Genomic DNA, 466613 nt, shown 5'->3' with positions numbered 1-466613 from the left:
GATTACATTCAGGAGTTGTAACCTTTTACTTCCTGCAGGACACCCACTAAGACTAGGTACCTTCCCTGTTCGTGCTCCCTGCCTTTCCTACCGTGCCAGCTGGTGTGTGGTACAAAGCAGGCACGCAGTACATAGTGGTTGAATGAATAAATGTTTGCTCCAAATTCCAGAAGTGTCGACACTTACTACGGCTGATGCACATTCCACTGTCTCTGTAGCCCATGGGGCTCGAGAGCCAAGTGTTCTCTTTGCTGAAGAGCGCGCTAACTGGATTTCGTAGAAATGAGTCAGGACGGAGACAACACTCAAAAGCCCCATTAATTCAAGACTTCTAATTTAGGACTTCTTTTCTTCTCCAGTCACTCTGTCCCCTCCCCCACCCCCCATCTCCCCAGCTCAAAACCCAGCGTTTGAACTTAGCGATGGAGTCGCGTGCGCGTCCCGCTGGAAGGTAGGGGGAGGGCGGGGTGGGAAGGCTGGAGCCCCGTCCGCCACCTCCCAAGGGCTGGACGAACGCTCGTCAAGAGGGACAGTGGGTCCAGGGCCTCCCGCCTTAAACAAAGAAAGCCCCAGAACTACACCCCCGACCTAGGTGGGATAGTCCGTTGGAGCGCCGGGCAGTCGGGGTGGAGGAGGGTGACTGACCCAAGGTCTCGGGTGAGAGGTCAGGTCAGAGCGGTGGCCTGTGAGCGGCGACTCCCCGGGGCTTGTGTCTGCAAGGGCTCGCTCGTCAGGCTGCGCCCGCGTGTGTCCGCGTGTGTCCGATGGGGCTGGGAGGGGGGCGGGGGGCGCGCTCAGCCCCGGGGCCGGGGTGGGGCGTCCCTCGGCGCCGGCGCCTTCGCCCTTGCGGCCGCGGGGCCGGGGCGCCGGGGCGCCGCGTGCAGGCGCCGAAAGCAGGCGGCGGTGTGGCCCCGCGGCGCGGCGCGGCGGGCGCGCTCGGGGGGCGGCGGGCTGCGAGGCCCGGCTGCGGGCGGCAGGAGGCAGCGTCGGCCCGGGCGGCGCGGCGGCGAGCGAGCCCGCGCGCGGTGATGTCAGTGGCGGCCCGGCTGGCAGCGGCCGGCACTTCCTGTATGCGGGCGGGCGGGCGCGGCGGCCAGCCCCGGCGGCCCGCGGCAGCCTCTCGGCGGGAGGAGGCGGCGGCGGGGGAGGAGCAGGGGGAGGGCTGTCAAATTCGGGAGCCGGATCTGGTCCCCGTGCCCCGGCCGTCCCCTCCGCTCCGCCGGCCGCCGGCGTGACATCCGCGGGCCGGGGACCTGCGCGCGCGCCCGGGGCGGAAGAATGGCAGTGCTCAAACTCGCCGACCAGGTAGGGGGCGGCGGCGCCGGCGGGCGGGACGCGCGGGCGCGGGGCGGCGCGGAGCCCCGGCGGGGGGATGGGGGGGCGCGGCGCGGAGCTGTTTACTCGGGCGGAGCGCGGGGTGCGAGCGGCCGCCTGGGCTCCAGGGCCGGCGGCTGCGGCTCTCCTCCCCGCGCCGTCCCCGCCCTGGGCCGTCGGAACTGCGCGCTCCGCTCGGTGCTCCGCGGCGCGCCCGAGGGCAGGGGCAGGGGCAGGGGCGGGCGGGCGCCGGGCGCGGCGGGGCGGGGGGTGCCGCGGTGCGGGGCTGCGCGGGGCTGCGCGGCCGAGCGCGGGGTGCGTCGTCCGCGGGCCCGGGCTGCGCCGGGGGAGGGGAGGCTCGAGGTGCGCCTCCGGCCCCTGCGGCGCTGCGCAGCGCGGGCTCCGCCGAGCGAGGCCGGCCGCGGGGAGGCTCGTCCGCGCCGCCGGAAGGAGGGCGCGGGACGGAGGGAGAAGGGCTCGCCGCCCGGGACCCTTCCCCGAGCCGAGCGGAGACCGGGCCCGACCGCGGCTCCGGTGGGGTCGAGCCGGCTTCATCCGTTTGACGTGACAGCGGGACTTCCTCTTTAGCAGCCGAGGCTGCGTGTGCGCGGGGCGCGGCGGGGACCCTCGGAGAAGGCGCTTGTGGTTGTGGCCGGCGTCTCCCGGGAGAAGGAGAAGGCGAAGTCCGGGCTCGGCTCCCCGCGGCGGACCACCCTCCGTGTCCGTGGGGGTCGCGCGGTTGCTCTCCCGGCGCCGACGCCGCGCAGGGCCGCTTCGGAGTCCCGGTGCGGGGAAGCGCGGTGATCTGCGGACTCGCGGGCAGCCCGGCCGCGGCTCTGGGGATGCAAACACCCACCTCCGCAGACTTCGCCGCTCTTAGGACGTCGACCCTCCCAGGCGCCCAACCAAGTTGCGCGGCCAAACTCTGCAGCTCCCTTCCCGAAAAAAAGGGAACGGCTTGCTTCTTCTCCTCCTGCCATTTATTCAGGGGGCAGCGAAGTGAACCCTGTTCGGGGGTCCTGGTAGGTGCAGACGCAAGTCTGGACGTTGACACCCCATCAAACGTGCCATTCCTTGGGATGAAGCATCGCCTCCCACTCGAATGCTTGTCATTTGCTGCCTTGCCGCTACCAGGTAGAATCCACCAGAACATTCTGCACTTTAGATGCAGTCAGTCACCAGAATGATTTGCTCTTTTATCCATTAGATTCAAAATTTTGCTTTGTTTTCCCCTACACATTTACAGGCTTTTTTTTTTTTTTTTTTTTTTTGAGGAGAGATCACTGAATTAGCATTCATCTTCTCCTTAAATTTAGCTGGAAGAACAGCTGGTACTTAGGGGGACTCGACTTGTTCCCACTGGTTCCAGAGCATTTAAAAGTGTTTGTGAGTTGATATTAGGTTCCTCTCCACCTTTTTTGGTCACATGCTTTGACAACTGTTAGACATTTGCTTTTTAAAACATCTTCCAGTTTTACTCGGCCTGCTCATGCCATCCTAGCTACTCCAAGTTACTATACTTGTCTCTTAATTCCTGAAACTTCAAAGTACAAGACGGGAATCTAAGAGGCATTATTGTTGTAATCACACACACAGCAGAATTTCACATGGAATTTTAGTGTGGGGAGAGGTGCTGAAGACAATCTTAGCTCAAGTCCTTTATTTATTTATTTTATTTTTAAAAAAGATTTTATCTATTCACTTGACAGAGAGAGACACAGTGAGAGACGGAGCAGGCTTCTCACCAAGCAGGGAGCCTGATGCGGGGCTCCATCCCAGGACCCTGGGATCATGGCAGATGCTTAACCACTGAACCACCCTGGCGCCCCCCAAGTCCTTTCTTTTTTTAAATGGAAAACCTGAGATCTGAAGACGTGAAGCAGGTGTTCCTCAGGGACCACAGCTGCTGGCCTGTGTTGCTGAAACTAGCTTCTGTCCTGTCCCCTGCCTTCCAGGCTTCTGGGCTTTTGCTAGAGGATGTAAGACACCTCTGGCTTCTCCTTGGATGTGTTGAAAGGGTTACAAGAAGGCATCTTCACCTAAATCAAGATGAGCACTAGGGGAACGTGTATTTCTTGGTCTTAGAAAGAAAGGACGTTATTCTTGGGGACTTAGGAGAGTAGGACTTTCAAAGATGAAATGTTTCTGACCAACCTCTCCTCCCTTCCCCAAAGGAACTAGTATCGCTATGGAGAAACGAGCCCTATAGGCTGCGTTTGGGTCCGTCTCCAACTGCATAAAAGGGATCTAAGGAGTTCTAAGGTTCAGGAGCATCTAAGAATTGCCATCCTGTCTTGGGACAAGGCCACACGGAGCCTGGGTGAGGAGGTGGGCTGGGCTGGGTGGAGCTGTGAGCAACGGAGGTTTCTATGTGGCTTTGGGTCCAGGAAATGTGTGGTCTTTCTTGCCTTATATAGTCTTACCTTTCAGTTTGAAACTGAATTCTTAGATGCTGCTTCATAACCTCACCGGAGGCTTAAAAACCCTTTGCTTGAGTTCCGGCTGCAAGAGTTTTGCTCCATCATTGTGGGGAGGGGGCTGCCTGGTGGGAGTCACTGCTTCTTCCGCAGAGTTTGTAGAGGAGTGCGGGACTTGCTGGTCAGCTGCTGGCGAAACAGCCCCTTCTCCGTCCCTCCGTCATTGCTGAAGGTCCTATCTGTGAGCTGGTTCTCGATTTTTCCACCATGGCTCTTGGATTTGTAGCTTGATACCCCAATTTCCCCGACCCATTCTTACTGTTGATAAGCTGAATCACAAGCTGTCTTGGTTTGTTTTTAAACATGCCTAAAGGAAAGAATGCAAGAGGATGACATTTCCTGTCCTGCTGAAGCTGGGGGCAGGAGCTCGCTGGGTTGATGGCGGTCACTTCGTGAAGAGTCAGTCCCGCTCTGGCATCTCGGCCGGTAGTGCACGAGGAGGGACCGTGTTTTCTGAAACTCTGTTTTGGGATAGTTTAAAAAAGGGAGAGGCAAGTGTGGTTTTTAGTTTTATTTATTTATTTTTTTTACTCTGAGAGGGAACTGGGAGCTGTTGCTACAAACAAACTTAGCATTTAGCACTTCTGCATTTGTAACTGTGTCTCTTCTGTTTTCCTCTTCCCACAGCACACATCATTTTTCTTGTAGTATTATGGGGACCAGTCATCCTGGTTTGCTAGAACTGAGGGGTTTCCCAAGATGTGGTACTTTCGGTGCTAAAGCTGGGAAAATTCTAGGCCAACCACGATGAGCTGGTCACCTTGCGCAGCATAGAACGTACTCACTCGCGTAATTAATATAATAATGTGATTATTTCATCCTAGATGGACCTTAGGAGGTTTCTTAAATCTTTGATAAAGTGAGGTGATTTTACATTTGGGAGAGAAAGTTCTGTTTCATACAGATGTAATGCATTTTAGCTCAAGATGGCCATGAAACTCTTTGCAATTTGATTTGCGATTCAACTTCTGGGGGCTGCTTTTGATGTCTGGTTAAGGTGTTCCAGTGATTTTAAGTGTCTGGGCCTGTCTTCGGCCACCCCCCCTCACCCCCCAAAACAGGTTTTCAGAGTTCTGAAGCCAGAATGGTAAGTTCTCTTGGATCTTTGAAATGTTCACTGTTCTCACCTGAATTTGCTGTTGACAGCAGAATGTCACCTCCATCTCAGGGGCTGCCTGTAGACAAACTGTTCCAGCAGGTGGCCCTTCTTTGAGCTTCCTGCCTGGAGGCCTTCTGGCTAGGTGTCCCCTTGCCAAGCCCTAGCTCACACTCGAGTCACCCATCTCCTTGCCAAAGGCAATGAGTGGCTGGCAGCTGTGGCAGTGGCAAGAAGCAGAAATCCTGTAACTCTGAAAACAGGATTTCTAGCTCATAGTGTGGGGCCTCGGGACGTGTTGTGTACCTCATAGGGCCGCCCTCATTCTACCGTTGCTCACAAGGGCACTGGGTTTACAGCAAACACGCTGCTGCGGTCCTGCCTTCAGCAAAGAAGAAGGGGAAAGAAAGGCTTTATTTTTTGGACCCTTCTTTAGTTGTTTTGGGATCCAGTCACATGACTGGGGAGTGTACTTGAGGGCTGGTGTTTCCTGGCAGAGACCTAATAATGCCTTACATTTATTGGGATCTTGTATGTCAGGCCCTTGCTGTGAATCATCTCTCTTCACCCTCACAGCCTCACTAGGAAGTTGGAGGCCGTGTGATTCCTATTTTATAGATGAGAAAACGAGAATAGAGAGGCCAACTGACTTGTTGAATGTCCTACACCCACTAAGGAGCACCCTGTCCTACCCTGGCAGTCTGATTGCCCAGGTGGGGCTCTAACCACAAGGCCCTACTCTCAGTGGTTGAAAGGTCAGTGTGGTGGTAGGACCCGTGGATGCCTGTTCTTCTTTCCCGAAAGCCATCGGGCGAGCTTTACCCTGCAGTCCTGCTTGCTCTCGGGGCCAGACCCGGGGTCGGGCGCTGCTCTCTGTGCTCTGTGGGCCTGGCGCATCCGGTTCCTCTCTCCAGCACCCTGCCGTGCTGGAAGACCTGTTGATGGGTGGCCCCGGGGATTTTTTCTGGGTCATTAGTAAATACACTATGATCGCTATAGAAAAGTCAGAATGCTGGATACACACAAAGAAAGTTAAAACCGTCTGTAGTCTCTGTTCAGAACTATTCCTAACGTCTTGATACAGAAGGAAACTTCTAGTACCCAGGTAGAGTCTTTAAACCTTCCACAAAATGCTATCAGTATCTTTTTCTTGACCACAAAGCTAACAACTATGCTGTCTGGACCAGTGATTTTTCCAAATAAACCAAATTTTTGCATCTCTTAAATAAATGACTGGCTGCTCTGGTATAAACCCAGCAGAACATGCTTTTTTTTTTTTTTTTTTAAGATTTCAACTTTTACTTCCTCTTTTTCTCTAAATAGAGAGTAAATATAAACTCCAAAAAGCACAGTTGTTTGTGCCAGAAACAGGACTGAATCATTCTTTAAAAAGATTTCTGTTTCAACAACATAACCGTGAGTTTCCTGTAGGCCAAAATATAACATGAAATAATTTAAAAAATAAGGAAGAGCTGGAGAAAGCTAATCCTGTGGTTTTGAAACTTGGTAAGCTATGGCTCTCCTTTATTATTATTATTATTATTGTTTGTTTTTGTTTTGTTTTTTAAAGTAAGCTCTTTGAACTCACCACCCTGAGATCAAGTCACATGTTCTACCCACTTGGCCAGCCAGGTGCCCCTTATGGCACTCCTTTTTGTTTTCCTCAAAGAAGATTCCATGTTGAAGGTCAAGGTATAAGAGATTGGTGACAGTAGTGATCCCTGAGCCCCTTTCAAAGATTATTTGGCATCAGGGAGGGCCCATGGTGTGAGGGGCGCTGGGTGTTACATTATTGAACACTACACCTGAAACTGATGATGTACTATATGTTGGCTAATTGAATTTAAGTAAAAAAAAACGACACAAAGATTATTTGGGTTTAGTATTATTTAAAAGCCCCTTTGTATGAGAAAACTACTGGTTCCTAACTCAGTGTTTCTTTCCTGACCCATCGTGTTCTCCAAAAACAAAGATTTATAAGTGTTTGTAGATGGGTAGGAGTGACATAGGATTTGGATGGCCGTATCATTTTTATTCATTCTGGGACAGCTTTGAGATGATGCGGGTTCTACTGAATATTAAGCTGGGGAAACAGGTGTGAAGCAGGCCTGTGCCAGGTAAACCTGGACACACCGTCACACTACAGACACTGTGTGCTCACCCCAGGCTTGACAGTAAGCGGACGAGTGACCAGTAGACTAGTCGCTCTCTTTGGAGTGAGATGTACGCTGGCGCAGGTGCTACAAAGCTTGCTTTCTCACCTTGTGCGAGGCCAGAGTCGGCCACCAGCTTCCGTCTCATCCATCAGTTCAGACCCGTTGGGTGAGGGGCTGTGGGACACTCTGGCTCTGGGAGCTGAGGATGGGGACACGGATGATGAGTGACCGGTGTTCGCCAGGGTATGAGGTAAGGGAGGGGTGGCCTCTGTTGTGTGTTAGCAACCCTTGGCAGGTCCCATTAGGCCCTGCCGGCCTCATGTCCTTCTTTGTAGAAGGAAGAGGTTGGACCGGATGCCTTTCAGGTGCCTGGGCCCCTCCCGCTCCCTCCGTGACTCAGTCCCTCTGCTGACGGTTTGTACTGGAATCTTCACAGACACGGCCGTGGAGGTTGTATTTGCTGATGAGCTCCAGTTTTAGTTTCTAGGTAACAAAGTCAAACAGTTAAATTCGGATTCCAGAAGAACGTTGTAACCAGCATCAATGATTTAGGAACTGATTTCCGCCCTGTGGCCTCTACTCCCCCTCCATTGGGTAGATCACGTGAGGTTATATATTCTGTAAAGCATCCGTTTGATTGATTCTTTCTTTAGCAGCCTTTTAGCAACACCGTATTTGCCTTCTGCTTGACTTCAGAGGCTGAGAGAACAGGTATTGTCTCTCATCCGTGTTCAAGCCTGTAAAAAAGTCGGTAGTCCAAGAGGTTGGAATTAATGATCATGACTCTAGGTTTTCATTATGAGGTTCATACTTTTAAAGGATCTTTTTATTTGTCTCCCCTTTTGAAACTGAAAATTTATTTACCACTCTGTTCGTTGGACGAAGCAAATAGGAAGTACATAGTCTGTCTTTGGGCTTTTTCAGACTTTGCTAAGGCAATCGTGCTTGCTTGTATTTCTCCGTCTTCTGTGTCTCTAATGCCCTCACCCCCACCCTGTGAGTCCTGAGCATCCCAGTGGAACTTTCTAAGGTATCTTTAGTACCAGGAGACCATTTTGCCCCAGGGGAGCCTCCAGAGCTCTTGGTAAAACTAGAGGGATTTGTAGAAACATCTGAGGCCTAGACATGCAAAATTTCCCCACAGTTCCAATCTGTCTCAAAGGTTTTAGTGTTAAAAAAAAAAAAAAAGGTTTCAGTGATAAATTGCTTTTGTTTGTTTTCAGAATAATACTAGATGGCAACCATAGACAGGGTTTCTACTCATGGTTCTTTTTCTGATAGTTGTATGGCTCTGGGCAAGTCCTGGCCTTCGTTTCTGTGTCAAATGGGACTGGATGGGTGGAGATTCCTCTACATTCTTTCAAGTTCTAACCGTCTAACAGAATACTACAGGTACCTCGTCTGAACTCATGGAATCTGGTTTTTGAAAAGTATCTGCCTTCCGTGAACTTCTGTTCTCTCCCTCCCCCCTTACCCCCAACCCAGGGGGATTGGCTGCAGCTGGAGTTGACCAGGTCTGAGACCCACACCCCACGCCCTGCCTAAAGGTCAGGGGTCCTTTCCCCAAGACTGTCATCCGGCATCTGCAGCAGCTGGTTTCCAGGGAGGGACACAGCCCTGGGACAGCTCTCAGTGCAGCCCTGTGAGAATTCCCTGGGGCTTCGTGCAGAGCGAGGGGAGCAGGCCTCGCAGACCCTGTGTTTGTCGGCTGTGAGCTGTGCAGAGCTGGTGCCTACTTCAGCATTGCTCCGAGATGCTGCATTAGCCAAAGTCCTGGGGTCTCCCCTAATCCCATTTTACTGAACTCCCTAATAACATCTGGGTCTAACAAGTCCATTTTCCCAGAGATTGGGTGCAATGACACAGGGACCACAGACTTTCTCGAGGAGGGAATTCCCACTCGCAGCGAACAGTCTCTGTACGTGTGGACACACTCAGCCTGCAGAAGCTTGTTTTGCTGTGTAAGACTGGCAAGATGAGGGAAAGACAGGAAGGAGAAGTTCAGGTAAGCAGGGACAAACCAGCCAGCCCACTGTCGATAAACTATGGCCTCCAGAAGCCAGGGGTGCCTCGACCCCAGGGCTGAGCAGGATGGCTTGTTGAGTTTGGGGAAGAAAAGATCAGAATTCGTAGTTCTTTTAGAACCCTTTAAAATATTCCTTTTTTTGTATTTTGAATATATGTTGTACCCGGTACTATAAAAATGCTCTTCGTTCTACTTCCACTTTTGACCACCTGGCCGAACCGGCTCGCGGCCGGCTGGTGCGGCGGCCGACCTGCTCACCCGGCCCTGACGCTCTGCTCCCAGCCTGGCGGCCGCAGCCCCAGACTCTGATGCCCACATCGCGTCTGTCCCCCGCCCAGCCCCCCCCAGCCCTTCCCAGCCCACACCGAGGAAAAGCCGATGTCGTAGAGTGGCCCCCCAGGCCCCTCCACTCGCCTGCCCGGCCCCGTCTCCTCCTGCCTCTCCCCTCCCTGACCCCCGTCCGCATCGGCCTCCTCCCCGATCACTGAGCGGCCAGGCGCCCTCCCGCCCGTGGGCCCTTGAAGTTCCTGCTGCCTGTGAAGCTCTTCCCCACGCACGCCCAGCCGCACCCCTTCAGATCTTGACTCTCACGGAGTCCTTGCCTGACCTCGCTCTGTCAGCGGCCGACGCCACATTTCCTGTCCCCTTCCTTTATTTCCTCTCCGTAGGACATGTCCCTCCTACCATATATTTTATCTTTTTGTAAAAATAAAAACTTACGTGTAGAAGAGATACGAATAACAGGGCAAGAGTTTTTTGTTGTTTTGTTAGCTTGGTTCATTCGCTGCTAAAACTTCAGCACTTAGAAACGATAGAAGGCACATAGTAAATGCCCAATAAATTGAATGATATTAATCGAACGATATAAACATATATGTGTGTGTATGTATATGTCTACATGTTCAAAGGTTTTTGCTCATGAGGTGCTCAAACAAAAAGAAACTTACACATACTTCCGTAAACAGAGCTCCTCTCTGTACACTGGGATGTTGGATTTCCATGAAATTTGGAGTAATCGTTCTGCCTCATCAAAAGATAAAAGATCACACATTGTCTTCTTTTCTGGTTATATTTCTTCTCTTGTTCAATTGAACTTTTGGTGGTAGGGATGGGTTGGCACCATAGTTGGTTCCCAGTAGGTTCCATTTCTTTATAGGGGAGAAGTCAGAGTGACACTAGGGAAGAGGAGATGTGGACCCCAGATTTTACAGGGAGGGACGCACAGACACATGGCAAAGTGGGTCGTCTTTTATGTATTCAGGCAATCAAAGTCTGTTTCGTAAACTTCATTTCCAAGGCAGTGAGTCTGGGGGAGTTTTCTGCTCCCCCTCTTTGCACAAAGGATAAGAACAGGTGCAGGAAAATGGTTAGAAACCAGAGAGAGAATTGGGGAGGAGGAGTTAGGACAATAATCATGCCTGATGTTATTTATCCCGACAACATCTCTACAAAGGAGGGACCGTCACCGTTGCCCTTAAGAGATGAGGTAAACGAGAGCTGAGAGATTAAGTAGTCTCTTGGGGGTCACAGGACTCTGGGGTTCACATCCGCACAAGCTTGTCTCCAAGGTGCACATTCTTAGCTGCTGTGCTTCTGGCCTCTGGAGACGGGCGCAGTGCCACAAGAGGCTCTTTTCCTCGTGGAGCTCACAGTGTTGGCAGAGATAGTGTTGCAGGCCTCGTGCACGGAGGGCTGTCGTCAGATGGTCACTGAAGGCATGTGGCATGTGAAGCAGCTACCGAGCCAGGTGGAGGGCAGGTTTAGAGGACATTCTGAGGGCACTCGTGAGGGATGACGGAAGTCCCTCACGAAGTCCCCAGACGGGCGCAGTTGCTAAGAAAGGCGTTAGGGAGCTGGAGGGAGTCGCGTGATCCTTGAGGAAGGGAGTGGCTTAGACCCAGACCAGGGAGGCAGCCCAGGTGGGGGGTGTGCTGTGTGCCAGGCAGGTAATCTGAAGCCTGAATTTTCTGAAGCAGAGGGTCCCGACTAGGAAAACAGAAAAGGAAAGGAAAGAAATTCTCGACATGCATACTTGGCAGGAAGGGTGTTTGGGTTTTTTCTTAAGTTTTTCTCTTTCTTTCTTTTTAAAAAAGGTTTTATTTATTTATTTACTTGTTAGAGAAAAGAGAGAAAGTGAGCACAGGAAGGGGGAGCCGCAAGCAGAGAGAGAAGCAGGCTCCCCACTGAGCAAGGCCCCATATGGGACTCCATCCTAGGGATGGATCATGACCTAAGCCAAAGGCAGATGCTTAACCGAATGAGCCACCCAGGCATCCCTCGAGTTTTTTGGGTAGGTACTACATGTCCTCTCCTGGAGACATAAATTGTGTCAGGACAAAACTCATTGTTTCCATGTGTTGTATAGGCATGATTTAAAAAAATGAATGTATATCCCATCTTGTTCTAAGAAGGTATTGAAGCACGAGGTGTGGTGTTACTTTACGGGTACTTCTGTCTCTACGATACCCCCTACTTGAATATTGTACACATCTTGTTATGGCCACGTTTTGTGGATAAACATGTATCCTGGAGTACTGAACTTCATTGAAAGAGGCTGGATTGGATGGACGGTCTTCATGGTTCAGGACACGGACGGATTACTGTAGTAGGTCTGGAGAAGGCCTGCTTTCAACCTTATAAATTTTTATTAAAAATTATTTTAAAAAATCCAGACTATGGAGAGTATACAAGAAAAATGATTTCATTTCTTTAAAAAAATCAATTACAAATTGCACTACTAGGTATTTATCCAAGGTGCACATTCTTAGCTGTGCACCTTGGATAACATTGTGGTGTTGTTGTTTTTTAAAGATTTTATTTATTTATTTGACAGATAGGGATCACAAGTAGAGAGGCAGGCAGAGAGAGAGAGGAAGCAGGCTCCCTGCTGAGCAGAGAGCCCAAAAGTGGGGCTCGATCCCAAGACCCTGGGATCATGACCTGAGCTGAAGGCAGAGGTTTAACCCACTGAGCCACCCAGGCACCCCAAACATTGTGATTTGAAGGGGCACCTGCAACCCAAGGTTTATAACAGCAACATCCACAATACCCCAAATATGGAAGGAGCCCAGGTGTCCATTTACAGATGAATGGATTAAGAAGATGTGTGTGTGTGTGTGTGTGTGTGTGTGTATTACTTAGTCATCAAAAAGAATAAAATCTTGCCAATTACAACCACATAGATGGAAGTAGAAGGTATTATGCTAAGTGAAATAAGTCGGAGAAAGACAAATATCAGATGATTTCACTCATATGTGGAATTTAAGAAACAAAACAGATGAACATAGGGGAAGGGAAGAAAAACTAAAATAAGGCCAAAATTCGAGGTAGGCACACCATAAGAGATACTGAACCCTGGGAACAAACTGAGGGTTGCTGGAGGGGAGGCGGGTGAGGGGGCGGGGTGACTGGGTGATGGGCGTTAAGAAGGCCGCTTGATGTAATGAGTCCTGGGTGTTCTATACAACTGATGAATCACTAAATTCTGCCGCGGAACCTAATTAAAAAAGTCAATTGCAAGATAAAAAAGGGAGGAGGAGAGGAAATATATAGATGAGTGAGAATTAAGACATGTAAACTAATTGCAGCGAATAGATTTGGATTTTGATTCAGACAAACACACTTCTGTGAGACAATAAGGGAAATTTGAATACTGCCTGTTTATTTGATGCTTTAAGGTATGAATATGGTATTGTGGTTTTGTTTAAAAAGAAAGTCTTTATCTTACAAAACAAGAAAACAAAACCACAAAACCTTAGCATGTGCCCAGGGCTTCTAAATATTTTAGTGACTCACTCTTTGGAAGCCCTTTTTTTACCCCCTTTCAGTTTACTTCTTCCTGCTCTCTTTGTGCCCCTTCTAAGCTGTCTACTGTCCCCCTGGTAGAATGTCTTCAGGAGAGTTGTTGGAATCCTTTTTGATTGTCAGAAAAGCACACAGTCCTGCTAGTTTTGTTGCCTATAGAAAGAGGCACCTAACTTGGAATTGGCTAGGAAGGTTGCCCATCTACTGACTTACTCAAAGTGGGTATTTGAGCATCTGCCTTGAAACCCACACCTTGGATGCCTTTAGGAAGACCCAGATTTGGCAGTTCTGTACAGTTATTTCAGTGTAAGGTATTTCCAGGGAATTTAGATATTAGAGTTGCCCAAATTCACTTTGTTATGTCACTTTTTCTTTTTTAAAATTCCAGTTAGTTAACATACAGTGTCATATTAGTTTCAGGAGTACAATATGGTGGTTTCACAGTTCCATGTATTACCGGGTGCTTATCACGATGTTACATTGCTTTTTTTTTTTTTTAAGATTTTATTTATTTATTTGACAGATTATAAGTAGGCAGAGAGGCAGACAGAGAGATAGAGAGAGAGGGAAGCAGGCTCCCTGGTGAGCAGAGAGCCTGATGTGGAGCTTGATCCCAAGACTCTGGGATCATGACCCCAGCTGAAGGCAGCCACTTAACAGACTGAGCCACCCAGGCACCCCAGTGTTACATTACTTTTAAACTGTGTTTCCATTTAATCTACGTAGTTTTATTTATTTATATATATTTTTAAGATTTAGTTTATTTATTTTAGAGAAAGAAAAAGTGTGTGTGTGTGCCAATGGGGAAGGGGCTAGGAAGAGGGAGAAGGAGAGAAGCAGACTCCCCACTGAACTCCGAGCCCCACATGGGGCTTGATCCCATGACCCTGAGATTATGACCTGAGCTCACATCACAAATCCGAGGCGTAGCCGACTGAGCAGCCCAGGCCCCCCTCCACTGGGAAGCGTTGAAAGACAGCTCACGGTTACAAGGTGTCAGTTTTAATAACCCTTGTTGCCACACCTCTTTTCTTACCTGAACAGGAAGTAGGTGTTGGTTGTTGCCCTCAAAGCTGAGATATCTTTATTTCTACAAGTGTGAGAATCCTTCCATACCCTCCCCCCACCCTTATTTTTAAAAACTTATTTACTTATTTTAGAGAGCATGAGAGTGTGAGAGAGGGCGAGCACAAACAGGAGGGGCAGAGGGGGAAGGAGAGAGAATCCCACGGGGGCTCTGCCTTGAGCTCGGAGCCCTCCACGGGGCTCCATCTCACCAGCCAGTCTCCATCACTTAACCTGCTTAGCCAGAAGGTGCCCCCTTCTGTCTCTGTCTGAATGGAGCCCAGCTCTACGAATAGATTGTAGGCTTGAGAAGTGCCAGTTGCAACTTGAGTAAGTGATACTGTCGTGTGTAGTTCAGAAGCCTGCTGACTAGGGTTTTGGCTGCTTTGGAGCCTCAGTATAATTAAGTCTTGGGGCCCGTGAGGTGAGCGGCACATTTAGTTGCGAATGCTGCTTTTCTTAGCAGCCACGAATAAACAATCGCGTTTTGAGGAGCTCTGCTCTTTAGCAAAGAATCTTGTGTCAAGGTCCCGGGGTGCTCTGTGACTGTATATACAATGTTTTAAAATGTCGCGACATCTCTCTGAACAGTTTCCAAAAGTATTACATGGGAGTGGCATAGTTAAGAGAATACGGAAGTCGGTGCCTGGAGATGGAGACTGTAGGCACATCTCTGCTCCTGACTACGGGTCTCAGACACAACTGTGACAAAACGTTCCTTGCTTAAAAATGGTTATAATAATACTTGCTTCATGGGGAAGTCATGACAATCAAGTGGGACAAGTCTTTGTACCGCAAGTGGCCTACGGGCACTCAGTAAATAGTCCTTGAATTTCTAGTTGGTTCTTCATTTGTCAAAGTAAAGACTAGTTCTCTAGGGTCAGTTTCAGTTCTATGAGAATATGGTTTTAATTATTTTTTGTTTTCAATTGATGACCATTTATCTGGTCTTTTTAAAAAAAATTTCTAACTTAAACAGCATTGGTAGAAAATGTTTCTGTGTGTTTTACTTTTGTGTGAAGTCTCCATACTTAGATTTGAATTGTAGCATTTTGGTTCCTACAACTTTAGGAAGTGCATTTTTCTTTGATTTTGGTTTTAATTAATGTATTGACTGAGTTTATTTGACTGAAGAATTTTATGTTTGGATAGATCTAGAGGAATAAATGTGTGTTGAAAAAACTCTGAGGAGTTTGCAGTCATTCTTGATTTAAGTTGTCAAAAAGAACTGAAAATTACTTTTAAGAATGCCACTTCCTCTTCACAGAAGTATAAAACCATGTCTTTTTGAGGAAGTGTGTAAGAACAAAATAGTTGATAGGGCAATCTTCTTCAAAAATCGTCATGAGAGAATTTCTGAGAAACATTCAAGTTTCAAGTCTTGAACAAACACATAACAGGATAGAAAGCCATATATTTCTGTGAAAAAGATGTGATTAAAAAAGTCAGAGGATTCTTTGTAAAAAGTCACTTTAATTTGGAGTCTTTTTTTCTCTTTTAAAACTACAGAATGCAATAAAAAGGAGGCAATTTTATTTTGAGTCATCTCTACACCCAATGTGGGACTTGTACTCACAGCCCCAGGATCAAGAGTCTTATGCTGCACCGACTGAGCCGGCCTGGCCCCCCGTGTATGCTTTAATTCTAAGATGTATTTCATTTTGAGGTGTATCTGGTTAAGGTGTAGGGCAAAATAATAAGGGTCAGAGGAAAATGAAAATGAGAGTAATACCAAAAAAAAAAAAAAAAAGAGTAGATTAAAGAAAGAAAAATAGGAGAGAAATACATATTTTTTTAAAAAAGGAAGGGGTGGGGCGCCTGGGTGGCTCAATGGGTTAAAGCCTCTGCCTTCGGCTCAGGTCGTGATCCCTGGGTCCTGGGATCGAGCCCCACATCAGACTCTCTGCTCAGCAGGGACCCTGCTTCCCTTCCTCTCTCTCTGTCTGCCTCTCTGCCTACTTGTGATCTCTGTCTGTCAAATACATAAATAAAATCTTAAAAAAAAAAAAAAAAAGAGGGGGGGTTGCCTGGGTGGTACAGTTGGTTAAATGTCAGACTCTTGGTTTCAGATCAGGGTGTGGTCTCAAGAGGTGAGATCCAGCCCCGAGTCAGGCTCTGTGCTCAGCGTGGAGTCTCTTGGACTTTCTCTCTCTCTCCTGCTCCCTCCCCACACTGTGTGCACACTCTCTCCTCTCTCTCTCTCTCTCTCTCTGTCTCGAATAAATAAATGTTAAAAAACAAAACAGGGAAGGAACTGAGAATGGAGAGAGACTGACCATGTTACTTCCCAAGGTGAATGTCAGAGCCACTCTTGAACTTTAACCTAAATTGGTCATTACCTGCCATACTCTGCTCTTAAACATGATTTTTAACACTGAGCGCTGCTCTTCAAGCCCACGGACACTCACTTCTTGGAGTTCTAAGATTGGAATAACCAAAGAGGAGGTTGTTGGTTACACTACGAAAGAAACGACCCGAGCTATGTACCCAGAGGCTGGGAAGAATCAGGCTGATGGTGATTCGGTGCACGGGGCGGGTGGGGGGGTCCTTGCTGCTAGTCCGGAGCTATCAGATTCCAAGGAGTGACCGGTGGATAACAGGTCATTTTGCACGTGGGGAGGCAGGTTTGGCCACTCCGGGGCCTCGTAACTAGGGTCCTGCGACAGCTCTGGTTTTCAGCGTCCACCGCCTGTCCTTGCGAGTGAACTCAAGAAGGACATTTCCTTATCACTGCCTTATGGCTTTAGTGTGCTTTTCCAGAGATCCATTCTTACCTCCCTTTCTGCCAGAACTGGCTGTGAGACCTGGCGGCCCTGACATCTCTGTGGGCCTCAGTTTCCTCTAAGGAGTAAGGATGTTGGTTGGACGAGCCAGTGGCTGCTCTAGTCTTCGAGGGCTCTAACCCGAAGCTGGCGGGTGATGGTCGGGCCACATGCTGAATTTAGCTCTAGGCCTGTTCAGATTTGGCCTGTCAGCTAAGGATAGTTTCTACATTTTTTTTTTAAAGATTTTATTCATTTGACAGAGAGAGAGATCACAAGTAGGCAGAGACAGATCACAAGTAGGCAGAGAGAGAGAAAGAGAGAGAGAGAGGAGGAAGCAGGCTCCCTGCTGAGCAGAGAGCCGATCTGAGCTGAAGGCAGAGGCTTTAACGCACTGAGCCACCCAGGCGCCCCTAGTTTCTACATTTTTAAATGGTTGACCAAGATCAAAAGAAACATATTTTGAGACACATGAAAATTACATGAAATTCAAATTTCAGTGTCCGTAAATCAAATCTAATTGGAACCCAGCCTTCCTCATTCGTGTACCTATTTTCTATGGCCGCTCTGGGGACCTCTGTGAGTGGAGTTAGGTGGTTGCCACAGAGCCCTCGTGGCCAGCAAAACCGAAAACATTTACTGTCAAGCTCTTTGCAGAAGAAATGCGCCAGCCCCCACTCAAATCCAAGCTCGGGGACCACACTGCTTAAAAATTGAGTGTTGTCTTTGTATTACTTATGCTGTACTTTGATCTAGATTTAATTAGATTAATATGGTAATTCTCGCTTCTATTATTTTCTCCAGGAGAAAGTAGAAGCTTAGTTAGCCTTCTTGGTATGTTTTTAATTAAAAAAGAAAAATCCCCCTTTAAAACAATAGTATGTTTGTATTCAGACTTCTTTTTTTCCCTCCCTTTAGGAATCACTGTAGAGAAGGAAGCCATATGTTTGTATTTTAAATCGTTTGCCTTTTAAACTGGATTTTTAAACTCCAGATGTGGACTCAGAAACAGTTAAAATGTACTTTTGATGTTCTGCAAGAGCCACGTTGGGGGAGGAGAGCTTTACCTCTTATATTTGAGAGTGAAACAGAAATCTTAGTATTTTCTCTTTCCCATTGTGTGCTAAAAATGCTATCTTTAGTTTCTTTGAGTAGACCGTCTAGACTAATATGGGGATAGAAATGGCTTTAATTTTACAGAATGCCAATCAGAGCAATTAAATGAATATACTTTGAAGATACACTCAATTATTACAAATGGATGCTATAAAATTAAAAGATAAATATCAATATGACCTACTTATTTGATATTTCTCACTAATCTAGAAAGTTCTCTCTGAAGCTAAGTCTGGTAACTGTGTGAGTTATGGGTTTGGTGAGTGAGTGTGTATATGCGCGTGTATTTCCAGTGTTCCTGTCTGCCTTTCACTCTTGAACTTCTGAAGTCATCTGAGTTATTCTAAAACTCCTCCTAGGCCTGGAGTTTCTTTTGATCTTGGAAGAAGATGGGCACCTTGAACTGGTTAGTGAGGGAGGTCAGTCAACACATGTGGTCTTTCATCTAAAGTTAGCTTTATTTTTCTCTTTTGATTTCCTAGAGAGAAAGTTAAGACTGAAGACACTTGTTGATAAAGATTCGTGAAGAAATTCACGTAGTGTATCACTGTAGAAAACATTGACAGTGATTCAGTACCTAAGCCCTCTGAAGACCTCCAGTATTTTCTGAACAGCATCATAAATTATCTGGAGGTTAACACAATGATAAAATTCCCATTTTTTTTGGAGGGGAAAACTGAGGCCAGTGGTTGTTACTTGGCTTCTGAGTCTTAGTGCTGGTAGAGGTCTTGTTTTTCCAGCTCAGTCTGAGGTGCATTTCATTTGCCTATCCGGTTCTTAAACAGTACTTGTAAAATCATATGTCATTTCTACAGTTATATTTAGGATATAGCCTGAAATACTGTATAAACACCCTGTGATAGAATTCGAAGGCTGCTGCCCGGGTAATTATTATGTGGGTCTAGTATCATATCATTTGCATTATCTAGATTAGAATGTATCACCCACTTCAAAGTTGGGCTAGAAGAGGGAGCCCATTGTGTGCAGGGCCAAGAGAGTATTGCCTCATGGTTCCCCTTTGAGTGAAGAACTTTTCGATAATGCAGAAGGCTTCTTGTTTGAAAACACCTGCAACTGGCAACTGTGTTGAAACACGAAGCCTTTCCCACACCCTCACCCCCAAATACCTTTACAATGTGCTCTGTTTTCTTTTTCAGAATTTCATGAGCAGTAGCGGAATTGCCATCTGAGGGGAATGTTTGTCACAGACCTAACTGCCTAATCTTTAGATGGGTCGAAATGCAGATCAATGTAACGAACACTTTCATTTTCCTTCTTACATGGAAGGGGGGTGAGTTTCTCTGTGGAGCCTCTCACTTCTGGTTTTAATCTGTTTTTAGCTCCTTGATTAATGTGTGGCTTGGAGCCACTTGTTGGGGCTAAGTCATTTATTTGCTGTTCACTTCTGGGGGGAAATGTGGGCACCCCTTCTTTTTAGGATGCAAGGTCGTGCTTCCCCTGAGTTTAGGTTGAATGAGTTTAGGTTGTTGAATAAGTGAGTGAATGAATGAGTGAGTGACCCAGTGCCATTTTCTGCTGCTGTGTCTCTTCATTCTCAGGTCCTACTGCTCACCTTCTTTCCTCATCCTGCAGTCTTCAGCGCGAAGGCAGGGCGGATAGGACATGATAAAATTTTGTTTTACATAAATAGCCTGAATGAAAGGATTCGTGGTAGAAAATATTGCCAAGTGTTTTTGTTTTGGTTTTGGTGGATTTTTTTCATATTAAATATGTATAATCAAGGGGAGTCTGGGTGGCTCTGTGGGTTAAAGCCGCTGCCTTCGGCTCAGGTCATGATCCCAGGGTCCTGGGATCGAGCCCCGCATCGGGCTCTCTGCTCAGCGGGGAGCCTGCTTCCTCTTCTCTCTCTGCCTGCCTCTCTGCCTGCTTGTGATCTTTCTTTATAAATAAACAAGATCTTTAAAAAATAATATGTACAATCAAGAACTGTGTGACTGACAACTCAGTGTGTCGTGAGTCACCCAGATGCCCCAAAGTAAGACATTCTTATTTGAGGGGTGTTTCTTGATCTCTTGATGAGGCTTGCTTTCTTGGGTTAAATTCGTTTATGTATTTATAGAAAGCCTAACTTCTTGCCGGAATGATGAGTAAAGGAAGTTAATTGAAGCAGGGGAAGTGTGAATTCAAGGAGGTTCTCTTGACTCAAGTATTTTGGATATTCTCTTTGCTGCCAAGACATTTTACAACGTAGGGGCAGTCCTCTTGGTCAGAAACAGAAGGGGCGAGAAGTATATCTGCCTTTGAGGGAAGCTCATGAAGAGGAAAGTATGAACAAAGAGCCCCGTGACTCCGCAACCACAGGCACGTGTGCCTCTGGAAGCTGAGGGTCTGGAACGCGATACCCCCAGAACAACCCGTGCCTGCAGACCCCTCACAAAATCTTCACGGACTCCGGGGTCCCAAGGCTGCCTTTGTGCAGCCGTCTCTTCAAGAGACGCAGCTCTGGGAGAGCTGATGTCATCGCAGCTGGTGGCCTGCATTCCCGTGCCCTCGGAATCCCGTCAGTTGGCCAAGTATGGGTCACTGGGTCACCTCAAGTGTGAATGACAGACACATTAGTCAAGTCTCAGGCTGTACAGATCGCCTTCGAAAGCGTGTGCTTGCCATTTTGGAAAAACTAGGCTAATATGTGTTAAAACTTTAGCTTTTAGAAGTAAGGTAGAGAGATAGGTAATAGGTCTTTATATGTATTTTTTCCTAAAATGTTGTAAATCAGTCAACCATTAATTACCCAATTCATTAACATTTCTTTCATGATCTCTGGATCATGAGAGGACAATTAGTGTGGACAATTCTAGTATGTAGATAACTTGACGAAAAGTTGGTTTTGTGTGCATGAACGTTTGGGTGGCTTACTTCTCTGACATTTGAGGCTTTATTTGGTGTTTGTGGAGACTTCCTCTCAGGCATGTTGACTCTGGTTTCTGTGTCCTCCTTATATTCCACTCTGTGTAACTGATTGAATAATAGTAGGATGGTAATAATGGTGTTCCTCACTATACTGTAAAACTTAATTAGAATTTGATGTATTCAAAAGCTAATTTCTTATATTTAAAACCCCAGATCCTAGTTTATAACTGATTTTTGGTAAACCAGTTGCTTGAGGAAGTACATCTGACAACTATTTTCGTTTGTTTGTTAATTCCTTTTTTTTTTTTTAAAGACTTTATTTATTTATTAGAGAGAGAGAGAGAGGGAGAGAGAGAATTAGCACGGTGAGAGGGAGAAGCAGACTCCCTCCTGAGCAGGGACCCTGATGAGGGACTCGATCCCAGGATCCTGAGATCATGATCTGAGCCGAAGGCAGACCAGACGCTTAACCGACTGAACCACCCAGGTGCCCCTGTTTGTTAATTCCTCAATTAGCTAACAAGTCCCCTGATTTTGTAAATTGAAAATTGATATTATCTCTGGGTATTTACTTTACAAAAAACGAGTTGAAAGGTCTAGATATAAAATTCAAACGGAGGTATGTTTGCATGTGAATGTTGAATGGGTATTTCTGGATTTCTGTGCAGTGTTTCACCAGCATTAAAAACGGTTCTTCAAAGGGAATGCTGGGATCTGATGACTAGTGTTGCTGGTTCCTCTCTCGCTCAGCTCTAGACCAAACAGAAACACGCATCCTCTGCCAAGTATTCTGTGACGTCACAAGGCAGGCCCTACAGCACCGTGGCTTTTGCTTACACTTTTCCTTTTCTAGCTGCAGGAGATTTAACCTCTTTCTTGACCATTCTACCCCTCCTGCCTCATTTTTTTTTTTCAGTTGGAGGATATCTATTCTCTTATATGGGACGTCTAGTAGTATAAAATCCTTTAAAAAATAGATTTTAATTTTTAGAGCAGTTTTACGTTCACAGCAAAATTGAGCAGAAGGTACAGAAGGTACTCCCTGTCTCCCCCCAGTTGACCACCCACGCACTGTCCTTGTCCCAAACCAGACGGGTGCATTTGTTGCATCCACGCACCTGCAAAGACACCTCCTGACCATGCGAAGTCCATGGTATACATTAGGGTATACATTAGGGTTCCCTCTTGGTGTGGTACATGGTGTGGGTTTTGACAAATATTTAATGACACATCTTCACCGTTACAGTATCATACAGAGTAGTTTCACTGCCCTAAAAATCTTCTGTGCCCCCGGACACCTGGCAACCACTGACCTTCCGCTTATCTCCATAGTTTTGCCTTTACCAGAATGTCGTGTAGTTGGGTGGATTCTTTATAAAAGGGATATAATAGGATAAGAAATTTTGGGAACTTTAAGGAGTTGTAGAGAGTTTCTATTATGTGGCCTTTTCGTGCTTATCAAAGTTAGATATTTTCTAGTAGTTTGAATATTTTCCAACTTCTTCAGCTTCGCCAGCAAAAGAGAGCTTTGCATTGTTTAAAATCAAGTTAAATATTTCTGGGAGAAGTAAAGAGAAGAATTAAAAAAAAATCAAAGTGGAAGAAGTAGAAAGAAATTCTTTCTGTCCTTAGGAATTCCTTAAAGATTTAAGATGACTTTGGTTGCCATTTTGATAGCATTTAGGGAGATCTTGGGTTAAATAAAAAGATTGCTTTCAAATTGAGAGAACTGGTATTAAGTAGTAGGCTCACTTTTATTGCAAGGTGGAGTTGGAATCTATGGAGGCAAAAGATGTTTGGAAGGATAATGTGCTTTAATAGCATCGTTGGAGAACTCTCGCAGAGCCGCTAATAGAGACCAGCTGCAGCTGTCCAATGGAAGTGTGCTCTTCTTTGTGCAGAATCGGTCAGCTGACCGTTTTACATTATAAACGAAGGTGGTAGCGCTCTCAGACTCCCCCAGAGTTAGGCGTGTCACGTGGGAGATGGAAGGTTGAATGACTTGCACTGTCACTCAGTGATAAAGCTGGCCAAGGATTCCCAGAGGGGACTGCGCTGAAATCCCTTCTTCATATCAGCATTTGATACTGTATCACTTTATTGATTGCGTTAAGCTCTGCACGGTTTCTGTCTCAGCCATAAATGGGGTTTTCTGTTTTCTTTCCTCTTCGTTTTACTGTGATCTGTGTAACCAGGGTTTATTTTGCAGGAACTTGTGATGCGGACATGCCAGAGACTAAGAGACAAGCCCAGTCTTCGGAGCTGTGACACTAGGCTGTTAAGAGCGTAAGACACTCTTGGCTGTGGAAACAAAGTCATAGAGCCACAGAAGGATGTAGGTTCTTGAGAAAGTAAAAATCTACTTAGCGTGTTTATGGGAGAAGAGCGAGAGTCATTACCCCATTAGAGCCAAGCATTAAAGCTCCAACGTCCAGTTAGAATATTTCCCAGAGTTTGGCAAGTCGCTTGAACCCATGGCTTCCCAAACTTTGAACCTGTTTTCTCCGGTTGCTCCGTCTCAGCAGCCTGCTGTGTATGGATCGTAGCAGGAAGGGGAACAGGTGGCAGCTCCGGGCCCCAGGTAGCATTTTAAGGCATTCAACCTGCTTCACTGAGTAACAGCCCCATTCCTGTAGCAGGAGGGTTTGTGGAACTTGGTGGACGTTTTGCAATGTGACCCATCACGGCCACAGGCTTTATGTAACTCAAACTCTCTAACTTTTCATCACTTCCTGCGGAATGTGCCGTAGGGATCGAGGGCTTTGACTAGAGACTAGTGGGTGATACACTCACCCAGCAGGGGAAGGTCCTGGGTGGGCTTTGAGAAGCACGTTGCTGTAGGGCCACGAAACCACTTCTTTCTTAGGAAAAAGGCCCTGCTTAGGAGCAGAAAAGAGATGTCTATCATTGAGTGTTGCTAGTCTTTAGATCTTAAAATATAACAACTTAAAATTGTGTAAGGAATCATTTCTAGGATTTTGTGTCAACACACACGGGTAGTTTTTGACTACATGTTGCCTTAATTTCTTGTTTGGTCGTGTGGTGGTGGGTGCTAAGGTTTTAAAGGAACTAATGGGTAAGTTTACAAAGAGCAAATGTCCCATATCATTTTATATTATTGTTATTACGTTATTATTATTTTTTTCCTTTTGAGAATTGGGAAAAGAACACCATTGCTTGATTTTCATGGGGAGGCCACTTGGACCTGGTCATAGAATGTGGATGTGTTAAGGGATGATAGTTGGAAACCTCTAGACCAAATTGCAGGGGAAAGTCAGAGAAATCCTGACCATCCGCCAGAGGCCCAGGGCCCTTGTTCATTCTCATGTGGTTCTTTGATGTTGCTTGAAAATGCATTTCATGAAAGTAAGTTCCATCTCTCAATGTCGCAAAGCACAGATGTCTGTCCATGTTTGGAGGTACTTGGGAGTTGATCTTATCCCAAATGAACATGTCACACATGTGTTCATATGAGGATACTTTATTTTCTCCAGAAAAATGTAGATATTTCAATACTTTATATGAAAACATCTTAGTTGTAGTTTGCCTGAACCCTTCAATCCATCAAGGGAACAATGTCCTGGACCTCTTCTGGAGATGACTGTCTGACTGTCTATTCATTTTCTTCCTCCTGGCGAAATGTGAGTTACCTCGCTTCATTACAGCTAGAAAACCATTGTCAGCCCTTGTGTAAGGCACCAGCCCCTCGGTAATTCACATCAAATTTCTTTTGAGGCTTGTACTTTCCAAAACCAGCAAAAGGATGAAAAGCATGTCTTTTGCTGAATCTAGCAGCAGATGTGTTTGTAAAGTGAGGAAATGGTGTTGCTAACTCACTAACTGTATTTTGAGGGATAATATGATGGGGATATAATTTGACTGGTATTTCCCCTATTAAAGAAATGCAGGCAAACTTTTTTCCTTGGGATCTAACATGTATATATTACTCTAAAAGCCTCCTGGGAATTTGAACTGCTACTTGCTTGCCTGTAACTTTCCCTCATTTTCTTCCCAGCAGTGGAAAGGAAGTTTAAATCCTGTTTAAATCCACAGTAAACTTTCTACAGCATGAGACTTGGTGGTTGGTGCTAATTCCAAATTCGTGCTCTGCCTAAAAATCATGCAAAATGCTTCCAATCAAATGTGGAACCTGTATGGTTGACCATGTTTTGGGGGCACTGTTTTACCTGGAGGCGTTAGAGAAAGACCAGAGAGGCTTGCCGAGGGGCAGTTGCCAGGGGTGTGTATAGACCGTGAACACTGAACTGCGCTGTGTGTATTAACAGGCCGGTGGGAGGTAGGTGGCTGCGTGTGTCTTAGAGGTTGAGGATGAGTCCGGCATGTGGAGAGAGGTAGTTTACTGTCTGTCTGCCTGTCTGTCATCTATTTCTGTCATATGTGGCTATTGGATGGAGGTAGCTCCCTCAGTTCAGAGATTCCAGGTGGGGCTGTTGGGGTCCTTTGGATGGGACATGATGAACCCCAGGTGTGTATGGCAGACCCAGGGGCCTCCCCGAGAAGTTGAGGGGCACGATGTTGGGAATTTTAGCAGGTTGGCAGGAGAGGAGTTGAGCCCAGCTTTTTACCTTCCTTTTACATTTGGGAGGGGGGAGGGTTGGAGTGGAAAGAGCAGGAATGAAGGTGGTCGTTGAACGGTGGAAGTGGGTGAGTCTTCCAAGGAGAGGAGAAGCCCGATGGATGATCAGGGAGAGGAGCCCCTGCCTTTCTAGGCAGAGAACACACTATGGGCCTCTGCTTTTAGGAATTAAAAATATAGCAGCTTCCAGATTATTGTTTGGCAAGTGAACCTGGGGTGTTCTATATCCATTTAGAAACTTCTATAATTCTCTTAGAAGAGTCCCTTGTAGTTTTTTTTAAAAAAGATTTTATGTATTTGTTAGAGATAGCATGAGAGCACGAGCAGGGGGAGTGGCAGGCGGAGGGAGGGGGGAAGCAGGCTCCCCACCGAGCAGAGAGCCCAAGGTGGGGCTCGATCCCAGGACCCTGGGATCATGACTGGAGCCAAAGGCAGATGCTTAAGGGACTGAGCCACCCAGGTGCCCCCTTGTAGATTTTTTTTTTTTTTAAAGATTAAAAAAAATCACAGGAGACATCACAGGAATACTTCTGTAGACGAGTGTTTTTGGGTAAGCTTCTAGGCTTCACTTGAATTACCCCTCACCCTCAAGATAGAGTCATTTTTCCTGCCAGCACATGGAGACTGGTAACCTCAGAACTTGATTGTCCTTCTCTGATATGGCCCAGGTGACATAAAATTGTACCGGTTAAATTTCCTTAGAGTGAGGCCTGAAAATTTAAAAAGCCCATTATGATGAATTCCCCTAGGAACAAACAAATGGCATACAATATTTTTCTACCAATCAATGATTGTATTGAGTCCTATAAAATTTCATGTCATTCTCTGGGCAGAGTCCCTAGATGCAATCTTTCAATACCTGTTTTATTGAAATTTCAGAATTAGTCTCCATGTTTCCATATAAAGCAATTCAAGTAAAAAATTAATAGTGAAACAGTTCCTAACATGATGTGCCTTTTTAATGATAATACATATTTAATGCTTCCCTGCAAAAGAATTGTGTTCTGGGACACCTGAGTGGCTCAGTGGGTTAAAGCCTCTGCCTTCGGCTCAGGTCATGATCCCAGGGTCCTGGGATCGAGCCCCGCTTTGGGCTCTCTGCTCCAAGCCTGCTTCCTCCTGTTTCTCTGCCTGCCTCTCTGCCTACTTGTGATCTCTGTCTGTCCAATAAATAAATAAAAAAAAAAAAAAAAAGAATTGTGTTCTTAATAGAAGCTCAACTATTGAAAGTGCAAGAAATTAAGTACTTGGATGACAATACTTATCAAGAAAATCTATATTTTAATTTATGACGATTTCTCAAAAAAGTTTAAAGTAGCAGTGAAGTTATCGGGATCCTTGTTACCAAAGTGGGGATTTAAAAAAAAATTACATTTTCCCTCTACAACTGTGTTTACCACAATAAAGGAACAATAAGGTGTGTGTGTGGCGGGGGAGAAGGTAAAGCTTGGGACTGTACCAGGCCTATGTAGGTCAGGGCAGTGTCTGATAAGGGAGGAGCTCTGACTGCGGTATGGGGAGGGTTCCAGTACTGCACTCTTTCACAGAGTAGCTCAGGGATATCAGTATTGTATCACTTACCCCTGGCGCCACATGTGGCAGGTCTTACTGGAGGAAGCACATGGTTATGGACCGTCTTTCCCACTCTGCCTCATCTCTCTAGGGGCACCCCACCGTCTCCCCAGTTCACTGAAAGGAGGGGATATTCTTCCCGGAAGTAATTCTGTGCGCCTGGAGAGACAATGTTGTGAACAGAACCAGGGCTTAAGAATTAATATGAAGAAAAAAACCCAAAGGAAAAAAAAAAGAATACAAAGAAGATTCTAGTAGTCAAAGACTTTTTCTTTCTTTTTTTTTTTTTTTTTTTAAAGATTTTTTATTTATTTGACAGAGAGAGATAACGAGTAGGCGGAGAGGCAGGCCGAGAGAGAGAGGAGGAAGCAGGTTCCCCACTGAGCAGAGAGCCCGATGCGGGACTCGATCCCAGGACCCTAAGATCATGACCTGAGCCTAAGGCAGAGGCTTAACCCACTGAGCCACTTAGGTGCCTGACTTTTTCAATAAAGAAAACCAAAATCTTAGCCAGAGAGGTTTAGGAAGCTAGTAGCAAGATGGAAGAACGGGAAGAAGAGAGACTAAGAGACTAGACTAAGCCTGTTGGGCTCGGACTGGGAACGGGGGCTGCTGACTGTGAGTGAGCCGGGGACTTAGCGGTACGGCGCGTAGCTGTGTGTACCAAGTGACAGGGATTCTCCTTGGCAGCCCTTCCTGTTCCAGCAACCAAGCCAGTGGAAGAACATTCCTACCCACGAAATGTCCTGGGCGCAGCCGGTCAAGACCAGGAGCGCGGCCTTGCGGGGGCTCCCGCACCCGCCCTCCATCTCCGCATACTCCGCCCCCACAGACCTTCAGCTGCGGAGTCAGCGCCACATCCCTCCAGTTCGCGCTGGAGTTTGTGGTTCAGGCGCAGGTAACTGAAAACAGATGTGCTGACGGAGAGCTGCTCGCGTTCACGTGGAGCCCTTGGTGATGGGGGCTGGGGAGCAAAAATGGGCCTTTTGCAGACCTTTGTGCTTTTGCGGTGCGCAGTTTCCCCCGCTCCGCGGTCCCGGCCCACGGTCCAGCCAGACGCTTTCCTTTTTGTGTCTTGGAGGGGCTGCGGCCGAGCTGGAGGGGAGCCTCGGCCCGTTTCCCTTCGTGCTAACCTTTCTCCCTGGCCGGTTTCCTGTCTGCAGATTGCACGCGGCCCCCTGGGACCCCGGGTGATTCTCCAACCTAGAAATCGCCTCTTATTCTTCGGTTAAACACTCATTAGGCTGTTCAGCCGCCCTAGGGACCGAGTGAACTGGCAGACCTGTCACATGCTCGGGCCGAAAGAGAGGCAGGGGCGGGACAGCAGGAGAAACAAGGTGGTTTCAAGACAGAAGTACTGCATAAACCCTAAGTCCCAGGGAGGACCGGATTCTGTGGGCCGATTGCTGACCTGATGGCCACAAACCTTCTGTAGCGTCCGCTGCTCCAGGGGAGCCGGGGAGGTGCTAGGGAAGCGGGGGTGGGGGGGTTGGGGGAGGGGGAGACGCTCCCCGGCTTCGGGTCGGCTGTGGCGGGGTGGGGGGGGGCACGTGGGAGCGGAGGAGCCACAGCGCAGGGCCGAGGTGTGGACGTGTGCGGCCAGCCGGCCACTCTCACGGCGGTGGGGGGTGCGGGGGTGCGGGTAGGGACTCCTGGGTGGGCGTTGGCTGGTTGTTGGTTGCGCTCAGGTCACGATCCTGGAGTCCTGGGATCGAGTCCCGCAGCGGGTTCCGGCTCAGCGGGGAGCCCGCTTCTCCCTCTAACTCCCGTCTCACGCTCTCTCTCTCTCTCTCTCTCTCTCAAACAAACAAACAAATAAATAAAATCTTAAAAAAAAAAGCCTCTTGGCAGGAGATTGACGCACTGGGGGAAGGATGGAGGGGGCGTTGGGGCAGAGGTCAGCCAAGCCAGAGGGAACGAGGAATCTCTGCGCGGGGTTCCCGGGAGCCACGGGACTGGGAGCCACGGGACTGGCCCGGAGGGTTTGCCTGGGAGCCGCGGGCCGTGGGTTGGAGGGGATGGGCCGGGGCAGCGTGTGCGGCCGCTCGACGACCGCTAGTGGGTTTGGATTCCGTGCAGAGCCGTGGAAGACTTGATCCGGGGCGGGAGGCATGCGGAGTTGTGTTTTAGGACTCATAATCTAACCGTGATGTAAATAAGCAATGCCTTATTTACTGCCTGGACTGTGCAGTACTGCTGCTCGGCCACCTTCCAGTTAAAAATGCATTTTGGTGGTGCACCGGTAGGCCCCCTGGCACTGTATTAGGAAGTGACCCTCACGGCCTTGTTAGGTGGGAGAGGGAAAAGCTTTATCACCTTTTCTTAAATCCGCAGGAGCCATATTTTATCAGTCTCTGAAATGTAGGCTGAGTGATGGATGTGCAGTCGTCTCTTAACTACAGCTCTGTAAGCTCAGCCCTGCAATCACGTGGTTATGAAATATTACCCAGCTTGAAACATAAGAAAAAACCCTCTTCATCTGACCTGCTCACAACACACCATATGAGAACCTAACCTTTGAAAGGACGTGGAAAACCGGAGAACCAATGACTGCACGAAATGCAAATGAGAATTCCGTGTGTAGAGATTCTTTTCTCAGTGTTTCTGATTTTTTTTCTCTCTTGAATTTGCTCCCGACCACGCCACCTGTTTCTGTTCCAGATGTTTCCAAGGCCAAAGGTCTCCCTCAGAGATGTGAGGTGCTTGCTTCCTGCTGACCCACATGTCATCCTTGAGGGAACGGAAAAGGATGAAGGGGAAGGGAAGATGGGCCAAGGTGCTGTTTGGTCTTTCTGGTTCATCAAAGCTAGGGCTACAGAATGGTGCCTTGATTGGAAATGTTGGTCCAGAAGCATCTGGTCTCTTGACAGTGGTACCTGGAAGTTGGAAGTGGGGGGGGGTGAGGGGAGGGGTTTAATGCATTGGTATTAGTCTGGCCCCAGCTTAGCAGGAGAAATGTTCATTGCCCACAGTAATGCTTCAAATAGTTGGTCTTCCCTTACCTGCGTTTCCGTTGCCAGGTCGGCATAAAGCTGGTCCAAAAGAAGCCTGAAGTTTGATTTTGATCGGTTACCACTGGGTGCTGGTCAAACCAGTATTTCATTCATTGCAGAAGCCACGTCCTCCTCAAACTGTGGACCTGGGGTTATCAGTCCTAGTGAGAACAGAAGTGGAAAGGAGTGGAACCAGTACATTTTCCTTACTGTCTCGTAGACAGAGAAGTAGCCATTCAGTTGTCTCTGACCTGGGCCCTCTTATTCCTTGGGACATATTTGGACTTCCCCTTTGATTCACCCATCTCATTTCCCATTCATGAAAAGAGAAAGTCCTCTGTTTTCCTTGTCATTTCAATCCCATTGTCCACGGATATGTAGTAGCTATTGCATGAGGGCTTATGGACTCTTTTTCTTCTTTTTTAAAAGATTTTATTTATTTATTTATTTGACAGAGAGAAAGTGAGAGCACAAGCAGGGGGAGCAGCAGCAGAGGGAGAGGGAGAAGCAGGCTACCCACTGAGCCACCCAGGTGCCCCGAGACTCTTTATTCTTAAGTGATGTGACAAGTCACTGAATTAAAGACTGTGTAATGTTCCCTTTGTTATTAGGAGGACCCTCCCCTCCATTGCTTGCTATGATTGCCCACTCCCAGTCCCCTCTCTCAGGTGCTCACCTGCATCTTTCTGCCCCCACCCCCTGCAATGGCTCTGGAGACATTCTAAGCAGATGTTCTCAAAGTGTGGTCCCCACATCAGCAGAATTCACACCGGGGAAAACTGTTCGAAATGGAAATGTCAGGGCCCCAGCTGGGATCTGTGGCACTGGAAGATGTGGGCCCGGCCTCCTGTGTGTTTTAACAAGCCTAGTAGGTGATTCCGGTGCCTGCTAAATTCTAGGTGTTTGAGTTTAGGAAATACTTACCAACAACCGATGGCTTATGGAGAGCTTTGATCTTTCCCTTTGCAAGTGATGAAAATAAGTTTTGTGTCTACCTGGGTATACATCCAAGTTGTAGAATAAAAACAGAATCTGATGCATTTCATCTTCATTTCTATTCATTGTTGACAATTTCGGTATTAGAATGGGGAAGCTTAGCGCTTTGCAATTTAACAGCTTGTTAAACACCACTTAACCCCTTAGCACTAGCCAATTGCTTTTCCTCCAAGCATGTTTCCATCCCCACCCTCCCCACCAATACCCTCCTGATTTGTGCAGTCACTCACTATTAGGCTAATTTGATGCTCTGGGAGACAGTGTTAAGATGACTCTCTGATTAGGTGGGAATTGATTAAGCGGAAGCTGCCTTATTCTGTTGCTAGATCAGTGGGAGCAAAGAAAACGCCTCATTCCAAGCCTTCTTGCATTTACCGTTGCCTCAGTTAGGTTGCTTTTCTGTGATTCATGGCTCCTGAGCATGGGTGACTCCTGAATTCCTCTTCTCATCCTAGAGTCTTTCTGGCCACATGTGAATAATATATGCCCAGAATCCCTAACAGTGGTGGTTTCTTTTTGTTGTCCCGAATGCTGGTGACAGGTAAATAGCAAGATGGATAGAAATCACACTTGTTGAAACTCCCTGGGCCTTCTCCCATACTCACCCACCTCCCACCTTTTTTTTTTTTTTTGACCAGGTCCTGAGTGTTAGCTGGATGGTCAAGCCCTGTCCTCTGGGCTGCAAGGCCCGAGTCTGAAACCTTGGGTTAAGTTACTTGACTTCTCTAGGCCTCACTAGCTTCTTTTGAATGAAAAGATAATAGACATCACTTACACACAATATTAAAAAACAAAACAAAAGACTCCAATATATCTCCAATAAAAGAAGAACATGAAAATAATTTATAGCTTGTATTTCAATATGTGCACAGTTTCGTTAGAAGGCACAGTGAAATAATCGGATAAATTAGGTTTAAGAAATATTGAACTGGGTATTATCACTAATTATATATATATATATATATATATATATATATATATATAAAGCCTTAGAAATAAGGGCTAATAAGCCTAAGACAACTATAAATGTAGACTAGTACAGGTGAGCTGTGGAGGTGACTCATTAATCATGAGTGACCGTCCTGAAACTCTCATGATTTTTGGAGATGGTAGAAAAATTCTTGGTAATGTTCTGAATAGAATAAAGCCCAGCCTTCTCTTGATTTGTAGGATAATCACATTCCTAGCAAACTTAGTGTATTTAAAACTGGACAGCATAGTTTTATGAAACACAGAGTTAAGATCTAGACTCAGACGATTATATAAACTTTGTTCTGAGAGTTGCGGGGGACCTAGGACAACCTTCAATAGGGACCTTCTGGAGTATTGTAGGAGTCTAGCATTCCTGCTCCCCGCTCCCCAAATACCAGCAGAGCCCTGCAGTCATTGTAACAACCTTACCCTGTTCCAGAGCCTGGAGGGACAGTGCCACTCCACCGAGAGTCACAGCCACAGCAGTAGAAAAACCTAAACTCTCGCCAGGGCACAGGAGCCCTGAGACCTCCAGCAGGTTGCCCCTAAGACATTGTATTCTGTATGTCTTTCCCTAATATGAATCAATTACCAGATTTTGAATACTTCAAATAAATGGCATGTATGTTAAAAACAAAACAAAAACAAAAACAAAACTGGACAACAAAATTATGGGTGTAAGGTTTTTTCTTTTCCTAAACCAGAATTGGCTTCTGTTCTTAGTCACATTATAGAAACCTGGGAGTACTTGAAACTGTAAAAGAGTTCCGTCGCACCTTCGGTTCTCAGGAAGCAGGTATCGATGTGGAATTTGGGTTGCAAGATGCTCATGGGGGAGCAAAATCTAGGAAGGGAAGGAAGCAGGACCGGGTGGACAAAGAGGTTGCAAAGGCCCCAGCCAGCCCGGTGAGAAGCCTCGTAGTGACCGTTTGCCGTCCTGGTGTCCTGCTTTGTGCCAGAATTCCCGCCTTGGGCACCAAATGGGGTGGTCACTCGCAGAGAACAGGACAGGGTGGCCTGGGGGGGCTACCCTTTGCAGCTGAGGCGGACCCTGAGGGAGCAGGGGGCTCAGGGACAGTGGGCTGTGTGCACTCCCCGCGCCCCCGGCAAGTCCTTGCACAAACAGCGGTGCGGGCGGCTCAGGTCTGGGCTGCCCCAGGGTTTGTGTGAATCCTCACGGGGGCCTCCCGGTAACCCTCGGAGAGAGGCACGGCGATCATTCCCATTTCAGAGATGAGGAAACGGAGGCTTAGAGAATTCGCACTCAATTCCCTGGTTTAAGTACCTAACTGGTGCCTCCAGCCAGCTTCCGTCAGGGATGTCCACGTGGGCGTGACAGTTCCCTCCCTCCCGATCATGGGGTTGGCGTGACGCGTGACTCGCAGTTCCCGGAGCTGGAGTGGGACCCTGGAGCCGCTGAAGCCTGTCTCCTTCTGGTTTCTCTCGTGGTTGCTTGAGTAGCTTTCAGGTCGGGATTAGCACAGTGAGGTGGAAATAGCCAAGTCCTTTCACATTCCCAGCTTTTATCACTGGATCAGCTTAAGGAATTCATTTAAAAAATCCGTGACATGCCCTATTGCAGCTTGTTTTGTGATAAGATTTTCCTTCCAGGTTGCTTCTTGCTTCTGGCGTTGACAAGGACATTTGATTGAGGGGCTCTTGGGAAGAGGGCCCTGAGCCTTCCAGATAGAACTTCTCCGGCTCCAGCCAACTGGAGGGTGCAGGGCTTGGGGGGAAGCCCTGGCTGGCGGCTGCTTGGGGAGCCCGAGGTGTGCTAGTGACGCCTGTGCCTGCCAGGCACACTGGCCTGCTTCCTTGTCTCTCTCTCTCTCTCTCTCTCTCTCTCTCTCTCGCCTGGGGCTGCAGCCCAGGCGCTCAGTGGCTGATGAAAAGGCTTTCAAATCATTTGCAGGTCTCCCGGGGAGAACTACTGTCTTTAATCAAAGGCAAGGCCATGTCTGCTGCTCTGTGTTGGAATAATTTTGGCTTTTTAACAAAGCAGATGGGAATGACTACCAGGTATGAGGTTGGCCGTAGGCAAGTCCAGCGGCCGGTAAAGCCTTATTAACTCCGGCAGAGGAAATAAACACTCCAGGAACATAGTTCTTAGTAGGATTGCTTCATGCTTTTGAGGCTAGAATTCTTTTAAAATAATTTAATTTTTAAAAATTACAGAAGATTCACTCCCTGTAACAATGAAGCCTCCCAGCCCCTCCGTGTCACCACACCCGCGGGACTTCCGTGTTAGCGCTCGTGTGGCTTTCCTTCCTCACCGTGTGCCCTGCTGACTCCAACGTGGGCAGATACATGCACCCGCATGGGTTTTTTCCCCTTCCTTTTCAATAAAAATATGATTCTAAATATTTCATGAGTTTCTTTATCCACAGCGTATTAGGGACACTCCCTCCCGCAGGTCAGTGCCCAGCTTTATGGAATGCCGGAGTGTGGGTGTGATTCCTTCAGCCGCTTTCCCTGTGGACGGGCCTTCAGCTTGCTCCCCGTTTTCATTGTTTAAAAAGAGTGCGGCAAAGAGCATCATTAGTTTTTTTTTTTTTTTTTAAGATTTTACTTATTTATTTGAGAGAGAGATGAGAGAGAGAGAGAGAGAGAGAGCAGGAGAAGAGGGAGGGTCAGAAGGAAAAGCAGACTCCCCACCAGGCAGGGAGCCTGATGCGGGACTCGATCCAGGGACGCTAGGATATGACCTGAGCTGAAGGCAGTCGCTTACCCAACTGAGCCACCCAGGCACCCCAGCACATCATTAGTTTTAATCATGCTTCTGCGGGGACCCTGAACCTGGGAACAGGGAGGTGAACAAGACAGAGAGGCTCCCTGCTTTCTAGAAGTTTACCGTCGTCGGAGGGGAGCTGTGTGTCAACAGATAAAACAATATACAAGATTGGAAACAGCTGTCGCAGGTGAGGCATCCCGGAAAAACAAAGACGCTGTGTTGGAGGAAGGTCTTCTTTCCCGAGGACAGCGGAGACCTCGGGATGGGACACCCTCGGACACCTGCCAAGGACAGCAGGGCTGGTGACGGAGGTTACTTTCTGTCCTCGGGTCACTCATCAATGCAGGCTGCCGCCCAGCCTTCTGCAGAAGTGCCAGGGGTCGCACCCGCCCCCCGTGTCCCCGAGGCCCCTTCCCCCGTACCTTCCGCGGCTTCGGTGGCTGTTAGGTTTTCCAAATTCTGCCAGTCCTGTGTGTGAAAAACGGACCTGTCCCTTGGAGCTAGTGACTTTAGCTTTCTCTGTGTTCATTGACCTTTTCACGTCTCTCTCTTCCTTCACCTGCTTATTCATTGGCTCACTTGTGGCTTATTCAGTGACTTTGCCATGAAAAGAACTCAGGTTTTCTAGCATCTTCTGACCAGTGTGTAGGTGCCCTTTGTCTGTCACAGCTTCCCGCGTCGTCACTTGCTTCCGTTTCATCTTACTGCTTCTGAGACTTCTCTCCCGCAGCCTGAGCGAGACCCAGTTCTCATTAACTAATCCTCGGGGTTAAGGACCCAAGGCCTTTGGCCTATGGGCTTTGCAGAGGCCTAAAAACATGTCTGAAAATCAGGGAAAAAAAAACAGCTTTTATTGGCTTCTTGAATATTAAAAGAAAACTGTAAAATCGAAGGAAACATATATTTAATCAATATTAATATATTTTATATTATTATTATATAATTATATAATTTATAGATAATATTTATTAATATATAATTTAGATATATTTATTAATAATATAATTTATATAATTTTTATAATTAAATACTATTATTAAATATATATTAAATATATATTTAATCAAACAGAAAACATAACTTTATGTTAACTAGTCATTTACAATTCAACTCAAAGTATAGTTATTTATAACTCAAATAAAAGTAATGTTGGGGCACCTGATGCGTGGCTCAGTCGGTTGGGTGTCTTCGAGCTCTTGATTTCAGCTAAGGTCGTGATCTCAGGATCGTGAGACCGAGCCCCACATTGGGCTCTGTGCTCGGCCGGGAGTCTGCTTGAGAGTCTCTTTCCCTCTCCCTCTGCCCCCTCCCCCTGAAATAAATAAATAAATCTTTAAATAAAAGTAATGTATATTTAGTGGGGGTGGGGTGGGTATATTTTTACATTTTTGATATGGTTTGGGCAGGACTTCTAAATGAAAAAATGGTCTGTGGCCTCAGAGATTGGAAGCCACCCTCAAATCTCCCAGAATTCCACCACATCCCAGAATGCTTAGAAAGAAAACATTCCCTCTTCTACTTGTCTCTCAGGTTCCTTGAGTTCTCCTTTCCGGTGTTCTTTCTTGACCTTCTCTGCTTTATTGCCTCCTGGTCACTTAGGAGTTCTGCATTCCGGCTTCTCCCAACATGCCACTGGATTGATCTAGCTCATTCTCTGTGGCTCCATGATCGGGCTCTCACCTGAGCCTGGAATTTCCTGGGATGATTGACCTCACTGATTACTCCTTCTGGAAGCTCTTCGACTTCCTTGATTTTGCCCATTTCCTCTTAGTTTTCATTCTCCCTTTCCGACCCTTTTTCCTCAGTCCCGCACCTCCCAAGTCCTTGGCTCCTCACAAATCCTTCCCCGTCTCTTCTTCCTTAGCTAATTTCAGGATTCGTTTGTCTTCAAATACTCTATTGGCTGTATACTGCCTCCAGTCCTTTGTAGAGGAAAAAAATATATAAATTTTCAAAAGAATCTTCACACCCCTCTCACCACCACAAACTAAACAAAACATACCTTAAAAGGTTGCCTTAATGCTAGGGAGTGTTTTAAAACTGTGATTTGCAACCCATTACTGGATTGCGAGTGTAATGGGCTATGGTTGCATTTTTAAAAAACAAAAGAGAACAGAAAATAGAGTTGTATATCATGTGTAGTAAGATACTGTTTTGTGAAACTTCTGTTAAAAATGTGTACTTGTGTGGCCTGGTCATTGGGCAGTTGGAATTATGAGGCATTTCAAGATGGCGACAGCAGAGCCGTGAACCGTGAGTGGGGCCATCCTGAACCAGCTTCCGTGGAACAGCTGCTCCTGCTGTCTGTGTTCAGGCCCCCTCCTCTGGTCTGCTCCCCTACAGCTTGCAGCTTTCTTTGTTCCGGTCTACCTGGGCCCAGTTTCTGCTGTGTCGGTGCCCAGTGGGTCATGTCTGGCTCCAGTACCTCAGACTTCTCACCTCTGGTTGTCCTTCCCCCCGGACCGGTTAGCAAGTCTGGGGAGGACCCCTCCCAGGAGCCTTGGGGAATGGCTTGGATATTTCCAACCCAGATGTCTCTCCTCAGCCTTAGTCTATGTATTTCTTCTTAGAAATGATACCTGGACGTCACCCTTCCATCCCCCGGCAAACCTGCTCTTACTCCTGGATTCATGGCTTTGGGTAGAGCCACTACTGTTTACTCAGTTGGCCAAGCTGAAAACCGTGGGGGTTATTCTTTATTCTTTGTTTCTTCCTTGTTCCCACCTCCTCACACCCCATCAGCTGCCAAGTCTCGTCGACTTGGCCTCCCACATAACTGCTTTGAGTCTGTTTTCTCTTTTCCAAGTCTGGCAGAGAGTCTGACTCCTGGGCAGGGCTTACCAGGCCCTTCACCCTGGTCCTCCCCTGCCTGCCATCCTCAGCCCCTCCCTCCCCACCCACCCCTGCTCCAGCCACAAATCCATTCCTCTGAGGTCTCTGGCTTCTCGGTCGTGAGTGGTGTCCCCCGCCTTCCTTCCCTGGGACGTTTGGAAACACGCAGGGTGTTGAGTTAGTCATCAGAACAACCGGGGGTTGTCACCAGCAGTTAGGGGGTGAGGTCGGAGATGGCAAGTAGCCTGCCAGGTATGGGACAGCCTCTGAGGTGGGGACCTGGCCTGCCCAGAGCTTGCAGGTAGCCACCCCGCTGAGACACAGAATGGTGCCATGTCCTGCCTTGGTCCTTTGTCCGGCCTTTCCCTTGGCCCGAGATGCTCCTCCTCGCCCTCGGCCTGGGAACTCCTGCCTGTTCTTTGAGTCCTGGTTTCATGATGTCACCCACTCCCTGAAGCCGCCTGTGCCCCTTTGACAGCGACATCAATCCGTTTGCACACCTCGTTCCAGGGTGCTTGGGCCTCCAGTGCAGCACTCTTTGGAGGGTGTCTTTTGCTTTGCGCTCCCGGCGCCTCGCCCAGGGCCGGCAGGGGAGGCGGGCAGAGCGGCGGCGGAGAAGGAAACCTCTGCTTCGCAGGTGTGCGGTTCTTGGGTTGGGCTTTACTTATTACACGTGAATTTTGTCTTCTTCCTCCACCGCCTCTTTTTTTCTTTTTTCTTTTCCCCTTTCTCAGTTGCAGCCTTTCTCACTCCGGCACGCGCTCGCTCGCTACTACGGGCTGGCTCTCTTCCACGCTCGCAGTCATCGCTGGTTCCTCGAGGCATCTGAGAGCTGAAATAGATCTTGGCCATCCTGGCTCCCGAGGTGTGATCGCAGTAGTTACAGCTCCTGTTTCCAAGGCAACAACAGCCTTCTGGTGAGGAGCCGGGTGCTTTTCTGAGGGGATCTCCATTAGGAGAGTGGAGTGTTAGGGATGGTATCTCCATATTCAAACTTTCCCCGCTTTATTGCTTATCAAAGGCCAGTTTTCATGAGACGAGGGCAGGGATAAAATATTACTGGGCTCTGGCGATTTGGGGACTTTTGATTGACGCACGCTACACACGTAGGAGAGAGCACAGATAATAAGCATGTATCTTTGTGAACACAGTCTTGTAAATAGTACGAGGCCAGCACCCCAACATTTAATGTTTTTTTTGTGGAAATCTTGAATATTTTTTCCTAATGTGCATTTTGTATTTCTTATTTTTTTGTTTATTTTTAAACAAATTTTATTTGAGAGAGAGTGTGAGAGAGAGAGAGATCATGAGCAGGGGGGAAGGGTAGAGGGAGAAACAGGCTTCCTGCTGAGCAGACAGCCCGATGCGGGGCTCCACCCCAGGCCCCTGGGATCATGACCTGAGCCAAAGGCAGATGCCCAACTGACTGAGCCACCCAGGTGCCCTGCATTTTTGTATTTTAACATTTCTTTCCCAAACCGATCTTAGTCTAAGATCTGTCATACAGACGTTTCCTCTCATGCACTCTCCCCACACTTTTTTTAGGGAGGGGGCGGGGCACAGAGAAAGAGAGAGAGAGAGAATCTTAAGCAGTCTCCACACCTAGCACGGAGCCCAATGTGGGGCTCGATCTCACAACCCTGAGATCGTGACCTGAGCTGAAAGTAAGGGTTGGATGCTTAACCAACTGAGCCACCCAGGCGCCCCAAGACAAATTTTCATGGCGTGTATGCTACAGCCTGGCGTAGAAGGGCTTCATAGGTGGTCCCCAGAGCCTCTGGCTTATTGTCTATAACTACCGTCTGGAGAACCGTGTTATTTCAGGGAATAAATGCCTTGACCACACGGTAATGCACATAGAAAAGTGTTTGAGAGACATAGATAGCCTCCTCCAGCCAGTCAGTTGTCTCTTTGGTGAGCCTTGGGTTTTTCCTGCCTCTGCACCCACGCAGTGGCAATGTCGTCTCCTTGGCCAGCTATTTGGGCATTTCAGACACAGAGGCCACTTTGCTCTTTGGCCATGGAGAAGGTAATTCCCCTGGGCCATGGAGAAGGGGGCAGTTGGCAGCCCTGTGCCCCTCTTTTCCTGTCATAATCTGCTGGGTTCCTCAGCCTTACCACAACCTGAGAGGGCTGACACCCACCTGGAGGTCCTCTACTATTTTGGCTTTGAGGATTTAAGGGGCTCCCTTAATGCTAGGATTCTGTGGAACGTCAACTCTAGTTCTGCCTTTGTGTTCCATGTCAGAAAACTGAACTTTGGTGTTTGTTCCCAGGTTATAATTCCTATCTTGTGCCTAATTCTGTTGACTCTTCTCAGTTCCTCCCTTGGTGACTTTCCCCAGCTCCTCTGGAATGACTTCCTCCCTCAGAATCCCAGTGCTGGGAGCAAGGTTTCCACTCCCTGCAGACTTCCCTATACTCCTGGAGTTTTGTTGTAGATATCCCTACTCTGCTCCTAGAATAGCTGCTCACTTCGGTCACCACCAGTTGTCTGGGTCTGTGATTTCCAGATACCCTGCCTAATGGAACAATCACCTGTTAGCCCCTGGAGATGCCCCACTGAAATAGCGTGAGTTCACTTAGTGCCCCCCTATTTGGAACTTGGCTGTCTGGCCCGTTATCTGTCCAGAACTAGGTAGAGAATCAGGAAGCAGTCTGAAAAACAGAGCTTGTAATCAGCCAATCTTAGATGTTACAAGGTCTAAGGCTTATATTCTTTACTCCAAGGAGAAGGCCTTAGGCCCCCACCTAGATCTTTGTACTCCTACTTTGGACAGACTGCTGTAAGTTGTGATTCTCTGGCTTTTAAGTGCACAATAAATTAGAAACAGTCAGTTATAGGCTATTTATAACAGGGAGGAATGATGACCCAGCAGAAAGAGAAGGGTGGGAAAATTGGTAAAAGCATGAAAGAGCTGAAAAATTACATAAAATATTTTAGGGTGATTTAGTATTTTAAAGCAGACTAAGAGCATCTTTGAAATATAGGATATATAGGGGTGCCTGGGTGGCTCAGTCAGTTAAGCGTCTGCCTTCAGCTATGGTCATGATCTTAGGGTCCTGGGATCGAGTCCCGCATCGGGCTCCCTGCTCCACAGGGAGTCTGCTTCTCCCTCTGCCTGCTGCTCCCCCTGCTTGTGTTCTCTCTCTCTGTCAAATAAGTAAATAGATAAAATCTTAAATAAAAAAAAAAAGGGATATATAGAGTGTGGTACCCTTTGCTATTGGCAAAATATGCTGTTATAATCCTTATAATCTCAAGAAGCTAAGAAAGGGTGCTACTATATGCTTTAAGAAAATTTCCACCTGAAATGGCTAGATAAGAAGCATTCCCACATTTATAAGGGCTAAATATCTAGTCTTTCGGCCATCTAATATTTAGTGAGCACCTATTATGTGTCAGTCATTGTTCTAGGTGCTGAAGCTACATCACAAAGCAAAATACAAAATTCCTGCCCTCTTGGAAATTCATCTAGAAGACTAGGCTATCCAGAGCAAGTAATTCTCCATGACCTGAGAGATCAATTCTTTTTTTCTTTATTATTTTTAATACTTACATAGGGAGGGTATTTTCTTTTTTAATGTTGTGAATAGATTCAATGAAAGAGGTTATCTCTAATACTTTCAAAATTGCCTCTGTGGATGTCCTGTACCACGCTGAAAGTCTCTTGAACTTGACTTACCCAGTTATTTCATTTTTTATCACAGTAGGAGGCAGGATGTGTGGCTTGTGTTTCTGCAGGCGGGGAAAGGGTAGAATGGAGAGGGGTAAAGACTTGCCCGAGGCTGTATAGGGTTGGGGACGCTCTTCCATTCCCAGAGTGGAGAATTTACCACTCCCAAGTTCCAGTCTCTGGGTGGGGACCATCCTTCAGTTTGTGTAAAGAAAAAGGGAAGAAAAAGCCCACATTTTAAGTATGAAAGATGAAGAACAAAGCAGAGTGATTTATTTGTGTAATCAGTCCTGAAGGCATTCCTCACCCATGGCTTCTGGGTCAGATAGCAGACTCAAGACTTGCTTGTCTATTAGTGGCCTAACCAGCTCTCTTCAGGATGTAATTTCAACTGTAATTTTCTTTGCTTCCCCCTCCCCTTGGCATGCTTACAGAAAGCTCTTAGCCATTCTTTGAGGCTTTCTAAATTGTCAAAATTGAAACAGTGCCTGTGGCTTTTATTTTGGTCCCTAATCAGAAAGGACTGAAAACTGGGTGGTGTTTGGTGGAGTGCTCCTCAGATGGTCACCTCCGGTTGGTCCCCTGAAGGACCAAGTTCATCCTGGCCAGGCAGCCGCCGCCCCTCACATGGGTCCCACTCTTCTGCGCAGCGACTTTGCTGTCAGCGCACAAAGCATTTGACTTATTTGTTACTGAAGGTGATTTCCGTACAGGGATGTTATGTTTCCATATGCTTTGCATTCGAGGCTGATTTTTAATGACCTCAAACCAAATCTGCTTTAAATGTTAGCCCTTGGAAGATGTGATAAAATACATTTTCTCCCGGAGTTCAATCTTGAAGACAGAGATGGCTGGGGCAGAACGTTTAGGTTATGCTGTTAATAAAGCCAAAGGGTGGAAATGTTATCAAGACCTTTTCTTTGTCACCTCTTTTCAAGATCGTGGAATTATGGGCTCCGTCAAGTGTTAAAGGAAAGTGGCACCCATTGGTCTGCGGCATCCTCACGGCAGCGTTGAATATGCTCATACCCGGTCTCAATTAGGGCACTTTTTCCGCACGTGAGGAATGTACACGCAGGAGTTAAATCGCGAAACAAAACACTCAGTCAGTTTTCATTAGACAAAGCAGAGGCAGCAAAGAAGAGAGGGAGCCAGGGAGAGACCCCAGACTTTTATCTTAAAAAAGCTTTACTTAAGGACGTGCATTAGTGTTTCTGTGACTAATGTAAGGAGAGAGTACCGGCGTGTGGAACGGGTTAATGGTGTGTTTACTCTTATTTGGGGTTTTGGCTAGAGCGAGGCTCAGGCTGACATGGGCCAGAGCTGCTCGATGAGGACTCTGTTCTGTGGGAGGCTCACTGGGTCTTCTCAATGTTTTTGGCTCCTGACTCTTTCACCATTTTTGTCATCCGGCCAAACATCATTTTCCTTCTGTAAGTGGTAATGACTATTAAAAAAGTGAGGTTTCATGTCTTCTAAAGCAGATGTCCCTGCTAAAAAGACTTTCTTTTTTAGCAGGGACACCTGGGTGGCTCCTTTGGTTAAGCCTCTGAGTTTGGCTCAGGTCATGATCCCACGGTCCTGGGATCCAGCCCTGGGTGGCACACGGCACTCAGCAGGGAGTGTGCTTCCCCCTCTCCTCCTGTCCCTACCCCCACTTGTGCTGTCTCTGTCTTTCTCTCAAATAAATAAATAAAATCTAAATAAATAAATAAATGAGTATATATTCTTTTTTAAAGAGCAGTTGTAGGTTCACAGCAAAAATTGAGAGAGAGGTAGAGATTTTCCATGCGATCCCTGTCCCTGCATGGGCACAGCCTCCCCTGTTATCAGCATCCCCAATGTCCCCGGTATAGTCCTACGTTTGTTACCATTGATGAATCCGCACTGATACATTATTATTATTTTTTTGAAGTTTTATTTATTTAATCTCTCTACCTAACATGGGATTTGAACTCCTGACCCTGAGATCAGGAGTTGCATGCTCTCCTGACTGAGCCAGCCAAGTGTCCCCCCATTGGTACATTATAATGTAGTTTTTTTTTTTTAATTTTTAAATTTTTTATAAACATGTATTTTTATCCCCAGGGGTACAGGTCTGTGAATCACCACTCACCAAAGCACATACCCTCCCCAATGTCCATAACCCCACTCCCCTTCTCCCAACCCCCCTCCCCCCAGCAACCCTCAGTTTGTTTTGTAAGATTAAGAGTCACTTATGGTTTGTCTCCTTCCCAATCCCATCTTCTTTCATTGATTCCTCTCCTACCCACTTAAGCCCCCATGTTGCATCACCACTTCATCATATCAGGGAGATCATATGATAGTTGTCTTTCTCTGCTTGACTTATTTCGCTAAGCATGATACGCTCTAGTTCCATCCATGTTGTCACAAATGGCAAGATTTCATTTCTTTTGATGGCTGCATAATGTAGTTTTTATAAAAAAGAATCTGTGAACTCTGACCTGGCGACTTAATCCTAAATACTTTGTCCAATTACCTGTAGTTATGGATTTTGGTTTCCTGAGCTATAAAGATGTGATTTTTCTCTTCACCCTCAGGGTCTGTGAAAGGTTAAGACAAGGTTCCCATTTTATAGATGATGTGAACTTTTCCACTGCCCAGATACGTCCTGCCTTTTGACGGAGGCACAGGGAGGGCAAGGTGAGATCTTTGCTGGATGAGACGGATGCTCGGCCTGCAGACAAGACTTGATTCTGTGAGATCCCTAGCTGAAGGGTAGGAAAGGCACTTCTTATTTTGGGTTACTTATTGTACCTCTTGATTTGGGGGATTGTGAAAATTGATACTGATAACACAAGAAGATTGGTTTTAACATCAAACACTGACAATGGATGCAAAAAACACGGTGGCAAATTTCCTTCAAGAAATCCAGGGCGCTTTCTGTTTAAGGAAGAGATATCAAAAGATAGTTGTTGGAGTGCTTCAAGACATGTACTAGTTAGGATTCTGGTCGGGTCAAAACAACAACACAGAAGTTTATTTTATTCTCATCTATACCCGTCTGAGCAGAAGCAGACCAAGACTGAGAAGATGGCTTCGTGATGCTGGGGATAAAGTTTCGTTCTCCCTTTTTACTACGCTGTCGCTACCACACATCTTCCATCTTCCAGTTAAGATGGTTGCTCCACTTTCTGTCACTGTGGCAAAAGGGAGTTAGTAGAAAGGGGAAGGCAGCTTCCTTTCCTTTTGAAAGCATGACCTAGAAGTTGCAAATGTCATGTGGCTCATATCCATTGCCCAGAATCAGTCACATGACAACTTACCCACAGGGGAAGCTGGGAAGTGTAGTCTTTAGGTAGGCAGCCATGTGCCCAGCCAAGCCTTCTATTTCCATCGAGGGAATGGGCATTGGGGAGTAAACTGGGAGCCTCTGCCACACAAGAATAGTAGCAGGAGTATTTCCTCACTGTTGCTCTATCACTATGGCTTCTGGGAAAATTCAGACTTGACACTAGTAAAGAGGCATAGTTGTAATTCACAAGCAGCACGAGAGCATATCATGCAGTGGATATGTGTTACCTTGTGTGTTGCTCAGATGCCGTGTAAGGGAAGTTCATTTTAAATGTATTGTCATTTTCAGATAAAAGTGATTGTACACTCTTCTAGATATTCTTTTGTGGGAAGAAGGGGCCCATTTTGGTAAGTTGGAATGTTCATGTAGGATCTCTATAAGCCCAAGTCCATATGTATGGAAAGTTGAAAAGGCTTCAGAAATGGCAGCCTCCAGGGAGTAGGTCAAAATATGTCATTCTGGATGGGAATTTGACCCTCGAGTTGTCAGTGCTTGGTAATTAGGGTTGACTTTATGATGTTGATTCTAGGAATGGAGCCAAATGTTACAAACTCATTTAGAACTACTCCCACCCCCTGTGAGTAACTGTATTAATAAGTAATTTTAGGGTCTGTGTTCTAAAATAATTTTATTAAAATAGAGCAGTGTCTCTTGTGTCTCTCCAAGGAGATAGTGCCAGAAAGCTCTGCCATTTATTCTTTCTGACTACTTCCCGTCTGGATTTTGTTTACTGCTCTTTTCCCAGAGCACTCCATCAGAGGGAACTACTGTATGGCCAGGAAGCTTTGTTTGTATCAAAGTATGTGATTATCTTGTTCTGGTTGGTAGGAAGTGAGCTGCCACTGATACTCAGATTCTTGTTATAAAGCCTAGAGCCCACCAAACATTTTGGTTGAGGCATCTAATTGTAGTGTGCTTGCATTTTGCCCTAAGTTTTTCTCTTATTCCATCAAACATGGCAAAAGCAATTCTGACCTTTGAGCCTTTTCAGATCCTCTTTTCCTCAAATGGTGCACTAGACCTGCAGGCGCTCTCTTCTGGCCTCTCTGAGGAGTCAGGAGTTCCTGTCTCTCATTCAGTATGAGGCAGTATTTTTGTTCGTTTAGTGGTATCTCCAGTATTGTTCTGGTTCTTTGTTTGGCAGTGAAAAGTCTTGGAATCCCTAGGGTGCCTTGTTGTCACTCACCCTGAAACTTTCTTCAGGAAACTCAACAGTACTGATGGCTATGAAGGAAGAGACAGGTGTTGCCTGTCATCAAAGCTTTACCTTTGGCATGGAGACTTAGAGTGAAAGTTTTTAGAAAAGATTGTCTTTGGTTGTTGCTGTTGTTGTTTTTATCAAGAAATCCGTGTTTGGATTTCCCTTTAAAAAATTGTTTGGTTCAAGTCTTTGCTTCCAGAAAAGGTGTCATGACCATTTTTGAGATGAGGCCACTGAGATGAGCATTTTTGCTCAAGGTCAAATAAGGCAGGATAGGACAGCCTCTTCTCTTTATTGTACCACATTATTCGTAATGAATTATAGCAAGTGACCCTCTGTTTATAGATGAGCAAAGCGTAGTTACAAATCCCAGGAGATACTTCAAGATCGTAGATAAATTAAGAACCCAGAGAAGCCAGGCTTCACCTATGGTGAGTCTTTCCTCTTGACATTGAGGAGTCTCAGAGCACCAAGGTCAAATCCTAGCACAAAGGGGCTTGCCGCATATGCTTGTAACCTGTTGAATTAATAACTATGAATTGGAGGATAGTTTAGCAAAGAAAAAGGAAAAGATTTGAAAGTGGAATTTTCTCAGGGAGCCTAAGGAGGATTGGATTAGCTTAGATGGAGAAGGTGAAGAGAGATTATTTATAGGAGTTTAGAAATTTATGGTGGAAATCAGGATTTAGACATAACCCACTAAGCCATTCAGGAAATTTGAACACAAATATCTACATCAAAGTAACAAAACCAAAGTGCATATAGTGATACAGTCAATATATCAGGAAATAAATAAACCTGGGGAAGAGGAATATCCTATCCTAAAGTTAAATATCTGTTTTCAGGCTCAAGTTAAAAAAAAAAAATGCTGTTTAAGATCCTTACTGGAGAAGACATCATGTATCTATTTGAAGATTAAAAATGCTATATGTTAATTAACTGAATGTAAATTAAATTAAATTAAATTAAAAAATAACAACAACAACAACAACAACAAAGACCTATGTATTTCAGAAAGTGGCCAAGAGAAGAAGCAGGTGTAAGGGTCCACTATACATAAGGGAAGTCATGAATCTTGACTAAGCAAGTCCCTCCAATGAAACTGGAGCCAGACACGTGGCCCGAGGCCCAGGGTTTCATGAATCCCCAATAAATAGTAAGCTGTGCCGTGAGTGGCTTCAACCTCCTCACAGATCACAGATTAAAGACAGTCTGTCCAAAGGAAGGAAGGAAGAAAAAAACTAGATTCATGCCTGGATGCCTCAGGAGGTAAGAAAAGAGAGAACTCAGTAGATTCTCCAAACTTCTAAAAGCAGCAACCCAGCTTTATGACAACAGAGGATTAGACAGAAATACAAATTCAGCCCCTAAGAAGAAAGCACATTGTTGGCCCAGGTTTGGGGTTTAACATGCAGGTAGCTGAGTTCGAGCAGATTCCAGGACTCCTTGGAGGTGGCTACCCTAACCATGGCTTTTCTTTAAGTCAAAGTGATTAGGTCCTTTTAGGTCATTTTGCAAAGGAAGTCAGCCGGCTAGATGTGAGTACCACGTAAACCCACCTAGGAAAGCTGGATATTTGCCTATTCAGTATGGTTTGACAATAGTGATAAGAAGGATTCTTTAAAAAAACAAATTAAAGGCACACAGAGATTTTTTTTTCTTACTTGATAAAACTTAGAATCAACACACTCGTCTGCTTTTTTACTAATTATTATAAATTTTTGGGAACAGTCAAGATTTCCTTCAGTTCCATTTCCCATCTCTTTTTTTGAGTACCTTAAAATATTATTTTTGGCACAAATCTTTTTTTATTGTGGTAAAATATACTTACATAAAACTTGCCATTTTATGCAAGATGGTGCAGCCACTCTGGAAAACAGTATGGAGATTCCTCAAAAAGTTGAAAGTAGAGCTACCCTATGACCCAGCAATTGCACTACTGGGTGTTTACCCTAAAGATACAAATGTAGTGATCCAAAGGGGCACATGCATCCGAATGTTTATAGCAGCAATGTCCACAATAGCCAAACTGTGGAGAGAGCCTAGATGTCCATCAACAGATGAATGGATAAAGAAGATGTGGTATATATACACAATGGAAGACTATGCAGCCATCAAAAGAAATGAAATCTTGCTATTTGCAAAGATGTGGATGGAACTAGAGGGTATTATGCTAAGTGAAATAAGTCAATCAGAGAAAGACAATTATCATATGATCTCACTGATATGAGGAGTTTGAGAAAGAAGACAGAGGATCATAGGGAAAGAGAGGGAAAAATGAAACAAGATGAAACCAGAGAGGAAGATAAACCATAAGAGACTCTTAATCTCAGGAAACAAACTGAGGGTTGCTGGTGAGGGGAGCGGTGGGAAGGATGGGGCGGCGGGTGATGGACATTGGGGAGGGCATGTGCTATGGTGAGTGCTGTGAATTATGTAAGACTGATGATTCACAGACCCGCACCCCTGAAACAAACAATACATTATATGTTAATAAAAAAATTTTAAGACAAAAAAAAATGTTTTAAAGGCACAGGGTCAAAGACACGTAATAGAAAGGCAGGAATCTTTCTTACAATGGCCCCTGACATTTGGGGGTCTAGCCCTGACTGTTTTCAAGTTCACACATCTAGTGATTCAGAAGCCAGCCTGGTTTGTTGTTGGACATGTGCTAGAAACTCATTCTGCCTCTGAAATGTCTCCGTTTTTACATTTCTTTCCCCATTTGTCTTATTTGCTGCCTTCCAGAGCAGTAAGTGAAAATGGTGTTGAGTTCAGCGATGTAACATCTTAGCTTTGAAAATGGGTTCAAATTATAGGCTATCCATACATTTTCCTTCAAAGCTCACATACAAAAGACAGCTTCCATAAAAAAATAAAAATTCAGAATTTTATATGAATCCCCTCATTTTTCTAGATTTAGATCAGATGGATCAAGATTCCTTTTTACTGATAAACTGCACTTACAATTACCCTTTTAAAAGATCTCGTGCTATGTGTAGCACAGATGCATGATCGAACATGTCCTTCCGTGGTGGAAATCCTTACTTTAAGTGCAGAGACCCACACTGGCTTCCATGATGTGACTAGACGTGCATTGGTGGTACCCTTTGCCAGCCTTCCAGCATGAATTTCTCTGGCTTTTTTGTCCTGGTCGATGTGGCGTTGCCCGTGGTGGGGCAGCCACCTGGGATGACTCGGAGGGCTGACAGCCTCCCTCCCCACGGGCAGCGGTGACACCAGCGAAGCATGTGACAACCTGAGGAAAAGGGAGTTCATGGTACTATTGAAGATGGGTGGTGGGGGGTGGGAGGGTCATCACTTATAATTTATAGATTCTCAATTCAAAGACTGACCGTTGAAGGGAAAGCACGTTAGAATGGTTTCTTCTTGTAAGAAGTAATACTTAGTTTATATGCAAGGAAGAGCCTGTGTGTTGGTTGGTAGATCTTGCTGTCCCTCATGTCTTTTTTTTTTTTTTTTTTTTTCAATAAATCTCAGAGTTCTTAGGGGCAGGGTTGTTACCCCCAGCAGAAGTGACGCACCTTACGATGAATGTGGCCCTGGGTTGCTGTCTTGTGCCTTTTCCTCATTTAGCTCATGTTTTTTGAGTTGGAGTTCTCTGTGGTATGCCTGCGTGGACAGCTTCCAAACTGATGGAGCTCCCCCGGGCAGGATGGCCTCCAGTCCAGACGTCTTCCCTTTGTGCAGGCCACCTTTCTTGACTTCTTGGACCACATAGGTCGTGGAACACATGGCCATCGGTCTACGCAGAGGGAAAGATTACATTTCACTCTCCATCTCCCCACATTCCCTGGTGAGAGACTCTCTTTGGTCCCCCTGAGCCAGCCAGGACTTTCCCTGGTTCAGCCACCTACGGTGAGGGCCTGGGGACAGAACAAGACACAAACATCTCTTAGGAACTTGCTTCGTGCGTGTATTTTGTAATTGGGAAGGGCTTTGAGTAAGGCAGACAGTCTGATAGCTGTGCACCCCACTGGGTACATGAAATACTAAAATATACTTAGTACCTCCTCCTGGAGTATCCACTTGTCCTATAGTTTTAGGAGAAACATTGTTTTGATATCAAAGCAAATGCATAAACATAACAGGAACCAAAGTGAAATATACGCAAGAGTTTTGAAGATAACCAGGAGGGGAAAGAATTGAATTTTGTATTCGGGGATATACTCCTCTGCTGTTAGGATGCTCTGGTGGGGTCGTGTAGGAGGCACCGACATTTCTGGCCAATTACAGGCGGGAGTTGGAAGGTTAGTATGAAACTCTGCACTGAGATACTGAGTGCTTTCAATGAGGCCGGAAGTTTCGCTGCCTGCGTGTTATAGAGCTGGACATGGGATACCCCCTTGGGGGTGGCTGAGCTAAGAAACATTAATGTACTATTTCAAGGAACCCTGGGCTGATTATTGGTGTTGTTTCTAGAATAAGGTCAGATAACGAGATTTAGCCAGTTCTGGAGGCCAGCCTCTGCTTCCTAGCAGTTAACTCTTGTTCTCGGTGACTGTGAGACCACACAGAGGCACCCAAGTCTGCTCAGAGCCCACTTCACACAGCATGACTTTTTTTTTTCTGGGCTATGGACAGAAGAGAAAACTCTAACCACAGGGCCTGCTCGTCCCTCCACCCCCCGCCCAGCTGAGGCCACAGCTGAAGTGCTTTCCGGTGATTTAAATACCCACATGGAAATACCTGGAGAGTCAGTAAAGAATTGATTTGTAGGGGCTTCTATGCTAACAGCCTTCTGATTTTCAACTTTATCCAACTGTCTCTTTAGGTCTGCATTACACCCATTTATGGAATAGATAGGTGTACAGAATAACTCGTATTCATAGAATAATGCAGAAATCAACATTATTGAAGACATTAAACTACTCACTATGTCTGTTGACATATGTAGAGTGTGTGTGTGGATGTGTGTGTAGATAATAGATAATATATAGTAATAGAATAATGTTTATCTCAACATTATCGGGTACATTAATAAATGATCTGTTGTACTTATTGGCATCTTAGAATAAGATTCTAATGAAGCCTGACAGTGAAGAGAATCTAAAAGCCACCAGTGGATAAATTGGGAATGCTACCTGGGCATTTGAGAACCCCCTTTCTATTTTTCCTGAAGGATAAAAATAACTTCTCCAAAACATTAAGGAGCAGTTTGAAAAAATGAAATTACTCATGGTGACACCACCCTCAAACAAGGGCTTTTGGTCATTTCTAAGCAAGGGAACCACAACAATACAAAAAACCTCTTTGTCATAGGGGTAAGGAGTCCTGAACCCTTCCCTTCAGGGAGCACCCTGAGGATAAATGAGGGGTGTGGCCTTGATCCTGGATGCCTAAGGTCATATCTGACCTGACCAGTCTTTTTAGCAAAGAGCTAAAAGTCAAAAATGTTTGTCTCTGGCCTCTGCTCTTTCTTAGTAAAAGATTCAGTGAGAGTGCAAATGGTCTTCCAGGAGCTCTTTTCAAAGCACGACAGAAGTAAATACAAATCTTTTGCTTAGCAGGGTTTAAAAATCAATACAAAACCTTAAGCTTCTTGTTAAGATTTAGTTTATTTTAAAAATATTTTATTTTTAAAATTTTTTAAAGATTTTATTTTTTTTTATTTGAGAGAGAGCACAAGTGGGGGGAGGGAGAGGGAGAAGCAGGCTCCCCTGCTGAGTAGGGAACCATTGTTGGGGGGAGGTGTCGATCCCAGGACCCTGGGATCGGGACCTGAGCTAAAGGCAGATGCTTAACTGACTGAGCTACCCAGGAGCCCCAAGATTTAAAATGAGAATTTTGGACCTAAATTACTTGAAAACTTGGGGAATATTTTAAAAGTATAGATATCAGGCTATAACCTCAAAGATTTTGATTTGTTAGACATGGGGTGAGAGCAGGGGAAGGAATCTATATTTTTTAAAGGCGCTCTTAGGGATTCTGGTTTGTTACCAGACTTGTTTGGGGAACAAAGGAGATGAGAGGCAGAGTGGCAGAATCTAGAAAAAGCGTAACATCGTACAACTAGGTGCGTTATGCCTTTTCTTTTTTGCTGAAAGATTGAAGAGTTTTATTGCGCATGTTGTTTGGAGGAGGTTTTTTCCCCTTCTGCTTAAGGAAAACAAATTCTGAAGATATTATTATTTCCCCTCTGATTTTATATCTACCTAGCAATTTCAGGATAAAAACACAAAAGAAATCTTATAACAGCTATTATCCCTTTACTGAAAGAATAATCCTTTGCCTTCAGAGTGTAGCGGACCATGAAAACAAGGACCAATGTATAAATGTTAACATTACTCTTAGAATGTTGAGTATAGGGATCTGAATGTGTATTTTGAGGAGAAAAATTAAGCAGTAGAAGCATTCTTGTTCACATTTTTTATAGCTAAGGTTGACATTTATGCCCCAGTTGTTGAAATCTAGGAGGTTTGGGAGACGGGCTGGAATTCGGGCCCGCCCCATGGTAAGTCTAGACCAACCAGCCAGTTAGTCGGCATGCAGTTTGCAAAAACGAAATTAAGCCAACTTTGTTTTGAAATATGTGAATCCCAACAGCACTAAGACCCAGAAAGATTAATGGGCAAAGAATAGGAACAGATTTTTCACAGGAGGAAATACTTGCAAACATGCCAGTAGAGGAACGCTTTGCTCCAAATCAAAGAAATAAAGGTCAAAAAAAATAATGAGAAACCATTTTATGGCTATCAAATTAATATAAATATAAGCAAACCAAAGCTGATATGACCTCAGAAAATGGGTATATTCTTACATTTCTGGCAGCAGTGTTATTAGCTTGGTTTTTTGGAAAGCACATTGGTAGTGAATGCAGAAAATCAGACCCATTGACTCAGTCACCGGCTCCTTGGAATTTATACTAAAGAAAAAAAAAGCTATAAGAAAAAAAGACATATATCATGTTGTTATTTCTGATCATGGAAAATTAGAAAGAATGAAGATGGCTGACAATAGACAAATAAAACTGGAATATCTCTTAGCTATCCGAGTTGATAGTCAGGAAGCGTATGGAAACTAAAAGGTTTGAGAGAAAGCATAGTGAAATGCATATACTTATAATGAAATATCTGGAAAGGTCATTAAGAAATAACCAATTTTATTATGGTTTTGGCAATATATGTGAATTTGTTTTCAATTTATTTTATTTTTAAGTTTTTATTTTTATTTTACTTTTTTTATTTGACAGAGAGAGGCAGTGGAAAGAGGGAGCACAAGCAGGGGGAGTGAGAGGGAGAAGCAGGCTTCCCGCTGAGCAGGGAGCCTGACATGGGGCTGGATCCCAGGACCCTGGGATCATGACCTGAGCCGAAGACAGACACTTAATGACTGAGCTCCACAGGCACCCCAATATATGTGAATTTTAAAATGTTAAACAACATTTTAGTGATAAATAGAAGGTATTTTAAAAGGAGCATTATAAAGATTGTTACACCTGAATGAATTTTTCTTCCTCTTTAGCATAATGCTGAGATGAGTGAAATAAAATGTTTTTCATTTAAAATATGAAGGGCTTTACAGCTTTTCTCCTTTTACTAGCTTACCTCCCAAAATGAATTTTCTAGGCACCTAGTTGTCTTTTCTGCTTTTAAATTTTTGTAGCTATCCAAGACAAGTCTTTGCTGACTTTGGCGTCAGACTGTCTGGATTAGAGACTGTATGACCACTCTGGCTTTAGGTTTCCTCATCTGCAAAATGGAGATAATATTATGCATGTGGGAAACAGTATGGGGGGGGTTCCCTCAAAAACTTAGAAATGTCATGGGACCCAATAATTCCATTTATTTACCCAAAGAAATTGAAAACACAAATTTAAAAGGATATATAGACCCCTATATTTATGGCAACATTATTTACAATATGGAAGCCATCTAAGAGCCCATTGATAGATGAAATCGATAAGGAAGATTGGGGTGTGTGTGTGTGTGTGTGTGTGTGTAAAATGGAATATCATGCAGCCATAAAAAGGGATGAGGTCATGCCATTTGCAACAGTATTGATGGACCTAAAGAGTATTATGATAAGCCAGACTACAAAAGACCAATACCATGTGATTTCACTCATAAGTAGAATCTAAGAAAACACCCAAATGAATAAACAAACAAAAAGAAGAATCAGACTGGAAAACCCAGAAAACAAACTGATGGTTGCCAGAGCGGAAAATGGGTGGGGGGGACTGGGAGATACAGGCTTCCAGGTACGGAGGGAAGAAGTCAAGGGAATGCACGGTATAAGGAATACAGTCAGTGATACTGTCGTAGCGTGTGGTGACGCATGGTAGCTACGCTTGTGGTGAGCATAGCATAATGTTTAAAATTGTCAAGTCAGTGTGTCGCACACCCTGAACTAACATCATGCATCAACTATGGTCAAATAAATTTTTTTTTTTAAAAAGTGGATAATGACGTGCCTGGTACTAAAAGTACTCACAATAAGCTATTATTCTTTCTCCATCCTCGGGAGGCACTCCTGACTGCCCACCCTGCTAACTTCCTTCTTAACAGAATCCGGTTTCGTTCAGGCGTCCAGCGGCCCTGTGTTCCGCCTTGGAGGGTGAATGAAGACTTCTTTGCTAATCATGGCGATCTTATTCCCATCTGGCCCAGACTGGCTTAGAAGTGGCCACGGGACTTTGTTCTGGTGCATATGGCTAATAGAAAGTCAGCCAAGGGATTCTGGGAAAGATATTCCTCCTTTATAAAGAAAAGAGAGGTACAGAGATTTATGTACATCTCATCTCTCGTTGCTCTACCTTTCCTGCTTTGGACACTTGTTGCGTGATGATACCTTCTTTAGAACTGTGGCAGCCATTTGGCAATCATAAGGGGGTGGCCGCCAGTAGCCAAGGATGCCTGAGCAAAAAGACGGGACGGGCCTGGTTATGAGATGACTTCACGGAGCCACTGAGCTACCTGGTGGCTGAACCAGTCAGCCCGGAATCACCTACCTCAAGGGATTGTAAGAGAGAAAGTGTCCAAATTGCTTAGGCAAATTTTAATGGTCTGTTCTGCTCTTTGCAGCTGAAAATGTCCAAACTGATTGATGAGCTAAAGTTAATTGTCATTGTCTGATGTACTAATTTTAAAATAATGTCCTCAAAAGATACTTTTTTCCTTTTTTCTTTAAGATTTTATTTATTTTTTTTTGACAGAGAGAAAGAGATCACTAGTAGGCAGATGGGGGGAAGCAGGCTCCCCTCCGAGCAGAGGGGCCCAATGTGGGGCTCAATCCCAGGACCCTGAGATCATGACCTGAGCCAAAGGCAGAGGCTTAACCCACTGAGCCACCCAGGTGCTCCAAAAGAACTGGCTGTTTTTCATGAGCTGATTAAAATTTCTGGAATAAGTCAGTGCTCTAGGAGTCTTTCACCTTTGATGTATTATAGAAATAATATTTTCAAAATTTAACCTTAGTTAATAACTGTCTTGTATATTTTGAGCCTAGACACTTTTTTTGAGAACTTTGATCCTAACAGTGAAATATAGACGGACCTGTATGCTTGTCATTATCAGCGTGAAAAATATGCCCGAAATAAGTATTGTGGCCATGTAGGCATTTTGGTGAGAGTGGGTATAAATCTGTAACTTGACAATTGATGGTCTGGCTGCAGCTGTGGTAGGATTATGGCTCAAATATTTTGAATATCTGTTTAAAAATAAACTTTAGTGCAGCTGATGAAGAGATTATGTGTTTTAGTGGATGTGTTTGCTGAAATTACATATCTGAAATAAATAGGAAGTTGTATTTTTCCTTTGCACTGTCATAAAGACTTGCTCCTCCCTCGAGTGCCGTCTCAAGACGAGCACATGGGTGGCCTCCAGATTCTCCCGCACGAACAGCAAAATTGGGAAGTTCTTGCTCTTTGGTGATGTGGGTCTTGTCCTATTTCCAGAAGGTTACATTGATAGAAAGTACTTGTCAAATGTGTTTTCTAGTGGGATTTTCATAACCAAAGCAAGCTCTGAACCACATTTTTCTTACATATCACAGAATTTTCAAGAACAATAAATTCTTCCTCTTCATATAGCTAAAAATGTTTGTTCTCCCTAAGCAGAATTTTGACTCAACGCAGCAGCCCTGCTATCATTCCCCAGAATCCATGGACTTCATTACTCCTCCTGGACACCACATGGTACCTCTGCTTTGAGTCCCTCCTTCTCGTCTCCCCGGAGATCCTTCTTCTTCTGTAGGAAAGATTTGCTCCCACGTGATTCCGCCGTTGCAGAATGGTCCTTGTGTTAGGGTTCTCAGAGAAATAAAACCAGCAGGAGGTTACGTATATATGTTTGTGTGTGATGTACATATATGTGTGTATATATCTACACATATGCACACATATATAATAATTATTATGCAGAACTGGTTCACATGATTGTGGAACCTGGGAAGTCCAAAATCTGTAGTGTGGGCTGACAGGCTAGAGGTCCAGGAAAGCTGGTGCAGCTCTCACTGGAACGGGTGTAGGTCCAGTCCCAAGGGAGGCTGCTGGAGAATTCTTCCTTGCTCCAGGAGGCTGCTGGTCTTTTGTTCTATTTAGGGCTTCCCGCTGATTGCATGAGGCCCACCAAAGCTATTGAGGACACTGTTTAACCCCAAATTCACCCATTTAAATGTTAATCACACCCCAAACACCGCCCTACAAGTTGACACAGTCCCCTCAGGATCAAAGGTAATTAGGCTCTGCTCTGTGTCCCTGCAGCAACACTGGGTAGGAAGCCAGGAGGGACAAGTACGGATATATGCTTCTTTCTCCTCTCCTTTGGGGTTGTTCCTGAGTTTGGGGAGTGGGGAACTGGGAAGGAGGATGATAAGGAGGGAAGGACCATTTCTTATTGTGCACAGTTGACAGAGCCAATGTCTGCAGCCCGCAGAAACCTCAACAGAGGGCCCTGTGGCTGCCTGCTTTTCAGTTCTCCTTGGTCACTTCCATTCTTCAGCTGACACTCTTGGTTTGAGTAGGGCAGAACTTTCTTTACCGTGGAAGAGGCTGTGTGTTTGTTGGGGGGGGGGGGAATGTCTGTGAGAAAATGATTGTTCTCACAGCTGGGACCCTTGGGTTGGACCCGAGGAGAGAGGAGACTCTTGTCTTCACTCTGTTACGTGGCGGTTTTAGGTTTTAGGTAAGTTACTCATCACCTTTGCATGTCAGTTCCCTCATCAGCCAAACAGAGCTAATAATAAGACCTCAGAACGCTGCTGGGGGGGTTAGGTCGGGGCTTGTGTGTAAGCGATGTGTGCTCTATAAAGCACTATGTTACTTAAGCTTGGGTTTTTACTTTATCCCACTGTTGCCATCAGACAAAATCTAATTTATATAAAGAAATTGATTCTGCTCTAGGTACCCAGGATGACTGCCCGGTGATAGGTTTGCCAAATTTTCTTTCGAGGGACAAAATGCCATGTTGTAAGGAATTTGTTTCCTGGATTGGGGAGCCATATTTCGACACCCCCTACCCCTGCCCCTGCCCCTGCCCCTGGCCCTGTGATTGTAACACATCTGGGAGGCAGATACATTAGGGCCTTGGAAGCCCTTGCTGACAGTAAGGAGATGAATAATTAACCTAACAAATTCTTGGGTGATTCCTTTGTTTCCTGGTGTCACGTTCAGAGAGTAGACTTCCTAAGCTGAAACCATTTTTTCCCCAAAAGCACTGAAAACAAGGACCATTCCTGAATGGAATAAAAACGGACCGTTCCTTCGTTAGCTTGGTCACTCATTCAGTCAGGGCAGGGATTGCATTGAGTGGCACTGTGCCAGGTAGTGAGGAGGGAGCGGAGAGGAACGGAGGGAAAGTAGACCAAAAAGATGTAGAGGTACTGGGTGTCTGCGCTGGAGAGTTCGGATTTCACTCTGTTGATGTAAAACATGGGGATTGCAAGCATTGGGTTTGGAATTGGACCGCCTAGTTTCCGATTCTGGCCCTGCTACTTCTAGCTGTATACTGTTGGGTACATCACCTGACCACACTGTGCCTCAGCTTCTGCATCTGTGAAATGGGAAGAATGACAGTGCCATAGTGTCGCAGTGAGGATGGAGCAAACCAGCGAACGCTGTAGGTGTTTGAGCTGTAGAACATGTGGCTGTCAGGAAGCCGATCTGGCAGAGACACAAGAGGGACGTGGCTACAACAGGGGAGGGCTGCAGAGGGTGGTGGCTGGGGAGACTGTGGCAGTATAAGCCGGGGCCTGGGAACTGAAGCCTGCTTTGCAGGGATGTCTGGGCAGAATTGTTTGCACATCTAGGGGTTATGCGCGGCAGGGCCTACTTATTCGTGGGATTAGAGCTGGACTCGTAACACGGAGCCCCGTCTCCTCCTGTTCCTTCCTCAAAGCTTGGCCTTCCCGGGGCTCAGGTGGACGTATCATGGCCACGTTCCTGAAGTCATTTTATGGTTTGGGGACGGAACGGAACATTATGACTGGAACACTGGGGGCAGGGGAATCCAAAATACTCCCCCTTCCCTGCCCCTGCTTTTTTCCTTATCTGTTTCCTACTTTCATTTCAGCGAGGGAAGAGGTTGCGTGATAACTGAGCACCGTATCTGTAATAGGGAATGTATTTTATTTTCACTTGCCTTCTTTGTTTTTAAAATGTTCCTGGAGGAATTTAGGAACAACTTTGATTTGATTTGTCTCTCTTCACTTTCCTGTCCTTTTAATTTTCCTGGACTACAAAGATATTCCATCCAATGCTGTGGCATGACGTGAGCCAGGACGGTGCCAGCCACCTGCTGATCTGAGCAAAGGCGTTGCAGCCTCGGGGTGACTCTCCTGTGGCTGTCTGGCAGTTTCTACCACTTTTAGGAAAAATAACCTAAAAACAGCTTTGCTGTCAAGTAATCCCCCCACCGCCACCATCCCCTTGGCCTGATAAAAACTATAGCAAATAGCCCTTTTATTTTGTAAGGTAAGTGAGCACTGTTGAGTTCCTATACATCATCAATTGAAATTTTCATATATTTTCTTAACACAAGCAGCGTGTGTCAACCCTCAGGATTGGCCACTCACAGAGCCACCACTTACCCACGAATTTCTACCATGAATGGAGTGGTGGGTCATCTTGATGGAGCTGGGGGCTTGCTAAAGAGGTGACTAGCATCCCTGCTTGAGACGCGCAGTTGGCTGTCCTTTAAAAAAAAAATCATCAAATCAAAGCATGGCAGTAGTTAAATTTGTTGAGGGTGGGAAGTGAACAACAGATCGTTTTTGTAAATGATTTTCCCTGTCTTCCATTTCCCTGTCTCTCCAGCAGCCGTTTCAATCTGCGAGACACACGTGGTGTTCTGTCCCAACTCTGTCCTTCCCTTTGCTTGGTGACAATGAACAGAAATGGTTCCTAGCAAAAAATATTACAAACTGACATTCTAAATCCTTCAGAAAGACAGGAGCATGCAGAAGAGTTACCGCCTGCTGCTGAGTCAGTCGCCAGTCCCGAAAGGGAAGCATCCTTCTTACGTCCTAGATGGTGGGAGAGTGCGACGCGATTTTCCTCTAACGCATGTATTCTCTGAGCCGGAGATTTCTCTCCATTTTCCCATCACACCGTGGGTAGTTGCTTAAGAGAGTCTTGTCCAACCTTTTAGAAAGTGATTCTTTTTCTGTGACTGCTGACAGGAACTGTTAGGAAACTGGAAAATGTAACAGCAGCTGCTTCCTTTGTCATTTTTAGCCACCTGAGTTGTTTTGAATTTCTTTGTGCTTTTGAGGTGTACTTCCGCCTGGGAGGAGCATCTGGCTGTCTTGGCATTTCTGCCTTGGACTGTGATGGTGATGACTGCTAACTTTCATACCTAGGTCCTTCCATGTCTGTGTTCATGGGGGACATAACAGTAGTTCTGTGCTTATTAGTAATGCCTTCAGTTTTTACTTATTAACTTTTAAGATTTTATTTTTGACTTTGCGCGTGCACACACTTGTGTGCATGAGAGTGAGAGAGAGAGAGAGAGAGAGAGCGCGCGTGCGTGAGAGCGAGGGGGAGTGGGGTAAGGGATGCGGCGGAGCAGAGGGGGAAGCAGACTCCCGCGGAGCAGGGAGCCTAATGGGACACTTGATCCTAGGACGCCAGCATCATGACCTGGTTGAAGACAGACACTTAACTGATAGAGCGACCCAGGTGCCCTGCCAATTTAAAAAAAAAAAAAAGATTTTATTCTTTTATTCTATTTAATAAAATAAAATTTATTTTATTATTATTTTAAAAAATATTTTATTTATTTATTTGACAGAAATCACAAGTAGGCAGAGAGGCAGGCAGAGAGAGAGAGAGGAGAAAGCTGAGCAGAGAGCCCGATATGGGGCTCGATCCCAGGACCCTGAGATCATGACCTGAGCCGAAGGCAGAAGCTTTAACCCACTGAGCCACCCAGGCGCCCCCCCCCCCAAATTTTATTTTTAAGTAATCTCTACACCCAACATGAGGCTCACATTTACAATCTCGAGGTCAAGAGTTGCATGATCTATATGGACTGAGCCAGCCAGGGACCCCTATGCTGTCAATTTCTTAGCTCTCCAGTTTTGGGCCCACACATTTCTCCTCTATTTCCTTTGTATGTTTCCTTGGCCTTCACTTATGTTTCACAATGTTAAGTTTTTGGAAGGCCCAACTAATGTGAACTCATTCACACTGATTCGATTAATGCAAAGCTTGACGATCAGGCGCAAGTTTCCCTTCCTTATGAAACAAATTATGATTTTTTTTTTTTTGTCTTAAAGCCGTGGCCCCGAGTTTCTTATTTCTTAGGCTCCCTACGAGCTCTTTAGAGCCAGGCCCACAGTCTCCCAGCTGCAGTTGGCTGGAACGGTGACATCCAGAGACAAATTCAGTAGTGTGAGCTAGAAGCATACTGCGTATTTGGTGAACATATGTATGCAGTAAATACTAAAAAACAGTAGACTTTGTTTAATTTTGTTTTGCTTCGGTTTGATTTGTGGAGATTTCTTCCTCTCAATGAAGAGCTTTTCTAATGTAGTTTTATGGGTCTGCTTTAGTTACTGGAGCCCTTGCTCAGTGAAACTGACAAATCCCAATACTTGCTAAAAAAAATCAGAGCTGTCATTAGAGCAGGGAATATAATTTCCCTAAGCAAATAAGTTAGCTGCTTCCTTGGCTACTCACAGAATTTAGGCCTGGAAGCAAAGGCACTTATACCTATTTGTGGCCCTTACATCTGACTGTGGTTGGCATAGTGGACTGAGAAGTCCGACATGCGGGCTTTCATCGGGCATAATTTCCCCGGGTTTCTTGCTTTGAGTTGTGGGGACTACTCTGGAGATGTTCTGTCCTCATCTCGGGTGATGAGGTAAATAGAAGCTTCCTTTGCCTCTCTTGATAAGTGAATCAGATTCCGAACTCTGCCTGAATTAGACCTGTTGACCATTCTTGACCTACCCCCAGCTGAAGGGAAGGGGGCCATTCCCAGAAGTATCTGAGCGTATTCAGTGGCGAGAAGCGCCTGCTGGGGCTGGGAGAAGAGCCCTTTTGTTCCTGGAGAATCCGGAGAGGTGGCCTTGCCAGTCCAGTCTCATCACCGTGGCTGTAACTGGGGACAGAAAGGCCTTAGCATGCAAGCGGTTTGTAGAATTGCTAAAGACGGGCTTTGATGCTTAGCTCCTCCTGTCTTCTTTTGACGAACCTGGTATAACTGGAAATGCTGAACGCCTGAGGATCGAGCATGCTGAAAAGTTTTCTCTTGTGGCCTTCTGGTGAAATCGCCTTTACTTTTCTGGATAGTCCAAGTGGGATGATCTTCAAACCGAGATCAAGTAAGACGAAGCAACACATCATACCGTATCATAAAATCTTGGCTACATAGATCTGTTAAAACCTTAGTGTTTCTATGCTGATTGTTTTCTTTATTAGTTTGTAGATAGTATTAAATTTATTTAGATAATTAGCTACTAAAATAACTGGTCATGGAGAAGCATCTTCTCTTACGAAATTCTCCAGGAATAATCACACATTTCCTGGTATGTACTAGGCATTCAGTAAATTGATAAAAGAATGAATGATGAAGTTCTGTTTAGAGTGCACCCTGGCAGGTTTTTATTTATAGGGCACTATTAAAAATCAAGAAGTTAAGCCTAAAAAGAGACCTTTTAAATGATTAGAGGAGGATAAACACAGTAGCTTAAATTTGTATTCTTGGGGTTAATATTGCACAAATAGATATACATATTTATTTATTTATCTATTTTTGTACACGTATTTTTATAATGTTTGCAGGCTGTGGTTTATATATTAGTAGTGAGAGAATCTCTAAAGAGTCTCTTTTCCTCTACTAGGCACCTGGCACTTTATAGTAAATCAGCAAAATCTTCCTTTTTATTTCTCATATTAATATCTGAACGTGGCACCCTGGAGGCATATGGTAAATCTTTGAAAACAATAAACACCTCTACTTTTTATGAGAAAGAAAAAATTCTCACCTTCAGTGACTTCTAATTCTTAAAAATATTAAAATAATATAGATCCAAATATTATTTTTCTTTTATTATCTGTAACTTCTTCAGATGACAAACGCAATATAAATTCATGATAGAAGATTTGGAAATACAGAGAATGAAGTTCATTTGTGAACTTCTGTACCCAGAGGTAGCTCTATTTATTTTTGGTGTATTTCTTTCCAGTCCAGCGTTTTGTTATGTATACTCTACAGAGCGCTTGCCGTGGGAAATACTCTGGTCAACAAGAGTTCAAGTAGAAAATCTGTCTGCTGTGCCCCTTTTGTAGATCCATAGTGCATATTGTCTATATCACAGGCTCTGAGAAGGTCTGCAAGAAAGGGACCTTTTTCATTTTTTAATCAGTGTTTCCCATGCTTATTTGACTACTTAGCCCTGTGTGTGTGTGTATGTGTATGTGCCTGTGTGTGCGTATAATGCCCGTCAGCATCCTCACACTTTGACAAATTTAGTTCTTTTTCCTTTTCTTCTTTGAAGACGTTGGATTTTCTGAGCATCTGCTCTGGCGATGGGAAATTCCCCTTTAATTTTTCAGGCCTGATCTCTTGGTACACTTCAGATAGAGGACTAAGATTCAGAAAGAAAATTTGCTCTGGAAAGGAGGAATAATTTTCAAGTGTGTGATCACTGTGGGCTGCATAATAAGATTTTATGTACCTCTAGTCCAAAAATTATATTTATTCATGGTCAACAGGATGCTTCTGCGTCTCTGCCAGCCGTGGACTGTGAATCTGGGGAAAGCTAGGTGGGGAGGCCTTTGATCACAGTTCAGCTTGTTGTAGAATTTCCTGACTGCAAAGAGCAGACCATTACTTTTAAGAGAGGATGGGTGTGTGTTGGTGGGGGGTGGGGTGGGTACAGAATGGGCCATAAAATTGTGAGATATGGTTATTATGTAGTATACCATGCCCTTGGATCTGTCTTTCTGAGATGACTCTTATCTACAGTAAAACATTATCACATGCTGCTGTGGTTAATCAGAAAAACTTACTCCAGGAGTCCTGGGGCCATGCTAAATCTTAAACCGGGCATAAAGCACTGTCACCCTCCGCAGAAGACTCACTAGAACCAGTGAGATAGCGTCTCCAGCAGTTTTGTGGAGGTGTCCTTTAAGCTTCTGACAACGGTCGCTAGTGTCACAGACCACTGTGTGTAAGACAGTGTTTGGGTTCCCATCTTGCTTCGCACTGGCTCCTCCTCCTGAGCCTGAAAGGCTGGAGCTTAGTGGTTGAAGTCTGAGCAACTCTTCTTTTGAAAGAAAGTGTCAACCTGGTTTGACCTACCTCCTGAATATATATTTCTTCTGTAACCAACAATTCAACCATTGATATTTTAGGAAAAGTAGAAATCATATGACCCAAAATGCATATAAGGGAGTGTGGTTTGAGAGATGTGCAGGAAAATGAAAAGTCCTTCATCTGCAAGTTTTCATTTGAGAAGAATCAGACTGAATATACTTTTTTTTTTTTTAAAGATTTAAAGATTTATTTATTTATTTGAAAGAGAGGGAGAAAGAGCGTGCACACGGGGAGGGGTGGGGGAGAGGGAGAGATAGACTCTCAAGCAGACTCCCTGCTGAGTGTGGAGCCCGACTTGGGGCTTGGTCCCATGACTCCAAGATCGTGACCTGAGCTGAAGTCAAGAGTGAGATGCTTAATCAACTCAGCCACGCAGGCACTCCTGTGTTTGGTTTTTATACAAGTATTTACCTGGTCACATGTCCCCCTCTTGTTCAGGGCCTGAAATCCATCCAAGATAAGCTTTGAAACTTCCAAAGACAGGTTCCTAAAGCACGGAAGGTAAGTGGTAGAATTGGGTGGGTGTATAAAATGTGAAACTTTGCCTTCTGGGATAGTGTAAATATTGCAAAAGTTTTATGATGTTAGAAAATAAAGTCAAAGCAGAAAGAAAAGCATTTCAGATTTCACATGATGATGACCACTTGGTTATCTTATATGAATACTAATTTGTTTGCTCATGTCAAGGCTCAAATTACTTGTTGTTAGACAGACAGGTTTCCTTTTCCATTTTGGTCAGTCTTGACTGCTTAGATAGTGTCCACTTGAGGAGACACTTGCTGTTACCAGGAACAGTGAGCTGGGTCCCTAAATATTCTTGCAATCTGTGGCAGAGACTGCTGATTGTCTCCCATTATCTAGTCTTCCTATCTTTAAAAGTAATATATGCTTCTCCTGGAATAAGGACTATCTTTTTTAGCTTCCCTTGCCACTAGGTATGGATGTGTAACTACATTGTGGCTGAAGGACTTAAGTATGAAATATTCAGAAAGGGGAAACATCATCCTTCTTTAATCTGTTCTTTTTTCATTATGCCTGGAATTGGATGAGATGGCTGGACTTGAGCAGCCATTATGGGTCTTGAAGTAGAAGCATGAAACTAATTCTGAGGAGAATTTTGTAGGCAGATAAATTTAACCTGAGTCCTTATTACTGTAGAGCACTCCACCGGTCCTGGGTAACTTCCTATAGACCCTTGTTTATGAGGGAAAAATATGCATTTATCTTTTTTAAGGCTTTGCTATGTGGGGTTTTCTGTAGTATGCCAAGAAACCCAATCCTTTGGTCATATTCTCCTGTCTTTAGGGGTAAACCAGTTCTTTGTCAGGGCCGCAATTATAGCATAAATCATAACAAACCGAGTTCACTGAGAAGAGTCAATTCACTAAGACAGTGTCGAGGCATTCGGCCCGGCAGTTTTCAGATGAGATTCTTTGTCTTCTCCCCCATTTACTAAAGCAGGGTGTCAGGACATATTCATTCAGCAAATAATCGAGTGCCTGCTGTGTGTCAGGCACCATGTTAGACTCTGAGAATCCAGTGGGAGCACAACAGCCATAGTTTCTGTCTTGACCGGACTTACAGTCTGGGATGGAAGATGGACATAGCCCGATGACCAATCTACAGACTATGATAAGTGCTCTGTGGGAAAAGCACAGGCAGCTACAAGAACCTTCATGACAAGGAATCTCCTCTAGGCAGGGGAATGGTAGGGCGAGATGGGAAGGCTCTCCCCCACGAGGGGCTTTTGAATTCAGGTCTGAAAGGTGAATTGGACTTCACGAGGTGAGAAAGGGTGTGTAGAATGTAATGGTGTGTGCAGAAGCTCCGAGCGGGGAGGAAGCTGGTGCGTTACTACTGCTACATAGTGAGGAAGGGAAAGCAGTGGGAATAAACTGCTTACTTGGCAAGGACGACACTCTTGTCAGGCGTTAAGCATCATCTTTTATAATGAAATTATTTTAGAGAAATCTGATAATTTAATTCCAAATCTGTCACAAAATAGATAAAGCACTCAGCTTTTTTTTTTTTTAAGGATTTTATTTATTTATTTGACAGAGATAGCGAGAGAGGAAGCATAAGCAGGGGCAGAGGGAGAAGGAGAAGCAGGCTTCCCGCTGAGCAGGGAGCCCGAGGCGGGGCTTAGTCCCAGGACCCTGGGACCATGACCTGAGCCAGACTGAGCCACCCAGGTGCCCCAAAACAGTGGGGCTTTTTACATCTTTGGGAATGGTGCTCTAGGATGTGTAACCAAGCCCCAAGTTTCTTTTTATACAGTTCTCCTTTGTGGCTGTTTACGAATTGTGTATCAGCTGCCATTGACAGGTTTGTGCAGGTGGACCGTGGCCGCAAACGGAGCCAGCATTAAAGGCATGACACAAAATGGAAGCTTCAAGGGAGAACGTTAGTGCCGTGAGGTATTTTTAAGGAGCACATGCTTCTTGAGGAGAGCCCCTGTTCCTGGAAAAAAAAAAAATGATTTTTGCAAAGTAGCTTGAACACAAGTGAGTTAGGGAGTCTCATTTTTTGAGAAAGGTATCACTGAGTGGTGACTTTTAAGTTAATGCCAGTGGAAGGAAAAATAGCAGAGGCAGGAAAATGTTTGTTTTCCAAACATGTTTTATTTATAGATTGGTGAGTTCTTAGAAAAGATGATTTAATAATTGATTCCTTCTTTGTTTTGAACAAATATGGTATTTTGTGCCTTTCTTTTAAGCACAGTAACTAGTACTGAAACATTCAAGAGTACAGTACTGTATGAGAACAAAGGTCTATTCTTGGGGAAAAAAATAATACAGTCGGCTATTATTCAAGACCCACAATGGATGGCAAGCTGCTTCAAGGAGTCACGTTTGCTGCCTCTCATCAGCTCCGTGCTCCTCACGGCTGCTGCCAGGCCTTCAAAGAACACTTTGTTCCCCAGATTTTCTTGCTTCTAGTGACAGACAGCAGCGGTCTTGCTTCTCCTCACTTCCCCTATAATATTTCTGAATGCTGCTTCTGGGAGAGTCAAAGGCCTTCCCGGTCACTGGGTGCTCGCTACAGACCTGGGCCTGGCATGGGAGTGGGTCTTTTTCTCAGTAGCTACTGCAATGGTCCTTCCATCCCCCTCTGTCTCTCGCTCCCTCCCCCCTTTTCTCCCTCTGTCTTCCGTTCTTCCCTCCTTTCTGTTTTCAGTGGTTCGTTGGGGGAGAGATGGGCAGTTGGAGGCTTCAACTGCGATGCTCTTTGTGATAAATGGAGAAAGAAAATCAAAACTTCTGAAGAAGCCCCATAAAAGGGATACACAAGCAACACCTCTAATCATGGAGTTAAGGGAAACAACTCGGCTGTGTAGACCAAACCAAGCTCGATATTATAGGAATAAGTTAAAACCAGAAGTCTTCTCTAGTGTCCGCGGCTTTGCTGACCCCCATGCACATCCCTTTCATATGTTCTCCTGTTGCTTCTCTTTTTATGGGTTCGGGTTCTGCTGTTGGCCAGCGGGGGAGGCAGCTTTGGGACCCTTCTGAGCTAAAGTAGATAGTTCAGACACTTGTGAATGCTTTCAAGGTGAAGATCATGCATCTGGTCTTAATTTAGGTAACTGGCACATGGTAGTTGCTTCACGATGGTTTTTTAATGTATTTATACATAGTTAGCTCTCCGGAGGGGAAACCTACCTGAAACGGAACTTCTGATCCGTCCAACAAGGCTTTGTGGCCCGTTTGGCCTGCAGAAGGGGTAGGGGCGGGGGGATTCTGGACACAGTTCAGAGTCTGTATCGAGCCATTCTGGGGCATCTTTCCGGTTTCCATGTCTCAACATTATTTCCTCCGCATACCAAGCGCTCGGATTTGTTAGCCCAGATGTCTCTTACGTTCTGTGGTCCCATGACCCATAGCCCCGACGAGCGGACTCTGCGTTTTAAGCCCCTGCTGCAGTGCCGATCCCCCGATCCGAATGGCTTGCCCGATGCTCCTGCTGCTGAGACCACGTCCGGGAGCACCGACTGCCCAGACAATTCGTTTGCTTACTAGTCATTTTACACGGCATTGCGCATTGTTAGTTAGTCGTTTGGATCACGTAACCCTCATCTCCCAGCTGTGTTGTAGTTTCCGGAAGGCAGAGATTGGATCTTACTTTCGATCCCCTCTTAGCACATAGGAGGCAATCAACAAATATTAAAATTTGGATATTCCAAGGGAAGACAGTTTTGCTCTTGCTAGAAGAGTCTAGCAATATCATTCCAGTTAGTTAGTTCTTTTATAGAACCCAAGACCATGCTTAACTGGGTAGGGAGTTCCTTAGAGTGTACTGAGATTTTTACACCCGTGCCCCTTTCTTTGGGCTTATCATGGTTCGTGAGTGTGTGTGTATATATGGAGGCTTCACACAGAAAGCCTACTACAGGTCCATTCTCTCAGCAGGTAAAACACAGGACTGATTCTTTTTTTTTTTTTTTTTTAAGATTTTATTTATTTATTTGACAGAGAGGGAGCAAGAGAGCTCAAGCAGGGGGAGCAGCAGAGGGAGAAGCAGGCTCTCCACTGAGCAGGAGCCCGATGCGGGGCTCGACCCCAGGACCCAGGGATCATGACCTGAGCTGAAGGCAGGTAGTTGCTTCGCGATGGTTTTTTAATGTATTTATACACTTGTTAGCCTCTTTAAAGGGCTCTGAGTGGAGTTCAACATTTTCAAAAAAGAGCCTTTTACTTCTTGTCACTGGGAGGAAGAGGGTATTAGAAAGAACTTGACTGTAAGTGGGTTTCAAGTGAAATTTGGAGAAAGGCAATAAAATGGAGTCCATGAGCAATTTAACTTTAAAAGTTTAGCAAAACTCTGTAATTTTGGAAATTGGGAATCACCAAATTTCCATCAATAGGGTCAAGTAAAGTTTGGGATATTTACCTAACAGAAACCAGATGCTATTAAAAAAAAAAAAAGGAGGTAGACAGTCATGCACAACATGGGAATAATCTACAAAAAGTGCAAGTTATAGGACAATTTGTAAACTGTGATCCCAATTATGTAGTGAAATATAAAAAGAGATTTTTGTATTTATGCACATAAAGTACATTTGCAGAAAAAGTCTGGCAGGATACACAACAGACAGATTGAGGTTCATTACCTCAGGGAAGTCAAGGTGGGTAGGGTTTTTGGTTTACTCTGTGTATTTTTGTACTGTTTGCAACTTTGAGAATATATTTATATATTGTTTGGTTATGAAAACAGAAAGAAAAAAATACAGCTAGTAGTCCGTAGATGTTCCTCTGGGGTTTCAGCTTTGTGGTGTCCAATGAGAGAAAACCGAAAGAACAATTAACAGTGTGCCATTTTGAATTGTTTAATTGCATTATTATTTTTGGCCAAGGATGAGTGTGGTTGAACTTGAGTTATTGTTGAACAATGAGAAACTGTACAATGAAGAGAATATAAACAGTTTCTTTTTATTGCCTTTGCTAAGTCACTTCAGAAGTCGTCAGATACTGGTTGAAGAAAACAGTGCAACAATTAGTCTCATACTATCATTCATGAACTCAGATTTGTATTTTCTTGTAGTTCTCCCTTGGTTAGACACACTCACTGTCCGAGAGGCAGGTCGATCATTTCCAGAAAGAAGCCATGACACCCCATAACAAAATGCTTTTGCCAATTTTATCCCATTCGCTCCTTTTACAGCAATAGGAGAAGTTGGGTGGGCAGCCCTGTTCTCGCTTAACACAGGAATAAATAGTCCCCAAGAAAAGGAGGGACATCACGGAGTCCTAGAGCCAGGAAGTGACAGGGTCAAGAACTGGATGGAGACAGGCTCCCAACTGGAGATTTTGTTCTCTTTCTTCCCAGCACGTGCATGAGCACCGTAGTAGAGTTGTTCGGGATAGAATGTACCGGGGCCGTATTTTGTGCCAGTGAAGCCTCAAACCGCTGAAAAGTGTTGTGCAAGAATATTTGGCTCGAAGGGAAGAGATGAAGGTCAAGTAAAATAACAAATATGAAAGAACTTTCTTGAAAAACATTTTACAGATGTGGTGTGTATGAAGGCCAAGCTCCATCCTTCATGACCAGCCTCTAATGAGCTCCCTTGAACGTTGGTGTCTTGAAGGTAGACTTGGATTATTACATCTTGTTGTTTTGTTAGGTTTTTCGGATTGGAAGATATAAGAACCAAACAGGTAATTCAGGCTCAGATAAATTTATCCCTTAGAAGCCTGATTGCTGCCAATGACTCAGGTAAAGGTGCGGCCAGCTATTTCTGTCAAAATCTGGATGGGTTCCCTTCCTCCTCGTGGCAGAGACAATGCTGTATTTTACTGAACCGTGTATTCTTTTCCTGTGGGGCCCCTTGTCTAGCCTTTCTTTCAGTTGGGGGCAGGAGACATTTTCTAGGGCTTCAGTGTCCTCCTTTGGATCTTGGTTGAGAGTCAACAAACTGAGTGAGACAAGGTAAGGATCCTGTGGGGGGTTGAGAGAGATGAGGCCAGAGAGTAGCAAGAGCTTGGTCACCTGTCCTCTCTCCTGGTTTGCTGACCGTCAGCACAAGATGTAGAAGAGGAGCCCGGGGCCTCAGAAGATGATGGCGCCACCAGAGGACGAGGCCTGAGCCCCTGGTAGCTGCGTGGAGCCCAGCCCCCTCCTCCTACACTCGACTGGAACCTGGGCAAGAAATACTCTTACTGGACGGTACGCCGGGGCACAGGGCACGTTTGGTAGAGCAGTTGCAGCATTCCTGACTGATACACTCCCTCCTCTACTGGGAACCTCTCACATGTCTTCACACTACTGACTCTTACTTCTTTTGGTTCCTCCGGGGACCTTCACATGTCCTAACCCGGGATGTACCCCGATGTTAACAGGACCTCTGACACAAATAAGCACACACCTTTCTCGCTCACATGGTTTTCCTTTTTGAAATCTTCTTTGGAAGGGAAGAGGGTTTGGATCTTCCTCTAGCTGCCTGCCCTTTGAGACGACTAGGACTCGGTCATGGAATAAGGAGTTTTGATTGCAGTCCAAGCAGAAAATTCCTCCTGAATGCTGAGTTCATAGTAGCTTTATTCCCCACAGAGTTCAGATGGTGACATTCTTAAGGCAGAGGAAGAAAGAGGACAGTCAAGCCTTTTATTTAGTTTTGGCAAGACTGCGGGTTATGGTGCTCTGGGGAAAAGCAGCCACAGATGTATCAACCTTTTAAAAAATTCTTGGCAGCCTAACCTTTAAGTCATAAACCTAAACACAGACAGCGCATCCTTGAAGAAAGCTTGTTGGCTGGCTCCGTGTGGCCCCAACACCCCACCTTCCAAAAATATTCCTTCCAACTTTGCTTGTGAAATGCAAGTGCTGTTTATTTTAATCAGTATCTGTTTCCTACATTTTTTGGGTGCGTTGTGATTTTCAGCGTATTAGACAGTTTTATGATTAGTTCAGCAGTCACTGTACTCTATAACATTTGCTGCCAAGTTCTGGGTAAGCATAAGGGAGTTTCTCTTTTCCAGTTCTGGTGATAATATTGCACCTCTAGGAGGCAAGGTAGGGCAGAATTTGGCCTTTGGAATCCTATTGCTTGGGTTCTAATCCCAGTGTACGTGTTTTACTTCCTGTGTGACCTTGGGGCAAGTTGCCTAATTTCCCTGTGCCTCGTTTTTAGGAACAATAATTGTCCTCACTTCATAAAGCCATTGTGAGAACCAAAGGGGTTAATTTGTATATAGATGTTAGGTGCATGCCTGGCCCGCACAAGTGTTTCATAAGTATTACCCACCAGTATTCTCTAAATGCCAAGCTCTGTGCTTTCTTTCTTTCTTTCTTTCTTTTTTTTTTAACATTTTAAAAAATTTTTTATAAACCTATATTTTTATCATCTCTGTGTTTTCATAGACTTTAATTACATGGTCGTCAGAAGGAGATAGTAATTATCCTTATCTCATTCATTAGGTCTTTACATCCTCTCTGTACTTTTTAAGGATTTATTTAGCTAGAGTTTTAAAATTCATTTTTGGGGAAATTTTCTATTTTTATATATACACAGACAGAAAAAAGTATGAAATAATATATACCAAAGTATTCATAGTGTCATCTCTGTGAGGTTTGATTATGGATGATTTTAATTCATTTAAAATGTTATCATTTGCATTTTGCAAGTCTCTACACATGAGCCCATTATTGCTTGTAGAATTTTGTTCTAACAGACCAAAGGGCTTAACTAATATTTTTGACATTTCCAAAGCAAATGTTAGTTGTATTGTATTTTTATGTGAGTTATATGAAATTTCACAGTAAGTGGATATTTTTTGCCTTAACTTTCAGTGATTCTCCCCCTATGTTTTCTCCATTTGAATAAAAGCATTGGTAGGATCAGTGACACAATTGCCAGTCATAGAGACTTCTAGAACGTAGTTGCACATTCCACGTATCTTCTCTGTAAGTCGCTTTTCTCCTTTGTTTGTTTCCTCTGCCCCTAATGTCTGATAATCCTGCTGATCAGCTGGGTTCCTGCCACTCACCCCGGTTCAGCTGTAGGATCAAGTAGTTGTAGGATATGGAGCTCATGCTAAGGCGACTGCTTTTTCCTGCTTTTACTTACCATCTGGCCCCCAGAGATGACTGTGACTATAACAGCGTCTGAAGTGGGGCAGTGATTAACCAGAATCCTCACAATCTCCCTGATAGTACTTAGTACCCATAAAGAACTGGACCGGGTGAAAAAGAAATCTCTTGGTGAGAAAGGGGAAATGTGGTTCTTAGCAACCCCTCTGGCATATGAGGAAGGGGAGCTGGGACTCAGGTGGGGGAAGATGACCCTCCAAGGACAGCTTCCTGCTTGACGCATTTGATCCCTACAGTTCGCCACAACCCGGGGAGGTAGAGGAAGCAGTGACAACAGCAATAATCACTTGAGAACAGTAACCAACAGTTACTGTTTGTGAAGCACTTACCATCTCTTTACATAATCATCTTTCCTTCTTTTTTTTTTTTTTTAAGAATCTATTCATGTATTTGTCAGAGAGGGAGAGCGCACAAGGAGGAGTAGCAGGCAGAGGGAGAAGCAGGCCCCCTGCTGAGCAACAAGCCTAGTGGGGGCTCGATCCCAGGACCCTGGGATCATGACCTGAGCCGAAGGCAGATGCTTACCCCACTGAGCTGTCCAGGTGTCCCTCTTTACACACTCTTTTACTCCAAGAGAACTTGCCACCATGATCCCCACTGTGTAGGTGAGAACACTGAGGCTCAGGGAGGTCGCTTGACAGAGCTAAGATTTGACTCGGAGTCTGCGTGACTCCACAGCATGGTTGTTCGTCATGACATTATGTTGCTGAATTGTTCTATGGTCAAATCATTTTAAGAATTTAGTACTCCTGGGGAGCCTGGGTGGCTCGGTTGGTTACGCTGCTGCCTTCAGCCCAGGTCATGATCCCACAGTCCCGGGATGGAGCCCCGCATGGGCTCCTTGCTCAGCTGGGAGCCTGCTTCTCCCTCTCCTTCCTACATGTATTCTCTCTCACTCTCTCTGACTTTCTCTCTCTCAAATAAATAAAACCTTTAAGGAAAAAAAAGAATTTTGTATTCCTGAATGTCTTAAAATTTCATGTGGTGATAATAAATATTTTTTAAAGATTTTATTTATATATTTGACAGACAGAGATCACAAGTAGGCAGAGAGACAGGCAGAGAGAGAGGAGGAAGCAGGCTCCCTGCTGAGCAGAGAGCCCGATGCGGGGCTCGATCCCAGGACCCTGAGACCATGACCTGAGCCCAAGGCAGAGGCTTTAACCACTGAGCCACACAGGTGCCCTGGTGATGATAAATTTCTTTTCATTTCTTTTTTCTTCCTAGTAATACCTACATTTAGGTACTTTTTGTTTGTTTTAAGAGAGCTGGTGCAGCTGAGGCACCCAGGCATCCCGTGTACATTTTTTTAACAAGATGTTTTTCTGTAAATTTGTCTCTATTTAATTATCTCTTTATTTGGGTTCATAACCAGCCGTGGGGCATCAGGACAGGTGTTATCTCAGCCTTGTCTATGAGGAGAATGGAACCCAGAGAAATAGGCTCACCTCAACATGGGTAGCCAGATGGCAGTGCCTGAGGTGTTCTGGCCCCCGGTCCAGTTCTCGTTCAGCTCTGCTTGGTTCTGACACCTCTTTCTCACAGGTCAGCCGTCTTTTTCTTCCTTCCCCAAGAGGACTGCTTTTTATAAGAACAAAAACAATTTCTTGGTTACTTTGAATACTTCAGCTGTTGTGTAGAAAAGTACCAGAGGACAGGGGTTGGTGGAAGCAATAAAGAAAACCATTAATACAAGATGGAGAATTCGATGCTTCTTTCTGGTGAAGAAGGCAAGGAAGGGTGTTTTCCATCTCAGAGGACGATGTGGTTGTCACCACCGCAGCCCGCTGCTCAGTGGTAGACTAATGATCGTACGGCTGGTCTCTGGTGGGTCCACATGGTGGCCCCTTTCAGACTCCGATTCTGGGATCTGATTTCCGTATGAGCAAGGGAGTTGTGAGAGAAGATTACGTAATAGAGAAGAAAGAATCTGAAGACATGGGTTCTGGGCCCAGCCATGTGACCTCATTACCTGTGTGACTTTTAGGAATGTCCCTTAACAGCCCTGGGCCTCTGCTTCCTTACCTGTAGAAAGAGGTGGTTGGACTGGATCTGTGGTATCTGACCTTTGCTGCTGATGGGAACCACCAGGGGGACCTTCTAAAAAATACAGGTGCCTGGGCCGCATCCATGGAGATTCTGATTTCACTGGCGTAGGATGTGCCTGGCATCAGTAGTCTACAGGCTCTCCAGGGAATTCAAATACGCAGCCTGTTTATTTGGATCGACTCTAAAATCCCCCTCTAGCTCCAACAGTCTATTTCAAAGTATATCTATTGGTCTCCTACCAAAGGATTTGAAAACTACACAATAGCTTGCAAATGGGTCTACTTGTAATGAAGAACACTGATCACTTTTGTCTTGGAAAACACAGAAACGTTATTGAACTGATGTTATTGATGTGTAAGGGAGTCCTCCCTTAAACTGTAGAAGGTTTCTTCTCTGAGACACTGAAGAGGGGAGAAAGTCATAGAGTTTAATATAGCTGAGGAGGAGGAATTGTTGGTTTTTGGATGACTGTAAGTTTTTTTTTTCTTTAGAAGTTTATGTTAGAAAAATTTGTTCATTGTCCTAGAAGAAAATGTTTGGGTTGCAAACTATTTTTAAGGTAAGCACAGTAATTTCTAGCCCATACTACTTTTCTTTCTTCTTCTTTTTCTTTTCTTTTGGCCTATATACTACTTTTTAAGTCCAAAGGGAGAAAATAATATTTTTATAAAGGCCATATTATTAGGCCTATTCTTGAGTCAAACCAGTCCTTGCTAAAGCAAATGACCCTTCCTTAAGAAGAAAATTCCTCTAAACCAGATTTGTTTTTAAATATAACACCCTGGAAAACATAAGATTAATCAAATGTTCTCTTTAGGTGTTTAGTTTCAAATTATTAACCATACAAGAATTGGGCTGAGCTATTTTGTAGTTTGCTTATGCTGGCGTATCAAAGGAAGAATTCAGATGTGTGGCATAAAACTTGATACCCAACTTTCCTCACAAGTACTTCCTCTTTGCATCTGTGGTTCATCAGATTCCCAGAGGTGGTTATCACCCAACGCAAAAGCAGGTCAGAGTAAATCCAAAGCCCAAGGTCACCCCCTTCCCCGTTCCCTCCTCACCACACACATATAAAGCTTTGACTATGTAATCCTCTTTTCTGTCCGAAGCGTCTTGCCAAGATTCTGAACTGCTGTTTCGTCCATACAGGAATTCACATCCATTTCCATGATAAACTTCAGTTACTGTTCTAACTTTTAATTTATTTTGAATTGAGAGCCTGTGCTCTGTAACAATCACGTACTAGGACAGTGGATAGTACATGAGCTCATGCTGCCCCGGGTACGAGCCAGTGGTCTAATTAGATGAGAGGTGCTTTCGAAACAGTCAGTATTTTTACTTATTACTAGTCCTCGAGTCTTCTTCCTGAATGGGAAAGAAAATGCAGTTTGTATTTAAAAAATTCTATGAGGTTTTAAAAAAATATTGGTATATGCTACAGAAAAGCATGATGAAGGAAACAAAAATGACCCAAATTCATCACCTAGGTAATCTAGTAAGCCTTAGAAACTCAAATGTGGAAAAAAGGACACAAAATCTACTCCTTTGATCTCTATTTTTAGCAGAGAACTTTGTTTTATTTCCAAAATGAGGCTAGAATAAAATGACTCGTATTTTTGATCACTTTTTACGGGCCAGTTACTGTTCTAACTTTTAATCCAACAACAACCATTATAAGGTAGATATTATTATTGTCCTCACTTTACAGATGAGAAAAGATGCTATGTAATTTATTTGCCTAGGGTCGTGATTAATAATATGCAGGAGATCCTGGGATTTGAACTAAGACAGCCTGGCTTCCAAAGCCCAGCACATAAGCCATTTTAAAAAATGTTTTTTTACTTATTTATTTGAGAGAGTGAGAGAGAGAGAGAGAGAGAGAGCAAGAAAGAGCGCACAAGTTTGGGGGGGAGGAGCAGAGAGAGAAGCAGATACCCCACTGAGCAGGGAGCCTGATGTGGGGCTTGATCCCAGGATCCTGGGATCATGACCTGAACTAAAGGCAGATGCTTAACTAACTAAGCCACCCAGATGCCCCACGTAAGCCATTTCTCTGTGCTGTTTGAATAGGAGTTAAATTATAGAAAGTTATAACTACTCTTGCTAAGTATATTAGTTTGCTATGGATACTGAAAATGACCATCCTAGGTTTTTTAGTAACATATCTTAAGGCCATCTCCTTATACTCCTTCTTCAGACCTACCCTTTGGGCTCAGATCAGAAAAGCAGACTTCAGTTTAACAATGATACCAGAAAGATTATGCAATTTTATAGGCTATATTAGATTAACATTATTATGTTTGCAGGGGGGAGGTTGCTGAGTGTGGCTACAGTTTGCTAAAATTGATTTCCCTGCTGGCTGTTTATTTTTCAACTATTTAGTTATTTTTCTTTCTGAGGATCTTCAAACTATGGTCACGATCTAAACTATGGGGTGCCACTTCCATCAGAGCAATGATCGTGGTGGTGGTGTCTCTTGTCCTGGCCGGATGAAGCCTCGGGTTTGACTTGCCTTATAGAATGCAGAATGACTTCAGGGAACTGTTGAAGGGACCAAGATCCTTCTCTAGTTGTAATCAGCACTTAGAAGCCAACATCATATAGATATGGATAGAAAATTCTTTTCTTATGCATTCTATTAGATAGGCATCTCCCACTGCTGGGGGCTTGCTTGTAATTGGTGGAATTCTGTATTCATTCATTTGTCAGGCTTTTTTCTTCAATTTTTTTTTTTGCCATTTAAGAACTTATTTTTTTTAAAGAACTTTTTCTTGCATAATTAGGAAGGGAAAGTACACGAGTAGATCTAATAACCCTCAGATTTACATGAATTAAAATCTGGAAATGACCAATGATGAAGATATAGGTACCCAGGAAAGCTCCCACACTGTTTCTGGGAGCATAGATTGTTACAGCCTTCTGGAGAGTAATTTGGGGACAGGTTGAAAATGTGTACACCCCATAATCCAGTGATTCCACTCCTGGGTTTACACCCTTGCGAGGCCCTTGCGTCAGGATATAAGAAAACAAGTGCAAGAGGGTTCATTGCAACATGTCAGTAGTGAAACAAACAGACAAACTGAAAACAAACCTAACTGAAATGCAGAAATAAATCGAGGTATTTTTTCACACAATGTAATACCGCAAAGGTATGAAAATAAATTAATTACAATTACAACCATACATGAATCCCCAAAACATAATGTTGAATGGAAAAGGCAAGTTCCAGAAGGAACTTTATACACTATATTGCACTTATACAGGCCTTTAAAATACTACATTGTTTGTATTACAAACGCACCCAGTAATATCTAAAACATGTTTTTAGATATTACTGGGTGCGTTTGTAATTGTAATTAATGAGGGAGTTGTAATTGATGGGGGAACAGGACGTGCCTGCTGGGCTTGAGGAATCCGCTGGAAGCAGACACGAGGAGTGAGCACAGAGGAGAGGGGAGGGGTGATGCCCTTTCTCTAAACTTCTCCCGATCCCTTATTTCGTGATCCCGTGACCTCCCGAGAGAGCAAGGAGGGGGGAGCGAAGGAAAGAGGATGTGTCCTTGAGCCAGAAGACGCATCTGCATCTTTCAGGAGAACGGGGGGCACGAAATGCCTTCTGAAGGCGCAGAGCCCGCGGACGAGGGGCATCTCCAGGCTTAAATCAAACTCGGTTGCACGAAGCCTTCTGACCCCGACACAGGTGTCTCGTGCTCGCCCTTCTCGGCAGGTGCCGCTTCTGTGCCCTGCTTTAGAGCTTTCGCTGTGGTAGACCTTCAGGAGGTCCCTTCCCGTCATCTTCTCGTCTTCCCCGAGTCTGTGTCAGGAGGTGAGTGCGGTGTCCTGCGAGCTTCCGAGCAGCCCGGCCCACCAGGTGGCCCAGTCAGCCCGGGGAGCGCCCTGCCCGGCCCGCTGTCTCTCCGGCCGCCTGGCCTTCTCGCCTTACCGTTGGCTGAATGAACTTACCGCTTCCCCTGTGTTTCCATCCCTAACTCTAGGACTTTTCCAGGTTTTCCCCAGTGAAAAGAGACCTTTTATTCTCTTGTCCTTTTGTAACAACCTTCAGAGGGAGGGAAAGAAGTTCCTGAGTGAGGCCAAGATGAAGCCTGTCCCCCCCACCGTCCCCCCACACTGGGTTTCATGTCCTCAGGGACAGGGAGAGACGCTGGCTGGGGCATCTCAGCAAGGCTTTGCTCCTTAGGAATGACTTTCCTCTGTAGTCAACGCTAAAGCAGGAGTTTGAGGTTGGGCCTGTTAGGGGAAGAATGACCCAACTATGACCTTGAAAAGGTTTCCTTGTCTAGCTTCTATGTTTTAAGATAACTCAAAGTCCATAAATATAGGAGAAGAATGCATTCTCCCAGTTTTTTTGAATTTTTAAAATATTTTTGGTAAAGAAAACTTTCACATCATGTATCTCAAAAGCAAACAGTCACTTGCATGCCAGCCTGGGAGCCAAAATAGAGGGGCGTCCAGAATGGCCATTCAGTAAAGGCTGTTAACGTGTCTTGGAGGTTTTGACACTATTCTGTATGAACAGGTGAACCTTAAGGCAACATGCTCGGAGACTGGTTGCTGGGGGCAAAGTAAATACTTGAGCTGGGAGCTGTGCTTGTGATCCGTTCCTTCTCTCCCCCCAGAAATATCACCCTGACACAGCAATTAACTGAAGCACCAAGCTTCTAGATGTGCAGCCTCTAAGCCAAAGTGAAGGGTGTTTGTGATGGAGTCTGGCCACCAAACAGATGGCCAGTGTCCACCATGACAACTCACCCTCACATTTGTTTCTCTATGGCAAATTCTGTGTCTCGAAACACAGGCTGACAATACTTTAATGAGTGGGAAAAAAGGCAGAGAAATAAGAAAGACCCATTATGGAGAACCCATTTTCTAGGCTACAGACATGATACCAAGAACATAATAGTGACTCATCTAATTCCTTGTTGGAGCCTAACACTGTAGGATTTATCATAAAATCTTTAGGCATGTTAATGGTGGCAAATTTTATTCCTGGAGGAAATGGGAAGGTAAGTTATTCAAATTTAAATATACGGTAAAGAAGAAATGAATGCTGTGAGGAAATGAAGGCCAGTTATTTTTTAAAAAGGATTATGTTGGGACGCCTGGGTGGCTCAGTTGGTTGAGCGGCTGCCTTGGGCTCTGGTCATGATCCTGGTGTCCCGGGATCGAGTCCCACATCGGGCTCCATGCTCAGCGGGGAGCCTGCTTCTCCCTCTGCCTCTGCCTGCCACTCTGTCTGTGTGCTCTCTCTCTGACAAATAAATAAAAATAAATTAAAAAAAATAAAAATAAATAAAAAAAGGATTATGTGGTGATGGCTTGCTTTCTTTTTTTCTACATTTAGAAATATTATATGTTTTCATTCTTATGTCACTTTTTTTTTAAGGTTTTATTTATTTTTTTGACAGTGAGAGAAGGAACACAAGCAGGGGGAGTGTGAGAGGGAGAAGCAGGCTTCCTGCCAGTGCGGGGCTGGATCCCAGGACCCTGGGATCACGACCTGAGCCGAAGGCAGATGCGTAACAACTGTGTTGTTGGAGCACCCAAGTGCCCTTTATGTCACTTTTCTAGATTGATTTCAAAGTAATTTATGTTGTAGACTCTTCCTACATGAAAAATGGTGATCCTAGAATATATTCCTCCGTTATGCTTTGAATAAATTATTTGTACATGTAAGGGAAATGCAAAGAGAAGCTTTCTAAAACTTGTAAAAATAAAGGGAAGCTTTTCTGCTAAAGCTCTCACTCTCTTTCGTTACTTCCTTCCCGAATGCTCTCGGGCTTCTCCCTGCCTTAAGAGATTTGTCTGTTGGGCCTGATTTTAATTTCCTCTGTAGGATGTCTTCCTCCCTTGGGAGATGAGATGCAAACTTCTTTTGTATATTAGTGCTTTCTCCTGTTACAAATATAAAAATAGAGAATCCTTTTCCAGATGATTTACACAACACAATCCATTTGGTTAATTATCATCTGTTTTTCTCAGACCTTTGTTATCCTCAAGAACCTCAAATCAAGGTCCCATTTGTTTTCATAGCGTCATAAAAATTTACTTCATTCATTGTTTTTAAGATAGCAAATCCTCCTTGAATTTCTTGTATTTATCTATCTATAGTGTACATTTATTTGTCAGGATTTTATGCAAGTGATGGAAATCCCGCTCAGGCTAGTAAAAGCAAAAGTGACATGTTCTAGAGATGGGTGTTTTATGATGATCCCACATCAGTGTGGAAGGACTTAATGCCACAGAACTGTGCACTTAAAAAAAGTGAGTTTAGGGGCACCTGGGTGGCTCAGTGGGTTAAAGCCTCTGCCTTAGGCTCAGGTCATGATCCCAGGGTCCTGGGATGGAGCCCAGAATCGGGCTCTCGGCTCAGCGGGAAGCCTTCTCTCCACACCCACTCCCCCCGCCTGCCTCTCTGCCTACTTGTGTCTCTCTGTCTGTCAAATAAATAAATAAAATCTTAAAAAAAAAAAAAGTGTGTTTATCAGCCTCCCCTCCTGGCCCTCCCACTGGCCCTGCCCATTCTGGGAAGCCTAAAGGAGCTTCGGTGCGGGGTATCTGGGGGCTCAGTCCATTAAGGTCCGACTCTTGATTTTGGCTCAGGTCATGATCTCAGGGTCGTGAGACGGAGCCCCACATAGGGCTCTGGGCTCAGTGGAGAGTCTGCCTGGGAGTCTTCCTCTGCCTCTGCCCCTCCGCCCACACGTGTGCTCTCTAGCAAGTAAATAAGTAAATAAGTCAAATCTCTAAAGGGACTTCAGGAAATTCTCTTTCCTCGGTGTCTCTTGGAGATTCAGTATTTAACTCCTCAGCATCCCTTTCCTTCAGCACGTGACAGAGCCGTGTGGGGAGTGGGGAGCGGACTGTGGTGTGGGTTCCAGGGGGCTCCAGGGAGAAGCTGGTCCTTGAACTGTGGTTATCAGCTTGGGAGCAATTAAAAAAAAAAAAAAAGAGTTCTCAAAGTAGAGTGATCCGCTTGAGCAAAGGTGTAAAGATGGGAAAAGCGAGGTAAATAGTTGCCTTTGGCTCTCGAATGCCCTGTGTGGTGTGTGTAGAGAGAAGGGGAACGGTATAGGGAAATTCAACAGAAGTGGCCGGGAAGAGCGGGGAGTCCCCCTGGTGTTGCAGACATTCCTGGAGGCTGAAGGGGGCTTCGTGAGGACACTGGCAGCTCATAAAGAAGGCAGAGTCCTGCTCTGGGGAATTGGAAGTGGAAGGAGTGTTGGAGAAGGATTATCTCAGTAAACATTTTCCACTCCTTCTGTGTGACTTTTTGTCTTCATTCACAGGATGGTCTTTCCACCTCTCTGCCATTTTACAGGACCTCTCCTAAACTCTCGCAGGCAAACAAGAATCCATCGTGTTCTGGTGTCTGATCTCAAGGATTACTCTTTCCTTCTATCTCATTCTAATGTCTTAAAGTTGCCTGAGAATTGTCTTATTTATAACCCAAGCCCTCATGCTCTTGCCAGTCTTATTCCGTCCATCAGTGGGAAGCAGAGAGAACATTTCCGTCCGAGATTGAAGGGCTTTGTTGCTACATATCTTTTCCTCTGGGGCCAATTACACAAATGTTTTTCTGGAAATTCTGTGGGAGTTGTGTATTCTGAGCTGAACTGCAGACTTTTTAGACCTGGAGAGGACCTTAAAAAAAAAATAAATAAAAAACAAAAAGCATGACATCCAACCCACTCATTTAACAGATGGGAAAACTAGATCCCACAGTTGTTAAATAACTCTGTCATCCTTTTATTACCTCAAAGGATAACCATCTCAGTGGTGCACCTTTGAGCAAATGAGTGATTCAGCACCATTATTGCTTTGCTAAGAAGTAGAAAATAGCCTCTTTTAGATCCGTTACCCAGCCACTTTCCCATTGCTTAATTTCTCAATTGTTTTACACAACAATTTCAAGTGTCTTTCAGATACAGAGTAGAGTGTGCTATTTTTGCTCTCTCCCTTCAAGAGAGTCTATTATGTCATTGGAGCACATACTGGTCTTTCTCTTGGTTGAGTCACTCAAATTTTGGTGGCTGTGATGACACCAGCATTTTCTACATTAAGGATCACTAGTATGTTCCCTCACTGAAATCCATTTGGGGAGCATTCCAGCCTTAGTGAAAGTCTGATTTTCTGGACGGGTTTAGAACCTTTTAATAAAGCCCTTAGGGTGTTTTCATCATATCTGACACCCTGGATTTTTGTTTCTTTATGGGTTTCGACTGACTGAAAAACACATGAATCAGTCAGGAAACAGGAGGTGATTGTAATTATTTAAATAACCTAGTAACGTCTAAAATAACCGGGTCATGAAAGGTGAAAAGTAAATGAAATGCTCTCTATTCGTCAGCACCACACCAGGCTTTCTTGGCAAATGGTGATGAGAAAATAGTTAAAACTCCTTCTTCATCTTCTTGCTCCTTTTACGGGCTGGCGATTTTATAGATCAGCCAGTTCTGCCTTCTTATTTGTGATGGTGGTTGAACTTTTTTTTTTTTTTGGCTGAAGGAATGATTCTGGTTGTTTGTTTTTCTATTAGCGTGTTTGCTTAGAAGCCCGCCACCGGCTGCCTTGAAATGAAAGGATCATTTCAGGGCAGTAAGATAGTGTTTCCTGGAAGTTGATGCTTTGAGGACAGAAGTGTTTTTCTGCTGGAAAAAGGCCAGGAAATGTAGTTGTGTATGGGATGATGTTAGTGCAGAATGGAAAGTCTCCTCTTTCCCAGTCCGAGGATAGGAAGAGGAAGACGGTGAGGTGCACCTTTATTCAGTGTCTCGGACAGAAGTCAGCATTGCTCCCCTCCCGAGAACCCAATCAGTTCCTGAAAAAGAATTCTGGCGGGTCAGCCTGGGTCATGTGCCTTTCCTGGTGGTGAGGGTAGCTGCTGTAGAGTTTCTAATGAATAGTTTCATCGGAATCACAAGGATTTAGGAGGGTCAGTTCCTAAAGTGGAGGGAGGGCGGACAGACCAAAAAGTCAGGATTTTTCCTGCAGCAACATTGAGCCTTTGCAGCGCATGGATTAGCTCACAATCCGTACTCCAGAGAAATTTGCTGGATCACTGATAGGATGAACCTTGGAGCAAATATCACTGTTCTCTCTAAGTGGGAGACTTTCGGGGTGAAATAGCCACTCATTTCCACTTATTCAAGAAATAAAAGTACTGTTCTTGTATATTGCTTACAGATTGGGACAAAAATTTTCAAAAACCGTACCAGACACACTACATTCTATTTTATTATTATTTAAAAAAATTTTAAAAAAAGATTTTATTTGACAGAGATCATAAGTAGGCAGAGAGGCAGACAGAGAGAGAGGAGGAAGCAGGCTCCCCACCAAGCAGAAAGCCTGATGCAGGGCTTGATCCCAGGACCCCGAGGTCATGACCCAAGCTGAAGGCTGAGGCTTTAACCCACTGAGCCACCCAGGTGCCCCGACACAGTACATTTTAAATGGCAGTTTTGTACTCTGTACCTTCACGCGAGATGTTGTCTTGAAGCTTCACAGCAGCCAGAAGAGGCAGGTAATTTCCTTTCCGTTTTACAGATATGGAGGCGGGTCCCGAGGGGTGAAGGTTCAGAGCCGGCCGGGGGGTGGGGGGGGCAGGGCAAATCCTTGAACCCAGGTCCGTGTGCTTTTGTGTTCTCTCTTCGATGCTGCAGCTGTGTGTGGAGAACTGGCAGATGCTGCTGTTAATCAAGGTTGTGAAGTTGAATACAAATGGAGGAGGAAATAGTGTCATCAATCCTGACACAAACGTTTAAGTCTTTTAAAGTTCTTCAATATGTTATGGCTCTTAGGATCTCTGTTTGTTGCCACATAATTAGGCCCAAAGTCTTAATTGCAGGTCAATTTCCAAAACTGCATGCCCCTGTGCCAGTAGGATTTATGTTGAGACATTGACTTTAATTAAATGGCTACTTAGTGACAGGCTTAACATATATCATTTAAAGTGCCAGATTATTTTTTTTCAGAGAGCTGGTCCACCACGAGTGCGAATGCGTATCTTCCTTACCAACAATACATAGAGATGTTTATTTCAGTTAACTGCAACTGTCAAAAATTGGGAGATGTTTCCCTAATTCATGGTTTTAGGGGTAGGTTAAATGGGAAACTATGGATTTCCTGCTTCATACTTTCCCATTTTGAGTGTTAAACTGACTAGCCCGGACTGACTAACCCCCCCGACCCTGAGAGAAGCTTAAGCTGCCAGAAACTTGGGCTTCTGTATCCCAGCCAATGCCTCACAAAATAGCCTTTTTTTCTACCAGAAGTAAGAAAGAGCTTCAGGTGAAAAATTGGGGTCGGCTATTTATTTCTTAGTGTTTTTCAGCAAACAGAGTAAAATATACCAGCACATTTTGCTTAGATTTCCTGTATCAGCCCAACGTGGAGAATTCTGATGAGAAACTGAAGATGAACTACAGATTTGCTTCTTAAACACAGCTGTCGGTTCTTGTAGTCGCTGAGTTCTGGTTGAGCCTAACGTTGAGCATCCGTCCAGGAAGGAGCCCTCAGGACCCGCTGGTCGGGGCTTTGCTTCTGCCGTAGCCATTGATACCATCTGGCATCTGTGTTCTCGTTCTTCTTTAAAGTTTCTATTAAAAAGGCTGTTCTGTGGCTTAATCGGTTAGGCGCCCGACTCTTGATTTTGGCTCAGGTCATGATCTTAGAGTCCTGGATCAAGGCCTGCATCGGGCTCCCAGCTCAGCGGGGAATCTGCTTCTCTCTACCCCTCCCTGCTGTCCTGCTCACACACGCTCACTCTCTCTCTCTCTTTCAAATAAATAAACCTTTAAAAAAATGCAATTACACGTAGACATATGTTTTCACATTTAGTTTTAATTGTGTTTTTTTCTCTCCCAACTATAACAGAAATCAGTGTTATATGTAAAATTTGGAATGTATGCATGAAGAAACGAGAAAAGGAGACAGTAACTCACCTGTAATGTGATCACTACGAGATAAGGACTACTGATTTGTTGGTCTATTTTCCTCTTACTTCTCTCTTGATGCTTGCTTATTTACATCTGTGTATATGTACTTCAAAATACAGATTTGTTATTCTTGTATATTTTTCCTTATGCAACCAAGTTCTTTTTGCATGTACGCATGTCTGCCTGTGTGTCAGGGTTGGCTATCTTGGATAGGCCTTTGTGTACTTGTTTTCCCACTATATGGCAAACAAATATATTTCCAAGTCCTCAAAAATTCTTTGAAATATCATTTTTAAGATGCATAGTATTCTGCCATATGAATGGGCTCTATTTTATTTCATTACATCCCTAAGATTAGATAATTAAGAAGTTTCCAATCGTTTTCTCTGCTAAACAACACCCTGATAAACATCTTAAACATGAATCTTTGTGCGCATCCCTGATTATTTCCTTAGAGCAATTTCCCACCATAGTTACAGGGATAAAGAAGGTGAATTTAGGTGAAACTCATTTGAATGCAACCTTCAGCTGTGGACTCCATCTTATTTTTGAATTCTTTGTCCTTTAAATTGACTTGATTGCCTTAAAGTGATCCTAAAGTCCACGTAGCAATAAAGAGACCTAAAACACATTTTAGAAAAGGTTCTGTACTCCTGAAGATACAAGCACTCTATCGCTCAAGGTCACTGTGGTTGAGATATGTGTCCTTCTAACCAGGAATGAAAGAGTTCTAAGCTTGTTTACTCAAAAAGTTTAGTAAACCAGATCATTAAAAGTGTTGGAACTGTCTTATTTGCAAAAACTTGCAGTTGGTTTAAATTGGCCCTTTAAAGAGTGTGTGAATCAGTCGCCAAGAGCTTGGCAATATGCAGGTCCAATGCCATTATTTGCTCAGTAACAGCTTTATGCTTAGGCTTAGCATCTCGGGCTGATAATTGAGGCGTGATGAGCCTGCACAGCACTTGAGTGTATAATAAGCCTTGCTTAGCTGGAATAGAGAAATATTTACCAGTGCTCTGCTAATGAGCTGTTCTTTATATCATTTAATTAGCTGGATTTATCTTAGCTAAAGTTAAATGTGCTTAATATATTTAATAGAGGTCTTGAAATAACCCGTGTTGAAGTCCACGAGAAGAAATGCAGAAAAATGTTAAGCAGATTTTCTGTAGAATAATCACCACTGCAGACATTAATTGGTTTCATCTTAGAAACGCGAGAAACCTGGATGGAAGATACAATGCCAAAAATAATACTGCCTGTATTATAATAATTCCTTTATAGACTGTGCAAGCAGAGGTCCCGTGTTCTCCTCTGGAAGGCACTCCTTATTCAACCGGACCCTGTTTTGAGAGATGTACCAGACTGTGTTCGATGGGGGACAGCTTACTGAGGGACTGTTTTTTTGAGTCTGTGTATGAGGCAGAAGTCATGTAGAGTCAAAATGATCCTGAAGACTCGCCTTTGCAAGGCTCCCTCTTGGAATCCTACCCTATCTCGCTGAGGCCAGCACAGCCTGTCTTGCCTGCAGAGTTGGAATGGACCGCTGCTTCTCTGAGCCCCAGATAAGCAGTTGGCTTGTTTTATGGGCCAAACTGTATGAAAATGTTCTTTAAACACTAGAATCCCACTCATCTCTGTGAGATGTTCACACTGAGAGAAGCTTGCTGCAGTGAGACCCAGGGAGGCCTGGAATCATGTTTCCTTCTCTTCTGTCTTTCTCTCACTGTAGGGTGTGAGCTGGATGAGCAGGATGGCTGGCGTGTGTGTGTGTGCATGTGTACGTGTGCGTGTGTATGTGTGTGCGTGTCCCTGCCTCCCTCCCCCATAGCGGGTGTCACTGGATTCTTTTGAGTGAAAGCATGTGTTATGTGACACCACAGCAGTTGCTGTGTTGCAGAATTTTTACCCACATAGAAGTTCTTCTGGGAGACCCATACGGTGACCTTGTTGGCTAACACACATCATAAAAGCAGAGCGGAAGACGCGGGGTGAATGAATGTGTTATTTTGAAACTGTCCTATAATGATACTGTAATGTTCCTTTCTCTCCATTCAATGAGCATCTCTTTACTGAGGACCTACTATGTACTAGGCGTTAGAGACACAGTTGTAACCCTGCAGACTCAAGACCTGCCCTTCTGGAAACTATGGTCTTGGTAAGTTTCCTGAGAATTAGCCGTTGCCTAGGCAACAACAGACTGACAGGGGAATCTTTAAATCTATAGAGATTCAAATGTTTGGTGCACAGAATGCTCATTTGGGGTTCTCGATTTGGGACTGTACAGTGGAAACAGTTTCTTTGAGAACTACCCATTATCTAAACTCACATACCTAGTGGCTGTAGGAACCAGCCTCAGAGGCCAGATGACCTTCCTATCTCGGGTCGGTGGGCTCTCCCTGGATCACTATCTGGTTTCGCACTCTTGGCCCTACAACTGCCTGATGTCTGGCATCTTCCGTGTCCACCATCGCCAGCCCGTCTTGCTCCAGTTCCCCATTCTCAGGACCTGTATGCCTGCTGTTAACGCCCTTCCTGCCCCCAGAGGAGAGGTGGCGGGTGTGTGGGATGTGTGTGAGAGAGAGAGAGTCAGCAAGTAAATTCCTGTGCGTGCGTTTACTCCTGGTTACCGGTCCTCCATTCCTAGAGCGCTGGCCACAAAACTGGAGAAGAGGACAAAGGCACTGGGTCCCCAGTTGCTTATGCTCCTTTGGCTCTCATGGTCTCAGGCTCTTGATCTCTCCTGGGGCTTCCTCGTGCCTGTCCTCTCTGCTTGCTGTCTCTCACTCTTCTTCTCATCTGAGCTACAGTTTACAACCTGCCTTTCTTCGTGAACACTTAGAACCTTCAAAGTCAGCGAAAGAAGGAGACTCTGCTGGTGGGATGGGGCAGCAGGACTCTGTGACCCTGACTTGGTCCGAAATTCTTGTGCGCTTCAAGACGGCGTACGGGAAGTCCGGCAGGGTCTGCGTAATTCCCGGGATTAACACGCTGTGTCTTCCCAGATGGCTGATTTTTTTTTTTCAGCCATCAACTTCAATGCTTCCCATTGAAGCAGACATGGATCTCTTAAAGCCTAAAATGCAAAATATACAGGAATTTTAAGTTAAAAAATTATTTTTGAGTCAGGCATCCCAGGGACTAGTTCACTCATGTAGTCTATTACAGGTACTTGGGAGGAAGAGTTTAGACAGGCCTGGTCGAATCCGGGCTCCTTGGTTCACTTGGTTGAGATATGCAGGAAGCACGCAAGGTGTGCGGGTTGTCTTCCCTGCCTGCTTCCCGCTCCCCGAGGTGTCCCCGTGTCAGTGCTCGCCCCGAAGGTGCCCAGCTCTGCGTGTCACGCTTCCGCGTGCCTGCCTCTACCACAAGTGCTGCTGACGGTGCTCCTGGGTTTCCCTGGACCTGCTCAAAGGGTAGGTCTTTTCTATCACCCTTTTAGGGTGAATAAGGTCTATTCTCCCTTAAAATTGAGGGTGACTCGTGCAGGGCGGTGGGGAGTGGCTGTCGCCAGGCTTCATGGCATCAGAGCAGGGACATGTGCTTAGAGGATGGGCACAGGGTCCCTCTGTCCTCTGCCCTCTCTTGGCTCACAGGTGCGACCTGGAGTCTACGTAACATGCAGGGGTGTCAGCAGCCCCCAGGTGAACCCTCCTGACGAAGCAGGACACGAGTAGTTACAGGCTACAGCGCTGGCCAGAGCAGATTTTTGCCCTGGTCACTTTCCACTCTGTCACACTCCATCAAAGGCCGTAGGAGGACATTTGTCCCTCTAACCTTTCACTCTCCTCTGTGTGGAGCTGAGGCCACGCTCTGCTTCTGTTTCTGACCTCCTTTGAAGCTGCACACCTCCATAAGGGAGGAATGAAATCCGAGTCCAAGGGGACTGACCCTTTGCCATCATGGCTTATAGCCCCCGGCCCCCTCCTCTCTCCGGGGCAGGAAGTTCCGACAGGTGGGGGGACCCTTCTCTCTTAAGGTCTCCCTTGCAAGAGGAGAATTTGCTTCCTTCCTAATCTCAGGAAGAAGGCTATAGAGTAAGATAGGCATGTGCCTTCTGGAAAATTCCCGAGTGGGCCAAGTTGGTCTTTGATGCCTTCCCAGCAGAGGCAGCTCAGTGGGATGGGAGGGGCCCAAGCTCTGGATTCAGACAGATCTTGGTTTGGAGCCAACCCCAGTCCCTCCCGAGCTTTGTAATGTTGGTCAGGCTGCTCACATTACCGAGCCTCCTGTAAGAGGTTGAGGTGAACAAGAACTCACTGTTAGTGGCAAGGAGGAAGCAAAGTAATGTATGAGAACTGCTTGGCATATAGTAGCAACTCAGTAAATGCTCCTCATGGCTGCTCTGTGTCTCCGAGCCCGGTGAAAACCCCGGTCTTCCCCACCTCCCCTTGCTGATGATCTCTATTTAGGAGTCAAGAAAAAAAATTAACAACACACTATTAAATAAATGATTTCTCTGTAAGATGTGACTGATGATAATCTCCTAACTCACTCAGGTGATGTCAGCCTAAAGGGGAAACTTTAATTCAAGGGGGTTTCTGTTCCTAAGAGAAGTCTTAGGGGTCAGGAGTCGGTTCCCACGGTTTCTGAGGAGACTGTGTTCTGAGGAGCCTGCCCCTGTTCCTTCGGGTGAGGCCCCAAAGTAGCCTCGCTCCCAGCAGCCCTTACCTTCTAGACGTGGTTGTGTTCTCCCTCCCTCTGAGACCAGACTCAGGCCCTGGTTCTTTGTTCTCCTGACTCATAAGGCCGCCTTGTGCTGTGTCCGGAGGCGGCCCGCTCATCTGTCCATCGTACAGACATCAGAAGCCGTCATGTTAGCACTGAACCCTTGCTGAACGCTTTTAGTAGTGATTTCCATAAGCTATTCAGTTCTAGAGGGAAAAAAAAATAAAGTAGTTAAATAAAAGACCAGCAACTGTTCGTCTTTGTATGCGACCGGTGGATTGAGTTGTGTTGAGAAAGCTTCTGAGGTTGTATCTGTGAGAGAGGAAAGAGTCCTGCTTGACTCGTGCTGTCTGCAGAGACACCGGCTCGGCGGGGCAGCTCCGACTGCGTGTTTGCTGCACCTTTCTCCAGCTCTGCAGCCACTGGTCATTCCAGTGATTCCCTCTTCATTTGCTTTCCTACTTGAGAGGAGTTGGAGTCAAGGTGTTTTCAAGCCAGGTTTACTCCGGTAAATAATTCAGCAGGTTGAAAGCTTGTTTTCAACTCAAACTTGCTTTCTTTGATTTGTTTTCTTTGGTTTTCTGTAGAATTCATCTTTAGCCTGTCAGGGATGCCCATTCACATGAATAATTAAGAGTTGTGAAGTCAGGGTCTTGGGTCCTGAGGTCCATAAACACGTCAGGATTTGGTTCATTCGAAGAAACTCCTCAGAACATCTTACCTTTTCAGCTTTGAAGAGCCATGAGCGTGTGAACCGTAGGCACGGAAATGAATTACATTCACGAATCCCTCGAGTGACACAAAGCGAAGAGCTTTGGCAGGGCCAGCTTTTGTGTTCACTTTGCCTTTTTCTAGACACCTGTTTCTCAGATAGCCCAGGATGAATCACACCACGTTCGCAGGGATGGAGACCCACAGCCTGCGGAACATGGGTCATTTACATGGTGTTTGGGTTATTCTTCTCCAAGGTTCCATTAGACCCATCTGAAAGCATTACAATGAAAGGAATTCTTAAAAACTAGACATTGGTGTGTGGCATGGCTTAGCTTTGCCCACCCACCTCTCCCTGGGAAACCGAGCTAGTGTGTGAAACCTGGAAGTTGCAGCAGCCCACAGCTCTTTCCTGAAGTTGTGTTTCCCCTGCGCTCTTCCCCTGGGGGGCGAGGGGAAGGGGAGGTGGGGTTGATCAGGTGAGTTTTGCCAAGAACTGAGGAGAAGCCCCCAGCCTTCTCGCTGACCTCTGTTGGGTGTTGGGGGGCACTGCTGGCGGGTGTGGGGGTGGCCATGGGCACCGAGCATTCTCCGCTAGGAGTCCTGTAGATGGGCTGAGGTCACACCTTGGTTTTGACCATCTTCTGTGGAGCCGGAGAGGAACTAATCTAGAATGCCGAACAAATCTTAAATATCTCTTGGAGGATCCAGATAAAATTACACATTTAGAAAGTCTGAGGAAAACAGTTTTTTAGAGTTTGTCAGTACTAGCCAGATTACCAGAAAACCACCACCTCGTAATGGCAACAACCCCCCCCCCCCGCACCATCTGGCGTCTTCTCTTCTTTCCTTGCCGTACAATTTATAGAGGGGGGAAGGGCACTTTCAAACTTGACTGGTAGGAAGCTGGTAGATTCTGTATAAGCTGATTCTCTCTGGAGGCCGGCTCAGAGTACCCAGGGATGTATGCTTCTGCCCTATTCCTTTTTCTCCGATTTGCCAAATGTGGAAGTCAGGATTATTCAAGCATATGGGATCTGATTTCTTTCATTCTGTGGCGTTTTGGGGAAAGCGGATTTTGACTCCATTCTGCCAGCCCATGGGTGTGCTCTCCTTGGCCGGTGGACCCGGAAAAGGTATACGATTCCCTCAGGAAGGGTCACCCTCCGTGATCGGTGGTAATTGCCCCAGTTAGGATTGTAAGAGCCGTGTTTCAGGTGGAAAAGGGGTAGGAGCAGTTCTTTTTCTGAAGCGCTTTATCTCCTTGCTGACCACCGAGACGCTGGAATGATAAAGATCAGAGGAGTCCTCGGAGAGGTCACAAAAAGTAAAGATCCGCTCTCGGAGAGAAGTACCATAATAGGCCCTCCACGGGCACAGCTGTTAAATCCAGGGTGATTCTTACACTGGAATCAAGGAAAGGAATGAAAAGAATGTTGTGCCAGGACTTACACAACGAGGGCCCTGGTAAGAATGTCCTGGCCTCACGGGCAGCCTGGGACTGGGACTGAACCGAGTTTTTCTGGAGCGGAGGCGGCAGGTCAGAGCCCCGGGAGCCCCCTCCCCACCTGTTGCAAGGCTCGGAGCAGGAAGACCCCTCAGACACCTGCTGCCTTCCCTCTGAGTCTTGATTCTTTTGCTGCTTGTTCTGCGGTCCCCTTTTGGGTAAATCCAAACTCAGTCCCCAGGCACCTAGCAACTATCCCACGTGTGGCAAGAAGAGGTTTCATTTCATTTAGCGTGAGGCCACCTTTAGTAAGGTTTTAGTAATTCTTTAGTTGAGTAATTTAATATCCCATCCCCATTTCTTTTTTAGTCCGCCAATCATTTTGGTTTGCGGACTGATGAATTAAAATGCAGGTACATTTTTCTTACTTTCCACGAATGAAGTACGCCGAAAGCAAGCAGGCTGCTTTACTGCCTCAGGTGTGGATATCAGGAATGCAGTTCCGAGGGGTACTTGCTTTGTTAGGATATAACTTTGCAGATTTATTTTACGGGGCTCCGACACTGATGGGGAAGGCAGAGACTGGCCCCTAACGTCCTTTGCCACCTATGTCATCACTGACCACCTCACCAACCAGTGCGCTTTTTCTATATTATCTAACACTTTTGAAAGTACTTTCCACAAACATCTACTGCCTAGCAGAGGGCAAACCCCATGACAGCAGGGACTGTGTTTCTTTTAGTCTGTCTTTTTTGTCCCTCCTGTGTGACCCCCTCGTTCTCACTGTGATAGAATTGCTTAGTTTTCTCCTTCCTCACTAGGTTGCAGAGATGCTCGAGGAGGGACTGTGTCGTCATCACTGCTGAATCCCCTCCAGCCGGCGTCATCACCTCGTGTAAGGCCTGGAAATACTGACTGGCGGGGTCAGAGGAGGCCCCGTGGTACCGTCGGACGGGCTCGGGGTTTGGAGCCACCAAGGTCTTCTCAGTGGCTGGCCATCACCTTGAGCCATACTTAAACTCCCCAAACCTTAGTTTCTCTCCCTGGGAAGTGGGATGCGAGACGCTGCTTCGGACCTCCTGCACTTGTCCCGAAAACGCAGTGAGACGCGATAAAGCCCGCAGTTAGCGCAGAGCCCGCTGTGGAATGAGTTCAGTAAGTCGCTCTTTCTCCAGCCTCCCGTCCCCTCGCTGCCAGCTGGGGGACACCGGGGATTAGAGTAATGGAATCCCAGCGGCACATACAGAGGCTCAGTGCCCTGTTTCGAAACCACCTGCTGGGCAGCTGAGGTTTTTAAAAATACCCCCGCCTGGGCCTCACCCCATGGTTCTGGGATGTGGTTCAGGAATCTGTGGGGTTTTTTGTTTTTTTGTTTTTTCAAGTTTCTGATCCTCAGCTGTGATGGGGAGCCTTTGACCTAGTCCCAGCTTCTGACCTAAACCAAGAATCCTGCTGTGTCGCCTTTGCTGGAACACCTCAGGAACGGGCACGCCGGGGCATTTTGCAGTCCGTTGACCCCCGGACAGCCGCTCTCCTAGGAAGCAACTCCCCTATTTACGGGGCACAGTTCTGCTTCCCACCACACCTAGCCTTTAGGCTGGTTCTGTCTTCTGGACACAAACAGATCGACGTGCGCAGTGTCTTCCACACGGCCTTTCTTGACGTACTTGAAGTTACTGTGTCCCTTCGAAGGTTTTTCTTTTCCAGGCTAAACATCCCTGTTCCTATAAACTTGAGTTTGCTGACTGGCGCCTGTGGGCTACATCCGGTCCACAGAAGTGTTTTGTTTGGCCTGTGGTTTGAAAAATATTGAATAAGTTGCCAAGGCTTAAAAATCAGGGCATTTCACTGAAACGTCTGGAGCTCCGGCAGCTCTTGAAAACTCGAAGCCGCAGCCGTGGTTCCAGCTCTGGATGGGACATAAATTCTTCTGAATGTTGTGGTCTTATCCGGTCCATAATATTGCCCTGCCCCTCACACCTTCATCATGACCTCGCATGTTTTTTTAGACCTTACGTTATGTTTGTTATGTTTTCCTAACTGTCCAGAGTATCATCTGATCTCATCTTTGAAAAAAAGTTAATTTTTATAATGATAAAAATAATATTGAATCCTAATTTGGTACTTAACAATAAAACAGTACTGGAGATAATTTGGGAAATATAGAAAAAAAGTAAGACAGAAAATGTATGTGCCAATAGCTCTGCAGAACATTTTTATTACGGTCCTTTCACTCCTTGCTTTTCTGTGCATGTTTATATACGAGGAAGCTCGGGTGACACCGTAAGTAGTTTCACACACTCCTTTTTCCACAGCTTATTGAAGTTGCTTAAAAGACCAATTTTTAATAACCAAAATATTCCATTCTGTGATTATAACTTTTTAAAAATTTGGGGAAAATAAGCAACATGAAAGTGGCTGTGTTAGCCACTGTGAAGTGTATCATTTGGGGCATTAGGTACATTGAGGGTGTCGTGCAGCTGTCATTACTGCCTCACTTCTAGAACATGCTCATCACCCCAAAGGGAGCCCCTCTACCCCTGAAGCAGTCACTCTGTATTCCCTCCTCCTTGCAATCTCTGGCAAACACTACTCTCTTCGTGGTCCTGAAGAATTTGCTCAATCTGGGTGTTTCACATAAATCGCATCATACAACACGTGGCCTTTTGGTGACTTTCGTGGCTTCTTTCACATAGCATCACGTTTTCGAGTTTCATCCCTGTTGTCGCGTGGCACCAGACAGCATTCCTTTTCTGGCTGAGTACTATTCCGTTGTGTGCTTACCCCACACTTGTTCACCAGCTGATGGATCTTAGGGATGTTTGCACCTTCTGGCTGCCGGGATTGTCCTGTTTTGGACATTCGGGCACTACTTTTGTTCGAACACCCATTTTTCAGTTCTTACGAGCATTTTTCTAGGCGTGGACATTTTGGGTCATAAGGTAATTCTGTGTTTAACTAGTCGAGGAAACACCAAACTGATTGCCACAGTGGCTACGCCATGTTATACTCCCATCAGTCATGTTCTCATTTCTCCCTGTTCTCACCAACCCTTATTTTTGTTTTGTTTTCCTTAACCATCCTAGTGTGTCTAAAATGGTAGCTCATTGTGATTTGAGGAGTTTGATAGGGATGCATTGAATCTGTAGATTGCTTGGGGTAATATGGACATTTGGACAGTATTAATTCTTCTAATCCATGAATATGGAATATCTTCATGGTCTTGATTTGCATTTCTCTAATGATTAATGATGCTGAACATCTTTTCGTGTGCCTATTGGCCATTTTGTATCTTTCTTGGATTTAAATAATGCAGTAACGTACTTAGCTTTGACATTGATGCCTTCCTAATTTTTACTATCATGAATATTGTTGCTGTGACTATCTCTACTTCAAAGTTGCCTGCTTATCTAGTTATTTCTATAGGAGAGCTTCCTTGAAGTGGGATTGAGGGGGCAAAGTGTGATATTTCTATTTTTTTAAGAGTTGATTTGTTTATTTGAGAGAGAGCATGAGCATGAGCAGGGGAAAGGGGCAGAGGGAGAGGGAGAAGCAGCCTTCCATTCCCACTGGGCAGGACCCTGGGATCATGACCTGAGCCCAAGGCAGATGCTTAACTGATTGAGCCACCTAGACACCCCCGAAGTGTAATACTTCTAAGGTGTGGATATGAAGGATCAGATTCAGTATGGACTATTTGAGGATCATACACAAGTTACCTGGAAAGCCTTCTCAAAGTGCCTGTGTTCGGATTTCGATCTCTGCTCAGACTCATCAGGGCGGGATCCAATTTCCCAGGAGGTTCTACTCTGCAACCCAGCTGCGAACCATTAGCCAAATTTCTTTGCACCCAGGCAGGTCTCCCCCGACACCCCCCCAAAAAAGGTACTTAAAACTGCATACTAGTGATAATCTCAATATTCTGACCACTTTCAAGTGGGTTGGTCCTGCTCTTTCCACTGCCGTGGGCCACATGCTTGGTTGTCCCGCTGCTCTCTTAGGCTGACCTCACCATCGCCTGGACCCATCAGTGGGTTTTTTTCCCTCATAAGATCTGGTCTTCCCCTTCTTGTTCTTGGGGAGCTGATCACCAAGGCTAGAGTAAACCCAAGTCTTATGGCTTCTCAGATAAATTTCTCTCTCTTTCCCTCATTGGACTTGTATTGATGTTTTTGACTGGTCATGACTTAGGAGGCGAAACAGAGTTGTGCGTGCCGGTTGAACTCAGAGCACTCTAGAAGACAGAACAGGTCTCAACACGTCTGGGCAGTCTGTTTCTGTCCCATGACACCCTGGTTTTACTGCCTTTGGCCAGGCCCCCAGTTCTATCCCTGAGAGGAGCAAGGGCAGCCAAAAGTTCCCCTTAGTCAGGACAATGGGACCATGATCTCAAAAGAACCATGATCTTATTTTGTGTCTTAAACCACTGGAGTGTTGTATGTTGACTAGGTAACAGTTGCTAGGTGCTTTGATGTTAGATGTGTGCTGCAGTTTCCTAAATCTAGATTCGACCTGCAAAGGCACTAGTGGCACCTCCATACCATTTAGAGCTGATGTCATGAGGAGGCTGGTGAGGAGCCACCTCAGTTATGCTCGGTCATGTGATGGAAGGCATTGGGACCCTGGCTACCTCCTCCACACCCAGTCTCAGACCTCAATTGCCTTTGCGGTTGGACTGGTGCAACAGAAGTCGAGGGCTTTTCTCTTTCTTTCTTTCTTTCTTTCTTTCTTTCTTTTCTCCTACTGCTGAATAAAAACACACAGAAAATTAGGTTTTATTAAAAATGAATAATTCCTTCTTCTTATTGAAAACCCTTATTTTCTGCCATGTGACTGTTGAGATTATGTCTTTGAACTTGGCATTCAAGTTAACATCCTGGGAGTAAATCTTGTTTTTTTTTTCTTAAAGATGTTATTATTATTATTATTATTATTATTTTTAAAGATTTTATTTATTTATTTGACAGAGATCAAAAGTAGGCAGAGAGGCAGGCAGAGAGAGAGAGAGGAGGAAGCAGGCTCCCCGCCGAGCAGAGAGCCCGATGCGGGGCTCGATCCCAGGACCCTGGGACCACGACCCGAGCCGAAGGCAGAGGCTTTAACCCACTGAGCCACCCAGGCACCCCAAAGATTTTATTATTTGACAGAGGGAGAGAGATCACAAGTAGGCAGAGAGGCAGGCAGAGAGAGAGAGAGAGAGAGGAGGAAGCAGGCTCCCTGCTGAGCAGAGAGCCTGATGTGGGGCTCGATCCCAGGACCCTGAGATCATGACCTGAGCCAAAGGCAGAGGCTTAACCCACTGAGCCACCCAGGTTCTCCTTGTTTTTCTAAAATTTAAAAAAAGTTAAGGAAAGTTCATTTCATTTTATTTTTTTTAAAGATTTTATTTATTTATCAGAGAGAGAGAGGGGGAGAGAGCGAGCACAGGCAGACAGAATGGCAGGCAGAGGCAGAGGGAGAAGCAGGCTCCCTGCCGAGCAAGGAGCCCAATGTGGGACTCGATCCCAGGATGCTGGGATCATGACCTGAGCCGAAGGCAGCTGCTTAACCAACTGAGCCACCCAGGCATTCCGGAAAGTTCATTTTAGACTGGAAACATGCTTGGTGACCCTGCTGTTCTGACAGAGCAGGCTTAAGCATCACCTGGACCCATTAGTGAGTTTTTTTCCTGATAAAATCTGGTGATCACCATAGACTTGACTTCCTTGTGTTATCACCTCAGTTAAAAATGATGTGGAACTTTTAAATCTCAAGTCTTAAAGATAAAATCACATTACTTTTCTTATGCCTAATTCATTTCCAGAACTTTCTCCCAGAGCTAGTTAGATACAATATCAAGGAATAATACATATCTGGCACAAACACTGAGTTCTCAAATCTTATTTACCAGTATGATAAAATTTAGAACATATTATAAAATATGGTTTATATTTGAATGGACTTAGGTGACTTGCAAACATGGCGTTGCACGTAGACTGGAAGACCAACGTTGTACTGGCTGGTTTATCAGTCACAACACTTTTTTTGTCTTTTTATCATTTTTTTTTTTTAAAAATCACTGCTTTTAACAGAGTTTTCGATTCTTGAAAGAACTCAGGGTTTGGTTGGATTACAGTCCCTTAAACTTTGTTATTACTTTCTTCCATGTTGTTCATGTTATTTTCCAGATGGACAGGAACAGTGTAAATGACTGCTATTGTTTCAAGGGCACAGAACAAGGTGGGGTGTGTGTGTGTACGTGTGAGTGTGCGAGTGTGTGTGTGTGTGTGTGTCGGCAGGCGTGGGGTAGGGCATGGGAAGGACAGGGAGGGACGCGGTTTGGAGAGTGTGTTTAAGTTTGTGCTGGCTGGAAGTAGTGCATTAGTGTGCTGCTGGGAGGTACTTAAACTTGGGATTCTTTTATGTCTTTGGGCGGAGGCTGGCTGGGGGTGGGAAGAATGTGGGAGAAGCTGTTTGGAAATGCAGTGACTTGGAGCTGCTCGTTGTCATTCTCCCAAGCACATACGTGTCTCAAGTCATATATATGGCTCGTGTGTCACTCCAAAAGACAATTTTTGGGTCCATTGATCTAAATCATTCCCAGGCCGTGTTCAGGTCCTTTCTCTTCCACAGACACCACTGACTTCTTGGCTCTTCTTGTTTCCTCTTTTCCTGAATCAGAGAAGGCTCACAGGACCTGCGACCATGTGCCTGCCTGTCACTGTGCTGGGGACACCCTGGCATCCACTTGAGTGAAGTGTACCGGACTCAGTGCAGTCCTGTGTGACACAGTTGATTGTTTTGGGTGGGTTCGGCTTGTTTCCCCAGCTATATCTGGCGCTCTCTGAGGAAGGGACTATGTCACGCATTTCTTTTGTATATTATATAAAAATAGCGTATAGTAGGTATTCAGAAAATGCCTTTGGCTCTGGCAGCACTTCTCTGTGAAAGGCCCCGGCCAGCCTAAATCCTGGCGGAGGCTTGTTTGTTGCAGCACAAACTGGAAACAGCCTGAATGTTCAAATGTCTTGTGCTATGCCCATGTTATGAAGTATGACAGAGCTATTAAAAGAAAGGTGTTAATCCCATAACGACTGGGGGATGTCCTCAGTATATTACTGTTTTTACAAAAAGCAAGAAAGGGAAAGAGTAAGTCCCACTTTTGTAACCTCTTCCATCTCAGTCTGTGTTTGTGCGCAGCAGCAGGAGCGCGGGGAGAGGTGCGGAGGGCTAGACGGCAGGCTGTGAACCCTGGTGGGAGGAGAGGTTAACTTTGCTCTTTACTTGTCTTTGTGTTGCTGCAGTGGGACAACTACAGAGGTTAAAGCCCAGCGAATAGAAGAGGAAGAGGAAATGCGTAGAGGTCTTGTGCCGTAGAAAGTCCCTTTCCCCCTAATACTTCTTTCTACTTTCCAAACTTGGTATGATTGGGGAGGAAAAGTGAGTTTTGTCCCTTATCTAAACTTAAGAATTAGGAAATAAAGATAGCATGATACTTGAGTTATTTTTTTCATGACATGAAGAAAAAGTTTCTTTTTACCCAAACCTAGACAAGGAAGGGAGCGCCCGAACCGAAAGCCTTGGGGCTCTGGTTTTGTGTTGGGGCGGGGAGAGTGGCAGCAGGTTGCGCAGATGCAAGATGCCAACTGACTTCAGAGCCCGGAGCTTCCTGTCCCCGAGCCGAGCAGAACCGCGCAGGCAACGGGAGGGCTTGCATAAGGGGGAGAGTCAAGAGAGCAGATACTGCAGGACTTCCGGTGCGCCCCAGCTGAAGGTCGGGGCGACTCTGCTCCCCAGAGCCCGGCATTGCGTGGAGGAAGCTGGTGAGAGTCTTTCTGAATAGAGGCAGCCGGGCCCGAGCGGCTCGCCCTTGTAGTTCCTCTACCTTTTAGACCCACATCTTGAGCACCAGCAGAACACTTCTCTCACCTCGGAGGAGCCTCTCGCCCCAGACGCCTCGCCTAGACTGTTGCTGACATCACTTAACGTACAGCATCACTCTGTCTTCCAGTTCATCATTCATTTCCAGAGAAAGTTCCAAAGCATGCCTTGTGGGTCACTCTCCTGCTCCAAAACCATGCATGATTCCCCAGTGCTCTGAAGAGAGTCCCAGTTTCTTAGCCTGGCATTCAAAGCCTTCTGTAATATGACCCAGGGCTGCTGTTCAACTTACCTCGCTTGTCTCGTACTCCAGCCGAATGGAACTGTTCTGTGCCTGCTCAGTCTTAGCATCTGTTCACATTCTTCTGCTAGGACCACCCACTTCCCATTCTCTCCATTTCTACCTGTTTTAAATCCTCTCTAGTGTTCAATATTCACTTCAAAGACTATACATCTTCCAGGAGACCAGATGTGATCGCTCTTCCTTCTTAATGTACTTCTTTGCACTTTACCTTACTCCCAAGTCACGTGTGCTCATGTATTGCCTCCTACACCCTGGTAAGGCCTTCAACAGCGAGACCGACTGTACCATCTCAGTGTCCGAATTTCTTAAGCTTAGTAGATTTCTTAGGTTTAATTGGTCTTTACTGGATTAAATTGGAGATGGGTATTACCTGAAATACACCAGATTAATTTAAAAAAGAAAATCCATAACCTTCATAACTTATTGGCAGGGTGCTATGTAGAAAAGTAAAGGAAATATGAACTGTGTTGGTGTTTCTGCAAGGAAATATGTGACCGTCCTTTTTTTTTTTTGGCAAAATTTCCCGTTTTCTATTATCTAATGTTTTTCAGTCTTCTGGACTCCTCTCTTCCTGTTGTCTTATCATTTCCCTTTGACATCTGTTACTGAATGCCCTTGCCAAGACATTGGACTGGGAAATGGAGAGAATCCCTAATAGATTTGCATTCCTTGTGACCTTCCTGGTTTTGTAGGCAGAAGAGGACCCTCCAGTCCTTCTCAGGCAGAGACTAACAGAGGTCATGGTCAACTCTCTGCCTTGGAGAGTAGTTTGAGCACAGGGCCAGGAAGGTGACTCAGTTTCACACATTTCCCTGATGCCCGACTGGCTCCCCGTGGAGAGTGTGACTGCTCTCTCCCTTTCTCAGGAATGCATATAGAATTCAAAGAAAAAACACTACAAGGAGGCAACAGAAATTTAAGGGGAAGTTCTCATGGGGTTTGGAATGATGTGGTTGGGCAAAAAGTGACTTTTGAGAAAATCCAGGATCTAACAAATTGCAGACAGACCCAACTTGGAGTTTGCCTGAATCATGAGTGCCTTCATGTGATTGAGTTAATCTATGTATTTCATATATGGTGAGGCCATCCCTCTCAAATATAGCAAGAAGTTGCCAGCTTCCTGGCAAATGCCTTTTATTTCTACACATTGATTTTGTTGTTGTTATTTGTAAATTGCTTTGCTTCCATTCCAATTTCTAATATTCCTCTAAAATTATAATTACTCTAGATCATAATAAAATATTGCTGTGGAAATAAATAATTTTCTATTAATTTTATTGTTGCTTGTTTTATGGGAAGGGAGATACATACCAGATATTAATAAAAAATTGTCTTGTGTTGTATGATACATCCTAAACTGAGAACCAGTTTCTGTCTCTGAGCAAAGAAATTACACTTTATACATGTGTTACCCTGAAAATCATCTGACTATATAATTTTTTCCCATAGAAATCACTAAAATGGCTTATATTGGTTAACGTATCAAATCACCTTTCATATTTGAAACTTCACGAATTCGATGTGCTATGAGATACAGTTATACAAAAGAATGTAACCAAAATTAAGATAGGAAATAAAACCTTTGTAACAGTTTTTCAAAACAGGAAACTCTCGTAGAAATGCATTGTTCTTTTTTTTTTTTTTTAACTAAAATTACACTGATTTAATTGTCTCTCAACTAACCTCTCAGATCCATTGTGCTCTTGTTAAAATTAATTTTCTTTACAAGTTAGCTCCTGAGCACTATTTAATTAACTTAGCTGAAGTTTTGATTTGATCTCAAGTCATTTGAAACTAGACAGAGTGAAAAAATATGTGGGTAGTTGGCAGCAGATCCCAATAAAAATATGGCATTTGGCAGAGTATGCCTGCCTTGTTTTGCTTTGCTTTTCTCTTTATGGATGTGGCCTATTTTTGAAATGCTATGATTCAAATTCAGGGATCAAGTGACAAGTCTGACAAAACAGAACTGACTTCAGCAGAGGTTCTGTGGGAGAAAAATGGAAGCGTTCCAGGAACTAAAGGAAGTAACCTCAGTTTCACCTGGAAACATTGGTGTCTCGGGGGCAGGAGATTTGGGCTATATATAAAGAATGAAGGAAAGTGGCCAAGATGCTGAGCCAAACCTGCATCCAGGAATAGAGCGGCATCAAAGAGCTGACAAGCGTAACTGTTGTTTCCACCATGGCCCTGTAAGTAGCAATCAGAGAGCCTGAAATATGGGAAGACCGGAGAGTTCTTTCCTGTGCTGCCCTGGGCTGTGGCAGTCATCTTCTAACTGCGTTCTCTGGCTTCCTTCTCTTCTCCGATGATGGGCGCACATCGTGCAGGGATTAAATGTTTGCAAAAACTCTGTGGCGTTCTCTTACTCAAGACCCCAGTTCCTGTTTGCCCGCAAGATGAGGTTGAAACTCCTTCCTCGGGCCTCTCTCCGCCCTTTCATTTACTTTTCTAACCTCTTCATTGGCTGTTCCTCAACATGAAAGATTTACTCAGTCCTACTCTTCAAAATCTGGGTTTACACCCACCTTCTCCACAGTTCTCACTCCAGCCCGCACTGAGCCCTGACTTTAAAATATTTTGTACCTCTTTGTTTTGCATCTTTTGGCAAGATTTTCTTACTGTTAGTTACTTCGTTGAGAGTAACTATATCTAGAAATACCCACATGTAGTCACTATGTATGCACCTATATAAGGTGTAAATATACACACAAATGTATAGAGAATATATATATAAATATATAAAATATATAAAAAATATATAAGTATATATATGTGTGTGTGTGTGTGTGTATAAAATCTTTCCTTAGCGAATCATGAATATAGAATATTTCTCCACAGGAAGTACATTGAAACTGAGGCTGAATTTCATATATTTGTTATCTATTCCTTCTATTGTATTGTATTGTATTGTATTAAGATGACATGTGAAAGAAAGCAACGAACCAGGAGAATCAGGAAAACTAAATTCTAGTCTCAGCTTTGCCACTAGCAGGTAAATCATTCCACTCCCTTCTCACAGCTCCAACCTGGGGCTCAATCTCCTTTATGAGCATCAAGAGACCATAAAAGAAAAGTGTAACTGGTTGCCTTTATGGTAACTATAAAGAGTAAAATTATGATTTCATGTCCCATCCAGTTGACGTGAGTATGTGGCACCCTTTGATCAGTCAGAGAGAGATGATGTGTTTTTCAGGTGACTTGCTATTATTTTGGTACAGTAGATTAGACTGCCGAGTCCAGAGAGATTGTACAACAGTTTTGAGGTTGATTTTTGCTCTCTTGCCTGTGAAATCTTCTCTCCCAGGATGATGGGCCTCTCTGCTCTAGAGGTGATGTTGAATGGCTTAGGATCCTAATCCAGTTTACTTGCTCTGTAATTTTTTGGAAAAAAAATCTCTCCTTATTTTTCCTTTTGTAGCGTGACTATGAACACACTTGTCTGTGAAAGTCTTTGAGCGTCTTGATTCCAAGTCAACACAATTATTCTTTTCATTGAGTGCACACGAGGTGCCGGCATATATTAGGGCATTTCTTCAACATCCAGTGAAATGGCTCTACCAGCCCCACTTACTAGATGAGGAAAGTATGGCTGGGATTTAATTCCAGGCCAGTCTGCCATCATTCGTTCATCTCCCCGCTATGGAAGAAAAAGAGAGTGAGATCTCAGGTCTGTAAAAGTCCACGTTGCCTCCAGATTTCAATTTAACTGGTACGGTTCTTCTATTTCCTTTTACTTAATCTTTGGTGACTGACTGGGGACCAGTAGTGACGTGGGTGTGCCTGGGTTTCTTTTTGCCTTGGGTGCGCTATCCTCGGGGGTTGGCACTAAGCAGCAGAATTAAAGGGTAAAGAAATAGCCACAGAGGGTGTCAGGAAAGGAAATGCAACAAAGGATGCATTTATTTTTTTAAGATTTTATTTATTTGACAGAGAGAGAGAGACTGAGAGGGAGAGAGAGAGGGAGACTGAGAGAGAAAGCCAGTACGTGCAAGCAGGGGATGCTGCAGAGGGAGAGCGAGAGGGAGCATCAGTCTCCCCACTGAGCACTGAGCAGGGAGCCTCACACAGACATGGGGCTCGATCCCAGGACCCTTGGATCACGACTTGAGCCAAAGGTACATGCTTAACTGACTGAGCCCCCCAGGTGCCCCAAGGGTGAATGTTTTAAAGACTGGATCATTGGTCCCAGAATAACTGCCTCATGGTCCATACCTCCTCCTATTTCATTTCACTTCCATATCCTATTTTCATTTTGGAAGAGGTTAGATAATTAATTTTTTCATTTTCTGACTAAAAATAGTTGTTCTCTTCTCAGAGGTATAGAGTTAGTAGATAACTGTAGGGGCTATTACTGATACTTGTAACTTTATGCTTTTGTTTTTGTTCTGTTTTTAAAGACTTTTTAATTTATTTATTTGACAGATAGATCCCAAGTAGGCAGAGAGGCAGGCAGAGAGAGAGGGGGAAGAAGGCTCCCTGCTGAGCAGAGAGCCCGATGCAGGGCTCGATCTCAGGACCCTGAGATCATGACCTAAGCTGAAGGCAGAGGCTTAACCCACTGAGCCACCCAGGCGCCGCAGGGCTTTTGTTTTTAATAATAATGGCAAATAATTGAAAATGTTTCAGACATTTAGTTAGCAGGGTATGTAGTCCCACATTTTAAAAAAATGTGTTTATGGGGACTCAGTGTATTTTGTACTGTTCTTAAGGGAAACAGATTTTGCCTTTATGATCATCAGTATCTTTCTGTGATAGAGTGAACTTCTTCCCAAATAAAGAGTGATCTATATACAGGAAGCACTTAATGGCATCCTTTAAACAAGTCACACAGCGGGACCCACATGAAGAGAGTTAACAAGTTTTATCCATTAAATCTAGTGACTCGAACAAATTTTTATTATCCTTTTGTACAAATGCAAGTGCTCCTTCCTACAAAACCTCTTGTTCCCTAATGAAGTGTTTCAGCCGGCTCATAGAAGTTGATGGCTTCGTATGGTGAGAGTATTACTGCGTCAACCATTGGCTTCTAATAACATGCTCCCATCTTGCTTTTATGGTGCACTGTACTCAGAATACTCAAGTATGGACAGATGTTTAAGAATATTATTTTTTTATTCTTGGCTAATGATTAATTCCCAACACCCACTCCTGATTAGAATGCAAGATATTTTCTTTCAGATGTGGAGTCTTTAATTACCCAGTCTAACCAAAAAAAGACAAACAGCATGCCAGGAATTTGTATCAGAATGCTGGAGCACCATCTTCTCGGGCTTCTTACCGTTGACCCTAGGACACAGACACTAGGCGGCACCTTCTGTCGCTCTGCTTATCTTCCAGAGCTAGTGTGTTAGTAAGGTGAATGCAGCTCCAAGAAGGGGAATGTGACGTACACTATCTGAGGTTTCAGCAAAAATCAAATGGGTGATTTCATTAGGGGATTTGGCGGGGGACCCCACAACCTCATTGCAAGATGGAGTAGGTCCTCTGAACCAGCTGCGCGCTCTCCATGAAACCCACGAAGGGCTTTGCTCCTAAACGAATGCCTTGTATGATGCCCCCAGTAGCATTTTTTTTTAAAAAGTGGAGTTAAAGGATTGGTTGAATTGAGTTTTTTTAAGTGATGAAATGAGACTTTAACACCTGAGTTTTAGATTGCATTATTCTTATTTCCTAAAAACCTGGACCCTTGGGGATCAATAGAAAAGCTATTTGGGGGAGGGTACGTACATTCTTATTACCAAGAACTTTCTCAGAAGCTTGACTTCTCTTAGGTCTTGACAAAGTGGATCTTCCAGGTTCCTTGTCTTAATGACATAACCTGACAGTCACTCTTATCTCCCAGGTGACAAGTTAGCCATCTTGCTCCCCCTAGTGGACTTGTAACTCTACCTCAAAGTTTAAGAATTCTCTATCAATACACATTTGATGCAGGGTCTTATTTTTCAGAAACCAGATATTTTCCCAATTTTTTTTCAAAGACTGACAATAAAATAAAATAATATTGCATCAGAGGGACTGATACGGGATGTGGGTAGAGAACGGGGCCTTTGGTGATGAGTTTTCAGTTCCTAGTCTTGGCAAGACTAGCTGTATGATTGATAGTGGCTGCTGAATTCAAGGGGCCTTTCTGCTCTGCACTTCTGTCTTAGAGGGATCTAGTGCCATCAGCCTGGCAGATCGTCACCTCTAGAAGGCAGCCGTCGACACCCCTGGAAGAGACAGTGGGGTATTAATCGTTGGTGAGTTGGAAGACAAGGACAGGTCCCATCTGAATATTGAATCCATTTGTGCCTGTGCTCAAGTAGATCTAGGAAGTTTGTTCTCCCCTCTGAACCTCTTTGAGGGACTGTGCCAGTATCCACAGCACAGGGCAATAATTTCCAGTTTATACTTGCTAAGCATGCTAAGGAAATTTTAGCAATTGATGCTGAACTTCTTGCATACCTCTCTTGAGAATTTCAGTTTTTTAGGCTCTGATAACATACCAGTGGTTTCACGGTACTGGGATCCGTATTTGTCCCCTGATGGTGTTTGTCTTTCCCAAATTTGACCCTTGTTGTGAATTTGTATTTATTCAACTTTGCACTCTAACGCACGCAGAGCGCTAATATTTTGTATATGCTAGTGTTGAAGTGCATGAAACTTCAGAAAGAAATACCTGTACATACCAAGTCTTAGGACTGTGTTTTTTTGCAGGTGAGACTCTGTTTCTAAGCCTTACCAAGGTCAAGGCAAACACTGTGATATATATAGTGGTTCCAAATTAATGGTCATCAGAGTTTAAGTATTTGACACTTATGAGCAAGAAAATCGTAATTAGAATATTCCCCCTTTCTTAAAATCATGTAATAGAGGCAGTATTTAGATGTATCTTTTTTTCCCTAAATATTTATTCTCAGGGTAAATATTTACTTAGGGAAAAACAAAGCAGCAAGATTGGATTAAAATCCCAACAGAAAAGAATGCCAAAGTGCTCTCTAGGTATGTTTTATTTGGGAGGGTGAAGAAAAAAAAGGAAACACCCATAATGTGGTGTTTTGGTTTTTTTTTTTAAATATTACTTGCTAAGGAGTCATAGTAATTTAGTTCAAGAATTACATCTAAGCAAACACACAACATCTGTCTAACAAAGCGCGTACCTGTGAAGTCGCGACTTGGAATCTCATGACGCTTGGATTCACAGTCGTGGAGACAGTGATGTTGCCGCAGGGGTGACCCGTCCCCGCTGGGGCCAGAGAGCTCCATCGAGCAAGACTCTGGGCCTTGAAGAACAGGCGCTTTTCTTTTCCTCAGGGAGTGTGAGGGATTTATTTGTGAATCGATGTGCATCTCGGTGTCTACGTGCACGAGTGTCGATACAGTTGTGTATGTGTGTGGGAAGATGCATGGACAGGTGGGTGTGTGTGTGTCCAGATGTGACTGCGGGACTCAAAGAGTTGCTTCTTCCCAGTGGATGCTGGAAATTCTGTGCGTTGACAATACTCTGTGAAGCCGCTTTTAGCAGAGCGAGGCGCAGAGGTGTCAGGCACACGTGCACACCATTTCTGCTGGGATTCTGTGCATCCATGATGCCCTTCAAAACGGGCTCAGTGACTGGGCTTGGAGGTCCTTGGGGTGCTCCCTGCCGCAAGGCTGTGCTGGCCTTCCTGGTCTGGCAGCTTTGTCGGGTGTCTCTCCTTGGGAACATTCCAGCCGTAGCTGAGAACCCTTGTCTTTCTTGAGAAGCAGGAGGACTAAGGCAGGCGTATCTTTTGCATTCCTTACACTCGTGAGTGACGAGAGGCTTTGTAACTAGCTGTGTTTCCTTGAAGTGACCAACGAGGGACGCGTAAGCCATTGAGATGGGTTTCTTCTCAATCGTTAATTGATCACTGTTGACTTTACACTAAAGTCTCGTCGGACTCTGCCCTGCTTGTCATCTAACTCGTAGGGCTGCTGGGTTTGTTGTTTTCTTTTCAGGTCCGAAAAGGCAGAAAAGTACACGCGGGCATTTGGCCATGAGCGAGGCAGATGGGGGATTATGGAACAGAGAAACAAGTTTTCATGTTGTTGTTAAAATCCTGAGTTAATGTCTGATTCTATTGTGTTTTATTTTTTGTTTTTTTAAATGAAATATGGTCCTTGCCATGGGGCAGATAACCCAGAGACTTGGTGTTAGCAGGTGGTCAGAAGTGTGTGGAAGGATCTTCTTGTCTTTAGGCAGATCAAAAAGCTGACACCAAACTAGTAGAAAACTTGCTTTCTTTTCGAGACTTCTTTCCTGCTATTTAACTGTTGGCAATTTGAGAAACTCTTTGAATCATACACCTTAGCAAGAAGGCAAAACCGAGAGTATGTGGGACAAAAGAAAGATACATCTGTCCACTTGCTAGAAACTTTTGTGGCAGGGGGAAAAACTGCAGAAAAATTCCTGACGTATTGAAAAATTACCTGCAACTTAACATTTTTATTTTTTATTTCATTTATTTGTCTTTAGAGAGAGAGAGAGAGAGAGAGAGAGAGGGCAGAGGGAGAGGGTGAGAGAGACTTTTAAGCAGGTACAATGCCTAGCACAGAGCCTTGATCTCATGATCTCATGACCCTGAGATCGTGACCTGAGCCAAAATTAAGAGTCAGATGCTTAAGGAATTGAGCCACCTAGATGCCCCTGCAAGTTAGTTTTTTTTTTTTTAAGTTTTACATTTAGTGATGATAACTCTTTTTTTTTTAAGATTTTATTTATTTATTTGTTAGACAAAGATCACAAGTAGGCAGAGAGGCAGGCAGAGAGAGAGAGGAGGAAGCAGGCTCTCACTGAGCAGAAAGCCTGATGCGGGGCTCGATTCCAGGACCCTGAGATCATGACCTGCGCCGAAGGCAGAGGCTTAACCCTCTGAGCCACCCAGGCACCCCCACAACTTAGTATTTTTAATGCAGTGTTTCCTCAGGGAGTCTTACTATAGTCTACTTACGTTGTACCCACAAATATTTACTTACTCACAAGTACTTAAATTGGTACCCGCAAATAGCAAGAAACACCATCAGAACCTGTAAGAAAGGCCACAGGAGAGTAAAAAAGAGAAAAGAAAATTTATAGACGTGATTAGGACTGGGATTCTCATGTGGAAGGCACATCTTCGCCCAGTGTTCTAAGAGTTAAGTGAGCGTTTATTAAAAATAGATTCACAAGGGGCGCCTGGGTGCCTCAGTGGGTTAGAAGCCTCTGCCTTCAGCGTGGGTCATGATCCCAGGGTCCTGGGATCAAGCCCTGTATCGGGCTCTCTGCTTAGTGTGGAGCCTGCTTCCCCCCCTCTCTCTGCCTGCCTCTCTGCCTACCTGTGATCTCTGTCAAATAAATACAATCTTTAAAAAAAAAAAAAAAAAGATTCACAAGTACCTGCCCCAGATAGGATAACTCAGAACCTCCAGGGAAGGGGTGATGGAACATTGTTTTAACAAGCATCTCAGGTGATTCTTACAGTCAGACACATCTGGGAAACTGCTGTCATCTGCTTGCTGACTAATACTACTGTAAAGGGGGTGCCTGTGTGGCTTGGTCAGTTGAGCGTCTGACTTTTGATTTTGTCTCAGGTCATGATCTCAGGGTCATGAGATCGAGCCCGGCATCAGGCTCTGCCCTGGGTGTGGCGCCTGCTTAAGATTCTCTCTCTCCCTCTGCTCCTTGCACTCTATCTCTACCAAAAAACAAAACAAAACAAAACAAAGCAAAAAACGAAACAAAAAACCCGAACCCATTGTAAAGTATTTCTAGAAGGTGTGAGTGTGTGTTGTGTGTGTAACTGACAAAGTTTTTAAAGTTTGAAAAAACAATTGTCAAATTCTACATTAGCAGTGCTAAGCATTTCGTAATAAATATATCTGTTATTTGCGTCGGGTTGTATGGTTACAGAGGGTTTTCCTGCGTCTCTTCTCATTTCTTCTAGCAGCAATCCTGTAGCGGCTTGAACAGCAAGGACCATGCTTGCTCCCGGACGGCACATGGGAGGGGGGCTCAGCATGTAGCCGGCGGCGGTGGAGCTGGCTTTGAACGGGGCTCTTCGCCACATGGGGCGAGCCCAGCATCAAACCCAGAGCCCACAGCTTGTCCTCTTTTACCCCATTCTGGTCACCTGTTGATAGCAGCGCTTCTAAGATACCAGGTTTTTTTGCATGTCCTCACCTTTGCACACCCTGATCCCTGTGCCTAGAATGCTTTCCTACCCTGTTCGCATACTTACACTCATTCGTTCAAGTGCCTTCCGTGAAGCTTTTCTAGATACGCTCTTCTCCTCACCCCACCTACCCTCCAAGCAGAGCTAGTTTCTCTCTCTCCTTTTTTACGTTTTTATTTATTTATTTGACAGAGAGAGAGCGAGAGAGAGCAAATGCACCAGCAGGGGAGCTGCAGGCAGAGAGGGAGGGAGACGCAGGCTCTCCACTGAGCAGGGAGCCCAGTGCGGGCTCAAACCCAGGACCCCGGGATCATGACCTGAGCAAAAGGCAGATGCTTAACCGACTGAGCCATCCAGGTGCCCCAGAGCTAGTCTCTCTTTCAGCTGTGTTTCCATCATGCTTTGTAAATCCTTTCAGTCTCTTCTGGGTCTTGCGTAAGGTCGGTGAGTTCAATAGCAGTGCTCCCTGGTCTCCCCTCATGACCCCTCATGACCCCCGCCCCGCCATTATACCACTGACTTTGTGCAAATAGTGGGATATCATGACATCGGAAATACTCGGTGCCTTTAGTGTTGGCTAAAGCTGTGGGAAGCGTTTGAGAATGATTTCAAGGGCTTTCCAAACATTGACAAAGAAGTGTTCAGGAGGCCAGAGACTTGGCTATTACCATCCACTAGAAATGGAATTGTCTGGGGGTACCAGGGTACAACGGGTCGAACGAGAAGTCAGGAACAATGGGGACTGTACATTCAAAACTGCAGCTCTGGGAATTTCCTTGATGGGAAACTTAAGGGTGCTTCAAGGGTGTCTTCATTTATGGTTGAGTTTTATGTCGTACTCATAGCCCCAGGCTAGAGATGGCTGCTATGGCTTTCAAGTTGTGTTACGGTTATTTCTTGATGCAAGTATTTCCCCCACTAGCCCTCTAGTGAGGGTGAGTCTGAGCTGTATTAATCTTTGTCTGCCAGTTGATAATTGTGGAATCAACTTTCTGGGAACCAATCTTAGAGCTGTCTGCATCTGAATACCATCAAATATGTGTCATTGTAGTTCTAATTCAAATTCTCCTGTGTTTGCAGCCCCCACTGGTCCAGGCAATCTTCAGCGGTGACCCGGAGGAGATACGGACGCTCATCCACAAAACCGAAGATTTGAATGCTCTGGTAGGCGACACCATGGCTTTTCCTGCTCAGGCCCTCTTAGCCGTTCTCCACCGTAGCCCTCTTTGGTATCTGGTGAAAGCTCTGGACGGGTGCTCAGAATTCTGTTTTTTGAGTCCACAAAGTAAAATACATATGCTTACAGTGCAAATCAGGCATATATAAATACAGGTATCAAAATATGAAATACCAAATTTGTGATATAATCACATCTGCTTGCTTCTCCATTAGCACATTTAAATAGTAAGATGTGGCAGTAGATCTAATAATGAGCGTCATTTCAGACTGGTGATGGGCATGATCGGTATTTTGTGTTCTCTGTGACCACCCTAGTGTGGTGTGAACATACCTGTGATTTCTGCTGGGGACTGAGTGACACTTACCAGTGACACTCATGAGACTGGTTGCCTGCCTTCGTGATGGAAGGAAATGTAAAATTTCCATCGGAAATTAGTAAAAATAAAGAGGTCCTATTTTTGCCTCCAGAACCTTTGCCTTACAGCAGGGGTTGACAGACTATGGTCTGGCACTGGTTTTTGCCAGTGAAGAATGGTTTTCATTTGTTAAATGTCTGGGGGGGAAAAAAAAACGAGAAGAGGAATAATATTTTGTGATATGTACAAATTACACGACATTCAGATTTCAATGCCAATAAATGAAATCCCGTTGGCACTCGACCGTGACTGTTTTCCCGCCACAACAGCAGAGTTGAGTAGAGATTAATGACAGAGACTGTATGTGGCCCAGGAAGGCAAAAATATTTATTACCTTTAGAGGGAAAGTTTGCTGACCTCTGTCCTGGAGGATCCATGAACCTAGGACCAGTGGGTGAGCGTGGCCTCCTGTGTGTAACCGAAATCATACGTAACACACGTGTGATTGTGGACATGTGTATCTTCTGTGAACAAGTAAAGGCATTTCATCGTATTCTTAAAGGGGTGTGTGGTCACGAGAAGGTTAAGAACCCCCGGATCAGGAAGTTCTTGAAATAAACAAATCGGCGATGAGGAAAAGTGAAAAGAGTTAGTCAATAATTTACCCTTTTAATAGTTTCCTCGACCCAGATTGAACAAGCAATTCTATGCAGTACACACTAGTAACTCTCGTAGTGTTAAGTCGGTTACCTTAATGCCGGAGTCCATGGGGGAGAGGTGCTGCCTTTGAAGTCTCCAGGGTTCGCTGGGAACAGCAGAGAGAGTCAAACAGAAGAAGGGCTTGGCCCCAGGGATGTGACTTGTGTCAGAGGTGGGGTCTTTCTCCGCTCTGCCGAAGGCTTTATTCTGCAGGGGCAGAATAGAGGCTGGTGTGGCTTTTGGAAAAAGCTTTTGGCAGCCTCTCCCCGGTTGGCACTGAAACAGCTGGGTGGCGTTTCAGGATGTTTGTGCAAAGGAAGCACAGATGAGGAAGCCGGGCTCTGGAGGAGGCAGTGGGGTGTTTGTCCAGAGCCCGTGGGGCGCGACCCGGACTGCGGAGAGGAGCTGAGGCAGGCCTGCTGGCTGCCCAGGTGTCCTGCTGTCCCTGCCATTCGCCGGCCTGTTTGGTGGCTGTGGCCCAAGTCCAGGCGAGCCCGAGGCAAAGCTTCAGTTACTGTCTTCTCCTGACGATGATGGGCAAACAGCACTTTTGTTCGGTCAAACATGCCGGGAAAGATGTCACTGTCCCCTGAAGGGCCTTTAGTTCTCCTTAGGAAGGTTACAAGTGGTTGCTGCCTGGTACAGGTTGGGAAAGCTTAACTTTAGTAGTGACCTCACTGTATCACTGAGCCTGCTAGGTCAACTGCAGTAGCACGTAGACCCGGATGCCGGTTGCTCAAACATGGGAGAAGCTTGGTTCTCTTGTGACCAGACTGGAGACGTGGCTCTTTTCCACATGGGGTCCCAGGTATCAATACGTAGCTTCTAGCCCAGGGGTTCATCTTCAGTCCAGCCGGCCGGAAGGGGAAGAAGGAGCATGGACGATCTCAGGAGGACTTTTATGGGTCATCTTGGGAGTGGCACAGTCACTTGTGCACACAACCCGATGCCCAGAACTTTGTTCCATGCCGCATCTGAGTGCAGGGGGTTGTGAAATTCATACAGCTGTGTTCCCAGAGACTGGAGAACATGAATAGTTAGCAACTTTGGCCACACCAAGTTTTGGTACTACAGAATTTTAGGGAATTCAAGTGATAACACTTACTTATCTTTTAAGACTCATTTAAGAGTAATTTACTCATTTAAGAATAATTTACTGAATTTGGGCCTAGTGCTGGGTGCTAGGGATAGAGCGGTGAGAAGATTGCTCTCACCGCCACGGCGCTCACGAGAGGGCAGAGAATCAACAGTGAGAAATCATACTGGCCGCCATTTTGAAAGGGAAAATGCAGGCCCTGTTGAGGCGCAGGTTAATCATGAGGGGCTGAGGAAGCCGTGTGCACACTGACCCCTCGGGGGCCGTTGTGGGGTTTGGTGTGTGGGCTTTCGGATGGGTCAGTGTGGGTGGGGGCTGGGGGAGGAAGAGCATTACAGGAAGGAAAGCTCAACTTCCTCCTGGTGCTGGTGTGGCTCCGCGGGGGCCCAGAGCCTTCTTCCGCTCTCTCCTCCCGTCTTCATAGCCCCCTTCTCCTTCCCTCAGGTGAGTGTAAAGAAGCTCATTGGACCCCCTGCTCGCTAGCAGGTCTGTTGGAGTCAGTGAGCTGTTCTCTTGATGTCATGCTTTGCTTCTGTCCACACGTCTTTGGATCAGTCGTGCCGACTGTCGCTGGGGGCGGCTTAGGCAATGTGGGGAAAGCGACCGTTGGCCCAGGGCGTCTGGAGATGGAGGACGAATAAGGATTAGGACCCAGGCCTGGAGCTTCCCTTCAGGAGGGAGGAGAGGCCACTCACCAGAGCATTTCAATGTCAAGGAAGGGAAACAAGTAACGGCGCGGCTCCTGTTAACGGGAGGACGCGATGCCGCTTCCTCCCTTCTCACCCTTTGCTCTCTTTCTTTACCGGGATTTATTTTTCTGATTTGTCCTAGGTTCTGATTTTTTTTTTCTTTCTTTTTTTCTTCCCCACCTTCCTGTGTCTTTCGATCACCTTCGATGAAGTGATCCTGATTCAGGAAGTGATCTCCTTCACCTTCGCCTCCCTGTGCTTTTCGGACTTCATTCCCCGCTGGCAGCATTCATGTGTGTCAACCAAACGAAGTTTTCAACCCATTGATACTGATGTTTTTTCTCATTTCTCCACTGTTCGCACCCCATCTGCCCTTTCAGACCGATTCTTTCCTCCATTCTTGTTTCCTTTCTGCTGCTCTTCTGCCGCCTCCCTGCCCAGCCAGAGAAACCTACTTCCGCTCTCACCTCCCAGAACCCGTTGAGCCTCACCAGACCCTTCACTGGAGCTGGTTACTTCTGAGAGACTGTGCGCTGGATGACGGGGTGGCTGTGGTTTTCATTCTCTCCTGCTCCCTGGCCCAGTCCAGTCTTCACAGCACATGTGGAGCGAATGACCAAACCTTGCTTCATTACTCATGATGAGCAGTTTGTGGTGGCCCACGTTCTGTTTCTGCCAATGAGCACCCATTATCCACTAGAGTCCGGATTGGTTAGTGTCCCTCAGGTCTCCGTTATAAGACTGAAAGTTCTCTTCGTAAGCCTGAAAATCTGTAGTTGGATTTGAGGAGCCAGTGAACAATCAGGAAGGGCACCGAGTCTTCCTGTGGTTTCTCTGGCTGGCGGCATGCCCGGGCCTGGAAATGTGGGAAGACAGTTGTATACGCTGAGAAATCCATTTAAACTGATCTACACGTGGTCGACAACTAGAAAGATTTTAGGAGGCTCTATCAGACTAACAAGTTGAGCTCGAGGTGGAGTATCTGAGTTCAAAATGAATTCTGAAAACCAAAATTTGAACTCAGTAAAGTCATTTTTGGGATTATGCTATGAGAACATGACACCAACAGACAGTTGTACAGTGCCAGACTGGAATGGGGACAGAGATAATTAGGGCCCGTCACTGGGGAGTGGTGAAGACAGGGAGGGGACCATTCCGTGTGAGAAGGGGTTGAAAAACTAGTGATGTTTTAGACCTGGGAAGGACGAGAGAACTACCTCAAATAGTTCAATGTTGTCAGGTTCAATGGAACTAGACTTACCGTTATGTCAGTGGCTGTAAGCTACAGATAATATTTCCAGCTCAAAATAGAAGAAATAACTTAATGGACAGGGATCTATACAAAGAAGTAATGAGCTGACTTGACCAGTAAGATACTCCCTGGAAGACCACTAGACTGGCGGATCTGAAGGAGACGGATCGTAGCACGTGGTCTACTCTCCTATCTTGCGCCCTGGCCCAAATGGTTTATGACAGGTTTTTTTTCTCCGAGTCTTAAAAGAGCAAAATTTCTTTTTAGGACAGCACTATTAAATTGGAGTTGGCTTTTTTTTTTTTTTAAAGATTTTATTTATTTATTCGACAGAGAGAGATCACAAGTAGGCAGAGAGGAAGGCAGAGAGAGAGGAGGAAGCAGGCTCCCTGCTGAGCAGAGAGCCCGATGCGGGACTCGATCCCAGGACCTTGAGATCATGACCTGAGCCAAAGGCAGCAGCTTAACCCACTGAGCCACCCAGGCGCCCTGGAGTTGGCTTTTGAATAGAATACCTCCTTCCCATGCCTGGACTAGGTGATGTTTAAGGTCTTTTAACAACTATGAAGGAAGGACTACAACTCCAAGATTTATAAGCCTCACATGATAGCATATACCCATGGTATTTGTTTCTTTTTTAAAGTATCATTTTATGAATACACACACACACACACCCATTCTCATACCAAAGAATATCAATAATAATTTGTTGGTATCTTCTAATACCCGGTGTATATTCAATTTTATTTTGTCCCTATAGCTTTAAACACTTTTTTTTCTTTATAGTTGGGCTGTCCCCAAGTTTATTATTTTACTCCATCTAGTTTTTACAACAAAATGATTTTGTCAAGCTGTTAATGTACATTATTTTCCCTAAAAGGATTTGGCCCAAGTATATTGGTGGATCTTGCTTACTCTCTCCAATCCCAAGATGGGAAGTGAGGATATGTGAATATAACAGAATAAATCTCGAGGTGAAAGCTAAGCTTACATTGGTAAACAACTCATAGTGAAAAAAGGGGAGACAGCCATTAAAGCTTTAATTTTTAGCTCTAAGCATCAGTTTGGGTGATAGTGGCCTGCTAGTCCCAAGATCCAAGTGAGAACTGTCCCAACATGGTAAGAGTTTCCCAGCATGGTAAGAGTTTCCTAAAAATAAATAAGACAAATTACCAATAGTACACTTGTAATTTGTACTGTGTGTGTGTGTGTGTGTGTGTGTGTGTGTATGGAGGAGTATTGTACTATTTCTTTATATGAAAATGATCACCACAAGTCTAGTTAACATCCTTCACCTCACGTAGTTACAAATTTTTTTTGTTGTTGTCATGAGAACTTTTAAGATCTATTCTCTTAGCAACTCTCAATTACGTAATACAGTATCGTTAACTGCAGTCACCATCCTGGACACTATAACCCCATTACTTATTTTATAACTGGAAGTTTGCACTATTTTTTTTATTTAAAGATTTTATTTACGTATTTGAGAGAGTTGAGAGAGAGGGAGAGAGAGAGCATGAGCAGGGAAGGAGGCAGAGGGAGAAGCAGACTCCCCCCACTGAGCAGGGAGCCTGATGCGGGGCTCAATCCCTGAACCCAGAGATCCTGACCTGAACCAAGGGCAGACACTTAAAGACTGAGCCACGCAGGCGCCCCTAGCACAGCCTTTTACGCTTCTAGATTTTTGTGTTTTCTGTCACTTCCATATATCTTACTTGATTAAAAAAAATTTTTTTTTAAAGAAAGAATTGATAATAAGGATAAAAACCCGAGGTGTTTTGTTAGCCTAGAGATCTGGGTACTTTCTAAATTAGACCCAAATCAGGAGCTGCTGGGAACCAGGAAACCGCAGGCCGGAGTGGCAAACCCTCGTCCCACCACAGACAGAAGCTTGCTGACCCGGTCCTCTCTCCCTGAGTGCTGCTCTGCAGGAAGACAGGCTCGGGGTGGCCCAGACTTCTTACAATTTTAAGAGAAAAATACAGGAAATCTCTAAATTGTTAAATGTTGGTTCCAAAAAGTGATCCAACATTGTTGAGGCCAAAGAAAATACATCTGTGGGCCAAATCTGGCCAGCAGGCCACCGTTTTGCTAACCGTGGGTGAGATCAGCAAACGCTCCTCGGCGAAGGTTTCTCTGGCCACCTGGATCTGGAAATCGAAAGCGTGGAGCCAGCGGGCGGGAGTTCTGGAGAGAGCAGTGGCCTGCGTTTTTCAGATGTTGACAGCACTTCTGGCTCAGTAGCCTGTGGGGCTGGTGGTGCCTTCGTGGTCAGGGAGGGTGCTTTTGTCCTGAGGCTAGGTGCCTCTCACTCAGCACATGCCTGACAACACTGTCACAGCCCCTGCTCCTTGTTGGACCAGTGCCCGGGATGCGGGGCTGTGGTTTGGGAGCCATGACCTGGGTCCTGTAGAAAATGATTCACGAACTCCAGATGGCAGCAAGCAGGCTGCCGTGATGTGGCTTCGTGGCCATTTAAAATTGTGAGGGCAGATCTGGTTAGCGTCACTCCTCATGACCCTGCAGGGGTTGCCCGACAGCGCGAGGCCCCACTTCTCCAGCGCTGGCCTTGGAGGTACAAGAGCCGTCCTCCGTGAATGGTACCCCGCGCAAGGGTGTACGACGTGTACCATCCAGGCGGCAGAGGTGGTGTCTGCAACTCTGGAAACACTCCAGGTGCCATGCTGGGGCCCTTAGTATTCCTTTGCTGAACATTGTTACAGCACAAAGAAAAATCTTGCAATTAAAAGATGTATATTGTAAATAGCTTGAGAATGTGAACCTCTCTAGGATAAAGGGTTATGGCTCTCTGCCCCCCTGCCCCATGTTACCTATGACATTTGAGGGGAGGATGCCAATATGAATAAATGAGCTGTATTTCTCTTAGATTGAGAAGATTCAGTGGTTTGAAATGAATGGACACATTCAGTGCCGTTGGATTTAGGGAGGAGGACTTCGGTTCGGGGAAACTTGACAGTATCTTCTCAACTTCAGTATTTAGAGGAATAGACACATGAGAAGACTCTTGAAAAAGAAAGTCAGCAAAGGGAGCGTTTCACAAAAATCTATTAAAACAAATTACAAAAGTATAGCAATTAAAACAGCGTGTTACTGGCACAGGAATAGACAACTGAATTAGTGGAGTGCAGACTCCAGAATTAGACCCAAGTGTATATGAGCAGATGGTATAAAACAAAGGAAGCTTTGGAAACCACAGGGATGATGTGGGTTACTTAATAAAGGGTGTCGAGACAAATGGCTAATAAGAAGCTGAACCCTTCCCTAACTTCTTACACCAAGATAAATCTAGAGGTAGAAAATAAAAAGATGAAAGTAGTGGAATAAAAGAAGGGGGAAATATTTTTTTCCAGTTCTGGTGTGAGGAAGGGCTTTCTAAGAAAATGCAAAGATAAAAACCAAGATGGAAAATGTGGATACATTTGAATACATAAAAACTGTGAGCGTCTATATATTAAATCATCACCAAAAACAAGATTAAAGGAGAAATCAGAGAGGTACAGTATCTGTGAAAAGCATTCATATCCCTAATATATATAAAACTCTCACAAATTATTTAGAGAGAGATAAACACCTCACTAGAGAAGTGGGGAAGGAAGTACAGAGGACAGTCATCAAAATAAAAATGCAGATAACCAGAAACTAATATGAAAGGGTGTCCGATCTCAACTTCACCCAAAACCCTAGAGTTCAAATAAAACAGCCCAGTAGTGCCCATCAGAGAAGCAAGGGGGAGAGTAAGATCACAGGGGGGTGTATTTGAAGGGACACTCTGAGGACCTTTTGGAGAAAGTTTAATTTGTACTCACCTCTGGAGGGTTTGGCGGTCTGTATCCACTTTGGCTCTGTAGACACTCTCTGACACAGCAACACAACTCCTTGGAGCATACCCTAAGAGAAATCACTGGACAGCAATATAATATAAATTTTAGATATAAATATTATATATGGTATACATAGTATATAATACACGTGTTTATATATTACATATATGTATGTATATATGTATCATATATTATATATGTGTATATGTATTATATATTATGTATAATAATGTATATGTGTATAATAATATATATGTGTTGCTTTGTAGTTTATAATAACAAGAAATTGGAAATTACCAGTACTTACTTTCTTTTTTTTTTTTTTTTTTAATTTATTTGACAGACAGAGATCACAAGTAGGCAGAGAGGCAGGCAGAGAGAGAGAGGAGAAAGCAGGCTCCCTGCTAAGCAGAGAGCCCGATGTGGGGCTCGATTCCAGGACCCTGGGATCATGACCTGAGCTGAAGGCAGAGGCTTTAACCCACTGAGCCACCCAGGCGCCCCTGGAAATTACCAGTACTTTATTTCTTAACAACACTTCAGTGCATATATATGTGGGAATATTATGCTATTTTTTTTTTTAAAGATTTTATTTATTGGGGCACCTGGGTGGCTCAGTGGGTTAGGCCTCTGCCTTCAGCTCAGGTCATGATCTCAGGGTCTTGGGATAGAGCCCCGAATAGGGCTCTCTGCTCAGCAGGGAGCCTGTTTCCTCCTCTCTGCCTGCCTCTCTGCCTACTTGTGATCTTTGTCTGTCAAATAAATAAACTTAAAAAAAAAAAGATTTTATTTATTTATTTGAGAGAGAGACAGTGAGAGAGAGCATGAGAGGGGAGAAGGTCAGAGGGAGAAGCAGACTCCCCATGGAGCTGGGAGCCCAATGTGGGGCTCGATCTCACGACTCCAGGATCATGATCTGAGCCAAAGGCAGTGGCTTAACCAACTGAGCCACCCAGGTGCCCCTATTATGCTATCTTGAAAAAGGGTAGTTTATGTCAAGTTTTACTTATTACATATATTTATTGATATGTAAGATCTTTAAGATATTTTTATTAATGAAATAGCCAGTTGTTCAAACAGAGTCTATCATGCATATATAAATATAAGGAGGGCTTTGGAAGAATATTCTCCAAAAGTTTAATTATAGTTGAACCTGGGTAGTAGGGTTTTTGCTTTTGTGTTTATTCCTTCATGTGTTACTGATATTTTTTGCACCCACCATGTGTTATATTGATAAATGGGAAAAACAAATACATTTATAATACATCCATGCACACACACACACACACACACACACACACACAAGAGCCTACAAACCATCTTCCGAACTTTCTCATATTTCATATAGGGATATGACTTGTTAGTGCCCTTATCCTGTTGTCGGTTTGTGTTCGTGTTGAGCGTCCCTCAGCAGCAGGTGCTCATTAGGCACAGTGACAGGCCGAGAGCTGTTCCCACCTCACGGTCCATTACGTGGGCCTTTCCTCTGGTGTTACGTGGAGCCCGAGGAACGGTGGTAGGAGCTGTTGTCCCTTCAGGAGTGTTCCTTTCTTCTACCATCAGGTTTCCCCCTTTTGGAGGAATTTCAGGGAGGACCCCCTCTTTGGCTATTGAAGACAGAAAATGTATGAGATTCCAGACGGCAGTGTCGTAAAAGTGCGTGTCTTTTCACTTAACTATATGAACAACATTTCATTTCATAAACTCTGGAAAAATATTTTTTGAAATTGAAATACAGTCAACATATGACATGGTGTTAGTTTAAGGTATACAACATAATGATTCAGTCTTTGTATACATCGCCACAATAAGTCTCAGAAACATCTGTTGCCATACACAGTAATAAAATATTTTTCCCCTAACAATGAGAAGTTGTAAGATCTACTCTCCTAGCAACTTTCAAATATGCAATACGGTAGTATTAGCTATAGTCACTGTGCTCTACATTATATCTCCATGGTTTATTTATTTTGTAATTGGAAGTTTGTACGTTTTGACCCTCTTCACCTGTTTTTTCTACCCTCCCCCGCTGCCCACCCCACCCCCAACTCCTGCCCCAGTCAACCACCAGTCTGTTCTCTGTATCTACGAGCTCGGTTTAGTTCTGTTCTGTTTTTGATTCCACATATAAGTGAGATCATATAGTATTTGTCTTTCTCTGTCTGACTTATTTCACTTACCAAAATGTTCTTAAGGTCCATCCCTATTGTTGCAAATGGCAAGGTTTTGTTCCTTTTTTTATGGTTAAATAATTTTCCGTTGCATATATGTGCACAACATTTTCTTTGTTCGCTCATCCATCAATGGACATTTGGTTTGTATTCATATCTTGGCTATTGTAAATAAGGCTGTAATGATCATGGGGTGCATTGTCTTTTTGAGTTACTGTTTTTGTTTTCATGGAATAAATACCCAGAAGTAAAATTGCTGAATCATATGATAGTTTTATTTTTATCTTTTTGAGGAACCTATGAACTATTTTCCATAGTGGCTGTAACAATTTGCATTCCTACCGACAGTGCATGAGGGTTCCCCTTTCTCCACACCCTCGCCAACTCTTGCTGTTTCTTATCTTTTTGATAATCACCATTCCGACAGGTGGGATGTGATTTCTCACCGTGGTTTTGATTTACATTTCCCCGATGATGAGTGATGTTGAGCACCTTTTCATGTTCCTGTTTGCCGTTTGTATGTCTTCCTTGGAGAAATACCTATTCAGATCCCCTGCCCATTTTTAGATTAGACTGGGGTTTTTTGCTCCTGGATTTTGTGAGTTCTTTATGTATTTTATGTATTAACCCCTTAACCAGATACATGATTTGCAAATATTTTCTCCCATTAAGTAGGTTGCCTTTTCTTTTTTCTATTTTTTTATTATCATGCTCAATTAGCCAGCGTATCATTAGTTTTTGATGTAGTGTTCAAACGATTCATTGGTTGTGTATAACTGTGTAACACCCATTACTCATCACCACACGTGTTTTTTTTAATGATTTCTTTTGTTGTGCAGATGGTCTGAAGTTTGACATAGATCTGCTTGTTTATTTTTGCTTTTGTTGCATTTGCTTTTGGTGTCGGATTTAAAAAATCATTGCCAAAGCCAATGTCAAGTAGCTTACCACTTACTTTTCCTTCTAGGATTTGTATGGCTCAGATCTTACATTTAAGTCTTTATTCCGAGTTCATTTTTTTGTGTGTGGGGCAAGATATGGTCCAGTTTCATTCTTTTGCTTGCACTCATCCAGTTTCCCCAACACATTTATTGAAGAGTCTGTCCTTTTGCCATTGTATATTCGTGGCTTCATCCTTGTAAATTAATTGACCATATATATGTGGGTTTACTTCTGGGCTCTCTCTTTTGTTCCTTTAATCTATGTGCCTGTTTTTTAGGCCAATACTATACTGTTTTGAATAATATAGCTCTTTAGAATGATTTGAAATCGGGGAGTCTGAAACCTTCAGCTTTGTTCTTCTTTCTTGAGATTGTGTTGGCTATGCAGGCTCAAAAAATAATTTTTGACCCCTTAGCTTCAGTTAGGATAAAAATTGAGTACAAATTTCCAGACACGTCTTGATTTTCTTTATTTTCTCATTTCTTTTTCATTGAGAATATACTTGTAGTCAGAAAATTTTGGTAAAGCTTTGCAGAAAAGAGGTAACTCATATTTTAAAAATGAATTAGCCGGAGATGATCACATACTCAGATTTTTCTTAAAAGACAGGCTTAAATTAAAAGGATATAAGGTGTATTTTAGTTTGATTAGCAGTACTGGCCCTGATTTTTACCAAGGGTATATTACTTTCTGTTTCAAGTGTTAAATAACCATATAATTATGACAGCCAGAGGACTTTCCAGTTGTAGTTTTACAGGCGTATTATTATTATTACAACCGACTTTAAAAGAAAAGAAAGAAATACAAAGAGCTTAAATGTAGATGTTACTCAGTGAGGGTAGAAGCCTGGAGCAGGAGGGTGGGACTTCTCCTCCGGGAGGTTGTGTGGCCGGTTACAGTCAACATCGCTTGCCAGTTTTCTTTGTAAAAGGATGTCCCTGGCAGTTGGTCTAGGACGGTCACGAGTCCTTGCTGTCTACTTTCCGAAGTCATCGGGAGGTAATACAGGCTGCCTCCTCCTTCCCCGTTAGTCTCCTTCCTCAACTCCTCCCTGGCTGTCCCTACCCACACGCGCACAGACTCGCTTTCTGATACAACCCTGCCACAACCAAACCTGGGATGTCCCTGCTTCGTGTATTTTATCTGTTGGCACATAATCTGTATCAGTCACACCAAAATGCAACTACAATGGAGGGAAAAGAACACGGGGCTAAGCTCAGAGCCAGAAGCCTCTTCATCTACTCTGACCTCACTTTTCTGTCTGTACAATGGCCACCATAACACACTTTTTAAATGGTTATAGCTCAGGAGGTGAAATGGTGGATGTATGTCTGTTAGGATTAGATTTGGCTGCATTTGACAAAAAAACCAATAACAGTAAAACAGTAGCTTTTCATGGAATAGAACTTTATTTTGCTATGAAATAGAAGTTCATTTATTTCCTATGTACAAGTCTAAAGACAGGCTGTCCGGGACTAGCATGGTACTTTGTGGTTATAAGAACCATTCTTTATCTCCTTTAGTGCTGCTATTCTTGGTAGGTGGCTTCTATCTCATTGCCCGGAATGGCCACTTGAGTTCCAGCCATCACGTCCAAATCCCAGCTAGGAGGAAGGAGGATGGTGCAAGAGGCGTGTGTCCCTTCCTTTAAGGAGACTTCCACTAAGACTTGCTTACATCCTGTACAGAACCACATCAGATGGCCACGTACTCAGCTCAAAAGCAGCATTTATTATGAAAGAAAGGTGTGGGGACAAATCAGCAGTCTCCGCCATGGTATATGAGAGACTTTTGTGACCTAGGAAATGCTTCAAGTACAAAACAAATTTATGTAAATTGCCATGAGGCAGCCTCACAGGCACTCACCGATTCACCAAGTGTTTATTAACTGCTTCCCGGAGACGTGGTCCGAGGACCAGCGTCCCATGCACTTGCTCATATATTTCTTAGTCAATTTATGTTGTCTCCAAAGAAAAGGGTTTGAGGGGTTTGTGTAGCTGTGATTACTTTCCCCGCTTTGCTGAGCATGTGGGAACAGAACATCGCTAAGGTACGACATCCCTTTCTTTGGGGGGAGGGGAGGAGAAGGGGGACACTGGAGCACGGACTAGGTGGCAGCTCTCTAGCTCACCGGTGAGACGGCGTGCTCTGCCCTCCAGTCTTGGTCCTTACGTCCTGCTTTTTGTCATCAATCCTTCATGCTGATTTACATCTTGGGTCCTCCCGTACTTTGGATCTATGCCTTTTCCCCTATTTTAAGCACGTGTGCTGGATGAGCTCTTCATCCTTTGCCTTCTTCCTTTCACACAGGGAACGCTGTGTTTGGACAGGCACGTCTTTGAGTCGGGAAGCACAGATACAAATAGATAGATGGACAGAGAGATCGATCGGTGAGTGGGTGGACGGACAGATGGATAAATACAGACAAGCAAGCAAGCATGTGTGACCTAATCGTCAGGCAGCATTGTCCCTTACGGCTGTTTCTCAGGGGGACCCAGAGTGTGTAGGACCCCTAAGGAAATAGGATGTACAGTCCCAGGCTCAAGATACTCCATTTGGAAGGAATTCAGAGACGTCTAATATCCGTCCCCCTAATCTCTCAGGAATTGATGGCGGTGGCTTTCTATTTTTAATCTTGTTTTGTTATGAAAATGTTTGAAGAGTCAGAAAACAGCCAGAAATGCACCACTGAGATGGAACAAATGTTAACACTTTGCCATATTTACTTTAAAAAACACAAAATGAAATCTGATAGATGTAGAGCATTTCTCCCACGTAAATACATGGTCCTTGCGTCATCCACGTCTTTGCGTAAATCCCACCGTATCTGGGACACTGTCCCCAGACTTCCGACGTAAAACCACCCCCTCCATCAGCCGCTGACCTCTTCTTGCTAGCAGTGCTCACCGCCCAACATCTGTAGTGTACTTACTTGCTTGTCTTCTGTCTGTCTCCCTTTGCGGGCATGTGTGCCGTGCGGGCGTGGGATGTGGCTTTGTTCCTGAGCAGTTTCCTACATCTCCCGAGGGGCTGCCATGAACGAGGACCCTGTGCACAGAGCTGAAGCCTCCGTTAGGCTTCCTGAGCCACTGCCTCCCTCCCGGCCTCTCTCCCCAGGGGTCACCGCTGACCTGGAGTTTTAGATATCTTCCCCATCCTTGTCTTTATATAATCTAATTTTATTTATCCCTATGTGTGTGCAACGTGTATACTCCAGAACAATAAGTGGTTTTGTATAGCTTTAAAATATTACATAAGCAAACTACTTATATCCTCCAGGACTTGCTTTTTCTCACTCAGCATTATGTGTTCGAGACTTACCTACGTGCACACACGAATATTTACTTCATATATTTCCTATTCTACAGTATTCCTTGTAGGATTTTATCCCAATGGGTCTATTTTTGGCCAGAGCCTTTTGATTTTTAGTTGTTTTGAAAGATTTTATTAGTTTATTTTAGAGAAATAGAGAGAGAGGGTGCCTGGGGGCAGACGGTGAGGGAGAGGGACAAGCCGACTCTGCACAGAGCAGGGAGCCTGACCCACGGCTGGATCCCATGACCCTGAGATCTTGACCTGAGCTGAACCCGAGAGCTCGTTGCCCAACTGACTGAGCCACCCAGGCACCCCTTAGCCAGAGCCTTGTAATATCACCTTTCTTTTGTCAGGGACTCTCTGAATTTGACCTGTGGCAACAATTGTACCAATTCTAGAAATGGGTTAGAAAATGGGTAATATGGTAAATTTTATGTTATATGTATTTTATCATAATTAAAATATTTAAAAACTTATACCAAATTGTATACTTGGGGAAAAAATAAGTGAAGGGGAACCAAGTAAGTGCTTTCAGTAAGAATTGTACTCTTTGTAAAAGATAAAATCACTGTAAATGGTATTTTTAGAGAGTGAATTTTACTCAGCACAATTGAATATGTTTATTTATAAAATCCTCTTTTTCAAGGAATTATGATTATGTTCGTGGTACTTTTATTTTTAGAGAGAGATGGGGAGGGACAGAGGGCGAGGGAGAGAGAGGAATCCCAAACTGAGCGCGGAGCCTGACGTGGGGCTCAGTCTCACAACTCCGGGATCCTGACCTGAGCCGACATTAAGAGTTGGACTTGATGCCGACTGGGATGGAGCCACCCAGGTGCCCCTCGATCCTGTACAGTGGAAAATAGATTTTCCTCAGAGGAGACATGCAGGTGGCTAACAGGTGCATAAAAAGGTGCTCAACATCACTCATCATAAGGGATGCAAATGAAAAAAACGAGCTGTCACCTCATACCTGTCAGAATGGCTGACATTAAAAAGAAAAACTGGTGCAGCCATTGTGGAAACCAGTATGGAGGCGCCTCAGAAATTTAAATATAGAACTACCCTGTGATCCGGCACTCCCGCTCTTGGGTGTATTTCCGAAAGAAATGAAATCATCGTCTTGAAGAGATATCTGCCTTCCTATGTTCATAGCAGCATTGTGAACAGTAGCCAAGGTGTGGAAACAAACGAGATGTCTTTGGACAGATGAATGGATAAAGAAGACGCCACACACACACACACACACACAGGTGCTGGACTATTATTCAGCTAAATATTACTCAGTTATAAAAGAGGGAAGTCCTGTCATTTGCAACAACGTGGATGAACCTACGGGATTTTGTGCTAAATGAAAAAAATAAACAGACTGAGAAAGGCAAACTCTGCATGGTTTCACTTATATGAGGAATCTAAAAATGAATGAATGAATAAATGTAAATATGTGAGGTGACAGATGTGTTAGGTCCATGGGGGGTGGGAATCTTTTCACAGTGTATGTATCTATCAAATCACCATGTTGTACTCTTTAAATATCTTAGCAGTTTGTCACCCATATCCTAATAACCCTGGGGGAAAAAGAAAATAGAATTCCCTCAGATAAATCACATATTTCAGTATATAGTCCCCCCGTATTAGGAAATCACTTTTCTTTCAGAGAGGGTAAACTAGAGAACAAATATGTCAGGTTGCTCTACAGTAATATTTAGAATTATTGGTTTTTGATAAGACTGTAAAAATCAGAGAAGTCTGTTTTTGCTGTAACATGACAATTTGACTCTAGACACAAATACAGAATAAGTTCAGTTTTTCTTTAGTACACGTTTAAGTATCCTCCTCCAGAGCTTCCTAGTAAAAGAATACATGTTAGAGGACAAGGTTTTATTTAAAAGGCATTTTGTAGATTTTGTAGATATTATTGAAAAAGTTAGGAAAGATCTTACCATCTGTAATTTTGAATAATGACTCAGTAGTCCTTGGCTAAATGTGAAATTGTTCAAGAAAGATCACATGATTGACCCTGTTTTGCATTTTGCTCATAAAAATCCATCGGGGCCATGAATGAATATCTTGTTTCTAGAGATGTAGTCAGACTTTAGTTAGCTATTTAGCCATTTCAAAACAGGTCTTGTTATGCATTTTCTAAATTTGATTGGTAATTTCCTTGAGCCCTAGTAAACTTGAATATCTAAAGGCAAAATTAAACACATGAGTGTCAGTTAAATTAACTACCTGAGCATGGTTTTCCCTCTTCTCTTCAATAAGCAAACATTGAGTGAGCATCTACCACATTCCTGGCATGGTGCTGGGGCCTGAGACCATCAGAGGAATAGGACAGGGTTCCTGCCCTCCTGGGTTGTAGAACCAGTGCTTGAGACAGACATTTAATCGAGCTGTCAAAGAAAATGATCAGGGCTACAACAGAAGTAGAAACGTTCCTCCCCAGGTGGCCAGGACCCTTACTGCAGTAGGTTGAACAACCTTTGACAGCAGTGGCAGGAAATGCAGGGATGGGTGTCGGGGTGGGCATGGTGGGAGAAATTTTAAGCCAACCTACCAATCTTTATCAACTTCTTTCTCCAAGTACTATTAGTACCGGTAACGGTAACGACAGCGACTTATCATTTGGGCAATTGATCTTTTCTTAATCTTATATAAAGTATGACTAAAAAGATGTTTAGAAACTTTTAATGTTGTTGAATTAAAAAACAGACTTTATTTTTTAGTGCCATTTTAGGTTCATAGCAAAACTGAGAGGAAGGCGGGGGGCGCAGTTGGTTGTGTCTGTCTTCAGCTCAGGTTATGATCCCAGAGTCCTGGGATCGAGTCCCGCATTGGGCTCCTTGCTCATCAGGGAGCCTGCTTCTCCCTCTGTCTGCTGCTCCCCCTGCTTATGCTCTCTCTTTCTCTGTCAAATAAATAAATAAAATCTTTAAAAAAAATTGAGAGGAAGGTACACTTCTGTCCCCCGGTCCCACACATGCACGGCCTCCCCTGTTATCAACATCCCCCAACAGAGTGGGACATGTTACAGTTCCTGAACCTGCATTTTCACATCTACACACCATTTCCACCCCAAAATCCATAGTTTACATTGGGATGTACTCCAGGTGTTGTACATTCTGTGGGTTTCGACAAATGTACACGGACAGTAATCACCAGTCTCATACCAGGCAGAATAGTTTCATGGCCCCAAAAGCCCTCTGTGCTCTGCCTGTTCACCCCTTCCTCCCCTGTTTTATTGAATTTTACGTATAACCTAAGCAAGAAGAGTTTGCCTGAAGTGCAAAAGCAGGTCCAGGTGGACTGCCCGCCGGAGCCCTCCAGCACGTTCCGGAGTTGCCATTGCTGGTGCTAGCCCTTCGGTCATCCGTGCTTGCTCGAGAGCTGCTCTATTTAGCAGAAATGCCCAGAGTTGATGTCAGGGTCTGTGGCATTAAATCTGGGTGCATTTTAAAACTAAGGAGTGGGGTGAGTGTGCTCACGGCCAGCTTGTGGTCACCCCCCTCACACACACACTGGCCACATTCGTCTTTACAGAAAAGCTGGGAGTCCCCAGACAGAACCACCTCTGTATTCCTGCGGGCTGGGGGTTTTCTGTGCTCCAGATGTCTGATTACAATACAAACAGACCTATTTGCTTTTAGGGAAGCAAATGTTTTCTGTGTTCAACTGAGATTGTACAATTTCATTAAGAAGCTAATCATTAGCCCTGATTAAGTAAACAGTGGATGTTTGGCATGAATATTTTAACTCCCTATTTCCAAGCTGGCTCAGCCTTCTCGAGGGTACTGTTGTTACCTGGGACCAATAATTTTTCAGTCCCCTGTGCAGTTTTCCACTGCATCATCACGGACTGCCCTTCCCGTCCACATTCAACTGGAGAAGAAAACCAAGGCTCTCCCCAAGCCCTAGCCATGAAGCCCTTGGTCCTCTACTGTTCATTAGAGGACTTTTTTCTCACAGTCTAAATAGTGACTCTCACAGCTGCCGGCTCCTGTACAGAGCAAGAGACTAAATTCTGTATCTTTTTCTAATTTTCTTTCTTTATTTTTTATTTTTATAATTTTTTATTTTTTATTAACATATAATGTATTATTAGTCCCGGGGGTACAGGTCTGTGAATCACCAGGTTTACACACTTCACAGCACTCACCATAGCACATACCCTCCCCAGTGTCCATAACCCCACCACCCTCTCCCTACACCCTCCCCCCGGCCACCCTCAGTTTGTTTTGTGAGATTAAGAGTCTCTTATGGTTTGTCTCCCTCCTGATCCCATCTTGTTTCACTTATTCCTTTCCTGTCCCCCAAACGCCCCACGTTGCCTCTCAACTCCCTCACATCAGGGAGATCATATGATAATTGTCTTTCTCTGATTGACTTATTTTGCTTAGCGTAATACCCTCTAGTTCCATCCATGTCATCACAAATGGCAAGATTTCATTTCTTTTGATGGCTGCATAGTATTCCGTTGTACATATATACCACATTTTCTTTATCCATTCATCTGTTGATGGACATCTAGGTTCTTTCCATAGTTGGGCTATTGTGGACATTGCTGCTATAAACATTCGGGTGCACGTGCCCCTTCAGATCACTACATTTGTATCTTTAGGGTAAATACCCAGTAGTGCGATTACTGGGTTGTAGGGTAGCTCTATTTTCAACATTTTGAGGAACCTCCATGGTGTTTTCCAGAGTGGCTGCACCAGCTTGCCTTCCCACCAACAGTGTAGGAGGGTTCCCCTTCCTCCGCATCCTCGCCAGCATCTGTTGTTTCCTGACTTGTTAATTTTAGCCGTTCTGACTGGTGTGAGGTGGTATCTCATTGTGGTTTTGATTTGTATTTCCTGCTGATCTTTTTCTTTTTCTTTTTTTCTTCTTTCTTTCTTTCTTTCTTTCTTTTTTTTTAAAGATTTTTCATTTATTTGACAGATATCCCAAGTAGGCAGAGAGGTAGGCAGAGAGAGAGAGGAAGGGAAGCAGGCTCCCTGCTGAGTGGAGAGCCCGATGCGGGGCCTGATCCAAGGACCCCAAGACCATGACCTGAGCCAAAGGCAGAGTCCCTAATCCACCAAGCCATCCAGGCACCCCCTTGCTGATCTTTTTCTAATTCAACTTGATATTACCACCATTTTCCATCCTTCCATGTTTGCCTTTATAAATTTTTTTGGCTTTAACAAAGATCGGCGTTTTTCTTGGTGACATTAAGCGTATGTATAAGAGTATATACTTAATATGAAGCATTTATTTTCAAACCTGGGAGAGAGCAGAAGAGATAAAGATGTACAAAGCTTGGAACAGTTGCTGCCAGTGACTCAGACATTACTAATATTGCTGCAGGCACGATGGACGGGAATGCTGGTAGAAGGGCTTTCTATGGGGAAGAAGATGTTAGATACCAGGTTTCCAAAGTGTGTTTCTTGGAGTCTTAAACAAATCTGGCAAGTGTTTAGAAGGGGAAAAAAGAGGTTTTGTGGCTAAGTAAAACTGGGAAGTCCTCCTACAAAATTCTTTGTGTTTTAGTGACTTACAGTGTGTATTGCCACATTAAAGGCTGTAAGAATTTCTGCCATCAGGAAATTGGTTCAGCTTTACTTTTTTAAAAAAAGATTTATTTATTTATTTATTTGAGAGAAAGAGAGAGAACATGCAGGGGGAGAGAGAGTGAAAGAGGGTGAGGGCCGGAGAATCTGGAGCAGACTCTGGACCTGGGGCTCCGTCTTATGACCCCCAAGATCACAACCTGAGCCCAAATCAAGAGTTGGATGCCTAACCAACCTCGTCACCCAGCCGCCCCTGTTTAACTTTCTTGAACACAGTGTTTTGCAAAGTCATGTGGCTAGAAATGCCCACTTCTTTTTTTTTTTTTTTCCCTTACTCTTAATCTTTCACCTGGAACCGAGCCTCAGAACCAGTGGAACACACTCGTACTTTGCCGTGCAGTGAGAGTCTCTGGGGTAGTCAAGGGCAGTGGTTCTTGGACCTGAGTGTGCATCAGCATCCCGGAGGGTTTGTTAAAATACACGTCGCTGGGTCTCACCCCCAGAGTTTCTGATTTGAGAAGTCCGGTGTGGGTTGAGAATCTGTATTTCCAGTGAGATCCCAGGGGCTGCTGCTGCTGCTGGTGGGGCCCACACTTGGAGAAGAACTGGTCTGTGGTCAAGCTGGAAGGAAAAGGAAAGTTCCAGGGGGTAGCGGTGGTTCGACAGGGGTGAGGCTAGACACCGTGCACGTTAATGTACACCTGTGGTGTCTACTGGCTGAGCCTGCCGTGTTCCAGGCTGTGCGAGGTGCTGGGGACGCAGGCACAGGGGGCAGTCGCAGGCCTGGTTTTTGCCTTCAGGAGCTTCCGGGGTAGCGGAAAGGCAGGTGGTAGCAAACAGGCACAGGAAGTGAGTCAGTCGGTCCAAATAAATTGGGAAGACCCCTGCAAAGGGAGCCAGCTGCGCTCTGATGCTGAACAAAAATGGTCTGGAAAGATCTCTGGGAGGTGGCGGTGACATTGGGGCTGAGACAGGCCGTGAGACACTGGGGGCCCTGAGATGGTGAGGTCAACGATTTAGCCGCGATAGAGACCCTTGTGAAGGCCCTGACGGGGCCGGGGATGGGGGCAAGTTCCGGAACCAAAGGAAGGCCGGTGGCTGGAGGCCAGTTAGCAAGAGAGAAAGAGTCTGGGTCTCATCCCAAGTGCCAACGGCTCTGGTGACTATTTACAGTTGTGTTGTGAGAAGGAAGGGGTGTGAGGGGAAGGGCAGATGCCGTGAGAGCAGCAGGAAGGCAGTGGCTGGCATGGGGTAGAAGTGGGGCTGCGGCTGGGGTCAGGGCCGCTGTGTGCCCGTGGGCTCTAGGGGGCCCTACTTGCATGGATCGCTTGTTCTGCCTGAGGTGGAGGGACCTGAATGGCTCCCGGGGCATTATGGAGGCAGCTTGTACAGGATCTGATGGTGGATCACATGTGAGGCTCAGCAAAGAGGGAGGTGCCGAGAATGACTTGTGGGCTCCTGGCCTGAGCAAGGGACATGAGACAAGGAAGAGCAGGAGGGGAGCGAGGGGGGCCGCTCCCTCTGCGGGAGGGGACCGAACGCAAGAGTTACTTTCCAGGAGGCTGCGGAATGACCACGGCTACTGTTACTCTGCACACATGGTAACTGGACCGTTGCTGGTACACAAAAGAGATGATGCTGGGGTTTCAGAAACATTCTTCTTCGAGAGTGGCCCTGTATATCACAACTTGAAGGCTCCCTGGGTGCCCTGAATTAGAAAACAAATAAGGCCATTTAATGCTAAACATAATGTTGTCTTTCTCTCATAATTCAAAGAGCACTTCAGAATCTCAGAGACCTTTAGTGTTGCTGGGTAACAAACCACACCACGATTTACTGGCGAAAACAGCCGTTTTTTTTTTTTTTTAAGATTTTATTTATTTATCAGAGAGAGAGGGAGAGAGAGTGAGCACAGGCAGACAGAATGGCAGGCAGAGGCAGAGGGAGAAGCAGGCTCCCTGCTGAGCAAGGAGCCCGATGTGGGACTCGATCCCAGGACACTGGGATCATGACCTGAGCCGAAGGCAGCTGCTTAACCAACTGAGCCACCCAGGCGTCCCGAAAACAGCCGTTTTATTATGCTCGTGGATTTTGTGGGTTAGGAATTAAGACGGGGCATAGCAGGCTCACTCGCCTCTGTTCCATGATGTCTGGGCTCAGCTGGAAAGACCTGTCAACTGGGGGGGACTTGACAGATGAGGGCCGGAGTCGCCTGGAGATGTCTTCACTCCCACGTCTGGCAGGTGACGCTGGCTGTCAGCGTCAGGGCCTACATGTGGCCTCTCCACGGGGCGCGGGCCCTTCTTCACCCCAGGGTGCCTAGAGGGCCCCTGACACTCTGACTCGGTGGCTCAGGGCCCCAAAGGTGAGTCATCGTTGCAAAGATCTTGAATCTCTAAATGACACGGGACAGGTAGCCGAATCCATGTTTGGCTTCACAGTTGCTAGAACAGAGAGGGACTGCGGTGCTTAGCAGGCTGCCTCGGGGATCATCTGATCATCATCTGCCTCGGGGAAGAAGAGTCGGGTAAGAGGGAAGAGCTGGGTGTTTTGCATTAAACCAGACGACCAGGATAGTTGTACTTCGGCTGCGAGCCAGTCACGGGTAAACAAGTATTTTTCCATTCTCTCCCACTGGCTCAGCCCTGAGAGGTGAGCAACATGTGGAGTTCATGCTCCCTGGGTCATGGAAGGAGGTTTACGAGCCAGGACGTACAAGACATACAAGGTCTGGGTTATGGAAACAGTGCACAGACGTGGACTTCCCAAGACCTCTGCTCTTAGGTCCGTTCCGATGGGCTTTGTGCACCAGCTGGCAATGCACGGGGCTGCGAATTTGTAAGTGATTCTTGATTTGGGTTTTGGGAGCCTCTGAAGATTGTAGCACACCAGTCCAAGTTAGATGCTCCAGCGCTAAGATCCTGGATGGAAGGTGGCAGATTCCAAAAAGGGGAGTAAAGGCATCCCAGGAAGTGTGCAACGTGATTCACTGGGGAGAGCAGAATACCTACTACTACTTTTTTTTTCTTTTTGCACCGAGCATGGAGCTCCTAACCTGAGATCCAGACTTGAACTGAGATCAAGAGTCGGATGCTCAACCAACCGAGCCATCTAGGCTCCCTTGAAAACCTACCTCTGTCTCTGAGAAATTTTTTAATACGTGTTTTTGTGCAACTCTTATAGACTACTAAATATAATAATAGTGAGTTTACAAAATTTGTGAATCACTAGTTAAGTATGCAATTGTGTTTGTGCTCAAAAAGTTGCTTTTTTCATTGATGGGGCATTTATCCCTTACAGCTGATAGTATTGAAACTTTATTATGTGTACAAAAGACCTGGAGAAACTCGATTTTTCTCTGCTCAGTGCAGGAGTGCTTAGAATTTGGGGAATTGATTCACACTATCTAAGTTCACTGGAGACTGATACCAAAATGCCAAATTTGTAATTTTCCGATAGTTTGAAAACTAAACTTCTCATTTATACATATTGGGCTTTTTTCTTGGACAAAGTAATTTCTCTGAGGCTATGAAATGCCAGACAGAAGGCTTGATGAACCTTCAACTAGAAAGAAAATTTGGGGCTCCTCAAGGCTATTTGCTAGAAGCCAATGCAGCATAGTAGCGGGTTATTTGTGGGATAGAATGATGGCTAATGGCGTGCGCTCGGGTGGCCAGACCACCCGTGTTCAGCTGTGCCTCCGCGATGTCCCAGCCGCAGTGCGACCTTGGGCTAAGGAAGGAACCTCTCTGGGCCTCTTGCTCCATCTGCAAAATGCAGACACTCGTAGTTCCTACTCACTCTGAGCACAATCCCTGGAAAATGCTTAGATCAGGGCCTGGCACAGGCCATGAACCCAATCACTGCTGGTGTTTCTTCTCTATTCTAGGCATGGTTCTTTCTTTTCTTTTCTTTTTTTTTTTTTAAGATTTTATTTATTTATTTGACAGAGAGAAATCACAAGTAGATGGAGAGGCAGGCAGAGAGAGAGAGAGAGGGAAGCAGGCTCCCTGCTGAGCAGAGAGCCCAATGCGGGACTCGATCCCAGGACCCTGAGATCATGACCTGAGCCGAAGGCAGCGGCTTAACCCACTGAGCCACCCAGGTGCCCGGCATGGTTCCTTCTGAAGAATTTCCCTTTCGTCTAGAATCAGCAACTCTAGAGGCACAGTCTTATCACTTAACACCCTCCTGTCAATATGCCTCAGCTTTGTTTGGTGCCTTGGTTACCTCAGGCTTTGAATCCCATAGGGTACCCGGGTTCTTTCTGTATCCCCCGAACCTACCATGATGCCTGGCTCTGAAACACAGCCCTTGACAGTGGATGGTACATGGACCTCAGGGCAGGTCTTTGATTGCAGTTCATTTGGTCCAAATTGTTAGCTTTTGGCCAAAGGCATGAGCAGACTGAGAAGGGAAAGTCTAGATCCCAGTTGCCAACTCAAAAGCTTCACAGTCTAGCCGGTGGTTCTGGTGTGTGATGAGAGTGCTGGTGGGGGGAGGTGAGCGCGGCGCTGACCTAGAGTGTTAGTGTGCCCCGATAAAGACATCCAGATTTCGATTTCACAACTTATGTGCGGACCAAGCAAGATCTCTGAGCAGATTTAGGGTCTAAGTTTTGAGCTCTGGTATAGATGAAAATGGGACTGGATAAAAATGTACAAATATATGTGTTATTGCCTCTCCTGCAGTATGATGAAAGGGCTAGCTAGAACAGTGTCCTTTCTCTTTGTGTGAAACCTCTCTCTCCGGGCCCATTGTGGAAATGATTAGAAAGCCCTTCTCATTTCATAAAATGAGTACAATCATTTACACAATCAGTATGTCAAGCGCATTGTCGAGAGTAAGTCCAAGCGTCAGTGCTGTTACATAACAAATAGGGGCTCACAGTTCCTGCTAAACGTTTCTCTCGCTGGTAAGTTTTGGGGTGAAAGTTTCCTGATGCCAGCACTTTCTCCCATCAGTAATGCTTCTGTGGATGGGATGTAATGGTGAGTCACTCCCAGGAAAACTCCAGCATTTGTCTAATCTGGCCACTGTCTTTGAGACATGGAGCTGCGTTTTCTGAGTTTTGCTGGAGCTCAGGGGTTCTTCTTACCAGTCTGTCTTCCTAGCTGCTCACAGGTGCTTGCCCGCAGGAGATGAGATGTATCTTGTGACCCACTCACTGTGGTTGGGGCTCACTCGCCTTTCTGTCACCCCAGCAATTACAAGCGACTGTGGCGGCAATGAGGATTTGTTCACCAACGACAAAGGGCCTGTCTGGTCAGCTCTTCCGGCAGCTGTCACCTCCTGCAATGTTGAGCATATTTTGATTTTGCCCATCTGGTCCTATGCATCTCTCGTTATGGGACCTCTAAGGAGGATGTGTGTGTGGCCCTTGGACGTATTTTCTCTCCTGTTTGGATAGTGCCATCTTGATTACCCTGGAATTTAGTTGAGAACCAGTCAGACACCTTAACGTCCCTGCCTCTGTCCCCAGCCTGTCTTTTCTCCCTCTTTCCATCAGCCAGCCAGAACGGGCTTGTTGGAGAGTGAAAACATGGGTTAAATAATACTGGGCAGGAGCACCTGGGTGGCTCAGTTGGTTAAGCGTCTACCTTTGGCTCAGGTCATGATCCCGGGGTCCTGGGATCAAGTCCCGTGTGGGACTCTCTGCTCAGTGGGAGCCTGCTTCTCCCTCTACCTGATGGCCTCCCCGCTTGTACTCTCTCTCTTTTTGTGTCAAATAAATAAATAAAATCTTTAAAAAAATAATCATACAAAAAATAATCATACTACTGGGTACTGGATTGTTGACCGCTCGCCATATAATGCTAGGAACTGTGCTAAGGGCTTTTTGGGCAGCATTTCCTTCCATCTCACACATCCCCGGGAGGTAGGTTCTATTCTTGTTCCCAATTTATAGACTAAGAAATAGAGGCACAGAGGAGGCTCCAGGGACTTGCCCGATGTCCTATAGCTCTAGGTGGCAGGGTCAGTCCTTGAGCAGGGTCCTTCTGCCTCTAGAACCCACCAGTTTGTACTGGGCCATCCTCAGAGGTGGCTAAAATCCAAAGCAGAGTCAACGAAGTCTAAGCAAAGCCTTGGGACCACGGAGGAAGGGACTACTACTGCGGAGAGATACTGCTCGGAAAGCACTGCTAGGAGGCCTGGGGCGGGCTGGGGGCTAAAAAGTCAGCCATCTTAGGGGCAGAGAAAGCAAGGACGAAGCAGGCTAATACTGAGTAGAGTCTGGGGCCGGGAAAGCCAGTGCTCTGTGGCGGGGGTGCCAGCAAGAGGCATGGGGGTAGGGGAGGGCAGTCAGGAGGGGAGCCATGGGAGGAGCGGGAGTCCTGTCCCAGGATGGCCTTCTCCTCCCATGGAAAATGGCCCCCGTGTGTAGGTGGAGGAGGATGGCTTCAGCACGGCACATGCTCACTGTGGAGGCACAACCTGCGCTTCCACGGAGGGGCGGCGCTGTGGGGAAGGGCTCTCCTGAGGGCTGCGCTGCGCAGGGGGAAGTGCGTGGCCCGCCTGACCCTACAGTGTGGCCCAGAGAACAGAGGAGAAAGGCTTCCTGTGTCAGGCACTGCTGGGAGCTCCAGGGACCCACAGCTACACGCCCCCTGTCCCCCCTTCAGCCGCTTCGTCCCCACGCTCTTGACCTTGTGCTGCCGGAGACCGTCCTGCTACCCAGGCACAGCTGGGAGTGTCTGAGGCCAGACCTCCAGCGACCGGAGGAATGTAGAAAGTCCCCCCAACCTCCCCCCACTCAAGCAGGTTGGAAATAAAGTAGTTTCTCACCCTCGGAATAAGATTTCTCTAGGAACTCTGGTCCTGCTGGGTGACATGGCTGGTCTGCGACGTGGGTCTTCCAGCCCACCCCAGCCTCTGGGAAATTCATCCTTCTGGGGAATTCTTGAAGAATGTCAAAGAGTTAGGTACCCTCTGTGACCCTGCTTCCTTTTCTCGTCCTTTATAAAGCACTTTGATGGAACCGCTCCCCGCTCTGTACCCTGGTCAGCCCCTCCCAGTAAGAAACCGTGTTAGTGTGTGTTCCCCATCGCCAGCCCCTTCCCCAGCACTGGCCTGCCCTGGCCTGTTAATGACGCTGCCCACCCACGCCTTCTACTTTCTGTGACTCTGTTCCAACAGCCAGATCTCCCATGCCTGGAACCAAACCAGCAGTTTAGGATTTTAATAGGAGCCTCTGATCATTTCACACACAAGTTTGGGCTAGCCAGAGACAAGGAAATAAATGTTCCACGTTTTTAAAAAAAAAATCCAGTGTTTTTTTTCCCCCCTACTTCCGCACGTCCCTAGGTTCCCAGGAACTGGTATCTGTGGCCTGGCCTTGGACATTAATGTCTTTTTAAAAGATTTTTATTTATTTATTTGACAGACAGAGATCACATAGTGAGCTCAGGGCCTCATTTCTCAGGGCGTTCTCAGAGAAAAGCGGTCAATCACTCCCATCTCCCTGGTCTCTGGCAGTGCTCCGAGCTCACCTGGCCTGCGACATAGTGTTTCTATCTCTGGTGCACAGCCCCGTTTGGAGTCTTCAAACCCAGCAGATTCCTGCAGCATGCTTCTGCACCACTCCTCCTGGAGGAGGAGGGAGGGGGTCTCTCCAGATCTGCCACTTATGGGGTCTCTGCTAGAAGAGCAGTGGCCCAACTGTGTCTTGGATCATGGTTTAAGGTAACCTGATCTGAAAGTTCACTCCTTGGCTCTGTCTCTGTAGCTGGCTTCCCTGCTCTGATACCTGGCAGCTCTGCCACACTCAGATACCACTGGTCTTTCTGTGACCCTGAGTCCTGAGACTGTCAGTCAGTCCTGACGCTGCCCTGGGAAGGCTCCACCCCTGCTTAGCCTCTGGAGCAACGTCCCTCAGTGGAGCAGACTTCTAAAAGTTCTGATTTTGTGCTCCACTGTTCCACCACTTGCCGGAAGCTGGACCCTCCCCCCGTGGTCGATCTTCCCATGGTTTAGTATTCACTTCTCTCCATGTCCTACCTTCCAGAAAGTGGTTGATTCTCTGTTCCTAGAATTGCTGCTCTTCTTCTCTTTGATCTCCTGTTGAGTTTGTAGGTTTGGAATGGTTTGATAACTATCTAGCTGATCTCCTGTGACTTGATGTCATTTCAGTCTGCTACTCCTCCGTCATCTTGCTCATACCGTATCTTCTTTATCCATCATCTATTGATGGTCATCTAGGCTCCTCCCATCGTTTGGCTGTTGTGGGCACTTCTGCTATAAACACTGGGGTGCACATGTAGGGTGGCTAATATTTATCAGACATGTACTTTGTGGCTGCAAGAGAGGTGATCCTAGAGGAAGATGAGTCTCAGAGTTGCTTTGTTTGTCCAGCATCACACAGCTCAAAAGTGGTAGAGGAGGGGTTCAAGGTTAGGTCACTCTGACTCCACAGTCTTTGCTCTTGTGGCCCTACGAAGATGTCACTAATGAAAGTGGTGTGTGTGTGTGTCTCTATCCTGCAGGACACTTGACAGAAACAGTAATAATAGGACCAAAGGCCTCCAAAGGCTATGAAGAGGGTGGCAATAGGTTTTTCCTTGAAGAGCAATGTTACTTGTTATAAGGCTTTATATGGTACTGTGAGAGAATACAGAACACTCTGGGCAAGTCCTTTAACTCTCAGAATCAGCCTTGAGTCCTGTTCTATAGAATGGGGATAACAATACCTACTTGATTAATGTCCCTGGGTTTTCTTAAGAATTAGATAATGTGTAGGACAGCCCTCTGGCAACTTTGTGGAACGTTATACAAATTAGAATCTCTCCATGTTTAATCACAGACATAATGTTTTGTCATTTGCAAAGAAATTACATTCACACACTAAAACATACTACAAGATAATGAATGCTTTGGACAATAAATAATGTCCAGTGCTTTAAATTTATATGTAATTAGTTAAAACCAGCTCTTGTTAGAGTAGACTGTTGTTTGTTTATTTTTTTAATAGGAAAGCCTTTTCTGATTCAGAAATGGAATTGTGTTTTCTTGTTTCTGAACTGCATTATGTACAAGTCTTGAAATGCAGGCAAAGAAACAAGAAAGTGAAGAACACTCATAAAATTATTCACCCAGAGGTAATCACTGTAACCATCTTCATTCACTGAGCTGATCTGAGATGTCCAGATAACTCCACTGGTGAATTTTATCATCAGTATTACATATAAATTCTGTTTATAAAATATCCACCTGGAGGCTGAAAAAAAACTTAGGAAAAAAAAAGTTAGGATGATTTTCTATGACTACAGAACCTGTTTTTATAAGCTTTTGATTTTAATTCCTCTCCCCTCACCCACATGTGTATGAGAGAGAGACCCAGTCCCTAAGTTATTGTTATATCCAGAGTTGACGTCTTTGAACATTGTCTCCTTTCATACCACACTCTTTCTTTCTCTCTGACATTTTCTAACACTGTGTTGTGTGTGTCTGCTCTTTGCTGACTGGTGTGATTAATCTAATATTAGTCTACTGTAGTAAAGAGCCCACTGCCCATAATCAAGAGAATGGGATTCTTTTTTTTAAATTAACATATCATGTATTATTTGTTTCAGGGGTACAGGTCTGTGATTCATCAGTCTTACACAATTCACAACGTTCACCATAGCACATGCCCTCCCCAATGTCCGTCACCCAACCACCCCATCCCTCCCACTGGCCCTCCCCTCCAGCAACCCTCAGTTTTTTTCCTGAGATTAAGAGTCTCTTAGGATTTGTCTCCCTCTCTGGTTTCATCGTTTCATTTTTCCCTCCCATCCCCTGTGATCCTCTGTCTTGTTTCTCAGATTTCTCATGTCAATGAGATTATATGATAATTGTCTTTCTCTGACTGACTTATTTCACTTAGTGTAATACCCAAGAGAGTGGGAATCTTCGAGGCTAGGACTTAGCATGGTGCCTGGCACCTAGAAAGCCCCAGTAAATATTTTGTCATTTGTACGAATGAAGGGCTCCACCACTGCCGTTAATAGCCGTGCGACCTTGGGCCAATCAACTACATTCTCTGGATGTCTGAAATGCTTTCCAGTTCTAATATTTTGTAATTTTAGGCTTCCTCACCTGAGATTTCGATTCTCACTCTGTATGGTCATTTGCGTGATGACATATTTTCACCCTTGCGGCCCCTTGTAGCTGAGAAAAGCTAGCAGCTGCTTCCTCTTCACTCTTTCATCAACAGGAGAGAGCTTTCCAGTTCTTTTCTTGGTTATCTGCCTTTCATCTTAGGCACCTCTGTTTTGTTGAAGAAGTTGGTTAATGAAGGCATTAGAAGAGACAGTGAGCTTAAGGCGGGGGCCCTAACTGAACCCGCACTTCTCACCTCATTGTTTAGCTCTTTGGAACCAAGAGCAGTTCCAACCTACAAGTTTCCTTAAATGCCCTTAGCAGTAAAACATTCCCACCTGCATAAGAAGTATGGTTTCTTCATAAAAACTGTTCAACAAATGCATTAAGCTGAAAGACACTGCTTCTTAATATGCTTGGGAGGCTTCACAGAACAGCTGTGAACTGTATTAGCGTTCAGGATGTGAGAGGGGGTGGTGCTCTGAAGACCTGCTCTGGTTTTCACCACACACTCCTCATAATGTCTCTGCAGTGGCCCGATGTCTGTTACTGATTCACTGGCAACAAAATACAAGCATCTTGGCCCGTTTTCCATTCTGTAGGACGAGAAGATGAGAATCCTTTTCCATGTTCTGTTTCTCCTCTCAAGATGTGTTCCTCGCCAAATGATATCAAATAGTTGGCCCTCCATCAACTTCCCCAGGCAGAAATCGATCTAAAAGGGCTTCTGCTATTTGGGGAACTCTGCGTACTGTGGTAAGATCTCCAAAATCCCCTGGTAATCCGCTGCTGGAATGTGCCCACAGGTTAGCGCACCTTCCCACTTGTCCTTCATTTTCTGGACTTAATTTCCACATCCGTACTCAATACACATTTGTCAAAGGTTTTGTTTAGGAAATGTAAATGTTCCAAGGGATTTTGAAGAGAACTCTTGCTTGTGCCTATTTTTAAAACATATAGACTTAATCCAACACCCTATTCTTTTGCAAAGGACTTCACTTTTATGTCTATACACTAGCAAGACGTGAGTTGCCTCAAAAATTAACGCATTATTGGTTGATTAGATTCTGCTATTTTCCCTCTTAACTGAATTTACCTTGTTGCCTGGTATATATATTTTTAAATCCATAAATATGCCCTTCTTTATTGTTTCCCATGCAACAGAATTTTTTAAAGTTTTGTTTATTTAAGCAATCACCCCACCTAATGTGGGACTTGAACTCAAAACCCCAGGATCAAGAGTCACATGCTCTACTGACTGAGCCGGCTAGGTGCCCCACAATGGAATATTTTATTTGCCTGCTTATGTGTTTTCTGCTTTATTGAGGTATATTTGACATGTAATATGGTAATGTAATATACTAGACATATCATTTGCAACATTTTGACATATTTACACCCATGCAACAGTTACCGCAATGGAGATAATGAACATCCCATCACCCCCACAAGCTTCCTTGGGCCCTTTATAATCCTTAATCCCCACCCCTTTCAATCTTTCCTCCCTCCTTGGGCAACAACCGATCTGCTTTTGGTTGCTGTACCTTAACTTGCGTTTCCTAGAATTTTTTATAATGGATTAATACAGTACGTACTCTCATTTTTCCACTAGCTTCTTTTACTAAGCGCAGTTACTTTGATTCATCCACGCTGTGGCATAAAGCCATAGTTCATTCCTTCTAGCTGCTGAGTACTGTTCCATTACATGGGCATACCGTGGCTTTTTCATTCACCTGTTGGTAGAAATTTGGGCTGTTTCCCATTTTTGGCTATCACGCATAAAACTGTTGTGAACACATATGTGCAGGACATATGCTTTCAGTTCTCTAGGGTAAATTCCTAAGAATCTGGATCATGTAGTAGATCTGTGTTTGACTTTTTAAAAAGTCATCAAATTGTTTTCTGATGTTGTACCATTTTGTGTTCCTACCAGCAGTGTGTGAATGTTCCAGTTTCTCTACATTCTCAACCCTGGATATCATCAGACCTTTTAATTTTAGCCAATTTAATAACTATATAATTTTAATTTGCAGTTCCCTAATTATTAATGATGTTGAGCATTATTTCATTTGCTTATTTGCTATCTGTATATCTTCCTTGGTGAAATATCTGTTCAAATCCTTTCCCTACTTTTTAAATGGATTGTTTGCTTTCATGTTAGTGAGTTTTGAGAGTTTATTTGTATATTCTAGATAGAAAATTTTATCTAATATATGCTTTAGAAATATTTTCTTCCACTCTGAGGCTTATCTTTTCATTCTCCTAACAGTGTGTTTAGAGCAGAAGTTATTAATTTTGATGGAAGACAATTTATCAGGGTGTTAGATCTAAGAAATGTGTGTCCAACCCCAGGTCATAAGGAATTTCTCCTATGTTTCCTTCAGATAGTTTATGAGTTTACATTTAGGTTTTTTTTTTTTTTAAAGATTTTATTTATTTATTTGACAGACAAAGATCACAAGTAGGCAGAGAGGCAGGCGGAGGGCGGGAAGCAGGCTCCCTGCTGAACAGAGAGCCCGATGTGTTGGGGGGCTTGATCCTTGGACCTTGAGATCATGACCTGAGCCGAAGGCAGAGATTTAACCCACTGAGCCACCCAGGTGCCCTGGTTTTGTTTTGTTTTTGTTTTTGTTTTTTTTTTTTGATTTAACATTTAGTTTTGTGATCCATCTTGATTTAATTTTTGTTCAGGCTGCAAGGTATGGCTCAAAGTTCATTTTATTTGCATGCGGTTGTCTAATTGTTACAATGCTATTTGTTGACAAGGCTATCCTTTCATCAGTGAATTGCCTTTTTATCATTTTTTAAAATTCTGTATGTTGTCCATATATATATTTTTGCACCAATACAATGTCTTGTAGCTTTAAGATAAATCTTAAAACCAGGTAATGTTAGTTCTCCAACTTTATTCTTCTTGCATGCTTATACTTTTGCTTATGAGAATTTGGTCTTAGGTCTTAGTTCTAGGTCAAGAGTGTTAATTGTAATGAAAAATAATTTCATTTTGTTTACCAAGGCTTGTAGCTATTCAGAGAGTCAACAAGAGCATGAACAATGGAATCATATCTGGTTCCGAATCCCAGTTCTACCATTACTAGCTATGTGACTCTGGTCAAGTTGCTTATCATCTGAAATTCTCGGGTTCCTCTAATGTCAAATGGGGATGATAATATGTACCTTACAGCAGTGTCTCAAGGATCGAATTAGAAAACATATCATCTCTGATATAATTTTTATTTAATATGCATTACTTTACTTTAAAAATTAGTATAATGAAAATATCCAATATTTAGTTACCTAAGGCAGATACAATCAAACATCTTTGGCATTCTCATTTCATTTTAAATGATTTTTTGAGTGATTCTTGTTAAGTTTTAAGAATTAGATGTGGTTTTGAGGTTTGGACTTACAATTTGAACATGTTTAGAGATAGCAAAATGTACCAGTGTTTTTCATACACCTATGTTACGTGCAAATGGATGGGCTAAAATACCCACAGAGTGATGACTGAATAAAGCTGTTTGATGCTGGATGTATGTAGGGGCAGAGACTTGCTGTCACCTTTGAGGCATAAAACATTCCAGCTGAGGACTATCCAGCTCCACAGAGTAGTGAATGCATGGACGATGAATAATGACTGAATTTTTCTCTTATGGCAACTTGATATAGACATTGATCCATCTCCACTGTTTGTAGGTAAGGGCATAACTTGAGTTTTCATTGAAAGTTGAATTAAACAATATATTAAAAACTCTACACATCATAAGGAAAAGACAAACTGAATGGAAGTGGGGAAAGGATAGGTAGAGGTGATTCGTAGTTGAAGAAGACAAAACTTTTAACAAACACATGAGAAGAGCCTTAATTTCACTTGTAGGTAGTAAAATGCAGATCAGAGCAACAGTGAAATGTCGTGTGAGGCACGTCATATTGGGCAAAAGTAGTAAGATTGATAACATCAACTATTGGGTGGAATGTTGGGGAGAGAACACATTTATGGCTGGGGAGTATAAATTGTGAAACTATTTTTGAAAGCTATTTGAAAAGACCTAATAAAGTTGAGCGTGCGTATACACCGAGATCTAGCACTGCCTTTTCTTGGTACCTGCCCCCAGATATGCACTGCAACACCACTCGTAATAATGAAGAATTGAAAACAGTTTAATGTGTCTCCTCTCTCCTCTGTCTCTGTATCTCTGCCTCCCCCCACCACACACACACACACACACACACACACACACCCCTCAAGTTATTTTCCAAACTATTGCAAGTCACAGTACTCACGGCACTTTACTCCTAAAACTTTTTTTTTTTTTTTAAAACAGAGTTCTGAAGCGAATATAGAAATGTCAACTTGTTTGATTTTGCTGGTGGGAACATACAGATCTGTTATTTTCTGTACCATCTCTGTATCCGTGAGATGGTAAAACCTGAAAGTAAACACGAAAATTCTAAGAACCATGACATTTGTTTCTCTGCTTTCTTTTCCTCTTTATAAATGTCTCGTAATTCCTCACTGGAAGACCAAGCATCTTTCCCATTCTGTGTCTTGCTGGATTTAAATCTATCACACGTCTTCGGCTCTTTTCTTCACATGATTTGAAATATCTCCACGTAACTATTTTGCCTTCAGAGCTGTTTTGACACTGCCCTTAGTGATTTCTGTTCACTATCGGATTAAGCTCGTTGGGCCTAACGAGCTTGCTTCTTTGCCCTTTGTGGCAGTTGGAACTGACATGGGAAATTCACGCCCGTGTTGCATGATGGCAAGGCTTTGCGACGGGTGTTTTCTTAACGTTGCTTCATCTGCCTGTCTTGGTATGTAAGAGTTTTATATGTAGGGAGGGATATTTGTTTTAGTGTATGATAGATACTTAAATGAAGATTAGGTCATGCACTTCTAGCCGAGAATTTCAAAGCACGTAATAAACAATTCTTAATCTTTAGAACAGAGGCTTGGGGTGCCCCCTACACCGTATTTTTGGCTGCCAGAATGGCCTCTCTGCCGATGTCAAGCACACTTTATGTGTACACACTTCAAGTTCCCTATTTTCTTTCATCTGCCTCTTTGGTAAACAGACGACAGAAACTTCCTCTGCCTGATCTCTCCATGACATACTGCAAATTTAGCTCAGACGCCAGCTGGCTGTGTGTGTCTCTGGCTATTCATAGAAAGGAAGGGTTTACCTTCCTTCCTTCTGGAGAAACCTCTGACTTTTCATGGGTCGGAATCTATTTTCAAAGGGCTACTTGGAATCAGAGCTGCTGGGTAATGGGAAAAGGTCTCTTTCTTGATACTTGAATAATCTTTTAAAAAATACACTGATGAGTCATTTCTCGAGTGTTTGACCATACTGTGCTTGTTTTTGAAGGATTTTTCTCCTCTTGCATTCACGGGTGTTGTAAAGACCACCATGACCATCCCTCCGCCGTCAGTGATCGTGGACCGTCCACGGGAGCACTGGGCAGCTGTGAACACAAACAGAGCAGAGCTCTTAGCTCAGCCACTGTGTCTGTCTGAATGCTACTCTGCTCCTGGCCTGGTCCTCGATTCTAATTTTGATCCAGAAACAATCCCTAAGTCAGCCTGTAAGATACAGGCTGACCTGGAAGTCTGGCCTTGGGTTTCCAAAGCTTCCAGATAAGCTGGAGCCAGTGGGTTTCTATAAGATTAAAGTTTCTATAAATAAGATGTGCTTATTTCCTAATTCAGAAGCGATTTTTTTTCTTTGTCATTTTAGATTTCCTGCCCAGGGTGGGTTTCGGGAAAGTATTCATGAAGACATTTGTCTCGTTGCTTTTGGTAATTTTCTTAAATCATTTAACTTCAAAAATATCACTAATTGCCACTTTCCTGTTATTACTTTGATTCAGGTGCCCTATATTTGGAAACTAGGAACTGAACTGTAAGTTTCTTTAGGGTGTGGGCAGGATGTTTTACATTTTGTATTCCTGACACCCACCGTAATGCCTAGGGTAGAATAACTTCTCGATAAAGGTCCACGTCTAGAACATATGGCTGAGTAAGTGGCTCTTATCCCAAGGTCACGGTCCTTATTTTTTCTTTTCCTGGCCTTCTTGTTTATGCTTCTTGTTTTCATCTTTGACCCAAGTCTTAGGTGACTGCCAGCATCAGGGGTCTGCACTGCTTTCTGACAGTCTCCCTATACTCTTCTTCCTCAAATTTTGTTCATTTAAAAAGAATTTTTTTTTCTTTTTGGGCTTTGTCTTTCGTATCTTAAATGATTTTATTCTTTAATTTTTTTTAAAGGTTTTATTTATTTGATAGAGAACACAGCAGGCGGTGGGGGGGGGGAGCAGGCTTCCCACGGAGCAGAGAACTCGATGTGGGGCTCGATCCCTGGACCCTGAGATCATGACCTGAGCCGAAGGCAGAGGCTTTAACCCACTGAGCCACCCAGGCATCCCCCCTTAAATGATTTTAAATGTTATTCATATCTCTGATTCTTCTGTTATGTCAGGTTCTCTCTGGGTGTTGCGCCTGCTGACTCTTGCTTCTGGCTAACTCGCTTCCACGTGAGTCTTGCGGCTCAGGCTTGTGAGCCCATCTTCACTGGGGGCTTAGCTGTGGGCGTCCTAAGTTGCTTGTATCGAAAACACGTCTCTTCAGACAGGTTTTGTTTCTTCTTGACACCCTGCGGATGTCCTTGGCCCAGAACCAACTTTATGCCTATTTTTCAGCTTGAAAGTTCCTGGACTGTGCAGGTATTACGAATTCGAAACCCCAAACCACATGAGGACAGATTCGGGGAATGCAGATGCTCAGTGGAGACACTATTATTCCCTCGTCAGGCATCTAGGCCAAGGCACTGCCCTTCCGTCTACCTGTGAGAGTGTCTGGCTTTTTTTTCCAACATGAATTCATTTCAAGAATCTTTCTTCAAGACCACGTCAAGGATTTGTCTGCATGTGAGGGTGTCAGCTCTAGTTCTTCACCTCATCTATCCCGAGGTGCTGGGCAAATGATACAATCTCTCCCGAGCTTTTCGATCTAAAAAAATCATTATCTTTCAAATGATGATAATAAGACTTAACAGCAAGTGTCTGAGAGATGTGTCTGCTCTTATAGGGATGTTACAAGATTCAAGTAGTAGAACAGATAAAAGACATTTTGGGGAAAAAAAATTAAAGCACTCCATAATTAGGTTTTGTTTCTTCTTCTAGATACCATTAGCCTAGAACACATTTTTGCTAGTATTATTACTAGTATACTCTTTTCCCCAGACTCTTTGCCTTCCCTTTTCTACCATTACATCTCCTTGTCCATTTGCCTAGCTTGTGGTCAAGTGGAGTGGACTCATACTTAGGCAGAGGACGAATGGCAACCTCCCGGCTGATTTAACCTGCCTGACCGAGGGCGGTGATTACTGTGGCTCTGTTATTTACCTCTCTGCTCATGGCCCTGTCTATCACACAGGTTCCTCCTTAGATTGCTGGTGTTTGTAACCCTTCATCATTAGTTACTGTTATTTTAGTTAAGTGCATTGCTTTTTTCGTTGAGGTCTTGGTAGCACGTGAAATTATTCATATAGCTCTGATACTTTGGAGAACCAAAGAACTGCTGCCTGAATACAGATCTTTTTTGTAGCTACCTGTCTGTGGCATGTCACTGTTGGTATAGTTGTTCTGGAAGCCTCAGGAAACCTTTAAATGCATGTCAACAGGGCACCTGGGTGGCTCACTTGGTTGAGCAACTGCCTTCGGTTCAGGTCATGGTCCCAGAGTCCCAGGATCGAGTCCCACATCAGGCTCCCAGCTCCACGGGGAGTCTGCTTCTCCCTCTGACCTTCCCCCTTCTCATTCTCTCTCTCACTGTCCCTCTCTGAAATAATTAAATAAAACTCTTTTAAAAAAAAAAAGCATGTCAACAGGAACGCTGGTAATCACAATCAAGAGTTTTTACTATGTGATCTCACATGACACACACCCATTTTATGTTATAAAGTCTTCAGTTTGAACAAGCCGTGTCATAAAAGGGGCCACAGAATCAGCAAAGCCAGTCTTATAATGACAGACCAGCCAGTTTTAGGTATTGAGGTTTTCTTGGCTTTTTATTTGAGGCCAAGCTTTCAAGCAGAGCATTGACTTTGCTTCAGGTCAGATGAAGTCATAATTTGGACTGGGTTAGTCCTTGTTTAAATCACTTAGGTAAGGTTTAATTTGTTGAACCAAACCCTGGAACCAGTTCAGTTGACAGAAGAACATATAATTATATAACTTTTGTCACAAGACTCAAGAGAAATGTTTCATAGATACAGTGGGGATTTAGAGAGAATTTGAGGGTAAGACAGCAAGTGCTGTAGAGAGAGCAAAACGGAAAACACTTGTGAACGTCTCGTGTCCGTTCTTCATATAGTTCTTTGTGCCAGTTAATACGTTTGAAATGTTTTCCAAGTTTTCAAATACTGAATCTCTATTTTCACGGAGAGTGTGACATAACGATAAGAAGATTACTGTGGTTGTATATCTTTCAGAATCTTCTATGGCATACCTTTACTTTATATGGAATCGCTACATGACTGCCTTCTTTCCACTTACTGTAATAATCGCTGCAGCACACACAGACGGTGTGAATTTCAATCTAATTCAGACTTCCCTTTTTTATCCACTTACGAGTAAGTCCAACCCTTCGTGAAACCTACTTGCCAGGCCTCCTAACAGATAGACTGATTTGAAGATATCTCCTGTCTGCCATCTGTTTTAGATGTTAATGAGTCACAAAATGCCCAAAAGCAGTAGTCTGAAAGAGACTGAGAAAGCGCTGAGGGCTGGAACTGTCGGAAAACAGAATGGCGTCCTTGGGCAAATCCAAGGGTGGTTGGGTAGGTTGTGTAATCAAGTGATAACAGGACCGATGATTAATATCAACAGCAACTTCACTGATCTTGAAACTAAAATGCAGGCTGGTTTTAGGCAAAACCTCAAGGACGTAGCCTACAAACTTTGGTTACTGTGTGGAATGGTCAGGGAAGTTTGTAGAAGAAGCAGTGCACATGGACCTGTTCAGTTTGGCTGATCTACGCTGAGCATCTAGTTTTCTGCTCGTGTGGGGACAGAGAGGAGGAAGACCAGTTCTTTCCCCTGTGGGGTTCTTCGTCTTGGAGGTTAGATATCGTACGACTCTCTATGCTCGTGGCAAAAGAGCTTTGCCTAGAGCTCTCGGTGTGCTTGGGCCAAGCTTCGTGCCTGCCTAGGGCTTTATTTACTGACTTTATCTTGAATTCTCTCATCAGAGATTCCAGTTTACAGATGGAGAAGCAATATTTTTCCCCCTGCATTTTATCGTGTTAACAACACAATATGTTAAATGCTTTGCCAAGGACTGAGACTGAAGACTGATAGGAAAAAGTCCAGTCTTGGCTCTGCTATATACCTATGGGGTCTGGAGGAAATTTCATAATTCATCTGAGCCACAGTTTTCTCATCTGTAAAACAAAGAAGCTCTCAGCTTCAATGTCAGTGTTCTCAGAAAGGTCTTGTTCTTCTCGTCTAAGGAATCTTGCTCCCATCTCTCTAGTCACTGGATTCCATTACCCTGTTTTAGTTTTGGGATAGCCTTTATCACCATCTGAGATGATGTCACGTGCCTTTGGTTTCCAAGAATACTGGCAGTCTCCCCACTTAAAGGTAAATTTCATGAGAGCAAGGACTGAACCCCAAATCTGGTTTGTGGCACCTGATAGGCATTCATTAAGTATCACATGAATGGGTAGTGAGCTAGGCAACAGTTCATAGAGATAGAAAGAAGAAGGTGACTGTACTTAATGTTTGATTTCCTTGTGAAGAATTCTGCTGTGTTCCATTAGAAAGAAATCAAATCATTGCATGCTTTGAACACTGCTGTTAAGGTAGGTAGAAGGGTTTGAGTTTTTGTTTCTGTGTTTTTGTTTTGTTTTTACCATAAGGAAGGTCTGAAAATAAATTGAATTTCTTATCCATTGTGTGATAGGCTGTCCCTGACCTGAGCAAGGCTCCAACAAAAGGAGCAGGGAGACAAACACAACACACAGACACAGGGCAGGATCTTGTGTACCTGTGACTTTGGGAGATGCAGAGAGACATGTGTACCCAGAGCTCACCTGAGTAGGTTTGGGCCTTCACTCTCTCCTAAAAGCACTAACCTCAGAGCGAGTGACAGTGACGTGTTTTACTCTGCCTGCGGAAGGCACCGCCAGCCTCCACTGACTTGCTTATCTTTGATGCTGTTTCAGGATTCTGAGAAGCGAACCCCACTTCACGTGGCTGCATTCCTGGGAGATGCAGAGATCATCGAACTCCTCATTCTGTCAGGTAAATACCAGCTGTTCTTAAAAGTCAGGTGCAGATGCAAAGTTCAATGACTAGAAATTCAATCACTAGATCAACTACTTCAGCGAACCCAAACACATTTCTTTATTGTGCTCCTGGAAGTGGATTTGACCAGTGATTTTATCAGTAGACCAAAAAAAAAAAAAAAAAAAATGCAAGAGGTTGTTCTCAAGGAAAAATGACGTCTTCAGTAAAACATTTATGTTGCCTTGAAAGTCTGATTTCTGACTAATCAGGCCCTGTATTGTAGATGAATTCAGTAGGTGTGAATATCTTTGCATTTTTTTGATTGTTAAAAAAAATAAACAAAACTCATTCCTTAAAGCCTACACAAACGCCAAATGTATGTGTGTATTTATATACATTTAAATTGGCAAATTGTGGCAAAACAATACTATGTTTTGTCTATGGACACATGACTATGACTATGTAATAAAACATGGAAGGAAAGGAAACATCTCAATTTCCAGATAGTGGTTACCTCTGAGGGGTGGTTGAGTGAGAGATATTTTCAGGGAAGGGTGAAAAAGAGACCACAACTCTGTAAAATACTGTCTTTAAAAAAAGATTGGAAGCAGATATGGCAAACGTGGTTTTATGATATTATTCTCTTTATTTTCTTAAATATCTCATTGGATTTAGGAATGTCAGTGCTTTCATTTTTGGAAACCTTTGTGCTTAGTACATCTCACCAAACTGGTTTCCAAAACCAATATGTGCTTTCTCCCTTGAGTATTTGCAAGACAAATCCCCGGAATGGATCTGAGCGCACACATGTGTCTCAGTGTGGATTGCAGACTGGCTGGCTTTCCCCCTCCTCCTTTTCTTCGTTTAGGGCGATTAAAATCTGGAGGAAATACTTCTGCCCACAGACTATGCAAGAGGCCTATACTCAGGTTTTGCCTTTGTTTGCGGTAGTTAAGGGAAACTGTAGAATTCCAAAGTAAACTATGCAAAGGTAGGAGCTAATTAATGTGTGTATTCAAACAGATATGGGGAACACTGTGGAAAAAAAAACAAAAACAAAACAAGACCCGAGAATTGTGCTGTGATACACCAGGATGATTCACGTGGCTCTTACTTTTGTCGTGTTCATGTTCTGGAGGTAGATTTTCCCAGGAAACAAGTGTTCTGCACCATACAACGCGTGTGCCCTGTGCTCCTGATGGTTGCACGGAGCCCAGCTTAGATTTTATGTGGCATTCCTGTGCTTTCGAGAGTAGGCCTTCCTTCTGACAATTTTAAAGATGTTCCAGGGCTGTGATCCAAGCAAACATGTATTGTTTGGTACAGACACAGACTGTGGCCAAGAGCCAGTACACCCCTGGCTGGTGGCCCCGGCAGTGGAAATTTGGTCCGTGGAAGATTGTAGGCAGAATCAGTGGGGGTGTAAAATAAAGAATTTTGTGGGATGACACTGGAGTGGTCCCAACCATCCAAATGTACTAAGAGAAATCTCAGACTCTCAGAGGAATGCTTAGTTCATGAACGTGCAAATTCAAAATTTTGTCTTGGACTCCCAACTTTGTTTTTTGGATTGTTTGTTTTTCCACTTCTGAAGGAAGATGTTAGTTCTGCAGCATGAAGTTGACCCATCTGTTTTCTTCAGACATCTGTGGGCTGCTGACTTTTGAGAAACGTGGCTTCACATCACCATCATGTGAGAGGGAGTCCAGCAGCCTCTCTTACGTGGGGCTCACCCAGTAGAGCCTGGAGAGATTGTTCCGTAGATCTTGACTGGCACACCTGTGTGGTCTTAGAATCACTGAGCTGTCAGCCTCTCTAGTATAATTTGGATGGCGTGTGCTACGGAATTTCTCCTCCTCCTCATATCAAATTAGGGAGGCTTAGGATATGGGAGAGCATTGGGGGAAGTGCTTTAGAAATTTTACTCAACTCTGGAAGCTTAGACAAACTCTTGGAATTCACATGGCTTTCATTTCCCTGAAAGGTCCTTAATTCAATTTGTATATTAAATTCCTAAAGAAATATCATCACAGGAGCAGGATGATTTCATTTCTGAGCTTACATCTGGCGGCTGATGCTTCAGGGAATCCAACCAAATTTTTTTCCAATTTAATAATGAATGAGGTGCTAATGATTCCCATGTTGGACAAATAATTTAGCCTTGCCAGAATAGGCCATTACAGCTGTGTACTCCATTATTGTATTAACTAATGGAGCGTGGTGTAACCCAAGCCCACTCAATTCCTACCGACCTTATCTCCTAGTAGCCAGGAAGATAGAACCCCGAATATCTCTGAGTAGAAAGGGTGGAATTCAAGCTTTGAAACTTTCCTCTTCTTACAACCACCAGTTCAGATCCTGGCTTTATTTCCAGCCCCTGCCTCTGACTTCTGTTTGGGAACTAGCCGAGTTGGGATTAAGGTCAAGAGAAGGTTAAGAGTTTGCTAAATTGTTTGCTGGAGATACATGAATGAGACCAGGCAAACCCATCAGTGGCTAAGAGTTAAGAGGCTAGGGTCCAGCTCCAGGAAGCTGAACACAAGGGACGATGAGCCCGATAATAGGACCCTATAGAGAAACTTGGGGTACACAAGGGTTCAAGTCCTGGGCTGAAGGAAGAAAACTACAAGTACCCATCTTCTAACATGCCAAGTGTTTGTGAGGTGTAACTACTCATTAAAAATGATATTCATTAGGGGTGCCTGGGTGGCTCAGTGGGTTAAAGCCTCTGCCTTCGGCTCAGGTCATGATCCCATGGTCCTGGGATCGAGCCCCGCATCGGGCTCTCTGCTCAGCGGGGAGCCTGCTTCCCCCCTCTCTCTCTCTGCCTGCCTCTCCGCCAACTTGTGATCTCTCTCTCTCTCTGTCAAATAAATAAATAAAATCTTTTAAAAAAATGATATTCATTAGGACATCGGCCACAAAAACAAGTGGTATTCCTGTAAAATTATTTCCTGTGATTTTGTCAAAAGGTGACAACTGTTCTCAATGCAAATTGTTTTCAGAGTAGGCGGCAGGTCATTCTTTTGATTTTTTAATTCATAATAAACATTCATCCTTTTGTGGTTGGATTTTTTTTTGAGGTGTTTCTGATGAAAGAGGGGTGATTAAACCAAGTAGTGCTGGTTTTAGCGTCCTCAGTGTGGTGTGATTATAAAGTAATGAGACGTTTTCTGGAGGGTTTGTCAGCTAGCTCTAAAGGCAAGTCCGAAGGGAGTTTGAAAAATGTTTTAAGCAATTGCCACAAACACTGAATTATCATACACTCTTCCAAGGTCATTGCTTTGAAGGACAGGGCTCCTGGGCTGTACTGGTCTGTTTGTTTCAAAGCAAAATCAATAGCTAGCTGATTTCATTCTATTATATTCGTATTTCATTTATGATCTTTCTTTTGTATTTATTTCTACAATTAAAAGTCAAATTTTGGATAACTCAGCCTTAAGAATCAGTCCTTCTCTCTGGCCTGTAAGGTTTTTCAATCCCTTAGTCTACCGTTTTCCTTTGTTTTACTTCTTCCTAAATGACAAGGCTAAGAGAACAGAAACATTGCCTCTGGGAAAGAGACTTAGTTTCCTTTACTCTTGATCTCTATAAAAAAAATGAAGCGGTAATAGGGGTACGATGTAAGCATACTTCGTCTGTAATTAGTGTAGATGCTGACAACTTGGAGTTGGATCTTTGTTTCTGGAGAATCAGTTATAGCCTAGCTCTTTTTTTTTTTTTTTAATGTTCAAGCTTCAAAATGTCCTTGGGTAAAAAGGGTTTGCCTTAAATCATTAGACATGCAGACTCTGTGTCCTTCAGTGCACAGTGGCGCCTGACAGGCAGGTAAATAACATGAAGCTTCCTCTAGAAAAATCAGTTATAAATATTCAACTCGAAACCTTCCGACGTCTCCCTCTGACATGTAAACAGGACTCTTGGACGTGTTGGGCGGAAGAGGATGAGGAAGCCTGTGGCAGGGGGTGACACTGATGAAATAGGCCTTCGTCCCTGGTCAGATAACTCTGCTTTTGCCATAATAATTTTGCTGTTCCGGGAGCGGAGATTTTCCTGGCAGCTGGCTGGCTAACCTTCTGGAGGTGGATGCGTGGAGGGCGGAGACCGAAGGAAGCCACCTCCTAGATTTCTAATTATTTTTCCATTCCTCAAGTGACTTTAATGCTGCACAGAAACAGTGCTGGTGTGGGTTGTTTGTGACACGCCTGATTTGTGTTGCTTTGTGATACTTAGCGAGCTCGGGGTCATTTTTCCCCTTGAAAGAATTTGAATTATTAAACGCCACTTTGGATCTACTTAAAACTGGAAGTTTTCAGAATATATAAATAATAACAGGAACAACAATACCATGTAAATGTATAAATTATAAGAAAAAAACAATAGAATAGAATATATCATATGTTGTATAATATATAATAACAATATAATGGCAAAATAGAAGAAATAGACCAAGAATATGAACAAGCAATTCTCAGAGAATGAGTTGCAAATGGCCAGTAAACAAACATCTTAGAAAATCCCCAATCTCGCTATTAAACTGAAAAAAATTAGAAATGGGATGCTATTTTCTCCCTATCAGATTGGCAGTGTTTTAAATGATAATACCAAGTGTTGATGAGGATGTGGGAAACGAAGCAGTCTCATACAGTAGCTCCCTTTGGAGGGCCGAGACTAAGGATTAGGACCTAAAGCGTGCATGACCTGTGATGGAAGTCCGTTTCTAACGGTCCGTCCTAGAAAATGCTTGATGTTTGGATGAGGAATCACATTATGGAGGGTCACAGCAGCACTGTTTGTATAAAGAAATATCGGAAACAAATGAAATACCCATCAATGTGGAGAGTATCTAAAAAATATAATGTGTTTGTGTGTCGGAATACACGTGGTAATTAAAAAGAATGGACTCATACTGTGTCAACAGAGATGTCGGTTTTCTTAAATTATTGCATAATTTTTAAACACACAAAAAGAATATTGTACTGACCACTCAGCTTCATTCTCTCAATTTTCCATGGTACACAGATTGGCATGTAAAGGGATTAAAGAAACTGGAAGCTTATGCACCGGGCTCAGAGCAGTGGTTTTTTTCCCAGTAAGTGGGAAGAGTCCAGCACTGAGGATGATACTAAAGAGGAATTTACCCAAATATGTGAATTCATTAAAAAAACCCCAAACAGTGCATTCATGCATTATTCATATGATCAAAACATGAAGTAAAACAGGAATGTTGATTTTCTTTTTTTTTTTTTTTAGGTTTTATTTTTTATTGTAATTCATTTTTATTTTTTTGCTTTTCTTTATTTTTTTAATTTCTTTTCAGTGTTCCAAGATTCATTGTTTAGGCACCACACTCAGTGCTCCATGCAATCCTTAATACCACCACCAGGCTCACCCAACCCCTCATCCCCCGCCCCTCAAAAACCCTCAGTTTGTCTCTCGGAGTCCACAGTCCCTCATGGTTCGTCTCCCCCGCCGACTTCCCCCACCCCTCTCCTCTCCATCTCCCAATGCCCTCCATGTTATTTCTTATGCTTCAAAGGAAGTGAAACCTTATGATAATTGACTCTCTCTGCTTGACGTATTTCACTCAGGACTGTTGCCTTTCATCAGGGCAGGCAGGTTTTCATAGCTGCTGTTCAAACTGGCTCAATGGAAGAGACACTAAGGAATTTCTCTTTTAACCAAGAAGCGTCCTTCAATGAGCAACTGTTAACTTAGGTCTGCCCTGGCCTTAGAACTAAGTTGGCACATTGTGCCATTGGCTGATGCCCCAGTTTCTATCCCCGAGTCCCTGACTCTGCTCTGTTAATAGTGAGCAAGCGTTAGGTAGCACTTATCATGGGCCAGGAAGTGATCTTGGGGCTTTCGTGGTTCATCCTTCTCGACCGTTCAGTGTTTCTACAGAGTGGGCCCATTGCATACAGGCTACTTCAGTACTTGCTTTTTTCCCATAACAGTAGTTTGTGAACATCTCTCCACATTATTAGGAATTCTTTTAAATCACCACAGCTACCTCATATGGCTATATAAGGATTTATTTAACCAACTCTTCTTTGTCTATCCTCAAAGTTCCCAGCATTTTACTTTCACAACTAACCTTTTATAACACATTCATGAGGATTCATCTTAACATTAACCCATAGTCACTTCCTTTAGAAACATGTTACAGAGCATTCTAGCGCCCCCACACGAAGACAGAAATGGGTTGTGTGTATAAGGGAGAGAAGGAGAGAGGAAGGGAGGGAGGATCGGGGGCAGGAGGAGGTAGAGGGAGACTAAAGGTAAGATGTCAACACACAGTGGACAGAGCAGGTGGGCGCGGGTCTGGGCAGGTACCACACACAGGCACTGTGCCCTTTGTTCGTTTCCTCGTGGTCTGCCTGGTGAGGAGCTACTGGGTTGTGATACTTAGATTCAAAACGAGGTGATAAGATGACATTTGGAGAGGCGGTGAAAGATTCCATCAGATTCTAGAGCTCTCTCACCTTTGGATAGTCATGGACTTCGTGGTCCACCTTTTCTGGGTGTGCGGATTTGCCTCTGTTCTGTAGCTGGGGGTCTACCTGTGGGGTCAGCTACAGTGATTGCGGAGGGAAGAGAGCACAAGAAGGAACAATGAGACCAGGAAGGAACACATTGTTAACCTGAAAATTTCTTTTCGAACTGGACTGTGCAACCAAGGTTATCTAGAATCCATCAGCAGTTGTGGTTCCTAATCCTTTACTCTCCTGGGGTGAGCCTTAGGAACGTCCTGGAAGAGGCTATGACTGGGCTACTTTATGCAGGGAGACGTCGTTTTATTTTTACCAAGGAAAAGGGCCACTAACTGAGAATAAAAAATAGTATAAGAAAAAGCATCTCAATCCTCCCCATTTTTATGAAGAAACATTAACACTTCAAATGTGCTAGCTTTTTTAAGAATGTTTGATAGTAAATATTTCAAACACAGAAAATATGGAGAACGATATAATACCTGGGTACACCAAGCTTTAAGATATCTTAACATTTTTTCCATGTTTGTATCTTTTTTTTTTTTTTTAGATTTTATTTATTTATTTGAGAGAGTCAGAGAGAGAGAGAGAGAGAGTATGAGAAGGGTCAGGGTCTCCCACTGAATGGAGAGCCTGACGCAGGGCTCGATCCTGGTACTCCGGGATCATGACCTGAGTTGAAGGCAGAAACTTAACCAACTGAGCCAGTGAGGTGCCCCTCATACCTTTCTCCTAAATAAAATATTGAAGACACAGTTGAGCCCACTTGACAGAATTCCTTCAGCCTTTCTCCCATCACCCCTCCCTAGAAACAACCACTATCCACAATGGGTATCTGTTTCTTTAGCCACATTTATCATTTGTATTTCATGCCTGTATATCCACAAACCACGTATAGAATTGTTTTTGTAAATTTAAAAACTTTATATAACTGGCATTATGCCATAGGTAATACTTTGCAACCTCATTTGTTCATTCATGTTGTGTTTTTGAAGTGCCTCTGTGTCTGTATAGATAAAACTTCAGTCCCCCCATTTCCATGACGGGGGCATTCCATTGTACGAATATACCACAACGTATTTATCCATTTTCCTTTCAACCAACACTTAAGATTCCAGTTTCTTGCTATTATGAACATGCTGCAGTGAACATTCTTATAGAGTTTGTCTAGGGTAAGTTTTGTGCAGTGGCAGTATCGTAGCCAATGAGGTTTATCCGAGGCGCAATTATTGCTAATAGAGTTTATCCAGGGTATACAACTGGGGCGTGCTGGGTAGTAGGGCACATGTCTTGTCAATTTTCCTAGGTGGAACCAAACTGCTTCCTGAAGGCGGTTGTACCAGTCCATGCTCCCACCGCCTGTAGGACGTCTTAGTGTTTCTCCATACCCTTGCTAACTCTCGGCATTGCCCTACTTTATAATTTTCACCAATTTTATGGGTGTGAAATGGTATGTTAATGTTGCTTTCCTATGCCTCTCCTTCTTGAATTTTGAGAAGTCTATTTTTCTAGGCATCTTGCCATTTGGGGTTCTTCTTGCATTAGCTTTTGACGTTTATGCACATGCAATGCAAAATTTACTCTCTCAAAGACTATGAATAATAAAATGTGTATTTCTGTTTCATATTATTATAACCAGTGCTTGGCGCTAAAAGGAGAAAGGTGGGAAAGAAGGAAATGAAATCAAGAGGGAATATATACACAGTATATTTGAAAATAGATATGCGAAAATGGAGGAAGAGAGAGAGATGGACAGAGGGAGAGAGGAATGAGTGTAAGGAGTGGAGAGAAAGATGGGGACAGTGAAAGGGAAGCTTCGTCCGTGTTTGGTTGAATGGCTGGTGATGGAGTGAAGCGCAGTGCCCAGGAGCTTGGGCATTGAAGTCAGACTGCCTGGGTTCAAGTCTGCCCCTTCCTAGCTGGCTGCCTGGAGACTGTTAATTCTCATGGCCTTTGTTCCTTCATCTACAAAATTGGCATTGTAATAGCATCTCCCTATTGAATGGACTACACATGTGTTAGTAAGTACAGAGTAAGAGCTCAGATTATGTCAACAACTTTGAACAAGGCTCCTAGCTGTTGCTGAGCTGTAATAATAGAATTGTAACTCTTTATTTTTTTTAATTTTTTAAAGATTTTTCTGTATTCACAAGTAGGCAGAAAGGCAGGCAGAGAGAGAGGAGGAAGCAGGCTCGCCATTGTGAAGAGAGCCCAATGCGGGGCTCAATGTGGGGCTTGATCCCAGGACCCTGAGATCATGACCTGAGCTGAAGGCAGAGGCCCAACCCACTGAGCCACTCAGGCACCCTGCTCTTTAGAACTAAAGGGAGCTCCTCAGCCAATGAGTCTCCAAGTCTGGCCTCTACTGCATAGCATTTGGATCTGCACTGTCAAACATGTCACAAACCGGCTATGGCTCCTGAGTATGTGCTGTGTGGCCAGGTTTGGTGCGTATGTGCTGTAAGGATGAAACACACATTGGATTTTGATTACACATTTTTCTTGAATTTTTTGAATTTTTGAATACACATTTTTCATCTGCATACAAAAAAAGAATGTAAATTCCCTCAGTAATTTTTTAAAAAAGATTTTATTTATTTATTTGACAGAGATCACAAGTAGGCTGAGAGAGGAGGGGAAGCAGGCTCCCTGCTGAGCAGAGAGCCTGATGCGGGGCTCGATCCCAGGACCCTGGGATCATGATCTGAGCTGAAGGCAGACGCTTTAACCCACTGAGCCACCCAGGCGCCCCGCCCTCAATAACTTTTAAACTCGATTGCATGATGTTTTGGATATATTGAGTTAAGTAAAATATATGATTAAAATTAATTTTACTTGTTTTCTTTTCCCCTTTTTAATGTGGCTATTAGAAAACTTAAAATTGCATCCCTGGCTTCCATCACATTCCCACCGGACAGCGCTGACTCTGAGGCTCTGAGTCTGAGCTGACTCGGTACCTGTAGCAGGTGTCGTATCTGTTCCTTCCACCACATCGTGTTCCTTCCTCTAAACGTGCTGAAGGAAGGAATGACTAGAGTGGGGAGAAGGACATCGTGTGGATGGGCAAGTGGCAGCTCAGACCCAGAGTGTGCTGTGGTTCAGATGTTGTCCCTCTCAGATGACTGGTTCAACTTTGTGACAGGAAGTTCCTTAAAAATGGACAGGGCGAGCGAAGGGAAGCTTGAGGCAGGCTTCCCCGGGGAGGAGACTTGCACCCAGCCCTTTAGGGTGTCTACTCCGGAGCAGTTAACCCGGGACTTCCTGCTCCAGGGGAGGGAGATACCTACTACTGCCTTTGATTCCTAGCATCCCCACGCTGATCTCATTTGAGCCTGCTGAGGTAAGGGCTTGAGCCTCCTAGGTAAGCTGCCTGGATGGAGTTAGTAGAAGTAGGATTTGAAGCTTGATAAACTAAACAACAATTTTTCAGTGGCTTTCAACCCTGACAGCATATTAAAATAACCTTGGGTCTTGAGGAGCTTTTAAAAACTATTTGTGCCTGGCCCCATCTCAAACCAATGAAATCAGAATGGCGGGGGTAGGGGGAGACATTTTTTCTTTGTTTTAGGGAATATTATGTTCTTGTTTTCTAGAATCAATATTGTTGATGGTGTTTGTTCTTCAGTTAAACAGAAAAATATTGTAAGGTCTATGATTTGGTATTTATTTTTTAGCTGGTGGCTTAAACTGAATTTTGAGCTCACTTTTTTTTTTTTTAAATTTTGAGACAGTGAGTGGGGGTAGGGGCAGAGGAAGAGGGAGAGAGAGAATATTAAGCAGACTCCATACCCAGGTGGAGCCCAACGCAGGGCTTGATCTCAAGACCCTGAGATCAGGACTTGGTGGAAACCCATAGTCTGATACTTAACCGACTGGGCCACCCAGGTGCCCCTCTAGCTCACTTTGACCCTTGAAAGTCTCCTGTTGCCTTTTTCTTTCACTTTTAAAAAATAAGTTTCTACTTTTCAGCTCTCAGCTGTCCTTGGGCTCACAGAGTTGAATCAGTCCTGCTTCCACTGGACTCCTTTTGTTGGCCCTTGTTCCATAGGCATCCTGTGTGCACGTTCCCTCCCCCGCCTTACTTTCTGGTTCCTTTGGTTCATCCCTCCAGTCTTCTTTCCCAGAGCGCCTTTCCTTGTTGGCCTGAGGCTAACATAGGTTCCTCTTGTTACATCTACGAAGATATCACACATACTTATCTTATCCTTCCCTTTTATTTCACAAAATTTTCCATCTGAGCAAAAGACTGATCAAAACCCCAAACCTGGGGGAACTGGGTGGTTCAGTGGGTTAAGTGTCTGCCTTCAGCTCAGGTCATGATCTCAGGGTCCTGGGATCGAGTCCTGCTTCAAGCTCCTTGCTCAGTGGGGCGTCTGTTTCTCTCTCTCTCCCCCCACACTCATGCTCACATGTGCACTGTCTTTCTCAAATAAATAAAATCTTAAAAACAAAACAAAATGAAACAAAACCCTGAACCCCCCAAAAGGAAGCTGATGTTGGGTGTTTCTGTGGTTCAGTTGGAGATGTGGTGGGCTTGCACTCATGGGGAACTGAGAGTCTATCTCGGAAGGAAGGCGTTCTCTGCTCTTGGAATCCATTCACATGGAGCTTTTGTCCCCCGATTGGTGACGTGGGTTCCAGAAAGTTGAGTGTGAGGGCACATCCCTGAGTGTGAGTTGGTTCTGACCCATGTGAACCTGTCTGCCCCCACCCCCGCTCCGAGTGGAAGAAGCTCTGAGCAACTTGCATAGGCTTCATGTTACGTCTGTCCAAAGCTCCATGGAAGCCAGCTGCTTGCTTCCAAGATATCTGGCTTGTGCCAGGGAAATCATCAAGATTCTTGGAAAGAACAGATTTCTGTGAATCCTCTTAGCCCAGATCAAGTCTCATCAAACTCAACTTTATAAGATTGGTTTAAAATCCAGCTGACCTGTAGTACACCTTTGTTGGAACGCAGCTCGTCTTGGACAGCTTGCCAAGAAGGCCATTGTGTGCCCTGTGAGATTAAGTCTACTTAGTGACTAAAAATAATGTATGTGACTATGTATTTTATGGATAAAATTTGTATATAATCATATATCTTGTATGTATGTATGCATATATATTTACATTACACACATACCTGCAAAGTTCTTCATTCTTCAGGATCTACATGACCCTACTCCTGGAGAATCTCTGCCTTTTTACCACTATGTCTCCTATCCAATGAGATATTGCACTTCTCGTCTAGTCTTTTCCCAATTCTTGTGCCATTTTCAGCTCCTGATTTCAATTTTTCTACTGTAAGTGGGTCTGTCCTACTGTCTGGTGGCTAGAAAGTACATGACTGATACAAAAGAAAAGAAAATGAAATAGGGTGGTTGTACAAGGCAGATGAGAGCACACGATATCCCATGAGTAGAATTTCCCCTGAATTATGCCTCTAACTTGTGCTTTTGCTTCCAGGAGCTCGTGTCAATGCCAAGGACAACATGTGGCTGACCCCACTGCACCGGGCTGTTGCCTCCAGAAGTGAAGTGAGTGATTATCTTATTTAATCTCGTACCTCTAAGAGTAGGCACTTACCAGGCCAGGGGAAGGAGGGAGGCAGGGGGACAAACATGCTAGAGGACAAGGGACATGGAAACGAATGAATGACGGGTTCAGCTGGCTGTATTCGGAACAAGGGGTGTAGTGGAGGTAAGTCTGATGGCAGAGGCTGGGTCACATGGCAGAGGACTGGGGGTCCTCTGAGCGCTGGGGTGTGGTCACAGGGTAAGTATGAACCTGACAGCATTTGGGACCTCAGGAGAGTGAGGCAGAAGAGAGGCCCCTGGGTGGATGGTGGGGCCGTTCACTGAGAAGGCCGAGGCGGGGCAGCAGGGAGAGGAAGCTCGTCAGTCCCCTGTGAACATCCCGAGTTCCGCAAACGTGTCACCAGAATGGAAGCTCTGTAAGGGCAGGGACCTGTGTTTTGTTCCCTGGTGTATCCCAAGCCTGGTCCATGGTAGGTGCTCAAGCAAGAATTTATTTTGAATTTTGGAAATGCTGGTGAAGATGGTTTTAGATGATCATGATTCCTACAGTCTGGTCTAGCACTTAGGAACTGAGAGGAGGGTTGTTGACGCTACAGCGGACGGATCAGCTGGTTCAGGGAAAGTAAAAGTGATGAAAGAGAAAACCAGTGTGGGTGAGGGGTGGCGGGGAATGCTGGTGACTGTGAGCCCTGAAGCCTGGTCAGAGGGGTCGCTCACCATCCCGGGAGACCAGAGGCTCTTACCCAAGAGGCACTTGTCATTGGATGACTAGTCTTTGTGGCGGATTTGACCAGATGACTCCTCTGCTACTGGAGAAGGTGCTGGTCTCCAGGTCTGTCTGGCAGCAAGTGCGGTTGCCGAGGGTGCCTGCTAATGTCGCAGGGGTTGGTGCCTGTCACCAGTGTCAGCTTTTCTTCTTTGGCTACTGTCTGGAAATTTTACAAAATACTTGGTATCTGATACTTTTCTCAGTGCTCATAATCTTCCTTGCTGTGCTGTGTGATTTGAGCAGTTTTTATAAGTTGTGGTTTGTGTTGGGACGCCTGGGTGGCTCAGTCAGTTGGACATCTGCCTTCGGCTCAGGTTGTGATCCTGGGGCCTGGGATTGAGCCCCGCGTTGGGCTCCCTACTCAGCGGGGAGCCTGCTTATCTGTCTTCCCCTTCCTCTACGTGTGCTCTCTCTCTCTCTAGCTCTCATGTTCTCTCAAATGAACAAATAAAATCTTTTAAAAAAAGAAAGAAAAAAAGAGAAGGTGTGGGTTGTGTTCTCTTTTCTGAGGGCCCCAGGGAATGAGGAAGGTAAACGATCCTAAGTTGCCAGGCTTAAACTCTGGGGAATCCAGAACCTTCTTATGGTCATTTCTGTTTTACCTGGGAAAGCAGGGACAGTGGCTGCTTGCGTTGGTTTGACCAGCTTCATGAGACCAGTTCCTTCAGAGAAGTATTTCCTGGTCTTTTAAGACCATGTGATCTTCAGCAAATTTCTTTTTAAGGATCTTCTGAAAAATATGGGTTTGTTTCCTCTTTTAACAAGAACCAGGTCTTTTAAATTAAAAAAAAAAAATTCACTAAGCACTTCCTATATTCCAGGCCTTGTGCTTAGGAGGCACGTAGTCTAGTGGGACAGAAAGACAGAAGACTAGATGAGTTCAGAACTATGGGATCTTTCCCAAGTGCTCTCTCCCTTTGCTAGGTCCGCTACTTGCTTCAGTCCCCAAAACATCCATGGCAGCAACCATCCGCTTGCCTTCTTTATGTGTCTTTAGGGTGAGTTCAGTCAACCCAGTGACGGATCAGTCTAGCGGAGAAAGGCGTTTGTTGCTTCTCTAAGGAACCAGCTCCCTCTGCAGGTTTGCTGGGGGAAAAAAATCCCTTTCAGGTGTCTCTTGGCGGGGAAGGAATTAAACACAGACCCTGAGTTATAAATAATCAGGGTCATATATAAACTGGTGAAAGAGGATGTCTTCCTATTAATATCTACTACAACAAGTTGAAAAGTTTCTTATGAACATTGGGTCTTTGTAACCATCACTGGAACTGACTGTGAGCACATTGCTGTGCCTGGCGGTTCTAAATTCAGATTTCTTGCTTCCTTGAATCGGATACTACTGCCTATACATTGTGCCTCCCCTACGTCACAGCTGAGGCAAGAGAAATGGGCTTGCTGGGGAAACAGCAGAGAAGGTTTGGGCCGGTGTTGTGACAGCTGGCTGCCGAAGGCTGTGCGCTCAGGTGAGAGCTGGCACGTCGGCCCATTGCTTGGATTGGCAAACACCGGTATTACTTATATGAATATGAATTAAAAACCCTTTCTTCATTGAAAGGCTTATAAACTCTGTACTGTCCTCAAAGTCCTTCGCTTCTAAATTGTAGGTAATTGATGGTTCCAGGTTCAATCAGGGGACCAGAAGCACCGAGGGAGATCCAAGAGAAGATATTTATTATAGTAATTAGACCTTCCACGATTGTGTGAGCTGCTGCAGAAGTTTGTGTCAGGCTGTCCCCCTGGTTCTGTGTGATCGTGAAGTCCCAGCAGGCAGGGTCTGCTGCTGGGGGAGGATAAAAACGGCTGCGGGCTTCACCTTAGAGCTTGCAGGCACGTGGCCCAAGGGTGGGAGAAATGGAGGGAGATACCGCAAGGCCTGAAGATGCACCGGAGATGCCTTGTGCCAGCACGTGGCTCCGGCTGGTCGGTGACGACGTAGGCAAACTGCCCCAGCCCAGATGCCCAGCACAGCGATCAGCCTGTGCTTTCGTCCTGCCTTCCAGAATGCATGAAGAGTGCTCTTGTGTTCAACAGGACCGGGGCAGAGATCCCGAGCAACGTAGTTCCAACATAGGCTAAGTTGGAACTATATAAAACTACCCCTGAAATTGTTATTCTATTCTAATTAAAAAGACCTTCTCGATAGTAAGTTCCTTGAAATGGGTGCCGCCCCTACTGCTTGTCATTGTGTTTCTAGGATCTTGGCTGCTTGGTAAACAATTGTTTTGTTTATAGTGGGTTTTTTAAAAATTTTTTGAAAAGGATTTCATTTATTTGAGAGAGAGAGAGCACAAGCAGGGGGCGCTGCAGAGGAAGAGGGAGAAGCAGGCTCCCTGCCGAGCAAGGGGCCCGATGTGGGGCTTGATCCCAGGACCCTGGGGTCATGACCTGAGCCGAAGGCAGATGCTGAACCTGCTGAGCCACCCAGGTGCCCCTAAACAACTGTTTTCTGAGTGATTCATTAAAGACTGTCGTTCTAATAACATAAGCTAGGTTAACTTGATTCTCTGTACAACCGCTAACGTAGAACTAGTCTGCACCACAGAGAAGGCCGGTGGCAGTCATCTTGCACATATGCAAGGTAAGCCGATCTGAAGCTTGTTTCTGAAGTGTAGCCCTGGGAGCCATTTAAGCCACTGGAACCTGCACCAGCAGGGTGAGTGTCAAAATTGTATCCAGCACAGGTACCCGTGGAAGTCAGAGCTATCAGTATAAGTCAAGAGTTCTGAGCTTTCTTTCCATCTAGGCAAATTTTATGGTCCAATTTCTATGTCTGGAAAAATCATGTTCATTGCTAAATTTATTTCCTGAGCTTGTAATAGCAATGGGCATATCAGATCATCTTACTGATTAAACATCCACCCATGCCTGACAGAAAAGCGCTACACAGACCGGAAGGCAGAACAAGGCAGGGCCATACCCACTGAAAATGATCCAAGGTGGATTGGGTTCTGGAGATAAACCTTCAGGCCTTTTCCTGGTACTGGCCAGGCTGTGCCGTGTGCTTCCTTCCGACCCAGTCCCAATCCTCCCGATCCGGAACCCACCCCTGCCCAGGAGTGTCTGGGGTGCCCAGGGAGGACACAGCCAAACGAGTAATGGAGCCAAGCAGCACCGTCCGTTGACTCACCAACCCCCCACCGACGGCGCCCACTGTGAGAAGACATGAAGAGTCTCTTGCCAGAATATTAGGGGAACAAGTTGTGCAGTTCTAGATAACATAGACGAACAAGATTTGGGCCTTCCAGGGAGAGTTTTCTGAAGCATTGTGAGTTATTTCATATCATTTCTCCTGTTTAGCTTATTCTTGCTGCTTTTTGGTTTTCTTTCTTGGAAAAGAGCGGCCCTGGGGACAGGAATTAAATCCATGCGAACCTGGCCAGTGTAATACATGTTTGTTGAAGGCCGCTCGATGCAAGGCACGGTTACATGTGCTCCACGGGCTGGAAAGGGTGCAAAGTGTGTCTTCTAGGACACGGTATTTAGGGCAGACAACCAGGCACACAGCCTGCTGTGGCCTACGTCCAAATGCGGCTGGCCTTTCACACATGCATTTTCTTCTCGAGTGACCGGGGAGGAGCTTCTTTGGTGAACTTTTTCCTTTCCCGTTCTGGAGGCTGTCTTTTGGCTAGCGGAGTTAAAAATGATTGTATCCTGTCTTTAGGCTCGAGCATTGGGGATGTTGTGTCCAAATGTTTGTTGTCACAGTGAGCATTTATTGAGCACTTAGTGTGTGCTCTTTCTGTGCACGCTTCCATTTTAACCTCGCAGCCACTCTTTGAGAGACTGATAGCGCTCTTCATCCTCATTTAGGAATCGTAACCTCAGAGGAGTCCGGGAACGAGCCTCACTTGCCGCAGCCGCAGCCAGTAAGCGGAGGAGGATGTAACTTGAGACTCTGCTCTCTTAAACACCATGCTCGGCGGCTTCCCTCAGCTCCCATGAGCGCCCTGACGGGAACTGTGCCAACCACTAAAATGGGTCTACTTTTTGTCTGTCCAGACAGAAGTCCCAACAAGCACAGAAACAGTTCCCAGAGCCGAGCGGGATAAGCATTTTATCTTACAGTTTAAATTTTAAAACTCATGTCCCCCCCCCCCTTCTCTAAAAAAACATTGTCATTACTGTGAGCTAAATGCCAGTAGACAAGAAGATTAGGAAAATTACATGGGAGACTAGAATGTTACTGCTTTCCCTAAATTATCTTTAGGGTTATAAAAAGGTGATCACATAGAGAACATAGTACCTCGAATGGGAAGAAAGTAAGCATTTTAGGACCTATTAGTTGGACTGTAGCTGAGTGATACTCAGATTTACTGTGGAGTCGAGTCATCTGAGGTGCTTGTCACAAGTACCTGTTCTAGAGCCTCATCTCCGGAGATTTTGATGAAGCTTAGGGTTGGGCCCAGAAATCTGCTTTTTTTAAAAAAAGATTCTGACACAGGTGGTCTATATACCACACTCTGAGAGCTGAGATGGAAGACTGGGAATACTTCAGTGTCTGACTTTCCCGGTGTTGAAAACCAGTACTTCTTCTTCTTCTTCCTTTTTTTTTTTTTTTTTTGAGATTTATTTATGTATTTATTTATTTATTTAATCCAACTAATTAACATATAATGTATTACTTGTTTCAGGGGTACAGGTCTGTGAATCATCAGTCGTACACAATTCACAGCACTCCCCGTGGCACATACCCTCCCCAATATCCATCAGCCAGCCACCCTATCCCTCAGACCCCCCTCCCCTTTAGCAACCCTCAGTTTGTTTCCTGAGATTAAGAGTCTCTTAGGGATTGTCTCTCTCTCTGGTTTCACCGTGTTTCATTTTTTTCCTCTGAAAGCCAGCACTTCTTGAATAGTTCCCTCAGAGTTCTTTCATATACCAAAGTGAGTCCCCTTTGTTCTGCTAGTTGCTAGAGTAATTGTACTCTAATAATAATTCTAATAATAAAGGGCAAGTTTAATTTAATAATGAGTACTTTTGGAGGAATTTTCAATTAATTGAATGAATTAATTGGGTACCAATTCATGCAGTTCCTACAGAATACGAAATTGCTCTAATCGATAGAGGATAAAAGACCCAGATGATCTCAGTAATAGAGTAAATGCCTTCAGGACATGAGTGTTGCCTCCAGGACAGCAGCCCATGGTAAATGTCTTGTTAATACTTGCGTATCATTACTTAGAGAGTTTGCTAATGATTATACCAATATATTTATTCTATCCAAATTATTGAGTACATGGTATGTGTAAGGCACCTGCCAGGCTTTGGGGAGAGTACAGAAAATTGTGTAAGACTCAGACCCCAGTCTAAAGCCACTTACAGTTTATAGAATTTGACATCATTTATGCCTGCAAGGACTCTGGATAGTCATAAACAATTACTTTTCCATGAGTAATCTGTGACCACTTAAATACGATGCACATTCGAGAGGGAAAAGACAAATATTAAGGGCCATGGTTTTTAAGACACATGCATCCTGTTTCTTCTCATCTTTTCCACGTGCCACGGGGTCTGTTTCTACTTCTTATTACAGGGTCGGAGTGGCCTTTTGTGAAAAGAGAAGGTCATAAAAAGTGGAGATAAGCTGACTGTAAATGCCGTCCCCAGTTCCCTTCCGTGTGACATCCCATGACAGTTTCTGCCCTGTTATTCCCGTGATTGATACAGCGCAGCCTTCTATCGGGCGGAACCCGAGAAGGTGGGCAGTGCGAATGCTAGATGCTGACTGGGCTGATGCCTCCGTCCGGGAGAAATGCTGGACCCCACATGTGTTTATTCACTAAAAGAGAAACAAAGCTTTGAAGGGCATGACTCACAGTGTCACAGTCGGTTTGTGTGTTCTTCTCAGCCTGTGAGCTTTTGTCTTAAGACTAATGTGAGCTTTTGTCTTAAGACTAATGAAAAGAGCAAGCATTGAGAAACTTTTAGATCACTTGGACAGAGTCGTATCATGCCTGCCATATTTAATTAATAATAAAAAATTGAGTTCATAATTTCCCTTTGTCTCTTCTACTAATTACATTTTATTGTATTTTTTAAAAGATTTACTTATTTGTCTGAGAGAGAACGAGCACGAGTGGGAGGGTCAGAGGGAGATGGAGAGAAATTCAAGCAGATTCTGCGTTGAGCTCAGAGCCTAAAGCGGGGCTTGATCTCAAGACCCTAAAATCATGACCTGAGCCAAAACCAAGAGGCGGCCGCTTAACTGATTGCACCACCCGGGTGCCCCACTTTTTATTGTATTTTACAAAAGTATTGACTCATGATGGGTTTGAAATAATTTTTTAAAAACTGGTTCTTCGCCGCAGGTAGTTTGAGAAGCATTATTTAAGTATCTTTTCTTGATTCAGAAAGCGTTCAGCTTCCTTTCCCTCATACTTGTTTTCTTTTTACCCTGCAAATTTCTGTCAGAGTAGCCCCTAGACATTAAATTTTTAGCCAGTGTGTGCTCCTGGAAAAGAGAGACTTCTTTTGATTACAAAAATCATGAATTTCCTAAATAGCCATAAAATCTCACTCTCTTGAAATCAAGTTAAAGTGTTTCCAAGATTAAAAGTTGTGAAAGAGGCAATTTTAGAAGAGGAAATGATCTTTTTAAAGCAAAGCTTTGTTTTTCCTGAAGTAATATATTAAATCTCTATTAGTGTGTTAAGCAAGTTTGGCAGGGTGAAACTTCAGAATTAAAAAATTTAAATAAGGAGAGTTAACATTTAAAAATATGTCAGTGTGCCTGGCTGGTACTGTCCATCGACTGAGCTGTGGCCTAGCGGAAAGCACATGAGCCGGGCTCTTACTCAGCGTGGCTGACAGATCACTGCCCTTGCCTATAACATGGCACTGCCCATCAAATCAAGGGGTCAGAGCAGATGACCCCCGTTACTTCTAATATCCCGTAGGTCTCTGAGGTTGATTCCGTGATCATTTTAGACTGCTTATATTTTCATTAAAAAAACAAAAAGATAATTTTTGGAAACTAAGTAAGATACCCTCCTTTGTATAATAAGTATTTCTTGATATAGCCCTTTCTTGTCAAGTAAGATGAAAACGATGCAATTCATTTCCTAAGCAGATATCGAAGTAAAAATGAGGAATGCCACAGTTAAAACGTTTTATAAAAGTAGGCAGGTAGAAGTAGTGGTTATTGTCGGCCTCCTTGAGCTATGACACTGAGTGTGGACGGGAGGGACAAAGGTGGTAAAGCTGGCCCTCGCTATCCACTATTTTTGGTCACTTCCTGATCAACGAACTTGAACCTTTTCCTTGGCTAACTTTTTAGGTGTGGCTCAGATGTTGGTCGTGGGCACCTTGCCTTCTAAACAGAAATAACTGGCTGGAAACCACGTGCAAAGTCTAGTAGTCTCCCAGTGATTCTGGAGAATTCCTGGAGACTCGCGGGTTGCCTAAGCACCAGCCTGCTCGTGCTGGTCTAACTGATGCATCAGTTTGCCCTTCCCTGGTGGTGAACTGACTCTGTTCTCCCTCAGAGCAACACCTTTGCCCTGGGATGCCCTAGCCCTCTCGCCGCTCTCTCTCTGTCCTCACCCCTTCCTTCCCGTCGAGTTCCAGATGCCGCTCACTCTGTTTTGCCGAGAAATGCAGCTGATTACCTCCCGCTCCTAAATTCACCGTAGACCCACCATGGCAGAGCAGGAGCCGAACACAGAGGCCTCCGATTCTCTTAAGAAGACTTGCCCTTGGGACGCCTGGGTGGCTCAGTTGGTTAAGCAGCTGCCTTCAGCTCAGGTCATGATCCCAGCGTCCTGGGATCGAGTCCCACATCAGGATTCTTGCTCAACAGGGAGCCTGCTTCTCCCTCTGCCTGCCATTCTGTCTGCCTGTGCTTGCTCTCCCCCCTCCCTGATAAATAAATAAAATCTTAAAAAAAAAAAAAAAAGAAGACTTGCCCTCCTTCAAGACTGTTTGTACTTAAAACAGTCTTTTTCCTTGCTGTAAAAGAGCAAAATTTTATTTTAACCAGATTTGATCATTTGCAGATTGTGGTAATTCAGACAAGGAGCTAAACCCGGGTAGTCTGCAAACTTTTTCCATCAAGGGCCAGATAGTAATAATTTTAGGTTCTGATGGCCGCATGTAGTATCGTCTGTCACAGATACTCCGCTCTTACGATCCAAACGCAGCCATAGATAATATGTAAACCAATAAATGGAGCTATGTTCCAATAAAGCTTTTTTTTTTTTTTTTTACAAAAGCAGACAAAAATTTATTTGGGATTAAACTATCTTTAGAGGTAGTGCATATTTAAGAACACAGGTAGTCTCCCTCTCAAACTCTGATATTACTTATCTATATATAATCTGCAACGGGCATGTAAATATGTATTTTCTTTGCTTAGCTTGTTACTTTGTGTGAAATGCAAATAATCCTTAAATACTCACTTAAAAGTAGGGCCTTGGGGTGCCTGGGTGGCTCAGTGGGTTAAAACCTCTGCCTTCGGCTCAGGTCATGATCCCAGGGTCCTGGGATCGAGCCCTGCATCAGGCTCTCTGCTCAGCAGGGATCCTGCTTCCTCCTCTCTCTCTCTGCCTGCCTCTCTGCCTGCCTCTCTGCATACTTGTGATCTCGATCTGTCAAATAAATAAACAAAATCTTAAAAAAATAAAAATAAAAATAAAACAAAATAAAAGTAGGGCCTCTCCTAGGTAATACCTGATTCACCTAGTCTGAGTTACTCTAAAAGTATTCATATTTTGTTACCTTAGAACAAAAAGGTTTTCACGAACTCAGTGGTCTTATGTCCAAATAGATAAATTTGTGAAATATTCCTGTGTATTTCTGGTTTCATTAGTCTAGTCTGAATTTACGTAATATGTAATGCCAAGCAAGCATCTGTATCAGTATAGTAACATAATATACAAGGCAAAGGTATTAAAAATGATAGTATATATTGACATTTGCTGTGAATATGCAGAGAGGATATGATACCACTTTTTTAGCATTGGTTTATGATGCTTATCTCCAGACTTTTTGGCTATATTTTTGCAAAACTTTTTCAGCAGACATCTTCAATGTGCATCTCATTTATTTATGAATTACATGTAGAAACTATTATTATTAGCTAATATTTCAGGTGTATCACAATATACTTGAGTGAGGCTTTTCATTTATCATAGTCTTATATAACCATGTAACTAATAGACTTACTGATGATTTTCCTCTGTTTTGGCCAAGCTCTAGTCAGATCGGATTAAATTTGTCATTATTTTGACCTTGTAATGTATAGAAAGCTTTTACTCAGAGTAGAAGCATCAGCTCTGTGACTCCACGTTATTTACATTGGAGTTTGTATTATCAGGTTCCTTGCATACATCCTGCCCACTTGGGATGCTTTTGGTCTAAGTGTACACATCACAATCTGTAGATAGATCTGTCAGGCCCGTCCCTGCGCATTTCAGGGCACTCAGAGCGAAGGAGCGGAGGGGTGACAAGCGTCACCCCTTCCGCATGTGGAACCCCCTCTTCATGGAGGGCGTCTCGGATCCTGTGAGGCAGGATCCTCTGTGGAGTGGACTGAGGGCACAGGGCCAACCCAGAGTTAAATACCAGCTACAGTGCTTTCCTTTGTTAAGAAAATAAACATAAACGGAGGTTCCAGTCATTTCATCCCATGTCAAAATAGATTGTATGTACGTATCTGCATAAACCTCACAATTTTTGAGACCAAAGTTGGCAAAAGTAACATTTTTTTCTTATTTTAATCTAAACTTTTATATTGTGGCTTTGCTTTTCTCTTGTTTGTTTTTTGTTCACCCAGCTGGCTTTTAGAACGGAGTCTGGCTTGTGTTTCTTTCAGTCTTCCACAGTGTTTTGCGTGTAGTAGCTGAGCATTAATATACAAACACCCATTTCACTCTAAAGGGGGCCCCAGGAATGGTTAGTATCATTAATTTATTTTCTTGCTGAGGATGGGAGCCATATATCCTTTTTTTTTTTCCTTTTTGGTAATTTGAACAAATTGCTTGTTTGCCTGGGCCTGATGGGTTTCTTGTTTATAGCATCTAAATGGAGTCTTACTGTGCATTTAAACTGTATTCTCTAATTTGAAGAGCGGAATTTTTTGCACTCTCATTCTACTGTCCACATTAGCTGTTTATCTCAGTATCTTGCTGTGATGGATCCCATAGAATATTCTTTTTCCTTCATTATGTATGTCCCTGATAAAAACTTCAATTTTTTTTTTTAAGATTTTATTTATTTATTTGACAGACAGAGATTACAAGTAGGCAGAGAGGCAGGCAGAGAGAGAAGAGGAAGCAGGCTCCCTGCTGAACAGAAAGCACGATGCAGGGCTCGATCCCAGGACCCTGGAATCATGACCTGAGCTGAAGGCAGAGGTTTTAACCCACTGAGCCATCCAGGCACCCCAAAAACTTCAATTTTAAGAGTTCAAACAATCTACTTGCTAGGCACTTTATGTACCTGCATAATAAAGTGGGTTGGATTGTTCCGGGCTGTGAGGAATAAGGTGGACAGGGGTGAGCTCTCGGTCCGTGAAGGGTGCAGGAGTGTGGCCTCTTTCATTGCCTTTCATTGGTTTATTGATGCTGCACTGAGATGTTCATACAGGAATCCCTCTAACTGGTTCTAGGGATGTCTCCAGAAATAAAGAGAAATAACCAACAGTCATTCCCGTCTTGAGGGAAGTTCTGCCATTTTCTTGGTGGAACAGAAGAGTGTCCTCAGTCCTAGATGTACAACAAAGTCCCCTTTACAGAAATCCTGAGGACAGTTAGAATCCCTTGCGTGGCACTAGCCACCTGTATTTTTTTTTAAGTAGGCTCCACGCCCAATGTGGAGCCCAACTGAGGATTTGAACTCGTGACCCCGAGATCAAGACCTGAGCTGTGATCAAGACTCAGACGCTTAACCAACTGAGCCACCCAGGAGCCCCAGCCATCTGTAATTTTAAGAGCCCCCCAGGTGATTCCATTGCCTGGCCAAGGTTGAGAGTAATAGTTCAAGGGGCAAATAAGCTGATTAGGTCAATAGAAGGAAAACAAAAAATGTAGGTCTCAGTAGAGGTAAAGGGACTCAGCAGTAGAAAAGAAGCTACCCCACTATCCACGGTTGGGAAAAGATGAAACAGTCTCGTAGCTTCCAGCTGAGGTAGGAATAGACCTTCCCTGACTGCCGTTGATCACAGAGGGAGGGTTAAGGTGTTGGCTATGAGAACCAACAATTTATAAACTGATCCAAGAATGACCGAAGGGCTTTGAGGCCTTTGGCTTTGGAGGGTGGAGGTTTATTGACAAACATTCCAAGTTTAGAAATTCCTTGGACATCTTTTGATCTGTTAACATTTGCCCTGGTGTGTGCACTTGCACAGGAGCGCTCTCCTTTGGCCTCGGGCTACTCTACACTGTGTTAAGAAACTTACGCTTAGAAGGTTTATTTGGTTTTGAAGACATGCTGGGGCTCTTGGCCTAAAAAAGAAAGATAAAGCGAATCTGTTCTCCTCTGTGCCACTCTTTTGGTTTTTATCCCATATCGCCTTGCTTTTCTCAGAAGGCCGAGCCGCCCGTGAGGCCACGGAGCCCTCCCTCCCTCCCTGTAATTCCGGAGTCCGGCGAAGCAGCTTCTCTCCAGTAAGTATGGCCTGAGCGTTTGTCGGTGACGCCTGCAAACTCCGCCTGTGTTGCAGGAAGCCGTGCAAGTGCTGATCAAGCACTCGGCCGATGTCAACGCGAGGGACAAGAACTGGCAGACCCCGCTCCACGTGGCGGCGGCCAACAAGGCGGTGAAGTGCGCGGAGGTGATCATTCCCCTGCTGAGCAGCGTCAACGTCTCCGACCGCGGGGGCCGCACGGCCTTGCACCACGCCGCTCTGAACGGCCACGTGGAGGTGAGCGCCCTCCCCGCCGGGCCCAAGAAATCCCCCCAGAGCCCCTCTCGGCCCCACGTGGAACCCGGTCGTGCTGCTGAGGCCCTTAGAGGCTGTGAGATGCTCCTGGCTGCACGCCAGACCTGGGGCAGCGACAGCTGGTGTTCAGTGCATGGCCCCGGGGTTGAAGGAGTAGCCGCCAGCTCGGTCCTGTCCTCTGCCACACGAGCCACGGGGTTGTCGGGGACGCTGGCTTCGTCCTATGTTTGAGCTGCAGGTCGCGGACCTGCCTTTCGACGGGATGTGGCCCGGACTCACATTATCTGCACGTTGGTCTTCTTTCAGATGGTCAACTTACTCTTGGCCAAAGGAGCGAACATCAACGCGTTCGACAAGAAGGACCGGCGTGCTCTGCACTGGGCGGCCTATATGGGTGAGCGGTCCCCGAGCGGGCAGGGGACACGGACGGCGGTGACTGCAGAAGCCGGGCTGGCCCTTAGCACGTCGGTTGTCTCCTGGGCCAGCCGCACCTCTTTCCCAGCTCGCAATCCCGCTGAGTTCAGATTCGGTCCGCTTTCCCGGCGGGCATAGAGCCCTCTCTCCCGCTGCCCTCCTGCCCGTGAACCTGGCCTTGTGGGCCTCGCTTCTGCCGGCCGGCTGGGAGAGAGGAAGGAAGGAGTATCATGTCTGTGGTTTGTCTTTTTCACTTCTGTCGGCGCAGATGCCGCTGACAAAGGATAGGCCTCATTGAGTTTACTCTCAGCGTAGACGTGTGAGCAGTGAAGAACTGAGGTCCTTCCTTTGTATTTCTAACCGGAGAATGTCCGGCAATCGGCAAAGCAGGTGAGATTGTGTCAGCCCCAAGTTCTAAACCACCTGGACGCCCGTCCACTGGCGACCGTGTGGGGGCATGATGACGAGCTGCCCAGTGAGACACTGTGCAGTGACTACAGTGATGGTGTCATTAGCATTTGTGAACATCGAAAGATTCTGTGTTAAGTAAGAACAGATCGTAACACAGTGTGGATAATATGATCCTTATTTTTGTAAAAGAAATCTGCAATATCGACAATTTAGAATAAATCATATGCTGAAATGTTAGCTGAATATCTCAAGGGATTGGCGATTATGGATGGTTTTGGTTTCCTTTTAACACCTTTTGCCTTTTCCGAATCCTTTCTAACAAACCTGCAGGCCTTTTATTATCATAAACAACAATAACGTTAATGATGGAGAGAAGAAAGAGAACAGGTTGGGTAGGGATGAAATAAATTATGTGTGGTGGTTGAGTCTGAATGGGTATTTGGGCCTACAAAACCAGAATCTTAAGATTTTGCAAGCATTATCTTTTTTTTTTTTTTTTTTTTTAAAGACAATGTGGGCTTTTCAGCTGATGGAGGCAGATTGGATGTTTGCATGGTACCTACGGGACTGGAGCCAGGGGACATTGGCCAGACTGCTGTTTAGGCAGAGCACACACTAGACTAGTGTGTGATGGGACTCAAAGAACCTGGGGTTCAAGTTTGTTCTCGCTGATGTACATTTAAAACATTTACGTAGAATTGCTTTAAAGAAGTCAAGTCCTTATTTTGTGTGTCATCAGGATACAAATAGGAAAAAATAAGTAGGTGACTATCTTTAAGGAATAAAGGACAATACCAGGACAGAAGACAAAAGATAGCACTGGTTAAGCTAAGGATAGCACCACTAGTCATTGAAAATAATTTTTCTATGTATAAGTCTTAGGGGGAAGAATGTCAAGTTTTAATAAAATGAGCCATGACCAAGCATGTTCTCTCTCCGTCTCTCTGTCTGTCTCTGTCTCACACAGACACACCCAACTCCCCCCTCCCCAACCAAGCACAGCTCTGTCTCCATGTCTGTCTTTCTCTCTCTCACACACATACTCATACCCACCCCTGTGCACATCTTAGACCCTTGGAATCAGTACTTATCCTCTACCCCTCAGTTATCAACCACATTCACAGCAATGCACCAAAGCAGCAAGCAACCTTCAGTCACAATATAGAGGTCAGATCCATTTATCGTACTATATATAGTAAGATGGGGTACAGAGGAAAATATTCTAGAAAATATGCCAACAGCAGTTGAAACTGGGAGGACTTCTGGTTAGCCGGTAATTCACAAGAACACTTTTAAGTTGAACCATATGAAATTGTCATTTTTGTGGTCCAAAAAGAAAAAAAAAGTCAAGCAGTTGCAATTTCATATGATTTAACAATAATATGGTGTTTGTGATTCTGATTACTTGATTTTTTTTTCATGAATTTCTCCAAACCAAATTGTCCCTGTTGGACTTTACAGTAAGGAATAGGAGCTGCTTTTAAAAACATTGCTTTCATTTTAACATAATTCTTTTTTAGGCTATGGTACTAACATATTGGCAGGACCTCGTTATTTAAAATGTTGGTGGTAGTAAACGTTAATGGTTGTGATGTAGGTGGACTAGATCATCAAATTATCCTAACAAGGTTACCGGTGTTTTTTGCTGCTTTGTCCGTGAAGGCCACCTGGACGTCGTGGCCCTGCTCGTCAGCCATGGGGCAGAAGTGACGTGTAAGGATAAGAAGGGTTACACCCCCCTGCACGCCGCCGCCTCCAATGGACAGATCAATGTGGTCAAACATCTCCTGAATCTGGGGGTGGAGGTGAGCTGTGATGAGTGCGTCAACTCATGGTGTATTTGTGGCTTTTCTAATGTTGGGTTGGGTTTTTAAAGATTTTATTTATTTATTTGAAAGAGAACACAAGAGAGAAAGTGCATAAGCAGGGCCACTGGCAGACTCCCCACTGAGCAGGGAGCCTGATGCGGGGCTCGATCCCATGAGCAGCCTTCAGCTCATGACCTGAGCTGAAGGCAGACTCTTAACCCACTGAGCCACCCAAGCGCCCCTGTGGGTTTTCTGTTGTTCTGAGATTAAATCCTGGTTGCATTTTAATTCAAGAGGGTAAAAACCACCTTGTTTTCTAGCATCCTGTCTTTTTGAGTTTCCAGGGGTAACTGATGGAGGGCAATGGGGGCATACAGCACGTAACGAAAAATCAGAAACTTGGGCTTAAAAAACCAGAATCTTAAGATTTTGTGAACATTATCATTTTTTAAGTTTTTTTTTTAAGTTTCCGTATCAACACGGAGAAATATTTAAACGTATATATTGCATGTAATACATAGTCCTCATTTTTTGGACACGCTAGGGTTCTTCATCTTACCTTCAGCATTTAGCCTTCTAAATTGTGGTGTATGGGGCCCCTGGGTGACTTAGTTAGTTAAGCGTCTGGCTCTTGATTTTGGCTCAGGTCATGATCTCCGGGTCCTGGGATGGAGCCCCGGGCTGAGGCTCTGTGCTGAGCAGGGAGTCTGCTTAAGATTCTCTTTCTCCCTCTCCCTCTGCCCCTCTGGCCCCAACCACAAATGCAATAAGGAGACTTCAGTGCTTTTACCTGCCCTGTGTTGGACTCATTGCAGATCGACGAAATCAACGTCTATGGGAACACGGCCCTCCACCTGGCCTGCTACAATGGGCAGGATGCAGTGGTGAATGAGCTGACGGACTATGGTGCTAACGTGAACCAGCCCAACCACAGCGGGTTCACCCCTTTGCATTTTGCTGCTGCCTCCACACACGGTGCTTTGTGTCTTGAACTATTAGTGAACAACGGGGCAGATGTTAACATCCAGGTATGACATGCTGTGTCTCTCTCTCTGCCAGATACCTCTGCATTGCGCCTCCTTTTAAGCAAAATCAACTCTTATAAATGGGGTCCTATTTTAGAATCGGAACCTTTAGTACCTTGACCTCCATAGCCGTGTCCTATATTGGCATGCCACAGAGACGGAGCTGTGCTGTTACTGCAGAAGTAGTAGGACCTGCTGGAAGGCCCTGGGAGGTTCTAGCCACATGCTTTGGTAGCTTAGTGAATGTTCTGGAACAAATACAGGCTCCCAGGGATGTTGACATGGCCTAGTTTCTAACACTGAGGTGGATGTTGAGCTGATATGGCAGAGCTGCTGAGAATCAAAGAAAAGCCTAATCCAATAATGTCAGGTCTGTTCCAACTATGGCACGGCCCACCAAGGAGTTTCTCAGATACTTTGCAATAGTAAACTGTAGGTAGTGACTGTAGTAGTGTAACATTGACCTAATAGTGGTCAGCAGGTCCTGATAGTCTTTATGCAACAAACTGACCAAGGACTATCTAGCACCCTCTGTTTGGTTCTGAGGGAGAACTCCAAGATGAGGTATGAGCTCTGCTCTCAAGGAATTGACGGTACGGTAAGGAAATAGTGAACTCAGATTCTCATGCAATGAGAGAGAACGTGATGAGTGGCACAAGAGAGTAACAGAATATTGCAAGCGCTTCCTGCTTGGGGATCAAAAACGAAGCTTGCTTTTGAGGTAAGAGTCAGGAGATTGATACCAGTTGAGATGAGGAGAGAGAGACTCTGAGAGGGCATTCCAGATAGAGAGAACCACACAAACAAAGGGTTTGGGAGTTCCAGATAGGAAACACTCTGGCTCGACTCTAGGCTAGTAGTTAGCTCCGTGTAACAGATAACCGAGAGGAACTTGCGCACGGCCCTCATAATCCAGGCTATCAATTTGAGCGCATTTAGATTGTAATGGGATCTCCGCACGTGCTCAAGGGACTTCGTACTCATCCTCAGCTTCCCTTCTCCCCGGCACACAGGAATCCAGGTCCCAGTGTATTCTACTTCTGCTTTTGAAAAATGATTCTTCCTGAGATTTAATTTTAAGAATACTGGATAAATCCATTTTAAGGATTCCCTATTCACTACTACAATCTTTTTACATTTTTTCTTATAATTTTTAATAGTGGGGAAATAGGAGACAAATTTTCAGAATGATGATTTATTGAGCTTGAAGGGAGCAGAAATTGTGTGAAAAAAAGGAGCCAGGAACAAGCTGAAATGTGACTGGACCAGGGAAGAAGGCTTGCCAGCTGGCTGAGGCATTTGGGCTTTTATAAGCTACAGGACCACTAGTCACTATAGTGGTCATGTGATCCAAACTGAGCATTAGAAATAGTAATCCGGTCACAGAACACCAGAGAAGGAAACAGGAAGGAAAAAAATTATATATATGATGACATAAACATTTTAAATGTTTATGTGGCAAAACAAAACAAACTAAAAATAACAAACCCAAACATATACAAAATTGAAAGAGAAACAATTCAGAGAAATTTTTCTACATTATACATGATGAGCAAAGAGTTCATGTATTTAATATATAAAGAGCTCATAAGAGCCAGTAAGATAAAATCTGATAACCTACTAGAAAATGTGTGTAAAGGCAGGTCGTGAAAGAGAAAACAATATCCATTAAACCTATGAAAATATTCTGTATCATTAGTAATTAGAAAAATACAAACTAATGCATAAGTATATTTACTTTTAAGATTTGCAAATATGAAAAAGGCTAGTAATACCTACTGTTATCATTGAAAAAATTAATATGCAATAAGTAAATATCTAGTTTTTTAATTTTAAAAAAGTTATGTGTCTGGGTTATACACATAGAGAAAAGTACTTGGAATATATCCCAATATATGATCACTGCGGGGAGGCAAAATTATGATTTGGATTTTTTGTTTCATTTTTGTGTATTTGTTTTAATCTTCTGATAGTGATACTTAAGATGTGTTATTTTTATATCCAGATGAAGAAAAAACATTTTATTTTTATAAAAAGAAAATTCAGGTAGAGTCGGCCTAGACAGAGGACAATTAGAGAATAACTGGGAAGTTAGTAAAACTCATCTAGATAAGAGCACTGAGGACAGGGGAGGGGGACAGCCAACAGAAGAGACAGGCATTGCAGAAAGAAAATCAATGAAATTTGGTTGGGTGGGAGTTGGAGGAGTTGAAGACAAGGGTAAGAACTGAAACCTGGTTCAGAGGTGACAAGCATCGCTACGGATTCAGTTCTGAGGCTAGGGTGCCTGGATGGCAATTCTAGCCTTGACTTTCAGGAATAACATAGTCAGAAACAACCTCTCTGGGTGCCTGTTTATCTGTAAAATTTGGGAAACAGTAGCATCTTCTTCATGGAACCGCCGTGAGGATTAAACCAGTTTTCTCATATAAATTACTTAGAATGGTTCTGGCCATGTGGCAAGCACTCAGGAAATGATTATTGTTGTTACGAGGGACATCAGAAGGACTCGGCTTATTAGGTTGAACTGTCAAGTTGTTGAGAAGGTGATTCTGAGCCTTTGGTGCCACCAGTCTGAGAAAACCAGTGATGGAGCATGCGATCCTCCCACGTGGGACAGCAGAAGACAATAGAAGAAAAACCTTAGGCTCCCTTGTTCACATACAGGTGATGGATCTTGGAGGCTGGGAAAGGGTGAGGTCACCCAAGGAGATAGTACGTCATAGCTTGAGTAGAGAAGGGGATGGAGGAAGCCAGGATCCCTTTAGTCTTAGGATCGGGAGGAGGAGGCAGAGCCAGAAACGGATGAAAAAAGGAGAGTTAGAGAAAATAGGAAGGAGCTGGAGGGGAGCATGATGTCTTCATGGGGGTAGAGAGCAGGCAGAGATGAAGAAATAGAATAGTTAAAGAGGATTTGAGTTCCATATCTTGTAAGTGGAGCCCATCCAAGTCCTAAATGGGGGTAAGGGAAGGCCCGAGGGGACATGAAAGAGACCAGGAACTGTAACCCAACGTGGGCAGAGTCATCGTATGGTATTGAGGTCACGGAGGATGGTGGTGAGAAAGCAGGAGGTTAACAGGTGGGTGAACTGGCAGTGTCCCCAAAACTTGTGACACTTGTATTGCTGTTCTGGAATCTGAATGACATCCTTCAATTCTCCAAAGAAAGGAAAATTATTACTGAAGTTAAATAAAGTCGCTCTCGTCACCAAACTTCACTGAATTAGTTCAGGAGGTGTCCGATGCTCTCCATTCCCCTTTTAAAGCATGCCGGCTGAAGTGCTCAGTGTGCCTGCCCGCAAGGCGAGAAGGCCACTTCAGGAGCACCTGCCCACTCCCCCCAGTTAACTGACTGGTGCTCAGTTCAGAGTAGTTCAGGGACTCCAACACTGTATGGAGTTTATAGCAGTTTATGGCAGCCTTGTCTCCATAAAATGGACCTGGAAAGCATGACTCCTTAATTTTAGTAATTAATTCCCCCCATAGACTGCTAATCATTAATAGAATATGAGAAAGACCTTTTTAAAAATCTGCGACTTAGGTTTATGTATTCTCTGACCTGCATGAATGGGGCTTTGGCTACAACCGAGCCTTCTCCCTCGGGCTCATCTCTGTTTACATCCTCCGGCTTCCTTCTCTCGGCTCCTCCTTCACGATTCACTCTGGAGGCACAGATCGTCCAGCATTTCCGTAGAGCCATTTTGTCTGACTCTGGAGGTAGTTTTCTAATTGAAGTTGTTATCTCTCTGGACCACATTGCTCCTTGCGTTTTGAAAGTGTTTGTAGATCGCAAGACGATTTGTATTTGTTTAGATTTTCTGAAGTTTGGGGGAAATAACATTTTGAAATGTAGCCAGTAGCCACCCACATATTCACTTTGTTTTCCTCCATCCTCACAAAATACTAAAAGCGATGTCTTCACGGACAGTTACAAGATGTTGGAGAGAAAAGGAAGGATACTATGTCCCGAGCATATTTTACAATCCTCCGTTTTCCTTAGACTGGCCATGGCCCTGTCTGTCTTTATACTAATGGTGGTTTAATTGTGCTACATAATAAAGACCCAATACTTTAGACAATAATCCATTGAAGGTTCACTTGTATTTCACAAATAGAAAGAGCATGACAAGATACAAAATAATTTTTCTCCTCCATTACAGACTACGTTGTAATTCTGGTAGCATCCCAAAGCTCTTTTTAGAAGCATTCAAAATGTTAAAGAAGGCACTACATGCATAGCTATCCCAAATAGTACTTAGATGGATTCAGAATTACCCTTACCTGGTTGCCTCCCTCCAACAGTCAGACCGCCCATGGTCTGAATTCTTTCCTGGCCTTGAGCCCGGAGGCTGTGCAGCCCTCAGACACTGGGGCTGCAGTCTGTCGATCGCACATCTCCTGGAGGGCTGAAGTCTGTCTATCGCACATCTCCTGGAGTGAACCAGCTCCGTTCTTTATATGTATCAGGTCCGAACTATAGAATGACTTGCACTGCAGAGGTCAAAGGTGAGAACTAGAACAGGCAAAGAGAAAGAAAACAGTGATAAGGACATTATGATTGGAACTTTGGGGAGCTTGTGAGGGAACGGAGAGGATTGAATGAGAACCAACCAGTACCATCTATGGCCTTTAGAACCATTTAAAAATTAAACTGTGTATGGCTTTTTGAAAATTGGGGTTTTAGATTGCTCTTCCCTTGAATTAGGAAACCCTTTTGGGTTTCTGGCACATTCCCCCTAACTTAGCCTGCCAGCTGGCCTTCGTGTTGTCTTATAGGGGCTCTGTTGCCTTCTAGTAGGGCCATTGAGCTGTGTGACTCCCAGAGACACATGCCACAGACAACACGATGCTTCAAGTTCCTGGGTGGTAACAACGTGTATGAGTTTAGGGAAGGTTTGGGGGATGTTGGAAGATGGGGAAAAAAGACATTTGGTGTGGAAGATGTGAATGGATTTCTGAGGAGAATGGTGGTCAAGGGAATTGAAACACTCCATTTAGTTCAAGGATTAATCTTCCTGCTGAAATTTGCCCTGCAAGACTACTGATATTCATAAAATATTCTCAGTCTTTTTTAGTTTTCTTTCATGACCATGGCTGAGCTGTGCCTAAATCAATAGAAGGGCTTCTTGCATAATTAAAAAAAAATCTCAAAAAACCAAAATTTTCCGAGCCCTAACTCTGATGGGAAAATGAGTCCAAAAATAGGAAAGAGACTAGAAATTAAGAAAAAAAAAATCTTATAACAGCAAAGCTTTGAATGAGTGGAAGAACTGAGCATATCCTCTCCTTTGACAATGCAAGGGATATTTTATCCTGTCTGAAGTTCTTGAAATAGCACTAACAGCAAGTCCCCCCCATATGACACATTTCTCAGGCAGATAATGAAACTCTGTAGGATCCCTGTCTCACCCTGAATATCCTGAGTTCTAACTTGTAAAGACTAAATGAAAAGTATTATCCTTTGACCTTCATTAGTTTCCAGTGGCTTTTTACATTCAAACCATGGAAGCACAATTGTTCCAAAATGGCTCCGTGATACTCTCAACGCTTCCTGTCCCCACCTCCCCCACCTTCTGCCACCATATCCCTCAGGGGGAAACAACTCAGCTCAGGGCAGGACTCCGCAGTAGATGAACCCAGGCAAAGGTAAATCTAATATAGCTATTCTTTGTATTTTACCAAAATTTGGCCGTCTGTTTATTTGTCCCTTTACCAAAGGCACAGGCACTCCACGGGAGACCAGGGCACGGTGTTGCTACCCCCGAGATGGAACCAGCTTTGTCAGCTGTGCACCACGGAACCTGGTTGCTTCTGTGGCTCTCGGGCTGCAATTTAGGGAGTTACCACCAAGCTGGTGGTTATTCCCAGGTAAAGCCTTTAAGCCATTTTCCAGTCATGGAAAAAACTTCTTAGCTAAATATTTATAAAGGTATTACCTAAGCACTGAAATATTTATGGCTTTATATATATTTAACTAAGAGCTAATTAGTTATGTTTTTCGATTAAATTTAAGGGAAAATATTGGAGCAAAATTTAAAGAAATAGCACCACCTAGGGACAGGTTAATGTCAACTCGGCGATTTCTGTAATTGTGTCCCTGTCCGCTTGGTTACTGCTCCTTTCTCTCAAAAAATACCCTTTTGGTAAAGCTTCACGCTTACTTCCATCTTCCTTTCTCAATCTTTTCTGACTCTGGTTATAATCATAGCAGATGAGAAAAGATCCTGTCCCCCCCCCATCTACCTGGTGCCTTTTCCTTGTAAAGATTATTTTTCAATCGATGCACTTACGTTCTGATGAACTCTTTCCTTGGCAAAGATTGTGCACGTTTCTTTTCTTCCTTTCTAAGGAACAGACTTACAGGCTGTAATAAAAATTCTTCTGCTACACCCTTGTGGTTTTATAAGCTATTCAGGCCCCCTCCGTCTAGCAGTGGCTCCTAAACTGTAACATGCTGTGCGGGTTAGAAATGGGGGTCCCTTTGTCCCCACTCGGACTCAGTGGTCGGGGTCAGGGCACAGAACTCACATTTCTAGCAAGAACCGCAGGTGGTTTAGACACAGTCGGTCTTTGGTTCACTCTGAGAAATACCAATTCAAATGATTCTTTGTTCCCATTGTGAAGTTTTTAAAACAAAGAGTCATTTTTTAAATGTATTTTCAGGTTGCTATGTTTTCCTTTTATAAATTAAAGTATTGTCTTATTTGAGTCTAGTTGACATGCAGTGTTTTGGGTGTACAGTACATCAGTTTCCGGTGTATAACGTAGCGGTTCACTTTCTCTAGATGTTGCACTCCGCTCACCGCAAGTGTAGCTCCCACCTGTCACCACACAACGCTGTTGCGATGTTGTTGCCTCCTTTCCCCGTGCTGTGCCTTTAGACCCGTGACTTATTCCCTAACTGGAAGCTTGTGTCTCCCACTCCCCTTCACTCATGTCGCCTATCTCCCTACCCTCTTTCCTGTGGCAACTGTCAGTTCTCTGTATTTATGAGTCTGTTTCTGTTTTTTATTTTATTTGTTTATTCATTTGTTTTGTTTTTTAGATTATGCATATGAGTGAAATCCTATGGTATTTGTCTTTCTTTGTCTGACTTATTTCACCCTCCAGGTCCATCCATGTTGTCACAAATGGCAGGATCTCATCCTTTGTATGGCTGCATAATATTCCTGTGTGTGTGTGTGTGTGTGTCTGCACACTACTTCTTCCTTATCCATTCATCTGTCGGTGGACACGCAGTTTGCTCCCATGTCTCGGCTGTTATGAACAACACTACACTAAACATAGGGTTGCATGTATGTTTTCGAATTTGTGTTTTCATTTTCTTTGGGTAGATACCCAGTAGTGGAATTACTACATCATATGGTATTTCTATTTTTAAATTTTTGAGGAACTTCCACACCCTTTTCCATAGCACTGTAACAGTTTACATCCCCACCAATGGTGCATTTTAAAGCACAGGTATATGGGTTTCATTACAAAAATAAACTTGCATTTTTGAAATCTCATGTTTAACCTTAGACTTTGGAAAATGTTTCTCCTGCGAGTTATAAAAAGAATAGCTACATCTATTTCTTTTTTTTCCCCTTCCATTAACAGTATCTGAATGAAAGGATACATTCTGTCTATGGGGGATACTTAATACTTTCTTTTCGCTATTACTATTTTTAGACGCAATTCTATAAAGAACTTTCTTAGCAAATGTGTAAGACTTTAGTATTTGGTATAATGATGCTCAGTCTTATAGATTCCATTCAATTTTCATGTTTGGCTTAATCTATATCAGGGAGTTCTATCATTTATGTTTTAAATAATAAAGAGATGTATAAATTCAGTACATTCCCGGGTGACCATTAAAATGGCCATTTGCTAAACCATTGTATGTCTTAATCTTGTGATTTCTAATGACTTAATTGAAGCAAACATTTCTGTTTTGGAACAACCAGAAGTGTCGTTTTCTGCGGAATCAAAACGTAGGGTGTGGTGGAATATTCCAGGTCGGTTCTGAGGGCTGCAGTCATTCACAGCAGCTCGGTGGGCTGTAGGTCAGACAGGGCCAAGCCAGTTAGCACATCATTTGTCTTTTCTCATGTACTTTAGACAAAATTCGGGAAAAAAAAAAAAAAAAGCCTTGAAACCATCTTCATTGGTAGATCACAAGAGAGAAAAAAGCGTTTTGGATGATTGCTTCCATTTGAAACAGGATAGTTTAAAAATTGTCGGTGGAATGAGAAATTTCACATCTCTTCTCTAAAGTAATTTTCACTTCTCTAAGCTTCTTTACAATGGGATGTTATGCAGTAACTTGAGATAATATATATGCTTTTTGTTTTGCTTGCAAAATTATCTTTTTGCCTTTTGTAATTTTCTATTAGACTTCTTAAAATCTGAATTGACCTTTTTTTTTCCCCCAGAGCATTGGCAGTAGTATCCATAGGGACGTTTCAGACTGACATCACTGATCCATTGTTTCTCTCCCCCTCATTTTTTAGAGTAAAGATGGCAAAAGTCCACTGCATATGACAGCCGTCCATGGAAGGTTCACACGGTCGCAAACCCTCATTCAGAATGGTAAGAGAGACCCTTCCACAGCATTGTTCTTTGTTGGACAGTATCCTGATCGGAGAGGGGCTGTCAGTTATCTGAACATCAAAGATGGTGCTCTATTTTAGATGATGGTCAGATTTATTAAGCTGAGATTTACACCATCCTTTGATGCACTTTGCTAAAAGTTCTTTATCAGACGTCATCACCATCCAGCTTAGAAGTGAGGACATAAAGCCAGTTTCTCAGTTAATTCCTAGTCAGTCAAAGAACATATGATTTTGAAACTGGAAACGATGCACTTCTATGGGCTCAAGGTCCTGCACTTTTCACTCTGAAACTAATACAAACAACTATCGTACATTTGCTAGCAGCAAATCTGAATTATTTTTAAGTTCTACAATTCATCATTGTTTTCTAAGTTAAAACTCTTTAAGCTACTTGGGCAAAGGTAGAGAAAAATGAGCTGAGTCAGAGGAAAAGCAGTTAAGTGCATGATATAAAAGATGATAAAGTCACGGGCTTCATAGAGACCTTGGAAAACCACATCATCTAGTAATTTTCCAGGCTGACGACAGGGGTATGCTTGAACCACTGGGTTGTCTCTGTAGCTACAGAACTAGGGAGTGTCACTTCACACGACGCTTCCTAAGGCTGTTATGGGTCATCGCCAGCATCTGTGAGTGGACTGACCTTGGCCACACAGCTACTGCTTTCTTAGCAAATCTTAGAGACAATTAAAAGCAAGAACAAAACAAAACAAAAAACCACGCAGGTTTAGTCCAGATTTTATGCTGACGTTCCAAGTTCAGCAATTTCTGAACTCTGTTTAGTTGACCTACATTTGTACTTCTCAAAATTCTGGCGTTAGTCAATTTCTTGGACCTGCCTTTTTCTCATTTATAAGAATTTTGGACAAATTGTTAGTGATACCGTGTTATGTCCTCAGCACTCAAGTCATAAAACCAAAAAGGTACTTGACATTTGATGGAAGATCCACCAGGGAAACGATGCTTAGGAAGCAGAACATCTGCAGCAAAGCAAAGGAAATTTATAGGCATCTCAGTGTAACTGTAGGGGACAATCAATCCTGACAAGTTTCCGATGAGCAAAGGAAAGTAAAATGAAAATTAACTGCACAACACCCATTAATTCTAATTTGAAGTACATGGAAAGTCTTCGACATTCACTTTATGCAGGGGTCCCTCTAATCATTTTGATTTTCTTGAAGTAAACAAAGGGAGATGGGGAGCGACCGACCGTGGAGGCTCTCCTCCTCACACTTCCCTCGTCCCATATATTTCTCAACTGTTTTGTTTTGTTTTGTTTTCAGAAACAGTGTCCACTGGCTGAAAAAATAAATAAAACTAGGGAGATAGTTGGTATCTATTTTATAAAAATTTAGTGTGAAGTAGTCAGTGGGCTTCTTTGTGGTATAAAAAGCTTTGCCCCCTCCTAAAGCATATTCAAGCACCAGTGGTCGGATCAGAGAAAGAGCAAGTTTCTGCTTGTAAACTGTGCCTTCCCTCCGGCCAGACCACCCTGGCCATCTCCTCTGAATCAAGGCCATGACACATCTCCCCGTGTACAGCTAGTATGCTGGTAACGGACTGGGGATGCTGCTGGCTGCTTTGACCTCTCCAAAAGCCATTCCTGTGGACCTGAAAGACTCCCTTGCCCTGTCCGGACACCGTTATAGGCTTTTGAGTTGGGATGAGATCTGAAAGAGAACCACCTCTTGTCCTCGGCGATCAAGCAGCTTATTTCAGAGCCTCATTCTTGGATGCCCTGGCACCTTCCTTGCGGGTCAGGTGGAGTCCAGGGGCCCAAAATGACGAGACACAGTGGCCGTACTGTGCAGCCCGTTCTATATAATGGTGAAGCTAACATTGATTGAGGGTCCACCCTGTGCCAGGCATTTGGGTAAGCACTCCCCGTAAAGAGGTGCTGTTGTCATCTCCATTTCAAAGGGAGGGAAACTGAGGCAGGAAGGCCGTTGCTTCCATCAGGATACATGGGAGGTATGTGGAGGAACAGGAATTGAAACCGTCTAACCTCAGAGACTGCACTTTCAACCACTACATTTACATATGCATTCTCTGAGTGAACAATGGCATATTTAAACAAATTTTTTTTCAAAAGATTTTGTTTATGTATTGGTCAGAGAGAGAGAGAGTGTGCACACAAGCAGGGGGAGTGTCAGGGAGAGGGAGAAGCGGGGTGCGGGGCTCCATCCCAGGACCCTGGCGTCATGATCTGAGCTGAAGGCAAATGCTTAACTGACTGAGCCACGCAGGGCACCAATAAAAAAATGTTTTTTAACCTGAGTTTTATTTACTTCAGAGTCATCCTTGTAGAAGGAGGACTTGCCATTCTCTTCTCTCTGCAGACAGTTCCTTGTGTTCATTACATGTGAGAACTGTGAGTTCTTCCATTTGACATTTTTAAAAACGCCCTTAGGGGGAAGAGTGGGAAGCTCTTTTCTTTCCTCCTATTTGTTAGCATCCTTTTGGGAAAAATCCAGAGGCTCACACCCCCTCCAGGGTAGGTCAGTGCACAACAGGACTGTGAAAGCCGGTCCCACGTGGGGACATCGGTTGACTCCCTGAGCCGACAGAGCACGCTCCTGAGGAACATTCTTTGTGTTTATTTGTTTTGTGAAATCACCCTGGTGTTTGGACTTTGTATGACATTTCTCTGCTTCCTTGACTGTTCTCTATTCAGGGTTACTAGATCTTCATAATAACTTTTTCCAGAATCATTTAGTGTGGGTAAGACAATTGCCAAAAAAGAACAAGAAAAGAAACAGACAAACAAACAAACAAACAACAAAGAAAAAACCAGACACACACACACACCTCTTTTATTTTTGAAGATAGTGAGCAAAGACCACCTCTGTGTTCATTCACATTGTTTGTTGTCTGAAGCTGGCCTGTGGCAGCCAGAGTGGGAAAGAGCTGGAATGTGACGGCGTCAGGATTTTGATCCGGCCCTTCCCCCTCGGCCACTGCCTCCGATGCTGTCCAGCGGGTTACCGGGGTTCAAAAATGATGTTTTCTTCACAGAAGCTTTAAAAATAGAGTTTGAAAAGGAAGAGTCCAGTGATAGGTTAGGATGATTCATTGTGAGATTTTTGACCTTTTGGCTCACAGTACTTCCAAAGCAGTTTAATAAGATGACCATTTTTGTCTGTGCAGGAAAAACTAACTTCAGATGAATGCTTAGATAATGCTGCATAAATTACACCTTCCGACATGCTTTGCATACTTCTAAACTCATAAGTGTTCATTTTCCTCACTAGTTGTCAATAATCAATTACCGAAGTTTAACTTGCAAGCTTCAAATGAGCAGTAAAGATACTTAATTTGCATGTCAGGCAAATCTTAAAGATTTTCAAGTGAAAATGGAAAGGCTTAGGGAATGACTGTAAAATAGAAATTCTTTCATCTGGAGGTCCTACTCTAATATAAAACATATTTCTGAATGACAAATACTGTGTCTCTCTTATTTGTCCGCTTGTTATGATGTTTCTCTGAAACATATTTTAAATGATGACAAATGCATATGTGGAAGATAATTAAATATATTTTTACAGTTTTAAATGAACTTATGAGGGACACCTGGGTGGCTCAGTCAGTTCAATGTCTGACTGTTAAAATTTCGGCTCAGTTCGTGATCTCAGGGTCATGGGTTCAAGCCCGTGTTGCGGGGAAGCCCTGCATTAGACTCTGCACTGGGCATCGAACCTGCTTATGATTCTCTCTCTCCCTCACTCTCTGTCCCTTTCTCCATTTACATGCTCTCCTTCTTTCTCTCTCTCTCTCTCTAAAAATAAATGAACAAGTAAATACATCAATAAATAAATAACAAATAAGTAAAATGTTGAACTGACTCATAAAATAGTAGTAACAACACGAAGAAACTCTATCAACTCAGCCCCTCACCCTTTTCAATATTTTTTACTCTTTCCTTTTCCTACCCAATTTTTGGTATATTTGGGGCTAATCAACATGGAGGCTCTAACATGTCTTAAGATGGTTTGGTGCCTCTTAGCTGGGAAGGACGTGGAGTGCTTCAGTGTTTGTCCAGGACAGAGGTTCCTCTGGAGTCTGGGATCTGCCTCCCCTGTCTCCCAGGATCAGTTCTGGCAGTGGACCATTCAGGCCGACCAGTGTGGCCAGTTTGTAGCTGGGTACACGGACCCTGGACTGTTGTGCGGTATCCATGGAGACAGTATTGCAAATATCGTCACGTGTGTCAGATTCTTTATTGCCAGGATGTGGGGGAAGCCTTTCTAACCTCAATGCAAAACTCTAAATCTAATAATAGAAAAGACATGAATTCCACAAATAGGGGTTCTTTTTCAGAGTAAAATAACAAAGAAAAATGAAAATCAAAGGGCGGAAATATTGGTAATACATATTACTGATCGATGGTGAATTTCCTAAATATTTTAAGAGCTCTTGAAAATCAAGGAATGAAAGACCTCCCCCCCTCAACACACACAGAAAAATGATCAAAAGTCATGAACAAATAGTTCATGGAAAAAGATAAACAAATAGTCCTTCAGTACATGAAAAGATGCCCAATTTCCTTAATATGAGGAATGCAAATGAACACTATCTGAAGTATTACTTCTTGCCTGTCACATGGCAGGTGTTCAAGGCTTGACTAGGCTGTGAGGAAAACACGCTCATACATTGCTTATGTGAGTAGCAAAATGGCACAGGACCTATAGGAGGAAATGTGGCAAAATTGAACAAAACCACATATTCATTTCTTTGACCTAGAAATCCCCTTTCTAGGAATTTACCCCGAAGAGACCCCCCAACAGACAGGAAACAGTATATGTGTGAGGTTATGCACTGCAGGACTCCCGGTGATAGCAAAATGGTACTTACTACCCAAAGGCTTATCCATACCAGACCTGTGACGTAACGAGTATCTCCATGCAATAGAAAACAATAAAGTTGTACAAAAATGAGGAAGACCTCCAAGAAGTGATTTTTAAGAGTGAATTCCAGGATATATTGTTAAGTAAAAAAGAAACGGAAAAGGAAAAAGAAAGCAAGGTATAAAGAGTCTGTGTGTTTATTTATGTTTTAAGGATTATATATTTATTTGTCAGACAGAGAGAGAGAGAGAGCTTGCACAGCAGGGGAAGTGACAGGCAGAGGTAGAGAGAGAAGCAGGCTTCCCATTGAACAAGGAGCCCGATACAGGACTCGATCCCAGGACCCTGGGATCGAGACCTGAGTTGAAGGGAGGCTCTTAACTGACTGAGCCACCCAGACGTCCCACTGTGTGTTTATTTTTACAAAGAGAAACACAGAAAGCATAAACCAAAACTAATGAAAATGATTACTATAGGATGTGGTTGAGAATGAAGTGGAAGGGATGGAAATGAGAATGAGTCTTTAAAAAAGTATAATTTTAGCATAATCTCCTCCAGTCCCAACCATGTTGATGCAAGGGATGATGCTGAGTGAAATAAGTCAAGCAGAGAGAGTCAATTATCATATGGTTTCATTTATTTGTGGAGCATAACAAATAGCATGGAGGACATTAGAAAAACGAAGGGAAACATGAAGGGGGGAAGCGGAGAGGGAGACGAACCATGAGGGACTGTGGACTCCAGGCAACAAACTGGGTTTTAGAAGGGAGGGGTGGGGGATGGGTGAGCCTGGTGGTGGGTATTAAGGAGCGCACGGATTGCACGGAGCACCGGGTGTTATACACAAACAATGAATCATGGAACACTACATCAAAACCTAATGGTGTACTGTGTGGTGACTAATATAAGAGAGTAAAAAAATAAATAAACATTAAAAATATCATTTTGACTTCTGAAATATGTGAATTTTTTACATACTAATGAAATAAAATTAAAAGCTGGTAAAAATTTTGAAAACAATCAAATGAATGTAAACTATATATCTAGTTAATCATATAAGCCTATAGAATAAAGAATTCAGGTAACTTTTGAACAAAGCACTCCCTGTTAATGCTAAAATCCTTGCTGGGAATTGTTTTGGGAAATAGGATATTTGCACATTCTCAAAGTACCACTCACAAGCTGGTTGTTAATTACAAATGGGAAAAGACATTTTACAATGGCCAGTGCTGGCAGGCTTCATCTTAACCAAATAACCAACCCCCTTTTCTTATTGTGGTAAAGTATATATAATGTAAAAAGTTACCATTTTAACTGTTTTTAAGTGTACAGTTCATTGACACTAAGTACATTCTCATTTTGTGTAACCAACACCATTGTTCCTTTGTAGAACTTTTTCATTTTCCCAAACTGAAGCTGTAGGCACTACAAGTTATCAAAATTGGCTTCACCCGGTGGACTCACCCAACCTTAGTGCGTGCTGTGGAGATTCCGTGGGAAGGGCGCTTCAGCTCTGGGGTGGTCGTGCCAAAATGTTCTGAGTCGAATAGAGGAAATAATCAGACAACTCCAGAATGCAGAACATTGCACACAATTCCTGGCTTGACCTCCAGAGATATCAATGACATAAGAGAGAGAGAGAGATGATAGATAGATAGATAGATAGATAGATTGATTGTTTTAGATTAAAGGAAACTAAAGGGACATGACAACCAAATGGTAGCAGAATCTTCTGTTGGATCCTGGATTTAAAAAACTAACAGCTATAGTGCACATTTGGGGGATAATTGGAGAAATTAGAATATATTATATATTACATAAAATTATGGTATCAACATTAAATTTCTTGAGTATACTAATAGAATTATAGTTATGTTGGAGAATCTCTTTGTTCTTAGGGGTGAAATGTCATGATATCTAACTTTTAAATGGTTAAATAGACCAGGGCTCCTGGGTGGCTCACTTGGTTAAGCGTTTGCCTTCGGCCTAGGTCATGGTCCCAGGGAGCCGGCTTTTACCTCTGCCTGCTGCTCCCCCTGCTTGTGCTCTCTCGCTCGCTCTTTCTCTGTCTGTCTCTCTCTCTGTCTCCTCCTCTCTCTGACAAATAAATAAGTAAAATCTTTTTTAAAGACCAATTGTATTAGCATACATATTTATGAAAAGGGGAGAGAAAGAAAGAAATGTAGTAAAATAAAAAGTTGGGAGAAAGAAGACAAAATAAGATGAAAATACTATATAATTAAAAGGGCCATTGATGATTAATGTAAAAGCTTTTATAAATATAGATATTTCTAGTTCATAGTTATATGTTCACTCATTTTACTCTTCATATTTTAAACCAAATGGTCAAACTACATAAAGTATTTTCTTGAACTTCCTATTCTCTTTGGTTCTGATGTTTTAGTATACAGACTATGTAAGTCTTTAATCATGCAGATAAAATTAAAATTGTCTCTATATCTTCAGAATTACATTTTATGGAATTTTATAAGTTTTTTCCTTCAGAGCAGGAATTTAGTTGTGAGATTTTGGATCCTTAAATAAGACAATATGGAAAGAATTTCAGAAGCATTTCTAATAAACTTCGCTCTATGCAGATTTAATTATACTATTATTTCAGATGATGACGTGTCCCCTGGAAACACATTCTTGTACTTCAGATCTGAGATGTACACAGAAGGGAAAATAAGTCAACATTTGAACAACACGAGTGACCAGCATAGAATGTGGCATCTGAATCAGCCGCATCCATATGTCACCCGAATTATAACCTCTCTTCCAGGCGGTGAAATTGACTGTGTGGATAAGGACGGCAACACTCCTCTCCATGTGGCTGCACGATACGGTCATGAGCTTTTGATTAACACCTTAATCACCAGCGGAGCTGACACAGCCAAGTAGGTTATTGCAAAAATCCAGTGGGATAATTGCCACGTGTGGGAGCACTGCCAAAGGGGTCTGCCGTGCAGAGGACAGTTTCCGTTTATCTAGGTTAAGGTAGATCTCTACCATTGGGCTAAATACAAGTGAAATTTGAACTAAATTAAGTGACTTTTAGTGGTGGATGCAAGAAAGAACCAATTTTATGATCAGCTACTTCAGAAAGAGGACTTTTCCAGTGGTTTTAATTAAGGAGACTTGAACTCTATTTCTAATTCTACTTTCTAATGTTCTGTTCCTTCCAGTGTTTAACGTTGGTTAGGCAGGAAAAATAAGACACGATTGGGCAAATTCATGGGGTACCATTAGAGTAAATCTGCTAGATGGGGAAGGGGGGAACCTGACCTCATTTTACACTTCCGTTCCCCAAGAATATAAGCAGATACACAAGTCGGCTACAGTGCTGGGCACTATGGGAAGTTTTGGAAATAAATCTCTTGGTTGATACCTTCAAGGGGCTCATAATTTTGTTAGAGGCCAAGGCCCTCTTAAGACAAGGAGCCATGCAAGAGAGTATATAATAAAGTTCTAAATGAAATAAGACTTAAGTGGCAAAGTGTTCAGTGTAGACAGTGGATGCCATAGCCTGTAGACAGGAGAGAGCTCAAAGATGGCCAGAGTTTTCAGAAAAGCCTTCAAGCAGAAGGTGAGTTGTAAGTAGGCTTTGAAGGGTAGCAAAGACTTGAGTGGAGCAGAGGGTGGCAGACATCCTGAGCAGGGAGGAAAGCAGGGACAAGAGTTGAAAGAGTATAATTTCAGGATGTGCTGCCCTGAGGTAGTCTCATGTGTGGGTTGGGAGCCCAGGCTTTCATGGAAACCACATGGGCACCAATCCAAGCCACCTTACCTGGTAGCTGTATGACCTAGTGCCTATTGCTTAAGCTCTCTGTGCTTCCATTTCCTCTTTTCAAAAATGGGAGTTTTGACAGTACTTGCCCACAGGTGTGTTACGAGGATTAAAGGATTTAATTACCAGTAAAGCTCTCTGGTATAGGTTAAGATCAATGTGAGTAAGAGTTCTATAAATATATTCCCTAACATAATTGAACAAGATAATCCATGTTAAGAGCTCTTTGAAGAATGCCTAGCACAGAGGAAGCTATCAACAGCTATTATTTTATTATTCAATAACATGCAGAACCAAATTCAAGAGAGCCTTAAAGAACTGAATAGAGAGTGTAGCTGTGACCACAGAGACCATGGGTAACAAAAACTAAGTTTTCAGGAGAGCAGTATAAGGGCACTGTAGCATTGGGAGTTCTGTTTTATTTGCCAAGTATTGTGCAACAGAACAGAAAATCTTGCTTGAGAATAAGCCAAAATTTAAATGGTCCATGGAAGGCACTGGTGGCTTCCAGCAACCTCCAAGGGTCCAGTCTAGTGGCAGAAACAAGATCCAGAGCAGACAGCTCAAGTCTTGTGAAGTTTGTACCGTGCTGTGGGAACATTCAAGGAGATGCTGACACTGTGGGTTTCGCAAAAGAGGGGACATTTCAGCAAAAAGAAGGATGGGTAGGAGTTAGCCAGGTAAACAAAATGTGTGAGGTAAAAAAAAAAGATGAAAGAAGCACAAGGAAGGACAGTCCAGGAAAGGAGAACAGTATTTACAAAGGCACATGTCAGTGTGTTGAAAGCAGATTGCCAAGCCTGGATTGCCTCATGTGTGTGGAGAAATGGAAAGCAATGAGGTGGGACGGCCAGAAGAGCCGCCATCTTGAAGGACCTTGCGTGTCCTGCAAAGGAGTTGGGTTCTGTTCTGAGGCATTCGGAAGTTGTTAAAGAATTATACGTGGATGTAGGGAAGGTTGTGTCTCATGATCCCATTTGTGCGTGAGAAAGATCACTCCGGCCATAGCCCAGACGTGGGGGAGATGGTCCAGACCAGGGACATGTGGCAGCCTTTTGCACACGTCCAGGGAGGAGAAGATGAGGCCTTGGGCTCCGGGTGAGGCTGGGGGCGGGAAGAGAGGGCCATGCTGACAAACAGTGAGAACAGTGGGCTGTCTCCTTGCAGAAGAAAGGAATCCATTTATAGTTGAAGAACCTTTTTGCCTGGGCTTCTGCAAGTTGGAAGAAGCGGCTCAGTCTTGTGGAAAGAACAGTGTCCTAAGATCAGGGAGCTCTTACTAGATTCTGAGTTCCCTACCCACCGTGGCTACCCAAAGCCAGAGGTCAGAAGTGCTCCATGTTCATTGAGCAGGAGTCAGATATCTAGGCCCACCCACTTCACCTGTGATATGTTAACATTTACAGTGGTATTTTTCTTTCCACTCAGGGCTGCTTGGGGTGCTTTAATGAAACAACCATGAATTTCTGATTTTCTTCCAGACTTGGATCCACTTGAGGGAGACACAGGGCCCACTACTTACTCAAAATTTCCCCAAACACATTCCCTCTATAAGCACAAGGTTCGTTTCTTCGTAATTATTTTGCCCTCAATTTATGGGAACACACACCATGTGGCAACAGTGCCTTAGAGATGGCGTTGTTGTCCAGTAGCCTTTCTTTCCACTGACTGTGCTGTGTCCTGGGGATGCCACAGAGGCAAACATTGTCCGGGCCTCAGGGAGCCACATCTTGGTTATGTCACAGCGTACCTGGGGATAAGAATGCTTCCTGCAGTAAACAGTGGTTCATTAGGCTGCAGGAAAATTGGAGAAGATTAAGTTTGCAAAGGGCCCTCAGAAAATCACTGTTCTCTGGCTTCCTTGTGGGTCTATGTGGAGTAGCTTATTAAAGAGGAGAAGGTGGGCCCTTCCTACTATTCCAGACCAACAGATAGGATTTATGAAAGTGCCTCTCCTCACTCATAAACTATATGGCCAAATGTATTTTAAAGCTCTCTGTGACAGGTGGTATGGTCGTTACTTTCTTACGGAGTTGTTTGATTCTCCTTCTCGGTCGATGGAATGTTTTTGATATTCTTTTTCCTTCTCTGGGCTTCAAGTCAGAGCACTTTCTGCAGCTTGACTCGGGGCTCCTGCAACTTTATGTGGTGGTTTTTCTTCTTTAACAGTTTTAGGTTCGAGACGCTTGTCTCTGGAATTTTAACTTGTTTTCTACCTTACTGATTCGGCCTCAACGGCAGCAAAATTAGGGGCATCCGAGATGATGCAGGTAACCGGCTCTGCCGTCTGTTCATTTGCTGCGTGATTGCAGAAGGTCAGCTCCTGGCCTTGCGGGAGTCCCTGCCCTCACGGAATTCATAATTCATGGGGGGCAGGAATTAAACAAGCAGTTACAATCAGGCATGCAAAGTGTGATTCCAGAACAATCTCTGGGTGCCACCGGATACAGAACATATGTGGGACCTAGTGGGGCAGGGGCGGGGGGGAGGCTTCCAGGACGAGCCGTGCTGATGGGGACGGCAGGTGGAGAGCGGTTGGTTAGGTCGTGGTACCGACAGGCTTGCAGATCCCAGGTGTAGACTTAAATTATTTTTATTTTTATTACTCATTATTATACATAAATATATAAATATTTACACATATAAGATATATTATTTATAAATATAAATATATTATCATATATTTATTATTATGTTATTTTTATTACAGTGTTACTCAAATGTGGATAAATGTAAAACTCGATAGAGACTCCTTAGGCTTTGACTCGACTCTGTCAGTAAGTCCAAAGAAACCCCGACAGCACCCGTGCAAACCGCACTCCGTGCTCACGGGTCAGCAGGAGCAGCTAACGTTTACCCACGCTAGCGAATTATATTTAATTGTCACAGCGGTCCCAGGGGGTAAGTGACACGATTAGCGCCATCTTATTAGTGATGTAAATGAGACACAGAGAGGTTCACTTACTTGCCTGAGGTCACAGAGCTCGTGAGGGGGCGGAGATGAGACTGTGTCCTCGGCCATCCGGATCTGGAGCTGAGGCTCCTCGGCGCGAGGCTCGCTGCCTCTGTGCGTAGTGGAGGGGGGGACCATTGGCCAAAACTGCATCGCCGTCGTCCTGCGCTTACTGTCCCGGTGGCCAAGGCACCGACGCGTAGGAGGTCAGCACATGCTGGGGGACTGGAAGTTTTGCAAAGGCTTCGATGCGCTCCAGGGCCAGGGGGCTCGTCATGCAGCACAAATGCCAGCTGCTGCCAAATTCTGCGCATCTGGAAGACTGAGCCGACTGCGACTGCGTTGCCCCGGCCGCTCCGGCTCCAGCATCGTTTGCCCGCCGCGCCTTCCTTTCTCCTGCGGTTGGGGGCCCTGCCGAGTCCGGGAGCGCCGCGTGGCGCCGGTGTGGTCCGAGCACAGACGCGGGCGCTGGCAGGTCTGTTGTGAGAAGGTGGTTGTTGAGAAGAGCCAAAGCGTGCTCTTAGGTCGCTCGCTTTAGGTTATGATCGAAAGGAAGAGACAGTTTAAAGATCCCCACACAGAACTCGTGAGAGCCCAAAGGTGTTGCCAGCGGCCCCCAGAGACGCACTAACAAGCTTGAGAGAGGCTGTGAGAAGGTGGGCAGAAAGGGGGGTTTCTCGAGACACCCACGTGGGCCCAAAAAGGCCATGGGCAGGATAGAGCCTTGGTTTCTCCAGGAGGAAGGGACAGAAGTCACTGCGGTTCTAGAGTTCTGGTCGATGAAGCAACAGCTGGATCCAGAAGCGGCCTGTAAGCTGCCTTAGCGTGTTGGGTCTTGACTCGAAAGAAACCACTGCAAGTGTCAGTAGGTTGCAAACAGCAAGGACCAGGCCTCATTGTTGCCGCTTATACCCAAATGCCTCCAACTTAGGGGTGTGTGATAAATTCTCAGAATGATGTAGGTGAAATTAATAGGACACTGATTTTTTGATTTGGGTTGAACCGTCAAGTAAGAAGCATAAAATCTCACTGCTGAGTGGACAGAACTAAACCAGTCCACCTTCCCGAGGAGACTTGTGAGATAAGTACCATAAAGAATTCCAAATACGGCGCCTAAACAGTGAATTCTGGAACGCTGAAAAGAAATTTAAAAAATAAATAAAAAGAAAAAAAAAGAATTCTGAGATATAGAAAGATAACAGAAATGCTAGTAGATCACAATTTTTTCTTGGCTTTTTAAGGGTCACAAACCTGATTTTAAGGAATCACAGCCTGATAAGACTTCAAAACTCATAGGCTGCTAATTATCCCACTAAGATATTAATAATTTCAAGGGCAATACTAACTTGTATGGTAAAGGCTTATCATGGACCACTCCTTCTGTTAGCACTTGGGTGCATTAGTAATTAGTTTAATTGCTAATTATTAATTAGTTTAATTAATCAGTTACAGTTGCTCTATAAAATCAACAGTGCTATGATATTTGTTTTCTGGATGAGGGAAGCATTACGTACTTGCCAAAGATCAAATAGCTGGCAAGTGTCAAGATTAGGACTCAGAACCAACGTTTTTTGACTCCATCACCGTAACTACAGTGTTTTTCAGCACATAGCCTGAAGGAAGGCTCTGGAGAGGACTGGAAGTGGGAAGGAGCGGCCATAGCTCTCTGACGCCAAGGGGAAAGCTTAAAAGAACCGATGTTCTGATAGTGCGCAAGCCCTTTCCTTATCTCCGATCGCTGTCCACAATTTATTCTGACCTCATTTATTCTGAAATAACTGGCCAGGAAATGCAAGCTAGCAGCTAAATTAGAGATAGCTAATAAAAATGTGTCCCATTAATTTTATGACTGGTCAAATAAGTGTAGCAGTGTAGCTGGAATTGGTGTCCTCTTTCTTGTAATTTATGCACTGTTAAGTTTAGTGTTATCTGACATCTTTATTTCTTGATCTTCTTTGATGTATATCTGACGAAGTCAGAGTGACGCTTCTTATTTGCCTAGGACAGCCAAATCCTAAATTTCCTGCTAAAATTAAAATTTCCTGCTAAAATTTTTGGCTCTTCCTTTATAAGCAGTCTTACTTTAAACAATAAAGGAGTAATTTTATCTTGAAATACGTGAATCATTTCTGAAGTGATTCAGAAATCCTGAATTCAACTTTTATTTCCAATCTTGGCCTGATGTTTAGTTTTCGTGTTTGAACCATAGTATCATATTCAAGTTCAAATGTCAGTGGTACTTGAATCTAAATTAATGTGTTTTCAAACCTACACTGAGATAGTGATTTTTTAATGAATGATGGAATAAAAAATATATATCAAACAGAATTGTTGCTAGACCTTTTAGAATAGTTCTACCCCCCTTAGCTTCTCAAGTTTATAAGTAATAGGAAAAAAGGGAAGGAATTAGCTAATGTAGAGTATGATGAATTATCTGAAGACAAGGATGTTAAGTGTCAAAGTTGATTAGAAATTTTCATATGAAATTTACGGAATATGTTACCATGCTGTTGTTGTTATGCTATCACTTACACCTTTTATGTTTTTCCTAATTGATTACTTGTAGAATTAAATGCTATTTTCTCTAATTCATTTGCTTATATTATTGTATGTAAAGATATGTATTTTTTGTATCTTTATGAAATATGTATTATATTATGTATATATACATATGTATGTATATGTATGTATATATAATATGTATATAATATAAAATGTTTTAATATATTTATATTTTGTAGATTATGTATTTGTACACACATATATTTTTATTAAAGTTACAGTTAAAGAATGGGGAAGGCTCAAAGAAATCTTGGGAAATCTCACCCAATCCCAGGCATATTCCTTCAAGAACTTAAAGCCATCCTAGAAAATACTGATTTTCTCTTACAAATGTCCAGAAATAGTAATATCATCACATTTTTCCTTACTTGCCCTATACAAATAAAGTGGTTAGGTACAGACTCCTCGGCTTAAAATTCCACTTAATAATGTGTTTTTAAAACACATTATACATTTTTTAAAAATCACTGTTTCCCTGGCTTCAAGAGGACAATGTAAATGCAGCATAGAAGGGAAAGCTTCTCTCCCATCCCCCCAACGCCGCTTCCTTGCCACGAACATCAAGGTTGTCACTGGTGCAATTGCCTTTCAGAATTTTTTTTGTCAATGATGAGAGAGGCAATTACAAGCAGTTCCCCTCTGCGTGACGCGGCCCGGAAGACAAGCAAATTGCGGCTCTTGATGGATGCCAGCTATTATAGACAGTGGGTTGGAAATCTCCATATAGGGAAAGGAAAACCAGCAGAGGAGAGACTGAACAAAAACACCAATACACAGAGAGAAGTTTTCATGGAGAGAGAGAGTTGGTTAATTGTTAGCAGACAAGGACTTGGCAGAGCGCTGAGCACCATGACATAGCTGGGAATATGTTTATGCTTTGACGCGTTCACACCCATCACCGGAAGTTTTGAGATTTAAATAAAAGTCACATATCTGAAACCTGACCCACTCCAACCGGACGTGTTTCTTAATGAATCGTGTGGTCTGAAAAGGGGTGACTTTGTGCCAGAGAAGGAACTGACGTCACTGATGCCACAGGTGGAAATACACGTACTTACTTGTGTTACACGGAGGGCTTGCAAAGTTTTGAAATACGTTATTTGACTCTAACGGGATGTTCTGAGAAATGAGCACTAGCATTATAAATGCTTATGAGAACACCGGAACCCCCGACGTTGCTGCTCGTTAGGATGACAGTTCAGCGCCCGGCTTTGGGTCCTTGTGTGAGGAGAGGTGATGGGCCAGAGGAGTATGGGATTTGATTTTTTTAAAGATTTGATTTATGTATTTGACAGAGAGAGACACAGCGAGAGAGGGAACATAGGCAGGGGGTGTGAGAGAGGGAGAAACAGGCTTCCCACTGAGCAGAGAGCCCGAAGCGGGGCTCCATCCCAGGACCCTGAGATCATGACCTGAGCTGAAGGCAGAGGCTTAACGACTGAGCCACCCAGGCGCCCCAAGGAAGATTTGATTTTATTTTTAGGGTGTTTTTTTTTTTAAATATTTTATTTATTAATTTGACAGAGCTCACAAGTAGGCAGAGAGGCGGGCAGAGAGAGAGAGGAGCAAGCAGGCTCCCTGCTGAGCAGAGAGCCCGATGCGGGACTCGATCCCAGGACTCTGGGATCATGATATGAGCCGAAGGCAGAGGCTTTAACCCACCGAGCCACTTGGGCGCCCGGAAGATTTGATTTTAAAGAAAAAAGCACTACTATCAAAAGGCGCCTGTCCCTTAAGGGATCATCCTGGGGACTGTGTTAGGAAAGGGTATCAGTCTAAAAAGTCTTTTTCTAGATTCTTTCTGTAATACTGTTAGGGAAAGTATGCTAGGTTTATGCCGTGTGTGCCAGGTGACGTTTGTTGCTGCAGTGCGTTTTCGTGATGGTGTCCTGATGTGGGTGATATGCCGGATAAAAGTCTGTTAGGAAGATGAAGTTGCACCTGCAAAAGGTCAACATCGGTTTTTATTTGCATCCAACATTGTGATTTCGATAGTACAGCCATTAGTAACTCTCAGCAAAGTATTTGGGACATAATAGGTCAATAGTGTTTCTTTACCAATTCAAGGAATAAAACAGGTCACTGAATAAAACAGATTGCTGACATAAAATTACTCAGCTGAAAGAAAGAAAGGTAAATTAATCTGAAATACAGCATCACCCTTTATAGGAAACATTATCTGAAAAGGGTACTTTCCTATTGTCAGGGGTTTTTCATTCTGGTCCAGGTTCAGGATTTTATCATGTTAAGGTGGAAAATGATTGCATAATTATTTCCTGAGTGGAGGGATCATGAAATTATTTCAGGCAAGGGCCTCGAAGTGAGGTGGTGTGGATTTAGTTTTCATCCAAGAACTTCCAGAAACGTTCCCGTCCTTCTGCATTTCTCCTGAGATGTCCCCCTGAGCCGCTCTTTTATCTTTTTTTCCCTCCTCAGGTGTGGAATCCATAGCATGTTCCCTTTGCACTTAGCGGCCCTAAACGCTCACTCGGACTGCTGCAGAAAGCTTTTGTCGTCGGGTAAGTAACCCCTTCCCACAGCCGAGGCTTAACGTGACCTGTAAGGAGCCGCGTGGCTCTGGGTGTCTGGCCCGAGGAAGCGGCTGCCTGTGCTTTATGTCATCCGTTACCTGGTCTGGGGACAGCTCCCAGCCATGCTTGGTGTTGCGGCTGTTTGAGTGTAGTTTTTCCTGGCCCGGAATGAGAGTCTTGCCTGTTTTTCCAGTTAAATCATGGGTGATCCCGAGTGAGAGACAGACAGGGGTGGCCACAGCTTACCGGAAGTTTGTCGGAATCAGGGAAAATTTTTTGAGGCTTAAAAGGGTGGATTGAACAGTTAATATTTTCAACAAAGGAAAAAGGCCAAAGCCGCCACGTTTTGACAGTAGAAATACCGCGTTATCTTCCTCCTCTGTGGGCTCTGATAAATCCCTATGGTGTGACCCCCTCCACTAGGTTTAATTTTTATTTTTTTAAATATGGGTCTATTTGGAACCAAGACATTTTTTCTGGTTTGGAGCTTTGCTAATCTTTCTTATCACTGCTTCTGCCAACCTCCCTGTATTAAGAAGTTCCTGGCTTTCAAAGGTGATAGAGGTCTGCAAGGCAAAGATTGTTTATGAATTAATTCAACAGACATCCCAGAGGCATTTTTATTTCCTTTTAAGTGCTTTACCTATGGTTGATTCTGCCTCCACTGCTCTTGGCATGTTTAAAAAATCATCCCTGCATGAAAGCATGTTTCCCAAATGTTAAACCAACTGAAAGCTAATAATACACATAAGAAAATATCTACCCCAGCATGTTAAGATTCCTCCTTTGCTGTCCATGTTTTCTCCATGTGTTCTGTCTGCCTGTCTAGTGCCCTACTTATCTCAAATTGGTTTCATAAATTTCTATCCTGGGATTGAAATATGGGGCTGTGGTTCACCCAGGGCTGAATGTGAAAATAAATTCTTCTAGACTTCACGGTTCTTCCTATAAAATTGCCAAGCTTGAGCAGTTACCATTCGTTTCCATGACAACCTCTTTCTGACTACAATTGCTTGCATTCTGGTTTTTCTACTAACTGATTTTTCTGTCTCTGCAATGTTTCTTGTGGTTTAACTAGGACAAAAGTATAGCATAGTATCCTTGTTTAGTAATGAGCACGTGCTGTCTGCAGGCTTTGAAATAGACACCCCAGATAAATTTGGAAGAACGTGCCTTCATGCTGCTGCCGCAGGAGGGTGAGTAGTTAGCAATTTCCCTTCTCCCTTCATGACTTAACTCCTCATTTCTCTTACTTGGCTTAAGTTGTCTGTGAATCACAAGCAGTCTCCTTAGATGGGTAAGAATCATTTCTACCGACGCCAAATAGCACTTTTGCATTTCCATATTAATTGTAAGTTTGTTCTTCCTAAGAAAAATTGTTAGCCCACCTCATAGAGAGAATTGTTTTCTTTCGTTTTCTCTTCTCTCTCTCTTTTTCTTTTCTTTCTTTTTTTTTTTTTTAAATTGTAGGTCTTCAGCCTATAGAATATGTACTTACCTGATATGCACTCTACCAAAAGAAAACAATTTGAGATTTGTTCCTAAGTTTTTCGTTTTTTGTCGCTGGTAGGTGGATGATGATCAAAGGAATCCAAAATTGAGTTAGTTCATGTTTATTGACAGATATTTTTGTCCTGATTTCAAAACTGATTTTTAAGTACGTCAATGGTTAAATGTGACTAAAGGGTAAAGAAACTCAAGGGATAGGCAAGAAACAATTTAATCCTTGCCTTTTTTTTTTTTTTTTTTTAAAAAGTTGTAAAGAGCATTTTTCATCAGACCCCCTTTTTCATATCAGTGGTGAGACTTCGGCTCTGGTCAGCATGTTTCAATATAGGACCAGACATTGACCAAACATGGCCTCCCTCGGGTGACCTTGTTTGGGTAAGGTATTAGTTCTCAATCAGTCTGCTAGTCCTCAGGGAACAGCGATGCTTCTCTACTTGTCATCTGTACATTATTAAAGGCATCACCTCTTTATCAGAAGTGGGTTGACTGGGAAGCTTTAGAGCCCTTACTTGTAGGGGTCCCTTCCAAAATTGTGTATTCAGTTTTATATTCATAATTATGTCTTATTTTTTAAATCACTCTCCTTCTCCCCAACCTTCTCCCCAAACTGAATGACCTTCATAAGCCAAACACCTAGATCTGCCTCTGCCTTTGTTCCTTTGGCTTCATTCAGTAAGAGACAGGTGCTTTTACATCAACTGGCAGGCAACACCAACACATCATGGTCCCAGAAAGTTCTTATATTTTAGGACTGAAACAGTGGGTTCTCTGAGAAAGGTGGCTACAAAGAGTGAGTGGGGGGGGGGGTGGGAGAGCCTTGCTCGGGTTCCTTATTAATGAGATCATTTTTCATATTAAAATCATAATAAAACAGTAAATCCTAGACTGCCTCTCAGCCCTCCAAGTATAGAATAATAATGGGTGATTGTCTCTTTTTATGCCGACATTTAAAAAAATTATCAGACCTTGGCAATGCACCGTCCTGGGTTCATATCTGAAGCTCCTATTACAATTAATATTTAGCGACATGCCCTTCAATTGGAAAATTCACTTCAGTGGGTCCTTTATCTCTACTAAACATGATTTATTGCTTCTGAGAGTGACAAAGAAGCTCTGGAAGATCACTGTGCCCCCTTACATTATTTTTGTCCTTTTATTTTTTGCACATTTATTTACCTATATTACAAGGACAGGGAAACGCAGCTGTCTTATTTCCCATTATGGAGAGTCTGGGTTGAAAATGGTTATCACGGTGAATTCATTCTCCTGTGATAAAAGGTAATGTTTCTCCATTGTGGCTCATTGTGTAGAGGTGACATGAAGTCATCACAGGTGTAAGGGGTTGTTTCCTTAACTCTTGATGGTTTTGAAAGAGATTCTCGGGCTACACGATGAAAACACCACTAAAGGTTTAGCCATGTAATCATCATTAAATACCTTGGTCTTGGAATTGGAAACATTCCATCAAGCTCTTTAATGCATCAATTTATTAGCTTGGTATTTTAAATCCTTGCAATGTTCCATTCCTCTAAGGTGTTCAGGTTGGTTTTGCATTCGCAGAATTTAAAGCTGGAGCTCTCATTTCATCTTGGCCCCACACTTCACCAAAATAAGCTCTGTCTGAAGATAGCCGAGCAGTTGACCTGTACCATCTTAATGAGGTTTTCCCTGTCTTTCTAGTAATGTGGAATGTATAAAACTCTTGCAGAGCAGCGGAGCAGATTTCCATAAAAAGGACAAGTGTGGGAGGTATGTAAACGGGGAATCGCGCTTCAGTGCCTCGGTGACGGATGGGGAGCAGTCCTGCTGGAATCGTGTTGCAGTGAAATGGGAAACAGGGAAGCTAACTAGGGAGATTCCGTGCTCAGAAGGAAATCCCTTTTTGTAGCGAGACACCCACGAGGCAGACACAAGCCCCAAGGCAGGCATGTCCTCTCACGGCTTCTGTTTGGAAGTGCCAACTGTGTCTTGTCTTCTTCTGGTCTTTTCCCATAGCATCTCTCTATCCCCTCCCCTCCACGTGCACCCTAGACTAATGCCTTCCCACCCTTCCAGATTTCTGTCAGGTAACGCCTCCTGCCCCTGCTGGCGGGACTGCTCCTCCTCTCTGCTCCCCTGGGACCTCCCTACTCCACAACGGGAACACACATCACGCTGTTCTAGTGGACCCTGGCTCTCCTGTCTCTCCCTTCCCTTGACCGTGGGGCTCCTGAGCACCAGGACTGGGTCTCATTTTCTCTTTACCTATGGGCTCTGCCACATGGTTGGTACCCAATAGTCTTCCATCTATTAATGAAAACACAAACAGTCCACTATGTAAAGTGCTTACAGTTTTCCTGTTTTTGGATGAGCAAGGAGAAACTCAAAAAGTAAAAGTGCCCATACAATGACTGTAAGATATGAAAGAGTGGTGCTTGAAAATTAATAAATAGTTCTTGAGATAAAGTTATTTTCTAGCATTTCATTTGCTTATTATTCCCTAACTATTGGCTAGCGAATTCATGTTTCTGCAGTCCCTTACTCTTGGCAAGGTGCATGTATTTTCCTGTTACCCACTTGGTTTTCCATAACCACTCAGTGAGATAAATGTGGGTGCTTCTTACCCTTTTCAATAGATGAAGAAGTTGAGCTTGGAGAAACTAAATGAGTTATACCTGTAATAAATTTCCATGTATGTGTAAAATATCAGGAGTTTTTGACCTAAACTAGATGTTGGGGGCAGCTGCTCATGGGTCATTATTGAAGGAAGACGAGGAAGCCCAAGCCCAGAGAGGGATGTGGTTTGTTGCCCTTTATAGATCTGTCCGGACTACAACACAGGGCTTCCGAGTCCTTGGACATTGTTCTTCCCTTTAATCTATATCCCTACTCCCAAGGGTCTTATAGTTCAATGGAGAAGATGAGACAATACCGAGAGCTAAAGTTAAGGCAGTGTGAGATGAGACCTCAGGAGAGACCAGACAGGAGCTGCATGATCTCAGACAAAAGGAAAGGAGAACTTCTGGGACTTCAGAAGCTTTGGGGTTTTGGTGGGTGGAAGAGGAGATGACATTCAGGAGAGGACATTCCAGGGAAGAAAAAAAAAACAACATGGGGAAAGGCAGGGGAGATGTGGACATGATTAGACAAACTTCAAGTGACCCACCTGGATGCAGTGATGGGTTCATGTAGGGGGGCAGAGAGAAAGCTTAGGAAGGTAATTTGGGCCCAGCTTAGAAAGGTCTTTGATTTTAGACTAAGAAATCAAGGCTTTGCTCACCAGAGAGGACTGACGGTTTTAGACCAGGATGTTGTGTGTGGGTGTCAGAACTTAGAAAATCTCGTTCTTCACTCAGACCAACTAGAAATTGGTTGGAAGTTTGGTTAGAGCTAAGGAGGCCAATGGACTACTTTTGCAGTAGTCCAAAAGAGCTCTAGCGTAGACCTGCACCAGGACAGGCCCTGGGAGTGGAAAGAAAGATGAGATCCCCGGGTAGGTGTCCTTGTCTGAGGCCCTGACTTTGTAGCCTCAGCTCCAACTTCTAAAGTCAAAGGAAGGCATGTCCCTTGGCCTCTACACTCTGAGAGCTGAAGAGCTTTCCCCACTCCTAGGAATACTGCTGTCAGTGCTCCTGCTGATTGGGGGAGGGTCTGTTTATCAGATGAATGAAGTAACAAGTTGCTGTCTGTTTTTCAGGACACCTTTGCACTATGCAGCTGCAAATTGTCATTTCCACTGTATTGAGACATTAGTGACCACAGGGGCCAACGTTAATGAAACAGATGACTGGGGACGGACAGCTTTGCACTATGCTGCTGCATCAGACATGGATAGAAAGTAAAAACGGCCTTGCTTAAATTTCCTTTGGGGGTCTGACTGGGGAGGGGGAGGGTTTGCTGAGTTCTCTTCATGCTGCCTCCTGGAAACTGTGAATGAAGAATGTCTCTCATTCAGACCCAGAGGAATTAGAATTGCCTCATCCCTAACCCTGCTTTTCCCATTCTGCTCTCTTTATGTTTATCACGTGTCACTGCCCCATGGTTTCTCTTCTCTGGTCTTTGGGTTGAATGCCAAGTGGAGCTGTCAAGCCCAGGTTTTCAGTTCATTCATAATCAGTTGTAATTTATTTTGTCATATCCTACATTTTACATCATCACCATTTAAATGCTTCATTTGCCCTCAAATTTAATATTTGCTAATAGATTCATCACATGGTGGAAGTATCTGTGTATATACAATCCCAGAAGCCTTGAAATGCAGCGTCAGTGTGCAAAATTGGCACTGTTGTTCCAAACTGGGCACGGGTGCTCTCTCAGGAGCTGGAGGAGAGGAAGTTGGTGCCCTGCGCGTGTTTGGATTCTAGGTGCCTACGAACAGAAAGCCAGTTCAAGTGGGAAAGGGGGAGGGGTGCCAGCCGAGTCTCAAAGACTCGAGCACCAGAATGCTTTTTGGTGTCCCTGTTTGGAGAATTATTGACTTACGTGCTGCGCTATGCTATGGAATTGATTCTGGGTCAGCGCTAAGTTCTTTTCGTGTACAGCTGTGGCTTTCAGATATTTTACAGTGACCCACAGTAAGAAATACATTTTACATCATGACCCAGCATCCATACTTAAATAGGTATGTTTTAAATATAAATGTAAAAAGGCAGCCAAAATTTCACAAGATCATATTTACCTTGACTATGTGTGATGCATTCTGATAGCTTCTCTTTTATTTTGTTAAGAAAAAAAAAGGCAACAAAATATTGCGACCCACGAAATTGATTTCATGATTCCGTGATGGATTCTGACCTGTATTTCCAGTTTGGAAATCAGTGTTCAAATCCCCCTCACATTCATACACTGCTGGCAAGTCTGACAGAGCTGCCCTCGGGCTCTCATAGCCAGGCCGGTTATTCATTCAGCAAACTTTTATTGAGAACCTACTCTGTAGCAGGCTCTGTGCTGTTCTCTTAGAATAAACTGGGGGAACGAGTACCCGTCATGTGTTAAGAGATCTAAAAAGGAATCCCTGGTGATGAAAGCTTGCTCTGGCCGTCGAGGGGGACTGGAACCCCATTCCTCGGTAAACGTGGTGCTGAGCTGACAAGGAGGCAGCGAGGCGTGCGGAAGGAGTCAGGGAAGTGTTAACCTCCTGTTTACGTGGGAGCTTAGGATACTCGTGGAAGTGTGGACGACTTGAGGTCTTACTTGCCCTTTCCTGGGTGGGAGTTTGAGGAAAGCCACCTTCTCAGTTGGGTTCCGTGGAAGAGGATAGGAATGGCCTTTCGGAGAACCACGTATGTCCTCCCTGAAAAGACCGTGATGCTCATTTCTTTTGGGTTGCGGGAAAAGCCGTTGAGATATAGGTTGGATCAAAATTGCGAGTGACTGTGCCATGAAAGCAAATAATTGTAATTTTTTTTTCTTTCCCTTATGCTGAGAAGTAAGACTATGTTAGGAAACGCCCATGAAAACTCCGAAGAACTTGAAAGAGCCCGAGAGCTGAAGGAAAAGGAGGCTGCGCTGTAAGTTTCTGCTCGGCTTAACGCGCAAGATGGGGTCCCTGACGCGCGTCTGCTTTTCTGGTGGCCGCGGGGGCCAGTCTTTTGTTTGGGGGCTTTATTTGGGATCTTGAGGAAGTGATACGGGCTTGCCTTTAGTGAAGAAGAAATGATTCTTTTCATATATCCTTCGGTTATGCTATTTTCACACAAGAAACTCTTCCTAAAGTTGGAGCCTCACTGAGACTTGTCGCCGGGATGGGTCCGCGGTTTCTCGGACTCTGAAATACTGTGTTTGACTCTGCCACGGATCCTATGCGTCAGGAGACATGTTAAGCCTCCCCCCTCCCCAGGCCTTAGGCTCTCCTTTAATGACCTGGGGTAACTATCTGGCAGGTTCTAGAAAGAAATGTTCTGAGATTCCATGTGAACTACACTGCTTGTGCCCTGCGCCCCCCCAGCGCACACACACCGCAGCTCACAAACACCCCCTGCCCCACCGCAGCCCAGGTGCCCCTCTCGGGCTTCTGGTAGAGACTCAGCCTGGGTTGTGACAAGAGCTGGGAGTCACTGCCGTCACCCAGGGGTGCCGATGCGTAGGAAGCACTAATGCTTCGTCCTCCGAGAGTCCCTCCTGTGTGACAAGGCACCGTGCGAAGGTCGTGCTCTGCCTAGAGCAGTGCCCAGTGTGTCACGGCGGTTCGGTAACTGTTTGTTAAAAAACGAGCAAATGAATGAGCGCCGCCCACACTCCGTGTCCCGCTCTGTGGGGCCTGGGGAGGGGGTGCTCTAAGAGTCAGCACACACGGTTCCTAACGCGTTTATTCTCTTCTCCAGCTGTCAGAGGAGCCAATTTCTCTGTCACCCGAAGGCTTGTGTCCCCTCTAGGATCTTTCCCCTGTCCACTGGGCGCTCTGCCCATGTCCAGAGCATGGTGGAGCGGGGAGTTAGAGAGTGTGGCCCTGATACAGGCTGTCCCTGGGGTGGGGACAGGACACATAGTAAAACAATGACCGAGGTTTGGCCCCGACGTTCCAAACTTAATGATATTCAAAGGCTGTAGAATCTGAAGCCACCTCAGCAAATGCCCCTCCTCCAGCGAAATGGCAGCTTGCCCAGTGCCAGAGCAGGCCTCTTGACATCTGACGGGGAGGGAGCCTGGGTAGCCCAGTTGTCCAGCATCTGCCTTCAGCTCAGGTCACAATCCCAGGGTCCTGAGATCGAGCCCCACATCGGGCTCTCTGCTCAGCAGGGAGCCTGTTTCCCCCTCCGTGCCTCTCTGCCTCCTTGTGATCTCTGTCTATCAAATAAATAAATAAAATATAAGTTAAAGTTAAAACACACTCAACTCAGTCATTGAGTGCTTGTGCTCTCTCCCTCTCTCTCTCTCAAATAAATAAATAAAATCTTAAAAAAAAAAAAAAACAAAACAGCTGTGGAGAGGGAAAAAGGACAAGCAGGGGAAGGCAGGGAACCGGCTCGCTGGAGGGCGCCTTCGTGCAGGGGCCACACCTCTCACCCAAATGCAGTCCTGATTTAAAGGGCATGTCTTGATTTTGCAGCTTTGGTTCCCAAATTGCTGGCCATGGCCTGGGAGGAGAAAAGATAAGCATCCCCAGTTAAAACTGGAATTTAGGTCCCCTCACAAACAATATAGAGAATATTCCGGCTCTGTAGTACTGTTGTTTTTCCCGAGACTGCTGCCGGTAGCATCGCACGGCTCTGTCCTGGGGTACATAGCTCTTTGGGAGCAAGTCCAGGTGTTTTTCAAATTACATGTTAAATTCGCCAACTGATTTTTAGAATGTAGCTCTTTCAGAAGCTGGGGATTTTGTGTCCACTACAATGTTATTCCTGTTGAAGGATTTTATTTCAGGAGCCCAATGCTGCTTAAAACGAGTCAGACCTGGGAGCCTGTCCATGGGCATTTAATTACCAAAAAAAGAAAAAAAGAAAAAAAAAAAGACTTCCTTTTAAGGTGCAAATCACCAAAGACTGCATGATATTAGGACTCTAGTATTAGTTTGATTTAATATGGAGCATTTTATGGATAAATCACACGACATGTAGATTTTTGGTTTAAAAAAATGTATGTCTTTCATCAGTTTTTTAGAAATTGAAATGTGTTTTAATTGTGTTTGTGTGTGATTTATTTACTCCTTTTGCCTTATGCCAAAAAGTAGGTGAGTGTCATTTTAAAGTGTCTGAGTCACAGGATGGTGTATGGAAGTGTGGAATCACTTTATTTTATACCTGAAACTAATATTACACTGTATGTTAACTAATTAGAATTAAAATAAAAGCTTTAAAAAAAGAAATAAAAACAATACCAAAAACAAAATAAAAACAAAACCAAAAATAAAGTGTTTGAGTAAACTGTAGAAATTTGACTTTGTAAAGGACATGTTCGTCCCAATGCTGCAGATAGAAAACTGAAATTACGGTTTTCTATCGTAAACTCCTGCCTACTTATTCCCTTTTTAAGCAGCAGGATTGTACGCTTTGTAACAGGCCAGGAACAGAGCTCCGTACATCCCTGGGCACGCGTGTCAGCATTTCAGCGAAGGTGGAGCTCCTTCCTCCAACCTATTGTAAAGATTGTAGCTTTTTTAGAAAAATTACAACTTTGTCAGAAAAGGCTTTTTAAGCTTATTATTTATTATTTTATTCTAGTCTATACATAATGATGCAATTTAAGCCTCTCTCTTCAAATGTGGTTACAGAATTAATCCTTTGTATTATTTAAATGTTCGCCCATTCTTTTAATCTTTTTATTGTTTGGGCTATTCTTAAGTGCTTTCCTTGTTATTTTCTTATTCTTTCTAGCTTTCATTTCCCAACCTTTTGCGGAGTCTTCAATTGCAAGGTTCAAAGTACACCCCCCTCTCTTCTTACAATGGGCTGAGCACATCTTTGTTAAATTTGAGACTTCATCTTTTGAATGTGGAGCTCTAGAACTCATTTTCAGTAATTTTTTTAAAGATTTTATTTATTTGAGGAACAGAGACAGAGATAGTGACGAGAGAGCACAAGTGGGGAGGAGAGGGAGAAGCAGGCCCCCCGCCGATCGGGGAGCCCGATGTGAGGCCCCATCCCAGGGCCCTGGGATCATGACCTGAGCCCAAGGCAGACGCTTAACTTTGCTTCACCTGCTGAGCCACCAGGTGCCTCTCTTCAGTAATCTTGATGGCCGACAGGTTCTGTGCACTGGGTGTCGTGCGCAAATGATGAATCATGGAACACTACATCAGAAAATAATGAAGTACTGTATGGTGACTAACATAATTTTTAAAAAAAGGTAAAAGGGGAAAAAAGACCTAATTATTCTTTATTATGCTAGGTGAAACAGGTCAGAGAAAGACAAATATCCTAAGATTTCACTTATGTGTGGAATCTAAAAAAGAAAAGAAATGCGCAAACAAAACCAGACACAGACTCCTAAGTACCGGGAACAAACTGGTGGTTTCTGGAAGGGAAGTGGTGAAGGGTTGGGCGGAAAAGTGAAGGGCTTTACGTGGTCCCATTTCTAGTTGTAAGATATGTAAATCATGGGGATGAAAGGTACAGCATAGGGAGTACTGTCAATAATATTGTAATGATGGTGTGTGGTGACAGAAGGTGACCACACTTAGAGTGGCGAGCATTGCGTAATGTAGAGAATTCTGAAATCACTGTGTTGTAGACCTGAAACTAATATAACATTGTACATCAACTGTAAAAAATCCCCAAACATTGTGTTATCAATGCAGGAGGAGACAATTGGATCGTTTTAATAGAACAGAGTCCAGATATGAGCCTTGTGTTGGACAGATATGCAATATTGATGATGACCTTAAAACAACTCAGTGGGGAGGAGATAGTCATGGATAATTTCTTCCCCCCTCCCAATAAACTTACCCACCCTCTTCTTCCTAAAGCCTTTCCTGAATTCTAGAATGACTAATTTAAGCTGAAGCTAAGACAGAAACACACACACACATACACACACACACACACACACACAAACATATAAAACTTCCAGTACATAAACCCTCACTGCCGAGGTTTTTTTTTTTTTTTTTGTAATATTTTATTTATATATTTGACAGAGAGAGATCACAAGTAGGCAGAGAGGCAGGCAGAGAGAGAGAGGAGGAAGCAGGCTCCCTGCTGAGCAGAGAGCCCAATGCGGGACTCGATCCCAGTACCCTGAGATCATGACCTGAGCCAAAGGCAGCGGCTTAACCCACTGAGCCACCCAGGCACCCCTGCCGGAGGATTTTTAAAGAAACACTTAAATTCACAAAGTGCTTTGTGGAACATTCATAATAGGAAGATATCTACATTAAGTATTGCTTCTGGTCTAGAGATGTTTTCTGAAATAACACCTCATTTTTATACTTACAGATGTCTAGAGTTTCTGCTTCAAAATGATGCAAATCCATCAATCCGGGACAAGGAAGGTTACAATAGCGTACATTACGCTGCTGCCTATGGCCACAGACAATGTCTGGAATTGGTGAGTTGTTCTGTCTTGTTTTGTTTTCTCTAACACCCACTGCACATGCCGGTCTCAATCTCTCAGAAATCCCTCATTACCCAATTAAGTTCTCATTAGAAATTGCCTTGAAGATAGTCTGTGGTAAGTAATTCCATTGTCTTACTTTACAATATGTTGTTGACCTTGCTCTGTTTCTGTCCATGCTCATCCCACAGCGGACTGGCAGTTGCTTCTTTTCTGTATTAATCTGGATTCAGAATGCTTGACTGCTGTACAGACAGTTTGCATTTTAAAGATAATTTGGATGTATCAGAAACACTTGGTATATTTTTCTGAAGTCACGCTGATCACCCTAATGTTCAATAGGGTTGTAGGAGGACTTACATAACCATTAGGGATATGCTTGTCATGGTCCCACATGTGTAGTTTAGGGAAAGAAATTGGCAAAGGCACAGCAGCAGAATTTATTGGAATTTCTAAAGCACCAAAGATTTCAAACCTATAGTTATGAAAAATCATCCGGAGGTTTTAAGTCAGAAGCCCTTCTCTTGGTATAGGTCACCAGACAAAAACTTTGGTGACCATAGGGACAGAAATGTAAAGTGAACAAGTGAAGTGAGCCCAAGTCTAGAGCACTAGTGGGGGAATTGCGACAAATAGGACATGCTCTTTCTAAAGGGAGAAACAGCTTGTCCTCCAGGGATGGAGATCAGGTGGTAAGTCACACTCAGGACTGAAGTCCGGTGCTTCAAGAGAAACTAGAAATCTAGACATTTTATATGAAATTTCCAGTTTTGGAAACACTGAGTGGGCCAGGAAGAAAGAGTGGGTTTGTGGTTAGATCCTGCCCACAGGCCACCACTGATATCTCCTCAGCCTCACCCGTAGGTCCGTTTCACCAGGACACACAGGCTATCACAACTCTCTAACTTTGGGCCAGTGGTAGGAGCCACATTTCTACCTGGACTCCAGCTCTTTCCTTGTCCTTTTCAAAGGAGTAGTCCTACTTTTCCGAGTTGCTGGGAAGTATACTTTGGAAAACACTTGCATTTTATCAGCTACCCAGTCTGTGACGGAAGGCATGCAGTGGACGACCAGCGGGCAGTTCTATCAGTGCCTGCATGGAAATGACTGAATGATGTCCTGCCACTTTCCTTTACCTTTGGCCTTGCTGATAGGTTTAAGTGGTTCCACTTAGGGTCATTTCTTTTTCCTTTTTTTTTTTTTTTTTTTAGTTTTATTATTAAGAGAGAAAGAGTGAGCCTGTGCATGCAATTGGGGGGGGTGGCGCAGAGGGAGAGAATCTTCAAGCTGACCCCCCGCTGAGCACAGAGCCCAGCATGGGGCTCAGTTCCACAACCCCAAGACCATGACCTAAGATGAAACCAAGAGTTGGACACCCAACCAACTGGGCCACGCAGGTGCCCCCAATTAGGGCCGTTCTTACTATTTTTCTCTTAGCCATGAATGTGGAAAAATGTTCATAGACATTTGAAAATGAAGGTGTGATTGGAAAAAAAGAGCTGATTATTCCAGTGCTGCTTTGTGTGTCATTTATTGGTGAGTTATACTGCCCTCATCATTCTTGAAGACTTCTAAGTCTTTTTTCCTGAGCTTCTTGTGGATGCTGAAGGTTTCCTTGTTTGACCTTGGGGTGGCATTGTTTTCCCTCTCGTTTTGATTCCGTCCGAGTTCCTCTTCCAGTTACTGCAGCTGCATAACAAACCACCCCCAACAATTAGTAGCTTAAAACAAGTCATTATTTTATATCTCTTACCGTTTCTGTGGATCAGGAATTCAGGAAGGGCTGAGCTTAGTAGTTCCAGCTAAACGTATCCTTTGAGGTTATAGACAGTGTCTGGGGCTGGCATCTTTACTCATATGTCAATCACCTGGGTTGTAAGATTTAAATAGCTTTTATGGGGCTGCTTTATGTGGTTTTCTCCAGCCTGGTGGTTTCAGAGTAGTTGGATATCTCACATGGTGGCTCAGGGATCCAAAAGCGTTCTGCTCGGGACAGAGTGGGGGGAGCCAAAGCGAGAATGAGTGAGAGAAAGACAGTATTGCTCTTAATAATCTAGCCTGGAAGGTCCCACAGGGTCACTCCGGGGAGGAAAATTAGACTCCACCTTTCAAAGGGAAGTGTGTCGAAGAACTTGCAGACGTATTTTAAAAGCACCCAGTTCCATAGGAAGATGTAGAAAGCTAGTGATTCCATAGCCTTCTATAAGATGGACCTTCATGGAGAACCACAAGTAGCCAAGGGGCAGTTCCTTATCTTGTAGAGCAAACCAAACCACAGGACAGTAAGTGGTTTGTACCAAAGACATAGCTCTGGCCAGTGGAAGAGGCAGGCTTCTGAATTGGGATTCCCGATTTAAAAAACAAGAAATGTTTACCACGCTGCCTCCCAGTGCAGGGCAGAGCTCCCCCACCCCCCAAGGCTGTTCGGCACAGAGCAAAAGCTTGGTAGGAACTGGTTGAAGACAACATCCCTTCTGCCTTCTAAATCCAGCATTGCTGTGGGAGTGGATCTAGACCTATCACCGGACAGGACTCCGTGTCTAGGTCCCACGTAAGAAAGGCTGCTCACAAAGTGTGTGTTTAGTAATCAGTGGCAGCGTGAATGCTGACTGTGGTTAAGACCCATTATGCGCCTGCGGTCCAAAATGTACTTAAGACACAGCTGTCTTTAATTGGTTTTCTCTATGAAAAACACATGTCATAATTGGACATATGAAATTTTATTACAAAGTTATTATAGTCTTAATAACTTTGCTGTTTTAAAGTACTTTGGGGAGTTATCTTTAATCCCATAACACAAGTAACTCTGAAAATGATTATCCTGTAACATTTTCTTTCTCTGTAAATAATATATTGCATATTATTTTCATTTTTTCTCGAAAGCCATTTCAAGGCCATTATTTCTATTCTCCAATGAAAACGTTTTCTGTCCACAAGAAGGTTTTTTGAAGTTCTGTCTCATAATGAAATGACCTCTTTGATTATATCAAAACTTGCCCTGTGTAATTTACAAAGAAATGATTATTCTTGGCAATTTTAAGACATTTGAAATTAGGTAGGGGAGGTATCCATTTATCTTCATTTGTAGTATCAGCTAAAAAAGTCAGATTATTGATATAGATTGGTAGAAATGTCATCATTTGCTTTCAGGAAAGAACCAGAGTGGGCTTACGACACAGACGGGATGAAAATACCCCCCATCCCCCCCAATGATTGCGGTGGGATGGAACGTTCTGTCTATTTCCATTTTGGAATGCATCCTAAAATTCCTCTTGGGTGTGGTTCAGCTAAGCAGAGATCCTAAACAAGGTACCGACATTCTTGGACCTGCCCCCTCCCACTCAAAACAAAACACAATGCTGGGCTTTCCCATCAGACTGACATCGCAGAGCCAGACCGCTGCAGCCGTCTGTCTTACTGCCGGCTCAAGAGCTGCGAATGGCTTTGGGAGTGGCTGGGGCCACCCCTCGTGGCATTTACTGCGTGTTTCTCACGTGCCAGAAATGCCATTTAATTATTTTTTTCTTTAAGTTATACTGAGATATACTCGACGTCCCACATGTAAAGTTAAGCTGTGCAGCGTGACAGGGCACCTGGGTGTCGGCTGAGCGTCCAACTCCTGGTTTCCACTCGGGTCCTGACCTCGGGTCCTAAGATGGAGCATCAGACTCCACTCTCGGTGGGTTGTCTGCTAGAGAGTCTCTCTCTCCCTCTCCCCCTGCCATCCCCCAACTCACACTCTTTCTCTCTCTAAAATAAAAAAATCTTAAAAAAAAAAAAAAAACTGAAAAAGAGGTGTACAGCATAAAGACTTGACATCCATATATTGTTAAATGATTTCCACAATAAGACTGGTGATCATCCACGATCTCATGTGGACACACACACACACACAAAAGAAAGAAAGAAAAAGAAGGGGCACCTGGGGGGCTTGTCAGGTAAGCATCCAACTCTTTATTTTGGCTCAAGTTGCGATCTCAGGGTCTTGAGATTGAGCCCTGCGTCAGGCTCCACACTCAGGACGGAATCTGCTTGGGATTCTCTCTCTCTCTCTCTCCTTCTATCCCTCCCCCCTTGTCTCTCAAATAAATAAAATCATAAGGAAAAAACAAGAAAAGAAAGTATTTTTTTCCTTGTGATGAGAATAGGGCTTGTTCTTGATACAATAAGTTGGGTTTTTGAGGGACACCTTTTCTGATTTATACTCGCTTCCTCTCTTTCTTGTACCACGATACCCTCACAGTCCTGAAAACTCCCGTTCTGTGGGTGCTAGGCATTAGGGAAGCAAACTAATTAGCCGGTATGCACTTGGAGGTGCATTTCCCAGACTCACCACTGCTCTGCCAGTACTCTCCCTCATCTTACCACAAACACCCCTGCCTTCCTGGGACATCATCCTCTTAACAGACCGGTCCTGACTCTGCTGGAATTATACCAGTGAAAGACAAGTTTCCAGTCCCTCTGAGAGGCTTCCCGGAGCCTCCAAGCAAGAATTATGCAGAGAGTCATTTCTTGATGTCACATTCCCTAGCCTGTGTGTCTGGCCTGTGGAAGGAAGAGGGTATTTGCAGCCCCTGAGCCTTCGCTGCTACACCAGGGCCCTTGGGGAGTTGGTCCTTTGGGAGATGGTGTGGCACTGGAGACGGTGGGTGACCTTCAGAGCCAGCTGATCTGGAACGTTGGTAAAATTTATCTTTTGCCTCTTTCCTCATCTAGTTGGGCAATTACTGTGATTATGCATATCTATAAATACACATCATTAATTTTGGTGCAGATTTTATTTGACTCTGACATTTAACTTGGTATGGGTTTCCTTGGCGTTCATGGTTTGTGGCCCCTCGCTATGATCATAAGCTTGAATTTATAAGCCATGCTTTGTGTTCAGTCTATTCTGCTATAATAAAAAAGGAACAGAAATTATTTTAATTGTTTTCACTCTACTTCCTTATATAAATTTATATTGAATTCATTCCATGAGCAAACAACTTCCAGAAAGTACTATGAACTCCTTAGCCTTGATAGAATAGCCAAGGTCCAGGATTCTGCCAAGTCTGCCTACTTAGGCCAGTGTTCTCAGCTGGTTGTGATAAAAAACGTATGTACTATGGATACAAGCAAAACTCTCCCCCTGAATGTGTGCTGAGAGCTGTGATAAGTCATATTCAGTTGGGCTCAAAATAGCAAAGCAGAATGGAAGAGACTTGACCAATAAAGCATCTCCCGTCTGAATACAACTTGCGTCTGAGTGGGGGAAGGGAGTTGGCGAAGGGGAGCCCTGTGGCTCCCCTTTCCTCTATCTGGAGGGCATTCGTACTGGCTCTGCAGGGGAAGATTACAGAATCATGTCCCTATTTGGAATTTGTGAGTTTATATTGGCGTGCTCTTTTTCTTTTACAATATTAGAGATTTGTCTGTGAACATAAAGATCTTTGTGGCTTTGTTATTGAAACGGAAAAATGTATGTGCCAATATGATTACGTAAATTGCCTGCAGAAATTTAGAAAGATGGTTTGAAAACTCCAGGCCTGTGATTAAGTTCAGTCAGAGATTACACCATGCCAAATTACTTGCGATTTGGCTGCTTCCCTGGGACCTTCTCCTCTTTTCTCTGTTACGAGCTAACTTGGACTTCAACTCTGAGAGTCCATGGGGGTGACAAATGCCCCTGCTTGTCTACCCTAGGAGTTTCTGGGATTCTCTGGAGATAACTCTCTCTGGGCAACCGAACACTGAAACTATGCCGCTTTCAGATAAACTACTCAATGTTTTGAGCTGTTTCTTGTGTTTATCACCAGACCTTAGGGGACCATTGTCACTTGGCTCTGTAGAAGATGTACTTCTATTGGCAAAATCTAATTAAGTTTCTCAAGACTAAGAAAGCAGGGTATAAGAGAAGTGTTAAAAAGAATCGGGTTTCTGGGGCTCCTGGGGGTCTCAGTGGGTTGAGCCTTTACCTTTGGCTCAGGTCATGATCTCAGGGTCCTGGGATCGAGCCCCACATTGGGCTCTCTGCTCAGTGGGGGGCCTACTCCCCTCCCATCTCTCTGCCCGACTCTCTGCCTACTTGTGATCTCACTCTCTCTCTCTGTCAAATAAGTAAATAAAATCTTAAAAAAAAAAAAAAGAATATGGTTTCTAAGCCGTTATCTGAATATGAGAAGAAGAAAAGCCAGCAAACTTGAACTCTAGCCCCAAACAAGTCTCTGATGACTTTTTTCTGTCCCCAGAGGTACTTCTTAGAGATGGACCTAGAGGTGTATATGACCTTCCAGCAGGCAGACTTCCAGTGGGCAGAGGAAACCTTAACAGTGCTGGTCTTGTTTTTTCTTCTAATTTAGTTGAAGAGAACATAAAATCTTACAGGGAACTCTCATTAAGGAAGGGCGGAGGGGGGGACACAGATCTCTTCCTGCCACTGGCAGCCTGCTAGGTTAGAAATGTAAATATAAGCCACAACATTGGAATCAGCATGTGACATGAATCTATGTTCGGAAGAGTGGAATAGACAGTATTTTAGGACAAAGTGTTTCATTTATTTCTTTGTAATACAGCAGAAAAAAAAATTTTTTTGTCTTTACTGTGAACGTATTTGGCAATGGATGAAGGAATCATTCCACGGGGTGTATTAAAATAATTTCATTTTCACTTTTGTTGATGGCCCAGGACGGTGGGGCCACTGCCTCCATGTTTCACAGTGGAGCACCAGTGTTTCAACCCATGGCCCCCTTACCCATTTAGGAAGTTGGAGATCCGAGGGCAACTTGTAAGGGCGACAGCTCTGCTATAAATCCCACTACTGCTCCCTTCCCCCCAGAGCAGATTGTACAGATGATTTCTCCCGACTCCAAGCCCCGTGACAGAAGCTCTGAGGAGATTTTTTTGGATACCGGATATGTGTCCTGTGCAATTTAGGGACTAGGTGAACTGACATAACAATCTAAAGACTGTATAGCTCTGACCAGAGCTTGCTTGCCAGAAATTAAATAAAAAGAGGTCTGCATTTAAGAAATACTCCATCCCCACCAGTGATGGGTCAAAAGTATACACTTCCCAATGTCCAAATGTGCGCCAAGGGCCAGAATTGGCCTGGAGTTCTCCTGGGTCCTAGTCAAGAGTGAGGAGACCCAGGATGCTTGGGGTGGGGCGGCAGGTCAGGGAGGGAATGTGAGTTGCTAGCAGAGAGGGCCAGTCGCACAGGGAGCGGGAGCTGCAGGTGAAGGTCCCAGCGCGGTGGGGTTGCTCAGAGCCTACCTAGCATCCCCGATAGAGAATGTCCCTGCCAGAAGGGTACCCGTCCATTGCCCATGTCCCCATCTGTGTCCTCTTTTCCCCCTGTCTCTCCCAGTCCTGGAAGAGGCAGAAGCAGAGACAGACAATGAGGAGAGGGAGGAGGAGAAGCCCTAGGCTGGGGACGAAGTAGTCAGCCTTGCCTCCTTCTTGCCCACTGCAGGCTTTGTGAGAGGCAGAGAGAAGCTTCAACATTAAACAGCATTCAGAGTTAGTGATTACTACGCTGGACGAGACCCACTGTTTACTGATACGAAGTTATACTTGTAGCTAAAGTGTCCAGAGGACTTTTTATTATTAGCTGAAGATTTTATCAGAAGTGACAGGAAAAGAAGTAGCCTCATAAAGGAGATTAGACACAGGACCGGGAAAGGGAGAATAAAGTTAGTGTGTGATTTTACTTCGTGACTCATTGATTCAGTACAAAGTCACACACTTAGCATCATTGTTTTAGGGAAGATTAATGCCAAGCTTGAAGGAAGAATGAACTATTATCCTTTCCTTGTATGTGGATTTAAATACCTCTTTATAAGACAGAGGTTCTAGTAATGCCAGGCACTTATCAGGTACCCAAAATTGTTGAACAAATGAAATACACTTAGGAATGATTAAGCCTGACTTAGTGATAAAACTTAAATTCTACCCAAACTTAAAACTTCTAACTATTATGATGACTGTCCTATTAGGAAGGTTGTTTTTTGTTTTTTTGTTTTTTATAGAAGAGACACAGGTGGGAGAAGAAATGAAAATTTACTTTTCTGTGGTTTGGCCTTTTCTTTAGATTTGATTGCTTCCCAGCACCAACTCGTTTTATTGCAATATCCCCTCCATTTTTTTTCTTCCTCAAGATCTGAAAACCTATACTGATATATCAAACTGATATGAAGACACCCACCAAACTAAAATCATATACGCTGACCCCCCCACACACATACACATTTTCTATAATTTCTTCCAGGTGGACAGTAGGCACTAAGGGCTACAAGGAAGGAGAATTATTGCTCTTGGTATAGGAGCTTCTAAAGGACTCAGTGATGTAGGAGAAAGGAAGATTTCTTAAAGAGAATATAGCTTAAAATCCTAAAAAAATTTAATCTGGCCTTTCTTCCCTCTCTCTTTTTTTCTTTCCTTCTTTATTTCCTTCCTTCCTATTCAGTTAAAGACCCATTGGGCAGGCCTGGATGGGGCAGAAAAGTAGTCTAATTTGCCTGGAGCCCAAGGAGACGGTGTGGGGAAGGCAGCCTAGTAAAGACTGGAACCCACTGAAGGACAGTGTCTAAACGTATATGCACCAAACAACACAACTGTAAGATATGTGAAACCAAAACCAAATGAACTGAAAAGAGAAATCCACAATCATAGTTAGAGACTCGCACTTCTCTCTTGGTAATTGATAGGACAACTAGACAGAAAATCATGAAGCATACAGAAAAGCTCAATAATACAAGAGGATCTAATTGACAGTTATACAATACTCTGTCCAACAAAAACAATGAATATTTTTTAAGTGCACATGGGACATTCACCAAAATATCCTGACCCACTGGACAAACATCAATAAATGTGAAAGAATTGAAATCATATAGAGTATGTTCTCTTACAACAATGGAATAAAACTAGAAATTGGTAACAGAAACATACAAGGAAAAATGTCCAATGCTTGGTAATCAAATAACAGACTCCTAAATAATCCACGGGTCAAAGCAAATAATATCAAGGGAATTCCAAAAAAATACATTGCATTGGATGAAAAGAACAATGCAACAAATCAAAATGTGGAGAAATAGTTAAATTATCACAGATGAAAAATTATAGCTCTAAATGCTTACAGTAGGAAAGAGGAAAAGCCTCGAGTCTAAGTTTCCACCTCAATCTAGAAAAAGAAGAATAAAATAAAGCCCAAATAAGCAGAAACAGGAAATAATAGAGATGGGACCTAAAAGAAATAAAATTGAAAACAGAAAAATAATGGAGAAAGTCAATTCTTAAAAATCTGGTTATTTTGTAGATTAATAACAAACTTCTGGAGAGACTGACCTGAAGAGAGAGAGGGAGAAAGGGAGAGACCACATGCATGAGAGAAGACACAATTCCCAGTATCAGGAATGAAATGGTGTGTCACTAGAGACCTTTCAGACATCAGAAGGATAATAAAGAAATATTGTGGATAGCTCTATGCACACAAATTTGACAAAGTTGTGAGGTAGATCAATTAATCATAAAACACAAATTACCACAACTTACCGAATATAAAGTGAATCATTTGAATAGCCCTATAACTACTTAGAAAATTGGATTTTAGGGATGTCAGGGTGGCTCAGTTGGTTAAGCAACTGCCTTCAGCTCAGGTCATGATCCCAGGGTCCTGGGATTGAATCCCACATCAGGCTGTCTGCTCAGTGGGGAGCTGGCTTCTTTCTCTATCAGCTGTTCCCCCTGCTTGTACTCACTCTCTCTCTCTCTCTCTCTCTCTCTCTCCGACAAATAAATAAAAAAATCTTTAAAAAGAACTAAAGAAAGAAAACTAGATTTTAAAACTCTCCCCAAAGAAATATCCAGGTCCAGATGATTTCACTGGAGAATTCTACCCAATATTTAAGGTAGAATTAATACCAATTCTCTAAGATGTTTTTTGAAAAAATGGAAGAGAAGAGAATGCCATCCAGTTCATATATGAAGCTAATACCCTGCCACCAAAACCAAACAAAGGTGGGGAGATATAGGCCAGTATCTCTCAGGGATATAGATGCAAAAATCCTTAAAATATTAAGGAATAGAACTCAGTAACATATACAAGGAATTGTATATCATGACCAAGTGGGGTCATTATAGGGAAAGCCTATTTCGATAATTGAAAGTCAACATAATTCACCATATTAATGAGTTAAAGAATAAAAATGGCCAAAAAAAGAAAATATCACATGATTATGTCAAATGACATGGAAAATTATGACAATTCAATACCTTGAATAGATTCATCATCTTGAATAGACTTTTTTAAAAACTCACAGAAGAAACAGGAATAGCAGGGAGGTTTCTTAGTTTGATAAAAAGCATCTAGCAAATTCATTAAAAAAACAGCTAATATTGTACTTAATGGTAAAAGACTGAATGCTATCTCCTAAGCCTGGGAACAAGGCATGGATGACTGCTTTCAGCACTCTCATTCAACATTGTACGGAAAGTTCTAGCTAGAGCAAAAAAGCAAGAAAAGGAAATAAAATGCATAAGGATCAGAAGGAGAAAAGTAAAACTCCCTATTTGCAGATAACATGATTGTCTACATAGGAAATCCCAAGGAATCAAGAAAAAAACTCCTAGAACTAGTGTATATAGCAAGGTCACAGTATACAAAATAAATATAACAAAAATCAGTTGCATTGTTATATATGCAGAAGGAACATGAGGGCATCAAATTAAAGATACAGTATTGAGGTGCCTGGGTGGCTCAGTGGGTTAAAGCCTCTGCCTTTGGCTCAGGTCATGATCTTAGGTCCTGGGATCTAGTCTCGCATCGGGCTCTCTGCTCCGCAGGGAGACTGCTTCCTCCTCTCTCTCTGCCTGCCTTTCTGCCTACTTGTGATCTCTGTCTGTCAAATAAATAAATAAAATCTTAAAAAAATAATAAAGATGCAGTATCATTGACAACTGCCAAAAAAATGAAATATGGGACTTATCTCCTGAAAAGTACTAAATGCTGATGAAAGAAATAGAGGAAGGTCTGAAAAAGGAGAGATTCTCTGAAATTTGTGGCACCAGAGTTCATAGAACTTGGATCAACGATTAAAAAGTCATCAGACATTCATTCCTGGAAAGAACCAATCCTTCAAACAAAACAAAACCCTACTTCTCTTTCAGAGCCTTTCAGGGCACTTGGGTGGCTCAGTCAGTTAAGTGTCTGACTCTTGACTTTGGTTCAGGTCATGATCTCAAGGTCATGACATTGACCATTGTGTCAGGCTCTGTGCTGGGCATGGGGGTCTGCTTAAGATTCTCTCTCTCTCCCTCTGACCCTTTTCCCACCTTTCTCTCTCTCCCCCTTTTCTTCCCTCTCTTTAAAAAAAAAAAAAAAAAGCCTTTCTCATGGAGGAGAAATTTAACAACTCTGCCTATTTTTAGTAAAGTCACAGTAATGAGCATTTATTGCAAGCATGTTGGCCCAGGCCCTGTGCCTGCATTGTCTCGTTTAATTCTTGCAACAGCACTGTGAAGGAACCTCCATTTTTATCTGTATTTCACATGCGAAGACCCTAAAGTCTGAAAAACTCAAATAACTTGCCCTGGGTCCTGCAGCTGGTATGATGTAGAACCAGGAGTCCAACCATGTTTATCTGACTCTCAACTTCAAGCTTTAACCGTTATGTGGTACTCTCTGGAAGACTGGCAAATTCCACCCTCTGAAAGCTAACACTATCTGAGAACATCCAAATTCCACACCCACCAAGGCAGGGCCATCCAACCAGGATATCACCGAGATGTGTGTGCGGTCTTAGGTTTTATCAAAGGAAAGCGGGACAACCTTGGACGGTGCCAGTAACAGTTATGTCTGTGTCATCTTTGGAAAGCCTTGTCTTCACCACAAGTGTGTCTTTCCTTCTGTCAGGAGAACAAAGCTGCCTTACAGCATTACCCACCTAGTGAGAAGTAAAATGACCCCAGCTACAGCTCTCAAGTACATCCCACTGCGGCCCTGGCCCCGGGACTTTAGCACATATTTTCATAAAAGCACTCTTTCTTGGACCCAGCCTTCCTTCTGGAATCTCTGTTCAGTATCTTTGTAACAGCTGCCATCAGCCTGGCTTCGCTCCGCTTGTAGGAACAGCTGCCAGGAATGACCCCTTCCAGCCTGGGGGCGGGGGGGTAGGGGCAGCAGAGGGAGGAGTGACTTCCCAACAACATTGTTTCTTCGAGGATACCTTAGCCTTAGCAGCTGCCAAAGGCTTATCGTTTGTGAAGTCTAGATCAGGTCCCTAAAATAATCACTTCTTTCTTGATCCTCACTCAGTAGCAGAAAATGTGGAAGTCTGAGCATTGTGGAGTCAGGAGGAGAGCTGACATAGACACCTGTGCGTTCAGGTCATAAGGTTATGATAGTCACAAAGAATAAAGAGCCTTTCTAAGATTCCAGAGGAGGGTATAGGGCTCAGCCGTCTGTAACAGCTGAAAGGGATATTTGGAAAAACCAAATCACTGAGCAATAACTGAGATTTATTTTCTTGTATGAGCAGATACTTATAATCCAAGTGGTAATATCATTGGACTTAAATCCTTGCCATTCCACACTTGGGAAGGACTTTTGTTAATACTGAATGATGAGATTCACTTGGCCACTGGGAAGGCAATTTAATAGAGTCACAACTTCATAGAATTTTTTCTAGGGAAAATTTGTAGTGTTTTTTTTTTTTAAGATTTTATTTATTTATTTCAGAGAGTGAGAGAGAGAGCACAAGTGATGTGGAGAGGCAGGGGGAGAGAGAGAAGCAGGCTTCCCATTGAGCAGGGAGCCCGATGTGAGGCTGCATCCCAGGACCCCAGGATCATGTCCTGAGCTGAAGATAGACGTTTAACCAACTGAGCCATCCAAGTGACCTGAAAATTTGTAGTTTTCCAAACACATGATTATTTTACACAAAAATTATTTTTTTATTCCCATAAAGTTTTCTTAGTTGATAGCAATCTTCTTTGCATCTCTAATTCCTCACATTGATGTGACACGAACTATGTAAGAGATCATCCAAAGTAATCATTTCAGACAAGCAGCATGGTTTTGGTATCATTATCTCCTTAAAAATATTGTTTAAAGCATAAGAAATATTACAGTAAAGATGATATGCAATTAGTATTTCCTGTGTGCTGGTCTTTTTAAGGCTTTATAATAGTCCTGACAGTTGGTGAGGTTGGAGATCAGGGTCATTGTAGCTGCTTTTATGAATTCATAAATGCTATTAGTCCTCCTTATCAGTCCTATGAGACTGATAAGCAAGAATATTATTAATTTACAGTGAAAAGTCCAACTCCCAAGAGGACCAGGGGATTCATGTCATTTGCTATAGCTATGTTCCCTTCCAAATAGGAGACCCAGTTTTTACCAACTAAATAGAAATCAGTAGTCTTCTTCCTGAGTATAAAATCAAAATCAAGGAATTGAGTAGAAGTCAATGGGCTCAAACTCTGGTGACCTCATGTGTTCTCTTGTACTCCAGACCCAGGGCCTTGTCAATCAGAAGACCCTTGGTAACCTGCCCGGGAGTAAGAGAAGCCCTTAGCACAGCTGCTCTTTTTCCTAGATTCCAGGGAAAGCGATCTGGCGGTCCGCTGGGACAACTTCCGAGGTGTGACTTATCTTACATTAGCTACCTTTTAGGATGGTTGCTTTCTGGAGATACGGAGTAAATTACGGGGCAATGTGCTGACACAGTTACATGTTAGGCATGACTATTAGTTTCAAGGAGATTATAATCTGTGGGGGGTATGGGACTATGGGAGGTAAAATACACACTGTATAATGATCAGCTCAAAATGTCACTCACATTTCCTAGCTGCCCATATGGTAATAATAGAATTAAAATAGCCATCGCCAAATTATTTCTCTGGCCCTACCTTCTCGCATTCTATCCAAGCTTTGGCTGCAGTTCATTCTGAAAAGGCTTTGACGTGTTTCCCATGAGCTCTGTGCACTTCTCTTGGCTACTACAGGACACCCGCTGTTCCCTTCTCTCCTAGTCATGCTGCTATGGTGGTACCTGTCATTAATATCCAAAAAAACCACCGGGACACAGATGTCCATGAAAAGACACTGCTCCCACCGCCGTCCGCCAGTGTTGGTGCAGGGGCTGCCCACGCTGTGCCCAGTGGGTGGAGTCTGCCCTCAGCCACTTCCCACATCGGTGCCGCTGATCATTTCTTAGCACCCCCCCCCCCACCCCACAACTCATGGCCTGAGCCTATGGGAGCTGGGCCCTTGGTATAGTTGCAAGTTCAAGGCCTTCTGTGTCACACAGGCCTGGGTGGGAAGCTCTGCCATCACCTACCTGCAAAGTCTTGAAACATTTTCCTTCATTTCCATGAGCTTTCCTCATCTGTCAGGTAGGGCTTAGGTTGCTCTGGGGATTAAACGGGATCACGTATGTGAAGTGTCTAGCACAGTGTGCGGACACGATGGGTGTAAGTAGCCAGTATTACTGTATCTGAATCACTTCCCCCTGCCTGGCAGGCACTGTGTTGTGTGCCAGGTCTCAAAGATGAAGAAGCTGCTGTATCTGGGAGTTCAGTATCCAGTGACAGGAATCAGCATGTCAATAAGTGTAACAAAGTACTATAATTGCTCTGTTAGAATTTGTGTTTCTCTTACTCTTATCCTTTTCGGAGATGAAATACGATATTCCAGACAAGGTATAGGGGGCGTGCTGTGGGAGTTCAGAGGAGGGCACAGCTCCTTCTGGGTTCGGTGGTTAACGAGAGGTCCACTGACACTTGTCAGCAGAGTGTGTTTGCTGCGTGTGTCTCAGTTTTCTTCTTTCTGCACCGCAGCATGTGTGTGATCTGGAGTAGGAAGCCAAACCAGAAATGAAATGAATGATGCAGAATGCTGGTGGACCTTTAGAGTTGCTTTGATAAACTGATCAACACCTCATTTTGGAAGTATCCGAGAGCCTGCTTTGGAAAGGTTTCTTTCCTTTGGATGGCGTTTGGATTACCCACTAGATAGAAAAGATACAACTCACATATACACTGGAGTAGGAAGATGGCTGCTGTATCTCAGAATCCCCCCACCATCTGGGATCAGCCATTCATAAAAGATTAAATGCGAGGCAGGCACATATCTGAACACGTGTGTCAGTCTCCCCCATCTGTTTTAATTTTGCTTAAAATAATAACAGCTTTCTTTACCCACTCACTTGACTCTGTGCTAATTCTTTTAATGTTCATTAGCTAGAAGTAGTCTGTCGTGCTTAGTGTTTCAGAATCCCACCAAAATTAGCTTTAATTGAATCATTAGAAATTTTCTTTAAAGCTGTATATTTGATAGCACTAGAACCACTAAGATGTTCATTGATGCTTACAGTGGGAAATTTATACTCTAATTTAACGTAAAAATGGTGTACAAAGGGATAAGACATTGGTTTGCACAGCGTTGAGGTGAGCAACGTGCTTTTCTGAAGCAGAAACCTTTTTCCATTGCACAATTTTTTTAATTATCAAAAAATTAATAATTTTTCTATTCAAATCTATCATGTTCTTTGTTCTCTTTTTCTACAATTTTTAATCATATTACCATATGATTACCATGTCCCTCAGCTTCTCCATCCCCCTCCAACCTACCTACCCCCTAAATAAAACCTCTCTTGCCCTAGGCAAATAAATTTCACCTTGCACTGAGGCAGAAAGCAAATTAACACGGTAATATAAAACAGGGTAACCTGGGAATATCATCTAGATGAACATTATAGTTGATTAAAAGAAGTAACTCTGAAATTTAAAAATTGCTCTCAGAAGTCTCCATGGAAACATGACGCCAGTATTATTGTGTTTCTGGTAATACACAAAGAACTGTGTATGCCCATCAAGTGGAATTGAGCAAATATGAATACCCATGACCCCAACTATTTTACAGAGTTGACTGTGTGTCACCATTTCAATATGTCTGTCACTTAACGCAGTCAAGTGTTTTGCAGTGCAGAACTTCAACTGAATCAGCTCTCGGCTGAGCACTTTTGTTGACAGATACTTGGGTAATGGACAGGGGACTGAATACATTTTACATAGCATGAAATCCAGGAGACCTGCTGCCTTCTTGTCTTAGATGCCCACTTACAGTGGTGATTAGGCCCCAGACTTAATGAAGACTCTTTTATAATCAAAGCCTTTGTAGATGTCATTTACATTTTATCAATGAACTAATGTTTTCCTGGGAGGTAAAAAAAAAAAAAAAAATTAAACCCAGCTGACATCAAATTTGGGCTTCTGACCTTCATGAAAATGACTAACCATCTCTTCTTATCTTGTGTGGTATGTTTTTTTCTGTTTAAAAGACTTTCATTTGCAGAACATGCAGCAGTAACAATTCAGTGCTGAAAAATGTATATAGACTCACAGGCTATATGTAGAGAGAACACCTGTCTGAACCCCCCAGTCCAACTCCAGTGCTTTACTCTGATAACTTTGAGCCCATACCGAGTTAAATATTTGGTGGCTTTGGGGACCTGCGGTGTCAGGGGTGGGATGAAGGAGTAGATAATTATTAGTATGCAATCCCAAGAGATTTTTCCAGATAGTACTTAGAAAGAAAACATCCTTTACTATTGGGAGTGAAAAAGCAGACCGTTACCTCTCGTGGCACCACCTGGTGGTTTTGCTGTTAATGTCACCACATATTTATTAAGCACAAATAATGTAGCAGGTAGACACTCTCTAGAGAGCACCCAACGCCATCTTAATGGACTCAGCTTATACTGCCGACGGGCAAAAATGCTGAAATAAATGAATGGGTTGCTCAGTCAGAAATATGTGGTTTCTATAAAGTTCTTTTTCTTACCCCAACCCCCAGACATGTTTCATTTTATTTAGATAAAGAAATCACAAAGAATTTTAGACAGGAGCGCAAAAAGAACTGTTAGGTGGTTGGACCAATGGGGACAAGTTTCAGAAGATCATAAAATGCTTGAGGAAAAGGATTTACTCTTATTTCAGTATTATCTACAGTTCTTAAATTGCTCAAGATAGAACAAAAAAGAATTTTTAGACTGAAAGCTTCCATCCAAAAGTACTAATGATTCTAAACAAAATATTGGGAAATTAAGTGCAACAATATACTAAAAAAAATAGTATATCACAATTGAAGGGGAGTATTCTAGGAATATAAAATATTTTGACATTAGAAAATTAATCAGGGTAATTTACCACATTAACAGAAAAAAGAAATAAACATCTTAGTTAGTAGAATAAAAGCATTTGGTAATCTCAGTGCCCGTTTGTGATTTAAAAAAATTCTGTAGCAAACTAGGAATAGACAACAACTCCATTAATCTGGTACAGATTATCTGCAAAATATCTCTGGCAAACATCATTCTTAATAGTGAAATATTGAAAGCTTTTTTTTCCCTTACAGTGAAAACAAGACAAATATGCCTTCTATCTCCCCTTCTATTCAATATTAGGCTGGAACTCTTAATTGGTGCAGTAGGGGAAGAAAAAGAAACAAAAGTGTAGTAGACAAATGGCCTTCTAATGATGTTCACACCCTAATTTCTGGAACCTGTGAATATGTTACCCCACTTGGCAAAAGCCACTTTGCAAGTATAATTATGTTACAGACATTAAGATAGGTGGTAGGTTAATTGAATATGCAAGTAGGGAGAAATGAGTTTTCTCTTCTACCTCACACCATATACAAAATTCGAGATGGATTCGAGATTGTCAACACACAAAAAAGCAATTGTATTTCTTTATATCACTAACAAACACAAATAAAATTTTTAAAATACACTATTTATAAAAGATACTTTTGTTTCTATTAACTTCTAAAATATTTTAGATAAAATGGTCTTTCCATAAAAACTACAAAACATTATTGAGAAAAATGAGCAGCTACCTAATAAATACCCTTACTCTTACCATATATGAGGTTAATATTTCAAAAATCAGTTGTTTTTCTATATCCCACTAACAACAAATAGAAAATGAAATTTTAAAAAGATACCATTTACAAAAAATTATAATTTCAGTAACAAAAAACATTAAGTGCCCATACTGTAAAGCTATAATATATCATGGAAAAAATTTAACTCTGCTTCAATAAACAGAAAAACATATTTTCTCCACTAATTAGAAGACTCAGTACTATCAAGGTAACCACTCTGTCCAACTCATCAAAATCCCTATAGTGCTTTGTATAGGTGTGTATATTAAAGAGCTGATTTAAAATTTTATGTGGAAATGCAACGGGAAAAGAATATACAGGGCCATCTTGAAAAAGAAAAACCTGGGGCCTTACACTTTCAGATATCAAAATCTATTATAAAAGCTAATGTAATGAAAACAGTATGATGCTGGAGCAAAGATAGATAAAAATATATTAACAGTAAAATTTTTCTTCATTACAAGACACTATTAACAGTGTAAAGGCAAGAGGTGCCTGGGTGGCTCAGTGGGTTAAGCCTCTACCTTCCCCTTGGGTCATGATCTCGGAGTCCTGTGATCAAGCCCCGCATTGGACTGTCTGCTCAGCAGGGAGCCTGCTTCCCCCTCTCTCTCTGTCTGCCTCTCTGCCTACTTGTAATCTCTCTCTCTGTCAAATAAATAAATAAAATCTTAAAAAAAAAAAGAGTGTAAAGGCAAGCTTCAGCATACAATACATTCCTATGAAAATGCAGAATATAGAAATAGCACTGACAGGGTGCCTGGGTGGCTCAGTTGGTTAAGAAACAGTTTTCAACTCAGTTCAAGATCTTGGAGTCCTGGAATTGAGCCCTTTGTCAGGCTCCAGGCTCCATGGGGAGTCTACTTCTCCCTCTGACCCTCTCCCCTCTCATGCTCTCTCTCACCGTCTCTCTTGCAAATAAATAAATAAAATCTTTAAAAAAATAACTCTTACAGAATACATAAAGAAGCCCTAAGAACCAATAAGGAAAAGATAAGCAACAATAGAAAAATAGACAAAAAATCTGAAGGCACTTTATGAAAAAAGATACCCAATAAACATGAAAAGTTGCTCAACTCTCTTAGCCATTAAGGAAATGCAAATTAGAACCACAAATACATGTTAAGTGTGTTCTGTTGCTGTTAAAACAAATTACCCTAGATTTGGCACCTTAAAACACACACACTTATTACTTTACAGTTCTCTAAGTTACAAATCCAACACAGGTCTCATTGCACTGAAATGAATGTGTGGATAGTGCATGTTACTTTCTGGAAGCTCTAGGGAAGAATCTCCGTCCCTCTCTTTTTAGCTCCTAGGGGCTACCCTCATTCCTTTTTTTTTTCTTCCTCTTCCTCTGTTTTCAAAGCCAGCAATGTTGCATCTCTCTGACACTTACTCAATTGTCACATCTGTCTGTGACCTCTGCTGGAAAAGGTTCTCCACTTCTGTGACTCCTGTGATTAGATTAGGTCTACCCAGATAATCCACAATAATCCCGCCATTTTAAGGTCACAGCTGTAAATTCTCTTTTGCCCTATGAGGTAATTTGTTCATAGGTTCTGGGAACTAGGATGTGGACATTTTGGGAAGCCATTGTTTTGTCTACCACGTTGTGCCTCAACTTCATGACCACCAAAATGGCCAATGAAAAACAAAATACCAAGTATTGTAAGGATGTGAAACAAGGGTAGCTCTCTTATACTACTGCTGAGATAAGACCTGTGTCGTCATTGCTACCGCCACCTTCCCCTCCTCCTCCCCTTCCTTCTTCTTCTTAATATTATTATTAATTTGTTATTTTATTATTATTATTATTTTAGCCTTCATTTTGAAAGAGATTTTCGCTGGTTATAGAATGCTGTATTGACAACTTTTTCATTTCCGTACCTTAGTAATGTCACCCATGGTCTTCTGGTTTGTATAATTTCTGATGAGAAATCTGCTGTAATCCTTTTCTCCTCTGAGTATAATGTTTCTTTTTTTTCCCCTATGGTGATCTTATAGATGTTTCCTTTAGCTATGAGTTTCAGCTGTTTGGCTAGCATGTTTACAAGTGTATTTCCCCCACTTAGGCATTTATCCTGTTTGAAGTTCCCTGGATTTCTTGGATGTGTGGTTTGATATCTTTTTCTCTTTAAGTTTGGAAAATTCAGACATTTTGCTGGTTCTTTCTTCATCTTCTGTGACTCTAAGTACACATATGTTACACCGTTTGAGTAGCTCTTGGTACTTTGTTATTTTTTCTCTCACTATTTTTTTATCCTCTGTGTTTCCATTTGGATCATTTCTATGGACCTATTTTCAAGTTCACTGGTTTTTCCTTCCATGGTATTCAGTCTGCAAGTGAACCTGTCAAAGGAATTCTTCACCTCTGATATTTTTTTTCTAGTATTTCCATTTAACTCTTTTTATAGTTTTAATCTCTCTGCTGAAATTCCCCATTTGTTCATAGTTTTTTTTTTTTTAACTTTTTTTACTGAATCATTTCACTTGTTACTCTTAGGTATTTTGTAGTCCATGACTAATGGTTCCACCAATTGGGTCATCCGTCTTTGAGTCTTATACCAGATTGCTTTACCTCCTGAAAATAGGTTGGGGTTTTTTGCTTTGTTTTGTTTTGGTTTGTTTTTGCGTGCTTTTTTATGTCTCTCATAGTTTTGGAATGAATGATTGGAGTTTTGTGTAGAAAATCAGCAGAGACTGAAGTAAATGATATTCACAGCAGGAAATGGGTAGCTCTCCTCTTAGTGTGGGGATGTATCAGAGCTGAAGGGGTTTGAGTTTGTTGTGGCCATGGTTATCTTCAGTCCATCAGAGGCTTCACATTCCTGTGCAATGGGCTCCTGCTACCTTGTCCTGATGTGCAAAAGGTTTTGCTCAATGTTCATGCCTCCCTTTCATCTTTCAATGTCCCTGCATGCCCCTTCCATAGAAGTGATCCTTTTCCATGCTCTCGCCTCTTCCCCAGTACCACATCGCTGTTGCTTGTTACTTGTCCTAGGCTTGTTGTGGGGGCTCTCTGTTGCCTGGGTTCAGCCTCACTGTTAAGCAGTCCCTGTGCACCTGGGTCTCAGGGGATGGGTTTTCTCAGCAACCCTGTCCTATGACAAACTCTGCCGTGAATCTGTGGGGATTTTTGAGAAGAGAGATCCTGCCCTTCTTAGCCTGGTAGCCTGGTAGCAAAACTCTGCTTTTTGTAAGTATAAGATGTAGGCCTGAAAGGATTTTATGCCCTTCCCAGGAGCAGAGAATTCTTACTTCTACTCTACCCTTACAAGGGGATTACTTTTATTTCGGTTCCTTCACCAGAAATAATGGTGCATTGTCTGGGTCCTAGGTATGGAAGGGTTGCTGCTGCTTTCCCAATAGCCTAAGGCTTTTGCTTTTTATGAGAGAAGGAGCCAAGGAAATAGTGTTTCATGCTTGTCTTGGAACAGTAGCCAATCACCTCCCCCATACCTGTTCCACTCAGGAGAGTTCTCCTGAGTCCTCTACCTTGTGCCCAATCTTGTTCACAAGCACCCACTAGAGACTCATGGTAAAGAGCTTTCGAGCTGAGTGCAAAGTCCTTTTTTGTTTAAGGTTCCCAACTATTGGAAAAGATGGATTGGCTTTTAAGAATTCATGAACAGTTTGGGTTGGTATCTTGTTATCTGCTTTTTTATGGTGGTCACAACTTTCACCCACGCTCTGCCATAGAGGAAACAGTTAACGTGTCCCATCTCCCCTTGGATGGTCTTCTCCCTCCTTGTAATGCAGTCTGCTTGGTTGCCTCTTAACCTCAGCTCCCTGATGAGCTCAGGAAAAGTTATGATTTTGTGGACTATCATTTTTTCTTACTGTTAGGGTAAAAGCAATGTGCTTTTGCAGCTTTCAAAATCCCAAGTGGAAGCAGAATTATAAAATCATTTTGGAAATGGTTTGACAGGATCTGCTTAAGCTAAAGCTATGCGTTCCCCCATGTCCAAACAGTTCTGCACCTGTGTATACACCCAATGGAAATATGTATATCTGAGTACCAAAAGGCACACAAAAAATGTTCATGAAGGGCTATTTATAACAAGTCCAAACTAGTTATTACCCACTGCTGTTCCACCATAGAACAGTAAAATAGTTATTGTGGATTTACACTGACATACTTTAAAGCAAGTAGAGAATGAGCAATTTACAACTACACGTGTGAACATGGATTAAACTCACATAATGTTGAGCAGAAGAAATCCGAAACAAAAGAATACATTCTTTATAATACCACTTAAAAAGAGCTCAGAAATGAGCAAAACCAGTCTCTGGTGCTGGAAGCAGAAGAATGGTTAATTTTGGAAGAGGTTAATGATAAGGAAGAATGAGAAGGACTTCTGAATTCCTAGTAATGTGTTTCTTGACTTGTCTGCTGCTAAAATTCTTGCTATTAAGCAATTCCTCTGGGTCAGGTTATTGTTTTTCTGTTAAACCAAAAAGTACTTTCCTTGGAGGAAACATATTCTTACCTGCCGGCATCTTAGCTCAGAGAGAGCAAAAGCTTAAAAGAATGAGAAATAGGACAGATAAATTTCACTTTGTGAGGGAGAACTTGAGTGGCCCAAGGCCAGTGTAAGAGTATTGAGTGCGTGAAGGATTCTTTGTCCAAAGAACTACCTGTTTTCCCAGGTCTACCTCAGGTTGATGCTTCCTGAGACTGAATCTTTTCCTTATTCTGTGGCCTCAGAACATCTACTACTATAGCATATGTACAGAAGGTATTCTGTAAGTGCTGCTTTAACCTAAGAGTTGCTAGAACTCTCTATTATTTTAGAAGAGCCCTGGGAATACCCGTATGGCCTTATCCTCATCAGGAAACTGTCATATGTCGAACAGAAATTCCCCAGTGGTTAACAATGAGAAACTGGAAATAGCTAAAGGACAAGATCACTTATCTGCTTCCAGGATCATTGTGGGCATAATTTACTTCTCACTTATTGGCTCATATCAAGACAGCATCATTACCTGAGTGGTAGGCACTAGGATTTTCTTCATTTTCTACTCATAACGGACTTTCATTACCTTTTTACTTAACTAACTAGACTTTCATTTTAAGAGGATGTTTATTTTCTTTTTATTATTTTTTTTAATTAACCTATAACGTATTATTTGTTTCAGGGGTACAGGTCTATGTGTTTCTTTTCAGTGGTAGTAGCTTTTAATGTTTGATATGGCTCTGGCTTTGAACCGGAATTGGTTGACAACTTTTTTTTTTATTGAGGTGGGGTTGTCAGCCCTTGTGTTGATACAAATAAGTTCAATCATTTGAGTTTTCTTAGCATCAGACCAAGACAAACATTTTCTCTCTTTTTTGGCCATGAAATTTAGGTAAACCTATGTTACTTCATGTATTGTAGGAATTTTTTTGTGTTTGACTTAGGCCAACCTCAGTACCTTATATTATCAGCTTGTCAAGGAATTTCGTTAAATGTATGGATTGCACATAACTTTAGACATCGAGCTTTGACACAGTCGTTTTCAAATCCATTCCAAAGTTTGAGTCTTATATATTCAGTATGTCCTACAGCTGGCCTGGTGGTGACCTGAAGTATATTTTCTCCTTTTTTCTTTCCCTCCACCTATGCATCAGCAGACTATGAAGATAAGTATATTACAAAACATAGAATTTGAAAAGTCCCTACTAAACTAGTTCTTGAGTAACATGTTAACGTGTTACCCATTAGCAATCTGTTGTACGGACAGCTGTATAAGTCGGTAATACTGGGTGAGATTTTGATATGATGAGTATGATTGGTTAGTCACCCTTTATCAATATAAGTGCTCATGTCAGTATTTAAAGTAGAGCCATATCAGTAGAACTAGATCATAGTTAGGGAATAGAATAGAAGAATGGGAGGGGTATAGTCACCTTATTCCAACTCGTTTTCTGATTATAAATAATATGTGCTTAATTGTAGAAATTTCAGGAGCGCTTGGGTGGCTCAATGAGTTAAGCCTCTGCCTTCAGCTCAGGTCATGATCTCAGGGTCCTGGGATCGAGCCCCACATCAGGCTCTCTGCTCAGTGGGGAGCCTGCTTCCCTCCCTCTCTCTGCCTCTCTGTCAAATAAATAAATAAATAAAAATAAAATCTTTTTAAAAAATTGTAGAAATTTCAGAAACATCATAGAAAAATAAAAAGAAAATTGAAGTCCCATATAATTTCACCATACAAAGATAACCCATTTAAACTTCTGTTCTTTTCCGTTCTTATTCTCACACGTGCGCAAGTGTGTGTGGAGGTGTGTTTACATGCCAGAGTATGCTTTAACTATCTTAAAGTCGTCAGAACAACAATAACAACAAACCTGGGAATCAAAAAGGAGTTAGATTCTTACTCAGGAGTGGGGCACTCAGGCATCAATTTAATTTAAACTTCAGCGCAAGGAATATTTTATTTGGAACTTGGTGGAAAGAGACAAATTGGGGCCATCTGGTTTTAATCCCCCCTTTACCAGCTGAGCCGAGCAGCTCACCTTCTCCCTCATCTCCACTTCCTGTGCGTTTTGGCAGAGCTGCACACACCCTGGCATGATTACCAAAACAAATTAATGCTTCTTAAGTCTGCTTGTAATTAATAACTCCCGACAGAACATGAGTCTTCTGTAGACTTGGAATCTTGCCTAATTTTCTCTAAGATAAGTAATTAGATGCTGAGGACTGATAAGGCTCTTTCCTCTGAGCATCTGCCAGATAGCCTGCATCTGTAATGTGGGTAAGATGATTAAAATCTGAAAATGGCTGGGGATTTTCTCATGCATCACAACACCGACACGACACTGAAGATACTTATTTGTACCCCACTCCCTCAAGCTCAACATTTCCCAAAACAAGATAAGATTTTAAATGGAGCAAACAATGCTCTACCTAATTTAGATGGCTTGGTTAGCATCTGTTTTCTATCTTATTCTCCATTCAATTCACAGGTTTTCTGTGCAAATTCAATGTCAAGGATGGGTTTCTCACTAGCTGCGAGCCCTATCAAGTTGATGATGATGATATCTTCTCTGGAATTTAGTCTGTATACTGTGGATTGTGTTTACTAAGCTCCTTTATAAGAATGTATTGGGGTGCTGCCATCATGGGCCTTCTGTTGGGCCATTTGTCTTCCTGTTACAAAGTTCTAAGTGAGAGCTCCATTCTGCCCAGGTGGTAAGCCTTTCCAAAGGTTCAAAGGGAATAATTTCCTCTTAGCTACTTTTGTTTCGTTTTCTTTCTTTCTTTTTTTTTTTAAGATTTTATTTATTTTTTGACAGACAGAGATCACAAGTAAATAGGCAGGCAGAGAGAGAGAGAGGAGGAAGCAGGCTCCCTGCTAAGTAGAGAGCCTGATGTGGGGCTCGATCCCAGGACCCTGGGATCATGACCTGAGCTGAAGGCATAGGCTTAACCCACTGAGCCACCCAGGGGCCCTTGTTTCGTTTTCTTAAAGGAGGATTTCCCAACCTTGGCGCTATTAACATTTTGAGTAAGATGATGTTTTGTTGGGGGGGGCGTGCTCTCTGGTGTATGTAGGATGTTTGGTAGCGTCCTTGGCTTCTAGTCACGAGGGGCCAAGAGCAACCAACACCCCCTCCAAGTTTTGACAATTAAAAGTGTCTCCAGTCATTTCCACATGTTCCCAGGGGGTTACAGTCATCCTTGTCAAGAACCCCTTGCCTACAGAATAGTATTCACATCTCAGAAGTGACAGTAAGATAAAGTAGGTATTTATTTATTGGTGAGGTTTAACTGAGTCCAAGCTGGTATTGTTCATTCATCTCCTCCACAAAGTTACTGTTAAAGAATTCAGAAGACACGTGTGGGCAGCAGTGGGTTGAACACATCTTCTGATTTAACCAAACCGGTATCTCCTAGTAGCTTGATTTGGTAGAAGCTTATGGTTTTGCAAAGGTTAGGTCCTACTATTTATGAGTCATCAGTACTTTTAGGATAGAGAAGGGAGGCCTTTGAATGACTTCACACGTAAAGGGAGTTGTCCCAGGGCTCAGCTCTGCTTCTGAGAGTTCTGTGTTCTTGCGGGGCCCGAACACAGCTAGGAATGACCAAGGTTTATTTGTGAATTTCAGTAGGCAAGACATTTAAAAAAATAACCTGGTGGCTAGCCAGCAGAAGGAGGCTCAAATTTAATGGGCCCAAAGTATTTGGGGAGCAAGGTGTTAATTGCAGCGAATGATGAGGAATGAAGGAGAAGTACAGAGTGCTCTGTTATTGGTAGTCAAGGAGTGTCCCGGCCAAGATACAGAGAGAGGCTTCTGCATTAGTTTAGGAGGAAGAGTAGATTTTTGTTAAAATAGAAAAAAAACCACCCCAGAAATCTTCTTTCTTTCCTTGATTAAAATCACTGCTAAGGTGAATTTTTTTTTTAATTTTTTGCCAAGTTGAATTTCTTAAGGTCATAATTCAGAAGAGTATCTGGTTATCCTAACATGTATATAAAGCATGAAAATTTGAGGCATATTTGAAAAGAAAATAAAAAAGTTATATAAGCCCCAAGAATGTTCCCTTAATAGCATGGAACTTAAGTATCAGCATGTGACTGTGTGGCTTTTAGTGCGGGTGAAACAAGGGTTTCTTGCAATCATGCCCATATTTAGAAGTCCCCGGTTACCCTCCATACTGGTGTCCTGTGAACTCGTAAAGGTTATGGAAAAATACTTTGCACACAAATTTTTAGAAGATGAAAAATCTTTAGTGACTAAAGGTGTATTTAGAAAAGTCCAGTATACAAAATAAATTATTTCATAATTTGCAAAAAATCCATATAAAATATTTGTTCATTAGCTACAAGTAAGATTTAAGATTTAGTTTTTAAAGAAATAGCAAAAAGTACCTAAAGGAATTGTGTGTGTGTGTGTGTGTGTGTGTGTGCGCGCGCGCGCGCACGCGCTTGCGTGTGTGTGTTTTCTGATAGATTCAGATATTTTTTAGATCCAGAAGACATTTGTTATAGGCATTCAAAAAATTCACTAAAGTCACTCTCAGATTTTTTTTTTTGTAAAGACTTTATCTATTTGATAGAGAGAGAGGGATCGCAAGTAGGCAGAAAGACAGGCAGAGAGAGAGAGAGGGAAGCAGGCCCCCCGCTGAGCAGAGAGCCCAATGTGGGGCTCCATCCCAGGACCCCTAGATCATGACCCTAGCGGAAGGCAGAGGCTTAACCCACTGAGCCACGCAGGCACCCCCACTCTCAGATTTTTACCTCATCCTCTTACCCCAGCCTCAGGACCCTTTTGGAAAAGGTTGCAAGTCCTTCTCTACTAACTTCCTATAAAGCATGCTGAGTATCTCTGTCATTACTAGGAATATTATGGCACTAGTCCTATGAGATTAGAAATTTTTTCTTTGCTAATTTATAGTGGTTATAAGTAAAATGCACAGACCATTTAATTACTCAAGTGATCACTCTGAGCTCAATGTGTATAGCTCCCTAGAAGAGTTAAGGCTATATTTTAAAATCCAAGTAGATAGTCAGATGCCATATTATTTTGTGTCCACTCACATTAATAAAGTGTTGCATTTTGGCTATCACCTTAAAATAACAATTCTAGATACTTTATTTACCAACTGGAGATGAGTATGTAAAGAAAATTCTAATATTCTTCTAGAGATAGTTATTCACAGATAGCCATAAATACTTCTCTAAGAAAATAAATGAAGACTACCTTTTATTCGTTTGTTTCTTACAACTTGAAATTCCTTTTTTTTTTTTTTAAATAGCGGGAAAGATCAGGTTTTGTTTCTTTTAGTTTAAATACGAGTCAATTTGTATTTTACTTCACTAATCAAGAATGAACACAGTAAAGATTTGAGAAGTTCTAATAGTAAAAGATTCATTTTAGAAAACGTGCTTGCTGCTAGAAAAAGAATTAAGAGATGTATATTACTCCAGCTGGGCATAAAAGAACAGCTGGAAATACCCATGGAGCTATTTTTCATGAAGGAGAAACAAGTTTCCTGCTCTCTTTGAGGGTTCGGTAACCAGCTCCTTGGAGAATAATTGTTTTGATGAGCCTTGAAAATACAAAGTCAGATAGGGGTGAATAGTGTTGGAAATAATTAACTGGAACCCAGCAACCACATCTGCAGGCAGGTTACCTCAGGCTACCCCTGAAATTGATTTAAATTACCAAAATATTTTGCCAATGATAAATCAAGCTATTAATATTCTGCTTTTTGCAATTTAGTAGTAGGAAATCTTCATGAATAGTCATCAGGATTCAGCCACACAAATGTCCATAGCTGTTAAGATCAATGATCATAAAGCCAAAAGGGGGACAACCTGAAAGTTCCAAAATAGGAAGAAAGTTAAATTACTGAGAAATTATTGCACTGATTTAATAGAATGTGATATAGCCAGTAAAATGATGTCACAAAAGAATATTTAATGTATGTAAAAATATTTACTACCTATTCAGCACAAAAAAGAAGAGTTTTAAGATAATATATGCATCATGATTTATGTGTGGTATGGGCAGTTGCCTGACTAGGTTAGACCATACTAAAATGTTAACTGGCTACTTCTGGCTTTTGCCATGAAGGAGTAGGGACCACGTTACTACATTCTTTTTTTTTTTTTTTCCTTTTTGTTTGTTTGGATTTTTTTTTTTTTTTTTTTTTTTTGGCCTGGATTTAAAGATTCATTTATAGTTCTTTCATTTTTTTACATTCATGGATTGAAGAGAGTTTACTGAAGATCTTCTGTGGGCCAGATACTGTCTTAAGAGTCAGGTACCCTGTTAGATAAGGCATCCTTTCCTGTGTGTATCTTATTTTAAAATCATATTTTAAAGTCAATGAATGTCACATATACTTCAGGGTTTTTTTTTTTTTTAATGTTAATTTTAAACGTCCATGGGGGAAAAAAGTTTTCAAAACCAAAAGTTCGTTTTAAAGAAAAATTAAGCTTCTCAGAGTCACCAGCAGTGTTTAGAAGAGGAAACTTCCAAGACTGTCGTTGGGGGAGGACCCCGGGGACCTCAAGCTCCAGCTCTTTCTGCCTCCTACTGATGATGCTTTCGGGCTACCTGCCAGGGAAAAAACGAAATCAGGGGTGAAATAAACACAGCACTGCAGGTGGGCTTTTCTCCGAGTTAGGGAGGGGATGATTTTAAAGTCTCTGTTGTTCACCGTTTGGTCCTGTTACAAACAAAATGCCGTCAGAGTATTTTAGATTGCCCTAACCTGACCCCATTATAGTAACAGAGAAAACACAACCGTAGGATTTCTTTGCTGAAATAGAGGAAGGAAAGTAAAATGGAGACAAGATTAATCAGCATTTAGAAAGGGGAGTAAAAAAAAAGAAGAGTTCCTATCTATTCAGCTAAGAGATCAGCGTGAAAGCAGTGTGAGACAAATCCGTATCTCCCACTCACGAGGTTGCTCTGTCCTCCTGTTGCCTCCACGGAAATGCAGGAAAGAAGAAGAAAAACAAAGCTGAGTTATGGTTCAAGCTGTGCGACTATTTGTGAGATTGCCAGAACCTTTGATAATTCTCTTGGCACTTTAATAAAATTCACCATTAATATTTAATTTTAATAATTTTGAGTTGGTCTCTCCAACCCAGCATTCTTCCTGAGCACAAACTGGGAGACTTTTTTCAAAGCCGTTTCAACACATAAATGCTGAAATTAAGCTATATTTTAAATCTTTTGCTTAGACATAAAAATTCTTTTTTTTAGACCTCCTTTATGGTGTAGCTAGGAATTTGTATAAACTATTTATGGATTGATGACTTACTTTAATATTTTAGAACCAGGTGAAGTTACAGTCTGTGCTTTGGTGTGTTTGGGCATTTCTCAAGATCATGTCACTTTTCAGGCATATGTTTAAAAATTGATCATCCTAAATAAATGCGAAGTACCCTCCTGAGGAAAGCATTCATTATGGGTCAGACTTTAAAACCGGAATATGCGATTGGAAGCTGCAAGAGTTGGTTTGCAATTTAGCATTTACTGTATTTAGTAACCACTAGACAATTTCAAAAAAATTGGCTTTTAGGAGAAAGTCAGAAAAAACGCCTTTCTACCCTGATAACATATAAAGAAGTCTCACCAGATTTTTTATGCAGTCATTGTTCATTGCCATTTTTATTAGTCAATAAGTAAAATTCCAAGGGATATGGTGAGTAAAGAAAAAAAAGAAAATACCCTGCAAGTTGTGATTTTGTTCTTTTAGGCTGTTTTCATGATTTTAACCTTTTGACCACCAATCTCTTAACTTAAGCAAGCACTGAAATCACGCTTCTATTACAATTTCTTTTACTCTTGGCGCTAAATTTTGTAAACGGATCATTCTTATCTAACTTTCAACAATCTAATTTATGAACTTAGACGGAAATTGGGACTGAAATTTATGAACTTCTGATTAGAAGATAGTTCTTCTCATTTCAAATATGTTCCTAATTAATCCACACACTCAATTAAAGACTTCATGATGCAGTGTGTGTCCTGAAGGGGGAAAATCCAGGGTCCAAATTTGAGAACTATTGTTGTACTATTGTACAACAAATGAAGGTAGCTTAATTTCAAGTGGGTCAAGCTAAAGGGTCAGAAGCCATTTTTTTTTTAATAAAGATTTTATTTATTTATTTGACAGACAGAGATCACAAGTAGGCAGAGAGAGAGGGGGAAGCAGGCTCTCTGCTGAACAGAGAGCCCAATGCGGGGCTCGATCCCAGGACCCTGAGATCATGACCTGAGCTGAAGGCAGAAGCTTAACCCACTGAGCCACCCAGGCCTCCCAGAAGCCATTTTTTGAAAGGAACGCTGAATTTTTTTCAGGTCCATATCAGGGGCACACTGACATACTTGAAATTAAGCATCTTATCTTATTTTTAAGTTTTTAAAATTAAAATTAATGTACAATATTGTATTAGTTTCAAGTATGCAACATCGCGATTTGACATTTATATACATTACAAAACGATCCCCATGATAAGTCTAGTTACCATCTGTTACCATACCAAGTTATTACAATGTTTAAACAGGGCTCCTCCAAATGAGATTTTCCCATCGTTTTCAGAGCATGCATATAAAGTGCTTTTCAAATGTAACTCTTATTGAACAAAGCCTTGTTAAAACAAGAGCAAAGTCATTCTGATCCATAATTGGGAGCAACAGGGAAAAAAATTTCACAAGAGTATAGATTTCTTTTAAGCTGATCTTCTGAGTGGCATAAAGTTATACAACACTTTCAGGTTTTCTTTCATTAGTAGGGATGAGGTACTAGGATAAATGCATGGTAATGCAAAAACCTAATTTTAGTCCATAATTTCATCTGTCCTCTTAAACTCTTTATTGACGATATCAGCAGGCAGTGAGACTGGTCACTGAGAATCATGGAAACGTGTGCAATGTTCTTTGCCACATTAAGTACCCCGCCTCTCGCACCTCCTGTTCCGAGAGCTAATTAACAGTTAAAAAGAAAAGACAACAGATGGGAAAGGAACCATAGATGCTCCCAAACTGGTAAAAAGGAGTCTCTGAATACCATGAGTGAAATGGCTCTGTTTGCATCCTGTCTGGTAGCCTGAATTCACACACTTTAGTATGTTTTAAATGATGGACACCGTTTGCTGAAGATGCTTCATTCTTGACATCAGCTGAACATGACTTTTAGAATTGCTGGGTTTATGAAACTTAAGGGGAAATAAAATAGTTTAGGATCTGAATTCAGAACTCTTTAAAATTCATGAGCTATCCCCAGGCTCTCTGGTTTGTGACAGGGGGTTATATTTTGTATTATGGGTAGGTAGGAAGCAAGGTGCATGGGTTCCCCAACAGACTGGTAGTTATTTACATGTGTGTTCTGGAGGCCAGAAAGGGGTTTTGGCTTTGGTTTTGGTTTTGGTAATGGACAGAGGAACCTTGCTTTGGGAGGATGCGTGGGGAGGGATGGAGATAGGAATAGGAATCCTACAGACAGGGTCCTTCCTTCTCTCCCAAGGATGCTGGCTGCCCTGGGAGGAAGGGGTCAATATTTTGTGTTCAGTGATAGCCAAAGGACAAGAGAACAGGAGCCAGGCTCGGTCGGGTGGATGACCTTACGTCTCACAGAAAGAAACTCTAGAAGGGCTGTCTTTGCCAAAATGGCAGCCTGCAAGCTGGGGCCCAACAGCCCCTTCGCTTAAGAAGAGTTAGTTTTCAAGGGTAGAGTGTGTGGCTAAGGTGAGTCCACAGTGGAAAGACCCATACAAGAAACCATTTTCTAAATTGACACACACACAAAATCAGGCTTTGGAGCATTATAGTTTCCCTCTACTAAAGAGAAGAAAATTCTGTTACAATTTTTTGTATGTTTTATCTTCTATAAATCTACAACCATATTTTCTTAATGTCTGTACCGCTAAAATAACTATGGCATAACAGTCAATTTTACATAAATGAAAAGATGATTTTATGAAACGCAACTGTGAGCTTTGAGAGAAATAGTTCTTTGAATTCTCGTATTTAAATGAAATGAAGTGAAATGAAACGAGTGTGCTCTTGCTTTCGGTCGTAAATGCTCTGTGCTTCCTTTTGTATTTCATTTTCTTCTGCGGTGAGATTTCTGAAGCAAGGTGAGGTGGGGGATGAGAGCAGGGTCTGCCTCTTGAACTGTAGGTGATCTGAGATTTTAAGTCCCACGGGCGTGTGGCTGGGTGAGGCTCCGCACCCAGGAAGTGCCGAGTTCTGCTGAGGATCTAAGCAGGGAAGAGAGGAGATGGTGCACTGTGGTTTCTCCCTGAAGGGTGCTGAGTGAACTTGGTCCACTAAGGCAGGCTCTTTTAGAATGGGGGCAAGAAGAAGGGTTGTGTTAGTATCTTGCAACAACTATGGGCTTCTGGGAGAAAATGAGCAGGTGCAGGCCATAAGGCCTTCAGCCCACGTGAAAAGGGCTTGGTCATTCCCATGAGCCTCTGGATACAGCAGACACTTGAAGAGGGGAGAGGAGCCCATGATTCCTCAGTTCAGGGCCTGAAGAGTTTCTTGGAGATGCGGTAGAATTGATTTTCTTACCTTGGGACAGCATAGCTCTGTCTGCCAAGTTCTTTTGGAAGGAGGGGAAGGCACCTTCCCGTGTTCTCTTTAGCATTCTCCAGAATAGTCCTTTGTTGGACAACACTGAGGGGAGAAGACTGCTACAGGCATTTCCAAAGGATATTAAGACTTTCTGGGTGGCTCAGTCGTTTAAGCATCTGCCTTTGGTTTGGGTCATGATCCCAGGATCGAGTCTTAGATCAGGCTCCCTGCTCCGGGCCAGCTGGGGGGTGGGGTCTGCTTCTCCCTCTGCCCCTCACCCTGCTCATACTTTCTCAAATAAATCAGTAAAAATCTTAAAAAACAAAGGTTGGAGCAGATGGGTGGTATCAAGGTCTACTTCTCAATAAACTTAAAACAAGTCTCATAAAAAGGAAGGAGGAATGTGTGTTAAAATTTTTTTTTTAAATCTCATTAAGTAATGTTGGAACTGGTAAGATGCTAAAGCTTATTCAAGGATCATTTGAGGAACAGACCATTTATAGGCAGTTTAATGAAATAATGTTAGAATAAGATTGCTAGGTTAATTACAAAACCGGTTAATGTCCTGAAGAGCAGTAGGCTATAAGCTCTGGAGTTATCATTCTACCACACAGAGATCATGTGCGTTTCTGCTGGAACAAATCTATAATTAACACATGCGACTTCATAAAGACTGGGCTCTTAATTAACATTATACTGAAAAGTTCATCCTTGAGTGGGCTTGTTAAAACACTGCATTGTTATGATTTTAAAAGGAGTAATCCTCTTTGCCTTGTTTATAAGTTTTGGATCATTTTCCTTAACAGTAGGGAATCTGTCAAATCCGTCTAGATATTCTTACCCTTTTTCCTAGGCTCATGTTACCCACATATGATAACACCTGTGCTTGATTAACACAGACACTTTGCCTTTGTCTTCCTCTCCCCTGCACACACAGAGACACGGGCACATAGACACACACACGCACCCATACATGTGATGCAGGGATCCAAAGAGAAAAAGGGAATCAGGTGATTCTTCCACTGATGAAAGACACCAACGTGTTGAATTCACTGCTGACATAGGAGAGTGAACTTAACTTTTGAATTACTCTGCAAAACTCAGGAGGCAAGTATGGTCCAGGTTAATTCCTTTACCATGAATACCAAGGGAATAGCCAGGGTTTTTTGTTGTACAAAAATTTCCTTGCAGCATCTCTTGGCAGATCCAAGAGGATGTTGAGGACTCAAAATCACATCCTACTAGATAACATTTTTTAAAAGGTTTTATTTATTTATTTGAGAGAGAGCGCGCGCACACTAGTGAGATGGGGGGAGGGGCAGAGGAGCCACTAGCTCCCCGCTAGTGCCAAGCGGGGAGCCCAGTGTGGGGCTCTATCTCAGGACCCTGGGGTCGTGACCTGAGCTGAGATCAGGCGTTGGATACTTAGCCGACTGAGCTACCCAGGAGCCCCATCTCCTAGTAGGTCTATTAAGGGTGCCCCCAAGGCAGCAGAAACCAAAACATACAGTTTGTGTCTGAGGTCAGTGCTTCTGGAATTGGCTGGTGGCCGCAGCCTCCTTGCGTTCCCTCAGAGGTTTTCACAGGGACCCCTTTCAGCCATCTCTCTTCTCTGTCTCCAAGACATAAACATTCCTTCCCTCTTCTGGCTCACACCCACACAAATTATGAAACCAAATTCAGTTATAGGAAACTATGGCGCCAAAGAGAATAATTTCCTTATTAAGGTGAATCATGCCTTCTGATTCGATTTAACCCAGATGTAGTCATTTTATCTTTTTATTTTACTTGGGGAAAAATTGAATATAAGAGTTCTGAGAATTAGTTAAACAGTTTAAGACCAAAGCTACCATTGAACCTCCAGAATAACGTGGGAGCACTTTGAGGAGACGTCTTTTTGCCTTTGGGATGGCTTCTGCGGTTATTCTTTGCAAGTTGTGCCATTGGTTAAAACCCCTGTCGCCTCCATAATCAGTTTTGACTTCTTCTAGTCTTGGGTCAGTCCTTGTGTTTTCAGTAACCAGGATCCCTTATCCCTAAAGATAGTGTCTTTTTTTTTTTCACAAGTTATTCTTAATACTCTTCCACATCTGGAATGCCTATGGCAAGATTAAAAGAATCATACTGTTTTATTTTTTCAAAAACATATTATTTGGCTTTTTCTAGATGGATTGAGATATTTACAACCAAGAATGTGTTTTCAATTCTCTTACTAGTATGTCTTCTTCTTTGTAATACTGGTCCATCAATCACATCAAAATTTCATTTGATATTAGTTTTCTTTAGTTCCTCATGATAGAAGGACAGAGGATCTCCTCATGATGAGTTGTACCGCCACCTAGGAACAGTAAACTGACATTGTAATGTAGAAAGATATTCTTATCCTGGAGCATTTTTCATTATAGGCCTGTATTCTGTGAAGGGTAAAGTTTGTTTCTTTATTTTGCTGATTAGTTCGTTGGTTTTATAAATGTAGCAATGAATATGTCATTTAACTTATTTAATAGAGGCAAAAATGCACCCAAAATTTAAGATACCAGTAATGTTTTGCATAGTCCAACAATGTCCAAACAGGCAAGGAAATGTGTTGTCACCCTGTGATTAATTCCGATAATTCTCTCTTGTTCTTTTATCAGATTTAAATTAAACTCAACAAACATTTGTTGAATGCCTACCTCATGGTATCGATGGTCCCTGCCCCTAAGGAATTTGCAATTTAATGGCCACAAAGAAATGCACTCAACCAACATGGATACTGGCCAGAATGGTACTCTTTCTTTAATAAAAAGATATACTGGTCATGGCCATGAAAACATTGACTCATTAATTTTTGACTGGATTCCATCCAGAGTATAACCAAAGAGACCTTGGAAATAATCTGGCTCAACCATCTTATTTTTATTTTTTTATTATGTTCAATTAGCCACATATATAGTACATCAGTTTTTTTTGTGATGTTCAGTTAGCCAACATATATCATTAGTTTTTGATGTAGTGTTCAACGATTCATTAATTGCATGTAACACCCAGTACTCATCACACATCTTATTTTTTTTAAGAGTTTATTCATTTATTATTCATTTATTTATTCACAAGTAGGCAGAGGCCAGCAAGGGGTGGGGTGGGGGTTAGAGAACAGGTTCCCCGCTGAGCAGAGAGCCCGATGCAGGGCTCGATCCTAGGACCCTGGGATCATGACCTGAGCTAAAGGCAGAGGCTTTAACCACTGAGCTACTCAGGTGCCCCTCCCACCTTATTTTTAAATAAACATTTATTTTATTCTTTATTAGAATAATACATTTTTGTTATAGAAAGTTTAGAATATGTAGGAAAGTGGAAACAAGAAATCAAACACACAAAGTCCCACCACCCCAAAACAATCATCATTAACCTTTTGGTAAACAGTTGAATCTTGAACTATGGGAGGGTTAGGGATGCTGACATCTGAGTATAACTTTTTCCAGTTAATTCCAATTAGTTAGCATTCAGTATTATATTAGTTTTAGGTTTAATATAGTGATTCAACACTTGCATACATCACCTGGTGCTCATCAAGACAGTGTACTCCTTAATTCCCATCACCCATTTAACCCATCCCCCAGCACCCTCCCCTTTAGTAACCCTCCATTGTTCTCTGTTTCTTGAGTTGCATCTCTCTCTCTCTCTCTCTCATTTACCCTTTGCTCATTTGTTTTGTGAAAATCTGAGTATATCTTTTGACCCCCCCAAAACTTGACTACTACTGTTGATCAGAGGCCTTCCTGATAACATTAATCAATACATATTTTGTGTGTTATTGGTATTATATACTGTACTTTTATAATAAAGTAAGAAAAAGAAAATGTTATTAAGAAAATCATAAGAAAGACAAAACACATTTACAAGCATTGTAAAAGATCTGCTCCTAAGTGGACCCATGTGGTTCAAAACCATGTTGTTCAAGGATCAGTTGTGTTTCATTTTAGTCTTCTCACATATTTTATTTTTCACACATATGAGATAATATTAAGTATATGATTTGTATGTTGATTTTTCCATGAAATATTATGACATAATTCTTTCCCAACACTATTAAGAACTCAGTAAACATTTTTTCATCTAAATAATACTCAATTATTGGATAAACTGTAACTTTGACCTTCTTCTACGATTTAGGTTGCTTACACTGTTTTAACTATTGAATGGCTTTGGCTTAAAACTTTCTCAGGGTAAAAATCTCTGAAGTAGATTTACAGGTCAACGTATGTGAACATTTTTAAGGCTTTTGCAAGACAGTTTTGAACACCACACATTTTAGATCTTGCATTTGACTTTATCTTTGTAGCAGGTTTCATTAGCCTTCTTTATACATACTAGAGGCTCTTCTGCCTTTTAATTGGCAAGGAAATCACCAGGAACTGAATACACACTGGAAGGAGGAGATAAGCAGAGTAATCAAAATCAGCTCCAAAGAAAAAATGGAAACTTAATCTATCTAAGCTTCCAGTAGCATAAAGTTTCATAGACCTTGACTTACCCAAGTGAAGAAAGTTAATGGTTCCTTACTTGTGGAATTGAGGGAGGAGGCAGAAATTAGATTAGATTCATACCTTTCTAGAAACCATTGGGTTTCCGATAATTGTGGTTAGTAACAATTTCAAGCAACAGAGCTTTTTCTAATAGCTTGTGAGGGGGGCTGAGCAGACTCATGAGAAACAGAGAGCCACTGCTATCTGATGTGCCATCATGGGGAAGCTAGTTTATTTTGGGCTAGACCCAAAGGCCTGAGGTTCATGGGGGTCCAGCGTGGCCTGGAACATCATATTTATTCTGAGACTGAAAGATCTGTGGGATCCCTGAGCTCTGTCCTGGGCTCCTGGGATCCACTAAGTAGAGGGTATTGACGCAGGCTGGTGGTCTGGAACTTCTGCAGACCCAGCCCCCATTCTGGACCAAGCCAGAGCCAGGTCACCACACAGTTGACTCAGGAGTGGCCCTGAGGTTGCCCAAATAGCATTTTATTCTCAAACACAGACAAGTGGAATGTGAAATAGGATTTCAGACGGAGGTGCCAACTTTCCAGGGGCCTTGGCCAGCTTCCAGCCCTTCACAGCCTTGAAGACTTATAATGTCCTCTCACTGCTGAAAGATAAATAAATCCATTTTTAAAACTTTCTTCAGAGCACCTTTTTTACATGGTCCCCGCAGATACTTTCTGATTGGTTTTCTAGCTCCTCCAACCCTCCTACCTTGTGGAAACTTGCTGTGTCATCAGAATCTAACCAGAACCTACGAGAGGGTTAGCCTGCAGACCCACTGGCCACAGATTTCCGTTCTTATAGTCTGAGCCATATTTGCTTTCTGCTTTCTTAAAAAGCACACTTAAAAACGGGTTTAGATCAGCTTGAGGTCTCTGAGATCTCTGAAGATTTTCCTGCCATGTTTTCAAACAGCCAGTGATAATCTAAACTATTTAAAAAGCTTGGGTTTCCAGCTCAAGTATAATATTTATCTGTGCCCTCACAATTTCGAATGATAAGAGTACTGTTTTGTTAACCCAGCAGCCAGTTGGCTTACTGTTAAGTTCATGTTTATTCTTGATTTTGTTACCACAGATTCGTTTTGTAGAGAAAGAAGCTTAAACTTGGCCATTACCCTTGTGGCTTTTAAATCCAAGACATGGAGCTACTCGATATGTGAGCTTTCCCATCCTACACAAACACCGTCCAGACTCAGAAAATGCCCTATAAATTGCTATAAACTCAAATGTAGTCATTTTCTTGGGCTTGACAAAATTCTAGAGCATCCCAGCTATGTCTCCCTTGAAACAGAGTTTTCATTTCGCAGATAAGACAGTTGAAAAGTTTACTTGTTCTCTTCCTGGTTCTTCAGCATCTGTCTTTACTAGTCAGTGGGGGGTTAGAAGTAGCTTTAATCCCAAACCTTCTGTTTTGTTTACCCAGGAAAGTCTTGGCAAATACAAGGTGACAGGAGGAGATGGGGAAGAAGTGAGATCTTGATCTCAAGTAGTTCTCGACTCTTCATACAGGCTTCATAAATGACTGACCAATTGAGAAAAGAAGTATTTCTGGGATTTTAGACATGACAAGGAATAAAATTAAGTAGTCCTGATAAAGACTTTATTTTTTTTTAAAGATTTTATTTATTTATTTGACAGACAGAGATCACAAGTATGCAGAGAGGCAGGCAGAGAGAGAGAGAGGAGAAAGCAGGCTCCCTGTTGAGCAGAGAGCCGGATGTGGGGCTTGATCCCAGGACCCTGGGATCATGACCTGAGCCGAAGGCAGAGGTTTTAACCCACTGAGCCACCCAGGCGCCCCCTGATAAAGACTTTATTAAAGCAGTCATGTTAATAGATAATCTAAGCAGAGGACCAAGTTGATCCTTGGAACAAATGCAAAATTCTTATTTTTCCAGTGGAAACCTATGGCACCATATTGGATGTGTACATTGAATTGTGCAGGTAATTCGATGTGAAAACTAGTCTGTGGATACATAGACTGTGTAAATGTTGATGATAAGCATGAGGATGTATTAATTGGAAATAGTCTTAAAGGAGAGAGAGTTTTAATTCATCCTTTTATGTTGTACATATGAGATTGTATGCTTTGATTTATAACCACAGGCTCTCCGTGCAGAACTCATTGCTTCTTATGATGCAGCCCTCAGAGCAGAACTCAACACCCCTTTCTCTCCCCGGATCTGTTTGCTTCTTAGACAAAGCATCACCATTCACCCTGTTACCAAAGCTGGAAAACTGGGCGTCGCCCTTGACCGCACCCTAACTCCTTCTGCCACTCTTCAGTCAATGAATGGTGTCCACGCTACCTTCTAAACTATGAGTTTCATGTGGGTGGGAACCATTTGAAACCGAAAATTTCAGTCCCTAGCACAATGCTGAAACAATAATTATGGAATGAATGAACAAAGGAGTGATTGAAATGCGTGAATGCACCTACTTCCTTCCATTAACACTGCCTTTTCTGCAGTTCAGGCCACCGTCAGGCCTCACCAGCTCAATAATTCACAGTTTACAAATTCTAGAGTTGAACTATCCTAACTCATCTCCTGTTTCTGGGGTGGTAATCCTCACCCCAACACCACAACAGTTCATTCTCCATACTGTGTCTGGAGAGATTTTTATAATACCCAAGAATCTTGTCACGATCGTTCCTCTTCTCTGCTTAAAGCACTTCAGTGACTTTGAATAATCATCCTGATTTGATGTCCTGGTTTACAGCTATCGTCCTGGCACAGTCATCCCTCTCAGAAACGTCCTGGACTGGACAAGAACAATATAATCGCTCTATACCAAATCTATTTTCTGCTTATGTATGTTTCCAACCTCCCATTGTGCTACTCATGCTTTCCTCACCCCTGCATACTACTCTAGCCTTATTAAACTGAAAGTTTTTAAATTTTTTTGTACTCACTGCTCTCACATGCTCTTCCTTCTGCCTGGAAATCCCTCTCTCTCTGTGCCTGGCTGGCCCCTATAATCCAGGTCTCGGGCTAGACAGAGAGTCTCTCTGACCCCCCAGGTTATGTCAGGCACCTCTCCTGCTCCCATAACATCCTGCGTCCTAGCTCCCATTGTTTTCATTACCTATTAATTTCCATGGGTTCCCCATTAGCCTCCAGGCTCACTCAGGTCAGCAGGAACATCTGCCCCCTGCATAGTTGAATCCTGGTGCCTAATCCGGGGTGCCGCACAGAGATAACACTCGGCAAATATTTGGTAAATAAACGATAGAAGTAAAATATCACATGCTATTAGAATGATCAAAGTATGTGTGTGGAAAAATCTTATTTCATAATAAATCTTATGGAAACATGCCTAGTTTGTGGCTAGAAACAGTATTTCGTCTTCTTGTCTCTGTTCATCATGTTTGTGATAATGGTGGAAATGAGCCTGTGTTCCTTTGATTGAAAGTTCATTCTAGGACAGGATTTGCTGTCAGTACACACTATCAATTCCAGGAAGTTTTGCAGGTGATAATGTTGCAAAACAAAGCAAAGAACAGCTGCTTTCTAGCCTTTTCAAGCAGTTAGGGCTACTTGTATTTCAACTATGCTCAGTAGATTGGTTTTAAATTTGTTTGCTTTGAAGTTAAAATTAAATTTAGTCTCATTAGTCTAACTTATCCTAGATTGTTTAAGTTCCAAATTCTATTCTCATACTCACAAAAACAAACATAAAATGCCTTATGCTTCTGATAAAATTATTTGCATTGTACTCTTTGCAAACTTAAAAGCATGTGTTCTTAGATGGTAAATTTTATGCTGCTATTTGATCTACCAGAGAATCCAAGCATTTTGTTCCACATGGATTGACTAGAAAGGAGTTCTGGACCTACTTGGGGGGGGGGGGCGGTCCATGAATATCATTTTATTGAAAGAAAAGGAAGGTTAATAGCTTTTATTTTTTTCCCCTGATAGAAATAGCTTTAATGTTTTTCTGATTACAAAAGTAATACATAGTTACTGAAAAAAAAAATGAGGAAAGAGAAAGAAGAAAACAAAATTCATCCGTAATCCCACTCTTAGGTTATTGTACTAAACATTTTAGGGTAGGGATTTCTAGGCTTTTTCTCTGCATCTGTCATCACATTAGTATAGATTTTTTAAAAAATGGAAATGCTACTACTCTTCCACATATATTGCTTTTAAAAATGTTTTTTTCCACTTAAGAAGTTTGGGACTTTCCAGGATAAAAATGGATAGAGTGGATTTTAGGAAGTTTTGCTTTCTGGTGCATTGAGTGGTGTAATTTCCCCTTCACCTCCCCCATTAAGAAAACTGTTATGATAAACTCCATTACTCTTTGAATCAATCAGGTTTCATTTGAAGGAAACAGAAACAAAGGAAGCTATTTTGAGCAGAAAAAAATATGATTTTTAAAAAGTAGGTATTTACAAGATTGGTGGGCTGTCTAGAAGAGGAAACACTAAGGTGATCCTCCAGAAATGAGCCTGAACTCTGAGCTTGGGCTAGCCGGGCGGTTGCCCCTTCCCCATAGTCAGGGTTCAGGGAATCAGAAAATAGTCACCAGAAGAGCTGTTCTATGGGCATATCATCCTGGCTGTTGGGTGGAGACACACTTGTCAGTGCCACCACTGTTGGTCTTAGAGCCCCACAGCATCTGCTTGATCCATACTGCCAAGAGCAGATGCCCGGTGTCCCTGTGTCTGACTCCTCCACCCTTACTAGGGGGGGAGCCTGCACCCAGGGAGCTGAAAGACAAAGTCTTCACAGCTGTGCCCATCGTCAGAAATCACAGAGATGTCCTCTGCTTGTGTCTGTTGTCAGCATTTCAGGGTAGTGCGTCTCCTTGGTGGAACTTAAGTTACATCTGGAACCTACTTCAGGAGAGTCTAGGAAACAGTTCATAACTGTATAGCTTTTGCAGTCCAAGCCCACTGGTTAGGAAGCCAGAGGGGATATTGAGTACTGCCACATTCATCACACATCACTGCTTTAGGTGTTGGGTTTTTATTCTTTTTGGATACATCACTATGCAAAGAAGAATTTAAAGGCAACATAAAGAGGGATAATTTATCTCAATGGCTGATTACACCACTCTTATTTATTTATTTACTTAGAAACTTTATTTATGTAAGCTTTTCAAAAATTTGATTCTAATATAGTTGACATACAGCATTATATTAATTTCAGGTGTACAATATAGTGATTCAGCAGTTCTGCACATTACTCAGTGCTCATCGAGATAAGTGTACTCTTATGCCCTTTCTCCTGTTTCACCCATCCCCCCCTCACTCCCCTGTGGTAACCATCAGTTTGTTTTCTGGATTTAAGAGTCTGTTTTTTGGTTTGTCTCTTGTTTTCTTTGTTTATTTGTTTTGTTTCTTAAAATCCACATATAAGTAAAATTATACGGCATTTGTCTTTCTCTGACTAACTTATTTCACTTAGCATTATAGTCTCTAGATCCATTCATGTTGTTGCAAATGCCAAGATTTCATTCTTTTTTATGGCCGGGTAATATTCCATTGTCTATATATACACCACCTCTTCTTTATCTATTTGTCTGTTGATGGAAACTTAAGCTGCTTCCATGTCTTGACTATTGTAAATAATGCTGTGATGAACATAAGGGTGCACATTCCTTTCAAATTAGTGTTTTCATTTTCATATTCTCTGGGTATGTACCAGTAGTGGAATTACTGGATCACATTGTAACTCTGTTTTTAGTTTTTGAGCAGCCTCCATATTGTCTTCCACAATAGCTACACCAGTTTGAACTCCCACCAACAGTACACAGGGGTTCATTTTTCTCCATATTGTCAACACTTGTTTTTTTCTTGTGTTTTTGGTTTTAGCCATTCTGACAGGTGTGAGGTGATACCTTATTGTGGTTTTGATTTGCACTTCACTTATTATAAGTAATATTGAGCATTGTCTTACGTGTTGGCCATCTGGAGGTCTTCTTTAGAGAAATGTCTGTTCATGTCTTCTGCCTATTTTTAAGTTGGATTGTTTGGGGGTTTTTTTGGTTTTTTGGTGTTAAGTTGTGTAAGTTCTTTACATATTTTGGATACTAAGCCTTTATCAGATACGTTATTTGCAAATACCTTCTTCCATTTAGTTTGTTGTCTTCTTATTTTGTTGACTATTTCCTTTGCTGTGCAGAAGCACAGCAGTTATTTTGGTGGTGTTCTCATAGTTTATTTTTCATTCTGTTTCTCCTGCCTTATGAGACATATCTAGAAAAGTGTTGCTATGACTGATGTCAGAACAATTACTGATTATGCTGTCTTCTAGGCTTTTTATGGTTTCAGGTCTCATGTTTAGGTCCTTAATCCATTTTGAATTTATTTTTGTGTGTCATGTAAGAAAGTGGTCCAGTTTCATTCTTTTGCATGTAGCTGTCCAGTTTTCCCAACGTCATTTTTTGAAGAGACTATCTTTTTCCCATTGCATATTCTTGCCTTCTTTGTTAAAAATTAATCAACCATGTAATCACGAGTTTGTTTCTTGGTTCTCTATTCCATTCCATCGATCTGTGTATCTGCTTTTGAGCCAGCACCATACTATTTTTACTACAGCTTTGTAGTATATCTTGAAATCTGTGATTGTGATACCTCCAGTTTTGTTCTTTTTGAAGATTGCTTTAGCTATCTGGGCTCTTTTGTGGTTCTATACAAATTCTGGGTTTATTTGTTCTAGTTCAGTGAAAAATGCTGTTGGTGTTTTGTTAGGGAGCACATTGAATGTGTAGATTGCTTTGGGTGCTATGGACATTTAAAAATATTTGTTCTTCCAATCCATAAGCATGGCATATCTTTCCATTTGTTTGTGTCACCTTCAGTTTCTTTCATCAGTATTTTATAGTTTTCATAGTACAGCTCTTTTACGTCCTTGGTTAAGTCTATTCCTAGGTATTTTATCCTTTTTGGTGCAATTATAAATGGGATTGGTCTCTTAATTTCTTTTTCTGCTACTTTATTATTAGTGTATAGAAATGCAACAGAGTTCTATATGTTGATTTTTATCCTGCAACCTTGCTGAATTCATTTATCAATTCTAGCAAGGTTTTTTTTTTTTTTTTTTGGTAGAATCTTTAGGGCTTTCCATATATAGTATCATGTCATCTGCAAAGACTGAAAGTTTTATTTCTTCCTTACCAGTTTGGATGCCTTTCATTTCTTTTTCTTGTCTGATTGCTGTGGCTAGGAATTCTAGTACTATGCTGAATACAAATGGTGAAAGTGGACATCTTTGTCTTGTTCCTAAGATTAGGAGAAAATCTCTCAGTTTTCCCCCCACTAAGTATGATGGTAGCTGTGGATTTTTCATGTGTGGCCTTTATTTTGTTGAGGTATATTCCCTCTAAACCTGCTTTGTTGAGGGTTTTTAACATGAATGGATGTTGTACTTTGTCAAATGATTTTTTTGCATTTATTGAAATGATTATATTGACTTATCCTTTCTCTTAATGATGTGATGTATCCCATTGATTGATTTCTGAATAGTGAACCACACTTGTGTCCCAGGAATAAGTCCCACTTGATTATGGTGAATGATTTCTTTAAAGATTTTGTTTATTTGACCAAGAGAAAGATACAGCGAGAGAGGGAACACAGCAGAGGAAGTGGGAGAGGGAAAAGCACGATCCCTGCTGAACAGGGAGCCCGATTTGGGGCTTGATCCCAGGATCCTAGGATCATGACCTGAGCCAAAGGCAGATACTTAATGACTGAACCACCCAGGCACCCATTTAATGATTTTTTTTAAAATGTATTATTGTATTAAGTTTGCAGTGTTTTGTTGAGGATTTTTGCATCTATGTTCATCAGAGATGTTGGCGTGTAGTTCTCCCTTTTTTTAAAGTGTTTTCATCTGGTTTTGGTATCAGGATAATTTTGGCTCCGTAGATTGAATTTGGAAGCCTTCCTTCCTCTTCTGCTTTTTATAATACTTTAAGAAGAATAGGTATTGCTTCTTCTTTAAGTGTTTAGTAGAATTTGCCTGTGAAGCCATCTGCTTCACAAAAAAAACTGTTGGGAGTTTTTTTTTTATTACTGCTTTGTTTTCATTGCTGCTAATTGGTCTGTTCAAATTATCTATTTCTTCCTGATTCAGTTTCAAGAGGTTAAATGTTTCTAGAAATTTAACCATTTCTTCTAGATTGTCTAGTTTGTTGGCATATAGGTTTTTATAATATTCTCTTATAATTCTTTTTATCTGTACTATCAATTGTTATTTCTTCCCTTTCATTTGATTTTGTTTATTTGAGCCCTCTCTCTCTCTCTTTCTTTTTTTTTTTAGATGAGTCTGGCTAAAGGTTATCAGTTTTGTTGATCTTTTCAAAGAGCCATCTCCTTGTTTCATTGATCTGTTTTGTTTTATTTTCAGTTTCTATTTCATTTATTTCTGCTCTAATCTTTATTACTTCTTTCTGTCTAGTGATTTGTGGTTTGGTTTATTCTTTTTCTAGATCCTTTAGGGGTAACATTAGTTTGTTTATTTGAGAAAAAATTTTTCTTGCTTCTTGAGGTAGGCCTGTTTTGCTATAAATTTCTCTCTTACAACAGTTTTTGCTGTGTCCCAAAGATTTTGGACAATTATATTTCATTTCCTGCCATTTTTTTTAATTTCCTCTTTGATTTCTTGGTTGACCCATTCATTGTTTAGTAGCATGTTATTTAAAATCCATGTATTTGTGTTCTTTCCAGAATTTTTTCTTATGGTTGATTCTTAGTTTCTTAGCACTATGGTTAGAAAAGATGCATGATATGACTTTAGTCTATTTGAATTTGTAGAGACTTGTGTTGTGGCCTAGTATGCGATCCATTCTAGAGAATGTTTTATACGCACTTGAAAAGAATGTGTATTCTGCTGTCTTAGGATGGAGTGTTCTGAATAGATCCATCTACTCCAGTGTATCATTCAGAGCCACTGTTTCCTTGATGATTTTCTGTCTGATGGTCTATCCATTAATGTGAGTGGGGTGGTAATGTCCCCTACTCTTATTGTATTATTGTCAGTTACTTGTTATTAGCTGCTTTATGTATATGGATGCTTCCATTTTGAGTGCATAAAATATTTATAGTTGTTACACCTTCCTGTTGGATCATTCCCTTTATGATCATAGAGTTTCTTTCTTTGTCCTCTGTTACAGTCTTTGTTTTAAAGTCTACTTTGTCTGATGTAAGTACTGCTACCCTGGCTTTCTTTTCACTTACATTTGCATGATAAATGACTTTCTATACTTTAACTTTCAATCTGCAATGAGTCTTATAGGCAGCATATAGATGGGTCTTACTTTTTTATCCATTCTCTCAACCCATGTCTTTTGATTGGAACATTTAGTCCATTTATATTCAAAGGAGTTAATTTTTTTAAGATTTTATTTATTTACTTGAGAGAGAACGCGCTTGAGCATGAGTTGGGGGGAGAGGCAGAGGGAGAGGGAGAAGCAGAATCCCCCACTGAGCAGAATCCCCCATTTTTGTCTAACTCTGTGGGGCTGGATGCCAAGACTCTGGGATCATGACCTGAGACAAAGGCAGACACTTAACAGACTGAGTCACCCAGGCGCCCTTCAAAGTAGTTATTCGCAGGGATGTGCTTATTGCTGTTTCGCTACTTGTTTTATGGTTGTTTTGTAGTTCTTCTCTGTTGCTTTCTTCTCTTGCTTGTTTTTTTCCATGGTTTGCTGGATTTCTTTAGTGATATATTTGGATTCCTTTCTTTTGGTTTCTTGTTTTGTTTTGTTTTGTTTTTGTTTTCGTTTTTGTCTATCTGTTGCTAGTTTTTGATTTGTTGTTACCAGGTTTATACATAACTTACGCATGTAGCGGTGCATATTAAGTTCAGAACTGCTTAAGTTTGAACCCATTGTTTACTCCCCTTCCTACCTCCATGTTTTAGATATATGGTATCATACCTGACATCCTTTTATTTTATGATCCCTTGACTAATTTTTGTAATATAGCTAACTCACTGCTTTTATGCCTCCTCCTTTTCTTCTACTTATGGTCTTTTCTTTGCATTCAAAAAGTCCCTTTAGGGACTGTAGGGCCTTTGGCTCAGTTGGTTAACTATCTGACACCTGATTTAGGCTCAGGTTGTGAACTCAGGGTGGTGGGATTGAGCCCTGAGTCAGGCTCAGTGCTGAGTGTGGAACCTGCTTGGGATTCTTCCTCTCCCTTTGCCCTTCCCCACTGCTTGTGCACACACATGTGTGATCTTTCTTCTAAAAAAAAAAAAAAAAAAAAGTCCCCTTTAACATTTCTCATAGGGCTAGTTTAGTGGTGATGCATTCCTTTAACTTTTGTTTGACTGAGAAACAACTCTTTATTCTATTCTGAATGATAGCCTTGCTGGGTAGAGTATTCTTGGTTGCTGTGTTTGTTTGTTTTTTTCCTTTCAGAACTTTGAATATATCACACCATTCCCTTCTGGCCTGCAAAGTGTCTACTGAAAACTCCACTGATAGACTAATGGGGCTTCCCTTTTATATAACTGCTTTCTATTCTCTTGTTGCTTTTAAAATTCCCTTTATCACTACTTTGCTGCATTTTAATTGCTATGTGTCTTGCTGTGAACCTCCTTGGGTAGATTTTTATTGGAGAATCTTTGTGATTCCTGGATCTGGATTTCTGTTTCCTTCCCCAGATTCAGGAAGTTTTCAGACATTATTTCTTCAGATAAATTTTCTGCCCCCTTTCCTATCTCTTCTTCTGGGATTCCTATAATATGAATGCTATCATGCTTGATGATGTTACTGAATTCCTTAAGTCCGTGTTTATTTTTATTATTATTCTCTCTCCTGTTCACTTTGATTGTTTTCCATTACTCTGTCCTCTGGGTCACTGACTATTCTTCTGTTCCCTCTAGTCTACTATTTATTTCATCTAGGAAATGCTTAATTTCAGTTATTGAGTTCATCATCATCCAAGTGACTCTTTTTTTGTTTTCTCTTTGTTGAGTGTCTCACTGAGGTCCTCCACTCTTTTTTCAAGTCTAGTAAGTATCTTTATGACCATTACTTTAAATTCTCTATCAAGTATATTACTTCTCTCCATTTGAATTTGCTCCCTTGCTGTGATTTTGTTCAGTTCTTTCATTTGGGACATATTCTTCTGTCTCTCATTTTTGTCTAACTCTGTGTGTGTTTCTATGTCCTAGGAAAGTCCCCTACATCTCCTGCTCTTGAAAATAGTGGCCTTATGAATAAGACATCCAATAGCTCCCTGCAGTGCAAAATCCCCTGTTTACCAGAACCTGGTGCTTTGGGGTATCTCCTATGCGTGTTGTGTGCACCCCACTATTGTGATCGAGATGCTTTTGCCTTCAGTGCAGTCATTTCTGATAGCTCTCATTGTTTTGCAGCAAGGTTTGGTCCCTGTGTTATCAGTGGGCCAGACTTGGGCTTGAGCTGGGTCAAACCAAAGATTGCCAGAGATGCAGTAGCACCAAACTGCAGGGCATTTTCCCTGTGTTTTCTCCTGGGAAGCTTTTGTTGCTCAGCAGGGCTCACAGTCAGATCTGATGTCTGCTCCCAGCCCAGCAATGGAGCCACAGTAGACTGGTGTGTGTCATTATCCTCCATTCTCCCCAGGGAAGGAGTCACTCTCATGTAGCACTGCCTCCTGTCAGGGCTGCTTGCACACCACCAGGCTTGTGGCACCAATGTGGATGGGCTCCGGCCAAGGACATATTGAAGGGGGCAGGTGTGGAGAAGCACACTAGGCCAGGGGTACTGTTAGCAAGGTAGGTGGAAAATGTTGGCCAGTGTGTCTAGGCTAGGGGACAAGTGAGGATAATGATACCTGCCAACTCTTTTTTTCTTAGAATAGTCTCCTAAAAATTCCTGCCCCTCTAGCACATGTTGTGAGATTAGTAAATAAATGTTGTTGTGAGATTAGTAAATAAATCTTCTTTGCATATATCCCAGGCATTTTTTTAAACTGCTGCTTCTGTGCTGCCTCCCTGGGCTCTTTGTTATGCTGTCTCTCTAAAGGCAGGACTCCACTTCCTGTCACCCTCCTGGCTCTCCTAGAGCTGAGCTCACTGAATTTTAAAGTTCCAGGTGGTAAGCCCCACTGATCATAAGAACTCAAGAAATTAGACCCCCCTATTTTCAAAGCCAAATGTTATGGGGATTTATCTTCCCTGTGCAGGCTCCTGTGCCTGGGGTCCTTGCTGTAAGGGTCTGTTTCTCACCCTTCTCTGTGCCCCCATTGTTCCTCTCTCCCTCCAGCAGTCCTGCAGGTCCATTTAGCTCCCAACCACATTTATGCCTTTCCCACCCTCTTTGATGTGGCCTCTTCTCTATGCACAGCTGTGGAGAGTCTGTTCCTCCAATCTTTGAATTGTTTTCTGGGTGATTTACTCTGATATGGGTGTTATCTAGTTGTATCTGGATGAGGTGAGCCTCCAAACTGCCCACTCTGCCGTTTTCCCCTAAAGTCCCTGCCCCACTTCGATTTCTTTAACCCATCTCTGTTGCTGTCTTTTTTTCTAATTTTTTTTTCATAGAAACAGTGTTTTGTTAAAGTGCTCTTCACAGAGTCACTAATAGTCTCGTGTTGCTAAACCCAGGGGTCAATTCTCAGGGCTCATTTTACTCATTTGACCTTTTAGGACTTCTGACATGGTTACTCATTATCTCATTGAAACTCTTTCTTCTTTTGGTTTCCAGACCTCACACTTCCTGGTGTTCCTTCTAGTCCATCTGCTCAGTCTGTCTCCCTGCTGTCTCCCCCTCATCATTCCAAGTCTCTCCTCATCTCTCATCTCTGTTTACTTTACTCATCTCATCTAATCCTGTGGCTTTAAATACCTGAACTCCACACCCATGTACCCAACAGCTGTTTGGTTGGTATGCACTTTTGAACATTTTTAAAACATCTCAGACTTACCATTTCCAAAACCAAACTTTCATTCCTTCCCACAGTGTCTTCTACCTTTGGTCTTTTTCATCTCAGTTCATGGAACTTCTATCCTTCCATTTGCATAAGACAAAATCCTAGAAGTCATTCTTTTTTTTTTTTTTTTTTTTTTTTTGACAGACAGAGATCACAAGTAGGCAGAGAGGCAGGCAGAGAGAGAGGAGGAAGCAGGCTCCCTGGTGAGCAGAGAGCCCGATGAGGGGGCCAATCCCAGGACCCGGAGATCATGACCTGAGCTGAAGGCAGAGGCTTTAACCCACTGAGCCACCCAGGCGCCCCCTAGAAGTCATTCTTGACTTCCATCTTTTTTTTACATTCATATTCAATCAATCCATCAGGAAATCCTATTGATTCTACCTCTTAAAATATCTACAATCCAACTACTTCTCTCCAACCCCACTGCTCTCCACTGCTTTAAGCCACTGTTATTTCTCTCTTGGGCTATTGCCTCAGGTTCTCTCTGCCCTCCCTAGAGCATAAAAGTTAGAACATGTTATCCCTCTGCTCACAACACTACACTGAGGGACACCTGGGTGGCTCAGTGGGTTAAAGCCTCTGCCTTCTGCTTGGGTCATGATCCCAGGGTCCTGGGATCAAGGCCCACATTGGGCTTTCTGCTCAGTGGGGAGCCTGCTTCCCCATCTGTCTCTTCCTGCCTCCTCTATATATATATCAAATAAATAAATAAAATCTTTAAAAAATCTTAAAAAAAAAAAAAAAACCACTACACTGAAATTCTATCTCAGGATGAAAAGTCAAAATTCTTAGAACAATCCAGAATGCTCTTGATGACACTCCCACCCCCTGCCCGTCACCATCCCTCTGGTTTCCTTTCCTGTCATTCTCGTCTTGGCTCACTCTGCTCCAGCATCCTGGATGTTCTTAAGCACGCCTATCCCATAGAGATGTGGCAGCTGCTGGCCTCTCTGCTTGGAAAACTCCTCCCCCAGATGTCCACAAGGCTCTCTCATCACCCTCAAGACTTTTCTCAGCCCATAAGCCCTTCCCTGATCATCCTGTTGAGTTGCAAACTGACCTCCCCTCTGGCTCTCCGAACCCTCTTTTCCGGTTTTAGTTCTCTCCGTAGCACATACTATTTTCTAATTAACTGCTTAACTTCTTTCTTTTATGCCTACTCTGTCTCCCCCCTGAAGAAAATGGATATTGTAATATTATTTATTATTGAATCTTCAGTGTCTAGGTACACTGGTGATCATTCATCAAATATTCATTGAAGAACTTTATACATGCATCATCGTGCACTAGTCTAATTATTTATTAGGAATTAATTCCTAGGGTCAAATTTAAGCACAAATTGCCCAGAAAGGTTTTAGCAATTTGTTCCCTCAAAGAGTTCATGAGAATGTCTTTTTCCTGATACCTTCACCAGCATCATCCCTGGTCACACTATCCTTTCTGTTCCTTCCACTCACCATGTTTGTCCCCTCTAGATGCATTTGTACCCCCTTCTCCACAACTTCCTCCTCCAGAATACTCTCCTGCCACACTTTTACTTGGTTTAATTCCTCATGGTATTTAGGTCTTAACTTTGTCACTTCCTTGGAGAGGACTTCCCTGATCATCAGCTGTTAAGTAACTTCTCAGTCATCCCGTATCACATCATGTCATTAGCAGATATTATCTTATTTCTGTATTTGCTTATCTATGATTTCCCTCCCTAGAATGTAAGCTCCATGAGAACAGGAGACTTACATGTTTCTTCCAACACTATCTCCAGTAAATGTGTGTTTGATAATGGAATACACACTAGGTATTAAAATTTTTCAGTATTATGACCTGCTGGGTGAAAAGTGGATTAAACATGAATTATTTTCCTGGATTGGTGAGGCTGAGCATCTTTCAAGTATGACAGCCTTTTTCTCATCAGCAAATCCTGAGATGATCTAGAAGTTGAAAGGTTCAGTTAGAGTATTTGTCTTAGATAGGCTATGTCCAATTTCTTGTTTCAGATGTGTTGCACGGGTTTCTTATATTGCTAAGAAGCATCGTATTTTACATTATTGAAGCCTCCTTGGCATTGATGTCAACATTCGTATCCATAAAGGCAGATTCCTTCTGCAAATTTCTCACATACATGTTTTCTTTTTGTCTTCACAGCTTTTAGAAAGAACCAACCATGGCTTTGAAGACTCGGACTCCGGTGCTACCAAGAGTCCACTCCACTTAGCTGTAAGTGAGATACCGTGGGCGGCTTCCTCTGCTACAAATAGAATCTAGGTGTTCCTAGAACTAGGCTGCTCTTAAAATGATAGTGTAGTAACACAGTGAGAACTAATAATGAAAACAGTACATGGGTAAAGCCACAGGCTGCAGAGAGAAAGATTGACTCAAATTCCAATCCCAACTTCACCCACTGGTGACCTCAGACACATTACTTACCCCATATGGGCCTCAATTTCCCCAATTGTCAAATTATGGCAAAATAAAAGAGACAATTTTCTTAGAGCCTTTACCACAGTGTACTTAATAAATTATTATTATTATTTTTAAATATTTCATTTGTTTATTTAATAGAGAACACAAGTAGGCAGAGAGGCAGGCAGAGAGATGGGGGGAAGCAGGCTCCCCACTGAGCAGAGAACCCGACAGGGGGCTCAATCCCAGGACCCTGAGATCATGATCCGAGCCGAAGGCAGAGGCTCAACCCACTGAGCCACCCAGGCGTCCCTTAATAAATTATTATTATACATTTTAATGGTCTTTGTAATTATTACTATCTAATAGTTCAATTAAAAACATTGAGGAAATTTGGAGAACACATTTTGGGTTTTTTGGTTTTTTTTAAACCTGTAACACAGGTTTTTTTTTTTTTTTTAAGATTTTATTTATTTAATTGACAGAGATCACAAGTAGGCAGAGAGGCAGGCAGAGAGATGGGGGGAAGCAGGCTCCCCATCAAGCAGAGACCCCGACTCGGGGCTTGATCCCGGGACCCTGGGATCATGACCTGAGCTGAAGGCAGAGGCTTTAACTCACTGAGCCGGGTGGCTACCCAGGCGCCCTGTAAAGATCTGATTGTAGCCAACAGTACACAAGTCTACAGCCTACCACAAAATCAATCAAATTCCACAGTTAAAAATTGTGAGCTATTTAAACACAAGCTTGTGAAAGCGAGGTGAGCGGATGCATAAATGCAACTCGACTTCTCCTGCCTGCGCTTGAAATCAGGGTTTTGTAGGAGGGATGAGGCTGTGATTCTTGTACTGGCTGAGACCTCAGAGCGGGGAGGAAGACCGATCCTGTCACCAGCAGAGCTTCCTCTTCGCATCCCTGACTGAAGGGAAACGCAACAGCTCAGAGCGAGGATCCCCAAACTTTCCACGGGGGTGACCGAGCCGGCAGAGTCACGTACCCCTTTCTCTCAGCCGGTGTCCTGCTAGCAATTGGTGATCACCAGCTCTTCTCTAGAAGCGTCTGGGATGGGCAGCCCCACCCAGCAACAGCAGCTCCCCTGTAGAAGGTGCTGCAGCAACGTGGGGCCTCAAGTCCACGGCCACAGCGATGGTGTCTGGGCCTATCTGGAGGCTGAATTCTAAGAAGAGCGGAAAAGGGCCGGGTCTCTAAGTTGAACTATTGGGACTTTCCCTTAATACCATCCCGTATTAGCACTTCTCAGTGTCACTCTGATGAGTAACTGAGATGAGATTTTGTAGAACAGAGGGGAGTGTTTTGTCGATGGGCACATGTAAGTAGTCACACAAGGCGAGGGCATGACCCCACCCCAGCAGGACTGGGATGAGCTGATCACACCGCACGGAGCCCCGGCTTCGCTGGCCGTCTCCCCACATGGTCGCCAGCACCCCTGTTGATCCCGGTCACCACCCTCGGCCACACCCACCAACACATCCACCACACACACACACACACACACACACACACACACACTGAGTCCAGTGAAATTAGGCTACAATGTGCATCCGTCTTTGTTCCGGAGATGGACTTAGAGTGGGAGAGGCGGATGGATGGTGGATATTTGCATGTATAAAGCTTCATGCCCCTTGGCTCTCAGTACACGTTGCCCTAAAGGTTGCTCCCTAGAATCTCTGTACAACCATCTTCTGCCCCTGGGGAAGGTCCCCCAAAGCGGAGGGTTCACATACAGCATTAGCTGCCTCGAGAGAGGACTGTTTCGGGGATCTCAGACAGAATTCACATGCCCTTCATCAGTGGGGTCACCGGCTAGTAATCTGAGAAGAGACTTTCTTAGCTTCCCCCAAATTCTGCCATCTCGAATTTTTTTTCTGAAAATTATTGTTGGGTACTTACCGTGTGTCAGTTGCTCTGCTAAGATCAGGGTTTCTGGTCTTGTAAAGACAAGGTAGTGTGTTTTCAGTGGAGAGAACTGGGCATTTGGCACTTCTGCTGCTGGCAGGCGCCTGGGAAGAACACTCAGAGAGGAGGTCCCAGCCCCCAGTCTTCCCGTGAACAACTCACGACGACATGGTTTTCCCACCTGTAAATTTAAAGGAGTAAGTTAAAGACTCCAAACCCTGTCTAATTTGTAAATTTATTTCAATTGTTTTTTGTGGTATCTTGGCCAAATACCTGACCCTTGTGTCTCAGTTTCCTCACCCATGACATGAGGAGAACCGCAGTACCTCTGTCATAGGGCCATTGTGGAGGTGACACAAGTCAATGCACGTTAGGCGGCTAGAACAGTGCCTGGCAACAGGTACAGTCATCCTCACTAATGCCGACGTATCAATCTCGCGTTTAACACACACTGACCGTGTGTGCTGAGCACTTGTTCTGGCAGCTGGAGAGGTTCCTGTAAATAACAACCAGCCTCTGTCCTTGTAGGGTTTCTAGTCTAGGAGGGAAATAGGCAAGGAGATCTGTAACATGACGGGTGGTAGGAGGTGCTGCCCGTGCTATGGACGGGACCAGTAAGACGCACTGAGGTGGCAAGTGAGGCTCTACTTTGTGTAGCATAGAATCTCACATCTGAATGAGACCTTAAGAGCTACCCATGTTGATATCTGACAGAAGAGTGTTCTGGGCAGAAGTGCAGAGTCCCTGGGGTAAGGGCAGGCTCGGCATGGTCCCAGAGCAGCAGAGTGGGGCAGGGAGAGTGGTAGGAATGCAGGGTGACAAGTTGTGGAGGGGTTGGAGAGTCAGGGGAGGGCCTCCCGCTCCATTGTAAGAATTTCAACTTTTTTTTTAAAGATTTTATTTATTTATTTGACAGACAGAGATCACAAGTAGGCAGAGAAGCAGGCAGAGAGAGAGGAAGCAGGCTCCCCACCGAGCAGGGAGCCTGATGCGGGGCTCGATCCTAGGACCCCGAGACCATGACCTGAGCTGAAGGCAGAGGCTGTAACCCACTGAGCCACCCAGAGGCCCCAGAATTTCAACTTTTATGTGGAGCAAATTGGAAAACCATTTGGAGGAATTTGAGGAGACAGATGATATGAGATGACTTCTGTTTGAAAGGATCACTTAAGCTTCTGTGTTGAGTTTACATCATGAGGGAACAAACACAGAAGCCGGACAACCAGGAAGTGATGTTGATGTTGATCTTGATGATGGCGATGACTTTGACCAGGCTGATAGCAGTGGGTTAATTCTAAAACTATGTTATTCTTGCCCTCTAAGTGCTAAAGCCTTTTAAAAAATTATTATTTGCTTCAAGAACCCTGCAAGTATGCCTGTCACCCTCTCCAGGGGCCCTGGTGGCAATTAGCTTGATAAAAACCCAAAGCACATTATTTCTTCCATGGATGAATTCTAGGAATGAAATAGAACCAGATGCCCCCAAACCTGACCTGCCTTGAGTTACCATTTCCTGGCTGAGTGATCCAAGTCTCCAGGGTTATCAACCCAGCAAATTTCATAAACATTTCCTCCACTTGAAAAAATTAAATCAAGAAGCAAGGTTATGCAAATGAAAGGATCCAGCTGTCAAGATTCTGGATGGACCCATTGTTTGGTGGACTCTGTAGAGATCCCAGATTCTTTATCCCAGATTCTTTCTCCTCATAGCCTCCATTCCTATCTGAAAAGTTCAAAGAATTAATTGTATTTAAGACACATTTAAGTTACCTAACAATATATTTTTTTAAGAAAGATTTTTCAGGAAAGCAAAGTTAAAATATTTGATTGCTTACCTCTGTGAAGGTTTAAACTGGCTTGACTATTGAAAGCCAGACTATTCCCTGCTTTCTGAACGAACATGTTTGTTCTTCTCTATGATTACCTCCTCATTTCATTATTTCCTAAATTATTGGTGAAACTACCTTTTAATTAGCTAGTTTAGAATGGAAATAGAAAGAGAAATAGGGCAATTTTCATCATGTACTGCTGACATGAGAAAGGTCTCCTTTCCTGCCTACCTGAGCCTCCTCAAAGAGTTTAAAGCGTCACTGTATACTTTGGTGTATACTCCAAGAACCATATACCTGTCCAAAGACAGAATCATGCATTGAACCCTAACTAGCATTTCATATCGCATGGTCCTTTGTCTACAGGGTTGAGCTCTAAAGTGTGGCAGTAAGTGAAAGTTCTTGTCTAATCAAAGTTACTTTCATTTTTTCCCTTAAATTGCCCTTAAAGTTGAGTGCACATAGCTTTATGTCTTCAATTCTGTGGGGTCATGCTTTTGCATGCTAAAATTCAAGCTAGACCAGGGGTGAGAAATGAAAGGAACTCTATGAGTAAACCTGGTCTTTCAACCATTCTGTCTTTAAGAGACTTTCAAGTGCCTGATATAGAAGAAAAGAAAGGATAGAATTGTGAAGCTTTCCTAATCACCAGCAGGGTCACCCTTTTTTTTTTTTTTTTTTTAAATTAAGCCTCTAAATTTAACACAGGCTGATGGATGTATTTTTTGTGGTGAGGATTAAAGGAGAAAATGTAGGGACAAGTTTAGCACCTAACTTAAGTGCCTTGTAACATGACTCTGCTGTTCAGAGCAGAGCTCATTCCTTCCCACTGCCTTCCTTCCTACGTCCATTTCTCGTTCCCGTGTCTTCTCTTTTTAAAATCTGAACATGTTAGCCATCATGTTTTGTAGGTACACATGCCATTTATGAGTTGCTGATTCTATTTTCCTAGGCTAAGTTATACTGATGGAAATGAACATGTTGACTGTCTTGGTCACAGTAGTCACTGGCACCGAAGGAACCAGCATTTGCAGAGGACATCTAGACCCTGCTGCTCTCTCCAGGGAATTCATTTCCCTTTGGTGTGAAGTCAGGATTTCCACATCCGCTCAATCTGTTGCTGCCATGACACTTTAAAATGAGAAGCGTTTTTTGCAAAATCAGTTTTCAAATAAGTCACAGATAAGCCAGAGGGAAGTGAGATAGACTGATTTACACCCTGATGTAGACCCTCCTAGCACCACTGCTTTTTACCGGAGGATAGGTCCTCCCAAGTGGCTTCAGATCACCTATGGTCAGTTGATAATGGCCGAAACTGGGGGGTGGGTATGTAGAAATTCATTACATTCGCCTCTTCTCGTTGTACAGGTTTGAAATTTCGTACAGTCAAGAGGTAAAGGGACATATTCCTTTTGGTCTTGTGCCCTTTCTGTAGGCGCTCATGAATAGCCCACAGTCAGGCTCTGGGGTCTGATTGGTCTGGCTTGGAACGTCAGTGCCCCCATGTAAGGCTGAGTGACCATGGAAAGTCTAGGTGATGTCTCTGCCCTTCTGTGTCCTGGTCAGTAAAGTGGGGATAACACTAGTATCCAAATTATGGGTTGTTGTGGCAATTAAATGAGGTGTCTCATGTCCAGGACTGCCCGACACACAGGGAAGGCTCAGTAGATTTAGCTATTGCTGCAAATTTTAGGTCACACTGAAGGCTTATAATCTTACAGTTACGGTTTGCACAACAAGTGTAGATCAGAAAGGTGGACATAGAGGAATTTGTTTTCCTGTATCAAGGAGGGCAGTTTGTGTAGTAGAAGAACGGTAGTCTAAAAGTTATCCCCAATGTATACCTTTTTGCCTCCTACTTCTGTTCAAGTCACTTTATCTCTGTGTTAAGCCTCCTTCTAGGTGGGAGGGAGGGGGTCTAGGTTTTTGATTCAATATTTGTTGGAGACAAAGATATTATGTTTAAAAGTCACTTAAGTGAAATCACTGGGAAAATTATAAGACATTGCCCAACAGCCTAGATTTTAGTGGTCACAGATTCTGGGTTTCAAATTTGAACATGGTCACCTAATAGGTGATCTTGCCTAAATTAATTAACGGTGCTTGTTTTGTTTTGTTTTCATTGATAAAAAGAATGTTTGGGTAGGTAAATAGCTGCTACTTAAAAAATCTATGTCTAGGTACGCCTGGGTGGCTCAGTTGGTTAAGCCACTGCCTTTGGCTCAGGTCATGATCCCAGGGTTCTGGGATCGAGTCCCGCATCGGGCTCCTTGCTCAGTGGGGAGCCTGCTTCTCCCTCTGCCTCTGCCTGCTTGTGTTCTCCCTCTCTCTTTCTATGACAAATAAATCAATAAAATCTTTAAAATATATAGATATATGTCTAAAATGTGTATCTATATTTCTACTACTAATACTAAGAAATGATAATAACGGCCATTCCATTAAGTCATTAATCACCAAATAATCAAGTGTCTGTACCCACCTGGTGCCCATGCCAGGCGTGATTAGGGGACAGCAGTGAGAAATACACATGAAGTGCCTTCAACCAGAAGTAATAAGCAAACCAACAGATGAGTAGCAGATCTCAAGTGGTAATAAGTTCTATAAAGATAAAATAAAGCAGGATAAGTCGGGACGAGAGTGTACGCTGAGGTGGAGGGCGGAGGGCTGTTTTTTGGCTCTGGAGAACCTCCAGAGAAGGTGCTATTTGAAGCAGAAGTACCAGGAGAGCATTTGAAGAGCTTTTCAGACAGGTAATAGAAAGTACAGATACAGGGCACCTGGCTGGCCCAGTCGGACAAGCATGAGACTCTTGATCTTGGAGTCATGAGTTAGAGCCCCACACTGGGTGCAGAACTTACTAAATAAATAAATAAATAAATAAATAAACTTTTAAAAAAGGAAGGAAGGAACAAAGAAAGGAGAAATGAAGGAAAAGAAAAGAAAAGCAAAAGAAAGGAAAGAAAAAAGCTGTGGTAGCCAGGAGGAGGAAATGCATGTATTTAACCATGGGGTAGGAGAAGGGGTTGGGGGTTGGTGTGGTTGCACAGAGTGGGTGAGGCAGCGTGCTGACGATCAGGGTTGAAGGAGGCCTAATCCTAAGAGCTCAATGGTTTTGGATTTTATTATCAAGGAGGTAAGAAGCCACTGACTAGTTTTCATCAAGGGCTGATATGTCCCACTTGAGTTTTAAGAGCTCTCACCTGGAGGCTGAATGAGTAAAAGGTGGCACTGGGAGAAGATGGAAAGGAAGGCTCTCGCCATAGTGCCAGCAAAAGAGGATGGCGCTATGATGAGAACTGGGTCGATTCTGGATACATTTCAAAGAAGGAGTAGAGATGATGGCGCGTTGAGGGCTGTGTGAGGCTGTGTGCTACACCTGTGTGAATTAGAACAGGGATGCAGAGGTAGATGTTTTCCTGCTTGGGGCCTGAGAACCTGGAGACACCTCTGTGTGCTTACTCAGCAACACACCCCTGTACAGGGCCTGGCACAGCTAGCATGGGGAGCCCAAGGCTATTTTCAACACCTCCTTGCCCTAGTGTCCCAGAGCCCTCGTATAAGGCTACGACTCTGAGCTCAAGAGGGAAGATACAGACGACTCCAGAGTGCGGGGCCTGGGCAGCAACAAGCGTAGCCTTGCCACTTCCTGAGTCGGAAGAGGCTGCAGATGGACCAAGTTTGAGGAAGGAAATTGAGAATTTGGTTAGGGACATGTTAAGCTTGAGAGGCATATCTTTAAGTGGAAATATCAAAAGGCAGTTGAATATACAAGTCTAGAAGTAAAAGGAGATGTTACGAATGGGAAATAAATTTGAGATTCACCAGCCTGTGAGTTGTTATACATCATATTATAGGTAACGTATATGTTTACTACATAATATATAATAACCGTAATCATTCACAAAAATAATGTCAAGAGAAAGTATTCAAACCATTCCTATCAGGACTCTTAAATTCTATGGATTTTTTTATATTTAGTTTTGGATATAATTGTTGTTAACATATACTTAGGGTAAAAATTCAAATGATTTTTTAAAAAAGTAAAATAAAACAAGTCCATATATTCGTGACTTTATTTTCCATTTCTAGAGGTAGCCGCCATTAACAGTTAATTTTTTTATTAAAATTTTTTATTAACATATAATGTATTATTAGCCCCAGGGGTACAGGTCTGTGAATCGTCAGGCTTACACACTTCACAACACTCACCATAGCACCTACCCTCCCCAATGTCCATAACCCACCTTCTTTTATATTCTGAAATTTCGTATGAATACAGAAATATACATAGATATAGATAGGTATATATCTGGGTGTATTTGCTTTTTATATAATGAGGTCATGTTATACATACTGTCTGCGACTTAGTTTTTCAAAAAGGTTTTGATAGATTTTGCCAAATCACTCTCTGCAAACGTCATAGCATACACCAGCAACAGAGCATAGATTGCTTTTTTCACCATGTCTTTTTTTTTTTTTTTTTGGATTTTATTTATTTATTTGAAAGAGAGAGCACGTGAGCAGGGAGTAGGGGGTAGGTAGAAGGAACAGGGAGACCAAGGCGGCTTCATCCCAGGACCCTGGGATCATGACCTGAGCCCAAGGCAGATGCTTAACTGACTGAGCCACCCCATGCCCCTGCTTTTTTTTTTTTAAAGATTTTATTTATTTATTTGACAGAGAGAGAGAGAGAGATCACAAGCAGGCAGAGAGAGAGAGAGAGAGATCACAAGCAGTCAGAGAGAGAGAGGGAAGCAGGCTCACCGTTGAGCAGAGAGCCTGATGTGGGGCTCGATCCCAGGACGCTGAAATCATGACCTGAGCTGAAGGCAGAGACTTAACCATCTGAGCCACCCAGGTGCCCCCAGGCCCCTGCTTTTATTTTACCATGTCTTAACTAGTACTGGATGTGACCAAACGTAATCACTGTCAGTCTGGTAGTTGAAAAATAGCACCTTAAAAAATGTACGTGTTTCCTCCATATGTTCATTGGCCTTTCCTATTTCTTATTGTGAGCTTTTCATGCCCTTTTGTACATTTTCCTAAGTTTTGAAATGGTTCGTAAGTTTTTTTGTGCATGAGAGATACTGTTCTTTTGTCTGTGCTAAGCTTCTTTTCAAACATGCTGTGCCTTGAGTCACCGCTGCAGCGGGGAAGGGAAAAGTGCAGCCGACAGAAGAGGGGCCCCTGGCTGGCGAGCACACTGGGAGCAGGTCTTCTCTGTGTCTCCTTCTTTCCCTCCTTCTCCCTCCTTAGGCCCCCCCATCCTTATCTTTCTTCTTTCTTTTATTTCCGATGTCCTTTGCCCTGTATGTGCACATACATTTTTTAACTTTACAGACTTAATGCAAATTAACTCAATCTTTCAATTTTGTGTCTTGGTAGTGGGAAGCCTCTTGACCTAACATAGCATAGGACCTCATCATAGGCCTGAACTTGCTGCTGGTACACGGGAATGTATTTCCATGATTGTGTCTGTGTTTTCACGATAATCAGTGGGAGAAGTAAAGGAGAAAGGAGGAAGCATCCACTGTGCGCAAGATATTACGGAAAACCTTATGAATTTATCTCTTTTTATCTTTCCTGGGAGGCAGCTTTTATTGCTCTCATTTTATAGATGAGAAAACAAACTCTAAGTGAAATTAAAAAACTTGCCCGGGGTCTCCCTGCTTAGAAATTAAAATGTTAGACTGTAACAGATCTCTATGCTTCTGATAAATTATCAAGTCACATAGTCTTTAATGATTTTCTCCCCTCTAGGTTTAACAGAGAAGTCTCCCCCCAAAATATTCTGGTTGTGTCAGTATGTTTGGGACTGAACCGATAGAAGATTATATTAATTCATTCAGCTGCTAGTCTGTGTTAGATTATTAGATGGGTAGATACAAATACAAGAATACATTTAGTACCTCTGGAACATATTATTTCACAAACAAGAAAGAACTTGCAGAAATTCATATGTAGCCTGAGGCTTATGCATTATAATTTTTCAGTCTGACGTTCTGGTTTGTCTGTTTCAATAATTATCCCCAGCATCTTTCTGGTGTGCTCCTTGGAGCGGTCTCCAGCGGTGACCCAGGAGGCTTCGGCCCCGACGTGGGTGGTTGTGGGATTTGGGGTGAGCGAGCATTTCAGCGGTCAGTTTCTTCCTTGCAGGCCTACAACGGGCACCACCAAGCCTTGGAAGTCCTTCTGCAGTCGTTGGTGGACCTGGACATCAGGGATGAGAAAGGCCGCACCGCTCTGGACCTGGCTGCCTTTAAGGGACACACAGAGTGTGTGGAAGCACTTATCAATCAGGGCGCGTCCATCTTTGTGAAAGACAATGTAACCAAAAGAACCCCACTCCATGCCTCAGGTGGGTCCTGTCAGGAGTCCGGTTGCAAGTCGAAGGAAAAGGATGACAGCATTTCCTTTCATCCCCGCTTTAATGAAATTTCAGTTTTCTGTCTAGATTAACTCTGCCTACACTCTTCCAGAATGCTTTTGGCCCACTTGAAGAGGATCCACTTGAAGAGGATTAGTGTTTTCCAGCCAGAGAGGCTCTAGCCTTCTTCTTTTGGAACAGTTTTAGGTTCACAGCAAAACCGAGAGGAAGGCACAGAGATGTTCTATAGATTTCCTGTGTCCCTCCACCGCCCACCCACACACATGCGCGGACTTCCCCATTACCAGTAGCCCTCCCCAGAGTGTTTCATTCCTTACAATTGCTAAACCTCCAGGGACCCATCCTAATCATCCAAAGTCTTCAGTGTACCTTCGGGTCCGTTCTTGGTGCTCTCCCTTCTGTGAATTTGGACAAATGTATGATGACATAGATCCAGCATTATGGTATCATATAAAGGAAGATACTAGAAACACTGCCCTAAAAATCCTCCGCACCCTATCTTGCCTTCTTAACTCAGAAGAGAGTTCAGAATTTTGACCGGTGGCTATCCCAAAACTTCCTAAACTGGAAGCAGGGTGTCATGTGATCTTCAAATGAGTTGCAAAGACTAAATCACACAGCATTTTATAGCAAAAAATCAACAATTTTTTTACAGCTATTTCATAAAATGTCATCAGACAGCAATCTAATCGGTACATCATTCTGCTAGTCTAAATGATGCCTCTTAGCTTTTGCTCTGCTGCTGATTCTTGATGCATCATGTGTAAAAATAGAGACTCTTAAAAGTATATGTATTTATCAAAAAGTAAGTAGTTTGCCTTTTCTGGGACTTTTCTCCAGTAGACATAAAATAAAATTCCGTCAAGACATTCTGGATGTTTACACAGATATAAAGGTAACGTGGGAGAATCTGCAGCTCAGCGAAGGCATGAATTCCTTTTGGGTCAGGAATTCAATGATATCAGCCTTTGATCAGGATGGTAGATCCTGTCTCACAAAGAGAAATAACTATCTTATTCAGACCATGGAATAATGGGTGGATTGGGAAACAAAGGAGCAGAGACAGTTTTTCGAAAAGACTTGTTAATTGATTCTTGTTACTTGGAAAAAAAAGTTAGGTCTTGTGAAACTATTTCCATATATATCTTTGAATTTCCAAACCACTGAAGAAAAGCAATATAGAGATTGAAAAAACATAGTGTTGCCTACTTACCTGGAAATGATTATTCCTGGAAAAAACTTGAGCCATGAGGTCAGTAATGGTTAGTAAGGTTAAACTATAAATTCTCATTTCCCATCACACTTTGTGCTTTGGTATTCTTGATATTATTGTGAAGTATCATTGTGAAGTTTGGTGTTTAGGGCATGCTTGGTATTATTATGAAATTCAAATTTAGTTCTCCCTAAAGATTAATTGTATATTATTATGGCAAACATTCTCCTTTAGCTACAATGTACAGTATTTCCTGCCAGTTACAAAAGGCCTATTTCCATGGTGGAACATTGTCCTTGTAAACCGGGAAACAATGAAGGATGATCATTGTCGTTCATTTGCCACCGTGACACGGGTTGTGGGCCAATGGAGCCCCCTGGTGGTCAAGATGACTCACTCCTCTTGGATTTCCCTCACGACATTCATTAGAGACACTCGGACTGTCCTTGGACTCTATTTTCCACAAAATGTCTGCTGTGCAGAAGCTTTAGCTTGCGCTTCCAGAACCTTTTCCAATTTGAGAGGCAGTCTGATTGTTTCAAATCCTGGGAGTACCGGGAGGGCCCGAAGCCGGGATGGAGAGTAGAGTTTTGGCACAGAGAGTTGCAGTGGCAGTTGTGGCCTGTGAGCAACAGGAGAAAGGGCTGTCACTCATGCCAGGGAGAGACCGGGTCACTCACGCCAGGGAGAGACCAGGCTGGTCTGAGACAAAGCTGGAGTGTGCAGCCCAAGGAGATGCTAGCGTCTTTTTGCTAGAAGGCAACTAGGGGAAAACGTGTGTGGGAAGCGAATGAGAATTCTAGTGTTGCTACACTTTTATAGTAGAGAGGAATGAAAATTACCTGAGGGCTATGAGCTAAGTTCCAGAGCCTACTACTTCGGAACCCTACACCCTGCCCACAAAACAACAAAACAAAACAAAAACCCCCTTAGAAATGGGTTTGTTCTCCAGCATTCCTAGATGATTTTCTTCTCTTTTTCTGTGTAGCCAAAAACCAAACGTCTTTGGAACTATTATGATTATGAGTATTTCAAGAATATCAAATTGATATGGGAAGAGAAATCCATGAAAACACACCAGACCTGCATTCTCATGGCCCCACTGTCTGTGCTATTCAGCTCTCAGTCCTCTGTCCATCATGTCCTTTTAAGCATCCATTGAATTCTTGCATATTTTACCAGTGGCAATAGATTTAGTGTAATTTTTCAAACGGAAAAACAAAACAGCAGCAACAGCAGCGTGTTGCCTGTACCCCGGTTCACAACAGATCCTCCTGAGACACATAACCGGGACACTGCTGAACGAGCTGAGTGCCCTGGTCTCCACAGTGTGGGCATTATTCCTGCCGTTCATTTGGTTGTGTCGATGACTGTGAACTCGTTCTAATGTGCATTGTCCCTGGAAGACATGTCGTTCAGTTACTCTCACGACTGGCGGGCAATCAAAAAAAATGTAAAACACAGCTCTTAGAATAACCTTCATCAGCCAAATATAGCTGCGGCTGTTCCCTTCCCTCTCCACAGCCATTGTGGGGTCAAAGCAGTGCGCTTTATGATGTTCGCATTGTTCAGAAAAGAGAGAAGGTCACGTTGGGAATTTTAAGCATATTTGTTCGCGTCCTACTCCCTCAGTGGAAAGCCATGTTTTCTGTAAGGCTGTGCGTTCCATTCATCAAGCTGGAGGAAATACCTTAGCCCAGCGGGTCATCATCCTGGGAGGCTCGCTTCCCTGCCCTGGAGACACCGCCACTCCCCAAAGTAGCATCTCGATTGGTGCGCCCAGTAGTACAACCTTGCATTTTTTTAATAAATAAATAAATAAATATTTATTTATTTATTTATTTAACAGAGATCACAGGTAGGCAGAGAGGCAGGCAGAGAGAGAGGAGGAGGCAGGCTCCCCGCTGAGCAGAGAGCTTAATGTGGGGCTCGATCCCAGAACCCTGAGATCATGACCTGAGCCGAAGGCAGAGGCTTAACCCACTGAGCCACCCAGGCGCCCCCACAACCTTGTACTTGACCCCAGCTGGTCAAGGCTAACATTAGGGCCTGCTTTCCTGCCTACGGGCAGCCCCACCAGGGAGGGAAGGGGCGAGAGAGGTGGGGCAGCGCCTGGGAAGGGGTGAGGCGGGCCCTGGAGTCACAGCTCAGCCAGGGACAGACAGAGGGGACGGGAGGTGGCAGCCATGCGAGCCCCCGGGAGGCAGCGAAACCATGGGTTGTAGTTGGCGGAGCTCGTGGGCAGAGCTGTCCGGCAGCTGCGGGGGCACATCGGTGAGTCTCCTGCGAGCCGCTGGCCAGTCCAGGAGGGCCGAGCCGAGAGCTGCGTACCCCGGCCCGGTGGGAAGCTTCGTGCGCGTCGCCCGTCCCCAGTCCGCACCACTGCTTCCACGTCGGCCTCCACACGTGAAGCGACTGGGAGGGAAAGACGGCGGGACCCGTCCCGCGTCTCCCTTCCTCCGCTCCTCTGCTGCCCCCTTCCCTCCTCTCCTGCGCCCCTTCTCCATTCCTTCTTCTTAAAAAGGGCGGGAGGCAGGCTGGACACGGGGTTATAAGGAATTGGGTGACTCTCTTGGGGGAACACGACGAACAGCCGCACATTCGGGAGAGGCCACCAGTCCCACACGAGCACGTAAGAGAGGACATTGGTTTTCCGGAACAAACTCTCGGAACAGGAACAGGAAGAAGCTGGGGGAGGACCGAAGTGCCTGATGGGAAGGACGGGCCAAAAGAACCGAGTGACAGACGCTGGGGCGCCACCTGCCGGCGAGCCGGGGGAGCGCTGGCAGCGGCCACTGAAACGACTAACCTGAAGTCCAGATAAACTTGGCTTTGGAAGGGTATGTGTGGTGCTGGTCTGTTAAGACGAATGTCCGCTCTTTTCTTTTTCAGTAATTAACGGTCACACACTGTGTTTGCGGCTCTTACTAGAAATTGCAGACAACCCAGAAGCCATTGACGTGAAAGACGCCAAAGGACAGTGAGTGTTCTTCATCCGGGCCTGGGGGTGGCGGTTCTGTCCCAACGGGTCATGGGTCATGTTTGTTAGACAGCGAGGCGGGTGGACGCTGAGTTCTAGTCTGAGCTGCATGTTTGGGGGAAATTCATAGTTGAGAGCCCTAGAACAATGAGGGGGCTTTGCGCTGGAGCGCCGGAGCGTGCAGCCAAGGAGAGCGTGGAGAGGGGTGTATCTCGATGACAAGGAGCCAACCTTTCATGTCTGCGGCCGTGAGTCCTGGCCCTGCTTTCATTTGTTTCTTCTTCGTATCCGTTTTTACCCTCTTCTGAAGCTGCGCATTCCCATTTTTTAAACTAATGATGACAGTAGGACAGACCTCAAGAGGTTATCTCTATCATTAAAAAAAAACTTCATATTTTTATCATTTCTGAGTTTGTTTTTCCAAAGTATTTTCCATCTGTTAGCCCATCCCCCCACCCAGTCTTCGGGAAATGCGGCGCCAAAAACAAAGCATGGAATGACTCACCCCAGATGCATGAATTAGAGTCAGAGTTAAAACGAAAAGCTCACCTCCCGGGTCCCGACACTGTTTTTTTCCCTCTGGACTTGTCAGGCTTTTCTTCACGGCAAGGAAGCTTTGATGAACTAAAGTCTTAAGCAGACGTTCAAGGTAGAAGCTATGAAAGTAGAACTAAGATGATAGGAGCAAGAGAGCCTCCTGTGTAGACACGCCCCCTGCTCAGTGATTATTTGGAGAATATCAGGCAGTTTTGAAAATGATGGGATTAACATGAGCAGTTTGAGAAGGAACGTTCCCCTGTTCCACCTGGACCCCAACACCATTCCAGGCGGCCTTTACAGAGCAGGGATGGGGATAGCTTTCTCCATGCAGTGTGGAGTGAACTGGGGACACTCAAAATATTAAGCAATTGTTAAGAGGAGAGAGAAAGAGAAGAGAGATGGGTCCTCCTTCTGGAAGTAAGGGATGGGTTTTTGTTTGTTCGCTTTCCCTGATCTTCCTGCCTGGTTGATTTCTCTGCCTAGAACCCCGCTGATGCTTGCGGTGGCGTACGGACACATTGATGCTGTTTCACTGTTACTTGAAAAGGAAGCCAATGTAGATGCTGTTGACCTCATGGGCTGCACAGCTTTACACAGAGGGGTACGTGCCTTTCCTCGGCTTTAGTGAAGTAATTTTGCAGTGAGACCGTTTCCTCTTTTTCCCCCATATGAAGCTTTAGTAAAAAGGTTGTTCCCTAAGATAAGTAATTAATCTCAGCCAGTTGGTAGAACATGCAACTCTTGATCTCCGGGTCGCGGGTTGAAGACCCACATTGAGTACAGAGATGACAAAGAAAGAAAGAAAAAAAAGAGATCACAAAACCTTCTGCAAAGGTAAAATAACAGCTGCTCCTAGGTCCTGCTTTTCAGAGTTCATGTTAGATTGTGATAATGGATACACGAACACCCGCTGTTGGTGGGATTGGTTCTGGTTTGTGATTATGCACACATCCTAGAAAATTTGCAAAAAAAAAAAAAAAAGGCTCAAAGAAGAAAGTCACAATCACCGGTAATCTTACCCCCTGGAGATAACTACATTTCGGTGTATGTATCACCTGTCTTTTTTGCTGGATAGGGTTTGTTTTGAATTTAAAAAGAGAGAATACTGAAGATGCTATTTGGAACCTGGTTTTTTTCTCAAAGTAAATCAGGGACCTTTTTCCATGTCACTAAATGTTTTTCTGCCCCGTTATTCTAATCTCCCATTGTGTGCAGGAGGTGTAATTTATTCTGATGATTACCTAGTTTTCAGTGGCCATGCTATTTCTAATTGTTGCAAATGTTGGCCCATTCGCCACCGGAATTATGTATACTGTGGATGATTCTCCATACATATCTGCTGAAATCTTTCTAAAACATGCCAAACTAAATGAAACAAAACTAGAAATCATAAAGTTGCTGCGTGGGAATGGTGCCGAACACTGTGATGAATGAAAAGACAAACACTAAGTGGTCAATGTCATAATCACGGTTGACGTCTTCCTGTGGGCGGAGCACAGGCTGGGAGACTTTACTGTCTCGTTACAACCTGTGAGTCATTGTTGCTGTTCCCGCTTACAGGTAGAGGAAGTGAGGCACAGACAGGCAGATCGACGTGCCCAGGGTTCACAAGCGGGAAGCCGGGGCTCCACCTGTACCTTCCTGATTCGAAAAGCCGGGATCTTCCGCTCTAGCTTGAGACCCTTCAAGTTATTGTTCAGAGAGTCTAGAGATGTTGCTAAGATGCTGGTGTGTTTGCAGACTTCTCTGTCATGAATCTTGCTGGGATTGTCCCCCTCTGTCCTCTGACCTATCCCCGATAAGGCCCAGGCGTCTGTCCGCTCACTGGGAGCCGAGCCTCATATAGTCACCGCCTTGCTTCCTGCGTCTCTGCCCTTCTGAGATGTGTCTTGTGTTTTTCATTGCGATGCATCAGATTATGACAGGCCACGAGGAGTGTGTGCAAATGCTGCTGGAGCAAGAAGTGTCGATTCTGTGTAAAGACTCCAGAGGGAGGACCCCGCTGCACTACGCGGCTGCTCGTGGCCATGCCACGTGGCTGAGCGAGCTGCTCCAGATGGCGCTGTCCGAGGAGGACTGTTCTTTCAAAGACAACCAAGGCTACACGCCGCTGCACTGGGCTTGTTACAATGGTGAGTGCGTTGCCCTTTGACTGATTCCAGTAGATTCCCTACCTGGCATGGCTGTGGTCTCAGCGGAGGTGAGAATGTACTGTAATGTCCTAAACCATGGTTTCCGATCTTTCTGAACCTGTGATACCTTTTTTCTTTTTTGAGCTCTTCCCTTCATGACCACCATGATGCCCTATTTTTGTCAATCACCAACATGTAACTCGCACTCAGAACCTCCAGTGAGGTGAAGTAACTAATTTTAATCAGGGTTTTTAGTTTACCTGGGTAAAGGAGAGCGCCTACAAGGAATTAAAATAATACAGCTAAAAACAAACAAACAAATATGATGTAATAATCTGTTACAGTTGCCAACTAGTATACACATGATTTTTTTTTTTTGGCATTTCTTTTTATGTCCGATACCCCCTGTTTATTTAATTGCACTTGTTGTTTGGGAGATTTTAAATTTCTCATTTCACGTATTTGAGTAAAAAAAGAAAATGCATACTAATTGGAACATATTGGAAATACAGAAGTGCCTAAAGTTGTCTCCATTTCCAAATTTACCTTCTAATGTAATTCGGTAGGTATCTTTCATAATTTTCCTTTGAGAACAATAAATAAATACAAATTGTATATGCATCTATTTTTGAAAACTAGAATCATGTCACAAATATTAGATAACTTTCTTTTTGTTACTATTTACGCAAGTTTCTACTGGAGATATTCTCACAGATTGATATATATCAGTATCCGTGGGTCTTTTTCATGGTTGTTGCAGCAGGATACGTAGACATACATGTGAGTGTGTATACCAGAATTTATTGTTTATTCATACCAGATCCTTGCTGATGAGCATTCAGATTGGTTTCAGGTTTTTCCTGATTACAAACCATGCTTCAGTGTGTGTGTTCGTATTACAGTACCAGAAATTCTGTCAGTTAAGTTTCCAAAAGTGAAATTATTACCAGATCCTTGCTGATGAGCATTCAGATTGGTTTCAGGTTTTTCCTGATTACAAACCATGCTTCAGTGTGTGTGTTCGTATTACAGTACCAGAAATTCTGTCAGTTAAGTTTCCAAAAGTGAAATTATTAGTAAGAGAGCATGTATGTTTTTTAATTTTAGTGAATTACACCATATTGCTTTTCAAAAAGAGTATAAAAGTGTATTACTCCATCAGTAATATAAAACTTGCTACTTTCTTAAGCCTTTCCCAGCTCAAGACAATATCATCTTTTTTAAAATTTTTGTCAATTTGAAGGACAAGAAACAGGCACCTCATTATTTCAAATTGCATTTCTCTTATAGTATATTTATTTATGTATTTGAATTTCATTTTCCTCTTCTGTACATGCTTTTTTCATCTGTTGCCCATTTTTTTCCTATTGAGTTCATCATTTCTCATATGTTTGTAGAAGTACCTTGTCTTAGAAATAGGAACCCTCCACTTGTTATATATGCTGCAAATGTTTTCTCTCTGTCTATCATGTGTCTTTGTTCCTTGTTTATGAAACCCTTTTCTATGCAGAGGTTTTGAACTTTTATTAGTTAAATCTGTCAAATTTTTTCTTTTATTGCACAAAGGTTTCCAATCTTGTTTAAGAAACTCTCCCCCCCCCCATTTTATGTGGATAAATTCCCAAATATTTGGTTTCTATAATTTTATTTTTCCATTTTCAATTCTTCTATTAAAATTTTCACTCAGAAACTCTGATTATTGGGACCAAAAAGGGTTTGGGGCGCTCTCATATATTGACGTCAGACCTTCATTATAGTCCTCCTTGTTTCAGTGAGAGCAAGTTTTCTCCTGTTCAGCCGTTGGCAGGTTATTTTTTTTCCACTTACTAATGGATGAGAGCTCCCTAACCACCATCTGAGTCAAGCTGTGAGAGCTCTCTAGCACTAGAAAACCTACCGGAAGGGGAAGACACATTAAGAGTGCTGATTACAGTCCACATCCTCTCCCGCAGAGCCAGGTGGGGTGGGGAGAGCAGGTCTCTCTGTTCTTAGGCCACTGCAGGTGCACACAGGGAAGGAGGATCTGTCCTTTCCCAAGCAATCTCCTTTCCAGTACAGTCTTCTAGATCTAGGGCTCAAGCTCCCATCTTCCCAGATCCCTTCCACTGAGCACTTTGAATATTGACGTTTGTGCAAGCGTCCCCAGTCCTCCCTACATAGACCTTAGGTTAGGATTCATAATGGTCTCCAAGGAATGGTAGGTTTAGGTGCTGCCCTAAGAGAAGTCCTTTGGGGAGGGATTCATACTCCTAGAGGGGTTGAAGTGTTTGGGACTATTTGAGTGAGGGCTGGATGTAGTTGGAAAGCTAAACAGTGTAACTTGAATAAAGTTAGGGGATTTTATATTCATTACTTCATATGCCTCTCCATCCTCCTAAAAGCAGTTTCAGCTTTCTTCTCTACAGGTTCAAGAAAGGTGGGACTTGTATTTTAGCACTTAAAATTATCCAATCTACATAATTCTGGGATAGATCATAAGTGAACTCTAATTTAGCGCTAAATTCAGCTAAGAAGAGGTTCAGGACAATAGTCTGTATTCCAAAGCCAAACAGCATCGCCTTCTTGCTCCTCTTGCTCAAGGCACATTGTCTCACCAACCATAGTTAGGTCTTTTATCAACCAAAAACTCCATGATCCTGTGACATGAGAAACTGAGATTCCCAGATCCAAGTGGGTTGCCTAAGTCATATAACAAGTAAGAAGACAGAACTGGGGCCTTACTCAACTCAAAATCGGTTGATTTAGAAAATATTGTCCTTTTGTTGAAAATAATCCCTCACACTCATTAATCTGCTTATTAAAAAAAATACTTATTGGGTGCATTCTGTTTGCCAGGAATTGGTCCTGGTGCCATTTTAAACCCTTCCATTGTATTTTATAGTCAAAGCCCTTTCACCAGCATTGCCTCAAATACGGTTTTCTATCAGTCGCATCTTCTTTCCTGAATTAGGTTGCAGAATTGGAAGTGGGAGAAAGGAGAATTTCCTGTTGCAAACATGGGCAAACTGAGGCATACCTATGCCAGGCATCTCTCTCCTGAGAGCTGAGAAGGACCTCGAATCTATTCTACTTGCAAATGAGGTCCCTTCTTTCTCTCTTTCTCTCCTCTAGAACATATGGCCTTCCCTGTTTCATTATGTCTCCGAACACCTGTGAGCATAATTAATGACATTGTGGCATTTTGTTTATTCCGTGGAGAATGACTATTCAGCCAATTCAGGGAAATTCATAAGCCAGAATTCAGTACTTAACAACAGCAACAAAAATAGACTGTGTTGAACAAAATTTCTTTCTTAGAAGCTCTCTAAATTCTGTTGATTCCTTGCAGGTAATGAAAACTGTATAGAGGTACTTCTGGAGCAAAAATGTTTTCGCAAATTTATCGGTAATCCCTTCACTCCACTGCACTGTGCAATGTAAGTAGAAATGCTGGGACTTGATGGTGTTGCCTTAATCCTTTTAACTATATACAGAGAGGTTGCTTCTCTGGGAAGGGACAGGCTTTTACACTATAGGTAAGACCAATGTATTCCACTTTGCAGCTAAAGGCAAATGGGTCTGATAGCAGAGTGTGGTCCTGAGCATTAATGATTTTCCAGGAGCTTTTTGTGGAGTGCCCAGGTTCCCAGGCAGGTCACATGGTACCTGAGAGAAACTACATGAAGGGTTCTGGGTGATTAAGAGGCACATTGCGCCCCAGGTGGGGAGCTCTCCAGAGATGACACACATTTGTGTACCAAATTCTAAACACAAGTTGGGATTAACAGCAATATACCTATGGATGATTAGAAGACATTTTATGCCAGGAAGACTTTTTGTATATTGTAATTCTCCATTCTTCCTGCGTTATAAGTTCTTTATCGATAAATGCACTTTTTTCTGCCACCTCATGGCATGAACCATCGTTGAGCGTGTACAGTGACTTCAGGGCAGACTTTCGTGGTAGGCCTGGGGGAACATGGGCTTCTGGGGCCTGCTTCATCTTTGCATTGTCTGCGGGCTTCACGTGCCGCTGATCATTTGATTGAAAGATACTGCAGGCATAAAGCGGATGAATAAAGAAAGTAAGGAGTAAAGGGTAGGGGTGATTTTAAACCTGAAGGAACCATGTCTTTGTCACTTTGGTACCCCCCAAAAATCTAACATGATCCCTTGCATAAGTGGTGTGCAGTAAACTCCTTCCAGGATGTAGGGGTTCTGAAGAAATGCTGGGGTTCCAGTATGTGTGCCATTAGAACTGTTCAGATGATTAAAGAAGACATTTCAAGTGATACCAACTTTATTTTACACTTCATGAAGCAGACAGTTTCCACTTGCAAGAGATCAGAGAACTGCAGAGTGAGGCAGAAAACCGGAAGTTTCCACAAAATCACAGGAAACAGGGAAGAGAAGGAGTAAGAATACCTGATTACTAGGGTTACGTGTCTGGCCTTATTTGAGGTCTCAGAGGAATGGGGCCATCACCCATATCACTTGGTAATTATTCATGAGTTAACTAGATGGTCTGACCTCGGGGAAGATGGAACATTTACAAGAACATGAAACCTGAAAGGTAAGGGGTATTTTGCTGATGTTGTTTCCCAGGATCAGTGGTGCCCAGCCTACTGAGTAGGTTCATGTGGGATCAGTTGGCAGTTCTTCCTCCCCACTTTGATCAACCTCTGGTCAACCAAGAGGTTTGGGCAAAGGTGATGTTGCAAGTTATTCTCAGCTACCATTGTCTCTTTGGGTCTCAGTCTCTAGTTCACAGGAGACGATGTCGGATCTTCATTCTAGTTGGAGGGAGACCATATGTTACCTGGCTTATGGCTGCATCCACTCATCCAGAACCCTTGAGAGAACAGATGAGGAAGATAATTATTAATAGTAAAAGTATTCCTAATGTTTGCAGGCATGCCTGACCCAGGGTCCCCATGAGCCAAACCAACTAGAATTGCTGAAGTTAAAAATAATCCCAGAGAGGACAATTCTTGAAGCCGGTTGTCCTGTTGATCAACTTATGCATTTATTTACTTGTCAAAAATATCAAAAGATTTTAAAATACTTAGTCAAATAGGATCATAGGTCACTGTGCAACAGTGTTTAGTTAACCATTCAACTGAAGTGATACAGATACGGACATTAAAGATAAATAGAGAAAGTTAGGTAATGGCTCAAAAACAAACCAAAAACCTCCATACCTCTTCTAGTGTTAAGAAGACCGGGATTCCTTTTTTTTTTTTTTTTAAGATTTCATTTATTTATTTGACAGACAGAGATCACAGGTAGGCAGAGAGGCAGGCAGAGAGAGAGAGAGAGAGAGAGGGAAGCAGGCTCCCCTCTGAGCAGAGAGCGCAATGCAGGACTCGATCCCAGGACCCTGAGATCGTGACCTGAGCTGAAGGCAGAGACTTTAACCCACTGAGCCACCCAGGCACCCCAAGAAGACTGGGTTTTCTTAAGTAATTAAGGATACATTAAAAATTTATAAATAAAATATAAATAAACATATAAATATTTTAATTTATAATATAAAAATAAATATAAACTATAAATAAAAAATAAAAATAGTTTATAAAAATAAATTAAAGATTGAGCAAGATAGCCTAAAGCACAGTAAATTATTTTGGTAAGACACAGAATCTGCTTTTCAGGAGGGTTACTTAAGAGGTTAATAAAAGGGGCACCTGGGTGGCTCAGTGGGTTAAAGCCTCCGCCTTTGGCTCAGGTCATGATCCTGGGACTGAGTCCCACATCCGGCTCTCTGCTCAGCGGGGAGCCTGCTTCCTCCTCTCTCTCTCTTCCTTGCTGCCTACTTGTGATCTCAATCTGTCACATAAATAAATTTTTTAAAAAAATTTTTTTAAAAAGAGGTTAAAAAGCAACAGAAGAACTTTACTTACATTTTCTTATTAAAAGCAGATCAGTAATCTAAGGGGGAAAAAAACCTTTGTTCCTTTAACAGAGAGAAAACCAAATTCTAATTTTGCACTAGTGTACTTTTGATATTAAAACTCATTTTTTTAAACTTAAGTAAATCCATTCCAATCTTCGCCAGCTTGACCACAGAGAATTCCTTTTCCTAGATTCCTCTTCCACAGAGTTTTACATCCATTCCACAGAGCTTTTACATCCATTCAGATTTTGTCCTAAGTTTTCCCTCTCTTTCTCATTCCAGAAAAAAACAACAAATAATCATTTTACTTTAAGACAAAATTCCTTTCTCTTTTTTCTTAGCAAAAAAAATAAATAAATAAAAAACCAAAAACCATGTCTTTCATACCTTTCCTTAGCCAAAAAAAAAAATACATTCTACTTTTATTATCTATTTTTCTTAAAATTATTTTCTGTCATCCTTATTATTTCTAAATAGTTTTAATTGATTAAAATTTTTAACCCCTAGAATCCTTAATGACTAGTGAAAACTAAGAGGTAAGCACTAGTGAATTGTCAGTTCCATTAGCATTCTGTGGATTAGCAAACACATAAATAAGCTTCCTAATTCCTAGGAGTACATTCTTCTTCATGATCCATATTTCAATGTGTTATAAAACACGTTTACTAATGGAGCCAAATATCTGTAGTTCCTCTGTCAAAGGAAGCCAAAAGTGGATAAATCTATGTTCGGTGATAATGTTTCAGAGTTTTATATTAATTGGAAATGATCCAGGAGTCAATGAATATGCGTCATTTAAAGTATCTCAGTTTAACTGAGGTTTCCCATTACCAAAAACATTTTGGAAACTATTTTTAAGTATACATACCATAAAGCATGATTGTTGTCAAAAGTTTACTTATAAAGTTTTACCTTACTTATATCTATTTAATTTACTTGTTCTTAATGATTATGTTTAGATCACTCGTGAAAACTCTGAGATTTTAAACAGCTAACTATCATTTTAAATTATCTTTCTGATTGACAAATTCTGTAACAGTGATAACATGAGCTTATTTGACCTTTAGTAAACCTAGGTAGAATAAAAGTTTTACCTCTGCATTATAAGTGCTAATAACTCTGAATACATGCCCGTTTTAATTACACCAACTAACCTAGAACTAGTCTTTGTTTACCAAAGATTAACCCAGATCATTTGAACCTGGAAAACATTTAACTCAAATATAGAAACTCAGTTTCTATATTTCTGAAAATATATATGACTTATGTAAGTGCTCTTTTCATTATCTTATTTTATTTTTATTTATTAGGGGGCACAGGGAGAGGGAGAGAGAGAATCTTGAGGAAGCCCCGTACCCAGTGGAGCCCCACGCAGGGGCTCAGACTCACAACCCTGAGATCATGACCTGAGCCGAAACCAAGAATCAGCCGCTTAACTGACAGGCACCCCAAGTGCTTAATGTTCTTTAAGCCAATTAAATAGAGCTCTTTACGACTTAATTTTGACAATACCATCTGGAGATAGAAAACAACATAATGTACGTACATAGACATACATACACACATAGATGGACACGAACAGAAATCTTAATAACTTTTTTCTTTTTTCCTTTTTTTATTTACATATAATATATTTATTTGTTTCAGGGGTATAGGTCTGTGAATCATCAGTCTTACATAACTTTTGTTTTTAAATTTTAGGCTTTAAGCAGGTATGATAATGCAAAATTTAACCTAGTTTATTTAAAAAACAAAACAAAAGCACAGATCCAGATTGTGTTTCTAGCAAATGGAATAGGTGAAGGTTATCTGCTCAGATGGCTTAAACTTTCTACTAATATTGAGAAAACTTGAGATTTTTTTATTTTTTTTTTAATTCCAGTATAGTTAATATATAATGTTGGTTTGGGGGGGGGGTGTTTTTAAGTTTTATTTAAAGTAAATTCTGTGCCTGGTGTGGGGCTTGAACTCAAGACCCTGAGATCAAGAGTGGCATGCTCCACTGACTGAGCCGGCCAGGTGCCCTTAAGTTTTTATTCATATGCCAGTTAGTTAACATACAGTGTTATATTCATTTCATGTGTACAATATAGCGATTCAACAATTCCATACATTACCCAGTGCCCATCAAGACTTAAGATTTTTTATTTCCCTAGTTTCCAAATACCCTTTATTTTTTTTCCTCCTTTTTTCTGATCGCAGTTATCTCTCTGAAATGTGCATTTCAAAGAGAGGGCCTGGAAAGGAGTTCCTGGAGAAGACCAGGTAGAGCTCAAAGGCACAAGGAAGGAAAGCAAGATCCTCCAAGAGGGATTTTCCAATACCTATAAGCCTTTTGAGATGAGTAAGAGAGGTTTTGGATTGGTAAAACAGATAAGCAAGCTTTTTCTGTTCTTTAAAAACTCAGTTTGCAAGGCAAAGAGAGTTGATTTTAATTCCTCAAAGAAAGGGGGCCTGACCTGTTCATCCAATGACATTCTCTTTAATTTTCTTCTTTGTATCAAGGAGAAGATCTTCCTTCAACTGAGGTAGAAATCAAACGATTCCTTTGTTCTAGATTTAGAGCTGTTTGTCTTTAGAATGCCCCCCCAGTCCCTACCCCTCACCCCATACATAGCTTCATTTTAGCTTACGGGGAAGGCCTAAAGAAAGTCACAATTAGACTCTGAATACCAGCTGCCTATTTGGCCAACTTCTGACCAATGGTAAAGCTACTTTAAAAAAAGAAGGGGAAAAAAAGGCCTTTCAGTATCTTGCCCGGTTTCAGCCAGGATGAACAATACCTATTCCTGGCATCACTGAACAACCCATGAATGCAAGATCTCCTCAAAGATGGTGCAAAAGATGCTGCTTTCCCAAGATCCAGAGCTACTTCCCCAAGAAAGTCAAAAGAAAGAAGGATTTAGGACCAACAAGGCCATAGCAGTCCCTGGGAGAGAAAAGGATCAGTAACCAGTGGCCCTCTCACAACCAAATAAACAAGAGTCTGAATTTGGAAAAGAAGGGACAACACGAAATTATACCTTCCCCCCTTGACCAGCCGCCAGAGAGACCAGGAAAGCTGAATCTGGTGAGAATTCTCACCATTTGCCCAACCCTGCTGGTTTTCCCAGGTCCCAAAATGCAGGCTCTGGAGTCAGTGGCGTTTAAAGTAGAGAGTCGTGTCCTGGCATCTACCAGAATTTGGCAAGAATTTTCTATTAATTTTAATTTTACTTCCCCTTAAGTGTTAGAATAACTGGTAGCAGTTGATTGGAGAATTGTTTGGTGTCTCGTCAACACCGGAAGGGGTCCTTACAGGGGCCCTTCGTTGAGGGTATATGTGGGGGCATTTGAGCCGCTATCAGAGGATTTGCACAAAACCTTCTAGGACAATCTTTCTTCCAGTGTCCTGATGGATTGCAAATGAGACACCAGTTTCTGAGTCAGTGTTTTGATGATGGTGCAATGAGGGAAGCCTAGGTGCGGTTTGGGGTTTCTGGCCTTGGAGCCGTTGCAGCAATAAAGCCATTAACTTTGCGAAGACTTGTTTCTGACCCTGTCGCCCCTTCGCAGCGGAAATTCAGGTAGAGAATTCCTAGACTGTGAGCACTGAGGTAAAGAAGGATAGAGGGCAGCAGCAGGAGTCATTTCAGGCTGAACACTCTTTGTTTTAGGTACCTCTTGTGTCTTTAGTTTTTCATTAGCCTTGGCAGTGGACCTTTCAGTGAAGCTGTTTTGGAAGCTTGAAGCTTTTTGGAAGCTTCTGCATACCAGTCACAATAGGTATCCCATTCTGTTTGTTGATTTGGGAACCCTTGCTTTCAAGTGTAGTTCTTAAATGAATGATCTTATCTAACTGGAATATTCCCCATGCTGGTCATTGTAGTTCTGGGTCGTGTAAGTAAGATTTTGCCATTTTTGTAGATAACTATGGCAGCCACGGTTTGTGGACATAAAATAAGCAAGTGTTCTGGGAGGCAGAATGCTCTGTTCTCTGAAACTCGAGGATCTCGTTTTTTTAGCGAAGGCTTGAGTCTCTTGGAGCCAAATTAATACCTGAAAGAGATGTGCCACTGGGTTTGGGATCTGTGTGGTGTTGGGATTCAGTGTACCTTGTTGCATGGAAATTTTCTTGAGGTTGGCGAGTGACCCACTGTCAGTCTAGCCTGTTCCGTAACTGACTTATTCTATGGTGGGAGTCTTAGATGTCTGTGGCGAGCACTCTAACGGCTTTTAAGTGCTCAACCCACGCCCATCCATTTTGTGGCTTTGCCTTCCGAGGTTCTCATTAACTATAGATCGTTTACTCTTCACAAGCTTTCTTTACCAGGGTGGACACCCAAATGGCTTTTAAGAGTTCAGCTCTTCCCTATATAGACATTAATGTGCTATGGGTCAAAACAGTCTGTGGTTTTGTCTTCATTTACAAATCTCCCAATGGCTTACGCTGTGGGCTGACCTAAAGGTCCCTGTTAGTCTGCTATTGTTGTGGATTCCCACTCTGGCTGTCCCAGAGCCTTTCCTGCATCACATAATCTTTCTGGGAACTTTCCCTTAAAAAGTTTTGGAAAAAGTTTGTTTGGCTTAGAGAGTTACACACAAGGAGGCAGACCTCAAATCCAAGAGTGACCCACCCTTAGCCCTTGGCAGCAAGAGGAACAGTGGACTCAGAGGGTTCGGCAGGTACTTTGTCTCCGTGTCCGCTCCTCTCGGCTGTGAGGAGTCAACTTCAAATCCCACCTCGTCACTAAAACGGTTCAGAAGGACTCCTGAGAGTGAGACTGCCTGCCTCAGGAAACGTTAAGTGAAGTTTATCTGTAGGACCTAAATTGTCTCCTTGAATTATTTGAACAGAACAGAAAGCACAGAGATTTGCACCAGACATTTTTTAATGTGTCTGATTGTTAAATATACGGTGCCTGGGAAGATGGAGTAGGAAGGCATATATAATTTTTTTTAATGTTAAATTTTTTAATGTAAAATCTATTTTCATTTTAGAATAAATGACCATGAGAATTGTGCATCATTGCTTCTCGGGGCCATAGATGCCAGTATTGTCAATTGCAGAGATGACAAAGGCAGGTAAGTGACCCTAAGGCGGCAGGCTTCTTGTCTTGATCAGTCTTAGTCTCTGCTTTGTGGTTGCAAAGTAGCCAAACACTTGTTACTTTTTAATTGAAAAAGTAACATAAAAGCATGGTTTTTATTTTTTTTTTAATTATTTTGTTTCCGTAATAATAATCTCTATACCCAACATGGGGCTCAAACTTAAAACCCTGAGATCAAGAGTCACATGCTCTACCTCGTGAACCAGCCAGGCACCTCTAAAAGCATGGCTTTTAAAAATTAAATATAATAAAGGGTATATAATTAGAAGAAATTACTCTTAGTCTTTTCTTCCATCTAGAAAACTACCTTAAACTATTCTTTTAAAATTTTTATATCCTCTCCAATATTTTCTGTACATAGCTATAACCATATATGAAAATATATGCTCATGTTCTTTTTATGCAAATAGGAGAATTCTATTGCAGTGCTCTGCTTTTAGTGTATCTTGGAGAACTTTTCATGCCAGAATATATAGATTTATCATATTCTTTTTAAAGCTGGATATCACTTCATTGAATGGACAGACATTTATTCAGCCTGCCTTCTTTTATAGAACATTTAGTTGTTTCTAATATTTTACTATGAAACAGCCTAGTATTTTATGTGTCTGTTCACATGACCAAGTATGTCTTGGAGATGAAGTTTTAGATTTATTTTTTTTTATTAAATTGATTTATTTATTTTCAGAAAAAACAGTATTCATTATTTTTTCACCACACCCAGTGCTCCATGCAATCCGTGCCCTCTATAATTTTTAATTTTTAATTTAGATTTAATTTTTAATTTTGATAAATAATACAATCTCTTAGAAAAATCAACTCTCCATATTAGATAATGGAGACTTTTTTATTATTTAAATACCCAACTATCTGCAAATTTAAGGCTCAATTTTGAAAGTATCCTTTTTAAGTAATCTCTACAGCCAGTGTGGGGCTCAAACTCACGACCCCAAGTTCAAGAGTCACGTACTCTACCGACTGAGCCAGACAGGCACTCCAAATCTGAAAATATCTTTATCAAAAATGAGAAGTCACTGGAACTCAACATCAAAGGATCAGTAAAGATGCTGATTTTATTATCAGGGCCACCACTGCCACCCTCCAAATCTAGGGGGCGCCATTCACATAGGTGACCGTTCAGTGTCCACACAGAATGGACTTGAGAGAAGGCCTAATTGTTATTTCTGTAAACTGAGAAGTTTTAAGTCCCTGGGATGACACTGTGCCCATGTTTCTCAGGCGTATACAGAGAGAGTGTTGCGTTTAAAGGGAGCTAGAATCCTATTTGTTTTCCATCATCAGGACACCCCTGCATGCGGCGGCATTCGCTGACCACGTGGAGTGCTTGCAGCTTCTTCTGAGACACAATGCAGAAGTGAATGCAGCAGATAATTCAGGGAAAACAGCACTGATGATGGCGGCCGAGAACGGGCAGGCAGGCGCTGTGGGTATGTGCTCGGCTGGCGGGCTTCGTGCTCAGGCCCAACCCAACCGCAGTAACTTTGTAAAACCAAGAAACCAGTTAGTGTCTTGGTATATGCATGTAAAGAAGGCCAACGTTTTATTTAAGCCACTCGATTCTACTTGCTAATTGTCTTCAGTCCCCTGTTACTTGATAACTGGTGGACCTTGTCTTTGAACAATAAAAGAACTCAACATTGAGAGACCAAATACAGCAACAGAATTATTTTACCTGGAAATAACAAAGCTACAAAGATGATTACAATGAATGTCTGTAGACCTTGGATTTCAACAGAACAATAGGGCAATACATTTTTCCTTTTTCTCTTTAAAAACATTAGCTATGATGATGTGTCCATACTAATTTGAATGTGTTATTGTAATTAGCATGTCACCCAAGTAACTCTCTTTTGGCTTTTTCTGTAGATATTTTGGTGAACAGTGCCCTGGCTGATCTGACTGTCAAGGATAAAGACTTGAATACATCCTTACATCTGGCTAGTAGCAAAGTATGTAAATGAATTTGAAACACTGTTACTTCGGGTTGTAATCATACTCATACCGTTAAACCACTTAAATGCTATCTCAGAAGTGTGTACCATGGCTCATAAGATGTGCGTTTTCTCAGGGTGTTGTCCACTGTCAGCAGGATGGAAGGGGAAGAAGCCACAGGGCAGACCCACGTAGGGGTTGACGAGGATATGCTTTCCAGGGCATTGGCCACCTCCATTCTTACGCAGTCTGTCTCCTGATGTTGCCACTCCCTCTGTCTCTAGGGGGTGTAGTACCACATCAGAGAGAAAGCCCAAATTCATAAAATTATGAATGAAAAGGGAGAGATCACATCTAAGACCAAGGAAGTAGAAACAATCATCAGAAGTTATTATCAACAGTTATATGCCAATAAGCTTATCAACCTAGATGAAATGGATGCATTCCTCGAAAACTATAAACTCCCAAAATTGAACCAGGAAGAAATCGACAACCTGAACAGACCGATATCTAATAACAAGATTGAAGCAGTGATCAAAAACCTCCCAAAAAACAAGAGCCCAGGACCTGACGGATTCCCTGGGGAATTCTACCAAATTTTCAAAGAAGAAATAACACCTATTCTCCTGAAGCTGTTTCAAAAAATTGGAGCAGAAAGAAAACTTTCAGACTCTTTTTATGAAGCCAGCATTACCCTGATCCCCAAACCAGGCCAAGACCCTACCAAAAAGGAGAATTTTAGACCAATATCACTGATGAATATGGATGCTAAGATTCTCAACAAGATCCTAGCCAACAGGATCCAACAGCACATTAAAAAGATTATCCACCATGGTCAGGTGGGATTCGTCCCTGGGCTACAAGGATGGTTCAACATTCGCAAATCAATCAATGTGATACAACAAATTAATATGAGAAGAGAGAAGAACCACATGGTGCTCTCAATTGATGCAGAAAAAGCATTTGACAAAATCCAGCATCCGTTCCTGATTAAAACACTTCAAAGTATAGGGATAGAGGGAACATTTCTGAACCTCATCAAATCTATCTATGAAAGACCCACAGCAAATATCATCCTCAATGGGAAAAAGCTTGCAGCCTTCCCGTTGAGATCAGGAACACGACAAGGATGCCCACTTTCACCACTCTTGTTCAACATAGTATTAGAAGTCCTAGCAACAGCAATCAGACAACAAAGAGAAATAAAAGGTATCCAAATTGGCAATGAAGAAGTCAAACTCTCTCTCTTCACAGATGACATGATTCTTTATATGGAAAACCCAAAAAACTCCACCCCCAAACTACTACTCATACAGCAATTCAGCAACGTGGCAGGATACAAATCAAATGTGCAGAAATCAGTGGCTTTCTTATACACTAACAATGAAAATACAGAAAGGGAAATTAGAGAATCGATTCCATTTACTATAGCACCAAGAACCATAAGATACCTGGGAATAAACCTAACCAAATAGGTAAAGGATCTGCACTCGAGGAACTACAGAACACTCATGAAAGAAACTGAAGAAGACACAAAAAGATGGAAGACCGTTCCATGCTCTTGGATCGGAAGAATAAACATTGTTAAAAGGTCTATTCTGCCTAGAGCAATCTATACTTTTAATACCATTCCGATCAAAATTCCACATCAACTTGGGTTTAAACACAGGTTAGGACCTTAGTTATGTGGCTTCTTAAATACAACCAGGTCCACTTGTTTTCATTTTGTTCCCTTTGAAGACATTGTAATTTATAACACAGCCCCAAAAATACTCTCCTCGGAGGCAAATAAGTGCGTTCGTGTGCATTTCTACCCTTTGCCCTTTTATTCCTGGTCCACAGTTCAATGCAAGGAATGTGTTCGAGGTTTTTTGTTTTTCTTTTCTTTTTTTAAGAGCATTGTGTTCACATGTAGCTCAAGATTCCTGCTTCCATAAAAGATAAATGGTATATAAATATACACAATTTTACAAAAACAAGATCATGTTTTAAAACCTTAAAACCTGCTTTTGTTCCTGAATTGTATTTTATGAAGCTTTTTTTAAAGACTTATTTATTTTAGAGAGACAGAGAGAGCGGGGGGAAGGGCAAAGGGAGAGAATCTTAAAGCAGACCCCCTGCTGAAGCCCGTGAGCTCATTACCTGAGCCGAAATCAAGAGTTCGATGCTTAACGGACAGAGTCCCCCACACAACCCATGAATATCTTTCTTTTAGATATCAAATTGTATCACGTTTTAGAAAACATATGGTATTCTACCTTAAGAATGTGCCATCCTTTATTCCAACCATCCTCAGTGGTTAGACATTTGCTTGTTTTCAAACATATGCTACTATAGGTGGTGCTAATTGTAGAGAATTTTTTTTTTTAAGAATTCTTACTTGTTCCTTTAAGATAGATTCCTAAATGTAAAACCATTGAGTCTATAGCTGTGAAGATTTTTCAGCCCAAATGTACCTCTCATAAGATCACAACCATTTACCCTCCACCGGCAGTGCGTGACAAGGACAACTCCATGGACATTTCTGGGGCTCCCTTATAAGGCATTATAGTGTGTGACTGTAGTTAACACCAGTGGTAGTGGTTGGCGTCAACATGGTGTTAAAGGTGTCCTCTGTGGTACCAGATGCTTTGGCTGTTCCTTTCAGCCGTTGTACTTTCTCACTTCTTGCTCTGGGAAGCCCGTGGAAACCCCAGAAAGGGCTCCATTTCATGAAGTTTATTTCAAAGTGTAGTGTTTTCAGGAAGAGAAGTTCAGTGCTCTTCAAACTTGATTATGCAAAAGGAATCACCAGAGGCTCTTGTCAAAATGCAGGTCTAGAGTGGGGCCTGAGATTCAACGTTTCTGACTCCCAGGTTGCTGGTCTGTGCGCCACACTTTGAGGATCAAAGTTAAGGAAACCAGGGCATAGACCTGAAATCGTAGAAGGGTCTCTAGACTTTTCAGTTAATTTTTTTTTTAATTATCAACCATCTCCTTTAAGATACAAGCAGGTATCTTGCCCTGATTGAGGAAGAAAAGAAGGAGCTTTCCTGACAGTCGTTTTCCAGCATGAAGCAGTTCACAGTGATAAGTGATACTGATAACAGACATCATGGAGATTTCAAGGGTAGATGGGTCCCTGAAGTGGTCAGTGAAGGCTTGAGGAAGGAGATGGGACTTGACATATGTTTAAAAAGTAGCGCTGATGGATGTAAAAGGCTGCTTCTAATTCTCCTCTCTGTTTGCCAGTTGGCTTTGCTGAGCTAGCTTCTGCCTCAGCTCTCTCAACAGTACTGCTGCAGTGATCTTCGAAATATTAATATATATTTTTTAAAGATTTCACTTTATTTATCTGATAGAGAGAGAGAATGTGAGAGAGGGAACACAAGCAGGAGGAGTGGGAGAGGGAGAAGCAGGCTTCCCGCCCAGCAGGAAGCCCTATGTGGGCCTGGATCCCAGGACTCTGGGATCATGCCCTGAGTGGAAGGCAGCCGCTTAACCGACTGAGCCACCCAGGTGCCCCACTATATTAATATTTTAGATCAAGTTTACATTATTCAAGTCCTAAGACCTTACCTAGAATCTTTAAGAGTCTAGGGTCCTTTAACCATTTGCTTTTTAGAAGAAAAAGGAATTACTCAGAAAGTTGCCTTATAAAATGTTTTTAGGCAAATGATGTTCAGTTTAAATTTAAAGCCCAATGAAGTAATTTTTCAGGAGCCTTTCTCTGTTTCTGTCCCGTGTTTCTTACCATTTTTTTTTTCTTCATTAGGGTCATGAAAAATGTGCCTTGTTAATACTTGACAAGATACAAGATGAGAGCCTTATTAATGCAAAAAATAATGCACTGCAGACGTAAGTGTGACTTCTAAAGTTTGATTTGGACCCAGATTCATAGTCGTTGATTTGGTAAATATTTAGAGTATCCTGTGTACCAGAGAATACAGTGGTGAAAAACACAGACCTGGCTTCCCCTTCACGAAGTTTAGAGTCACATACCTACAAACGCTGACCAAGCTAGACATTTTTTTTTTAAGATTTTATTTATTTATTTATTTGACAGAGATCACAAGTAGGCAGAGAGGCAGCCAGAGAGAGAGGAGGTAGCAGGCTCCCTGCTGAGCAGAAAGCCAGATGCGGGGCTCTATCCCAGGACCCTGGGATCATGACCTGAACTGAAAGCAGAGGCTTTAACCTACTGAGCCACCCAGGCACACCAAGCTAGACATTTTTAGTTAGAATCTTTATTTTGTTATGCCTTCATGGAATTTTGTAATATAATATATTAGCATTATGTGTTCTTACTGGAAAATGACAGTTTTATAAATCATGTTCTCAGAATACATTTGAAGAGTTTCTAAGCAGTTTGTCTTCGTTATATTTTAATATAGTTCAGTGTACTCCTCAGCATGAAAGACCTAAATCTGATTCATTTCCCATTTTAGGAAATTACCTACATTTAAGGGCAAAGGAATATTGGGATTTTTTTTCCCGTTAAGTTTCTTAAGAAGTGTATAGCAGAAATGAATATACTGGGTTTGACATTATTCTTTAAGGTATTCTAAATTCAACAAAATATCATTTAGTACATTTAGTAATAACAGGGAGGTTTAAGATAAATATATATGGGTGATATTAATACCAGTCATCTTGATGTACCGTGTGAAACAGTGACTCAAATGCTGAGGTAGAAAGGAAGGTAGAAAGCAAGCTAGAGCTTACGTTCCTTTTCTGGCTTCCTGTTTACTGTCATTGAGGTCATTTGAGATCCAGAATATTTGTCATATCTGCAGAGAAATCTGGGCCGACATGGAAAAAGAGTTGAAGGTTAACACCTGGAAAAGATCTGGTCGACAAATATTTTTATTATAAAAAAGTAATAATATGCACGTATTTTCTTAAGTATTTATTTTATATTTATATATAAATCTACTTTATATTTATATATATTATATTTATTAAGTATTTTCTTAAGCATTTTCTTCCTTTTGGCAATGCAGCTCCCCACAATGACACGTTCTCACACAAATCCGTATCCCAGTTGACGCTGGCTGCTGTCTTCTTTCAGACCTCTCCACGTTGCTGCACGAAACGGCTTGAAGGTGGTGGTTGAGGAGCTGTTGGCCAAAGGGGCCTGTGTACTCGCTGTGGATGAAAACGGTAAGTGGGAACGGTAAGCAGTTGCGCAGGTGCCTTCCCTGTGCTGTGAAGCCGGGGGAAGTGAGGATGATAGGTGCTCATTAAAAAGGCAGTAAGAATTCTCTCCCCCTTGGCAGTTTCTGTGTGTGAGACATCCAACAGGGATAGTCTGTCCTGTCTGTCTTTGTAAAACACGTGATCCACGCACAGCCCACCAGTGCCTTCCATTCTGCATGTGACACCAGCAGCTCCTCTCTAACCCCTCAGCGTGGCGGCTCAGCCCTTTTGGACACACTGAAAAGCTGGCAGACGGGCATTCAGAATTCTAACTGCGTGCGCTGGAGAGTTAGAGACCACACATGGCATTAGTGCATGCTCAAGGGCTCCGAGAAAGACCGAGGTCTTTGTATTTCAGTTCATTCTGAGATCAAACTTTTTTTTTTCTTTTTAAAGAACAGATCAAAACTCATATTCTCAGTAAGGATATTTGGGGAGCATGAGTACAATTTTTAAATGACTTTCTAGGCTTGAAAGCTTCTCCTGATCTCTGTAACATTCCTTTTCTAAATGAACTCTCAACAGAAGCTTTCTACTCTGCTTCCTTGGAAAGTGAATGAATAACAGAATTATGTGAAATACCATTTTAAGCACAATACCTATTAACCATGGGGAGTGAAAGACGAATTTCTGGATATTTATGAATGATGTAATTTTTTCAATGTGTCATTAATTGTGGCATTTATCATTAACACAACTCAATTAATGCTTATTACAGGTATTGGAACTAGCAGCCCATGCCTGTTTCTCAGAAGTAAGCATTAGCCATATGACATCATTAGCTAATTCCTACTAGCTTTTGTTTTGCAGCCCCGTTTATCCTAGCATGTACCCCCCTCCGTCCCCAGCCTGACTCATCTAGGAGGTGCAGAAAGTTCCCTGTCGCCTCCTCTCCTCGGTTGTCCCTCCTTCCTTTCCCTCGCCCCCTTACCACTATTATGTAGCTTAGGGTTGGCATGCAGAAGTACACAGTTTTTTCTTCAAAATGGCCCAGAGAGCTCAAAAGAAATCAGTCGTGTCTTTCTCCGTGCTGCATCTGAGGCTTCCCCTGCCAACAGCAATCTTAGGAACGAGAGCCCTGGATCAGTGGAGCTGAGGCCTTTCTGGAGCTCACTTGCATCCCAGAGGCCTGGGAACAGTCTGAGGCAGTTCTGTCCAGCACGACACTCATAAATCCTTTACTCCTCCGGGACTTGCATGGGACGGAAGGTTCAGATTCCCGTCTGTTCTTACTTGGTTCCATGCTGCAGAGAGGAACCATCTGTTGGGGGCTGGGGGAGGGGCAGAAACTCTCCAATGTTGATAGGAGTTGACGAAATGTGGAGTTTTATCACACTAGCCACTAGCTCTGAATAAATAAGGGAAGCGTAATAGGAAATCTGCGGGTGGAGGGCATAGGCTGACCCTTTCAGGTCAGTGGAATGAAGGTTGGATAAGGGCGGTAATTAAGTCACAGAATGTATCTACCTCCCCCTGCACGTGTTAAGTTAGTTTTCTCTTCCGGATGGGACCCATCAAGTCTAAATGGTGGCGAATGACAGGACTCCAGAACCATTTTCCCACACCAATCATTGTTGGGCGACTTTGGTTGGTTGGTGTTGCTATTTTTAAAAATTCTGTTAAATTTCTCTTAAATGATAGTAAATTTTAAATCGCAAACAGCCAGTGCTTTCCTGTCTGATCTGCTCCAATGATTCCATTTCCCTAGAACGAGTTCATGGGTACATACTTTATATAAACACACGTAAAGCAAGAAAACTGCGTTAGTCGCATTTGCAGACTTGGGATTTTCAATGTTTTCTAATCCGACATGCTATGAAAGTCATTGTTCTCAGAATGAGAGTGTTCCGGCCCAAGCCTGAGGCGCATGGTGTGCCTTGGTGTGCGTGTGCTTTCAAGTGGAAACACCTCTGTGGTTGTCCTGGTGCTGTCATTTTTGTTTTTGTTTTTGTTTTTGTTTTTGTTTTTGTGTTTTTGTTTTTGTTTTTGTGTTGGGGGGTGTCATTTGTTTGTGTGTGTCTGTAATTGGGTCCCACCCCTGCCCCCTTGTGTTTCTGTTCATGAGATGAAGACTAGAGTTCTGCCTAACTTCGGGTAACATAGTGCTTGTTGTCATGTAAATGGAAAAACCAAGTCCCCTTCATAAAATGTCTCCCCTTCCCAGTTCCCTCTAGCCTGACCCCTAGCATGACTTGTGGGAAGTAACTCCTCTTTTTGCCTGGCATGATTTCTAACTCAACATACATCTCCGCGTGTGAGGTCGTATGAGATGTACTGTGGAATGCTCACGCCGCCTTTGGATTTCCTGGACTAACCACTGCCTTGTCTGCATTTACGCCCAGGTCATACCCCGGCCCTGGCTTGCGCTCCTAACAAAGACGTGGCTGACTGCCTGGCCCTCATTTTGGCTACCATGATGCCTTTTTCTCCTTCCAGTACAATGACGGCTGTCAACTTCGTTTGTTTTAAAAAAGACAATTTGAGCAGGACGACCCTCTCCAATCTGGGTAGCATGGTTAGCCTGTGCAGTAACAACGTAGGCTCAGAGGATGGGTACAATGAAAATGACTCTGATTCCGAAACGTTTTGACTTTGGACTGTAGAAGCTTTTCCTTGATCACCCATATTGGAAGAAGGGAAAGAAACATGAATTCCAGGCTTATGTTGTGTTTGAGTATTATTATGGGCCTGGGCTTCCAGAAGCCGGTAGAAAAGGAAGTAATCAAATCCAGGGAGGGCAGCTAGGCTGTAGGGCAAGGCACTCACAGAAATGGGCCCTGATTTTTATTTGTGTTTTCATGTTTTCCTTAGATCTAAGCTACTTCTGTGCAAGTCTACCTCTCATTTTAAGTAAGACATTTTAAGTAAAAAATGCATTTGATTCTTTTTCTTTTGGCATAATGCAATTGAGGGGGAATGGTTCTCTAGAAAGAATGTTTTTTGTTGTTGTTTACTCACTCAGCAGTGAGCTCTCAGAAGTATATCGATGTGACATTCGTGTCCCCTGAGGGGAGGGGAAGAGAGGGTAGGAATTGCCTCAAACCTCTTCTCACTTTGATGTTTACTTCCTCACTAGAAGCCAAAGCTAGAGGTGTTCATCTTCCGAAATGATGCCTGTAATAATCTTTTTAAGGGAGTCCAATTATGCATATCCTCTCTATAGCAAGCACTTAAATACCCAGAACTTCTTTCCAAGGATTTTTATTAAAGTTGCCAGATGAATGGAAAAATTCACCAAAAATTCAAGTTGCTTTTTTCTTTTAACACAAATACGGCCCCCAGTACTCCCTGTAACGAGCCTGGGACTAATTTTCCACTGCCTGATTGAACCCAAATCTGTCTAATAATATTTCAGGTGAAAAATTGTATTGCACCAGAACTTTGAGACATATGCAGATTTAATATGTGGCTACCTTTTATTTATGTTTTTGTTAGTTCATCCTTAAATCAGAATGCTAGCTTTTGAAAAAGGTCAGAACCATTAGTTGCTTATCAGTAGTAAAGTATTAAATGAGCCTCTCAGTCAAGGTCATACCAAGTGAGTGGAAGGGTGACAACAAAAGGAAACAAGGTACAAAACAGAAGGTAGAAATGGGTGATGTGAAAATTAAAGCCACTTGATAGTTGCTTGATGATCGAATCAACATAGTGAATACTGTGTCTGCTCCCTCTGCCAAAGCTTCTAGGTCAAATGGACCCCGTTCTGCACCTGGAATAGCTGTACAAAAAGAAGAATGAGACTCTTTAAACATTACGCACATACACACGCACACATATGTATATGTATATGTGTATATATATATATATATATATATGTCTGTAGTTCATCAACCAGCTGTACGTGAGGACCAAACTGCTTCAGTCTAAAACAGAAGAATTTAAATTGCTTTCCTTCAAAATGCAAGTGAGAACTGAAGTAGCTTTTCTATGGAGTTAAAATGTAATCTTTTTGTGTAACAGTCTTTATTGTGTTTTATATTTCTTATGACACAGATTTCTGGTTGGTGGCTTAACATTTGTAACTGATGACCTGTTGACCAAGGCTTATTTTTTTTTGCCAAACTAGAGAAAAATGTTCATATACTTTTGATGTAAATGTGTTTATATTTATTTGAAATGAAACAAAGGCCGAGGAAACATCCACTGGTTGTTCTCTGCTTTAATCGCTGCGTGTCTTACTTGGAATAACACAAAAGCAGGAAAGCACGCAGGACCCTCGCTGGGCTAACCGGCCAGCCTGGGGCCAAGCCCAGCATTTCCCCTGCTGAGGTTTCCTCGGGCTCTTCCACGTCGGTTGAAGAGGGGTACAGCCTCCATTGCTCAGCCCCAGTCTGTAGCCAGCCTAGAGCGTTTGGGAGACACTGCCATCCTTATGCTCTTCTGCAAGATGAGAACTGAGGTGTGTGGTGGGTCATACGCACAAAGGTGGCCCAAAGAAATTTACAGAAATTACTCTGAACACACTGAAAATCTCACGTGGTCCCAGGAACCTAATGGGAAATGATGTCAGTGTGTGAGCACGTGTAACCAGGAGAGGAAATACAAATCACCAGCTCATGTGCTATTTTCCACTTGAGGAAGAAACGGGAGAGAAACATGTTGTCAGGACTCTGACATTTTATAGTCAGTTCCATTTTCAACCGTGGAAATTTCTATTTTCTAACGTATGTGAGATATTTTTAAAACAGTGTTCTAGCATATCTGGATCAAATACACACGCTGTATCCTATTTTTCATCTAATCATAAAAGACTTTACTCTTACTCTTTTAATATCCTGACTTAATGCAAAACTCACCTTGGGTTCTTCACAAATGAGAACTTGTTCAGAGGACTTACAGAATTGGTAATAATTTCCCGGGAAGCTTTCGACACCACCGACATTGTTTTTTCATGTTTTGGTGTTGTGGTCCCCCTCCTTCCTCTGTCCTTTTTGTTCGTTTAGAGAAGACGCAGTTTTTGAAAAGTAGATAAATTGCTAATGAGCAGTAACAACCTTATCTTTACCAAAACACTGAAAAGGAAGCAAGCTCCAATGCTAAAAAAAAGCACGATATACTGTGGTGTCTTTTTCTAGAAGTGAATGGAAATCTTGGTGCATTGGCGTTTAAAGCAGGAAAGGAAATGCCTGCTTGTAATGGTGAAGCAGCATTCACATTTTTCCTGTAGAGTAGCACAGAGAACAACGAAGGTGGCAGCAAAGCAGTGCTGGCCCGGGGACACTTCTCTCCACACAGCTGCATTTTGGCTTTTCCCCACTCTCTCACGGATAGAAAGAAGGAGAACAAAAGAACAAAATGAACTCATGCTCGCCGTGAATTGTCCATGGAATCAAATCTCTCTCCCACTCTCTCACTGTTTCTCCATTCCCCGAGACCAAATTTTTTTTCTTTAGGAAGTGACTTCAAAAACTATGAGTTCTGTGTGTTTTAAGTACATCTCTTAGAAATAGAACTAGATTTGCAATGTAGCTTTCTAAGCAAAACACACACACACACACACACACACACAGAGCTTTGTGCTTTTAAGCAAGTCTTGGTTGTGTAGTGCTTTCTACCTGACTGTGTTATTTTTAGTCTGTATTTCAACCATATTCACAGGGATCACGTTTTCATCGCACTTACCTATTCGCCGTGTCTGCCTGTCCTTGGTAAATCCATTACTATCTCCAAATTGCCTAAAATCTGCTATGATTCTACAGTAAAAAGCTCAGGGGATTTCTATTTATCACTACTAAAAGGGCACTGTAGTATGTTTTGGTACTTTAGGCAGTCAACAGCTGCTTGATTTTTTTTTTTATTTGATTATGAAATTAGAACAAGAACATCAAACGGATCTGCTGCACTATTCGTCCTGTTGAGCAACCTGGTTTGCTTATCTGTTGCGTTGGTTGAAGAACTCATCCCTTTTTTTTGTCTTGTAATACGAAGTTAGAGTGCCTTTTTATATTTGTATATTCTGAAGATGTTCTGTGAAATGTTTTGTATTTTTTCCTTTGAGTGTTATCAGAGCAATATAATACCAGTGAGTTTTCATTTCAGCCTTTCTTTGAATGTATAAAGTGTCTTTTTCCTCTTTCCCCTTACCTGCTTAGAAATGAAAATGAAAATGCTGAAGTTTTCTATAGGGATAATGTTTAATTTTGCAGTGCTAAAATGCTTTCTTCTTACAAAACTGTAAACCATAGGTCAATGTTAGAGGGGAAAAGCGTTTCAAGATAGTGACAATCTGAGTGTGTGTAAAAATGTAATTCTATGCGTTTCTTATGCAGTGATCTAAAAATTCAATGCAAATACCTTTTGTTTGGTAGTTTTGTCTACATATTTTATGCTTTAGCATGTGCAATATATCTTTGCAAAGCACGATGATACAAATCTGGTGCCAGTGTTATATTTTGCATAACATATTTGTAACAGCATAAAATACTGTTTGATGCTTTCAGTGGGATTTTGTCTGTAATGTTTGCTTATGTAAATTGGAGTTGAATGACTCTGGTAAATGTCATGACTGTAAAAATGGGGGAAATGACTTTTAGTTCAGTGAATGACTTTGAACCAATCTGAATCTTTTCAAGCACAGTTTAATACTTTTTCAACTACTGAATGCTAATAATGTAATGAAGTACTTAACTGTAATATACTATGGAAATGCATTCAGATGGTTATTTTTACAAATAAAAACGGTACAAATATTGTTGCAATTTGTGTTTGTCTTTACTTTTTCTGATTTATCCTTTTTTACCAGTTGCTCTGCTAATTTACATCTTTGCTTCCACCAAAGCCAAAATGACTTTACATTTTGAGAATTACTAATCAAGATAGAAGAATTTTTCCAGATTTGCATTTCTGTTTGTAACATTGCAGTTGGTGGGGTCCAGGGAAGTCAGACATGTATATTTGTGTATGTTCTATATATTAAGGCCCGTTTTCTGGAAATGATTTGAGCTGGCCTGCAACAAAGGGCGTGTGATAAACTAGAAGTAGAAAAATGAGGACAGGGAAAAAGAATACAAAACGGGAACCGTCACATTTAATACAGTGGCTATGACTGAATGGGAGTTTGCTCCAGCTCCCTTGTGATCAAGGTGAGAGGGGAGATGGGGCTGATTGTGTAGATCACATATATCAGAAAGGAGGAAGCCTACCAAGTCATCAAAATGGTGGAATCAACCACACTTCCTTTTGTGGCCGCCACTAAAACCACAACACAGGGTCGCAACTCTCCGCACTATTCTTAGACGTCACTGGAGAATTTCCTCTGTCCTCACCAGTCAAAATTTCTCTGCTAAAGTAATCATTTCAGGGACAGCCCCTAGAAGTGTTAAGGAACAAATTCCCAGTGACACTGTTTCCAGTGGATGAGAAAGAGCTTTCAGGGTGGGGCCCTCTTGAGTTCCTCAAAGCAGTGTCTTAGAAAGTTTGCAGTTCTTGCTAAGTCTAGCCTGGCCCCGGCGCCATCTTTTCCACGAAGAGACGGAATCCCAGAGAAATTAGATAATTTGTTCGACTGTGTATAATTGACACTCTCAATGCACAACCTGTGCCAATATGTTCTTTCTTTTATGCCGTCCTGGCAATAATTTTTGCGGTTGTTGGCGTTTTTTTCCTGCTAGAGGTGTTCAGGAGGTTTCGCTCTTTGCAAGTCTCACTCCTTACTCAAGTATGCAGCTGTGGGTGCTCGTCATTCCTGAAGACTGTAAAGCTGGAATCACACCTAAGGTGGGTACTCTCCATAGTCTAGAGCTGAGTGGTGCATTGGTTATCCAACCTCATGTAACAGATGTCATGTCTGTTACATGTCTGTTACAATGTCATGTAACAGCCACCTAGTGGCCTCAAACAGCAAATGTTTACTAAATCTCATGGTGTCTGAGAGTCAGGAGTCCAGGCATGACTGAGGTGGGTCTTCTGCCACGGGGCCCTCGGGGCTGTAACCATGGTGTGAGCCAGGGAAAGACCCATTTCTAAGCTCACTCATATGCTTGTTGGCACATTCTCTGTGAGTTGTTGGACTGAGGCTCCAGTTCCTTGACGGCCGTTAGCTGCCTTCACTTCCATGCCAAATGGGCCATTCCAAAAAACGGCAGCTCCAAACATGGCACCTTACGTCACAAGAACTAGCAAGCTGAGAAAACCCAGAAAGAGAAAGTGCAAGACAGACGTGCCAGCTTTTAAACTGAATACTGAAGTGCCATTCCATCATTTCCCCCATATTTTATTCATAAAAAGCAAGTCCCTGGATTTGTTCCACATTCAAGGGAAGGGTTATTACCAAAGGGTGTGACGAGCAGGAGGCAGGAATCACTGGAAACTATCTGGGAAGCAGGTTATGACACCGGATCTGTCACAGTGTCCCTCCAGAATCTAGCGTCCTCCTGGAATAACTTCTTGCTTGCTTCTTTCCTTGCTAAGGAAATTGTTTACTTTACCTTTTTGTTTACTAAATTCAAGAAAAACGTAGGGATCCCCTGACTTCACTTGTGCTCTCTCAAGCAAGCAGAGAGGAGCTCATGACCTTCACGGCACCGTTTCTGTTGTTGAACATTGATGTGGGCGCGTTGTCTCCAAATTGCTTTTTTAAAGGATCCTTCTCTCTAATTCCACTCAGTAGGTTTAGATGCCCACACATCCATCCCTCGTTTAACACACTTCATGTGTTCCAGAATTAGCTTGCAAGGCACAAAGACATTAAGCTGAAAGGCTACTAATGTAACATAAAAATATTGTGGGTAAAAGCACTATATGAAAATTGTCTGTAGCAAATTTCATGCTAAAGATACATTTGCTGTAAAATACCAAGCAGCAGAGATAATGGCCTCTTCCATTCATTAATTTTGGAGCACTCCAGGGAGTCACTGGAAAATGTGGAGCATTTGCGACTGACCCAGGGACTGGTGGGTGCGAGGGTTTGCTGCTAGCATTTACTGTACTAACAGTACGAGGCCGGGGGAACCGATCTCCCACCAAGGCCTGCGTGCGGCTACCCCACCCCCAATGCCTGTGCTCCCCCACCTCCTGCTCGTCTGCCTCCTCATCTCCTGTTTCTTAGTCATTTTTCGTCGATTAATTATTTGTGAAGCCAGCCGTATTTTTACATCTATTTTCACAGGAGTTGCATAAACGGGCTCTAAGCTTAAGAAAAAGAATTTCAGAAGCAAAGACCAGGAATGGTCCCCGATTGTGTGTTTTTTCCAGAAAAGATCACACACAGGTTAGTGGAAAAGGATAAAGCACTGTATAGATTTGAGACAAAGATTTAATTCTTTTGTTATTAAATACACGAATGTACATATGCAAACATACATTTCTTGTCTTAACCAGGGAATCTTGTCTCTTCTTCACAGGTGGGGAACCCCCTTCACAAAGATGGGGCACCTGGGCCACAGTCACCCAGAAAGTTCTGGCAACAAAGAACTGTTCCTTCACATAGTTCTCTGGGCACTAGTAGACAACAATTTCTAGGATACTTTTTTTTTTTTTTTTGGTCTGTCTGGCTGCCACCCACATCGAGAAGTGACAGATTAATGAAGTTAAATCTAGAAGAATTTTGTAATTTTCAAAAGTGAAAATGTTGAAGCAGTACTTAGAGTACAAAAACCTTGCCCCTGTCTATATTCAGTTGAACGTGCACAGCAGGTTTGAGAACTTGAATAACCCATCTTTCTTACAGTCGGGTCTCCTAAGAATTACAAAATCTAAGCTCAGATCTTAATGACAAGAAGTTGCCAACCATATAAAGATCAGAGGAAAGGGAACAGTCAGTGCCAACACCCAAAGGCAGAAATGAGCTTGGTATGTTCTAGGAACAGAAATGGGGCCCATATGGCTGGAGACTTGTAGGGTGGGGGAGGGTGGTAGAAGATGACATTAAGAGCAATCTGAGACCAGATCTTACTAGATTTCATGAGCCGAAGTAGTAGCTTCTGTTTTACTCTGAATGTGATAAAAATCACCTGGAGAAGTTTTAAGCAGAAAAATGGCTGTGGTCCTGTTTCATTTTGAAAAGATCACTCTGACCAGTTCAGTGGCCACAGCAATGGTCTAGATAAGTAAGCACGGTGGCTTGGATTGGTGTGGCAACAAGAGAATGTGGCAATCTTGGGGTATTCTTGAAAGTAGAGTTGGCTGAACTTGCTGATGGTTTGATGTCAAGGGAACAGTGTAGAGTTTGGCGGAGAGGCTGGGGCTGTACTTATAGATGACCATGGGAGATGGCCTTGGGAATAGAGAGAGACGGGAGTGCTGAATCATGGACACACCAACATGTAGAGGTCAGGAAGAAGAGAGGACCTAGCAGAGACCATCAGGGAGGAGTGGCTGGTGAGGAAGGAGGGAACGTAAGAGAACCTGGTATCTCTGAAAACTGGGAAGGAATGTCATGGGAAAAGGAGTTTTAGTCGCATCTACTGTCTCTATCAGTTCTGGGAGGTCAAATAAGATATGACAGAGTGGCACTGGATTTAGCTACACCAAATTTATCAGAGACATTCCCAAGAGCAGATGCATCGGAGTTGGTGAGCACAGCAATCGGAGGACGGAAGGAAGAGAGGACAAAAGGCAGCAGCTGAAGGAAGCTCTGGAGAACGGAGAGGGGTTTGTTTTTTAAGACAGGAGATCCTTTATCATTTTGATGCTGAGAGAGTGTCTTCCAGAGAGCAGGAAGAGGGTGTGAGAAGCGGTGGGACAGTAGGTTTGGAAGGAGCATTTTAGAACAGCACGGGATGGTTGCCAAGTAAGACTTAGTCTAGCTAAGATTTACAACCACTAGTTTGCCAGTCATCCTGGTGGGTTTTTCGTCAGACGTTTGGGTACAGGCAAAGAGTAAGTAGCGGGATTTAAACAGGGATAGAGCTTTGCCAGGTGAGTCCAAGGGGAGCTGTGGGACTCTGGTGACTTCAACAGACACGATTGCAGAGATTATGGATTCTAAACTGGGTGAGGAAGGAACCGAAGGTGTGAGGGAGGTGACGGGGAGTGAGAAAGTGGTGTGGTCCCTGAACTGAAGGTCCTGGCAAGATGGAAGAGCGGCCGAGTTGTCGCATCAGAGTCGCTAAGCTAAACCTGGGGTGCCCGAGGTCGCGCTCTCAGAGGAGGGACACTTCTGATGCTGACAAAGCCAAGGAGTGGGCGGTTGAGGATGAGTGAAGGAGAAAGCGTGGGAGGTGAGGAAGTAAAAACGGAGGAGTCCAACGTAACAAATGGCCCCAGGTTTAACATAGCATTTGAGCAAAACGGAGGAGAAAATACAGCCATTTTGAAACATCTATGACTCAGAGCTGATTTATTATCAGACTGAAGTTTGGGTCCAGGATTAGGATGAAGCTTTTAAAAAGGTAAGAATGGGGGCGCCTGGGTGGCTCAGTGGGTTAAAGCCTCTGCCTTCGGCTCAGGTCATGATCCCAGGGTCCTGGGATCGAGCCCCGCATTGGCCTCTCTGCTCAGCGGGGAATCCGCTTCCTCCTCTCTCTCATTCTCTGCCTGCCTCTCTGCCTACTTGTGATCTCTGTCTGTCAAATAAATAAATAAAATCTTTAAAAAAATAAATAAAAAGGTAAGAATGATCAAGTGCATTTCTTAAAACAAACAAACAAACAAAAAAATACAAGGAAAAACCTCCACCAGGCCTTGATTATAATACAATGACAGCTTTTACGACCACTTGGTTTAACCTAAAATTTTTCACGAGGCTCTCCAGAAAACATGACAGATGGTTAAGAGCTGCAGAATGAACAAAGGAGACGTGTGGGTCAGACAATCGTCTCAGTGATGATAACACTGAAAAACCGAATACTTCCCAGTGGGCCTTCCACGGAAGACAAAAGACTAAAATCATTGGAATTCTGTCTTGCTTCCCAAGTGAAAAGTAAATTTGCCTTAAAATATTAACTTTTTCTGAAAATCTCAATTTTTAACTAAAAAGATAGAAAGTGAGTTTGGCTTTATAATTCCCTTTTGAATTTCTTTTTTCAAGAAGTGTTTCTAAGCCCATGCTGTGTTTCCATTTTCCTTTCTTTTTCAGTCTTGAGTTTACTCCTTGCTCTTTCATTGTTACTTAAAATCGATGACAATTTTATTAGAGGTATGTTACTTAATGATTGGTTTTCTGCTTACCTTCATTCCCAAGGGTCTACCCGTTAGCGTGGAAATTTTGATGAGGCTGCTGGGCCAGTTTCATTCTGGCATCAGTGCTAACGAAGCTGATAAAGGATTCAGTCGGTGCCATCTGGGAGTTTGCTTTGTGATGTCACAGCTGACACTAGAAATTAGATTGAGAGAACAAATTACTCTCCCACACTATATTTTAGATATGGAAAAAGAAAAGCCTTTCAGGATGCCAACAATATTTCCTAGAGATAAGAACATATTTTTCTAACAATATTTCATAGAGATAAGAACATATTTTCTAGTGTGTATTAATGATCCAGCTTCATTTCTCTTGCTGCCGGCCTCATGATCTGATAGTGACCCAGATGGGGAACAGAGGACCTTCTTATGAAGCTGTTGGTTGTGACCAGAACACCAAATAAAAATCATCTCATTGAATTAGTCAAGCTATTTTTCCAGTTGGAGGGAAGAATAAAAATAGCCTATACACTCTGAATGCTTATTGTGTGCCAGGCCCTCCTGTGAGAGCTTTACATGTATCAACCCATTTCATCCTTGGAACAACCCTAGAAGGTAGATGTCATTTATTATCACCTGCCAAAACACACAGTAACCAGCGACAAACTTGGGATTCAAACCTAGTCACAAACCTAGTCACAAACCTAGGTAAGAGTTCATAATCTTACCACGCTATTTATACTGGGAGGAAAACAAACAGCTTGAAGCCAATTTTTCTTTTCTTTTCTATAGTCCCCCCTTTTTTAAATTAACACTATGCAGTCTTTCTTCTGTGACATAAATATTATGCAACAGAGGGTTGGTTAACTATGGTCCATGCTCCAAAACCAGCAACCACTTTTTTTTCCAATAGCAGCTTTATTGAAATGTAATTGATATATCATAAAATCCACCCTTCTAAAGTATCAAATTCAGTAGTGTTTAGTGATTTCAAAAAGAATGGATAAAGAAGATGTGGTTCACATATACAATGGAGTATTACTCAGCCATCAGAAAGGATGGACACTTACCACATACATCAACACGGTGTAAGGGTCTATGCAGCCAGAGCGGCCCCACCCCCATTGAACTGCCATTTTGTTGTTTATGCAGTAAAACTTAAATTAACTCTGCCCCTGCCTCCCCGGGAACTTAACTTAAAAACAAGTCCCAGAAACCAGTCCCAGGTTTTAAAAAAAGCCCAAATATAAGGGTGGGTCAGGCCAGGTGGAGATATTCAATCAGTGGGGACGCATACTGTCTCCTAGCTACCAAGGAGTATGGGCCCCGCCCTTTGGGCACCTTTTGGGTACCAATTCTAACCAAGGTGATAGGCTGGTTCAAATGTCTACTAGGGTAAATTGTAATTCAGTTGGTCACCTAGAATGACTGTGTAGCTTTCTCTGTGTTACAATTTCATTGGCCACCTGTGTGTGGCCAGGCCCAACCACATGGCCTTTGCTCTATAAAAGCTAGTCTGTGAAACAGAGACAGGTTGTCCTCTCTGTAAGGGGCGGCCCCGATCGGTCTGTTTGACGTTCGGTTTGATTCTTGATGCTTGGTGCGAGATAAAGCTTTGCTTGACTTTTGCTTTGTATCAGTCTCGATCCTTTAATCATAGACCCACTATTGGGGGACCCAATATTGGGGACCCAACAATTGATGGAACTGGAAAGGATTATGCTGAGTGAAATAAGTCAATCAGGGCGCCTGGGTGGCTCAGTGGGTTAAGCCTCTGCCTTTGGCTCAGGTCATGATCCCAGGGTCCTGGGATCAAGGTCCACATCGGGCTCTCTGCTCAGTGAGGAGCCTGTTTCCCCCTCTCTCTCTGCCTGCCTCTCTGCCTACTTGTGATCTCTCTCTCTGTGTCAAATAAATAAAAATAAAAATCTTTAAAAAATAATTTTAAACAATTAAAATTAAAATTAAAAAAAAAGGAAAGAAGTCAACCAGAGAAAGACAATTATCATATGTTTCACTTATATTTGAATATAAGGAATAGAGCAGAGGACCATAGAGGAAAGGAGGGAAAACTGAATGGGAAGAAATCAGAGAGGGAGACAAATCATGGGAGACTCTTGACTCTGGGAAACAAACTGAGGATTGCAGATAAGAATGGGGGGGTGGTAACTGGGTGATGGGCATTAAGAAGGGCACGTGATGTGATGAGCACTGGGTGCTATACACAATTAATGGATCATTAAACATTTATCAGAAACTAATGTACTAAATGTCAGCTAATTGGATGTAAACTTAAAAAATCGAATTAAAATAAGAAAAAATAAAGAAATAGAACATTCTACTTAACAAACAACAAAAACAGGGGTGCCTGGGTGGCTCAGTGGGTTAAAGCCTCTGCCTTCAGCTTGGGTCATGATCCCAGGGTCCTGGGATCGACCCCCACATCGGGCTCTCTGCTCAGCGGGGAGCCTGCTTCCCTCCCTCTTTCTCTGCCTCTCTGCCTACTTGTGATCTCCGTCTGTGAAATAAATAAATAACCTAAAAGAACAACAACAAAACAGTTATGTAATCAGCAGCACTATCTAATTTCTGTAAATTTGCACCACCCAAAAAAGGAATCCCACATCCATTAACAGTCATTCCCTATTTCCCTCCTTCTCCCTTTCCCTTGCAACCACTTATCTATTTCTTGTCTTTATGAATTTGTCTATTCTGAACATTCTCTATAAATGAAATAATACAATATATGGTCTTCGTGATTGGCTTCTTAGTATGAAGTTTTCGAAGTTTATCCATTTTTTTGCACATATTATTACTTCATTCCTTTTTATAGCCAAATAATACTTGATTGTATGGATATGCCACGTTTTGTTTATCCCTTCATCAGTCGATGACATTTGAGTTGTTTCTATTTTTGAGCTATTATGAATAATGCTGCTATGAACATTTGTGTACAGATTTTTGTATGAACTTGTATTTCAGGTTTCTTATGTATTTACCTAGAAGTGAAATTACTGAAGTTCCTGGGTAAGTCTAGATTTATATTTTTAGGAACTGCCAAAATGTTTCACAGCAACTGTCAAACAGTCCAATCAGCAGTATATGAGAGTTTCAATTTCTCTGTATCCTTGCCAATACTTCTTATCCCCCATTTATTTTTATTATGGCCCTCTTAGTGGATGTGAAGTAGTTTCTCATTGTGGTTTTGATTTGCATTTCTGGTTCAGGACTAATGATATTGAACATTATTCCTTGTGTTTATTGGTTATTTGTCAATCTTCTTGGGAGAAATGTCTATTCAATCCTTTGCCCATTTTATTTTTTTTTTTTAAGATTTTGTTTATTTATTTGACAGACAGATTACATGTAGGCAGAGAGGCAGGCAGAGAGAGAGGAGGAAGCAGGCTCCCTGCTGAGCAGAGAGCCCGATGCGGGGCTCTATCCCAGGACCCTGAGATCATGACCTGAGCCGAAGGCAGAGGCTTAACCCACTGAGCCACCCAGGCGCCCCCCTTTGCCCATTTTAAAGTTGAGTTACTTATTTTGTTGTTGTTGAGCAGTAAAATTCTTTACATATCCTGGATACATGTGCCTTATCAGATATAGGATTTGCAAATATTTTCTCCTATCCTATTGGTTGTTTTTTTACTTTCATGATAGTGTCCTTTGAGACACCAAAGTTGTGTTTTTTGTGCCATATCTTAAAAAACCACTGCTTAATTTGAAGTTATAAAGATGTACTCTTATGTCTTCTTTTAGGAGTTTTATAGGTATAGATAGGGGTACCTGGGTGGCACAGTCCACTGAGTGTCTGATTCTTGGTTTCGGCTCAGATCCTGATCTCATGGTTGTGAGATGGAGCCTTGCAACGGGCTCCACACTCAGCATGGGGTCTGCTTGAGATTGCCTCTCCCTCTGCCCCTCCAACTCATGCTCTCTCGCTTGCTCTCCCACTTGAGTAAATATATAAATCTTTAAAAAAAAGTTTTATAGGTGTTGCTCTTACATCTAGAGCCTGTAAGTCAATTTGAGGAGTATTGCAAATTTACTATATTAAGTTTTCTGGTCCCTGAACATAGGATGTCTTTCCATTTATTTAGGTCTTTCTTTTGGCAGTGTTGGCTAGTTTCCACTATGCAGGTTTTACAATTATTTTGTTAAATTTATTCCTAAGTGTTTTATTCCTTTGGATGCTACCATTAAGGGAATTATTTTCTTAATTTCATTTTCAGATTTTTCACTGCTAATGTATAGAAATACAGTTGATTTATAAAAATTGATCTTGCATCCTACAACCGTGCTGAACTCATTTACTACTTTTAATAGTTTCTTAGTGGATTTTCTGTATATAACATCATGTCATCTGAAAATGGAGATCATTTCACTTCCTTCATTTCAATTTAGACATTTTTTTAAACTTTTTCTTGCCTAACTGCCCGGGTTAGAAGCTCCAGTGTAATGTTGAATAGAAGTTATGAGAGTAAGCATCATTATTTTGTTCCTGATCATAGGGGGAAAGAATCTGGTCTTTATTATTAATTATGATTTTAGTTGTGGGTTTTTCACAGGCGCTCCTTATCAGTTTGAGGAAGTTTCCTTCTATTTCCAGTTTATTGAGTTTTTTAACTTAAGAAATGGGATTGGATTTTGCCAAATGCTTTTCTTCATCTTCTGAGATGACTGATCATGTGGCTTTTGTCCTTTGTCCTTTATTCTATTAATATGATAAATTACATCAATTTTTTTTATGTTAAATCAACTTGGCTATGTGGGATAAATATCCCTTGGTAATGGTACATAATCCTTTTTATATATTTTTGGATTCTGTTTCTTCCTGTCTAACCTTGGCAGGGACCAGGGGATGTGGGGAACCAGAGCCTCTGGTTTCATTAGTCACCGAGGTTTCCCAGATCACATCCCACCCAGTGCATATAGAATTCCTGATTTTATCAGGGGAACCAGGAGGGAAGATGTCAGAAAAAAACTGACTTGAGCATCAAGGCCTGCTCACACTGTAGGAGATCTGGGGGTGAATCACCAACCATTTCCTGGCATCTCATTTCTCACCTGTACAATTTCTATTTACAGTAGAACAGACAAAGTTTACTACCTATAATATAATAAGAACTTTCATAATAATAAAAACACAGAAAACAATTTAAAATAGGAAAAGGATATAAATCAATAATTTATAGAAGAGAAGTCAAATATTTAATAAGTATATATTTTTAAATCTCATCACTAATAAATAGGGAAGTCCAAATTAAAGCAAGTGCTGTACTATTTTTTACTCAGAATATTGGCAAAAGATTTTTAAAAAGAGTGATACTACATAGTGCTGGCTAAAAAATGGGAACTCTCCTACAGTGATAGTGGGTAGAGGAATTGCTACAATAGGACAATACTGCATTTCATCAAATCTAAGTTGGCAATTGTAAGATTGTCTTGTCCATTTAGGCTGCTATAACAAAAATGCCATAGACTGGGTGGCTTGAACAACAGACATTTATTTCTCAGCTTTGGAGCTGGGAATTCCAAGATAAAGTACCACGGATTAGGTGTCTGGTAAGAGCCTGTTTCCTATTTCATAGACAGCCATCTTCTCTCTCTATCCTTACATAGAGGGAGGGGTGTGAGAGCTTTCTGGAGTCTTTTCTACAAGGGCATGAGTCCCATTCATGAGGGCTTCACCCACATGACCTAATCACCTCCCGGCCCCACATCCTAATGCCATCACATTGGTGATTAGGTTGCAACATATGAATTTTGAACAGACACAAACATTCAGTCTGTAACAAAGATGTACCATTATTTTCTCAAACAAAGAAAAAACCTGCCAATTAAATAATAATATAATACTTTCTTTTCTTTGATTATAAGATGCCTCCTGACTTTAAGGACATTAAGTGTGAATGATAAAATGTGGCATACGTTAATACCCATTAAAATTAGAATTACACATACCCTTTCACCAAGCAATCCTACTTTGGGGAATTGATGCTACAGAGATAAAATTACAATTAAGCAAGGATGAAATTTAAAATATTTAACAGCCAATTTGGCACAGATACTTCCCAGTCAGAACAGACACTAATCAAAATAAACACCAACAAATGGACCTGCCTCTAACATTTTTAGGTTCTGGCAAGAGTATAAATGGAGGTTTTTATATGAGATGTTTAAATACTTTAAAGTGAAAAAAAAATGAGTAAATAAAATATATTCTGTCACCATGCTTTGACAAGTATGCCTTCATGACAATCTAGAAGAACTGGTTCAGATATAAAATTATTGCCCCCCTTGAATTTCTGAGTCAGACCCTAGTAGCACAGGGAAGGTAGCCCTCCATCTTCAACTGGTAGCTCATGTCCCACTGGAGTTTCTTCCTACCCACAGCCTGATTCTCACTGAGAGGAGTCTTGAATACACATATGGACACCTTAGCCTGCATGACCAAGCTCTGTTAATACCGTCGGCCCCTTGGTTGCCCCTCAGGCCTGTGGGTGTTTGCAATGGTGGTGTAAGTTGTCTTCAAGAGGATGGACCAATGAAAATGACCCATGTAGCTCTGTTATTAGGATCAAGACTTTTGAGTAGGGAGTTTCAGCATCTTGAATATAAAATAGTCTGATAGAAGGTCATAGATTATAATTGGGCACATCCCCTTTGGCCCACAAACTCCTTACCCCATGGGGAGGAGCATAACTGAAGGAGGACAAGAACAATTGCCTTCTGGGAGGGGGCGCGAGTCTAAGGATATTACTGCTGGCACGCAGACTTTCTCAGCAACTAACAAGTTGAATATTAGTCCTTCAGAAAACCATTGATGTAAATGCCAAAATGTTTATTGCATCTTTTAGAAGATTTTATTTTTAACTAATCTCTACATCTAATGTGGGGCTTAAACTTAACAATCTACCATCAAGAATCCCACGTCCTAACAGCTGAGCCAGACAGACGCCCCTGTTTATTGCATTCTCTGTTAGTGGGAAAGAAAAAAACCAGAGACAATTTGAATGTCATTCTATTATATCCCTAATATGGAATGATATGAAGCTATTAAAAATAATAAATGTGGTTAAGTGATATTAAGTATGGTTAAAAACAGGAAGTTTCAGTGAAATGTTTATCGTTACAATCTCAAACATCAGCAAAAAATCCATTTATATGTTTATAAGCATCTACCTACTGGATGGTCATGGACAAAGATATGACAGGACTTACGATATAATGTTACAGGAGAAGGGTATATGCCCCTCCCTCTCTCTCTCTTTCTCTCTCTCTGTCAAATAAAAAAATAATAAAATCTTTAAAAAAAAAAAAGGAAAAAAAAGGAGGAGAGAATAAGGGAATGGTAAAATTGTATCTAAATGGGAAATGTGCCTGGCATAATGTTAAGAATGTAACATAGAAAAATTAGAACAGTGATCTAATTATGTGACAGAACTGTGGGCAACTTTTGTTCTGAATTTATGCTCGTGTTTATGTTTATTGTTTCTGCAATAAGGCTTTTAAGAAGAAAAGAGGCTGGAATGCATAAACAGGAGCTGGGAGGTAAATCAGTTCTTCTACTTAATGGTGGGTTAATACTGTCCTTTAGAGCTAGCTCCAAGCTCCATAGTTAAAGAGGAATGAAGAAAACTTGGTGAGGCTCCAGTAAGAAACCACAGACATATTAAGAATTGAAGAAAGCATCCTTTTTGGAAGAGTAAAAGGGACTGAACTTAAATAGCTTAAAGTTTCTTTGAATTGTAAAATATGGAGATTCGGGTCAATAATTTCTCACATCCCTCCAGCTCTAACAAGTTTTTGTTCTTAGACTAGATCTGTTAGTCAGCAGCGTAACTGCCAGCTGCTTGCAGCTTCTGAAGGAGAGAGCAGGGAAATACGCAGGAAATAAAACATGGTTGGAGACTGACTGCACCATGAGTCCTTCCCCAGAAGAATTTCTTCCAGATGAGACTAAGATGTGCTCTTCCTCTTCTGAGAAAGAAAATAAATTGGATTTAAATGCGGCATGGCAAATTCAGGATCATGAAAAATTATTGGAGAAAATGTTGAGTTAAAATAGAAGTGATTGATACAAGACTGATTGTAAAGTCCCTTTACTGGAGACTTTAAAAATTAAAGTTGTCACTCATCATTAGGGGATGTTGCTAAAGAGATGTCAGTTGGCCAGTGTGAACTCCTCCAAGCGCTACATATCTAGCTATCTCCACCAGCTTGTTGTTGTACAGATACTCAAACACATTTATTTGCTCTCTCCCTTGAACAGCCTATGGTAGCTACTATATTCAACAACATCAGAATTCATCCTGGGTCCCCAGGCTGAAAAACCAGATGGACATCCTCGACTCTTACCCCTCCTTTGCTATAATTATCCATTGGGTTATTAAGTCCTGTTCTTTCTGTGCCTTTTTCTATTCTTTTTTATTTTATAAGGAGGCTCCATGCCCAGTGTGGAGCCCAAGATGGAGCCCAACGTGGGGCTTGAACTCACAACCCTGAGATCAAGACCTGAAGAGAGATCGAGTCAGATGCTTAACAAACTGAGCCACCCAGGCACCCCTCCTTCTGTGCCTTTTGAACACACTTTCCTTTCTGTGTCTATTGAACTCAACTCTCCAAACCCAGGTCAAACGTCACTTCTTCTCAAGTTCTACCTTTAAAAAGGCAGAAATAATTGTTTTTTCCTCTGTGTTTCCAAGGCACCAAGCACGTGCCAGGAGCAATGGTGGTTATATCACTTACTGTTGTAATGATTTGATTATATGTGTGACGAAGATGAAATATTCTTCTGTCTTTGCTCCTCAATCCCCATCTCCTCCCGGTCACATGCTAGTTTGGGTTGGCCTAATTCTGGATCTTCTCTAGGTGGTTTAAACATAGGCATGGAAAGGGTTTGGGAGGATTAGAATATGAGAGCCTCTGGGTAATCAAAATCTCTAAATATGGGGAGTTGAATTGGGACCCCTTTAGTATTCTTTGAAAAACATAAATGAATATGAAATATATGTTTAATTACTTCTTAGAAACTAGACTGTGCTTCCCACACAGAGATAGGTCTCATAGAGCCCTGGGATTTATTTAGGTTACACATAGATCTGTTGCCTCCTTTTCTACTTCATGTCTATTTCCCCAGTCCCTCAGCAGCGCCTGCGTGACCTAGTAAGTGAACGTATGCGTGTGGTATGGCCCCTTCCAATAAAACATCCCAATTTTCCAAATTAGCGTTAATGAACATTTCCAGATGGTGTCACTTTGCTTATGCCACCAGAGGTCCCGAGACCAGGCCAACAGCTAAGAGGAGGGCCCCCAGGTTGGAACTGGGATGGAAGCCCAAATCAAAGCGAGGAAAATGTGGCAGTGGTCAAGGCAATAGCTATTGACGTGATGCCAAGAGAAAGGCAAGACAAAGGCTTAAGAGGAAAACAAACTGTGAGATCAGTGGCCAGGAGAGTCTAAAGCATGATGTCCAAGTTCAAGGTGCCAAATGAATCAGGTATGTTCAGAGATCTGAGAAGGGCTATTCTTCACAATGTGTCTTTGACCGGGTCAGGTGTAGCTGTTTAAAGACACTGGAGGGCTCCCTCTCTCTCTCTCTCCCTCTGCCCCTCCCGCCTCCCTCGTGCTCTCTCTCTCAAATAAATAAATAGAATCTTTTAAAAACATTAAAGACACTAGCACGCGTCATGCATCGTCTTCCTTCATACTCCTCCTCCCCCACTGAGCAGCCCAGTCCAAGTACAGAGTGGGTGAGGCTGCTGGTGCCGGGGGATGAATCACGTTTGTGATGAAGTTCTGGAATGTAAGTGAGGTTCGGTGGGGTGGAGTCCGGAGCCGATGACCAAGAAAGGCTTCTTGAGATGTCTTTGGTGCAAAATGGTGGTTTATTAAAGCACAGGGACAGGACCCGTGGGCAGGAGGAGCTGCTGCCCTGGGGTTGCCAGGGTTGGCAGGTAATGCACCCTGGGGGTGGGGGAAGGAAAAGGGAGGTTTCACTAGAACTTTCATATGCTAAAGAGGACCTACAGATACCGGAGGCCTTGAGGCCTTGCCATTCATGGTCAAGGTCATTTTTCGCTCTAGTAAGGTAATAACATTAAGATAGTTGGGAGATTCCTAAAGAAGGTCACATACGTCCCACCCAGGAGTGAGGGTGAGGGAAGGTTGGAGGGTGTCAGCTTTTGCTTTGTCCTCAGCCAGCCTTCTGTTCCCTCATCATTTGTACCTGGCATTGTACCGGTGGTCACTGTATTCTACACTGTCACACCCTTGCAGAGAAAAATAACGATGCTGTAAAAGTTGTCTCTAAAATAATACAAAAGCTCCCCACTTTTCCACTTTTCCAGCCACTAGCCCCTTGTAGGACCAGTTCCCAGAACAATTTCAGTTAGCCCCGTGAAGAAAATTAAATGTCCTCGGTCAATGAACTGCATTTCTACATTTGGTCTTCTCTATTCGTCCATTGTTACTTTTCCTCTTGGGATACATCTTTTAAGCTGCTACTGACTTGATGCAGGAAACAACATAAAACTGAGAATTATTTTTCAGATTCCTTAATCTCAGCACTTTTTATCTATTAACTTTTTTTTTCAATATAGCTAGTTCTATTGTGGGATCAACTTTTGTTGCCATTGTATAAAATTGAATCCTATATTGTTTATTGCATGTAATTATTTTTGTAGTTTTTTAAAGATCTAACTGTTACCAATTTAAATCAGGCACTGGTGTCACATTTCAGCAAATTTTTTTTCTAGAATACTCTCCATCCTCCACTTTGTGAAAATTAACATAATTGCGTCTTTTCTTTCTCTTTTTTTAAACAGCAACCCAGGCTGTTAACCCTTCAGGACCCAAGCACCCTTCAAGACTCAAGCTGCATCACAGGAGCCCTGAGAAAGCAGTTAGGTATCAGAATGTGCTTAACCCAGCCACTGAATGCAAAGGGTTACACTCTGCTGGAAGCTACGGGGACTGATTGGTGATGGTGGCAGAAGTAAGATGTGTTCCTCATGCAACCTGGCTTGGGAGCATCACTGTATCTTCTTACTGGGAGCAAGGGACTGGAAATTCCCCTTTGACCTAAAAATAGAAGACAAGGGCGCTTGCTATAGGAATTAGAGAAAAGTAGGCAGTATTTCTAGAGCTCTTTGGAATTCTTTCAGAGAAAATGTTATAAAAACACAAGCTATTTCTTTTATTGTTAAATTACGTTTCTATTGTAAGGGCCTATTTAGCCAGAGCGATTCCATCTTGGATTAGACAGTCATTTTGTTGTTTATGCAGTAAAACGTAAACTGACACCCCCCACCCCGACCCCAACCAGGGGACTTACTTAAAAGCAAGCCCAGGAAACCAGTCCCAGGTAACAAAGCCCAAATACAAGGGTGGGTCAGGCCAGGTGGAGACATCCAATCAATGGGGCGTGCATACTGTCTCCCTAGCTACCAAGAAGTGTGGGTCCCACCTTTTTGGGTGCCAATTCTGACCAAGGTGATAGGTTGGTTCAAATATCTACTGGGGTAAATTGTAATTCAATTGGTCACTTATGTTTGACCTAGCATGACTGTGCAGCTTTCTCTGTGTGTTACAATTTCATTGGCCACCTGTGCATGGCCAGGCCCAACCAAATGGCCTTTGCCCTTAAAAGCTAGTCTGTAAGGCAGAGAGAGGTCACCTCTTTGCAAGAGACAGCCCTGGCTGGTCAGTTTGATTCTCAGTGCTTTGTGTGAAATAAAGCTTTGCTTGACCTTCGCTTTGTATCAGTCTTATTCTTTTGACCATGGACCCAACACTATCACCAATAACTCTGCAAGGAGAGCTTTTTTTTTTTTTTTTTTATTAAAAGTCCCCTCTGCCCGCCTCTCTGCCAAATTGTGATCTTTGTCAAATAAATAAATAAATAAAATCTGTGGGGCACCTGGGTGCTTCAGTCATTAAGCATCTGCCTTCAGCTCAGGTCATGATCCCAGGGTCCTGGAATCAAGTCCCACACTGGGCTCCCTGCTCCTCAGGAATCCGGGTTCTCCCTCTCCCACTCCCTCTGCTTGTGTTTCCTCTCTCACTGTGTCTCTCTCTGTCAAACAAAATAAAATCTTAAAAAAAAAAAAGTCCCAATACTGTAAATCACTAAGTACCAAGAGAATTTTGCCATGCAAAGAGCGGGGTATCAAAAGCTTGCAAAATCAGCCTCTGAATCAATTACTGCTGCCCCCCACTTCCTCTCACGTAGCATGATTTACTGCCTGCTGGACAAAAGTCAGAGGAGAAAAGGGAGACGGAAAAGTAGGAGAAGTAATCCTAAACATAAACCCCAACGTGCTCACGGAAAGAGAAGGGAGGAACCACGCGTGGTGTGGAGACAGAGAGACAGTGCCTGACGGAAGTGAAGTCTGCTAATGTGGCAAGGAAAAACAAATCCTGTTCTGAATTACAAGACAGGGAGGAAGTCAGGAAGTGGAAACTCAGGAATGACTGTGAGAAGAATTTGGTCATATTTTGAAAGTGCTCTGGGCCATACAAAATTAAAACCCCACTCTTTGCAGACCAGTACAAAGGAGATGGTGTTCTAGTTTTCTCTTGTTTCATTATCCGGCTTATGTCATCTGTGAAGAATTAGCTCTAGGAACTCTATGTGGACTAATTTATACTATTCAGGTGTTCTTAAATGAATAACTAATAGTCCGTTGTGGGGATATAATGACTGGTAGCTCCTTTTGTTTGCTACAACTACCCGCTTCCAAAGATGGATTCTATTCGGATCTCTCCGTGTTGCTCTCACCGAAGTGTGTGTAGTAAACAATTTGGACACCAGCTTTCCCATCCGCCTCAGTTAAAGACCCAGGTTCCAGGCTTTTCTCCTCTCCTCCGCCTCTTCCCCCATCATATTCATTTCCTAAACCAGCCTTCCTCAGAGCATGGTCTGCAGACCCCTGGCATCCCAGTCACCCACTTGAGGACCTCATGAGTCAAAAACCTTTTCATAATAATTGTAAGATTACCTGCCTATCTCACTGATGGCACAAAAGCAAGTTGTATAGCAGGTAAAGCTGTCATTGCCTTAGCACGAATGTCTGCCCGCCGGAACGGTACTGGCTGTCACTGCACATACTCTCGCAGTAAAAAAAAATTATGGCAAAGTCAAAGTTATCAGTTTTCTTAAACCTCAGTCCTTAAAGGTAGGAAAATAGGCAGAGAGCGCTGTGCCACATGCTGAAGTAGGGTTGGAGCACTGTCGCATTGAGCTGCTGGCTGAATCAGCTACTTTTTGCTGGAATATGGTTTTTGCTTGAAAATACGAGTGAGGAGAGGGTGTCATTACTCAGACTTGCGTATCCTGCCATGATTTTCTTGGAAATCAATGAAGCCTGTCACCTCAAGGAAAACAATGGATTTTTTTTTTTTAAGATTTTTTTGTTAAGTAATCTCTACAACCAACATGGGACTCAGACTGACAACCCTGAGATCAAGAGTCCCCTGCTTCACTGACTGAGCCAGCCACCTGCCCCAAAGACAGTATTTTTATTTATTTAATTTTTTATTTTTTAAAGATTTTATTAATTTATTTGACAGAGAGAGAGCACAAGTAAGCAGAGAGGCAGGCAGAGAGAGAGGAAGGGAAGCAGGCTCCCCGCTGAGCGGAGAGCCCAAAGCGGGGCTCGAGCCCAGGACCCTGAGATCATGACCTGAGCTGAAGGCAGAGGCTTTAACCCACTGAGCCACCCAACTGCTCCCAGACAGTATTTTTAAATGCATTAGTGTATAAATGTTTTTTTAAATATCTCAATGTTAATTTCCAATATGGTTAATATTGATAGATATAACCCACAAAACAAAAGCTCTTTGGGGGTCCTCACTGATTTTTTAAAATATTTTATTTATTTATTTGACAGACAGAGAACACAAGTAGACAGAGAGGCAGGCAGAGAGAAAGGAAGGCAAGTAGGCTCCCCGCTAAGCAGAGAGCCTGATGCAGGGCTGGATCCCAGGACCCCGAGACCATGACCTGAGCTGAAGGCAGAGGCTCAACCCAACTGAGTCACCCAGTTGCCCCTTTAATCTCATCTTTAATGATGCTTTACCCCACCAAGTCACCCAGGCACCCCGTCCTCACTGATTTTTTTTTTTTTTTTTTTTTTGTCTTGCCCTCACTGATTTTTTAGAGTGTTAAGAGATTTTAGGGTGCCTGGCTGTCTCAGTCAGTGGATCATGTGACTTGATCTCAGGGTTGTGTGATTGAGGCCCACTTTGAGTGTAGAGATTATTTTAACATCTTTTTTTCCTTAAGACTTTTATTTATTTGAGAGAGAGACAGAGATAGTGAGAGAGAGCATGGGTAGGGAGGAGAGGGAGAAGTAGGCTCCCTGCTTAGGGAGGGACATGGGGTTCCATCCCAGGACGCTGCGATCATGACCTGAGCCAAAGGCAGACGCTTAACTGACTGAGCCACTCAGGTGCCCCCAAAATTAAATCTTACCAAAATAGTGTCAGGAGATCCTGAGACCAAAAGTTTGAAAATGGTTGCTCTATAGAAATGCTTCCTAGAATGTGTTATTTGAAAGTTTGACCTTTGGGATTCTCTAATTCTGTGCTATCCAGTATATCCACTATGGTAGCCAGTAGTTCCATGTAGTTACTTAAATTTATGTTAAATAAAATTAAAACTTCAGTTCTTCGGCTGCACTGGCTACATTTTAGGGACTCAACAATCCAGTGTGGTTAGCAGAGAGTACACCATTTTCAGCACCACAGAAAGCCTGCTCTCAGGGAGATCACTCCTCTTGTTCATTCGCTATGGTCAGCAGCAGCAAAGCCTCTGCAAAGTTCTGAAAAGAGGAATTACTGCTTCATTTTGTTAAGGTATATCTCAAGCTCATTTGAACACAAAACTTTATTTTTCACATGACACCTAGCTCCATTCTGTGAAACACATTTTGAAAAATGCTATTCTGTCTTTCTCCAATGCTTATTTTAACTATTCTACTGATGTGAGATTTCATTATAAGCAATTGTTATAACTCTTTTGAAAGTAAGTGGATATAAATAATATGTTGAGTTATAAAACCTGTCATCTAAATCTAAATCCCATTCTTTTGCTAATTGACACCTGGAATTTCCGTCTATTTGGGTGTATTCCTGTTCAGATTACTTTCTGATTATTTCTAAATTTTTACTCAGTGTCATTTCTAGTCTGTGTCATATTATAGTCTGAAAGCTCTGAAGATTTTCACATTCTTTTTTTTTTTTAAGATTTTATTTATTTATTTATTTGACAGAGAGCACAAGTAGGCAGAGAGGCAGGCAGAGAGAGAGAGGGAAGCAGCCCCCCCACCCCACCCCAGCAGAGAGCCCGATGTGGGGCTCAATCCCAGGATGCTGGGATCATGACCCGAGCTGAAGGCAGCGGCTTAACCCACTGAGCCACCCAGGCTCCCCAGATTTTCACATTCTTAATGCAGGATAAATTGGCTTACCCTGACCAACAGAAAAGATAGATAACTCCATGTATGTGTATGTAAATTCAACTACGTGTGTGTGTGTGTGCACAGAAAGAAAAACATATAAAATTTATTTGCTATTATGAAGGTGGGTTTATACTATGCATCTATTTTATATATTCCCTTTTTGTCTTAAGGCATTATTATAAATATTTCCCCACCTTACTATATGGTTTTTGGAAATAGGATTTTAATGGAAGATGATACATTATGATTTAATACAGTAATGGTTATATATTATTCTATTTCATGGACTTACCACCATGTATTATTTAATTTATCTCCTGTGAGTGGACATTTAGGCTGTTTCCAAATTTGATTCTTGTGAGTTATCCATAAATGTATTTTTCCACAGGTCTGAACTAGGATAAAAACAACAGAATGGGTTACTGTTCATTCTAGAGCAGACTCTGACTCTCACCCTCCTGGCGTTCTATACCCACCCCGTCTCCACAGGGTTCCTATAAGTCAACAAAGTGAAACATCTCAGGTGCCGGCCCACAGGGACAGAGGTACTGAGTCTTGCCAATTTCGACAGATGACATCATAATCTCCTTATCTCTTCCAGCTTCTCTTTGTTCAGCAAAGACAAGGTTGAGAATTTTTTAACTCAAAAATTTTCATTAAAAAACTAAGAGTAAAACAAAACTATATTTACGAAATGTACCTTCCTGCCTCTAACAGAGCTGCTGGTCAAAGATTACCCTTCGGGATGCCCAGTCCCCAGCTTCTTCCTCACTTCCTCCCTGACTGGGTTAGATGTGGTAGTTGCGTGGGCCCTCCCAGAACCACATTCCTGGTCTTTTCTGTAGCCCTTCCCCTCCGGGGGGCACTCAGCCCAGTCCATCACTCTTGGGGCACCCTGCACTGATGTGAATGAAAGCAGCACTTCTGCTCTCGATCACACCTGTGGGTCTCCTCTTCGGCTTTTTCGTGAAGCTAGATTGTGGTCTTCTTGAAGGCAGCAACTGCATTTCATTCCCATAGCCACAGGGGTTAGCACAGTACCCAGAGCTGAGCAAACTTAGAGGAAATGTTGGTGAACGCAGGCCTGCAAGGAGGAACAATGCACAGACTCGTGCACGCGTGAGCAAAGGAGGAGTTCACACGGAAACGTGGGGAAGGGATGCTTCCATCTCTCGGGTCTGAAAGGAAGCATCTTCCTGCCTCAGGGCGCTTACCTTTTGGGACTAAATGAACGGTTTATCTGTAATTTACGTGCTCATAATTTGCAGAATGTCTGGATCTTTGAGGAACTTCCTGAAAACCAAACAGGCATATTTCTTTTTTCCTGTCCTAGAATTAAACCACAGTTATGAAAAGTAGAGAGAAAATAAAAGAAGGTAAGAGCTTGAGGCAAGGTCTTTAGCACCATGTCTTTCTGAAGCAAGAGACACATTCTCTAGTTCCCCAGTCAGGGCCTGGATACGGAGTAAGAGCAGGTAGGGAATCAGGCGCACTTAGTCATCCTCGTGGGAGTGTAAATTGTTGCAAACATTCTAGAGGTAATTTGGGGGATATTTATCAAAATGCTAAATGCCAATACCATCTGACCAAGCAATTCTATTTCCAGGAACTTATCTCCCAAAATGCTTGGGTAAGTACATAGATATCAGTGTATAAAGATGTTTGCTGGAGCCCTATTGGTCATAATAAAAAATTGGAAATAATCCAAATGTCCATCAAAAGGGGATGGAATAAATAAATAATGTTACATCAATATAGTGGAAGATGATATATTTTTATCCTTAAAAAAAGGATATAGCCCTTTATTTACTGACAGGCAGAGATACCCAATTTAAATTATTTAGTGACAAAAGCCAAACTGTAGAACAGTTTATGTAGTATGATTCCCTGGTCTAGGAAGAAGACGTATATGCAAAGGAGAAAGACAAGAAAGATACACTCCAAATTCATCAGTGCCTACCTCTGGTGAGTGGGAATTACAGTAGGACAGGAAGACACTTTTTTTTTAATTTTGCAAATTTACTTCCATGTTTTAAAAAATTATTAATAAAAATACATATTACCTTCTAATGTAAACATTTTTTTAAGATTTTATTTATTTATTTGACAGACGAAGATCACAAGTAGGCAGAGAGGCAGGCAGAGAGAGAGGAGGAAGCAGGCTCTCCACAGAGCAGAGAGCCCGATGTGGGGCTCGATCCCAGGACCCTGGGATCATGACCTGAGCTGAAGGCAGACGCTTAACTGACTGAGCCACCCAGGTGTCCTGAATAAGACTTTTTTTTTTTTGACAGGCAGAGATCACAAGTAGGGAGAGAGGCAGGCAGAGAGAGAGGGGGAAGCAGGCTCCCTGCTGAGGAGAGAGCCCAATGTGGGGCTCCATCCCAGAGCCTTGAGATCATGACCTGAGCTGAAGGCAGAAGCTTAACCCATTGAGCCAACCAGGCACCCCAAATAAGACCATTCTTTAAACATGCAAGGTGAGAGTGGATACCCATGAAATAGGTCAGACATGGTACTGATTGAATTTTACTTCATTTTTTCCTTAGTGTTTACCCGGCTGACTGCTTAGTAACAATTTTGATTGGTTCTGTCTGTTTTTAATTGGTTAGTTCGTTGGTTGGTTTTCTTTGTCTTTTTTTTGGTCCTTCTAGGTTGTCATGCATTCTCCCTGACAGCTTGATTTCTCAGTATTTCAGGCCAGACTCCTTTTCCTGACCACGCTTCCCACTTTGCTTTGGATCTTCTAGAGGTAACCATACCAAACTCTTGTCAATTCCTCCAAGAATTTGTTGCCACTCTAGACCCAGTAACACACCTCGCTCTAGATGCGCTATAGCTCTGGGCAAAATCTTTAAGGGGTTACATTTTATATGCTAGGTTGCTGGGCAAGAATTTGAATTATGCTACATAATCCAACAGGCCATTTCAGCTGGGGCCCAGACACTCCTAATATGCTCACAACTACAAACACCTGGAAAATAATTTGGTCGCGATCATTGACGTGCCATAGTTCAGTAACTGGGTTTGGCAAGAGGGATGATAAAGATGAAAACATGACACTGAGCCTCTATCCGGACAGATTTTGAGCCCCAGAAGCTACAGAAAATTTTTTTCATGAAGAAACAGCCCTGATTTGGAAACAGATGTCAGAAAGGAGCACAGGATTGAGGAAGGCCATTTTCTCCACCTCTTCACGGAATCCAGCCTCACTCCAGCACTCAAGATTGGAGACTTCGGAACGCTGAGCGGTAGCATTCTTCCCATTCTTCCCGTATTCTTGGTCAAGTGTTTCACAGGGGACGTCCTCAGCAGAGACAGTGATAAAAATTCCATCCAGCTGCTTCCTGGCAATCAATGCTGACAAGTGATAACCGGAGCTTTCCAAGAAAAATACTATGAATGCCCCAAGAGGGCCAGGACTGAGCTATCTGTAAGACTCTGCCAAAACCCTTCACACAGGAAACGCTCAACATATATTAATTAATTAATTAATTAATTAATTAATGGTACCATATAGTGGTGAAAGCTCTATTTTTAATATGGGAAAAAACACCTGTTTGGAGGCTCCTAGAAATAACCAGAATCATTCTGGAGCAAAATAGCTCCTGTTTAAAAAGGATAGAATTTGGATCGATTGTAATTTATGAATAACTATAGTATGATCTCCAGGCTGGTAAAGACAGGTGAAAATTGGGTTAGGAATGTCTTCTGAATCACAACTGCTGAACTAACTTTTACTAAACAGATGATTAGAGGCTTTTTTCCCCCCCAAGGATAATTATTTCTAAAATTGGGCAGTATCCATAGTGGTGGTCCTAATTGGGTTTTTTTATAGGCAGTAAGATCTGTGACTCCAGACTGAAATTATCCTGCTTTCAGAAATGTGAATATGCTTAAGCGACAGAAGTTCTGTTGGCACAATACAGCCTGCTGCATGCTTTTGTCCTCTCTCTGGATTAGTTCACACCAAAGCCAAAATCAGGACTACCCGTGAATATGAGTGTTTAGATATAAAGTCTTGCATGAGTCACAGTATTGGTTAAACCCTAACAAGCTCCCTTCTACTTCTCAGACCTGATTTATCACAGAACTTTCTGTTTGTATTTTGAGATTTATTTCCAGACCAGGTCTCTGATAAGAAGAAGAAAGGAAAGAAAGGTAAATCCATTTGGCTGTTAAGGTTAGGCAGTCAGTTTGGTAGCTGGGCTTATATAACCTTTAACTTCTCCTAATTAGAAATTTTCAGAGTACCTGGCTCTCCACAGGATGCCAATTTGCTGGAGAATCTGCTTGCAGCCTCCTTGTGAGAAATCAATGTGAAGCCTTAACCAACAAAAACAACAAAACCTTCATCTCCACAAAACAAGTTATCCTCCATTGTTTGCCAGACTTACGGTGAGGTTGAAGTTTTAACTTAATTTTAAACTCACTCATCTTAATTAATGGACACCTTATTCAATCACATCCTTATGGAAGGTTGACCTATAAATAGGTCAACCTTCCATAAGCCCTCAGAGGGAAGACAGTCATAGAGGAGGTTTTTTTTTTTCTGTCACTGGTGTCCAAAGGTGACTCGTTAACACTAATTTCCAGATAAAAGTTTGAAAATAGTTAGACTTTGTTACTCTCTTAGTATCTGGTGATGACCATTATATTAAATTCAAATTAACATTCCATTGAGTATTGGTTGTGATAAACTAATCACATATCTTTTAACAATAAAGTAGAAAGCAAAGGGACATTTCAGCTAGTATTAAAAAAACTTGGAAACTCAATTTATTTTCATTTAGAATTTCAGGATTATATGCAGGAAAGTGAATATGGCCTTGACTCTACTTTATGGGCTTGTCTCCATCTTTGTAACTTTATCCCTTCCATAGCTTCAGTTACAATTTACAGCCTGTCTGAAGCTGAATTCAGTAGCTTTCCTTCCAGACCTATTCATCTTTCTCTGCTCCCCATATAGTAAGTGGCACCATCATCCATTCAGTTCCCTAAGTGAGATATTTAGGAATCATGCTTTAGTAATCTTTTTCTAAAAAAAAAAAAAATTTAAAAAAGCTTTATTGAGATTTAATTCACATAAAATTCATCTATTTAAAGTATACAATTGAATGATTTTTAATATATTCACAGAATAAATGATATTCACAGAATAAATAATTTTCTTTTTGTGTGATCTTTGTCAGGTTTGGTATTAATATTATACTCAATTCTTGGAAGATTCATCATCCCTATCCTATAGTGGTTCCAAAATGCAAAATCCATGGGTGATTATCACTGACAGTAGGTGTACAAGAAGAGAGGCCACACTTTGAATCCCACACTCTGGGGAACTGAGGCAGAGCTGAAAAATCTAATATTTAAAAAAAAAAATTCACAGGGAAATTGTATCAAACCATAAAAAATGAGATCACCCCAATGCTATTTAATCCAGTCCAGATTGTAGAGGAAAGAAAAGCAATCCCATTTATGAAAGATTAAAAAAAAAATCTTAAATGTTAGCACAGAGAACCAACAGCATATTTTAAAATAATATATATTTACAAAGTGCATTTCCAAGGATATAAGAGTTTTTCCCTGATAGGACATCAGTTCATCTGACTCACCATATTAATAAAGGTAGGAGAAAAATCATATTATTACATTTATAAATGCTAAAAAAAGATATTTAATAAAATTTAATATTCATTCATATTAAAAATATTTAATTAACTAGGAACTGAGGGATATTTCAGCCAGGTATCCAGCTTCTTACTTAATGGGAAAACAGTACTAAAAGTAGAAAGAAGACAAAGATGGTCACCATATCCATTAGTATTTATCATTGAAAACAGAGGTACTAGCCAATGCAATTAGATAAGAGAAAGCATTTAATCGCACAAGAACTGGAAGGAAGACAAAACACACATATACACATACACACACACAAACACAAAACCTACCTCTTTTTGCAGATAACTTGATTATATGTCTGGAAAACAAAAAATAAATAGAAAAATTAATAGAAATTATAAGAATTTAGTAAAGAAGTAGCATATAAAATTAACATAAATAAGTCAGTAGTTTTTTATAAACAAAGAACAAGCAGATAGAAGAAATAATGGAAGAGTAACCCTATTTCCAAGAGCAAATATATAATACTGGGGCATAAATTTAATAAGAAATAGATAAAATCTGGGGTGCCTGGGTGGCTTAGTGGGTGAAGCCTCTGCCTTCAGTTCAGGTCATGATCCCAGTGTCCTGGGATGGAGCCCCACATTGGGCTCCCTGGGAGCCTGCTTCCTCCTCTCTCTCTGCCTACTTGTGATCTCTGTCTGTCAAATAAATAAATAAATAAAATCTTTAAAATAAAATCTATATAAGAAAAATGATGAAATACCCCTGAGGACACAAAAATAGATTTGAAAAAATAAAAAGATATATTATATTCATGGACAGGAAGCCTTATATCATAAAGATGTATAAAATCCCTAAGTTAATTTTTAAATTTAATAAAATTACCATCAGATTTTTTCTGAATCTAGATGAGTTGATTACAAAATTTATCTAAAATTTCAAGTTAAAAGAATAGTCAGAAAAGCCCCAAGAAAAGAATTGAGGGTGGAAAAGTACCACTAAGTATGCAAACATATAAATCTGCATAATCAAAACAGTGTTACATTGGTACATGATTAGATAGAAAGGCCATGTAAATGAGAAGCAAATCCAGAAATAGATGTAAGTGAAAAAGAGAGAGAGCATGAGCAGGGGGGAAGGATAGAGGGAGAAACAGACTCCCCGCTGAGCAGGGAGCCCGATGCAGAACTTGATCTCAAGACTCTGGGATCAGATCTGAGCCAAAGGCAGACGCTTAACCAACTGAGCAACTTGCATTAATAAATGATGCAAGTTGTGTCTCAAATCAATGCAATATGTAGATTTTGTTTGGATCCTAATCCAAACAAATCAAGGTAAAAGACATTTTTGAGTTAATGGTAAGAATAATCCACACAGAATAAATATTATATGATAATAAATGTTAATTTTGCTATGTATGCCAATGGTATTATAAATGTATTTAAAATATTTATCTGTGTTGTGCTCGCTTCGGCAGCACATATACTAAAATATTTATCTGTGAGAAATACAAGTTGAAGTACTTATTAGTACTTATCATTTATTTGTAAAAAAATGTAAATTGAAGATATAAATTGGAATCAGTGTTTAAAACTCTAGGAAAAAACAGGAGGTATAAAGTGTAGAATTAAGAAAGGAAAATATTATTTGTCATTGTAGCTGGATGATTAGAATTTAGTAGTTCAGGGCACCTGGGTGGCTCAGTTGGTTAAGCGTCTGCCTTTGGCTCAGGTCTGATCCCAGAGTCTTGAGATCAAGTTCTGCATCGGGCTCCCTGCTCAGCGGGGAGTCTGTTTCTCCCTCTATCCTTCCCCCCTGCTCATGCTCTCTCTCTTTTTCTCTCTCTCTCTCAAATAAATAAAATATTTTTAAAGACGTTGAAAAAAAAATTTAGAAGTTCACTATATTATTATCTCCACTTTTGTGAGGGTTTGAAAAATTCCATAAAACGAGATTTTTAAAAACACCACCTTCCATAATTGATAAATTACTTGTATGTATTATATGTATAAAGGAAAAAATTACCAGATTATTGAAGCTATAAGACAGAACTGTTTCTAATTTTCCAAATCTCAAGTCAATTTTAAAGAAATAGTTGATACTTATATATCTTGGTATTGTTAAGATCTTATAATATATTCTACCAATGAAAAAATACTTCACAAGTGAGCAGGACCCAGTTTAGGTATGAAGGAGGAGAGAGCAACATTTGACTTTATATCTTACAACCTTCTGTTTGATTTACTAACGATGTTTATAAAGCTTTCTAAAAATGTGTTAGTAAGAGGAGTAACAATGTGTGTTTGTGTTTTAAAAGATTTCCAGGGGTGCCTGGGTGGCTCAGTGCGTTAAGCCTCTGCCTTTGGCTTGGATCATGGTCTCAGGGTCCTGGGATCGAGCCCTGCATTGGGCTCTCTGCCCGGGGGAGGGGGGAGCCTGCCTCCCTCTCTCTCTCTGCCTGCCTGCCTCTCTGCCTACTTGTGATCTCTGTCTGAGAAATGAATAAATAAAATCTCAAAAAAAAAAAAAAAAAGATTTCCAGAGGAGTGTGATGGACGAGATAATATCAAGGCATTAGCATATATATCTGGGTGGTCTGGAGCCTCCTGTCTTACCTCATGCCACATTCCATCATACATCCCTTATGCCAGGGAAGCCCAACCTAAATGTAGTTTCCTGGCAAAGCCCTGTCCCTTTGCTCTGTGTATGACCTGCTCTTTGCAGGAGACAGAAGGTTGTTTCAAGTGTCGCACTCACTGACATGAAGTCTCTTGAGTGCCTTCCTCTTTCCAACCTCCACTCCCAGCTCACATAGAATTTGCTGCTTCCTTCTTTGTATCACTCTGTGAACCTTGCTCATTTCCATGTCCACTTCATTCCACCAGACTATTGGACTGCTCTCTAAGCATATTCCCTGGCCTCATGTATCTGGTCAACACATTTGAGTGAGAAAAGAAAATGTTTGACTTAGTTACTTGACAGTTCTATCTCAATTTCTGGAGTAAGAGACTGTAAATATGTCTACTCTGGATTTCCCAGCCAAAACAGTTGTCTCACATCACGATGGTGAGTTGGCTTTGAAATATACTATAGAAGAAATTTTCTTTCTTTCTTTCTTTCTTTCTTTTTTTTTTTTTTTTAAGATTTCACTTATTTATCCAACAGAGAGATCACAAGTAGGCAGAGAAGCAGACGGAGGGAGAGGGAGAAGCAGGCTTCCCACTGAGCAGAGAGCCCGAAGCGGGGCTCAATCCCAGGACGCTGGGATCATGACCTGAGCCAAAGGCAGAAGCTTAATAACTGAGCCACCAGGTGCCCCTATAAAAAAAATTTTTATACTTTGAAGTAAAGTAAAAAACAAAAGACTATGAAAAATACTTCCATTTCAAGTTGTGTCCATTAAAATTAAGAGGTATGAAAGGAACCATTTATATGTGATTAATAGATCGTCAATATTTTCCACTGTCTGTAAGTTAAAGATACTTATATGCACGACAGCCATTGCTACTTCTGACCTTACCTCATGACCTTACCATTGCTACTTCTGACTTACCTCATGCCACATTCCATCATACATCCCTTATGCCAGGGAAGCCCAACCTAAATGTAGTTTCCTACATTACAAAATGACAGCTTGTGGGACTGATGAGTGCTGCATCTCCTGTGCCCACAGTGCTATTGGAACACAATTTCATATAGAAACCATGGGATTAAATGCATTAGGTGTTAAGAGTATTTCATGTTCTACATTTGAGGTGTAACTAAATGCTAGTGAGCCTCCTTAAAGGAACTAGAAACAGAAATTTACTATGTAGTCTAAATTCCAAAAGCCTTAAAAACAAATTATGCTCCAAAAGTTCATTTGTAAATTGAGGACTCTGTGTTCATCAAATCAAGAGGAAAGAGCAAATGAAATAAAACACATCTCTGATGACATATAATTAGAAAAACAACTCTTAGGAATAATTGCCAGGGCAGGAAAAAGACTTCACTCTACACACTTTATACCCTTTGAATTTTGTACCACGTGTGTGGTGATCATTATTCAAATAGTAAGATTTCGTCATTTAAAAATTATTAAAAGTAACAGACAAATTATATATTTAGAACATTTCTCTAAAGTGCAAGTGGATATATATTATTTCTTTAAATTGTGGTGCCTGTCTTTATTCTGTTGAACTTGATGGTAATTGGTTACAGTGCTGATAAACCTCAAGTAGTCCATGTTGCTGTAAAATTACTCTACATGTGCCTACCATCCCTGTAAAAATAACTATACCATTGTGGGGTAATATTTTGTTTTTGCTTTTTAAAGATTTTATTTATTTATTTGACACAGAGAAGAGAGAGCACAAGTAGGAAGAGCTGAGAGTGGAAGGAGAGGGAAAATAAAGCTGCAGGATTTGATCCCAGGACCCTGGGATCATGACCTGAGCCAAAGACAGCCTCTTAACTGACTGAGCCACCCAGGCGCCCTGAGGGTGACTTGTTTTGCCTTAACTATATACATATAGCATGAGTTATATATAGCATGAGTTATATATAGCATAGAGATAGCATGGCTATCTCTAGTAGGAACATTTATTCCCTCTCCTGGAGTTTTCTTCTAGTTGAAGGGGGGTCAGTTAACATAATCCTTCTGACTCTTCTCTATCCCCTTACTGTATCCTAAGACAGAGACATGACCTACCTGATCATGAATTTAGGAGCAGAAACTGGACAATCAGAGCCCCACCCTTCTTCCTTTGTTCCTCTCTGGGGCCAGCTGGCCACAGGAAGCACCCCTATCTCCAAGCCACAGTGTTACCTGTAGGCCACCAGTGATGGCCCATGCCTGAGTGGGTCAGTCTAATTGTGGAGGTCAATATCGCTCACAGATATAAGCCACATGTTTATCAGTAGGGTGGAAGTTCAATGGTGTTTCATTGTGAATTCATCTTACAATAATTAACAAACTGCACGTATAAAAGCGTAAATTTTTTTTCTGTTTGATAAGTTTTGTATTTGCAAACATCCCTGAGACCATCACCACAACCAAGATAGTGAACACTATCCATTACCCCCAGAAGTTTTTTTCATGTTCTTTTGTAATCCTTTCAGAGTACTCCAGCCAGTGCCTGGGAATTATGAGATTTTTTTTCTAAACCGTCTAGTGGCCGCAGGCACTATGCCTTTGTGAGCTCCAGGGCTTTTTCATTAAATGCCTCCAGATGTCCCTTTCTCTGGCCTCAGGTGGTTTCCTCACATGCATGTCCAGACATTCTAGGTTCTCTCTCTGTGAAGCTCTCTTGAGCCAGACACTCTGTCCTGTAAACTCTAGCTTCTGTGGTCCCCCAGGACTCTCAGCTCTGTATTCTTGAAGAATCAACTCAGCAACCCAGGGAATCTGTTGGGCTCCATCTTGACCACCACCCCCCCCCCAACCTCCCACCCGCTTCATGGCCTGGAAGCTCTCAGGATAGTAAATTGGGGCTATCACAGGGCTCTTCTCATTTCTGTCGTCTGTCATCTCTGTTGTGTCTACTGTTTTCTGTCTTTTAGGAACCATTGCTCTTTTTTCTTTGATGTCCAGTGTCTTGTAAACTTTCTTTTATATGATTTATCTGTGTGGGTTTTGTTTTTGTTTTTGTTTTTTGCTTGTTTTAAGAAGGATGATCAATCTCGTCCCTGTCACTTCATCTTGGCCAGAGTGGATCATAATATCCTTTTATATTTTTAATATCTGCAGCATCTTGTTTCCTTTTTCATTTTTTTATTTTTCCTCTTCTCTCCCCTTGATTAAACTTGCCAGAGGTTTGTCTAATTAGTCATCTTAAGGAACCAACTCTAGCTTCCTGATCTTTCCTCTTATGTGTATATTTTCCATTTCATTAATTTGTTTTTTCAACTTAGATTATAATATCAAGTATTCATTTTCTTTTGTAAGCATTTAAGACAATCATCAGTAGCATGTTAGCTGCATCTCATAAAGTTTGCTCTATAGTGTTTTCACTGTTTAATTCTAAAGAATTTAAAATTTTTGTCATAATATTTTTCTTTCACTCATAAATTTTTAGAAATATTTTAATGGATTTTCCTGTCTTTTTATTATTAATTTCTAATTTAATTGCCTTGTAGCCAGAAAAAATTATCTTTGAGATATAGTTGATAGATAATAAACTGGATATATTTAAAGTACATAATTTGACAAGTTATAGTATATATAAACACCCATGACACCATGACCACGATCAAGAGAATTAAGTTATCCATCACCCAGAAGATTCCTGATGTTCCTTTGTTCTTTGATCAGGCTTCTAATAGATCAGGCTGGATAACAGAATTTTTTTCTTTTTAAACTTTATTTTAATGGGCTCAAAATTCTGTGAAAGATTTTAAGTCAAGTTGTTTCCATTACAAATTACAGATTGTTTTAAAATTGCCACATACACACACACACACACACACACACACACAAATGACCCGCAAAACATTGTGATGCACACAAAAGTGGAAGAAGCACTATCCTAGAGAGAGTGCCTATACATTGGTTAGACTTCCTTTCTCCTCCAGAGGATTACATAAACTCAGAGGTCAGGGGTCGCTGAGATGCTGGCTCAGTTTTTCTCTCTAATCCTGTTTTGTTCCACAGCGCCTTCTCCACTGAGCATTTCAGCACACAGATTATTGTGTCTTAAAGTTTCATAGTCCTCATGGCTAATACTTAACTGCTCAGGGTTCACAGAATTTAGCAGAGAGCTACTGCTACAATTTGTTCTTTTTCTCTAATTTTACGTTGCTTTCTACTTTTCACTTCTGTTAACTCCATTTCCCCCTTTTGTCTATTTTTCTTTCCAGATTTTTCCTCAGCACACTGCTCTGCATGACACACTGTCCTAACCTATAACATTTTCCTCTCATAGGATGGACTATTAATTACTCTTCAGGAAACTATAATTTTGGCACAAGAGTACTGGCTTCTTCATGGTGCCAAAAGGAAGACACTTCCACTTGTAAATAATTCCTAAAAATACTTTTATAGACTTTCTTTTTCCTGAGAAGAACCATTGGATTTATCACGAAACTAAAATGTTTTGAGGATAGGACTTGTGGTATGAAGAGTGACAGTCCCCAAGGCAAACACCCCCTTTTAAAAAAATTGTGGCAAAATACATAGAACATATAATTTACCATTTTAACCATTTTTTTAGTGTATAGTTCAGTGACACTAAGTACATTGATATTGTAGTCTAACCATCACCACCATTTGTCTCCAGAATTCTTTCTCCTGCTGAAACAGAAATATAGTACTCGTGAAAAAATAATTCCCTACTCTTTCTTTCGGTGCCTGGCAACCACCATTCTTTTTTTTTTTTTTTTTTTAAGATCTATTTATTTATTTATTTGACAGAGAGAGAGATCACAAGTAGGCAGAGAGACAGGCAGAGAGAGAAGGGGAAGCAGGATCCTCGCCCAGCAAAGAGCCAGACGTGGGGCTCAATCCCAGGACCCTGAGATCATGACCCCAGCCAAAGGGAGAGGCCACCGAGGCGCCCCGGCAACCACCATTCTATTTTCTGTCTCTATGAATTTGACTGCTCTAGACATCTCATATAAATGAATTCATGCAGTATTTATATTTTTGTGACTAGGTTATTTCACTTAATGTCCTCAACGTTCATCTTGCTGTAGCATGTGTCAGAATTTCCTTCCTTTTTCAGGCTGAATAATATTCAACACCTTAAGTGGAATGTTCTCTAACCAACCTAACTACAAGTATATTTTCAGTTTCCTTGATCTTATCTCTGCCAGCACCCCCTAGCAATCACCTTCATTTTGTTACTTAGACTCTTACTCTCACTTTTTCTTGTGTTCAAGACTCCGAGTCTCTCGTTGTTGACCTAGCTCCTGATTTTATTCTGCTCCTCACTCGGTTTTCATTGACTGAACTCTGGCAACTTGTCACCTCCTCAGTTTCCGACCTCAATCTAGTCACTGTGTTTCAGATTCTTCTCACTGACTGCTCACCAGTTATGAGGAAGAAGGAGAATCCACCATCCTCCCTCCCGCCAGGCATCAGGGTAAGTCAGGATTACTGGGGTAGGAGCTGTTGTGTTAGACTGAACAGACATGGGCACCAGCACATACCCATGGCATGTGACCACCCCCCCCCCCACAAGACACAGGAAAAGAAATAATAGGTTGAAAATCAGGCTGATTCAGATAGATTCTGTCTGCTCTGCCTCTCTCAAAGAACCAAATGAGTGTTGTCATGCAGAATTCTCAGAGGAGAGGGAGTTCCTAGAGCCTTTATAATGGGACTCATTAGATGGAGGGTTTTGAGACAGAGCCAGGGATCTTCCTGCGTCCCCATCTTGGCATTGGCGTATGCAGTGTGACCCTGAAATCTTACCATCTGTTTCATTTCTTAGGGGCTTTGAGGCAGTGCTTTCGCAGCATGCAACTGCCTGGAAGAGAGGCCTTTGAAAGGTAACAGCAGCTGGAGGTTTGCAGTAGGCCTTGTGGTAGCAGGGGGACGTGTCACACAGCTCCAGGAAGAGCCACAGTTAACAGAAACATGCTGAACAGCTGCGTCAGACCATAGGTGTGACAGGGATTCAAAATCAACTGTCCACAGAAGCTTTGTCTTCACTGAAATGGGCTCCCTTTGGAGGGATTCCTCAGTCCTTAAAAAGGAAAGCAAGCAAAAAAACTTCTACCATCTTTGTGCTGGCTCTAAGTTTACTAATCTTCCTTTTCAAGAACTTCCCACCTTCATTTTTTTTTTGTTTTGTTTTGTTTTAAAGATTTTATTTATTTATTTATTTGACAGACAGATCACAAGTAGGCAGAGAGAGAGAGAAGCAGGCTGCCTGCTGAGCAGAGAGCCTTACGTGGGGTTCGATCCCAGGACCCTGGGATCATGACCTGAGCCGAAGGCAGAGGCTTTAACCCACTGAGCCACCCAGGTGCCCCCCGACCTTCGTTTTTTAAGTCAGTATTTCTGAATGTCAATTTTGGGCAATAAATCACGTTAGCCTCTTTGACAGATAGAAAAATGATGCTCCTTATGTTCAATAAACTTTCATCTTTCCTTTTTCTTTCCCTGCTGGTACCAGGACAGGCTCTTTAACTCTACTGGGGACAAGGGCTAGTTTTTCTAAATAACCAAGTGCTATGAAGCTCTTGGTAATAACGGCTACTTTTTATTTTATTTTTTTATAAGTTTTTTAATTTATTTGACAGACAGAGTTCACAAGTATGCAGAGAGGCAGGCAGAGAGAGAGAGCGCGAGTGGGAAGCAGGCTCCCTGCTGAGCAGAGAGCCCGATGCGGGGCTCAATCCCAGGACCCTGAGACCATGACCTGAGCGGAAGGCAGAGGTTCAACCCACTGAGCCACCCAGGTGCCCCAGCTACTTTTTTTAAGTGCCTATTACATGTCAGGCATTTTACACAGGTTACCCATCATCTCCCCAGTGATCCCCAGGGTAGAATTATTCTTCCTATTTTGAAGATAAGGAAACCAAGACTCAAAGATATTAAAGAATTTCCCAAGTCATAAAAGTAGTGAGTTAGGGGTTAAAAAATGAAACAGGTCTTCTTATATTATGCTATTTGTTGAGAAAAGTTCATTTTGGAGTTGGAACTCCTTGGAAACTCACTCTGCTTTTTACCACGTCATAGGTAATTCGACCTTAAAAAGCTAATTAATCAGTGAAAACAAGATGCCCCTAATAATTCTTTTTAGAAATGTCAGTTTGCTTCTACCATCATCCTACTTTTGCTGAGACTGTGCCTTAAACAGGCATTTGTTCCTCAAACACAATAGAAACCCTCTGCTAACCCTGTTTTTAGCATAATAAAAGTTTAAACCTAATTTGTTTTTTTCTAGCCTAGCCTAGCACCAGGATTAGGGATGACACACATTAATAATTTTGTAAGTGAGACACTCATGATAATAAAGGCGACTGTAGAACATTGTGCACGCTTGGCTTTCTGGTACCGCTTCATAAATATCCTAACATATGAGTAACTATTACTTTGGTCCCTAGCCCTTTAAGAGAAAACTGAAGATTCTCATAAATTAACAAAATTTCCCAAAACAAACAAATAAACAAAAATTGACAAAATTTATTTTGCCTAAAAGTTCTTAGAGATATTTCCTTTATCCATATATGTTTGAATATGCTTAATAAAATATATTAGTTATTTAAAATGCATCTATTAATAAAACTAGTCATAACACTACCTGAGATAATGTTACAATATTTCTTATTTATGTACAGTGTTACTAAATAGAAAAAGTTTGAATTACACTAAAAGCCTAAGTTTCTTAGCAAGTATATGAGTTTGAAAAATCAGAAAATCCATGTTGGCTAATGTTAATACTCACAGATACAGACTTTTGAGCCTGGAATATTAAATAAGGGACCTCCTAGTACAGGGGTAAGCAGACTGTGGGTGACAGGTCAAATCTGGCCTGCTGTCTATTCTCATAAATAATGCTTTATTGGAATACCACCACACTTATTTACCTATTGTCTATAGTGCCTTCTATAGTGTCTATAGTTGTTAACAGAGACCTTATGGCTCACAAGGCTGTAATACTAATTACCTGGTCCTTTACAAAAAGTTTGCTAACTCCTCATTTAGTTCAATCTTCTCAATATATAGATAAGTACCTTTTCTTTTTTTTCTTTTTTCTTTTTTAAGATTTATATATTTGATAGAGAGAGAGAGAGACAGAGACAGTGAGTGCAGGGAGGGGCAGAAGGAGAGAATCTTTGAGAAGACTCCCTGACACAGGGATTGATTCCAGGATTCTGAGACCATGACCTATGCTGAAATCAAGAGTCAGGACTATACTCAAATGACTGAGCCACCCAGGTGTCCCAATGAGGACCTATTTCCAGATCTTTTGATAATATTTTCATAGGTCTAGTAACTATTATGCTTTGTTAAATATATAAATATGTTCTTTAGCCAAAACTCACCATATTTTCCTATATGCCTTAAAGACAGGTACATATTTGTCACACATATTATTCATATTCTCTTTTAACAGAAAGTGTTTTGTGTTAGCTAAATTTCTGAATATTTTATTCTCACATCTTTTTCAAAACCTTTTTCAAATATTAAGAGTTGTTTTACAATAAATAATCTATCTTGGCCATTAGTCTTTACAATGGAAATATGTTTAAATGTCACAAGTTTAACATTTCATAGTAAAAGGCCCAAAGCTAGCAAAAACCTTTAATTAGAATATAGAATATTACAGGCATATCTCAGAGACATATTGAGGGTTCAGTTCCAAACCACTGCAGTAAAGCAACTATTGCAATTAAGCAAGTCAAATGAATTTTTTGGCTTCCAGTGTATATAAAAGTTATGTTTATAACATACTGTAGCATATTAAATATATAATAGCATTATATTTAAAAATGTGCATATATCTTAATTTTAAAGTATTCTGTAAAATGCTGAGCATTATCTGAGCTTTCTGCAAGTCACCATCCTTTTGCTGGTGGAAGGCCTTGCCTTGATGTTGATGGCTGCTCACTGATCAGGTGGTGGGGTGGCAGTGGCAGTTTCTTAAAATAAGACAAAAATGGAGTTTATCAAATCAATTCACTCTTCCTTTCATGAATGATTTCTCTGTAATATGCAATGCCATTTGATAGCATTTTACTCACTTCTCAAGTTTTGTCATGAGATTGCAAATCAGTCCTATCTTCAAGCTCCACTTCTAATTCTAATTCTCTTGCTATTTCTACCACATTTGCAGTAATTTCCTCCACTGAAGTCTTGGACCCCTCAAAGTCATCTATGAGAGTTGGAGTCAACTTCTTCCAAATTCTGTGAATGTTGACATTTTGACCTCTTGCCATGAATCAGAATGTTCTTAATGGCATCTAGAATGGTGAATCCTTTCCAAAAGATTTTCCATTTATTTTGCCCAGATCCATCAGAGAAATCACTGTCTATGGCAGCTATAACCTTATGAAATGTATTTCCTTGACACATGCGCTGCAGAATGGATGTTGTGTTTATAGGCATGAAAACATTAATCTTATTGTACATCTCTATCAGGGCTCTTGGGAGACCAAGTACATTGCTGATGAGCAGAAATGTTTTGAAAGGAATCTTTTTTTCTGAGAAGTAGGTCTCAACAATGGGCTTAAAATATTCAGGAAGCCATGTTGTAAACAGATGTGCTGTCATCAAATTTGTTGTTCCATTTATACAGCACAGACAGAGGAGATTTTGTGTAAATCTTAAAGACCTTCAGATTTTTTAAATGGCCAATAAGCATTGGCTTCAACTTAAAATCACCAGCTGCATTAAACCCTAACAGGAGAGTCAGCCTGTTTCTTGAAACTTTGAAACTAGTATCTAGCTGTGAAAGTCCCAGATGACATCTTTCTATGGAAGGCTGTTTTGTCTACATTGAAAATCTATTGTTTAGTGTGGTCACCTTGATCAATTATCTTAGTTGGATCTTCTGGATAATTTGCGTAGTTTCTACATCAACCCTTGCTGCTTCATTTTGCCCTTTTAAGTACTAGAGATGGTTTCTTCCCTAAAACCTTCAGAAGTAATCTCTACTAGCTTCAAATTTTTTTTTAAATTTTTTTAAAGATTTTATTTATTTGACAGACAGAAAGGACAAGTAGGCAGAGAGGCAGGTGGAGAGAGAGGAAGGGAAGCAGGCTCCACGCTGAGCAGAGAGCCTGATGTGGGGCTCAATCCCAGGACCCTGGGATCATGACCTGAGCTGAAGACAGAGGCTTTTTTTTTTTTTTTAAAGATTTTATTTATTTGACAGACAGAGAGGACAAGTAGGCAGAGAGGCAGGCAGAGAGAGAGGAAGGGAAGCGGGCTCCCCTCTGAGCAGAGAGCCTGATGTGGGGCTCAATCCCAGGACCCTGGGATCATGACCTGAGCCGAAGACAGAGGCTTAACCCACTGAGCCACCCAGGCACCCCTAGCTTCAAATTTCTTATTCATCTCCCTCCCCTTTCTCAGCTTACATAAAATTAAAGAGAATTAGTGTCTTATTCTAGATTAGGCTCTGGTTTAAGGGAATGTTGTGGCTGGTTTGATCTTCTATACAGACCACTAAAACTTTCTCCATATCAGTAACAAGGCTATTTTGTTTCTAATCATTCATGTGTTCACTTTTTCCTTTGGGTTTATAGTTTGGCTAGCCAGCACATGAGGCTTGGCTTTTGGTCTATCTCAACTTTGAACATGCCCTCCTCCCTAAGCTTAATCATTTCTAGCTTGTGATTTAAAATGAATGATGCGTGGGTGCGCCTGGGTGGCCCATAAAAAAGGTATGTCTGTTCTGAAGAAATAAAAAACATTTATTCAAGAAAACTGACTGAATGCCTCCAATGCAAGGTCCTATACTGGGCCTACATATTAAAAATGACCAAGGCCTCTTACAGCTTGTGCCTTTGAAAAGCTAGAATCCTTTGAGGAAAAATAGGCATACGTACAGAAAATGGTTACAAGGAAGCCCCCAAATGATGATTACATTATTCATTCTTTCCCATTAAAGTTACTTGAATTTCAGTATTCATTATCTGAACATATTAATATGCCATCTAAATCTTCAACTGTACATGCATTAAAGCAAATTTCTATTGTTCCCTTCACCCTGGAGAGAACCCTCTGGCTTTAACTACATTTTTAAAATACAGGAATACTGGATTTTTTTCCCGGCTTTATTGAAATATAATTGACATATAACATTTTGTAAATTTAAGGTGTGCAGTGTGTTGGTTTGGGAGGAATACTGCTTTTATAAAACATGTAGCCTCACTAGGTAATATCATACTGCTAAAGCAAGCTTGTTTTGTCTGTAGTTTTTTTTTTTAATCAGGATAATGATTTTATTCATGGTAGATACAAATCTGTGGAACAAACCAACAATGTTACAATGGTGATTTTGCTCTTTTGAATGGGAACCCAATTATTTCCCCCTTGACTCTTACTGCTTTTTCATCCTGTCCCCTCTCTCCTTATTTCTTTAAATAAAACATTTCATTCTAGATGTCTTTATCCTTTTATTATAAATTCCCAATACTTCTTTCTATTATTCCCAAGAAATGTTAAATCTGAGATTCAGTAATTTAAACACTTGAGAGTTCTAAGGTTAAAACATAACAGGTTATTCAGCAAATGTACATAGTGCTTTATATTCAAAAGGTATTCTTTACCCTTGTGGATGAGTTTAATTCTCTCTATAAGAAAACCAACATAACCCAAAAGATTTTGCCTGGTTTTAATAGTGAGAGCACAAATAGGATGGAAAATTTGGATTGCAAGACCAAGGTTATGTTCCCTTTCATTTTGCAGTGATGGAGTCTGAACTGGTGAGAAAAGGGTAATCAGGTTGAAAATCCTTATTTTGTTTCTGATGATCTACTCTCTGTTTCCTTGGAAACAGAGCTGGGAGCCACAGAATTGCTGGCATTATGTTTTCTTTTCTTTTCAGGCTTTGAAACATCCAAGGGAAGGTGAGCTTTTATGGCTATAATCTGTAGACTCTGACTTAATTTCAAATAAATTAAAAGTAAATATATATTGAATGCCTACTACATATAATGTACAAGAGGTAAAACTAACGAGTATGAAAAAGAGCTGTAAAACAATTGAGTGGAATAAATTTTAGCTTCTAAGAGCCAGTCTATTATATATTTGGGTTTTGGTCTTGTTTTAAGAAAAAGAGGGATGAAATAGATATTATTTTTAAAAAAAGACCTATAGTATGAGAGTAATACACTATGACTAGTTAGTGAAATTAATTTTAGAAGACAACTAGACTCCCACACCAGACAGCATGATTCTATCTTCCTGTGTACAATATATCCTCTGACAATATAGGTTACATGAAGGTGGTGACTATGTCTTGAGAAAACAGTTTTTGCTTCCAGGAAATAAAACAAACTAAAACTAAAGGGAACTTAAATAAATCTAAAATTTTTTCTGAGAAACTGATATATTTATGAATTTACTAAATATTCAGTTGAAGGGTGGGTGACTGCCAAATGATTATAATATGGTCTTTTCCTATTTGCCTTAATTTAAGTTTTAAAAGCCTTAATTCAATTAAAATGTCATAAGCTTTCAGAAATCCTTTGTCAAATACCTTCATTTTAGATAAGAAAAGAGAGAGATCTAAGGAGATGAAGACACTTGCCCTAAATCATACCTGGGTGGCAGAACTGGAAGTTCTAGAACTCAGATTTCCTGATTACCAGTGTTCTTTATAGTGCTCTATTAATAATAAAGCTCTTTGAGGTTTCATTTTGCAAATGTTTAATTTTATACAATTCTTACCAACTCATCCTTTGTTAAACACAACATATGCACTATAAGAAATAAAAGTACTATATAAACATCTATATCCAAATGAAAGAACCAATAAATGTGAACTTAACAGCTACATTTAAGTTCTGAGTGAACTATGAAGCTATATGCTTTTCAGAAAGTATCAGAAGTAGACTTTATCAGAATGATCAAAAAGCCCCTTCTTGGGACGCCTGGGTAGCTCAGTGGGTTAAGGCCTCTGCCTTGGGCTCAGGTCATGGTCCCAGGGTCCTGGGATCGAGCCCCACATCGGGCTCTCTGCTCGGTGGAGAGCCTGCTTCCTCCTCTCTCTCCCCGCCTCTCTGCCTTCTTGTGATCTCTGTCTGTCAAATAAAATATTTTTTTTTTAAAAAAGCCCCTTCTTACTTTGAATTGTGGGAAGCCCACCTTCTTAATTCTTCTAATCATGGCATCTAGCCATCTACTAACTCAATTACTCAGTAATTCAATGAGCACTCTTTGAGCCCCTATTATATTATGTATATAAATCATTTTTGTCTTGGATCCCTTTCCCACTAAACAATTAAATACTCCTCTTTTGCCCTCCAATATTCCATGTTCCTATCCCTATAATACTTACCATACTAGAGTACAATTATATTATGTACTTACTTTTAGATTCCTTGATATCAGTGACTCATTTATCTCTTACAAATCAGAATTGGTGGTCTCATTTAACTCTTTTTTCTAATCTCTGTTGTGGAGCTTGGCACATAATAGTCAATTAAATATCTCACCACTAGATAATATCTGTTTTTCCCCCCTTGATGAGAGAGATACAGAAAAGCAAGAGATCTATGTTAGCTGAGAAGACCAGGAAAACTGGAGAGCAAGGGTGTAAAACATTGTTGACTAAGTCCTCACTATTGGTCACCTCTTACTAACTGCCAAGTTCAGTTCTTTCTTTCTGTCTTTTTTAAGATTTTTAAAAATTTATTTATTTGAGAGAGAGAGAAGAGGGGGAGGAGCAGAAGGATGGGGACAAACAGACGCCACATAGATCGTGGTCCAATGACCCAAAGACAATGACCCGTGCTGACACCAAGAACTGACTGAGCTACCCAGGCCCCCCTGCCAAATTCATTTCTTAAAACAGTAATTCCCAAGTATTTCCACTCTCTTTAAGCATCACCTTGCTCCAACCCCTTATTTCTACCCAATGGGTTTTGTTTCTATATAAAGATTAAGATCATCCAATGGGAGTTTCCTTGTTTTAATCCTCTCCATCTCAGTATTTTCTTTCTTCATGTTTCTTCATATTTTCTTCTTCTCAAGGTAGATTTCCCTTCTCTTCATTTAAGATCATTCTCTTTTTTGGAGGTGGGGAAAGGGCAAAGGGAGAGGGAGAGATTATTAAACAAGCTCCATGCCCATTGTGGAGTCCAGTGTGTGGCTCGATCTCACACCTGTGAGATCATGATCTGAGCTAAAATCAAGAGTTGGATGAGCACCCAGAGACTCCTAAGATCATCTTTACTAGCGTTAATTTATCCATTTAAAAATGTATTTTGGTGTCTTTCTGGTCTAAAAAAAATTTAGTGAACATACTACTTAAATTACTTTCGTATATATATGAAAAGGCAGGAAGAATTACCTGTATTTACAGCCTCTATTTTCTTCCACTAATTTTTTCTTAAAATAATTTAATCTACTTTTTCTCCTCACTACTCAAGTGAAATAACATTCTCGAAGTGGCTTTTCCTTTGATTTAAAATGTGTACAAGGAGGGTCACCTGGGTGGCTCAGTGGGTTAAGACTGTGTCCCTCTCTCTCAGCCTGCGTCTCTGCCTACTTGTGATCTCTGTCAAATAAATAAATAAAAACTTAAAAAAAATTTTGTACAAGGAGTGCTAGGTAATATTACCCAAAAAAACTAATTCAAAGAAACTTGTCACCTACACCCTTTACCTGCCCTCATTCTAAACATAAATTCTAGATATTTTATCTACACGATTGAGTGCTACAGAAAGAAATGAAAATCTTTAAATTCTATAGAGAGAAATCCATAAGAGTGGGGAACCTCTATAGCTCACAGTGATCAATGAACAGGATTAAAAATGATAATAATAAAAAAACAGCATCCCAGACCACAAAGTTTCTGGGCGTGATTCTAATTATTCATACCATTTTCATTATGCAGAAACTGGTGGGGGTGGGGCGGGAATCCAAGAGATTAATCCATAGAAATGTCTCTAGAATCTAGGAGAGGCACAGGATGCTGAAGTATATGATGCAGGCTAAGAATGAGTTTACAAACCAAAATGACCAAGTAACTGAAGAAATCTGACATCACGAGAGAGAGCATATACTATATATGGCATGAGGAATATATATGTGTGTGTGTGTGTGTGTGTGTGTAATGAGGAATTCTATGTAATACATAAATGGTCTTTAGAATGAAGATGCTTGTTCTATTTCTGTGAAAAGAGTTGGTATTTTGATAGGGATTGCATTAAATGTGTAGATTGCTCTAAGTAGCAGAGACATTTTCACAGTATTTTTTCTTCTAATCCATGAGCATGGGACGTTTTTCCATCTCTTTGTGTCTTCCTCATTTTTTCTCATGAGTATCCTATAGTTTTCTGAGTATAGATTCTTTGCCTCTTTAGTTAGGTTTATTCCTAGGTATCTTATGGTTTTGGGTGCAATTGTAAATGGGATTGACTCCTTAATTTCTCTATCTTACTGTTGGTGTATAGAAATGCAACTGATTTCTGTGCATTGATTTTATATCCTGACACTTTACTGAATTCCTATATGAGTTCTGTTTTGGAGTGGAGTCTTTTGATTTTTCCACATAAAATATCATATCATCTGCAAAGAGTGAGAGTTTGACTTCTTTACCAATGCAGATTCCTTTAATTTCTTTTTGTTGTCTGATTGCTGAGGCTAGGAGAAGCTGAGGCTTTTTCACACAGATGAAAAAGTTCCAGTACCACGTTTGAATAGCAGTGATGATAGTGGACATCCCTGCCATGTTCCTGATCTTAGGGGAAAAGGTCTCAGTTTTTCCCCATTGAGAATGATATTTGCTGTGGGTTTTTCATAGATCGCTTTGATGATATTGAGGTAAATATTCTCTATCCCTACACTGTGAAGAGTTTTGATCAAGAAAGGGTGCTATACTTTGTCAAATGCTTTTTCTGCATCTTTTGAGAGTACTATATGATTCTTGTCCTTTCTTTTATTAATGTATTGTATCACATTGATTGATTTGCAGATGTTAAACCAACCTTGCAGCCTAGGAATAAATCCCACTTGATGGTGATGAATAATCCTTTTAATGTACTCTTGGATTCTGCCAGCTAGTATTTTGGTGAGAATTTTTGTGTCTGTGCTCATCAGGGATATTGGTCTGTAATTCTTTTTGATAGGATCTTTCCTAAAATTTGTACAGAATCAAAAAAGATCCCAAATAGCCAGCAGAATGTTGAAAAAGAAAAGCAAAATTGGTAGCATCACAATTCTGGACTTCAAGCTCTATTACAAAGCGGTAATTACCAAGACAGTATGGTTCTGTCACAAACACAGACACACAGATCAATGGAACAGAACAGAGAGCCCAGAAATGGAGCCTCAAATCTGTGGTCAACTAATCTTTGACAAAGCAAGAAAGAAAGTCCAGTGGAAAAAAGACAGTCCCTTCAACAGATGTTGTTGGGAAAACTGGACAGCCACATGCAGAAGAATGAAACTGGACCATTTCCTTACAAAAATAGACTCAAAATGGATGAAAGATCTAAATATGAGACAGGAATCCATCAAAATTCTTGAGGAGAACACAGGCAGCGACCTCTTTGACCTCAACCACAGCAACCTCTTCCTAGAAAATCATCAAAGGCAAGAAAATCAAGGGCAAGAATGAACTATTGGGACTTCAAGATTAAAAGCTTTTGCACAGCAAAGGAAACAGTCAACAAAACCAAGGGGCAACTGACAGAATGGAAGAAGATATTTATAAATGACTTATCAGATAAAGGGCTGGTATCTAAAATCTATAAAGAACTTATCAAACTTAACATCCAAAGAACAAATAATCCAATTAAGAAATGGGCAGAAGATGGGGTGCCTGGGTGGCTCAGTGGGATAAGCCTCTGCCTTCAGCTCAGGTCATATCTCAGGGTCCTGGGATCAAGCCCCACATCGGGCTGTCTGCTCAGCAGGGAGCCTCCTTCCCCTTCTCTCTCTCGGCTTGCCTCTCTGCCTACTTGTGATCTGTCAAAAAAAAAAAAAAAGGCAGAAGACATGAATAGACATTTCTGCAAAGAAGACATCCAAATGTCTCATAGACACAGGTGAAAAAGTGCTCAACATCACTGGGCATCTGGGAATTACAAATCAAAACCTCAGTGAGATACCACCTCACACCACACCAGTCAGAATGTGTAAAATTAACAATCAGGAAATGATAGATGTTGGTGAAGATGCAGAGAAAGGGGAACCTTCCCACACTGTTGGTGGGAATGCAAGCTGGTACAGCCACTCTGGAAAACAGTACAGAGGTTCCTCAAAAGGTTGAGAAGAGCTACCCTAGGACTCAGCAATAGCACTCCTGGGTATTTACCCCAAAGATACAAATGTAGTGATCCAAAGGAGGCAGGAACACCCTAATGTTTATAGCAGCAATGTCCACAATAGCCAAACTATGGAAAGGGCCTAGATGTCTACCGATAGATGAAAGGATGAAGAAGATGTGATATATATATATATCCTATGTAGCCATCAAAAATGAAATCTTGCCATTTGAAATGACATGGATGGAACTAGAGGGTACTATGCTAAGAGAAATAAGTCAATCAGGGAAAGAACTACCATATGATCTCTCTGATATGAGGAATCTGAGAAACAAGACAGGATCATAAAGGAAGAGAGGGAAAACTGAAACAAGATGGAACCAGGGAGGGAGACAAACCATAAGAGACTCTTACTCTCAGGAAACAAACTGAGGGTTGCTGAAGGGGAGGGGGATCTGAGGGATAGGGTGGCTGGGTGATGGACATTGGAGAGGGTATGTGGCTATGGTGAGAGGGTATGTGACAGGGGTGAGTGCTCTGAATTGTGTAAGACTGGTGAATCACAGACCTGTACCCCTGTAACAAATAATACATTGTATGTTAAGTTAAAAAAAAAAAATCTCCAAGTGATTCTTGTCCCATTAAATTTAAGAAGGACTGGGATAGAAAGAGTGTAGATTCACCCTTGGTTTAGTGCTGGTTGTGACATGCTGGAAGCAAAGAGGCATTCTGAGCTCCCAGACTCAAAGAATTTATTACCTCTTTTATGGACGACTTCAATCCTTTTCCAAATGATTTGTTATCTTGTACACTAACTCGTCCCTAATCCCCCCGCCCCACACCCCAGGTGCTCTTATACCTGAATGTTACAGGATTGCAGAAGAAACCATACGCTTCCTTAAAGTTTTAAAATTTTGATTTTACCAGCCAGACCTCCTCCACACAGAAAAAAAAAAAAAATACATGAGAACCAGTAAAACTGAACTGAAATGAAATCTAGTCAGTGTGAAAAGTAATTCTAAGGAAAATTTTGCAATTAGCCACCTCCCCACCCCATCTGCTCTTGGGTCAGATTTAAAGAATGGTCCACCGTCTTGCTTCTCATAACATTTGAGTGTTTTGAAGTCGCTATTCGTGATTATGGTTTTTGAACTGCTTTTCTCCTCTTCTTTGTGCAAAACCAAACTTAATTCTTCTAAACGAATTAAGTCACTTGAGAGTCCGAGTGGAAGCTCGAGCGACACCGCCTCCTCGCCCTGACGCGGAACCGGCTTCCGAAGAGGGGTTCCAGGGAGCAAGACAGGACAGCCCCGAACCGGTCCCCGCCCTCCCCGGCCCCGGCATCTGCTGGAAGCGTCAGGGGTCACGGAAACTTTGATGTAGTGTTTTCGAGACCAGCGAGGCTTTCTGTGACTCACGCTTCTTCCATGTTACACCGAGTACGGAACGTTGCCGACCTGCTGGTGATTTTTTGTGTGCCGCGGCTCTGAAGCGCGGTCGCCTACGGGGTAACGTCTGCGGTCCAAGAGGAGGGAAACACGCTTGTCCCTCCTCACGCCAACTGGTCCAGGGGGCTGTGGGCGCGCTCGGTGGCCGCTGGGAGAACCGAAATGGCAGAGGCCTGAGGCGTTTCAGAACTGAGCGGGAAGGGTTTTTAAACTGCGCAGGGAGAGGTCTCCGACGCGACAGCCGACGGCTCCCAGGGCTAATGGCCTCCTGCCCGCGCCGGGTCGGCTCCGCACCGGGAACCGCCTCCCCCTCTCCAGGTTAACCCCCCCCCCCTCCATGCCCACCCTCCCTGCCCCCAGCCCTTCCCTCTCCAGCCTCCGAGGCTCCTGCGCCCGCCTCTTCTTTCCCTCCCCCTTCCTCCTTTCCCTTCTCCTCACCCACCCACCTTCTTCCCCCTGGGTCTGTCCAACCTAACCCGCTTCGCCCCCCTTCTCTGTTCCCCCCTAGACTCGCGCTCCCGCCGCAAGCGCCACCTCCTCTCTCAACCAGATGCCAGACGGGAGGCGCAGCAGGCCGACTGCGCGCACGCGCACTGCGCGGCGGGCGCCTGGGCAGGCGGGGCGTCTGCGCAGGCGCGCGCTGCTCCGGCTTCGCTCCCGCGCCGGCCGCTAGGCGTTCTTCGGCTGGTTCAGTCGGACTTGGGGCCGCGCGCCGGCGGCGGCACCATGTTTCTTCAGTCAGTCAGTTTCTGGAATCTGGCGTTTTATGCCCTTATGGTTTTCATGGCAACCCTGGGGCTGTGGGACGTCTTCTTCGGCTTCGAGGAGAACAAGTGCAGTATGAGCTATATGTTTGAGTACCCGGAGTATCAGGTGAGGTTCGGCTGTCTCACCTGGGCGCTCGGAGACTCGGGCCCCTCCTGCGGGTTTCTCCCCACTTGGGCTCCCGCGCCTCTCCGGCTCCCTTATGCCAACCTCGTCTCTGGTTTTCTTTCGCTCCTGAAGACTCTGCAGACCGCCCCCACCCCACCCGCTACCCTCACCCACCCTTTGTGTCCTCTCAACAGTGGGGTGTCAGGTAGATGGTTCCCTGAAGCATCCTCCCGGCCCCCCTCGTAGTTCTCCGCTGTCCCTCCGCTCCCTTCCCGGACCCAAACCCCAGGTACAGATTCTTCCGACTCCCCGGGCCCACCCCACCCCCCCATTCCTAGAGACGCAACCTCAGCCCCTTTCCCTAAACCCAGACCCCCATTTCCCCGCGTTCCTGCCTTAACAGGTGCCCCAGACCCTCCTTTGCTTTCCACGCGCCTAAATTCTCACCATCCCGCGCCGTGATTTGCACGTCAGCTTTCGCCTTTCTGGAAAGGGGCTGAGCTGCTGCGGAGTGTGCCGTGGCTGGATCCCAAGACTGCCTTTGCCACTCCGGGGTTTGACTCCGGCGGGAGAGGCTCACCTGATAAGGAATTCAGTGGAGACCTACTGAGTCTCCCTCCGGTCAAGTTCGCGGAGCCTCCGGTTCGGTAGGTTGTGGGTCCGTGCGTGTGCGCACACGCCCGTGTTTCTGCACGTCGTCTCTGAGCAGTTCATCCAGAATCCGTCTCGGAGTGTTTTTGTTTTCTCACCGGGTTTGCAATTTGGGGGAGACCCGGCCTGCCCGGAGCGCGCACTTGCGCGCCGCCCCCCGCCTCTTCAGTTCTGTTTTGACTATTTTCAATCGCAGTTGCTTCGTTCGTCAGGTCGGCACAGTGGAGTCTAGAATTTCACTCATGACCCCCTGTAGTGATAAGTTACACAAGTGCCCAAAGACATTTCTCCTGAATGATTGTCCTGCTTGTAAACGCATCCCCCAGTTACTGAATACGTGTCACATGGTAACTCCCTGCCATAAAAAGTACATGTGCTGTAATATGTTACTGATAAAACGCATTTTAAATATACTTTAAAAATAGTATTATTTAAGGGGAAGCATGCAGATCGTGATTGCCTCTGTGTAAAGGTCATTATGGAGGAGATTACTTGATTAATGCTATTATTTAGATCCTAAAACTACCTAAGGTTTAGATTGCTGAAGAACATCTTTTCCTCGTGGGCAAAATTCTAGTTTAGATTTCATCTGTTTCGAGCTCTTTATCGTGGTTTTGCATCAATGCTTATAAGAGAGTGGAAGAACTTGATACCAAATGCTGTTGAAGGAGATTTTAACGTGTTACTGTTGTCTCGGTTTCTAAGCACATATGCTGGTTAATGTTTCTCAGAGGTTATGCATAGTTAAGTACGTGGGCTTTTAGTTTAGTTTTCTTTTTTAACTGAAAATAGAGCCCTTATATTAATTTTTCTGTGGTTTAATAATTGGGAAACTCTCAACAGGTTGAAGTAGGTCACTTTAGTTTTGTATTGTGTTGAAGAGTTTGATTAAAACAAAATTATCTCGAACAATACAGAACTAATGCCCATTTATTTTGAGATTGTCCACAATTATTGAAGCTATTTTAATATCTGCGGTAGTGGAAATCGCTTAGTGTTTTGAGAACAAAGCACATGTACTCATAGATCTATTTCTTGCCTCAAAGTTAACTGGAAAGACAGAAAATTAGCTAGTGCAAGAGAGCTATTTGGCTTTTTTTTGTTTTAATTGTTGAGTAGTCTGTATTTAGTTATTTTGATTTAGACTCCCTTTTTGAAGTTACTGTTAATAATTTGTCAGTACAGTAATAATTACAGTGGCTGGAGTTTCTGATATGCATTTTTCAGTAGATTTTTATTTTTATGAAGTAAAGATCTCTGTTAATTAATTACAGTATTTATACTTGATTCTTAGACCTTTTATTGTGCAGACCAGGTCATGTTATTTTAGAAATACAGTTAAAACCTGTCTATAGAAATGAGTCACTTTGAAATGTAGTGAGATTTCTGGATAACTGAGGTAATTCTATTAAGAACCAGTGGGTTTTAATGAATATATATTCTAAATATATATGTATTGCTTATTTTTAGTTACATTTTATAGTAAGCTTTTTAATTGTTCACAGAGTGACTCCAGCATTTGAGATGACATAGTTGTTGGGTTTTCTCCTTGATGCCTTTTTCTTTTTTTAATTCTTATTTACTTATTCTTTAGCCGAATGTTAGAGGAAATGAAAGGTAGTTGAAACACTCAACTTTATTCCCCATTTTAAAAATTAAAGGTGAGACAGAAATTTGAGCTTATTTGTAAAAATGAAGTGTTAATTTAAAATTTTTTTGAGTAGGGGTGCCTGGGAGGCTCAGTCTGTTAAATGTCTGCTTTTGCCTCAGGTGGTGATGGGGGGCTCCTGGGATCAGGCCCCAGCATTGGAATTCCTGCTCAGCAGAGTCTGATTGACTCTCTCTCTCTCTCTCTCTCCCTCTCTGCCCCTCCCCACTGCTTGTTCTCTCCCTCTCCTCTCTCTCTCGCTCTCTCTCTCTCTCAAAAAAATTAAATAAATAAAGTCTTAAAAAAAAAACTAAAAAGTTGTTTTGAGTATTCATTTCCTACCTTTGGATTTCCAAAATTTGCTTGTTCAGAGTTAACTGAACATCTCACAAACCTACCAGGCAAATACACATTATCCTTTCAAGCTTCTTGCTTTATTATGATGCAAGGCAAAGCTTTTATTTGGTAGCAAACAGTTTTGCAAATTGCAGAATTGGAAAAGAAACATCTGTGTTGTTTTCTCCTATACAGCAATCTATTTGGCTGTCCTCAGATATGTGATCTAATTGTTCTTGTCTGAAAGAAAATGTTGATATTGGAAAACACGAATCATACTTTTGTTATTAAGTGTGATGTTTGCTTAGCAAATAGCTTATTGAATAACTCTTTCAAGTATATTCTAGATACTGGGTATGGGTGAGGGAATTAGAGATGAATCAGACCTTGTGCCTTTATGTCTTTATAATTTTTATGTCTTTATAATACAATGGGGGAGACAGGATGTAATGGACAGTTAAAATATAATGTGCTAAATCATAATTTCACAGTAAGTGCATATGAGGGTCTTCACAGAAGAAAGCATCCAAAGCATCCATTCATCTTTGATAGTCAAAGGCTGTAGAGAAGGTGTGGCAAATTAGAGGATACACACACACACACACAGTTCATGAAGTGCAGAAACAAGAAAACTGCAGGAATAAAGAATAGCATTTGTGAAGGTAGGAAGTCACCAAGACACATTGTGTAAGTGGTGTGGATAGTATATAAACTGCTAACATCGGTTGCCTTCTGGGTAGGGAATTATGGCTAAAGGACTAGGGGTAGGAGAAAGCCTTTTCATTATACATCCTTTGAGTCTTGAATTTTGAAGCATATTAAAATTTTTAAAACCTAGCATGTGTAAGTTAAAAGAATGGTAAGAATAATTGAAGACAGATTTTAGAGGGTCTCTCAGGCCTTTATCATCTATTAATATAATCAGGAAACACAGAAGGTGTATGTTTTAACATGATATTTCTAATTATATTTTATTTTATGTTATTTGAGGGGTGGAGTGGGGTGGAAGGGCAAGAGGGAAGGGGAGAGAGAAAATCTTAAGCAGGCTTTATACTCCGCCTGAAGGCCAACTCATGGCTCTCTCTCAGGACCTTGAGATCCTGATCAGAGCCGATGCTTAATTAACTGAGCCACGCAGGTGCCCCACAAGCAGTATGGACTATGGATTGGGGTAGGGAGATTTTGACCATTCTGAAAGATTCACCTCTCCCTAGGTCTTTTTATTAAGCTGGAGTCCTTAGGGGTGGAATGGGCAAAGGGCTGAGAAGAATTCTTTGTAAGATCTTTTAAACTGTATTCATTTTAATCAAAATCTTTTTTCTTTTTTATTATGGGGCTCAAATTTTAATTTTCCAGTTTTAATTTATAGGTAAAAAATATATATCATAAAATAGACAATAGTTTCTTGAATCAGTATTTTTCTAGCACTTGGGAACTCGTTAGAATTTTTGTCTTTTGAAAGGGCTCTGGGTTAGAGATTAAAAGGAACTGTACTAAGGCAGAGTCAAGAGAGGATGAACAGCAGAGGCAGGATTGTGGAGATATTTAAGTATAAAGGTAATTTGATTTTGATTAAAAGTCTGTTTTGGGGAGGGGTTCTCATTTAAAGTAATCTATATAAAATAATATAAAATATATGGGGATCTTTTTGCTATAAGTTTTCTTTTTAAATCCCTTGACCCTCTTTTTCTTCATCAGCATCCTTTCCATATGCCTGTACTTTTTCTGTCTTCAATCTGGTCACAGCCCTTCTTGTTTCTTCCTGCCACTCCCAGCTTGTACTCTGGAATGCAATTTTGCCATATGCTAATAGTTTCCTGTTTTTTCTGAGTTAATATTCAATTAGTTCAAAACTTTGTTTAGCTAATGTACTAAAAAGAATGATCTAATACTCATGTACTGTCATATCCAAAGGTGTACTAAATTGGGACATGTATATATATATACATATATATATATATGTATTTGGAGAGATGAAATTGCTAATATCTTAAACAGTAAGCTCACAATTTCTAAAGATATTTTCAGTTGTTATTAACACAGATTGTTTATGTTAATATTTTTAAAAGAATATTCAGGAATGTGCATGAATGATCAGAATTCTGCTTTGTAGAACAGTGAGGTTTTTCAGTGTTACTACTATTTACAGGCTTTAAAATTCATTTAGTATTTAAAATTTTTATCAACCACATGTACAGCCCTGTTAGATCATTAAATTTATTGATGTCTGCTTAAATAAATCTACTGCTCAATGTAACTGGCTTCATTTTTAATGGTTTCTATAGTTTAAAAAGGAGCAGAAGAAGGGAGTGTACTTTACCACCACTTTTAAAGATTCCTACCTTTTGGGGATGACGTTACATGAATTACTGGCTTATTTGTTATAAAATAATATAAATAAATGTTATAAAATAATATAAATTGCAGAGTAGTTTAAGGCTTGCTGACAAAACCATACACCTGGTCCACAAAACCCAAAATAGATGCTAACTCATTGGAATGTTTACGGTGAGGAGAGTGTGCATGTCTTGACCCAAGACATGGCTGTAAGGTTCATATTAATTTGTAAAGCACATTGCAGGTCAAAGCATATTAGGTTGAGAGGTCAGAAAGCTGCATTGTAAAACAAAATTACTTTCCTTTGAATGATATAACAACTGGATGATGTAGTTGAGCCTATGTAAAAGGAGAGGCATTACAAAACAGTTTAAAATAGCAAAAAAAGGGGCGCCTGGGTGGCTCAGTGGGTTAAAGCCTCTGCCTTCAGCTCAGGTCATGATCTCAGGGGCCTGGGATCGAGTCCCACATTGGGCTCTCTGCTTGGCAGGGAGCCTGCTTCCTCCTCTCTCTGCCTTCCTCTCTGCCTACTTCTGATCTGTCTCTGTCAAAGGAATAAATAAAAAATCTTTAAAATTAAATAAATAAATAAAATAAAATAGCAAAAAAAGAATTGATTTGATAATGGAAAGCCTTCATCATTTCTAAGGATAATTGATACAGATACTATATTAAGTACATTTCCAATTATATTAAATAATTTGCTGACATACCCCAGTGTCTTTCTTTTGTCAGTGACTATTTTGAATAATTTATATTAATTAGAGTTTCAAGTAGTTCAATTTTTTAAAAAAAATTTATTTATTTGAGAGAGAGAGACACAGAGAGAGCATGAGAGGGAGAAGGTGAGTGGGAGAAGCAGACTCCCCGCGGAACTGGGAGCCCGATGCAGGACTCGATGCCGGGATTCTGGAATCACGGCTTGAGCTGAAGGCAGTGGCTTAACCAACTGGAGCCACCTAGGCACCCCTAGGTAGTTCCATTTTATGCATTCCTGAAGACTGCATGGTTCAAAACTCATGTAATTCAAGATGTGTTCTACGTATGAATAAAAGTAAAAGTACAGTTTTATTATCAGTAATATTTTTACACTGTTTCAAATGTGTATAATTCCAAATTGGGCACAGTAGACTGAATTGTATTAATCCAACTGATTAAAGTGGACTTGCCTTTTCTTCCCCCCTGCAGAAAATAGAACTTCCAAAGAAACTGGCAAAACGCTATCCTGCATATGAATTATATCTTTATGGAGAAGGATCCTATGCTGAAGAACACAAAATTCTCCCTTTGACTGGTATTCCAGTTCTCTTTCTTCCTGGTAATGCTGGAAGTTATAAGCAAGGTAAGTCTTGGAAATAATTTTGAAAGCTATAAAATTTAATCAAAGGATTTACCAGATACATATTCTATGTACTATGCTAGGCATACGGGAGACACAGATATTTGACATATTGTCTGGAAGAAAAAAAATATAAGTGCAAAAAATAGTTGAAGACCACTTAGTGTAAGACAGAGAAAACAGGATGGGGTAGGTAGGATAAGTGACACAGGGATCCGGGAATCAGCAGAAGAAAGGTTTATGTTGAAAATGGAGGGTAGAGAAAACAACCTAGAATACTGAGTAGAGAAGTAAATTGGTTTATGTTTTGCTAAACAAGAGAAAAGGTTGGTTTCTTTCTTTTGGAGCTATTTAAATCATATCTAGAAATACTGATGGGAACACAGAAAGGTGAAGATAGGGAAGCTTTGTAGATAGATTCCAAGTTGAATGTTGGCCTCGAGATAATAGCAGTTATTTCTGGCATAACAGTCAAGTAATCTGGAAGTAATTTCATTTCAAATATACTTTTTGGCTATTAACTGGCATATTCTTTTATATAATAATTCTTTCGGGGATGCCTGGGTGGCTCAGTTAGTTAAGCTCGTCATTATTCCAGGGTCCTGGGACCAAGTCCCATATACAGCTCCCTACTGAGCAGTGAGTCTGCTTCTCCCCCTGCTCGTTCTTTCTCTCTCTCTTTCTCACTCTCTAATAAATAAAATCTTTAACAAAAAAAAAAATTCATCCAGGTTGTTGTATGAGCTGTGATTTATTTATTGTTTTCACTCTATGTTATCCCATTATATGGCTATACCATAGTTTAAATATTCTGTCTTTGGATACTAATGTTATTTATATTTATTGGTAATTTCAAGTAAAGAACATTTTTCTTACTTTGGATCACATAAGCCCATGTTTCTGTAAGATGTATGCTATAATGTAATTCATGTCATAGGTTATATGTATCCTTCTATTGTTACTGGCTGTGCTAATTTATACTCCCAGAAATACTATATTATACTTCCCTTTGCTTCACATCCTTGACAGCATTAGAATTGTCAGATTTTTAAATTCTATACAGTATAGTAGGTGTGATTTATTTTTAAAAAATTATTACTCTGGCTTTGCTGTGTAGAGAATATGCTATAAAGGGGCAAGAGTGAAAGAAGGAAAGATAACATCATTAATCATCAGGGAAATGCAAATCAAAACCATAAGGATAGATGTAATTTCATACCCACTAGGGTAGCTAAAATCTAAAATCTGTAATCTAAAAGATAATATCAAGGGTCATTGAGGATATGAAGAAATTGAAACCCTTATCCATTGTTGGTGAGAATATAAAATGGTAGAGCCACTTTGGAAGAACAGTTTGGCAGTTATTCAGAATGTTAAACATAGAGTTTTAAGCTTAGCAATTCTGCTATAGGTATTTACCCGAGAAAAATGAAAATGTACTCTCAAACGAAAACTTGTTTGCAAATGTTCACAGCAACACTATTCAAAATAACTAAAATGGAGAAACAACCCAACATCAACTAAAGAATGGATAAATAAAATACATACATATAATGGAATATTATTCAGCAGTAAAAAGGAATGAATGATGAAAGAAGAAAATTACAAGCCAATATCCTGGATGAGCCTAGATGCAGAAATCCTTAGCAAAGTATTAGCAAACCAGATCCAACCATACATGATCAAGTGGGATTTATTCCAGAGATGGAAGAAGGTTCAGTATCCACAAATCAATCAATATGATATAATTACATCAATACAAGGAAAGATGAAAATCATATGATCATCTTAATAGATGTAACAATAGCCTTTGACAACATTCAGTATTCATTTATGATAAAAATTCAAAATAGTATGTATAGAGGGACTGTACCTCAACATAATAAAGGCCATATATGACAGTCCTACAGCTAATGTTATGCTCAATGGTGAGAAGCTGAAAGCTTTTCCTCTAATTCTAGGAACAAGACAAAGATGCCCACTCTCACCACTTTTATTCAACATCGTATTGGAAGTCCAAGCCACATCAGTAAGGCCAGAAAAGTTTTAAAAAGCCATCCAAATTGGAAAGGAAGAAGTAAAATAGTCACTATTTGCAGATGACATATATTGAAAATCCTCAAGACTCCAAAAAAAAGCTGTTAGAATTAATAAGTGAGTTTAGTGAAAGGTAGGATACAAAATCAATATACAGAAATCTATGGTGTTTCTAATAATGAGAAATTAAGAAAACAATCTCATTTACAATTGCATTGAAAAGAGTAAATACCTAGGAATAAATTTAACAAAGGAGGCGAAAGATCTCTACACTGAAAACTTTAAGACACTGATGAAAGAAAAGAAAAATAAATGGAAATCTATTCTGTGCTTATGGATTGGAAACATTAATTCTGTTAAAATGTCCATACTGCCAAAAGCAATCTACAGATTCTGTGTAACACCTATCAAAATTCTGATGGTATACTTCATAGAAGTAGAACAAATAATTCTAAAATTTGTCTGGAGTCACAGAAGATCCCAAATAGCCAGAGCAGTCTTGAGAAAGAACAAAGCTAGAAGTACCTCACTTCCTGATTTCAAACTGTATTACAGAACTGTAGTAATCAAAACAGTGCAGTATTGATAAAAACAACAACAACAACAAACCATACACAAGTCAGTGGAAGAGAATTGAGAGCCCAGAAGTAAACCCACACATACATGGTCAATTTATCTCTGATAAAAAAGTGAAGAACATACAATGGAGAAAGGACAGTCTCTTCTATAAATAGTTTTCGGAAAACTGGATAGCCATAAGCAAAAGAATGAAACTAGGCCACTGTCTTCCACTATACACAAAAATTAACACAAAGTGGATTAAAGGCTTGTGTATAAGACCTGAGTCCTTATAACTGCTAGAAGAAAATATAGACAGTGGGGCGCTTGGGTGGCTCAGTCGTTAAGCATCTGCCTTGGGCTCAGGTAGTGATCCCAGGATCCTGGGATTGAGCCCTACATTGGGCTCTCTGCTCAGAGGGTAGCCTGCTTCTCCCTCTCCCACCTCCCCTGCTTGTGTTCCCTCTCTTGCTGTCTCTCTGTCAAATAAATAAATAAAATCTATATATATATATATACATATATATATATATGTATATATATATATATACATATATATATGGTAAGCTCCTAGACATGGGTCTTAGCAACATCTTCGTGTATCTCACTCTGAAGCACGGGAAACAAAAGTAAAAATAAATGGTACCACACCAAACTAAAAAGCTTCTGCACAGCAAAGGAAACCATTAAAGTGAAAAGGCAGTTTACTTAATGGGATAAGATATTTGTAAACCATATATACAATAGGGGGTTAATATCCAAAATATATTAAGAACTTACATAACTCAACAAAAAACAGCCCGATTGAAAAATAAATAGACATTGTTGTAAAGAAGACATACAGGTCGCTAACAGGCACATGAAAAGACAATATCACTAACAGGGAAATGCAAATCAAAGCTACATATCATCTTATACTTGTTAGACTACTACCGACAAGGATCTAGTACTCTCAGGCAAATAACAGGAATGAAATCTTGCCATTTGCAATAACATGGATGGACCTTGAGGGTATTATGCTAAGTGAAATGAATCAGACCAAAAAAGAAGAGTACCATATGATTTCACTGAAATTTGGAATTTTCAAAAGTAAATAAAAAATAAACTCAGAGATAAAGAGAACAAACTGCCGGTTACCAAAGGGTAAGGGGATTGGGAGAGAACAAAATGAGTGAAAGGAACTAGTTGTATGTGATGGATGGTAAATAGATTTGTGGTGATGATGACTTTGTAGTGTATACAGGTGCTGAATTGTAAAACGGCACACCTGAAGCTTATATAATAAAAAGGAATTAATAAACTGATAACATGAGTTACCTGGGACAATGTGGATAAACCTTGAAAACATAAGTGAAAGAAGCTCGTCTTAAAAACCCATATATATGATCCCATTTATAGAAATGTCCAGAATAGGGACGCCTGGGTGGCTCAGTCGTTAAGCATCTGCCTTTGGCTCAGGTAATGATCCCAGGGTCCTGGACTCGAGCCCCACATCTGGCTCCCTGCTTATCAGGAAGCCTACTTCTCCCACTCCCCCTGCTTCTGTTCCCTCTCTCTGTGTGTCTCTCTCTGTCAAATAAATAAAATCTTAAAAGAAAACGAAAAAGAAATGTCCAGAATAGGCAAATCCATAGGAACAGAAAGTAAATTAATATTTTCCAGGATTGGGGGGGAAAGAGGAATGAGGAATGACTGCTAATGAGTATGGGGTTTTCTTTTTGGGGTAATTAAAAAATAGAGTAGTAGAATTTTGTGAATATACTTAAAATCATTGAATTGTACTTTTTACATAAGTTGTATAGTATGTGAATTGTATATGTTAAAAAAATGGAATGGCAAAAAGGTATTTTGTTTGCTAAACCATACACTGCAACTCTTAATACTAATTAATGCAGTCAATTTACAAATTCTGTGGAAGGATTTACAGAGCAAAACCTAAGACTGGAAGCAGGTAGACCAGTGAAGAAACTATTAGGGTAGTTAAGGCAAGAGATGATGGTGCTTAGATTAAGAAGATGGTGAAAGTGGTGAGAAATGTTGATTGGGGTTATATTTAAAAAGTGGAGGATGATAGGATTTACTGATGGATTGGAGGTCATGTGTAAAAAAAGAAAAAAACAGATCAAGCATAAATATCTTAACCAAGTGACGAGCATACATTTCTTTTTTTTTTTTAATTTTTATTTACTTATTTTTTTTAAGATTTTACTTATTTATCTGACAGAGAGAGATCACAAGCAGGCAGAGAGGCAGGCAGAGAGAGAGGGGGCAAGCAGGCTCCCCGCTGAGCAGAGAGCCCGATGCGGGGCTCCAAAGGCAGAGGCTTTAACCCACTGAACCACCCAGGTGCCCCAAGCATACATTTCTTGTAGGAATTTTCTCATTCTTAAAGTCCTCAAGTGTGACTTATTCATACAGATGGCTAACATTTCTTTTCTTCAAAGTATTCTCCTCCCTTTTAGTTATTTTCCCTAATCAAGTGCAAGTGGGTAAAGAATGAAAGACCTGTTTACTTTATATTTAATTTAAATTTAAAAAACATTTAGGGCACAAGACACACAATACAAACAACGGTTTGTTCTTCTAAATTGATATTGAAGGATGTCACCCTGAGGTAGCTTATTTATATTCAGAGTATGGGGTAAAGTTATTTGTTAAGAGACTTTGAAGCAAGAATGGTTGCAACTTTTAGAAATTTTGCTTAATGTACACTTCGCACTTTTCCTCTGCAGTTCGTTCTATTGGTTCTATTGCACTTAGAAAAGCAGAAGATATTGACTTCAAGTACCACTTTGACTTCTTTAGTGTGAATTTCAATGAAGAACTGGTGGCACTGTATGGTGGAAGTCTTCAGAGACAGACCAAGTTTGTACATGAATGCATTAAAACAATTCTCAAACTCTATAAGGTAAGAGATAGACATGCATATCAATAGTGATCACCTATTAGCATTTTTAAGGGATTCAACATATTTTAAATCATTTATTTGTTTATATGGAAGTTGAAGTGCAGATAAAGCAGAGTTTTTTTATTGTTTGTGTGTGTGAGGCTGTTGTTTTGAACTCTGTGGTTCTTGAAGTTTAAATTGAATTTACAAGAAACTTCTTGTGAATTTAGGGGAAGAATTTTTTTTAACTTACAAATTAGAAGCGCATTGAATTTCCTAAAGACTATTAGTGTGGGTTTCTGCCTCTAGTTATGAATAACTTGTATTAGGGTAGACCGTGTCCATATGTAAGCAATTATAAAACTAATCAAAATATCTGAAGCACATGTTTTCAGGTATTGGACAACCAAGTAGTAAAGGACCATGATCCCTGAAAGAAGGAAAACGTGTGAGACGAGCTTCATGATTGTTGTGATTTTCTGCCTGAAAGCTTTTCCCAGACCATGGGATAAGTAGGTGGAGGTTAAGCGGAGTACACTGATATAACTGAACTGAAGAACACAGAGATCAGCATTTGGGGCTACTGGAGTGGTTAGATTTGTGGGCAGGATATGAGAAAAAGGAAATCTAGACCAAGATAGAAGCTCTAGAAATATGCATCTTTCAGCTTTGAATGAAGTGCTGCATATACACAGGGTAAGAAGCTACAGGACAATAGTACCAGGGAAGAGGTGATGGGGTGTGTCTACCTGAGGTGCAAGGAATAAAGGACAATATGTTTAGAGAAATTTTTTTAAAAAGTGGCATAACAGTCCAAAAATCATTCTATGCCAACCATTCGAAACAGTATCAGGGATAAAATACTACTATACTACCTACTGAGGTGAGCCACTGCCTCCCACGGTATGCTGCAGTGAAACTCCTAGCAAAAAAAGCTATTGGGTTATTACGACCTGAATTGAGATTCTAGACGTCACATGTGCTGGGAAACAGCAGTTCTGATCAGCTAGAATAGAAAGATTTATCAAAACACATTGGACATCATTTGAGATCCCAGAAAGGATGCAATTTAGATATAAGACTGCTTTAGCTCTCAAGAGCTCTTCTGGGATCCACCTAATCCTTAACCATAAGCCTCAAGTTATGGATTTATCTGAATATAACTGAACGTAAGTTATGTTTATGATATGCTTAATAGAACAGATGGAGGAGAATCTCGGCAGAGACCTAGGAACTGTAAAAGAGCAAAAAGAAAAATCTTGAACTGAAACAATATATATCAGAGATGAAAGATTCAGGGGTTGCCTGGGTAGCTCAGTTAAGCATCCAACTCTTAATTTCTGCTAAGGTCATGATCTCAGGGTTGTGAGATTGAGCCCCATGTCGGGATTGGTGCTGGGCGTAGAACCTGCTTAAGATTCTCTCACTGCCTCTCTCCCTCAAAAATGAAAAATTCAGTAGATAGGCTTCAAGCAGATTGAATACGACAGAACAAGAGATCAGTGAATTTGAAGATCGGACAATAGAAACTATCTGATATAAAACATAGGACAAGGGAATGAAAAGGAAAGAGCCTCAGTAACCAAGCAGTCTAACATTTATGTAATTGTAACAACTCTACGAGAAGAGAAAGACATTGTAGAGGAAAGAATATTTAAAGAACTAATGGCCTCCAATTTTCCAATTTTGATTCAGATTTTCAACCCACAGATCCAAGAAGCCCAATGAATGTCAAACAGGATAAACACAAAATCACACTTAAGTATATGATAGTCAAGTTGTTGAAAACCAAAGTAAAGAGAAAAGTCTTAAAAGCATCCAAAGGAAAAAGATCCTTTACCTACATAACAGGATAAACAATAAAAAATACCATGGCTTTTACATCAGAAATAGTGAAAGCCAAAAACAACAAGAGAACATCTTAAAGGTCTTGGGGTTGGGGTTAGTAAGGGTACTCTCAAGGTAAAATTGCATACCCAGCAAAAATATCCTTCCAAAGTGAGGGCAAAATAAAGATACTATAGAATTAGAAAAACTGGCAGTTTGTCATTAGTAGACAGAAGGAAATAAAAGAATACCATTCGGTGAACAGCACAGTAATAATTGCTATAGGCAAGATTGATCTGTGGGTGAAAGTTTGAGGAGGACAGAGATATTCACATGATCTCAAAGTATCTTTTCTGAACTACTTATTAACTACAAAGGGAAAGAATAACTTTATGGTGGAGAAACTTGGCAGACATCATCTTTTTTTTTTATTAGTTTTCTTTTTAAAGATTACATTTATCTATTTGACAGACAAAGATCACAAGTAGGCAGAGAGAGAGGAGGAAGCAGGCTCCCTGCTGAGCAGAGAGCCTGATGTGCAGCTTGATCCCAGGACCCTGGGATCATGACCTGAGCCAAAGGCAGAGGTTTTAACTCACTGAACCACCCAGGCACCCCTGGCAGACATCATCTTAAAGAAGATTAACATCACCAGTTATAAGACATATTGACATGATGCATTGAGAAGGATGCAGCATAATTTCTGTGGCATTATTGTGGCACTACACACACACACACCACATCTTCTTTATCCGTTTATTCATTCGATGGACATGGACATTTGGGCTGTTTTCATAGTTAGGCTATTGTTGATAGTGCTGCTATAAGCATTGGGGTATGTGTGCCCCTTCAGATCAATATTTTTGTATCCTTTGAGTAAATACCTAATAGTGCAATTGCTGGGTCATAGGATAGTTCTATTTTAAACCTTTTCAGGAACTTCCATACTGTTTTCCACAGTTGCTGCACCAGTTTCCATTCCTACCAACAGTGTAAGAGGTTTCCCCTTTCTCTGTTATCCTTGCCAACATTCGTTGTTTCCTGTGTTGTTAATTTTAGCCATTCGCACAGGTGTGAGGAAGTAGCTCATCATGGTTTTGATTTGTATTTCCCTGATGATAAGTGATGTAGACCATCTTTTTATGTGTCTGTCAGCCATCTGTATGTCTTCTTTGGAAAAATGTCTGTTCATGTTTTCTTATCACCCATTCTTAACTGTTTATTTTTTTGGATATCGAGTTTAGTGAGTTCTTTATAGGTTTTGGATCCTAATGCTTTATCAGACATGTCATTTGCAAATATCTTCTCCCATTCAATAGATTGGCTTTTTGTTTTGTTGCTTCCTTTGCTGTGCAGAAGCTTTTTATCTTGATGTCTCAGTAGTTCATTCTTGTCATTAATAGATAGAGGAAATAAAAGAGCACTAAGTGTGATATTTAAGTGATGAATCACTAGTTTCTACTCCTGAAATCAGTATCATTCTATATGTTAACTAGAATTTAAATAAAAACTTGAAACAAAAATAAAACGAAAACAAAAACACATCATCAGAATTTCTAAAATAAAAGTAGTGGTTAGAAGAAATACTGTAGTCCAAAATGTTTACATTAGAGAAGAACAAGGTTTAAAAACAATGATCTAACCTTTCCTTTTTTAAATTATTATTATTATTTTTAAGATTTTATTTATTTATTTGACAGAGAGCACAAGCAGGGGGAGAAGCAGGCAGAGGGATAGGGAGAAGCAGGCTCTCCGCTGAGCAGAGAGCCTGACATGGGACTCTATCCCAGTACCCTAGGATAATGACCTGAGCCAAAGGCACAGACACTTAACCTACTGAGCCACCCAGGCGCTCCTATTTTTTTATTTTTTTTAATTTAAGATTTATTTGAGAGAGAGCACAAGCAAGGGGAGGGGCAGAGGAAGAGGGGCAGAGGAAGAGGGAGAGGCCCCCCCACTGATCAGGGCTTGATCCCAGGACTCTGGGCTTGATCCCCTGGGCTTGATCCCAGGACTCTGGGATCATGACCTGAGCCAAAGGCAGATGCTTAACCGACTGAGCCACCCAAGTGCCCCTAATCCAATCTTACAAAATAAGAATCTTATCATGATCCCAGTGTCCTGGGATCGAGCCTAGCGGGCTGTCTGCTCCGCAGAGAGCTTGCTTCCTCCTCTCTCTTTCTCTGCCTGCCTCTCTGCCTACTTGTGATCTCTGTCTGTCAAATAAATAAAATCAATCTTTAAAAAAAATAAGAATCTTAGAGAAAGGAGAACAAAATAAACTCAGAGTAGATATAAGGAAACAAACATGAGAATAGAAATCAAGGAAACAGAAAAGTAGAGGGGGAAAAAAGTGATACCAATGGCTGATTTCTCTAAGAGATCTAAAAATTGGTAAACCCATATCTAGGTTGATTAAGAAAAAAGGGGAAGTACAAATTTACAAGAGCCTACAGATACTAAGCCTCTACAGAGCCTACAGATACTAAGAAGCTATTAAAGGATTGTTGTGAACAACATTATGCCAATGTATTTGACAACTCAAATGGTATTCTCAAATCCCTTGAAACATAAATTATAAAACAGGCATAAGAAGGAACAGAATGTCTGTCTAGCCTATATCTGTTCAAAATTTTTTGAGTATGTAACTAAAAATCTTACTGCCAAGAAAACTCTAGAGCTAAATGACTTAAGTGGTGAGTTCTGTGACACATTTAAGGAAGAAATAATACCCATCTTATACAAACTCAGAAAATAGAGGAAAAGACAGTATGTATAAGTTCATTTTAAGAAATCTGCAAACCCAGATTATCAAAGTCAGACATTGACATTGTTTAAAAAGAAAATAGACCTAGTATTCATCATGAACATAGATGTAAGATCCTCAACAAAAAATTAGGCTATAAATCCAGTAGTATTTATTTATTTAATTTTTAAAAAGATTTTATTTCTTTGTTTGACAGAGAGAGAGAGAGAAAGCAGAAGTAGGCAGAGCAGCAGGCAGAGAGAGAGGGAGAAGCAGGCTCTCTGTCAAGCAGGGAGCCCGATGTGGGCCTTGATCCCAGGATCATGGAATTATGACCTGAGCCAAAGGTAGCCGCTTAACTGACTGAGCCACCCAGGTGCCCCAATATCCAGTAATATTTTAAAGTATAATATGACTTGATAGGATTTATCCCAGGAATGGAAATTTGGTTTAATATTCAAATATCAATCACTGTAATCCATCATAGGATCTTGTCTCAGTAGATGAAGGAAGCTCGTTCAGCTACATACAGCATCCGTTCATGATTTAAGATAAAAACAGCAAAAACTCAGCTCATTAGGAATAGATACAAAGGTTAAGAATTGTTTCTGTATCAGATAAGATACTTATTGATTAAGATAAGATGTGATCACAAAGTGAAATTTCCATGTTATTCGCAATAAATGCCTTTAATGCTTCATACCAGGTAGTTTTTTTTCCTTCATTTTTCAGCTTCTTTCTATTTCTATCATCCCTTCGGACAGAGGGTCCTAGTTGGTACAGTAAGGGCAGGAAAAGAAATAAAATTAATAAAGATAAAAAAGGATTGAAAGTTGTCTGTATTAACAAATGACATAAATATACAGAAATATTTAAAGGAATTTACAGAAAATTATTAGAATTCATGACTGAATTTAGCCAGATCACAGGGAAAATGGTCAATATTCAAAAACCAGTGAACAAATGGAAAGTGAGATTTTTTTTTTTTAAGATTTTATTTATTTTTTTGACAGACAGAGATCACAAGTAGGCAGAGAGGCAGGCAGAGAGAGAGGGGGAAGCAGGCTTCCTGCTGAGCAGAGAGCAGAACTGTGTAGCTGTAGTAATCCAGGCAGTGTGATATTCCCATGCATCTTGAAAACGAACTTTAGGCATGATTCTTTGCATTAGCCAGAATTTAAAAGTTACTTCAATAGCAAGTAATTTTTGAGCTTAAGTCTGTACTAAATACTGTAGGAGGAGACAAGCCCAATTAGGTACAGGACCTTTTATGTATCTGATATTTATTAGATAAGATAAATATGATGTCATTACAAAGTGAGATATATCTCCATAAATGTCATTCCCTTCTGTATTTTTTTCCCCTAGTGACTGCATATTCAATTTATAATAAAACTAGTAAACTTTATTTTAAGTTGAGACTTTTAGAAAGTAAGGTTCCTTTACAATCACAACCAGGTACAATAGGAGTTCAAGACAACTGAATCTTGTTGAATGGACAGGATTTGAGTGTGGGAAAGTGAGAGGACATAGATGGAGAAAACCTCATTTATTCATCACATGAATCTGCATGCAGCTATAGAAGTGAATAAAACAGAAATCCAAGCCCTCATGGACCTCATGTTCTAGTGGGGAGAGGCAAAGAGTGAACAGCATAATAAGAAAAATATATACTATCTTATCTTATATCTTATCTAATATCTAAAATATATACTATCTTATCTAAGATAATATATATCTTATATATTGATAAATAGTAGGAAAAAAAATAAAACAGGGAAGGGGCATAAGGAGCAAAGGGTAGAGGACTACAATTATAAATAAGGATACCCAGCAAAGACTGTTGAGAAGGAGACAGTTTAATATAAATTAAAGGACCTGAAAGTATCTAGGAAAAGAGTACTCCGAAAAGAGGAAACAAATATATGAAGCAAGCACACGTGTGCTATTTTGGGAAAAAAAACCAAGGAGACTAATATGGCTGAAGCAGATACAATAAGTTAGTAAAGGAAAAGTTGGTGGGGAGGACAAATTATAGGGCATTGTAAGCAAATCTAAAAATTTTTCCTTTTATTTGAAATGATATGGAAAGCCACTGCTGAGATTTTTGAGCAAATGAGTGACATGTTCTGATTTAGGTCTTAAAGATACTATTCCTTGGGTGGTTTCCAGAGTAAGCTGAAGGAACATGAAAGTGGAATTAAAGAGACCAGTTAAGCTATTGCAGTAATTCAGGCAAGAGATATTGGTTTAGATCAAGTTGGTAGTGTTAGAGGTGTTAAGAAATGGTATGATTGGTATAAATCTTACAAAGGCCATTACAAGTTTTTTGTTGTTTTTTTTTTAAGATTTTATTTATTTATTTGACAGAGAGATCACAAGTAGGCAGAGAGGCAGGCGGGGGTGGGGGGGATGCAGGCTCCCCATTGAGCAGAGAGCCCGATGCCGGGCTCGATCCCAGGACCCTGAGATCATGACCTGAGCCAAAGGCAGAGGCCCAACCCACTGAGCCACCCAGGTGCCCCTAAGATTAATATAAATCTTAAAGGCAACAAGATTTGCTGGCAGATCAGATGTGGAGGGATAACGTGAAACAAAAAGTTGAGGATGACCCAGAATTTTTGGGTGAACAGCTAGAAGGATTGAAATGCCTTTAACTCAGTTGGGGGAGAATATAAGAGGAACAGATTAGTAGGAGATTAAGAGTTTTGTTTTAGGGGTGCCTGCCTGGCTCAGTAGGTAGAGCATGCCATTCTTGATCTAAGGGTTATGAATTCAAGCCCCACATTGGGTGTAGAGCCTACTTAAAAAAAAAAAAAAAAATGGTTTTGTTTTAGTTGGTATGCAGTTGAGTTTAAGGTAAGAGCTTAAGAGTAGAGGTCCAGTCTGGAGATGATAATTTGAGGGTTGACAGGATATGGATATAGTTAAAGCCATGAGATTGGATGTGATCATAATGGAGTCAAACTGTGGAAGAAGAAACTGAAAGACTGAGGCCTGAATTCACTCCCATATCAAGAAATGAGGAGAAATGAGAAGGAAATGGCAGGAAACTAAAAAGAAGCAACCAGTGAGGTAAAAGGAGAATCATATGGACAAGGAAACAAAATAAATCATTTTAAAGAAGAAGTAATCTATGTCAAATCCTGCTGATAATTCAAATAAAATGAGGATTGAGAATTGGCAGTTCGATTCCTTGGTGACTTGATAATGCTTTTGGAGGAGTGTTGAGGTGAAAGCCTGATTGGATTAAACTGATGAGTTTACAAGTATGGAGGTTGAGAAGCTGGGGACAGCAAGTAATAGAGGCAGCTTTTCTGATGAGTTATGCTGTAGATACGTAGAGCAAGATGTGGTCACCAAGGGCAAAGTGGGAGTAGTTTCTTTTTTAAGGGAAATAGTATTGTATTTATGTACTGGCAAGAATGATTTGGTAGTGAGGGAGAAATAACAATGCAAGAAAAAAGTGAGAAGAATTGCTGGAGTAATGTACTTAAGAAGGCCAAGGGGGAGGGTTTCAGAGCACATATGGAGAGTTTGACTTTTTCTAAGATCAGGTCTATGTTGGGGATCACCAAGACTATTCCCAGATGATTGTCCAGAAAGACTCATAGGACTCAGCATATAGTTGTACTCATGGTTATGATTTATTACAGTGAAAGGATATAAAGCAACATCAGCAAAGAAAAGGTGCTTGGGGTGGGGTGCCCAACCAACTCAGTTGGTAGAAGATGTGACTCTTGACCTCAGGTTGTGAGTTCGAGCCCCATATTGAATATAAAGATTACTCAAAAATAAAATATTTTTTTTAAAAAAGAGGAAAAGGTAGATGGGTGAAATCTAGAGGAAACCAGGTGTAAGCTTCTAAACGTTCTTGCAGGGGAGTCACACCAGATGCATTTAATTTGGATAGCAATGAGTTGTAATGGGTGAAGTGTTGTCTATGAGAGATGCTCATGAGAAATTCAGTGCCCCTAATTTTTCATTGGGGCCTGGCCACATAGATACCCTGTGCCTAACATGTACCAAAAACCCAACCAGAAGGACAGTAGGTATTCACCATAAACCGTATTTTTTGCAAAAACAGATTTAGCATAGTGAGCTTTAATTTTACTATTTAGGAAATGATGGGAATATCTGAGAATCTAAGGTCCCAGACTACAGCCCAGAGCCAACTTATATTCAGTCCATTATAAGGATAGCAGTGTCAGGTTTACTATGTTATTCTGCATAAGGTCCAATTTATTCATAGTGACGGGAGAGAAGTCATAGGTGAAGGATCAGTGTGGAGGGCAATACGCAAAAGTTTGGTAGTGAAACTGAGGATACTATATAGAGACAAAAGACTTTTAAAAAGCAGTGCTTATTTTAAAAATAGGTGATTGTCAGTGAATAAATGTTATGGTCTCTTTAAACCCATGTGCACCATAGAGAAGTAACTTGGTAAGATATATCAATATGATTAGATACTATATTGCCACGGTAACCATAATTCTGAATTTTTGTGGTGATTTCAATTTTAAATAAATGATATTACTTCTTATATCCTATAAAATCTAATATTCTGGTATACACCAAATATAATTACAACTCTTATATCCAATATAACAAATTGTAAGACATGTATACTAGGCCAGGTGTTCTGATTTGGGATCAGAAAACCAAAGTGTAGCTATTAAAAATATTTGACAGAATACAAAATAGTGTGTACATACTAATTACAAGTCAATATAAATGTATTTCTGTATCTTATACAAAGTTATATAAATAGTTTAATTTTCTTTTTCTTATAAAATTGCTCATAAGTAGAGGGAAATGTTTAATATTTTTGTTACGATACTAAGACTTCACTGCGCCTTGGTGATTTTTTTTTTTTTTAAATAGGGTCAAGAATTTGCTCCAAAAAGTGTGGCAATAATTGGTCATTCTATGGGTGGCCTTGTTGCAAGAGCATTGCTTACACTGAAAAATTTTAAACAAGATCTGATAAATCTTCTTATCACACAAGCCACCCCTCATGTTGCTCCTGTGATGCCATTAGATCGTTTCATAACAGGTAAGTACTATTACATAAACACTAACCGACCTCTCCATTGTTGTTTAAGATTAAACAGATCCTCACATCTACCTCTAAGAGTGTGCTGCAGATTTATCCATGTGTGAAGCAACTCAGTTTCAAATTAACACCTCCATTTCTTAGCATCTTTCTTTGTGACTTTCAACTGAAGCTAAAAATTGAAACTGTTGTTAAATTTCTCTGTCCATAGTGTCCCACCATGGAGAGCTGTGTCTCATAATCCCTAGACATTTGGGAATCAGTTTAATTACTTTTGGGGATGACTCTGTCTCTTAAAGTATGTTTAAAATTCCTGTGTTTTGTTAACTCTTCCAGTACTCTATTCAAAATAAGCTTATATGTAAGTGAAACAGTAGAAATGGCTTCTTTTTAAATAAATAGATCTACTAATGCTTTATATGGTGTGCTAGAATTGCTAATATTTATTTACTGTATTTTGGGTGTTGTATTAAGGACTCTACATGATGTAATATTATCTCACTTGATGCTTAGAGCAGTCCTTTGAGGTAGGTACCATTATTTGCATGTTTAAAGAAAGTCAAGTATTATCTTCACTGTTTATTGAGGTGTGGTATGATAGAATAAAGTCCTTGAAAACAAAGAATATTTTCCTCATCAGTAAATTTACGCCACTTCTTACCCTATCAAAATTTGCATTATCTTGAGGAAAGAGCTTCAAGAGAGTCTGATTTTATTGGTTTTGAAGGGTAGCGATGGTCTGCCTCTAAAATGTTCAGGCTGAAAGTAATTCTTAGGGTCAGATTGCCTTTCTAGTAATCAGTAAGCCTCTTTCTTATTTATTCTGTATTTATTTCATTTTTCATTAAGCCAGAATTAGAATGAAAAAACAAAAGTTCAAGGGGTGGCAGATCCTACGTTTTTAGGAGACCTGTATGACCTTCTGAAGTACATTCCCTGTTTATACTTGATAGAAATACTAGCCTTAAGTAGGAGGAAGGAAGCTGTGCACTGGGCTCCACACCTTAGAGGGCTCTGCTCTGGCATTGCCATTCTCCACGAGGTGAGGATTATATAGGCCAGGCAGCCTCCCCACTTGAAGGTTGTGCCTTTACTTCTGGAAGATGATCTAGGTAACCAGGCCTGCAGACTTCTTCCATGGCCTGTGTGGGCTTCCTACCTGAATCTTACCTAAGGGCAGGGTTGTAAGTAGACTTGAATTGTGGCTAAGGAATGGCTCTGCATGAGATACAGATAGAGCTTGGACATCCTGCATCCTTATAATGCAGGATGGGAAAGAAGAGATGATAGTTCAGTGATGTGTCAGAGATCTGCCCTTCCTGTGCTGCCATAATCTAGTATTCATCGGTGGGGTGTCCTGGAATTTGAAATTTGATCTTGGCCTTCCAGATTATTTCAATGATATATTTGTCAAGGTAGGCAGAGAAAATGTATTTGATTTAACAGTGTGTTAGCTGGAATTTTTACCTTAATTTAAATTTTTAATTTTAAGTATTTAGACAAGGCCATGTGTACCCCATTAGTATTCTTGTCCCAGGACCTGCAGATGTTAGGAATGTTAGGAATTGGGAATCCTTAATCACATTCTAAGTGAATACTGCTGAGATCTTCAGTGGGCGGAGTTTGCTGTTCCAAAATGTTGAAGCCCTCAATGGGATCAAATGCCAGGATCAAAGTATATTAAGTTTTGATAATCCGAAAGGGAAATGAGAGCTCCTCTGCCCTTGCCTCAAATCTTTGATGCTGTATTTTTCTCATCTTCCATAGATAAAGTGGAAAAATTGCATATTCATCCTATTGAACTACCTGTTACTTACTCTAAATGGGTGGAACCTTCTTAACCCTTAGATTTTCCATAGCAGCATTAAGTCCCAAGACTAAAGTGATTGTTGTTGTCCTCATTGTATTTTAAGAACTGACATAGTACTTTGTGTAGTGGTGGCTGCCCACAGTAGAGAGTTGCTAAGCTCTCACACTGCTGTGATTAGGAAGATCTATAATTCTTTAACATAGTGAACTTGTATCTTTGGAAGAATTTTAGGGGTTTCTACTTGCAATACTGTGTAGCTCATGATCTAGCAGCATTCTTGTGGAATGTAGAGACCTGTTTTTGTATGGAGTTGTTAAAACTAAAAAAGTTTGGGTATCTTTTTTCTTTATTGATAACTTCAGTAACTTTTAGTATTCATAGTCTTACGTAAGGGGAAAACAGACTCTGTAAAGATTCTGATTTTACTCAGAATAGGGAAACGTGAATAACATTGTTTATAAACAATGCAGTATGGCTCAAATAGAAATTCAATTTAATAATAGTATCATAGATACTTTAGTGTTGCAGGGAGTGACTAATTTTTAATATGTGTCTTTATTTCCTACCAGATTTTTATATGACTGTAAACAACTATTGGATTCTAAATGCTAGACATATAAATTTAACCACACTTTCTGTAGCTGGAGGATTCCGGGATTACCAAGTTCGTTCAGGACTGACTTTTCTACCAAAATTAAGCCATCATACCAGTGCCTTATCCGTTGTGGTAATCTTTTTAAGATTCTACTGAAAAAGAAACAGAATGGATACAATGGGATATGAAAGGAGAAATATGTAGTTGTTTGAAAATGACTACTGAGTTGGTGTAGTGTCGCTATGTGTGTATGTGCACGCGTGTGAGAGAATATGAAGGAATGAATATGATTGTGTTGGGAAGGCAGAGGCATGGGTGCACAGAAAGTGAAAAAGATCTTAGAGTTCATGAAAATGATTTATTTATGAAAGTGACTCTTAATAAATAGTGGTTCCTTGTTTAAAATAAGTACCTACCCATTGATGAGAGTTTTAATTGTAAGAAAGTATGGACTGAAGTCCAGGGGCCCCCGGTTATATCTGAGTGCTATTTATGGTAGAAATGGAATATCAGACTCTTGAGTGCTAAACTTGAATAAAGGTTTATCAATTTAAAAATTTAAAAATTAGCTTTGCTAGTTTAACAGAACCCTGATTGATTAATTTGCTAATTATTCTTCCCTGTTAGGACATCAAGTATTTGGTCTTTAATGGGGATACATAGCCTCTGTAAAGTGAGTTCAAGTTTCCTTTTAGGACTTAAATTATTTCTTATGTTTTCAAACTTGAAGTCTTCAGTTAAGATCTGAACTTTTTAACTCTACACAGTCTGCAGATATTGTATGTAGTATATATAGATGTGTATACTGCACATCATCTCCAAATAGAACCTAATTTCTAAAAAGAAATCCAGTATTTCTTTTGCTTTTTAGGAGCTAGTCCTTTGTTTTGTGGTTGTTCTCTTCATGAATACGCTTGCTCAATTCATTTATTGCCACACTTATAGATTACTGTTCATTTATTAAACAAGTGTTATTGAATGGTTGCCACACATAGGACTAGGACAGAAATTATTAAGCCATGGCTAATGGTTAACCGTAGCTTAAACCACAGCTAATGGTATTAAAATTACTGAAGGAGCTGTGATATAACCATAATACCTTTGAAACTAAATTGGTGAATCTTTCAAACTTCATTATTGGTATGTATTGTTCTATTTGGTGTTGAATATTTGGGGCAGATATTTGCTGGAAGCCCTCAAAACACTAAGTACCTATTCTATAGTAAGCATAGATATTAGTCATATAAAATTGGATTGTTATTATTTCTAGTCTTGACCTGGAGTGTGTTGCTATATTGATGCTCCTTCTGCAGCTTATCTTTTAAAGAACTTTGGTTTCTTTAATTGTGTGTGTGTGTGTGTGTGCGTGTGTGTGTGCACATGGTGTGTCCCTCTTTTCTAATCCATTTGATGATTTGTTGCTTTCAAGGCAGCTTGTATTTCTGTATCTCTGATGAAAATATTTTATCTCTTAATGTAATTTTCTGAAAGCTGGTTATTATCTCAGTTTTATTTAGTATTTTAACCCTCAAATAGCTTATAGCCTTTCATATATCTACATATATGTTTACTTTAGAAAAGTAATTATTAAGAAGTAACAATTTTTTGGCAATTATCTCAAGAATAATTAATTGACATTTATAGCCAATCGGGACTAGAAAATTTAAGTTGGAGACCTAGGTTGTATTAGTATTAGTAAGGTAGGCTGAACTGCTGTCACATACATTCATACAGATAATGGCACTTAAACATTTTGTTTGCTCCTATACCTACCCTGCGTATGTATTTAAGTTGGTGGATGGTTTTTGAAGGAGTCCCTTTAAGGGACTTAGGCTCTAGCAACCCTTTCTTGAATGCAGAGAGACACTCTGTGAAAAATAATACCAGATTTACTTAATGTTTCCTGTTGTATATAAGATACTATTCCCAGGAAATTCATTAGCTGGTATGAAAAGGAGTCTTTAGTTCTTGAAGGGGGTTGTGCCATTGTTAGGAAGCCTTCCTTCTTCAAACAGTTAATTTTTTGAGCCTTTTGGTGTCTAGTAGCATATATCTTAATCTAGGGGTTTTTTCCAGAATAAGTAACCCTGCACCATACTTGTGGTGTCTGATTTGGGGGCACCTGGGTGGCTCAGTCTTCTAAGCGTCTGACTTTTGATTTCGGTTCGGGTCATGATCTCAGGGTTGTGAGATCCCGCCCTGTGTTAGACTCTGGTTTGAGGCTGGGGCCTGCTTAAGATTCTCTCTCTCCCTCTCCTAAAAAAAAAAAAAAAAAAAGTCTGATTTGATAGCTTTGGAATTGTGATCAGGCATATTTATTTTGAAAAAGCTCCCCGGGGCTGGGTATTTCTCAGGCACACCTGATTAAGACTTAAGTAACATCTTAGAATTTATCAAAGGGTAGTCTAGTCAAAACTAAAATTACTAAAATAATTGTGACAAACTCAGCCTTTTAGTAGATTAATAAAGAGTTAGATATTAAAGTCTAGTAAGGAATCTGTAGATGCTTTGATAATTTTTAAGGGGTAATTTAAGCTTAACTAAGCAGTAATGATACTGATTTTATATAGGAGCTGCCTTAATATCTTTGGATCACCTTTCTAAGAATGCATCATTTAAATATGTCTATGCATCATAAAATAGTGAAACTAATGTTACATGTTTCTAAATACTAGCTTATGAGAATTTTAAACCTTTGGGAGAATAACAAATGTGGTTTTCTTAAGTTGGATTTTCTTTTCTTGTCCTTTTTAGAGCTCAGCAGTGCCTAAGACCTGGGTTTCAACAGACCACCTTTCCATTGTATGGTAAGTTAATATGTAATAGGGTTATTTTGGTGGTTTATGGTGTCCTTTTTTCCTATCAGTGCATTGATTGGTTTATTAGCTATGTTAGCACTTTATCCGTAAGTAATAAAGATTTGGAAGAAAGATTGACTTAAAGGCTTAGAACTTTAACTTTGGTTTTTGTCTCAATTTGACCAACATTCCCTTGACGACTTCTAAAATCATCTCTTGAAGAACTACTAGCATGAATCGCAAATACAGCTAGTCTAATACCAAAATTTTAGAGTTTGTCATAGTTGGGCAGAATCAGAGATACTTGTGATAGGATCTTCAGAGTGCTTGACCAATCTCCAAACTCAGGGACTTGATTAATATAGCATTTACTATCCTAGAACATGAAAAAACCAAGTAAGAGTTAGATTTACCCTTAATATAAATAGATTTAATAAGGGTTAAGAAATATATAGACCCTAGTATCTTATCACTATATGTTTTGGCTTTAAAAAAATTCTTTTTTCACTTTCCTCTGGCTGTGCAGTCAGTGTCTGCAAGAAGCACAAGTTTAGGCACAGAAAGAAGGGGCAGACAGTTATCTGTAACTGGGGTGGACAAAGACTTAGGGAGAACAGAAGGACCATGATAGTTCATTGTCAGATGTTGTCAAGCAGAAGATTTAATTTGCTTTATTTTTTATATGGTTCAACTTTAAGATATATGCTTAATTATAATGATTCCTTAAATACTTCTAGAGTTTAGAGCAGCAGACTCAGATATTTTATTAAGTAATAGAATTGTGCATATTTGTATCAAAAGTATATTTTTAAATAAAGTTTCATTATAATGTTATAACATTTTATTCTTTAGGTGTAAACAATTGCAGTTGACTACAATTCGAGCGTTCTTTGATCTTATTGATGCTGATACTAAACAAGTATGTATTTTTAAGTTAAAAATAACTTCAGTAGGGGCGCCTGGGTGACTCAGTGGATTAAGCCGCTGCTTTCGGCTCAGGTCATGATCTCAGAGTCGTGGGATCAAGCCAGACTTCAGGCTCTCTGCTCAGCAAGGAACCTGCTTCCCACCCCCTCTATGCCTGCCTACTGCTGATCTCTCTCTCTCTCCCTCTGTGAAATAAATAAATAAAATCTTTAAAAAAAATTACTTAGTAAAGTAAAAGCTTCTGTTACAGTAGGAATGGCTTTAATTTTTTTTTAACTTCCACAAAAGTAGAAGCCTTAATATGTTATATCAACTGTAATTAGTTTCAAAATAGAAATATATTTTTATCTGATGATACTTTGATCACTATTAATAATTAATAGAATGCAATGAAAGTGAGAAAGTAAAAAGATGCTTTAAATCTTCCCGCAATTCTTCCCTTTTAGTTGTTTAAAATTTGATGTATATCCTTTTAACTTAAGGAAGATATTTACTACAAGCTGTTTTATCCTTTTTTTGTAATATGTTGTAAACTTCATGATGTATTATAATAGACAATTTTGCTTAAAATTAAAAAAAAAATTTTAGCATTCTTAGTTTATTAACCCTTTCATGAAAAATCTGCACAATCACCACAGATAAAAAAATTTTTAATTTAAAAAAATTTTCAATTTTTAATTTTTTAAATTAATTTTTAAATTTTTAATTAATTTTTTAATTTTAAATTTAATTTTAAATTTTTAATTTAATTTTAAAATTTAAAAAAAATTTAAGAAAAGTGTCTTTATCTTTCTGGTAGGACCAAAATGTCTTCATTAATTAATTAACCCAAGCTCTCCAGAACTTAAATTACATACTTTCAGTAGTTGAATGTTTTTTGTAATGAAATTTCACTTATAAACTTTATAAACCAGTGATTTTCCAAATTCAATTAATAGGACACCTAGAAATCCTAGCGCCATTAATAAACGTCATATTACTCTTTCATGTCTGCCAGCAGATATTTAGTAATCAGCAAAATTCAGGGAATTTTATCCATGAACTTAAATTTTTTTTCTGTGATTTGGGAACAGATTGCTATTTTTCATGTTAGGCAGCCTTTTTTTTTTTTTTTAAGCTCAGGTCACCTTGTAGTTCTTCACTGTTTCATAGAACACGTTTTGAGAACTGTGGCTATGGCTTATCCTTTTGGAGAAAAGATTCTTTGTGTATTAGATAATTTTCTTCATTTTGGCAAAGTATTTAGCTAAGATATTTTTGGATTCTTCCCCATGAAGACTCCAATTTTTTTGGAGATTAGTATGTGTGACCTCTTTCTCAATAGATCTCTAGGTATTGCTTTCCTTATTGTGTCTTAGGGCTTAGAAAAGCCTTTTATAAGGTTTTTCACTCTTGGAAGTGGGATAGTGCTTTTGTTTTTTTCCTTAACCCTTCAGAAAGCTCGGAACTACTGTTAGAATCATAGATACTTTCATCTATCCTGAAGAATACAATAAAAGAGAGATCCCCCCCCACCGCCAAAAAGAGAGAGACCCAAAGTATTGTGTTTTGCCACATTTTAAGCCACAAGATGCCATATTTAGGTTAGTATATTTATTAAAGTAAATAAGCTTATAGAGTTAACACTCTGAAGTGGTCATGGAATGTAAACATTTTTTAGTTTTTCAACCTTGTTTTAGTTATGAGTCTTCACTATGGCAATGTTCTTTTACTCAATTTGAGAGAGTGCAGCTAGGCATAACAGAATCAATTAAAATTGTAAGATTTGTGTTTGGAATGACATTTGTTAGGCTTAGGGAAAAAAACCCATTTCAGCCCATGAAAAACAGTAGTATCGGGATGCCTGGGTGGCTCAGCGGGTTAAGCCGCTGCCTTCGGCTCGGGTCATGATCCAAGGTCCTAGGATCAAGTCCCACATTGGGCTCCTTGCTCGGCAGGGAGCCTGCTTCTCTCTCCACCTCTGCCTGCCTCTCTGCCTACTTGTGCACTTTCTCTCTCTCTCTGACAAATAAATAAATAAGTAAAATCTTAAAAAAAAAAAAAAAAACAGTAGTATCACAGACAGGTATAGTCTTTAAAAATTGTGTAGAAAGCCAATTTTTTGTATTGAGGTATAATTGACATATTACATAAAACTAATTTTAATAAATCTTGCTTTCCATTAAAACCTGAGATGAGAAAATTTTTTAATACTAGTGTGTAATAAAATATAATTCTGGATAGATAAGTAATTTACTGACACATTTTAAGGGACAAATGAGAAATTTTTGGTAACTAATATTGTTAGGAGTCAAAATACAAAACTGAGTTCTGTTTCACAAACTCACTATGTATAATCAACTAGACTAAATATTAGACAATAAAAAGTTAGTTTCTGATTGCTATCCCTCAATAAGATTTTAGGAAGAGAAGCAAACATATATACAGGGAAACTGTAACTCCGCGTAATTAGTCCCAAACGTGTGGTACAAAGGAATCAGAATTAGAGAATAATTTCTGATGGTTATCAGCTGAAAAACTTATGAGTGGATGGATTTCCTAGAGAGTGAGTAAGGATGGAAGAGTCCCGAATTAACTAAATTATGGCAAAAAAAGACCTTTTACTTTTAATTGATTGTGAACAGATGTGGCTATTTTAAAAAAAGAACTAGTTTTGTATTAGATTGAGTTGGCTGAAATATTGTGTTGGTATCAATGAAGATAAAATTTCTATTGCCTCCTACTATAGTTACATGATATCTAAGGAACTATATTCTGCTTTGTATGTTGTATTATAAGGAGGACTTTAACAAACTTGAGTTTATCCAGGGAAGGCAGTCAGGGTGAAGAAGAGTTTGAAACAGTTCTGTGAACAACAGTTGATATGTTTGAAGTTTAATCTGTAAAGAAATGTTTTATTGGTTGGGGGATGTAACAGTCTTCAATTTCTTGAAGGGCTGGCCCCTAACTTAATATATCAAAGTAACGGGGAGTCAGATACTTGCCCTAAATATTGCAGAGCTTTCTCCTCAAAGGAATTGTTAAAATTGGAATGTATTATCTTTCAAAGTAGCAAGTTAGAAATAAATGTTCAAGCAAATTCTAGGAGACTTCCTAAGAAATTAAAAAGATTTACTAGACCTGGGTCCTCCCTGTCATTTCTTTGTCATTCTCTCATTATGTTGTTGAGAAAGTCACTTACCTGCAGGGCCTCCCCAAACTAGAGAGTTGAATAGTGGTAGATTCTGAATGGGTTTTAGACCCAAGGAATTTTTTTTATTTCTTTAAGGGAGGAACTGGTATAAAGTTGCAGACATTTATTGTGTTAGGATATTTTAAAACAGACAACAAAAAATCCTATTGTCTGCTCTTATTTTCATTTCATGAAAGAAAGGACATTTAGACACAATGAGAGTAAGTAAGACAGGGTAAAGCAAAGTGGTTTCCAAGGAAGTGCAATTGGCAATTCATATTTTCTCTAATGACCAGTTAATTCTTTGCTGTGGGATTGTCACGGGTCTGAGTTTGGAAAGTAGTGTGTTGGAGTTGCTAGACTGGAGGACCTCGTAAGTTCTCATCTGACTCTTCACACCTTTGTATGTTTTATTCTTAACTGTTACTGAAGAGGTACTAGTCTGGGCTCTGGAGCCAGACTGTCTGAGTTTGAATCCTGGCCCAGATTGTTAGTAGGAGTATGACCTTGGGCAAGTTCCTTAATTTCTCTGTGCTTTAGTTTCTTGGCAAAAATACAAATAAAAAGGTTATTATCTCTTAGAGCTCTTGTGATGGTTAAATGAGTTAATAACATATTCAGTACTTAGAACAGTGCCTGGCCCAGAGTAAGTAACTGTTGTCTCTTACTATGTTATTACTTGATGCAAAGTTTTATTGAACTATCACAATGGATACTAAAAGATACAAAAATGTATCACTCTTTCTAGATAACTCAAAATCCCAAGAAGAAATTGTCAGTCTTGAATCACCACTTTATAAGACACCCATCAAAACACTTTGAGGAAAATCCAGCAATCATTTCTGACTTAACAGGTTGGTGGTAATAACATGTTTTTATTTTTAATCGAGTTTTATTTTTAGGTAAATTTATTAGCAAAGTCTTTGCAACTGTGGTACTTAGCTACTATAATTTTATTATGTTTTATTAATTTCTCTGTGGTGGTTTCTTTTTTTTTTTTAATTTTTATTTATTTATTTTTTATCTTCTTTTTAGTGTTCCAGAATTCATTGTTTATGCACCACACCCAGTGCTCCATGCAATACGTGCCCTCCATAATACCCACCACCAGGCTCACCCAACCTCCCACCCTTCGCCCCTCCAAAACCCTCAGATTGTTTTTCAGAGTCCACAGCCTCACATGGTTTGTCTCCCCATCCAATTTCCTCCAGCTCCCTTCTCTCCATCTCCCCATGTCCTCTGTGTTATTTCTTATGCTTCTGTGGTGGTTTCTTAGGTTCTTGATTAAGGAAGAGAAAAAAGAGAAACAATTTTATAAGATGTTGCTGATAAAAATTTTGTTCTGAAAATAACCTGACAAGTACAAAGTTTTAAAGTTAGAGTTAATTGTTGCTATTTCCTGACAGTCACATAAAATACTGTAATTATTTTTAACTAAAGTTTTCAGTATCAGTCATTTTTCAGTCTTCTTTTAGTTTAATAGCATATCATTTGCTGTTAATATAATAACTGTTATATTCAGTTTGGAAAATAATTTCTTTTTTATTGATACTTCCTTTGAGGAAAGGCACCAAATAAATTTAAAATTTAAAATGCTTTACTTGGGGAGCGACTGGGTGGCTCAGTCGTTAAACATGTGCCTTCAGCTCAGGTCACCATCCCAGGGTCCTGGGTTTGAGCCCCACATCGGGCTCCCTGCTTGGTAGGAAGCCTGCTTCTCCTTCTCCCATTCTTTCTGCTTGTGTTCCCTCTCCTGTTGTGTTTCTATCTGTCAAATAAATAAAATCTTCAAAAAAAAAAGCTTTACTTGATGTGAATGCTAACAGTGATAAGCACAGATAACATCTTACTAGCTTTCTTATTTTTTCTTTTTTTTAAATTTAATTTTATTTTTTCATGTTCCAAGATTCATTGTTTATGCAACACACCCAGTGTTCCATGTAATACGTGCCCTTTGTGATACCCACTACCAGGCTCTTACTTTAAAATAGCCATTGTTCAGGAAATCACATCTTTTTCAGATCCTTTTGTAATTGAGAAGTATTTCATGAGCATTCAATAAAAGGAATAGTTAAATATTTAAAAAGCAAGCCAAATTCATTTCCTTTACCTTAGGGACATCTATGTGGGTTCCAGTGAAAGTATCCAAATGGACCTATGTGGCTTATAATGTAAGTATACCATCAATAGATTAAAAAAATTTTTTTCCAAAAACATTTTGGTATTTATCTTTAAAAAATTAAAGACTTTTGGGGAACCTGGGTGGCTCAACTGGTTGAACATCTGACTTTGGATCTAAGCTCAGGTCTTGATCTCAGGGTTGTGAGTTCAAGCTCTGCATTGGGCTCCTCGCTGGGCATGGAGCCTACTTAAAAAATAATAATAATAAAAAATACATAAATAAAAGTTAAAGTCTCTTTTAAAAAGATAATTACATATATTTTTCCATATTAAAACAATGATAATTCCTTAATATCTTGTTAATGTTCAGTTTTCCAGTTTTATCATAACTGTTAAATTTTTTCTTTTTCATTGTTAAATGAGAATACATATAATATCCACATATTGTCATTTGTTGATATGTCTCTTATTGCTCTTTTAATCTCTCATACTTCCTCTACTGCTTTTCTTTCCTTGAAGCTTATTTGCTGAAAAAACAAGTCATTTGTCCTATAGAGTCGCATACAGTCTTGACTTTGCTGATTGTATTCTTTCAGTACCATTTAGTATATTCCTTTGTCTGCTTTTTTCCTGTAACTTAGTACTTGGATCAGATTCATTTGCTTGATCAGATTCAGTTTTTGTTCTGGCTGGACTGTCTTCTTTTTTTTTGATGTTAACAGCTGTTGATGAAGTGTCATTAATTAATTTAGGGGATGCAAAAATGGTGGTACTCTAATTCAGTTATTTTTTTTATTAACTGAAACATTACTGGGAAATTTCATATCTACTAAATTTATCAAAAGTGGAACATAGCAGAAAAGGAGAAAATTAAAATTGCTTGGGTCTTTGGATCTTGTATTTACTGGTTTTCAGTAATAGCGAGTTGGCTCACAAACCTTTTCTACTGGTGATCATAAACAGTTTTGGGTTTTTTTTTCCCTAGTATTATTATGAACTCATCTTCTAAACATGTTTCTATCTAAAATATTAAAATTCTTCTGTCTTTGACCAGTGGAAGTCATTTCAAGTTAGGCTCCTGAATCCTTTTGGTAAAGCTACTCTTTAGTTGTCTTTCTTTAATAGTTTCTTCACTACCGTTTCTTCGCTACCTAATATGAGAAGATGTTTAAGCTCATTTTGTACATTTCCTGCCCCAGATCTTGAATCAGCTTTTTCTCTAAGGAGCTCTTTCTGTTATTGGGGAAATGGTGTCTAAAAACCATAATTTGGACACTAGAGATGTTTATGACTAGTGGGTTAGCATTTCTAGGCCTTTTCGGTTGACAGAGCTAAGAAATGTATTTTATGTTGATCATTAGGCCAAAACTCAAACCTAAACAAAAAACATGCCTTTATACTGCTATTTCTAAGACATACTCAGGACTACAGGGTCCCTGATATCCCTAACTTAAATCTGTATCTTCTTCCCACTCCTAGAATATTGGAGAATACCTCAACAACACCAAGAATGATAACATTAGAATAATTTTTGCTTTATCTGTATATTTAAATGATGAAATTATCTACTCTTAATGGTTTTATTATGTTTTCCCTCTTTTTTTTTTTTTTTAGGAATCTGATAAGATATATTTTACATTTCCTCTTGCAAATCATAGAAAAATCTACACTCATGTCTATTGTCAGAGCACCATGCTGGTAAGATAATTGGTACATTTTATGTAAATCTAAAAGTCTCTTTTTAACATTCAACTAATCTAAGATCTCTTCTTTAGCTATGAACTATTATTAAATCTAATAAGTTGAAAAATATTGTCTAAAACAGTTTTGATTGAAAAGTATTAATCAAAATATTTCTATAACTGATAATTTACTTCTAAATTATACTTTTGGCTCTAGTTCAGGTCTTTCACCCTGTTTTTCTACCTTACTTAGAATCTTTAGGATGAAGGAATTCAGTTCAAATATCCTTATTTCTTTTTAATGAATACTTACTATCAGGTATTGTCAAAAAATGTGTCACATGCTATATCATGCCTTTGTTATATTTGGAATATTTAAGTAATTTTTTTTTACTTTTATTTTTTAATAATTTAATTATTTGTCAACATTTCTTACTCTCAGGAACTTGTTTCTCCATTTGGGTTCTTTTCCCTCTTCCTGGATTTTTTTTTTTCCCCCAAGTTTCTTCACTTTGTATTTGTGTTTTTCATAATTTCTTTCTTCTTCTCCCTTTTGTTGGGTTATTTGTATTCTTTAGAACTAGAATCTGTCACTTAGTTGGTAGACAACTGCCATTTGATATATAGTAAAGTCTTTAGAAATGCTAGACAGGCATTGTGGGCTACGTGCTAATGAATCCTAATTTTAGTGGGATGACCAAAGTTTTTCATCTCTCACAGAGACTAGCATCTCTCTGCCTAAAATCTGGATGGGCAGTTTATCTCAAGAGAATCTGGCCCTTAGACTGTTGGCTTAAAATATCTAAACTCAGTTAATACTAAATTCCAAATCAGAATGTCAGTATTATGGTGAGAAAAATCCTTGCCAAAGTTCAGATTCTCCATTTGGCTTATTGGGGGATCCCTTTTCTATAATTAAGGTCCATAGGTATTAATTAGCAGAAAGTTATGTGGTGAGTTTTAAAAATCTTTTCAATTTGTATTACAGAAGTTTTCAGCCATATAAAAGTAGAATATAATAATAAAAGCTCACATAACTATCATATAGCTTTAACAGTTATCAACACTGCCATTTTTATTTATCCCTTTTTCACTTTTTTTTGACTGAAGGATTTTTAAAGCAAATTCTAGGCATTTAATCATTTCATCTTTAAATACTTCAGTGTGCTTTCTAGCAGATAAGGATTGTGCATGTTAATTATAATATCATTATTTCATCCAACAAAATTAATTATTAATTCCTTAATATCATGTGATATCCAATCCATGTGCAGTTGCCCTCTGTTCCGTTAAATTCTCTGAGTTAGTTTATGTGAATGGTATCTTTAATAATAAACTAATGGTAGCTTATTCTCATGGTATCTTTTAAAAAAAAATTTATGTATTAGAGTGCATATAAGAGGGGGAGAGAGAGAGCATGCGGGTGAGGGGCAGAGGGAGAGGGAGAAGCAGACTCCCCACTGGGCAGGGAGCCTAATAGAGCTCAATCCCAGGACCCCAGGTTCATGACCTGAGCCGAAGGCAGACACTTAACGTACTGAGTCATCAGATGCCCCTCTTGTGGTATCTTTTAACATGTATTTTTATCCCTTATGTTTTCTTTACTTCCACTTTAGAGACCTAAAGACTTAGCAGTAGACTCAGGTGTTAAGCATGATCTATCCTATATAAAGTTCCTAATCAGGTTTCGACCTATTGAGGGCATCATTTTATACTGTAGATAGGTTTCTCTTTAGATCTATTATATAAATTTTTATGACCAAGTAGCATTTTCTTTTCTGTATACTTTAGGAAGTTGGCAATTCTTGAGTGACTTTTTCTAAGATTTTCAGAGCTTTTTTCCCCCCCAAAGATTTCATTTATTTATATGACAAAGCGAGAGAGATCACAAGTAGGCAGGGAAGCAGGCAGAGAGAGAGAGGGGAAAGCAGGCTCCCTGCTGAGCAGAGAGCCTGATGCGGGGCTTGATCCCAGGACCCTGAGACCATGACCTGAGCCAAAGGCAGAGGCTTAACCCACTGAGCCACCCAAGCACCCCTTCAGTACTATTTTTATAATTAGTTAGAGATGCTTGCTAGATGACCTGAAATTGTTCTTTTGACACCTTACAGATTATATCAACATGGTGTTTTAGGGTGGGCTTGAATAATATGTTTTCAATTTTTTGATGAATAAGTCAAAATTCCCTATACATGGAAGTATAAAGAGTATAAAATATTGACACCTTGCATATTAAGGGCTGTCCTTGAAGACAGGCTCCCTTAGTAGCTGCAAAACCCATTACAAAAGTGGGTGGAACTTGAGAGCTCACTAGATTTTTCTTGTCTAAGCTATGCAGATCTTTTCTTTTGCCTTGCTTTATATGTTACATTATTGTGGGAAACACAGTTATCTTATATAGGAGTCATATAAGTATTTTGCCAGCAATAAAGAGCAGACAAATTCCACATTATTTTTCATTTATTTCCTTTCAGCTTCCTTGTCTATATTCTTGGAAAATGTCTTCAAGTTGTATTTAACCTTCATGAGGGCAGAGACCATGTCTGCCTCATTCATCATTTTTTTCCTTGAAGGCTTGGCATAATTACATGGCTCTAGAATAGACTTTATAAATATTAGTTGGATAAAAGGATTGATATCTTTTTCATTATCCTCTCTGTTTATTAAGGAAAGTTTTATGTAGCTAATATGAGCAGTATTTCTTACCTTCTTGTATCTTGGTGTAGGGTTTTAGTAGTTGGATCTTCAGATCTTGGAACATCACTCTTTTTCCTTAAAAGTTGCAGTGAATGGGGCGCCTGGGTGGCTCAGTGGGTTAAGCCTCTGCCTTCAGCTCAGGTCATGATCTCAGGGTCCTGGGATCGAGCCCCGCATCAGGCTCTCTGCTCAGCAGGGAGCCTGCTTCCCTCTCTCTCTCTCTGCCTCCCTCTCTGCCTACTTGTGATCTCTCTCTCTGTCAAATAAATAAATAAAAATCTTTAAAAAAAAAAAAAAGTTGCAGTGAAGGTCTTTGGTCATACTGCTCTTAAATGACTGAATATAGGTATGTAATATTGTTAAAATACCACTACCATCTCTGCGACATTCCCGTGGTACCCTGATAAAGTAATAACTAGCTTTGTCTTGAGCCTTGCAGTTGTGCTCCAATCCAAACACATTCTCAGTTACATAGAAGTTTTACCTGATAGTCAAATGAGAACTCAAATGATAAACGTTAAGATATACTTAGATTAATTGCTATTTTTAATGGACTCTGGATTTTTTTTTCTGTTTGTATAAAAGTCGACTACTAGGTGTTCATTTTCTATATTTACTTAAAATTTAGTTACTTTTCTATGTAATTACCTAATTAAAGCATGGACATTGCTGAACTCTGTAGGGGTTGGTTCAGAAATTAGAATACCTTACCCAGTATGCTATGGAGATGTCACTCTTTCTCTTACTGCTGCTCTAGGTTACTTGCTTTACCTATCGATGCTGACATTAGACTTCTTTACCTGCCCTTTACCTATATGACTTTTGAGAACAGCTTGCAAATGTTTCTAAATAATGCTATTTTATGTTTCCATCATGCCTACTAATCCTATCATATAACCGTAAAATGTTAAGCTGCCTATTTTATGTAATTATTTTCTATAATATTTAGTGTGCTTTGTGTTATTAATCAACAGGATACAAATAGTTGGATTTTTGGCTGCATAAACAGCACTTCTATGTGGTAAGTCTTTTGAACCTAAGGGCCTCAATTGTTCATTTTTCTCAATATGAATAATACAAATCATACTTATTAGAGATTTATTTATTTTAGAGAGTGAGAGAGAAAGAGGGAAGCAGGGGTATTGGGGAGAGGCGAAGGGAGAAGGAGAGGGAGAGAATCTCAAGCAGACTCCTTGCTGTGCGCAGAGCCTGATATGGGGCTCGATCCCATCACCCTGAGATCATGACCTGAACCAAAATCAAGAGCCTGAGCCACTCAGGCACTCCTAAATCACACTTTTTAGAAAGCTTCATACATTCTTAAACCATTTTGCGGCTACATTACATTATAATAGCATTGATTTTGAATGAAAAATAAAGGAAATTAACATATCAGTAGTTATTTGCAAACATTAAAATGGTTTCTAGGGAAAACAATTTTTTTGTATCCAAAAGGACTGTATGGATAAGAGTATATTGGATTAGACTTACTGGACTTTGTCATTAGAACTTTCTCTGATAGGTCTGTAGGTGGTTATGTTTTTCTCTGAAGCTTATTTATAATTTATAATGTTTTAATACATTTGTCCTTTAATTAAATTTCATATTTATTTTGAAGCCGGCAAGGGATTGATTTATCATGGAAAGCTGAACTGCTGCCAACAATTAAGGTAAATTATGGCTTTAGAATTTTAATATTCAGGTGAAAAAATAATAAAAAATTCTTGAGTCTATAAGTATTTTAGAATATGGTCTTTTGTTAATTCATTTATGTATTAAATGAACTTGAGATTTGCTAACATACAGTTTAAAAATATTTTCTTTGGAAATACATTTTAATGGAGAATAACATGTAGTGTTTTTCTTTAATGTGTAGAGATAACTATAAGTTAACAGTCCTCTAAATAAAATTTGATCTGTATATTATAACATCATACCAAGAGTTAGATAAATTTTTTAAAATTTATTTTGAGGGTATGTTTGGAATGATCTGTCTTAAAATAGAAGGGTAGTAGTTTGAGTTTTGGGTAGAGGACCTACAGTAGGAAAGCGAGCCTCTCAAAGAGATGCAAAGTAATTTTTCTGGATCTATTTCAACATCACTTTGTGGTCAGATACTTGGATAACTCTACTTTATTTTGTACTCCATGGGATTTATTTAATAATTGTTTGTGATTTCCTTAAGTAACTCTGATAGGTCAGTAAGTCTTTTATAAAACAATATCATTGAGAAATCAGTTCTAAAATTTGAGGGAAATACATGTTCTGATTTCTAAGTTGTGTTTATTATAACTCATAATCTTATACCAGGAGTGATAATTTTCAGTCTTCAAATATTTTTTCATGATGAATACTAGTCTCATAAACTTGAAAGTGAAGCCAGTCTGGTTGGTCTCAGTCATCTTCCAGTCCAGTTCAGTTATTTATTTATCTGTATAGTCAACTGCACTATACTCACAGAGAGGATTGATGATATAATGAATAATTGCAAGTTACTTCACACTGGATTCTGGAGTGGTTGCAGTTATATTTTCTGTTACCTCAGTTGTCCTTATTTTGTGTGTATTCATTCATATAGCTTTTGTATTCAAGAGATAAACATTGTGGGAAAGTGATTAGATTCATATGAGCATTTTAAATGTCTGTCACTGATTCTATCCTAGCCTTTTAGGCAGGAGCAAAACAAACAAAAGTAGTACAATATACTTAATGATAATCATTCACAAATCTTTCCTTAAATTTCCAATTTCGATAATATATCCTAGCTAATCTATAATTTAAGAGTTAGGAAGAAATAAATTATTAAAATCCTGATAGAATGCTACTTTGCTCCTATTTTTAAAAAGTTACCTCTTAAATAATAAAATCCTATGTATATTTTTAATCTCAAGGATTCAACAATGTATTAATCTAGTTCTAGACCCTGTGTTATTTCTTCTAAATGTTAGAAACAGCTGTCAAAACAGCAGAACAAGCTGTTCCAGCTGCTTATACTTTTATTTATTTATTTAAGATTTATTTATATCAGACAGAGAGAGTCTCAAGCAGGTTCCCTGCTAAGTGGGGAGCCTGATACAGGGCTCGATCTCATGACTCTGCAATTATGACCTAGTCAAAACCAAGAGTCGGATGTGCAGATCATGACCTGAGCCAAAATCAAAAGTTGGACACTCAACTGACTGAGCCACCCTGGCACCCAACTGCTGCTTGTTTTTTTTATTTTTGTTTTTTTTTAAGATTTTATTTATTTATTTGACAGCGATCACAAGTAGGCAGAGAGGCAGACAGAGAGAGAGGAAGGGAAGCAGGCTCCCTGCTGAGCAAGAGAGCAATCCCAGGACCCTGGAATCATGACCCAAGCCAAAGGGAGAAGCTTTAACCCATTGAGCCACCCAGGTGCCCTGCTGCTTGCTTTTTTTTTTTTTTTTAAAGATTTTATTTATTTATTTGACCGAGAGAGATCACAGTAGGCAGAGAGGCAGGCAGAGAGAGACGAGGAAGCAGGCTCCCCGCTGAGCAGAGAGCCCGATGTGGGGCTCGATCCCAGGACCCTGGGATCATGACCTGAGCTGAAGGCAAAGGCTTAACCCACTGAGCCACCCAGGTGCCCCTGCTGCTTGCTTTTTATAGTGAGTGCTGAAGGAGGTTGTCAGATAGCATTAAAAGCCTACTGAAATTTAGAGGGGGGAAGATGGGAGAAAGATGTTTAGAAAATAAGAATTACAATATTCTGCAAACTTAGGTATTCATAGCAGATGAGGATTATAATTAATAAACATAAATAAATTTCTCCATTTTAATGAAAATCAAAATTATATGTGTTAGCCACTTCTAAAAAGGACACAAAGTTATTTTGAAATCAAGTTGAAGAGAAAGAAAAGATTAAAGTGAGAAGATTTTATGAATTTTATTCATATTCATAACATTGCAACAAAAGTAGTGTCAGGTGACACTCATATCACTCTTAGCATTGTTGCTGACTGAACTGATAGTAAATAGCAGACGCCAGCAAAGCACCTGTAAATTCAGTTTTTAAATACCAATCATATGGAATTTTTCTGTCATGGGTACTGTGAAGAAGTTTCTGAAAACCCAAAGCACAACAAGCCAGGAATTTGAACTGATATGAGAAAACTACCTTGTTGCCGTTTTATCTTAATCATTTTAGTACCATAGTTTTGCTCTGTGTATCAAAACCTGGTATTTGATTTCCTGTGTGTGTTATTTCATCATTAAGGGTATTTTACCTTTAAAACACTGAAAAATTTCCAAACTTCATATTAATCTTACCTGTCAATCTAACAAGTTCATGAATATGATTATATTGTCAACTTCCTACTGATATTATAACTTTATAGGAACTTTATAAGGAAATTTTTTTTGACTCTGTTAACCTTTTTAAAGTATTCTAATCCTAACAAAAAAATTCTTGAGGAAAAAAAGTATTTTTGAGAATAAATAACAGGCTAGTAGAGTGGATAGCCACACAGAGTAACCAAGGTTCTTTCTAATTATCTTTCATAGTGTCTACTCTCTGTTCCTTGGTCTCAGTTGCCTGTCAGTGTCATTTGTGAGGCCCTTTTAAGGCCTTTTAATTTACATTAGAATGGATTAAGTCTGTTGCTGAGGCTTTGGCAAGTAAGTTGAGGTGAAGCCTCCTAGGTTAGAAAATACTCCCCGTGGATCTGGTCAGGTTGTCAGCCACTGGCTCGTGGTTCTTCAGCTTCAGCACCTCTGTTCACCTTGCCCACACAGGTGTTCCTGAAGAACACTGGAGAAAGTTAACTGCAGAAATTTCTTTTTTTTTTTAAGATTTTTATTTATTTATTTGACAGAGAGAGACACAGGGAGAGAGGGAACACAAGCAGAGGGAGTGGGAGAGGGAGAAGCAGACTCCCCATGAATTGGGGAGACCAGCTTGGGGCTCGATCCCAGGACCCTGGGATCATGACCTGAGCTGAAGGCAGCGGCTTAACCCACTGAGCCATCCAGGTGCCCCTATTTTTAATTTTAATTTTTATTTTTTTTAAGATTTTAATTATTTGACAGAGATCACAAGTAGGCAGAGAGGCAGGCAGAGAGAGAGGAGGAAGCAGGCTCCCAGGAAGCCTGATGAGGGGCTTGATCCCAGGACCCTGGGATCATGACCTGAGCTGAAGGCAGAGGGTTTAACCCACTGAGCTACCCAGGTGCCCCAAAGATAGATTTTTATTTGATAAGGTGCTTTACTAGTTTTATTGTGTCTTCATGTCATTTACTGAGTAAGTTCCACGGGATGATAATCATATATATCATTAGATAGCAACTCTTTACTGCTTCAGCTAGATCAGAATCATTTGAGATTAAGTTGCAACTCTTCATTATTTTTAGCATTCATTTATTCATCATCTCTTGAATACTCTTTGTTGTATGCTAGCTACCAAAATAAATGTAGAAATCATATTGTAATGTTATAAAAAGCAAATGGACAAATTATAAAAGATATCAAATCTGGAAATAATTATATAAAATAATTATATGTAGTATTAAATGTCATTTGTTTTACATGAAGTGATACAGTTCAAGGAATATTTTTGGCAGTCCATATTTACAAAATGTTAGGAATTTGAGTTTAGGATTATTGATCTGAAAATGTAAACATGGATATTTTATGAGGTACTGAATATAAAGTGTGAAATCAGTTTTTTAAAAACCAATTAATTAATAAATAAGTATTTATAATTTCTTTGAACATGTTTTATGTTCTGTATACCTTTAGAAATAAAATCAGCTTTTTATATCCTTTTTTTTCTTTTTCTTTTTTAGTCTCTGACGTTAAGACTTCAAGACTATCTATCTTTGTCTCATCTTGTTGTTTATGTACCATCTATTCATGGAAGTAAGGTAACAAATGGATTAAGGTTGTTTTCAGAATGTTTAGTGGATACTCATGCTAAATTTTTAAGTTATTTTTGGATGAATTCTTTGACATAATGCTTATCTAAAACAATGACCAGTTTGGTGAAGACTGTTAAATCATTAAGATCATCTACTCTAACTTGAACTAAGCAGAGTAAACCCAAACCTCTGTGTTCAAAGTGGGAACATACTTTATGTATTAATCTTACAAAATTATTGAGTACCCTTTTATGTGCAAGACTCTGTGCCAGGAATTATAGGAGGCAAACAAATGAGGAAGACATGAATCCTATTCTCAAAAAACTACATACTGTTGGGTAGGGGGAGAGAAGCATTTGGAAGCAGAGGGAAGAGTGAGAATAAAAGAGGTACCCCCAAATATACAACAAATCAGAATATAGCAAATAAATGAAAGGTTTAAGAAGGGAAGATATCTCTGAATGGTGGAATGAGGAAAGGCTTTATTATGAGGTGATATTTTAAATTTCCTTAAAGGATAGTTAAAAGTTTTTATGCGTAACATAAACTTTGTAGACCTGTGCCATCCAATATGGGAGCTACTGGCACATGTGGCTATTTAAATGAAAAGCAATTAAAACTAATAAAATTCAGCTCCTTAGTTATATTAGCTAAATATAATACTATATTAGCTAAATATAAAATAATACTATTTAGCTAATACTATATTAGCTAAATATAAAATAATACTAGTCACCACATTCCAGGTGGTCACTAGTAACAACACTATATGAAGTTACAATGTCCAGCACTGCTGGGACAAAGAAACCATGAGATCCAAGCATGGAAGTGTGAATGTGTGAGATATGTATGGAACAGTGAATAAGTAAATAGAAATTTAGAAAAGATGGCCACCATGGGAAGGATAATAGTGGAAGAAAAGTCTGGGAAAGTAGTTCATGGCCATACCCTCAAGGACCTGGACTGTAAGATTTAGGACTTCCTAGAATTCAGGAGTTAGTTAGGCAGCTGAAAGATTTTCACTGTAGTTGAAGTGGGATCAGAGCCATTTTGGAAGATGACTCGTTTATGGTGTGCATGGATTAGAAACAGACGAGCTGCTGAATAAGGGGTTATGAGAGCTTGAACTAGGGAAGTGGGAGTAGAAATAAAAGGTTGGTGATTTTTGAGAGAAGTTGTGGGAGAGGGAAGCAAGAAGACAGGGGTAAAAACCTTCTACTTCCCTTTCCACATTTCACCTAACAAACATCTTTCAGTATCTCTCCTAAGTGTTCCTGTTCTCCTTTTCATGACTCAGCCAGATAACTTCTTAATTCCATGACACTTTGTTTATAACTTCTTGGAGGAATTATGCTGAATTATAATTTATTTGTTTATCTCTCTATTACCATAACCATATTGTAAATTCTTTGGGATTAAGACCAGATAGATTTTATTCTACTGTGCATCCTCATCCTTTAGCAACTCACTACCATGTAAGTGTTCAAAAAAATAGTTCTTTAATGAGAAAATTGTCGAGATTTGAGGGCAAAATCATTAGGAAAATTTTAAAGATACAGGGAAAAGGGGATGTAGTTGGGAGTTAACGCAAAGACTAAATCTCACAAGTACCTTATAATGAATACATTGTGTTTTGTTTTGCTTAGCTCAAGTGAAAGGTAATTCACCATCTTCAATTCTAAAAGCTCTCTTTAGGGGTTTTTTCTGTTTTTCTGTCAGGTAAGCTGGTTTCGAATGAATTTAAACATCTTTCCCAAACTTGGAAAGGCCCTGTCTCGTTATTCCAAGAAACTAACGAGCCTTTCACAAATAGCCAGCCTTAGCAGCCGAATGAATATTTAATATATCTTAATGTTCTTTGAAAAGTAATGCTTGCTGACTCTACTGTTGCATACCCAGTCTCGCAAGGATGTTAATTTAGGCCTTTTATAATTTCTGCACATCTGTTATAAGATATGTAGAATGGTTTCTCAGGATACATATATTTAAATAGATAGCTTGAAAATTTTTTGTAGTCAACTCATAATACAGTTTTCAAAATGCAAATATGAAATTACTTGCATTTTTTGATGACAGAAAACAAAATAATTTCATTAGAAAGAGACAGATCCTCAAATTATTTTCTTGGGTATGGGTTTATTCCAAAAAGGGAGTAGCCAAATTTTTGAAGCAATAATAAAAATTGTATTATTTTAAATACCTATACAAAGCGATTTAAAATTGATTCTCTGTCTCAGGCGATTTCTCACCCAAAAGTGCTTTGTAAAAATATAGTCTTGTTCAGTAGATGATTGTTCTAACTTTGTAACAGCTGTTTTCTATAAGGAAAAATAATTGTTGGCCTTTTAAGTATAGAAGGGTAGATAAAAGCAAATCCCCTTAACAAGTTTTTCCTTTTATTCTCAAGATGTGTACTGTAGTCAGATAGCATATTCCCACATCTCTTTTTGACTTTCAGAAACAAAAAAATCCACCCAAGAGGCAAACAAAATAACAATTGCTTTAAGCACAATCCAATGTATACGTATTGGAAAAAACTAGGATAAACCTCATTGGCTTTCTTCTTCCTCTAGACAGCAGTCTACTTGCTAGCTACAATTTGGCATCAGATTAATTTGTTCTCCAGCTCCTATAGATCAAAGCAATTTGGTTTCCTTACGGAGATTATTCTAATGAAACCATTCTTACTGCAGTCAGCTTAGGGCAAAGTTCCTTATACCATTGTAGAAATGTTATTACATAAGAAATGTCATTACAAAACATCGTAATCATGCACATGTCACATTTTAGTTTTACTTTTTTAAAGATAGCATTTTTTTCATGCTTCGTACATAGTAAACCTTTTTTTCCATTTATTCTAATTCCTGTTTAGCTTAAAATAATCTTATACAAATAACTTTAGCCATCTGTAGATAAAAGACAGTATGTCCATCTCCAAGTCTTTTGTTGTCTAATTAGAGTGTTGGAGATACATAATTAATATGGGATTTTTAAAAATTAAAATTCAAAATCATATTTCTTTTTTACTATGAAAATGTTGATTTTTATCTCAATCTCTAATTAATCTTGAGTTAACCTTGATTCTTAATGCTTTGACCCATCCTTTAAAGTCCTTCTTCTATAAACACCTGAAATTAACTAGAAGGAAAGTGGACTGTATAGCAGCTGTTGTACAAATGATCCTGTAATAATTTATTAAGTTAAGCTTGTTCATCAGATTTTCTTAGCTTAACATCTCTCCTTGAGTAATTATTGCCATCTAAGTATAGCCAGAGTGAGAATGTGATAGGTAATAACTTCTCCAAAGCTGGTTTATTTATAGACTTTTATCCACTCAAACATTGAGTGAAGGTATTTTACTATACATTTAATTCTATTTTTTTCTAAAAAAACAATGTTTTATATTTTAGTTTGTTGTAGATTGTGAATTCTTTAAAAAAGAAACACGATCCATTCAGCTTCCTGTAACTCATCTTTTTTCCTTTGGTAAGTACTTTGATTTTAGAAGCCTTAAGAATTTCTTTTTTTTTTTTTTTTTTAAGTAGGCTCCACACCCAGCATGGAGCCCAGAACAGGGCTTGAACTCAGGACCCCAAAATCAAGACCTGAGCTGAGGTAACAGTTGGATGGTCAACCGACTGAGCCACCCAGGCATCCCAGGAATTAATTTTATTTTTAACAGAGTTCTTATTTATTTTGCCAGTCAGTTGCAATAATGAAGAGCCTGTAACTTTATATATTGTGTATTTCAAGTTTAGTTCTTAGAATAGCCATATCATGTGTTCCAGTGGTTTGATTGTTATTTTAATAGTGGGCTAGAGGTCACCTTCTGAGAAGTGAAATTTAACTTTCTCCCTGGTCATACACATTTGCAAGTAATCGTGTGTATGTGTGTGTGTGTGTGTTTGGTGGTCTTCCATGAATTTATACTGCATGTTGGCCCTTTTAATAAAATGTTCATTATAAGGTATAAATTGCTGTCTGCCCTTGGAAGTTTCAAGATTTCTCCAAATATTTTCCCCATTTTTTTTTAAGATTTTATTTATTTATTTGACAGACAGAGATCACAAGTAGGCAGAGAGGAGGGGGGAGAAGCAGGGTTCATGCTGAGCAGAGCCTGATGCAGGGCTCGATCCCAGGACCCTGAGATCATGACCTGAGTTGAAGGCAGAGGCTTAACCCACTGAGCCAGCCAGGCGCCCCCCATTTTTTTTTTTATTGTGGTAAAATACATGTAATTAAATATGCCTTTAAATTTTATTTTGAAATAATTTTGAGCACTCAGAACAGTTACAGAAAGAGCACGGGGTTCTATATCCTTCATTTACCTTAATGTAAAAAATGCAGTTGTCAAAACTAAGAAATTATTATTCGTACAACATTGTTAACTAAATTACAGGCTTTTTTTGGTTTTCATCAGTTTTTCCACCAGTGTTCTCCACATTCCCACATTGCATTCAGTTGTCATGCCCTGTTTATCTCCTCTAATCTTTGAGAGTTCCTCAGTTTTTCCTTGTCTTTTATAATTTTGACATATTTTGAAAATTACTTGTAAGCTATTTTGTAAAATATCAGATACTTGGATTTGTCTAATGCTTTCTTATGATTAGATTACAGTTGTGCATTTTTAGCAAGCATACCACCAGAGCTATGTGTACTTCTCATTGTATCCTATGGATGGACATGTGATATCACTATGTCTAATTACTAATAATGTTAACCTTGATTCCTTGGTTAAGGTAGTATCTTCCAGGTTTCTCCACTGTAAATTTATTTGTTTCCTGTTTGTATTTAATAAATGTCTTGGGGGAGCTACTTTGAGAATGTTTCAGTACCCTTTTATCTTCAAAATAACCCACTAATTTTAGCATCCATTGGTTCCTCTAGTCTGAGGCAGTTATTACTGGTATTCTGTATTTGTTGGAATTCTTATGAAAGGAAAGTTGTCCCTTTTCCATTTATTTGCTTAGTCAAATTTTATTTATGTCTGTATGACTCATGGATATTTTTTCATTGGATTATAATTTAATATTATCATCTCATCTTTTTGCTTAAGTTGTTCCAGCTTTGGATATTGGGAGCTCATTTTAGATTGGCTCCTTGCTCTTTTGACATGGCCTATCATTAAAATATATATTTTTTAATATTCCATTTATGAAAAAAATCTGTTAACTTCAGAGCAGAAACTGTTTTAGATTTTTATCCCTCACCCACCTTTTGGCAGGGGGTAAGAAAAATACTCAGAACAATACAGAAATGATAAGTCTGAATCACTTATCTAATTAAAAATGAGATTAAAGGGGTGACTCAGTGGGTTGAGCCTCTGCCTTCGGCTCAGGTAATGGTCTCAGGGTCCTGGGATTGAGTCCCATCGGGCTCTCTGCTTAGTGGGAAGCCTGCTTCCCTCTCTCTCTGCCTGCCTTCTGCCTGCTTGTGATATTGCTCTCTCTGTCAAATGAATAAATAAAATCTTTAGGAAAAAAAAAAAAGATGAGATTAAAGACTTATAAAATGAAAGATCTACAAAGAAAGCATACCTGTTTGAAATTGAAAATATGTAGTTGACTTTTAAAATACATATATTGTAAATGTTGTCTGGAGTGTATTGAAAGAGGGTAGGATTTTTAGGAGTTCACTCCTTCATAAACAGAAATGAAAACCTATAAATTATTTTTTAATATTAAAAATGTATTAGCATTAGTTAAACACTGTTAAGCAATCAGTACTCTTTTGAAAACTGTTTGGTATTCTAAATAATACAGCACTTTCAATTCAACAGGACTGTCTTCAAGGAAAGTGATATTAAATACAAGTGGCCTGTTTTATAATATAGAACTTCTAAACTTTGGACAGGTAATTATCCTGATTATAACAAGGATTTCATTTTATCTCACTGTTTAGTTAAGCAAACAAAATAAACTTTTGTTTTTCTTGTTTTTGTTTTTGTGGTCAAACTCTTATTAGATATACCAGGCTTTTAAAATCAACGTAGTAAGCAAGTGCTCAGGAGTCAAAGGTAAGTGTATTTCTGAGAAGAATGGTATTGGTCATTTGAATAATCAATACACCTCACTCGAATTTTATATAATATTTATTTATTTTTGTGAATTAAGATTAAATTATGATAGTAGAAAAGCTGTATTTCCAAGAGATTTAACATAGACCCTTTCTTAATACTAAGTATCTTCAACGGTATCAGTTTAAATACCTACTTTTTAAAATGCTATATATATTTTTCTATCTCATTATTAATAGTAATTCAGTTTAGCTGTTTTACCAGTTTCTTAGTTTGCTCTAGTTTCCTAGTTTACCTAGTTGGTTTTTTTTGTTTTTTTGTTTTTTGTTTTTTTGTTTTTTCCTACTCTATTCTAGTTTTCTAGTTTACCAGTTTCCATATACTCTAATATCTTTTGTAAGTCTAATTAAACATTATTCAATAATTCTCAGTAATTCTTTATATCATCTAAGTCTTATTGGTTATTTTTTATGATTGGGGAACTGGTAGGTAGGTATTGTAGTAGGTTTATAACACATATTTCCCTTATATTTCCACAGAAGAAATAACTAGTATCTATAAACTTCATATTCCTTGGTCTTACGAAGATTCACTTACTATTGCACAGTGAGTATATGAAAGAATTTATCTTAAACTTTGGCCATTTTGAATAGTACATATTCTTCTTAGTTTATTTAAATCATAGTGATATTTTAATGAAACTATTTAAGTGCCTCTTAATAAAATGTACCTATCCTTTAGGTAGCATTATGTTCATAAGATAATATAATAAGACAATGTAGTATTCTTATCTAAATGATATATAATTTAAACTTTACTTGCTTGGAGCATGGACCCCTTCCTAGACTGTCATCCAATGCCTGTTTTAGATGACGGAGCATTCAAACAACTGTGATAAAATTGAAAAAATGTCCATCTATAATAACGTCTCTGACATTTGTCTTCCTCTCCATTATTTCATTGTGCTGTGCGAGGATTGATTTAGCAATGGATATTTAACAGCATTTTGTATTTGAGAATTAATATTTAAGTTATCTTTTCAGGGTACCATCTTCTACAGAAATTTCTCTGAAACTCCACATTGCTCAACCAGAAAACGACAGCCATGTAGCATTATTAAAAATGTATACATCTTCAGATTGTCAGTATGAAGTAAGTTGCATGTTTGCTTAACTTTTAAGATTTAGTTATAGAATACACAGGAAATACATTTTTATATTAACCATAGATATATGGCAATGTGGAAGCCAATAAATACATGAAATGGACTTTTATGATGCCTTAAATATTCTCCATTTTGCCTGTCAGCACCACCTCAGTATTTCCTCAGGCTGGACCATTGAAAGTATATGTCTTAATAAGTAACAGAAAATAAAATTGAGACTATAGATTAACCTTCTAAGTTTGGAGGCCCAAAGTTCAAAATTCTCTATAAATTGAAGAACATCATGAAATCAGCTGACATGGCTTTACTGCAGTAATTAAAATGATATATGTTGGTTTCCACCTTTACTGGATAAGCGTAAGACTCTTCTTTTCACTAGTTTTTTAAATCTGTTTGTCATTTATATGTGCAGTGTAGTATGCCTGCTGTGTTTGTTTTACTACCACAGTACACCTCTGCTCCAAGAGAAGGGAGATAAACTTGACTGACATATACTTTTATGGATTCATGAACTACAGGAGTCCCTCTGTATCAGAACATCGCAGGTTCTAAGGATTCCAGATTTAAGAGATTATACATTTTAATGGTGATTTCTGGTTTATGTGAAATATCTTCATTCTATTCAGTTCCTTTAAAACAACCTTAAATATTTGGGTTCTTCATTAGAATTAACTTGGGGTGGACTAGAATTGGTAGGTCAGACTGTATGTTGGCAACAAGTTTAAATGGACCTCAATTACGACTTACTTTGGATTTCATAGTATTTATTAATGCTTTAATATCTTTCTCTTTTTAACACTGAAGGATTTTATAGGGCTATAATGGTTTTTAATGTGTGCCTTCATATTTCTAATAGTGATAGCAAAAATTCCATTAATAATTCAGCTACAAATACTGCACACTAAAAAAATCCATGTTTTTATAAGTACTTTGTTTTTAAAAAGTAAGTATTTTGAAGTCATTTTATAATTTCTGTATGAAATACATATTTCCTTTTTCTGCAGACTTCTTAATATTAAAAAAAGTGTATTTATAATAGAGATAATAATTGATGAATTTCTTTTTAAAATATTGTTTTGGCTTAAATTTTACCAAATGTGCTCTGTTTCTGGTCTTATATCCTATAAAACTTGTTTTTCTGAAATTTACTCAGAATTGCCTTAGCTTAACTATACTTAGTGTTATACAGTTGTAGGTTTGAGACTTAAAATACTGGTTATGTAATGGGTTAATTTGTGTTTAATAGTTCAGCAAACATATGTATAGCTTCCTAATTCAGTTGTTCAGTCAAGTCCTTTAGCTTGAATCACGTGGTACTAAGATATTCTGGTTAATCAAATATCCTAGTTAGTAAAGGGTTACCACAAGTACCATAGCATTCATCCAGTTGTCAGAGAATTAGAATCCAGGAAAATATGCTAAACAATAAAAATACACTTAATACAAATTAAAATTTGTGGTTCAGAGGATTCTTATAATAATATAAATGAATTTAGGTCAGTCATTATTAAAAAAATTAATGATTGAGGGAGGAGTCAAGATGGTGGAGAAGTAGCAGGCTGAGACTACTTCAGCTAGCAGGAGATCAGCTAGATAGCTTATCTAAAGATTGCAAACACCTGCAAATCCATCGGCAGATCGAAGAGAAGAACAGCAATTCTAGAAACAGAAAAACAACCACTTTCTGAAAGGTAGGACCGGCGGAGAAGTGAATCCAAAGCGACAGGAAGATAGACCCCGGGGGGAGGGGCCGGCTCCCCGCAAGCGGCGGAGCAATGGAGCACAAAATCGGGACTTACAAAAGTCTGTTCCGCTGAGGGACATAGCTCCAGAGGCTAAACCAGGGCGAAGCCCACGTGAGGTCAGCGTGGCCTCAGGTCCCGCAGGGTCACAGAAGGATCGGGGGTGTCTGAGTGTCACAGAGCTTGCGGGTATTGGAACGGGGAAGCCGGCTACAGAGACAGAGCCGACAGTAAGATCACAGCTCGGGGTTACCTTGAACCGGTCGCAGGCTCGGTGAGCTCGGAGTGCGGCCGGAGGTCAGGCAGATGGGAATTACTGGGCGCTGTTCTCTGAGGGCGCACTGAGGAGTGGGGCCCCGGGCTCTCGTCTCCTCCGGGCCGGAGACCAGGAGGCCGCCATTTGTATTCCCGTCCTCCGGAACTCTACAGAAAGCACTCAGGGAACAAAAGCTCCTGAAAGCAAACCTGAGCGGATTACTGAGCCCGGCCCCTGGTAAGGGCGGTGCAATTCCGCCTGGGGCAAAGACACTTGAGAATCAATACAACAGGCCCCTCCCCAAGAAGATCAACAAGAAATCCAGCCAAGACCAAGTTCACCTACCAAGGAGTGCGGTTTCAATACCAAGGAGAGCAGCAGAATTCCAGAGAAGGAGAAAGCAAAGCACGGAACTCATGGCTTTCTCCCTGTGATTTTTTAGTCTTGCAGTTAATTTAATTTTTTTCTTTTTCATTTTTTTCTCTTCTTCTGCTAAAATTTTTTTGAACTTTTACCCTTTTCTTTTTTAACGTTTTTTAACTAGTTTATCTAATATATATATTTTTTCTTTTTTATGCCTTTCTTTATTCGTTTCCTTTTTTTAATTCTTTTCTTTCTTTCTTTCTTTCTTTCTTTTTGAACCTCTTTTTATCCCCTTTCTCCCCCCTCACAATTTGGGATCTCTTCTGATTTGGTTAAAGCATATTTTCCTGGGGTTGTTGCCACCCTTTTAGTATTTTACTTGCTTCTTCATATACTCTTATCTGGACAAAATGACAAGGCAGAAAAATTCACCACAAAAAAAAGAACAAGAGACAGTACCGAAGGCTAGGGACCTAATCAATACAGACATTGGTAATATGTCAGATCTAGAGTTCAGAATGACGATTCTCAAGGTTCTAGCCGGGCTCGAAAAAGGCATGGAAGATATTAGAGAAACCCTCTCGGGAGATATAAAAGCCCTTTCTGGAGAAATAAAAGAACTAAAATCTAACCAAGTTGAAATCAAAAAAGCTATTAATGAGGTGCAATCAAAAATGGAGGCTCTCACTGCTAGGATAAATGAGGCAGAAGAATTAGCGATATAGAAGACCAAATTACAGAGAATAAAGAAGCTGAGCAAAAGAGGGACAAACAGATACTGGACCACGAGGGGAGAATTCAAGAGATAAGTGACACCCTAAGACAAAACAACATTAGAATAATTGGGATTCCAGAAGAAGAAGAAAGAGAGAGGGGAGCAGAAGGTATACTGGAGATAATTATTGGGGAGAATTTCCCCAATATGGCAAAGGGAATGAGCATCAAAATTCAGGAGGTTCAGAGAACGCCCCTCAAAATCAATAAGAATAGGTCCACACACTGTCACCTAATAGTAAAATTTACAAGTCTTAGTGACAAAGAGAAAATCCTGAAAGCAGCCCGGGAAAAAAAGTCTGTAACATACAATGGTAAAAATATTAGATTGGCAGCTGACTTATCCACAGAGACCTGGCACACCAGAAAGAGCTGGCCTGATATTTTCAGAGCACTAAACGGGAAAAACATGCAGCCAAGAATACTATATCCAGCTAGGCTATCATTGAAAATAGAAGGACTTATCCACAGAGACCTGGCACACCAGAAAGAGCTGGCCGGATATTTTCAGAGCACTAAACGGGAAAAACATGCAGCCAAGAATACTATATCCAGCTAGGCTATCATTGAAAATAGAAGGAGAGATTAAAAGCTTCCAGGACAAACAAAAACTGAAAGAATGTGCAAACACCTAACCAGCTCTACAGGAAATATTGAAAGGGGTCCTCTAAGCAAAGAGAGAGCCTACAAGTGGTAGATCAGAAAGGAACAGAGACCATATACAGTAACAGTCACCTTACAGGCAATACAATGGCACTAAATTCATATCTCTCAATAGTTACCCTGAATGTTAATGGGCTAAATGCCCCAATCAAAAGACACAGGGTATCAGAATGGATAAAAAAACAAAACCCATCTATATGTTGCCACCAAGAAACTCATTTTAAGCCCGAAGACACCTCCAGATTTAAAGTGAGGGGGTAGAAAAGAATTTACCATGCTAATGGACATCAGAAGAAAGCAGGAGTGGCAATCCTTATATCAGATCAATTAGATTTTAAGCCAAAGACTGTAATAAGAGATGAGGAAGGACACTATATCATACTCAAAGGGTCTGTCCAACAAGAAGATCTAACAATTTTAAATATCTATGCCCCCAACGTGGGAGCAGCCAACTATATAAACCAATTAATAACAAAATCAAAGAAACACATCAACAATAATACAATAATAGTAGGGGACTTTAACACTCCCCTCACTGAAATGAACAGATCATCCAAGCAAAAGATCAACAAGGAAATAAAGGCCTTAAACGACACACTGGACCAGATAGACATCAGTTTCAGAACATTTCATCCCAAAGCAACAGAATACACATTCTTCTCTAGTGCACATGGAACATTCTCCAGAATAGGTCACATCCTCAGTCCTAAATCAGGACTCAACCAGTATCAAAAGATTGGGATCATTCCCTGCATATTTTCAGACTACAATGCTCTGAAGCTAGAACTCAAACACAAGAGGAAGTTTGGAAAGAACCCAAATACATGGAGACTAAACAGCATCCTTCTAAAGAATGAATGGTCAACCGGGAAATTAAAGAAGAATTGAAAAAAATCATGGAAACAAATGATAATGAAAATACAACGGTTGAAAATCTGTGGGACACAACAAAGGCAGTCCTGAGAGGAAAATATATAGCAGGACAAGCCTTTCTCAAGAAACAAGAAAGGTCTCAGGTACACAACCTAACCCTACACCTAAAGGAGCTAGAGAAAGAACAAGAAAGAAACTCTAAGCCCAGCAGGAGAAGAGAAATCATAAAGATCAGAGCAGAAATCAATGAAATAGAAACCAAAAAAAACAATAGAACAAATCAATGAAACTAGGAGCTGTTTCTTTGAAAGAATTAGTAAAATTGATAAACCCCTGGCCAGACTTATCAAAAAGAAAAGAGAAAGGACCCAAATAAATAAAATCATGAATGAAAGAGGAGAGATCTCAACTAACACCAAAGAAATACAAACTATTATAAGAACATACTGTGAGCAACTCTACGCCAACAAATTTGACAATCTGGAAGAAATGGATGCATTCCTAGAAACACATAAACTACCACAACTGAACCAGGAAGAAATAGAAAGCCTGAACAGACCCATAACCAGCAAGGAGATTGAAACAGTCATTAAAAATCTCCAAACAAACAAAATCCCAGGGCCAGACGGCTTCCCGGGGGAATTCTACCAAACATTTAAAGAACTAATTCCTATTCTTCTGAAACTGTTCCAAAAAATAGAAATGGAAGGAGAACTTCCAAACTCATTTTATGAGGCCAGCATCACCTTGATCCCAAAACCAGACAAGGATCCCATCAAAAAAGAGAGCTATAGACCAATATCCTTGATGAACACAGATGCGAAAATTCTCACCAAAATACTAGCCAATAGGATTCAACAGTACATTAAAAGGATTATTCACCACGACCAAGTGGGATTTATTCCAGGGCTGCAAGGTTGGTTCAACATCCGCAAATCAGTCAATGTGATACAACACATCAATAAAAGAAAGAACAAGAACCACATGATACTCTCAATAGATGCTGAAAAAGCATTTGACAAAGTACAGCATCCCTTCCTGATCAAAACTCTTCAAAGTGTAGGGATAGAGGGCACATACCTCAATATCATCAAAGCCATTTATGAAAAACCCACCGCAAAAATCATTCTCAATGGAGAAAAACTGAAAGCTTTTCCGCTAAGGTCAGGAACACAGCAGGGATGTCCATTATCACCACTGCTATTCAACATAGTACTAGAGGTCCTAGCCTCAGCAATCAGACAACAAAAGGAAATTAAAGGCATCCAAATCGGCAAAGAAGAAGTCAAATTATCACTCTTCGCAGATGATATGATACTATATGTGGAAAACCCAAAAGACTCCACTCCAAAACTGCTAGAACTTGTACAGGAATTCACTGAAGTGTCAGGATATAAAATCAATGCACAGAAATCAGTTGCATTTCTCTACACCAACAACAAGACAGAAGAAAGAGAAATTAAGGAGTCAATCCTATTTACAATTGCACCCCAAACCATAAGATACCTAGGAATAAACCTAACCAAAGAGGCTAAGAATCTATACTCAGAAAACTATAAAGTACTTATAAAAGAAATTGAGGAAGACACAAAGAAATGGAAAAATGTTCCATGCTCCTGGATTGGAAGAATAAATATTGTGAAAATGTCTATGCTACCTAAAGCAATCTACATATTTAATGCAGTTCCTATCGAAGTACCATCCATCTTTTTCAAAGAAATGGAACAAATAATTCTAAAATTTATATGGAACCAGAAAAGACCTCGAATAGCCAAAGGGATATTGAAAAAGAAAGCCAAAGTTGGTGGCATCACAATTCCGGACTTCAAGCTCTATTAAAAAGCTGTCATCATCAAGACAGCATGGTACTGGCACAAAAACAGACACATAGATCAATGGAACAAAATAGAGAGCCCAGAAATAGACCCTCAACTCTATGGTCAACTATCTTCAACAAAGCAGGGAAGAATGTCCAATGGAAAAAAGACAGCCTCTTCAATAAATGGTGCTGGGAAAATTGGACAGCCACATGCAGAAAAATGAAATTGGACCATTTCCTTACACCACACACGAAAATAGACTCAAAATGGATGAAGGACCTCAATGTGAGAAAGGAATCCATCAAAATCCTTGAGGAGAACACAGGCAGCAACCTCTTCGATCAACCTCAGCCGCAGCAACATCTTCCTAGGAACATCGCCAAAGGCAAGGGAAGCAAGGGCAAAAATGAACTATTGGGATTTCATCAAGATCAAAAGCTTTTGTACAGCAAAGGAAACAGTTAACAAAATCAAAACACAACTGACAGAATGGGAGAAGATATTTGCAAACGACATATCCGATAAAGAACTAGTGTCCAAAATCTATAAAGAACTTAGCAAACTCAACACCCAAAGAACAAATAATCCAATAAGAAATGGGCAGAAGACATGAACAGACATTTCTGCAAAGAAGACATCCAGATGGCCAACAGACACATGAAAAAGTGCTCCATATCACTCGGCATCAGGGAAATACAAATCAAAACCACAATGAGATATCACCTCACACCAGTCAGAATGGCTAAAATCAACAAATCAGGAAATGACAGATGCTGGTGAGGATGTGCAGAAAGGGGAACCCTCCTACACTGTTGGTGGGAATGCAAACTGGTGCAACCACTCTGGAAAACAGCATGTAGATTCCTCAAAATGTTGAAAGTAGAACTGCCCTATGACCCAGCAATTGCACTACTGGGTATTTACCCTAAAGATACAAACGTAGTGATCCGAAGGGGCACGTGCACCCGAATGTTTATAGCAGCAATGTCCACAATAGCCAAACTATGGAAAGAACCTAGATGTCCATCAAGAGATGAATGGATCAAGAAGATGTGGTATATATACACAATGGAATACTATGCAACCATCAAAAGAAATGAAATCTTGCCATTTGCGACAACATGAATGGAACTAGAGCATATCATGCTTAGTGAAATAAGTCAAGCGGAGAAAGACAATTATCATATGATCTCCCTGATATGAGGAAGTGGTGATGCAACATGGGGGCTTAAGTGGGTTGGAGAAGAATCAATGAAACAAGATGGGATTGGGAGGGAGACAAACCATAAGTGACTCTTAATCTCACAAAACAAACTGAGGGTTGCTGGGAGGAGGGGGGTTTGGAGAAGGGGGATGTGGTTATGGACATTGGGGAGGGTATGTGCTTTGGTGAGTTCTGTGAAGTGTGTCAACCTGGCGATTCACAGACCTGTACCCCTGGAGATAAAAATATATTTTTATAAAAAATTAAAAATTAAAAAAAAATTAATGATTATGTGTAGAGATGCACAGAAGTGCTTAGTTTAATAAAATGTGAACTAGAAGGCTTTAGGAGAAATAACCTTTTTTTTTTTTTAAACTAGGTGACAGTTAAGACTTCCTTTTCACAAATACTTGGACAGGTAAGTGATTCCTGTTTGATTATGGGTTGCCTTAATCATATTATAAGGCAAGGGTTGCAGACTTTTTTCTGGGAAGGTCCAGATAATAAAATATTAACGAGCTAAATATGGTCTCTTGCTGCTGGAATTTTTGCAGCTGCTTCTTTCTTTTTGACTTTTCTCCTTTTCCTTCTTTTTCCCTCTTCAGTAAAATCCAACACCAATTCTTGGCAGACAAATCTTAGTTGGCCATGCCTGGCTTTAAGGTGATGCTTTCATTCCTAGAGATGAGAGCTGATTCCTGATAGTCAAATTAGTGTTTTTGGCTAATTGAATGTCATATTAAGATTTCATGTTGCACATACTATGCTATAATTCATAGTCCAGTAAAATTTGTAGGCTCTGTTACATAAACACACATTTTCAAATAACTTTTTATGTTGTATGTGCTTAATCTGTAAAATAAAAAGTAAATTATATTAAAAATAAACATGTTGAAATACTTTAAATTTTCTATTTTTTGAGTTGAAATACTTTAAATTTACTGTTGCTTTAGTTCATAAGCAAATAGTGTTATAAAATAATTTATTGTGGGTGTCTCGTTGACTCTGTGGGTTAAGTCACTGCCTTTGGCTCAAGCCATGATCCCAGAGTCCTAGGACCAAGTCCCATATGGGGCTTCCCCTGCTCTGCAGGGAATCTGCTTCTCCTTATTCCCTCTGCCTTCCAACTCCCTCTGCTTGTGCTCTGACTCTCTCTCACTCTCTCTTACTCAACATCATTATAATTTGCGGAATTGTATAACCTGACATGAGTAATAATATTAATTAATCAAAAATTATATCTCATTTTAAAACTCACAAAAGTTTTATTGTGTCTTCTATTATTTTTTATTTTTTTGTTGTGGCATAGCATAGCAGAATTTTAAAAATTTAAGTCCTTTAACTGTAATTATAAAACTCACAAATCAAATTAACCCAGAAATTTTTTTAATACTTTTTTTTTTAAGATTTTATTTATTTATTTCACAGAGATCACAAGTAGGCAGCGAGGCAGGCAGAGAGAGCGGGAAGCAGGCTCCCTGCTGGGCAGAGAACCCGATGCGGGCTCCATCCTAGGACCTTGAGATCATGACCTGAGCTGAAGGCAGAGGCTTTAACCCACTTAGCCACTCAGGTGCCCCTAACCCAGAAATTTTTTATATGCATTATCTCATTTGATTCTCACAACAATCTGGTGAGAACTAGATTGTGATTATTATTAAATCTGTGAACATTAGAAAATTCTAAGTTCATATGTAAAATGTGCTACATTAGAAAGAGAAGATTAAATGGTATAAATTGGAAGAGTAGTACCATGGATAGTTATAATAAATTATCTAGCTTGTTAAGGGACCTTTTTTAAGAAAAATTATAGGGGATGGGTTGAAAAAAAAAAAAGAAAAATTATGTCTTGGCATATAGAGGAAGAATTGATGCTATTATATTTTTAGTATGTCCAAAAGGCATGTTACTGTATACAGTGGTATGGGCTGAAAAATAGCATACTGTCTCATCCATATCATCCCTAGGGCTCATAATTCAGAGTAGTGACAGGAAAAGTCAAGTTATTTTGATACTTGATAGCCAAGCATAATTATATGTCCATCAAATAAGGACATACTAATATTCTTGTTAAGACATGGAAATTGATCTAAAAAACAAAGATATGTAGGTATTACAGGATCAAAGGTGGGTACTTTTTTAAATGTCAAAGAATTTGTGGTAATTAAGTCTTTCCCAAATTACTGAAAGATATGATGCTCTTGCTTCATGTTTGTTTAAAAATTTAGCTTGAGAATGGGAGAATGAATTGATGTAGTATATATTATTCATCTTTTAAAAATAATACATATTTTCATTGTTGCTGATTCAGTCAAAGAAGACTGAGAATAGGAATAAAGAGAAACAACTTGGGAGAATCTTTAGACTTTGCTTAGTTAATTTTCCATCAAATTAGTTTTTTTCTTTCTTTCTTTCTTTTTTACAGAAAAAGGAGAGAAAAATATTTACATGTTCTTTAGTCTATTCTAATGAAAGAGGGCAAAGAATAAAGCTGAAATTACTTTCTCAAGAGAATTATAAAAACTAGTAAGTCATTTCTATATAGGAATGAAGACTAATATTGCTAAATCTTTAGATTTTAAGAGAAACTGGAAATCTAGAGTTTTAGATAAAACTTTTTAAATTTTTTAAATGTTGGCATCTAATTTGAAATGTAAAGAAATACTGTGCCAAATACTAAACCAAATCAAGCGTCTACAATTTGAATATGTTCCATAGTGGCCAGTTTATGATTGTGGATTTTGTCATATCTTATACGAGCTGTGGCTGTAGCCGAGTAGAATAGTTAATACTCACAACAGTGATAGCCATTACAAGGAACTGCCATGTTCAGAATACTATAATAGAAACTCCTAGAAGATTTCCAAAGACAGTGAAGAGTATCAAAGGTTAATAATAACAGCTGTTTTCTGATCACCTACCTGTGCCAGTTACTGTGCCAAATGCTTTATACAACTGAACACATTTAAGCCTCAAACTCCCTGTGAGATAAGTGCTATTTATCTCCATTTTGTAAATAAAGGCACAGGGAGAAGGGGGGGTAAAGTAACATGTCCAAGGACACAGAGCTAGCGAGAGGCAGAGCTATAATCTAAATCCAGAAGGCTGACTGTAAGCCTGCTATGCTGCTCAACTTCTGTACTGTTTTCTTTTCTTATCTTTTTAAAAATTATTTAGAAATTTTAATGCTTCTGATAACATTTCCTTATATAATAAAACTATTTAGATAATGTCATATCTAGATAGTATTCGATATATTTTTAAATGTAATATTTTTATTTTTATTTTTTTTTTTTTAAGATTTTATTTATTTGTCAGAGAGAGGGAAAGAGAGCGAGCACAGGCAGACAGAATGGCAGGCAGAGGCAGAGGGAGAAGCAGGCTCCCTGCCGAGCAAGGAGCCCGATGTGGGACTCGATCCCAGGACGCTGGGATCATGACCTGAGCCGAAGGCAGCTGCTTAACCAACTGAGCCACCCAGGCGTCCCTAAATGTAATATTTTTAAATTCAGTTTTGCTGTAAGAAAAGAGTCACATCAAAATTCAGAAACAGAATTGTTGTGGGGAAAAACCCCACTTTAGATTCCAGGCTTAAAAATTTAAATTATACATTGAGAAATCTATGTTACACATTTAAAAATGATGATGAAACTATTTATATTTATGGCTTTATTATTATATTAATTTGATATTGCCGCTATAAGAAATTACCACAAACTTAGTGTTTTTACACAAATTCATTATCCTATAGTTCTGGAGATCAGAAATTGAAAATGGGTTTCCAGTAAAGATGTTAGGTGTTAGCAGGGTTGTGTTTCTTTTTTCTTTTTTTCTTTATTCTTCTTCTTCTTTTTTTTTTTTTTAGATTTTATTATTTATTTGACAGAGAGAGAGACAGAGAGGGCATGCAAGTAGGGGAAGTGAGAAAGGGAAAAGCAGGCATCCTGCTCAGCAGGAAGCCTGATGCGAGGCTCAGTCCCAGGACCCTGGGATCATGGCACAGGGAGTTCTAGTTTCAAAGGCAGATGGTTAATGACTGACCCACCCAGGTGCCCAGGGTTGTGTTTCTTCCGGACACTCTGGGAAATCACGTTTGTTTGCCATTTCCAGCTTCTATAGGCTGCCTGCACTTCTTGACTTGTCCCTTCCTTCTTCTTCAAACCCAGCAATGGCAAGTAGGGCCTTCTTATATCAAATCATTGTGAATCTGACTCTTCTCTTTTCCTGCCTCCCAGGACCATTGGCATATAGTTGCTCATAATATGTTCTTATGATTGTATAATTTCTTTGGTGTTGGTTGTGATCTCTCCTCTTTCATTCATGATTTTATTAATTTGGGTTCTTTCTCTTCTCTTTTTGATAGGTCTGGCTAGGGGTTCAATCTTAAATTCTTTCAGAGAACCAGCTCCTAGTTTGGCTGATCTGTTCTACTGTTCTTTTGGTTTTTATTTCATTGATTTCTGTTGCTCTTTAATTTCTCTTCTCCTGCTGGGTTTAGGCTTTTTTTGCTGTTCTTTCCCAGCTCCTTTAGGTATAGGTAGGGTCAGGTTGTAGACTTGAGACCTTTCCTGTTTCTTGAGAAAGGCTTGGACCTTTCCTGTTTCTTGTATTTTCTTAGAAAATACATCTTTGCTGTATCCCAAAGATTTTGAACAGTTGTGTTTTCATTTTCATTTGCTTTCATGAATTTTTTAATTCTTTAATTTCGTGGTTGACCCATTCATTCTTTAGTAGGATACTCTTTAGCCTCCATGAATCTGAGTTCTTTCCAACTTTCCTCTTGTGATTGAGTTCTAGTTTCAAAGCATTGTGGTCCGAAATTATGCAGAGAATGATCCCAGTCTTTTGGTACCATTTGAGACCTGATTTGTGACCCAGGATGTGATCTGTTCTGGAGAATGTTCCAAGTGCACTGGAGAAGAATGTGTACTCTTTTGCTTTGGGATGGTATGTTCTGAATATATCTGTGATGTCCATCTGGTTCAGTGTGTCATTTAAAGCCTTTATTTCCTTGTTGATCTTTTGCTTAGATGATATGTCCATTTCAGTGAGGGGGGTGTTAAAGTCCCCTACTATTATTGTATAACTGTTGATGTGTTTCTTTGATTTTGTTATTAATTCATTTATATAATTGGCTGCTCCCATGTTAGGGGCATAGATATTTTAAAACAGATGTTTAAAATTGTTAGATCTTCTTGTTGGACAGAACCTTTAATTATGTATGATGTAGTGTCCTTCCTCATCTCTTATTATAGTCTTTGGTTTAAAATCTAATTTGTCTGATATAAGGATTGCCACCCAGCTTTCTTCTGATGTCCATTAGAATGGTAAGTGTTTTTCCACCCCCTCACTTTAAGTCCAGAGGTGCCTTTGGGTCTAAATTGTGTCTCTTGCAGACAGCCTGTTGGTGGGTCTTGCTTTTTATTGAATCTGATACCTTTGTCTTTTGATTGGGGCATTTAGCCATTTACATTCAGGGTAACTGTTGAAAGTTAAGAATTTAGGGCCATTGTATTATCTGTAATGTGACTGTCACTGTATATTGTCTCTGTTCCTTTCTGGTCTGTGTTACTTTTAGGCTCTTTCTTGGCTTAGAGGACCCCTTTCAATATTGTCTGTAGGGCTGGTTTTGTGTTCTTGCAAATTCTTTCAGTTTTTGTTAATCTTGGAAGTTTTTTTTAATTTTTCATTCTATTTTCAGTGACAGCCTAGCTGGATATAGTTTTCTTGGCTGCATATTTTTCTCATTTAGTGCCTTGAATATATCATGCCAATCCATTCTGGCCTGCCAGGTCTCTGTGGATAGGTCTGCTGCCAATTTAATATTTCTACTGTTGTAGGTTACAGATCTCCTGTCCTGAGTTGCTTTCAAGATTTTCTCTTTGTCTCTGAGCCTTGTAAGTTTTACTATTAGATGACAGGGTGTTGGCCTATTTTTATTGATTTTGAGGGGGAATTCTCTTTGCTTCCTGGATTTTGATGCCTGTTTCCTTCCCCAAATTAGAAAATTCTTTTTCCATAACAATTTGCTCCAGTATACTTTCTGCCCCTCTCTCTCTTTCTTCTTCTGGGATCCCAGTTATTCTAATATTGTTTCATCTTATGGTATCACTTATCTCTCAAATTCTCACCTTGTGATCTAGTAGTTGTTTATCTCTCTTTTATCCAGCTTCTTTATTCTCCATCATTTGGTCTTCTATATCACTAATTCTCTCTTCTGCCTCATCTATCCTTGCAGTTAGAGCCTCCATTTTTTATTGTACCTCATTAATAGCCTTTTTTATTTCAATTTGGTTAGATTTTAGTTCTTTTATTTCTCCAGAAAGGGATTCTCTGGTATCTTCTATGCTTATATCAAGCCCAGCTAGTATCTTTATAATCATCATTCTGAACTCTAGTTCCAACATCTTACTAATGTCTGTATTGATTATGTCTCAGGCAGTTGGTACTACCTCTTGTTCTTTTTTTTTTGAGGTGAGTTTTCCCAGTTTGTCATTTTGTTCAGAGAAGAATAGATGAATAAGAGAACAAAATACTAAAACAACCCCCAGAATAATATACACTAAACAAATCAGAATAGACCCAAAACAGCGGGGTGGCAGGGGGGGGGGCAGTGGAGAAAGGCACCAAAAAAAAAAAAAAAGCATATGATCAGGCTGGTGAATAGAACAGAGCCACACACTAGATGTTGGTCTTTAGAAGAAACTGCCTCCCAAAATTTTAAAAAAAAAATTTATATATATATATACCAAAATAAGGGTAAGTACGATGAAGAGATGGAATATGACTATAAAGATGAAAATTAAAGATTTTATAAAAGTGATAAGAAGTTGGTTGAAAAAAGAAAAAAAAAAGATTAAAAAGGAGAGAATGTGATCAGGCTGGAGACTAGGACAAATCCATATACTAGATTTAGGATATATTTTGGTCTGTTGGAAGAAACTGTATCCCAAAAGTTTAAAGAAAGAAAAACTTAAATAATACAAAAAATAAGGTTAAATACAATGAAAGGATAGAATATAACTGTGAAAATGAAAATGAAAATGGATTTTTAAAAGGGAATTAAGATGTTGTTTGAAAAAAGAAGAAAAATTTTAAAAAATAGAAAAAGAAAAAAGAAAATTAAAAAACTAACTTTGAAAGACTAAAGAATCATGGGGGGAAAGCCATGAATTCTATGTGCTATATTCCTCTAGCACTGGAGTTTTGCAGTTCTCATTGTTTGGTAAACTTCGTCTTGGCTGATTGTTCTTGCTGATCTTCTGGAGCAGGGGCCTGTTGCAGTGATTCTCACATGTCTTTGCCTGATGCGGAATTGCACCACCCCTGCCAGGGGCCAGGCTAAGCAATCTGCTCAGGTTTGCTGTCTGTACCTTTTGTCCCCTGAAAGCTTTCCATACAGCTTTGGAGGATAAGAATGAAAGTGGTGGCCTCCCAATCTCTGGCCCCAGAGGAACTGAGAACTCAGGGCCCCCCTCCCCAGGGAGCCTTCAGAGAAAAGCAATCACTCCTGTCTCCCTGGTTTCCGGCCCCACTCCATGCTCACCTGGCCTGTGTGACCGAGCATTTCTGTCTCTGGCACACAACCCCATTTGGAATTTCCAAACCTAGCAGATTCCTGTGGTTTGCCCCCACACCACTCCTCCTGGGGAGGAAGGAAAGTCTCCCTGGACCTGCTGCTTGTTGGGTCCTTGCTCGAAGAATAGTGGCCCAACTGTGCCACGGATTGTGGTTTAAGGCAGCCCTGAGCTGAGAGCCCACTCTTCAGCTCCATCTTTGCAGCCAGCTTCCCTGCTCCAATATTTGGGACCTCTGCCCGAGTTCTGCCCAGTCTTTCTGTGACCCTGAGAGTCCTGAGACCACACTGTCCCAGGGAGGATTCTACCCCCGGCTTAGCTACTAGAGCGACGTCCCTCAGTGGAGCAGACTTCTAAAAGTTCAGATTTTGTGCTCTGCTGCTCTTTCGCTTGCTGGTAGCCAGTTGATGGAAGCTCCCTCCCCCCGTGGTGTATCTTCCAAATTATTGCCTCAGATTCACTTCTCCACACGTCCTACCTTCTAGAAGGTGGCTACTTTTCTGTTCATAGAATTGCTGCTATTCTTCAATCCCCTGTTGAGTTTGTAGTAGTTCAGAATGGTTTGATAACTATCTAGCTAAATTCCTGGAACCAGATGAAATTTAAGTCTCCTACTCCTCTACCATTTCTCCTCCCCCTCTCCTTTTTTTTTTTTAAAGATTTTATTTATTTATTTGACAGACAGAGATCACAAGTAGGCAGAGAGGCAGGCAGAGAGAGAGCTGGGAGAAGCAGGCCCCCTGCTGAGCAGAGAGCCTTATGCAGAACTCAATCCCAGGAACCTGGGATCAACCCGATGAGTCACCCAGGCGCCCTTCCTTTTTTCTTTTTTAAGATTTATTTAGGAGCGCAAGTGTGTGCAGTGCACGCGTACACACACAGGAGAGAACCTCAAGCAGACTCCCTGCTAAGTGGGGTACCCCCCCCCATGGGGTCTCCACCTCGGGCTCAACCCCACGACCCTTGAGATCATGACCTGAGCGAAAATCAGTCAGATGCTTAACCAGCGAGCCACCCAGGCACCCCTGTTTCTGTACTCTTGATAACTAAAGTATGCTATATGTTTTCTACCAGGTCATTAGCAGGCATTGAGTATCATTTAATTTTTAAAACTCTATAGCTAAAAAATGCTAACCATTTAATTTTTAAAACTTTATAGCTAAAAATGCTAACCATTATTTGAGCTTTCCATGAGTCATAATCAGTCATTGTAGATTATAATAACGAATACAATAATGAAAACACTTGAAATGTTGCAAGGAATCTCAAAGTATGACACAGAGTGAGCAAATGCTATTGGAAAAATGGCCCTGATAAACTAGTTCAATCCAGTTGCCACAAATGTTCAATTTGTAAAAAATTCAATTATCTCTAAAGTGCAGTGAAGCAAAAACAATAAAATGAAGTATGCTTGTAATAGCAGCTAATATTTTGTGATAGCTTAACATGTTTGAGTTAATACTGTAAATGCTTTACACAAGTGAACATCCTTAAACTTTAAAATCACCTATAAGGTAAGTACCGTATTGTCCCCATTTTACTGATGAGGACAATAAGAGTTAATGAGAAACTTGTTTGTCTATTAACTTTCTTTTTTTTAAGATTTTATTTATTTATTTTCAAGAGAGAGTGTGCATGCATGCAAGGGACAGAGGGAAAGGGGAAGAGAGAATCTCAGTCATGCTCCATGCCAAGCGTGGAGCCTGACACCAGGCTTGATCACATCACCCTGAAATTATGACCTGAGCCAAAATCAAGAGTTGGATGCTTGACCAAATAAGCCACCCATGTTCCCCTATTTGTCTATTAGGTTTTTAATTGTGCAAGTTGTGGGCTCCCTGTGCCTGAATTTCTTCATCTGTAAAATAGGGATAAGAATTACCTCAAAGGATTTTGGGAGGAGAGAGTGAGATAACACATATAAAATGTTTAGTATCATGCCTGGACTATATTAAATGCTCAATAAATGTACCTTGTTAAAAAAGTCTGTAGTATATGCTACTCTACTGCGTATTTTTTTGTTGCACCTTTATGAAAAATTCTTATTACATGTTTCTAACATACTGTATATTTTTGATATTTATTTTACGTAGAGTTTTGATACCCATTACTGGAAGTACCTCTGTGGCCATGTCAGGGAAAATATAAAGTGAAGAAAGACACTTTTATTTCATGTGAAAGTACATTAATTTCATTAACATGAATATTCAGTAGTTGCCCTGTGATTTGCCTGTTTTCTAGGTAGTTCGATTTCACGGAGGAGCTCTTCCTGCTTATGTTACATCTAGTATCCTTCTTGCTTATGGAGGACAGTTATATTCTCTTTTCTCAACAGGTAAGAATGTTTCTATTCCTCCTCCCCATCTCTCTCCACCCCTTTTCTCCAAGTTCTTCATTACTACTTATTTGTCTCTCATGTGGCTGAGTTCATGACCCGTCTCTCCAGTTTACAGGCATTTCAGATCCTCTGGTTTTAGGAGATCCCCAAGAAGATTCCTTACTTAGCTTTTCCATTTTACACTTTAGTGCCTGAAATTTTTTCCCTTTATTCTAATGATATCTTAAGAGGGAGAGTCTCCTTGATGGGGATCTTGTTCCCCATTCCATCCCTAGTACCTAATGTAGTGTCAGGCACATAGTAGGCATTCAGTGTAATGTTTGGGCTGTTCCACTACATCAGTTAGGTCCTGAATGGAAAAACTGAGAGTTTATTTTAATGAAGAGACTGTTTCAAAGGTATGGGTAGGGTTAAGAGAAACCAACAAGAAATGATTAAGTGCCAGGTTAGCAGTAGAGCCGTCTGATACTCCTCGTTTTCAGGGCAAGGGAGTGAGCAAGCCTAGAGGGCTGTAGTGGAGGGCAGCATTACTACAGCTATAGCCACTGTCAAGCTGTGGCTCAGCAGGGGGAAAAGGCAGGGAAATACATATACGAACCTTATTTCCTCTTATCAGTGCCTATAATTCATTGCACCTAAGTCAGCCTCCCAGAGCTCAGAACAAAGTAAGGGTGGAGAATGAATCCGGAGATCCCGATTAGAATATACACTGCATTGGACAAAACCTTTCCTAGAGGATAGCAATGAAAATAGTTTCCCAGGAGCCTGCTTTATAAAGCCCTCACACATTGTTGGGCTTGGGTTGTAATGAAGGGAGATGAGATAGGAAAAGACAGTGGATCAAAATACATAAAAATAGTCCAAAAATATCCCTACCCTTTCCTCTTGCCAAGTCCTTCTGCAGCTACTGATTTCCTTTCAATGACTTACAATTTCAAGTCTGCCTTTAGTATTCATTTTAACCTTCATATGCTGCTTTTGGGAATGTGAAATGGTATAGATGCTTTGGAAAGTAGGTTGGCAGTTACTCTGTGACTCAGGAACTGTACTTCTAGGTATATATCCAAGAAAAATGTGAACAGATACCCACACTAAACCTGTGCACCCATGTTCACAGAAGCACTGTTCATATCCAAAAAGCAGAAACAACCCAAGTATTCATCAGCTGATAAACACATAACTAGAGTGTGCTGACACCTGCTAACACATGGATGAATCTTGGAAACACACCAAAAAAAAGGAGCCAGTCACAAAGGACTGTACATTATATGATTTTGTTTATAGGAAATGTTAAGAATAGGCCTTTCTTTAGAAACAAAGTAAATTAATTGTTCCCTGGGAGCAGGTGACAGTTAAGGAGAACAAGTTTGTTTTGGGAGTAATGAAAATGTTCTGAGACTGATTGTGGTGATGAAGGCATAACTGTGAATATACTTAAAACCACTAAATCGTGTGTACTTTGAATGAATTGTGTGGTATAAGAATTACATCTCAGTTAAGTTGTTTTTTAAAAAAATCATGTTTGGAGCTTTGTGAAAATGCAAATGGTGAAACCATTTGGCTTCCTGAAGTTGTTTCAGAAGTGATTGTGTACTCTTACTTATGATCTATTGAGTTACAGTAATTTCTAATCTGTGAAGAGAGTCTTTATGATAATTGTGACCCTTGCTTTCTCTGACATGAAATATGTTGCTTTTACAATGCAGTCAATGTATGATATGACTCATAGTTACTATTTTTTTTTTAATCACCAGGTCATTGCTTAGAATATGCTACTGTGTTGGATAAAGAAGCCAAGCCATACAAAGTTGATCCTTTTGTAATTATGATTAAGTTTCTGTTGGGGTAAGTTTTATTATCTGTGATAATGATTTTAATTATTTTATATATATGAAACATGTTTAATTATTTTTATATATAAGACATGTTTCATTTATATAATAGGGGCATATATATATAGGGGCATAGTATGCTCCATAATGATATATAAATACTCATACAAATATGGCAATTGTCTTATTTTATTAAATGGGATTTTTAGTCAGAGTCCTAATAGGTATATCAACATTTACTTTGATATTATAACCATTTCAAAAGTAATTATAGAAATTATATATATATGTATCAGTTATAGAAACTTAATCTGTAAATATACCAAACTTCTTAAATTTGCAAAGGGATACATATGGTCTGTAATTTTTGAGTATCCCAAATTCATGAGTGCAAACTGTTATAGGATATTTGTGAAACAGTGCTTCAGATCACTTTTTATTCCCATACAAAGTGTATTTTAGATCTCTACCACACTTAGCATTCCATTTTTAATTTATTCTTATTTTGTGTTTTATGCTGAGAACAGGTATACATTAGATCTCTTTTCGTTAGTTATTACAATTAGCTGTTGGTTTTCTAGCTTAAAAAAAAGACAACTTATTTATTACAAGGAACAGCATTGATACTCAGGGCTCAGATCCTTGAAGATCAGTAGACTTACTTGGAAGATAAATAACTTTTTCTCTACAAGGAATTGAAATTGGTTTTTCAGTATAAGTATACATTGAGTATCATGAAACTTAGAGGACTCTAATGTATGGCCAGATACCTCAGATATTAAATATTTGAATGTCAGTTGTTGATTTTTTTCTTTTATTGTATGTTTTCTTTTATTCACAGATATAAATGGTTTGAGGAGTTATGGGATGTGTTAATGTTACCAGAATTAGATGCCATCGTTTTAACCAGTCAGAGTATGTGTTTCCCCCTTGTATCCTTGATTCTCTTTCTGTTTGGAACATGTACTGCCTACTGGGGTGGCCTGCTGTCTTCTACATCTGTGAGACTCCTTTCTTCATTGTGGCTAGCTTTGAGAAGGTAAAGAGTGACTGAAAGCTTTCTTATTGCTCTTAAGGAAAAAAGTGTATTTTGATAGGGAACCTCAGAATTAGTTGGCTTTAACTAAACTCTAATTTCTAAGGAAAGAAACCTTAGAAAGAAAAGAAGTTCACTTCTTCTAGAAAAACTAGAGAAACATGGGTTAGTGTTAAAAGTTATATCTTTGTTAAAGATAATCATTCAGGGGCACCTGGCTGGCTCAGCCAGAGGAGCATGCAAGTCTTGATCTAGGGGTCATGGGTTTGAGCCCGACGTTGGTGTAGAGATTAATGAACTAAATAAAAACTTTTATTTTTAAAAAAAGATAATCATTTATTGCATGTTAAATTCTGTTTGAGTTAATGCCAAGAGTTAATCAAAAACGTTTGACAGAGGGATGCCTTACTGGCTCAGTCAGTAGAGCATATGCCTTTTGAACTCAGGGTCATGAATTTGAGCCCAGCATTGGGAGTAGACATTACTTTAAAAAGTGACAGATTACAGAATTATTTTTAATTTTTATGATTGTAAATCTTTTGAAGGAAGAAATATTTATCTGGTAATGCTTTTATATGTTGACTTCCAGTCACACCTGAGAGCAAGAGAATTCCAGTCAAGATACTTAAGATCAGATTAGATGAAATGCAAAAAAAATTCCAAAAACATTGCCTAGAGTTTTATTTTGGATCCAAAGACAAAGTTTGAAGCTACTGATAGGCTTTTCTGGTAAACCACTGACCTTATTTCTCTTGCCTCTGCTCCTCACCGGACATGTGACGTGATTTACTGTCACAGAGGGGATTACGGTGTGATGCTTCTTCCTTCACCCTTCTGAGGTGCTTCTGACACTAATAGCTTCATAAGTCTGAGTGATCTTGAGACTTTAAGAAATAGAAAACTGTTTTTCCTCCTGTCAAGATAGGAAATATATATGACACAGGGCCTATAATTAATGATTATTTTTAGCAGCATTTTTTCTAACTTAGTACAAATATCAGCCATACTGTATCTAAATGAAAGAGGAGCTGTCACAGTGTGTTACAGAATATACAAATATATGTCATCCCTTGCTTTTATGAGAAAATATTTTACTGCTTACCTTGTGATACTTGCATATTAATAAGCAGGAGAGCCTAGCAGAGTACTGTATTGTTTTCTTTCTTAATATGACTGTATAAACAACTGTTAATATTCTTTTAATAGCTTTATTCTTGTTTTTTTTCCAGGCCCCCTGAACTTCCTAAAGATATCAAAATGATATCAGCAGATTTGCCCTTTTTGACAATTGTTTTGATCATAGTAGGTTGGACAACTTGTGGAGCTTTTGCCATACTGCTTACTTATCTTTATTATGTGTTTAAGGTATGTCACATCACTGAAGTCAGAATAACTAGGCTTTGTGACAGGCAGACATAGAATTTCCTGTAGGTGTTGTTAACGAAAATTTTAACTATAGCTGTAGTAACCTGTTATTTAAGGTTTAAGTGTAGAAGGTTTTCTTAAACATCTTAGTTATTTAAAATATATGATTAACTACGGAGCTGAAATTATTAATCTGAGTTCAGTTAGTAAAAACAAAATAAGGGGAGACTATCTAATCTGTTTCACATTGCTTCTTGCTCTTGCAAGTAGTATCAACTTTTTAAAAAGCATTTTATTTAGAGCAGTTTTTATTCATACCTTCTTTTGAACAAGGGTAATAGACAAAAAGTTATGTCACTGGGATCAAGCTATCAATTGTGCTGACATAATGTAGAATGTTACACATGTTGCTGGAGAATCAGAAGACAAAAATAATTAGCCTAATAATTTTACTGAGGAAGTGAAAAACTTCCAAGAAGGCTGATAGCAGGAAAATCTAGGTTATACAACTACATATTCTCCACATTAAACTTAGGTAGAGACAGTTGATACCAGAATGGATAATCATTTTCTTTTTTAAACAATGGTTTATTTACATCTGCTTTTAACACTAATATATGTACATTATATAATCTGTTTTCCAAAGGAATTTGTGTCCATCAGAAAAATCTGTTTACTACTTTGATTTATAAATATGATAGTTTTAGCTTTTTAAATTGGATATTTCAAATAATTGACCCAATGAACAAAACTGGCTAAATACTAAACTGGCTAAATACTTAGCCATAAGCAAACCTAACAAATTAAACCTAGAGATTTTCTGAGGTTCTTGTAAGCATTTCACCATATATAATTGAGTTCAGATTTTCAAAAATTAAAAATAGATAAGACACGTTAAATTCTTTATACTATACTGAAGATAATCAATATTTTACTCACAGGATGCTAAGTTATTAGAGCAAAGCATATTTAAACATAAGTTCTCAGAATACAGAGGTATAATAATATATCACATTCTGGAAGTTTTATTATTTTGTTTGTTTTTTAGTCCTTAATAGCAAGTTTGTGTAGTTATTATTTACCTTTTCTGAAAGAATATTTGTTTGTTTGTTTTTTAAGATTTTATTTATTTGACAGAGATCACAAGTAGGCAGAGAGGCAGGCAGAGAGAGAGAAAGGGAAGCAGGCTCCCGGCTGAGCAGAGATCCCGATGCGGGGCTCCATCCCAGGACCCTGAGATCATGACCTGAGCTGAAGGCAGAGGCTTTAACCCACTGAGCCAGCCACCCAGGCACCCTGAAAAATATTTGTAAAAGTTTAAATGTATTTTTAGTTAGATTTCTTTAAATTTCAGATTAGTGTTTCTCAGTTGTAATAAAAATAGTTTTTTTGTTTCAAAGTAAAAGTGAAATTAAACAGTTTTTTTCTTTTTTCCTAGATTGTTCATCTGCAAGCCAGCCTAACAATGTACAAAAATAGCCAGACTGTGGTAAGTTTTATTTTCAAAACTCTACATCACTTTAATATAAAAGAACGTGGGGAAATAAAGATTTTTTTAAGTTAGGATTTTACGGTGTCTAAAAAAGGTGTCATGAATTTAAGTAACTAAAAAAATTGAACCTATTTAGATTGTCTGATTTTAATTTTGTTGTTGTTGTTAAAGAGAGTAAGCATGTGGTGGGGGGGGGGGCAGGGAGTGGTAACAGGGAGGAGCAGAGGGAGAGGGAGAGAGAATCTCAAGCCTCAAGGCCCCAACACCCCCGATGCAGGGCTTGATTTCACGACCCAAAGATCATGACCTGAGCCAAAGTAAAGAGTGCAATGCTTAACCAGCTGAGCCATCCAGGTGCCCCTGTCTGATTTTAATTTGATCTTTATCAGTATTTATGTCATGTTTGTTGTTACAAATTATCTCTTAAATTTTTAGTAATTACTTAGAGGATCTAGTCTCAGCAATGGAAATAGCAAGTCATGGGATGAAAATTTTATAACTAATAACTGCTTTAAATTACACTGAGCAAGGTAATTTCAATATTTTATTTCAGTTTGATTAGAAAGATGTGGTTATTTAGCTGTTAAATAATTGAGTATGATTCTGAGTAAAATAATAAACCTAAATTTTAACATCTTAGTAATTTTACTATATTGCTTTATAGAATCCCAAACACTCTAGAAGAAGTGAAAAAAAATCAAATCACCATAAAGACTCTACAGTACACCATCTTCGTTTATCTGCCAGTGATGCCGAAGATAGTCTGCGCATGCACAGTACTGTGATCAACTTATTAACATGGATTGTATTGCTCAGCATGCCGTCTTTAATTTATTGGTTAAAGAATGTCAGGTGTGTTTTATTTGTATAATTGTAATTTATGTGCTTCAAACAATAAGTATCTGTAAGTAGAAATTTACAAGATTTCTAATGATCCATAAAACTTGCTCAAGAATAGGAAGCTATATGTATCTCCTGAAATTTATTTTGAATATATGCATATGGTTCCCTTACTGTGAGAATATAAACTTCCTCAAAATCTGACTAAAAGAGGGAAGTTGTATTGTATTATTTTACCTTTAATCTTCTGTGAGTCTAGATATTATGTGAAAATGTGCATTTTGTTTTATTTACTTAAAGTACTCATAATGCTTAGTGCTTAGGTATTTTTCAATTTATAATAAGTTTTATGTTTTCTTAAATTTCGAAGTAAGAAAATACCTACATTTAAAAAGATTAGAAATAATGAAAAAAAAAAGGCGTAGTTTTCTATTTGAATATCAAACATTGAACTAAAATAAATGACCAGCTATTTTACCACTAAAACAATTTTGCCTTATCACGTGATAATTGTTTTAGGTTAAATCAGAGTGTGAAAATGCCCTCTAAGATTATTTCTAGAATATTTAGTTATTGGTAAGTATTTTTTAAAAGGCTACCTTATCCCAGTAATAACTGATCCCCTACTCAATACGGTTTTCAGAAATAATATAAAAATTTCAAATTATCTAAATACTGGAAATATTTTTTTCAAAAGCCAAGTAAGTTTGATAAATTAGATCAACAGATTACGAGATGTTAATATACTTCCCTTGTCCCTCATTATAGTCAAGATCAGATTTTTGCTCACAAGTATGGGGAGAAATTACTTGAGGAGTATGAATTTATGATTCTGAAAAGCTATAGATGCCTCAGTGTCCATAAAGGCCAGAGATGAGAATTTGTGGATTTTTAAAACTAGGGACAGTTGCTTTATGTAAACCTTCATTTTTTTCATTGTTTTTTTGTCATTAAAAGGAAGTGTTTCCATATTGGATATTTTCATTTCCTTTAGTAGTTTCTGAACATAGTTCTCCATGTAAAACTTCAAGTATAAAGATAATTTGTAGCAAAGTTATTTGCCAAAGATTTCATGAGCAATATATTTAGAACTCTCCTATCTATGAAATGTTTCGCAATTAATTTCTTATATTTAAAATGATTAGGTGTGCTTTTGATTTATGAGGGTTTTGTCTCTTTGGTATAGGTATTACTTTAAACTTAATCCTGATCCATGTAAACCTTTGGCATTTATCCTTATTCCAACTATGGCAGTTCTTGGAAATACTCACACTGTTTCAATAAGATCCAGGTATAATATTTTAATCTTTGTTTTTCTCACATTTTTTCCTAGTCTTAATAGCTCTTCTTTTATGTCTGAAATGTGTTCTTTATATCGCAATATTTTGACTGTGTCCAAATATTTGACTAAATATTATGTCTAAATATTTTGAGATATATTCCTAAAGCTAAAGCTGTAATCTTATAGTAAGTATGGTTTGTGTGCAGGTATAATTTATATGGAAGCATATTTTATTTGTTTTCTTTTTTTTTTTTTTTGAAAGATTTTATTTATTTACTTGACAGACAGAGATCACAAGTAGGCAGAGAGGCAGGCAGAGAGAGAGAGGAGGAAGCAGGCTCCCTGCTGAGCAGAGAGCCTGATGTGGGGCTCAATCCCAGGACCCTGGGATCATGACCTGAGCCGAAAGCAGAGGCTTTAACCCACTGAGCCACCCAGGCGCCCCTATTTGTTTTCTTAACTGTGGGTTTTACTTGTTAGGATAGAATACCTTTTTTTGAAAAATTTAGCTCTTACAAGATATGATGACTAATAAAATTTGTCTCCATAAGTACAGGAGTGAAGTGAATAGGATTATAGATGAAGTAGGATTGGCCATGATTTGATACTTTTTGAAGTAGGGTGATGAAGTTCATTATACTGTTAGTTCATTTACATAGATGTTTAAAGTTCTCTATAATATTTGACTTTTCATTGACTGGTTTGGTTGTTTGCTCTGGGAACCTGTTTTCAGTTGATTTTGGCAGATGTTTGCAGATTTTCTAAAATGAAGCAGACCTGGGTTTTGACTCTTGGCTCTGCCGTTTAATACTTCTATATCCTTAGACAGATTTCTTAACCCCTCTTATCCTCAGTTTCTCTATTTTTTGAGTAAAAAGTTAATAGTCTTTGCTGATAGCATTTTTCTTTTAGAAAGATTTAGTGTCTTGTTTTAATATTATTCGTGTTAGGAATTAAGGGTTCCTTTTTTATTTGGTTTAGATTTTTTTTGTTTTGTTTTGTTGTTTTTTTTGCTATTATAAGTAAGGTTAAAATAGTTCTGTAGCTATGTCCTACTAAATATTATTTTTAAAAGGATTAGTCTTTAGAGGTAGAATTGCTGAATGAAAAAGTCCAACTAACATTTTTCTGTTGTCAAAATTTAAAAGACTAAACAAAGCTGATTATTTACTTAATAGAAATATTGTTCTCTAGGTAAAATGTGGCTTATATTGATCTTTTTAAAAATTATGGACAGTTAAATTCATTATATGAAAAATTACTTCTAACATTACTTAGAACACCTTCTCAAAACTGTAAAAAAATCAACATATTCTGGTTTTGCCTACAATGTAGTTTACATAATGTATATTTTTCTGTTTCTTTACAGTAAATTGTTGAAGACTACTTCGCAATTTCCACTTCCTCTGGCTATTGGTATAATTGCTTTTGGGTCAGCACATTTATACAGGGTTCCATGCTTCATATTCATTCCTCTTTTACTCCATGCATTATGCAACTTTATATAAGACTGAATTTAAGGAATGATAAAAATAATTTACACATGTAGGGTCAGTAAGAAGAGGGAATGCACAGATTCATCAATGTGGACAGCAAGATCCTTTGGAGAAGACCAGTCTATTTTTACAATATTGAAAATAGGAAATTAGTTTTATAATGCTTGAGAAAAGTTGAAGCATGGTTTTGTTTTGTGGTATGGCATCCACATACTAGTCATTTTTTAAAAAATGGTTAAAAGGGTCTGGTGGCCACTGTTTTTGAGGATTTCTGCATATCAGCTATTCTGCTTGATTGGCCGTAGTGGGGATCTTCTAAATACTCAGTAAATGTAGCATTGCTTGTAATCTCAACTCAAACATTCTCCTCATTTCATCAAACTTTTTCTGAAAACTTGGTTACTTTGTATTTGGTACAACATGCATATTGAGAAATCAGTCTTAAAAGATGGATGAAAAAGGAAAAGATCTATGAAATTCACAACTCTTTGGTTTCTCAAAAATGAAATAACTCAGAGAGTCTTTGGCCGGTTTTTGGCAGCCACAGTGAACAAGGCAGATCTTTTGTTTTCTTACATCTGTGAAATACAACTTTTCATTTTAAGGAGACATGTTTTCTTCTTGGTAACCAATGCAAGATTGGTGAACATAATTTAAACTCAAAACTTACTGAAGTTTTCTCACTACTTTTCAAATACAGATCTCATTTTGTATTCTGGGTGAATATCATGAGACTATTAAAGAAATCTTTTGTTCAATTTAAAGAAAATTGTCCCAGATATTTACTTTATGGTGTTGGAGCAGTACAGTTGTTCAATATATACCATTTCATTTAATTCATTGACCACATGGTTGCCAAAAGTGCCTCAGATCATGATGTATTTTTAAAATAACTAAATTCCAGTGGTTAGAAAAAACTCTAGGTTTGCATAGTTTCTGTCTTCTGTAGGAAAAAAAAGCAGCATGATCAAGTGGTAGACCGCATTTGATATGCAAAATTATACTATTAATGGAATAACCAACTGTTACCCATTATTTAAGTATAAACAGTATACTTAAATAAATTGGAGGGTTTTGCCACTAGTTTCAACAATGGTATATTAAGTTGCCACGGTGATTAACTTGGTTTGACAGAAAAGAGAGCAATATTTCTATTTCATTTCAAACTTCAGCTCACTTTTAGCTACAGAAGAGTAGGTAATAGAGCTAGGTATCTGCCTTAAGATAGAATAAACTCAGGCTGAGGTATACTTGGCTCATCCTTTAGATGTATATGCTCTACATACCCAAAACCATTTAAGTAAAGCCCGTAAATCCCAGTAATATTTATGAACTTTTGACCTTGTTAGTACCCAGGAATGTCCTAGGGTACCAGATCCATTTTTTCAGCAATTGCTTCTGGATTCCATTATAGCCTCTCAGCTGTTACTGCTTATGGAGGGTTACCCCCACTTCACTGCCTGGAGAGGGTTACCTCACTTACTTACTTCTCAGTTCTTACTTCTCAGTTACTCCTCAGGCCCTTGCTCTTTTGTGGAGTTGAAGAGGATCTCCATGTTATCTGTGAGAGTTTACTTTAATTTAATTTAATTTTTTTAATTTAATTTTTTAAAATTAATTTAATTAAATTAAATCAATTAAAGTTTAATTCCATTGTTGTCTCTCTCAGCCTCATGCCTGTTGTTCAGTATTTATATTTACATAACCTCACAGTAGACAGGGCTGCTATTTCAGGCTCTTGTTTGAGTGAGGTAGCACATTGTTCAATGTATGAAAGGAAAGAGAGTTTATTATACACTTGTCCCATGGCATACCATGTGTGTATTTAAATGACGTATCTGCTTACTTTTACCTATTCATATATTCATAACTAAATTTTAGATATATTGTATCTTTGTTTTGTTTTTTTTCCACTGATATCATTATATTTTTAAGTTACAGGTTAAATGTGTCATTTAACTCTTTCTGAACTTATGTTTATATTCAGAAAGAACTTTAGAAAATTCATTAATATCTATTTTCTATTGCAGCCACAGTCATTTTGGTTTTTTTTAATTAACATATAATGTATTATTTGTTTCGGGGGTACGGGTCTGTGATTCATCAGTCTTACATGATTCACAGTGCTCACCAAGCACATACTCTCCCCACTGTCCATCACCCAGCCACCCCATCCCTCTGCATCCCCCTCCCTTCCATCAACCCTCAGTTTGTCTCCTGAGATTTTAATAAGAGTCTCCTCCGGTTTGTCTCCCTCTCTCGTTTCATCTTGTTTCATTTTTCCCTCTCTTCCCCTATGATTTTGTCTTGTTTCTCAAATTCCTCATATCACAGAGATCATATGATAATTGTCTTCCTCTGATTGACTTATTTCTCTTAGCATAATACCCTCCAGTTCCATCCATGTCGTTACACATGGCAAAAACAGTCATTGTGTTTATATGATTTAAAATCTTGTTCAGTCAGTACTGCTTATGAATAAAATGTAACAAGCTTAAATTTCTAATTTGTGAGTAGGAAATTAGCTTTTTATTTTTTTTTTTTTTAATATTTTATTTATTTATTTGACAGAGAGAGATCACAAGTAGATGGAGAGGCAGGCAGAGAGAGAGAGAGGGAAGCAGGCTCCCTGCTGAGCAGAGAGCCCGATGCGGGCCTCGATCCCAGGACCCTGAGATCATGACCTGAGCCGAAGGCAGCGGCTTAACCCACTGAGCCACCCAGGCGCCCGGAAATTAGCTTTTTAAAGCAGTAGACTAGGCACACTAATTCTTACTAAACAATTTTGATACGAGTGTAGTTATCAAGTCCTAAAGTCTTATTTGTTCAAACAGAATATTTCATTTTAGAGCTATAAAAAAGATTCAAATTAAACATTTAATAAACAACAGTAGGTTGGGTCTTTAGCCATCAAATACACATACACACACACACACACAAACACACTCACACATAACACATTTTGACAGGGTGTTTATCAAATCCTGATGCTCTTGAAGCCCAAATAACTACCAGATATGAGAAGGTAGGCTCTGTCTGAAGATTAGGGAAATTGATGTTTCTGTCTCTTGGGGAAAAAAATAGTCCTTCCGTCTTTTATACATTGTTTCTACCATGCTTGCAACCTATTATTATTAGGTGACAAAACAGTACAGCTTTATTAGAAATGTTACTAAAAATTATTTACTGGCAGTTAACAAGTTATTAAGTTCAACAAACTTCTGAGCTCGAGTGCTATAACATTTTTATTTAGAATTTGGGTTTTGAGTGAGTTTTGTGTTATAAAAATTACTCTTGTACCCTATTGTTGATAATTAGATCCAATAGGAAAAATACTGAGTGATTTTAATGTTTCTAAAGCCTCAGTTGGAGTTACTAGTATAATATGGTAGCAAACATTGACCGCTTTTTTCTGGATCTTTTTCATGCCAGAAATTAAATAGATTCTGCTAACTCTTTTCTTGGTTGTCACTAGAATGGAAATATTTAAAACACTGTTCCCAAAAAGCCATTCTTGCCTGGTTCACATTGATTTATAGTTTCTTCAGTATATATTGATCATGTATTGATTAATCTTTAATTTTTTTTCATATTTTGGTCAGATAAATTCACATGTATCCAATGGAATACCTTTTCTTGACTGAACTACACTATGGTATCTACATGATTACACAGTAAAGAAAAATAAAGAACTATACTAGGCCTAGTAAATGTTTGTGGTTGATTATCCTATCACCATACACACATACTTAAATGAAGCAAATTATCTGATTTGTTCATTATCAAGTTCTACACTTTTCCTAATGCTTCAGACTTGTCATTCATAGCATAGTATATTTATCTTACATCGCTGCTCATTAGCAACTCTTATACGTAGTGACCAGGGGAAGTAAAAGGAGGGGAAATGGGAGAAACACAAAGATTATGGAATGAACTAGGACTGTTGATTCCTGACTCCTCAGATAGTTTAGTTGACCTGTATTTTCATATTAGGCATTAGGTCTAAATTAGTGTAATGTCTTGCTTTATTAGGAAGTTTAATGTAAAACTTTACAGTGATGCACTTGCAAATTTATTTTTATTATTTCTGTTATTTTTATTATTACTATTATTTATTATTACTATTATTAAAATCAGTTGGAATTTTTTTTTAATGTTACGATTCTCTATGACTGGGCATCTGTTGATTATTCTTTTGTCATCACTTTTTGTTTTCTCAGTGTTACATATCATAGGAAACTAGATACCATGTGAGGTTTTTCAGGGGGGAGTCAATTTGGACGGCATGATGCACTCCCACGAAGTATTAAATGTATTTTTGTATTACGTGGGGTGCCTGGCTGGCTCAGTCCATGGAGCATGTGACTTTTGATCTGGGAGTTGTGAATTCTGGCCCCACTTTGGGTGTGAAGATTATTTAAAACCTTTTAAAAAAAAAAAAGAAAAGAAAACTTCCTTGCCACATAAGGTAATGTATAAGATACTTTTATGAAATAGATGATTAGGAGCTAAAATTTTATCTCATTCTTTTTGAACAAAGGACAGCATTTCAAAGTCTGCAATGAACTTTTATTTATACATAATACACATGCATTCTTTCACAGTAAGTTTCAATAGCCTGAAGAAATAGGGAATCTGTGAGGCTACTTGTGTACTTTACTTTTAATAAGGATGATAGGAAAGAAAAGTCAAGTCAGTAATCCAAATCTGCATATGTGTACTGTAAATGTTTAAGAATTCACATTTTTGTGTTGAATTATATTATAAATATAGAAGACCGACTTTGTATATTAGCAGTTTTAAGAACAGAAGAAAGTTTGGAAATAGTGAGAATAGACTAATTTATTTCATTATAGTGTAAATATAACAGTACACCTAAATCAATAATATGCGTCTTTCACGAGTTAAATGATACTCTAAGCTACATCCTGATTACATTGTCTATGGTTGAAAATTTTAAATCAAGTACAGGACTTTCTAATAGTGTTTGGTATGTTACGCTGCCAAAAATGACTGTGGTTTGAAATGCCAAGTAACCAGTCAATTTCTGGTGACTTTGTATAGGACTTGATATGGATGAGTCAAAATTACTCTGTACCAATTCTGTACATTGTAGATTTGAATACTTGTAAAAAACTGTATTTGTTAAAGTATTTTGGTTAGTGTAAATTTGTTCGCATATTTGAATTTTAATCTTAATTTAGGAAGGCTAAAAAGTAGCCAGTTTTGTAAAGTTCATATACTATTTTTAATGTTATTTTTGTTTTTAGTATTTGTATTCTAGTAGTGTTACTAGTAAAAGATTTATAGACAAAGTATAGAACTGTTAAATGTTCATAAGCCAAAATTATAGGCATCTTTTATATTTCATGTTGCACTTGTTTTGTTTCATATTGGACTTTTTACATCCCTTTGCAGGAAAAAAACACATTTGAGCTTTTTTAGCATAAAACTCTGCATTGAAAAATATAACTGTATTCATATGGTTAGCAAAACACACTGCCACCAAAGCTAAGTGAAACTGTAAAATACCTCCAGATATTTGTGCCAATGAATTTTTCTTAACATATTGGGATTATAGGAAAAATACTTTCAGTATTTTTCATCTGGGACTTAATATTAAATATGTAAATCATAAAAACTTATATTCCATACCCAAAATTTTCTTTGAATATATATATAATACAACATAGTATATTCTCTTTTATCTGAATTGTGGAATAATGTTCTCAATTTTATTGGGTTTAAAAGTTAATTTACCCAATAATGATCTTTTGTTAGTTAGTTGAAGTAATCTTTCATTCATCACAGATTCATGCTGTTGTGTAAAACTTAGAATTGTGTTGTGCAGATTATTTTTTAGTACAGGTATCTCTCATTTATTTAATACAGATTTTACTGTGGAATTTCTTTTGTTTCCTATGTATTTCTGTTTAGTCCCTTTATAAAGCACATATTTCCATGGGGAAATTTATCTACTAGATCCTAACATGATTTATCTAAAATCTATCTAAATCCTAACATGGTTTAACTAAATTTATCTAACTAGATCCTAAGTGAAATAAACATCTTAAAATGCATATTTTAACAGAAAATATAAACAATCAATGGTATTAATGCTGAATTAACATTGAAGGGTGATATACTCATGAGAGAAAAGTAAAAATAGAAAAATGGTAGACTGTTCACAAATATGTTTATCTGGTTGAAATTCTTTAATTTCTCCCCTATAGAAATTCTCAAAGGGAATTTCAGTCCCTCATATTATGTAGTTTTTCCCATCAGTTAATGTCACTTATTGTTTCTCTGTCCAGTAAAGTTGATGCAATTTGCAAAAGTGGTCTTAGAAGTAAAGAGGCAAGAAAAAAGGAAATATTAAAATGTTTGCCCGTGATTTAGTGACAGTTTATCCAGTTAATTGGTAGTGACTGGGTATTAGTAAAAAGATGATGTATAAGACCTAAAAATTCAGTTAACATTGTTTTTTGGAATAAGTTTTTCCTTTGTGTTAAATAATTTGATCCTACATAGGAGGTACCTGTATTTTATTATAACCATGCTATCTACATAATCAAAAATGTATTCTTTGGATGTTGGTAGAAATAACCTCTTCCTCCTCTACAGGGGGAAAATCTCTCAATTTTTAGAGTATGTGATTTAAGAAATTATATTGTGTACTTACCTTTTCAAAAATATAAAAATGACTTTTAATATATTATTTTAAAGTGATTACATTACGGTTTCTTAAACTTAATGACTAACTAAATGTAGCAACATATCCATGAGAAACCAGACCAAAATTGAATGCATAAAATATTATCACTGTGACTTCGAACTTATAGTTTTTTAGGATAAAATAGACTGTGCCTTAAAATGAAGGAATGCCCTGCAATTTTTATAACTGTATATCTTATTATGGGTGGTCTTCTCAAATTGGTCCCCAATTTTTTTCTTTGAAGTTGGTAAAGTAAAATTTTCAAAGTTGACCAGTGTTTCTTTTTTCTGCTCCAGAGGATCCCCTTAATTTCCAGAATTCTCATTTTGAGTTAAAATTGACTTACACTTCATAGATGTAGAAAAGTAAGTTCGGCTAAAGTTTCTGAAAATCAATTTATTTTAGGAAAAGGTGGTGCTTCTGTTTTGCACTTATTTACATATGGAAAAATCTTCAAATACCATTTTTTGTCTTTCTAACAAATAATCTATCAAAGATCTGAATTCTTCCCTAAATTTTTCCTCAGATTATTGACACTCAAATTTGAATATCAAAGTTAGTTCACCCAATAATAATTTTTTAGTAATTAAACTCAGATTCATGCAGTGTATTTTTAAACATTATTTCCCCCCCTTTTTTTTTCTCTTTTTCCTTCCTAGTAATTTTTAAGGTATAAAAGAACTGGTTTCACTTGTTCCTTTTTTTAATGTAAAGACTTGTATTTTTACTGCGCTTATTTAAAAAATAAATAATGAATATAATTTCTATTAAGACATATTATTCCATTCATAGGACATCGTGGTCTGTGCTAAAAGATGCCCACATCTCTGTGTACTCAGAATGTGTTGTATATTTTTCAGTTTTGACCATAAACCCAACATAGTTCTTCTTTCTATTTCACCTCCACTAATTCCCCCCAAAGACAGAAATCTAGGTTTCTCTACAAATATGTATAAAGAAAACATGTCTTTCCTTAAAACGTCAAAATCGAGATGGAAATAGTTAGGGCAAGGAAATGTAATAAAATACATGGCTGTCAACCTGCATCCACTTTCATATTACAGTTAAAAGTTTATCAAGGACAGACTATGTATTAGGCTGTGAGAGACTCAGTAATCCTTTATTTGCAAATTGATATTTTTGTTCTCATCCAGAAAATGTAGTGCATAGTAACAACACTTAGTGCAAAGGAGCTTGTCCTGTAGCGTATACTGAAAAATGATTGTCACCTTGCAGATTTTTCCATTTAAATATGCATGATCTTCTCCAGTACTTTGTATAATATATGGTATATGAAATACACATGTGTGATTTTGTGTGTATTTTTTATATAAGTAACATGATGTTTAACTGGTTGTAATTCACAAAAGTGCTATTTGTTATACTCTGTAGAGTGTTGTGTATGTTTTTATCTGTTTTTCAGCATTATGGTGTGGGGTTGCATAGATGAATATTTGCCTTCAGTCCTTGCTCAGGTATTAATGTGTAGCAGTTTTTGGTGCTTTCTTTTTAATCTGTTGTAATCTGGTGTTCTGAATGTCCAACAATAAATTTGGTGAACAAGAGCATGTGGTGCAGAGGTTACTTGCTTACCAGCTCACAATACCATTTCAGGAAAAAAAAAACCCTCAAAATGATTTCTTTACAGCCCATCTGGAGTTCAGAAACTTGAATGCCTGATAAGCATGGCCCATAATAAAATGACACATCATATGTAAATATTGGAAGCAAGATCAATTCTAGTATTTCCCAACTTGGTTATTTTGTAGCATTTGTATGGACACCTCATGGTTCAAGTTTTATTTTCAAGGAATTGTAGTTTCTCTTTCAAATACAGGTCTCCCAAAGATCTTGCTTTCCACTTTTCTAATGCTAACTTGGTATATATTCTTTTGTGCCCACTTTCTGAAATTACATGAAATTGAGATTAATTTAAACAGTTTGTAAACAGATATCTAGGTCGTCCTAGAACTACTAAATTTGATCAGTAGGGAAGAAACCTGGAATTCTGGGGCGCCTGGGTGGCTCAGTGATTTAAGCCTCTGCCTTCGGCTCAGGGTCCTGGGATCAAGGCCCAAGTCGGGCTTTCTACTGGGCGGGGAGCCTGCTTCCCCTCTCTCTGCTTACTTGTGATCTCTGTCAAATAAATAAGTAAAATCTTTTTAAAAAAAATAAATAAATAGGGGCACCTGGGTGGCTCAGTGAGTTAAAGCCTCTGCCTTAGGCTCAGGTCATGATCCCAGGGTCCTGGGATCCAGCCCCACATCAGGCTCTCTGCTCAGCGGGGAGCCTGCTTCGCTTCCTCTCTCTGCCTGCCTCTCTGTCTACTTGTAACCTCTGTTAAGTAAAATCTTTTAAATCAATCAATAAATAAAACCTGGGATTCTGTTTTGACAAGTGCCACAAATAGTAATTCTCAAACTGTGTTAGTTAATAAAATTAATTTGCTAGAGCTCCTAGAAGCATCCAGAAAGACTCCTTAGGATTACATGATGCCAAAAGAGACACTAATTGAGAATTTAGTATAGACCTAAAACTCATTAAGAATGGGTGAAAGTCGGGACGCCTGGGTGGCTCAGTCAGTTAAGTGGCTGCCTTCAGCTCAGGTCATGATCCTAGGGTCCTGTGATCCGTTCTGCATTGGGCTCCTCGCTCAGCAGGGAGCCTGCTTCTCCCTCCGCCTGCTCTGCCTGCTATTCTCCCTGCTTGTGAGTGCGTGCTCTCTCTCTCTCTCTCTCCATTAAATAGATAAAATATTTTTTTTAAAAAAAAGAATGGGTGAAAATAAAAGTGGGGCAGGACAACTTTTTGAGGGACAGGTGTCTTTTTACACTGATAAGTGTATTCTAAACTATTTTAACTAGTATCTCTAAATATATCATTTATGAATCATCTGCATGAATTAACATTGTACATGTTATTACTGAATATACCCCCAGAAGTAAATTTTTAAAAATGAGAGATATACAGCTAGAATTTTTAATAGTTTCCTTGGATACATAAAAGATTATCCTGAAAACACCTTAATATGGAGGCTACTGGATTATCCAAATGAAAGCCTCATAGACCATTCCCACTAGTTTTCTCGCTTTTTCAATTCTCACTTCATCTTCACTGCCTTTCCATTTTATACATATAATTGCTGTATAGCAAATTAAAAATTTAACAGGTTTAAACACCTATTTATTAAATATTTTATTTTATTTGGCAGAGCGTACAAGTGGGGAGAACAGCAGGGAGAGGGAGAAGCGGGCTTTCTGCTAAGCAGGGAGCCCGATGCAGGGCTCAGTCCCAGGACGCTGGGATCATGACCCAAGCCAAAGGCACACACTCAACCAACTGAGCCACCAGGCATCCCTAAACAACACCTGTTTATTTGCTCACAGGTTTGCAGGTTGGAAATCTGAGCATAGACCAACTGAATTTTGGCTCAGAATCACATTTTTTTAAAGTCAAGGTATCAGCTGGGACTACTATCCTCGATATCCAGGTTAGGGGCTAAGATTCCTCCTTTTTTGCTAGCTGTTGACAGAGGACTGTTTTATGAGCTCCCCAGTGTCCCTGTTATGTGGCCTTCCACAAAATGACAATTTGCTCCTTCAAGATCAACGGAATTATTTTCACATTTTGAACCTTGAATTTCCTCTCTGACCTAGAATTAGTTTTTTAGACCCAGATTTAGAGAGGACTTAGGTGATAGCAGATCCGTTGAGGTAATTTCCCTTTTGTTTTTGTTTTTTGTGTGTGGGGTGGGGTTGTTTTATTTTTGTTTTGGTGCAAAAAAAAAAAAATGGTTTTATTAATGCACAGGGACAAAAACCCATGGGCACAAAGAGTTGCCTGCCTTATTAACTAGAGACCCAACTTAATTACATCTGCAGAGTCCCATTTCCCAAATAAGATAACATAATCATGTTCCAGTCATAGTCACAGATTCCATTCACACTCAGGGGGCATGGATGATACAAGATGGGTGCGCTAGTGGGTGAGAATCTTGGGGTCATTTTAGCAGTCTGCCTAGCATGCGTATCACAGAACTAAAGTCTTTCATAATGGCTATACCTAAGTAGTGTTTTCTTTCAGAGATCTAATTGAAGGAATTGATAAGTATAAAATGTTTCAATGAAAGAAAAGCCCCTCAATTCTTTGATTTAACTTTTAATAAGATTTATTTTAGAGGGATGCCTAGGGGGCTCACTCTGTTAAGTGACTGCCTTCGGCTCAGGTCATGATCCCAGGGTCCTGGGATTGAGTCCCGCATCAGGGTCCCTGCTCAGCAAGGAGGCTGCTTCTCCCTCTGCCTGCGACTTCCCTGCTTGTGTTCCCTCTCTCTCTCTCTGGCAAATTAAAAATCTTAAAAAAAAAAAAAAAAAGATTTATTTTAGAGGAAGCACGCATGCCTGCACTATTTATTTTAGATGAAATAAGAGAGAATCTCAAGCTGACTCCCTGTTGAGCACAGAGCCTGACTTGGGGCATGATCTCATAACCCTGAGATCATGAGCTGAGCTGAACTCAACGAGTCTGACACTTAACTGACTGAGCCAGCCGGGTGCCCTGACTAAAATTTTTTTCTTAATTTATATATTTGCAAGAAAGAGCGCACCCCCAGGGTGAGTGCGGGAAGGGCAGAGGGAGAGAACCTTCAGGGAGACTCCCTGCTGAGCATAGAGTCCCAACACTGGGCTTTATCTCAGGATCTGTGAGATCATGACCTGACCTGATCCAAAACTGAGTCCCATGCTAACTAATCAAGCCACCCAGGTGCCCCTGATTGAATTTTAAAAGAGACAAGAGCAATTTCTTATCCCTGGATTACTTCACGTGCACACATACACACACACACACACACACACACACACACACACACACACGAGAGAGAGAGAGGTTTTGATTAGAGATGGTTTTGTTCTTGTTTTTATTTCCTTTTTAAATAGTAGGATCCATGCCCAGCATGGAACCCAATGTAAGGCTTGAACTCATGATCCTGAGATAAAGGAAAAATAGGTTATTGAATAAATTGGAGCATTTTACTATACTTAATAGATAATTTTATATTGGGTATGGGTAGAGTAATGATACTAACTCAAGGAAAATTCTATAAAATCAAGTCGAGCTTTTAGAAATACTTTTAGTTGATTTGCTTCTCTTGACTCTGTTCAGAATAGTTCAGTTTTATAAATTTTCTAAGTGTGCTTAAATCATAGTAGACTATCTAAATGATTGCATCTGGTTTTATAGAGCTGTTTGCTCATTTGAATATTCATATATGTAAACCGGCTTATTCTTCAGTATCAAATAGTTCTGTAAGGATGTTTATACTAACAGGCTGAACAAAAAATGTCCCGTGCGTGTGTTTATATCACATATCCTTTATCTATTCATCTGTCAGTGGACATAAAGGCCGCTTCCATATCCTGGCTATTGTAAGTAAAACTAGAATGAACATAGGGATGCAAATAGCTTTTCAAATTGGCGGGTTTTGTTTTCCTTGAATATTTAGAAGTGGAATTGCTGGATCATATGGTAGTTCTATTTTAAATTTTTTTAGGAACCTTCATACTGTCTTGACATAGTGGTTGAACCAATTTACATTCCCACCAACAGGGCACAAGGCTGCCTTTACTCTACATCCTTACCAACACTTGCTATTTCTTGTCTTTTTGATCATAACCATTCTGACAGGTGTGAGGTGATATCTCACTGTGGTTTGAATTTGCATTTTCCTGATGATTAGTGATGTTGACCATCTTCTCATGTACCTGTTCGCAATCTGTTTATCTTCTTTGGAAAGATGTCTGTTCAAGTCCGCTGCCCATTTTTTAGTTGGATTTTTTCTTTAAAGACTTATTTATTTGTTTATTTTAGAAAAACACACAAGCAGGGAGAATGTAGAGGGGGAGGGAAAGATGCAGATTCCCTGCTGAGCACAGAGCCTGATGCAGGGCTCAATCTTATGACCCTGAAATCATGACCTGAGCCCAAACCAAGAGCTGGGTGCTCATCTGACTGAGCTACCCAGGCACCCCATGGACTGTTTGTTTTTTGATACTTAATTGTACGAGGTCTTAAAGTATTTTGGATGTTAACGTCTTATTGAATATATCATCTGTGAGTATCTCTTCCCATTCACTAGGTTGCCTTTTTGTTTTGTTGATAGCTTACTTTACTGTCCAAAATCTTTGCAGTTTGAAGTAGTTCCATTTGTTCATTTTGCTTTTGTGATCCTTGCCTGAGGAGACAAACCCAAGAAAATATTTTTAAGACTGATGTCAAAGAGCTTACTACTTCTGTTTTCTTCTGGGAATTTTATGGTCTTCAGGTCTTAAGTCTTCATTTGAGCTTATTTTTGTATCTGGTGCCAGAAAGTGGTCCAGTTTCATTCTTTTGCGTGTAGATGTCTGGTTTTCCCCATTGCATATCCTTGTCCCCCTTTGTCATAGATTAACTCACCATATAAGCATAGGTTTATTTCTGGGCTCTCTATTCTGTTATATTAATCTGTGTATTGTTTTTGTGCTGGTACCATATTATTTTGATTACTATAGCTTTATAGTATAGTTTGAAATCTGGGTGCATGGTAACACCAGCTTTGTTCTTCTTTCTCAAGATTGCCTTGAATAGTTGGTGTCTTTCATAGAAAAGAGTAGCGTCTTGTCAAATCTTACTAAATTATTGTGTTTAATTCCTAATGAGCCTGTTAAGAGGGTAGAAATGTCAGCACTGATATTTCCTTTTGTTGGTTTGTCTTATATTACTAGTATTATTTTCAACTTTTTGTTCTAAGTTGTAGTTTCTTATAAGTATTTTTAAACTCCTTATTTGTGATAGTTAAAATGAGATTCTATAATAAATACTTGATAACATGACCCATGAATCCTTTAACTGGCTCATGTATCCTGCAATGTTACAGAATGCTTAGTGAACAAATGAAACCAGTAATTGTGCCCTGTCATCTTTCTACACGCTATAGAATTCTCCCAGATTGTATCCCACACACATTGTGTAATCAGCTCTGATAAAGGCTGAGTATGTGAGAGCACTGTTATCAATCCATGTGTAAAATGTTCATGTATTAATCTGTATTAATCTGATTAAAAGATGAAAATGAATTACATTTTGCTCACACATCCTAATATGTTGCCTTGCACACCACTTAGAAAGCATACAACCCCCTTTGGAGAAATTTCATTTAGAATATATTTTGTAATCCTTTGGCATTGTCTTTGAAAAGCTCTAATAGCTATATTTATTTATATTCTCCTGAAAGCAAAAATAAGATTTCTGGATCGTGAACAGATTATTATTACATAAAGCAGTTGGTTCCCCTTGCCCCATTTTTTCTCCATCAGGGCAATGTCAGGAGAGCCAGGTTAACCTTATTTGTGCGAAAGAGGTTTTTTTGTTTTGTTTTGAACCATGGGAGAGGAACCTTGAAATTATGAATCTGGGAGTTTATATGAGCTACATGCTGCCTTCTTCACTTCCTGGGAGAGGAAGAGAAGCCTTTGCTTCTAAATGTTTTACAATTCTTTGGGATGTAAGCAGATGGCTCCAGGTTTTATCTCCCCATAAAATGTAAGTGCGTGCCTCTGGCAAATAGGCAGGAGGAAACAGCACTGAAGAGTAGAAGTTTCTGGGAAAAGGAGGCATTATCTTTATAGCCTGTTAGTTTCCTTACTCGGGAAACAAAGGCACGAAGACATGTGGAAACATGAAAATACCCATGAAGCATTGCTGTGCCAATAGCCTTAATGGGGTATAGAAATAATGCCTCCCTCACTCCTGACAGTACTCTTAGAAACATTTAATGACCAGATGAATTGAGTAGGGCAACTTAAACATCATGACGTATGATCCCTCAGTGGTGCACTGCTCGTAGGGTAGGTAGGAAAGAAACCGGCAGAGCCAGCTTTGGGGAGCTCTTCTAACACTGGCGTTTATGGCACGGACTGCCTGGAGCACTGGGGGCTATAGGAAAACAATGAATCATGGAACACTACCATCAAAAACTATTGAAGTACGGTATGGTGACTAACATAACATAATTGAAGAGTGGTCTTTGGTTTAAAAAAAAAAAAAAAGATTAATGGTAATAAAATGTGCAGGTTAGAAGGGAAGTGGATGAGACAAGGAAAGGTAGATCATTTTTGAATCCACTATAAAATTTGGAATGCTAGTGGGGTGCCAGGCTGGCTCAGTCAGTAGAGCATGTGCTCTTGATAATGGGGTAGTGAGTTCAAGCCCCATGTCGGGTATAGAGATTACTTAATAAAAATGTATATATTTTAAAAAGTTTAAAAATTTGGAATGCTAGTAATAGTGGTCTAAACTAGGGTGGGAGCGGAAGGGAGGGACCGATGTAAGTCCGACCCTAAAGTGATTGACTTTTTAAGGCTTAGCAACTCATTAGATGCGGTAGGCAAGTTTCTTTTTGTGTTAGATTCGACTGATTCCCACGATGTACAGGATATCATTAAAACAGTTAAAAGGTAAGATGCTGCCAGCCAGTGGCCTGTCTTAATTTTCAATATTCCTAAGATTTTAGGTACCACGACTACAAGGGAGGGAATGGAGAGTAGGTCTTTGAATTTTGTTCTTTCTTCGTCTTGTTGCAATAGCATACAGTTTGAAATTAACTTTGAAAAAAAAAAGAAGCCCATTGTTACAATGAGACTATAATGCAGTAAGTTTGGTGGGGTGTTTTGTTTTGTTTTTTTTGAGATTTTATTTATTTGAGAGGGAGGGAAAGTGAGTGAGAGCACAAGAGCAGGAGGAGGGAGAAGCAGGTTCCCTGCAAAGCAGGGAGCCCCATGTGGGGCTGATCCCAGGGAGCCGAAGGGAGATGCTTGGCTGACTGAGACACCCAAGCACCCCCATGCAGTAAGTTCTTTAGGTGCCAGAATACAACTAACTGGAATCTGTATTCAGAAATATATGCTATGGGGTACCTGGGTAGCTCAGTCAGTGAAGCATCCAACTCTTGATCTCAGCTCAGGCCTTGAGCTCAGGGTTGTGAGTTGAAACCTGGCATTGGGTTCCACACTAGGCATGGAGCCTACTTTAAAAAATATGTGTGTGTGTGTGTGTGTGTGTGTGTGTGTGTGTAAGTCAACTTTAAAAGAAAAAAGTTATAGGAAAACAGAAAATAAGCAATTTCTCTTACTAGAAACATTCCAGACAGACTGCCTTGTCACCTACAATTTATCCTTTTAGCAGATATTCATCGAGTACCTATCATACCAGAATCCATGCCAGACATTCACACTCAGCACCTCATTTCACTCCCCATTAAAAACCCTTAGAGGAAAGATTATTGTTCCCACACTACAAGAAAGGACCTACTATCAGGGAAATTAAACAATTTGCCCATAGTAGAATTCAAAGAAGATTGTCTATCTAAGAAATAGAGTTCTTTCCACTGAAGATGTCCAATAATAATAATAATAATTAAATTTGTTTACATCCTACTCTCTGTCAAAATCTTTCCTGACCATAGTAGTTATTGCTCTTCGCTTGAAAAAAAAGTTTTCAATGATCTGCCCCCAGTCTTCTTTGTTACTCTTTCTCTACTTTTCCTTTGAGATTTCATCTAACTCTATGACTCTAATGTTATGTTTCCGGTGGATGATTCACCAGGTCGGACAGACTCGTTTCTCCCCCCCGCACCTCCCCGGCTCTATATCTGAGTTACTTAGAGTCAATGGCAGTATTTTTAGTCTTCCTGAGACTAAGTCTTCATCCCTAAATTATGGCTAGTAATATTATCTTGTAAACCTGGCATGGGGACAAAGTGGGATAATGGGTCAAATGCACATAGTAGTAGGTGCCTGAGAAATGATAGGTGCTTTCTTCTCAGCTCTCCCATCTCTAGTTTTCTCTAAACTAGACATCAATTTCAAGTCACTGTTGGAATTTCAACTGTCAGTTTCTTTCCCTCCCTAATTAACAATTCTTCTTAGTTTCCAATTTTCTATTAAATCCTCCCAATTACACAAATTGAAAATGCACTTAGACAATTTATTTCTTTCTTACCACATGCAGCAATTTCTCCCTTGCTTACTACATGCAATCACTTGCTAAGCCCTAAACAGTCCAGCACTTCAGGGTCACTCTTACATTGGTAACACTCCTTTCTGGCCCTCACCCTACTTTAGACCATCATTACTAGCATCCCACATTTTACAGCAGCTTCGAGAATGATCTCTCCCCTTGTCTCACCCACTTTACTTCTATCCTGCTCTTGAGTTTACCGTTAATCTTTTTTCTTTTTAAGATTTTATTTATTTATTTATTTGACAGAGATTGACAGCGAGAGAGGGAACACAAGCAGGGGAGTCAGAGAGGGAGAAGCAGGCTTCCTGCTGAGCAGGGAGTCTGATGCGGGGCTGGATCTTAGGACCCTGGGATCATGACCTGAGCCAACGGCAGACATTTAATGACTGAGACACCATGGCATCCGCACCATTAATCTTTTTTAAAACAGCAAATTAATATTTTCACTCTCTTTTCCAAAACCTTAGAAGGTTAGTCTTCCTTCATGTTCTATAAGATACAGCCCAAACTCCTTCTTTTGACAGCTTGACCAACCGACATTTCCAGTGCTTCTACTATTTTCCAAAGATACCCATCTCCTCCCCACACAAACTGCTTGAGTTAGGATTTGTTGGCAAGAAACAATAAACCTGACAGTTGCTGAAACAATCAATTCTTCAAGTAAAAGTTCAGGATAATTCTCCCTGAGGTCATCAAGAACTAAAATTCCTTCTAGCCCATTAGTTCTCCATCTTTAATGTGTGGCTTTCTTAACAAAATGGTAGCTACATGATATTTCCATTTGAAGAGGAAAGAGAGGGAAGGAACAAAAGCTCTGCTTTTGTTTGGAAAAGATTCTCCTTCTCTTTTTTTTTTTTTTTTTTTTTTTTTTTTTTTTTTTTTTTTAAAGATTTTATTTATTTATTTGACAGAGAGAGATCACAAGTAGGCAGAGAGGCAGGCAGAGAGAGAGAGAGAGAGAGGAGGAAGCAGGCTCCCTGCTGAGCAGAGAGCCTGATGCGGGACTCGATCCCAGGACCCTGAGATCATGACCTGAGCCGAAGGCAGCGGCTTAACCCACTGAGCCACCCAGGCGCTCCAGATTCTCCTTCTCTTGACCCTTTCCTACCTCAGGGACTTCTGTCTGCAGCCCACTGGCCAGAGTGATCTCACATGGCGGCTAAGAAATACAAGGGAGGCTGTGGAAACAAATGTTAAGCTGGCTACGTTGCCTCCCCAAACAACGTCTAAGAAGAAAAATGTGTTAACCTGTTCTGCTACCATAACCAAATACCACAGACTGGGTGGCTTAAACAACAGAAATTTATTTCTCACAGTTATGGAGACTGAACAGTCCAAAATCAACTGGGGGTTAAGGCTTCAACCTATGAATTTGGGGGAACACAACTCAGTCCATAGCAAAAGGGATAGAAGGAAGCCACAAGTAGTCTGCACACAAGCAGGCTGGGACACGGAATCTTCTGTGAGTCTGTCTCCCTGTTGCTCCTTTTCCGCCCTCGCTGAAAAACTTCCTTCCAATAGCCTGGTTGTCAAAATTTTCTTCACAAAAATTGTCAACTGCCACAGGCAGGGCTAATCTATCTGTCTCTGCTTCCGGCTCTTACTGTCCTGGTTCCGTACCCCAAGAGGGTCATCACGTCCCGTCTGTGCGCTTTCCATGTGCGGTTCGTAATAGTGATATTTAGTGAACATCTACGGGCCAGGCACATGCTAGGTCCTTTAGATGGACCATTTCTAAATTTTATGACAACGCTGCAAAGTGAGATAACTTCGCAGATAAGAAAACTGAGGTGCAGAGAGATTAAAAACTGCCCACGGGAATGGCAGAGCTCAGTTTTAAACATGGTTAAATTTGGTTCTGAAACCCTTTCCACCACACCATTCTGTTTCTCCAAATAGATTCTCTTCTCCTCATGGCCAGGAACTGTGTCTCTTTCCATAGGTCACCGCTTTGTGTTCCTACACTTGGCAATGCATATATAAATATATCATATATAAATATATATATATATATTAAAAGCATCAGGAGTACCTGGTTGGGTTAGTCAGTAGAACATGCAACTCTTGATCTTGAGGTTGTGAGTTCAAGCCCCACACTGGGTGTAGAAAGTACTGAAAAATATAAAATCTTTTAAAAAACTTTTTTAAATCTTCAATTATAAAATACTTTTTATAAAATGCCATTTATATATCACAAAAACAAGATACAGAGGAATAAATTAAAATATGTATGAACCCTCTACAGCTACAAAATGCTGCTTTAGAGAGAATTTTAAAGCCCTAATATAAAGAGAAATACAATTTTCATTGATGGGAAGACTCCCTATTTTTAAGGTGTTATTTTTCTTCCAAATGATATGTAGAGTAAATGCAATCTCAGTCAAAATCCAAGGGAGCTATTTTTTGGTTTTTGGGTTGTTATTGTTTCATCTACAAGCTGATTCTAAAATTTACCTGGGAAAACAAAATTTTGAATGGTCACAACAATTTTGAAAAAGACTCACACTACTTGATTTCAAGACTTCCTATAAAACTACACAAATCATGGCAGTTTGGTATTGGCAAAAGGACAAATACGTACATCAATGGAAGAGAACAGAGTGTTCAAAAAGAAACATTTTTTTCTATTTTATTTTAAAGATTTTATTTATTTATTTGACAGAGATCATAAGTAGACAGAGAGGCAGGCAGGGGGTGGGGGGCAGTAGGCTCCCCGCTGAGTGGAGAGCCAGATGTGGGGCTCCATCCCAGGACCCTAGGACCATGAACCTGGCCCAAGGCAGAGGCTTAATCCGCTGAGCCACCCAGGTGCCCCCAAAAGTAACATTTTTATTGTCAGTTGATTTTGACAAAGGTGCCAAAACATTCCAATGGGGGAAAAAGTCTTTTCAACATGTAACGCTGGAATAAATGGACAGTTACATGGGGAAAAACATAAACCTGGACCCTTCCTCACATCGAACACAAAACTAATCTGAGGGGAATCATAAAGTCTAAATGTAAAAACTAAACTGTAAAGCTTCTAGAAGAAAATATAAGAGAATGTTTGGTGATGTGATGGTAAGCAAGGGTGCTTTGACAGAATAAAGAATAAAACAACATGACTTAAAGTTTGGTAAATTATACTTCATCACAGGGGCCCCTGGGTGGCTCAGTCATTAAGCATCTGCCTTTGGCTCAGATCATGATCCCAGGGTCCTGGGATCGAGCCCTGTGCCGGGCTCTCTGCTCAGTAGGAAGCCTGTTTCTCCCTCTCCCTCTACCTGCTTGTGTTCCCTCTCTTGCTGTGTCTCTCTCTGTCAAATAAATAAATAAAATCTTTAAAAAAAATTATACTTCTTCCCAATTAAAGACTTCTGCTCATCAAAAGACATCATTAAGAAAATATAAAGGCAAACCATTATGTCAGAAACATACTTCTGACAATGGGTTTGTTTTTAGAATATATAAAATACTTGTATAACTCAATCATAGAACCTCAATAACCCAACTTTTTTTTTAAAGATTTTATTTATTTATTTATTTATTTGATAGAGATCACAAGTAAGCAGAGAGGCAGAGAGAGGAGGAAGCAGGCCTCCCACTGAACAGAGAGCCCTGAGCCGAAGGCAGAGGCTTTAACCCACTGAACCATACAGGTGCCAATAACCCAACTTTTATAAATGGAGTTTTTTTAAAGGTCAGCAGGTAATATTTTTAGCAGAAAATTCGAATGTCCCCACTGCCACTTGGGAACACATTATCATCAGAGGATTAAGATGAAATCAATTCTGCTGCCGAGATTTCTTATGGATTTTCCCAGGACCAGACTTACTGAATGCACTTTCGAAGTGAGAAGGCAAAGGTCTGCTATTCAATTTTGTTTAAAATAATTGGGTAATATCTTAGGCATCTAGAGTACTCAAGAGCTCTGGAAATACTAGGAACTAAGCGTTGTTTTGTGGGGGGAGCTGTTTTGATTTTGTTTGGGGGGAGGGGAGTTTGTTGACTTTTTAAAAAATAGAATAAAAGCTCACTAGTTGTATGTCAGAGCTCACAATTGATAAATAGCACCATGAAAGAGAATCATTTGCCCATTATGCCCAAAAACATCCAAAGAAATGCCCGTCTGAATTGTTCTCAATTTCTGCCCTCTCTGAACCTACTCCCTTTATCATATGAAATATATGCCTGGAAATTTGAGTAATATTTTAAGAATGGCATTTCTTCCACATACTCACATAATTTTATTAATGGACTAAAATATGTGGTCCATTACAAAATGATGTGACTCATGGCTTAGGGTCTTACCTAATTTAATAGTCTAAGGTGGAAAGTTTTTTCATCCCTTTTATATTAAAAAAAAAAACCCGACAACCATTTTAAAGTCTAGTTTTACTCACACAAAACCTCAGGTTCATGATAGACCTTTCAATCCAAATCCATTTTGTCTTGTGGATTGGACAACAACAAGCTCCATTTTCTCAGAAGGGAACAGAGAATTTAGAGCCACTTCTTGGTGTGTCTGTAGTCCGTTATATCCTGTAGAAGCTGAAGTCGTCCCAGAGAGTTCTGTGGCTTCCTCCCTCATGACTGGCCCAGCACCTCAACACCTCTTGTGTTCATTTCCTGTGGCTACTGCAACACATTGACAAGATGTCAGTAGCTTAAAACAGCAAACATTATCCTCTCCCAGGTTTGGAAGCAAGAAGTCTCTAATCAGTATCCCTGAACCCAAATCAAGGTGTGGACAGGAGTCTGCTTCCTCTGGAGACTCTAAGGGAAAATCTGTTCCTTTCTCCTTTGAGCTTCTGGGGGCTGCCCACATTCCTTGGATTGCGGTTGCAACTGCAGCACAACTTAACTAGGATGCTGTGTGTGGTCATAAAAGTGCCACACTCTGTCCGTTTCACTTTTCTTTTCTTTTTTCTTTCTTTCTTTTGCAACAGCTAGAGTGAATAGTAATTTATACTTTACTGATCCATTGAATATTCAAGTCAAATCAACAAATCTTTATTGGCCACCTACAGTTATTTCTTTCCATTAAAATATGATAGGATGTAAGGTTTTTTTAAAGATTGTATTTATTTATTTAAAAGACAGTGAGTGAAAGAGAGAGCAGAGCAGAAAGGGACAGAGGGAGAGGAAGCAGACTCCCCGCTCAGTGGGAAAACCTATATGGGGCTTGATCCCAGGACCCTGGGATCATGAGCTGAGCCTAAGACAGACACTTAACCAACTGAGCCACCCAGACGCCCCAACAGGTGGTAAATCTTTAGATAAACAAAACAAGATAGATATGTAACACGGCTCACGTTTCAAAAGAGCTTTATGAGAATCTAAGCTGAACTTTGACCTCAAGAATGATTAACTCCGTAGATGACTGTGGTAGGCTTGCTACTGTGTACCAGGCATCGTGCCAGTGATAAAAAAGCCCGAAGAAGCAGGGATGAAAAGGACGCGTTGCCTCCTTCGAGAAGCTCACCTGGGGAACAATAAAACACGTGGAAGCCAACAGAGTCATTCTAAGTTGACGGGCTAAGAGCTGTTGAAGTGACTAAATGGTTTCCTTTTCTGAGAGGAAGTGAGTTTGAGGTGAGCCCTGAAAGGCAGGGATACGCTCTGAGGGCTCGCAAGGGGTGTCTAGGCAGAAGCAACAGCCCAATGGAAGGCACGTGGGTGATGTTGGCGGGGGAGGACGAAGGGTGGGAAGGGTGGGATCCGGTTCTGTTGACCTTTGACCTTGACCTTTATGCCCTGCCCAAGAGCCTAGACTTTATCTCACAGGCACCAAGAAGCCAGTAGAGGCGGATGTGATCTCGTAATGTCTTCTTCAACTGCGTGACCTTGTTTTTCTGTTGCCTCTGTCCCGGGGTCAGTGGCAAAGCCAAAGGTATTGCCAACCGCCTCCGACTGTCCGCTACAAAAGGAGACTGACTACAGGAAAGCTGTGGCAAAGCCCTGAGGTATTGTTTTGGCTCGCCATCTATTAGGAAAAATCCTTTGCTCCTTTATTATGACTTTGGATAGCCCGGCATGACGGGGAACTGGGACCCTGGGTCTCAAATCCAGGTTGAGAGAGTCTGGATTTTATCTCAGACACTGTGTGGACTGTTCTCTTGCTGTTTGTCCAAGCTGGTTCAGATCAAGAATCGTTATCGTGATTTTTACCTTGTGTTGCCTCCACTCCTTCAGCTTAGTTGTAGGACAGAAAGCTTGAACTTAGGACAGGATTAAAAAGTACACGCTGCCTGGCCCCGGGTGACTAGCACTGGTTGCTCAGGAAAGCTGGTGGCACGGAAGGTGACCAGAGGAGGGACCGTGGGAGAAAGGAAGGCTGCTGCTGAGGCCCCAGCCGGTGCCCGGGACACCTGAGGAGGCCGGGAGGTGAGGGCAAGCGCTCTTAAGGACAAAGATGGTCAGTCACGCGGCCGCTTTCCTCCTCCTTTATACATTCAGGCTCCTAGGATTGGCTCATACTCTGGCCCTTAAGAGGTGTCAACAGATGTAAAATGTTCTAAAGAGTGGAAGATCTTTTTTTCTTCTTCAATATACCCCTTCAACTCTTTAAAAAACATTCTGAACAAAACAGAGGCCAGCAAAGAATTCAAGAGATTTCTGCATGGTGAGCGACTAGAGAATCCCGAGGACCGACGCCACAGAACTGGAGATACTTTCCGTGGTGTCAGTATTGCCAAAGTGGACAAAGGGTTAACCGTATTGCGGAGGAGTTCGAGAATGTTGGATTTAAAAAAAAAAAAAACAAAAAAAAAAAACTAGTTTCATCTCCCCCATCCGAATGGGAGAGGAAAGAAATCCAGTTTCAGTGGTTTCTGGGCCTTCCCACACCTCCCCAAGGTCTCACAGGGTCTAGAACTGTTCTGTGGCCCCAGGACGTGAGGGGCGAGCCTCTCCCCTCCCAAGCATCATGATCACTGCCACGGCTCTTGGCTTCTGTTCTGTGTCTGGCAAGAGGCCTGTGTGCCTCTTCTCCCCTCTTCTCTTTACTCTACCTTCAAGCAGCGATCTGCCCGCTGCCAGGAAAAACAGTCCAGGTCGCCAGGAGCCAGGAGCTGCCCGGCTTGCCCTGCGGATCGCCTGAGCCATCTTCCCACCGGCTTTAAAGTTCTCGTGGGGGCTGAGGAAGCAATCGATAGACAGTAATTTTCCCTTTCCCTCATTCGGAGCAGGCTAAAGAGAAAGGAAATTAAATTTTGTCCCTGTTCACAATACAGCTAAATAGCTATCATCAGCTCTGTCTTTTGCTGCCTAATAGAGACAGGAAGGCCTTGAAGAGGGTGTAGAGTCTGACAGGGATCATCTTAAAACCTCTCTCTGCCTCTCACAATACCTCTTCATTTACCATCCTTTCCTCGCCTTTAACGGCACATCGAATTTATTGTCTTAGTTGGTAACTCAATCAGCTCGTTTATTGGGTTTCTTTTATGTGTGGAGCCTTGAGCCGAGCACTCTGTTTTCTTTCCAATTTCTAATTGAGAAACGCCAGCAAAGCCCCTCATTCAGATGCCTCTGCATGTGGAAGAGCCTTTTTGCCTAGAATACCCCGACCACTATTTTCACAAATGCTCTGCTTAACGGAGAGCCTGAACAGGATCATTTAAACCTGAAATGAACGGTTTGGGAATCTAAACTATTTGGGTTTTTTTGTTTTCTCCTGATGGAACTCCTTGACCAAATGCTTGCAAAATATCTACTTAGTGCCGTGCTGATACATTCTGAAGAAAATGTCATCATCAGCATTGTCAATAATCCATTCTGCTCTTTAAAACAGAAATCTAAGATTAATAAATAATTAGAAGAATTTAGAACACTTGTTTTATTCAAATATATAGTTTCTTTCAACAGTCAGCGGAACCGCAGTCTCAGTGAACAGATAAGGTGTGTGTTACCGTCAGTCCGTGGCTCCGTGGAGAAACGGCACCGGCAAACTTTCTTCCACTGTACGTCCCGCTAGTAACAGATACTGCATCTTTTATAAACCGAAGGTGCGTGTCAACCTTGCATCTAGCTAGTCTGTCGGCACCATTTTCCGGACACATTTGTTCACTTCATGTCTTTGAGTCACATTTTGGTAATTCTCACAACATTTCAAACTTTTTCATCATTATTATATCTGTTACGGTGATCTGGGATCAGTGACCTTTGGTGTTACCGTGTAATCGTTTTGGGGCACCATGAACCACAGCGACTTAAGACAGAAGATTCAATAAACGTTGTGTGCCCCAACGGCTCCCGTCTCTCTCCTTTTCCTCAGGCCTCCCTGTTCCACAAGACACTCTATTGAAATTCGGCCAATTAATTACCTGCAGTGGTTTCTAAGTGCTCAAGTGAAGGGAAGAGTTGCGTGTTTCTCACTTTGAATCAAAAGGCTGGGTGACCCGTCAGTCAAGTGACCGACTCTCGATTTTAGGCTCAGGTCATGATTTCAGGGTCGTGAGATTCAAGCCCCACAACCGGCTCCATATCAAGCTCTGCACTGGGCATGGAGCCTGCTTAAGAGTCTCTCTCTCCCTCTCCTTACGCCCCTCCCCTTCCTCTCGCTCCGGCTCTATCTCCCCAGGAGGAAGGAAGGAAGAGGGGAGGGAGAGAGGGAAGGAAAAAGGAAGGGAATCAAAAGCTAAACATGATGAAGTTAGTGAAGCAGGCGTGTTGAAAGCGGAGATAGGCCAAAAGCTCTGTGCCGGCTAGCCAAGTTGTAAAGGCAAAAGAAAAGTTCTCAAAGGAAATCAGAACTATCACTCCAGTGAACACGCAAATGATAAGAAAGCAAAATAGCCTTGTTACTGATATGGAGAACGTTTTAGGGGTCTGGATAGAAGATCAAACCAGCCACAACATGTCCTTAAGCCAAAGCCTGATCTAGAGCAGGACCCTAATTCTCTTCAATTTTCTGTAGGCTGAGATGGGTGACGGAGCTGAACAAGAAGTCGGAAGCTTGCAGAGGTGACTTCGTGATGTTTGAGGGAAGAAGCCCCCTCTAGTACATCAAACTGCAAAGGTGCAGCTGCAAGCGTTAATGTACAAACCACAGATTGTCCAGAAGATGCAGCTCAGATAACTGATCAAGGTGGCCACACTAAGCGACGGATTTTCCATGTAGACAAAACAGCCTTCCACAGGGAGAAGATGCTATCCAGACTTTCATACTAGATACTAGAAGTCAATGCCTGCTTTCAAAGGACAGGCTGACTCTCTTACTAGCGGCTAATGCAGCTGGTGACTGTAAATGAAAGCAGTGCTCAGTGACCATCCTGGAAATCCCAGAGCCTTTAAAAATTATGCTAAATCTACTCGGCCTGTGCTCTAAAAATGGAACAACAAAGCCTGATGGGAGCACATCTGTTTATAACATGACTTACTGAATACTCTAAGCCCACTCTTGAGACCCACTCCTCAGAAAATAATATTCTTTTGAAAATATTACTGCTCATTGGCAATGCACTTGATCTCCCAAGAGCCCTGATAGAGATGTACAGTAAGATTAATGTTTTCGTGCCTGCAAACACGACATCCATTCTGTAGCCCACGGGTCAAGGAAAGACATTTCATAAGGCTATAGCTGCCATAGACAGTGATTTCTCTGATGGATCTGGGCAAAATAAATGGAAAACCTTCAGGAAAGGATTCACCATTCTAGATCCCAATAAGAATATTTGTAATTCATGGGGACACCTGGGTGGCTCAGTTGGTTAAGCGGCTGCCTTCGGCTCAGGTCATGATCCCAGCGTCCTGGGATCGAGTCCCACATCGGGCTCCTTGCTCGGCAGGGAGCCTGCTTCTCCCTCTGCCTCTGCCTGCCATTCTGTCTGCCTGTGCTCGCTCTCTCCCCCTCTCTCTCTCTCTGACAAATAAATAAATAAAATCTTTTTTAAAAACTAAAAAATAAATTAAAAAAAAGAAGATTTGTAATTCATGGGACGAGGTCAAAATGGCAACATTCACAGAGTTCGGAAGAAGAAGTTGATTCCAACTCTCATAGATGACTTTGAGGAGTTCAAGATGTCGATGGAGGAAATTACTGCAGATGTGGTGGACATAGCATGAGAACCGGAGTTAGAATTGGAGCCTGAAGATGGGACTGAGTTGCTGCAACCTCATGGCAAAACTTGAGAGGTGGGTAAAATGTTATCAAATGGCGTTGCATGCTAGAGAGAAATCATTCCGGAAAGGAAGAGTCAATCGATGTGATAAACTTCTCTTCTCTTCTCTTAAGAAACTGCCAGGGCCACCCCAACCTTCAGCAACCACCACCCCGATCAGTGAGCAGCCACCAACATCAAAGCAAGACCTTCCACCGGCAAAAAGAGGTTGGCTCACTGATGGTTAGCTTTCTTTTTTTCTTTTAGTAATAAAGCATTTTTAAAGCATTTTTAAATTAAGGTATGTACCTTTTTTTTTTTTAGACACAGTGATCTTGCACACTTACTATACTGTAGTATAGTGCAACCATAACTTTTATATGCACTGGAAAACCAAACAATTCGTTTGATTCTCTTTTTTGTGGTATTCACTTAATTGGGGAGGTCTGGAACCTAACCCACAATATCTTTGAGGTATGCCTATAAATATTTCATAAATGGGGAGCTCTTAAATGGGAGAAAATGAGCTGTGTTTTTTATGTACATGGGGATAAAGTTAGAAAATATTCACAGATAGATGGCTGTGAGAATCTATCCTTGCTTACTCCGTCTTTCCCATTTTAGAGAATGTATCATTTACGTGTTGGGCTCGGTGTGCTCGGCACAGGAAATACAAGGTTGAGCACTGTCTAAGGAGTTTATAGTATAACGACTCGGCTGTAATCTCATTAACAGTTTCATATTTCGAATCGTGAAGTGCTTGAACTTCAAACTCTGGGAGTTTTAAGGAGAGATGACGTAGTAAAAACGTCTCAAAACTCAAGTCCTAGGCCGAATTTTCTTCTCATTTTCTAACCTTTGCCGAGGCAATCTCACCCATTTACATGCTAACGATTCCCATATTTACATCCCCCCCCCCCCAGATCTCCCCTCTGGGCTCCAGGACTGTGTATCCAACAAGGTACTCTCCACCCCGTGAAGATCTTAAAGGCCCTTCAAGCGCACGTCCAGAGTGGACCTCGTGATCTTCTTCCCTCCACGCCAGTGTTGGATATCTCAGCCGATGGCCCTGTCGTCCACTCCGCGGCCTAATCCCGACACCCAGGGATTGTTCTCGAAATTCTCTTCCGCCCAGCTTGGCCTTTCACAGCATTCAGACCTTCTAAATATCGCTCAGGTCCTCCCACGCTCTGCATCTGTGTTACCGTCCTCATCCCGTTTAGCATCTCCCAGCCTGGGTCACTGCAGTAGACACCTAACTGGTCTTCTACAACCCTCTTTCCTAGTTAATCGCTCCTCCTTACTGGAACCAGAACAGTATTTTAAAACTGCAAGTCTGATCACGCTGCTTGGATACGACAACCCTTCAGTCAGCATTGCTCGCAGCAGACAGATCATAATCTGACGACCTCGGCGGCCCCACGTCTCAGAGCAGACTCCCCTGCTCTTCCCGGCACAATAATCCATCTTCCGTGGCTCCGGTGTGCCATACTGCTTTCGGCCACAGAGTCTAGCGCAGCTGTTCACCTTGTTTGAAACTCTCGCCCTCTGTCTCCCTACGTTGCCTCGGTAACCCCTCCTCACCTAGCAAGATGTAAGGTCACCTCTTCACAGAAGCCTTTCCTGACTCTTGAGACGGAATCAAAGCCCCCTCTTCTACCTCTCACAGCACCCAATTTCTCTTCATGGATATTCTCATCATTTGTATTTATACATTTTGTTGTATAATGATTTGATTTATCTCTGTCTTGCCCACTAATATATTAATTTCATGAAGGCAGGACCTATTATTCCTAACATTTTATCCTCAAAGCAGTGCCTGGCCCATAGTGGGCTCTCAGTAAAATTTTGTTCCCTGGGGGAGTCTGAGTGGTTCATTCAATGAAGCGTTTGACTCTTGATTTCAGCTCAGGTCATGCATGATCTCAGGGTCTTGAGATCAAGCCCCGCATTGGGCTCTGTGCTCAGCCCAGCAGGGAGTCTCCATGAGATTCCCTCTCCCTCTGCCTCTCCCCCCACCCAAACTTCACACTCTTTCTCTCTCAAGTAAATAAATAAATATTTTTTAAAAGTTTGCTGCCTGAATGAAGAAAGGAATGAACAAATGTGGGTCATTGTGACTTGCCAGGGTCAATACGCAAGACAGACCACAGCCGGGTATTCTAATTTCTAGTCCAGATTACTAGCCTTGTCACAAAGACCTTGTCCTGGGTTGTTCTGAATTATTGCAACCAAAGCAACTTCATAACTCAAATCCCATTTCTCTACCCTACCATTTACTTTGGATGGCATTTATACAGCAAGAATGGGTTTGCAACTGTTCTTTTTTTCCAAGAAACACATGCTCTCGTTTTGCTGTACTTTGAAGGGTTTTTTTTTTTTTTATGATAAACCATGCTGCTATTTAAAACCTGTAATGCTTTTTGAGATTCTCAGAAGAACTATAAGGTGTAGGTCACAAAGAACAATTTTATCTCTTGCAATAGAATTTCCTGTTCAAAAATGATGTTAATTTAAAAAGCTGGTATCTCCAAAGGAGCCTTCTATTAGGTGGGTAATCATCATCATATTGCCAGCTGCCGTGTATACCCTTCCCTTAAGAGTGAAAAAGTAAAAAGCCACTTTGCTGTGTAGAAGTGCCTTGTGTGTTTCATAAAAAAACACATAAAATGTTCAGAGGTTAGAGGAGTGGCCACTGTATTTATAAGACATATAAGTTCACTGTC

General features: G+C 41.3%; 2 protein-coding genes and 1 pseudogene across 10 annotated transcripts; all 3 read left to right on the top strand.

Annotated features, from left to right (window-relative positions):
- The first annotated feature begins 1056 nt into the window (after positions 1 to 1056).
- Positions 1057 to 311158, top strand: ANKRD44 (ankyrin repeat domain 44). Of its 9 annotated transcripts, none has more exons than XM_045078509.1 (30): positions 91199 to 91866; positions 92595 to 92668; positions 111172 to 111255; positions 151491 to 151569; positions 163491 to 163561; positions 175990 to 176190; positions 176515 to 176602; positions 178696 to 178838; positions 179657 to 179869; positions 188359 to 188437; positions 196087 to 196201; positions 205043 to 205125; positions 206216 to 206333; positions 208327 to 208395; positions 210323 to 210463; positions 212055 to 212135; positions 216498 to 216609; positions 269105 to 269176; positions 279268 to 279469; positions 283605 to 283692; positions 284716 to 284833; positions 286148 to 286364; positions 289693 to 289780; positions 297220 to 297303; positions 298632 to 298777; positions 299217 to 299299; positions 303037 to 303119; positions 304333 to 304424; positions 305179 to 305214; positions 308140 to 311158. In XM_045078509.1, exons 1-30 carry the CDS (start codon positions 91800 to 91802, stop codon positions 308196 to 308198), a joined length of 3186 nt encoding a protein of 1061 aa, XP_044934444.1. In that variant the 5' UTR covers positions 91199 to 91799; the 3' UTR covers positions 308199 to 311158. The 9 variants fall into 9 exon arrangements, with proteins under 9 accessions (XP_044934446.1, XP_044934444.1, XP_012901150.1 ...); XM_045078510.1 differs by having other exon boundaries at positions 91205 to 91866; positions 206270 to 206333; XM_013045696.2 differs by lacking the exon at positions 305179 to 305214 and having other exon boundaries at positions 306803 to 311158.
- On the top strand, positions 159221 to 159392 carry LOC123391702 (annotated as a pseudogene).
- Positions 311159 to 358633: 47475 nt separating the features above from the next.
- Positions 358634 to 445317, top strand: PGAP1 (post-GPI attachment to proteins inositol deacylase 1). Its single transcript, XM_004772157.3, has 28 exons — positions 358634 to 359247; positions 359438 to 359802; positions 365963 to 366116; positions 371441 to 371616; positions 381053 to 381224; positions 383604 to 383761; positions 386384 to 386436; positions 387280 to 387346; positions 391275 to 391380; positions 392642 to 392697; positions 394262 to 394345; positions 398001 to 398047; positions 398645 to 398696; positions 402832 to 402909; positions 406314 to 406389; positions 408683 to 408756; positions 408868 to 408919; positions 409459 to 409525; positions 409963 to 410071; positions 418159 to 418197; positions 427598 to 427691; positions 429449 to 429539; positions 430368 to 430565; positions 431792 to 431927; positions 433366 to 433416; positions 434084 to 434271; positions 435446 to 435550; positions 436911 to 445317. The coding sequence occupies exons 1-28, from the start codon at positions 359190 to 359192 to the stop codon at positions 437047 to 437049; spliced, it is 3045 nt and encodes a 1014-aa protein (XP_004772214.1). The 5' UTR covers positions 358634 to 359189; the 3' UTR covers positions 437050 to 445317.
- Positions 445318 to 466613: the final 21296 nt, after the last annotated feature.

This window comes from Mustela putorius, unplaced genomic scaffold (assembly GCF_011764305.1).
Source record: "Mustela putorius furo isolate JIRA1106 unplaced genomic scaffold, ASM1176430v1.1 tig00000275_pilon_pilon_pilon, whole genome shotgun sequence".
In the NCBI taxonomy this organism is placed as follows: Eukaryota; Metazoa; Chordata; class Mammalia; order Carnivora; family Mustelidae; genus Mustela; species Mustela putorius.
This window is presented reverse-complemented; position numbering and strand designations above follow the sequence as displayed.

Excerpts from the sequence above, each read along its gene's own strand:
- ANKRD44 (XM_013045696.2), top strand. The coding sequence starts at position 91,800 with ATGTCCTGGCCTCACGGGCAGCCTGGGACTGGGACTGAACCGAGTTTT. Across the intron at positions 206,334-208,326 it reads CATGCTGCTGCCGCAGGAGG|TAATGTGGAATGTATAAAAC; the intron begins GTGAGTAGTTAG and ends CTGTCTTTCTAG. Across the intron at positions 286,365-289,692 it reads GCACTGGGCTTGTTACAATG|GTAATGAAAACTGTATAGAG; the intron begins GTGAGTGCGTTG and ends GATTCCTTGCAG.
- PGAP1 (XM_004772157.3), top strand. The coding sequence starts at position 359,190 with ATGGCCTCCTGCCCGCGCCGGGTCGGCTCCGCACCGGGAACCGCCTCC. Across the intron at positions 418,198-427,597 it reads TTTCACAAATACTTGGACAG|GTAGTTCGATTTCACGGAGG; the intron begins GTAAGTGATTCC and ends CCTGTTTTCTAG. Across the intron at positions 427,692-429,448 it reads ATATTCTCTTTTCTCAACAG|GTCATTGCTTAGAATATGCT; the intron begins GTAAGAATGTTT and ends TTTAATCACCAG.